Below are 541,044 nucleotides of genomic sequence, written 5' to 3' on the forward strand. Positions count from 1 at the left end.
ACATGTTTGATACCGTTATGAAATATGAACCCCTCATAACCGGGGACTACCATGAAAGTGATATCGCTGTGTCGTTGAAAGACCGTACTACCCGTCAAAGATGTACCTCATCACGACAAGCAGTTATGCTTGTAGGTGAATACTGAATATGCACTAATATAGTTGAACTACTGTATAATACTCCATTCAAAATAAACCGATTCAAAATATTTAATAATATGAAGTAGCTATTGAATGGTGAAAATTCTAATATGGTGAGCAACGAAAGCTCACTTTGGCAATTCATTTACCAATAACGTTTACTTGCAATCAATATAAGATATCACTAAATCTGCGATCCTGAAGCCCGCAGTCACTGGGCACGAGGTCATTGGGCATAATACTCATTTATGCTCTATAGCACGAAGCACTGCATAGCAGGGCCGGGCACAATTATATTACAACGTCCTGGGGTCAGTTTTGTTCCTAAAAATCAGGTGTATGCGTCTTGAATCAGGATGCCATGAATCTGTATAAGTTTTAAGTAGTTTCATTCTACGTTTAATATTATTATTTGGTCGTTTACGTTAAAGTTATATTTGACCATCTTATAGCCTCACCCTAAAAAATCCCACTTACTCAATATGTAAAGGCAGGATAACCTACAATCTTTGTTTTATTAGTAAACTTGAATATCTTGCAATATCTTGAATATCTAATGCTATAATATAGACTTTAAACCATGCCGGATGTAACTTTAAGAAATCATGGATCTAAAAGAGAATGATGTGGAGGTAAGAGGGGGTATTTAGTAGTTAGAAATCAGATCGATGTAGCGGAAAAAAGCAAACCCTAGCATTTAGTAAAGAGAGCAAAAAGTGATTTTATAACCAAACTCATACAATTGTCTCGCCCATCGCCTGACATTTTAGGGTTTTTAGCCCCTATCAACTCTAATTTAAAACTTAATTGAAGCAAATATTTGTCGCTTTGCCCTTATCAGAGGGTCTATCATTTTGAAGTACAATCGAGATCGGCTTTTATCTCCTCTGAGTAACACAAGTTATTGCCGACGTTTCGCCCACATGGCTCCTTCAAGTTCAAAGGCGGAAACATATACTTCGTTACGTAATAATGTCCTGGTAAATATCCATATGAAGGTAAAACTCTAAATAATAATAATATGGTCTGTTAAAAGGGAAAAGGTTTTAAAATGTACAAAAGGTACAAAAGTTCAAAGCAATAAATTGAGGTTAGGCCATAGAATCTAAAATTACTGTCCATTATTTTAGAGCTAAAACTACGCCCACACACAGCGTCCAAATAACAGGTACAACACACAGTGTGACTGTACTTCCTTCTTCCTATCACTTTCAAGAAATCTTTCGAGGACTTCATATTTGAACGGTTCATCAGGAATTTCTTTTATGTCAGAGTGTGAGATAATTTAAAACGTTTAAAATGATACTTCATGCTTGACCCGTGCTGTTCTCTAGAACTTTAAGGGTGTGAATTGTGAATCTAATTTTGCTTAAGCATGAAATCCAGCCCTTCTCGTTGGCTAATATTGGTCACGTTATCTATCAGCTGACCGTACCTCGTGACTGGGTCACTCGGTGACCACGTGCCCGACTGACTGGTGCCGTACCATAACGTTAGGTGTGGCTTCTTCAACAATGTCAGGGTGAAGTGTGACGGGTGGGTCTTTATCGATGTTACTTGAACTGTCCAGGTGTGTGGTATCTTCCTTCTCCTGTTTAAAGATCAATTCAGCCCCTGGCTCTGATGATACATGAGTCTTTTCTGTAGAAGGCTGATTAGGTGGAGATATGACAGTAACGAGATTTGGTGAATAATTACTACAGTCATATCTCTTCAGCTTGGAGATATTTACCACCTTTTCTAAGACGAGTCTCAAACTTTGGTTTAGCCGTTTGTTGGTCCGCTCAGCTTCCGATGAAGATCAACACTCATAAACCATATGTGTATTTGCAGTTCAGAGACTTCAGCACGGCTTGATAGAATGTTGCGCGGAAACCACGGGCATTATCGCTGATTATCTCCCTCGGGACACCATGAATCAGTACCCATTTATGCATAATCAAAGCAATGTTTTGTTCTGCTTTCTGACTGTTGTTGGCTGTAGCAACAACGTATCCGTAGTAAGCATCGGTCATGCTGATTGCTGAGGATATTATACTTGTTTCCTGAAGCTGCCAGACCAAGCTTCTCTGGTTCTATGTGGTCTAACACGAGAATGTCGTTGAATTGATGAGCTATGATGTGCTTTCTTTTGGCCTTGGAGTAAGCCTGCGGTTGTTTTACTCTTCCGCACGTGATGCAAGCTTTGACAAACAACTCTACGTCTGGGGACATTCCAGGCCAATAATAGTGTCTGCGACTAATGTCCAGTGTCAATTTTATTCTTGGGTGGTTTCCCATCAATGAGGCGTGGCACATCTGCAGAACGGCTTCTTTATTCTCATCGGGTAAGCAGATAAGCCATACATCTTCCTCCTGCACTTTGTTTTTCACAGGCACCCATTTCCGCATTATAATGCCGTTCGTTAGTTTCAACAAACTCAATTGTTTGAAGTAAGAAACCATTTCTTTAGGCGCTCTGAATTTTTGAATAGTTGGTGGCTTTTGTCCGTTGAGAAGCCATTGCTTGACCACGCTTAAAATGGTGTCGCAACTTTGAGTATTTTGTATCGCTGAGATGAGATCGTCGGAAAAAAGTCGGGCATCTGATCTTCAGGGGACTGGTTCACTGGAGTTTCAATCGGCGGTGATATTACATTGTTAGGAATGGCATTGACTTTGACTGAACATCAATCAGATTGCACAAACATTTTTCCTGATCCAGTTTAGGAGGTTGAAGGCTGTGTGTATTGCTGACTCCGTTCAGCTTCAGTGTTTTGTTCCGTTGAGAGAAGAAACTGGGCGGTATGAGCCTCTGATTATCAGTTGATGTCACTTCCTCAGAGTTATTAGTCGACGACTTTCCATCGTTATATTCAAGTTTAGAGCTATCGTACGTCCCTGTGTGGTTAACCTTACCTTGGGCAGGTCTCTTCTCTTTTGGTATTCTTTTAAGCTCGTTCTGCGCATCGAAAATCGTAGTAACTCGATTAAAAAATTCTTCGTGCTTTCGTTGTTTCATGATTATGAATCTGTGATACGGCTTCGTCCTCTTCGACCGGATCCTTCTCCCGATCGCACTGGGTTGCCACTTCTCTGAACTGTTTCTTGAACGGGAAACGGGAAATAAAATCAGCAATTGAGTTCTTGGCTCCTGAGAGATGCTCGAAGTCGAAGGAGTAGTCAGCAAGCGCTTATAATATCTTTCTTCTGAGTGTGGGGTTGTTCTTCGAGAATATCGTGTCGAGCCTGGTGATCAAACAAAGACAGTCAGTTTTAACTTTGAAATGGGTTCCTTTTTGATAAAGTTTCCAAAACTTAAAAGTCTGTCTGTCTGTCTGGGTTAATCAAGAAGACGGTAAGAGTTACGGGGCTGGTTTTTTTCGGTATAGTGCCGACAAAACTATGAGGAAGCCAAATGATTAAGGTTTTTTAAATCTGCCAGTGGTAAGTTTTGTACCACAAATGTGACATAAAATGGCTCACATTTTCTTCCTCCTCGCTCTCTCTCCCATTACTGCATATTATGTAGCGTTGGTAAATATATCATAATTAGGTTAGCCTCGATATATATACTGTCATGACCGCAAACGTCAGATTTATGTACAACTTATAAAGCAATATGATCCCTTAAATACTTATTTGTAGAGATATTGACAAAAATCAGTTATTTTGGCTACACGCATGAGGAAAGATACCAAATTGGGCAACTACTTTGGTCTTTTTTTGCCGAGTATTGTGCTCAAGTTATCAAAATGTGCAGTTGTAGATCGGGTGTTCTCTTCCAACATGGGTTTTCGGCATAAATCCAGAAGCACCCGGTTCATGGGTACATAATTTCTACAAGTTCTTAAAGTTAGATCCGGCATGGTGTAAAGTCTATATCATAGTGTTATCTGGTCCTAAAAAGTTGCAAGATATTCAAGTTCACCATTTAACGAAGATTGTAGGTTATCTATTATTCTTTACATGATTATTGACTCAACTTCATAGTCGAAACCTGTATTCTTTAAAATATTTAACGGATGGGCTTTCAAGCTCCAGACAGTAGAAAGGTAGAAGTTGGAGTTCAAGGCATTTACAACTACAGCCTCCAAACCTTTATGAACCACCTAAACGTAAACACTAAAGAAAAAAAGGGCTGTATGAAGATCGTTAAAATTAGCATGAGGGCATCGTACACCATCTATCTGTCCAGAAACACTATCTATATCGTATGGGCAGATGATTGGGAGTTAGTCAAGAGGCTAGTAATAGCATAGTAGGAGAGTATTTGGACCCATAAAACATGTTTGATACCGTTATGAAATATGAACCCCTCATAACCGGGGACTACCATGAAAGTGATATCGCTGTGTCGTTGAAAGACCGTACTACCCGTCAAAGATGTACCTCATCACGACAAGCAGTTATGCTTGTAGGTGAATACTGAATATGCACTAATATAGTTGAACTACTGTATAATACTCCATTCAAAATAAACCGATTCAAAATATTTAATAATATGAAGTAGCTATTGAATGGTGAAAATTCTAATATGGTGAGCAACGAAAGCTCACTTTGGCAATTCAAACCAATAACGTTTACTTGCAATCAATATAAGATATCACTAAATCTGCGATCCTGAAGCCCGCAGTCACTGGGCACGAGGTCATTGGGCATAATACTCATTTATGCTCTATAGCACGAAGCACTGCATAGCAGGGCCGGGCACAATTATATTACAACGTCCTGGGGTCAGTTTTGTTCCTAAAAATCAGGTGTATGCGTCTTGAATCAGGATGCCATGAATCTGTATAAGTTTTAAGTAGTTTCATTCTACGTTTAATATTATTATTTGGTCGTTTACGTTAAAGTTATATTTGACCATCTTATAGCCTCACCCTAAAAAATCCCACTTACTCAATATGTAAAGGCAGGATAACCTACAATCTTTGTTTTATTAGTAAACTTGAATATCTTGCAATATCTTGAATATCTAATGCTATAATATAGACTTTAAACCATGCCGGATGTAACTTTAAGAAATCATGGATCTAAAAGAGAATGATGTGGAGGTAAGAGGGGGTATTTAGTAGTTAGAAATCAGATCGATGTAGCGGAAAAAAGCAAACCCTAGCATTTAGTAAAGAGAGCAAAAAGTGATTTTATAACCAAACTCATACAATTGTCTCGCCCATCGCCTGACATTTTAGGGTTTTTAGCCCCTATCAACTCTAATTTAAAACTTAATTGAAGCAAATATTTGTCGCTTTGCCCTTATCAGAGGGTCTATCATTTTGAAGTACAATCGAGATCGGCTTTTATCTCCTCTGAGTAACACAAGTTATTGCCGACGTTTCGTCCACATGGCTCCTTCAAGTTCAAAGGCGGAAACATATACTTCGTTACGTAATAATGTCCTGGTAAATATCCATATGAAGGTAAAACTCTAAATAACAATAATATGGTCTGTTAAAAGGGAAAAGGTTTCAAAATGTACAAAAGGTACAAAAGTTCAAAGCAATAAATTGAGGTTAGGCCATAGAATCTAAAATTACTGTCCATTATTTTAGAGCTAAAACTACGCCCACACACAGCGTCCAAATAACAGGTACAACACACAGTGTGACTGTACTTCCTTCTTCCTATCACTTTCAAGAAATCTTTCGAGGACTTCATATTTGAACGGTTCATCAGGAATTTCTTTTATGTCAGAGTGTGAGATAATTTAAAACGTTTAAAATGATACTTCATGCTTGACCCGTGCTGTTCTCTAGAACTTTAAGGGTGTGAATTGTGAATCTAATTTTGCTTAAGCATGAAATCCAGCCCTTCTCGTTGGCTAATATTGGTCACGTTATCTATCAGCTGACCGTACCTCGTGACTGGGTCACTCGGTGACCACGTGCCCGACTGACTGGTGCCGTACCATAACGTTAGGTGTGGCTTCTTCAACAATGTCAGGGTGAAGTGTGACGGGTGGGTCTTTATCGATGTTACTTGAACTGTCCAGGTGTGTGGTATCTTCCTTCTCCTGTTTAAAGATCAATTCAGCCCCTGGCTCTGATGATACATGAGTCTTTTCTGTAGAAGGCTGATTAGGTGGAGATATGACAGTAACGAGATTTGGTGAATAATTACTACAGTCATATCTCTTCAGCTTGGAGATATCTACCACCTTTTCTAAGACGAGTCTCAAACTTTGGTTTATCCGTTTGTTGGTCCGCTCAGCTTCCGATGAAGATCAACATTCATGAACCATATGTGTATTTGCAGTTCAGAGACTTCAGCACGGCTTGATAGAATGTTGCGTGGAAACCACGGGCATTATCGCTGATTATCTCCCTCGGGACACCATGAATCAGTACCCATTTATGCATAATCAAAGCAATGTTTTGTTCTGCTTTCTGACTGTTGGTGGCTGCAACAACAACGTATCCGTAGTAAGCATCGGTCATGCTGAGGATATTATACTTGTTTCCTGAAGCTGCCAGACCAAGCTTCTCTGGTTCTATGTGGTCTAACACGAGAATGTCGTTGAAATGATCTGTGCTTTCTTTTGGCCTTGGAGTAAGCCTACGGTTGTTTTACTCTTCCGCACGTGATGCAAGCTTTGACAAACAACTCTACGTCTGGGGACATTCCAGGCCAATAATAGTGTCTGCGACTAATGTCCAGTGTCAATTTTATTCTTGGGTGGTTTCCCATCAATGAGGCGTGGCACATCTGCAGAACGGCTTCTTTATTCTCATCGGGTAAGCAGATAAGCCATACATCTTCCTCCTGCACTTTGTTTTTCACAGGCACCCATTTCCGCATTATAATGCCGTTCGTTAGTTTCAACAAACTCAATTGTTTGAAGTAAGAAACCATTTCTTTAGGCGCTCTGAATTTTTGAATAGTTGGTGGCTTTTGTCCGTTGAGAAGCCATTGCTTGACCACGCTTAAAATGGTGTCGCAACTTTGAGTATTTTGTATCGCTGAGATGAGATCGTCGGAAAAAAGTCGGGCATCTGATCTTCAGGGGACTGGTTCACTGGAGTTTCAATCGGCGGTGATATTACATTGTTAGAATGGCATTGACTTTGACTGAACATCAATCAGATTGCACAAACATTTTTCCTGATCCAGTTTAGGAGGTTGAAGGCTGTGTGTATTGCTGACTCCGTTCAGCTTCAGTGTTTTGTTCCGTTGAGAGAAGAAACTGGGCGGTATGAGCCTCTGATTATCAGTTGATGTCACTTCCTCAGAGTTATTAGTCGACGACTTTCCATCGTTATATTCAAGTTTAGAGCTATCGTACGTCCCTGTGTGGTTAACCTTACCTTGGGCAGGTCTCTTCTCTTTTGGTATTCTTTTAAGCTCGTTCTGCGCATCGAAAATCGTAGTAACTCGATTAAAAAATTCTTCGTGCTTTCGTTGTTTCATGATTATGAATCTGTGATACGGCTTCGTCCTCTTCGACCGGATCCTTCTCCCGATCGCACTGGGTTGCCACTTCTCTGAACTGTTTCTTGAACGGGAAACGGGAAATAAAATCAGCAATTGAGTTCTTGGCTCCTGAGAGATGCTCGAAGTCGAAGGAGTAGTCAGCAAGCGCTTATAATATCTTTCCTCTGAGTGTGGGGTTGTTCTTCGAGAATATCGTGTCGAGCCTGGTGATCAAACAAAGACAGTCAGTTTTAACTTTGAAATGGGTTCCTTTTTGATAAAGTTTCCAAAACTTAAAAGCGTTGACCAGAGTGAGTAGTTCTAACTTGGTCTGTCCCCAGTTTGGAGGAATAGACTTTGAAAATTATCCAGCTACTCGCTGTTCACCGTTGATTCTTTGTGATAAGTGGGCTCCCATCCCAAACTTATTTCCCTCAACAACTAGTTCGTAGGACTGTTCCTTGTCGTGCAGGTCGGGTATACACAAGGTAATGCTGTTCGTCACAGCATCCTTCAACTTCTGCAGATTTTCTTCACATGCCTGAGTCCATCTGAATGTGACTCCTTTCCGCAATAACTGGTACATACAGTGAGTAAGACCAGCATATTGGGGAATCCATTTCCGATTGAAACCGAAGAACCCGAGCAAGCTTTGCAGGGACTTTCTATCTGTAAGGGCCTTTAAATCAGTAAGAGCCTTGACCCTGTCTTTGGTTATTCGCAATCCTTCTCCCGATTGTGTGATTCCGACAAAGTTAACTTCTTTTCGAAGGAATTAGTGAGATCTTCCTGGAGAAAGCTTCATTCCAGCTGCAGTGAGTCGTTGAAACACTATCTCAAGTCTGGATAATTAAGTGAGAGTATACTGTATCAGATGCTAACAATAAATCGTCTAGGAAGTAGACAATCGTCTAGGAAGTAGACAATTCCTAAGGCATTCCTGTGGGATACTGAAGGGAAAGGAAGCAGTTCTAACGAGCTCTTCTCAAACACAAGGATATAACTTGTGAACTCGGCTAGTATATATGAAACATTTGTCATGGAGTTGTAGAGGGAGTTATGTGCCTCGCCGGGCTAAAGTAGTGGATGACCTTGCTGTACGGCAAGTTAAACAAGGATCTGAAACTACTAGGTTTCGTACAGACTCAACTCTGCACCCGTGTCAATATGTTCATTATATGCAAGCCTCTTGATTTATATTACCTTTTACGAGAGCTATGGGCAAGTCCCCATACAACGTAGTCCGATATAGTTCCACTGCGTCATAATATATCTGAATCTGGTATATATCTGAATCAGTATAAATGTAATAAACAAGAACCTTATCAGGTCAAATAACATCGGGAACAACATCTGGCGTTAAGATATAAGAGGTCAAGTTACTTTTGCCAGACTACTTATCGAAACCGACGACCTCTGCAAGAAACCCCAGATATGGATGGATGACAGTTTTGATTTTATTTTAGACTTTTCAATCTGTTTCTAAGGCCGATAAGCGAGTAATATTCTTGTTACGATGAGTAGTAACTGTTTTGCCTTTATTTATCCAAGTTCGGACAGCATGTTTAATATGGAGCGCGCTGAGTGTCTATCGCCATTTTCTGGTTAAATATATAAAGTTCTATGTCATTATTGCGGCGCAATCTAGCTAACCTGCCGCCATGCGTTTGATATGCGGCGCGCGCTGCATCATGCATGCAATCTATTTATAGAAAGCATATGGTACTTTTCATACCATTAAGTACTTAGTATGAACTTGAAGATTCAAACTATTACTTGCAAACTGCACCTTTCTCGTTTTTCGTATAAGATCAGAAATGCCTTTCAATTAGTATAGCCGTCAGCTCAGCGGCGCTAAGCCTACCATTCTCAATTCTGCTACACAACCTCAATTGTGTTATTGAACATAAAAGCAGGAGGTCAGCAAGCTCCAAATTCAAAATATGAAATATAGCTAATGCCGAAACTATCGTTAGTGCCAAAACTATCGTTTTTGTGTTATGTAGTGCCGCAACCACCATTATATTAGTGCCGCAGCTATTGCTAGTGCCGCAGCTATTGCTAGTTACGTAACTAGCAATAGCTGCGGCACTAGCAATAGCTTTTTGCTGCAGGACTAATATCAATGGTATTTGTGGCACAATTGATATTTTATTATGTGTCGAGGCGACATATTGTTTATTTATTGTAAACTGCTAGGCCAGTGTTATACATCAATGATAACTGAATCATTTGAGTTTGCACTTATCGATGAATGATAAAAATATAATTACTACAAGTACAGGTTGGTCCAGAAGTAACTGCACACACGCAACCCTTTAACACGTAATTCTTCTTAGAATTGCACAGAAATTTTAGAGATTATAGATATAAGTCAAACTTAGATTTCCTGAAAGTTTCGTCAAATTTAATCAATTACAGTGGGTGTGGCTTTCAGCTAGAAACTTCAAATTTCTAGACACATTTAGTTTGATAATTGAAGTGCTTTCTCAAAATTTCAAGTTGGTTGTTCACAATTTAACCGAGTTATGACCCTTTTAAGATCTTGCAGATACATGATCCAGCACTTACTTAGGGTGCTGGGTTTTAATACTTTCAACACTACTATATCAAACTGTATCAATTTGTATATAACAAATAATTTGAGATCATGAATACGATGTAGTTACATTGAAACGTCGAGTAATCTCCTTTCCCTAATAAGAGCATTTTTACTTGTCGCAACAACCGGGATAAAGATAATTTTACCCAGAATACACTTACTTAGGGCAAGTTAATCAGTGATATGTTCACTCAATCAATGCCCTGATTGGTTGGAGACTGATTGTACGACAGCAACCGAAGCGCTATAACGCGAATTTCTTCGGTTTTAAGAAACGTCACTATCAGTATTCACTCAAAGTTATCAGATCGTCATCCACTAACATGCTCGTTACCGTTATGAGGCTCATTGTTGCTCGCAAGCAAATTATAGCTCCCGATGAGATTACTGATTGGGTGACGAAATCACTGATTAAGTGCCGAGATCACGTATCTGCAATATCTTAAAAGGGTCATAACTCTGTTAAATTGTGAACAACCAACTTGAATAGCGAAAAAGAGTAATTAATTGAATTAGACGAAACTTTCAGGAAATCTAAGTTTGACCCATATCTATAATCTCTGAAATTTCTGTGCAATTCCAAGAAGAATTACGTCAGTTTATTGAAGGGTTGAGTGTGGGCAATTACTTCTGGGCCACCCTGTATTACATAATATAGAAATACCATTATATTAGTGCCGCCACCACCATATTTATATTAGTGCCGCAGCTATTGCTAGTTACGTATAGCTGTACACTGTTATAGTAACTAGCAATCGCTGCGGCAGTGATTTAAAATTCAATGATAGTATTAGTTGCGGCACCAATTTTGAATGTCGAGGAAATATTTTGTTTATTTGTTGTCACTTGTACACTACTACTACTATTGTAGGGTTGAATACAAAGTACTATACTACATACTGTTTGTTCAGTGTTTTTGATAGATGTTTTAAATATGAAATATGGGTATGAATTATGATAAATTTGTTATAATTGACTGTAATTATTTAATTTATACATTATATGTTCTAGTTATGTAAGTAAAGAGCGGTTTTCTTTTGTTCATTGTTTTCGATGCTAATATAAAATGAAAAAAATTTCGATACCTGCAAATACATATCACATATTGCATATGCTAAAACCGATTACGTTGCAGCGCCGCGCACTCAATGAGGCTTCTCACGGCGAGGGTTCTTACTAATTTGCTCGCCCAAAAATTTTACGTGACTTTGGTTTTTTATGGTTTTGCAGCCGTACAAAACGGTTTTACATAAACCCTAATCCCAACCCTAACCATAACCCCGAAGCTATCCATAACCCTTACCACAACCTTAACCCTAATCCGAGCCCTAAACAATCGAATTCATGTTTTACTAGCCTGTCACGTGACCAAAAAGCATTTTTACCCTACGTCATGGGGGGTGATTCGGAATCAGCGTCCAAAATTACATCGATTCAGATCAATTTCATACCCAAAGGGCCTTTTAACAAGAATTTTCTTAAAATTTGGGCGAGCGATTTAGTAGGAGCGCACGACGAGATGCGCTACTGTGCCGCGCCGAGCTGCCATGAATTGACATCGTCAATTAACCGATTACGGAGGAATTAGCGAGTGCCACAAACGTCAAACGTGTGCCGCAGTGCCGCACACCGACATCGTGTGCCGCAGTGCCGCAATCGTGTGCCGCAGTGCCGCACACCGACATCGTGTGCCGCAGTGCCGCAATCGTGTGCCGCAGTGCCGCAATAACGTGACAAGGTTGTCTCGCATTAAGACTCATCGAAAGTAGTTCAGCAGGTATATATTTAAGTTTAAGGTATATATTTAAGTTTAAATCATTATAATTCAATGTTAAAGGTGACAGGAATAAGAAATAGTTATGCGGAGGTTTTTAATGTTTAAGAAATTTGCGCAAAATACGCGCCATGAGCAGCAGCTGTCATTCCGCTGAATCTCTATTCTATTATATGTTTATATATGTTTATGAACATAATAGCCTGAGGTCCCTTAACGGGTGATACTCGTAAAATATCTGTTCCATATATTGACCGGCGCGCGTCCTGGTAGGTTGTAAACCTACAAGAGGTCCCCAGGTAAAAAAATATAAAAGCATATCCAACCATCAAACATTATGTTACAGTTAAAAGCATCGAATTTTGCCCCATTTTGCTCTATTTTGATTATTTTATCAAGCAACTCCAATATCCACCAAATTTTTCGGACAGTTGTAGATAAAAAGTTGTCATACGTTGTATGACCCGCCGCGCACGAAGTGCGCGGCTCCCCCTGTAGCGTCGAAGACCGTGGGGGTCACCACGTGATACAAATAAAAAGCCCTATTGAAAGGTTTTCACAAATTTTCAGAATGATCTCATTTAAGGAACTAAAGATATGACAGAATAATACGACAAAAATCAACGAATTTTGTCAAATTACGCGACTTTTACACATAACATACTTTTGCTCAAAAAACCGCGCACGTCACCATCAAACATGGCACGAGTATCACCCGTAAAATATCTGTTCCATATATTGACCGGCGCGCGTCCTGGTAGGTTGTAAACCTACAAAAGGTCCCCAGGTAAAAAAATATAAAAGCATATCCAACCATCAAACATTATGTTACAGTTAAAAGCATCGAATTTTGCCCCATTTTGCTCTATTTTGATTATTTTATCAAGCAACTCCAATATCCACCAAATTTTTCGGACAGTTGTAGATAAAAAGTTGTCATACGTTGTATGACCCGCCGCGCACGAAGTGCGCGGCTCCCCCTGTAGCGTCGAAGACCGTGGGGGTCACCACGTGATAAATATAAAAAGCCCTATTGAAAGGTTTTCACAAATTTTCAGAATGATCTCATTTAAGGAACTAAAGATATGACAGAATAATACGACAAAAATCAACGAATTTTGTCAAATTACGCGACTTTTACACATAACATACTTTTGCTCAAAAAGCCGCGCACGTCACCATCAAACATGGCACCTAGGCAAAACTCACTGATCATTCCAAAAATAGGTATGACAAATTTGGTACTGTGAAAATTCTCACAGTCTCTAGAAAACAATGGTACAAAAATTTTAAAAATCTGAGCAAGTTTATTTTTATCGTGCACCCCCTAGCTAAAGGCAAATATAAAGATGCAGTTTATAGTTTATATCTCCGCCAAAAGCACACTCCCCCAAATTGTGCGCATTACTGTTACCTGGGGACCGAATAGAGATTCGGCGGAATGACACGCTGAGCGCCGCCCAGTAAGAGATCGACCATGATACATGATAGACGAAACAAATATGTTAGTTTTGAGAATGCCCGTTGACTTGCTCTTACCAGATGAGCCATGGTCGCGCTTGCAGTAGCGCGCGCCCGCCGTGATATAAACCGGTTGGACTTGAGGTCTAGAGCTCCCTTAAACCAAAGTTTAGTTACTTTTTGACGGTTAACTGACATGCTTATGATGAAGCCAAATATTGTTATATATTACTATTAGCTCAGTGCATGTTATTGTTTGAGTGTAGGACACTGTTTGTGCTTACTGGGCCGCGCTCAGCCTGTCATTCCGCCAAATCTTTATTCGGTTAATGAACATAATAGCCTGGGGTCCTCAGGTAATGTTTGTGCAAGCAAGTGAAATCATAACATTAACAAGGTGACAAGGTTGCATCTAATAAATGTTCTTAAAAGATATAACCAGTTATGTTACCCTCATAATATTTATTGTCTGTAAGAAGTAAAAGTATTGAAAAAATAACAAATCAAAAAGGCGGTATTGTTACTTCAAGTTCAATGGTTTTCGTAAGAAATGCAATGTATAATTAGCAACATGGTAAATCAATAAATATAAAATTAAAATTTACAACAAACTCGGTTAATGAATTACAATTTAACAAATACACTCACTTTAAGGAAGACCATGTGTTCCTCAAAACATTTGTCTAACGTTGAATCGTGGTGACGTTTTGTAACACTCACAGTGACCCACGTTGTTCCCCATTAACCAAACCGCATACAACAAACCAGTGCAGTTGTGACCAAATCTTACAAACAATAGCTACTGTTAATTAAGCTGACAGTGAACGCTACATCCTAATATTTCATCCCTAACCTAAATGATGACCCCAGATATAAGCTGACAGCTCTATTTGTAGTCTATCTGTAGGGCCTGTCGTGAGATCATGGATCGCTTAGGTTACACAGATAGACTCTATCTGTTAACTCGTTTTTCCTTCTTCTTTTAGAACGAAAAAGCAGCGAGTATGTTAATCTTAAAATGATTTAAATGATTTACGATAAATAAAAATGCTCCAATACAAATACAGTCCTTTTTTAAACATCCAATGTTTCACGTTGTGTAGCTGCTTGATCGTGATGACGCCTCTTTATGACGTGGTCACATGGCGGTCACGTGACATGACGGTCACTCGGATCAAATCTTTATCAGCACAAGTGTACCACTTATTCTGTGACATGAAACATATCGAATCAATAAAACAAGAGAGTCAGAGGATTCTCTCTCAGGTTTATCAGGTTACTCTCAGTCGACGGGAGAGGACCCAGCGCTCAGTTCACAATCCGGCTCGTACTTGTCGTACTCGTGGCGCGCGTCACGTGGCGTGATGACGTCACGTGATTGTGGTGTGATGACGTCATGTGATTGTGGTGTGATGACGTCACGTGACTGTTCCGTTTCATCATGCGAAGGCGCTGTTTCCACCGGAGAGGCGGGTAATTCATCGCGTGTTACTTGATCCATACTCGGCTCCGTAGGTGTATCGATGTGGAGGGGGATAGGCGAACTGCTTGGTGTGGGGTCCTTCTCTGGAGTATCACCATTCTTTGACCTGGGAGTACAAATTGTCAAAATCTTAGCTATTGATGTCATTTATAGCGTTACTAATGTCATAAGTCATGACACAGTTGACAATTCTACAGAGTGACAGGCTAAAAAATAGGTCGATTAGACTTCGGTTCTATTCCTACTGAGGGTTCGGTATCATTAAAAATGTCACAAACCTCGAATCAGATATTATTTCAGTTCTGTCTGGATACTGTAAAACCTCCGGCTTGTCCTCCAAACCGAGTTGAATAATTGGGGGCATCTCCAACTTGCGTCTTCTGATCACTAAGTTAAGAGTGCTTCCACCGCTCTTTATCTTATCCACTGCTTCCTGGTGCGACACCTGATAATTCAATTATCAGTACAAATTATTGGGAACTGAGTATGGTGACATGCCAAAGACAGGTCAAATAAACGGCTGAATCTGAATCTGAAAGGTAGCAAATTCTTCTTACCTCGTACATACTCTGTCCGTTAATCTCAATAATCTCGTCACCTCTTCTCAATCGGCCGTCTCTGTCAGCTACTCCTCCTTTACCTATCCTCAGAACGAACAGAGTGTCCTCCTCTTCGAAGGCTTTACCACCCCGGATACTGAACCCGAACCCTCGCTCGTCTCTTTCCAGCGCAATGGCAAGCTGGGGTGAAAGGAATGTTAACGGTAAGATGTAACTGGAGGTCGACTCTCAAGGATGCTTGTACTTGTAGTTTGTCATTTTTCATTTGCCAAACATGATGATGATGCCTGATAGGAAAACCAGCAGAATTCAGATAGAATATTCACCTCTTCAGTTTGATTTCTCCATTCGGAATCTTCGTCCTCCTCCACAAGTTGAGGAGTCCCAACACCTAGGACCACGGAAGTTCCGCACTTCTTGATCAGTTCCACAACTGTTCTGTGTTGCAGTCCGGTGATAACAGTTCCTGGGTTAAACTTTCATGATGCCTCTTTTACTTTGGTCTTGGTGATTGTGTACCGTGTGTGTGTGTGTGGTTTTGGGTGTTTATTATCTGTGCCTGTGAGTTATGACAGGTGGTTAGTAAAAATCTGAGCTAAAGAGTGAAAATTGCACAATTTGATCTGAAACCTTGCAAATCTCATATCACTTATACGTTAAAGTTCCCTCACCATTGACAGTAATCACACTATCTCCCTCCAACAGATCTGCGCACCTTCCAGCCGGACTGCCTGCAACCACCTTTCCAATCTTGAAAGTGTCCTCTGCGCGCAGCGAGCTGTGGATCACAAATCCGAAGCCGTCTTCAGGCTCCTTGGTCAATGTTACGTTCCGCATGTTTACTAGTTTATACCTGCAGTATGAATTATATATCACCCGGTATTGAAATTGAATATTTTTATCTGCGTTCTAAATTGATTTATACTGTTCAATATCAGCCGGTATTGGAGAAATTTATCTGCGTTCTGTAATAAATTTATAGTGTTCAATATCAGCCGGTATTGAATATGTTTATCTGCGTTCTGAAATTGATTTATAGTGTTCAATATCAGCCGGTATTGGAGAAATTTATCTGCGTTCTGTAATAGATTTAAGTAATGACTGGGATGGGAAAATGTCTGCGTAAAAAAGAAACGGACAGCAGCACCGAATACCGATAGAAACCGTCAGAAACTGGATTTATTAATCATTAATCACGCGATGTAACGTACCTGGACAAGTCTACATTAATGTCAGCAGGAGGTTGGAGACCGGACACATTAAAGAGAAGTTCTGGGTTCTTGTGTCTCCTCACCACTAGAGATATCTTACCCTGGAACGATGCTGCTTGTCCTATCAGGGACAGGACACCCGTGTGGTATGCCCCTAATACGCTCTGACCTGGGGAGAGATTGTGGTGAAATATTAGATATGATTTTTATCTGATTAACTGAAGCTGAAGATAAGTCTGTTTGGTTTGCGTTGTTTTAATTTGATATTCATAGTTCATATTCTGTTCTATCGACATCAAATGTTGATTATTTGCAATAAAGTTAATCAAGACTGCCTTGGTAGATAAGATAAAACAACGAGGTTATTTAAAAATTGCGGCGGTGACATGTCGTTTGTATGTCCACGAAATGCTCATATTTTTACTGTTTTTCGTTTTGCTACGCCATGTGGCTATTCTGGAGCTGAAGGTTAGTTGGACTGACGCCGCCGTTAAAGTGAATTTAAGTTTTTGATCCAGGAATATAGCATGGTTTAGTACACTGTTCACTTCTATCTAACTGTGGTACAAATTGCAATGTGATGGCAGCTGGCGTTTTATCTAGGTCAAAATTTTATAGTTAAGGCAATTTACTACGTGTTTATTTAATTCTAATAACGGTTAATTAATCTTTAGTAGGAGTAAGTATTATAAAACTTAATCATATTAAATATTAATTAGCTGTTGGTCTGTTACTTAAATTTACTTATAAAACTAAGTAAGTAGTTATGTGGTATTTTCTGTGTAGCGAGCTTTTTATCTTAATATCTCTAATCTTATCTCTAATATCTCTTAATATCCCTGATTGTATAAAGTCATTTTTATTAGGATACGGATAGTTTATCATTGACCGGCAAATCCCAATCATTTCCAGTTACTTTATAACAAAACGCTATTTTTACAAATGTTTGCATTTAAATTTTATTTCATCATTCGATTTCTGTGGCCTTACAACGTATTTCATTTTTGTAAAGTAGTGTGTGATTGGATAAATAGTTATAAATTGGGTTTCATTCGATATTTGCTGTATTTCACTTGGCAGCGTAGAGATGAAACATAACGAGAAGAAATACGAGTATGACGTCATACCTGGTGAAGATGATATATTCGATGATACAAGTTCACACAAGGAATCTTGGACAAAAATGGATAAGCTCTTGTTGATATTTGGTTGCCTGTGCGATTTTTCAGATGGAACAGAACTTGATTTACCTGGTTTGTATAACACTTAAAGTTTTAACTTGTTACAATTTTATATGCCCATATAGGGTATTACTGATCACGTGATGAAATGCCCATATAAGGTAACAAACAACTGTAGAAGTGTGATAACCATCCTCCATATCTTCAGGAATGATGACACAACAAGTTTCGTGTGACATTGAACTGTCTTCATGGAAAGAAGGATTATTGGAATGCAGTGTGTACTTAGCCTTAGCCATTTCAACTTTCATTGCAGGACCATTGTCGATAAGGTAAGGTCACAAATTGCTGTATTTTGCCCAATGATTTCAATTGCTATCGTCTATGTTGTAGAAGCAGTCAACCATAGGCAAGTGCAAATATTCGAAATAAGTATGTAATGAACTTTCATCTCAGATTTGGAAGACGAAGGTTGATTCTAATCTCGCTCTACCTGAGCGCTTTGAGTACAATAATCTGTGCTATAGTTGCAAACTTCACCACTCTCCTTCTGTCTCGGGCTCTCCTCGGCTTTTGCTGTGGACTCAGATTCAGCACTCTTTATGTTTGGGCTGCTGAACTGGTCTCTAGTAAAGAGATTATAGCCAAAATATTGATGATAACAGGCATAATGTTCCATATCGGGGGAATGTGGTCCTCAGTGTTGGGATATTTGCTGCTTGAAAGGGTTGGATGGAGAGTGTTCCTTCTTTTCTCGTCATTACCCGTCGTCATTCCGCCAATCTTCATGCTTCACTTCTGTTTCACAGAGAAGGTATGTCCACAAATAGAAGATGATCAAAACAAGAAAGAAACAGTGACCACCGTTCCAAACTTTGCTGCCAGAACTGCAAAACTCGGGCTGTTCATAGCTTTAGTCACTTTCAATGGCTGGCTCACCACCCTCCTCGTTCCAGCGTTGATCCAGCTGCTAAATATCAAGGAAGCAGGACCAAACAGTGACTGCTCTATCACAATGACTCAAGGGCCGGAACTCTTGTTACTGGGACTCGTTACCTTCGCAGCCATACCCGCTTCATTACTCACGCACTGGATAAAAGATAAGATCGCATTTCGCAAACTGCAGGGTATAATTGCATTGATTTACACGGGAAATTTTGCACTGATGCTCGCACAACAAAGCTTAGCAGTAGCGATTTTGACAAACTTCATAGCTAAGTTCTTGTACGGAATTACTAGTTTGAGCTACTGTTATGTCCTCTTCGACGTTGACTACTATGGAACAGATAAATTTGTGCTAGGCTCTAGTATTTCGTCCTCAATGGGCTTGATAGGAGGAATGGCTGGGTCGGCTATGATCGCGTTTGCTCCCATATCGTCTGTTATAATCACTGCCTTGGTGCTCAGTGCTGTTCAGATGATAGTGATTCTTTCTATGACAGAGCTATGACATAGAAATGTTGAGCTGTTCAATAGAGATGGACAGAAGGTATACAAACAGACATTTTGATTTAAGTGTTTCATAAAATTTATGTGTTTTATTTCCCCCCGATCCATGAATCTTTTGCTGTTAGGCACAAAAGATTCAAGGACAAGGGTTAGCGAACGAAGTGTTTTATTTTGTTGTATATTATATATATTTTTGTTTGCGTCCGCGCGCACATTTCTCTGATATGAACAATCAAAATTTCTACGAAAATCTTGTCTGATGTCACGACCGAAAATGATATTCTTGATAAAGGAGCATTTTCAAAAAAGCTATTAATATTTAGCCCTCTACTGCCCTCATTTATCATCAAGTGGTTTTTAAAAACATATACATTTATACGTTACCATCGTGGTCCTTGAGCACCCTCAGTTGATATATTTATAATTTTTGAATAACAACTAATATTTGACGTAATTTGGAGGAACAAAAGCCGATCAAATATGAAACTAGTAGGCTTACTAATATGGCAAACATTACTTTTGGTAACAGTGCAGAGTAGCGAGATATTCGAGATCTATAAAGAGCAGTACGACGAGGCAGGATGGAACGTTGCTAGGGAAATGATCGGAGACATCATCTCAGAGGATGGTCAAACTTTCCGACCAAGTTATAGGCGAATTCTCTCCACGATAGAGTCTCAACTCTGTTTCGAAGAAGATCTAAGTAAGGATGATAGTTGCGACCCAATACGAAACTGGATACCTGGATGCAAGTGTAAAGATGAATTCGCTGCTCTAAAAGGGGACTGCAAAAACGCACCCTGCAAAATTCTACGACTAATCAAGACAAACGGTCCCAACATACTACAGGGTGTCGCATCCGCTGAAAGTTACGAAGAACGCTTCAGAGTTCTCATGGATTTGATTGAACAAATTTGGAGGATTCTCTGCGAATGTCGAGGCGTAGTAGGGGCAACAATTAACTGCATCAAGGGTTACAACGGCTCAATCTTACTACGGCTCCTCCACGTTGATCTCTCAAAGTTTGAAGAAATCGTGAATCATCTGGACTGGGATAATATGGGAGAAATAGTACACGGTTATTTAGACGCTATCTGTGGACAGCACAAAGGTGAAGACTGTCTTGATGTTTTCAAAACATGGCAGATCAATATAGGAGCCCTCTTTGATAACACGTTTAATAACACGGACACTTGTCTTTCTTTAATTCGAGTTGAGGAAGATGTAGAAAAATACCTCAACTCCCAGATCTACAATAGCGATATGTCTAACACCACGGTCTACGTCAACGGGATCGCAGATGCTCACGTGAAAGTGGAGGAAAAGCTTCGCTGTGATGCTGACTGTGCGGAAGATATGCGGGACGCGTTCTACTTCAGCTGTTGTATAAAACGGGTCGGGGAGACGCTCACTTCCGAGGAGATGAAGGAAAAGTTTATGAAACTGTTTGAGAACGTTTGGAGTCTAAACCACGCAGGGACACCGCCCAATTTGCGGGGAGCTGTGAACAAGTGCTTCTCTATCCACAGACCAGCAAGCTTCTGTGGAGATAAAACCGATGTGTACAGAAACATGGACCAGAAGTGCGATGCTATGGGAAATTGAGCAAGCGTATTTTGTTTTATATGATAACTTCGATGGATAACAAACGTTTATTGACAAGAGTCTATTGTTTTCAAAGGAATTGGGGACTCACTTTTCATGATTGAATATATTATGATTTTATGAGGGAAATCTTTCAGCGCAGTAAGTTGGCAGAAGAGTTGAATGTTTTATTGTATTACAAATCGTCATCAAATTTAATTGTCTCGTACGTTACAGTATTGAATAAGAGATAATAATACAACTTTCTTATAACCTAGATCTAGATCTCGGCTTGAATTGTAATTTGTACAATTAAATGCACATCGTAGATTTGATAACTTGGAGAAAAGTCAGGAGATCAAAACAGAGCATACCGTTTACGGTGCGAATTTCATCGTAGATTTGTAAGAGACCCTCCGCAGGACCCTCCGGAGTCACGTGACCGATAGCAACAGGGATACCTTGCTCTTCTCCACCAATAACCTAATGGAAAGGGTTGGGTTAATTACAAATAAGCTGAATTAATGAACCGATTAATCAAAAATTGAGATTCGTTTGCGACCAAAAACTATCATTATTAACTCGAATGAATATGCGTTAAATACTAAAAATCATGCAAACGTGAACTTACCTTGAAGCCGAACCCATTGTTATCCTTCTGCAAGTTGACCTGAACATCCTGGTACTCGCCCGTGCTGTCCCACGAGTGAGCCCCCTGGTTAAACTGGGTGATGGGGTCCCAGCCCCCAGAACCAGCTGACCTAACAGGACTCTCCCAGAGTTGATGGTGCTGGCGATCACTGCCACTCTGCACCGAACCATGGTCTGATATCCTGTTGGAGTCCATCCCGTAAACGGGGACTGTAAGCGGCATGCGCGGCTGAGTCAGAGGATTTATCTGGGGTGGGTTGGCGCGCGAAGACGTCATGACGTGGTTGTTGTGGGGGAGGAGTGGTTGAGGAGGGAGGGGCTGTGGAGGAGGCGGTGGAGGGGGAGGTTGCCGTGATCTGAAGGAACGGTTTTTCTTGTCTTTCCGTTTTGTTTCCGGGTCCGCCCTGCTGACGAGAAGCAGGGTTCGAGTGTGAGGTGGAATCCCCTTTAACAGGTGAACCGTTTCTCCGTGGGACTTGTTCGCTAACGGCTCGCTGTTTATCTGAAATGAGTTGTGTTAGTACTTATTTTGTCCAACCTTTTTTTTTCTTAAAAAAGTTTAAGATGATAAGAATTGAGAATAGATATAGTAGGTAGGTAGGTTTTTTGTGTCACGTGAGTCGTGTCACATGGACAAAGGAAAACATCTTAATCATCTGTTAATTTTTTGGAAAACAAATAGAATAATATATAGCAATATAATTTACAACAATGTATATTATATATATATATAATCGACCAGATTTGAATCAACAATTAATTGAGTCCATAGGACTCATAATTAGCTAAGCTTTGATACAAAGCATGCGAACTCAAAGTCGCTTTCACAACTTTTGTCAACTGAATTGACAGAAGATCTGGTTCCTCTTATACACAGGAGAACCAGCTTCCTGATAATAAATGATAATTTACATTTAAAAAAATTGACAACATCTGAATAATTTTGTTGGGTCTTATAAGATATATATCTCCGCATACGTTTGCACTATTTGACGATTGATTAAATTATGCACTTTCAAATGCGCGCGCCAAGCATTCAATTTGAATTCTATGGTAATTGATTTGAATAAAAAGCAATTTCCCGGATCTTATACATGTGTTAAGTAGTTCATGCTTTTCTTTACTTGATCATTGATCATGATGCGCTACAACATACTAACTTATCGTTTTGTTGTGAGTGCTTGGTGCAACCACCGACTTGGCTCCCGATAATGATATTAGTAATCCGTTATATCGTTGAACGAATTATGATGCTGATATTATGTTGAACATGATTGTCGAGTAATACGAAATGGACCATATAAATGTTATTATGACTTACATTACCTACTACGGATTTCACGACAGCCATTTTATTTAATCTTACAACTTATGTTAACTTGTAAACAACTATTCCTTCGCTTCACATGGCTTTTGTTCTTTTAACTGCATATCACCACACAGGCGCAGGCTACGGTATCCGGTCATTTAACTTTTTAAATTCGAATAATTAACAATGGCAACCCCTCCATTTGGTGCTCCGTATCGCCCCAAGAATGATGAATAAAGAACCATTATTTGATATTTTGACCAACATGAAACGATCATTAATTGTAATTTTAAATGGCAATGCGTACGGTTGATTGTTGATGGAAATCTAGCGTCCGCTAACCGGCGCAATTCTTGTTTGTTTTATTTCACTCATTATATTTTTAAATCAAGTCACTGTGGGTACACAGTGAGATTCGCAGCCTCGTCCACTAGCTGCTGTAAGCTCGATATATCTCCATTGAATGTCACCGGTACCTCCCTTCAACATGATATAACCAGTATCTGCTATATCATCTCGCTGAGGAAACCTTTCAGATAACTCTTTGCCATTGTACGACATTTTATATTTTCTCTTGAGAACTTCTATCGTGAAATCGAATGTCGTCTGTTTCTCAAAGTTTAAAAAATTGAACGACGGATGGACTTCACTACCCCATTGAGGATAATCAGGACTTTTGTTGTTTATGATAAGCGGGTAAAAGCCCAGCGGCCTGAATTCAACATGAACCAGATAGTATTCGTCCCGTAATGGATCAACAGGTCCCATGATATTGATACTGAATCTCTCTGTAATTCGATCTTTGTAGGATGCCGACACTTTCAAAACATCTCCCACACGTAGTGGTCTGTTAAGTGGATATTTCTCGACAGCAATTCCATCTTGTGACTGAGCCGAGGAGTGGATCTGAGATTAGGAGGAGTGGATATAAATTTACACAATCCTCTGTACAAAGGTCGTCTTTTATCTCGTTGGACAGTTTGGCCGTGGGCTTGATTGTTATCTTCACTTTCTACCCCTCATTTACACATTGATATCCACATTTGTTTAGGTACCTCTCTGAAGTACCACACTTTGAAATTTCTTTCCTCGTGATCCCATTGTTTTTATTCTTGTCGCGTTTATACCAGCATCCAATCTTGGAGTTAAATCCCATATTCACACAGTTTCTGTATCGTTTCTTTTGCTTCAGGAGTCTGCTTTTATTGTAACTGGCTGTAGCAGCAGAATATACAACTGTAAACGCAAGAAATAGAACTAAGAAAGTCTTGTACATCAGCTTATCGGTCTGCAAATAGCAATATTACTACTACTATGTCGGAGCTAAGTCCGATCTACGCCAGAAAACCCCCTCCATACATCCCTGTCCCGCATCAGGGTTCGCAGTTCCTCTTTAGAGTTTGTCCCAACTTCCTTCAGTAACATAGACAAGTAGCTTTGTCTTGGTCGGCCTTGCTGTGCTCTACCGTGCGTAGGTTCCCATAAGACTAAATCACTGGCAAGTAGCTCAGGATGTCGGATGCAGTGTCCCGCCATTTTTAATCTCCTGCTTCGTAACTTGTTTGACAGCCTTGGGAGGCTACCATACAAAGTTATATTGCTGACCTTGTCCTTCCATGAGATACCCAGCACCATACGCAACATCTTTGTGTATGTCCCGTCCAAACTTTTCTCTTGAGCCTTTGTCAGTGTCCAGGTTTCTGATCCGTAGAGCAGTACTGATTCACAAGCCGCTATGAACAATCTAATCTTTAGGCTCTTTGAGAGTTTGGATTTCCAGATATCCTTCAGTCTATGTAGGGCACCCCACGCTTTTTACCCCACGCAATATTAAAAGTTAAAAAAGAAGGGGAACAAACTCCCATAAAAAGCATCAAATGTGAACGTGACTCTTATTCAATTATTATTCGCATAAATATCTTATAAAAGGCGTGGTGGTATCTGCTATACCGGACTTCCATTAGCAAGGTGACCATTCATAACCAAGTAATCTTCGCCCTAGCATTAATCATAAAATCAAGCATTAATCCGGCAAAAGAAAATGATAAACAAACAAATTGATAATGTTAGAGAATAGCGGAGTCGAATTTCAATTATTTAGTACAAGGACGAACTAAAAGTCATTAAGTTTAACAGAGTTATAGAATCACGAAACAAAATGTTTTAAATATCAGAGCAGATGAGTAAACAGGCAAATAAACGACAGAACAAAAAATAAACAAACCAACATCAAATATACAGCAATAAATCCATATTATTCATAGTTTTAAACTTATCACAACACTACAAATCCATTACATTTATTGAGAATTATGTAATGTAACGTGATGGAAATATTTTAAGCGGGCATATCCTGTCCAAACCCAGGATGCACTACAAGAAGAATTTGTTATAACTTTGTATGAATGAAAAGTATTATTAGAATATGCACGAACCTGAACTATAAGATCGCCCTCCATAAGATAAGCACACCTGCTCCGGTCCATCACCGTCTTTATTCTCTGGCCGGCGTTACTCTGGTGGATTGTAAACCCAAACCCATTATCTCCCTGAGAAGACAATGTTTTATCTGTACATGCCGATTGCCGGGTAGTTAATTTAAAATTGTCATCTTTTTGGTAGATTTGGAAGAAATAAAAACATCAACTGTACCACGATGTTTTAATTGTTATTGTTAAGTCTTGATGGAATATGCAGCTCTCTCAGTTCTCTTACCTTGTCTATGTAGATTGGAATGAGGTCCCCGTGGGGGTTGTTTACACTTCCTGTTGACCTGCTGGAACTGCTCTCCGCACCTTGGTCGGGGTATCCCTGGGCCTGTGGAAGTGGTTGCTAGTTATTTGTTTAATTTGATTTGATGTATTCAAAATGTACTTTTGAAATTACGTAGATGGGCTGGATTAAATTTGGCAACTTACCAAAATTTTGGAGTACTAAGGGGCGGTTTCTGTACACATTTTACAGCAGTGATCAAAATAGAAATGTTTTAAAGAATTAATATTTTTGAACTGATTATTGGACCACGAGAAACAAGATGGACATACTCTGCCATTGGTGTAAGGCTGCTGTTGAAAGGGTGGTTGTTGAAAGGGTGGTTGCTGTTGATACGGTACAGGCTGTTGTTGATAAGGTTGCTGTTGATACGGTTGCTGCTGGTAGGGTTGCTGTTGAAAAGGTTGCTGTTGTTGATGCGGCTGATATGGTTGTGGTTGATGGTTGTGTCCAGGTATATCATTTCTCCGCAGCTCTAACCTAGCTTCTGCTCCGTTGGGTATAGCTTTAAAGAGCTGAACCACTCCGGAGTGCGTCAGGTTACTCACTATCTGACCGTTCACTTTCACTAGGATATCACCCGCCTGAACAGTGAAATATTGTAGGGGGTGTAGGGTAAACTATGTGAGGAATGATGCTGGGCGAGTTTTAAATAGTCTACACTCTATGATCATTATGAATCGCCTACTAAGCAACTAAAATTGTAACAACCGTTGAGTGTGGACTACAATGCTCGAACACACTAAAATATCGCTAGAACCAATAAAACTAACCAGAAGACCTCCCTGGGTGTCAGCAGGAGATCCCTGCTTTACACTCTTGATAAGGACAGGCTGCCCACTCTTGTCACCACCAGAGAGCGTGAAACCGAACCCTTTGGTGGTTTTGTAGAGAGTAGCCGTGACAATACGCCCCGGAGCTTGTACTGGTGACCCGTATCCACTCTGAGAGGAGTTATGTGGTTATGTGTGGAAATATTTAGGAACTTATGAGATAAATAATTAGTGTGTAACGTTGAACTGTATAGTGATTTTTTGTACTGAATCAAATATTTGGATCTGTGCCAGGAGACTTAAAAAAGCCAGTAACTTTGCCTTCAGCACCTTGAACTGTGCTCTTAGTTGACAATTATAAAATAATTGGCATTGCTTCATTACAAAAACATGAGTTTGGAGAGAAAAAATATTTAAAAAGAATTTTGACTCTAACCAGCATGGTTTCGTTAGGAGGATGTTGTAGGTTAGGGAGCGTGCTGGGATGTTGGGTGGTCGTTCGTTTGTTTATGTAACTGAAATAACAAATTAGGTCAGCATCAACAGTGAACCTAGACAGTAGACACAGAACCAGGTTACACTAGAATACAAGTAATACAGTACATGGTTCAGTGTGTCGAGACATTATGCGTGTTATGACAGAACATTGTAGACGAGATATTAACAACATTTATTAAATTATTTTAAACATACATTAACTGAAACGAACAACAGGTACAAATAACTTTAGCATCAGGAAACATCGCTATACAATATAAGATCTCATGCTACCCGTATGTTCTTACACGAAAATCCTGGACTAAATTCCCGTACCAACGGCCACAATGTTAAACTAAATACCGCAATAGCGACAACATTAAATTAAGTACTAATCCCTAGAGAAAATTATGGGGAATATGTGAAAACACAGCACTCAGGAATGTAAACTTGAAATACGATAGTGAGGATTAAGGTAGACTTTGTCTGCAATCCTTAACCTTACTAACGGACTAATAATAGGAATAACATTAACAATGAATTGTCTGATCAAAATGTATGAAATTGAAAGTTAAATTACCAATAGCTATATTCAAATAGTCGATTAATTAAGTTAACTGACTACAACCACAAACGTACCCATTAGAACCGTGACTAGAAGATAACGGGTCACTGTGATAAGCTGGAGGCGGGGTACTTGAGCTCATATAACTGGCTACAAAGGGGTGTTGTCTGCTGCTGTCCGTAGAGGAAACATTCCCACAGCTCGACTTCAGGGACTTGGTGGAGGACTTGGGGGGCGGATCCCCCACTCCCCGGTACGTGGTATAGGGTATCTGGGCGGATGAGAGGACGGGGGGTTTGGTGTCCTGTCTTCTGGGGCCGATATCCACATTCCACTCCCTAACTCGCTTCCTCTCAGTAGCGAGACTGTAGTTTGACCTGTTTCTACTGTTAACTGACTCGTTGGAGGTCCAGGATCCAGAGAACTTTGTGTCTGGGATCCTGACAGAGTTCTTGAACTGCTCTGACTTGGTGCTGTAACAGGAATCGACAGACGAGGCTTGACTCTTCACACTCCCCGCGCTGTTGGACCGTATCACGGCCGGGTTGTGTCCTCGGGATCTCCTCCCTTTCCGTACGTTCTGCTTTGGATCATCCAGGTTGACCCATTTGTTCTGGACCGGAGGTGGTCCAATGTTGATGTGGTTGTGTTTGGTTAGGTGGTGGTTTTGGGAGGGAACCCCGCCGTTCTTGTGGGAGGTGGAGCCGTTAACAAGGTTTGGTGGACCTCCGTTTTGATGGTAGTGCGGTCTTATATCAGGTTGATAAAGGCTTCCTCCATTTTGGTAATATGGCTGGGCCCCGTTCTGGTGGGCCCCGTTCTGGTGGACCCCGTTCTGGTGGACCCCGTTGTGGTGGCCGTTGTGGTGAGGTCTTGATCCAGGTCCGGTAACATACATCACAGGGTTGAAGACCTGCTGTTGGTGACCATGGTGACCGTTCTTCTGATGGAGCTGAGGGTCGTAGGGTGGTTGCTGAGAGTGGGGAGGGGGTGGGGAGGGGACGGTCTTGCTACTCTTCTTGTGTTTGCGGAACACTCCAAACATAACACCAAACGATGTGATCTCTCTCTACTGCTGGTGGCTACTGTTTACACAGCAACAGCACTGTCATGTCGAGTGTGCAGGGCGTACCTATCACGTGGTCCCTCCGGAGCCTGCTGATTGGTTCATGGTCGTGTTTAACAGCTGGTTTCCTAGTGAGTTGTTGGTTGGTAAGTGTCAAAAAATGTTGATCATGACAAGAAAAAACTAACTACGGAAGTGACGACGAGAGTGCAAGTTTTCTATGCGAGCACTAAAAGTCACGAGTAAAACTAGATACGGATCAACAAGCAAGCTAAGAATTATCGGTTAGCGGTTGCAAAACTAAAAACAAGCTAATCTTCAACGCGGACTGCACAGCAGACTGTGCATATGAACAGGAAATGGTGCATTAATTAAGTACAATTAAACAAAGATGTAGTGCTTGTCCCGTGGCAGGAGAGATCACCAAAGCAGAGCATGTCATTACACTTACAGAGCAGCAACCTTGCCATGCTCCTCACAAGTACACTGAGTTTAGTACAATATCCGCTAATTATACTGTTTAAGGAATAAACGATGCGGATTACTTTGCGTTAACTCACTAAAACCAATCAACCACTATCAGCAAGCAAAAAACAAAGAAAAGGAGAGCGTGTGAGAAGGAGATTTAGACCAAGCAATGAAAAGAGCAGTTCGATTAGGAATGTAGGAAAAATCTAGATCAAGCAAAAGTGATCTGTGTAGGATATCTGGTTATGATGAACACATACATACTGCTGTAAACCCTGTCCTGTGTAAACTACTGATCGAATTACTGAAGCACAAACAAACAATACTTATCATGGCTCGTAGCCAGGAGATGTATAGAGTTGTCAGGGGAAGAACCTGATTGGTTCAGCCAGATCTCTGATTCGATGAAGCCGGAAGAGGGAAATATGGAAGGAGGGTGGCAGTGTAAACACGAAGTTACGAATCTGGTGAAGCGTGTAAAAGTTTCTAATTGAGTGAGATGAAGCTTCATTGGACTGGCTTGCGGTGTGGTGTACATGTTAGGTGATTGGCTGCAACTTCGATTGATAGTAACAGAGCTTGAGAGTTTGATTGGATTAGGCGGATCATGAGAAAGAAACGAGGCGATGTGATTGGATGATGTTGAGCACGTGATTGCTATTCAGTGATTTGATTGGACGAGGACTTTTAACGTGCATACCTCATACTGAGTTCGCAATCAAAAGCTTTACGGGTGGGAAATACAAATCGTATCAATATGACTGGTAAATAAATATGATGAATATTTACATATTGTGTGATAACCTCGGTCATTTGTTGACAAATAAATAAACCACGTTACATACAAGAGTTCAGAAACTTAAAGTAACTGACAGTAAAGGAATTATCGACAGATGAAAGGAGACAAGGTAACTCAAAAATAATGAATACCAAAGAAAGTTCTCGTTCATTCCTATTCACAACGTGCAACAACAAAGAACAGTCCGAAAACTGGAAAATATGGATAAAGTGATGAAAATTGGAAGAAAACGAGCTATCGGGCATAATTAGATATAACCAGTCTGATGCTAACAACACAGAGTAATAGGCAAGGGTAAGGAGAGTGTATTGTTGGATATATAATACGTGAAGCTTTAAACAACTGTCAACACAACAGCAAGCTAATTGTTAAGGTATGCACTTCTTAAACGTCATTTTAGCAGCTTAGTTTTTACGGTACGCACTTCTTAAACGTCATTTTAGCAGCTTAGTTTTTACGGTATGTGCTTCTTCAACTTCATCTTCCCAACCCTACTGATTGATTTCATGCTCTATCGCCAGAAGAACTGTATAGTAAAAGCTTTAAATTAATTAGCATCCCTCAGATTCCCAGAAAATAGAGACTTGCTTATATTTTTATTAGGGCTACAGGCTTCACGCTAAATCGAGGAAGGTTATCTGGCACTGAAATTACAAAAAGTATGAAAGTTGTAAGGCCACTGACACTGAAAATAGTATAAAAGTTACAATAGCAGGGGTAACAGTATAAAGTGATGGGAGCCAGGGGTAAACGACTATTGTACTATTATTCATACACCGGAAACACTTGGAAACTGGGACCCTAACAAAAGACCGCGCCCCATATCACAGTTAAAAAGGGGAGCTCCAAACAAACAGCTCTCACACAATCTGACACATCAGAACAATACTAACTATGGGAACTATGTTCAGTTTATGTAGACGTGCAGAGATTGACAACTATGTTTTGATCAACAAGCAAGCTTTGAACGTCTTATTCAGCAAGCTGTTCAACTAAAATTACAAAATTAAAATGTCTGGATGTCTCGTTTGTCTGAAAATTGTGCAAGATAATTTTGATGGATTTTAACGTTGGATAATTTAAACATCGGGTGGATTTGACAGAACAGAATCCAGCAAGCTGTTTAACTAAAATTATGAAATTAAAATGTCTGGATTGCGTCTGAACATTGTGAGATGATTCGAAGTACGAATTTTAACGTTCGAGAATTCAGACATCATGTGCAATGTGAGGGACCACTGCTAGATGTGGATTTGACAGAACTACGACAGAAGCTCCACCAACAGAGTTCCAGCAGTATAGCTCCACTGCAATTCCAGTACAACATATTAGATTAACAAATAGTGGGCCAGCTCCTCTGCAGCCAGGAAACAGCAAGATAATTCAGTTACAGAGCTAGAGCTACTAGATACATACATTAGGGCCATCAACTTAGCTGGGGCGGGGTCAACTGTTAAATAGTGGGACCCTGGAAGCTAACAATCCTAGTAATTAAGGTGCAGTGGCCCTTGTTGTGTCACGTGTTAAACTACGGTGTTAGTTATACAGAGCAGCTAAACAGGGTCACTCAAACGTTACTAACACAACTAAATACTAATACTGTAATACTGTAATACTGCAATAGGTTTGCCGCCGTCCCAAGCAAATCAGCAAGTATTAACTGTTAAATAAATAAGTTAACTGTTAAATCCAAGTAGTACATAGCAAGATGTACATTGTACTGCGTGCTACTATACACTGAATTACACAGAGGTAGGGGGACCTTCAACAACAACCAAATCAGGAGGATATCAGCAAGTGGGTCGCCGTCCCACACCTATCATCAAGTAACAAGTGTCTCGAGTTGTGACTATACAAGGAAGCAGGGCCCGGCAGGGGGCAGCAACAACAACTAAATCTGCTCGTCACTTGCATCATACCAATGATAAGTGGGGTGTAATTAACTGGTGGCCGGTGTACAATCAATCAACAATAGTGTATACCAACACGGGGATTGTACACAGAGTGTAAGAGTATAATTACACGATTTAAGATTACGTGAGTACAACAAATGAAATTGTGTGTTAAAACGGTACGGATTCTTATAAGGGGCAGATTTGTAGATTAAACACTGCTTATTATAATTACGGTGAAGTATACATTTGAAGAAGGCTTGGAACGGATTAACGGAGGGCTGTTCAGTCCTAGGAATTAGAACAACCACGGAAGTAATGCTTATAACTGATAGTCAGGGTACAATCACATGAGAGGATGGAGTGTGATAGCCAATCAAATTCGGCAGAACGAGGGAAAGGACCAATCAGAAAGCAGACAATGTGGACTAGCTAATCAGGCAGCAATACGAGGTCCAGCAGTCAATTAAAATCCCAATGAGGTATGTGAAATTGGGGACTTTAACATACTCCAATCAAAAGTCTAGATCAAGATGTACAGTGAAAAATGGAAATAATCATTAAGAATTAAGATACACGGTGTTCACACGGAAAGGAGATAAAACAAAGGTATTAAGAACGTGAAGGTATTTAATGAAGGTATCTAATGTAATGTTGATAGGTACATATCATGGGTTGAGTGTGTACTGAGGAGTTGTGGCTTTACTTCCCAGAAATTGTGAGGTAATGTAGGGGTAATTAGATCATGCTAATGAGATAATTAGATTAATTATATTCTACAAAACTGATGTGATATGAGGTAGTGCAGACTGTGCGGAGAGTAGATTATTTCTTTGGAAGATTGGAAGGTGATAATGAATTCTGGCAGATATTTTTAATTGCTAGGATATCGGCACGTCATTTTACAATACCAGGTTAAATCGAGGGTTTGGTAACGCCCAATGTTTAAGCAAGTGTTGGATATATCCGAATACAAAACATCAGCAATTCACAAGTAAATGTAAGCGTAAAAGACACGATGACCAGCAGAAAACTACACCCAATGTAAAATTCAGATTTCCACGAACTCACAGTTCCACAAAACATTAGCTTTGACAAGCATGGCCCCTCAAGCTCACCCAGACCTCACAAACACGGGACCACAGCCAGGGAGCAGGCAGGCGTGACACATAAATAACATTAGAACAGAGTATGATACCAGTTAAGAGACCTGAACAGTGTATGAAGAGAGTTGCCACGGTATTGTGGTGTGCTCTTTAGCCTCTTATTGACACCAGATACCACGGGCCCTGCCACGGGGCTGAGCAGGTTTAAATCTGCCCCTCTCAGACACAGGAGATTTAATGGGGTGTAAATATAATCCGGATATTGAGGGGCAGCTAATTGGCTGACGTCTAGACACGTGATATTGAGGGGCAGCTAATTGGCTGACGGCTAGACACGTGATATTGAGGGGCAGCTAATTGGCTGACGGCTAGACACGTGATATTGAGGGGCAGCTAATTGGCTGACGGCTAGACACGTGATATTGAGGGGCAGCTAATTGGCTGACGTCTAGACACGTGATATTGAGGGGCAGCTAATTGGCTGACGTCTAGACACGTGATATTGAGGGGCAGCTAATTGGCTGACGGCTAGACACGTGATATTGAGGGGCAGCTAATTGGCTGACGTCTAGACACGTGATATTGAGGGGCAGCTAATTGGCTGACGTCTAGACACGTGATATTGAGGGGCAGCTAATTGGCTGACGTCTAGACACGTGATATTGAGGGGCAGCTAATTGGCTGACGTCTAGACACGTAATATTGAGGGGCAGCTAATTGGCTGACGTCTAGACACGTAATATTGAGGGGCAGCTAATTGGCTGACGTCTAGACACGTGATATTGAGGGGCAGCTAATTGGCTGACGTCTAGACACGTGATATTGAGGGGCAGCTAATTGGCTGACGTCTAGACACGTGATATTGAGGGGCAGCTAATTGGCTGACGTCTAGACACGTGATATTGAGGGGCAGCTAATTGGCTGACGTCTAGACACGTGATATTGAGGGGCAGCTAATTGGCTGACGTCTAGACACGTGATATTGAGGGGCAGCTAATTGGCTGACGTCTAGACACGTGATATTGAGGGGCAGCTAATTGGCTGACGTCTAGACACGTGATATTGAGGGGCAGCTAATTGGCTGACGTCTAGACACGTGATATTGAGGGGCAGCTAATTGGCTGACGTCTAGACACGTGATATTGAGGGGCAGCTAATTGGCTGACGTCTAGACACGTGATATTGAGGGGCAGCTAATTGGCTGACGTCTAGACGCGTGATATTGAGGGGCAGCTAATTGGCTGACGTCTAGACACGTGATATTGAGGGGCAGCTAATTGGCTGACGTCTAGACACGTGATAAGATGAGTGTCTGTGAGCATGAAAAGGGAGTGGAAGGGAGAAGCTCTAGCTCCCAGCAAAATTAGAAATTGAGAGAGTAAAATGGGAGGATCAGGACTGTAGCTCGCGTTATATCCCCTTATATGGGCACCACGTGGCAGTAACGCCTACTAGATACATACTTTATTTCATGGTATTAACTAACCTATCTACTACCTATTACAACCTATTTATTGATTTGTTTTAGTCTACCCTCTAAACGTAGGCTCTTAGTCTAGACGCTGCTCAGTAGAATGCCGTGTGGTTTAGTAATTCTGGGCAGATCCGTATTAAACTTGCAGGGTTCATGTTTTGGTATTAGACAAACTATAAACTACCAACATTATGTATAACTATAATATAGAGTGACTAGGTGAAACCCGCATCAATATTGTGATGTGATTCTTGCAGCCCGTGCCCAATTATTTTATTACGAGTTACTATTCCAGGTACATGATGCTTAATTAGTTAATTGAGTATCAGTAATCTTATTCCTCTTGTTGAACTTCTGTACTCTTCGAACTACAGGCCAGATAGCGTGAGGAAGTTTGACAAACTATAATTTCTCGAAACTATAACAGTACACTACTACAGTGCGTACGCGTATTACAAGCCTGCAGCTGACGTACTTATACATATCATTAATACGTTAATGGTATAATTAACCAATAACCAGGACCCGAAAAAACCTAAGGGATCTATAATACTACTTCTACTTTCTTTGTAGTGCAGGTTGCTTGACGTAACATGAATAATGTATTTGGGATTATTTAAATCACAATCACCATCCCTCCTTCAGCTGAAAGAACGAAACAATGTAGCATCAAGCAGCCAATAATCTTGCCTTACAGCGATCATATAAAACAATGACAATTTTAGATTCCAATTGCGATTTCATTTTGGCAAATACGACAACCCCGTACGGCCAGTTCGCAGATTAAAGGTTTAATGTTCTTGCCTCTACTTTATCTCCTGATATCCAGAGTCATAGCAAGACATCAGCTGCTCAACCTCACCCGAATGTCCGAGCTATCCGCAGACCACCGGCGTCCTTCAACGTCCCTCCGCTCAACCAGCGTTACGAGCGGTTAACATGCTCAGGACGTGAACAAAGAGAGATCACAGAGTATAACTTGTGGAGAGACGGGGCCTGGTTGTAGCCTCCCTCGGGGAAACATCTAGAGACGTTACCACCAGGCTAACCACCGTAGGTATGCTAACGAGACATCAAAACTCGCACCTGTCAACAACAAGACCACCCCTGGGAGCAACTTCCTGTTTGTTTCATTTGCCACAACAGGAGTAGATTTGATGGTTTCTCAGTTGTCTTGATGACGAGTGTGGGTGTGATCAGGAACATTTCAAGTGCGCACGTGGGGAAAGGGTGCATCATGTTAATCAAGGTAAATTACAAGTAGAAATAGAAGCTGAGATCACTACATGGTTTTTGTGATCTCTCAACTGCAGTCAACAGAGTTTTGAAAGTCTTGAGTTGCGGCTTTTGGCAAAATATTTTAATTGTATTAATTATAATATCTTATCAGGTGTGTGATACAGAGGGTGACTGTGCGGATGTAGTGCGAGTGTCCTGCAGTCTTTTCAGTGATGTTCAGCAAACTTTGCTGCACCCCCCCCCCCCCGGGTTAGTGATGTGTGTTGGGGTTATGAGGAGTAACTGCTCTTTTCAATCATACCGCTAAGCACCAAAGTTATCCAGGAAAATCAGGCAGATAACCAAAAGGACGGCAGCTCTAGGGGAACAAGTCGCACTGTAAACGAGGGCCATTGCAAGGTATCCCAGTTCAAGTTCCAGTTTTCAAGAGGTACAGCTACAGGCACCCTGACGGGATTACCCATGAATATTAGCTTGGAATTAATTAATCTATTAAGGAGAAAGCCCAAGCTTACAACTGCCAGATTCCACTTTCATAGAGCTACACAGACCACTTGTACAAGCGATACTGCAACGGGCGAGAGAAACTGGTATAAATGTGATTGTCGAGCAGCAACTGTCCTCATTATTCTATGCAAGTCTGACAGTAAGGCCCATCCCTAAGGAGTTGGTGTGTGACAGGGTCCCCACCTCTGCCACCGACTCCTTCTGTTGAATGCCAGGGACCGTCCAGGCCAAGGGTATTCTCTTCCAGGGAGAACATTGTTGGGAAACAAGGGACTCGAGTTTATTATAGTATTCCAGATCGTGCTCTACTGTTGGTTGAACGGATTGCGGGTCGCTTCCCAACACAAACGTGCAAGTTAACGGGCCTAAGTACGGGATAGATCAGTCCTGTGTTTTAACCTCCTTATTCTATGACCTCCAGATGTGCACTTATCTTCCTGATCTTCACATGATGCAGCTAGATTACAGAGGGGTGTTCAGCGAGCAATGAACTGACTGGAGGGCATCCAATCTGTGTCAGATAAGTGGGTTCCTGTCTCTTTCTCAACTAATGGTTCCTTGAAGGGTGGTCTTCTTAACGAGCAGTAGCGGGTTTTTGGCGTTAAAGATTCCCTTTTCAGATGGGATCTAAAAAGGCTAAAAGTTTGCTGTGCTTGCTTGGAGTGATGAATGTAGCTAACTTGGTACTATTCCTTCTTCCAATCATCTCCACAAAGTTTAGATTAGCCCTCTCCCCGACATGTTCCTTTATGAATATTTCTTGACCAACAATCCCTTCATTGCAAGGGAAACAAGGCGGATTTGGCATTTGTACTTTCTGCATACATGAAAATAACCTTCAAGAAAAAGTCTTTCCATAACAATTCAAACCTTACAGATTCTCACAAAGACGAGGAGTTTGTATCGAGAGGGTTCCATCTTCACAACCAAGCACATCAAATAATCGGTTTACTACGGCAAATCCTCAATGTGTTATCCCGACCTGTTCTCTGGACCGACCAGAATCTTTAGTTCAAAGTGGTATTATCATGACAGTGGTGTTTGAAGAAATGTGTGCATTGGGTTATGTTACCGGCTGATCCTCGTCACTTCAAGATGAGCAGTCTGGAGGTAGGTAAAGACTCTCATATCTTCTGACCATCTGTTCTTTCTGTCAGCTAAAGTTTACCCATTTCCTCATCACTGCTCAGATACTATCCTGGGTACCTATGTCATGGCGATGATTTACATCTGGGGGTGGCATAAGTGCAGTTGTTTTTGATGAGTTGGTTATAGCTGTAATTTCCCTGCTTTCTCTGGCCTTAATCCCTGACTTACACTGCATCGTCAAAACCGACATGTTCCTTTATGAACATTTCTTGACCAACAATCCCTTCATTGCAAAGGGAAACAAGGCGGATTTGGCATTTGTACTTTCTGCATACATGAACATAACCTTTCAAGAAAAAGACTTCCATAACAATTCAACCTTACAGATTCTCACAAAGCTGAGGAGTTTGTTCGAGAAGGGTTCCATCTTCACAACCAAGCACATCAAATCAATCGGTTACTACGGCAAATCCTCAATGTGTATCCCGGATCTGTTCTCCAACCGACCAGAACTCTTTAGGTTCAAAGTGGCTATTATCATTACAGTGGTGTTAGAAATGTGTGCCATTGGGTTATGTTACCTGCTGATCCTCCGCCACTTCAAGATGAGCAGTCTGGAGGTAGGTAAAGCTCTCAAATCTTCTGACCATCTGTTCTTTCTGTCAGCTAAGGTTTACATCCTCATCACTGCTCAGATACTATCCTGGGTACCTAATGTCATGGCGATGATTTACAGTCTGGCGGGTGGCAAAGTGCCAGATGTTTTTGATGAGGTGGTTATAGCTGTCATATCCCCTGCTTACTCTGTCCTTAATCCCTGTCTTCACACTGACATCGTCAAAAGAGTGGTCACTTTCGGGAGAGGGGTGGTCGTGATGTGGCGCAGCAGAAATGGTAAAAATTGTCAGCCGAGGGAAGATCAACTAACCACCAAGGATGGTCTGGTAATGGTAAGATTGGAAATGATCAAAAATGTTGAAATTGATGATGGTATAAGTTCACCAAATGACATCGAGAAAGAGGAGAATGTTAGAACAGATCCTTCCGACATAAAAGAGATAAAGAATCATGACTGAAGGTGAACAGTAGTGAAACCCTTGGACTTTATTATGGGTGGTAGACACTGATTACACTAGGAGTACAAGTACGAAGAAATACCGTCAAGACAGTGCTGCTATCTATATTCTGGGATACTGAATACACGATAGACACCAATTTTTATATATTGAACAGGTTTTTAAAAATTTTCGGAGTTCAATTTTTGATTAGATTTCTTGCATAAAGCATAAAATAATTTTATCAAGTGGGATTGAAAAGTGGTAAAGAAATACCATCACGCTTTTTCAAACTTATGATTATAATATGTAACTCTGTAATGCTTTTAATTTTACGATCTTACGATTTCAGTTCAAAGAGGTCAACAAATTATGACGGAAAGCTTTTTCATGCAATTGCTGTCATTTGATCAAACGTTTTATAATCTTGGATTTAATCTGTTGAAATAAGAGTCACGTTTCAATTTGAAGATCTGGGAGTATTGTGTCGTCTCTGAAACAATGTAGCAACAAGCAGCCAATAATCTTGCCTTACAGCGATCATATAAAACAATGACAATTTTAGATTCCAATTGCAATTGAGTGCATTCCCATTTTGGCAAATTTGATTGGTCATCACCACAAATCCCTGACGCCGGGATCTGAGATAATTACAACAACTCCGTACGGCCAGTTCGCATATTAAAGCTTTAATGTTCTTGCTTCTACTTTATCTCCTGATATTCAGAGTCATTGCAAGACATCAGCTGCTCAACCTCACCCGACTGTCCGAGCTATCCGCAGACCACCGAGAGTCTTTCAACGACCTCCTGCTAAACCAGCGTTACGAGCGGATAACATGCTCGGACGTGAACCAAGAGAGATCACAGAGTAAAACCTTGTGGAGAGAGCGGGGCCTGGTTGTAGCCTCACCCGGGAAAGATCAAGAGACGTACACCAGGCTAACCACCGTAGGGTATGATAACGAGACACAAACTCGCACCTGCCTCAACAACAAGACCACCTCTGGAGCACTTCCTGTTTGTTTCATTGCCACAACAGAGAGATGTGATGGTTTCTCCAGTTGTCTTGATGACGAGTGTGGGTGTGATCAGGAACATTTCAAGTGCGCCAGTGGGGAAGGGTGCATCACTGTTAATCAGGTGAAATTACAAGTAGAAATAGTAAGCTGAGATCACTACATGTTTTTGTGCTCTCTCAACTGCAGTCAACAGTGTTTTGAAAGTCTTGAGTTGCTGCTTTTGGCAAAATATTTAATTGTAATAATTATAATTATCTTATCAGGTGTGTGATAACAGAGCTGACTGTGCGGATGCTAGTGACGAGTGTCCCTGCAGCTCTTTTCAGAGTTGTATCAGCAACTTTGCTGGTAGTGAAGTGTGTGGGGTTAGGAGGAGTAACTGCTCCTTCAACTCATCCGCTCAGCACAAAGTTATCCAGGAAATCAGGCAGATAACAAAGGACGGCAGCATCTACGGGAACAAGTCGGCACTGAACGAGGCCATTGCAAGGTATCCCAAGTTCAAGTTCCAGTTTTCAAGAGTTACAGCTACAGGCACCATGACAGGATTACCCATGAATATTAGCTTGGAATTAATTAATCTATTTAAAGAGAAAGGCCCAAGCTACAACTGCACAGATTCCACTTTCATAGAGCTACACAGACCACTGTACCAAGCGATCTGCAACGGGGAGAGAAACTGTATAAATGGAATTGACGAGCAGCACTGTCCTCATCTATTCTACTGCAAGTCTGACAGTAAGCCCATCCCTAAGGAGATGGTGTGTGACAGGGTCCCACACTGCACCGACTCCTCTGATGAATGCCAGGACTGTCCAGGCCATGGTATCTCTTCCAGGGAGAACATTGTTGGGAACAAGGGACTAGAGTTTATTATAGTATTCCAGATCGTGCTCATACTGTGGTTGAACGGATATGCGTGTCGCTTCCAACACAAACGTGAAGTTAACGGGCCTAAGATACGGATAGATCAGATCCTGTGTTTTAACCTCATATTCTATGACCTCCAGATGGCCACTTATCTCCTGATCATCACATGGAAGCAGCTAGAATACAGAGGGGTGTTCTGCGAGCATGAAACTGACTGGAGGGCATCCAATCTGTGTCAGATAAGTGGGTTCCTGTTCTTCTTCTCAACTAATGGTTCCTTGCAGGTGGTCTTCTTAACGAGCATTAGCAGGGTTTTTGGCGTAAAAGATTCCTTTTCAGATGGATCTAAAAAGGCTAAACAGTTTGCTGTGCTGCTTGGAGTGATGAATGTAGCTAACTTGGTACTCTCCCTTCTTCCAATCATCTCCACAAAGTTAGATAGCCCTCTCACCGACATGTTCCTTTATGAACATTTCTTGACCAACAATCCCTTCATTGCAAAGGGAAACAAGGCGGATTTGGCATTTGTACTTTCTGCATACATGAACATAACCTTTCAAGAAAAAGTCTTCCATAACAATTCAACCTTACAGATTCTCACAAAGCTGAGGAGTTTGTTCGAGAAGGGTTCCATCTTCACAACCAAGCACATCAAATCAATCGGTTACTACGGCAAATCCTCAATGTGTATCCCGGACCTGTTCTCTGACCGACCAGAACTCTTTAGGTTCAAAGTGGCTATTATCATGACAGTGGTGTTAGAAATGTGTGCCATTGGGTTATGTTACCTGCTGATCCTCCGTCACTTCAAGATGAGCAGTCTGGAGGTAGGTAAAGCTCTCAAATCTTCTGACCATCTGTTCTTTCTGTCAGCTAAAGTTTACATCCTCATCACTGCTCAGATACTATCCTGGGTACCTAATGTCATGGCGATGATTTACAGTCTGGCGGGTGGCAAAGTGCCAGATATTTTTGATGAGGTGGTTATAGCTGTCATATCCCCTGCTTACTCTGTCCTTAATCCCTGTCTTCACACTGACATCGTCAAAAGAGTGGTCACTTTCGGGAGAGGGGTGGTCGTGATGTGGCGCAGCAGAAATGGTAAAAATTGTCAGCCGAGGGAAGATCAACTAACCACCAAGGATGGTCTGGTAATGGTAAGATTGGAAATGATCAAAAATGTTGAAATTGATGATGGTATAAGTTCACCAAACGTCATCGAGAAAGATGAGAATGTTAGAACAGATCCTTCCGACATAAAAGAGATAAAGAATCACATGACTGAAGGTGAACAGTAGTGAAACCCTTGGACTTTATTATGGGTGGTAGACACTGATTACACTAGGAGTACAAGTACGAAGAAATACCGTCAAGACAGTGCTGCTATCTATATTCTGGGATACTGAATACACGATAGACACCGATTTCTATATATTGAACAGGTTTTTAAAAATTTTCGGAGTTCAATTTTTTATTAGATTTCTTGCATAAAGCATAAAATAATTTTATCAAGTGGGATTGAAAAGTGGTAACGAAATACCATCACGCTTTTTCAAACTCATGATTACAATATGTAACTCTGTAATGCTTTTAATTTTATGATCTTACGATTTCAGTTCAAAGAGGTCAACAAATTATGACGGAAAGCTTTTTTATGCAATTGCTGTCATTTGATCAAACGTTTTATAATCTTGGATTTAATCTGTTGAAATAAGTGTCACGTTTCAATTTGAAGATCTGGGAGTATTGTGTCGTCTCTGAATCATTTGTTCCGAAGGTTTTGGTAATTGGTACCAAACTGTATCGGATAAAAAGTATGGTACACTGGTTTAATGTTATTTAAAACTACAAGAGCAGTATTCAATTTGAATATTAGATTTTAAATGACCTTGACAACCTAAAAAACAAAAATATCCCTCTTTCGAAAACTGAAGGAGCTAATAAAACATCCAAGTATGTACTGAGTAAGAAGGACCAACTATAACTATCAACAAAACCCCGCAATGAGATCAAACCCCGCGGTAACACTGAATCCCACTCTGGTGCATAGCCAGGACTACATTTCTAACAAAACTAGTAACAAAATACACTTGACTCAAGTTAAATATTTACTTTACTTTACGCGATTCAGGGGTTGTTACAAGTTGGTACGAAATATTGTGTAACTATGGTGTGGTGCCGGATACTGGAGAAGGAGTATTATAAAGGAGTAATATTATAAAGGAGTATTTATATATGGTGCGGTGCAAATATGCAGCTGAGTCTAGCTTTACAAGTAGCCTTATAAGTAAGAGCAAGATGAGTCAAATTTTTGAAGAATGTTTTGATGAAACTGATAAAGAAGTTACGGCTCATCAGCAGGCTCTGGTAATTAGTCACTGTTCATCTTAAAGTGGAGAAGATTTAAGGTTGGTACCTAAACAGATTATGATTAAATGATGAGTGACATGTTACCAGGAACTGGGCTGATTTGGATAATCATTAAACTAAAGATCGGCCGCGAAACGCTCGCCGCTGAAAGTCCAAAACAACAGTAATATAACACTAAAAATTCGCAATTTAGGAACCAGCTTTTCACGGTCGAGGTATACGGCTGCTTAAACGGAAACACAAACAATAACTATTATCGTCTCATCATCCTCGCACGCAAGAAAATACTTTTCCGGAACGCAAAATACAGAATGTAATGAAACACGTAACTTAGAGACATAACCAAAGACATATAAACATTATGTAACTCTATCTCTTATTATAGCGTTATGAGCCTCCGGCATAGTAACTAATTTCCTTGCCTTCTTAAACACGGCAAACCAAACAAAGTTACAATAGTATTATTGTGATTATATAATAAGACTGTGGAGGGCTAACAAGGGCTGAGTGGAACCCCCGGAACCCCCTGGAATGCCAAAAATGGGGCACCCTACTTAGAACTGGAGCTCAACTCTCAAGTATTATATAGAGAAACGGAGAAACCTTGCTGTAACCCAGTTATTAAATTATTAATTAATTACGTTCTAAATACAGCAGATAGGGTATGGTAACAGGTTACTGGACCCTGGTGATAACCCGTGAATTGGAGTATAATTAGCTGATTACGCAATGTGATGAGGTCCACATGTCATCTCCGCATAATGTAATAATATGTTAAGTTGGTAAACATATTATAATGCCCTGGTGTACGTGCATTATGAGACCGGCTAACGTGCCTGTAGGTTAGGTCGACAGTATTTCTAGTTAGGTTTGCGGGGGAGTAGATATATGGAACAATATGGATAAATTCTCGTTATAATGAACTAGGGATAGGTTGCTATTCACAATAATAACCCTTATTGATTTATACTGTGGTGAAGTGGTGCTCGGATTCCGCGACAAAGCACTACACTAATCGTCCAATTAGTTTGCTAACTTTGCTGGAGGGCGGAGGCAACCGTACTTATTGATAATCATTAATCACGCGTTAATAAAATCACAAATCGTTACATGCACTAAGTATCAAAACAAAAACTAAAGATCACAGTGAAAAGGCAAACAATATGTGTCGATGGAAAGTGCGAGAAAACATATTCACTACGCAGCGCATGGTCAGGAGGGGAAGAGAGAATCCTGATAAAAGCCAGCAATTACACTCATGACATAGTAACGACACCTCATCTCCCCCGGTCCCAGACTCAGCCTGGTGTTAAGGCAGACAGGATCTACTGTGGATATCCTGACAACTTCCAACTAACAGCTAGATACAAATTATTATTTGAGAGGGTTCTGGTAGGATGATTGAATTGAAGATGCTAATAACCTGGACCTGTGCATTGAGTCGCCTCTACAAACACAATTCTGAAAACTGGAAAAAGACTGACTAGTGACTGACTAGACTGCTTCCGCTTATTTGAGCCGTGGGCGTATCACTATATTGGCGATTTACGGCATAAATTTGGACGGCGTCAAATATTAAGAACAATAGGAAGATTGCAGTACGCCAGTACTCGACAATAGTATTATTCACTGAACGTGCCACTAAACGAGCCGGCAAACAATCCAATCATTTGACCAATAATCACGAATTCTGGTCGATTCAGGATCTCTGGTATTTCGTTAATTGACTGAAAATCAGGTAAAATCAGGTAAAATCAGGTAAAATCAGGTTCACTCCAATCAAGTTAACGTTTGGAGGGCACCTTCTTGGTATTAAAAGCTGGTTAAGTTATTAGGAGTTAAGATGGAATTGTGTAGCAGATGATTGACAGTAGAAGATGGAGGATATTGTTAGGTGACAGTCTCCAAATACTCAGACAGGACCCCGAGAAAAAAGGAGAAAACAGGGAGGTAAATGTCTGAGGTTTGAAAATCAAATCTCTGGCGAGATTATGGATTTACAGCATTTTTCTGGGGTTTATAGAAACCGCAGAGCAACAGCGTGGGGAGGTGGGTTAATATCGTCATCTGGGATTTATTAAAAACACATCTGTCCATGTTTAATGGTGTGAGACCAACGTATGACTTCGCAATTTTAAAGTTCTCAGCTCAAGCTGGTCAGGACATTTTCAGGTGTTTAAAAAACGACCACTTTTCTCACAACTATGAAAGGTTTCGACTATCTGAAACTTGGCAAGAAAAACAAGAAAAAACCACAACGAATATATTTCATCTCAACAAAAAATATGCCATATAACTAGAACCAAATATTAAAATATACTGGGTACATAACGGCAGTAAGACAACACAACATGTCAAACATATTATAAAGGAGTATTTTATAAAGGAGTATTATAAACATGTGTGGACACGAAACTAGAGTAGGCCAGTGGAAACGTGAGTGAAGACTAGTTAGAGTCCTGACCGAGCAGACGTAGTAATACAGTATCAGATATCAACACTTGCTGCACGCTCAACACGTCATACAAGATCATATCTCTGATATTATCTCGTGAGGAGAGATTAGATAACGATATCTGGTAACCTGATTCTGTTCAAACGTTTGAGTCAGAAAACAGGGTTCCGATGTGATTGCGTCGTTCCTATTTATAGACTACAAGGTCCCGCTGTTTTGGAAGGTTGGCAAGAATGTTGGCAAGAGAAAGACAGCCGGACTCTGGAGGAATAGCAGTTATTGTGGCCAATACCATATGTTAGGGTCAATACCATGTATATTTATATTTACTACCGAGATTACGCATTTAGTACCGTTTAGTACCGTTTAACGCATTGAGTTAGAGTATCATGTACACAGTTATAACTATTTCTGGACACCATTTACGCTGTCAAATCTTGGCCTAACGCCAAAACAGATAATAATGTTGTCGCTGATTTAATTAGAAAATGAACGACCAGATGAGACTTTCCATCCACCCAGTGTGTCTTACAAACTGATAGCGGCGAAATATCAGGGAAATTATAGAGAGATATTTGCGACTGTTTTCTTATACGCCTTGCGACAAAATCACCATGTCAGGAATATCGGCATAATATGCTGTACAGATGTTGATTAATGGTATACATTTTGTTCAAGAATTCCGTTAAGTTTCACTAAATTTGTAAGTTTCATTAGACTAAGGAATTAGATTTTATGTTACATTTGGAAAAGTTACTGTTTATTAATTACTGGGTATAAGTAACGGGATTTTCTGCTACTATCTCTGTAACACTCACGAGAATGCAACCCTCTAGAAGAAGGAATATTCAGCTGATATTCTTGACCGTGGATACCATGGAATCATGTGTTATTGAGCTGGTTTATCTTATAAAGAAACAAAATCTTTAGCCATAGAGTTTAACTAAACAAAAAAATACACCGTCCTATCTTGTATCCATGTGAAAATCTTAATGAGTCGTAGGGCTCAAGACTTTGTTTCAAAGGGTTTCAAGGGTGAACCCTAATGTAATGAATTTAATTGCCGAAGTGCCGACTTAGGGAAACATTTCCTAAATCACAATTTGAATTCAATGCTAACTAATGAGCTGAAATAAATGCTCATGAATGACCGAGTAAAATTGTATTTAAGCAACACAAAACAAGAGAAATGAGGAAAGGGCGATATAAAAATTAAACTCGTTATGGCTTAAAATTTAGACTCATTTTGGTTTGAAATATCACAATATTTAAACGATGAAAAGCGGTTTGTGAACTGTTCAGTGAGGCATGCACTGAGGTAAACGAGTGATTTAGATTGTTCTAGAATAAAGCCTGAGTGCTAAGTATTGCTAAGTAGTAAGTACAGCACTCCCGCAAATATCACAGTGTGTTAGAATGCACTAATGGTCACTCCATTGTAACATGGGTGTATTAATGCAGTACATTTATTATCGAATGGAGAGCACTGTTAACTACTATCCGAGATAACTTATTCCAGGTTATAATAACACAGCTCGTCTTTTTAGCGGAACGAACAGCAGCCTAACAAGAAGAAAACCAGAGTCATAGAAAACCTGCCCCTGAGCAGTGTTCGCCGTAAAACCGCAAGTAAAAACTACGTGAAAATTGAAATGCACGAGAAATGGCAGCGGTTTCCTCGCAGCTCACAGCATGTCACGGAGAGTTGTTGTAAACATTTGTGTGACCAGGATAATTCTAGAACATGGCGCCATGTAGCCTGGGCTAGCCCGTAGCCGCCATGTAGCTGTAACTTTTAAGCTAGGCTAGCCGTCATGTAGCCTGCGCTGGCCGCTATGTAGCCGGGCGTGGCTATTGACATACAATAGTGTTTAACATAACAACGAACAGACATACTAACAAACAAATCTAACACGCTGAACCATGTATATATTTGTTCAATTATTTAACATTTAAAAGCCATTCATTATGTATAATATCTATGTACACGAAGAGAATATAACTTGTGACTAGGATTATTCTAGAACCTGGCGACGTGTAGCCTGTGGCTGACTAGGCTCCATCTAGCTGTGCTGCAGCTGGCTGTGGAAACCGTGGTGGAACGAGCCATAACGAACAAACATAGTGACAAACAAATTAATACAAGGTCACTGAACTATGTTTAGACATTGAATTAATCAAAATTTAAAAAGTTAATATATTACTCAGTTAATCAATATTAATACAAATAAAAGGTTACATTACACAAGTAAAGTGCATCTATTATGTATGTCTATGAGTATTGCTGATGTACTTACTCAATGTAATAAACTCCGTTGTCGTTTTGTATCTCCTCCCATCCATACGGCAACTCTAGGGAAAACAAATATCAGTAAGCAAATCGTTCATAAAACTAGGGAGTAACTGCACTCTAAATAGAAAACTTTGAGAAGGAATATTTGGTGTATGTACCTCGGAGGAACTGCATAGGCCGTGAGTACTCAAATGAGAATCATCCTATCAAAGAGAAAACAAAAAATTAAACAGTTATTTCCAGCATGTTCAAGCAAGAGCAACGGACATAAAATAGTGGATAAATGGTGGATAAATAACTTTGCAAAGGTCAATAATAGACCCAAGAATGAAGGAAGTTCGACAATCCTTCTCACTACAAAGGCAGCCCCTGCAGCCGCGAGTGATAAGCGTTACATGCCACACGCAACCAATACACTATTATATGCACTGAATATATTACGTGACATATTATGCTACAATACGTATTAAAGCACACTCCTGAGAGTTAGATTGGTATGTAGAGGAAGCTTATATTGGTGTACTTGGCAAGCAGCTATATGGGCAATTATTACATGAATTTACGGAATATTTCTAGCAAGTCACAAGCATGTAATATAAAGGGTTAATTATGATTATAGTACAATGTGTGGATCATAGCCAGATATAAACCTTTAGAATGTCAGGTACTTTAATAAGATTTTAGATTTAATGAGGATATAATTGTTGGCAAGGGAAGGCAAAATTATCTCCACAATAATGCGACCAAACGGCTATGAAAAAGGCGTGAATTGAAGATTTCTGAAATACACACAAAAATGTTGTTATTTTTCGAGAACAACTGAAGAGTTAATGAACAGATGCAAAAGTACGATAGAGGCAGATAAACTATAAACATGCAAGATTTAACTTTATACATGTTAATGCAATATAGCAAACTCGCTTGAACATGACACGCGTTTAATTAGATATTCTACATCTTCATCTTCATGTTCTGTACGGCAAAAATTGATCTGGCACTCGAAATCTAAAACGTTTCAAAGGTGCGATATCTAATTAATGAAGCAACATTTATAAACAGAATACATTTGAAAATAATACCGCTGTAAAGATGTCTGATTTTGTTCGATTTCAAAACTGTATTTATGTAAACAATGAATAAACACATAAAGTAAAATATAGATCTGTCTCAACAAAATTATAACCTAAAGCAAAGCTATCAGCATTTCGTAAATCGTTTCCAAAAATAACCCATCTGCAAGAAACTGCAGCTGCCCTTATGGAAATTCTTTGCTGGACTGGAGTACGAACAAGGCAGCAGCGATGCTGCAATTAGGGCGGTCGAACTATTCGATGACCCATTAGAGTAATCTACGAATCCCTCCTAAATATTCTATGCTAAGTAAATAATCGTTTTTAAGTAAACGAGCAAAAGTGTAGATGGTGAACCCTAAATCGTGACGAACTAAAAAATAGAGTCGATCGTTGATGATAAAAATATCAAGCACGAAAGTTAAAGATGGAATGTAATCTTAAGAAAAGGAACCTATAAATATAAAATATGGAAATAATTGAAAGGCGGAAGCACATTCAAAAATTACACAGCAGTATCGATTACGTGTTACTGTATTGTTTTTAATGATAATATTATATGTAAAAAGAAAAAGGGTCGTATTTTAATTAACAATAACTTTTCGTCACGCTGGATGAAAAGCCCTGGTAAAAAATATTCACGGTTGAAGCCGTGAACAAGGATCTATTAAAATTATCATAAATTACAGGGCCTGCGCGTGCGTTCGGAAACCAGAAAATAAAACCGAATGAAAAGCCTGTCACACAAACATTGAACTCAAAAAAATATGTGCATACTTGACAGATAACATGTGCATACTGGACAGATAATGTCTGTAATTCCGTACGCTACAGACGGTTATGGTCAGACAGACGGACAAACACTAAAGGCTTAAGTGCAGGGATATTAAGTGATCTGGGAGTGGGTTGCCGTGACAACACTGCAGTTCTCTAGGTTCTAAACCAAAATAAGGACCTATCAGGAATGTCCAGAGAGAAGTGTGACAGTTAATTACTCTACAGATTCAGGAGCAACTGGAATGAATCTATACATAGTTCGTGATAAGGAAATACCGGTATAAGAATTCCGCGACAAATTAAAGATTCGCGACCTAAGTTTTACAGTTCAACAAAATATCACATAATATACTGAGCCCCGATTGTTTGGAAAGCGGATACTACAGTGACACTTTTCACACACGAGGGCGGACAAGCGGAACATCTCCATTTCTATGAATAGCAGTTTGTCGTGATGAACATACATAGTTCATGGCGAAGGAATTGCTGGCTCCAGGATTCTACGACCTATTAAAGTATTAAACGTTCGCGACAAATGTTTTACCGAGCGCAAAGAGATATAATGTGTAATTTGTGCCGTGCCCCCATTATTATTCAGCAGAAAGCAGCGCATTTAGGAGACTGTCGAGTCAGAGAAATAGCAGAATAGAGACAAGCAAGAAATATAACTGTCATAATTTGACAAAGCTGCTGCACCGCCAACAAACTATAGGCTAATAGCGTATAAAAACAGTTGATAGCGTATATAGTAAAGTAGAAGCCGTCTCAGCGACTATAATGTCGACAAAAGCTGCCAACTAAACCGTCCAACAAAAAGCTTCGAAAACAATCACGTGACACGTTGAAAATGCCAGATTGGCCTTTCAAAGTATTAAGGAACTGCTTTAGACTGGGGGTTAGAAGAACAACATAACAACGGATATCACACTTTTCAGCAATAACAAGTACAAGGGAAATGTGGTCAACAAGCAGCTGTGAGTACTGAGTTTTATTATATGTGACCCTACTATATCACAGCAATAACAAGTACACGGCAGAATGTGGTCAAGCAGTGAGATATGTAAGATATGTGACCCATCCTACTGTGAGATATGTGAGTATGTGACCCATCCTACAGTGAGATATGTGACTCACCCTACCGCCTACACTACTAATGTTCTGCACAGAGTTTGACAAATTGGTCGTAGTTCTAATTTAGTTATTACTAGGTATTAACTGCACTGTATGTCACGTGACATGTACACTGCAGTCTGTCCTGAGCAGCACGAGCAGTAATAGATATAAGGACACTTCATTAGTACACGAATATGGGCGAAATTGGTACAGAAAATGGAGAAAATTGCTTGGCATAGTCTAATTGCGTGTAAATGTCCGCTACAGGAATTATAGGTCAGGGTTGGGATGACGGAGCAGTGACATTAATAGCGATTCTGTCATACTGTTCACCCTTCACAGATCATTGACGAAACTGATCAAAATGACGAGATGGAAAATGAAAATAAGGGGTTGAACTAGCAGTCAAAGTGATCACACACATCGTACATGATGGATCATTGTAGGTAAACTGATATAACACAGGGACTGTAACAGGACAAACTGTGTTACCTGATATTCAGGACTCAGCACTGCAAACTGCTGAACAACTGTTCATTGTGACGTCATATACCTAGACGACTCGTACCACGTGACATGACGTCATAACACGTGAAGTGACGTCATGCAGCACTGCAAACTGCTGAACAACTGTTAATTGTGACGTCATATACCTTGACGACTCGTACCCCTACCTGCGCTGGACTTGCTAACAATCGCTAATGGTTGACTAAGGAGTTTTCAATCAAACATGGCTTTATTCAATGTCAAACACTTTCAGCAAACAAATTATGAAATGTATGTCATTGTATGTACGCAGTGAAATATGTATGAAATATGTTTATATTGTATAGCCTCTTAGAGTTATCACAAGGAGAACGAATAACAATAACAATATAGTTGGTAAAGAACATATTATCAAGAAATGGGATCAAAACTGAGTTAAAACTTGTAGTAAAAACAAAATAAAACGGAGAAAACTAAAATATTTAGCGCGGCCATCATCACACCGACACTTACCAATTCACAAAATTGCAAACATCGAATTTGTGTTCCTACCTTCCCAGATATACGGTAGAACATAGAATATATAACACGATTACAAAATATATCACAAAAATATTCACACATTTTGTAAATACCACAAGTGAATTTCAATTTGTCCAACGTGAAGGTGATAAGAAACTTGAAGGGTCAAAAAGAGAAGCGCGTCAGGGTTGGGTTTCATATCGACGCAATTATGAATTATCGTTGTATTATCAATGTTTATAGGTGCAAACTAGAAAATGAACTAGGATTATATGACTAGACGTCGTTATCAATAAATCAATGAATTTTATCGGGAAATTGTATAAATCTGTTCACCGAGTGATCGGTAAAATCAGATACAGTTAATCGAGGGAACAAAGGCGCCCGTTCCTGTATACTCTGTAAAAAAACTCATACAAAAGCATAATTACGGATAAAATACAGTCTAACCGAATTTACAAAATCAATGAGGCTCGTGAGGTTGAACAGAAAAATGAATCATAATCTGAATAAATTAAATCTTAAATTAAATTACGACTCATAACAGCAGGACCAGAGGAAATAAAAGAAACATAACGGAAGGTAATAAAATATAAAGGAAATAAGCCTTCTACAGTGATGAAAATTAATTTAAGATCATTGGTAAGGAAACCAATATTCTTACCTCAAACCACCGACGTTTGAGGACGACAATAATGAGCATCAGATAACGTGAATGTAATATTAAAGAAAACTGTTAAGTTAATGGACAAATGAATATAAAAGTTAATGTGTATAAAATTTAATAAAAGAATCTCACCGCCGAATTTGCTCGTTTTCGCACTGTGGTATTGCAAAGCAACCAGTCTAGGATCGGACCAGGTCGTCGAACCGTCGTTGTGACTGAAAATATTACAATCAAAAAATGGGAATAAGAAAATATTTGGGGTTGTATTCATTCAATTGTGCAGAAATTATCTAAATATTTCTGTCGGTATTTTATCGAATTGGCGACAGAAAACTTTAAAATAAAGACAAGTAAAGGCGCTTCCTTGCCCTTATCGATTGCTCCAAAGTTAATTAGGTAGATACGGCTGAACTTACGCGGATATAGATACTCTCCTCGCAGGTAGGGACACCCTCCGTTTAGGCTTTGAATTATCAATTAATGCCATCAAGATTAACTGATTAAAGATAGTAACTCAATTTAGAACAAGTTTATAGCTCACACGCCATGAAATACACACGAAAAGTAAGTAAAATATAGCGACTATTTTAGTTTGTAGGTAAAATGGTGACATCCTCTGGATCCTATTACCTTAGTATTGCTGTACAACTACTACATAATATTTTAGTATGTCTAAAATTATAAATATATTATTACAGTAGGTTGTATCCTTGTTAGCTGCAATATATAACTACTCTCACTACAATTAAACAATCTTTGCAAAAAACGGTAATAAAGGTCTAACGATACAATAACTCCAACAATACAAGGCTCGACAGTTATACAAGGAGTTGCGAATTTGGAATCGTGCTAATAAAACTATGTGCCGGATATACGATTGGACAGAACCTAGAATCGCAAACATACGACAACAAGCAAAGATACGACAACACGCCAACATACACCAAGAAACCAACGATTATAACTGAGACAAATAGACTGTGTCACGTCTAAACTTTGACCGTAACCGGGAATACGGCAGAAAAAACTTATGTTTTATTAATTACGCATAGTTAGATCTGAGATTACGGGCTTGGTGTACCAGTTAAGTCTTGGTTTTAAAAGATCTAATAGTCGCTGGATCATAATTAAATATTTTCAATCATCAGTCCAGGGGTAACCAGCAATTATAAGCGACCTTACTACCTGGGAAAATAGTTAAATCATCGTATTGCCAAGCATGTATCGTTTTATCTTTCTGTAGCGTTCACATTTTAGACTGCCAAAAATTGAGTTTTTGTAATGATGTTCCCTGGTTCAATCGTAAAAAAGTTTGCCCATAAGAAAAATTCATAACGTAATTAAGCAGAAGGCTTCTGGCCCTAATATTCAAATGATCATCTCCGGAAGGAAAAAGCAAACCGAACCTGGGCTAAAAGAACTTAAACTTAAAGATTAAAAAAATAAAATTTTAGAGCGGGGCCGGAGTTGGTATCGGATAGAAAAAGCAAACCACACTTGCAGAATGAGTCAAGAAAATATCGCAGGGGAGGCAATATACCACAATTATAGTCAGTAACTCCTAGTCACTAGCGTTAGTACGGGTTACTAGATTACTAGGGCGGTTTCTAGGAGGTTACTAGTGCGGTTACTGGTGCGGTTACTAGGTGCACTACTTCACAACAACTCACTTGATAAAGTACTTCTGCCCGTACTGCGTGTACGCTGTCTCCCAGCCCGGTGGTAATTTGCCCACCTGACGCGGTCCCAACTGTCTGCCTCCCCCTTGGTTGTGCCTGCGGGTACGGCCACGGTGAGGTGTAAACTAAACACTTGTTTAACACGTGTTGCTTTCTTGTAACGACGAAGTTTTTAATACTTTCAACACTACTATATAACAAATAATTTGAGCATGAATAAGAAGTTGTTACTTTGAAACGTCGTTTATCCTAACAGTGCAATATCATTTGTCGCAAATCAGAATAATCAGAAACTATTTGGAAAAACCCAAAAACTGTCTATTATTATGAAGGAGTCAGAATTGGTTTTTGGGTGTGACGTCATCTTGCCACATAAATCATTTAGAGGTCTAAACTGGGAGTTTTGTCTGGGGTGTATTCTTCTCGACAAGCAGTGTAAGCAGTTGTAGGGCTAAACACAGTTCAGTATCAGACGCTAGGATTGACCAGATAACAGTATAAACTTGGTTTGTGGGCAGTCAGAAGAGTGATCTGTGGGCTGTGTGATCTGTGTGATCTGTGAGCTGTGTTATACGTCCTACGAGCTTACAAGTCACCAGCTTCTGACGGCAACTTGAATTCTAGATCTGATGATGACCATAACCTTATTCATGTAATCATGTGTACGGTATATATATAATATCAGTGTCAGCTAATGCAATGACATGATATAATATCAGTTAATTCAATATTGCTGTCAGTATCTGAGATAGCAGTGACCACAATCCCTTACGAAGAAGAAGATAGCAGTTACTCACATGTTGGGGTCGTAGGGTTCGGGGCGGGGTGTGCCGTACATGTGACCCCCGTACGAACCTTTCTCTAGTAGGACACCTGAGGGAAGATGTGGTTCTAAAAAGGTACGCCAGGGGGGGGTGGTTATAATAAGGTACGCCAAGGGGGAGGGGGTGGTTTTAAGGCATGTCTGGAAGGGACTTGGTTGACCGAGAGAGTCATAACGAGGTTGGTTATATCATGATCAGATACTATCATCAATATTCAATATTTGCTCAACTCACTAGTTGTTTTTGTACCACAAAGCACTGACTAATGACATTCGAGCTATTATAATCTAATGATTAAAATTTGAATGTAAATTTGAAATGAAAACGATAACACCTAAATAATAGAGATCCACATAAAAACTAGTGAGATCTCAGTAACTGTAGTTAACAGTAGTTAAGTTAAAGTGGTTAACTAAGTAACAAAGTTACTGACCTTTCTCTTCGAGTTCGTTAAACTCCTCCTCACTGACAAATATGTAATCTAACCCCGGCTTCTCATCTACCCGCGGGGGCCTTGTCGTGTCTAGATTAGTTTGGGGTTAACTAAAATCACTCACAAACTTAGCTGGTTTTAATTGACGTCTTTAAAACTAAGTTCATTCAAATAAATAATAGTCACATTTAGCATATTCAAATTTAAAACAGTCAAAGGTAATTAAAATCGTGAGTAGAATACAGATGCATGTCTGTCAATGACCAAGCTTCTACACACTTTTTACAACAAAGAGAGGCGGCCTTTCAAGTAAGAAGTCAAAAACAAGCGGTCTAAAAACTTCCAGACAAATGATTTCCTATCTTTACCCAAATATATGATTGAGTAGGTAGTGTTATGAAATTCTAGATTGGAAGTAAGATCACTTTTCAATAGGCAGAAAACTAAACCCATACCCAGATTATATGTTTAAATCTTGAGTTTAATTCGTGTAAAATGGACGTGAAAATGTTGGTTACCATGGATTATAAAACTTTTTCCCTAGATGGAATGTATACTGCAACCAACCGATGTAAAGTCGCATTAACTGTCACAATTGGCGAGGAATTTGGGCGGAAATAAGGAATATTCATTATTCTTACTGTTAAATAGGGACTATTGAATGTAAATGTGTAGTTTTTGTTTGGTTGAAAGGATTTGCAAAGCTGTCACCCTTCACTTCGATCAGATTTTTGAAAGTGTCAAAACACCATTGTTATCGTAAATAACAAACTCCACTGAAAATAAAAGATAAAGATGACTTCTTTGGTAGTCCTCTGTCTGATAAAGATAATATTACTAGATGAAAGATTATCACATTCTGACTAGCTACACTGGCTCACACAGGAATGTATAATCTAACGAGGTAACAAGGGAACGGAGTAGACATTCTGCAAATACCTAAAACTAGAAGTTCCCAACATCATGCCCTGAGGACACGTGATGCCCATATAAGGAGCGGTGCCCTAATGACCAGGGAGAGTTCATAAGTCATCTGAATTATACACAAGTTCCCAATGACCATTGTATCGACGCACAAATGCTCAAGACAAAACAGGATTAAGGAAAATACCTGAGATATCTTAATGCTTAAACTACAAGACAAATCAGTTGACATCGTCAATTTAGGATCCTTATCTCGTAGTTCAACTAATAAAAGCTTCCGAACTATAAATTAAGTTAGACATCTAAACTGCACTCATTTACTCAGACATTTCAACTATTTAGATAATTTCAGCAAGCTAATAATATTAATTGCACTAAAATAAAGTCCAGTAAACGATAGCGAGCTTGTACCAACTAGAGAATTATATCCAGCAGACAGCGAATAAGAGAGGGCTTACACATGGTCCAAAACAAAGTTTTATAGATCTACAGTCTTATAGTAGTAATTACACACAATACATAATGACTGACAATAGAACGTGAAACATAGAACAACATACACATTGCACAGGGTACTGTTATATCACACATGTGATATACAATTATAATTTGCATGATGACACTCCATTCAATGTAAGAGACAATACGGAAACACCAAATATGAAGACCTAGAATAAGAACAAGAAACCTGGATTCCAGTAGTTTCCAGTAGTCCTGGTAACATAGAGATGCCACAGTGCTATGTATTGTACATCATTATGTACAAAGCAGTGCCTGGAATTACCAGGTGTGTATTATTTGCCATGATGCTAAGTAATAGATATTTAAAGTTTAAACCACATATTGTGCCGTTGTCTTTCATAAAATATATTTGATTTTTGTACGGTAAGCCTCACATGACGGTGTTACACTTAGAGTTTTTGTGGAGGAAGTAATACTTCCGTTCCATTTAACATGCCGTAAATAGAAGAGTCCAAGTTTAAAAGCCACATGCACAAACAACAACAAAAACTTATACTGACGATACAAATCAGAGATCGAACTAGTGTTAGATGACTGACACATCTTTAAAAGTTCTTGATAATGTACTGAAAAATTTGTGAACGAATTAAATGTACACAGAAAATGAAAGGATCTATTTTTAGCAAAGAAGCTGCTAAAAAGGACCCATCGCAGGTATCACCAAATAATGTCAACAGCTACAGCGAACAGAGGAATTACCGCGTCACTGTTTTATATATATTCGCAGGAATTCCACTCTTATACCGTCAAATTAACGTTCTAGACCTCGCAACGAACTTGGGCAGCTAGAGATCTCATGATATGAAACAATACAAATCCTTAATAGGAAAATGTAACAAAGTTAAATATACCAAACAATTAAAACATTTGAATCTACAAAAAACACAACTTAAGATACCATACAGGAGAGTTAGAAAACATAACTTACATCATAACATACAATACTCCTTACAGACTCCCAGTCCCCACATACCACTGTAAGATAATGGATAATACATGTCTGATAATAATAGGACAGAGAGAGAGAAAGGGGTCAGGCTTGTTATATAAAACATTCAGCTCAGCAGGGGAGATGTTATTACCCCGCTAATTTACATGTAATTACCATATTATAAACTGCGATAATAAGGGGAGGTATTTGTGGAGAGATCGGAATCATGAGATAATAGATGTCAGTTTAAACAAGGGTATTAGTCGAGGGTTAAATTGCGGGAAATTCCCCGTCTGCGTGTCAATAGTTATTGAAAAATGGTAGGAATTTCGTCTGATGATTGCACGCATACCAGACAGCCGTTTAAGTTTTAACAAGCGATCATGCGTGGATTATAATACCTCTAAAATCTAGACGGACCATTTAAAAAGGTACAAAAGATGGAGGAACCACGAGGATTGTAACGAGGCAGCTATTAGTATTAGCACAATGATATACTGTAACAAGTCTGACAAACTACGTCACGGGGAACTTAATACTACTTACTTTTGTATATTATATGCAGCATGTAACACGTTATATAACATCTGTTTCAATCGAGCATAATCTAGTCATAGGGGGAGAACTTAATGAAGGTGTAGAGCTGTTGAATATGGTGCACCGTAAATATTTTTCATACGATCGCGTCGGTTGGGTCGTGGTGAAACGTGGGGGCTGTAATGCTTTGAGACGTCCTTAATTCATTCAATATGAGCCTGAGCTATGAGAATTGAATCGTACAAGGTGTTTCAGTTCGATTCAACCAAGATATTCAATACAATTCAGGATTCAACAGTATTAGAATATCAAGCGTCTGCAGCTATAATCCAGGGCAGTCTCCAAGAAGCTCGACTGGTCCATGGACCAGTGGTCCATGGACCACTATAGGTGGTCCATGGACCACTTCACCAAGGTACAGTGGTCCATGGACCACCATAAGTCAACTCATGAAGATTATATCTAATTTTTTATTATCAATTGAAATTGGCATCTTTATGATTGCAATATGTATAATAAGTATTACAAAAGTAAATAACATACAATTTACATAGATAGAGGGAGAAGGTCGGAGCTCTTCACTATCCGTTTGTATGTTCCTAAACCTTGAGCAGGGTGAACACCGCCAGATGAGAAGGTCTGAGGACTTCTTAGAGGAGCAGGGTACAAGGTTCATAGCAGAAGAGCAGCCAGGACAGGAAAGAGAGGACTTCAGAATACCACGTTGAAAGAGGAAATCCCTTGCATGCTCATCAGTATTTGTAATCCGATGGATTTCGTTGTGTAGTGAGTGGCTCATATTGAAAACACAGTAGTGGTGTACAAGTATCTGTCTTGTATATCGAAAACGACGATGGCTGTGTACCACAATTCATCTTATATATCTCTGCGACGTTTTTCGTAGTTAATACTGACATCTTGCAATCTTAGCGAAGAAGTCTACCGTATGATTGGATCATATGATAATGGAAGCTAAAGTGCTTGCTGATACCATGGACCTTGTTAAAGTGGTCCATGGACCACTTATTCAGTGATAAGGTGGTCCATGGACCAGTGGTCCATGGACCACCTAGAGTGGTCCATAGACCAGTGGTCCATGGACCAGTCGGGCTTCTTGTAAACTGCCTAATCCAGTAATGTCCGCAAAACGAACAATAAACCACGGAAATCAGTTCTAATCGCAGACAGCATTGTTGCAAGATATAATTCTGTTACAATCTATAATCGCATTGTAATCTGACAAAAACCAAGATTAACAATGACTAATATGACTGTACTTAGCACTGCATTGCGGACACGTGATGTGGGGAAGGAGAAGACAAATTGCGAGATCCGTTGAAGGGTGTTATCGGCTGTTACCGGAAAATCTTGGCACCTTTGAGGAATTACAGTAAAAAATAAATAACAAATAAATAAAAAAGGACGTCCGTTTTATAACGTTCATACTGTGTAGACTGTAGAAAGATGGCGTTTTTAAGACTGAGGTACAGGAAAAATACAAACTGGGGATTCATCAGAACGGCCGTAAAATATAACTGATTAGTAGCAATCTAACATATGAAGTACATAACTTAATTTTACACGAATGCCCCTTTAAATGACCGTGGAATAGCCCTCCCATCTCAATGACAAGGTAATTCCAACTACCAGACATGCAATTAACCTAAAAGCTAAAATTGGCAAACTTCATTTGACAAAATCCAAATATACGTTCGATGATAGTTTAACTCAGCCACTGAAGTAAATGTTCAACCAATCACTGAGTCAAATGAGAGTCACGTGAGTTGATTGGACCAATGTGTAGGTCAAACGGAAAGAAGCAGCAAGGTAACAAAAGGGACAAGGATATAACTCGATATGTGTGCAGTTGACATTAATCAATTAGAAGTTTTGTAGCAGAACGTGGAAGTTGCCAAACGTCTAAACACGCAGCACCTCCAACTGTTGCCAAATAAACCAGCCATGAATTAAATATAAAGCAAGGGCCCTAGCTTTCAGTCTTACAGCTCTAAAGGAAATGCCAACGCCCTACAGGTTTAGTTTGAAGATTAAGTTTAGTGTGAAGAAATATTCGAAATATTTATCGATCCTGCATAGTGATAAGAGAACAATGTGTTAAAGAAACTCACATGGTAGAGTTTTGTTGTAGATGTTGTGTCGGACTACTTTCTGTAGTTTAAAATCTTCAGATTCTTCGTCAAACTTTTGCACTAGAAAATCGCTGAGTTCCAGGGGGAGCCCTTTTCCTGGAATTAAACATGGTAAACCGGTGACAAAACGATTCACGTAGTACTCTAGTTCGACACGCACTATAGTTCGCCAGATATCACCCCTGTTGAACTTCGGTACGTGTTGAACTAGAGTCCAGGTAGCGTACTTTAGTTCGACAAATAGTTTCTGCTTGTGATCCAATGGCTATTGAGTATTGCTGGGTCCTTATCATAGGATCACACTCACTGGGTTCAATGGCAGATAAAACAATTTTCTGACATCTAGCAACCAGCGGTTACAAATTCCAGAACCTTTCAGTATAATTTTAATTCTTCTGTTTGCCTAAATTGCCACTCGGTTCTGGTCTAACAAACAGGAAAATATATTGATATCCGACTGTTCCGATTCAGCAGCCGAATCTCTAGACCGGTACTCGATTACTAGTCGTTTGTGATAATATAAAGTGTGGTACGTGGTAGATATTTATATAACGTACTCTACAATCTAGATCTATAAAACGGAGTACGAGTTACCACGATAGTCTTTTATCTCTGCGCTAAGTCTAATTCTGCTAACTAACAATTGAGTCTGAGGTCAATGTTCAAAGATATAGATTATAGATATTATTATTAAGATTAAATTCACACATAGGTGAACAGCATGAGACAAGTGGAAAATAAACAAACGGATAGATTTCATATCAAGGCTCAAGCTCGTAAAGGATCGTCGTTGGAGATCGGAGATTTCGAAACTCTAGTTCGACAGTCGAAGTTATCTCGTCGAACTTTAGTACGTGTCGAACTTTAGTACAGGTAGCGCACTTTAGTTCGTTAGAGCCTTATATTGAGTCGAGCCTGGGGTTTGTCGAACTACAGTACATGTCGAACTAGAGTGCGTGTCGAAATTGAGTACCGGAAAAACATTCAGCGTACTTCACAGGGGTTGGTGGAAGACTCGTGAAATGTTGTGAAGATTTAATGTTTGCATAAAATGTATGCAAGTCCGTATCATTAACACCGTTTTTACCACGAGACCGTAGGCACGCAACACGCAATTAACATGACATAAACGTCAGAGCAGTCGTGTATATATTCTAAATAAAGAGAAAGGAAATAATCTGGTTGAACCTTGATTTCCACACCAAGTTATCTATTGACTTACACAGGGCAACCCATTATTGTCCTTATATTATAAAAGTATAAAGGATCGGGTTTCGGTTGAATTATTCCGCGAATTTCTACAATACGGGAGAAAAATACGAGCGTGCTCCGCGCGCGCAACACACTCACTGCAGAAAAGTCGTGGTTTATTCAAGTTTAAAGACAGAATCAGCTAGTTTTTTGAGAGTCGCACTGTTTTGAAGCGCCAAAACTGTGTTTCATGCTGGCGGCTTCTGCCAAGTTGCGATCCTTAGCACAGTAATTTTGCTGCTCTTTGTCCAAAAGAGGAACATCTGTGAGCGTATTAACACAATAAACATTCACAAAGAAGACAAATTACGTAAATTATGTTACACGTAACAGGGCCGCTTCTTAGGAGTGAAAATTCAAAATCATAATATAAAGAATTGGGGGATTTAAGCAAATGATCAATTATTGACGTCATACCCCCATACGTATGAAGTGATTCGAGCTTCTCACCTTGTGGCACCAGCAGTAAAGTCAGCAAACTGCCCGATCTGCGTATCTCACTGAGAAGATCCCAGTGAATGAAACCTCCGACCGCATCTCCGTTCACTTGAAGGACAATATCCCCGGGGGAGATATCACCCTGTGCTACAATAACTGTCTCTCTCACGCATCCTACGCTTCCAAATTGACCTGCAGATAGATTATAAATTTTTCACGTGGCTTTACATGATATTTAGATCAATTTCATAGGCCAAACTAATTCTGATTTTCTGATTTTAAGGAATGCTCGCAGCGCATATAATTCTTAGAAAAGTCATGATAAAACAATGTACATCATTCCAGCTGAGATAATCTAACCTCAAACTAGAGTCTACAAAGTACATGTAATATCAGTTACACCAGGTATTAGCGTAACTTGACGTAACGTTAAGTGAGTGTTAGATGGCGGATTGATCTTTGGAGACAAAGTTAATTTGTCAGTACATTATAACAGTCCTTCTTATTCTTGACAAATAAGTCAGATCTAGCCAGAAACGATTACAATACTGATTACCGTATGATATTGTCTTTGCATAACCTAGAATATCACGTTTTTCTACATTTTTCATAAAGCTGTCAATCAAGAAAAATAATCACATGTCTAGATAAACGAGAAATGGTTCTTATATTATTATTGTATTACAGATCTCACACTTATTAAAGTACAAAAATAAAAATCAAATTGACTGATATTCTTGTTACAACACTTAGAGGGCGTCAGTAGTTCTGCACCTCTATCAAAATGAGGGAGTCTCGGGGCGTCATGTCGTGTACTGGGGAAAATGCAATCTGAAGATTTCAGATATATCTGTCATCAATGTCCAACATTTTGTGGAAATACCATGATATTGTGTTCAGGAAAGGTTAGGTATACATTGATGTCATGTTCTTGACGAAAACAAGAAGATAAATACAGTCAAAGACAGATTTTTACTTATTCTATTTTGAATACTTACCGAAATTGACATTTAATTCTGTAATTTTGCACATACTAATGCTCTAAGGATTTAGATATCAGAAGGAGGACTGTGTCGTATCTTTTGCAGTGATAAACAGAACACCAAAAATGGAAGCCTTACTAAAAAATATTTAAGTCAAGGTTTTGACAAGGCTTCTCTAAAACGTTGTTTACCAAAAACAGTTACTGTATTTAAAGCCAATAGTGCCAAAATGGGAAAATATGCCTGGTTCTTAACGATTAATCTCGTATTTCGATGCTAAGGAGTTCTTCTTTGGTGCACCCTATCATGGGACTCATTCACAGCGCCTAAAATAAAATAAAAACCGCCAAAATTGTTAAAAAGTTCAGCAAGAAACTTACCTTTGTCAGCGCCCCCTTCTATTGAAATACCAAAAGATCCGTCGCCGGAGCGGGAGAGTTTGACAGTTTTGACATTTAGCTCCCAATATTCTTTCTCCGGCATTACATAGCTACAGAGAGATAACAAGGGTTAACATGGTTAACATTGTAGGTTTAACATGGGCAGCCCCCACAAAAGAAAGAGAGAGCGAGGGTTTGTAAAGAGACGAACGACAAAAATGCGTGTCGAACACGGGCTGAGAAGTAGACAAAACATCGTGGACAAACTTAGAAAATTGGGACGAATTAGGAGGACTTTGGAAACGAAGCCAGGTAACTTTAACCGAAAAACTATCCTCCAACAGCACGATACAGAAGGTGATAATTGGTATTTGATAAGATCATCTTTCAGTGTGGTAAGCAAATTTTACAAACCGCGAAAGAAAATTACCTAATTAGAACTATAGGAGTAAAGAAAATCACTTAATTAAGGAGCAAGAGAGAGAAATATCTCACTAATTGGTAGAGGGCCAGGGTCTGCAGGGACAGTTTGTACTTGTATGGTATAATTTCCTGCCTACTTCCCCCCTTACACTTGAAAGACTAGCCAGAGAAGAGGTGAGCCTGTCACGTGATATGGAAATAGTCACGTGGGATATGGTTCCTCAGTCACGTGGTTTCTGACTGCTTGCCGTGGTATTCACACGTGAAGTGTCAGGTGAGAAACCCAGTTTTCAGGCTACAGTATTCATTATGTTGCGTGATTTATAGGTGTTCCATATAATAGGTAGATGGTGTGGTTGAGTGAGTGTATATTATGGTTTTAGAACTTTTTTGTTTAATACATTGTAACTCAATCGAGCACTCAGATATTTAAGGAATTTAATTTATTTACAAGATAGGAAAACTACAAATTTTTTCGAGTATTCTTGAGAGTAACTCGCATAGCATACCTAATATGATAATGACAGGTTTCATAGTTTTCAAGGAAAAATGTTGATTATATAGTAGAACGCTGAAAAACAATCGTACAAATTTTCCGGAAATGAGAAGAAATCTCAGCAGAATAACACGAATAAAGTAACCACTCAGAATATATAACTAACAAATTTTATATATAATCTAAAACGGGCCTAGAGTCCCAAAAACAGTATTGTTAAACTTAAAACAGATTATTACCAAACGATTTTTATGAAACTTAAAACTTTAGTAAATACGATCTACTTATTAAATAAAATCGTTTCTTAATTAACAAAAAGCGAGCCGTGTTCAAAGGAAAACGTTACTACACAACGAACAATTATCACGTTGGACTGTTTCCAAAAATAACTATTGCTATTACTAACTATAGTGAATAAGATATTCGAACTGGGAATATGAGGTAAATACCTGTACAAACGGACCGGCATAGACCCTTTTCTGGCTGGGATCGGGCCAAATTTGAATAAATCTAGAAACATAACTGATATTTCCTGAATGAACGGCAACGAGAAGAGTTAAATGACCAATGATATTGGGAGTAAACAACAACATACACCAAGTCAAAAGACCGGAATTTAATCACATTTCAGAGGAATTTAATCAGATTTCACCAAATTTTCACCGGCAGGGGTGTCAAATATGTTCGAACAATGGAGACCCCTACACTCTGGTAATCTCAGAGGTTGGTGTAGCTCCCATTATTACCTCATTACCTTAACACCTCCTCCCTCCCCACCAGGCCACCAGGGAGATATCATGTTACACTGAGTGGAAATCATGCTGAGAGATATAATATATAATATGAGATATAATATATAATATCTGATGAGATATGATATCTCACTCAATAGGGCTAATTAAATGTACACAAACTATACATGGGTAAAAAGTATTGTGATAAGCAATCAATAGGTAGCGATAAAAAGCATCAAGTTGTACTATTTGCGTTCGGTAAAAGCAGATAAAAGTAATACAATACAATGTGGTATAGTGCGGTAAAAAGCAGCTAATACACACCGAGTGTGAACTGTTGTGATACCGTCTACTACACCACCTGGTGGTCAGATCTTCAGATCATTAAACAACAACTAGAGTAATAATAGCACGTACAATGCAACGTAGCAGCGTTACAACACGTTACAGCACGTTACAACGTAACAGCGTTACAGCACGTTACAACGTTACAGTACGCTTTACACAGCTATAATTTTACACATCATGCAGAAAGCAGATGCTGGAGGAAGCTTTAGTGACTGTTAGAGAGTCGTTACGCTTGTGTAAGTTTGTGTATGTATGGGGTGACGCAGCATATTACATATTATTATTATGTGTTATATGCCTTTGACGTGTAAAGAGTTCCAGTGTTGAGATTGATTCGGTTATGGTGATCTCCCACGTCAGGAGGATTTTGATAAGTAGAGTTTAAGATTTTATGTTCCTACTTTTCATAATGCTTACTATATATTGAGTGGGGTGGCCGGTGGCCTCTTTCTATCATGTAAGACAGGAGTTGAAGATACGTAAGACCAACAATAAAACCAGATGATAGCATATAATAACGTAAAATAAACTAGATATCAACTGATCATAGTGTGATAAACATTAAACATCTGAAAACTCGCGTATGATTTACTTAATTTACATGATAATTAGCTTAATTTACATAATAAATATGACTGGGATAATATAAAACTTATAACACATTAAAGAACGCTTCCTTTACACTTTACACAATAAATATATAACATAGTCTACTATATTTACAAAGTGAATATAGTAGTTTTATAACACAACAACAGTACCTCATGTTGTTTAAGTAAATGCTTTACACATAGAGTAAGCTACTTTGTGAGTTTCGACACTAAATTAGCACAAGTGTCGAGTTTTGACTAAAGCTTAGTCGTTAACAGCAATGTGATGTTTTCAAGGCGCGCTCACAAAAATATTCACTTCTTTCATGATAAGGAATAATCAGTTGTGGAAAATGCTCGGAATAAAATCAGAAGAGGAAATCACATTGTTGAGCAGCGCTCTTCAAAACAAGATAGTACTGCGGTCAATTATTTTAAAAGTCAATAATAACATTACTTTACAAATATCGGAATGCGGACTTTACAACAAGTGTAAATTCTTGTTGGTGTGCCAAATTTAGAATTCTTGGGTGTTGTCATGGCCACCAAAGGCTACCATGTTGTCACAATACTGTCAGCAGTCACTCAGTGTCTGCATACTAAAGACATTATAGTACAGAATTTGAGCGGCGTCTGCAAGATATTATTCGCTATTATAGAAATTAGGCTGATTGTCAACTGAAGCTCGATATAAACTTTAAAATTTACTACTGGAATTGCGATCACTTTCGGGAATTAATGTTCAAAGGTTTCAAAACATTTCACAACATCGACTAAATATGATTATTTAATAACCCAACATTTCCGTCAACAAATCTGTGATATAAATTAAAGATAACAATAAGTATCAATGAGAGCTTGTTAACAGACTTTTTATTATCAGAATTGGGGTTTACCCTGATCAGTAACCAAAATACCTAATGTCAATAGTACAAATATTATAACAGCGACTGCTAACAGTTGCAAAGGGAAACTGTCTTTCTGAAAGGAAAAGTAATGAGTAAGGGACCTTGTTAATTTACTGATAATATTGTTTTCTTTACTTGACTCGACATCAACACTTACAAACCGTATGGTAAAGTAAAACACAAGTTTATGGTTCACAAGGCCCTCTTTGTCAAGAGAGTCAAGGTTAGTGGTGGATATGGAGGTAGCCGCTGATAGGATCTCGTTCTCAGGGTTCAGCTTGTTACCATAACTCCGATGTGTTACAGTGAGAATCAGGTTCATAGGTGTAGCACTACTTTCAACTACTTCAGGAATATCCCAGGTAAGTTGGAACCATTCCTCTGGATTAACCAGGTCAGAGTTGTGATACTTAGCCAGTGAACTAGGTAGAGGCGAGAACAAACCTTTGGTCAATTCGGTAAAATCTGTCGTGGAGAAATCTGTGATCTTCTTAACACAGTTTTGGATTGAAGACGATGGAAAAGTAAGTCGACTTGTCGTGCAGTCTGTATCATCTTGAAAAGGAGAAAAAGGCACTTTCGAATTACTGATATTGAATAGGAGCTCATAACCGAGCTTGTACCTTTGTAAACGCGGGCCGATGTTTGGGTAGTCTTGCGAATTTCCATCAAAACGTACTGTCGTCAAAAGAGTACTGGTAGAGTCTATTTCAACAGAATCAAGCGTCATCTTAAAAACTGCTGAAATGATTCCAAGGCTGATTGTTGGGCCGATTTCGGTGATAATTTCTGGGATAATTTCTGGGATAATTTCTTCGTTGTCTTCTTCGCTGATTTCTGGGCTGATCTCCTCTTTTCCATAAGTCACAAGGAGTTCAATTTTCTTGACAACATTCTCACATGTGCCACCATTTTTATTGGGGGCTAAGCACGAGTCCAACGGAAAGCCATCTTTATCAATGCAAGAAGTTGTCACAGTGATCGTTTCGTCCACAGATATCCTATAATTTTTGACGATTTTCAAATCCTTGTACATCGAACTAAGACTGTCGACTTTAGAACCAGCCTGGCAGATACTTTCTGTCACTTTTAATGAGCAAGATGCGGAGGAGTTCCGTAAAAACAACACCGAGTCCTGGACACACTGCCCTCTTAATCCAGCAGGGAGGGTCAGAGGACGACTGATCAGCTCCTCTCGAATAAATATTAAATCATTGGCTTTCATTATAGACTCATTCTTAGACTTTATGTCGCGAAATGAGCTTGTGTATGTTACTGGAACTAATGTGTTTTGAGCCTCAATGGAACTAGATTCAGCTCTGACGGACTTGGTCGACGATGAACTAATAGACAATTTAGTAGACGTAAAGCAGTTATCATCTTCAATGCGAATGAAGCTAAAACTACTGTCTGGAGTTATTCTATTGAAAATACTACTCGGAACACATGTGACGTCGGGCTGTTCAGATGTTTCAACACTTGTCTCACAAGTGAATCTCACCTTATCCTGAGTGGAGCAGTCTGGATCACAGCAACACAAAACATCGCAAGCAAGGGAAGTGTCACACAAACAAAGTTCAGCATTAGTGAAACTTAGACTCGAGATCAGACAACCTAACCAAACTATGTTTGCAAGAAGCATTGCGAAAGTGCGTAGGTCTCACTGATTCAATCTGTACTGGATGAATGACTTTTTTCGCTCGATTCCAACATGAGTTTATTTCAAAATGTTTGGACACAATCGTTTGCGCGGCGTATTAAAAACGGTATAGTTTGTATTTGGCCATAAACTCACTATATTGATACATTTATAGAATATTGAATAGTTTTAATTTTGTTTATTTAAAATATTTTATTTAATAATTTTAATTTTCAGTATTTTAAATATAAATTAAAACTAACACTAATAAAAAACAGAATATTGCAGGATGTTTAAGCATAAGCGCGCCGCGCATACCGCTCCGGTGTGCAGTACAATTTATGCTTGTTAGAATCGAGCGCTGACAAGGACCTTCAAACCGAGAACGATCTACCGTCCCTAAGTACACAATAACTTTGTTTTCGTTTCATTTTCTGTCTGCAGACCCGTGTTATTAATAGTTAATTTAACTATGGGTCTGACCCTTTTTCAGATTAATAGTGTTTTGAGCAGAATTTGGTTGATCATGCAACTTTATGAACTGCTGGGTGTGTCTACGTTGTACCATGAAACATTTGAAAACTGGGAGTTTTCTCCTGTCATGTGTTCGAATCTGTGTTGCATCAGCCACGGAGATACCAATCCCTCGATTTATCTAATTCAGAAAGACTTGTACAGTTCCATTCATGTGAAGAATACGAATAATGAATTTGAAATTTGTTTTTAAAATGGGGAGAATTTCCAATATAGATATTTGTTAGTCTTCCTTTCTCTCTGACCCTTCAGTTTGCTTGCTGTAAGTTTTGCACAGACACTTTTCCTAGTTTCAATTTCAAAGTGTGACTAACTTTGATGTGAACCAAAAGTTTGAAAATTGACAGACAGAGCTCAGCTCTTTCTGATGTAGGAAATAGATGGATTGTCAGCATGTTTTGCTTCGGATTATAATAATAATAAATAATAAATACAACATTTCTAAAGCGCCTTATAGCTAAATCATATAACTCGATATAATTAAATCCTGGAGATAAACTCCAGTGCTTTCTAAAGCGGCTCTTACATTAACTGAGCTTAGTTTAATTGAAAATTAGACATGACAAGTTCATTTTACCTATGTAAATGCAAAATCAATCAAATGCTAGAGAAAATAAGTATGTTTTAAGTTTGGTCTTGAAAGATGTAACTGACTCAGCTGATCTTATGTCGTATGGCAAGGAATTAAATACTTTAACTGCACAGTGACTAAAAGCTTTCTCTGTGTTTACATAGTTAGGAGAGGGCGGAAAACTAAGGTAAAAATAATCATTATCAAGACGTACATTTTTAAAACTTCGCTGCCTAGGAGATACAACTCTTTTAAGTAAGGAGGAGCTATATTATTCAAACACTGGTAGGCAAGTAGGGCAATCTTAAAATCTATTCTAAATCTAACTGGTAGAAAATGAACTTTCTTAATTAGTGGAGTAGTGTGTGCCTTTCTTCCTCTCCCGAAAATAAATCTTACAGCAGAATTTTGCACCTTCTGTAAACGACTTAAATCATAAGAGCTCAGTCCAAAATATACGCTATTGCAATAATCAATTCTAGAGAGTACTATAGCATGAACAAGCTGAATCTTAAGGTTAAAAGACAGTTTTGATGCAATAAACCACAAATTTCTGATCTGAATATTACATGCTTGAACCAATGACGTAATCTGATCACTCATTGAAAGATAACTGTCCAAATACAGCCCAAGACTCTTCACAGTTCCACTAACAAGTAACAACATGTGCCTCTTGATCCTTAACAATCTGTAGAGAGGCTGGAATATTTTTTGAGTCAAATTTAGAGGATATTAACGATGACTTCAGTCTTAAAAGATTTCAGTTGAAGGAAATTGTTTGTCATCCATTTCTTGATATCAGACATACAGTGTTCCATACTGTGCTCTAGCTATCTACCTTACAGTCGTGGCTTTTCTTAATTTGTGTTTGCTTTTATAATAAATATCGGTGATTACAGTTTACACAAACCACTAAAAGCTGACCTATCCTTCGGATTTAGCGATTATATTGATTGCCCTGGCCCTTTTTAATTAAAGACTTCTCACATCTGCAAACTTCATTTTTTGAAAATAATGCACCCCTTCAGCTAAGCCATGACCATCCTTCCGATTGTAAAATTAGAAAAGGAAGAAGAAAAAGGGCCAGATGAGACCCCGCCTGCCCCAGATACTCCACTTTCTCCTAACAGATTCGGTAGCTCATCTCCCAGTCCATCAAGTTCAGCTTTCTTTCCACCCCCTCGGACACCACCATCGCCTCCCAGAGACCGAGAAAAACCTTTCATCGCAGGTATTGTAATCTTACAACCTGTTTTTTATATATTTATTAAACAATGCTTAAATTGTATTGCAAATACAAGAATAAATTCATGAACATTAGATATTAGCTCAAATTGAAATTGTTGAGGAAATGTACAAAATTTGAGAGCTTCACAAAATCCTCATTTTTTAGAGAACTGGGAGGTAGAGCGGCGCGATAATGGTAGACGCCGAAGAAGAGTAGTAGGAACTACACGCACTACAACCCCACGCAGCCCTGTCGTTGATACCAGAGAGAGAAACAACAGTGATGATGAATACGACGTCAGCTCTGTCTACGATTGCCATGTTAGTGACGAAAACGGCCTTTGTTCGATATATCCGGTATTTGTAAGGCTGTTATTCAGAGTCTGGGACTGATACCCCTGCATAATTTTACAGTGTTTCAAACGGTTTATGGAAACAAGATTAATTACCTTACACTCATAAATCAGAATTAATTTTATACAATTAACTTAGCTTAGTTCACATTAACCGTATCTAATATGTAAATATATCCAATAAAACATCACAAACAAAATACGACATTTCAACTTTTCTCCAGAAAGAGAGGATGTATGAGAAGCTGCTGAAAGAAAATAAAGGGCTGATAATAAAACGTTGCACTGACGACGGGGCTTGCCTGTTCAGATCAGTTGGTAAGCTACTTTGAATACAGAAATATCACTTGTCTTCACCACTTTTTATTATTTCTTTCTTCATATTATGTCAATACTGTTTTGTTGTGTTAGGCTGGCGAAATCATAACATCCTCTCAAACTAATACAGATGCGAATGGTTAAATTTACTTTAAGTTTCCTTTATGTTTCCTAACCAGTTATGTTTTATTTTTGTTTCCTACTCAGTTATTTAAGTCGTCTAGTTCTCTGTTTTAATCATGACAGTAACATTCATTTAAAATAACTGTAATAATATTTTATGTACCAAAAGATTTTCAAAGAAAATCTATTTATCCATAGTTAGGTGTACAGTCCAATGATCTGCTTTGCTGCATCCTTTACAGCACCCATAAAAAGTTCCTTTCATAATGGTATTGTTATTGAATATGAAATAATTTTCAACCGTATTAATTTATTAACTTATTGTAAATAGCAAGTTTGACAAAGGGATTACGTTTATTTTACCCGGAGTTCGTTTAAGTTTAGTATTGTAAATAGTTAATTTGACGAAGGGAATACGTCTATTTTACCCTGAGTTATGTTTTAGTTCAATCTTGACACAATTTTAAAATTATAATTTAATTATTTTATATATATGTATTGTCCATAACTAGGGTGGCCTGCTAACAGAACCATGATCTGCCTTGATTCATCCTTCAGCACAGAGAAAAGCTCCTTTTTTTATACATTATGATTACAGAGGATCTGATATTTAGATATATATTGCTGTGCTGTAAAAATTGACTTTATTTATTTATTTATTTATTTATGGTAGGGATTTTATGAATATGCATCGATATAGTGCTGTATAAAATTACAAAATTTGACTATATTTATTTTTTATTTCTTTATGGCTTTATACATATTTGTTTATTATTAACTATCAATATTTCTGCAAACCTACATCTAAATATTCTGATAATGGATCTCCTACCACCATTACCACCATGACTAACATCACTAACATCACTAACATCACTAACATCGCCTCCCCAACCTCAGCTGACCAGCTATACGGTGACCAGGAAATGCACGGTGTAGTGCGAATAAAGTGTATGGACTACATGGTGAAGAACCGAGACTACTTCTCTCAATTCGTAACGGAGGATTACATGTCCTACATCAACCGTAAGAGACAGGACAACTGTTATGGGAACCAGTTGGAGATGCAGGCTATGTCTGAGATGTACAATCGTCCTATTGAAGTTTATATCTATAGTATAGGTGGGTTTGTAATTTGCAGACGTGTGGGCCGTGGCCGTGGGGTACAGAAGGGATTAGGGGTTGTGCAAGTGTGTTTTGATACGTGTTGTAACGATCGACCAATCAGCTTCTTGCATTGACCAAACCAGCATAACTGTCACATATTAAAACCCACCCCAGTATCCCACGTGTAAGTCCAAGTTTTGTAGCGAAGGGTTTCTTGTGACGTAATAATAAATACCGGACATGCTAAAGTATATTATTAGCACTAATTAATATTTCTATACAACACTTATTTAGTGTAAGTTGGCTAATAACTTTGCGCTATTTAAAGCAGTTAGCCTTGTCTTTAATTCCAGCAGATTTAATATCTACCCCTTCCTCCATCACAAATTCCAAGTCCCCTAGCCTACTATTACCTATTATTACCTCACACTCACCCCTTTCTCCTCTCAGAGCCGGTTAACACACTAGGTTACCACCTCAAGACAGACTACCCCCCAATCAGACTGTCATACCACTGTAACTGTCACTACAACAGTGTCAGGGACCCCTATGAGCCTAGTATTGGGGTCGGCCTGGGTCTTCCTGGCTACAAACCTGGGGTATGTAACATTTCCTTGTATTTAAGTTAATTTTTTTATAAATCAGGGCTTTTAATTTAACTTTTAGGAGAGTTTTGCAATCCGATGCTGGATCCACCCCTGGGTATGTTTATATATTCCGTTTGTTGTGGCAGGTTTCAAAAGGCTCCAACAGAAAACTCTTGCAGCCGCTTTGCTGGTCTGCAAACTCTGCATTATCAATCCTTACCTTGCTTGCAGTCTTATCACTATCTGCAACTAGCATGATTGCAACCGTTTAAATAAATAATTTTTAGTCGTTTATAGTATTTAAAATTTGCGTGCTTTTTAAAAGAAAAACAAATCCTCGCTTGTAACGCATATATTTTAAATGATAACAGGGCGGGTATGAGGCTACGTTTCAACTTGGTCAATCTAATGGCCGAGCAGGAAAGTTTAACAAAACTTGTTCCAATTTGGCTCAAGATTTAAAAGTTACTTAATCAACCGCATACCTGTTCAGTGTACATGGCACTGACGTTAATTCGTATATTGGGTATACAGTAAAACCCCGATTTACCACGGAGTTTGGGGAAAGGAAACACCCGCGGTCAATCGGGGTTCACGGTAAATCGGGGTTTTTTTTGTAAACAGGGCTTTAACATGTATAATAGTATAATGTAGACATTAAACATGTTAAGCCCTATTTGGGAAGAGATGGCCGCGGTAAATAGGGGTTTTACTGTATAATATGAGGGAGAGGTGTGTCCCACGACTCAAATAATCGACAGCTCTGTTATTAGCCCATAAGTTCAATACAGCGTCGAATGCGAGTTTTGTGCTATTTATAGCCTGAGTTAGGAATGTCAAACTAGTGGTAGACTTTATTGATTCTATAAACGGGCACCGTGTTAATATGATACAGGCGATCTATCCGAAACTGATAATTCAATTTGAATTATAAGTGTTCAATTAACTGGGGAGAAAAGAAATTATCCAGGTAAAATGGGGGCATTGATTTACAATATTAAGTGGCCACTTACATGCATTATATACATCCTTTATATCGGGGCACGGTAAATTGGGGTTACATGAAAAGGTAGCAGAAGGTTCTAGAGTGGCCGACGTTGGATTTTATTAACCGTAACGTTACCCTCAACAAATCAGTTGACGCATATGCGTGAATAATGTTATTTTTACCGCTACAGATAATGATTGCATTGCTAATCATGTCAGGGCCCTGACCTCAACTTTCCAGCCCTTCTTTAATAGTCGCGTCAAACATTCCATTGTTTTTACATTTTCTCCGTCAACCTGTTTGCGTGTACGAGTGTGTCCCTGTCTGTCTGCGTGTACGAGTGTGTCCCTGTCTGTCTGTCTCTTTGTTTGTCTCCCTGCCTGTAACTCTTCTTTTTCTCAGCTACCAGATCAACAGCTGCTACAAGAGGGGTTAACAAAGTCTGAAGCGGATGATATAGAGCGGATAATGATGCAAGATAAACTAGAGAGTACTGATATGGAGGCAACAGGTCAGTTATTTATATCTGACAAAGATTTAATTTGAATTATGTGAGCATATTTGATTATTAATACAAAGCTGAAAATGCCAAGAAATGGTATTCCATCTCAGGAATAAATAACTGAAGTTTTCTTGCATTTATGTAATAGAGATAAAATTAAAAATAACCGTCGCTGCACAATGCAAACGCAAATTACACAGCGGTCAACGGTAAACTCATTATATTATTTAGACAGTGTCTTCATATTGTATGTTGGTACAATAGTATTAGGTGGCCTTTATATACCGGAGGTAACTTGATTCTTACACAGATTTTTAATGACCCTGTGTCTGACTTACTGTCCTTTTTATCGTGTGTCAATTGTAGACCTGGCAATTTTCAGCATCGTCCATATTTTTTAGACTGTTTCAAGCTATTTCGCCAAATCAAATCAAACCCTAAATTATGGAAATCAGAACCCTTATAATAAATTTAAATACCCATGGAAAAATAACATCATAATTTAAACAGCGGACGCGATAACAGCAGCGATAGCACGTGAGAGTTACATGGAGTGGGTGAAACAGAACGAGCGAGGCTCAGCCGAAACCGGCCCCTCTGGATCGAGTGTGGCAGGGTCGAGTGCTGCACTCGAAGGAGCGCCCGGTCACTCCGGATACAGTGGTACTGCTGCCTGCAGCTCCAGCGAGCAGGTTAGTGTGTGAAGTGCAAGCTTTCTGCTGCATTTTAATGACATGTCAAATATATTTGTCGATCAACATGACAAGTTAACATACTTAAAATACTTTTATAATATATATGTGCAATGCTCAGGGTCCAAGTAGCAGTAGTAGTAGCAGCGGGACGAACCAAGCAGCCCCAAACAGAACACCGCCCCACAGTTCCACCTCCATACCCACCGACTCTACTCCCTTGCACACCTTATATCCTGTTTACGGTATGAAATATTTCCTTGGATTGTGTTTCACATTCTTTCTAATGAATTGGGGAGGAAATAAAAACGAAATGTCCCGTCTGAATAGGGAACGTGTCGTTTTGCACACACCAGCTGGCAAAGAGCCCAGATGTGCGTGTGTGTGTGTGTACACATGTATAGTGTTATAAATACCTCCTCTTGTACATATCACATCTTCTTTTAATTAGCTATTAAGTCATTACACTATTGCTTTACTGTGTGTACGTTAAACATGATACAGACAGTACTTAGCTTACACCTCGTAATTTTATGGAACGCTATACCGTCACAGTGCTTCCTTTCGAGTTTAACTGTCAGTTTTATAAGTCATGACGGTTTTTATTATTAACCACATCGGAGTGACGTTTTAGTCATTTCCGGCTCAGCTATGTTGGAGTTCGGCCAAATTTCTGAGCCTAGGTAGAGTTTTATGAACTGTTGAGTGGGAGTATAAGTGATGAGGAGCATTAATGAATGTAATTTGTAGTGACAAGAAAGCTACATTTGTGGGTGTACTGTTTAGCCTCATCACAACATTGCGTAGCGCAGGCGATTCGTTCTTGAAAATTGGAAACTTTTGAATATAGAGAGTGCGCTCGTTAGTGTAGCTCAAAACAGAAGGTCGCGCCGCGCGCACGCGATCATGTCTGCATGGTGAATTCAGCTGGTTAGTGATTAGTTTTAGCCACAATATTAATACATAAATGTTTTACCCATAACCTTAATGGTTTTCTTGACTGATTATCTTCAGGTCTCGACGAATACGACGAAGAAAAGATGCTGGAAGCCGCACTCGCTTTAAGTCGGGCAGAGTACGTAAACAAGATGCAAAGACATTAACCAGCGCTTTTAAAGCCCCCAGAAATTAGTTACATGCGCCACCTCCAAAATAGTAGTTTAATTCATAGTATCGGCGCTTGGGGTGTGGTCAGATGGATTTGAGTTTTAGCTCAATCAGTCGATCCGTACCCTTATTAAGGACGAAGTTAATGCCTAGCTTGTTGAAGTACTAAAATTTGAGGGGTTTCATCACGGTAGCTACTGATGAATTGCGCTAAATCTTAGCTTTCTGGATATAATTGTGGTGTCATAGTACATAGTATGTGTTATCTGTTACTAGATGATGTTTTGGAGTTTTGTATCCTAATTTATTTGTACCATGCCTAATACTTGCACTACGCCCACAAGCTGCGTATGTTTTGATTGTATAATCTGAGTTTTGTAGATGCTCTGGATTTAAATTTCAATTATTTAGAGAGATGCGAGAAAGAGCTCGTTTTAGGACAATTTTATTGAATTTCAGTTAGCTACTTTTTAATGCACTATCAGATACGAGGGCTCGTGTATTATAATTGTGTAAATTTAACTGGAGTTTTAACTGGAAGTGTGCACATTTTCGTGCCGGCGTATGGCAGAAATGAGCGTCCATTTGATTCATACTGTATTATTGAATAACAATGCAGCTTCATAGAATTGGTGTTGAACCAAAACGAGCGTTCATACCCCTTCCAGAAAATGGAGAGTAGCTCATGTTAGAAAGAGTCCTCCACTCTAAATGTGTATCGAAGCTTCATCAGAGGCATTAATAATTGTTGTTGTTGATGAATAATAATAAATAATCAACTGATTTAAGAAATTGAAAAAGAATCTTTAAGAGTGACCCTGTAGACTTTTGTTGGGTCATCTTAGTAGACAGGTTTTGATTGTTCATTTGTTATATTGGCCATGGATTTTATAATGGCTAGTTTATAATTGCTCTAGATTTTAGAATTATGCCACATTGGGATTCCGATAATAAGTGCCTCTGCACGATATTAATAAGTGTAATAGATTTGTTACAACTAAATCGTTTAAGAAGTTATTTATAAAAGAATCCTTTACATCTTGTCTCGAAAATCAAATATATACAATACAAATCTTATCACCAAAATCTTCTCTCAAATAATGAATTTTAAAATCGAAATAAAGGCTTCAAACCAACATCATATCAGAACAGTTTTAACCAATTCCTCCAACCCTAACTCATGTTCCGTTAAATAGTGACTAGCTAAAGAATGGTGTGAACCCTCATAACTACAGTCCGAGTAAATACACGCTAAATTGACAGCCGTGCACCAGCCAACGTTGGGATGTGTGTGTAGTGCCATACTGCTCCTCAACTGGTACTGAAATAGGGTTAGGTTGTTACGATCCACTTGGTTTACTGTCTCAATTATAATCAAACCTCCATTTTAGTTGCTACTAGATGTGCGTGATCCAGTACGAGTATGAATACGCTGCATAATGCATAATTCATACTCGCAACAGTAGAATCTCAGCACTGTATATTCATAGCACTGCTAGGCACGACCGATGTCATGGTTCTTGCGCGCATGAGGCGCGCGGTTTTAACGGTTGTACTCGATCTGAAATAGACTTTTTTTACAATAAAATGTTGCTGCGCCATCCACATATGTGTTTGGTTAAAAATTTTCCCGAAGTTGTTGTAGGAAATATTAAGGATTGCCATTCCGCACGTACGTTTTTAACTTTAACATCGAGCAAGAAGTAATAATTATTGAATAAAAATTCAGTTTATAAATGGGATAATAATATCTTTAGCTACATAATTTGAAGATTGATCCATTACTGATAATTTCAATGGTATCATGAGTCATCAACTGAATCGAATAGTGTCTACTCTTTCGTGAGATAATTAAATTAAGTCAAAAAAAATCTGTGCCCATAACATCAGGTAAAGATTATAGTAATTTGACAGGGAATAAATGCATCAAATTATAAATTATCAGCTCTATCTTGTCGTACGTGTGTCAAAACTCGCCAAATCAGACAGCACAGCTGTAATTACAAGGTTTGATTATCGTTTAAGCTTTGAGAAGTTATCATCATAAAAGAGCAGTATTTTTATATCAACGTTTATTAATACACCAAAGTGACCGTTCATATATACAACGTTCTAAAGCGTTTTTTAGTCATTTATAAAACCTTCCGTTACACAGAGATTTCATATATTATTTTATGTTAGCGTAAGCATTTAAGTTTTTTGACACGAATATCCATATAAGGATAACTTAGTAAATATGCGAATAGTTAAGTTATCAAGGTTTCTTGAGTATGCATCTGTCACTTTAACCTTCACGAAACAGGTTCTCTTACTTTTGCGTAAAATTGCTGATCGAAATAAATTGTACCAAAGTAAAGGTGCATTCCGAAAATTGAATTGAAAAGTGAAAATAACCATCAAAACATAACAATTTTTTTGAAGCAAATATAAGTTCAAATTTTAGTCGTGGATTAAGATCGCATTAAATTTCAGAATTTCCACGACTTCGCTAGGATATATACACAACATCTTTACATTAAGGTACCTAACTGGATATACCCAGGATATTACTCACCTGTTTGCATTGCGCACATAGCTGACATTCCTCACAGGCAGACTGGTGTTCCTGGGAATGACACAATTCTGTAAATCTCACTCAAGTAAATCAGAGTTCAGACTATCTGATGGATCATCAGTTACAGTTTTCAAATCAGAACACTCTAATCCATGAATGTGCGGTAGAAATTGTGGATAAATTAAGTTATAAGGCCCCGGGAGAAAGCAATGAATGTTATCATCTAGCGACACCCAATATGAATTCAGTGCTAATATGATTTTGACGACCCAGGTAATCAAATTTACATATATTCAGAAAGAAGATAATCAACTCGAACGTATGTAAATGAATTATGACGGCTGATAATTTAAAGTGGAATATGGTCGGTGTATGTAGGTCCCATACCGCAAAAAATCAGAGAAAATATTTTGAGATTGGACAAGAATTCGATATAGAATTGCCAAGCTATCGCAATGCTATGACAGACATTCATTGTTCTAGAAATTTCTAAATCAGATTAAAAAGTAGAAGTACGTGCTAACCTGTAGGTCATTAAACTGGATAGTTGTATCGCAAAACTGACACCGCACCTGAAAACGTCAGATCAATGTATGAACAGCTGGTAGGGTTTGAAAAGTTTAGTTAAATTGATGACAGTCTCTAATTACCTCTGGATTGTATAGTAGTAGTAGTAAAGCTTCAACATGCTAGGTAATCAAAATTATACATTTTTTTGACACATCAAATTCTCCTAATAGTAAACAGAAAATTAGTAGAGTTTTTCCCATAGCGTTCCTTTCACAAATGTACTCACTTTAACATTTAAAGATCTCTTCAGATCGCTAAACCTGGAATTTATCTACTCTTGACGGCCGATAACATAACATATAACACATTTACAAAATAATACCCGCAGCGTTCTTTCACACATTCCTTAGAATATTGTCTTGACTGAACGCTAGTAAATGTGACAAGTGACATCTCGACGAGAATCCTTTGAAAAGTAAAAAGTGTATGCATTATGCAATCGTGTACCTACTAGTAAAACAATCTAAAGTATCTATTGCTTGATTACTCTCTTTTAATACCGTACCAATCCCATTCATGCAAGTCTCCGTATTTCTTATTATATCACGTTATCAATCAAAACATAGGTTAATAAAACAAAATTTAATTTTCATAGTCAGTCAAAAGAATATTTAGTGATATGGTTTTATGAGAAATAAACATAATTCATGTTTTCAAAATATGGGATGTGAGGAGTGGTTCACTGGAGCATGACCGTTCGGAAGACTTGGGGTAACCTAAACCCAGTTGTTGTGTCTTGTGTCTGAATGTTTAGTGTTGTGTACCTTACCTGGGGATCCCAGGCTATTATGTTCATAAACATAATAGAGATTCGGCGAAATGACAGGCTGAGCGCCGCCCAGTAACGTGTACCACAACCTGTCAACTTAAGGTCATTGTCAATTTTGCTTTGCCCATTTTGCTTACTTTTTGATTTAAATTTTTGAGCAGGTTGATAAAGAGCAATTTAATCCTTTCTGATATCATTTTCATCTGAAGATTCCGAATTTTCTGAATTCTTTGGAATGAAGTTTCTATCTCATGTGGAGCAAAAGTTATGACCTGGTTTTCGATGTGGAGCAAAAAAGTGTGGAGCACCCCGATAAAATCTATGCTTTTTGACTATTTTGATCGCCATTTAACAAATAGATCCTGGACGTTAATTGCAAAATATTTTCACTGCCAAATCATAAAATGGACCTCAGCCAGTGTGGAGCAGTCGAAATATCCTCATATTTTTCGTCTCAACCAGGGGTAAACATTACAGTAGAATCTCCGTCTTTTCACAAAATCTTAGTTTAAAGGAATACGCACCAGATAACATTATCAATAATGGTACACCTTGCTCAACCGATGCGGAGCACGAAACTATTATAGCTTAGTTGGGAATACTGATTGGGAAGAAACTGAGTTTTGAAAGTGAGTGTGATTAAAAACGATAAATACATCTAATCAGGCCATAAAAATATCATTTTTTCTTGTGATTATGTTCAGACCCCCTGACTCTATTCTTTGGAACTGCTGATAAACCTAGTAATGCTCAACCATGTGGAGCAGAGGACTTTTACTGCATAACATGACTCCTCATCGGCTGATATGACTTCGATGAGAAATTAGAATGAGTATTTTAGCTTTTACATTAAATTACTAGCAGAACAGATTGAAAAATTGTATTTAATAGGCTCAACCAGAGAGGAGCAGAATGGAATGATAAATTGATAACACAACTATTTGTAAGGATCAGTATTGTTATATTAGGATAAAGGAGGAATGATATCATCAATACTTAAGAAGCTGTTGATGTATGTAGTACTGTGTCCTTTAAAGAGAAATATGCCACCATAGAAAAAGACAATATGCTCAACCGTGAGGAGCAACAGGCTTTTCTACGGTAAAAAGAGTCTCCATGATGGTCGATCTGTAGCCAATTTGTACGTAATGCAATTTAAAGTTTACTGATATACTTTAAATACTTTTCTTACCATGATTGGGCCATGATTTATGTTCCAGAACTGTTCAGCCAGAGTGGAACAGAGCTAGAAATGACATGTCATGTACGGGATTCCTCAACTGCCTAACATTTGATGAAGATCTCTCTTGCATGCGGCTGTAGAATGAAGTAGTGAGCTTCGAAAATCTAATACAACAGAAATTATCTCTGCTCCACACAGGTTGAGCACTGAATAGTTCCCGTGAAGTAAGTTTATTGACCACCAATATTATAACATATTTTCTCTAGAATGAATAAAAATAATATCCCATGAAGCACTTAAAAGTTGTCTCGATTGATCAAAAGGAAGACCTCTTTTTGCTCCACATGGTTGAGATAGGCTGTTCTCGACTAAAGAGTCTGCATCAACGGTGAAAATATAGATACAGGAGTCAAGATGTAAATCACAGAAGTCACTTTATCTCAACCCAGAAAGAATTTAAAAGTTGGCAAATTTTTAACCATTTTGGGCTCCACAGGGTTGAGAGAAGTGTACTGAATATAAATATCCGTTTCAGTACTCAAAATAGAGTTAGTAAGAGTTACCAAGCTAAAAAAATCTTACAGATCTATAATACTAAACAAAAGCATTATGAAAAGCTAATAAATTAAAAATTTACAAATTTCTACATTGCCAAAACCTCGCTCCACGTCGGTTGAGACATGGTGTGTTATCGCAAATAGTCAAAAACTCTTGAGAGGGGTTTCAGCTAAAAAGTTCATAGAGGTTCAACCAAAAACTTGACTGTTTAGCGTATGATTTTTGGTCTTGAAAATTGCCTAACTTTCAAGCTACTGCTCCACACAGGCTGAGCATTAAAAGTTGTCTCAACCGGGGCTTTCTGTGTAGATGGGACCTTTTTCTGAGAGGCTCAACCTGTTTTGACTGCCTGATTCAGTTACCAACGAGATTGCACAAATTTTTAAAATGTCACTTTGAAGCACTGATATGCTCCACATTGGCTGAGTAACACATATAGATTACATGTTAAAGTGTCCAGTGAACATTTGTTTCCATCTGGGTGAAATATTAACAAAGGGTGAACACCAGGCGGCATGCTAGCTCACTAAATAGCTCAACCGGTCAAATTGTACCAATTTTGGCAGTCAAATTTGGGCAAAGCAAACTTTACAATGACCTTAAACAATTTACCCGTACGTGATTATGAGGATTACAAACGTTCAACGTTCCAACTCACAATATAATGCTGACACCCAGACTCGTGGTCAGTAATGGTAGATCTCTTGCACTTTTGGGAACAATCTTTGTGTTTACACCGCACTAGTACTTCTTCACAGTGTTCTGCATGTGCCTGAAGAGAAGTAACATAAAGTAACATAAAGTAACGTAACGTAAGTAATATGATACATAGTTAAAATTTGTTACAAGAGGAAATACCAAATCTACTAATATAGTCTCGTAAAGGTTCTTTGTTCTTCCTAAGTTAATTTACAGTAGATTACATTGTTGGAAAAGAAGAAACACACTTATCATTTATCAGAAATATCAGTAATATAATGATAATAGATTTATGGTATTTTAGCCATCTCTACTCAGCTATACAATTCTGATCCCAACAGCAATGACTTAATTTTGATCCTATAATGCATCGGGCACACGTTACAAAGTATAATATAATAAAAAGGAATAGAACAGGTTATATTACTAACTTTCTATGGTTTATGGTCCCAACTGGCTCCCTAATGTCTGCCCGGTTATGGTCAAATTTCTCTTAGATTTGTGCCATGACGCTGTAATGTTGATATGCAGATATTACAACTAAGAGCTCATGTATAGAGATGACGACAATGAATTTTCAAAAACTTACAATTTAAAGCGTGCTCAGGATTCTCAGAAAACATAGGGTATCATGCCTTATATATAATATCAATATTATTATGGAGTATGAGGCAATGAGAATGGCGCATATCACGTAGCTGCAGCCATGTTATTGCTCAATTACAAATCTGTGCTTGCTATCCTGTCAATAAAAAGTAAAGTTTTAATAATCAATCCTGTATTCACACCATATATCTTCCTTTTTTGTTCAACCTCCAAATAGAAAAACTTTAAATGTTCAGTTAAACTTAACCGGATAGAATGTTCAGTAGCAACTGTTAGTCCAATAAAAGTGGTTTCTTCCCAACCATTCCAAACACAGCTCAACAGCTGATAATTATCTAGGAAACGGCTGGTGGAGCTGTAAGTGTATACATTATATACATTGTATACATTGCTTTACATGTACTTTACGTGTACTCTACGTGTGCTATAAGTGTACTTTACGTTTACTACCTGCATTATATACATTATATGCACTACCAGTTACCACCTGCACTGTGTTCACGTCAGTATTACATGCATTGTGTACATTGTAAATAAATTATTTATTTATTATATTATATCTACTAGCTGCATCGTGTACACTGTACATGTATTGTAGGTTAGTTCAATGCTTGGTCAAAATGTTGGAGTTTCAGAGAAAACTGCCTTTTAAGTTCATGAAAGTGTAAAGAATGATATTATCCCAAGATTAATGCTTATCTTCCTTTCTTAACGCTTGTAAAGGGTGCCATGAACCTACAGGCCACTAAAAATGATGTTATAAATAGTTATGTTATTCCAATACAGCAATATTATTAATATTATAATATATAATACAACAGATCACCTTTCGTTAACTGAGGGTACCTCCCAATATCCAATATCCATTCATTTATCTATTTTAATAAGCTGTACAGAATTTAACATAATCATTGTCTGATGTTTAAACAGATATGTTATACTACTGAAATGCAGTAAAATGGTGGAAGTTTGAACCCTGGTAAGTGCCTCTTTCTTGCTGTGTGAAAATAACACCAAACTACTTGGGTCCCCCCCCCCCCCCCCCCCCTAGTATCAAACATTTCCTCCTGCTTTTTCCGTCAAATGCAACCCATAATACTCTGTCAGGTAAACTTCATTTCCAGCTTCCCTCCATTTTCCAGCTTTCCAACAGTGACTTCCGAATGTCAACAGATCCTTATCTGTATTAAGATCTACCAGAAATCTAGACACGACACTAAACAAAGATGTGGTTTGATTAAATTGGGTATTAATGTAATGTATTGTACGGTATAACCCGACTAGACATTATCCCTAATGTTGTGTATAATATTATATACTTGAAATAAAACCATCTACATCTGTATTTACTATTTAGGCATATCAATTTACGATTAGTTATTCTTCTAAGTTTTATTGGAAAGCGCCGCTGGTAAGCCAGAAACTTTAATAACTTTAGCGACCTGAATAACCTAAAAACTACTGTATGTGGCCCAATCTTGATGAAAGTAGGTTGCACGAGCTCATACCTTACCGCAAAATCCAATCAATCGTTTTCTGGTACGAGACATACCTTGAGCATATTAAAATATCCCAAAGCTGAAATTGTATATGGCATATACGCTTGGTTTGATTTAGAGTCGAGCTTAAATCGTTACTTTAGAATTAAGATGGAGAAATTACAGTAGCATGCACGAGGAAATAACCTAATGTTACAGCAGGTTGCAGGGACACCTGCAAGATAGCCCATATAAGGCACAAAGAGTTTCTCTGTCTAATTACAGGTCATTTTAATCTATTATTAGGAGACGGGAGCACACGAAAATAGTAATGCTGGTAGTCAATAACTAAACTGTGGTTATTGTAAGAAGTATACAAAATATGGTACAGAATATCTGTCTTTGGTAAACTTTTTATTTTTGGATTTGTGAATGGAATGTGCTGTGCAGTATTAACTATTAATCTGAGTTGGTAATATGAGAATATTATGAGAAATCAACATTTTTTAGGGTACCCACTATGTTATTCCTTATTTATTCCTTGTTCACTGTACTGTCTTATGATCATTTAGACATCGTAACTGTCTGTAGATGTAAAAGATGTCAAAGTTTAGCTGAGGTATTGCGTCCTCAAACAATAGCGTAGGACTAGTAATAATTAGTAATAATTAGTAATAATTAGTGGAGGACTAGTAATAATTAGTAATAATTAGTGCAGGACTAGAAATAATTAGTGCAGGACTAGTAATAATTATAATAATTAGTAATAATTATTTATTCACGCTGCGAAATCCTCAGAAAAGACGAATAACTATTCATTGGAACCCACAAATTACGAGACAGTTTCGTTCGGTAAATTCGCAATCGATTATTCATTAGTTGATAGACTATCGCTAACTCTATTTCTGTTAAATGATTACACATATTTTTATCAGATCTATCATTTCTGATTTTTATTTTATTCGATTGCTCCTTAGCAGGACACAGCAAGATTGGAGTACACTACCGTTCTATCAGAAGCAAATATATGTGAGATTTGCATGAAATGGTAAAATTATTCAATAAGTAGATTCCACCGAACTCCAGAATAGTCTCTTCAATTGCCATAAATACCTTAATTACCATAATTTCCATAAATAATACCATGGTGATTTGAAAGATTTGTAATCCCTGGAAGCAGCTTGAATCTTGACTCCAGAATATCATAAACTAGAAACCCGCCGTTAGTCGAAAGCTTTGTTCGAGGAAGTTTTAAGCATCAGTTATGTTTTAATTTCTCTTCATCATATAGCCCCAAAACAATACTTTTTACCGCATCAAAAAGTTTCAATCACAACCAAAGTTATAAATATATATAGGTATATAGCGTCATGAGGGTAAATGTGAGCTAGTTGTGAAATTCTGACGTAGCTTACAGCATAACACCGCGCGTTGAAATCCGCTGTAGTCGAAAATTTTATTAAATGACACTATAGGACGCTTTGTTCGAGGAAATTTTAAAAATCAGTTATGTTTTAATTTCTCTTCATCATACAGCTCTGTTATACAGTAGACATAATGGAATTTATTTAACAATGGCGACAGCGTTGTTAGTATTCGGATTCCCAAAACGATACTTTTTACCGCATCAAAAAATACCAATCACAACCAAAGTTATGAATATAAGTCATAGCGTGAGCGTATATGTGAGCTAGTTTTGAAATTATGACGTAGCATACAGCATAACAACGCGCGTAGTTAAGATGTTTTTGCTCGCGCACGTGCATTTTAACGTTGCTACGCAACAGCGCAGTAAACCTTTGCTAAAATAACGACATTATTCTAACGGTTATTTTACCTCACTTCCGACGTTAATTATAAAAAATCTAAAGCCTAAATCAAAATTCTAAGAATGCTATAGCCTATTCCTATCCTTTTTCTACAACCCTGCTAAAAATGGCGAGGTTTCAACTCCATTTGCGAGCTGGGTTTGATTTCACCAGAGGGTCATTTTGAGGTCGATTTTCGGTGTTTTTTCTTCTATGTCCCCGTTGCCGGGGAAATTTCGTCAAGTTTAAATTATAATATAGATAATAAAGGCGGAATTTTCTTGTAATGATAATAGTAATCAATATTCATTGATACCACCTAGTATTTGCGGTTGATATTCGATTTCGTTAATAATAGACTATTATTCGACTGGAGAGTACTAAGGGGGATTAATGAATTATTAATCCTATTCTATTTGCGTGTAATATCATACAGGTGCACACCGCCAGGTTATTTATAGCAGGATGGAATAACTCAGTTCCGTAATAACTCAGTTCCGTAATAACTCAGTTCTATAATATTCACGGCAAATATATCCACTCCCCGTTTTTATTCCGTCAAGGATAAGTACATTTTCTTACGACTCCCAACTTTATTATAAGTTCCTACCAAGCATGCCAGACAATATAGTCACGTGACATACCACGTGACTATGTGTATGTGACTAGGCTCATTTATATGACACATAATCAGCAACCACTTCCTCACGAAGTTTAACGCAGTTGCCACTACCTGACTAGTGACTACCCAATATTAACTTAACTTTATTACGAGTAAAGAAGTTGCCATTATCAAAATTACGCTATCATAACTCATGTATAAGTTATATATCATTAGCTATAACTTATAAGTAAAGTTACTTTATTAGTAAATCAATTAATTAAGTAAAGTTACTTTATTATAAGTTACTTTATTATAAGTTACTTTATTATAAGTTACTTTATAAGTAAATTAACCTGACGAAAGTCGTAGAAATCTCCGGTCCAGGAGCACAGAGTACACTCCACTTTAATAGTCTTTATGTGTTTGGAGACAAAGCTGTTAGGGGTGAATACTTCTGTTACTGGGGCGGCTTTACACTGTGGACAACATGATCTGAAATTATGGGGTCAGTTGGGTATTGGATCAAACATCAGGGACACTAGGTAGGGACACTGGGTAGGGACACTGGGTAGAGACACTGGGTAGGGACACTGGGTAGGGACACTGGGTAGGGACACTGGGTAGGGAGTTACAGGGACACTGGGTAGGGACACTGGGTAGGGACACTGGGTAGGGACACTGGGTAGGGACACTGGGTAGGGACACTGGGTAGGGACACTGGGTAGGGACACTGGGTAGGGACACTGGGTAGGGAAACTGGGTAGAGACACTGGGTAGGGAAACTGGGTAGGGACACTGGGTAGGGACACTGAGTAGAGACACTGGGTAGGGACACTGGGTAGGGAGTTACAGGGACACTGGGTAGGGAAACTGGGTAGGGACACTGGGTAGGGACACTGGGTAGGGACACTGGGTAGAGACACTGGGTAGGGACACTGGGTAGGGAAACTGGGTAGAGACACTGGGTAGGGAAACTGGGTAGAGACACTGGGTAGGGACACTGGGTAGGGACACTGGGTAGGGACACTGGGTAGAGACACTGGGTAGGGACACTGGGTAGGGAAACTGGGTAGGGACACTGGGTAGGGAGTTACAGGGACACTGGGTAGGGACACTGGGTAGGGACACTGGGTAGGGACACTGGGTAGGGACACTGGGTAGGGACACTGGGTAGGGACACTGGGTAGGGACACTGGGTAGGGACACTGGGTAGGGACACTGGGTAGGGAAACTGGGTAGAGACACTGGGTAGGGAAACTGGGTAGGGACACTGGGTAGGGACACTGAGTAGAGACACTGGGTAGGGACACTGGGTAGGGAGTTACAGGGACACTGGGTAGGGAAACTGGGTAGGGACACTGGGTAGGGAAACTGGGTAGAGACACTGGGTAGGGACACTGGGTAGGGACACTGGGTAGGGACACTGGGTAGGGACACTGGGTAGGGACACTGGGTAGGAATCTGGGTAGGGACACTGGGTAGGGACACTGGGTAGGGAGTTACAGGGACACTGGGTAGGGAAACTGGGTAGGGACACTGGGTAGGGACACTGGGTAGGGACACTGGGTAGAGACACTGGGTAGGGACACTGGGTAGGGAAACTGGGTAGAGACACTGGGTAGGGAAACTGGGTAGAGACACTGGGTAGGGACACTGGGTAGGGACACTGGGTAGGGACACTGGGTAGAGACACTGGGTAGGGACACTGGGTAGGGAAACTGGGTAGGGACACTGGGTAGGGAGTTACAGGGACACTGGGTAGGGACACTGGGTAGGGACACTGGGTAGGGACACTGGGTAGGGACACTGGGTAGGGACACTGGGTAGGGACACTGGGTAGGGACACTGGGTAGGGACACTGGGTAGGGACACTGGGTAGGGAAACTGGGTAGAGACACTGGGTAGGGAAACTGGGTAGGGACACTGGGTAGGGACACTGAGTAGAGACACTGGGTAGGGACACTGGGTAGGGAGTTACAGGGACACTGGGTAGGGAAACTGGGTAGGGACACTGGGTAGGGAAACTGGGTAGAGACACTGGGTAGGGACACTGGGTAGGGACACTGGGTAGGGACACTGGGTAGGGACACTGGGTAGGGACACTGGGTAGGAATCTGGGTAGGGACACTGGGTAGGGACACTGGGTAGGAAAACTGGGTAGGAAAACTGGGTAGGGAAACTGGGTAGAGACACTGGGTAGGGACACTGGGTAGGGAGTTACAGGGACACTGGGTAGGGAAACTGGGTAGGGACACTGGGTAGGGAAACTGGGTAGAGACACTGGGTAGGGACACTGTGTAGGGACACTGGGTAGGGACACTGGGTAGAGACACTGGGTAGAGAGTTACAGGGACACTGGGTAGGGAAACTGGGTAGGGACACTGGGTAGGGAAACTGGGTAGAGACACTGGGTAGGGACACTGGGTAGGGACACTGGGTAGGGACACTGGGTAGAGACACTGGGTAGGGACACTGGGTAGGGACACTGGGTAGGGACACTGGGTAGGGACACTGGTTAGGGACGAGGTCACTGGTTAGGGACACTAGGGACAGGGACACTGGGTAGGGACACGGATTATGATATATTCCGTAAAATTAGTAACGTCTCTGGACTGTTGCAAATTAATTTGTCGCTCATGCCGCGTTACTAGATTAATAAATAAGTTGTGTAGTGTGTACTGGATTTTATTTATTGTGGTGGTATTGCCACCATCATGTTAGCTGAGATTTTGTTTGGTCATGACTCATGCTTCCCAGCTTCCTCGCTGTAGACTCTACACTGGATTGATCAAATCCAGACAATTTGTGGTTTATAACCAGCCTCAGCCTGTTTTCTTGAGAATCTGGTGAATTGCGGTGGAGCACAGAGTACACTCCACTTATGGTGGAGAATGGGAGGGAAATCTGGTCGGATAGCTGTCCTCTTCTAGCCGACTCACTGACACACTGACTCACTGACACACTGACTCACTGACACACTGACTCACTGACTCACTGACTCACTGACTCACTGACTCACTGACTCACTGACTCACTGACTCACTGACTCACTGACTCACTGACTCACTGACTCACTGACACAGCCACTCCGAAAAGAGGTGAACACGTGTTTCAGATGTTACTTCTTCAACTATTCAAACAAATAAATGAATTTTAATTGCTAGCCGAATTGGAAATAAATGTTTTCCTTAAAAAATGTTAGTTCGGCGATCAGCAGACAAGAGTTCAGTTCAGTTCGGTTAGGATAAATCTGAATACTATTGTCACGTGACAACGATTAAATTATCAGCATCCAGCTCTGACAAGAATAAACGTCACGTGTCAAAACAAATACTGTTCACCACTCCACCAGAGTACACATCTATTGAACACTAACTCCCGGCACTCCGTTTCATGGTATGAACCAAAATTAAAGAATACATTTCCAACGGTATCGGCTATCTAATTCACCATTGTAACTGCGTTATGTATACATAATTTATTACACATTAGTGATTACTTTTATACATCTGTTATTACTAATTCATTATACAAGGTGGCCCAGAAGTAACTGCCCACACGCAACCCTTCAATAACTCACGTAATTCTTCTTAAAATTGCGCAGAAATTTCAGATATTATACAGATGTTATAGATATGGGTCAAACTTAGATTTCCTGAAAATTTCGTCAAATTTAATTAATTACAGTGGGTGTGGCACGCCAATCCCTCTTTATAACTATGTACATTACATGTGGAAATCGGGTTTTACTTTATTTTTTCCAGAAATAATAGGAAACCTCTTCGCTACCTATTCCTTATTATTCCGTTTTATCATGTTGACAAGAAAGATCGGATTTCTCTCCGGTAGTTGATTCCGTTGATATTTGTGTATAAATAATAAATATTCGTGTGACGTGTACTCTGCAGATTTGTATTCTAGTTACATTAATTTTAAAGTTAACAATGCTCAACAGTTAGATGTTATATGGTTTTTTGCTTTTTTTAATGTAGTGTTTAAATCATTATACAATATACACTCTATTACATAAGATGATGTGAAAGTTAATTTTGTACTCAAATTCAGCTCAAAAAATGAATTGCGAAATCATACGTACGTGATGTTTTAACAATAAACAAAAGTAACGATACTTGATATGACTAAACGGTATAAACATCGCAGATTGAGATATGCGACACCCACTGTAACGAATATTTCGTTCTTTTGATATCATACAGTAAGTTTGATTTAAACTGTCAATATAATATTTACCTTTACATATACAGGTAAATATTATATTGACGCACTATATTAAACTTACAATATGAGATCAAAAGCACTAAATGGTACTTAAAGTGACATGAGCAAAATCTGCCTTCCCGTTTTGGGATGGTTTTGAAAATTCATGTGATTTTCCTCTAAGATTTAAGTTTTAATGTTTTGCAGAAAATTGATTTTCTGATGATTTTCAGATATTATACAGATGTTATAGATATGGGTCAAACTTAGATTTCCTAAAAATTTCGTCAAATTTAATTAATTACAGTGGGTGTGGCACGCCAATCCCTCTTTATAACTATGTACATTACATGTGGAAATCGGGTTTTACTTTATTTTTTCCAGAAATAATAGGAAACCTCTTCGCTACCTATTCCTTATTATTCCGTTTTATCATGTTGACAAGAAAGATCGGATTTCTCTCCGGTAGTTGATTCCGTTGATATTTGTGTATAAATAATAAATATTCGTGTGACGTGTACTCTGCAGATTTGTATTCTAGTTACATTAATTTTAAAGTTAACAATGCTCAACAGTTAGATGTTATATGGTTTTTTGCTTTTTTTAATGTAGTGTTTAAATCATTATACAATATACACTCTATTACATAAGATGATGTGAAAGTTAATTTTGTACTCAAATTCAGCTCAAAAAATGAATTGCGAAATCATACGTACGTGATGTTTTAACAATAAACAAAAGTAACGATACTTGATATGACTAAACGGTATAAACATCGCAGATTGAGATATGCGACACCCACTGTAACGAATATTTCGTTCTTTTGATATCATACAGTAAGTTTGATTTAAACTGTCAATATAATATTTACCTTTACATATACAGGTAAATATTATATTGACGCACTATATTAAACTTACAATATGAGATCAAAAGCACTAAATGGTACTTAAAGTGACATGAGCAAAATCTGCCTTCCCGTTTTGGGATGGTTTTGAAAATTCATGTGATTTTCGGTTTTCCCCTAAGATTTAAGTTTTGACGTTTTGCAGAAAATTGATTTTCTGATGATTTGAGTGTAAGGGATAGCAAAAATTGGGGTAATGAGTTTGTGGTCACCTTCTGGAGATGGTTAGCACGGGTGTACGACAAATTTAGTCGGGTGTATCAAAATTTCACTTATTCCTCAAATATTTGAAGTACAGCTTATGAAATAGTACACCGAATGAGTTATAATTTTGTTACTTAACTTGACATATCCATCTTTAATGCCGCGCTCAAGTACTCAAGCACTCAAACAATTTAAAAACCTTAAGTCGACAATTTGAAGGTGCAAAAAGTGTCACTTTCCCAGGTGCTTTTTTTCCATATTGTGCGTGATTTTACAAAACCTTGGTGTTCTTGTATCCTAGCAACCAATTAAATGATTAAGTTTCACTGGGTAATCAATCTGTACAGTGTTCACCGATTATCTAAATAAAATCTAATTTTCAACAGACCAGTAATTTTCAGTGGTTAAAGTTTCCGTTTTCAAACACAGTTATATAAAAGATAATATATCATTTTCTCTTTCTTAAATTACAAAACATCATTATCAAAACGTGATCACTGATTCAATATTTTATGTTGAAATAATTGCACTCCTGACTGTCAGGAGTGCTGACAGTCTACCTAAAGCTCCCAGTCTGGGCAGCATGGTCTACACCACGTGACAACACCACGTGACAACAGCACAACAAGTGATCACGTGATAATAAGTAAGTCAGCAGCCTCGACACTGCCAGTCAAACTAAATCACACTACTTACAGCTCTCTCCATATCTTGTATTACAACTTCAGTCTAACAAATTCTTAGTTCAAACCAGTTATCTGTTTGGTTTCCTGTTACTCCCCAAACACTTCCCTCTCAAACTTTCCTCTCAAGTTCTTCTTCTCAAGTTCTTCCTCTCAAGTTCTTCTTCAGCCATCCGATGTCAGGTCGTGGAGGACTAAACAGAGCATACGAGGATAGCACTCCCGTAAGACAGGGCTCCATGATGGAGTTAGCTCAGCTAGAGGGGCAGCTACACACCCATATAAAGAAGGAGGTGGAGACTGCACTTCAGAGAGAGGTTGGTTTATTTGATATAGTCAGGTGTTGGTATTTATTTATATTTATGAGTCAAGTCGTGTAGTGGTGGTTAGCTGAGGAGAAAACTTCCCATATTTTCATACTACCTGAGTAGTTAGTATTCCTCTTTTCCTTGATAGATCGCACTGATCTCAAGAAGTCCTCACGAGGTTTGGTCGGTTTAAACTTTAATCTTCACAGAAAAGTATTGCAGGGTTGCAAAGCAGTAGTGAACGTTATGAACGACCAAAGCCGATCACGTGTAAGCTGTGAGCTGCTAAAGAAGAACAGGGCGGGCGAGGAGAAGTTTCTAGAATCAGGATGGTGTGATTCTGAACTGGAAGCTGAGCATAAGGTGTTTCGAGAAGCAGCCAAGTTTTACAACCTTGTGGACGATCAGGCGAGTGTTAGATTGTTCGGGAACAAATCCTACAGACATATTCCTCGCTGCTTCTTATCAGTATTAAATTGGTGTAAATTAGGTTTTGTTTTGAATCAAGTAACAGCACACGACATTGTAATTACTCAGTAATTGCTAGTTGGGATTCAGGAACACCAGGTTTTTATCAACATTTTACATATTCGGCTCACCAAGTTGTTGCGAATATAAAACCGTGCGAACATAATACTGCAATGTATACTGCAATAATAATATTGCGAACTAATGAAACTTGCAGGATGTTCTAAAGACAAGAACCTGGTGCACAGGTGTCCTAAACACCCTCCTCAGCAAGTATTTCAAGGAGAAACCACCTCTAGTGGCTGCTCTACAAAATGACCCTCAGAATCCCAATGTGGGATACTTTTGTGAGGTGTGCTATAAGATACATATTAAATGGTTTGATCAAACTTAAATGAGAATATTTCTGTAATTTCAAACTTTTGATAAATAAATTAAAAATTACTTTGCTGGCCGTTGCTAGGTATCCAATTCTCCAATACCATAATTTGCAGTTTTTCCATGAAAGCCTGGCGAATGATTACGGGGAGGAAGACTTTCCGAGAGTCCGAGGTAACACCTTTAAAAGGAAGAAAGATGCTTCTCACGACGCAGCACTTCAAGCGCTCAAGACCTGGAAATACACAAATGCATTGGCAAGTTCCCATACAGAGGAAAGCTCGAGTGATCAGTCTAGTTCAGATTCTGAGGGAACTTCGAGCAGCAGCGAGTTTTAAGATTCATGCTGGTTGCTCCAGTATAATCAGTATAATGTTGACATGAATGAGATTGAGTTTGACTAAAGCACACTGTTTGAGTCTCCAACTTCTTTTGTGTGTCTATTAAAGAATTATTTTAAGGTTTCTTCACTTCAAGGGCATAATATTTTGGGCATATTGTTTTGGGCTTAGTCTGATATAAGTTTTATTTTATATTTAATTCTGAATCCAAAAAGTGTATTCAACTGAAATAACAACAGCCTGAAAAACTTACACTGACGGAAGACAATCATTGCAGAGAAGAATAGAACACTTGAAACAGGTCATGACCACCAGCTGGAGTTCTGAACACACCAGACATTCGTAATCAGTACTCTCTCCTAATGCTTCATAGTGTGTCATACCTGAGTCATAATGAGCTTAATTGGATGCATTAAAATCACATTTACAAATCGAAAATAAAATTTCATCAATTATAGAAGAGATATCTGTTACTGCAATTAATGATAGTTCGGCCAGTTGGTAATCTAGCTAGGCATACTTGGGGCACAAAGTTTAAATTCCCGGGCACATTTAGGGCACAGTCGGGGCAAAAAGTTACTTGGGGCACACTTGGGGCATACTCGGGGCAAAAACAGCTGAGGCACACTTGGGGCACAGTCGAGGCAAAAAATGACTTGAAGCACAGTTTAGGAAAACTAAACACACTTGGGGCACAGTTGAGGCACAGCTGGGGTGAAAAGTTACTTGTGCACACTTGAGGCACATTCGTGGCACAATCGGGGCAAGTTGTGGTACAAGAGGATAAAATAAGATTAATTCAATAAATCTTCTCATAATTAACTTAAAAACGTATTTCAAAAGAACAAGAATCATTTAGGATAATACTCTTCTCATCAGCTTAGGGAATTCGCTATTAAAGGCTCTTCCCACAGATGAGTCCGATCGGATGAGGTTGTGACACTTGCGCCACATGAACTCACAAGCTCACAGAAGGCTATCTGTAGGGCTTCAGAGTCTGCACGGGTCCTTCCATGGCCACGGAGCATGTGCCTTTTTACGTGAAACCACATCTCTTCACATGTCTTGGTGTGAACACCAGCTAGAGGGTCAATGAAGCCTCTTGAATGGTTGACCACAAGATGTACAGGGTGGGCCAAAAGTCAGTGTGCAAACGTTGGCATTAATAGCTCAGGCACTGAGTGCCCAATTGAAATACTTCCTCCTGGTATGACTCAGTACCACCACTGGTTCGAGGTATTTGTCAACTCGAAAAATATTCGTGTTCATTTTTTTCAAATGGAGGTTCATTTTCACATTTAATTGATCGTTTGGATAGTCGGATCAAGCTAAATGTTATTGAATTGTGTTTGGCCATTAAAATTACGTTTGTCCTGAAAGAATTAGAACTGTAGCTTCTCAGATGACCGAGATATGAAGCATAACGAGTTTATTCATTACGTGTGATCAGGTGATTGGTTTACCTAATCACGTGATAAGGTGACCCCGTTAACTACCCCGTTAAACGTTATGGGAATTGTTAAGGGTGCCCAATTGAGGTGTCGTGTCACGGTGTCACATAATCACCCAGTCAATTTTGTTAACGAGATACACAAAATGCTTGATAACTTCGTCATTTCTAATCTGTTTTGCCTCATGTTTTCAGATCATATAATGCAACATTTGATAATCTACCGTCTCTAAAAAAATTAGGCGTTCAGCATGTTCAGAGAAAACAATATAGGTCTTTTAATATTGAATGGGCGTGGTCTAAAATATTCGAATTTTCTTATTTTGACGACGGAATCCTCGAACCAGTAAGTACAGTATGCCATCTGCAAAGCAACAGCTCTCAAATATAAAACACGGCGGAGGTATAAGACCCACCCTGTACAAATCCTTGCCGTGAAAGAGCACTGTAACCTCTACACTTGTCTGTCAAGATGGTGGTTCCTGGGGCAACATAGAGCTTTATCAAGCAAAGGAGAGTGTGGTGGTCCCTCCGGTTGTTAGGACATTTCACTAAAAAACACTCGTGTGTTATTCTGTAGTCCTACAAAATTCCCCAAGTACCCATTTACCAACAACTCTTCTTCCTCGGTTATACTTCCATTTTCCAAACTTTGATTCGTCAATTTCTATTATATGGCCGGGTTCACCAATTTTTCTTTGAGCTCCGTCTTCCAGAAGGTCTTCTGCCTGTTGCCATGCACTGACGAAGGGTATTGACAAGGGATTGGACTGTTTTCGTGTTCATGGACAGTGGTCGGACAGCGTCATAGACACTGATGCTGTTGCAGAACATCATATGTGAACGACCTCTAAGTACTATAGTTTTACACCTAGCTGGAGTTAAAACTTACTATTCCTGCGGAAATTTTGTCAGCACAGACTCTTACAGTTATCCTTACCCTTTTCAACCCCCTATAGATGTGAAATCCTGAATCTGCAAGACACGGTAATGAGGGGTCTCCCCATATTCTGTAAGGATGGCAAATTCTGACGGACATGAATATGGAATATAAACAGAAAAAGTGAAAGAACTATGATAGATTGTAGATAGTTGAACTCTGTAATAATCATTTGTATCACGTTGCGACCCCCTACTTTATCGTCCTGACGATACAGGGGGAGCAGCGCACTTCGTGCGCAGCGGGTCATACAACGTATGGCAAATAATCATGGAATCCTATGTACTGTGTGAGCCACAGTCTGGCACTTATATTATGGTTGTTAGTTAAAATTTGATATTCTTGCTAATTACTGTGTACAGCTTATAAATTATTTTTAACAATATTATAAATGACTCATAATTTTCAATAAATAAGTTCGATGACATTTAACTTATTTCATCTTCAATCTTGTCATATACGTTGTAATACGTTGTATGATTATATGTAGGTTTACAACCTACCAGGACGCGCGCCGAGTTGGACTCGTCGAAGGTCCTGTATTTGACCATTGTAAATGATCTGGCCCGGCGCGCGCTACTTCGTAGCTCGTGCCGTAACATTTCGAGAAGAAAACGGCGCGCGCTTGGCGCTACTTCGAAGAAATTTAGACGAGTAACATCCGTCAAGTCCTGTATATGGAACAAATATTTTACGAGTATCACCCGTTAATGTATGACTTGGTTGACGATGTCAACCCATCGAGATCGTTACTCTGCGAAGCAGAGCAACGATCGACGATGCGAAGCAAGAATGCTAGTTCGCGCGGCGCGTCGAAGCGGCGAAGTCCTCCAAATGTATGACCCGCCGCGCACGAGTGCGCGGCCCCCCTGTATCGTTAAAACTCTACAGGTGTGAAACCACAGTTAATGAGGTCACGACGTGATACAAATTCCTCGAAGTACGTTTGTTCTTAAATCTTAATTGACGATGTCAATTCTTCGCAGCTTGTCTGCGAAGCTAAAGTAGCGCATCTAGCCGATCTAACGTGTGGTCGCGAGATCAGAAGCATTATTGGATGCGCGGCCCAGTAACACATCGCGTGCTACATAACAATTATTTGTTCGTACGTTTGCAGTTTTATTCATTTATTTAGCGCACGCGCACAGAAGTTCGATAAAATTGAACTTCAGGGCGCCATGTCAAACATTATTAATACTAGCAGCAAGCAGGAACGGCCGTATAACCGTTGTAGCGCGTTGTTCACCTAACCATGTGCTTTCGCGCCACTGCGGGCGCGCTTGTTTCACAACAAGCGCAAGGGCTCTGGATAGAGCAAGCGCGATGCACTACTGGGCCGCGCATCCAATAATGCTTCTCGCAACCACAAATGCAGATCGGCGAGATAAATGCAAAGGATTGACATGGGTCGAGAATCAAGTATACAGTATAGCCTTGGCCTTGTCATACGTTGTACGACCCGCCGCGCACAAGTGCGACCGTGGCATGGGGGTCACGACGTGATACAAGTAAAGCCCTAAAATGGTGCCAAGACTCGAGTAAAGAAACTAAAATAAATATTACCTATTTAGTTTGCTTTTTTGATTCCACTTGGGAGTCCAAATTTTGGCTCTTACTAATATCCGCTCACCCAAAAATTTCACGTTACTTTGGTTTTTATGGTTTTGCAGCCGAGTAACATCCGTCAAGGGTTTATGTTATCAGTTATTGGTTATGTAAAAACCGTTTTGTACGCGTACAAAACGGTTTTTACATAACCAATAACTGATAACATAAACCCTTGACGGATGTTACTCGTCTAAATTTCTTCGAAGTAGCGCGCGCCGCTTTCTTCTCGAAATGTTACGGCCCGCGCGACGGCACAAGCTACGAAGTAGCGCGCCGGGCCAGATCATTAACAATGGTCAACATAAACCCTAATCCCAACTTTAATCCTAACTATAACCCTAAAGTTATCCATAACCCTAACCCTAACCCGGGACCTAGTAAACAATTGAATTCATGTTTTGCTTTACTGGGCCGCGCTTTGACGGATGTTACTCGTCTAAATTTCTTCGAAGTAGCGCGCGCCGCTTTCTTCTCGAAATTAAATATTAAGGCCCGATGGCAAGTGCTACGAAGTAGCGTGCGCCGGGCCAAACCATTAACAATGGTCAAGGCCGCGCTCAGCCTGTCATTCCGCCGAATCTCTATTTGCAATTTGCGCAAATAGAGATTCGGCGGAATGACAGGCTTTGGTTGGTATGTTTATGAGCATGATAGCCCGAGGTCCCCAGTAGGGTGGGCAACAATTGACCCCCGACAATTGACCCCCGACAATATAATTTAATACAATTGACCCTGACCCTAACCCTAACCCTAACCCTAACCCTGACCCAGGACTCTGACCCTAACCCTAACCCTAACCCTAACCCTGACCCAGGATCCTGACCCTAACCCGATCAATTGACCCCGGTGTAATTACATGGGGGGTCAATTGTCAGGGGGTCAATTGTCGTACTAAACCCTAGATTTCGCGACAATTGACCCCAGTGTAATTACATAGGGGTCAATTGTCGGGGGGTCAATTGTCGGGGGGGTCAATTGTCGCGGTACCCCCCAGTACAGGTAAAACCAGATCGGCGAGATTGAAGATGCACGACTGGGCCTCACCGAGCTGGAAATAAAAGGATTGACATCGTGAATCAATTATGAGCGATTCCAGATTCCTCCTCTAATAAGTTTAAAGTATTCATGACGGTGTAATTATGATATATATTAATATATACGCTACATAAAATGCAGTAATGGGAGAGAGAGCGAGCCTCGTAACTCTTACCGTTTTCTTGATTAAGCTGCTCACGCCATTTTATGTAACAGTTGTGGTACAAAACCATCAATTAAACCACTTACCACCGACCAATTAAAAAACCCTTTACCATTTGGCTTCCTCATAGTTTTGTCGGCACTATACCGAAAAAAACCAGCACGGTAACTTGTAACTGTTTCAGTTTTCTTGATTAACTAGAGGCTCGGAAATTACACGCACACACACAGATCACAGACAGAAAACACACATTCTGAGATTATCGTTTATTTTTTAGATAGGGAACAGGGAAGTTGGGCAGATTTCTCGTTAGGGTTAGAGCATTCAGCATATGTTTCAGTTAGGGATCAGGTAAGGGTTGGGGTCAGTGTAGACATTCGAGTGATTAATCATCATTCAGAAATTCTCCTAGATTACCCCTAATCAGCTCGGTCTATTCACTATTGTAAGTTGTAACGAATCAAAATATTATAATTACGTTGTAAGAACGAAAATGTTTCAAATAAATCAATAAATTAGTTTCTCTAAAACGTCTATATACTGACAGTAGCATCAGTAGTACAATATTCTATATTCACATCATTTTTACAGTGCACACATCGTGTTATCAGTGGCGAGAAGTTCGATTAAAATCTAAAATCGAATATTGATGAATTCGTTCCCGATCACATATCGATAGATCAACCTAATATTGTGGCATATGGCCCGTATGGCCGTAAATCATGTACATATCCCGCTAATCTATTTATCACTAATCAGAATTTCAAAAATCATTGCAGAACAAATTTTTAACCACGCGAATTTACACAGCTTAAAACAAACAGCACTGAGGCGTCAGCTTACATTAAATTGTATCTGACCATCCAAAACAGTAAGATAAACTTTAGAACCAGCCCTAATCTTATTCTCCAAGTTCATATCAGCTATTTTGTTAACAACTCTGCGGGATACCTCGTTTTTCAGTGACCTAGCACCGTAGTTAGAATCAATAGCTGTGGCAAGTAGCGCTACTGCGCTGTCACTCCACGAAACTTCAATGTTTTGTTTCTCGGCGTACTGTTTGATTCGAAGTAATTCTCGTTCTACCAGCTTCAGACATTGCTCAGAGGTGAAAGGTAAAAAGTAAACGATCTCGTTTATTCTGCCCAAGAACTCATTTCTCCGGAATGCTCGTTTCAGTTCAGGGTACATGACGTACTTCTTGAAGTCCTCGTCTATCTCAGAAGCTGAGTTTGCGATCTGGTCAGCCCCCACGTTGGTTGTCATCACAAATAATGCGTTGGGACAAAGTATTGTTTTTCCTTTACCGTCTGTTAATCGTCCTTCGTCGAACAACTGAAATAATAACGAGATTTAACAACGTTCTTATCAAATTGCATCCTTTTTTAACGCATAGCTTAAATTCTAGTTTCTACCTGTCTATTTCGTCAACGGCAAAATCGTTCATAGACGAAAAATAGTACAGAAATCCCCAAATTACAAACCTGCAACATTATATTGAGAACATCTGGATGAGCTTTCTCCACCTCATCGAACAAAACCACCGACTCAGGATGATCAGTGAGAGCCTTGGTCAGCTGACCTCCCTCATCATGTCCGATATACCCTGGTGGGGAACCAATAAACTTGGAGACCTCGTGTCGCTCCTGGAACTCGCTCATATCAATACGGATAAAGGAGACCTTGCTGTCAGGATTGTTGTCGTTCTTGTGCGCAGCGAGCTGCTTTGCTGTTTCTGTTTTGCCGATACCAGACGAACCAACGAACAGCATCACGAGGGGTTTGTCGTCTTGCCAGCCCAGATCTCTTCTCTGAACAGCTGATGTAACTAAAGCCAGTGCGCTCTCCTGACCGATCACTTTATCCTTGAGAAATGGTCCTAAACTTAGAATACGTTTCTTCTTTTCCACCTGCTCCTGCTCCTTCAACATTTTCTTTATCTCCGAGTCCGCAGCCAGATCAACAGGAAGAAACCCAGTGTTAGTCCTGGAGTTCACGCTAGCCCCAGCCTCCACCAGCACTTTAACCATCTTAACATCGTCATTTATCACAGCGTAGTGTAGCGGGGTGAACCCGGCCCAGTTCACGTTGAGCTTGTAGTTGGGGTTCAGGGTGAGACGCTGCTGGTGGACATTAACTAGGTCTACTTTGGAGATGTTACCCGGGGGATATTGATCAGCTACATTCACGTCCACTCCAAACCTGGGGGGTTTAATTGGGTCAAGATGAGGAATCACTATATGTAAATTGTAAAATAGCGTTCTATTTCAGGAGTATCACTGTAGAATATTGAGCAGGTTAAACTCATATAGAAGATAAAACGATATAGAGACTAGAGAGGTTAGCCGTAAAATCTGTATCCTCTCAAATATTTAGGCCTAGCAGAAATATCATAGTTGGATTAACTGAATAGAGGACGGCGAACATGATGCTGATGTTTATTTTCATCATAACCCAAGTTTTAGCTGTTTTTAAGCCAGTGCCCATCGAATATTATAATGATAATTAAAAACGCATAAAAATCGAGTTTATCAAACAGCTGTCTAGAACTTGATGTGTAATTACATGGTCTGATAAATTCGCTCCACTCGCCCTATATTACTATTTCTGAACATAATACGGTAAATTAATAATCATAAGTTTCTTAAAGAAAGTTCCGACAGTCCATCAAAATTAAAACTAGTGTCTTATAATTTCTCCGCTTCTACTAGTACTGCTACCCAGGCAGGTGCTCATTAACAGCCACAGTTTACCACAGCCTTTTGTTATAGAATTTTATACATATTTTGCCCCAGCCCCAAGTCCTCTAAGGGGCCATCTACTTAGGACGTCCGCCAAAATCGCAAATTTTCAGACACCCCCCTCCCCGTCCGGGTATGTCCGAATTTTCAAAACCACCCCCTCCCCCGGACGTCCGGATTTCCAGCTACTTTTAAGAGTACATATAAAACTAACTCAAATTCATTGTTAATAGAATTCAAAGAGTTGAAATAAAATTTAAAGAGTTGAAATAAATGGGACTTTTTCGTTAATTCTGCCAAAAACGTCCGGATTTTCAGAAACCACCCCCCTCCCTCTGTCCGGATTTGACCGAAATACCAAAACCATCCCCCTCCCTATTTGCCGGACGTCTTGAGTATATGGTCCCTAATATGAAGCATCGTCCCATATTTATCGAACACCTACGGCTGCATATTTTCAAACTTGTTTAACCATTTTTTTCGATAAAAACCAACGACCTTGAACTCCTAAATCTCTGTTGAAATTTATATAAATTTATATAAATAAAACGGCAAATTGTTCTATAATGCAGAAAATTCAGAAATATAATGACATAAATGCGAGAAAGTTATATATTTCATTAGTCGTAAAAGTCACGGTAACTACTACTACTATGTTAAAAATACAGAAAATTGTGTAATAACAGCCTCAAAAAAAAACATCTGTTCGAAGCATTGGGCTAATGCTGTGGTCTTAATTCGAAATTACTACATAAACGGTTGAGAATTGTTCTGAGAAACTGTTTTTTGCTAGCTCAACTATTCAGCAAATTATTTACCCATGGTGTGCATTTCGATTAAATTATACTGTTTGCTATAAGCGCGCTTTCCAGATTATCTGCTTATCAGAAACAAACGGCCATTCACTCGCATTTCTTGTTGCTCATTTTCATTATGTAAATACTAATAGCTGTCAACTTGATTGATAATGGCCCCCAATGCCCATCCGTTTAATTTCGTTAATTCTGCCAACATTTCCGGCCGTCCGGATTTTCAGAAACCACCCCTTCCACCTGTGCGGATTTGTCCGAAATTCCAAAACCTCCCCCTCCCTATTTGCCGGACGTCCTGAGTAGATGGCCCCTAATATAACTTTCTTTCGTTTACAACTATTTTTTTTATATTAAGGCCCAATTTTATATAATTAATGATGGACGATGATTAATGGTAGACCACATTTATATGAACGTTTAATAAAATTATACAGAGTAAAACGGACAAAATCTGGCAATGGAATAGCGATAACAAATGCTGATCAACAGCAAATATTTTTAGTGGCCGGACCAATATTTTGGGTATCTTTACCCAAAAATGCTTGGTCGTTCCCAGGGCCCAAACATTTTAATCCTATGTAAATTAATATTCTAAAGTATCATTTCCTAGTTATAGCCTGACAATCAAACAATGCCATCCAACCAATCCCTACTGCCCCTCTTTAGCTTTGCAGGGCAGAAACGGACACAGCACGATGCTGAGCGGTACATCTGGGCATTGTGGCTGATGTTGATCTTTGTAGTGTCCCTGTTCGGGGATTCTGTCATTCTAGCTGCTTCCATCAAGTATAACGCCTTTAAACTGCACAAAGTTCTAGTAACGTTCATTCAGCACATTGCAGTCTGTGATCTCCTGTTGTCGTTTGTGAGCATTTTGACACAAAGCGTTTCTTTGATGGCAAATGGTTGGGTCTTCGGAAGTTTTGTTTGTTACGTAAAAGTATACTTCCACTTCGGAGTCAGTTCTGCTAGTCGCCTTCTGGTTTGCGGGATGGCTGTAAGTAAACTTGTTATGTCGAGGTACCCTGACAAAACAAGATCCTGGTCCACCAAGCATGCTCACATAACGTGCGCAGGACTCTGGGCTTTATCTTGCTGCGTTCCAGCAGTGTTTCTAATTGTAGATAAGGATGACATCAGGATTTGTGAAATCCAACTCACGTGTAATTACAATGTTTCTTCCGCTGTTTGGATTGTGTCAAGGCCGATCATAACAGGGCTCTTCGTGGCCATTCCAACGATAATAGTCGTCATTACATCCATTTTCTTAGTGAAACATCTGCTTTATGCTAGAAAAGTAGCCAACAGAACACGTGGAAGGGTACGCTGGCAAGGCATCGCTACTGTTCTTGTTACAGCTGCAGTCTACTGTGTCTCTTTTATTCCCAAGGCAATTCATATGTCGATAAGAATCTACGTGAAAAATGAATGGTATCACGTGATAGTTCCCCGGGTTACAGAGACACTGACGTATTTCAACGTTTTCTCCAATTTCTTTGTCTATAGTCTTACAGTGCCCAGTTTTCGGTTGTTTCTTAAAACCAGGATGGAACAGGCGACATCATCAACACATCCTAGTGTAGATCCAGGTAATTGTAACTTTCAATCATGTTTAAATTTTTAATGAGAAATTTGCAATCTTCCTCACTCTCTCAATACTATTCCGTATATTTGGTCCAACCAGCACTCTCGGCTAATCAATTGATATCTCAGAAAGATCTGGAAGACACGGAATATCTGGAGATAACAAGGGAGTGATCAACAATCAGCTGACATCACAGGGCGGAAGGTAACAGTTTTCTTTGGAAGTCAGTTTTTATCGCATCAAAAATATCCATTCCAACCGAAGATACAGCTGATTTAAAACACACTCCACACAAATACAATTACAACGTTATAACAAAACCGATCAAAATGTCGCTCCAAAATCTTAGCACGTGCGTGTTTCCACCCGTGTTAACATGCAATTTTCTTTTTCTCATCCAATTTGCAGGTGGGTGCGAAAATGGAAATGCAGCGATTGGTCAGAAAGCCATTTGTAATTGTTGAGGGTTAGAAATTGATTGCGGCCGCATTTTTTTCTTCATTTGATGACTCACGGAATAATTTGCATTGTAGAATGTAGAAGTTAAAAGAATGTTTGTAAATTGTTGCTTCATGTAGCATATTATATTCCACATAATTTTTAAAAAAATCTTGGCGAAAAAGCAAGCTTACTTATCTACTCATTTAACAATTTCAATGATATCAGAAATAAGAGATGCGTAGAATCAAAAATGGAAATCCATATTTGCATCCGCTAAATTATACATTACTAGATACTCGCTAGTCGAAAGCCTTGTTCGATGAAATTTAAAAAATCAGTTATGTTTTAATTTCTCTTCATCATCTAGCTCTGTTATACTGTAGAAATTATGGATTTTATTTGACGACTACTTTGTAAGTATTCGGATTATCTAAACGATACTTTTTACTGCACCAAAAGGCAAAAATATTAATCATAACCAACTTTATGAATAGTCATATGTGTGCGTAAATGTGAGATAGTCATGACGTATCATAAAGCATAGCAACGCGCGTTACTAATAGGTGCTTGCTCGATAAAAATCAGTTATGTTTTTTTCTCTGCAACATTGCTAAAAATCACGAGTTTTCAACTCCATTTGCGAGCTGAAATTGGTCATGCCAGAGGGTCATTTTTTGGTGAATTTTTAGTGTTTTTATGACTATGTCCCCGTTGCCGGGAGGATTTCGTCAAGTTTAAAATATAGTAATAGTAATAGTATAGATGTGTATCTGTGTTTATTCTGGATAACGTGTTAGTTTCTTCTGTTTGTTACCAATAGAGGTTTGGTCCGGTTAGCTAGCCTCCTAAGCCGGATTAAAACTTGTTAAAACAGAATTCTTAGAAAAATGATTCGACGTCGTATTGAGGCTTTATTTGTTATTTTTGTTCAATGATAAGCAACATTTTCAGACTATGTTCACTTTTAAGCTAATCGGCTAAAAACTAGTAATACATAGTAATAATAAGTAATATGATGTTCACATTTCTTTTATTTCAGTGAAGGGACAATATGCACACCGAACCGTACATCAAATATGATAACGAAACCTTGTATGGAATCCAAGACAAGGCAGGAAGAGATCTTCTAACATTATATAGCTCTACCATATTCCTATCATCACTCATAGGAGACGTACTCATATTGATAGGAACGCTTAGATGCAATGCAATAAAACTACACAAGGTAATGGTGGTAATAATCCAGTACATAGCTCTCACCGACCTGATCATCGTCATCTTTAGAGCCTTGCCTGGCTCCGTGTCTTTGGTAGCTGAAAGGTGGATATTTGGTGACTTCCTCTGTTATGCTGGATACGTTATAATCTGTACTGCTGGAGGGACTGCCTGTCTTCTCATCCCTGTTCTCTCACTCACCAAGTTGCTGATCGTAAAGTTCCCTCTGAGAGCGACAAGTATCTCTACCAGGGCTGCTCATTTTGCCACACTTAGCCTGGTGCTCTACTGCAGTTTTTCACCTGTGCTAGAAATAATTGTGGACAAAAAAAGTGCTTACTTCAGTTACCTTGACTACAATTGTGACGTCGTCCAATATCTTCACCATACTGCAGGTTCTACTATCTGCACTGTCCTGGTTGGGTTGAGCGGGCTCCTTGCTACCATGACAACTGTAGTGAGCAGTGTGATGCTGGTTGATGTTGCCAGGAAGATGACTGAGAGGGGGCCAGGACAGCTCCAGTGGCAGGGACTAATAACTGTGCTCCTCACTGTAGCAGTTTACTCAATAGCTACCCTTCCTGGAACCATCTACTTTATAGGCAGCTGCCTCGTGGCTGAAAGCCAGGTAGAGCTATTCAAGTTCTGGAATGTCTACGTATACAGGTTTTCTACTTACATGGTCTTCCTCAACATCATCTCCAACTTCTACATCTACACGCTCACTCTCACAAGCTTTAGAGAGTTCTTGAGAGCCAGGGTTAGATTCCTGGTATCCCCTCTCCTGAGATGTTGCTCTCCGACTGGGTCAACAGATGAAAGGGTCGGTGAGAATGGAGAAAGACGTAGACTTTTGGATTAAATCTGACGTTTAACATTTTTGAGCAAATTAAATCTAGAAAACAGTTTAAATCAACAAAAATGGTACTTGATTTGCCGCCTGGATTTGATAAAACACTTTCTGATTATGAAGGTGGTCTTGGTATTTTGAATTTCAATATGACTTTTAATATAATAATAATATAAAAATAAATCATAAAATGCACGTTAATTGCTGATTGATTATATTAGTCGTCCTTAATTCATTGGGTTAAATTTAATACTTTAAGTTTAATGTGTATGGCGGAGAAAAACTATCCTGTTTGTAAGCGAACTTAGTATTTGTTATTCTATTTTACATAACTTCTCTGATTTTGAAATGTTCAACACCGTCACCATGGTTACTATGCAACTTCCTATTTCTCATCAAATTTGCACGTGGGCGGTCGGTCGTACAACAAAGATAATCTTTCGAATTATAAGAGTGACTAGAAAGCCCGTGATCACAGGGAGGGGGATAATATTAGTTTTTATCGCATCAAATAGAAGCCAGACCATGTTTGCTAATTTATCATTTTATGGTCCGATGGTTTCAGAATATAGTGCTAATAGTTTATATCAATCATGAGTTTCTGAAAGATCAAAATTAAAATTATTTTCTCATGATTCCGGTAGCCCGGTGTAATGCCAAGTAATGGTAAGTGGTCACTAACAGCTGCAGTTTTCCCGAGCCCTTTGTTTTTATTTTATTCACCTTGGATATTCTTCCTCGAGTTTCGCCCCTTACCACTTTTAACGCCTAATTTTAGATAATAATCGATGGTGAGAAAGCATTCACATAAATGTTCATCTCAAACGATTGTAGTAAAAGGCATAAAAAACGTACCCCACTGAAAATTATGCGCGGGTTGAGGCCATTATTTATCTGTGCCATTGCATCTGTTACAATTGGACAGTGGAGTTCCTTACTGCCCATGATTGGACGTCATGCCTATGATTGTGGTTACAGTTGCCAGTCACCCAGTTAGATGGCACCATTTGGTATTATTACGATTGGACTTTGGAGTCGGTTCTAAGTAGACTAAATGTTCTCGTATTAATCGGTTTCAGATTGTTGGGTATTAAAGAACATTAATCGTGTGGTGTAATCGTGGTGAAATAGTTGGTGGGATGAAAATAAGAGCATGGCCGCCCCGCAAGCTTCGGATTGCGCTCAAGTTTTCCAATCCCCCTCAAAAGTTCGGCCACTCCTCCACGGCCCTACTTAATACTTTGTTGGTCAACTGCAATTTTAAAATACCACCCGTTAAGGCGTTAAATACACCTGTTCAGTGCTCATTCACTCCTTTTACCGGCCAAAAGTTAATCCCTTTTGTATACGTGGGCAATTTTTTGTGACGAGTTAGGCTCGTGGGGTCCATTCGTTGGATGTAAATGTTGAAAGTTGTTGTATATTACATTTATGATGTAACTTTGTCATTAACTCTGCTCGTTATTTCTGTCCATATATTTAAACAAGTATTTTGTTTTTGCATCAAATATGGATACCGATGGGTGCGAGAATAAGTATTCCGATCCAAGAAAATTATAAGTGAAAAATTCTCCTCTTAAAGCTAAAACAGCAAACAAATAAAAAAATGTAAGTGATAAAACCCAAAAACATTTTCTGGTTATATCAACTATTGTTAATCAATTAATTATGGCTAATCAAAAAATCCGGCGGCAGGGTAAGGGCTTGCGGAATATATTTAATTGGATAGTAGGTAAATATTAACAGGGCTGCATGCATGTCCTCCCAGTAATTTTGTTTGTAGTTATAAGTGTAGTTATAAAGTTTTGGGCGGAGTGGAATGTGGATATTGACCATTGCATGGTGACTCCAATGTGGGACCTCTAGTGATGTGGAAAATGAGCTAGTTAGTTCTTTTATATAATTTTTCTTATTATATATATCAGTGATCATCACTGCCATGTTTTCACATGAGTGAACGGCTATCAGCTGGCGGTTACGTACAATAGTTTCACGCATGATTTACGTTGTTTACCCCGTACCACTATAACTAGTAACTACCAGATCCATGTTTATGATACTATTCATCCTAGCTTTAAAACGTTAAAGTTTTTCATCCACTCATCAAACTCATTTTTCGTTCTTACTACTGCTGGGGGAGGGGTGGGGGAAGGGGGCAACCATATTAAAGTATATTAAAATGTTTTTTTTCCTTCCAATTTTGGGGTATACTTTAATATACAGGGGGGGGGGGGGGGGGGGGGGGGGGGGGGGGGGGGGGGGGGGGGGGGGGGGGGGGGAGGGGGGTCAGTACTCAGTACCCATACGTTGGCTCAATCACTGAGTGCCCAATTGAAATAATTCTTTCTGGTATGACTTACTACCACCATACAGTAACAACTAACAAGTAGTATATTTCGAGAACTCTCGATTAATTAAAGATTTATGACTATGTACCAAATTATTTGCAGTTGAAAAACCTGGTAATGAACACACCTGGCTCAGATTTGTAATCTTAGACAATAAAAAGCGCGAGCGTAATTTTTCTTTGCCGATTATACATGGTGTACATGACTACATGTGGTAAGCCAGTATCTGTGCAACTTGAAATTGCATCGAATAACATTAACATTTTATTTTGGGGGGGGGGGGGGGGGGGGGGGCAACCATATTAAAGTATATTAAAATGTAGGATTTTTCCCGATTTTGACCCGGGGATATACTTTAATATACTTTAATATACTTTAATATATCCCTATCTCCTTGGAGGCCTACATCAAAACTTGTTGCCCAAAATAAGCTTGAAATGCAATCCTTAATCGATTCCAAAAAGTTCTTGAAAAAATATTGAAAACTGATGGAGTTATTTCAATTTTAATGAAGTTATTTTGGCTAGTATTCTGAACCGAGATATTATGTGCAATTTTCCCAATTTTGTTCATGGAGGTCTTTTTACTTAGTATCCACTATATCCAACAAACACTGAGTTATATCTTTTACATAGTCTCATTAAAAATATTGAAATTTTATCGAATTTGGGCAAAAGCGAATTTGGACAAAAGCGTATGCCCAAATATGGGCATATTTTTTAAAGCTCATAGCTCAGCCAATTTTTGACCAATCTGGATGGAAATTCGTGTACTAGTCCTAAATCAGGCTTATCTTGCGAATCTGAGTGAAAAATATAGTTCATCATGTAAATCTTAACGAAGAATATAAATCTTCTAATTGTAGGTATATTAAAGTATATTAAAATGTAGGATTTTTTCCGATTTTGACCCGGGGATATACTTTAATATACTTTAATATGGTTGCCCCCCCCCCCCCCCTATTTTTGTTATTTTTTATTCAAGGGTCGTTCACATATTACGTAATCAGCAGAGGGGGAGGGGGTTTTATTTAGTTTCCAAGTTCAGTTCCCAAATGAATACGGTGGGGGGGGGGGGAATTTAGTTGGAAAGGTGCTTGGCCGAATATCATAACAATGATTTCGGCTCATAATGAAATGACCAGGGTAGCATAGAACGTAGAGAAAAGTGTTTTCCAGGGAAAAAGTGAAAAATGATCATGCTGTCGGGATTCTAGTCTATGACCTAAAGTTAAAGTCTCATACAAGATTTAATCATTTTCGGGGCCAAATAAAAAGCTATCACATTTTATTTGTGTTTCAAAATATGGGCATATAGTTTTTGGCTCATAACACGGCCATTTTGTGTCCAAACTGGATGTAAATTCGTTAATGAGTTCAATAAGGGACTAAATGGCTTATCTTGTAAATCTTAACGAAGAATATAAATCTACTAATTGTACTATTTAGGTATATTAAAATGAAGGTTTTTCCGATTTTGACCCGGTATATTAAAATGACCCGGTATATTAAAATGAAGGTTTTTCCGATTTTGACCCGGGGATATACTTTAATATACTTTAATACGCTCCTACAAATTTTAAGAAAATTCTTGTGAAAAGGCCCTTTGGGTATGAAATTGATTACCCCCCATGAAGTAGGGTAAAAATGCTTCCCTGGAGAGTTATGGGCAAAAAACCGTTTTGGTCACGTGACAGGCTAGTAAAACATGAATTCGATTGTTTAGGGCTCGGATTAGGGTTGTGGTTAGGGTTATGGATAGCTTCGGGGTTATGGTTAGGGTTAGGGTTGGGATTAGGGTTTATGTAAAATCATTTTGTACGGCTGCAAAACCATAAAAACCAAAGTCACGTGAAATTTTTGGGCGAGCGAATTAGTAAGAGCCATTTTAGATTATCATAATACTATCCTGTTTCAGTTTTGCTATGAGTATGATATCTAGCCAGCCTCTACTATCGCACTTGGACCCCGCACCACAAATACAGAATAATGCTGAGCGACTTATCTGGGCAATGTGGCTTCTGGCCATATTTGTAGTCTCAGTTTCAGGGAACATGATCATCCTCCTCGCTTCCATAAAGTACAATGCCTTTAAACTGAACACAGTTATTGTGACAATCATTCAGCATATTGCCGTCTGTGATCTCGTACTATCTTTTGTCAGTATTTTGACACAGTGTGTTTCTCTAATGGCTGATGGTTGGGTCTTCGGAACATTCCTCTGCTACGTAAAAGTGTACTTCAACTTCGGAGTCAGTACAGCCAGCCGTCTTTTAATTTGTGGCATGACTGTAAGCAAACTACTGATGATAAAATACCCAATCCAATCAAAATCCTGGTCCACGAAACACGCACACGTGACATGTGCAGGACTCTGGGCGTTATCTTGCTGTGTCCCTGCAGTGTTCCTTATCGTAGATAAGAATGACATCACGATCAGTGACAGCCAGTACACTTGCAATTATAGAAGTTCCTCTACTATTTGGAAAATGCTAAGACCGATCGTGACGGGTCTATTTGTGGTGATCCCCACTATCGTAGTGGTGGTTACATCCATTGTCCTGGTGAAGCATCTAATTTATGCGAGAAAAGTATCAATCCGAAGTGGGGGTAAGCTTCGCTGGCAAGGCATCGTAACTGTTCTTCTTACTGCAACAGTTTACTGTCTTTGTTTCCTCCCCAAGGCGATTCATATGACAATTAAGTTTTACGTGGACGATGACTCGTACCAAGTGAAGGCTCCACGGATTACAGAGACCCTCATGTACACCAACGTTGTTGCTAATTTCTTTGTCTACAGTCTCTCATTGGACAGTTTTCGGCAGTTTCTTAAAAGCAAGATGACGACAACATTAACCAGCATGAAATCAGGTAATCAGGAAACAATTGGAGACATCAAGAGACCCAACATCAATTAGCAGACATTCCCCTGCAATTAGCAGACATTCCCCTGCACTGAATTTAAGGGTGAGTTCAAAGCACTAGCGGGGAAATTTCATGAATTGAAGAGTATACATTTGAAGTTATTTTTCACGATATGTATTACGTTTCGTTTCCATTTTAGTTTAACAAATTTGTAAATTGTAGGTACCTTTTCCGTTATATTGTGTAATGTGTATATTTATTTTAACCATTGCGTGTTGCAGCTATGTATTAAAGTAATAAGTTATTTCAACGTTCGTCTATGAAAAAAGCATCTAGCCGAAACTTTGACAATACACGATTTATTTTGTTTTAGTATTTTGTTTAGACTCTTAATTCGTCCCCAGTAATCAAATGTTTGATTTACAAGAAATGCGAGCAAAGGTGTCCCACATCTATATGGTCGCAACAGTGAATTATATCAGCACAATACCACTGGGCACTAATGAGGTAAAAAAGTTCCTCCCGAAAGCAAAAGCTTATCAGGAGTTAATTCTTTTATTTTATTTTTACGGTTAAATTCAGTCCGGTACTCATCCCTTAAGGAAATTTGAGCGATAACAACGTTCCAAAACCCAAAAATCTTTCCTGGTATTAATTGAAGCTTATATTATTTAATTACAGTCATGAGAAAATCTGGTGCCAAGGCTGATAAGAGATAATTGGATAGCAGAACAAATGAACAAAATAAAAAGGAACGTCTCCTTGGGTAATCATAGGGTAATCCATTGTCCGGGATATATTTGAGTCGTTCTCTCACCATACAGTTGTCACGATGTTTAATTTTTATCGCTTAACTTTTGTTTCGACCATTGTGATAGGACATACGGCTGTTATAACTTTATTGAATTCAATGTTATAACATTTGAAATACTCAAATTGTACATAGTTTCACAGTTGATATCACATTAAATCTGTACTACTAAACGGAAATTCCCGTTATTACAGTTACATAATATAATATAATATAATGTATTATATTATCAAGTAATACGATCAGGGGTCTGAGTAAGAGTATAGAGTTTGGTTTTCACCAGTTATTTGCCTTGTTTACTAAATACTACGATGTTAAAAACTCACGCTCGGTCTCACGAGATTTAGAGTTTATAGCACTGTCCTATGTCGCGTAGGTGTTTTAATGTGCTACATTTTTAATGAGACCAAACTCTTTATGGCCAAATATATAAATATATTGCGCTGTAGTCTAAATGAAATATTGCTCGATATTGGATATTAGGATATTGCTCGATATTGATATTGTTCTAAATTAGATTCGTCGAGAATCTTTACAGAAAATCACTGTATGATGAATGTTTCAAATAATGTTTGTGCTCTGTCAGCTTTAGTATTTTTCTACAACTTCATTTAAAAGGTTGGATAGCAAAGTTAAACATCAATATAAATACCTATTTTTCCTATACTGAAAACCGGAAAACCTTACTGCCTTTTATCTAGGTCATAAATTTGTCGATGGAAGAAGAAACCAACATCACAACAATATTGCTAGAACCTGCAACAATACTGCTAGAACCTGCAGCAATATTGCTAGAACCTGCAACAAAGACCGAAAACAGGACCAAACTCAAAGACGCCTGTAAGAAAATCAGTCCTATGTGCAGGACTTGTTTTCAGCGGTCAAGCTCTTCTCTCCAAACTCATACCTATACCCTCTGGACAATATGTTATAACTGAAGCTGGTTTTAATGTCCCCTTCTGTCTCGTTATCTGTGCTCACTCAGGAGTTAATGTTTCACCCTTCAACATCAAGGAAAACAGACTGTGGTTCTGGGGGCGGGTTGTGTTTGGCGGAGTAGCTGGCGGATTGAAAATAGTTGTTATTAGGAACATGAACATTGGCGATGCTACGGCCATCTTCAACTCCGCTCCCATTTGGTCTGGTTGTTTGGCCAGGGTAATCCTAAAGGAAAAGTACACGATCGTCAATCTATTTGCCACAATGGTCGGCTTGGTTGGAGTTGTCCTCGTTACAGAGCCAGGTATTCTGTTCCCAGATATATCAAGCCGAGGAGAAAGCTCGGTACCGTGGGCCTGCGCAACTTTAGGTGTATCTTTACTGTTCTCTGTGTCCTATGTGTGTGTTAGAGCGGCGGGTGAAGTGGTACATCCCATGAAGTTTGCCCTCTACACAGCGATCGCTGAATTACCACTGGTTTTTTGATAAATCTAATGATGGCGGAGTCCCTGGTGTTACCACCGTGTGACTATGTCAGGACTCTTCTATTTTTATGCGGTTTGGGAGCACCCTTGGCAAATGTTCTGATTGTGCGAGGAATGTCCCTGGAAAATTCCGGACCAGCAACTTTGATGCGGAACTGGGACACTGTATACGCTTATGTATTCCAGGTCATCTTCTTTCAGTCTCCTCCAGATTGGATCAGTCTTGTTGGGGCAGGACTTATCGTTTCTACCGCGCTTCTCCAAGGGATTGACAAACTCTTCGATATTTCGTGTGGAGTAACATTTTGAAACATCGTCAAGCTAATTGCATATTGGATGTTCGATTCAAAGGACGATAAGCTCCCTTAATTTTATCTCCATTCACATGCAAAAATAAAGTGGTTCTAAACTATTTCAAATTGCAATTATTGATTTGTAGTATCAAACTTTAATCACTAGAGGTATAAATTCGAGACTAACCAAAATTGAAATACGTTTTTAGAACTGTTAAATCCGGATTTATTGTGTCTCCTTTCTCCGTAAATATTATTGAACAGGTAGGACCAGTAAGTATCAGATATAATCGACTATTAAGGGTTAGAAAAGCAACTGATAAGGAAGATAGATTTTAAAAATCGTTGACCAACACTCCCGGTTCGTTTACACGCTTAGTTGATGCAACAGAGATTACCAAAGAGGCGAACGCACAAACACATTCACTCTATACTATTGCGCACCCACATTCGCGCTATTGCACACCCACGTGCAACATGACGTCCTCATAGTTTGCAAATTTACATATTTTACAATCTTGCATAAATAGACGGATTTGAACTGGAAAGCGACCAAATTCCCTTACCACTCCCACATTTATTCCCCACTCAACGATCCAAAAGATTTCCTGATATCTGGATAGTATAATAGCATACAATCTATCACAATTAGCTATAAAGAATCCTGCTGATCTATAAATATAGTGTCGGATTTCAAATAACTATTACTAAACGAATAAAGTCAAACGAGTAATAAGAATCTGTCCGACTAACCTAGTTAGCATCTTTACCAGCTGAACATTTCCTCTCGCAGCGCCCACATGTATCAGGCTCCAGCCAGCTTGGTACCTGATTACAGGGCGAATCAATCAAACGACCAATTGGAATTTCAGAAGGACGAAATAACTGACGGAAGAAAAACATGGCACCCTGCGCCGGGATGAACAGATTATTAAATCAACTTATCATGTTATCACCCACCTAAAATTAGGGTCAGCACCATCTTTTAGCAGTTTCCTAACTTTTACAATGTCTATCTGTCCATCTTCCAGTACCATAGTTGCCAGTTCTCTCGATTCAATATCATCAGCCCCGTCCTTTTTCTTCGAAGCCAGTAGAGCTGACACATTTAGAAGGATGAAGGGTGCAGCATACTTAAGATTTGAGGAATTTTTGTTGAACCCGTTTGAGTTGTCGCTGTAATCCTTTCGGGAATGATCCTGGTGATATTGTAAGGAAACAGTTGGAGGATTGGAGCTGTGTGAAACTTCACGGGCACAAAACACACATGCTGTTTGGGAATGGAGTATTCTTCTAACACACGTTCTTCCTAACAGCATCCCTTAATAGGATTAAAGTTAGAGATTTGAGATAATCACATCATTAGCAGCTGTCGCTTTGTGATTTTGGTGATGATAATCAGTATTTCCAGAGGTCGGAACGAGACTAAAACCACACGATCGCAGAAATAAACATTGTTCAATTCATTCAATAAATAGTAAGTAAAACAAAAATTGGAAACAATATCTGTAAAGAAATATATTACATTAATGTCATTTTAATCGAATCGATCTAAAAATGAACTAAAAAAATTAAATTTACCAATTCGGGCGGCCAGCCGCGCGCGCGCAAACACGGAAAAAGTGCGAGAGTTAACCCGATTACATATTGTAAAACACATCACCCCTTACAAAAAGTAACTTTTAACAGAGTGACCGGGACAAAATGCAAAACAGCTTTTTTGGTGCTCATCGTTATGCAAGGGGTATGCAAGTATTTCTGGCATAACACCTTGTGCAGACGACAATTAAATCTATTCACATCTGCACTTTCAACATTCAGATCCCAGATTTCGTCACATTTCGTAGGTTTGTTTATTAGCAATGATATGTCTCAGGTATTCCAATTATTATCACTATTCCCGGACTGTCCGGATTGTTCCCCAAAATCAGGAGTCCTCTCAACAATGGAGCTGTTACTGTTACCACTGTTGTAAGTGTTGTTACTGTTACTGTTGTTGTTGTTGGCTCGAGGTGCTGCAGCGTTGTCAGGAGTTGAGTAGTTCCACTGATTGGGCGAGTATATTCTCCATATCCGAGAACTGTAAATAATTAGTTCAGGGAATATTCAGTGCCAGCCTCTTTAATATTAATCAAAACTGAATGATATCTGGGAATACTATATCACACTGTGTTAATAACCATACTGTATAATATGACATATTGTTAATGACCTTTTACAACTTTAAAGCCATCTTTGACGTAAATGATTATTGATTATTGATTATTGCGTAATGAGTTTCCTTTACCTGCTATCAGATTCCGATATACTGTTAACATCTGCCTGTATATTGTCAGTTGTATCAAACCCAATACGCCGCCTTAAGTCGTTATGTCGTGAAAGTGGCGATTTCACCTGAAAACATAGACAATCTCATAACTTTAAAGTTCAGTGTCGAAATAAGGGATCGTTATTCGTTCACATAATATTACGTAATCCAGCCTAGAAGGGAAAGGCTTGCTGGTATAATTTCTATACAATAGCTATAGGTGTAAATTAGCTTACGGAGGGGACGTATGGTGTGTAGACCGGCCTTACGTAATATGTGAACGATCCCTAATGGACGGTCCTGCAGACTCCACCTTGCCAAATTTGGCGGTAAAGTCTATAAAATTGGCGCCAAAAATGAGCAAGAGTAGAAAAAGGCTAAGAAAACAGAGGCTAAGGAAAAATGAGTACAACTAACAATAACAATCTAATTAATTTAAACGAGGTGCTAAACCTGTAAGACCATGTTTTCTTTCTTCTTCTTCTTCTTCATGTTCTTCTCCATTACAGCCTGGTACTCATTTAAATGTTCGATACGGTGATTCACTAACGTTAACTCTCGTCGAATCATGATGTAGCCTTGAATATGAGGTACATTTGTTGGCCTTTTTAGATGTATCATATAATGTAAAATTGTAATTATCATCGACGGATATTTTGGACTGATAGAACTGATTTTGAGGTAGTCAAGATCTAACAAAGGGTATTAGATACATCAGTTGTATGTTTATGAACACTCAAGTTAAACTAGAAGTTGTTAACAGAAAATCAATAAATTAAGCTAATAAACAATCAAACAAACAAAATAAAAATCATCCACAAAAATCTGTCTTTATATCGTAAACCCAAAGTTTAAAGTAATCAATAAAAAGCAATCATGATCATTAATAAATCATACTTCATCTGGAAATACTAATCCATTCTCGCTCAATACCCTCATCAAATCCTCGTATCTACTTTGCAGTTCTTTATACTTTTCTTCATCATCATTTTTATCACAACTTTCACTCAACTCCTTATGCTTTTTATTCAAATCATGGTATTCATTCCCACATTCCTCGAGATCTTTAAATTCCTTTCTCATAGTCAAACACCCAACTCTCTCCAGTATCTCCCTTCTCTCCACTCTTAACCCCTCCTCAGTTAACAAATTATGTTGAAACTCCTGAGTAGATCTAGCAAAATCCCCCTGCTCACCCTCCGGTAAAGCACTGTACACATCACTGAACACATCGTGACAAAACAGAGGAGATTGTAACGTTATGTTATAGTGACAAGTATCTGGTTCCGTCACGCTGGTTACACGTGTTTGTTTCCCGCACGTGTGGTGAAGAAGCGCGATGCGCGGGATTGTCTTGGTGTCTTTTGTGCACGTGTCACCGTCCGTGTAGTGACCGTGGGTTAGGGTGGAGTAGAGAGAGTCGTAGCTCCAGTGTGACCAAATACCTGGAATTTAGTTTTCTAAGAATAGATTATGGTTTGTAGCTATAGTAAACTAAATACCCATTTGCATTAGTAGTCGGATCCCAACCGTTCTAAAAGGCTATCTCGTTAGCTTTTCGTGTTAAAAGCGATTTCTCAACGTTTATCACCTCTCTAGATGATTCTTAAAACATTTGGACACTATTGCATTTTTGAAAAAAATGCAATAGTGGCGTTTTCGGCCACACCCTTTTTCAGGGTTTCGCGGTCAGTCGAATTTTTGTATTTCAGCCCAGGAAGGTCTTAAAGACTATTCCGATACACCAAAATGTGCCTAATAGCCATATTTATATACAACTTATGAAGCAACATATACCTTAAAATGCTTCGTTTCGGAAATATGGCCGAAAAACGGTTTTTGGCTTGATGCAGTTCATAATTTCCGTGATTTTTGGCATTTCCGCCTAGGAAGGTCGTAGAGACTATTCCGATACACCAAAATGTACATAATGGCCACATTGATATACAACTTATGAAGCAACATATACCCTAAAAGGCTTATTTTCGGAAATATGGCTGAAAAACGGATTTTTGCCGAGCGAAAAATGACAATATTCACAAATGGGCTATTGGACTGTTAACTAGAAAGGTCTTAAAGACTCATGAGCAACATTTGTCACAAGATGTAAGATGACTCACTTTGTGTCCAGAAACTCCTACAAAAATTGGAGAATGATCTAGGTACTTTATTGGGCATCTCTCTTAATGGGCCAAGCCAGCAGCATATTTGTGTCTTACGAAAGGGCAATTTTTCAAAATTACGGTTTCTTAAGGTCAAAGGGTCGGCTGCTAACAGCAAATTGTTCGCAATTGCCGACTCATGCACCTCATATAGTTATACTGAAAAACGCTCACTTTAGGAGTCATCAGTAAATAAGTTTAACTACTGCATGATTTGTGAAAACTCCAACAATTAATTTTCATTGGCACCATGATTTAAATAGAATGTGTGCCAAACCAAAATTCAACTTCAAACTTTTTATTTATTCTTGCCATGAAACCATGATATATGTACCAAGAATACCGGGCCTAAAATAAATCGGCACTGAATCCGGGCCAGACTGTTGCTTGACCGCTGACCAGTACCCCACTTTATAATTATGATTGATTTCGCTGCCTCGACCAATATTGGTCTGTAATCCCTGGATTGAGATCTCAGATCTGTTGGCTGCAGTTAAATTTAGCTAATTTCCTATAATACCGCAGTGGTTTGGTTCCCACTTCAGAATGACCACATATTCTTTTTTTCAGTCGCATAGATTTTCCCATCGTATGATAATGATATTGCGTGTCATTCCCTCGTTTTTTAATCAAGTGGTGACTGGCTAGTTCACTAGTTCTTCTATTATTATAGTTGTGAGCTGCCTCAGGATCTTATCTGGGGCATGGGCTATATATATATATATATCCTCGAACATCAACAAGTAGGTACAGTATGCCATCTGCAAAGCAAGTTCAACTCTAAAATATAAAACACGGCGGAGGTATAAGACCCAACGTATGTGTACTGACTTTTGGCCCACCCTGTATAATAGAAGGTCTCGAGATGCTGATTTAGCTATTGAGGTTTCACATGTGAAATTTTTCCAGCTTTGGGTAAAGTGGACTTTAGAGCTGGGAGGGGATCAAAATCTGAACGATCTCTTACTTATGGGACACTACGGATCTCGGGCCTAATAGCTGGTTTATAATGAGAGGCTGGAGTCTGGACCTAGGCCTAGATGGTCAACGTGAGGATAGCTTGAGGATTTAGGATGCTATGCCTGCCTTTCATGGGGTTTTGTAACCCCGAAAGCTGGTATATCTCATCTCACTTAACCTTGGTTACATCCCGTGCATGTTTAATCCCTGTTTAATTTAACTCCTGTTTAATTCCCGTGCTGTTTCGAATACCTTACTCGGGATTATTATGACCGGGATAAAGTGGTGGGTTTAGGGTAATTTCGCCATATTTTTCCCGAACCACATTTTCACCGGTCGTTAATAAACCCGCCTACTCAGCTTTTAGGGTTCCCAAGGGGTATGGGTGCTCATATTTTAATCGTTGTCTTATATTCACTAAAGAAGACTATTGGGACACTTGTTGTAGGTTTTTCGACTTCATTTGGCTAAAATTGCAAAAAATTCACCTTTTTGCCCAATTCTTGTCATATATCCTTATTGTCAAATTTGATTTAAATAGGCCAATTTTTAATTTCTTAGGTATTGACTATCTCTACATAATGAAATAGGACTCAAAGTAAAAGTAACAGTTAAATTAAAACTTGAATTAATTAAAACTGATGAAAGGGATGATCCAGATGAAGATAACGAAGATGATTACAACTTATTGGAAGACTAAACAGCTCTCCCTTTATCTTAATATCGATCTGGTTGTTACGCTTCAAATGTTAAAAATTATTTTCCATCTAGTTTGATTAACCACGAGTCATTATTTCTGTCTACTTTCTACATCTGAGACAAAATTTTTGAATCTAAAATTGAAAGGTTGGACACCGGTAAAATGGCGACCGGGAAATTGTGGTGGGTTTTGAGCAATTTCGCCATATTTTTCCCGATCCATATTTTAACCGGTCGTTAATAAACCCGTCGTAATAATCCCGAGTAAGGTATATAATTAGATTTAAAGGTCCAATATCAAGCAAAAAAGTCTGATCTCCGGTACTGATGTTACACTTACTTGATTTCCAACGTGAGGATCTCCGAAGTTCGATCTTAAAGTTGGATCTCAGAGCCAAAAAGAGGAACCTAAGCCTTGGTTCCTCTCTTTGAGACTCAAACAGGAAATTCGGTGTTATCAACTCAAACTCGGATTCGTAGCACAATTGAAAAACCAAAGATTAAAAATCTTAATGAATTTCCCGACATCCTTAAATTAATATCAGGTCGTATTTTGTTCAGTGGCCCAAACTCCAGTAGGTTACAAGACTTAAGTTCAAGTCGAGGAACACTTTGATTCAGCATGATCCTTGACTAGTTGGATTTTTCCCATACCATGCAGTTGTTATCTACTAATCACTCCTAAACTGAACGTTTTAGAGTCGAATCTCGAACCCTGCCATTCGGCCAAGAAATCTTAATCTGAAGTAATTCCAGAATTACAGTTCTAATGTTCTAGTACTAATGTATTAGTGCCCTAGATAAGATGTCGAGGCAGCTGTAACAACAAAAGAGACAGCCAGTAACCAATTGATAAAAAACGAGGGAATGACACACATTATCAATTATCATACGATGGGAAAATATATGCGAACCAAACCACTGCACTGCGGTATTACTATTATGGTAAATGAGCTAAATTAAACTGCAGCCAACAGATCTCAATCCAGGGATTACAGACCAATATAATTGGTCGAGGCAGTGAAGTCAATTATAATTATAAAGTGGGGTACTGGTCAGTGGTCAAGCAACAGTCTGGCCCGGATCCAGTGCCAAATTATTTTAGGTCCGGTATTCTTAGTATATATCATGGTTTCATGGAATCAGGAAATAAATCAAAAGTTGAATTCTGGTCATTACATTTTGGCTAAATTGGTGCCAATGAAAATTAATTGTTGGAGTTTTCACAAATCATGCAGTAGTTAAACTTATTTACTGATGACTCCTAAAGTGAGCGTTTTTCAGTATAACTATATGAGGTGCATGAGTCGGCAATTGCGAACAATTTGCTGTTAGCAGCCGACCCTTTGACCTTAAGAAACCGTAATTTTGAAAAATTGCCCTTTCGTAAGACACAAATATGCTGCTGGCTTGGCCCATTAAAGCATTAAGAGAGATGCCCAATAAAGTACCTAGATCATTCTCCAATTTTTGTAGGAGTTTCTGGACACAAAGTGAGTCATCTTAAATCTTGTGACAAATGCTCATGAGTCTTTAAGACCTTTCTAGTTAACAGTCAAATAGCCCATTTGTGGATATTGTTATTTTCGCTCGGCAAAAATCCGTTTTTCAGCCATATTTCCGAAAATAAGCCTTTTAGGGTATATGTTGCTTCATAAGTTGTATATCAATGTGGCCATTATGTACATTTTGGTGTATCGGAATAGTCTCTACGACCTTCCTAGGCGGAAATGCCAAAAATCACGGAAATTATGAACTGCGTCAAGCCAAAAACCGTTTTTCGGCCATATTTCCGAAACGAAGCATTTTAAGGTATATGTTGCTTCATAAGTTGTATATAAATATGGCTATTAGGCACATTTTGGTGTATCGGAATAGTCTTTAAGACCTTCCTGGACTGAAATACAAAAATTCGACTGACCGCAAAACCCTGAAAAAGGGTATGGCCGAAAACGCCACTATTGCATTTTTTTCAAAAATGCAATAGTGTCAAAATGTTTTGAGAATCATCTAGAGAGGTGATAACCGTTGAGAAATCGCTTTTAACACGAAAAGCTAACGAGATTCCGTTTCGTCTCTGACTATAGTCATTACAGCCTATTGTTGTTTTGTTAAAGCAACACATTATGTTAGGCGCTAATGGATTTTTCGATACAATCGTGATCTGAGGATTATCAGGAATGTGCCCTCCTAACTCACATACCTAAGATGCCGTGGTAAGCGTTCCACTTCAGAGCTACTTCATGTTGGGTTATATTGTGAAAAGGACACACTGCATACTTGTACTCAGCTACCTGAAAGAGAATTTAAAATAAGTAAATGCAAGGTAAACTTGATTACCTTACTCGGGATTATTACGACGGGTTTATTAACGACCGGTTAAAATATGTTTCGGGAAAAATATGGCGACATTGCTCAAAACCCACCACATTTTCCCGGTCGCCATTTTACCGGTGTCCAACCTTTCAATTTTAGATTCAAAAATTTTTTCTCAGATGTAAATTTCCTTATTAGAGATAAGCAAGTTTAGAAATTTTCGCATTGCTAAAAGTAAAACTTGTGAAACAAGTCGAATTATCAATAAGTGTTGAAAGTAGACAGAAATAATGACTCGTGGTTAATCAAACTAGATGGAAAATAATTTTTAACATTTGAAGCGTAACAACCAGATCGATATTAAGATAAAGGGAGAGCTGTTCAGTCTTCCAATAAGTTGTAATCATCTTCGTTATCTTCATCTGGATCATCCCTTTCATCAGTTTTAATTAATTCAAGTTTTAATTTAACTGTTACTTTTACTTTGAGTCCTATTTCATTATGTAGAGATAGTCAATACCTAAGAAATTAAAAATTGGCCTATTTAAATCAAATTTGACAATAAGGATATATGACAAGAATTGGGCAAAAAGGTGAATTTTTTGCAATTTTAGCCAAATGAAGTCGAAAAACCTACAACAAGTGTCCCAATAGTCTTCTTTAGTGAATATAAGACAACGATTAAAATATGAGCACCCATACCCCTTGGGAACCCTAAAAGCTGAGTAGGCGGGTTTATTAACGACCGGTGAAAATGTGGTTCGGGAAAAATATGGCAAAATCTTACTATATATAAAGCGAGACGATATATATATATATATCTGTGCCATTTTACTGACACCACGGCATCGACTTTAACGCAACTTTCTGCAAAAACCGTAAAAGATATACAACTGAAACTTTTTTGGCTGGGTCAAATGCTTTAATATCCTCCAAATCAGCATGAAAAAATAAAAAATTGGCCGAGGAATAATGATTTTAGAGCCGAAAATTTGGACCCCCAAGTGGTGTCAAAAACGCCAATTAAATAGGTAATAATTATTTCAGTATCTTGAGTCTTGACACCGTTTAGGGCTATATTTCACGGGTTCCTGCTAGTTACCCTAAACCCACCACTTTATCCCGGTCATAATAATCCCGAGTAAGGTAAATTATTTTCCTAATTACATTATTTTCCTGTACTACTAATGAATACTGGATGCTACAAAAACATCGCGTGTAAAATAACGTGCAAAATTAAATGAAAACAGTCCGAATAGTTTAACAAACCTCAATATCATAACACTTCCCCAGGATCTGAGAAAGGGCAGGATGTGCACACAGAGCCGCTGGGTCACGTGACGCTGTCAATTTGCTGGCTCCACCTCTAAAGTTCCCGAGTTGTCCTGAATAAATACCAATTCAACCTTTTGTCTGTAATACACGTACATTTACAAGTACTTATACGTACACTGTACATTAACAATGTAAATATTCAGGGTGGAGAAATGGGTGACATAAGTCAAGATACTTCTAACAACTAGAATGGTAGTACGTATAACGTAATTTAAAATCAATTACGTATTATAAAGTACGTATTTGAAATTAATCTTAATAATCACTAAAACCTACCTTGACCAATTTGTGAGTGAGACTCTACTACTTTAACGTTAATTTTAACACCATAGCACGGTGTAGTTGCAAGTAAAATCAACATCACCCATATTAGCATTAATAACTGATGAAAGTTTATAAGTTAAGCGGATTTTAATTGCACAACTTTATATAATTTATATTTTTGTAAATTAGCATTACTGTTACTCGAACAGCCTAATTTAAAACATTTTGTAAACATTGTGATAATTTGAAATGGCGGATAAAAATCTTTCTGATTACTTTATTTTCTGTGAGAAGTCAATAAATACAGATTGCTATAAAAAAAAGAAAAGTGAACGACTAAATTCTCTCTCAATCTAACCTAAAATTCAAATACCATCGAAAACAATAAATAAACACATTACAATAGTTTAATTCGTTGTGTTAACTCAGGGTCAAGGGCTAGGCCACTTAGCAATACGAATTAAACTATGAAACAGCTTTATTTCTCTTGAGTACTCTCAGGAGGGTCACCACTCAAAAATAACTGATTTACTGCTTTTCTGTCCAGTCCAAACTACACACACGGTCACATGTTATTTTGTCTTAATTAAAGAGAACTTCATACTCCCCTACATTAACTCTTCTTAAACAACTTAATCCTCTTCTTGCCAAGTTCATGGTGTAACCAAGCAGCTAAAGTCAGTAAAACTAAGCTACCTTGCTGATGAGTAGCTGCCAGCCAGGTTGGCACGTGTAACAGTAACGTACTGACACCCAAGCCTACCTGTACCCACCCCATACCCATGAGAGCGTGCACAGCTATCCCCGCTCTGCTGGGTAACACCAGAGGTCGGGACATTATCCAGACAGCGCAGATACCGAGGAGGAGGGAGTGACCCAGGAACCTGTGGTCAAACTGGACTGTGGTGGTGTTCTCGAAGAAGTTCTTCCAGGCCGGGGTGAAAACAATCAGATCGGTGGGTATCCATCTGTCCGCGAACTTTGGGTAGGAGTTATAAACAAGTCCGGCGTCCAGTCCTGCTACAAACGCACCAGAGATAGCAGTGAGGAATGCGAGACCAGCAACCCCGCCACTCCATCTCCGGAGAGCTTGTAGTGCTGGTGACATGGAGTGTTCTACAGGAAGTAGGATCTCCATTGAGGTCTTGAACATGCTGAGGTAGAGGAGGAAGGCGGACCCGAGGTGGGAGGCTAGCCGGTATTGGGACACTCTGAGGAGGAGGAGGAGGTTAGTAAATTAGTAAACTAATTAAGGGGAGTTGGTTAATTAGTTAGTAAACTTAAGCTCATTAATAAGGCTTATCATAAAATTTCTACTAGAACGTTTTAAGTTCAGATAAAAATGTGTATTTAACATAGATTTCACTTCAAGCTTTTAAACAACAACAAATAGGCTCACCTAGGAATGTCAGTGCTCTCAGGATGATCCTCAAGTCCACTCTTCACCATATACCACCCCAAGAATCCCTGGAATGTGACCAGACCACTAAACCCAACTAATCTCAACTTCAGATTGGTACTGATCCAGGGTCGCGTAAGTAGAGCTAGAGTTGGGAACACGACACACGTGCCAATAACACGTCCCAGGTGACGGTGTCCCCACTCCATATACCAGATAAACTTAAACTCTCTCAACGTCATCCCGCTGTTCACCACATCGTATTTCCACTGAGGAGAAGCTTTGTACTTGTCAAACTCAACATTCCATTCTTCAGCATTTCGTGGGGCTCGTCTCCCGGCAAACTTCCAATCAGTCATGGAGAGTCCTGATTCAGTCAGACGTGTGACGCCTCCCACGCTGACAGTTGTAGCGACCAGCCCGCAGCATCCTAACAACCAGTAGCCTACAAGTCTAGATTTCTGGTCGATTGTAAGTGAGTTGTAAAACCGTCCGGGTGTTGTGGCGAGAGAGACTATGTTGTGTTTAGTGAAGTATTGAGTTAGTGTTTTTGGGGAGAGTTTAGGTTTTGATGAGGAGTAGAGTTGACGACGGCATATTGAGTAGACAGTCTGATTAGCGACTCTGATACCCCCAGCACATGACAACATCATGTCATTCCCTGCAAAGTAGTGATAACTGATGTTAATGATAGTCAAATATCATAATGCAATGTAATTAAATCTGAATGGAATCAATTTCATACAATCAAAATTTAATCCGTATTTCTTTTTTTGAGACTTATCCTTTTTAAGGCATCATGTAACCTCCAGGCTCGACAAACCCCGAAAAACCCCGACATATCCCGACAAACCCCGACAAACGGGGTTTGTCGAGGGGTTTTGCCTCGGGCCCACCGGCTACATGAGGCCTTCTTGTATAGTGTTTTTCCACGTAAAGCTTGATGACTCCGTCTCGGCTTTTTGTTGGGAGACTCAAAAAAAAAAAAAAAAAAAAAAGCCTCCAGGCTCGACAAACCGGAAACCCCGTCAAACCCCGTCAAACCCTGACAAACCCCGACAAACCCCGACAAACCCCGACAAACCCTGACAAATCCCGACAAACCCCGACGTGTCAAGATATGTCGTATCATGTCAGGCCCACCGGCTACATGATGCCTTTTTTATCGACCGCATTTTTATTTTTATTTGGTATTTACAGTTTCAGGATTCCAATAAAGACAACATTAACATATTATAAAATCAAAATGATTGATGAAAATAACATCATTCAAAAATAAACTTTTAATAACCCTGGATGTCTGAAATAACGAAAAAAATTAATCTTATCATACTTAATATTAAATTATTTATTGAAACAAAACACAAGCTGCTGAGTATCAAACTTATTGCCCATTCTTAGTTCTTACTGATACATAACGCAAACGGATATAAAAGCATTGATGACATTGATAGCAATTAAAACTGTTGAAAATAGCTGTATTACAAAAGAAAAGTTACCAATTATACTTGAAGATACTCGGTAACCGCTCTGACCAATAACAAACTCAAGAAAAGCGTCTAACATATGCTGCCCATCGAGATAAAACGCCGGGACAGCATTGAAAATAGCAAGTGCTCCGGACAGAGATACAATATAAATCATAAAGATCTCAATACAGTTGGGCACCTCCGCCCAGAACCACCTCGAGGAGTAATCAGAGAGATGTATAGTATAGTACAAGTGAGAGGGGTCCCCTATAAACAGTGCAGTCTCCTCTGAGGACGAGTGTATGAGTTGCAGGAGATACCCCTCACTTGTGTGCGGTTTATAACAGTGTCCTGCACTACAGTCTGAATCTGTACTGCAGGTTAGTTGATCTAGTACACGTCGGGCGTGGAGACATTGTGAGTCTAGCGTGCTGTTGAAGCAAACACTTTTAGGTGATGTCACCCCTTCTTGGCAGCAGTCTGTGTTTGATTTCAGGTCTGATAAGATGGAACTGTCTGCACAGTTTCCCATGAGTTGAGTTTTATCGTACGTTTTCCACAGACACTGTCCCCATGTAACTTTATCGATCACAGGACAGTCATTGACAGTGTAGATCTTAGTTCCAGAGTAAACTTGGTTAAATAGAGCTGTACCGTGATCAACTGATGTGACGGTGACTGCATGTTCCTTCGTGTAACCAAGGAAGAAAAGTGTGAAAGGTAGAGAAGTCCATATAACATAAGCTCCAACCATCATAATACAGTTATGCCAAACTCCCGCGCAAAATATCCTCAGTCTCTGGAAGGCGTCACAACATTTCAGTGACTCCGTGTTTAGATCTACAAAAGCAGCTGGGTATATCAGGAACATGAACAAACCGGCCCCATACATGGACACACCCTCCCTGGCTGCAGCTAGAGCGTGACCATACTCGTGGAATATTCCAGAAACAAGAAGAGTTAAAAGATAAGGGACTATCTGGCTGTTGGGTAAGTTGACACCAGGGACAACTGGTGTGAGAATCTTACTTGAGTCTTCTGTATCTTTAACGAATGAAACCACGAAAGTGTACATTAGAATGAAGATGGAGGAGAACATTGCGATAATCCCGAAATACGCCCCACAAGTAAACCACAAAGCTATCTTAGAGCTGTACCGCCGGACGAACCCTTCCATTATTGTTGAGTTAAAGCGTTTTGTGTGCCATTGCAGTTGCACAAATTTGATGAATATGCCGTTTCTGGAGAGGTAAAAGTTATACTTCTCTCCTAGTAGCTTGGTAAGGAGGATGTGAATGAGGTTGACGAGGAACCAGAAGGCAGATACCCTGAACACAAGCTGTAGAATTTGAGACATGTTCAAAACAAAGAAGGAAAATAAAAGCTGATGGTTCAAGAACTGCCGCTACAGCTCACTCTCGGTAAAGATCTCCATCGACATAAATCTGAAAGTTATATTGTCTTGTGATCAGTGATACTATTTAAGGTGATAAACGTACGATTTAGTTTTTTAAATCTATGCTACGTTATGTAAGGTGCTTAATTAATAAGGTCGTTAATAAGGTGCACACAGTAAGCCCATGTTTGATTACTCCTTGGATAACACAGCGAGACTTATGATATTTTCCTTAACCGGGGTCTGTTGAAATAAGTCTAATTTGCGTGTAATTGTGTAATTAGAGAACGATATAATATTTAGTAGTTGCTAATTACAAACTTTGACCGGCCTCTCAGTGTCATAGCAACGCGAACGACTGCTATTTATTTATTTAGAAACGATCGAAGAAGGGAAAAGGGTAGGAATTAAAATTTAATTAGTTCTAGAATAAACAAGTTACAAGTTATGTATAATTTTATTCCTATCGTTATTTTCAGTGTGTTAGTTAACATTAATATTTGTTCCATTTGTGTACTCAACAACAGCAATTTTAATTCTGTAATATGAATAGGATTTCACTATGCATGTTTCAATTGTTAAGCTACTCTAGTACAAATTATAAATGATATTTCCAATAAAATTGTTTAATAAAAAATAATAATGAAAACATAAAAAGCATACAGTCAGGCAGCCAGGATTTCATGCAAACATTTTAACAATAATATAAGAGACGGTTAATAACTCGATCCCATTAAAGCTCTGCAGGTTCATAAAATATCTCTAATGAGCTGTATAAAAATGAGATTTATAAAAATAGCAACAAAAGTCAGCGATAAGCAAGTGAACATAATACTGCAGATGTCTTGGAATATCAGTGGGCGTTAATACTATCTAGAAATATAGACCTTTTCGCCTTTAACAACTGCTCAACAACTACTTAACAATAAGACCTACTCTTTAACTGGATGTTTTTTCTTCCGGTGTGTGGCAAGACTGGAAGTTTGAGTGGATGCGTAGTTACAATCAGGACACTTAAAGGGTTTCTCGCCAGTGTGGATTCTCTGGTGTTTATTTAGATCCCCCTTAGAAGCCGCTGCATATTCACAGTCTGAACATTGAAATGGTTTTTCGCCAGTGTGACTCCTCGTGTGGATTACAAGAGTACATTTCATAACCGTGGCATAGTCACAACCAGGTTCGGAACATTTGAAAGTTTTCTTTGGTTTTTCTCCATTACCATGTTTGTTTCTTCGATGAAAGATAACGGAAGATCTTTGAGCACCAGCATAGGGGCAATCTGGGCATTTAAAAGGCTTTTCACCGGTATGTGTCCTACGATGAACTACAAGAGCAGCATTTTGGACACAAGTATACGGACACTCCTCACACTTTAACGGTTTTTCTGCCCAATGTATCTTTTCATGTAAATTTAAGCTTGATTTGGACACAGTAGCATAAGAACATTCTTTGCACTTTAATGGTTTAACTCCAGTGTGGTGACTTTGATGGAAGCCAAGATGCCTTTTGGTAGAGGAAGCAAAGGAACAAAGCTTGCATTTAAACGGCTTTTCTCCAGAGTGTCTGGTTTCATGTCGAACAAGGAGTGATTTAAATGCAGCCACGTATGGACATACTGCACACTTAAATGGTTTTGGTAGCTCGTGATTCTCAGTCTTCTTATGAGCGGCTAAAGCAGCCTTCTTTAAAGTTCTGAAAGGACATCGAGGACATTTGTGTTGTTTTGTGTTGGAGTGTCGGGATTGGTGGAGGACCAGAACTGATTTGGAGGTAGTACTATATTTGCACATTTTACATTTGAATGGTCTTTCTCCTGTGTGCCTCCTCCGGTGAATTATAAAAAGCTGATTTCTGTATGTAGCGTACGGACAATCAGGACATTTGTACTGTTTACCCCGACTAATGTGACATAGCTGATGGTTTTTTAAAGCAGCTGTGTCACCAACAAATGAACATTCAGTGTCACTGTGTTTATTTCTGTGCCTGTTTAGAGACGCTATGTCGGCAGAAGCATAAGGACAACATGGACATTTGAATGGCTTTACAGTTAAGTGTATATTTGTATGACGAGCAAGAGTAGATCTACGTTTGGTGGCATATGAACAGGTAGGGCATTTAAAAGGTTTATCATTGTTAGTCGAGTGAGTTTGTCGGTGCCTCCTAAGGTTGTGCCTGGAACGTCCAACATAGGAACATTCTGAACAGGGAAACAGTGTTTCACCAGTGTGTGTATTCTGATGAATTTTTATATAATCTTTTCTTGCTGTAGTAAAAGGACAGTATTCGCATTTGAACGGTTTGATACCAGAATGAGTAGCTAGATGACAAACCAGCAATGACTTACGATCACTAGAGTAGGAACAATCTGGACATTTAAATAGTTTCTCGTGGATTTTTTGGTGCTCTTCGAAAGTGGATTTGTCAAGAGTGGTAAAAGGACACAGCAAACATTTCAGTTTTTGACGTTGACGTTCATGTGCCTTCATGTGGTTAACAAGACCAACTTTTAAAGAGAACAACTTGCCACACTCTGAACATTTGAAAGGTTTTTCATCAAAGTGACGACTTCTCATGTGACTAGAAAGCCCTGCCTTGTACTTTGAAGAAAACCCGCACTTCTGACAATTGTGTATTTTTCTGCCTTTGTGTACTTTCTTCCAGTGATTATCTAAATCAGCTTTACTGATTGTTGTAAATGAACATTCTGAGCATTGTTTCAAGGTATGGGTATTTTCGTGCAGTACCAAGTCTGCTTCTGAGTAACATAAGTATGAACAACTGTGACATCTAAGTGCTTCCAACGAATGATTCTCCTGGGTTGCACTAGGGGCTGTTATATGAGCTGGAATAATTGAAGATAGTGGAAAGGCCAAACATTCTTCCAGATTTGATAAATTGTTAACATTATTCGGATTTTGGCCAGCCCATGGATCCTCAATGAATTCGTAGCAAGTGTCTTCATTTTCAGTTTTGATATCTTCAAGTTCAGACTTCAGTTCCATCTCTATTGTGCCGGCTGAAGAGCAGAGTTCATCATCTTCAACATTCTGCTCCATCATTAAGGGAAAGCCAAGAAACGTTCGCAGTAATTTCCAGGAGAAATTTACATTTCCTGGAATGTGAAAAAGTAAGTATAAATTATTAATTGAATTAAGGATTGATTAAGTACATTCTCATGGTAAAGCGAAGGAAATGGTTCTAACGGTGCCCTTTTTCTAGTTCAAAACTGAGAAACATGTTGACTACAGAGCACAAAGGCAATATAAACTAGCAACGAAACATAAAGCGTCTTTTAAAAAAATGCCCCCACTGTGTACGTGGACCCTACAGGATCTGATTAGAAATATTATTCTTCTTCCTAGTTAGCAGAGAGCGGTAAATACTAAACACCCTGAATTACTACACAATGGAACCCTACTAAGACGTTAATGAACTTTTAAGTTCTAATATGTCATTATAGTGAAGATGACCACAAGATTGTTTACTTATCTACATTACTAGTGTAAACCGTGCCTACGGCTGGGACTTCACTATAATTGCAGTTGAATTGCAAAAGTATAAACGGTGCATAAGTATGAACTCGCTCAGTTGAAACCTGCCGCATTAGAGTAAATCTAATTCTGAGTGCCAAACACGTATCCAATGGTAATGGCTCCACTGCCAAATTGCCTAATTATGTACAAAGCTGTAATTAGGGGAGCCGTTTTCTTGAATAAGCCGTTCGGAAATTACACACGTGACACGTACACAAGCACAGATTTATTGGGATAACTGGTAATACTTAATAGGCTCCACTGCCAAATAGCCTAATTACGTACAAAGCTGTAATTATGGTAGCTGTTAATGGGGGAGAGAGAGAGAGAGAGAGAGAGAGAGAGAGAGAGAGAGAGAGAGAGAGAGAAAAGGAAAAGAGAGAGAGAGAGAGACTAAATAGAGATATATTTATATATATCTTAAACAATAATCTCAAGATGTGTGTGTGTCTGTACCTGTCTGTCTGTCTGTCTGTCTGTCTGTCTGTCTGTCTGTCTGTCTGTCTGTCTGTCTGTCTGTCTGTCTGTCTGTCTGTCTGTCTGTCTGTCTGTCTGTCTGTCTGTGGGAAATTTCTAAACGGTTTAATCAAGAAAACGGTAAGAGTTACGTTGCTGGTTTTTTCGGTATAGTGCCGAGAAAACTCTGACGAAGCCAAATGATACAGGTTTTTTAAATCGGTCGGTGGTAAGGGGTTTAATAATTCATCTTTTGTGACCCAAATGTGATACTAAAGTGTGTGTGTGTGTGTACTCTCTAACTCTCGCTATCTCTCTCCCCTCATAATAAATTTGCTATATAATTAGGTAATTTGGCAGGGGACCTCAAGATTAAAGATTGCCTATCAAGTATTAAGGTATTACTATTAGATATGTGAGGGGCACTCAGAATTAAATTATCGTATGTTTGGGATGCGCGAGTTCATACTTTCGCACCGTTTTCACTACGAGAATGTAATGCGTGTTTTCGATTATAATAGGCAGGTATATACTTTTGCATTTCAACTGCGATAGAGGGAGAGAGACAGAGAGAGAGACAGAGAGATAGAGAGAGAGAGACAGAGAGAGAGAAAGAGAGAGACAGAGAGAGAGGAAGAGAGAGAGAGAGGGGGAGAGAGAGAGAGAGAGAGAGAGAGAGAGAGAGAGAGAGAGAAAGAGAGAGAGAAAGAGAGAGAGAGAGAGAGAGAGAAAGAAAAAGAGAGAGAGAGAGAGAGAGAGAGAGAGAGAGAGAGAGAGAGAGAGAGAGAGAGAGAGAGAGAGAGAGAGAGAGAGAGAGAGAGAGAGTGAGAGAGTCTGAGGGGGAGAACAAGTGCGACACTTTAGTATCATATTTGGGGTACAAAACCATCAATTAAGCAATTAGACCACTTACCACCGGCCGATTAAAAAAAATTGTTTATTTGCTTCGTCGAAGTTTTGTCGAAACTTTACCAAAAACCAGTCCCATAACTCTAACCGTTTTCTTGATTAAGCCGTTCGGAAATTACACACGTACACACCCACAGATTTATTGGGATTATTAGTATAGATAGTAAAGATATACCAGATGTACATTGTACAATGTATAATGGGCAACGGCCCAGCAACCAGTTGGCGATCAAATTACTGTTACTGATTGAATTTAGCTTCCTATTTGTCATTTGTTAGCTGAAATCAGATCAGGCTTAGTTATGCTGGATGTAGCTGAGGTTCAAGAAAGAGAGAGAGGGTCGGGTCATACTTATATAATATACAACTAAGACAATAGATTAAGCTGAATTATTTACTTTCGCACGTACTGATTTTACTGCTGAGAGTAATGTCTACACTAGATATTTGTACTCTCAACTCTTAATCATCTAAACGAATTATAAATCAAGAGGCTTGCATATAATGAACATATTGACACGGGTGCAGAGTTGAGTCTGTACGGAACCTAGTAGTTTCAGATCCTTGTTTAACTTGCCGTACATCAAAGTCATCCACTACTTTAGCCCGGCGAGGCACATAACTCCCTCTACAACTCCATGACAAATGTTTCATATATACTAGCCGAGTTCACAAGAATATATCCTTGTGTTTGAGAAGAGCTCGTTAGAACTGCTTCCTTTCCCTTCAGTATCCCACAGTCTCTCGAGTTTCGTAACTGCCAGAGAACTCTCTTAAACAATTACTAGACTCGGTGATTATAAATCAAGAGGCTTGCATATAATGAACATATTGACACGGGTGCAGAGTTGAGTCTGTACGGAACCTAGTAGTTTCAGATCCTTGTTTAACTTGCCGTACAGCAAGGTCATCCACTACTTTAGCCCGGCGAGGCACATAACTCCCTCTATGACCATATTTATTATCATATTCCACAGAATCCTATACAGTATAACCCTATAACTGTCCAGTTTAAAGGAACACATAAAATCAAAAAGCTCGTGATTATAAAGACTGGATAAAAACTCAGAAATAGCAATGTGATTGCTGATTGGTGTATTCGCCATCGTTTCAGTGGTTATCTTATCCATGTATTACTTAGATCCACTATGTAGCTGGTAATCGTGAAATATTAAATCTGCCTGACTTGCGTCGTGTGATACATTTAACGGTACATTTAACGGTACAGTGAACAGTACAGTGTACCATATAGTTCACCATATAACGGTAAAGTGAACAGTACAGTGTACCATATAGTTCACCATATATAATAGTGAACGTTGTGTATTATCTAGTGTACGGTGAAATGTACACGATGATCCCTAGTTATAAGCGTGAAACGTTTTCAAATATGTTTTCCAAAGTTTTACAATTAATGTCGCCATTATTTTAAAAGAACAATAAGAAAACTACAACGTAAATCTAGTGATATAAGATTGGATGACATGATTTACAAGTTTGATAACAAATAATGAATTTAATTCATGATCTTCAATACTCAATACTCAATAAACATATTATACAAATACAAATACAACTTAAATTCATGCACAGCTTATCAAATTCGAATAAAAAAGGAATGAAGAAACGTTATTACATCAAAAAATCGGATTGTGCATCAATGTACATAGAAACCTGATCCCTCGAAAAAGTTGCGAAAAACGAGATATTCTGTTAAAGAGCTGCTTGTTTAAACAATAAAACTATCTGAGCTTCAGATGACTGAAATGTTATTCAACCACACGATCCGACCTACTAAAGGCGGGGTGCAACACCTAACCCTGCCAATCCCGCTAATCCCGCCAAATCCCGCCAAATCCCGCGTAATCCCGCCAAATCCCGCGTAATCCCGCGTAATCCCGTCAAATCCCGTGTAATCCCGCCAAATCCCGCGTAATCCCGCCAAATCCCGCCAAATTCCACGTAATCCCGCCAAATTCCACGTAATCCCGCCGATAAAAATAAAGTTAATTTTTTTTATGTCACAAATTTTACTCATCAAAGCATAAATACGAAACTCGATCGGTTTTTAACAATACGAAATGGTTTTGTTAATAACCAAATTTTGCACTTTAGTTTTCGTAAATGGCATAGATAGAAGTTTCCATACTTCGACAGGAAAACATTAGTTGCTCATTTGGTAAAGGCCACATTTATATTGGATCCCTGAAATATTCCTACAGAGTAGTTGAGTAGTTGAGTAGTTGCAGTAGCGGACCTTTCAAAGTTCATCTTGAAAGGAGATATCGATTGCAAGTATTGCCACCAGATTTTCAAAACCGGAAGTTTACTAAGATGTATTATCATTGAACTGATTACAAAAGATGATCATAATTGAAAAAAGAGGAGGAGGAGGAGGAGGAGGACTAAGGAGGAGGACTGAGGAGGAGGGGGAGGACTGAGGAGGAGGACTGAGGAGGACTGATGAGGAGGAGAAGGAGGTGGATGAAGAGAACTGAGGAGGAGGAGAAGGAGGACTGAGGAGGACTGGTGAGGAGAAGGAGGCGGACTGAGGAGGAGGAGAAGGACTAAAGAGGAGGAGGACCCAGGAGGAGGATAACTGAGGAGAAGGACCGATGAGGAGGAGGACAGAGGAGGAGGAGGAGAAGGACTGAGGAGGAGAAGGAGGACCCAGGAGGAGGACCCAGGAGGAGGACCCAGGAGGAGGAGCAGGAGGAGGAGCAGGAGGAGGACTGAGGATGAGGATGAGGATGAGGGTGGCTGGGGGAGGACTGAGGAGGAGGAGGAAACCTGAGTAGGAGGTGTAAGATGAGAAGGACTGAGGAGGAGGAGGAGGACTGAGGAGAAAGATGAGGAGGAGGACTGACGAGAAAGATGAGGAAGAGGACTGAAGAGGGAGACTGAGGAGGAGGAGGGGAGGCGGAGAAGGACTGAGGAGGATGACTGATGAGGAATGATGAGGAGAAGGAGGTGGATGAGGAGGATGAGGAGGACTAAGGAGAAGGAGGAGAAGAAAGAGGACTGGTAGAAAGGATTGATGAGGAGGAGGAGGAGGACTGAGGAGGATGACTGAGGATGAGGACTGAGGAGGAGGATGAGGTGGAGGATGAGGACTGAGGATGAGGACTGAGGAGGAGGAGGAGGACTGAGGAGGATGGCTAAGGAGGATGACTGAGAGGGAGGAGGAGGAGGAGTAAAACTGAGGAATACTAAGAAGAAGGAGGAGGAGAACTGAGGAGGAGGACTGAAGAGGGGGACTGAGGAAGAGGAGGGGAGGCGGAGGAGGATTGAGGAGGATGACTGATGACTGGTGAGGAGGGGAAGGAGGTGGATGAGGAGGATGAGGAGGACTAAGGAGGAGGAGAAAGAGGACTGGTGAAGGGGATTGATGAGGATGAGGAGGAGGACTGATAAGGAGGAGGAGGAGGAGGACTGAGGAGGAGGGGAAGGAGGTGGATAAGGAGGATGAGGAGGATGAGGAGGACTAAGGAGAAGGAGAAGGAGGACTGGTGAAGAGGATTGATGAGGAGGAGGAGGACTGATGAGGAGGAGGACTGAGGAGGACTGAGAAGGAGGAGGACTGAGGAGAACTGAGGAGGAGGAGGACTGAATAGGTGGAGGAGGGGGACTGGGGGAGGACTGAGGAGGAGGACTAAGGAGAACGATGAGGAGGGGGACTGAGGAGGAGGGGAAGGAGGTGGATGAGGAGGATGAGGAGGACTGAGGAGGAGGAGGACTGAAGAGTAGGAGTAGGAGGATGACTGAGGAGGGGAGGAGGAAGAGGACAAAGGAGGATCAGGATGACCCAGGAAGAGGACCCAGGAGGAGGAGGAGGACTGAGGAGGAGGAGGAGGAGGACTGAGAAGGAGGAGGACTGAGGAGAACTGAGGAGGAGGAGGACTAAGGAGAAATATGAGGAGGACTGACGAGGAAGATGAGGACTGAGGAGGAGGAGGACTGAGGAGGATGGCTGAGGAGGATGACTGAGAGGGAGGAGGAGGAGTAAAACTGAGGAGGACTGAGGAGAAGTCTCAGAAGAACTGAGGGGGAGGAGGACTAAGGAGAAATATGAGGAGGACTGACGAGGAAGATGAGGACTGAGGAGGAGGAGGACTGAGGAGGATGGCTGAGGAGGATGACTGAGAGGGAGGAGTAAAACTGAGGAGGACTGAGGAGAAGGAGGATAAGGACTGAGGAGAACTGAGGAGTAGGACTGAAGGAGGAGGAGGGGAGGCGGAGGAGGACTGAGGAGGATGACTGATGAGGAATGATGAGGAGGGGAAGGAGGTGGATGAGGAGGATGAGGAGGACTAAGGAGAAGGAGGAGGACAAGGAGGACTGGTGAAGAGGATTGATGAGGAAGAGGAGGAGGTGGACTGAAGAGGAGGAGATGACTGAGGAGGGGAGGAGGAAGAGGACTGAGGAGGATCTGGATGACCCAGGAGGATGACCCAGGAGGAGGACTGAGGAGGATGACTGAGGAGGAGGAGGACTGAGGAGGAGGAGGACTCAGAAGGAGGACTGAGGAGTACTGAGGAGGAGGAGGACTAAATATGAGGAGGAGGAGGGGGACTGGAGGAGGACTGAGGAGGGGGACTGAGGAGGACTGAGGAGGAGGATGAGGACTGAGGAGGAGGAGGAGGACTGAGGAGGACTGAGGGGGATGGCTGAGGAGGATGGCTGAGAGGGAGGAGGAGGAGGAGTAAAACTGAGGAGGACTGAGGAGAAGGAGGATGAGGACTGAGGAGGAGGACTGAAGAGGAGGACTGAGGAGGAGGAGGGGAGGCGGAGGAGGACGACTGATGAGGAATGATGAGGAGGGGGAGGAGGCGGATGAGGAGGATGAGGAGGACTAAGGAGAAGGAGGAGGAGAAGGAGAAGGAGGACTGGTGAAGAGGATTGATGAGGAGGAGGACCGAGAAGGAGGAGGACTGAGGAGAACTGAGGAGGAGGAGGAGGACTGAATAGGAGGAGGGGGACTGGGGGAGGACTGAGGAGGAGGACTGAGGACTGAAGAGGGGGAGGATGAAAAGGAGGGGAGGAGGAAGAAGACTGAGGAGGATCAGGATGACCCAGGAGGAGGACCCAGGAGGAGGACCCAGGAGGAGGACCCAGGAGGACTGAGGAGGATGACTGGGGAGGAGGAGGACTGAGGAGGAGGACTGAGGAGGACTGAGAAGGAGGAGGACTGAGGAGAACTGAGGAGGAGGAGGAGGACTGAATAGGAGGAGGAGGGGGACTGGGGGAGGACTGAGGAGGAGGACTAAGGAGAACGACGAGGAGGAGGACTGAGGACTGAAGAGGAGGAGGATGAAAAGGAGGAGGACTGATGAGGAGGGGGAGGAGGAGGAGGGGAGGAGGACTGAGGAGGATGGCTGAGGAGGTTGACTGAGGAGGAGGACTGACAGGGAGGAGGAGGAGGAGGAAGACTGAGGAAGAGGAGGAGGTAAAGGACTGAAGAGGAGAAAGAGGAGGAGGAGGACCCAGGAGGAGGACCCAGGAGGAGGACCCAGGAGGAGGACCCAGGAGGAGGACCCAGGAGGAGGACCCAGGAGGGGGAAGAGGAGGAGGAGGAGGAGGAGGAGGAGGACTGAGGAGGAGGACTGAGGAGGATGGCTGAGGAGGTTGACTGAGGAGGAGGACTGACAGGGAGGAGGAGGAGGAGGAAGACTGAGGAGGAGGAGGAGGTAAAGGACTGAAGAGGAGAAAGAGGAGGAGGAGGAGGAGGACTTAGGAGAACGATGAGGAGGAGGACTGAGGAGGAGGATTGAGGACTGAAGAGGAGGAGGATGAAAAGGAGGACTGAGGAGGAGGGGGAGGAGGAGGAGGGGAGGAGGAGGACTGAGGAGGAGGAATGAGGAGGACTGAGGAGGATGGCTGAGGAGGTTGACTGAGGAGGAGGACTGGCAGGGAGGAGGAAGACTGAGGAAGAGGAGGAGGTAAAGAACTGAAGAGGAGAAGGAGGAGGAGGACCCAGGAGGAGGATCCAGGAGGAGGACCCAGGAGGAGGACCCAGGAGGACCCAGGAGGAGGACCCAGGAGGAGGACTGAGGAGGAGGAAGAGGAGGAAGAGGAGGAGGAGAAGGAGGAAGAGGAGGAGGAGGAAGCATCTAAATGTTATTTCCATTTTTGTTATTTTTTGTCCGTTTTTGTCCGCTCTATTTTTTGTCTGTTTTGAAAATATAGGGTACCGAACGGACAAAAAACATGAGCCTAACATAGCCTGCATGAAGCAAATTTACATAGCATAAGATGAATTATTGAACGGTATGAACTACAGTCGTTCTAGCATTACAGTTTGAAATAACGTATCTAACGCTTTTAATAACACAACTGACGCTTTGAATCTTTGAATAACATAACCCAAGTGAGAGCTTGAAGTAGATCGCAGGGCAATTAGATTTAAAGAACGGTTACAAGTCTTTATGATCTGATAATTTGGTAACAACGCTTTTCTTCTTTGTTACTGAACTAAAAGCAACGTCGGTGAATCATCACAAAACCCTCTGGGTAGCTGCTGTTGAAGATAGCTTGGAAAATAACGGCTCAGTTCCGAGATTTCCGAGGGTCAAGATCAGGCGAAGAGCATTGTGCCACTGTTGCAAAGAATGGTATTATGTTTATACGTGAATTTTGAGCCTCCAAAGATTATTTGGATTTTTGTCGTTGGAATAAAACAACCAAAATTTTACATTTTCAAAAATTTGAGAAAAATTATACCTTTCGTCCGATTCCGCTAATCCCGCCAAATCCCGCGAAATCCCGCGTAATCCTGCGTAATCCCGCGTTATCCCGCCAAATCCCGCGTAATTCCGCGTAATCCCGCCTAATCACGCCTAATTGCGGGGTTAGACGGAAATTGGCGGAGTTATGTGCTGCACCCCGCCTTACTAACAAACCATGACCGCTATTACCTGTTTCTAGCAGCCTGGCAAGGTCTACGAGCTATCACTCTCATGGTTTTAGTCCCCAAACATTTCCTGGCCGCCAAGGACTCTTCTGTGCACAAAAACAACTGTCCTCTGGAGGGATCACCGTGAGATAACACCTGGTGACGACGCAGTCCTGATTTACACTTGAAAGCTTTATTACAACCGTCGGTTTCACATTTGAAGAGTTTACTGTGTGGTAACCCGATTATTGATGGCGACGAAGATTCCCATACTTTACTCTCTAAAGTGGGAGAATCAGGAAAACCAGCGAACTGTTTCCAATGGAGAGCACATGTTTTACAAATCCGGACAGGTTCAGTAACCGGTCCCCAAGAAAACCAACAGCCTCGCACTTTGGGGACTTTCCCACAACCAGGACATTTGCTGGATGTTGTTTCACTTCCAGTCAGGGCGGGCAACACCCAGTCTGTTACAGCTACCTCGATATCTTTCAACTCTCCTTGATCTGAACAGTAGTCATTTTTCCATTGTTTGTACCCACTAGTCCCTTTCCACTGGTAATAAAAACTAATGATACTCTGCCAAGATTTCCAGGGTAAAAACTCTTGCCTTATGTAATTGAACTGCTTGCCGTATTTGTACAAACATCTTTCAAATATCAACACCTCATCCCGAGTCCACGAATCAATATCATCTGATGTTAAACTGTCGTCCTGTACTATTGATAGCCCTGCTGTTTTCATATCATAATTTTCTCTGTTAAGAATTTCCATAGCACCAAACAAATGAACGTCTCTGTGAACTTGCATGGGTCTAGTTTTAGGGTTTGTTTTTGCGAGGTTTTTATAGGCTTGCACTGACCGAACCGCACAGCTTAACTGTGAATAAGTTTTATCAGAGCATTTTTCAGGATCCCAAATGAACTGATCGTCCTCTACATCAGTAGAGCTACCTCCCCCCTCGCAATCAGGAAGCTCAGCTTGATAAGCACTTCCTATCATTATAGAACCTTTATCTTCGTGTACCTCTTGATTCGAGACATCGTAGGCCAGAAGAAAGAAAAACTTGTTCTCATTGGTAAGCACATCCATGGGAGAGTCCACCATTGTCAGGAGGAAAACGTAACATTTACCTCGGATCATATCGGGTGATATGATAACATTCTCCTTGGAAACAAACAAGTTCCTCTGCAGCAACTTATAATGTAGTTTAACATAATCAGGATTATAAGTAGCTTCCTCCGCAATATCCCAATCAAACTCCTCGTTGTGAAGGAAGCTGTCCGTGTACTTATCAGCAATGACCAGCAAATCTCCTGACACGTGACGTCTCCGGAAGAACAGTTTTACTTTAATCTGAATATCTGAGTTGGACTGTTTCTGTATTTCCTCTATCTTGCATATCCAGTAAGGCTCTCGAGTACAGTGGAGGTCTGCGAAGACGTAGTCCCCAATTTTGAACTTGTCAGTGGGTCCCACAGTGGGAACCGGCTCCATTGTTAGTGACACGTGATAGGGTCACGTGATAGGTTCTGTCTCAATACATCACAATCTGAGAGGAAATAATTGTGAGAAAGGGAGGTAAATTGAAATATTGTTAACCCTACAGTGGGCTTTGTTTTGGTAAAAAACAATTGCAGTTACTGGCTGCTTCAATTTGATAAAATAAGTCCAGAAATTTAAACTGACTTTTAATTTTTTCGAATAGACTTAAATAACTCATACTTTGGACACAGAAAGTAAGCAAGTGGTGCTATCAAAATCAAATAAAATATAGATTATATTATACTGTATGATACTCAACACCACTAACTCAGTTTCATTTTTGTTGATCTAATACAATACAAAAAGGGTCACCTTTGCTAAAGTCTGAATATATGTACATTGTACAACAAGGACGGATCATGATACATGGTCAATTCAAGATACAAAATCGTTGTCATTACTGAAAGTGCAAGTTGTGTTACGGCTGTCACTAGTTAACTGTAATCTACACTGTCTTTAATCATTTAACCGTGGCCATAAGAACAGTCAAATTCCCAAAAATGTTCAACTACTTGCTGTGAAAAATTAGAGGTAGTTTGCAAGATGCTCTCGACTTACATAGCAGTACAAAATCAAAAATATAGGCTACAAGCTTACCTTATCATTAAAGGAATCCTACTTTGAATTTAAATGTGGAACATGTTACATGAAGCCAGACATTTTTAATAAATTATTAGCATAGGCCATCGGCTTGACATCAGGATGCGGCACAGACTCAAACGTTGTGAATTTGGGCACCAAGTCCTCCTTTAGAGTGATAAAGGCCCCCTTATTTCCCATTTGGTCGCAGTAGTTGGGAGCAGAGAAAACTGTTATACACTTTCCGTCATGACTCACCTCATATCCCTCATCCTTAACCTCGTGAGACCTAATCACGTATTTCAGACGGTTTCTGTCGAGGAAGGCACTGGTCACATCAGGACCAAACTGAACACCAACACCACGTTTACTTGCAGAACGCCCGGTGAAACTCTGTGGATCTGACCAGAGCAGGTCGCACATGACCCCAGACTCTGGGGGCTGGCGGTTCCTTTCAAAGTTCTCAATGTCCTCAATTTTGATACCATCCTCCTGAAATAGTCCTCCGTGAGTTACAAATACACCATTGTTGATAACATGACACAGGGGCAACCAGTTGAATATCTCCGTAAAGAAATCAGACATATTCTTGCTGTATTTTTCTTTAACCTCTCCATCAAACCCATACATTTGGTTCATGTTTATTGACTCGTGGTTTCCTCTGGCCATAAACATGTGGTCTGGATACAATAATTTAAAGCCGAATAACGTGAAGATAACTTCAACTGAAAATGATCCTCTGTCGACAAAGTCTCCGTTAAACAGATACGGATTTGTTTCACTAGGTAATCCGTTTATCTCAAAGATATTCAGAAGATCATAGAATTGACCATGAATGTCGCCACAAACTGTAAATTTGTTACAGCTTGGAATCGTTATATGCACAAGGGAAGGTTGCTCCTCAAAATACTTTTTGATGGTTACAAGCATGCCATAGGCATACTTTCGATGGAGAATTTTTTGATCTCTGAACCATGCAACGAGCTGTTCCATGAATTGAACAGTAACTTTATAGTCATCTCCCAACTTTGGTCCACTGTAAGAATCTTCAACCACCATATTTTCCATGTCCACACTCTCTATCACACTCTTTTTGAGTGACTCGACATTAATGGCTTTTTCAAAAGCAAGCCGTTTGACGATTTTATCACACTCTTTGAACTTCATTCGGGCATCGTTATCTTTGGGTCTAGCCCTGCGAACAGTATCGTAATCAGCTAAGCTCTTTTTATACCGTCCAAGGGCCATGTTGGCCTCTGCTCGCCTATAGTATGCCTTCAAGTATGTTCTGTCCAATTCCACAGCCTTATCAGCATCAGTTATGGCATAACCAAAACACTCAGTTCTTAAGTATGCAAAACTTCTATTTCCATAGTAAGCTGGGATATTGGGGTTCTTGTCGATTGCTTTTGTGTACCATTCAATGGCAACGAGGTATTTCTTTTCTTTAAAAAACTGATTGGCAGTGTTTTTGTCTTGCTCAGCTTCTTCGACTAGAGTTAACGAAACCATCCTGATGGATGAATTATCGGGTTAATAAAAGTTTTTTAAAGTTAGATAAACACAGAATAAAATTATGGAGACACTTAACTAAGAGTGAAATAGTGAATGAAGAAAAAACTGAACTTCACTGACCCCAGTCAGTCACATCATATCAAAATACAAGTTACATAAATCGGAATTACTCTTATCTATAGCGATATCTATTTACACTACATATGTACACATGTATACATGTGCAAAATACTATTTCATAAAAGATTATTCATTCACGAGAAGGATTCTTGAAACAAATATGAAGTAATGATAACAGTACAGCATATTCAATATGATATTATGTACAGAAAGCTTTGTTTCTGATGTAATCTTGGATCTCAACATTGTAATCAAATTCAACATTAATTACTGATACAAATACATTGTACAAAAGAAATCAAAAATGCAACATTTTTCATCGTAATGAGACAAATCAACCTATCTAGAATTCTTATCACGTAGAATCCAAGGACAGCAGGGATCCAAAAACGAAATGTTGTACAACAGGAAACTTTGCTAAAACTTCAGCTTTATACATTTTGATGAGTCCACCGTTTACTTTAGTCCACGTTGGCACCCCTGATATACCCCATAGTTGATTACTGTGCTCAGCAAATGGTCCCGTTTTAACTTCGTTGATGAACTTTATGCACTCTAAAAACATGAAGTCTTCATGATATTTGGCGACAATGTCTGGCTGAACGAATTGATCTGGAGAAATCACTGGATTGGACAAGAACTGAGCACTGCCAAAAATAAATGGAAGGAACTGATAATCATCAAGGCCCCACACTCCGTGACTTCCTGCTGGTTCTAATTTGTACCAGATTTGAATTTTTCGCATCAAATCGAGATATTCTCTGAATAAGAAAAAGACAGTGGCAACATAGTCATCGGTAGAGAAATAGCCAATCTTATACAAACAGCAGCAAAATGCAAGAAAATTGATTTCGTGTCCAGTGCCATAGTCAACTCTACCAAAACTTCCAAAACTTTCATCGAAATAAGCTTTGAGCTCAATAACAGCACCTTTGAGGTCATCAGGCAAAATGTCTCTAATCCATTGATCAGATTTTTGGATAATGCGTTCCCCAAGAACCCGAAATGCTTTGTTCCCAAATCTCTGATCATTTTCTAATGGAATCTGGTCAATGTCCTCCCTTATATGCTTGAACAGCAACACAACAGATTGCATCTTTTCACAGACCTCATAGGAATGTTTGTATGATTTACCTTTGACAGAATTATTTAAAGCAGTGAGGAATCCTAAAATCTCAGAGTATGCTTGAGACTTCAACCACAGTTGGACATCATCAAATGTTTTAACTTTGCGTATAGGCTGGATGTATCCACAGCAGTTTGTTTCAGACATTATGATCAGCACTGAAGAATTAAATGTTAACGGGGAAAACTGAAAGTAAACTATTAACAACATTTGAAAAATGTGCAGTAATTTTGTAGGGGTATCAATAAAACAATTTGGAATTTCATGGAAGGTTTTGATGGAATTAATGTCGTTTGTCAGCTATTAAAAAGGTAGCATTCGTTGTAACCGCATCTTGATACAATAGATATGTAATTATGTAACATATGTAAATGTATATATAAATGCAAAGAAATGTAATGTCAATCTCAAATTACAAACAAGACTGCTTAAGTTGCATTTAATCTAACCATTAATTTATCAATAAATATCATACATTTTATGAAAAAGTGGATAAAAGTATAAATCATCATTCATTGGTTACACCCCTTTCTTAATTCTCCAGTCCATGACATCATCAAAATCATCATCAGAACTCATACTGTCATCTTCCATCTTCACATCAACACCTGATTCTTCCTTTATGTCCATGGCTTCCCCTTTAAGCCCATCTGATTCTATTTTCTCGTTTTTCCCTAATTTTACTTCAAAAGCTTGCTTATCTGCAACACAGATTTCACCAGTCTTGACTGAATCAGCCATTGACTCAACACGATAATCCCACAACTTTTGCTCTATTCCAATATCAACATCCCGTTCTTCCCTTAGCTTCTGATCATCTACTTCTATTATAGTATTATATCTGATGTCCTCATGCTCCATTTCATTCTGAAACTTTTCCCATTCCAGTTCCTGAGGGTCTTTATACTCTACTTTTCGAGCTTTAGCATCTTCACGTGCATCGTCAAAAAACCCATCCGGCAGAATAGAAGCTGGATTGTCTGACTTAATTTCTTCTTCTACATTTGAATCTTGCTCAGATTCCAATTTTTCACCATCACTTTGCGCTGTGACAACAATATTGTCATCAAAGAAGCCAGAGGGAAGATTAGATTTCAGTTCTGTTGCCCTTATTAGTTCTGCATTTTCTTCGCTAGGCACAGCGTTATTTGCAGTTCCAGCAGGACCTTTCAGTCTGCTCTTGGGTACAAATCCCTCAGGCAATTTAGGAACAACCTTTGAGGATGGTTTCAATATTCCTGTTTTAATACTACTAAAAGATGAATCACTGTTTTTAATATTGGATGTAGCAACGTCCTCAGATTTAGTTACTGCACCCTCTGAATTTGTGGTGTTAGATTTAAGTTTCTTTAATGAACGTGGAGGTGCTTCTTCTATTTTTGGAGCTGACCTTTTTAATGAGTCTGTAGGTCTGCTCTTACCGGCTTTAAACAGTATCATACTCTCTTTATGTGTTTTCGATGATAGGTGAACTTTCCATACATTTGAATTTTTGATCAAAGTATTACAGAGCAAACAATACAAATCGCCCTTTGAATTATACTTTGCGAGAGGATGATCCACTTTTTGACCAGGATGAGCAGCTTTGAATTTCGCTAGTTTCGTAGACATCTGCAAAAGTAACATATCAATTATTATAGCAATAGAATGGAAACATTAGTAAGTTTACATTATATAAAGAATAATATTTTATCTGTCTCAAGCTCATGATGGATGCATTATGGAGAATTACCATGCTAGTTATTTCTGAGATTCATCATTACTCTACAAATGAAAGTAAAGTAAAGTTAAGTAATAATTATGACATAACATCATTACACATGTCTACAAAGTATCAAATATCTTACCACCAAAATTAATAAATTATTAACTACAACTTTATTAAAAAAATTTCAAATAAATTCAAAAAGCATCCCCAAAAGATAACCCTATTCATACTTCCAAGTGGAATAAAGATTTACAAATCGTTTTTTCGCCACAAATGGAAATACAATTCCAATTAAAAGATTAACACTTTGTGTGTTCAAGTAAGAATCCCTTAAAATTCAATAACCTTTAAAAATTTGAGTAACATAAAAAAAAAGCCTTGGTAGTAAAAGTAGCTAAATGATAATTCAATGTAGTGGCTCTAAATTTATTGATTGAAATAAATTTTCGTGCACATACAGAATGAATGGTTAATAATTTAATATATATGTAGACCAAGGTCTGTGCACGGGACGCTTCCTGGAAGAATCCAGTTCTTTTAGCGGGGCACCCTACCTAAAGCCAAATTGAGATATAATAATCATATTCCTAGAGAAATAATCAGAAATCGAATACCAATCAAATAATATGATATATAGGAGTAGTAACCATATTTACTATGCAAAATGCCCCAACCACATAGTGTAAATTTATATAGAAATCAAATTCCATATCATCATTAAACCTCAATAGTCAATATAATAGCCCAAGCAAAATTAAATAACTTCTTATATACCTTACTGTCATACTACAAATTAATTAAACATTTGAAATCTGTTAACCAGAGAATAAATTTCTAAACCTAATGCAAGTGAAATAATTTAGATGCAATAATGAATGCCTAATGTGAGTATCATCTGTCAATGTCCTTGTAAAAAAGTCTGTAAAAGAGATATGAGTAACTAATATAGAAGAAAAAACAGGAAGTTGTCGTCTGTTGAAAAATAAATAAAATATCTAGAATATAAATTAGAATATAAAATAACATTCAGTCAATGTGTCGTCAATAAAATGTACAATTATCAAATGTTAAAACTGGGTGATACAGTCACCAAAAATAAATACTAAGTATAATAAGTAAATAAATTAAATGTGGTCTATAAAACTACCACTAGGTATAATAGGTCAATAAATTAAAAGTGGTTTATAAAACTACCACTGTGCGAACCCTTTCTCCAGTTAAAACATGTCAGTCATGTGCAAAATCAATCAAAACGGTAAGGTGGTAAAAAAGGGAAAATTCTTTCGATACATCAATTATATATGCCTCAGATTTAAAAGAATTAGAAGATACTTAGTTATCGTCGACTATGATTGCAGTGTAAAATTTGTCATATGAATTGTCGACGGTATAATTAGGGTCTGTTGTTATAGATGAGAGTAGCTGTTTCTTATACGAATCACTAAAGCTTTTAACGTCGGGCAGATTTCGTAGATCTGTTGGAACATTATTCCAACATTTTGCCCCCAAGTATTGAAAGTTTTTATGTGATGTTGATCTATTAACATATAGGTTGCAGCTTTCGCCGCTCCTACTACCTCCTGATATGTAACTAAATTTGTTCATAAAAAATTATACCTAAGTCTGCTATTTTTACTGCACTACTACTTTTCAACCCTCTTTTTTTCCTCTTGGAGCAATGATATTAATTCTCCATATTTTTGCTCCCCAAAAGAAGCTATATGCGGGAAACTGATGCTCACAATAATTGGTAGAATACTTTCTACCAATCTTGGACAGGAAAAAGAATCGGTAATATACCAGTCAGGTATTAAAAGTCCCAGAAATTATGCAGATCTTTAGTTCAAGAACTTTCACTATGTTACAGAAGCACTGATCTAACAAATTAATCAACCTCAGCTCTGCTGATCTCAAACTTAAGACAAAGTTCAATTCAATATCTGCTATTATTTGCAAAGGAAAAAGGGACGGAGCCTGGCTAACAGCCTTGCCTATGCACTGATGAACTCTGTAACTGCCTTGTTCAGAGGCAGTCTGTTTATTATGATGATGAGCCTGGTCATTTTTTCACTCTGAGAGATAAATTCATTTGCAATTATTTTTATACTCACTAACTTATTATCTATATACTATATGTTTTGATTCCTAGTCCTTAGAAGGGTACTCAATTAACAGTTTTTGACTGATTTAAATGTCCTGCACAGCAGATCGAAGCATTTCTAAATTATTTGCTATTATTATTGTATTGCTATGTAAATTTAATTCTAATTCTAATTCTAATTCTATTGTTATTGCTATAATATGTGTATATTGTTTGAGTAATTTACATTCTTCAATTCAAAATCAAAAAAAATTTTTTACGTTAATCACTATGCAAATAACGAAACTGATATCAGTGCTAAAATTATCTGATAAATAGATTGTTCATGCAAAGTCTAGTAAGTAAGTAAGTGAAGATTGACATAACATCATCACAAGTGTCTACAAAATATCATTGCTGCAATAAATAGAAAAATAATTTAAATAAATGTATTTTTCCATCAACATTAATAATTTATCAAATTCAATTTTATTAATTAATAAAATCTAATACATTATTGACGGATCATACTCGTCTAAATTTCTTCGAAGTAGCGCGCGCCGCTTTCTTCTCGAAAGGCAAGTGCTACGAAGTAGCGCGCGCCGGGCCAGATAAGATCATTAACAATGATAAAATACATTATTGGTTAAAAATAAAATTTAATGCATTATTGGTGCTTCGAGTTGATTAAAAAATATAATTTAAATCACGATCAAATAATAAAATAGTCTTTTCTCGAAAAAATATTATTCCTCAAAACATTTGCATTTTTTGTTCTCAAAATATATTTTGTTCTTAAATAATTATATATTTAAAATGCAACGAATTTTCATATTGAAGTGCGAAAAAATAACATGGCGCTTACCCCACCTAGCTTGCCTTGAAAAAGTATTATGGCTCGTTTCTTTATATTTGTATCTTACTGTGCCATGCCGCGCTCAGCCTGTCATTCCGCCGAAACATGATAGCCTGAGATAATATGTATCCAGTATTACTCAATTTACGTTACCTTAACGGCTAAGTGTTTTAGGTAAATGTATATTTTGACGTTGATTCTTGTATCACGTTGCGACTCCCACGGTCGTTTCACTTTACCTGGGGACCCCAGGCTATTATGTTCATAAACATAGCCTGGCGTAATTGAACCCTCTTAAACGCGCAATTAATAGGCGCGTTTATGCGATTTAACAATCAAATAATCAGATTTTACAATCTGACTCAGCGCGCGGCTCTTGTAGCGCATACGTCACTTCTTTCTTATTGGTAGTCGGCTTAATTGACGATGTCAATTCATGGCAGCTCGTTGCGGCACAGTAGCGCATCTCGCCGATCTAGCACAGTAACGCATCGCGCTACAAGTAGTTGGCGTGCACGTGATCTTTTGCGCGGCTATAATTGGTTCTGAACGATCACGTGAATGCGAGTCACGTGCGCTCTAACATCCAATGAGCATTCGCATTTTACTATGACAAATGACGATACAGGGAGAGCCACGCACTCGCGGCGGGTCATACAACGTACGACAAGTTGATTCCTAATATAAACAGCTTTTTGATTGTAGGTTTACAACCTACCAGGACGCGCGCCGAGTTGGACTCGTCGACGGTCCAATATATGGAACAGATATTTTACGAGTATCACCCGTTAACTTTATGAGGTTAAATTAAATAAATATTTTTTAAAAAGAGTTATGAATAAATTGTAGCGCGATTCACTATTGGGCCTCGCTGCGCATTTAGTAATTCTTTTAGCCCATCGTTAGATCGGCAAATATGTTGTCATACGTTGTATGACCCGCCGCGCACGAGTGCGCGGCTCCCCCTGTATCGTCGAAACTCTACAGTGAAGCGACCGTGGGGGTCACAACGTGATACAACAAATATGCAACAAATATGTACAACTGGAAATTCGTCAATTTTAAGCGCGCGCGCACGTGACTGAGGAATAAAAAAGTTAAAATATTAAATTAACGACGCAATTTATTAATTATTAACCAATGGATCAAAACATTTTTCAATGAATGATAAATGTGCAAAGTAGAGCGCGCACGGTCGCGTTAGTTAATTAAAAATAAATTGAAACAACTGACTCTAATTCATATTTACATATAGCCTATCGTGTTATGTCCACGTAAAAAAGGTTTTTATTTTTAAACGGATTAAACGGATTTAACGGATTAAACGATTCAAAAGTCAAATTACAATGGTAATGTCTGACCAGATATAAAAAATTAAATTTACCCAAAAGTCATAAAGTATATATATATACAATGAACCCCGTAAATCTTAAGAGTGAGATTCAAAATACTTAATAATTTAAATGAACTTTTCTGAAAGTGTTCCGAGTCATAGATTATAATTTGGCAATATTGTTAATGTTAGGAATTTGTTTGGAGGACGTTTTAGGGAATCTTCGTTCATGAGCTTTGGTAAGGAACCTTCCTAGGTCTCCGATGGCTGTAGGGTGTGCGAAGATCTGTCCAATGTCAGAGAAGAGTAATGTTTTACTTTGTTTGGACAAACAGTGGCGGAGATCTTCATAGAGAGGGCAAGTACGCAATACATGAAGTTCATCTTCGATGATTGGATCAGGGAAAGGAAGCTCTAGAAGAAGATCGAGTGACTCCACATCTGTAGTAGAACAGTGTTTGCATGCCCTATTCGAAAGTTTATGTCGATGCATGCCGTGTCTTCCAGTTTCGATGTTGTATTGATGCGAGCTTGTTCTGAGTTGCGCAAGTCTCCTAGTCTGCTGTGGCCGTAGGTTGATCGACAGGTATACTCGCAACCGAAGCTTGCCTTGATGAGGTTGTAGAATCCTAGTTTTCTGTTGAGTTTTCGCTCTTTGTTCCATTGTTGAACAAAAAGGGTTTTCATAGCCTCGCTGATTTTGAGCGGCTTTGAAATATCACTTCCTCCTGTCATTTGTTTCCCTGTGTTCTTGGTGCATTCCAGCCGGGAGAACCATAACAGTTTCAGATCCCTCTGCTCGGCGTAAGCGTGCCTCACTAAAGAAGAGCATCCCTCTTTGTCCAGTCCCTCCAACCTCCCGAGGTAGCTATAGACTTGGGGCGTAAGCTCGATGGCAAGCGGGTATCTTCCAGTGTCACCAGTAAACGACCGGGGGTAGGATTTGGCCGGGGCCGGGGCCGGGGCCGGGAATGTCCAAATTTTGCCGGGGCCGGGAATTGGACGTTCTGGAATTTGGCCGGGGCCGGGGCCGTGAATTTAATAAATCGTAATTGTAAAAACTATCAGAGGTTACAAAAACAAAGGACTGCTCTTGAAAGCTGGCACTCTGGACATCATCCTTTCAAAATTGAAAATCCATTTTAAGATTTATATGAAAGTTTTAGGCCGATTTCGATCAAAAATTCCCGGCCAAATTCCCGGCAAAAATTGAAAATCGGCTGGGGCCGGTAAGAAATAGCTCCCCCGGTGCCGGGATTTCACGGCGCCGGGAATCCCGGTCGATTACTGAGTGTCACCCCACACAGCGGTGTTTGAAGTCGATTTGTTGACATTCATAGTCCATTTCATAAATGATAGGTGAACTTTCTCCAGGGGGTCTTTTGCTGTATCCTGAGTAGCCGGATAACTCCCCGAAGCAAAGATAGACATGAAATTTGTCATGGGAAGCCAGATCTGACACCCGTAGGATAAAACAGGAACATTCAGATTGTCAGATATCTTAGAAAGCGCTTGCGCTTTGAGGTATTAAAGACAACGGTTATTTCGATAAGGGGGGACAGAGGGCCCAAGTTGCGATATAAACCAGACAATATTGAAGATTTAGATTTAAATATTGAGCCCTTTGGCTAGAGAATACTTTCTTGAATATTTTCGATAGTTTTTAATATTGGTAATGTTAATGAATTGTAATTGATTGATATGTAATATTTAGGCCCGTGGCCAGTTTTCACACGATTAATGCAGTAACAAAAATCTAACAATCTTTTCGAAAATTAAAAAAAAAATAACATATTTTTGATTTTACGTTTATTCTTAATTAAATTAAATGGGTGATACTCGTAAAATATAACCTATCAAGACTCTCAACGAGTCCAACTCGACACGCGTCTTTGTTATAGGCCTAGGTAACAAGGTATTTTTGCTTTAAGAAAAATTATAGAATATAGAATTGCATGTGAGTTATGACGGACTTAATTGTATGGGTCAAGTACTGAAACTGTATTGTATACTATCTTAATCATTATACTGGACATGAGATGACAAAGTATCTTAAGCAGCAGACAGTCACTTTATACCTCCACTTAGAACTTGATTAGTCATGAACAATAGAATCATCAAAAACCAATACAATAAAACATCTTGATCAATAAATGCCTAGCAGCAGACAGCGGCCGTGTACCTTTTTCGACTCCATTGAGTCCCTGGTGGACTTTTGTTTACTTTTGTTAATAATCGGACCAACCTTTCTTTCTCGAAACATATACCCTACTGTAATTTATTATAGTATTAAGATGTGAAGATATTACTACGAAATAGATATATACAAAATTATCCATAATATTAACTAACCGGTTTGATAGTTTTAGATTTCGTATGTTGTAAGTATTTTAATGTAAAGCGTTTACTCCTCCCCCTCAGCAAGATAGTTAGACTAGATTGTAGATTAATGATAATAATTGTCAAATGACGTTATATATTATATGACGCGATATTTATTAGAAAGCAAAAAATATAAAATAATACGTGCGTGCGCGACTTGAACTGCGCCGCATAAGAATTGCGATGCGTGTAGCTGTAGGGGCTGGAGTACGCTTATTTATTATTTCATATTTATAGATTAATGAAATTTTGCATTGTAAATATTTAGAATTGACGATATATTATGATCTAAAAGTAACTTTTATAAAGCAGGCTTTGGATTTAGGTAAGATTATAATTTATCTTAAAAACCACGGATAGTTTTAAATTTAATTTGTTGTATAACTATAAACAAGTTAATCCTGTTTTCATGAATGCGCGGCTTTGACGGCCAGTTATTGACTTATACATAAAATTGAACTGTAAATAAAAATGCGGATATATTGAAATTTAAAACTTTCAAAACGGAGGCTTATAAATATTATTATATTATGATTGTAAAATAAAGGATTAAATTTTAAATTTGTTTCACTAAAAAAAATTGTTTCACTAGAAGCTGCTTGTCGCACATTTTAGACATGCCGTCACACGTTGTAGACTTGCTGCTTTCGTATCGCCACTATACTACTTAGTGAAACGACAAGGGGGGTCATGATTTCACCTAACCCTGCCGGGTCGGCAGGCGCGCGCTACTGCAAGCGCAAGGGCTCTGGATCAGGGACAAAAGGATTTCGCGGTTATTTTGGCCAAAAATCGCGATACCGCGAATTACATTTCGCGGTATATTAAACTACACATAAAATTTGTCGCAAATAATGGGAAAAATCGCGATTCCGTACATGCGGCGATTTCCTTTTGTCCCTGCTCTGGATAAAGCAAGTCCTGCAGATTGTATCACGTCGTGACCCCCATAGCCCATGGTCTTTTCACTAAATGTATCGTGACGACTATACGATACAGCTGTGCACTCGTGCGCGGCGGGTCTACAACGTACGACTAGGTCACGACGTGATACAAGTCGAGTGTAGACAGTAGAGTGATTGATCATCATCCTTTTAAATGTCCCTGCTGCTTATGTCTAATTGGACGGTAAGACTGGATGTGCAGGAGTCATTTTAGGGCCTACTGAATAATTCCTACCGTATTTTGTCGAGCTGAGAATAAAACAAATATTCAGAATAAAACAAATATTATATTCAAATCTCTTTATTCAACAATATTAAATCATTATAGAACCTAATTTGTGGCTTGATCGTTATGTTAGGGCTATTCTGTTAGCTGATGCTGACAGGCACTGCATGGGGCAGAGACTTAGGACCATTACGCTGGAGGCTTACAATGACCCTTTTTGAACCCCATGGCAGTGCTAGTTTTATTAATTATTATGGTACAAATTGTAAATCGAAGTTATGAAAACGATCAAGTCACTCCTGTTTTACACTATCAACAGCTACTTAAAACAACCTAGATTGTACAACTCACTTTGAAGATTAAACTGTTAAGTGATTGGGCTCATTAAACATTTTAGTAGCAGAGACATGCGGATCAGCTTCTTGAGGTTCTAATAGTTCATTCAGACAAGAAGTTTTACTTTTTCAAATTTAGTTGTTCAAGCTGCCTGAGTTCAGAAAGTTTGCCAAAGGGGCCCAGGTATTCTTGTCACCTTTACCCTGAGACGAGAGAATGACTTTTTTTACCTTTGATTTGAATACACCATGAGTGATTTCAAGGTCGTTCAGTGCCAACATCTGACGGAATGAATTCCAAAGGCAACTAGATTTGTAAACGAAACTGTTTGAGGGCATGGTTGTTATAAGAAGAGTTTCTTTGCCGGGTCTTTTAGACAAACAGAAAAGTTCAAATAGTGCAATTGGTGTTCGATACTTAAAGACTTTAAAAAGTTCATTGCAGCAGTGATACGCGTATAAATTATGCAATGTCATGAGTGATTGACGGGCAAAAATTGGCTTGGTGTGCTCTCTCTCAAAGAATTTGCTAGTAAGTTTCTGTTCACTGATAGGTCTAGTCCTAGCACATGTCATAAGTTTATCAAGGTGCGCTTTTTTGTCACCAAACATGATACGAATACACTTTTTCTGGGCTACAAATAGTGGTTGAAGTTTATTATTACTTGCACCTCCCCAAACGGTAATGCCATAAGATAGGTGACTTTCAAACAGTGTGTGGTACAGGTCCTTATGGATAGATGATGGAATTTTATCCTTAATCATGTATAGCCTCCCAGAACAGGACGAGAGTTTTCTAACTAGTTTGTCTCTATAGGGATTGAAAGTTAGGCCTTCGTCGACAATTACTCCCAGGAATTTCGTTTCCTGCACCTTTGAGAGAGGTAGGCCATTGAGGTAAAGTCTATTTTCAATTAATAAAGATTGATCATCAAGTTTTCTTTTAGCTGTATTGAATTCTATATAGCAACTTTTCTTGGCGTTAACATGTAATTTATTAGCCAATATGTACTCGTGGACTGATCGTAGGACCCTATTAGCATTATTGTAGGCCTCTGCTCTAGTTTTAGCAACTACAAATATGTTTGTATCATCAGCAATTCTCTGGGATCTAATTCATCCTGAAGCAGCCCAACACTGTGTCTAGACGCACTGGTGTGGGGATATCTACCCGGGTGAATAAAGCAGTTAAGCTTCATGCATTATTTGCTATTTTGATTTGATAATTCTTTATAGGATCAGTATCATTGAAAAATACTGAGCAAGAGTTGGTCAAATTTTACTCTCTCAATATTGACTATTGAGTCAATTGTTTTGTTTGATGAAGGAATGACTTTAAATATTTTGTGAACCTGACACTAATAAACTCGTCACAACTATATTTAGCTAATGAACCCATGTCCATTTGGTGAATCAGCTAATGATCATGAATTTAGCTCTGTCAAATCTTAGAGTGATATTGTTGTATTCTCTGCTGGTACATTTTGTGGATTGTGAGGACGAAGCTGTTAAAGAGGAAATTCTTCATGCATCTAGTTATGCAGTAAGTTGTTATCGATAATTCACAAGTTTCATCATTGATATCATCAATATTTATTGTCATTACTTCATTAATGTGAACTCGATTGTCTGATAAACTTTATGTGGTTTGTTGATCTCAATTTTCTCTCGTAGGATGCTTATGATAAGTACAAGAATGCGTTTCAACCTGAAAATAAAAGTGCCTGGTTGGGAGCATTGTCTTTAAGTCCTGAACAAAGAAGAAAAAAAGAAATAAAGGAGTAATTTATTAAAGTTTTATATTTATTTATGTTGTTGTTGTTGTGAAACCTCACGGTGAAGGCTGGTCATGTACCAAAATAGATCTAAAGAGACACTTAACAACATTGTATTGGAAAAATAGACTTCAATTTGTTTATATAATTTATAAAGCGTATATTATTGCCCACGTTAAGGGGCCTGTTAATAATTTATTAAATTATTATTTATTTTAGATATGATTTTCAGTTTTCATTGAATAATATTGCAATGATGATACTGCATTATATATCGGATAGTTCCATGATCTATATTCTCGAAGGTCTCTAATATGCATTTGTTTCAGGAAACGCAAACAGCAGTTATTTATGAAAAGACTTAAATCATGTAACAAGCACAACAAAAACTTCAAAGAGGGTATATCAGGGTTCTCTGAAACTGTTAATAAGTTCACTATCATGGTAATTATTGAAGTTACTAATTAATGAGTAAGTATATTCTTTTCTGTGTAAAAATTAAGGCAAGTTCAAAATTTTATATATTTAAGGACTGTGTTCTCGACAAGCAGGTATCGGTATGTGATGATGTTGGTGGATTTTGTCGTCTGTCGACATGCAGGTACCGATATATGTGGTGATGGTAGGTGGTGATGGTATATGGTGATAGTATATGGTGATTGTATGTGGTGATGGTGTGTGGTGATGGTATGTGGTGATGGTATGTGGTGATGGTATATGGTGATTGTATGTGGTGATGGTATGTGGTGATGGTATATGGTGATGGACGATGGTGTATGGTGATGGTATGTGGTGACGGTATGTGGTGATGGTGTGTGGTGATGGTGTGTGGTGATGGTGTGTGGTGATGGTATGTGATGATGGTGTGTGGTGATGGTGTGTGATGATGGTGTGTGGTGATGGTGTGAGGTGATGGTATGTGGTGATGGTATGTCATGTGGTGATGGTATGTGGTGATGTTGATACACTTGCTCGAAGAATCATGGAATACAATTCCAAATGAATTGCACCGAATTAACAATACCAGTTCTTCAGGAAGATGATGAAAGAATGAGTTATACAGGAGTTGATTTAAATTCAACTGAAATCGATGCAGCCGGTAAGGTTCTTACGATAAGCCAACTTTCAATTAAATGTATTTAAACTCTAATAAAAAGTTAAGAGTTTTTGACAATCTACATACCAGGAACACAATCGTAATTGTGCGATAAATTATGTTTCAAGCCATTTCCTGCAGCTGTATGTTACTTTCAGCCTGTCACTTTTTAGTGCAAATCATTATACGCATGCATGCTTTTTGCCTTATTTCCTAAATCATGATCGTTAGCATTCAATTCGTGAAACAATTCAATGTTATTCGATGATGATGATCAAATTTGCCTTTTATTATGCAATTATCACTTATCAGATACTTTAGGCGAACGTGGCGTTATTGGCGCAGACTTAAGCCACGTTCACGTTAGGTGATAACATATTCATCGACGTATTAATACTAACAATATAATATTATTATGTTGTAATCGGATGATAGAATTTAGAGTGAAGAGACAAACTTCAAATATTTTACCGAGTGATCTTCCTCAATCTGTTAACTGGGTGGAAAAGGGCTATGTGACAGAACCTAAGAATCAGAAAGGATGTGGCTCATGTTGGGCATTCAGTGCAGTAAGTTTTTTAGCATTCTTTAAAATTTACTTTGAGGGCTGCAGCCGGCTGCTGGCTGCCGATTGTTTTCTTTTTAGTTTTTTCTACTGACTGTTGAAGTGTAATACATATATTAGTTCAATGATATAATTATTAGAACATTTCAAACACATCAACTAAAGTTGTCTTATTGAAATGCCTAGATGGTGCCGCTAGAATATGCATACAAGAAAGTCACAAAGAACCTTATATCACTCTCAGAACAGGTTTGATTAATAATAATGTTAGACGTTTAAATTTTAATGAAGTGACAAGTGATGCACTGCCAGTTCTTGTGTGGTCACAGTGGCGTAATGTTAGCGGCTGATTTAACTTGGCGCCCCCCGGCGGCTCGAAAAAGTCGGGTACCTTTTTTTGGCGCCCCCTGCAGCTTTTTTTGGAGCAAAAAAGGACCCCAACAATTTTTTTCACACCGACTGAGCGCTAAATTGGACAGGGGAATACACGGTTCTTTTGCGATAGTCAAAACGCGACAACTAGCGCTGGATGGCGACAACTAGCGCTATCCAGCGCTAGTTGTCGCCATCCAGCGCTAGTTGTCGCTATCCAGCGCTGGATAACGCTGGCCAGCGCAAAATATATATGTTCGATAATTGTCGCTATCCAGCGCTAGTTGTCGCCATCCAGCGCTAGTTGTCGCCATCCAGCGCTAGTTGTCGCTATCCAGCGCTAGTTGTCGCTGGCTATGCGACACTGTCGCACGCGATAGTTTGCGATGGCCAGCGCAACTGGCCATCGCAGAAAACAGTTCGATAACTAGCGCTGGATAGCGACAACTAGCGCTGGCCAGCGCTAAGCGATAGCCAGCGCTGGCCATCGATATCCAGCGCAAAATTTTTGCGCTATTACTCGTCAGCTAGCGCTAACCAGCGCTAGCCAGCGCTAGCCAGCGCTGGCCAGCGCTAGCTGACGATTAATATCGCAACTATATTGCGCTGGCCAGCGCTGGCTGACGAGTAATAGTAATACTAATATCGAGCGTGCTAAATCACTCTACAGTCGATCTTCGAGATTGTTCTAAAAGGGCCCCCGATGGTTGTGTCCAACTTCAATCGATGTATTTTCGGACGCTAATTCCGAATCAACCCCCGTCCCCCATGGGCCCATGACATAGGGTTAAAATGCTCTCCTGACGAGATATTGGCGAAAAACTGTACATGTATCGATCACGTGATATGACCGTATAAGGAAGTTAGTCTAATTTCTCGTTATTGTTAGGGTTTCAGCATATGTTTTTGTTAAGGATTGGGTTAGGGTTAGGGTTGGGATCAGATTAGAGGGTTGGGGTTTCGAAAAGTCGTTCAGAACCAGCTAGAGTCAGAGAATGGGTTAAAAAAGGCACGTGACAGTCAAGTGTAAAGTGATTAATCATCATCCGAGTAATATCGCAAGTATATGATTTTGATACATTGCGCTGGCTAGCGCTGGTTACCGCTGGCTAGCGCTGGCTAACGCTGGCTAACGCTGGCTAGCGCTGGCTAGCGCTGGCTAGCGCTGGATAGCGACAACTATCGCTGGCTAGCGCTGGCCAGCGCTGGCTAGCGCTGGATAGCGACAACTAGCGCTGGCTAGCGCTGGCCAGCGCTAGCTGACGAGTAATAGCGCAAAAATTTTGCGCTGGATATCGATGGCCAGCGCTGGCCAGCGCTGGCTATCGCTTAGCGCGATAGTTATCCAGCGCTAGTTATCGAACTGTTTTCTGCGATGGCCAGTTGCGCTGGCCATCGCAAACTATCGCGTGCGACAGTGTCGCATAGCCAGCGACAACTAGCGCTGGATAGCGACAACTAGCGCTGGATGGCGACAACTAGCGCTGGATGGCGACAACTAGCGCTGGATAGCGACAATTATCGAACATATATATTTTGCGCTGGCCAGCGTTATCCAGCGCTGGATAGCGACAACTAGCGCTGGATGGCGACAACTAGCGCTGGATAGCGCTAGTTGTCGCCATCCAGCGCTAGTTGTCGCGTTTTGACTATCGCAAAAGAACCGAATACACCAATAAGGCGTTATTTTCAGTGAGAGGTCATAAAATTCAAGAAAAATTCAAGAAAAAACCTAGGGGCGACTTTTCGGCGCCCCCTGAGGGTGGCCGGGGCAGCGTTACGCCACTGTGTGGTCAGCTGCTCAATTACTTAATCCTTTTAAATCATTCTTGCAATTAAAGCAAGGCTGCAGAACTTGAATCTTGATCTATGCATGGTGCTGATTAGTGATTTGTTTGGAAAATTAAACGCTGTGTATCTAGAACAGTAATTAAAATTATGTCATCATGTGAATCTAATCTAACTTTCAGTACCTGGATCGTGTCTTGGGCCATTCACAGTGAGCTCATAAATAATTAATCATTCAAGAAAAATTCAGTCAAAACAGTAAAATTTCAGGATTTAATGGACTGTAAACGTAAAGATACGTATCCAGATAGAACTGGATGTATGGGGGGACACATGTTTGGAGCATGGAAGTATTTAATGGAAGCTCAATCACTTGCCAGCACTGAAGAGTATCCCTATCAGGCCACAGGTCTGCCTTGTCGCAGTGAAGAACATACAAATGCTTTAGCCAATAAATTTACTCTTACCAGTATCCAGCGTGTGAAAAAAGGCTGTGAGTTGGAATTTTTATATTATTATTACCATTATACATATTACATACATTATACATATCATATTTTGATATAATATAATAAATATACTCTACATTCTACAACCATATTGTTTAAATCAATATGTGCATTGTGCAGCTGTATCAGTGTATCGCTAATACTTCAGAGTGGCAAAATCTCTGTTATAATCAGGGTGAACACTGACTTCTTCATTTGGTCTAAATTAAACCGGTAATTTTAGTATTTTTAAAGATTTTGTTTCAGCCGTTGAAGAGGTAATGTCAGCTATAGCACAGTACGGACCAGTATCAGCTTTTACTGCAACTCCTCAAGGATTCTTTGCTTACAATAGTGGTACGATGTTTTTTAATTGAGCCACTAAAAACCTAATTAGTTAACATGTTTAATTCCATAATATTTGTCAGTATAGAACAAAACTAAATACTAATATGTTAAACGTTTAAAGGTTTACAGTATTTTACAAGCTTGTCAGTGCATAACTTTTATTCAGGAATTTTTGACGGATGTCAATTACCAAAAACCTTCCAAGTCAGTCATGCTGTTGCGATTGTCGGTTACGATACAAACACTTGGCTTGTGAAAAACAGGTAAATTTCGATCGCAATAATGTTTTGATTTCGAATATATTTTAATGCGACTGCTACTTGTTCTCAAAGTTAAGATTTAATTTTCAATCAATTGTTAAGTTCTCGAATGAAAGTTTCTTTGGAATTTGTAAACATACATTATTTTACAATTCCAGTTGGGGTAAGAAATGGGGAGAGGACGGGTATATGAGAGTGAAGCGCCGAAATGTTTGTAGGATATTGGATTCTCCTGGTTACATAAGTGAGTAAACTTAAATTGTATTTATTATTGTGCCCAATGTCATGACAATTTTACGACAAGATGTGACAATATGAGCTGGGAATGACAAGGAATGACAGGGAATGACATGGAATGAGTGAAATGACAAGGAATGACAGGAAATGACAGGAAATGACAGGGAATGACAGGGAATGACAGGGAACGACAATATTCGACAAACCGTGGGAAAAAGGGCACTCTCGGTTCCTGCCCTATTAAACTTGCTTTTATCGGAAACAACAATTTTTAATTTGCTAAAACCTGTCCAACAAACGGGGCCGGATCTTCAACAGCTATCTCTGATGTCTCTACTGCGTCACAGGAAGCGGTTTATTTTACTTCATACGTGGAAGATTCTTCATAAGAATACCAACAACGACATCAAAATAGGTGACATAGGTAGGTAGGTTCAAGCCTTTGTTATGTACATAAACTTAATATAATGTAATCCGTCTCTTTTAATATTAGCATTTTCTTTCAGCGGTAACAAAATACCCTGATTACGTTCCAGCTAAGGTTCCAGTTGAAGTTCCAGCTAAGGTTCCAGCTAAGGTTCCAGCTGAAAAATCAGCTAAAAATGCAGGTTATCAGTGACATTGCGTATTGTCTATTATAAGCTCAAATTGTCTATTATATATTTCTAACCCTTATCTCCCTATCTGTGCTCTCAATCCAGGAGCCTCAGTAGATGAAATCATCCACATTTTCTATAGCTTTCCCAAATCGCCTTTGGAGGTGACTAGATCGATCCTCCATATTCAATGTCATAACCTTGGTCTTGCCTTCATTTATGTGTAGCCCCACGCTTGCTGCCGCCGAGCAGGAACTCGTTAGCCTTGAGGTACTAAGGTGCTAAGGTATCACCCTGTAACACACCTGCTAGTATATTGAACAATTCCGTTTCTCCGTCTCGAGTTAGGACTTTGGCCATTGTCCTCTCGTACATGAGCCGTATAAGCTCAAGACGATTTTGACTGGAATGCCGTAAGCTTCTAGAATTTCGGACATCTTCCCACGATGTACACAGTGGAAAGCCTTCTTAAAGTCTATAAATGTCAGAACAGCTGGCAGTTTCCGACTCTTGACACCCTCTATTAGACGCCTCAGGAGCGGGACCACAAAGAACATAGCAGTAGAGATCACACAAACTACAGTCAGAGCCGGTTATAAATACCTTCAATCAGCAATTGGATAGCCTAGCAGCACTAAAATAAGGTAACTTATGGACCAGGGAATATTGAAAAAACCAGCGGCCACATTCCTTAGACCCATATGAGCGTACTCTATGACCCAGCAATATACACCAGTGTAGTTGATGAGAAGTCCGAACCCAGATATTATCCTAAACACAAGGAGAGCCTGATAGTTAGAAGCCACACAACTTGCTGCTGTCGATACTATCGTTATCACCCTGCCCACTATCGCACCCTTTTTTCCGTCCTATCCTATCAAAGAGTCCGGTGAAGCACAGTTAGCCAGTAATGTCTCCGATGTAAAAAGAACCTGATATTGTGGTTTCTTCCTTGCAGTAGATTTCCAATCGCACATTGTCACTTTGTCACTGATTCGCCAGTCTGAAATGTCTCGCAGTCTGTGATCTGTCGACTGTCCTCATAATTATACTCTGGCAACCCTTGCGGGAAATTATCGATTACCAGTGTCCACGACTTTGCGGGGAAATAATTCCCGGAAAATATTATAAATAATTATATTCTAATATTTATTTTTCAGACGAGTCACGACCTACCTCAAGATGTGAAGATAAAGGAAAGGAGAGTGATGATATCAACTGCGCTTATTGGAAAACTCTGGGACATTGTAAATCGAAAAAAATCAAGATGGCCAAATATTGTGCAGATACTTGCAAACTGTGTAATTTCGTGGATAAATTGAAAAATAAAAGTATAGAACAAAGACGAGGTAGGAATAAGTCCAATAAACGAGGTGGTGGTAGAGGTGGCCGTCAACGAAATTATTCTCAATAATGAATCAATATGAGCTGGATGAGCTGGATAAAGACAACCATATCTGTTCATACCGGAAGAAAGCAGAATAACGAACTGAGTCTGTAAGATGTATGTGCAGAGGGTTTAATAGTTCATTGTAATTATTAAATCAGGGTATTTTTTTAAAAGAGACTTTATTTTTAAATACTACTCAAAATGATTTACTATCAACTTGGTCTGGATTTTCTTAAATCTGCCTTACTTTTCACTTCGTAATTGACCGATAAGGAACTAGCTTGCCCACTCTTGAGATCCTGACTCACTTGAATAAATAAACAAATAATTGTCCCAATATTCTCCATTGGTAGTTACAGTGGCGAAACGTACCCATGTTCGAACCTGACTTTTTATTGCAATTTTGAATTTTTGATTGTAGATTAATTCGTTATAATTTTATTTTAGCTAATGAACCCATGTCTGTTTGGTGAATCAGCTAACGATTATGAACTTTGCTCTGTCAAACCTTAGAGTGATATTGTTGTATTCTCTGCTGGTACATTTTGTGGATTGTGTAGACGAAGCAGCTAAAGAGGGAATTCTTCATGCATCCAGTTATGCAGTAAGTTTTTATAACTTATTCGCAAGTGAAGTCAATCCTTTAAATCGTTAAACATTTTTGGAGAATTCTCTCATAATTTGATATTATATAATTTTAATCATATTGTGATAATTTTTGCTTGTAGGACGCTTATGAAAAGTATTTGGCTGCATTTCAACAAGAAGATAAAACCGTCTATTTGGGATCACTGCACATAAGTCCTGAACAAAGAAAAGAAGTAGAAGAAAAAGAGTAATTAGTTTCGTCACTTGATTTTGTGATGGTACCCGAATTATATATGATGATCAATGATTTTGAATGGTAATGTGAATTTATTTTACTGATTAATCCAAAAGGTTTTGAAAACATTCATTTCAGGAAACGAAAACAGAACAAATTTATAAAAAGTCTTAAGCAATGTAACAAGCACAACAAGAACTTCAATGAGGGTTTATCAGGATACCTTCAAACTGTTAATCAGTTCACCGTCATGGTAATTAATTTGTAATCAAATCAATGTAGTTATTTACATAAAATAATGTAGTTCACTTCAGCTTCATATACTGTAAAGATTAGTGGGTTAAACAATAAGGCTTTTGATTTTACTTATTTAATTAAGACCGTACTTCAAATCAAACTGGCCAGATCATGATGATCCACGTGCTGAAGAATTCGTGAAACATCACAAGCTTTAAAAATATCTTAGCATTGATGCAAAGGAACTCCACTGTTATTTGCTGAAAAAATTTAAGATGCTATATTTTCAGGAGGACGACGAGAGAAAGATGTATACAGGATTAGTTATAAATTCAACTGAAATCAAAGAAGGACTAGGAGGTAGGGTTCTTCAGCTTTGCTTATCTTCAATTAAATAATTAAAAGCATTTCAGATCGTAATATCTGTTCAAGAATAAGTGTCGGACAGTCCTTATATCATTACCTAGTATGCAAATTGCAAGTACATTTCTGAGATGTTTAGATCAACGACTGCTGAGTAAAATCTTAATGTTAATAGGGGTGTTATTAGACTTTAATTTATTACTATTAAAGTCAGTGTTTGACAAACTTTAAAAGAAAAGCGATCAAAATTATGTTAGTGACGTAGCTTAGCCCTTTAATGATGGTACCGCATGTTAGTTACATACAGCCGGAGTCAATCTAATTATTGCCTACCTAGCTTACGATGATGAAATGTTAACATAATTCATAGGTGAATCTAAAAGAGTGAGAAGACAATCTTCGAAGCTGTTACGGAGCAGTCTTCCTCAATCTGTTGACTGGGTGGAAAAGGGGTATGTGACAAAAGTGAAGAACCAAGAAGTATGTGGCTCCTGTTGGGCATTTGGTGCGGTAAGTTCTTTAGCTTCCCCTAAAGTAAGGGGCTGCTGACTGTTGAAGTTTGACAAATATTGTTCAATATTCATTTAATTATACAATGCGAATCAAATAACTACATATTTAGAACCTTTAAATCCCTTCAACCAAAGTTTTCATGTTTCAATGCCTAGATGGTGCCGCTGGAATATGCATACAAGAAAATCACAAACAACCTTATATCACTCTCAGAACAGGTTTGATTAATGCTAAAAGAAAAATAATAAATATTAATATTATGTCTGAATTTTCAATAATTAATAATGCTGGATGATTTTCAAACAGCTATTCAAGATACAACATAGATTCAGTCGTTGTATCGCGTTAATACATATTTATTCATATATTATACATTTTCACAACGTTTTTGCTCTGAAAATGTATCTACGGCCTTTTCGCCTTTTAAATGCTTTCTTCAATATCTTCGTGTCGACTGTGATAGTTGCTAACTTATCAGTAATTTGTTATCTAAAATGCCAAAAGAAATATTTTGACATGGATAAGCTAAAATTAACTCTTAAATCGCGAAACAGGATGTCAGATAACCAGGGTCCAGGATATTAATTGATAATATAGTATTGCAGGAGTTGTTAGACTGTACTCCAGAGGGTTATGGTGGTAACCCTGACGGATGTGCAGGGAATTTCCCCGTCAATGCGTGGACTTTTGTATATGAGACTGGGAGTGTTCCCACAATGCGAGCATACCCCTACAAAAACAAGGATTTACCCTGCCGTAGTAGTCAACATACGAGTGTCATAGCGGATAAATTCAAACTTACCACTTACAAGCAAGTAAAGAGTAAGTTATAATTTAAGAGCTATTTGTGTTGGTTGTAGTGTCTACTATAGCTTTAATCACAGACATGTTTTCAGCGTAACGAAATCTCTGCTTTGTGTATCAACTATCAGCGTAAACGTGTTGTTCAAGTGGTCAAATTGATCGTTATGTAAAAATGAGTTTTGTTTCAGCTGTTGAAGAAACTATGGCTGGAATAGCACAGCACGGGCCGCTGGCGGTAGCTTTGTTTACTGGAAACGATTTCTTTACCTACGACAAGGGTAAGATGATTTACAAATTTAACATTGAAATTCCGCAATCTTTTCGAAGAATTGATGTTTTAAAAACTGTCTTAAAAGTTTGTTGGTGATATAACTGTTTTATGCAGGGGTTTATGACGGCTGTTCACAATATACCCAACCAAACCACGCTGTTGCAATGGTGGGTTATGATCCGACTACTTGGCTTATCAAAAACAGGTTAAATCAAATAGCATTTACTTATAAAGTTATAATGCAGTTAAGATGACAAGATGTAATGATAATATTTCCTCTGGAGCAGTCTCTCTGGTTTAAGTGCTTGTTCACTTCGTTCCTATAATCTAATCACGATTCAAATTTAATTCGTATTGTGAACATTTTACATTATGACATTCTATTTTCAGTTGGGGTGAAGTTTGGGGAGTAAAGGGTATGATGAGAATGAAGAGACGAAATGTCTGTGCATGCTTGGATTTTGCTTTTTACATTGGTAAGAAAGTTTAGATTAAAAAAGTAGGCTTATAATGTTGAAGCCTCTGATAACTGTATCATAGACATAAACCATGTCTCTCTGCGAATTCCCATCCAAATTTTCTTTCAGTGTTTGAGAAAGTCGCTGGTTACGTTCCGAAGAAAGATGGAAATGGTAAGATTACTGTTGATAAGGAATTTGGGTGATGATTAAATAAATATTTGCATTTTCTTGAGTGTCACGGATGTACACCAACACAAATACAGCATCATCATATTGTGTTATTCTTGAGGTCATCAGTCTGTCTCATCATTGCAAAATTATTGTAGACCTACGATACAAATGGTTCAAAGTTAGAATTCTACTCTGAAATTAAAATGTCATAGTTAAATGATAATTTCGTGCATTTTCGTTTGATCAATAATTGGTCCTTTTCGATCACGAAAGTCGAGGCAAAGTTCTGTCTTTCCTATTTTTTTTTCTTTAACTTGATTAGTAATTATTATGTCAAAACCTTTCTTCAACACTTTTTGAATTTGGAAAATTTGCCTTGAATTTTTCAATAAATGATTTTTCAGACGAATCACCGGAAACAAGATGTGAAGACAAAGCACAGGAGAGTAAATATGTGCACTGTGCTTATCGAAAAACCTTGGGACATTGTGAATCAAAAAAACTGATTATGGCCAAATATTGTGCAGATACTTGCAATCTGTGTGACTACAAGCCTCGGGGTGGTGGTGGTGGTGGTGGTGCTGGACAGAGACGTGGAGGTCGTCGAGGTGGAAGTGGAGGCAGAAGTCGCTACATGCCAAATAGACAAGGTGGGCGTAGTGGCTACAATAGAAGAGATGGCGGTAAAGGTGGCTACACACTTCCTCGTAGACTTAATAACCGTACACGGAGAAGGTAAGCTGGATAAGAGTTACTGAAGCTGTTGATACCTACTGATAGCGGAAGGACGGGTGCAGTCTGTAAGATGACATCTTACACTGTATGTGTGAAGAGTTTTAATCATATTTATTAAATCTGGTTATTTTTATCCAGTAAGAAACTGTAAGCACTGCTTGAAATGACTTTACAACTTGGACTCGACTAAAATTAGTCTTACTTTTCACTTCCGTAAGTGATCCATTGTGACCTACCTAAGCTATGTGACCTACCATTGTATAACATGATGGATAATTACTCTCATCCATTGATCATGATGATGTAAATTTTAAACATTTAGCCGTGTACCTTCAAAACATTTGTGATTTCATATGTACATATTTCAACTTTCAAGGAAACTGACAGTATTTTCATTCAACTTTCACCATTTGCTTCAATGCTCAACTCTTCATATATACGGGTGGCTCGGAATTCATTACCCGTACCGCACAAGCAACCCTTAAATAATCCGCATGATTCTGATAAGAATTTCACAAACATTTCAGAGCTTACAGAATATATATGTATGAGGCCAGCTTTCCCACAGGATTCTAACCAGCTTGCACGGAGAGCAGAACTTGATTTACTCCTCCAGGCCATTGTCGCAAAGTTTTATTATTTGTTTGATGAAATGAAGGAATTACTACCGTAGTGAACCTGACTCTAATAATGTCGCCAGAATTATATTTTAGCTAATGAACCTATGTCTGTTTGGTGAATCAGCTAACGATTATGAATTTGGATCTGTCAAACCTTAGAGTGATATTGTTGTATTCTCTGCTGGTACATTTTGTGGATTGTGTAGACGAAACAGCTAAAGAGGAAATTCTTCATGCATCCAGTTATGCAGTAAGTTTTTATCACTTATTCACAAGTGAAGTCAGTCATTTAAATCTTTAAACATTTTTGGAGAATTCTCTCATAATTTGATATTATATCATTTTAATCATTGTGATCATTTTTGCTTGTAGGACGCTTATGAAAAGTATTTGGCTGCATTTCAACAAGAAGATAAAACCGTCTATTTGGGATCACTGCACATAAGTCCTGAACAAAGAAAAGAAGTAGAAGAAAAAGAGTAATTAGTTTTGTCATTTGATTTTGTAATGGTAACCGAATTTTAAATGATGATAAGATTATTATTTTGTATGGTAATTTAACAGTATTAGTAATGCAATCTATAAGGTTTGTAAACATTATCATTTCAGGAAACGTAAACAGCGCAAGTTTATAAAAACTCTAAAACAAGTTAACAAGCACAACAAGAACTTCAATGAGGGTATTTCAGGATACCTTGAAACTGTTAATCAGTTCACCGTCATGGTAATTAAAGGGGGGGTGGGGTATGCTATATCGAGGTACCTGGTATAGAGAGGCACGGTATAGAGAGGTTATCAGGTTAGACTGTAGTAAATATTTGCTTAGATATTATTAAGTCAATTTCATTTGATGTGTAAAATACGTAATTTAGGCCTCATTTTATACAGAGTAATATTAACATTAAATCAGACTGGCCAGATTAATATTCTCCACCTTCTGACGGATCCATGAAACATCACTGAGCTCAAAAATATCTTAACATTGATGCAAAGGAACTGTTATTTTCTGCAAATAATTAAAGACGCTAATTTTCCAGGAGGACGACGAGAGAAAGATGTATACAGGATTTATTGCAAATTCAACTGAAAGAGAAGGTGGTAAGGTTTTTAAAGCATAGATTATCTTAAATTGAAGAATAATAGCAATTAAGCCCATGTTAAGTCAAGTCAGCGTTCGACTAACTTGTTAACATAATTCATAGGTGAATCTGTAAGAGTGAGAAGACAATCTTCGAAACTGTTACGGAGCAGTCTTCCTCAATCTGTTGACTGGGTGGAAAAGGGGTATGTGACAAAAGTGAAGGGCCAGAAAAAATGTGCCTCCTGCTGGGCATTCAGTGCAGTAAGCGTTTTCGCTATATTTAGGGGACAATTTCCCCCCTCTGGCCTGAACCGTTAATATTTAAAAGTTTACAATTTTAATTTTAGAACCTTAAAATTGTTAGAACCTCAAAATCCCGTCAACCCAAGTTTTCATGTTTCAACACCCAGATAGTGCCGCTGGAATATGTATACAAGAAAATCACAAAGAATCTTGTATCACTCTCAGAACAGGTTTGATTAATGCCAAACGTTTTTATGAGTGAAAAAACTCGTTAATATTCAGACTCAATTTAAATTTGATAAGGCTAAGTAAATGGATCACTTTGTTTTTTCCACTGTCTTTTTTGCTCTGATAACTGATCTATGGCCTTTTCGCCTTATGCCTTCTTCGATATCTTTGTGCCCACTATGATCTTTTCTTATCAGTTGTTTCAACCTTCAAGATCTTTAATCAAGGACCAGGATATCAGAAAATATGATTATATATTAGTAATTAGTTGTTCATAATAAGTTGTTAATAATACAACAATACAGGAGTTGGTGGACTGTACTCCAGAAGGGTATGGTGGCCCTCCTGACGGATGTAGCGGGAATTGGCCTACAAATGCGTGGAAATTTGTATACTATACTCAGAGCTTACCCACAATGAGAGCGTACCCCTACCAAAACCAGGATCTACCCTGCCGTTACAAACAACATGAGAATGCTATGGCTAATAAATTCAAAGTTACCAGTTACAAACAAGTGAAGAGTAAGTTTGAATTTCAGAGCTATATTTATAATTTGTATTGATTGTAGCTTTGTAGTGTCTACTCTAGCTTTTATCGCAGACATATTTTCAGCGGAACACAATCTCTGTCATCTGTGTTACAGTGTCCTTGTGATAAACTTGATTGTTTTGTTTCAGCTGTTGAAGAAGCTATGGCTGGAATAGCACAGCACGGGCCGCTGGCGGTAGCTTTGCGTGCTGCAAACGGTTTCTTTACCTACGACAAGGGTAGATTTAAAAAAATTGAAGATCAAGGTTCCCCAATCTTTTCGTAGGATTACTTTTTTAAGCTGTTTTAAAAGTTGTTCAGTGATCATTGTTTTATGCAGGGATTTATGACGGTTGCCCACAGTATAAATTCCCGAACCACGCTGTCGGAATAGTGGGTTACGATGCAGCCTCATGGCTTGTCAAAAACAGGTTAAATCAAAATATAACCTTTAGTATAGTATGTATTTTTTTTGAGAAAACAAATAGAATAATATATAACAATATAATTTACAACACTGTATATCGACAAGATATACACCAATTAATTCATCCATGGGACTCATATTTAGCTAAGCTTTGATACAAAGCATGTAAACTCAAAGTCGCTCTCACAACATAGTATGTGCTATGTTTACATTATACTACAATGTAGATGTACTGAAGGGGTATCCTAAGAAGATTCTTGATCTTTTGGCAAGGCCGATTTTCTTATAATATATTTTATTTGGGCTAGTTGCTATTAAAATGCAGTTAAGGCCAGAGGGGGGGGGGGTAAAAGTCGATTTTCCAGTTTTCACATATTTGATCAGAGCTGCTGGAGACGAACAAGAAGAAAAAAACCGGACCGAAATCTGACCTTGCGTTTTTAAGATATCGCGCGCCAAATATTGAGGTTTACATGTAATTACATGTAAAACTCTAACTTAAACTGTAAAAAGTTAAAAGTCCCTTAGTTGAGAATACTGGCCACACCCAGAAGCCGAAACTTGGCACAGTTGTTCCTTGGGCTGTCACCCACAATTCTATTGCACAGAATTTTGATATTTGCCTCTGTTCTCGAGATATGAGGTTAACTTTACCCCATTTTTCGAAAAATGTCGAATTTGGGGTAAAGTTAACCTCATATCTCGAGAACAGAGGCAAATATCAAAATTCTGTGCAATAGAATTGTGGGTGACAGCCCAAGGAACAACTGTGCCAAGTTTCAGCTTCTGCGTGTGGCCAGTATTCTCAACTAAGGGACTTTTAACTTTTTACAGTTTAAGTTAGAGTTTTACATGTAATTACATGTAAACCTCAATATTTGGCGCGCGATATCTTAAAAACGCAAGGTCAGATTTCGGTCCGGTTTTTTTCTTCTTATTCGTCTCCAGCAGCTCTGATCAAATATGTGAAAACTGGAAAATCGACTTTTACCCCCCCTCTGGCCTTAACATGTAATAATGCAACCAAACTTGCTAATTTCCTCTTATATTATAGACTCGTCATATTGCTGTTCAATGTTCATTTTGTTTCTTAAATCTAATCACGATTTAAATTCCATTTATATTGTAAACGTTATATTACGACTTTTCAGTTGGGGCGAGCAGTGGGGAGATAAGGGTTACATAAGATTAAAGCGCCGAAATGTCTGTGCGGTCTTGGACTTTGCTTATTATATAGGTAAGACAGTTTTAAAGAAGAGAGGATAAATTCTTAGAATTTTTAAAGTTGATGGGCTAGAATGCGATGGGCTTGAATAACTGTTGATATTCATACCCTATCAAACATTTCTTTCAGTTGTTGAGAAAGTCGCTGGTTATGTTTCGAAGAAAGATGGCAATGGTAAGATTACGGAAGCAGTGTGGTAAGATTAAGGAAGCAGGGTTACGATTAAATACATTTTTGCTCATTTTTGGGCGTCACGGATTCTTGAGGTCATCATTGCAAAATTCTTATAGACCTACGTTTAAGAACGACCACAAGTTAAACTCTACCTTGCAATAAAATTACAAAAGTAAAATGATAATTTTGCCCTGAAACACACAAAAAAGGAATGCTACTGCCACCAAATGTGAAAGAGAAATGCAATTAATGCAATGCAAGTAAAAATGCAGATGAGTAAATTGCGAAAAGTGATTAGAGAATAAGCGGAGCGGGCGGTAAATAAAAGCAAAATCTCAATAATAAAAAGTTTTTTAAAACAGTATTTTAAAAATCAGATTAATACATAATTGGTCCTTCTCGATCATAGAGGTCAAAGTTATTATCTGTTTAGTTTCTCTTTCTGAATTCTTTAATCATATTGCTGATTAATATTTATTATTATAGTATTATGTCGAAAGGTTTCTTGACGCCTTTTGAATTTGGAAAATTTGTATTAACTTGTTCAATAAAAAGTTAATTCAATAATTGAATTAAATAATTTTTTCAGACGAATCACCGCAAATAAGATGTAAGGATAAAGGGAAGGAGAGTGAAAATATGCACTGTGCTTATCTGAAAACCTTGGGAGATTGTGAATCAAAAAAACTGATTATGGCAAAATATTGTGCAGATACTTGCAATCTGTGTGACTATAAGCCTGGTGGTGGTGGTGGTGGTGGTGGTGGTGGTGGTGGTGGTGGTGGTGGTGGTGGTGGTGGTGGTGGTGGTGATGGTGGTGGTGGTGGTGGTGGTGGTGGTGGTGGTGGTGGTGGTGGTGGTGGTGGTGGTGGTGGACGGAGACGTGGACGTGGACGTGGACGTGGACGTGGACGTGGTGGACGTCGACGTGGTCGAGGTGGTAGTGGGGGTGGAAGTGGTGGTCGAGGTCGCAGACGAGGTGGTAACAAATAACTTGGAGGGAGCGGTGTCGAAGGTGGCTCCTATGGCCAAGATGGATGGAACAATTTGAATAGCGGTAGAGGTGACTACACGCTAGTGACCGTACACAGAGGAGGTAAGCTGGATAAGCTGCTGATATCTATTGATAGCGGAAGAACGGGTACAGTCTGTAAGATGTATGTGTGGAGAGTTTTATACATATTTATTAAATCTGGTTATTTTAACCTAGTAAAATATTTTGAACACTACTCGAAAATGACTTTACTATCGACATGAACTGGATTTAAGTAAATCTGTAATTCTTTTCTCTTCGTAATTTACCCATACCTTAGTTCCCAAAAATTTGTGTGCCATTATATTGAGCACAATTTATTTGAGCCCGAAAAATTTGGGCAGAAAATTTGAACTCATTTGGGCGACCGAAAATTTGGGCACAAATTCTTCGAAAAATGAACGATTTTCCACTAAAATCATCTACAGCCCCTGGACATATCTATCAATGGGCTGGCTAAGAAATTGATGCGCAATAAGTACGAAGATTGGTACGAGAAAAACATAGTGTGTCAGCTCAATGGAGGAGTTTCATCAGACAATGTGAAAATTTATTTAAAAGGGAGGCCAGATGACATAAGGAAAGGCTTTGAGAAGTCGGGTATAACTGATGCTTGTAGATCAGACTTTACGGTGGATGATAATCCATTTGCAGATCTTGTTTAAATCTCTAGCTATCCTTACCTCTAGCCATTTGTTTTATTAGTACCTGTTAGCTATTCCAGTTATTTCTATTCATTTAAAATATAAGCCTTTTTACTTGGTCAAGCCATGAATGACAGATTAGAAAACTAAAATTTCAAATATAATTTCACTTGGATACGAAGAAAAAGCCATCTTTCTATAGATTTCAGGGCCACAGGCCAAATGCCAAAAGTTTGGTTACCAAAAAATTTAGCAGACGGAAAAGATTTATGCAATAAATTTGGTCTGCAAAAAATTTGGGCGAGAGGCCCGCTCAAATTTTTTGTTGCCCAAATTTTTGGGAATTAAGGTAGCATATTATGATCATTCATTCTTATCCATTGAACAGACACATAGTGCAGGTTTATTGTCAACATTCAGCCATCCATTTAACGCGCATAAATTATTTTCAACATTTAGGAATGCATTTTTGAAAAATGGTTTGATTCTATATGTCCAGCTTTCAAGGAAACTAACAGAATTTTCATTCAAATTTCAATATTTGTTTAGGTCTCTGTCTTAAATCATATCATACTATCGTAACCTTATTTTAAGAAATTTCACTGAACAGTTCTGTCAAATCATTCAATCATAATTTCTCATATCCTTCTTCTCAAAATACAAATTCCACAGCGAATGGAATGTATAAGTCACCTCATTCACCACTTCACAGTTCATGCTGCGCACATTCCATGTCAGTTGTCACTGAAGAGAAATCTTTGCTGTAAGAAATATACTTAAATGCAGTATTCGCATCAGATTCCTAATCGTGTAATGTTATGTTCCATCGTTTGAATACATACGATTAAATTTCAATGACATTGACTACTATAGTTCAATCATAATCCTATTTAACTCAGTTTAAATATTGTTCCTTACTGATGCTGCATCTAATCGGGACATCAGAACTTAATGTGGATACATCACAGGAGCAATGCAGTGTAATATTCAATTTCAAGCTTGAACGATTTTGAATTTCAGAGCTACATTATTTCTTCAGACAGATTTTCAGAAATCTTGTCTCTGATGGGGTGATATTATAGAGGTAATTTCAATGCTAGATCATGTTGAAATAATCAAACTTTTCACAAGAATCGGGAAAATAAAGTTTCAACTAGCGAAATCTTTTTAGAGAGTGCTCACATGCTTTTACGATGATTGCTAACATTCGACTAAAATCTATTTCAGAAAGGTACGGTGTGTCAAAGAAGTGGAAATATACGGTAGCACTCTGTTCGGAGTTATGAGTTGAGTACCACTAATTAAGGTTAGTGTTTTAACTGCCTCAATACTTGAACATTTTATATTTATGAAGGAGCAATGAGCTTACAGACAAAATTGACTGTGTCGGCAAATCAATATTGTTACGTGTGTTTGAGTTGCTTTTTTTCATAGTTTCATTCATTGGACAGTACTCTCCTTTGGATGAAATGCTGGAATCGTGCCAGGTTTCAGACACAGCGATTCGAATACATCAACGGACTCCGTATTTACCATCTCCAATAAAAAGTGAGCATGATGACATACCAGCAGAATGTACGGAGTTTAAAGAACAAATTGACAGTTGCTATGAGGAAATTGTACACTGGAAAAAGAATATTTTTGAGCCCCCAACATGTAAGATAGGGAGGCAATTTGTAAAGGAATTATCTACGTGGCTTGAACATTTTAATATAGGATCAGTTTATCAGTGTTCATCAATCAAAACATTTATTGTCCTTCCTGCTCTGCTTCTGCAAAAGCCATCCGCAAAAAGTAAAAAAGCTGAACATAAAGTCCTGTTGAAAAAACGGTTAGAATTATGGAGGCAGGGGAATATTTCTGCACTTATGAGGGAAGCAAGAACTATACAACGACAACTAGCGAGGAGCTCTCGGAAGCAAGAAAAGGATTGTGCGAGAAAATTTGCCAACCTCATGTTTGAAGGGAAAGTCAGCTCTGCGGTGCGCATGTTGTGTGATAACGATAACAAAGGAATACTAGAAATGTCTACAGAGACTATGGACCAGCTATTGAAGAAGCATCCAGAACCAATGCCTATAGTGGAGAATAGTTTACTTTTTGGACCGATCGAGGAAATAGAAGAATCGTTGTTTTATAATATAGACGAGACAATGGTATTTAGGGCGGCAAAATTTACTAACGGTTCTGCTGGACCATCACAAACTGATGCTGATTTTTTTAGATTCATTTTGACGCATAAGAATTTTAAAGAAGAGGGAAAGAAACTGAGAGATGAGATTGCTAAGTTTGCAAGGTTGATCGCGTCAAAACCGTATAATCCTGATCTGTTGGACTCCTACGTTAACAGTAGACTCATCCCGCTTAACAAGTGCCCAGGGGTGAGGCCAATAGGAATAGGGGAAACTTTTAGACGAATAGTGGGAAAATGTTTGAGTTGGGAATTGAAAACAGCGATCCAAGTTGCTGCTGGACCACTGCAGGTTTGTACAGGACTAAAAAGTGGATCGGAAGCGGCAGTACATTACATGCGGGAGCAATTCGAAACAGAATCTGCAGAAGCAGTGATTTTAGTTGACGCCAGTAACGCTTTTAATTCTGTTAACAGACAAGCTCTCTTACACAACGTGAGAGTACTATGCCCGGAGTTGAGCATGATTGCAATCAACATGTACCGGAAACCATGCCGGCTATTTGTTGGGGGAGCTGAAATCCCGAGTCGGGAGGGTACAACCCAGGGCGATAACCTGGCAATGTCGCTTTTTGCCATTGCAACTCTACCAGTACTACGGAAATTAGAAGATCACGAAAAAGTGGCACAAGTATGGTTAGCAGATGACGCCACAGGAGTGGGTACTCTTCACGCACTTTTAGGATGGTGGAAAGATATCATTGAAGAAGGACTTAAGTATGGCTACTTCGTGAACCAGGAGAAATCTTGCTTAATCCTAAAAAATCCTGAACATTTACATACAGCTCAGGAAATATTTTCCGATTGCAATATAGATATCAGAATAGATGGTCAAAGGCATTTAGGAGCTGTGCTGGGGACGCCTGAATTCAAGGATACCTACATTAACAACCTTGTATGTGAGTGGAGTGATATGCTAAAAAAATTAGTACAGTTTGCCAAATCACAGCCTCAGGCAGCCTACGCTTGTTTTACGCACGGTGTCCGCCACAAATTTACATATTTTATGAGGACACTAGATATCAGCTCTTATATGGGCCCTCTTGACAAAATAATCACTCATGAGCTTATTCCAACTATATTTGGTTGTCCAGTATCTCCTATACACCGAGAGCTTATGTCATTACCATTAAAGAACGGAGGTATGGGAATGCCACAGTTGGAGTATCTAGCGAAAAGAGAACATGCTGCATCGCTTTTGGTAACCCGGGGACTGGTAAATTCCATGAAAGGAAAATCTCTTGCTACAACTGACACGGAATCGAGAGATGAGCTTCAAGATATGTTAAAACAGCGTGTTTTGGAATATAAAGAACAACAAGAGGAGATACTTAAAAAGGTTGACAAGAAGACTGCAAGGATTTTGGAGCAGATTAGCGAACCAGGGAGCTCAAATTGGCTCTCATGTCTACCACTAAGAAAACATGGTTTCGTTCTAAATAAATCTGAATTTAGGGATTCTATCAGATTGCGATACAACTTAGATCTGGATCGTTTACCTTCACACTGTCCATGTGGAAAAACGTTTGATGTGAACCATTCTCTAAATTGCCATCTTGGTGGCTACATCATTATCAGACACAACGAAATTAGGGATTTTTTAGGAGGCTTGTTGAAGACGGTTTGCTCGGACGTGGAAGTTGAACCTCAGCTTCAAGAACTAGAAGGAGAGCAGTTCACGAGGTCTTCGACACTTACGGGTGACCAGGCGAGACCGGATATAAAAGCTCGTGGTTTCTATAGGGCAGGCCAAGTGGCTTTTTTCGATGTTAAGGTAATTAATCCTAATTCTAATTCCTACCTTCAACATTCGACAAAGAAAGTCATGGAGAATGCCGAGAAACAGAAATCCAGATGTTACAACGAAAGGATTTTAAATGTAGAGCACGGATCATTTGCTCCATTAATCTACTCAGTGACGGGTGGCATGGGACCGCAGGCTAAGACGTTCGAGAAACTACTATGCAATAAACTTGCATATAAACAAAAACAGAATTACAACGATATTATTAATTATTATCGGTGTAAGTTATCTTTTTTAATTAGAAAAATGATTTTATTATGTATAAGAGGATCTAGAAAAACCTCAAATAGAACTGTAGAATTATCTAACATGGATGATTTAGAATTTAACTCTTTCGAATCGAAAGTTAATTAATTTTTTCGGTCCCATGGACTGGTTTTTATTTTTGACAATGATGATATTCATTATATATAACCTGTAATACTATTCTGTATATATCTAATTTCGTTTTCCAAAAAAAAAAAACTGTGTCGGCGAAATGGCCCAAACTTTTAACGTAGCGCGCGGTAGCAGAATTGTAATTAAACGAATAATTATTGTATCGACCATGACATAAATGTTCCGCGCGCTATAATGATGCGATAATGCACGCATATATTATGTGGGTATAGCATTTTATAACAAAATAATAAAGCGTTTGGTCCAAATTTTTCAACCAGACACCACTGTTGCAATTTATCGATTCATTAACCTCGTGTTAGAAATTAGCCGCATTCCTCAATCCTTAGACATCGTTATTTAGGAAAATATCACTGCAGATGACTCATGACTGGAAATTGTCTTACCATTTGGCATTTCATTTGATAAGATGCATTTAGATCCAGTTCTTGAGAGTTGAGACGAGAACCTGCGGATTAGATATTCGTGGTCACACTCAAGTGATCGAAATTGAAGACATGATTCCGATACAGGCACACTTTTTCAATCCCCCGCAAATATTTTAATCATTCCAACGTAGACAATAGGCATTTTTGAATCAGGTTAATGAACTATGAACACCATATTATTCTCTTTCTTCCAGCCAGCCGCAGGTAACGTTTCAATTTCAGACATCTCCGTACGCAACTTAAGGGGGGGGGGGGGGGGGGGTTCACCCTGATTTTTTTGTGAAACTTGTTTTCGAGATAGCAGTTGACCAACAAACTAAGACCGGTGACCGAACTTTTGAGGGGGTCCCGGACCCCAACCGCCAAACGGTGCCCGCGGGGCAGCCACGCCCATATTTTGTCCAAATTAGGCCCAATTTAGCCAAATACCCTGAACATACCCAAAGCCCAGATTTTAGGTGCTCTACTTGTAGCTAGTGGTCCCTTGAACCCGTATATGAATTTTCATCAAGATTGGACAAAAATTGGCTGAGTTATGAGCCAAAAACCATATGACCATATTTGGGCATACGCACCAATTTTGATCGATTTTGGCCCATAAATTTATCAAATATCAATATTTTTGAATGAAACCAACTTTATATGGAAGGTAAGCCTATACTACACATTCTCTATGAATATCAGCTCAATATCTACCTAACTGTGGATTTTGTGTTCAAATAATCGCAAAAAATGATCAAAATTGCCCACATCTCAGTTCGCGATATTTGCAAAACTGACTTCGCTCAAAACAATAGAACTCAATAGGGTTTCAATATTTTTACATGAAATTTTCAGAATCAACGTAGAATCGCATTTCGACCTTAAGTTTTGGGACAGAATTTTGAGTTAGGCCTTTAAAAAAATTTGGCGGCCAAATTCTGAAAAATGCCCGCCAAATTTTGGAATTTGGCCGGACAAAATATGGGCGTGGCTGCCCCGCGGGCACCGTTTGGCGGTTGGGGTCAAGGACCCCCTCAAAAGTTCGGTCACCGGTCCTAGTTTGTTGGTCAACTGCTATCTCGAAAACAAGTTTCACAAAATAATCAGGGTGAACCCCCCCCCCCCCCTTAAAAGAAATGTTTTCCAATTCTTGCATCGGTTCATGATTGAAGTCGCCCTTATTTGGACTTTGGTTGTTGCATGTTTAGGCCACGGCCATTAAAGTAAAAGCAATTTCTTCGAAGAGGTTTGCCTTGCGTTACCAGTCTTACGTTTAATTCCCTAAGAGAATTTCTTCACCCAAAGGAATTCGCGCCATTTGCAGTTCGATGATATGAATCTTGGTTTTGGTTGTTCGTTGTACCGCTCGGATTACAGTCTAAGGTTTCACTCTTTGTATGGTATTAAGATAGGGTTCTAATTTGTTTGAATTTATCTCCGAAAATTCAAAATTTGTATTGTACTGCAAATGATATTATTTTATACTGTCAACTGTCAAGTAGGTATATTTAGGCCTTTTGTTTGCTATAACATAAATTCGTTTCATTGAGAAAGTATAGCGTACAGATATCATACAGGTTTAAACTTTGTTTCACAGGGCATGTATCAAGATGTAACGTTCATTACGATCTGCCTTCTTATCTTGACCATATCATCTGCTGAAGATAATTGTTCAGATAGCTATGTAAGTTTGATTCTCTCGACTTCACTGTATTAATGCTTTTCAAACAAAGTTACAGCGAATTCTTCATCATGTAGTGGATTCCATCACGTTACATTACATAATTCTTAATAAATGTAATAGATTTGTAGTGTTGTAATTAGTTTACAGATTAGTATATCTTATCTTTGACTGTGTCTGGCAGTGATTTCAACTATTGGCCTTTTTAAATATCATCTGTGTGTCCTACCTGTGAACAAAACTTTTGAACTAACGTCATCTTGTTAATCTCCATAATGTATAATTGAGGGCCTGATAGGTTATTTCTCCGGCAAATACACAATGTTAACATCCCCAGAGGACAGTGTACACGGAGTGTAATGAGGAGGGTACGGAGAGGTGGAAAGTTACCGTATCTGAGAACTCCAGCTGCACACCTCCTTCTCCTGTTAGAGTTGCTAGCTGTGGTGAGGCTCACCTTTTTAACTCTTCATATTATCTAGAATGTTTTATATTAAAAGTATTTGTGCAGTGGTGATGAAGTTTACCTTAATTTGTTGTAAAATGTTCCATTATCTACGATTAGTGCAGATGCAAATGATGTTATGTGTATTGTGTTGTTTCAAATTTTGTACATAAAATTAACTTTTTTTTTTCAGATCAGACCTGTCCAAGTGGAGAGGTACTAGACAACTTTTCCAATTGTACAAAATGTGGAGTTGGAACTTATAGTCCCGGTATGAACGATTAATTAATAGGGCATCTTTAATGTGTTGGTGTATATTGGACCCAGTTAAAAATATCAAGTATAGAATAGACATAGACAGTGTGGATATAAAGGCACGGACAAGTCTTTTGAGGTAAACAATTATTTCTCACCGTTTCAGGAGACAGCAAGATTATTAGTACATTGGATCCCAAAATCTATCCAGATATAAGCTTCTTGACCAGCAAAATTAATCAGAACGATAAAAGCTGTCCAGAAATCAGGTTTACACTTAAATCAAAATTTTTCTCTCTACACTTCTCTCTGTTTATAAAGTTATTATATATTAAATCTTGACCCAAGTTTATTTTATCTTACGTTCACAGTCGTTAACAATCGAAACAAGAACTCCTGCGGACCCGTTTAAACAGACTTTATATTCTACTGCTGAGAATTCTTTTTGCATTGTTACGTCGTAACTCCATCTCATATTTCACATCCAAACATTACTGACTGCTAGCAATTATCAAATCTTCTCATGGTTAACTTTTCCAGTCTACCTGAAACTCTGAAATATAGAAGTCCCAGAAGTGTGCGAATAGATGTGTATAATTACGATTTTTAGTACATACATCTGAATTGGATCACAGCTCAATTTACTAGCAGTATGTAATGTAGCCACTAGCCAGCCGCAAAGACAACTCTGGGAATGAACATCAAAATGAATATTAATTAATTAGTGTTCTCGAAATAATTAGTACGGCGTCTCGTTGACCTGAAATCCTAATTACATATCATGACTCTAATTATGTTGAGTTTTGACTTTCGATTTCACACCCTCTCGCGAATAATGTTTTCCGTAAGGTAGAAAACTCAAACTGTGATAAGAGATTGATCATTTGTGCCACCGAGAATGATGAGATTATGACGTGTTGATAAGATAAGACTGCATCATGATCCTCAGGTCCAGGTCATTCTGTCATATACAGCTGTAATTCGGAACACGACAAGAGGCATCAGTTCATTTCAAGCTGGGAGCTGTCTTAGATTGATTTTACTTATGGATCAGAGTAACTCCTATTTATCGTGCATTATAGTTATACACACATTAAATTACATATGTATCTTTTAAATGAATCATTAATTTTGATGTGCTAGCGTGGGAAATTTCGCGAAATATGAATACTGATAGTGATTGATAGTTCAATAACTCGGAATAACTTAGAACCAACGGGTAATTACTAATTAGTTCCACTATATAGTATATAATAAGTATATAAAATCATGCAAGCAATCAATTCAACTCTTAAACGGTGGTATCAGAATATCAGATAGAACAGTCCGGTATAATAACTAAAAAGGAGAATTTGGTAAATCAAGAGAAGGAAATGTTTATCGAAGGTATTTATTGCTGTCTCTCCGACAAATACAAAAAAACCAGATTCTGAGATTCTCTTCTACCAACAGGGAATATTGCCCAATAATTCGGTTAAATCTGTTTTAATATGGATAAATACTGTACTCCTGACTTCTGATATAAACCCGCTTATATTAGCCGTCGGGTCTAGGCCTAGTAGACTTACATTTTCTGTTTCCTTGCGTAATGTCTCTTTTAGCGGTATCCTGAGTTGCAGTACTACTGAAGTTAAGATCTCTTAAAGGTTCAATCTGAGTACCACGCAGCCTACTCCACCAATACGCTGAGAATCTCCTGATATACTTATTAAAACTGGCGCTGGTGAAATAATACAGGATAGGATTACACATAGTGTTCAGATAGTTCACATAAAGAACTCCCGCGTAAACCTGGGCTATCACGTGATCACGATACTTCTCAGCAGGAGTCAGTTTTAGAATATTAGCCAGGATAATGTAGAATAGATACGGTACGAAGGATACCAAGAACATGATTCCCACGCTTAGGATTAACATGATGCTCTGTTTCTGTAGCACTCGAACCTTCCTTAAAAACACGTACAACCAGAGAGTGCAGATGATGACAACGAGGAAGGGAAGGAGGACGAATAAGACTGTAGTTAGATTGTCCAGTAACATCCACAGACTCACCAGTCGTGAGCCCCGCCAGGACAATATACACCTGGTTGAGATTCTGTTAAACTGAATGTTGGAGATATGGGACATTTTCATATCAGAATTCATTAATTTTTGTTATTCTCAGACAACTCGTTAAATGGTCTATCACTTGACGGTTTACGAATCCCTAGTCAGGGTTACCAGTCTCTCTAAACAATAGTGATCAGTGTAACACCTACCTGTAAGATCTGGTGTCGAAGAGAGGTGTCTTCTCCCCCACAATCAGATGCTCAACAGCAGGAACCAGTCCACAAACCCACGCTAACAAACTTATCACATGACCCGTCGTCCCGCTTCTTTCCAGCGACTTCAGGGGTTTCAGCAGTACTAGCAACTTGTTGGCAGTCATCGCTGACACGATTATAGAACTGATTATTGGAAAAGAAGCTGGATATAGCTGGATACAGCACAAGCCAGGACACTGTCATTAAAAAGGGCTCTCCTGGTTACCAAACTCCAAGTAGAAGGCAGCACAACCAGCACCGCACTGCACAGATCAGCCACAGCCAGGTGCTTTATCAGGGCCAGGGAGATCTTGTCGAGTTTGATGGCGCTGTGTTTTATAGTCCCAATAAGGATGATGGTGTTGCCAGTGAGGGAGATGAGGGCTGTGAGAAGTGACCATGTGACCAGGATGGGGGTACTGTGGGATGGGAGGTTGTAGTGGAGGTAGTGTAGGGTTTCGTTAGGTGAGGGAGGCGGTGTACTCTCGTTCATTATCAGTTATCACTAGTATCAATAATGTGGTGTGAGAAGTTTAAAATCTGTATGGTAAATATTGCAACGAAACAAACAATCGTCTTGTTGGCGAAGTTATGTTTTGCTTCAATCAGTGATTCATGATTAGAGCAAAACAAAGCGAGACAAAACTAAACGTATCTCAATTGCTTCAATTCCTGTAATAACATTACAGTCAAGCCTCGAATTGTGACCATGGCCAGGGGCATATAATTCGCCAAAATATACACTCTAGACGCTGTGTGAGGGTGTATCAAAGTCTAAGACCTCAAATCGACAGCTCTGTGTCCCTATATTTACAAAGCTTGACGAAATTATTATATGGTTGAAGGTTTGTGCTTTGTTTACAACTTCGCGACAGGTGAATACAGTAACACCTGTTATCACACTTTAATGCGAATAAGCATTATCTTAATAAAGTGACTGAGCCAGCTACGTTAAGTAAGATATTTACTAACGGTTTTATGTAAATTGTGACGATTTTAATAAATAAGCATCTTCGACCACTAGCACGGGTTATTTCACAATTATCATAAAAGTTGTGAGTATTATTATCAGAGTAACAAATATCAAAACTAAAACATTGTAAAATGAACATTAGATGAGGGAATGAGACCATTTCTGGAATGATCACTGAAATATGTAATGATAAATTGACTTTTCTCAGTGAGTTGTAATTATCATAATGCAGGCAGACTGTTCGTCAGTTAGTGTGTAAACGATATTTCGTCCTCCATATATCCTGTATATATTGCATTGTACAAGTATATGTAATAATGTGATGATCTCTAAATGGCATTGTGTCTCAAATTATGCACTTGTCTTGTTTTCCAAAAGCAAACAGGTGCGTTTTGTCATGAGTATTGAGGTCATATGAGAGTATAAGGGTAAATGGATAATATGATAATAATCGTGTCTGTCGGAAAATAGCCATATAATTAAGTTATAAATTTAACCTAAAGACCGAACATAGTTCCATCACTCAGATGAGTAATGACACCTTTCTTAGGCCGAGAAGTAAATTTATTGGACATTTTTACCACACGCGACTAATAAACTACCAAGTACCAGCCACATTGGGTCATGGGGCTACAGGACGACGTGGAGGAGAGGAGCCCGATGGTTTTAAATAATAGTCCCGGTTATCATTGTCTGACAACCAGTTTAAAACTTAACTAAAGAGCGAGAGTAAGAAGTAACCCCTCGATAACACGTCCTATCCTTCACGAGATTCATTAAACGTTCATTAAGAGTTGGAGCCCTTAAGTTTTATCACTTGAGAGTTTTAATGATTTGAGATAACAAAAAATATTTTTACTACAAGCCGTAAACTAAGGACTTCGTGATGCAAAGAAATCTGCATGTACTGAACGGTTTTTTCTAGAAGCTGCGGTCTAGAATGTAGATGTGATGTATGGTTTTGGTCATTACTCTGCGTCTTTAGCTTTTTACAAAGCAAGGTAACAGTATATTATATATATTTTAGTCTGGCCGCAAAATATAACATCTTTAGAATAAAACTACTGCGTGAATGGTTAAGAGTAATTGTGATCCATATAGAATATTAATGTGGATTCTATTGGGGAGGTGATGTTTTAACACGTGAAGTTGATTCAGAGGTTTGATTGGTCAATAGTCTAATAAGTCTAGCTGATTGGTTCATTTTTGTCAAAAATATGCCTCACCTCCCCACCAGAATCCACAGCTACTATACATACAGCTACTAAACACAAGAAACCACAGCTACTATAGATCCACAAAAAAACTAAACAACTCAGCAAATGTTTTAAAGTTTGAACAGTCGTAACACTAGTGACCAGCCCCCCTCTTTGAATTCCTCGTTCTGACAGTAACTACTTAACTAGCAGATAACAATTATAGCAACAACTTACACATTGCACAACCAGGTAAATGTGGTTATCAATCAGAGCGACTGTACGATCTACATTAAAATTTAGTTCAATGTTACCGGTGTCGTGTTTATTTAAGTTTTAATTAAGTTTATTAATCATACCTACTGCACGTCTTGGTTATAGGTTCTTCTGCCCACCTGGGACCTGCTCGTGACGACACTCTGCACCTGTACGAGATACTACAATGCACGTGCGAGATACTACGATGACATGCACGTGCTGCACTGTATGCCGGACAGTTGCACCCAATCTATATAAAGCTACCATGGGGAGATGACTAATCCAAACCAATTGAAAAACTGATATGACACAAAAATTGCGCCAAGTAAAATCCTGTTTTGTGAGCTTAATATCATATGGAAATACAGACTTAGAGCAAAATTATACTGATAGATTATTATTTCTGTGTTACAATAATACTATTGGTTGAAATCCAGCCAGCTCTAGGATGGCGTGTTAAGGTGTGGGAAATGCCAAATGGGCGCAACGCGTCGGTAGGCCCAGGTGCTCAATAACGTGCACGTGCTCATCTTAAGCTCGTTTATCTGATATCTTTCTATTGCAGCGGTGAAAGTTGTTTCATAATTTACTAACGATGCGATGTGGGGAAATGTTTCATTCTTTTAAAGAACATAGTCTACTAAACGCACAATTTAACTGATTATATTGAAGACCAGACAGTCCGAAATTGCTGCATGTTTTATGGTTTAGAAAAAGCTTACTGGCATAATGGGTCACCTTGGCGGCATCGTGTATGTCTGCGGATCGGGTAGTGTTAGCCGGGCTATATCTTACTACGAGGCTACGAACTAAGCCTAAGAGATATAACAGGTGCAATCTGCATGAACTGAGGCTATTTAACGTACCCGCCGGCCGCCTGTCCTATATAATGTCTTTGGGTCATTGCTCAGAAGAGCGAAGGAGTGACACATAATTAGAAGACTTGAACTAAAGACTTGGGGATAAATCGCTTGTTTATTGAATTGACCATATATAGTATCACTAACCACCGATAAATCGGTGGTAAGTGATACTATGGTCAATTCATCACAAGTAAAATTACTTTCTATACAATTAGCTGGTGATCGACTGAATCATTGTTCCCCACTCTCGCTAATAATAATAAATTACTCGCCGATCATTTGCGGTTACCATTGTATTCGGTCGGCGCTTTGTGTAAAATTAAGCAGCACTTTTGCTAATCAGGGCCAAAATAGTATTGATCGGTATCGATCAATACTATTTATTATATTAGACTCTTTGATCTCCACTCATGGTACTTTTATTGAAATTGTATGAATATTTGCTACCTTTCTGAGGACATGGATAAGTCTGTATATATTTAGATGCTAACTTTTAGGCGAGAATTAGCCAATATATAATTAAGACGAATGACTGAAGTCTGAATGACAGCTCTTTCATCATACTTCAATACTACATTTATATTTTAAATATCTAATATAATATGATGTAATATCTTATATCTATATTTGTATTTTAATATTATTGCTTTATTATCAGAGTGGAAGATGGAAGTGTGGTGCTACCGACAAGTTATTGCTGGAATGTGGTGAACATTCCTTTCGAAGTGGTAAAACCTGGATCAGTTTCACTTCACTATCTCCATACTGATGATCGAGTCAGTGTTGACTTTTATGTGAGTTTGAGAAAGAATGAAGCAGTTTCTGTACAATAATTGTAGATTTTCATCTTCTTTTTTTTTTATACTTTCAACACTACTATATAACAAATAATTTGAGGTATCGAATTATTACAAAACAGTTGTTTAGTTTTTTTAAGAACTGACAATTTGTCACTTGTCCCTTCGGTCCTTGATCTTTCTAGCAGGGTTTTTGACATGGAAAAGATGAAGTTGGGCATGAAAAAGATGGAGGAACAATTGGAAAAGATAAACCGCAATACACTTTTGTTTAAAGGTAAGAAAGATGATAATGACAATAAGATTAAGGTAACTATTCAATCAGCGATATTTGATGACCTTACGTCTGCAAATGAAAAAAATGGAGATGTTTGTTGTTATCAGGATTTGTACACTTTCTCCAAAAATGCTCTCCAACTAACACAAAAAGTTTTAGGAACAAAACAAGCCACAACTCCTATTAAACAGGAATCACCAGATTTCAAGGAAATTATAAAGACACAGCTCAAAGAGGTACTAGCAGAAGTACTGCCCACAATACTACCAGATTTATTGAATACAGTGGTAGCAACACTACCCAAAGAAAAGAAAGCAAAAGAAGAAACTATGCTTGCAGAAAAACACACACTCACAGTTGAGAAAAAGACCACAGACTCTGAAGACGCAGAACCTATCACAATTGATGATGAAAAGGAAATGAAAGGTTCCCTTAAAATAAACCCAGTGAAGAATTTTAGAGTGTCCGGAAATACTGCGACTTTCAAGTTCAGTACCAAGGATCAACTTAACAAAGCTGAGACGGTATTTAAAAGTCAAGATAAATACAAGGTATCGACAAAGTCCGAACCAGGGAAGAAATTGGACCCCAAACTGTCTATTCGAAATATTCCCTCTGACATCACAAACAAGGATACATTGCTAGAGAAACTGTTGAATGAAGTACTGAAGTCCTCTTCTGAAAAAGACGATGCGGTTAAAGTGGTTTTCTTCGATGATAAAGAGAAAACGGCTGTCATCCGTGTCACTGCAGCAGTACGTGAGTCAATCAGACAAAACAGAGACTATGTACACATTGACCTTAGGGAACACCATGTCACAGACCGAATTCATGTCATCCAATGTTATCATTGCCAGGAATTTGGTCACATGGCTAACTCCCTGTACTGTAAAGCCAAAGATAAAGACCCAACATGTTTCTTCTGTGCAGGAAACCACAAGTCAAAAGACTGTAGAAGCAAGAGTGAAAATATTGTCACAAAGATAAAGTGCTCTAACTGCGCCAAAAGTAGTAAACACTCGGAGAAGAACTCAGCAAAGACCCATAAAGCCTCTGACAACCTATGTCCCTCGTATGTAAGAGAACGGATTGGAATCATGAATAGGACAGCAGGATGTGAGAGTTCAAAAAACTGGTACGTACAGAAGACAAAGGAGACCAAACTACGCCTAGGAAGAGTTTAAGGATTGGAACGTTCAATGTAAGATCCCTAGTGAACAAAACAGTCGGAGTCTTAGAGCATCTTCAAGAAGTTGACTGTGACATCTGTTTTGTACAAGAAACTTTCTTTCGTGATGGAAACACAGCTAAGATAATGGAGATCAAAGACCTTGGTTGGAATATACTCTCGGACCCACGAAAACATAGAGGAGGAGGAGGTATAGCTATGCTATTTCGTGATGTCCTCCAGTTAAAATGTAATAGTAAGGTCACGAAGTACAAATCCTTCCAAGTGATGGAATCACTGCTACAATCTCAACAAGATATTGTGAGACTTGTGAACTTGTATCGGCCTCCTTATACCAAGAAGGCTCGGTACACGGAGTGTGCCTTTCTAGAAGAATTTGAAGACTACCTTAAAGACCTCACAGTCAAACCTGGTTTTCCTATTATCGCTGGAGATTTCAACTTTCACATGGAAAAGACTGAAGAACACTACCCAAAGAAGCTCTACCAACTCCTGGAGGAGTATGACCTTTATCAACATGTTCCTCTTGAGCCAACCCATGACCAAGGTGGAACCCTAGATCTTGTAGTTACTAATAGATCCTTCAAGGAAAAACTGACTTCATTTGAAATCCGTCCCTCAAGAACCAAATCTGACCATTTCCTTGTCCTCTTCGATGCAGACATCAAGACAAAGACCAAAGAAGACGTTAAATTTATGAACTACAGAAACTTTAATTTAATTGATACAGAACAGTTTAAAGAAGATATTGTAATTTCAAAACTGACAAACTTCCCCAAAGATATGTCTCCGAATGATGCTGTCGTCCTTTACAACACCGTACTCACTCAGTTAATGGATAAAGATTGTCCCTACATAAAAAAGAAGATTACCAAGAAGCCAATGCCCTGGTTAGATCTAGAACTTCGTATTCTCAGGCGAAAAAGAAGAACTGCGGAACGTGCCTGGAGAAAAGATAAAGTAGATTATATAGACAGTGAAAGATCTGAGTACTTGAGATCTGATTATATTAAGCTAAGAGATGAGTTTTCCCGAGTAGAGTTTGTTAAAAGATGTGCTCACCACAAAACCTCTCTTAGGTCCTCTTCAGGGGATACTAAAGCATTGTACAAAAAAGTCAACAGACTTTTAGGAAATGACACCCAAAACCTTCCAAACTACAAGGATCCTGTTAAACTATCAGAAGATTTTAAAGATTTTTTCGCTGAAAAGGTTGCTACCATCAGACGAGCCATTGAGAAGGAAGGAAAAGATTCTGTCAAAGACAAAGACAAAGACAAAGACAAAGACAAAGACAAAGACAAAGACAAAGACAAAGACAAAGATATAAACAAAGACAAAGACAAAGACAAAGACAAAGATATAAACAAAGACAAAGACAAAGACAAAGACAAAGACAACGACAACGACAAAGACAAAGACAAAGACAAAGATCCTGTTCTTGATAAAGACTTCATCTTTGATAATTTCTCTGAGATAACAGCTGATGAACTCAAAGACCTGGTATCGAAGATGTCCAACAAGTTCTGCTGCTTGGATCCGATCCCAGCATTTCTCTTAAAAAACTGTGTCGCTGAACTGACACCTATTTTACTCCACGTCTTGAACTCATCCTTAAAGACTGGAATCTTTCCCTCAGATATGAAGAAAGCAGTCATCAAGCCGACTTTGAAGAAGGAAAATGCTGATGTTGATATTCTCAGTAACTATCGACCAGTCTCTAACCTCTCTGCCTTCTCCAAGATCCTAGAGAGAACTGTACTTAACCAGCTCAACGTCCATCTCACGACACATAGCCTCTACTCGGACGTCCAATCTGGATACCGCCCTAACCACAGCTGTGAAACACTACTTGTAAGAATGTATGATGATCTTAACAAAGAAATTGAAGCTGGGAATGTTGTTATTGTTGTACTTCTCGACTTAAGTGCAGCGTTTGATACCATTGACCACACTGCACAGTCTTATTGGAAAAGCTTATGAAAGACTATGGAATTACTGGAAGTGCACTGCAATGGATAAAGTCCTACCTTGAGAAGAGACGTGCTTCTGTGTGAAGATTGACGATACTCTTTCTACTTTCTTGGAGCTTTTGTTTGGAGTTCCCCAGGGATCACTCTTGAGGCCTATTCTTTTCATCCTCTATATCAAAGCTCTCCAAAAAATTGCTGCCAAATATGGTCTTGATATACAGCTATATGCAGATGATTCCCAACTGTACATCTCGTTTCAACCAAACCGTGTGGTACAGTTCACTGATGTCCAAGACAGGACAAACAAATGTCTTGCAGAGATCAAAACATGGATGGTGAACAATTACATGAAACTGAATGAAACAAAGACAGAACTACTGGTGTTAGGAAAGAGCCATGTTCTAAAAAAGTGTGAACTCAGTGTCAGACTACAATTCGGAAGCACTGAAATTCTACCTACGGAGTGCAAAGGAGACAGCTGGAAGAGTCTAGGTGTCAAATTTGATGAAACTTTAAACATGGAAAGACAAATAAATAATGTGAAAAGGAAATGTAGCTGGACAATGATGAACTTAAGAACTATTGGTCGTTACCTGGATGAAGGCATTAAATTGATGTTGGTGAAACAACTAGTTATATCTAAATTAGATTACTGTAATTCTCTGTACATGAATCTACCCAAGACCAGATTAAACAAACTTAGATCCACCCTTAATGGGGCAGTTCGTTTCATCTATAACATAGAAGACAGAACCACGGACTTGGTTCCCTTCTATAAGAAGGCCCACATACTCCCTATAGACCAACGAATCTTCTTTAAGGTTTGTCTTTTAACCCACAAATCAGTTCACGGTACTGCACCTGATTACCTAAAAGCATTACTAGATGTGGCTGTAGTGGATACAGAACTTTCAAACACCATGACCAGGTCGAAAAGATCTGGTGACCATCTCATGTTAAAGGTACCAAAGAATAAAAGGTCAAAAGTTGATGACAGACGTTTCTCAAGCCATGCACCGATTGCATGGAACTCTCTTCCAATGATGTTGAGATGTATTACTGATACCAACTGCTTCAAGCGAATGTTAAAGAACCATTTATATAATCAGTTCTGATGTTTTTTCTTCCCATTTGTCTTCACTTTGCAAGACACATTGGCTTTTATTTTTTACTGCACTCCATTTTATGTCTTGATCTCTACCTTTCTAGGATCTGTCTCTCTTTTTTGTTGATCATGTCACTGTATTATCATTTATAATACCTACACGTATTGTATGGTTTCTGCTTCTTTTTAGTTTAGTGTGGTGTTTACAATAAAAGATGTTTTAATTTTGTCTTAAGCCTTTTTGAGTTATACTTTTGTTCATTTTACACATTTGCTCACATTACTCACAGTCAGCCGCTCTGACATGGTTAACCTCTTCCTTGTGTTGTTGGTTAATCATATGAGCGGGATATAAATACCTCATTTCATTTCATAATTTAAACGATTTAAGATGAGACAGTAATTTGCTGAGGTATCGGCTATTTTCTAGGTCTACTGTTTTAGTAGTGCAATGCTTAACTTTTATGAACTGTAATGTGTAAAGCTGTAACCTAAGTCGCTGGCATCTCTTTTATGGTGTAAGGGGCGGGATATTTTATTAATACATTGTACATTGAGAGATAACAATTTGACTGTAAATTACCTAGTACAAATACAATCCGGGTTTCAAGATGAGTCAAGTTGAACTTTGAGTACGTGTTAACTGATATTCGATACCCCAAAACTTAACTTACGCAAAAACTTTTCTCTTTTCAGTTATGTTATGATCTAAATTCACGAATATCCATGTATATTGTATAATATACTTGATTTTAAATAACTTGGGATTAATCCGACACAGCTCTATACATGAATATACAATTATAATTATACTTCTTCTTCCAGCTAAAAGATTACCAAAGTTGTGATGGTGGAGATGCGAAAGTAACAAAGTCAGGAAGTCCACTGAACAACTGGCAGAATATTGAGGTTTAGCACTTTAAAATAATAAGTTTCTCCCTGTACCTATGTTTGTATGACCGCCCACGTGCAAATTAAAAATTTGCATAGCTTAACGCGGGCGGAAACGGGCAATTGCACGTGTAAGATTTTGGGTCGACATTTTGATCGTTTTTGTAGTAATTTAGTTGTTATTTTATTGTGTTCAGCGCAAGTTTTGATAAGATCAAAACTGACTATCAAAGAATACTATTAATATAGATTATATATATTAATTTCCTTCCTGTGATCACGGGACACGGGTTCACATTCGTCATGTCATGGCTGAAAATCTACGGGTCAATATTTTGCAGGAATTCTGTCTTCTTCAAAGGACTACTGTTGTATAATGTGATTATAAAAGCAGCACTAAATCCATCATCAGCATATTATTATCTTAATGAACGTCTTAAAAATCAAACAAAAGAATTTAAACACTCTAACAGAAAATACGTATATATTATAATATTGAAATATATTGAACGAATTTAAATATTGACAGAATTTTCTACCAACACTGCAACACATTCATGAGCGCTCCTGGCAACTGGCTAACTCGATAAAAAACTTTTAAAACCTATCTTTATTTGAATTTTAATAAGAAACCTAATATTTCAAACCGTTATATGGAGTCGCCAGGGGTGCTCCCCAGTCCCCACTCACAAATTTCGTACGTAATGTTTGCGATTTTAGTACGCTTTTGTGTTTTTCTTTGATCATTATTTATTAAATTTTTAAAGCGTTGTTGCTGAGTTTACTTCTGGTGAACTTCCCAATAATCAAACGATCGTCGATATGAATCTGTTTTAGTAGCCTTTGAAAATTTTCGATGCGATCTTTGAGCTTTATTTTTCGATGTTTTCTGATATGAGTATTGACCAATTTTCAATTTTTAGGCGCATTTAACTTCAGACGGATTGGAAAATGTTCATAACCTTTTAACTAAAGACAACTTCGTACAAGATTCAATAATAATAATTATAACGAATTAAAGTTTAATAACACCACTATTAACAATTAAGATAAAGCTTATACTCAGTAGTGTTTAAACTTTGATGTAAACATCCCAGAAATGTACTTGAATGATATATAATAAGGACTGGTAACGTATGGTATGCTTGGAAATACATATGTAATACTAATGCTAGAAAATGATTCATATAATTAAAGATCTATCACCAAATATGACCTAAATAGATTATCGGTAAAGTTTTTCAAGTTCATGTCGAATATACAATATGAGAAAATACTACAATATAATCAAGGTACGATGTTGGATACCTGAGTTCTATATCTTTCGATAGCAACTCCATCTATGTATCTGCTTAGCTTCCATCACTGATCCTGGTACTTGAGATTCCAGGTGTGGCTTTAAACAATGTTTTAAGGGCCCAACACTCAGCTCACTCAGTTGATGGTAGAATAGTGGGTCTTTGTGCGATGTTGTAGCAGGGACTCCACTTCTTGTTTTCTCTTGCTAACCAGATTGCATAGGAACATCTGAGAGCAACCAAAGCCGCCTCTTGGAACACTGCTTTCTTTACTCTCTTTGTAACACCAAAGTAGTTTAGTAGGGCTGGTAAGGTATGATGCCAGAAGCCTCTACACCCAACCTCTACCGTAAAAAGCTGAGCTTTCCACCCACTGCCATGCAGCCCAGGAATAAGCTCTCTGTTGTAACGTGCTTGTTTACGTTCTACTTGGTCACTAAAGTTACTCTCGTCACCAACTGTCAACTCTACTAATATGACCACCTTTCCTTTATCAGACCAGACTACAATATCGGGACGTTCTGCAGTTCCGTAGATGTGCTGGGGGAACTGTGCTGGGAGGTCATCTTCGTCCCAGATAATCTGCCAATCTTGGTCTTTCTCAAAAGGGCTCTCTCTTTTCATCTTCGTCTTCGGTTTTTGGTAACAGCTGCTAGATGACTTGAAGCCTGTCCAGTCCTGAACTTCAAGTTTAAAATCTTTGTTGTTGAACTTCTCGATTTGATCCAGTAGGGATTTCGCAATGACCCGCAGCACGTTGTCATGCCTCCAATTGTATCGTTTGTTGTTTAGCGAGAAGTTGCAAGCTACCAAAATGTGTTTAATGTTGCAGTGTCTCCATCCGCAAAGTGGACAGTGTCCTGTGTCAGCATAGTTCCACAGGCTCATGTTTGCTGGAGTATTTGCAACGTCATGGGTTGCATTGAGGTGGAACTTAAGAAGAGCAGGGCTCATCTTGTAGTTGTAAATAAGGTTGTTCCAACCTAGGTCTAGCTGCATGGTGTTTTCCCATGTTAAGAATTGTCCTTGAACTCCCTTGTCTACCAGTGTCAACAGGATATCCTGCTCTGAGATGTGGGATACCAGTTCTTTCAGTTTTTCCTTTTCACTGGCTACACTCCTCTTGGATCCCAAGCCCATCCTGCCTTGCACTGTTACCCCTACTAACTCTCTGAAGTAGAGATCTCTTTCTCTAGCACTCAGCTCATTAGTGTAACCCCACCGACTGCTCCCTTCTTGTTTCTTGGCCCTGTGCTCGTAGACCTCCTTAACTTTAGGATCCTTGCTGTTCTTTAGAGAGTAACCTTTGGACACCTGAAGGAACTTGTATAAGTCCAATAGTCTTTTAAGATTCAATCCAAAGCAATCCTTATTTCTGTAAAGCACACTGACAGTAATTGTCTTTGTTACACCTAGCCATTTCTTCAGATACTTCGTACATATTGCTTCAAGATCTTTGACAAAACTAACCGGGAGGTTGTAGATCATCAGGTCCCAGGAGAGCTTGCTGGTTAGGAGGTTGTTGTAAATCCAGCATTTCATCACTCCATTAAGGCCTGATCCGTCCACTGCCTGAAACAGTGTAATCAGTTTGTCTTCTATCAGCTTCTTGGTATCTTTGAGGCCCAGATCCACATATATCCAATGGCCAAGAAACTTCATCGGTGTATTTCCAATAAACTGGATTTGAGCTCCATCTATGAAAATTTCAGGGTCATAGGACACATACCTTCCATCTATAACCTTCATCCCCAGGGATACGCATTTACTCGGCTTGGCTTTCATTTTCCTTGACCAAGTAAGAAATCTTTCCATCACATCTATTAGCTTCTTCATCTTTTCCAGCCTGGGAGACATCAGAGTTAGGTCGTCAGCAAAAGCACGACTTGACGTGCTGCTAGAACTAAAAGACGGCTTGTAACCCAAGTCGCTTTGATTTTTCAGGAGATCCAATAGTAGGTTGAAAACTATTAAGAACAGTACAACCGATAGAGGGTCGCCCTGAAAAAGACCTAACATATAAAAGAACCAGTTTGTTTTCCAGTCCTTTGTCACCACTCTCACAATCAGCTCATCATAGTACTTAAACATATATTCTATGAGCCAGTTTGGGAACTTATAATGTCTTAGAGCATATATTATCAAGTTGTGGGGAACCCGGCCGTAGGCGTTCATTAGGTCCACCCAAACTGCAAAGATCTGTCGTCTATTAGATTTGGCATCCTTTAACTCTTCCATCAGAGCCTGAGTATGCTCGAGGCAACCTGGTGTCTTACGCAGGAATCCTTTCTGGATAGACGTGTCTATGTAGCTATTACTGACCATATACTCTAGCATTCTGTCCGCTAGTAATCCCATCTGCAACTTCCCACTAGTGTTTGTTTTAGTGATGTTTCTGAACTTACTAGGGTCATCTAAATCCTCAGTTTTTGCTATCAGAATGGCTTCACCTACTCGCCATTGCAGCGGGACTCTCTGGCTTTCCCATAGAGAATCCAGCAATTTGAATACTGCTTTCGCCATTCTGGGACATCTCTTATATACCAGATATGGGACTCCATTCGGACCAGGTGATGATTTGTTTCTACGGCTTTTCAGCTTCGTTTGAAACTCATCCCAGTCCAATCTCTCCATCTCAAATGCAGTCTTTGGTACTGGGGCATCGGGCAGTCCTTTAAGCTTTACATATAGAGCACTTCTCTCCTTATCACAGTACTCATTCTTAAAGAATCTGTCAGCCACTTCCTTGGAGAAATTAGGGGGTTTGTTCTTCTTATCCCCGTCAAGCAGTTTCCTTCCAAATTGAAATGGGTTTTGTTTAAACTGTGACTGTTCCTTTTTGCTCTCCTTATTCTTCTTCTTCCTGAGCTCATTACGACGGCTTTTGTTATGTAAGCGCACGAGTCTCAGGTACTCAGTCTTAGCTTGAGCCAACATATTCTGATCATTGCTTCTCCTAGCATCTTTCTTGTTTCTCTTAGCCTCTCTCTTGGCCAAGCGAATAACTTTTGTCTCCTTGTTCTCCTTTTCCTTCTGGGGAACACGAGGTTTCTTCGCTTCCTCTTCACCGAATCTACTTTCCAGATAGCTGTATACCAGCTTTTCTACCTTCTCCAGTCGGGACTCCACGTCCTCTGCTGCTACATTGTTCACCAAAACAATCAGGTCTTCATCAATTCCCTTCCATACTCCCTTCTCTGCTGCTGTTGGTAGTTTAAGTTTCTTTGTGACCTCCATCACTATGGCAGGCGGTTCTAAGTCTTTAAAGTGGAACTGTATATCAGAGCTTGCAGGTCCCGTTTCTGCGCTGTGGTTGTAAACCTGGCTTGTTCCCTGCTCCGACAAATTATTACGGATGTCATCTCCCCTCACCTGAGGCTCGGTTATGAGCTCCGCCGGTCTCATCTTACATCTCCACAGATGTTTTGCGACTTGTTTGAACTCGCGCTTGCACCATTGACAAATATTGTCGTCCTTTCTCAAAGGTCCTTCATCAGTTAATCCGGGTTGACCTTTGATGCTCCCCACCTGATCGGAGGTCTTGAGGCATTTATCTGTATATTGTTTTGTAGTGATTGCTTTCTGTAAAGCGGGGGCCTACTAAGCCTATTGCTAAACTCTGCACTTTCGCAGGGGTCATCAGTCTTTCCAGATGTCACCAGTCTTTCCCAGGCGTCACTCGGTCTTTCCCAAGAGTCACTAACACTTTCGTCAGAGTCAGCTGTCTTTCCCGCTGTCAACAGTGAAACTCGCCTCCCTGCAAGGCGCCATGTCCATTTCCATTGTGAGAAAATACTACAATATAATCAAGGTACGATGTTGGATACCTGAGTTCTATATCTTTCGATAGCAACTCCATCTATGTATCTGCTTAGCTTCCATCACTGATCCTGGTACTTGAGATTCCAGGTGTGGCTTTAAACAATGTTTTAAGGGCCCAACACTCAGCTCACTCAGTTGATGGTAGAATAGTGGGTCTTTGTGCGATGTTGTAGCAGGGACTCCACTTCTTGTTTTCTCTTGCTAACCAGATTGCATAGGAACATCTGAGAGCAACCAAAGCCGCCTCTTGGAACACTGCTTTCTTTACTCTCTTTGTAACACCAAAGTAGTTTAGTAGGGCTGGTAAGGTATGATGCCAGAAGCCTCTACACCCAACCTCTACCGTAAAAAGCTGAGCTTTCCACCCACTGCCATGCAGCCCAGGAATAAGCTCTCTGTTGTAACGTGCTTGTTTACGTTCTACTTGGTCACTAAAGTTACTCTCGTCACCAACTGTCAACTCTACTAATATGACCACCTTTCCTTTATCAGACCAGACTACAATATCGGGACGTTCTGCAGTTCCGTAGATGTGCTGGGGGAACTGTGCTGGGAGGTCATCTTCGTCCCAGATAATCTGCCAATCTTGGTCTTTCTCAAAAGGGCTCTCTCTTTTCATCTTCGTCTTCGGTTTTTGGTAACAGCTGCTAGATGACTTGAAGCCTGTCCAGTCCTGAACTTCAAGTTTAAAATCTTTGTTGTTGAACTTCTCGATTTGATCCAGTAGGGATTTCGCAATGACCCGCAGCACGTTGTCATGCCTCCAATTGTATCGTTTGTTGTTTAGCGAGAAGTTGCAAGCTACCAAAATGTGTTTAATGTTGCAGTGTCTCCATCCGCAAAGTGGACAGTGTCCTGTGTCAGCATAGTTCCACAGGCTCATGTTTGCTGGAGTATTTGCAACGTCATGGGTTGCATTGAGGTGGAACTTAAGAAGAGCAGGGCTCATCTTGTAGTTGTAAATAAGGTTGTTCCAACCTAGGTCTAGCTGCATGGTGTTTTCCCATGTTAAGAATTGTCCTTGAACTCCCTTGTCTACCAGTGTCAACAGGATATCCTGCTCTGAGATGTGGGATACCAGTTCTTTCAGTTTTTCCTTTTCACTGGCTACACTCCTCTTGGATCCCAAGCCCATCCTGCCTTGCACTGTTACCCCTACTAACTCTCTGAAGTAGAGATCTCTTTCTCTAGCACTCAGCTCATTAGTGTAACCCCACCGACTGCTCCCTTCTTGTTTCTTGGCCCTGTGCTCGTAGACCTCCTTAACTTTAGGATCCTTGCTGTTCTTTAGAGAGTAACCTTTGGACACCTGAAGGAACTTGTATAAGTCCAATAGTCTTTTAAGATTCAATCCAAAGCAATCCTTATTTCTGTAAAGCACACTGACAGTAATTGTCTTTGTTACACCTAGCCATTTCTTCAGATACTTCGTACATATTGCTTCAAGATCTTTGACAAAACTAACCGGGAGGTTGTAGATCATCAGGTCCCAGGAGAGCTTGCTGGTTAGGAGGTTGTTGTAAATCCAGCATTTCATCACTCCATTAAGGCCTGATCCGTCCACTGCCTGAAACAGTGTAATCAGTTTGTCTTCTATCAGCTTCTTGGTATCTTTGAGGCCCAGATCCACATATATCCAATGGCCAAGAAACTTCATCGGTGTATTTCCAATAAACTGGATTTGAGCTCCATCTATGAAAATTTCAGGGTCATAGGACACATACCTTCCATCTATAACCTTCATCCCCAGGGATACGCATTTACTCGGCTTGGCTTTCATTTTCCTTGACCAAGTAAGAAATCTTTCCATCACATCTATTAGCTTCTTCATCTTTTCCAGCCTGGGAGACATCAGAGTTAGGTCGTCAGCAAAAGCACGACTTGACGTGCTGCTAGAACTAAAAGACGGCTTGTAACCCAAGTCGCTTTGATTTTTCAGGAGATCCAATAGTAGGTTGAAAACTATTAAGAACAGTACAACCGATAGAGGGTCGCCCTGAAAAAGACCTAACATATAAAAGAACCAGTTTGTTTTCCAGTCCTTTGTCACCACTCTCACAATCAGCTCATCATAGTACTTAAACATATATTCTATGAGCCAGTTTGGGAACTTATAATGTCTTAGAGCATATATTATCAAGTTGTGGGGAACCCGGCCGTAGGCGTTCATTAGGTCCACCTGTATTCTGTACCATCTCTGTAAAGGAGTGGTTTATTTTGGTATCATCATTATTCATTTGCCCGGCGTGGCTGTCTGCCGCCATCATGCTTTCTGATTTAAGGAAATAAATGCACTTAGCTTCGTAATTGTCAGTAATGGAGTTTTCACAAGTTTTGCCTGCTTCGCAAGTATAGACAATATCTCATTAGTTTCACTTATTTTCAAATATTTTTCCAGTTTTTATCACGCTTCTTTAAATCTTTGCCTATCTCACAAACTCCTGTACAGCGATGAATTACGAGGTAATCTTCAAAGCATTCGACAAGGACCAAGATGGGTTCCTCTGTGGCAAGGAGCTGGGCAAGTGTATGAAAAAAGCACTGGGAGAAAAATACAATAAAGATGACCTAAAGTTCATTATATTATGTGCAGATAGAGACCTGAACGGGAGAATGGATCCAGAGGAGTTCCATGTAGCAGTTACAGTGCTGAAGAAAGTAAAGTTGGCGGAGCTGAAAGAGCTGCGAGATGTGTTCACTAGGTTTGACCTGGATGGAAACGGGACGATATGTAGTAGTGAATTAGAGAAGTGTATGGAGAAACTGGGACAAGCTGTTTCACCTGAAGAGTGCAAGGAGATGATAGGTCAGGCTGACAAGGATGGAGATGGCCTCATTAGCTACCTAGAGTTCGCTCTAATGGTGAAGGAGGCAGAGGAAAAACACGAAATTATGAGTGATGAGCAGTCCCTTAAAGAGGCGTTTAAAATGTTCGACGAGAACGGGGACGGCCACATCAACAGGGAAGAGTTGAGACAGGTTTTAGCCACCATGAACTCCGACCAAGAGCACAGTGATAAAGAGCTGGAGGATATGTTTAAACTGGCTGATCTGAATGGGGACGGAAGGATCACTTTTGAGGAGTTCCAGGCACTCATCAACGTTTGAGTTTGAGGACAGTTTTTGCAGTAACTTCATAGACTCGCGTTATTTTGAACCTACAATTATTGGAGTGTCAACTGACTATAAATTTGATTGATAATTTTAACGGGTTTGTTGTCTATTCGAGGTAACATTCAGTTAAACAGGACCAGACCCCTTCAGTTTGACATAGTACATACCACAACAAATTGGCAACTCCCTTACCCATTTATTGTGGATCATTTCTAACTTTAAAGTTGTAACAATCTGATTACTTTTGCTGTAGACAAATTCACTATATTTATCCCTTTTAAAATTATCTTGTTAAAGGTAGTTTAGTGTTTACGAACACAAATTATAGCATTTAAAATTTGCATTATAAGATTATCATTTAAAATAATGTTTGTATAAGAACATATAGTTTCATTGCGTCTTAATATAATAGGAATTATTCGTTCAAGACAAATTCAGTCAAAACAGCGAAATTTGATTTCAAAATCCTTTCTTCTATTCTAATGATTTTGCTTCCATGTAAGTTTTCTCCGGATATACTGCTTCCGGTACCTTGATGGCGACTTGTGTCACTATCGCTGACCTCACTGATTGGTCACTGGAGACAGCAGAAAAGCTTCTCTTCAAAATTCTTCAAAAATCTTCAAAAATTCTTAACATTTGGCTAGTACCCTATAGTATTTATCTGTACTACTATAAACTGTTGATGTCCGCTTAAATCACTTTCTTTTCAGCTGCCTGTTTCTGCCAAAGGAAAGTACATCTTCCAAGTCAAATCGACCGCATTCTTCGACACTGAGACCATCACGAGCAGCTCCGTCCCCCTTGAATCCCCCCGCCTACTCAACATCACCGTGTCAGGAGTGGAACCTTACACAAAATGTATCGCGTGTCCTCCCGGAACTATTAGCAGCTCGGAGGGTTCCAGCGAGTGTACTCCTTGTTCTAACAACCAGTACGCTGCTGACTCTTCAACTTGTTCAGAGTGTCCTGAGGGGAAGTACGCTCCAGCTGGGTCAGCTGAGTGTTTGGACAAGGTCACGTGTGGTGTGAGTGATTTCCTGCCCGTTGTTGGTGAATGCTCAGCTGGTGAGTGGAACTTTTTGGTGGTTGGAATTTGTCTTTTATTGTTGTTATTAAACAATAAAAGTATTTGTATAATCTGCACCTGATTAACAGCGGTTTAAATTTTTACACCCCACTATTTTTTTCGACAAAATGTTTCTTGCAGGAAAGAGTACAGTTTCAGTCAAAGAGATTATTCCAAACAAATGTCAAAAATCTATCCCTTCGGAAACTTACGACTGTCCCGTTAGTATTTAATATTAACAGTTAAGAAACAGTTAAGAAATCAGATAATACGTTCAATTGTTCACTATTCAAAATTGCAAAAACTTCAAAACACATAATGGCCTGTTTGTGATTTTGTAATAGCTTATCAATGATTAAATCTCCACAACAGGCGTGCCAGCCAGGAAGTGAGAAGAAAGAAGAGACATGTGTGTTCTGTCCTGACGGTACTCACAATCCCTTTGGTAGTGATCAGTGTTCCCCATGTGACCCCAACACCATTTCTCTGAAAGGTAATCGCGATTTCTCGGTATTATAAAGTTACTAGAATATTCTACTTTTTAGCACGCCTAGTTTTCGGGTGAGAACAATTTTGATATTAGTTCAAGTCGGAATTGTTCGATTCTATTTCCCTATTATCTAAGGATACATATCAAAACTTATAGGAATCTGATAAATGCTCCTTCCTCCTAGATTATAGTTTTGAAATGAAATATTCACCTCAGGGCTGTACCACGTGTGGTGGAATGAGATACCATCTTCTTGGAATGTGAGATCTCCCGAGTGTTGGATTCCAGCTGGACCCTTCCTTTTAGGAAGACCATCTCATCATCAACCTGTGATTGCTATTCATTTTGGAGGTAATACAATAATAGTAATAGTGGTATTAGAGACATTTTTCGCGATTGATTGTTTTCTTAATCTTATAATTATTGAATTTCCAAGTTTTTCTATCACGATTTGATATCTCTGTTATTATCAAGAGGTTAGGTTCAGCTCGAAAGTGATCAAGAGTAATGTGGTCGGGCTCTTTGGCGTCAAGTTCAAGCTCTTCTGTCCTCAGTCTTGCACTTTTCTTATAATCAAGGTTAGATATTTACTAAACGTAATTTCAATTCTCTGGTTAGTGGTTTGTAATTCTGTAACTATTTTGTTTTTTTTAGTGCATTCACGAAAATGTTCTTCTCATAAACGTTTAAACAAATAATTTTGTTTTAAGAATGACAGCAGATAAAACAACTTTGCAGAAAGTGACGTTCACAAAAAGTAATGTGATGAGGCAGGAGGTAACTGAGAGGTTCGACAAGTCAACAGGGGAGGGAGATCCTCAGACTGCTCACACTTACGTTCTGAAGAACGACGGACAGGACGGTGATATTAGAATGTGAGTGATATAACCAACATTTCAAATAAGGAAATAAAAAGAATTCTAAATGTTTTTAGAGCGAGCTGAGCTGAATGGACATTTTCAAACGTTCATATCATTGGAAATCATATACTCATACTGAATATTTTGTTAATAACAATGTTATCAAATTAAATTCTTCAATAGTTTCATTATTTTCAGGGATTTCTCCATTCAACTATCAGGAAGTGGATCCTACCTGCAACTTTACGGCGTAAACTTCACCAATACTATTGAAGGTGGCAGTAGTTTCTGTTTCCCATGTGACGGCTCCAGCTGCGAGGAATGCGCTCAAGGTAAGAAAAGCAATAGCTCAAGTTAGTGTCATGCTTGGTTCTTCTTTTTGTTTAAACTACTGACTACTCATTTATAAATATTAATGCAACCAAAATTCTATGCATTCTTCACTTGAACAGCATGTTCAAGTGAAGAATGCATAGAATTGATATCATTATAATAACAATTGAAATCATTATAATAACAGATATTTTATCAAGGACTAAGCTTTCCTGAGGAAAATCCAAGACGACTTGTTCCCATTTAATATTTTGAAATTGTTTTGTGATCAGGAATGGTATACGAGGACGGGAAGTGTATGGAGTGTCCTGCAGACTCGTACCACATGACGTCGGGTAGTGTTCTGGAATCCAACTACCAGTCTCAGTGTGAGAAGTGTCCTGCTGGCACAATGTCAGCACCTGGTTAGTTACTATTTCTGAGATTGGTAATACTTGACTTTAATTGCAGTATGTATTATAGGCTATTAGGTTATTCATTATCGGTATTTCACTCATGTTTATTTAGCTAGTACGGGTGAAGTCGACAGTGATGGAAAATTAGTGTCGGGGAATGAAGCATGGAGGAAAAGTATCACTCTAGGGTCCGTCTTGTGTAGCAAAGCTGATATTCAGCGTCGCATAAACCTGGGATATGCTGCCTTTAACAATTACAAGAAGGCCTGGAGTGATAAACTGCCCCTAAACAAACGTCTAATACTGTATAATGCTTTAGTCGTATCGGTTCTTATGTACAACTCATCCTGTTGGGCCGTCCCCAAAATATTCCTTGAAAAACTAGATGTTGTTCACCGCAGACATCTTCGCACTATTTTGAATATAAAGTACCCAGGAGTCATCTCCAACAAAAACTTGTATAAACGCTGCAATGCTGAACCATTGTCAGAAAAAGTGGCCCGTAGTCGGTGGAGAATGTTAGGACATGTTTTGCGGGGTCCTATTGACGGACCAGCGTTTTCTTCCCTCATTTTTGCCATCAATACACTGGACTTACCAGGGAGAAGAGGAAGACCCCAAAGCAATCTATTCTCGCTGATTGTGCATGATTTATGTAAAAGAAATCTTTATTTAAATAATATCTTTGACCTGCATTATCTCCGTAATTTGAGTTATGATAAGAGATATTGGCGGAAATTGCAATGAAGTTTTTAATTTTTAGTTTTTGTTTTAGGGAAAGATTAGACTTGGGCGTTGTTTTTTAAACTATCCCTTGTTTAGAACTTTGATTTAATATTATCGGTATGAAATCTTTTCACTAGATTTAAAACAGATACAGATTAAACCGATAAAACTGATAATTGTTTGCTGAAGCAAAGCCAACATTTTTACCAGATTTCATAAGAACTTATCGAGTTATTGTAATATTGAAATATTAGGGAAAAATGAGTTTGCAGAAAAACACTACGTAACTAGCAGAATTGCTTTTTACCACAAAACCCGATTTACTGCGGCCATTTCTTCCCCAAATTGTGGTTTTAACAACTACAATGTGAACAACCATAACCCGATTTACCGCGAACCTCTATTTACCAAGGCTTTTTCGCGATAAATGAGGGTTTAACTGTACAAAGAATACGAGTCTTTTTCGAGTTGTTAAGAATACTGATAGTGTGTACAATAGATAAAGATAAAACTCTACAGTGCGGTATTATTCAATGATTGTACAGTAAAACCACGATCGGTAAATCGGGGTTTTACTGCACAAATCAGATGATTAATTAGTAAACTTGACGTGTTAATATTTAGCTGCTGATAAAACTGAAGGTTTTGTCAATAATGTTATAATATATTATTCGGGTTAGAAACTAGAAATTTTAAAACCTATCGTCTTCTCCAGACTATATTTTAATTTATAACAATAAAATCTGACCGGTTGACCCAAGCTATGATGATATAATTGCAAACTGTTCGACTATTTACTTGCAGTCTCCTTCTTGACCACATCCTGGTGCGGCTCTAAGAAGTCCTTATTACCCGTCATTATTTCCACATCTAGAGGAGTTTCAGGTATCCTTCTGCCAGTAGGATCTGACAAGAAGAGTATAGATATCATAAAGACACAAGTCAGTCCAGCGAACACAGCCAGAGGAACACGCCGATCTGCAACAGCGTAGAGGAGTCCCACATAGGTACCAGTAAAGCTGCCAACCCTAGCAGCAAAAGAGCTGAAGGACATGATCATACCTCTGTGGGAAGTGGGAGCGAGCTCCCCCGTGTAAAGATACATCACTCCAAACGCTGCAGAGCATGTTAAGTTACCAATCAGACATGCCACGTACTCCAGACTCCAGTCCTTAGTGATCTGCAGATCAGGCATGGCCAGGAAGTTTGAGAAGAGACCTATTGCTAGGATACTCAGCATGGTCTTCTTCCTGCCGAGCAAGTTGCAGAGCGGAATTGAGCTGGAGTAGCCGACAAACTTGCTGATAGCAGCTGCTAGGTGACCTGTATACAGATCAGATGAGATCTGTACCCAGCCAAAGGAGAACCCATAGAAGAGGACAGCTACAATGAACCATCCTATTAGGCCTATGAGGGTCTCTTTTCGTAAAGTTGGGTAAGTCTTGAAATCTTTAATCTGCTCGAAGAAGTTTAGAACTCTCTTTTTGTAGGTCAAGTTCACAGCAACCATTGATGTTTCGTTGTTGCAGAGCCGGGAGAAGGACTCCAAGGTTCTTTTAGCCTCCTCCTCTCTCCCTCTGACCAGAGCAAATCTCGGAGAGGCGGGATAGATAAGAAGAGGGATAGTAAGAGTGTAGTTTAAAATACCCACTGTTAAGAAAATGTAATTCCAGGTTGGTATCAAGTAACCACACAATGTTATCAGCATGTAGCCAACGGACCAATAATTCATAATAGAACCTGTCGAAAACATTCTAAGATGTGTTGGAGTCAACTCCAAAGACCAGACGTAGATACCAGTGAAATTGATAAACATTCCCATCCCTTGGAAGATCCTGATGACAAGCATGACCTCAAAAGATGGGACCCATGTCCCTAAAAGAGTGGCAGTAGCTCCGATCAGATTGCCTGCTATTGCTCCATTCTTCCTACCGAATCTATCAAACACTGCTGTACACATGAGAAGCCCCAGTGCGGCACCTATGAAGAAGAAGCTAGAAATTGCAGTGAACTTAGCCTCAGTATCGCAGTAGAGCCCCCAATCTATAGAAAAACTTGTCCTTTCACTAGTCCACTTGAAGTCTGTTCCTGCCTCCAGGTTGTTGTCGCACATCGTTTTGCGATTATAGAATTCTTTAGTGTCGTTACTGTTGGCCAGAAGAGTCGAGCATTTGTTTGAGATGCAATTCCACTGGGTGTAAGGGATGAATCCTGCGAAGATGGTGATGTAGATCTGCATGGCAGTCTGGGTCGCAGTTCCAGTAGCGGTTAGGTAGACAAGCAGAAGTTTTAGGTTGAAACCATTATAGATACTGTCCACTGCTTCGTCAATAGTGAGCGGTCCTTTTTCCAGTTTATTTCCTTTTTCTGATTCTTTACCATTTACCTGTTTTGTACAATTTTCCTGTTTTTCGTCCATCTTAGCTTTCTAAAGGATTGCTTTCATAAACTTTAATTTTAAAATTTATGTTTTAAAATTTGAAGAATACCTAAAAACTTGTATAAATTTTGTAATTTCATTTCGAAGAAAAAAAGAAAATAACAGAGCATTGATTAGTTTACAATAGTACGGTGCACAGCAAAAAACCCAGTAAGACTGGAAATGTGAACAGGAGGGGGACTGGGAATGGCCTTGATTTGATAAGAGGTGCTAGTGACGCGCCTCTAGGACTTTGAGAGTTGTATCTACGAATAATTTGATAAACCTGTTAAACCAGTGATAAACCCGTTAAACCAGTGGTGATATTCTGGAATGTTGAATGATTTAATTATCACAAAATCGTAGAATTTCGGAATGGTGTGAGAGATTTGACGAAATGGACTGATTATTTTTGATAGCACGATACAATTTATAGTGCCTCGGCACAGAGTGCCGTGGCTTAGGGTTACTGAAAAGGAGATAAGCACCTCAGGCCATCCTACGTTTGGGAGAGACCTGCCCTTGTATCTGAGGGTATGCAAGTTTCTTCATTCGATGTATTTTTAAATGCTGACTCCGAATCAACTTAAGATTGTCTTTAAGTATCACTTGTTATAGATGCGGTATAGCGGGACACCTCAACTCCATGTACCAAAGAAATGAAGTAGGTGGAAAGGAGAAGTGAAATAAGAAGTGAATTATTAAATAATTCATCGTATATTTAATAGTTTTTCTTCATAATGTTATACAATCGAAAAGGGCCTTGTGTATACTGTATAACTGTATAACAATTAAAACAACTGTTCATTAACGAACGTTGGGGAAAAATAACATAGATAGAACTTTTACGTGTTCATTATTTACTTAAATTTAATGTAAGTTATAAGAATTGAATTTAAAATCAACATCGTATAATTTAGAAGGCGCATTATTTCGTCGTATCGGTCATGGTAATGACATAATAAAGAATGCAGCATCAGGCGGCATTATATTATTAGGCAAGGTTTATCTCTTGCCTAGGTAAAATATTTAAAATACAGATGTTTTCAGGAAGCACGAGCTGCTACACCCCTTGTAAACTGATGACGTCATCAGATAACGAGTACGACATCACCAGCGTGGGGAGGACTCTGATACACGATGACAGGGTATCATATCCCGACCAGTTTGGTAATAGATACCACTATCGTTACCTGATGAAGCTATGTAGTTCTGATGGGGACGTGCCTTTCGTTACGGTATATTTCCTTGTTAATTATGATTTATATTTGACAGGGCATTTGATTTTAAAATAAGCTAATTGTTGACTAGTTTAAAAAACTTTGAGAAGGGAGAATCATCAAAACGTCCCGACATCTTTGTAATATGTGCTATTATGTATTTGTTAAAACTACAATTGCAATTTAAAATACAACACTTCAGTGTTCAGAAGACAATTCTGACAAGGTCAGTGGAGCAATCTGTAGAGAAAACGTTATGAGTTCCAGTGAAGGGGCAGAAACTATCACCAATCCAATTATGTTGGTTAAATTCAACATTATTTCTGATCACATTCTTATAAATAAAAAGTTTTTCAGCCATATGCTAATGTCATAATTTCATTGATATTAATGAAAAGTACTTTGAATTCAGTGCACACTTTTAAAATGAAAAGTATCGTTTTCCGAGAAATCAAAACTCCCTCATATTTCAGTAAAGGAGAGATGTTATCGGGAATGGACGAGAAAAGCAACGGTCTCACTCTTCAATTCTCAACGTTACACACCGTTACGGGGTGTGACAGTGTCACAACTAATGTCACTCTTATCTGTAACAGAGATCAAACTAGTGACATATCTCTCGTTGACAACAGTGACAATTGCAGGTAATGCTCACATATCTCATATTTCTACTCGTCATTTGGATCATCGTTATTCGAGAGGGTTTGTTTTTTCTCCTGAACAAATATCATACTGCTTGAACATCCAATTTTCCGTGTTGTCGTTTTCTCTCCAGTTTTCCAATTAGAAGGAGAGTAAACAACATGATGATCAAAGTTAGAGCACCTAGGACCAGTAGCAATATTCCAGCTGCTCTTGAGTTACGTATCTTCGTCGACCTTTTGGGATTTAAGATATAAAACATTAAGCTTTACTGATAAATTTAGTTGATCCTATCAAATATACTAAAACATTGAGTTTTAAGAGCAACTGATGGGAACAATGAACATGTTGCACGTTATTACGGGCAATCACTGTAACTAAAAACTACAAGGCTCTTGTTTCTCCTGCACCACCTCCCTGCCAAAAGGGGTATCTGTTACCTGTAGCCCAGAAAGATAGTCATTAAAATTAGGAGTAACATGACCACGTGCAATGCCTTCCCAAAGTGTATGTCTTCAGGAGCACCTGAGGTAGCCACCGAGCAGATCACGCGCTTGTCCTCAGGTATTACAGATATTGTGTGCCCTGAAACGGTTCTGTTTCAGGTATTACAGATATTGTGTGTCCTGAAACGGTTCTGTTTCAGGTATTACAGATATTGTGTGTCCTGAAACGGTTCTGTTTCAGGTATTACAGATATTGTGTGTCCTGAAACGGTTCTGTTTCAGGTATTACAGATATTGTGTGTCCTGAAACGGTTCTGTTTCAGGTATTACAGATATTGTGTGCCCTGAAACGGTTCTGTTTCAGGTATTACAGATATTGTGTGTCCTGAAACGGTTCTGTTTCAGGTATTACAGATATTGTGTGTCCTGAAACGTTTCTGTTTCAGGTATTACAGATATTGTGTGTCCTGAAACGGTTCTGTTTCAGGTATTACAGATATTGTGTGTCCTGAAACGGTTCTGTTTCAGGTATTACAGATATTGTGTGTCCTGAAACGGTTCTGTTTCAGGTATTACAGATATTGTGTGTCCTGAAACGGTTCTGTTTCAGGTATTACAGATATTGTGTGTCCTGAAACGGTTCTGTTTCAGGTATTACAGATATTGTGTGTCCTGAAACGGTTCTGTTTCAGGTATTACAGATATTGTGTGTCCTGAAACGGTTCTGTTTCTGATCGAGTTCCAAACAAATCCTGTGTTTTGTTTTACGCAGGGTTACTCGGTTAATTCAAAATTCGCAGATTTATTTAATATGTTTTTAAAGAAATCTTATGAGTATGTTGTTCACCTCTAGTATTTAGTTTCATAATTACTGCCTCAATTTGAGGAGACGTTTTCTTGCCAACGTGATTCAGAGATATTGATCTTCTCTCCTCTTTATTCTGCATGACTGACATATTAAAATTAAACGATGAGGTGGGAGTAACTTTAGGATATATGTCAGCAACTCACGAAAAAAACTGAGCTTACAAAAATACCCTGGGCATAAACAAGCAAAAGTTAATTCGAAAAAAAGCAAAAGTTAATTCGAAAAAATGTGCATCGATAAAACTAGAAAATATGAGTGTTAAAAATATCTGATTAACACACTGTTAGTAAAACGCACGCTCTTTTAAGAAAACTGATAATCGACGTTTCAACTAGTGCCTACACCATTTTCACGTTCTGCGCACTATATATTACACACTATATTGTATCAGCGCACGTTTCACATAACACATTTTTTCATACAGAAACCGAAAAAGATTATAATAAATAATACCTTGGCTTAGTATCGTGCCGGGCTATCGCTCGTAGCGCTCAACAGCCAAGGTATTATTGTATTATATGATAGTGTTGAAAGCATAATTAATATCTTTTCTAAAAAGAGCATATATTTTCCTTTATCGCAACAAAGTGGATAATCAGAAATTGTGAACACTTATCAACAAAGTACGTATCCAGAAATTAGTAATTAGGATACCACATTCTTTATTGCCTGACAAGGCTTGGCCCATAACTCAATAAGTTGTAATTTCACTGATATAATGTCTATATTTTGTATTCAGATTGGCTTTTGAGTACTCCGGACCATTTGGATGCAGACTCTGCAAAGAATCAGATTACAAGTCAATAGCTTCCTCATGTGAGAAAAGCTCCAGGAATATCACGTGAGTTCAGTTCACGAAAACGGCAATTTCCAAGCTTCTTAATTATTTCACATTAAATACTCGTGTTGTCACTGCCAAATGTCGTGTCTACCAAATGTCGTGTCTACCAAATGTCGTCACTGCCAAATGTCGTGTCTACCAAATGTCGTCACTACTAAATGTCGTCACTACCATATGTCGTCACTACCAAATGTCGTCACTACTAAATGTTGTCACTACCAAATGTCGTCACTACTAAATGTCGTCACTACCATATGTCGTCACAGCATGACGTCATCACTCTGTTAGGTACGTGAAGGAGGAAGAGGTGGTATGTATCGGAGGAGCTGGTCTGCTGCCCGTCACTACTGAGGATTGTGTTCCTTACCAAGACTCTCTCGTCGACTCTATCAAACGATTTAAGGTTTGCCTGCTGAATAAAAATTGCGTATTTATTAGAAGACACAAAGTTAGTAACTATAGCTTAGGTATTATGTAGGTTTTGTTCCTATATGAATTATGATTGATATTCCTTGATTCTTTTAAAGCATACTTGAAGTCTGTATCTCTCTTCAATCTAACTTGATGAATTTTGACTATATCGCTTGCAATTAAAGGTTGATGCATTTTTAACTACAGTTTCTTCAGAATTCAAGTAATTTTGTGTATTATAGCGTTGAATGTACTAAAACTTCAAATTGAACTTGAGCTGTATAGTCTGTATGCTGTGCGATATAGTCCTAAGTATCCTATACTATATCCTATAACTCTAGTATAAGACATAAAATTGATAACAGGTGTACGTTGGTATTGGTGTTGGGGTGATGGTGATATTGATAGCAGGATTCTGTTTCCTAGCCTGGTACAGCTCCAGTCTCAAGCACAAGTTAGACGGTTACAGTCAAATGAACTATGCAGATGATGATGATAACTACATGGTCAGTTAATCAGTTATTTTAAAGATGATAACAGTGCATTTAGTGCACTTTATCCCAATATCATGCCAAATCTTATATTTATATGCCAATATTGGATCGAATACTGGCATGATTTGTATCTGCAAAATAATTGTGATCATTCCAAATCACTAAATCACGGTGCTAAAACATTGTGGATTATTGATTGTCTGCAATGTTTCTAATTTCCAGGGGGCTGACGAAGGAAACCAGCAGCACGCCTGGGCTGACAGCGGGGAGGAATCAGACGGAGAAGAAAACCTATACACTCGGTATCAGGGCAAATCTCCCGGCAACATCTTGTCCGATAAATTCGGGAAAATAAACGAAACTTTGGGAATCAAGAAGTATAAGAAATTTGGCGAGAACGATATCATGGAAATGTCCAGTAGAACAGGGATTTGATTTCTTTCCTGTTGTTAATCAACATCGTTCATATGTTAGCTCAGTTTTAATTTTTTTCAAATTGTTCTAAATTTTAACGTCAAACCTGTTAGCTTAAATTTCAAATACGTTTTTAAAATTTTTATTTTTTTTCCCTCATTTATGATTCGTCTGTATTGTGTATGGTGATTTATAATACCTAATATGTGTGCTATAAAGTTCCCGTCGAAGTTTCCCAACCCAAAATCTTACCGTCCGCGTCCTCCCTTCACTGAAATCTATCACACAAATGAATCATTTGTTAATATGTTCATATCAATCAGTTTGATGACTCATGAATAATAAACATCAATAGTGAAAACATTATTTAAACTGTAAACAGCCTTTTCATCAACATTGAAACTGACTGGCGTGATTTAAATCCGTAAAAAGCACACTCCCAAATTTGTCAATAACTTCTTTCGTGTTTCTCCGTCTCGTCACACGTTGTAGACTAGTGTTACTAGCTGGGCGCGGCGCTCAGCCTGTCATTTCGCCAAATCTCTATTCTATGACTATGAACATATAAATATAATAGCCTGGGGTCCCCAGGTAATACTAGTGAAACTTTCAGGATATGTTCTAAGGACCATTTAAAAGAGATTGTCGGGCCAGAATTTTGAGATAGGCTTCAGAAATTTTTTTATTCGATTTTCAAAATCTTGGACCTCGTATTTTGACGATTTTTTCAGGTCCAAGATTTTCAAAATCGAATAAAAAAATTTTCTAAGGCCTACCTCAAAATTCTGGCCCGACAATCGCTTCTAAATGGTCCTTAGAACATATCCTGAAAGCTTCAGGGTGATTGCTCAAAAAATGTAGGAGAAGATAGATTTTTCGACTCGATTTTCAGGGCGCGCGATTGAAAATCGCTCGCGCAATACAATTACACATATAATATGACATAAGCGCTGACCTTTGACCGGCAATATTTTCGGCTTATAGGAACAATATTTTTCCATGGGACCAAAAACAGCTGATGGGGGGAATGCAACGTCAATTAATGTCAGTATTCCATAAAAACCCCAAACTGACATTGACATTAATTGACATTAATTGACATTAATTGACATTAATTTGTCTTGAAATTTGAGATTATCATTATTCGATAAATATTCAAGATATTCACGTCTATGTAAGTTAGACCGGTTAAAAAAACAAAATGTCCTTGAATAATTATGAGTATGTTCTTATCTGTTGATCCTAAGGTTTATAGACCACAAAAAAAATTGCAGCTTCCAACTCTTCCATCTTCGGTCCCCACCTGCCACACCCATATTTTATTGGTTTCTTATACAGGTAAAATATCTAGAATCGGCTTTTTTAGTATGAAGGAGTAATGTTAGCTGTTTAAGATTCGTTATTCAAATATAAATGTCATGAAGGCATTTCGTTTAATGTGGGTTTTAAGTGCTGATGATGTTGAGAACCACGCTCTTGGATGGCCACGCCTATTTAAGAAAATTAAATTTCGGAAAACCGTATTATTTCAGTTTAATTGTTTAATGATCTGAATTTTTTCACATTTCCATATGTGATAGTAGTGAATAAATTAATGATATAAACGTTCTTAAGTGCTAAAAATATGGTAGAACTACATAATCTCTGGTCGAAAAATATCGTGTCAATTAATGTGTAATGTCAGTATTCCAAAATTTTGCAAAACTGACATTGACATTAATTGACATTAATTGACGTTGCATCCCCCCCAGCTGATAGATATCACTCCCCTCCATTAGAAACAACTACAAAGTCAATTTCGAGAGAATTTTGATGAAGACCCCCCGGCCCCCTTAACACAATACCGTACCATGCAGGATATGAGTTGTCATGTATGACCTTACCTGGGGACCTAGCTCAGGAGTCAGGCTATCATGTTCATATAAACATAGAGAATAGAGATTCGGCGGAATGACAGGCTGAGTGCGGCCTAGTAAGAATGACCCGCCGCGCACGAGTGCGCGCCTCCCCCTGTATCGTAAGAACGATCATAAAGTGAAACGACCGTGGGGGTCACGACGTGATACAAAATATGAATAGGACGTAAATGATACGCAATATAATATGTTTATTTGTTTCCACTAAAATGTTGTCATCTTACTAAATTGTTGTTTTCTTGAAAAAAGTAGTATAGTGACGTATGCGCTACAAAAGCCGCGTACTGCGTACTGAGTTAAATTGTAAAATATGATTATTTGATTGTAAAATCGCATAAACGCGCCTATTTGCTTGTAGGTTTACAACCTACCAGCACCCTGGCGAACGCCGCGGGCTTCATATTGCTGCGCGTGTTAAAACAAATTTTCGGCATAAATTTGTCAGGAGATCGACTGTAATTCCGTTTACGAACCTTTTAAAGATATTTGACAGTGCCGATTCTATCCCGTAAAGGATTTTCAATAGTGCCGAGGAAAAATAAAACATCAAATTCATTCATCTGAACATTATTAAAGGTTATAATGATATCAAATCAAGATTTCAAACGCGTACAATCATTAACTCTAATCAAGTATTGTCAACTGTGATTAAAGATCATAGCAAAGTATGCTATCCTATATGTAAGCTACAATGAGGAAGAAACAGCATTATACAACAGTATTACAATAATAAATAAAGATATAATACCAAAATGTAACTATTACTGCTAATAAATACAGTTTAAAGATAAACTTATCAAATTTAAAATTGACACGAAACTAATACGCGGTTTATATTAGAATGCAACACAAACACTAAACACATCAAATAGAAACAAAAAAAGATATCTCGCACTGTCAGTCATTACATATTACAATTATATAAATAACACCGAAGAACTCATATATCAACAGCTCGAGTAGCGCACACTACTAGTACTAATCTCGAGTGTCTGACAGTGGCAGGGGAAGCGTCCAAGGTTCGATGCCGCGATCGTGATCTTTTAAACATTTTGTGAAAGTCGTCTTTGTTTAAGAAGGTCCACTTCCAGTAGCCCATTTTCTCCCCACATAACATTTCTTCATCCTCAGCAAGACCTGTTTTATTTTCCATTACAGTAATTCCATGTTCCAATGAAATCTAACTCTTCAATTTTAATATCAGCGGTCGGATCCTGAAATATGGAAGTGAAACTCAGTAAATTTTTACAGTCAAGTAATACTATAACTTCTATTCGTAAAATTTTACAAGATTTGTTTCCAGTTTCGGACAAATTCACAATATTACTACATAACAACTTAGTAATGTAAGCAGTAAGGGCCCTCTCCAAATTTTAATCTGTAGAAGTGCACGTGCAAATAACGCGCGGCTTCAATGCAAAAATACGTGTGTGCTCTTGGCGCGCGCTAAAACTCTGCGCTGAAAATATTGGTTTGGTAACACAACGAGCGTTTTAAAATTCCCGCCAATTTCAAACTCCAGAAAAAGAATCCGAAATTTTGGGACAGCCTAAAACATATTCTGATTAATGCTTTTCGACTTTATTTGTCCGTAAACTGACAACTACAGCAAGTTGAACTGGGCCCGAGTTACTTGTTTTAAAATACAGCAAATCCATCTTCTCTACGAACTGGGCCCGAGTTACTTGTTTTAAAATACAGCAAATCCATCTTCTCTACGAACTGGGCCAGAGTTACTTGTTTTAAAATACAGCAAATCCATCTTCTCTACGAACTGGGCCCGAGTTACTTGTTTTAAAATACAGCAAATCCATCTTCTCTACGAACTGGGCCCGAGTTACTTGTTTTAAATACAGCAAACCCATCTTCTCTACGAACTGGGCCCGAGTTACTTGTTTTAAAATACAGCAAATCCATCTTCTCTACGAACTGGGCCCGAGTTACTTGTTTTAAAATACAGCAAATCCATCTTCTCTACGAACTGGGCCCGAGTTACTTGTTTTAAAATACAGCAAATCCATCTTCTCTACGAACTGGGCCAGAGTTACTTGTTTTAAAATACAGCAAATCCATCTTCTCTACGAACTGGGCCCGAGTTACTTGTTTTAAAATACAGCAAATCCATCTTCTCTACGAACTGGGCCCGAGTTACTTGTTTTAAATACAGCAAACCCATCTTCTCTACGAACTGGGCCCGAGTTACTTGTTTTAAAATACAGCAAATCCATCTTCTCTACGAACTGGGCCCGAGTTACTTGTTTTAAAATACAGCAAATCCATCTTCTCTACGAACTGGGCCCGAGTTACTTGTTTTAAAATACAGCAAATCCATCTTCTCTACGAACTGGGCCCGAGTTACTTGTTTTAAAATACAGCAAATCCATCTTCTCTACGAACTGGGCCCGAGTTACTTGTTTTAAAATACAGCAAATCCATCTTCTCTACGAACTGGGCCCGAGTTACTTGTTTTAAAATACAGCAAATCCATCTTCTCTACGAACTGGGCCCGAGTTACTTGTTTTAAAATACAGCAAATCCATCTTCTCTACGAACTGGGCCCGAGTTACTTGTTTTAAAATACAGCAAATTCATCTTCTCTACGAACTGGGCCCGAGTTACTTGTTTTAAAATACAGCAAATCCATCTTCTCTACGAACTGGGCCAGAGTTACTTGTTTTAAAATACAGCAAATCCATCTTCTCTACGAACTGGGCCCGAGTTACTTGTTTTAAAATACAGCAAATCCATCTTCTCTACGAACTGGGCCCGAGTTACTTGTTTTAAAATACAGCAAATCCATCTTCTCTACGAACTGGGCCCGAGTTACTTGTTTTAAAATACAGCAAATCCATCTTCTCTACGAACTGGGCCCGAGTTACTTGTTTTAAAATACAGCAAATCCATCTTCTCTACGAACTGGGCCCGAGTTACTTGTTTTAAAATACAGCAAATCCATCTTCTCTACGAACTGGGCCCGAGTTACTTGTTTTAAAATACAGCAAATCCATCTTCTCTACGAACTGGGCCCGAGTTACTTGTTTTAAAATACAGCAAATCCATCTTCTCTACGAACTGGGCCCGAGTTACTTGTTTTAAAATACAGCAAATCCATCTTCTCTACGAACTGGGCCCGAGTTACTTGTTTTAAAATACAGCAAATTCATCTTCTCTACGAACTGGGCCCGAGTTACTTGTTTTAAAATACAGCAAATCCATCTTCTCTACGAACTGGGCCCGAGTTACTTGTTTTAAAATACAGCAAATCCATCTTCTCTACGAACTGGGCCCGAGTTACTTGTTTTAAAATACAGCAAATTCATCTTCTCTACGAACTGGGCCCGAGTTACTTGTTTTAAAATACAGCAAATCCATCTTCTCTACGAACTGGGCCCGAGTTACTTGTTTTAAAATACAGCAAATCCATCTTCTCTACGAACTGGGCCCGAGTTACTTGTTTTAAAATACAGCAAATCCATCTTCTCTACGAACTGGGCCCGAGTTACTTGTTTTAAAATACAGCAAATCCATCTTCTCTACGAACTGGGCCCGAGTTACTTGTTTTAAAATACAGCAAATCCATCTTCTCTACGAACTGGGCCCGAGTTACTTGTTTTAAAATACAGCAAATCCATCTTCTCTACGAACTGGGCCCGAGTTACTTGTTTTAAAATACAGCAAATTCATCTTCTCTACGAACTGGGCCCGAGTTACTTGTTTTAAAATACAGCAAATCCATCTTCTCTACGAACTGGGCCAGAGTTACTTGTTTTAAAATACAGCAAATCCATCTTCTCTACGAACTGGGCCCGAGTTACTTGTTTTAAAATACAGCAAATCCATCTTCTCTACGAACTGGGCCCGAGTTACTTGTTTTAAAATACAGCAAATCCATCTTCTCTACGAACTGGGCCCGAGTTACTTGTTTTAAATACAGCAAACCCATCTTCTCTACGAACTGGGCCCGAGTTACTTGTTTTAAAATACAGCAAATCCATCTTCTCTACGAACTGGGCCCGAGTTACTTGTTTTAAAATACAGCAAATCCATCTTCTCTACGAACTGGGCCCGAGTTACTTGTTTTAAAATACAGCAAATCCATCTTCTCTACGAACTGGGCCCGAGTTACTTGTTTTAAAATACAGCAAATCCATCTTCTCTACGAACTGGGCCCGAGTTACTTGTTTTAAAATACAGCAAATCCATCTTCTCTACGAACTGGGCCCGAGTTACTTGTTTTAAAATACAGCAAATCCATCTTCTCTACGAACTGGGCCCGAGTTACTTGTTTTAAAATACAGCAAATCCATCTTCTCTACGAACTGGGCCCGAGTTACTTGTTTTAAAATACAGCAAATCCATCTTCTCTACGAACTGGGCCCGAGTTACTTGTTTTAAAATACAGCAAATCCATCTTCTCTACGAACTGGGCCCGAGTTACTTGTTTTAAAAATAAAATACAGCAAATCCATCTTCTCTACGAACTGGGCCCGAGTTACTTGTTTTAAATACAGCAAACCCATCTTCTCTACGAACTGGGCCCGAGTTACTTGTTTTAAAATACAGCAAATCCATCTTCTCTACGAACTGGGCCCGAAGTACTTGTTTTAAAATACAGCAAATCCATCTTCTCTACGAACTGGGCCCGAGTTACTTGTTTTAAAATACAGCAAATCCATCTTCTCTACGAACTGGGCCCGAGTTACTTGTTTTAAAATACAGCAAATCCATCTTCTCTACGAACTGGGCCCGAGTTACTTGTTTTAAAATACAGCAAATCCATCTTCTCTACGAACTGGGCCCGAGTTACTTGTTTTAAAATACAGCAAATCCATCTTCTCTACGAACTGGGCCCGAGTTACTTGTTTTAAAATACAGCAAATTCATCTTCTCTACGAACTGGGCCCGAGTTACTTGTTTTAAAATACAGCAAATCCATCTTCTCTACGAACTGGGCCCGAGTTACTTGTTTTAAAATACAGCAAATCCATCTTCTCTACGAACTGGGCCCGAGTTACTTGTTTTAAAATACAGCAAATCCATCTTCTCTACGAACTGGGCCCGAGTTACTTGTTTTAAAATACAGCAAATCCATCTTCTCTACGAACTGGGCCCGAGTTACTTGTTTTAAAATACAGCAAATCCATCTTCTCTACGAACTGGGCCCGAGTTACTTGTTTTAAAATACAGCAAATCCATCTTCTCTACGAACTGGGCCCGAGTTACTTGTTTTAAAATACAGCAAATCCATCTTCTCTACGAACTGGGCCCGAGTTACTTGTTTTAAAATACAGCAAATCCATCTTCTCTACGAACTGGGCCCGAGTTACTTGTTTTAAAATACAGCAAATCCATCTTCTCTACGAACTGGGCCCGAGTTACTTGTTTTAAAATACAGCAAATCCATCTTCTCTACGAACTGGGCCCGAGTTACTTGTTTTAAAAATAAAATACAGCAAATCCATCTTCTCTACGAACTGGGCCCGAGTTACTTGTTTTAAATACAGCAAACCCATCTTCTCTACGAACTGGGCCCGAGTTACTTGTTTTAAAATACAGCAAATCCATCTTCTCTACGAACTGGGCCCGAAGTACTTGTTTTAAAATACAGCAAATCCATCTTCTCTACGAACTGGGCCCGAGTTACTTGTTTTAAAATACAGCAAATCCATCTTCTCTACGAACTGGGCCCGAGTTACTTGTTTTAAAATACAGCAAATCCATCTTCTCTACGAACTGGGCCCGAGTTACTTGTTTTAAAATACAGCAAATCCATCTTCTCTACGAACTGGGCCCGAGTTACTTGTTTTAAAATACAGCAAATCCATCTTCTCTACGAACTGGGCCCGAGTTACTTGTTTTAAAATACAGCAAATTCATCTTCTCTACGAACTGGGCCCGAGTTACTTGTTTTAAAATACAGCAAATCCATCTTCTCTACGAACTGGGCCCGAGTTACTTGTTTTAAAATACAGCAAATCCATCTTCTCTACGAACTGGGCCCGAGTTACTTGTTTTAAAATACAGCAAATCCATCTTCTCTACGAACTGGGCCCGAGTTACTTGTTTTAAAATACAGCAAATCCATCTTCTCTACGAACTGGGCCCGAGTTACTTGTTTTAAAATACAGCAAATCCATCTTCTCTACGAACTGGGCCCGAGTTACTTGTTTTAAAATACAGCAAATCCATCTTCTCTACGAACTGGGCCCGAGTTACTTGTTTTAAAATACAGCAAATTCATCTTCTCTACGAACTGGGCCCGAGTTACTTGTTTTAAAATACAGCAAATCCATCTTCTCTACGAACTGGGCCAGAGTTACTTGTTTTAAAATACAGCAAATCCATCTTCTCTACGAACTGGGCCCGAGTTACTTGTTTTAAAATACAGCAAATCCATCTTCTCTACGAACTGGGCCCGAGTTACTTGTTTTAAAATACAGCAAATCCATCTTCTCTACGAACTGGGCCCGAGTTACTTGTTTTAAATACAGCAAACCCATCTTCTCTACGAACTGGGCCCGAGTTACTTGTTTTAAAATACAGCAAATCCATCTTCTCTACGAACTGGGCCCGAGTTACTTGTTTTAAAATACAGCAAATCCATCTTCTCTACGAACTGGGCCCGAGTTACTTGTTTTAAAATACAGCAAATCCATCTTCTCTACGAACTGGGCCCGAGTTACTTGTTTTAAAATACAGCAAATCCATCTTCTCTACGAACTGGGCCCGAGTTACTTGTTTTAAAATACAGCAAATCCATCTTCTCTACGAACTGGGCCCGAGTTACTTGTTTTAAAATACAGCAAATCCATCTTCTCTACGAACTGGGCCCGAGTTACTTGTTTTAAAATACAGCAAATCCATCTTCTCTACGAACTGGGCCCGAGTTACTTGTTTTAAAATACAGCAAATCCATCTTCTCTACGAACTGGGCCCGAGTTACTTGTTTTAAAATACAGCATATACATCTTCTCTACGAACTGGGCCCGAGTTACTTGTTTTAAAATACAGCAAATCCATCTTCTCTACGAACTGGGCCAGAGTTACTTGTTTTAAAATACAGCAAATCCATCTTCTCTACGAACTGGGCCCGAGTTACTTGTTTTAAAATACAGCAAATCCATCTTCTCTACGAACTGGGCCCGAGTTACTTGTTTTAAAATACGACAAAGTTAACTGCTGAATGTTCCCGGTCAAAAATTAATTATAGTTTATATTAAAATATTGTCTATTGTCTATGTTTTACTATAATGCTGGGAGCCTTGTTGTAAATAATAGGGTACATACCATTCCTTGAAAGTCGTTATTTCGGAGTGAGCAATCATTTTGTTGACTTGCGAATCTAAATTGAAATAGTCGAATATCACTCAATTTCAGTTGCAGGTCGACATCCTTAAAATTAGAGAGCAAATAATTTTATTTTGTACTCTACTTCAGTCAATATAAATATAAATTACAGCAATTTGAAGTAACAGCATATCAAGCTATATCATACATAATTATGAAAGCCTCGCAGAGATCTCGATTAAATCTGTAAACGTACATTTAACGGTAAGATATATAGATAGCGCGCAATATACATGCGCACGCATAAAACCAATATGGCTGCCACACAAAGCTACAAACTGGAACAAGAAATGAAAATTGTGAATTCAACCAGCTTGGATACTATTATCCAACGCGACATTGGTTTGAGCGCATTATCGACACGTTTTAAATGCGCGGAACATGTTTGTGCGCGGCACTTGATACATGTTTCGTATCCAAATATCAGAGATATTATTATTATTTTCCGCCTTCGGCGGCGCGCGCTTCGCGCGCGAAAAGTGGCATGCAACGTATGTCAACGCGGCACTAGCATTTTAAATTTTCAAAATTCAAATCATAGTCAGAGTTATGGTTATTTTTCAAGACAAATTTTGAGGCAAATTTTACGTGTAAATTATTCATTTTTCATTCATGATCACTCATAATTTGAACAATTTACCTTGGATTGAATTGAACTCTTCAGTAGTCGATGATTAAAACAATTGTTTTAAGAACAGAGTAGTTTTAAAGCTAAACATTCGCAATTTGTCTTAACAGGAGTCTTGGGAGAATTATAAAAATGAAATTTAAACGTTTTAGCGGCGCATGAAGCCCGCGGCGTTCGCTGGGGTGACCAGGGCACACGCCGAGTTGGACTCGACGACGGTTCAATATATGGAACAGATATTTTACGAGTATCACCCGTTAACTATTTGCTTGATACATGTTTCGTATCCATATATCCTTCGGCGGCGCGCGCTTCGCGCGCGAAAAGTGGCATGCAACGTATGTCAACTATTTGCGCGTTTTAGAGGGTTCAATTACGCCAGGCTATGTTTATGAACATAATAGCCTGGGGTCCCCAGGTAATGTCATCTCTGAGTTCATTTTAATGGATGATACTCGTAAAATATTTGTTTGACCGTCGACGAGTCGAGCTCGGCGCGCGTTTTAGTAGGTTATAAACCTACAAAATTTATTCAGAAAAAGTAAGTAAATTTCTCGAAAGAATAAGCAAATTTAGTTAACTGGACTGTTATACGTCTGTACTATAATTTTACCATTTAGTACATTACCCCGTTACATTACTTTTACACTACTGACATATTTTCTGAACAAGGGCCAGTTTGATTCACGATGTCAATCCTTCGCATCTCGCCGATCTGCATACGTGTGGTTGCGAGAAGCATTATTGGATGCGCGCGCGCGACCCAGTAGTGCATCGCGCTACAAAGGGCCAGTCTTCTTGCTACTTTTTGAAACCCTTTTTTGAACCCTTTTTGGCACCGTTGTTATATGAAATGGTAGTAAAAGGATCGTATTGAGACATATAGGTAACACACATATGCTTATAGCAAAGCCCTGGAATATAAGAGTTTTAGTCATATAAAAGCAACTTAACATCGTGCTCCTGTTTCGTGATCAGCAATGATGAGCTCTGACCAAACTTTCTGTCGGCCGGAATATTGTACACTTTGCTGACGGTATGAAAAGATTATAAACTCGTTAAATATACACCACCGCCATGCAGTGCCTTCAAAATTTAAAATACTAGATACTACACATTGAATTAGGATTCCTTTAAATATCAAATTGATATATTATATGGACACGTTCATTTGAGTTTGAGGATATTGGTAAATATAAGTGACCCTATTAAAAGGCACAGTGTAGTTGACTTTGTCACACTATGAAATTACACAAACCCTTGATGGTTAGGATAATCGTCTCATCCTCTAGGCTAACTTTGTCACATAACGATATCTTAATCAGGTGATAAGATATCGCTTAAATACGGCCGGCACGGAAATGGTTACATTGTCACACTATAAACATGTGACAGAGTAAATATGGACCCCTTGCTGCCGTTTTTGACCAAAATTTTGAGTGTCCAGTTGATTGGATGGGTACATATGACCATTACCTACATATTTAAAGACTTTTTTCGTTAGATGGTGCACTCAGGTTTACTCTGTCACACATTTAAGAAAATATGTGAACAATGTTTAGGGAACCCTGATAAGCAATGCTGAGTAGTGTAGGTTTAGTTAATGGCCTGGAAGTGCTAGGAATTGTTATTATATCATATAGTCGCAAGGAATTAAAACACAGAAGGCACAGACAAGTTTACTTTGTCACACAATCTTGATGATATCTGAACATGTGTGAAATTGAACAAATAATGATATACCAGCTTAAACCCTTTGTATTACGTACTATGGACCAAACAACACTGCTAGTACCATGCACCAGTCACATAAATCATTATCGGGTGGTAATATGTTAACAGTGTCACAATTAAACTACCGCAACATGGTCAAAAATAGGGTAATTTTGTCACAAAAAAAAATTATAATTCTGTCAGCTCCTTGCTGGCAAAATAACTAGTTTATCGAAATTTTTTTGATGATAAAATTACATAGTATTCTAATAGAGGTATAGTTCTTCAAAATAGGGGCAAGACATGTTTACTTTGTCACATCAGTTATTATAAGAGTTAGGTAATCGTCATCAGATTAACCGATCTTTTTCGTAGTATGGATCGATTAATATAGGCAATAAAGCATCCTAATTCCTATGCCAATTTTAACACACTATCTTGATATTGATGGGGCAGGAAAAGTTAATTTTGTCACATTTTTAGTGACTTTGACAAATTTAACCTGAAATTGTTAAACTTGAGCTCTGATGTTCTGGACAATATTCTACCAATCGTTTCTGAAAGAATGTTGAATTCTAATAGAGTTATAGATCTTCAAAATAGGGGAAAGACATGTTTACTTTGTCACATCAGTTATTATTAGAGTTAGGTAATCGTCATCACATTAACATATATTCTTTTGTAGTTTGGATTGATTTATTTAGGTAATAAAGCAGCCTATGCTAATTTTTACACACTATCTTGAAATTGTTGGGGCAGGAAAAGTTAATTTTGTCACATTTTTAGTGACTTTGACAAATTTAGCCTAAAATTGCTAAACTTGAGCTCTGATGTTCTGGACAATATTCTACCAATCGTTTCTGAAAGAGTATTGAATTCTAATAGAGTTATAGATCTTCAAAATATATGGGCAAGACATGTTTACTTTGTCACATAAAAGGCTAGCTTATATAACATCTGAACCGAAAGTAAGAGTACTTTCTTGACGAAAGTCAAATACAAGGAAATACTTTCGAGAAAACCATAGTATATAGCTAACTTTAGCAGGGTAGTGTTGGTTATGTGCCTAACCTGGTGAGCACAGTGGATATCCTTGCTGTACGGCTAGTTAAACAAGGAATTGAAACTGTGGGGCTCCGTGCAGACCAACCTACCTGTGGCTAAAGCTCTAATATACAAAAAACAATACATCAGTTATTATTACAGTTGGGTAATCGTCATCACATTAACATATATTTTTTTGTAGTTTGGATTGATTTATTTAGGTAATAAGGCAGCCTATGCTAATTTTTACACACTATCTTGAAATTGTTGGGGCAGGAAAAGGTAATTTTGTCACATTTTTAGTGACTTTGACAAATTTAACCTAAAATTGTTAAACTTGAGCTCTGATGTTCTGGACAATATTCTACCAATTTTTTCTGAAAGAATGTTGAATTCTAAAAGAGTTATAGAATATATAGATCTTCAAAATAGGGGCAAGACATGTTTACTTTGTCACATCAGTTATTATAAGAGTTATTATAAGAGACTATTTCATTATATAATCATTGTTTTTAACCTATTTACGATTTCGTATAATTTTTTGTGACAATGTAAACATCAACTGATCTTAACTTGCATCAACTACATTGTCATCATGTAAAGTTTTTCCGCCTTTCAAACCAAAATCAGATATAAATAATTCGCCCAAAATTTTAAATTCCATATATTGTGACAGAATTAACCTCATTTCCCAATAACCAAGTGCCTGTAATAGCTATCTATTCAAGGCATCATGTAGCCTCCAGGCTCGACAAACCCCGACAAACCCCGACAAACCACGACAAACCCCGACAAACCCCGACAAACCCCGACATATCCCGACAAACGGGGTTTGTCGGGGTTTGTCGAGGGGTTTTGCCTCGGGCCCACCGGCTACATGAGGCCTTCTTGTATAGTGTTTTTCCACGTAAAGCTTGATGACTCCGTCTCGGCTTTTTGTTGGGAGACTCAAAAAAAAAAAAAAAAAAAAAAAAAAAAAAAAAAAAAACCTCCAGGCTCGACAAACCGGAAACCCCGTCAAACCCCGTCAAACCCTGACAAATCCCGACAAACCCCGACAAACCCTGACAAATCCCGACAAACCCCGACGTGTCAAGATATGTCGTATCATGTCGGGCCCACCGGCTACATGATGCCTTATTCAAAGCAACATATTTTAGGGCTATGATTGGTACTCCATACTTGGTAGATCAACCATCAAATAATGAGTAAAAAGGGTTTTGAGGACACCTCACAGTAGAATAGAGGTATGGTATTCTGAGTGTGACAAAGTTACCTAAATATTGCCTTGTAACCGTTCGATCCGTGCCCTTTAACCAATGTTGTATCATAATTGTTAGATTGACCTAATCTACTATGTTTCAGACCAAGGAATGATAATTAGACAACTGCAGTTAACTAAGTCACAAAAATGTGACATTTGAAACATTATAGTGCCTAACAACAATAGATTTTCTTTCTGAACAGTGCATATGGGAGTATGGGTTACGTGGCTAATGTTCAGAACTTCTGAACGTGCTAGGTTAATAGATGTCAAAATTAAGCCACTATCGTCAAAAACGCTATTATTTTTGTTTACCAATATCCTCAAACTCAAATGAACGTGTCCATATATATTGTAAACTTGTTTATTCTATATTAAATGGCATAAAATTGAACTTTTTGTTTGTAACTGAAATTTTTGTTTAACTGAGAATGTCCACCTTTTATTTTTGTCAGTTATGTCATCTTCTAGCACTGCTTTTCCTTGAGCTGTGTTTTAACAACGTTATTTGGATTCACGGAGAGTGATACTGATTCAATTTTACATCTGTCTCTGAGGGAATTATGTCCGAAACAATTTTATTATTTTTTCATAATAAAAGGTCAAGAATATGCGATTACAATTATTATTAAATCTAAAATAGCTAATAATGTAACTAATTATTAACTGTCCCATGCAAACATTGTTTGTTTATGATCGTTTTACTCGTACACATGCATTCTGATAAAATTGCACCTTGTTATTATTTTCAAATTGTGTTTATTACTATTTATTACGCTTAATTATCTTTTTGTCTTTAGTCTATATCATTTTGTTGTTTACACATGATAGTCATAACCGAAAAAAATTTCAGGTGTCATGTCTCCACACGATTTGGTTCCGATGAACTTTGGTATCCGGTTACTGGACTCACCGACACACAGTACCCTGGAGCTTATAGCAAAACAAAGAAAAGTAGTGAGAGCTAGTTCAGTTATCTTATCATTTAACAGTCCTGTGATAGATCACATGACCACAACTCTTCATATGACTAGTTTGAATGTGGAAGAGTTCAGTGAGAAAGCTGTGAGATATTTTGTTCATGCTGCCTACACTGGGAAAACTCCACTTATCGCTAGAGATGTATTCAGAGATATCAATAAGTTGGCCAACGTATTTGAAATGTCTTGGTTGGTGAGCCGATGTGTTGATCAGTTTAACCATATGGCTGGTACTATCCAAGAACCTTCATATCGAGACTTAGTTTTCTTATTTGATGAAGCAGTTTATGTTTTATCTAACCTCAAATCTAGACAGTTAGTTGAGATTGCTCTTACAAAGATCCAGTCACTGAATGGGGAGTCACAGCGTGATTTTATCTTCAGATATCTCCAAAACTTGACCTCTCTGTCTTGCCAACAACTAGATTTGATCATTGAGCTGACGAAAACTAATGTAGAATACGTTGTAAAACCAATTACAGAACAAATTACTGCTAGTTTATCTAACCAGGGAACTTTGGATCTAACCAACTTCAAATATACTCTGGAAAACATTGATTTGAGTTATTGTCTTAAAAACAATATTCAGCTTTATGAGAGACTGTTTGGTAAGTTAGAGGAACTGTGTGGTACAAATGATGATTTGAAGTGGCTGCTTAGACTTCAAAGAAAATCTATTAAGGAGTCAACAACATCCAAGGAATTAATCTCTTCAACTGCCACCACTTCTGGAGTTACTCAGTGTCTCAGTGTCTGCAACATACCTTGTGCTACAGCTACACCAATAATACCAAATATGTTTCACACACTTAACACTACCTTGACATTTGATGAAGTTGTTGATTGGTTGGGTACATCTGACGAAGTTTCAAATTTCTGGATGTTCTTGGAGGGAATATGGACTTGGATGAGAGCTAATGAAGACACTCAAGTAAAAATTTCACCCAAGTTACGAAGAAAAGTTTGTGAAATCAGAAAACAGCGGAAATGGAGAAAAGTTTCCGAAAATTTTCTTGAAAATCTTGTTCCCCTATCAGAATCTTCCTATAAATTTTTTCGAGGAGTAATAACCTGTGAAGATCTTTGTACAGCTATGCTAACAGAAGCAGGATGGAAAATCACATTTACTGAAGAAATCAAGGATATTTTTTCCCTTCTCAAAGAAGAAACTAAGATATCCTTTTTCAGCCATAGATTCCAAGGTTTTTCAAATTGTTCTAAACCAGGGAAATGTGGATTTATTCTAAAAACAGTACCTGCAAAAGAGCATGCTAATTTCGTTCTCTCTACTGATCCCATTGATTACTTATACTCAGAAGAAATACATTATCATAATGATATAGATACTAAAGATTTACATCTTTTGGTGCAATGGCGCAAAAAGCTAAAGATTTTCAACATGCACACCGGTCATTATCTTCCGATGAGCTGGGCTGGTAGACCTGTACAAGAGGATAATGGACTTCTTTGGAATACATTTCCAGTCCATGAATATGGAAAGGATGATACGTATGTTTTTTGTTTATTGTACCCAAATTTGTAAAAAGGAAGTGTCCGAAAGACGTTAAAACGTTTTTCGGCACCAATTGCAATTTCTTTATGGTATCACTGCTATGTTTTGGATCAGCTGAAATGTATTGATACAGATGTTTTAAATTTTGGTTTGTCATCTATAACCCCTACAAGGTTATATACTTATATTATATGACAGGGGACATTAAACAACCCACTCGTCCCTAATGGTATAACCTTTATTCATCATGTTATAGATGTGGATACTGGCGGGGAGGTGATCATTGTTTGTTTACGTTTTGGTGGCGCCTCTAATAAGCAGGTCAAAGAGGTGATCATTGTTTGTTTACGTTTTAGGTGGCGCCTCTATTCAGCAGGTTGAAGATGTGATTCAAATTTTGTATTATCGAAGGCTTGTAACACTTGTAACGCCTTCTTGTTAACCCCCTTTGAAGGTCCCGAATTATTTTCTGAACGAAAGCTCAAAAATAACCGAGAAATCGACCTTCGTATTAACTCATTTTGATGACTGTTACTGACCTAAAATTTCACGAAAAATCAATTGCCTCGATCTTTCGGTTTCAGCTTAACTCCTTAGAGTTAGGTCATGAGTAGAACCGAAGGATCAAAATATATGTTGCTTGTTGCTCGTATTAACTATAAAACATCAATTTTGAGGGACAAGGAAGTGTTTATAGGTTCTGAAACCTAGTTAAATCGATTTCTCGTGCAATTTTAGGTCAGAAACAGTCATCAAAATGAGTTAATACGAAGGTCGATTTCTCGGTTATTTTTGAGCTTTCGTTCAGAAAATAATTCGGGACCTTCAAAGGGGGGTAACAAGAAGGCGTTACAAGCATTACAAGTGGTACAAGCCTTCGATAATACAAAATTTGCATCACATCTTCAACCTGCTGAATAGAGGCGCCACCTAAAACGTAAACAAACAATGATCACCTCTTTGACCTGCTTAATAGAGGCGCCACCAAAACGTAAACAAAAAATTATCACTTCCCCGCCAGTATCCACATCTATTGCCTCATTGTATAAATAATTTTGTCTTGTGTAAATGTAATTGTAAATATAATTGTGATGCTGCTGTACAATTTATTTGAATTTTAAAATAAAAGTGTCTCTTCTTTTTTGCGTCTGTGGATAACACCAATATACTGCTCTGACCTGTTTAAACTTGCAATTACTTGATAGTTTTTTCTCCAACCTGCCTGCAGTGGTTTCTAGCTCGAACAACTGACAGAAAAAAATTGATTGAAATAAAGTTAGGACCTAAAGGTATTATAATCAAAGACATTTTTTCTGTTTTTGAACAAGAGATTAAGTTACACTTTCTCTGTCAAAGTGTCAAGGCTTTGTCGAATTGTACTAAACCAGGGAAATGTGGATTTATAATAAAAACAGTACCTGCTAAAGAGCATGCTAATTTTGTTCTCTCTACTGACCCCAATGATTACTCAGAGGAAATACATTATCATGACGAGATACATGCTAAAGATATGCATCTCGTAATGGAATGGTTTAAAGAACTAAAGCAGCCCTGTGGTTGGCCGAGTTATTACCTTCCGATGAGCTGGGCTGGAAGACCTGTATACCAGAATAATGAAATTATTTAGGATACATTTCCAGTGACAGACTATTCGAAGAATGATAAGTACAGTTTTTTTTTATTCTTCCCAAATTTAGATAAGTAGATTTGGACAAACAGACATAGATTTTTTTGGATAATTGCCACAGGCTTAATATTTTTATATCATGAATGTTTTTATGGGAATCATCGATTAAAATTAAAGCTTTTATATTTTTATACATCTAATAAATGATACAATTACAGTAGTCAAGTTCTTAGAAAACAGTGTGGAATTCGGTACTAAGAGTTGATCTTGTGGTCTTTAAATGCCTCAATAACATAGCTATTAGCCACGCAGTACTTATAATGACACATCAATCTAAGAGATCAATGAAGACGGAATTCTAGACTGGATGATGACTTTCATTTACAGAAAGTTCCTCTTATTCCGTATTTTAGATGCACGGGTGATTTTGATGATATTCCTAATATTTGTCCATAAATACTGAACTGGTATGATATTTCAAAGATTTTAAAGTAATTAAGGGGAAATAAAGTTTGACTTTTAAGACATGTCGGCATTGTATTGAGTTACATACACCCTGTATAAAGAGATTTAAAGTGTTCATGAAAATAAATAGTACATTTAATCAGGCAAAAGTTTTTAAATAGTTGATAAGTATTGATTGATTGAAATAAATTTTCGTGCACATACAGAATGAATGGTTAATAATTTAATATATATGTAGACCAAGGTCTGTGCACGGGATGCTTCCTGGAAGAATCCAGTTCTTTTAGCGGGGCACCCTACCTAAAGCCAAATTGAGATATAATAATCATATTCCTAAGAAATAATCAGAAATCGAATACCAATCAAATAATCAATAAATGTTTTTGCCATGAAACGGACCAAACTGATCCTAACTCATATTCCACTCATCATAGCATATCGCTTCAGCATGTACAAAGGGCATAACCTCAATCAGTTTAATCAAATAATATGATATATATGAGTAGTAACCATATTTACTATGCAAAATGCCCCAACCACATAGTGTAAATTTATATAGAATTCAAATTCCATATCATCATTAAACCTCAATACCTAGTCAATATAATAGCCCAAGCAAAATTAAATAACTTCTTATATACCTTACTGTCATACTACAAATTAATTAAACATTTGAAATCTGTTGACCAGAGAATAAATTTCTAAGCCTAATGCAAGTGAAATAATTTAGATGCAATAATGAATGCCTAATGTGAGTATCATTTGTCAATGTCCTTGTAAAAAAGTCTGTACAAGAGATATGAGTAACTAATATAGAAGAAAAAACAGGAAGTTGTCGTCTGTTGTAAAATAAATAAAATATCTAGAATATAAATTAGAATATAAAATAACATTCAGTCAATGTGTCGTCAATAAACTGTACAATTATCAAATGTTAAAACTGGGTGATACAGTCACCAAAAATAAATACTAAGTATGATAAGTTAATAAATTAAATGTGGTCTATAAAACTACCACTAAGTCAATAAATTAAAAGTGGTTTATAACACTACCACTATGGGAACCCCTTCTCCAGTTAAAACATGTCAGTCATGTGACCTGTTTAAAATTGTACCTGTTTAAAATTGTAATTGCTTGATAGTTTTTCTCTAAGCTGCCTGCAGTGGTTTCTAGCTTAAACAACTGACAGAAAAACATTGATTAAAATAAAGTTAGGACCTCAATTAGATAATTTTAAAGACGAAAGTATTATACCCAACATTGACCGGCGAACTGATAGCTACTTCAGAAGCAATGAAACTACAATCTTCTAGATAAAATGAGTCATAGTACTTTCAGCCGGACCCATCATAAGTGACATAAATCTAAAAGATAGTATGGTTAGTTTCTAAATATAAACTCAAACTCTGAAAAGGAAACTGCCGTGAAATATGAAACATCAATAAAAGGACCAAGTATTTTTAAAATAATTTATGGAAAGCCCCTCAGACAAAATAAAAATCAATTATGCAATAAAGGAATCTTAAAAGGGTTTGTACTATTCATTCCTGAGGGGTGGAGGGAATTTAAGGCATGTATATATCGGTGCTCATGCTCCTTAACATCTAAACTACTAGGACTTGAATTTTCTAGGATTCACACTGAAACACTTGTTAAAATTTTCCTTCTGAGTCAGTCCATGCTCTATATGGAGGTGGAGTCCTACGCAGTTTGAGTCATCATCCGTGTCAACCTTTTGCCCACTGATGATCTTGTAGAATGCTCTTCTGTGTTTTAAAGACGATTTAATCCAGAAACCTTAAAAATTATCCCTCTGTCATTTTCAAATTCATGTTAATGGTATCTACATTCTACATTTCTATTTTAGAATTTGTGTTGCCTAGTAACTGATCTCTCTTTGGAGTGACTTGTTGTCCATTCACCATATTATACAGAATCGACAAAATCTCGGATTATAAAGTTAACAGTTAAATTGTGGTACTTTCAAAAGACAAAAATTGTTATTTTAGAATTGTATTTCAGCAGGATGAGTTCCACGGCTGCTGAGGGGATGACCATTATTTTTCATCCTCGTTAATGCTTAATTTAATTAATATAGATTTGATTTTGTTATAACCCAAAGATCAAGCTGAACTTTTCAATTCTTTCTTTTATAACCAGTTTTCGGATCCTTCACTTTATGACACTGACATCTCCTATGTCAATGATGTTGATTTTGATATTGACTTCGATCATCGGGATGTTCGTAAGCTTCTTTCAAATATTAATTCAAATAAAGCCCAGGGACCAGATGGCATACACGGTAAAATTCTAAAAAATTGTTCCGTAGGTTTAGCTTACCCTCTAACATGCATTTTTCGTGGATCCTACAACAGCGGCTACATTCCACAAGAATGGAAACTGGCAAATGTTGTCCCAATATTTAAGAAAGGTAAGAAAAGTGAGGTTGAAAACTATAGACCAATATCCCTTACTTGTTTAGTCATGAAAGTTTTTGAGCGCATTGTTAAACGTAAACTGCTTTCTTTGACAAGTACCCTTCTTGATCCCAGACAGCATGGTTTTTTAGAGCACAAGTCATGCACAACCAATATGGTTGACTTTTGTGATAGCCTGGCATTGTCTCTTAACGAAAACATTATCAATCATGTTGTGTATTTTGATTTTGCTAAGGCATTTGATTCTGTAAATCATGATATCCTTCTTCATAAGCTAAAGACCTTATATAACATTGATAGTACACTTCTCAAATTTCTTACCAATTACCTTCAAGGCCGTTACCAAAGAGTGGTTATTGGTAATGAGATGTCATCTACCCTCTCAGTTAATTCTGGTGTCCCCCAGGGCTCTATCCTTGGTCCTTTACTTTTTGTATTGTTTATCAATGATATTCCTCTTGGCCTTTCAGATAATACTGATATTGTTTTGTATGCCGATGATACAAAAATCTGGCGTAAAATACATTCATCTTCTGATAATACTAATTTGCAAATGGATATAGACTATCTCTCTGACTGGGCACTAAGAAACAAAATGCGATTCCATCCAGCAAAATGTAAAGTGCTTATTGTTTCAGGAAAACCATCTTTATCTCCTCCATTCGCATATAATCTTGATGGCTCTACTCTTGTGTATGTAGAGTTAGAAAAAGATCTTGGAGTCGATGTTACTCCTAAGCTAAGTTGGAATAGTCAGTGCGACAGAATTTATACTAAGGCCTGCCAACAACTTGGTATGGTCAGAAGAAATGGCCATATTGTCATTGATCAGAAACGTCGCCGGGCGCTTTACCTCTCCCTGGTTCGTAGCCAATTCGAAAATTGCTCCATAATCTGGCGCCCTTGTAATAAATCACTTAGTGATAAATTAGAAAGTCTCCACAAGAGAGCTATTAAATGGATTCTGTCTGAAGAGGGCCGCAGTTATCCACCTGAGCAATATGTCAAAAAGTGCAAGCTTGTCGACATTCTCCCTTTGTCTCAAAAGTTTGACTTGAATGATCTTATTTTTTTTCCACAAAGTTCTGAACAATTTAATTCCTGTATCGCTGCCTCACTATCTCTCTTTATATCAGGGGACTTCTCGACTAAGACGTTGCCACCTCGACAGTCTGTCTATTGTTTTATCAATTTTACCTAAGTTAAGTCAGAATTCACACACCTTATGTACCTCAAATAGCCCACTGGCAAAATCATTTTTCTACAGAACTCATATACTGTGGAATGGACTCCCTTTACAGGTAAGACAGATTGTGTCTACTAGTCTTTTCAAAGCTGAGGTCACTAAGCATCTATGGAAATGTTTATTGGATAGTGAAACAACAGCCTAGCCTAGTCTCTTTGCTCCCCATATTATTATTATTTTTGTTTTATTAATTTTTTTATCTACCTTCCTATACTTTCAACATCATATCACACTTCACCCGCACACCTTCTCACACATTAATGACCATATCAGACCTGTATCTAATGTATCTGGAATTTGACGTATTGAAATAACAATTTTGACTATATATCCACAGTTATTCACCATGGATTTGTTTGTTATTAAATAGTTTTTCATAAATTTTTGGATTTAGATTGATTCGATGTAATGGGTCCAAGTTACTGCGGACATAGTTCACTATGTGTTTACCGTGTTTGGGTGCCCATCATATTTTACAGATGGGGGCGATATTTTGAACGATTCTATTTTATATTCATCTATTGCTGTACTCTGTAAAATTTGAAAAGTATTTAATAAAAAAATATACATTAATTGTATATAATATACTTAAATATATTTTGTAATATAAGTACTACATACATAACTGAAAAATTTCAGGTGAAATGTCTCCAAAAGTGTTTGTACCAATGAATTTTGGTATCCAGTTACTGGACTCTCCAACCCACAGTACCCTGGAACTAAAGGCAAGTCAGGGGGCAGTGATACCAGCCAGTTCAGTGATCCTATCTTTCAACAGTCCTGTGATAGATCACATGACCACAACTCTTCATCTGACCAGCATTGATATGAAGGAGTTCAGCGAGGCAGCTGTAAGATATTTCGTTCATGCTGCTTACACTGGGGAAACGCCACCTATATCCAGAGATATGTTCAGAGATATCAACAAATTGGCCAATGTTTTTAAGATGTCTTGGTTGGTGAACAGATGTGTTGATCAGTTTGAAAATATGACTGAAGCTATTCAAGAAGCTTCGTACGAAGATTTGATATTCTTATTTGATGAAGCAGTTTATGTTTTATCTAACCTCAAATCTAGACAGTTAGTTGAGATTGCTCTTAAAAAGATCCAGTCACTGAATGGGGAGTCACAACGGGATTTTATCTCCAGATATCTCCAAAACTTGACCTCTCTGTGTTGCCAACAACTAGATTTGATCATTGAGCTGACAAAAACTAATGTAGAATACGTTGTAAAACCAATTACAGAACAAATTACTGCTAGTTCATCTAACCAGGGAACTTTGGATCTAACCAACTTCAAATATACTCTGGAAAACATTGATTTGAGTTATTGTCTTAAAAACAATATTCAGCTTTATGAGAGACTGTTTGGTAAGTTAGAGGAACTGTGTGGTACAAATGATGATTTGAAGTGGCTGCTTAGACTTCAAAGAAAATCATTTAAAGAGTCATTGATATCCAAGGAATCTGTGACTTCAATTGCCACCACATCTGCATCTGGTGTTGCTCAATTGTCTGACAGTAACATAATACCAAATATGCTTCATACTCTTAACACTAGCTTGACATTTGACGAAGTTGTTGATTGGTTGGGTACATCTGACGAAGTTGTAAATTTGTGGATGTTTTTTGAGGGAATATGGACTTGGATGAATGCCAACGAGGGGTCTCCAGTCAAATGTTCATCCAACTTCCTGAACAAGGTTCGTGAAATTAGAAAAAAACGGAAGTGGAGAGAGGTGTCTCAATCATTTCTAAATTGCAATTTGCTTCTGCATAAGTCAGAGTCTTCGCGTGAATTTTTCCAAGCAATTATGTCCTGTGAAGATCTTTGTATAGGTCTTAGAGAGGCAGGCTGGAATATAATCTTTACTAAAGGTTTAATCAAAGACATTTTTTCCCTTTTCGAACAAGAGACTAAGTTATACTTTATCTGTGAAGGTCACGCATCTGTGTACAATTTGTCAAATTGTTCTAAACCAGGGAAATGTGGATTTATTTTAAAAACAGTACCTGCTAAAGAGCATGCTAATTTCGTGCTCTCTACTGACCCCAATGATTACTCAGAGGAAATACATTACCATAACGAGATACATGCTAAAGATATGCATCTCGAAATGGAATGGTTTAAAGAACTAGAGCAGCCCAGTGGTTCGCGGGGTTATTATCTTCCGATGAGCTGGGCTGGAAGACCTGTATACCAGAATAATGAAATTATTTGGGATACATTTCCAGTGACTGACTATGGGAAGAATGATAGCTACTGTTTTTGTTTATTCTTTCCAACCTTACCATCACATCAGCTGAATCCCTGGGATCGTTTGATATAAAGCATTTCTAAAAACTTTCTTATTCAAATTGTCTCAGCATGAACTTGAAAAACTTTATCAATGACTGATTTTGTCCTATATTTAGTGTTAGTACTTTAATTTTAAGCTTCACTCTCTGATTTTAGTATGAAGGATATATTTTCAAGTATATGACAGTAGTCCTAACTTTTATCGTGATAGTTTCTGGGATGACTAGATTAAACACTGCTGAGTATTTAAGTTTATCTTAATAGTGGTGTTCTTAAACTTCAATTTATTATTATTATTATTAGATAAACAAATTTGGACAAACGGACATCGATTTTTTGGTTAATTGCCACAGGCCTAATTTTTTTATATCATGAAGATTTTTATGAGAGTTATCACTTTAAATTAAAGCTTAAATTATATTTTTTGATTAGTATTACAATGAGCTGGGCTGGAAGACCTGCATACCACAATGATGCAATTTTTTGGATACATTTCCAGTGACAGACTATGGGACGAATGATAGCTACTGTTTATGTTTATTCGCTTGATTCGAAAATGTTTAATACTAAGGCATTATGAATTTTTACTAAATTGACTACATATTGATTGTGGTGATAATAAATGAATTGATTATATTGATTATGACGATGAAAAATATATTAATGATTTCCCAAAAAATTGTGCCTTTTCTTTAAAATTTTGCAACCTTGAATGTTAACAGTAGAATATTTTCCCATGTAATAATATTGTACATAATTCTTCTTTTTTCAAAGAATATTTTACTCTGGATATCATCGTTTGTTAAATATTGAGTAGGATGTTGATAATAATAATGGTGATAGTAACTTTAAAATTGAGTAGGATGTTGATAATTTTAATGGTGATAGTAACTTTAAAATTGAGTAGGATGTTGATAATAATAATGGTGATAGTAACTTCAAAATTGAGTAGGATGTTGATAATAATAATGGTGATAGTAACTTTAAAATTGAGTAGGATGTTGATAATAATAATAATGGTGATAGTAACTTTAAAATTGAGTAGGATGTTGATAATAATAATGGTGATTGTTTAATATTCAGGAGGATGTTGATGATTGCTGTTAGATGGCTGTCGATGGGAAAATGAAAAAGTTTTGTCAAAATGTGTTCATGTTCCTGATCATGGTCACTACAACATCACTTTTCTTTCTGGCCCTGTTTTCACTTATGAAGGTTTGCTTTTAAAACATAAATAAATTCTTTCAGCTTGCATTATATCGGGGGGGGGGGGGGGGGGGGTGTCACGTCCGTCTATGTCCGCTTGTCTCATAGAATCCAAAAAGGACAGGACATAGGCGGACAAAGGCGGACATAGGCGGACATAGACGGACATAGGCGGACATAGGCGGACATAGACGGACATAGGTGGACATAGGCGGACATAGGCGGACATAGGCGGACATTAATGGACACCTAAATTACTAAATAAAATGTTCAATTTTTGCTGTTATAGGGGGATCATGTTTTTTGTCCGTTCGGTACCCTATATTTTCAAAACGGACAAAAAATAGAGCGGACAAAAACGGACAAAAATGGACAAAAACGGACAAAAATGGAAATAACATTTAGATGCTTCCTCCTCCTACTCTTCCTCCTCCTCCCCCTGGGTCTTCCTGATCTTCCTCAGTCCTCTTCCTCCTCCCCTCCTCAGTCCTCCTCCTACTCCTCCTCCTCGTCCTCAGTCCTCCTCATCAGTCCTCAACAGTCCTCCTCCTCCTCCTGAGTCCTCCTCCTGGGTCCTCCTCCTCCTCTTCATCCTCCTCCTCTTCCTCCTCAGTCCTCCTCAGTCCTCCTCAGTCCTCCTCCTCATCCTTCTCCTCAGTCCTCCATCCTCCTCCTCAGTCCTCCCCCAGTCCCCCTCCTCCTCCTCATATTCAGTCCTCCTCCTTCTCAGTCCTCCTCAGTCCTCCTCCTCATCCTCCTCCTCTTCCCTCTCAGTCATCCTCCTCAGCCATCCTCCTCAGTCCTCCTCAGTCCTCCTCAGTCCTCCTCCTCAGTCCTCCTCCTCCTGGGTCCTCCTCCTCCTCTTCATCCTCCTCCTCTTCCTCCTCGGTCCTCAGTCCTCCTCCTCCTGGGTCCTCCTCCTCATCCTTCTCATCAGTCCTCCTCCTCCCCAGTCCTCTCCCAGTCCCCCTCCTTCTCCTCCTCCTATTCAGTCCTCCTCCTCCTCCTCCTCCTCAGTTCTCCTCAGTCTTCCTTCTCATTTCTCCTAAGTCATCCTCCTGAGTCCTCCTCCTGAGTCCTCTTCCTCTTCCTTCTGAGTCCTCCTCCTGAGTCCTCCTCCTCCTCCCTCTCAGTCATCCTCCTCAGTCATCCTCCTCAGCCATCCTCCCCAGCCATCCTCCTCAGCCATCCTCCTCAGCCATCCTCCTCAGTACTCCTCAGTCCTCCTCCTTCTCAGTCATCGTCAGTCCTCCTCCTCAGTCCTCCTCAGTCCTCCTCCTCCTCCTGGCTCCTCCTCCTCCTCCTCCTGGGTCCTCCTGGGTCTTCCTGATCCTCCCCAGTCCTCTTCCTCCTCCCCTCCTCAGTCCTCCTCCTACTCTTCTTCCTCGTCCTCAGTCCTCCTCATCAGTCCTCAACAGTTCTCCTCCTCCCCAGTCCTCCTCCTCCTGGGGCCTTTTCCTGGGTCCTCCTCCCCAGTCCTCCTCCTCCTGGGTCCTCCTTCTCCTCCTCAGTCCTTCTCCTCCTCCTCCTCAGTCCTCTTCCTCCTCTTCCTCCTCCTCCTCCCTCTCAGTCATCCTCCTCAGCCATCCTCCTCAGCCATCCTCCTCAGTCCTCCTCCTTCTCAGTCCTCCTCAGTCCTTCTCCTGAGTCCTCCTCCTCCTCAGTCATCCTCCTCAGTTCTCCTCCTCCTCCTCCTCCTAGGTCCTCCTTCTGGATCCTCCTCCTCCTCCTCCTCATGGGTCTTCCTGATCCTTCTCCTCCCTCTCAGTCATCCTCCTCAGTCATCCTCCTCAGTCATCCTCCTCAGCCATCCTCCTCAGCCATCCTTCTCAGCCATCCTCCTCAGTACTCTTCAGTACTCTTCAGTCCTCAAAATGTTTGTCCGCTAATGTCCACCAATGTCCGCTAATGTCCACCAATGTCCATCCAAGTCCGCCAATGTCCGTCCGGGTCCGCCAATGTCCGTCCCAGTCCGCCAATGTCCGTCCCAGTCCGCCAATGTCCGTCCGTGTCCGCCAATGTCCGTCCGTGTCCGCCAATGTCCCAAAAAACACGTCCGTTGTCTCATAGAATCCAAAAAGGACAGGACATAGGCGGACATAGACGGACATTCACATGACACCCCCCCCCTATATCCTATGCTATAGTAACAGACAACTTACAGTACAGTAGAACCACAGACATTAACAAGTCTCGAACTGGCAATAGACCGGTAACAAACTGGTAACAAACCGGTAAAAAAACCGGTAACAAACCGGTAACAAACCGGTAATAAACAGAATATAAACTATTAAATTCCAGGTAACACAATCTAGTCAAAGCAACAACACCACCAACTCTACCTCTTCGGAAGAATGCAACTTGACAGATAGTTTTGGTTTTCTCATTCAGTTTCTGCTTGCCACCATCGCTTTCTCTATCCTTGTCCTCAAGAGATACAGGTGAGGTTTTACCCTGGCAGAGTTTTGGTTTGTTCTTAAAGTTAAAACCGTTAAATACACTATCAAATTTAAACATTATACTTAACTGTACAACTAAAATAAAAGACATGCATGATGCATTAAATGTACTTCTTTCATTGCATGCACGTCTTTTAATTTTAATGTATGTAATATGTTCATTGTGATGTAATTATTGATTATGTTTAAACAAAATTATATCTCTTACATTATTTTCTACAGAATTATTTTATAAAAATTACACTGCAGCATTTTGATTTGCATCTTTAAGTGTTTTAATCATGTCTTCAATACATGATTTTTTGACTTGGGTTCAAAATTTAAGTGGTGCTTAAAATTTGACGAATGAGGCAAACTGCTCAAATTATTTTGAAACTCGTAGCTACGTTTAATGTGCAGGCACCATACAATTTTGAGCAGTTTAAATTTAAATCGCTGTGAACCATTTAGTGTCACCTATGTCTGTAAAAAAGTTGAAGTTAATGTCAAAATGCGAAGAATAGCAGCTGCAGTGACATATTGTTGGCGGATTTGTTTGAGGATTTTGCTCGTGCAATAGGCCTATTTAGAAATAGGGATCATTTTCAAACACAGTTTAATTAAAGAGGATTCAAATAATGCGATTTAAAATGTATATCAGGGCCTGTCAGCAGCTTTTGCGAAATAAGTGTGGTCCAGAAAAGGGATGCACTTTTGGTGCGGTCTGTATCTCAACCAGACACTGGTCCTCTTGTGTTGCCTCCCCCCTCTCATTTGACCAAATTAAGGCATTTGTGTGATAACAAGTAGTGACATTTACAAAAGAGCTTTTCAGTGACAGCAGAATTCGGTTGCCAACTGCTTCCATGGATCAGTGCCAAAAAGCTCCGCCATATCATCTCGTCTGATTTACGCCATTTATCAGCCAAACGTTTGGAGTTAAAATAAAAATTATAAAAAAAACTGTTTTAATCTGTCTCTGCCTCTAAAACCTAAATTGTGGGATGTAACAATCACCCTAAAACCGATAACAACCAATCTGCTATTTCATAAAATCAAGAATAGAAATATCAACGTGTATTGCTAGCTAGAAATTTCAACATTTTGATATGCATCTCTACAACTTTTAATAACGTCTTATATACATATAACCAGTTGAACTAGTCTACGAGTATTACACATAACATCACTGACGGTAATTTAATGTGGATTGTGAGTAGCGGAACATAGAGAGAGAGAGAGAGAGAGAGAGAGAGTAGCAGAACCTCACTTTAAACCTCACTCCCCAGGGAACCTAAATATGAGAGGAGAAGTGTTATGGTGTGGCTGTTAGACGTTAGTAAACAAGCTATCGGAGCAGGTTTTATACATGTTTTCAACGTTCTGGCTTCCCAGCTCTTCTTCTCAAACCAGGACCCCTGCTCCTTGTATGTAGCTACGTATTTTTAGTCGGTCTAATTAATTAAAATCAATGATTTGCCATATATGGGATAATGTGCCTTCTATTTTGCAATGTAATCCGATTGCTGCTTAAGTTTTGATTCGTATAGGAGTGTAAGACAATTTTTAATGCTCTTTCCAAAAATTATCATTATTTCCTCCCCCAGGTATTTCGTGAACATGTTTATTGACATGACCATTGGACTGCTAATACTGTATGGTCTGATAACGTTATCTAGGTATTTGTTACGTGATAGTAGCAATGCTCATCTTAAGAGTGGTGAATACGGCAACCCACCACAGGTTTGTTATTAGTTTTAAGTTATTAGTTACTTATTAGTTACTTATTAGTAACATATTAGTTACTTATCAGTTACTTATCAGTTACTTATTAGTTACTTATTAGTTACTTATTAGTTACTTATTAGTTACTTATTAGTTACTTATTAGTTACTTATAAGTTACTTATTAGTTACTTATAAGTTACTTATTAATTACTTATTAGTTATCATTAATTACTTATTAGTTACTCATTAGTTACTTATTAGTTACTTATTAGTTACTTATTAGTTACTTATTAATTACTTATTAGTTACTCATTAGTTACTTATTAGTTAGTGTCAACATTATAACAAATACAAGATTTTACACAAATAGGCTAATAATTTTAAGAGACACTTTTCTATGAGGGATCTTACACAGCAATATCATATACACTCGATTATTATATAGCCCGGATTACACTGTCTGCTCTCTATGCTCAAGTTCTCGTAATAGTAAATAATCAAGTAATCTAGTGATAATATTTTGTAATACTCCTCCTTAGTTAGCTTACACATCACTACGCTATTAGTTTTACGTGATAGGTCATAATAAACCCGGATTATAAATTTCGTAAGAATGAAACCTCAAAAGTATCTTATATCCGTCGTCATTTCGTTTTAAATTCTGGAGAAATAACCCTCTACTTTTATTTATAAAATTACGTGTAACAAGGCTAAGACTACTTCTTACTCAGGCTAAAGCTTGGCTGGCTCAATGTGGAATTTATCTCCTGATAATGATAATTCAGAAGCTTTTAGTGTCTCCCCTGGTACTGATACCGTTCTGGACTAATGTAAGTTTCTGTTAATGCTTGTTAATTCAAATTTGATTGCCATTGTTCGGAATAGCCCTAATTAGGTAATCTGTGACATAATATGACACAATTTTGATGCGTGAGAGCACGTTTCCTTGATTTTTGTAGTGGATTTGTAGTGCTTTTCACCCCTGTAGTGCTTTTATGTTCCGGGGTAGGTGGGACATGTTTTAGTTAAAAAATGGGTTCTGCCTGTCCCAAACCATCATAAAAATCAAGTTTCGACCTCTCAACCCACTCGGGCCACTCCCAGGGGCCACGCCCATCCCAAAATGACCGAAATCCAGCTAAATCCAGACTTTAAAATCTTTACCCCTGTAGTGCTTTTATGTTCCGGGGTAGGTGGGACATGTTTTAGTTTAAAAATGGGTTCTGCCTGTCCCAAACCATCATAAAAATCAAGTTTCGACCTCTCAACCCACTCGGGCCACTCCCAGGGGCCACGCCCATCCCAAAATGACCGAAATCCAGCTAAATCCAGACTTTAAAATCTTTACCCCTGTAGTGCTTTTATGTTCCGGGGTAGGTGGGACATGTTTTAGTTAAAAAATGGGTTCTGCCTGTCCCAAACCATCATAAAAATCAAGTTTCGACCTCTCAACCCACTCGGGCCACTCCCAGGGGCCACGCCCATCCCAAAATGACCGAAATCCAGCTAAATCCAGACTTTAAAATCTTTACCCCTGTAGTGCTTTTATGTTCCGGGGTAGGTGGGACATGTTTTAGTTTAAAAATGGGTTCTGCCTGTCCCAAACCATCATAAAAATCAAGTTTCGACCTCTCAACCCACTCGGGCCACTCCCAGGGGCCACGCCCATCCCAAAATGACCGAAATCCAGCTAAATCCAGACTTTAAAATCTTTACCCCTGTAGTGCTTTTATGTTCCGGGGTAGGTGGGACATGTTTTAGTTTAAAAATGGGTTCTGCCTGTCCCAAACCATCATAAAAATCAAGTTTCGACCTCTCAACCCACTCGGGCCACTCCCAGGGGCCACGCCCATCCCAAAATGACCGAAATCCAGCTAAATCCAGACTTTAAAATCTTTACCCCTGTAGTGCTTTTATGTTCCGGGGTAGGTGGGACATGTTTTAGTTTAAAAATGGGTTCTGCCTGTCCCAAACCATCATAAAAATCAAGTTTCGACCTCTCAACCCACTCGGGCCACTCCCAGGGGCCACGCCCATCCCAAAATGACCGAAATCCAGCTAAATCCAGACTTTAAAATCTTTACCCCTGTAGTGCTTTTATGTTCCGGGGTAGGTGGGACATGTTTTAGTTAAAAAATGGGTTCTGCCTGTCCCAAACCATCATAAAAATCAAGTTTCGACCTCTCAACCCACTCGGGCCACTCCCAGGGGCCACGCCCATCCCAAAATGACCGAAATCCAGCTAAATCCAGACTTTAAAATCTTTACCCCTGTAGTGCTTTTATGTTCCGGGGTAGGTGGGACATGTTTTAGTTAAAAAATGGGTTCTGCCTGTCCCAAACCATCATAAAAATCAAGTTTCGACCTCTCAACCCACTCGGGCCACTCCCAGGGGCCACGCCCATCCCAAAATGACCGAAATCCAGCTAAATCCAGACTTTAAAATCTTTACCCCTGTAGTGCTTTTATGTTCCGGGGTAGGTGGGACATGTTTTAGTTTAAAAATGGGTTCTGCCTGTCCCAAACCATCATAAAAATCAAGTTTCGACCTCTCAACCCACTCGGGCCACTCCCAGGGGCCACGCCCATCCCAAAATGACCGAAATCCAGCTAAATCCAGACTTTAAAATCTTTACCCCTGTAGTGCTTTTATGTTCCGGGGTAGGTGGGACATGTTTTAGTTTAAAAATGGGTTCTGCCTGTCCCAAACCATCATAAAAATCAAGTTTCGACCTCTCAACCCACTCGGGCCACTCCCAGGGGCCACGCCCATCCCAAAATGACCGAAATCCAGCTAAATCCAGACTTTAAAATCTTTACCCCTGTAGTGCTTTTATGTTCCGGGGTAGGTGGGACATGTTTTAGTTTAAAAATGGGTTCTGCCTGTCCCAAACCATCATAAAAATCAAGTTTCGACCTCTCAACCCACTCGGGCCACTCCCAGGGGCCACGCCCATCCCAAAATGACCGAAATCCAGCTAAATCCAGACTTTAAAATCTTTACCCCTGTAGTGCTTTTATGTTCCGGGGTAGGTGGGACATGTTTTAGTTTAAAAATGGGTTCTGCCTGTCCCAAACCATCATAAAAATCAAGTTTCGACCTCTCAACCCACTCGGGCCACTCCCAGGGGCCACGCCCATCCCAAAATGACCGAAATCCAGCTAAATCCAGACTTTAAAATCTTTACCCCTGTAGTGCTTTTATGTTCCGGGGTAGGTGGACATGTTTTAGTTAAAAAATGGGTTCTGCCTGTCCCAAACCATCATAAAAATCAAGTTTCGACCTCTCAACCCACTCGGGCCACTCCCAGGGGCCACGCCCATCCCAAAATGACCGAAATCCAGCTAAATCCAGACTTTAAAATCTTTACCCCTGTAGTGCTTTTAATGTTCCGGGGTAGGTGGGACATGTTTAGTTTAAAAATGGGTTCTGCCTGTCCCAAACCATCATAAAAATCAAGTTTCGACCTCTCAACCCACTCGGGCCACTCCCAGGGGCACGCCCATCCCAAAATGACCGAAATCCAGGGGGTCTAAATCCAGACTTTTAAATTCTTTACCCCTGTAGTGCTTTTATTGTTCCGGGGTAGGGTGGACATGTTTTTAGTTTAATATGGGTTCTGCTAGTCCCAAACATCATAATAATCAAGTTCTTCGACCTCTCAACCCACTCGGGGCCACCCAGGGCCACGCCCATCCCAAAATGGACCGAATCCAGATAAATACCAGACTCTTTAACATCGTTACCCCTTGTAGTGCTCTTATGTTTCCGGGGTAGGTGGGACATGTTTTAGTTTTAAAAAATGGGATTCTCCCTGTCCCAAACATCATAAAAATCAAGTTTCGACCTCTCACCCACTTGGGCCACTCCCAGGGCCCACGCCCATCCCAAAATGACCGGAAATCCAAGCAAAATCCAGACTTTAAAATCTTTCCCCCTGTAGTGCTTTTATGTTCCGGGGTAGGGTGGGACCTGTTTTAGTAAAAAATGGTGTTCATGCCTGTCCCAAACCATTTCATAAAAAATCAAGTATCGACCTCTCAAACCCACTCGGGCCACTCCCAGGGGCCACGCCCAAGCCCAGAAATTGACCGAATCCATCTAAATCAGACTTAAAAATCTTTTACCCCTGTAGTGCTTTTATGTTCCGGGTAGGTTGGGGACATGTTGTAGTTAAATAATGGGTTCTGCCTGTCCCAAACCATCATAAAATCAAGTTTCGACCTCTCAACCCACTTGGGCCACTCCCAGGGGGCCACGCCCATCCCAAAATGAACGAATATCCAGCTAAATCCAGACTTTAAAATCTTTACCCCTGTAGTGCTTTTTATGTTCCGGGGTAGGTGGGACATGTTTTAGTTAAAAAATGGGTTCTCGCCTGTCCAATCCATCATAGAAAAATCAAGTTTCGACCTCTCAACCCACTCGGGCCACTCCCAGGGGGCCACGCCCATCCCAAAATGACCGAAATCCAGCTAAATCCAGACTTAAAATCTTTACCCCCTGTAGTGCTTTATGTTCCGGGGTAGGTGGGACATGTTTTAGTTTTAAAAATGGGTTCTGCCTGTCCCAAACCATCATAAAAATCAAGTTTCGACCTCTCAACCCCTCGGGCCACTCCCAGGGGCCACCCATCCCAAAATGACCGAAATCCAGCTAAATCCAGACTTTAAAATCTTTACCCCTGGTAGTGCTTTTATGTTCCGGGTAGTGTGGGACATGTTTTAGTTAAAAAATGAGGGGTTCAACTGTCCCAAACCATCATAAAAATCAAGTTTCTACCTCTCAACCCACTCACATCCTCAACCTTCCGAATGTAAGGTACGGACTTCAAAAACCAAAAACCGAAAAATATACAAAAGTCAAAGTCAGTGGCATACGTTGGCCTTAATAGCTCCGCTGTGTTTTACATTTGGAGAGCTGTTTGCTTGCAGATGGCATACTGTACTTTCGGTTCGAGGATTCCGTCGTAAATATTGAAAAGTTCGAATATTTTAGACCTCGCCCATTCGATATTAAACACCTATATTGTTTTCTCTGAACATGCTGAACGCCTATTTTGTTTCAGAGACGGTAAGATTATGAAATGTTTGCATATGATCTGAAAACATGAGGCAAAACGGATTAGAAATGAAGAAGTTTATCAAGCATTTTCTGTATCTCGTTAACAACATTGACTGGGTGATATGTAACACACGACACCTTAATTGGGCACCCTTAACAATTCCATAATGTTCAACGAGGTAGTAGTAACGGGGGTCACCTGATCACGTGATTAGGTAAACCAATGGACCTGATCACACGTAATGAATAAACTCGTTATGCTTCATATCTCTGTCATCTGAGAAGCAGTTCTAATTTTTTTTTCAGGACAAACGTTATTCGAATGGCCAAACACAATTCAATAAAGTTTAGCTCGATTCGATTATCCAAACTATCAAATAAATGCAAAAATGAACCTTCATCCGAAAAAAAATTAACTCGAATATTTATCGATTTGACAAATTCCTCGAACCAGTGGTAGTAGTAAGTCATACCAGAAAGAATTATTACAAATTGGGCACTCAGTGACTGAGCTATTAAAGCCAACGGTATGCCCACTGACTTTTGGCCCACCCTGTATTTTCGGCTCAGAATGATCAGGGTAGCATGAAACATGAACAAAAGTAGTTTCCAGAAAAACTTTGTTTCGATATAGTTGTTTCGATATAAGTTCGATATACGATTTTGGACTCGAGGGTTCCCCTTTGTAATGCAGTCTTCGGAAGGCAGGCCTCCCCTTCGCATACGAGCTCGGAAGCGGGAGCTCTGCTTTCAGAGGTACGTATCGAGAATGACTCGGACTGAAAATTTCCTAAGTCAAAATTTTCAAAGTTTTTCTGGAAACTACTTTTGTTCATGTTTCATGTTACCCTGATCATTCTGAGCCGAAATATTTTTTTCGTTTTCGAAGTTCGATATACGATTTTGGACTCGAGTGCTCCCCATTGTAATGCGATCTCGGAAGGCAGGCCTCCCTTCGCAATACGAGCTCGGAAGCGGGAGCTCTGCTTTCAGAGGTACGTATCGAGAATGACTCGGACTGAAAATTTTCTAAGTCAAAAATTTTCAAAGTTTTTCTGGAAACTACTTTTGTTCATGTTTCATGTTACCCTGATCATTCTGAGCCGAAAATATTTTTTTCGGTTTTCGAAGTTCGATATACGATTTTGGACTCGAGGGTCCCCCTTTGTAATGCGATCTCGGAAGGCAGGCCTCCCCTTCGCAATACGAGCTTCCGAGCTCGTATTGCGAAGGGGAGGCCTGCCTTCCGAGATCGCATTACAAAGGGGAGCACTCGAGTCCAAAATCGTAGTTTAAAAATGGGTTCTACTTGTCCCAAACCATCATGAAAATCAAGTTTCGACCTCTCAACCCACTCACATCCACAACCTCCGAATGTAGGTACGGACTTCAAAAAACCCGAAAAAAATATTTTTGGCTCATAATGATTAGGGTAGCATACGTACCTACATTCGGAAGGTTGTGGATGTGAGTGGGTTGAGAGGTCGAAACTTGATTTTTATGATGGTTTGGGACAAGTAGAACCCATTTTTAAACTAAAACATGTCCCACCTACCCCGGAACATAAAAGCACTACAGGGATAAAGATTTTAAAGTCTGGATTTTAGCTGGATTTCGGTAATTTTGGGATGGGCGTGGCCCTGGGAGTGGCCTGAGTGGGTTGAGAGGTCGAAACTTGATTTTTATGATGGTTTGGGACAGGAGAACCCATTTAAAACTAAAACATGTCCCACTACCCGGAACATAAAAGCACTACAGGGATAAAGATTTTAAAGTCTGGATTTTAGCTGGATTTCGGTAATTTTGGGATGGGCGTTGCCCCTGGAGTGGCCTGAGTGGGTTTGAGAGGTCGAAACTTGATTTTTATGATGGTTTGGGACAGGTAGAAACCCATTTTTAAACTAAACAGGTCCCACCTACCCTGGAACATAAAAGCACTACAGGGGGGTAAAGATATTTAAGTCTGGATTTGTAGCTGGATTACGGTAATTTTGGGATGGGCGTGGCCCTGGGGAGTGGCCTGAGTGGGTTGAGAAGTCGAAACTTGATTTTTATGATGGTTTGGGACAGGTAGAACCCATTTTAAACTAAAACATGTCCCACCTACCCCGAACATAAAAGCACTACAGGGGTAAAGATTCTCGATTTTGAATTTTACCAAGGATTTCAGTAATTTTGGGATGGGCGTGGCCCCCTGGAGTGGCCTGAGTGGGTTGAGAGGTCGAAACTTGATTTTTATGATGGTTGGGGACAGTTTAGAACCCATTTTAAAACTAAAACATGTCCCACCTACCCCGGAACATAAAAGCACTACAGGGGTAAGAGATTTTTAAAGTCTGGGATTTTAAGGATTTTAGCTGGATTTCGGTAATTTTGGGATGGGGCGTGGCCCCTGGGAGTGGCCTGAGTGGGTTGAGAGGTCGAAACTTGATTTTTATGATGGTTTGGGACAGGTAGAACCCATTTTAAAACTAAAACATGTCCCACCTACCCCAGAACATAAAAGCACTACAGGGGTTAAGATTTTAAAGTCTGGATTTTAGCTGGATTTCGGTAATTTTGGGATGGGCGTGGCCCCTGGGAGTGGCCTGAGTGGGTTGAGAGGTCGAAACTTGATTTTATGATGGTTTGGGACAGGTAGAACCCATTTTTAAACTAAAACATGTCCCACCTACCCCGGAACATAAAAGCACAACAGGGATAAGATTTTAAAGTCTGGATTTTAGCTGGATTTCGGTAATTTTGGGATGGGCGTGGCCCCTGGGAGTGGCCTGGAGTGGTTGAGAGGTCGAAACTTGATTTTTATGATGGTTTGGGACAGGTAGAACCCATTTTAAAACTAAAACTTGTCCCCACCTACCCGCAGAACATAAACGCACTACAGGGGTAAAGATTTTAAAGTCTGGATTTAGCTGGATTTTCGGTAATTTTGGGATGGGGCTGGCCCTGGGAGTGGCCCGAGTGGGTTGAGAGGTCGAAACTTGATTTTTATGATGGTTTGGGACAGGTAGAACCCATTTTTAAACTAAAACATGTCCCACTACCCTGGAACATAGAAAGCACTACAGGGGTAAAGATTTTAAGTCTGGATTTTAGCTGGATTTCGGTAATTTTGGGATGGGCGTGGCCCTGGGAGTGGCCTTGAGTGGGTTTGAGAGGTCGAAACTTGATTTTTATGATGGTTTGGGAACAGGTAAGTAGACCCATTTTTAAACTAAAACATGTCCCACCTACCCGGAACATAAAAGCACTACAGGGGTAAAGATTCTCGATTTGAATTTTTACCAAGATTTCAGTAATTTTGGGATGGGCGTGGCCCCTAGGGAGTGGCCTGGAGTGGTTGAGAGGTCGAAACTTGAATTTTTATGATGGTTGGGACAGTTAGAACCCATTTTAAAAACTAAAACATGTCCCACCTACCCCGGAACATAAAAGCACTACAGGGGTAAAGATTTTAAAGTCTGGATTTTAAGATTTTAGCTGGATTTCGGTAATTTTGGGATGGGCGTGGCCCCTGGGAGTGGCCTGAGTGGTTGAGAGGTCGAAACTTGATTTTTATGATGGTTTGGGACAGGTAGAACCCATTTTAAAACTAAAACATGTCCCACCTACCCCGGAACATAAAAGCACTACAGGGGGTAAAGTTTTAAAGTCTGGATTTTAGCTGGATTTCGGAATTTTGGGATGGGCGTGGCCCCCTGGGAGTGGCCTGAGTGGGTTGAGAGGTCGAAACTTGATTTTTATAATGGTTGGGACAGGTAGAACTCATTTTTAAACTAAAACATGTCCCACCTACCCCGGAACATAAAAGCACTACAGGGGTAAAGATTTTAAAGTCTGGATTTTAGCTGGATTTCGGTAATTTTGGGATGGGCGTGGCCCCTGGGAGTGGCCTGAGTGGGTTGAGAGGTCGAAACTTGATTTTTATGATGGTTTGGGACAGGTAGAACCCATTTTAAAACTAAAACATGTCCCACCTACCCTGGAACATATAGCACTACAGGGGTTAAAGATTTTAAAGTCTGGATTTTAGCTGGTTTTCGGTAATTTGGGATGGGCGTGGCCCCTGGGAGTGGGCCTGAGTGGGTAGAGAATTTCGAAACTTGATTTTTATGATGGTTTGGGACAGTAGAAACCCGATTTTTAAAACTAAAACATGTCCCACCTACCCCGGAACATAAAAGCACTACAGGGGTAAAGATTTTAAAGTCTGGATTTTAAGATTTTAGCTGATTTTGGGAATTTTGGGTGGGGTGGCCCCGGAGTGGCCCGAGTGGGGTTTAGAGGTCGAAAATTGATTTTAAGATGGGGTTTTGGGACAGGTAGAACCCATTTTAAAACTAAAAATGTCCCACCACCCCAAAACAAAAACACTACAGGGGGTTAGATTTTAAAGCTGGATTTTAGCTGGATTTTGGTAATTTTTGGGGTGGGCGTGGGCCCCCGGGGGGGGCCCCGGTGGTTGAGAGGCGAAACTTGTTTTTATGATGGTTTTGGGGGCAGGGAGAACCCATTTTTAAAACTTAAAACATTCCCACCTACCCCCGGAAAAATAAAAAATACGGGGTAAAAGATTTTAAAATCTGGTTTTAAATTTTTGCTGGTTTCGGTAATTTTGGGTGGGCGGGCCCCCGGGGGTGGCCGGTTTGGGGTTTAGAGTCGAAAAATTGATTTTATTGGTTTGGGACAGGAAAAAACCCTTTTAAAACAAAAAATTCCCACCACCCCAAAAATATAAGAGCAACTACAGGGGTAAAGATTTCAAAGTCCTGGATTTAGCTGGATTTTCGGTTATTTTGGGATGGGCGTGGCCCCTGGGAGTGGCCTGAGTGGGTTTGAGAGGTCCGAAACTAAACTTTGATGTTTATAATGGTTTGGGACAGGTAGAACTCATTTTTTAACTAAAAACATGTCCCACCTATCCCCGGAACATAAAAGCAGCTACAGGGGTAAAGAGATTTAAAGCTGGCATTTTAGCTGGATTTCGGTAATGTTTGGGATGGGCGTGGGCCCCTGGGAGGGGGCCTGAGTGGGTTGAGAGGTCGAAACGTGATTTTTATGATGGTTTGGGACAGGTAGAAACCCATTTAAAACTAAAACATGTCCCACCATACCCTGGAACATAAAAGCACTACAGGGGTTAAGATTTAAAGTCTGATTTTAGCTGATTTCGGTAATTTTGGGATGGGCGTGCCCCTGGGAGTGGGCCTGAGTGGGTAGAGATTTCGAAACTTGATTTTTATGATGGTTTGGGACAGGTAGAACCCATTTTTAAACTAAAACATGTCCCACCTACCCCGGAACATAAAAGCACTACAGGGGTAAAGATTTTAAAGTCTGGATTTTAAGATTTTAGCTGGATTTCGGTAATTTTGGGATGGGCGTGGCCCCGGGGAGTGGCCTGAGTGGGGTTGAGGAGGTCGAAACTTGATTTTTATGATGGTTTGGGGACAGGGTAGAACCCATTTTAAACTAAAACATGTCCCACCTACCCCAGAACATAAAAGCACTACAGGGTTAAGATTTTAAAGTCTGGATTTAGCTGGATTTCGGTAATTTTGGGATGGGCGTGGCCCCTGGGAGTGGCCTGAGTGGGTTGAGAGGTCGAAACTTGATTTTTATGATGGTTTGGGACAGGTAGAACCCATTTTAAAACTAAAACATGTCCCACCTACCCCGGAACATAAAAGCACTACAGGGGTAAAGATTTTAAAGTCTGGATTTTAAGATTTTAGCTGGATTTCGGTAATTTTGGGATGGGCGTGGCCCCTGGGAGTGGCCTGAGTGGGTTGAGAGGTCGAAACTTGATTTTTATGATGGTTTGGGACAGGTAGAACCCATTTTAAAACTAAAACATGTCCCACCTACCCCGGAACATAAAAGCACTACAGGGGTAAAGATTTTAAAGTCTGGATTTTAGCTGGATTTCGGTAATTTTGGATGGGCGTGGCCCCTGGAGTGGCCTGAGTGGGTTGAGAGGTCGAATCTTGATTTTTATAATGGTTTGGGACAGGTAGAACTCATTTTTAAACTAAAACATGTCCCACCTACCCCGGAACATAAAAGCACTACAGGGGTAAAGATTTTAAAGTCTGGATTTAGCTGGATTTCGGTAATTTTGGGATGGGCGTGGCCCCTGGGAGTGGCCTGAGTGGGGTGAGAGGTCGAAACTTGATTTTATGATGGTTTGGGACAGGTAGAACCCATTTTAAAACTAAAACATGTCCCACCTACCCTGGAACATAAAAGCACTACAGGGGTAAAGATTTTAAAGTCGGATTTTAGCTGGATTTCGGTAATTTTGGGATGGGCGTGGCCCCTGGGAGTGGCCTGAGTGGGTAGAGAGGTCGAAATTTGATTTTTATGATGGTTTGGGACAGGTAGAACCCATTTTAAAACTAAAACATGTCCCACCTACCCCGGAACATAAAAGCACTTCAGGGGTAAAGATTTTAAAGTCTGGATTTTAGCTGGATTTTGGTAATTTTGGGATGGGCGTGGCCCCTGGGAGTGGCCTGAGTGGGTTGAGAGGTCGAAACTTGATTTTTATGATGGTTTGGACAGTTAGAACCCATTTTAAAACTAAAACATGTCCCACCTACCCCGGAACATAAAAGCACTACAGGGGTAAAGATTTTAAAGTCTGGATTTAGCTGGATTTCGGTAATTTTGGGATGGGCGTGGCCCCTGGGAGTGGCCTGAGTGGGTTGAGAGTCGAAACTTGATTTTTATGATGGTTTGCGACAGGTACGAACCCATTTTTAAACTAAAACATGTCCCACCTACCCCCGGAACATAAAAGCACTACAGGGGTTAAAGATTTTAAAGTCTGGATTTTAAGATTTTAGCTGGATTTCGGTAATTTTGGGATGGGCGTGGCCCCTGGGAGTGGCTAGGGGTTGAGGGTCGAAACTTTATTTTTTTTATGGTTTGGGGCGGTAGAACTCATTTTAAAAAATAAAACTTCCCCCCTCCCGGGAATAAAAGCACTTCAGGGTAAAATTTTAAATTTTGAATTTTAGCTTGATTTCGGGAATTTTGGGGGTGGGGGGCCCCCGGGATGCCTGAGGGGGGGAAGGCGAAAATTGATTTTTATGAGGGGTTTTTTACATTAAACCCATTTTTAAATTTTTTTTAAAAATTCCCACCTACCCCGGAAAAAAAAGCACTCGGGTAAGATTTAAAGTCTGGATTTTTCTGGGTTTTGGAAATTTTGGGGTGGCGGGCCCGGGAGGGGCCCGAGTGGGGGTTTAGAGGTCGAAAATTTTATTTTTTATGATGGTTTGGGGGAGAGAACCCCTTTTTAAAACAAAAATGTCCCCCCCTACCCCGGGAAAAAAAAGCACTACAGGGTAAAAAATTTTTAAAAACGAATTTTTGCTGATTCGGTAATTTTGGGGATGGGCGTGGCCCCTGGGAGTGGCCTGAGTGGGGTAGAGAGGGTCGAAACTTGATTTTTATGATGGTTTGGGACAGGTAGAACCCATTTTAAAACTAAAACATATCCCACCTACCCCGGGAACATAAAAGCACTACAGGGGTAAAGATTTTAAAGTCTGGAGTTTAGCTGGATTTCGGTAATTTTGGGATGGGCGTTGGCCCCTTGGGGAGTGGCCTGAGTGGGTTGAGAGGTCGAAACTTGATTTTTATGATGTTGTTGGGACAGGTAGAACCCATTTAAAACTAAAACATGTCCCACCTACCCCGGAACTAAAAGCCTACAGGGGTAAAGATTCTCGATTTGAATTTTACTAGATTTCAGTAATTTTGGGATGGGCGTGGCCCCTGGGAGTGGGCCTGAGTGGTTGAGAGGTCGAAACTTGATTTTTATGATGGTTTTGGGACAGTTAGAACCCATTTTAAAACTAAAACATGTCCCACCTACCCCGGAACATAAAAGCACTACAGGGTAAAGATTTTAAAGTCTGAATTTTAGCTGGATTTTCGGTAATTTTGGGATGGGCGTGGCCCCTGGGAGTGGCCCCTGGGAGTGGCCTGAGTGGGTAGAGAGGTCGAAACTTGATTTTTATGATGGTTTGGGACAGTAGAACCCATTTTTAAACTAAAAACATATCCCACCTACCCCGGAACATAAAAGCACTACAGGGGTAAAGATTTTAAAGTCTGGATTTTAGCTGGATTTCGGTAATTTTGGATGGGCGTGCCCCTGGAGTGGCCTGAGTGGGTTGAGAGGTCGAAACTTGATTTTTATGATGGGTTTGGGACAGGTAGAACCCATTTTAAAACTAAAACATGTCCCACCTACCCCGGAACATAAAAGCACTACAGGGGTAAAGATTCTCGATTTGAATTTTACCTAGATTTCAGTAATTTTGGGATGGGCGTGGCCCCTGGGAGTGGCCTGAGTGGGTTGAGAGGTCGAAACTTGATTTTTATGATGGTTTGGGACAGTTAGAACCCATTTTAAAACTAAAACATGTCCCACCTACCCCGGAACATAAAAGCACTACAGGGGTAAAGATTTTAAAGTCTGAATTTTAGCTGGATTTCGGTAATTTTGGGATGAGCGTGGCCCCTGGGAGTGGCCTGAGTGGGTAGAGAGGTCGAAACTTGATTTTTATGATGGTTTGGGACAGGTAGAACCCATTTTTAAACTAAAACATGTCCCACCTACCCCGGAACATAAAAGCACTACAGGGGTAAAGATTTTAAAGTCTGGATTTTAGCTGGATTTCGGTAATTTTGGGATGGGCGTGGCCCCTGGGAGTGGCCTGAGTGGGTTGAGAGGTCGAAACTTGATTTTTATGATGGTTTGGGACAGGTAGAACCCATTTTAAAACTAAAACATGTCCCACCTACCCTGGAACATAAAAGCACTACAGGGGTAAAGATTTTAAAGTCTGGATTTTAGCTGGATTGCGGTAATTTTGGGATGGGCGTGGCCCCTGGGAGTGGCCTGAGTGGGTAGAGAGGTCGAAACTTGATTTTTATGATGGTTTGGGACAGGTAGAACCCATTTTAAAACTAAAACATGTCCCACCTACCCCGGAACATAAAAGCACTACAGGGGTAAAGATTCTCGATTTGAATTTTACCAAGATTTCAGTAATTTTGGGATTGGCATGGCCTCTGGGAGTGGCTTGAGTGGTTCAAGAGCTTGGTCTTTGTGATGGTTAGGGATATCTACTACCTATTTAACCACCAAACATTTTTCAAATACTCAGCAACACAAATCCCCTCAGGGCCCAGGGGTAAAGATTCTCATTCTGAATTTTTAGGGATTTGTCACAGATTTCAAGCTATTTGGGATGGGCGGCCTGAGTGGGGTGGATGTGTTACTTAGATTTTCATATCTTATAAGTTTTATAAAAGTATAAGTACGAGCAGTTTATTGAGACTTCTGACTTCTACTGTCGTAGATTCTACAATGATAAATATTGTAACGTACGTGCGGCGCGCAAAATCCACTACAAAATCCACTACAAAATTCAGGGAAACGTCTTCTGTGATGCGTAAACAGGAACGCGCACAAGCGTTACACTACATGTTCTCGCGCTCTGGGCATAATTAGATAGCGGCGCGCGGCTTGCTTGTACGTTTTGCGCGCGCTCGTATTCGATCAGACGATCAGGTCATGCAGTCACGTCCGCGAAAGTCCCGTCAATCATCGCTGGTCGCTGTAATAGTGATATACTGCACGTTACTCACGTATCCATGCAACTGATCAGTTTAGGAGGCCGTTATTTAACAGCTTTGTTCTCGGACCCGTCGAAATGTGGTATAAACTGAGTTATTTTTTCTCGACTGTACTTTTAAGTTGTATGTGACAAACACGAAGTCGGAAATACATTTCGGAAAATGAAACCGGGTTATGTTACAAAGTGACATGAACTGTATTAGTGGTTATCTGTGTAATTCTTCATTGAAAATGATAACTCCTTTAAACCACACTTCTACGTCACTTCGATGAGACCGTTAAAATAACCGAAATAAACGGACCGTATATCCTGAATAGAATAATCAGGCATTGTTTTGGCAAGCTGACATTTTCTAACTCTTCAGTTCCGGAAGTTTCTGTTCTCGCCGCTGAAAGGACATGGAAAGTTGGAGGTGGTCGTCGTAATGCTCATTGTCCCGCTCTTTGTCAACGCTTTCATGTTCTGGGTTCAGGTCAGTTAACAGATTGATATTCTTATGTTTTAAGGACGTTTCTGTGCAGATTTTATCTAGCTTGTTTTTATTTGTAACCGGCAGATTGTGAGTATGTAACCGCTAATGCAGATTGTGAGCCACTAACCGCTGCGCATATTAAACTATTCTAATCCAAAATATTTGACAGGACAACATCCTGATGAGACGCCGAACCAGGACCCCCAGCACCCACATTGAAGCTAGGGTTAACTTGCTGGAGGCGGAACAAGTCGAACTTAGAGAGGTCCTTACTCCGACCTGATGAAATATAAAATAGGCTGAAATTGGAGTCGATATCATGATGGGCTCACATTTGGGACTTGTCTGTCTCATGAAATGATGATAAAGTTCAATGTTGTATTCAAGACTTTCTTTGTTGAGATCTTGATATATTTTTGATAAAAAGTTCTTATTTTCTACGCTTTTGTCGGTTAATCGTTTGCATGGATGTTGGTTATTTCGTGATGTTTGAAGGAACGGTCTATTTTTTGTATCTCAACATTTTTAGCTTGGTTTGATAAGAGAATATTTGTTGAGTGATTGTTATTTGAATATTCAAATTCCTTTAATTGTGCATGTTAATCATTTCCTACTTGCCAGGATTCAGTGCATTTGTTTTTGATTTTTTGGTGATACAGTGACTGGGTTACCGTGTTATTGATAAACCGTAGCTAATATGTAAGTTGTGGCTAAATCTTAGGGTGTTTTGATTTAAGTATTTCTGTCTTTCGATCCCAATCCTGTATAAATATTTATTTGATAGTTTAAATTTTATAACAAAGTCTTCTTGATTATCAATATTATATTTAATTTGATACGCTCCGCTTTAAACATGGCCAGATTTTGTAAATCTGAAGATTTGTATGCTTAACGCACATGTGCAGAATTTAATTGAAACTAATTTGGTTGGGAGGACCGTTCTAACCTAAAAATTGCACGAAGATATTCGATTTAGCTAGGTTTCAGAACCTATCAACACTATCTTATCCCACAAATCGCTCTTTTATAGTTTTTTAGAATGCGAGCAACAAAATATTGCTTACCTCTCATGTGTTTTGTCGTACTCTCTCTCGCTCAAGTTCGATCAGGTTAAGGTTAGGATTGCCTCGATCTTTCGGTTTAAGCCCTATCAAGAGCTGTAGAACCGAAGAGTCAAAATATATATTGCTTGTTTGCTCGCATTCTAAACTATAAAAGATCGATTTGAGGGATAAGAAGGTGTTGATAGGTTCGAAACCTAGCTAAAAAATCGATTTTTCGTGCAATTTTAGGTTAGAAACGGTCCTCAAAATAAGTTAATAAGAAGGTCGATTTCATATTCTCGGTTAATTTTTGAGCTTTCGTTCAGAAAATAATACGGGCCCTCAAAGGGGGTAACGTGAAAGTGTCATACAGCCTTCTATAATACAAAATATGTATCACCTCCTCAGCCAGCTTAACATGTGCTCACTATTAAATGTAAAACAAACAATGATCACCTCCCCCGCCCAGTATCCACATCTATTGTTTTCTTTTAACAAAGATGAACCTCTTTGGATCAACGTAGGCGAACACTGGGGTTGATCTCACCTACATTTCACTATTTTCTTTTTTCACCGTTCCCACGTAATGACGTTTTAAATACCTCGTTAACCGCATTTGAAATTTACGTGCCATTCTTTTGTTTTCCCAGAACCTTGGAATTGAAAAATGATTTGTATTTTTTCATGATATTAGGATCCCCAGACTAAAATGTAATTGCTGTAAAATCAAACTTCTTTTCACAATTTAAACTTAAAGTTTACCCTCTATGTTTCTGATTTTCCATTAATTGACGTGGCATCTCGTTCCTGTATGGTTATCAGGTCTGCTTTACTTACGGACAAATACAGGCTTCAGAGCCTGAAGAGAGATTTATACTAAATTAGACTGCTTTCAAATGCAGTTAGCTGATTCACAGTCTAACTAAAATACAACTTATTCAGACTAAATCGTCGAAATGTTGAGATAATAAAACTAGAATACTTAAAAAATTAACCGATAAAAAGAAGAATCGTATAACATACGAATATCGGTCCACGCTGGATAATCCGCTTTAAATAGCGGTTCCGGTCCAATCCGTAATATCAACTAAAAAAATTTCAAAACTATTTGAAAAAAAAATTGTATTTTTTGATAATTAATCTGGAGTACGCTCACAGTCTGAAATTGGGACTAAATGCATGTTCTCGAATCTGATGCCGGGCAAAAAGGCTACATGCCGGGTCCTTAGCATAAGAATCACACAGAAATTTCAAACGTTAACGTTAATTTTTTAAAAATAATTTCTGACATCTATCAACCACGTGAAGCGAAAAATTCAACTATTCAGTTAAATTATAAATTTTCCTGTTTTGCCACTCGGTTCTTGTCCTAGCGAACAGGGAAACAGATTGATAATCGCAACCGTTTCCATCCAGCAGCCCAATTCCATAGACCGATAAGTTCGGTTCCTTAGCCGTATGTGAAATATCAAATGTGTTATTGGTTCACTATTTATACAGGTTTCCTTAGTCTACAAGCAAGATCTATAACACAGAGACAGTTACCGGAGGAAAATCGCTCCTATCTCTCCGCTCGGTGCTTAGTCTCCAACTGTACCACCTAACAATTCGCTAGACAACCAACTTGTAGTGATCATTGGTCTATAATACAGCACTCAGTAAGATTAGGTAATAATGAGGAGAGACGCGCGAAGCTCCGGCTCCGTGCACTGGCAGCGGGCTCGGGGCGCACCCTGGAAAATTTAACTGGATTATATCTAAAAACATAGTGTGGATACTGGCGGGAGGTGAGATTTGTTTTGTTTACGATTTAGTAGCGCCTCTATTCAGCAGGTGAAGAGGTTGATGCCAAAAGTTTGTATTATAGAACGCTTGTATAGACACTTTTGTAACTCCTAACTTCCTTCTAGTTACCACCTCCGTAGAAGGTCCCGAATTATTTTCTGAACGAAAACTTAATAAAATACCGAGATAATCGACCTTCTTATTCCACTCATTTTGATGACTGTTACTGACCATAAATTTGGGGGGGGGGCCAAACATATTAAGTATATTAAAATGTGGAATTATTCCCGATTTTGACCCGGGGATATACTTTAATATACTTTAATTAATACTTAAAATATACTTTAATATATCCCTACCCTTGGAGGCCTACATCAAAAATTGTTGCCCAAAATAAGCTTGAAATGCAACCTAATCGATGCCAAAAAGTTCTTGAATAATATGAAAAACGGATGGAGTTATTATCATTTTTAATGAGTTATTTTGGCTAAGTATTCTGAACCGAGATATTATATCCGCAATTTTCCCAATTTGTTTCATGGAGGTTCTTTTTACTTAGTATCCACTATAATCCAACAAACACTGAGTTATATCTTTCACATAGAGTTAGTCCTTTAAATAAAATTGAAATTTTAATCGATAGGGCAAAGCGAATTTGGGACAAAAGCGTATGCCAAATAATGGCATATTTTTTAAAGCCATAGCTCAAGCCAAATTTTTTGACCAATTCTGGATGAAATTCATGTACTAGTCCTAAAACAGGCTTATCATGCGAATCTGATGAAAATATAGTTCATCAGTAAATCTTAACGAAGAATATAAATCTTCTAATTGTAGTAAATTAAAGTATAAATTCAAATGTAGGAGTTTTTTCCGATTTTGACACCGGGATATACTTTACGATATACTTTATATGGTTGGCCCCCCCCCCCCAAAATTGCACGAAAAAACGATTTAACTAGGTTTCATCATAACCTATAAATACTTCCTCAACCCTCAAAAATGATGTTTTAAATAGTTTAATACGAGCACCAAGCACATATATTTTGATCCTTCAGTTCTAAACTCATGACCTAGGGCCTAGGAGTTAAGCTGCAACCGAAAGATCGAGCAATCCTCACCTTAACTGATCGAACAGTACTAACACAATTTCAGGATAGATATGTTCGTTGCACTAAGTTTTTATTGCAGCCTTGCAATCTTCAGTGAAGAGCAGTGTACGAAAACACATTAGCAGGTTAGCCAACTCATGTTGGTGACCTGTTCTCACCTACCACATCCATTGTGCGAGAACCATCGATTTAGGTTGGTTTCACAGCCCAAACAACACCAAAATTCATGTTTTACTCAAGCAAAGACATTTTGATTCTGCAACAAAGACATGGATATAGTCTCGTTAACAACTAGAACAGGTTACAATCACAATGTTCCAGTCAAAAGAAACACAATGAAGGTATGTAACCAACACATGATATAACCTCATACTAATTAACTGAATAAATTTATTTTCTGAACGACGGGCAGCCAGCACTCCGTGATCCTGACCGAGCAACAATTGGTAATAGAGGGTTGTTTATGTCACGTGACGCCGATTCCGTCCACCCCTCACAAATAGGAAGATGAGCAGACTGATAATATATAATATCGTTAGTTTACTTTTATTAACTGTATTTGACCCTACTTTCAATTTGTTATCTCTACCTCAGCTTTGCTCGGCAATTTCAAAGGATGCTTATATCTGTACCGCGGTACACACGCCATGATACGTCATGAACTAAAATAGTTGTACGAATACAAGTCACATTCACATTTTTACATACATGATAACAATTTAACCCTAATTTTGATAGCTTTAGAGCAACAAAGCTCGTGGCTATTCAAGTGTAACCATACTCTAACCACTATGCCAATTTTATAAATTCATTAAGGTAAAGCCAACAGGAGGAACTATGAAAATTTAGAGGGTTAAGTTTGACCCAATTTACCGAGCATATACCAGTTCTACCATGTGTCAGGAGCAGAGTTTGGACGCTCAATTAAATAGGGATTTGATTTCTTTCCTGTTGTTAATCATCATCGTTCATGTTAGCTCAATTTTAAATTATTTCAAATTGTTCTAAATTTTAACGTCAAACCTGTTAGCTTAAATTTCAAATACGTTTTTAAAATTTTTATTTTTTCCCCTCATTTATGATTCGTCTGTATTGTGTATAATGATTTATAATACCTAATATGTGTGCTATAAGTATAAAGTTCCCGTCGAAGTTTCCCAACCCAAAATCTTACCGTCCGCGTCTTCCCTTCACTGAAATCTATCACACAATTGAATCATTTGTTAATATGTTCATATCAATCAGTTTGCTGACTCCTGAATAATAAACATCAATAGTGAAAACATTATTTAAACAGCCTTTTCATCAACATTAAAACTGACTGTCGTGGTTTAAATCCGTAAAAAGCACACTCCCAAATTTGTCAATAACTTCTTACGTGTTTCTCCGTCTCGTCACACGTTACCTGAGGACCCCAGGCTGTTATGTTCATTAACATATAATAAAGATTTGGCGGAATGACAGGCTGAGCGCGGCCCAGTAAGTCACACGTTGTAGACCTGCCGCGCACGAGTGTGCGGCTGTATCGTGGCTTTCGCCACGATACTAGTGACTAGTGTTACTGGGCGCGGCGCTCAGCCTGTCATTTGGCCAAATCTCTATTCTATGACTATGAACATAAATATAATAGCCTGGGGTCCCCAGGTAATACTAGTGAAACTTAGTGAAACGACAAATACAATAGGGGTCACTACGTGATACAACGCTTGACATACTTGTAACGGCCTAGCTGATCTGGTATACGCTGTCTCAGTCTGGCAAACGTCCGTTAAAGGGTGATACTCGTAAAATAAATTTTTCAAAGACCGTCGACGAGTCCAACTCGGCGCGCGTCTTCAGTCTTGGTAGGTTATAAACCTATAAGTCGTCCGCCACCCTTACCTATCTCCAATCTCCTGCTGAAATGATCATCATGTGTCAGATTTAATTGGGGCTTGTGAGTTGGCACAGAAAATTTTGTGATCTTATTTTGATAAATTTTGTACCAAAAGTTCTTAACGGGTGATACTCGTAAAATATCTGTTCCATATATTGTCAGGACCGTCGACGAGTCCAACTCGGTGCGCGTCCTGGTAGGTTGTAAACCTACAACAACAACAAGCGACGATGACATTCATGATTCAACAATAAATATACTTATATATTTTTTATTCGAAATGTATTTAACCCTACTATACTGCCGTTTTCTCAGAAAAGGCAGTAAGTCCAATTTTTGAAATATGACAATATTGGTAACAAAATTTTCAGTAGAAAATTCTCTACAACTTGAGCTACATATTAATGTATAGAAACATTGTTGCATGCAATTCCTAAGGAAGTAAGTCCCAGTTGAGAAACATTATGTTCGGTTTTGGCCAATTATTTTCTGAGAGAAGGACGTAAGTCTGAAGTCCGGACTTACTGCCTTTTCTGAGAAAATCTTGAAAATTTTCTGAGATAAGGAAGTAATTCCGTGGACTTACTGCCTTTTCTGAGATAAATTATTTGTGATAGGAAGAAGTAGCTGGACTTACTTCCTATAAAAGCATGCTAAAAACGGAATTTTAGAAAGCGATTTCCCAAAAAGAACCTAACTTTACTGCCGATCGATATTTTCGCTTGAAATTTTCAGAATCGATGTATAATTACATTTCAACCTTAGTCTTACGTAAGTGATCAAAATTTTCATTTAGGCCTCAAAAAAAATTTGGTGGCCGATTTTCAAAAACGCCGGATGTATTTTATGTTTTAGTCGATAAACATAAACATTGGAGCAGTTATTGAGCAGTTATAATCGCAGAGAATGTTTTACCGGGCCGCGCTCAGCCTGTCATTCCGCCAAATCTTTATTCGGCGGCATATTTATGTTAATGAACATAATAGCCTGGGGTCCTCAGGTAAAGAATGTTTATAATATCTTTTAGATCTATCAATGATCAAGTTCATTTTCATCAAAATATCGATAAGATATCATTTAATGCACTGAAATCTTTCAAAATTGGCGAGTTTTCCTAATATATATATACATATAAATAAGGGCATACTATTATTCAAAAACATTTATTATATGATATGGAGCAATTTATATTTACCTAATTGTTTATATTTTACAATATAATCCAAAATACATAGATCCCAACTTCATAAATTTAGTAAAAAGCTTGGACTTACTTCCTTCTCAGAAAAATATTGAACAGAGATTTTTCTCAGAAAAGGAAGTAAGTCCAAGTTTGTAGCGCGATGCGTTACTGTGCCGCGCCGCGCACTCAATGAGGCGAGATGCGCTACCAGCTACTGTGCCGCGCCGAGCTGAGATGAATTGACATCGTCAATTAAGTCCAAGTTTTCTCAGAAAAGGCAGCAAGTCCATCCATTATGAAAAATAAGCTCGATTATTTGGCACAAAAATGGTTATTATTGATTATATCTAATGTCTAAGCTTATGGACGGCTCAAAGCTTTAATTTTTTTGACAAATTAAAATTTGGCTAATAACTGATAACTCAACGTGTTTGATACATGTTTCGTATCCCTTCGTATCCCTTCGTATCCCTTCGGCGGCGCGCGCTTCGCGCGCGAAAAGTGGCATGCAACGTATGTCAACAACGTGTTTACTTTCGATCTTACGCAAAAAGTAAGCGGAGAAAAAACCATAAACTCAAAAGTCGCAATATCTCGAAATAGCAAATATGGACTTACTGCCTTTTCTGAGAAAACGGCAGTATACATTGTAGGTTTATAACTTACCAGGACGTACGCGTACGCCGAGTTGGACTCGTCGGATCGACGGTCCTAATATTTGGAAAAAATATTTTACGAGTATCACTTGTAGCGCGATGCGTTACTGTGCCGCGCCGCGCACTTAATAAGGCTTCTCACAGCGACATCTGTGGCATCTGGCTAGATCGGCGAGATGCGCTACTGTGCCGCGCCGAGCTGCCATGAATTGACATCGTCAATTAAGAGTATCACCCGTTAAACCCTAAAATATAGTGCGAGTGGCTTGACCGTATATTGTCATACGTTGTACATTGTATGACCCGCCGCGCACGAAGTGCGCGGCTCCCCCTGTATCGTCAGGACGATAAAGTGAAACGACCGTGGGGGTCGCAACGTGATACAAGCCTTACCTGAGGACCCCAGGCTGTTATGTTCATTAACATAAAGATTTGGCGGAATGACAGGCTGAGCGCGGCCCAGTAATACAAGCCGTATACTTATGAAAACTAAATTTATTTATGTTTTACATTCTATCAGGGAACAAATAAGTTAGGAAAATATCACTGTGTACTGGACCGCGCTCAGCCTGTCATTCCGCCGAATCTCTATATGTTTATGAACATGATAGCCTGAGGTCCCTTGACCATTGTTAATGATCTGACCCGGCGCGCGCTACTTCGAAGAAATTTAGACGAGTAACATCCGTCAAGAGGTCCCCAGTTGATTCACGATGTCAATCCTTCGCAGCTCGGTGAGGCACAGTGGTGCATCTCGCCGATCTACCGAAGGTAATGTCATCTCTGAGTTCATTTTAATGAATGATAATCGTAAAATATTTGTTTGACCGTCGACGAGTCCAACTCGGCGCGCGTTTTAGTAGGTTATAAAGCTAAAAAATTTATTCAGAAAAGGTAAGTACATTTTTCGAAAGAATAAGCAAATTTAGTTAACTGGACTGTTATACGTCTGTACTATAATTTTACCATTTAGTACGTCATCCCGTTACATTACTTCGACACCACTAACATATTTTCTTAACAAGGGCCAGTCTTCTTGCTTCTTTTTGAAACCCTTTTTTGAACCCTTTTTGGAACCGTTGTTATATGAAATGGTAGTAAAAGGATCGTATTGCGACATATAGGTAACACAAATATGCTTATTCAGATCAGAAATTTGTGGTTTATTGCATCAAAACTGTCTTTTAACCTTAAGATTCAGCTTGTTCATGCTCTAGTACTCTCTAGAATTGATTATTGCAATAGCGTATATTTTGGACTGAGCTCTTATGATTTAAGTCGTTTACAGAAGGTGCAAAATTCTGCTGTAAGATTTATTTTCGGGAGAGGAAGAAAGGCACACACTACTCCACTACTTAAGAAAGTTCATTTTCTGTTCTAACCAATCTTTCCCCTTTAGCAAGATCACCCTGAACTCTACTGTGGTGAGTAGAGTGTTACACTTTGTAACTGTGCTTAGCTTTTCCTAGTATAGTTTTCAGTTAATCTTTCTAGTAAGATAGGAACTGTTATTGATATTTCTAATTGCATTTATTCTATAATGTATTGCATTACAAATTATATACGTTTTCAGATAGATTGATAACAACCATCGTGATTTCATTGCATACATCACAGCAATAAACAGTGGTAGCAGCAAGCGCAAGCTCAAACTACAACGACGTCAACTAAAACTCAAACTACATCAACTACAACTACGTCAACTACTGTGAGGATGTCAAAGGACACACCATCATTTGATGGGACTGGTTATAAACGGTACCGCCAGCTTGCTAAGATATGGGCAACTGTATCAACGGTGTCAGAGGAACACAAAGCAATGATACTGATCATGTTTCTCAAAGACAAAGCATTAGACATCGCTCTAACCATAGATGAAGTACTTCTTAAGACCAAGAAGGCTGATGCTGAGCCACCTGAGACTAAAGTCGGTGTTGAGCTACTTATAGCCCAGTTAGATGAGATTTACCTAGAGAGTGATGATACTCTTGGAAAATATGAAAGATTTGAAAATTTAAAAAGAAACTCAGAACAGAGAATGACTGAGTTTATCCTGATTTTCGAGAGTCTAGAACGAGAACTGAAGACAGAAGGAGTGACACTTCCTGAACTAGTGCTGGCCTATAAATTACTAAAAGCTGCCAATCTGTCCAATGCAGATGAGAAGTTAGCTAGAGCCACCTGCACAGCTATGACAATGGAAGATATGAAGAAATCACTCATGAGATTGGCTGATTCCCAACTCAATAAATCCAAAGTAGAAGAATCTGACAGTCTTCCTATTAAAGTGAAAGCAGAGCCATGCTATCTAGCTTTAGACAATAGAAAACTTCCAACAGAAGCTGGTAAAAAAGAGACAACAGACTCAAATACTCTCCCAGAAGAGCAAATAATGTTCAATAGGAACAGAACTGGAAACAATGTTAGAGGAAAACAGAGACCTTTTGGTCAGAGGAATGACAACAGACAGGTCTGCTACGGGTGCTACTCTCCAGGACACTGGATCAGAGACTGCCCTCTTAGAGCTCCTTTCAGACAGCCGATGAACTTCCAAAGGCCGCCTTACCAGCAACACACCATGCCTAATAACCAACACTCAGGCTACAGACAAGGACCGCCCAACCCAGCCTATTACAACCAGCAGATTCCTTATTATCTGTCAGACATGATTCCCAACAATGAAGAGTTTTACGGATACAACCAAGAATACTATGAAGAACCTATGCCTACAGTGAAACCCATATTCTTCCAATGGAACGTCCGTCAAGAAGAAGAAGCTGCTTTTCTAGCCGGAGAAACTGTCAATAAAGCTTTGTTAGACTCAGGAGCAAGTAGAACAGTAGCCGGGGAAAACTGGTATTCATGCTTTCTAGATTCTCTAGATGACGAGACAAGAAGCACTGTTAAAGAATTCCCAGCAGAAATCATCTTTAGATTTGGAGTAGGAACCCTAGAATCTTCTAAGAAAGTGATCATCCCAGTCACAATTTGTACCCACAAAATTCGGCTTGAAGTACACATCGTTAACAGTGACATACCTCTTCTATTATCTTTGAAGTCAATGAAGTGCATGGGAGTACAACTTAATTTCGAGACAGACACCATTACCATCCGTGGAGAAGATTACAAGCTAGAGTTGACTAAATCAGGTCACTATGCGATCCCAATTCAGGAAGAAAACGTGATGGTTCCAAAACAAGAAGCAGATAAGCAGATGAATAGTAAAGAGAGATCTCAAGCCAGAGCTCAAGAAACAAACTCTAATCATAATTCTACTCTAAGAGACTTCAACATTCCAAATCTTGATCCTGAAGAGATAAGTGCTCAAGTAAAACCTGAGATCCAAACCATTACTAGAACGACAGATCAAGAAGAACCACAGGAAACAACAAACAACCTACCTGGTGGAACTGCAGAGCCTACAATAGTTGAAGTTAAAGACACTCCAGAAACAACTATTGAGAGAACTACTGAAGAAGTGAAACAAACAAAGAAACCTCCAAAGGCAAGGAAACCTATGAAGAATAATGAAGGCTCGATAACTGCAGTAATTGAAGGAGACACAGTGGTATTCCAAGAACCTGATTCGGATACATGGCACAAAGTTCAGCTTAAGTCTAGAGGATACACTGTCAACAGCATGAACAAGAACTACTGGAATGTCATTTCAGAAGACGGAAGTTTTTCCGGGGTCAATTTAGACAAAGTAGACTGGCTACTTGAGAAAGACCCTCCTGAACCTCCTCCCATAGCTGAACCCAATGGAAATGAAGAGAGTATCAAGTTTGCCGAGATGATGTCTGAAGAAGTTTTTGTCCTGAGAACAGTGCCAAGCACATACTACAACTAGACTGGTATTTCTGAATGTGTTAAGTTCTACCTATCTTGAGTGTTTCTCTATATTTTTGTCTGGGCAGTCTGTTTAGAGAGAAGTATAGGATTAAGGATGAAAGCATCCTTTGTGAGGACTGAGGATTGAGAAATTAGGCTACAGATATTAAAGGTTTGCAGTTTACTACAAACTGACCTGGACCCAACGGAGTAGGCTCTTGAGACTTGAGAACTCACCATACTTCAGAATGCCTTTTAACATTGTAATGAACAAAATTTTATAACATTTTAATGGACATTGTTAAATTATTAATTTATTCAATATTTAGCTTATTCTTCTAAGTTGTTTTTTTTAACAAGCCTTTTATACTTTTGAATCGATGTTGTTGTTGTTTTAGACTTTTGAATTGATTTATCTATCACAGTTAGTAGTTCCATACCTCTGGGGTTTTAACTTTTATATTTTAGACTTAGATAGGGTGGAGATTGTTCTAACCAATCTTTCCCCTTTAGCAAGATCACCCTGAACTCTACTGTGGTGAGTAGAGTGTTACACTTTGTAACTGTGCTTAGCTTTTCCTAGTATAGTTTTCAGTTAATCTTTCTAGTAAGATAGGAACTGTTATTGATATTTCTAATTGCATTTATTCTATAATGTATTGCATTACAAATTATATACGTTTTCAGATAGATTGATAACAACCATCGTGATTTCATTGCATACATCACAGCAATAAACATTTTCTACCAGTTAGATTTAGAATAGATTTTAAGATTGCCCTACTTGCCTACAAGTGTTTAAATAATATAGCTCCTCCTTACTTAAAAGAGTTGATATCTCCTAGGCAGCAAAGTTTTAAAAATGTACGTCTTGATAATGATTATTTTTACCTTAGTTTTCCGCCCTCTCCTAACTATGTAAACACAGAGAAAGCTTTTAGTCACTGTGCAGTTAAAGTATTTAATTCCTTGCCATACGACATAAGATCAGCTGAGTCAGTTACATCTTTCAAGACCAAACTTAAAACATACTTCTTTTCTCTAACATTTGATTGATTTTGCATTTACATAGGTAAAATGAACTTGTCATGTCTAATTTTCAATTAAACTAAGCTCAGTTAATGTAAGAGCCGCTTTAGAAAGCACTGGAGTTTATCTCCAGGATTAAATTATATCGAGTTATATGATTTAGCTATAAGGTGGTTTATAAATGTTGTAATTATTATTATTATTATAGCAAAGCCCTGGAATATAAAAGCAACTTAACGTGCTCCTGTTTCGTGATCAGCAATGATGAGCTCTGACCAAACTTTCAGTCGGCCGGAATATTGTACACTTTGCTGACGGTATGAAAAGATTATAAACTCGTTAAAATATACACCACCGCCATGCAGTGCCTTCAAAATTTAAAATACTAGATACTACACATTGAATTAGGATTCCTTTCAATATCAAATTGATATATTGTAATCTTCTAGCACTGCTTTTCTTTGAGCTGTGTTTTAACAACGTTATTTTGATTTACGGAGAGTGATACTGACTCAATTTTACATCTGTCTCTGAGGAAATTATGTCCGAAACGATTTTATTATTTTTTCATAAAAGGTCAAGAATATGCGATTACAATTATTATTAAATCTGAAATAGCTAATAATGTAACTAAATATAAACTGTCCCATGTAAACAATGTTCGTTTATGATCGTTTTACTCGTACATGTATGCATTCTGATAAAATTGCACCTTGTTATCATTTTCAAATTGTGTTTATTACTATTTATTACGCTTAATTATCCTTTTGTCTTTAGTCTGTATTATTTTGTTATTTACACATAGTCATAACCGAAAAAAATTTCAGGTGTCATGTCTCCACACGATTTGGTTCCGATGAACTTTGGTATCCGGTTACTGGACTCACCGACACACAGTACCCTGGAGCTTATAGCAAAACAAAGAAAAGTAGTGAGAGCTAGTTCAGTTATCTTATCATTTAACAGTCCTGTGATAGATCACATGACCACAACTCTTCATATGACTAGTTTGAATATGGAAGAGTTCAGTGAGAAAGCTGTGAGATATTTTGTTCATGCTGCCTACACTGGGAAAACTCCACTTATCGCTAGAGATGTATTCAGAGATATTAATAAGTTGGCCAACGTATTTGAAATGTCTTGGTTGGTGAGCCGATGTGTTGATCAGTTTAACCATATGGCTGGTACTATCCAAGAACCTTCATATCGAGACTTAGTTTTCTTATTTGATGAAGCAGTTTATGTTTTATCTAACCTCAAATCTAGACAGTTAGTTGAGATTGCTCTTAAAAAGATCCAGTCACTGAATGGGGAGTCACAGCGGGATTTTATCTTCAGATATCTCCAAAACTTGACCTCTCTGTCTTGCCAACAACTAGATTTGATCATTGAGCTGACGAAAACTAATGTAGAATACATTGTAAAACCGATTACAGAACAAATTACTGCTAGTTTATCCAACCAGGGAACTTTGGATCTAACCAACTTCAAATATACTCTGGAAAACATTGATTTGAGTTATTGTCTTAAAAACAATATTCAGCTTTATGAGAGACTGTTTGGTATGTTAGAGGAACTGTGTGGTACAAATGTTGATTTGAAGTGGCTGCTTAGACTTCAAAGAAAATCTATTAAGGAGTCAACAACATCCAAGGAATTAATCTCTTCAACTGCCACCACTTCTGGAGTTACTCAGTGTCTTAGTGTCCGTAACATACCTTGTGCTACAGCTACACCAATAATACCAAATATGTTTCACACACTTAATACTACCTTGACATTTGATGAAGTTGTTGATTGGTTGGGTACATCTGACGAAGTTTCAAATTTCTGGATGTTCTTGGAGGGAATATGGACTTGGATGAGAGCTAATGAAGACACTCAAGTAAAAATTTCACCCAAGTTACGAAGAAAAGTTTGTGAAATCAGAAAACAGCGGAAATGGAGAAAAGTTTCCGAAAATTTTCTTGAAAATCTTGTTCCCCTATCAGAATCTTCCTATAAATTTTTTCGAGGAGTAATAACCTGTGAAGATCTTTGTACAGCTATGCTAACAGAAGCAGGATGGAAAATCACATTTACTGAAGAAATCAAGGATATTTTTTCCCTTCTGAAAGAAGAAACTAAGATATCCTTTTTCAGCCATAGATTCCAAGGTTTTTCAAATTGTTCTAAACCAGGGAAATGTGGATTTATTCTAAAAACAGTACCTGCAAAAGAGCATGCTAATTTCGTTCTCTCTACTGATCCCATTGATTACTTATACTCAGAAGAAATACATTATCATAATGATATAGATACTAAAGATTTACATCTATTAGTGCAATGGCGCAAAAAGCTAAAGATTTTCAACATGCACACCGGTCATTATCTTCCGATGAGCTGGGCTGGTAGACCTGTACAAGAGGATAATGGACTTCTTTGGAATACATTTCCAGTCCATGAATATGGAAAGGATGATACGTATGTTTTTTGTTTATTGTACCCAAATTTGTAAAAAGGAAGTGTCCGAAAGACGTTAAAACGTTTTTCGGCACCAATTGCAATTTCTTTATGGTATCACTGCTATGTTTTGGATCAGCTGAAATGTATTGATACAGATGTTTTAAATTTTGGTTTGTCATCTATAACCCCTACAAGGTTATATACTTATATTATATGACAGGGGACATTAAACAACCCACTCGTCCCTTATGGTATAACCTTTATTCATCATGTTATAGATGTGGATACTGGCGGGGAGGTGATCATTGTTTGTTTACGTTTTGGTGGCGCCTCTATTAAGCGCAAGCAGATCAAAGAGGTGATCATTGTTTGTTTACGTTTTAGGTGGCGCCTCTATTCAGCAGGTTGAAGATGTGATGCAAATTTTGTATTATCGAAGGCTTGTAACACTTTTAACGCCTTCTTGTTACCCCCCTTTGAAGGTCCCGAATTATTTTCTGAACGAAAGCTCAAATATAACCGAGAAATCGACCTTCGTATTAACTCATTTTGATGACTGTTTCTGACCTAACATTGCACAAAAAATTGATTGCCTCGATCTTTCGGTTTCAGCTTAACTCCTTAGAGTTAGGTCATGAGTAGAACCGAAGGATCAAAATATATGTTGCTTGTTGCTCGTATTAACTATAAAACATCAATTTTGAGGGAGAAGGAAGTGTTTATAGGTTCTGAAACCTAGTTAAATCGATTTCTCGTGCAATTTTAGATCAGAAACAGTCATCAAAATGAGTTAATACGAAGGTCGATTTCTCGGTTATTTTTGAGCTTTCGTTCAGAAAATAATTCGGGACCTTCAAAGGGGGGTAACAAGAAGGCGTTACAAGCATTACAAGTGGTACAAGCCTTCGATAATACAAAATTTGCATCACATCTTCAACCTGCTGAATAGAGGCGCCACCTAAAACGTAAACGAACAATGATCACCTCTTTGACCTGCTTAATAGAGGCGCCACCAAAACGTAAACAAACAATGATCACTTCCCCGCCAGTATCCACATCTATTGCCTCATTGTATAAATAATTTTGTCTTGTGTAAATGTAATTGTAAATATAATTGTAATGCTGCTGTACAATTTATTTGAATTTTAAAATAAAAGTGTCTCTTCTTTTTTGCGTCTGTGGATAACACCAATATACTGCTCTGACCTGTTTAAACTTGCAATTACTTGATAGTTTTTTCTCCAACCTGCCTGCAGTGGTTTCTAGCTCGAACAACTGACAGAAAAAAATTGATTGAAATAAAGTTAGGACCTCAATTAGATAATTTTAGAGACGATTTAATCCAGAAACCTTAAAAATCAACCCTCTGTCATTTTCACATTCATGTTCATGATATCTACATTCTTTAAGGATTTGTGTTGCCTAGTAACTGAACTCTCTTTGGAGTGATTTGTTGTCCGTTCACCATATACAGAATCAACAAAATTTCGGATTATTAAATGAACAGTTAAATTGTGGTACTTTCAAAAGACAAAAATTGAATTGTTATTTTAGAATTGTATTTCAGCAGGATGAAGATGTTGCATGGCTGCTGAGGGGATTACCATTATTTTTCATCCTCTTAATTTAATTAATATAGATTTAATTTTGTTTTACATTAATTGTATATAATATACTTATATATTTTGTAATATAAGTACATACATAATCGAAACATTTCAGGTGAAATGTCAAAAGTGTTTGTTCCAATGAATTTTGGTATCCAGTTACTGGACTCTCCGACCCACAGTACCCTGGAACTAAAGGCAAGTCAGGGGGCAGTGATACCAGCCAGTTCAGTGATCCTATCTTTCAACAGTCCTGTGATAGATCACATGACCACAACTCTTCATCTGACCAGTGTTGATATGGAGGAGTTCAGTGAGAAAACTGTTAGATATTTCGTTCATGCTGCCTACACTGGGAAAACTCCACTTATTGCTAGAGATGTATTCAGAGATATCTATAAATTGGCCAATGTTTTTAAGATGTCTTGGTTGGTGAACAGATGTCTTGATCAGTTTGAAAATTATATGACTGAAGCTATTCAAGAAGCTTCGTTCAAAGATTTGATTTTCTTATTTGATGAAGCAGTTTATGTTTTATCTAACCTCAAATCTAGACAGTTAGTCGAGATTGCTCTTAAAAAGATCCAGTCACTGAATGGGGAGTCACAACGGGAATTTATCTTCAGATATCTCCAAAACTTGACCTCTCTGTCTTGCCAACAACTAGATTTGATCATTGAGCTGACAAAAACTAATGTAGAATACATTGTAAAACCTATTACAGAAAAAATTACTGCTAGTTCATCTAACCAGGGAACTTTGGATCTAACCAACTTCAAATATACTCTGGAAAATATTGATTTGAGTTATTGTCTTAAAAACAATATTCAGCTTTATGAGAGACTGTTTGGTATGTTAGAGGAGCTGTGTGGTACAAATGATGATTTGAAGTGGCTGCTTAGACTTCAAAGAAAATCATGCAAACAGGCAGTGCTACCCAAGGAATCTGTGACTTCAATTGCCAGCACATCTGGTGTTGCTCAATTGTCTGACAGTAACATAATACCAAATATGTTTCATACTCTTAACACTAGCTTAACATTTGATGAAGTTGTTGATTGGTTGGGTACATCCGACGAAGTTTTGAATTTGTGGATGTTTTTTGTGGGAATATGGACTTGGATGAATGCCAACGAGGGGTCTCCAGTCAAATGTTCACCAAACTTTCTGAACAAGGTTCGTGAAATTAGAAAAAAACGGAAGTGGAGAAAAGTGTCTAAATCATTTCTATGTAGTCTTTTGCATAAATCAGATCCTTCGAGTGAATTTTTCTATGCAATCACGTCCTGTGAAGATCTTTGTGAGACAGGTTGGAAAATAATGTGTAATAAAGGTATTATAATCAAAGACATTTTTTCTGTTTTTGAACAAGAGATTAAGTTACACTTTCTCTGTCAAAGTGTCAAGGCTTTGTCGAATTGTACTAAACCAGGGAAATGTGGATTTGTCCTAAAAACAGTACCTGCTAAAGAGCATGCTAATTTTGTTCTCTCTACTGACCCCAATGATTACTCAGAGGAAATACATTATCATAATGAGATAAGTGCTAATATATATATATATATATATATGCATCTCGTAGTAGAATGGAGTTGCAGACAAGAAAGGTGGGACGAGTTTCCGTTGGGTAATTATCTTCCGATGAGCTGGGCTGGAAGACCTTTATACCAGAATAATGAAATTCTTTGGGATACATTTCCATTGCCATGGACATTCTATTCGAAGAATGACCGCTGCAGCTGCTGTTTCAAATTATTCTTCCCAAATTTGGATTGATAAGAAAATTTTGGGATATATTCGCTGAATTTTATTTTGAACTTTATTAAATTGAATTTTATTTTGAATTTTATTTTAAATTTTATTTTAAATTTTATTTTTGAGGATGAATTAAAAATGTGTAATAATATCTTAATATGAATAACCAACTCTAAGATGTAATATTATGAATTGACATTTGACTATATTGATTGAGGTAACGAATCGAATAATAATAATAAATTGAAATTTAATAACACCGCTTTTAAGATAAATCTTATATACTCAGCAGTGTTTGAACTAGTCATCCCCGAAAATATCATGAATACTGAGCTAAAAAATAACATATGCTTGAAAATATATCGTCAATACTAAAGCCCGAAAATGGTACTTAAATATATTATGCAAAGATCGAATTCCAAATATGACCACAATAGTTATCGATAAAGTTTTTCAAGTTCATCTGGAGACATTTTGAAAAGGTAAGTTTTTAGAAAAGCTTTAAAACATTCCAAAGATTGAGCAGAGGTGATGGTAACAGGCACACGATTGTAGATCTTTGGAGCCACTACAGAGAAGCTACGCTCACCAAACTTTGAATTACAAGAAGGAACAATAAGCTTCAATGAGTGACCATGATGAGCCCCCTATCAAGATTCTAAAAAAAGTGCGATGAGATTGGATTTGAGACTAAAAGTGCGATTTTCACGTGTCACGTGCAGTGGTGAAATGTACTCCCCCCACCACCCCCACCCCCCCCTACCCAGCCTGCAAGATTTCTTGCTCCACAAATTATTCTCTATTTAAAAAGATTTCAGATTTCGCGAGTCCCTTTGTGAGCGAAATTGTAAGTATGTCGCTTTATGTCGCTCGAAAATTTACGTGCGTATTTTTATGAAGTATATAGAGTTACATATTGTAAATCTGATATGCCTATTGTAGCACAATGGTTTAGGGCGCGATTGCGTAGCAATTGGCTACGGTTCGAACCTCGTCGACGGTCATTTTTTTGGCAATTATTAATTATTTTACTAAAATTATCATCAGAGCACATTGTAATATACTTTATCCGATAAATTATACTGTTCGTACTTCAGCTAGAGAAGACTGGCATTTAAGGATTTGTCCGGGGAAGGCCTTGTTCGCACTAGAACATGTCAAATTATGGTAAACGGATTTATCTGGTAATGTTTGTTTTGTTTTAAGGCTAGAATTTAGAACGGAATCAATTTGATGAGGATCCAGAGTTAATTACCTGTTAGGATTAATAAGTCAGTTCTACAGTTGAAAAGACCCTTTTTCAAACTTTTAATTATGAAGAAATATTCACTATGCCTAATAGGCATTGCCTATGGCAGTATTAAGAATACTCTGAGAAATATTGAGTCGACTTTAGCCAGGAACAGTACCTTGAGATTTCGACCGTTACCAGACCTCCTTTAATGGTAACCATGGTAACTATAGTAACCACTGTGAATCTTTATCTTATAAACCGATTAATATCGACAACAACTAGTATCCTTTAAGACCTAGACAGTACAGAAAAGTAAGCCGTCAGAGTAACACAACCAGTAATAATTCAAAACAATCAATACCAAAAGTTCAATGACCATAAAAAGTCGGCTTGATGATAAAGACGAAGGGGCCAGCAAGATGAGGAATATTATTATAAAAATGCAAGCGCGCGACCGGATATGTAGTGCTGAAAGAGGGTGCCGAAATCTCGTGGTTAAACTCGCGATAGGGAGGTGAGATTTTATATCAAATCGTCAAAATCTCGCAATAATTGAATATACTTGTTATACTTTAACCACGTGATCTCACACCGCACTAAGTTCCGAATTTACAAAGTCTTAAGCAAATTTTTGTGTCGCTTAAATCTTTTAAATTACATTTTTATATTTTCTCACACATTCTTTTGTTAATTTTTTTCTATGTTTATTTTAAGATTTTGTGCGATGAGCCTGTCTCGCAATCTCACATGAATCTTGACCTGGGTGATGAGCATACTTGAACATGTCCTGCAGATAAATTGGTGCCAATCCTAACAGTGACTTGTGAGATAGTAATAAGATTTTGAAGACAATCCTTTTCTTTACATCTAACCAGTGAAGCTTTATCAGGTCATCATCAAGATGGTCATGTTTATATTTACCAGTGACAGCTTTTGCAGCAGCATTCTGAAGTAACTGGAGCTGATGCAGCAGCTTCTCGCCGATACCAAAGAACAGACCGTTACAGTAATCTAGACATGACACTACTAGACTGTTAACAATGATCTTTGGGTCTCAGTAGAAATCTGATTTTTCTGATATTACGTAACGTATGAAAACATTTCTTCTTGAGATTTACGATCTGTTTATCAAATACCAGCTGATTGTCCATTACTAATCCAAGGTTCTTAACAGTAGGCACAAACATCACCAAAGTGTTAGGAGCTATATCAACGCCATGAAGTTCTATCTCACTGAGCACTTTACTAGGTCCAAAGACTATGAGTTGTGTTTTAGAATCATTCAGTTGCAGGTAGTACTGTGACATCCAATTCTTTATCCTCAAGAAGCAGTTTCTCAGCTGATTGGTTAAGGTTTTGACCTGATCAGAGGGTTTGAAAGATTTCATGATTTGATGATCATCTGCATAACCAATAATGGAGAAACCAGATTCTTTAACACATCTGTACAACGATCTGATATAGATGTTGAAGAGTACCGAGCCTAAAACAGAGCCCTGAGGTACGCCAAATCGGACAGTTATTGTTTCAGAGACAGATTTGCCGAGTCTAGTCCGCTGACAACGTCCTTTAAGGAAGCTGGTGAACCAGCTAAGAGCAGTTCCTCTGATTCCTATTTCTTGCTTCAAGATACGGAGTAACAAAGTATGATAGATATTGATTATGATAATGATATTGATTATGATAATGACAAGAAAATTTGTTTTTTTCGTAAAACAATTTTAGTAAAATAGAGACGTAACGATTTAACCAGAAAATTCGCAACATTGGGTTCGTGGAAGACTTCCACTGGAAGTGGTATCTACATTGTAATAACAGTGTTGTATATTTAGCTAAACATTCTTCGGGAATATTTGGTAATCGATCACTGCACCTGGTATTGAAACAACCAATATTATGATACATTTTTAGTTATCTTAATTCGCTCGGTTTAACAAAAAGTTTAATCGAGGTTTCTGACAAAATATGTGGAATTTTCTTGGGACAATAATGGTGATTGTAACTGTAATATTCAGGAGGATGTTGATGATTGCTGTTAGATGGCTGTCGATGGGAAAATGAAAAAGTTTTGTCAAAATGTGTTCATGTTCCTGATCATGGTCACTACAACATCACTTTTCTTTCTGGCCCTGTTTTCACTTATGAAGGTTTGCTTTTAAAACATACATCAATTCTTTCAGCTTGCATTATATCCTATAGCTTGCATTATCTCCTATAGTAACAGAATACTTACAGTAGAACACCAGACTTTGACAAGTCTCGAACTGGTAATAAATTGGTAGCAAACCGTTAATAAACCGGTAATAAACCGGTAATAAACCGGTAATAAACCGGTAATAAACCGGTAATGAACCGGTAATAAACCAGTAATAAACAGATTATAAACTATTAAATTCCAGGTAACACAATCTAGTCAAAGCAACAACACCACCAACTCTACCTCTTCGGAAGAATGTAACTTGACAGATAGTTTTGGTTTTCTTATTCAGTTTCTGCTTGCCACCATCGCTTTCTCTATCCTTGTCCTCAAGAGATACAGGTGAGGTTTTACCCCAGAGTTTTGGTTTGTTCTTAAAGTTAAAACCGTTAAATACACTATCAAATTTAAACATCGTTATACTTACTGTACAACTAAAATGAAAGACATGCATTAAATGTACTTCTTTCATTGCATGCAGGTCTTTTAATTTTAATGTAATTTATGTTCATTGTGATGTAATTATTGATTATGTTTAAACAAAATTATATCTCTTTTCATACATTATTTTCTACAGAATTATTTTATAAAAATTACATTGCAGCATTTTGATTTGCATCTTTAAGTGTTTTAATCATGTCTTCAATACATGATTTTTTGACTTGGGTTCAAAATTTAAGTGGTGCTTAAAATTTGACGAATGAGGCAAACTGCTCAAATTATTTTGAAACTCGTAGCTACGTTTAATGTGCAGGCACCATACAATTTTGAGCAGTTTAAATTTAAATCGCTGTGAACAATTTAGTGTCACCTATGTCTGTAAAAAAGTTGAAGTTAATGTCAAAATGCGAAGAATAGCAGCTGCAGTGAGATATTGTTGGCGGATTTGTTTGAGGATTTTGCTCGTGCAATAGGCCTATTTAGAAATAGGGATCATTTTCAAGCACAGTTTAATTAAAGAGGATTCAAATAATGCGATTTAAAATGTATATCAGGGCCTGTCAGCAGCTTTTGCGAAATAAGTGAGGTCCAGAAAAGGGATGCACTTTTGGTGCGGTCTGTATCTCAACCAGAAGCTGGTCCTCTTGTGTTGCCTCCCCCCTCTCATTTGACCAAAGGGAGGGAGGGAGGGAGGGAGGGAGGGAGGGAGGGAGGGAGGGAGGGAGGGAGGGAGGGAGGGAGGGAGGGAGGGAGGGAGGGAGGGAGGGAGGGAGGGAGGGAGGGAGGGAGGGAGGGAGGGAGGGAGGGAGGGAGGGAGGGAGGGAGGGAGGGAGGGAGGGAGGGAGGGAGGGAGGGAGGGGAGGGAGGGAGGGAGGGAGGGCCGGGAGGGAGGTAGGGAGGGAGGGAGGGAGGGAGGGAGGGAGGGAGGGAGGGAGGGAGGGAGGGAGGGAGGGAGGGAGGGAGGGAGGGAGGGAGGGAGGGAGGGAGGGAGGGAGGGAGGGAGGGAGGGAGGGAGGGAGGGAGGGAGGGAGGGAGGGAGGGTGAGAGAGAGAGAGAGAGAGAGAGAGAGAGAGAGAGAGAGAGAGAGAGAGAGAGAGAGAGAGAGAGAGAGAGAGAGAGAGAGAGAGAGAGAGAGAGAGAGAGAAAGAGAAGAGAGAGAGAGAGAGAGAGAGAGAGAGAGAGAGAGAGAGAGAGAGAGAGAGAGAGAGAGAGTAGCAGAACCTCACTTTAAACCTCACTCCCCAGGGAACCTAAATACGAGAGGAGAAGTGTTATGGTGTGGCTGTTAGACGTTAGTAAACAAGCTATCGGAGCAGGTTTTATACATGTTTTCAACGTTCTGGCTTCCCAGCTCTTCTTCTCAAACCAGGACCCCTGCTCCTTGTATGTAGCTACGTATTTTTAGTCGGTCTAATTAATTAAAATCAATGATTTGCCATATATGGGATAATGTGCCTTCTATTTTGCAATTTAATCCGATTGCTGCTTAAGTTTTGATTCGTATAGGAGTGTAAGACAATTTTTAATGCTCTTTCCAAAAATTATCATTATTTCCTCCCCCAGGTATTTCGTGAATATGTTTATTGACATGACCATTGGACTGCTAATACTGTATGGTCTGATAACGTTATCTAGGTATTTGTTACGTGATAGTAGCAATGCTCATCTTAAGAGTGGTGAATACGGCAACCCACCACAGGTTTGTTATTAGTTTTAAGTTATTAGTTACTTATTAGTTACTTATTAGTAACATATTAGTTACTTATCAGTTACTTATCAGTTACTTATCAGTTACTTATTAGTTACTTATTAGTTACTTATAAGTTACTTATTAGTTACTTATTAGTTACTTATTAATTACTTATTAGTTATCATTAATTACTTATTAGTTACTCATTAGTTACTTATTAGTTACTTATAAGTTACTTATTAGTTACTTATTAGTTACTTATTAATTACTTATTAGTTATCATTAATTACTTATTAGTTACTCATTAGTTACTTATTAGTTAGTGTCAACAATATAACAAATACAAGATTTTACACAAATAGGCTAATAATTTTAAGAGACACTTTTCTATGAGGGATCTTACACAGCAATATCATATACACTCGATTATTATATAGCCCGGATTTACACTGTCTGCTCTCTATGCTCAAGTTCTCGTAATAGTAAATAATCAAGTAATCTAGTGATAATATTTTGTAATACTCCTCCTTAGTTAGCTTACACATCACTACGCTATTAGTTTTACGTGATAGGTCATAATAAACCCGGATTATAAATTTCGTAAGAATGAAACCTCAAAAGTATCTTATATCCGTCGTCATTTCGTTTTAAATTCTGGAGAAATAACCCTCTACTTTTATTTATAAAATTACGTGTAACAAGGCTAAGACTACTTCTTACTCAGGCTAAAGCTTGGCTGGCTCAATGTGGAATTTATCTCCTGATAATGATAATTCAGAAGCTTTTAGTGTCTCCCTTGGTCTTGATACCGTTCTGGACTAATGTAAGTTTCTGTTAATGCTTGTTAATTCAAATTTGATTGCCATTGTTCGGAATAGCCCTAATTAGGTCATCTGTGACATAATATGACACAATTTTGATGCGTAAACAGGAACGCGCACAAGCGTTACACTACATGTTCTCGCGCTCTGGGCATAATTAGATATATAGCGGCGCGCAGCTTGCTTGTACGTTTTGCGCGCGCTCGTATTCGATCAGACGATCAGTCACGTCCGCGAAAGTCCCGTCAATCATCGCTGGTCGCTGTAATAGTGATATACTGCACGTTACTCACGTATCCATGCAACTGATCAGTTTAGGAGGCCGTTATTTAACAGCTTTGTTCTCGGACCCGTCGAAATGTGGTATAAACTGAGTTATTTTTTCTCGACTGTACTTTTAAGTTGTATGTGACAAACACGAAGTCGGAAATACATTTCGGAAAATGAAACCGGGTTATGTTACAAAGTGACATGAACTGTATTAGTGGTTATCTGTGTAATTCTTCGTTGAAAATGATAACTCCTTTAAACCACACTTCTACGTCACTTCGATGAGACCGTTAAAATAACCGAAATAAACGGACCGTATATCCTGAATAGAATAATCAGGCATTGTTTTGGCAAGCTGACATTTTCTAACTCTTCAGTTCCGGAAGTTTCTGTTCTCGCCGCTGAAAGGACATGGAAAGTTGGAGGTGGTCGTCGTAATGCTCATTGTCCCGCTCTTTGTCAACGCTTTCATGTTCTGGGTTCAGGTCAGTTAACAGATTGATATTCTTATGTTTTAAGGACGTTTCTGTGCAGATTTTATCTAGCTTGTTTTTATTTGTAACCGGCAGATTGTGAGTATGTAACCGCTAATGCAGATTGTGAGCCACTAACCGCTGCGCATATTAAACTATTCGATTGGGCGACATCTGTCCGACAGCGACATCTGTCCGAAAGCTGAATTAGGGATTTCGGACAGATGTCGCTGTCGGACAGGAGTCGTTTTTGGCGACATCTGTCCGAATTTCGGATCATATTGTAATTTAGGTTCACATTCGCATTTCACAAGCTCACAGGTAATCTCGTGACGTTCTAAAGCTGATGTGATCCCTTAAGATCTGATCCATCGATACGTGATTGACTAGTTGAGAACAGGATCGTGCTAGCCGTACCCTAACAAGCTGTCGATCACATCACAGGACATGAGTACATGTAGGACAGCAGTATGGAGATCACTTATCGCAATCCACAATGGCAACCAATCTTCAGTTTATCCCTGGACGCAAACAAGGCTCGGAGAACCCTATCCTAAGGATCAGATACGTCTTCGACAAGCGAAGTAACGACACCTCCTACTGGAAATGTTCGGAATTCCGAAAGGGTTGCAGAGCCCGCATCCGTACCGTGGACAGACAACTGATCACTCCTACTCCTGACCACACTCACCCTGTCCACCATGCTGAAACGACCGTCCACGTCAGCAAACAGAACTTGAAAAGAAAGGCTTCTGGTGGAGATCAACCGACGAAATACCTCGTATCTGAAGCAGTCGGTGGATTGGGTTACGAATCTAGAGCAAAAGCTTGGCTGCCAGCTGGTTCATCCCTCAACAGAATGGTACAGAGAAGAAGAAAAGCAGCTAACAGACACCCTTCTGAACCCTAGAGATCTGGAAACGCCTCTCCATTCCTGCAAACTACTCATCCTCTCTACCGACAACGAACCAAATGATTCTCTGGACTCTGGATGGGTCGAACGGACTCGTCCGACTTTTCTTTGGGACCTCTTAAGACGCAATCAGATCCTGAAAAAACCACGACCCCTCTACCGCAACCTGTTTCGAGGAGATAGACCACCTGGGCTTCGGGGCTACCAACCACAATCCACCTCCATGGACTACAGCTCGCCATTCACAACGCAGTTGCTTCGTGGGCCACTCCACTACAACAGGATGTAACTTCCACTACAAGAAGCCTCCTGAAGCATGTTAACAGACCAACATCTGGGAGGAGTACCTGACTCCAACTCCTCCTTTCGGATTCTTCGCGATGACTGGAGTGAGCATTGCCTACGTTCCGGAGACTGACGTCCCTCGAATCTGAGACCCTGAAAGCCCATCCTTCCTATAGACATGGCTATTGCTTCATACTAACAAAACACTTGATCGGGACATCAACCACAATCCTAAACCTTCGCTCCCCACATGTGGATCAACACGAAGCCTGCACAGATGAGGATTCCATCATGCGTCCCTGCTCGAAGCCCACTAATTTGAAAGTTCCTTGATTGCCTTATAAAGCAGAATCAAGCCCCCCTTACAGACGTGAAGAAAACCAAAAGAGGACGGCGGAACTACCATGAGCCAAGTGCACCCAAATGGGATCCCGTATGATCGACACTTCAGAGAATTGTAGATGATTACGACAACTACAGCAACCCTATGATTTCCTTAAAGCTTATCGGAATTTTGACTACCTTTAGATTTGATTCTGTATATTGTATTATATGAATTACTTTTATAACATTTAAATAACATTGTCCTAAGTTATCGACATCAAATTAAAAAAACTGTGGTAGTAAACTATTGCTCAGAGTCATATCTCAAATTGGACATGTTACGTATACAATTTTTAGCAATAAACGTTTAGGATCCTGTCTCTAATTGAAATGAGTCGTATTGAAATCAGGTCACAATTTCGACAGATGTCGTTTTTTTCTGGTACCTGATTGGACAGATGTCGCTTTCGGACAGATGTCGCTGTCCGGACAGGAGTCGTGTTACCAACTATTCTAACCAAAAATATTTGACAGACAACATCCTGATGAGACGCCGAACCAGACCCCCCAGCACCCACTTGAAGCTAGGTAACTTGGCTGAGGCGGAACAAGTCGACCTTAAGAGAGGTCCTTACTTCCGACCTATGAAAATGAAATAGGCCTGAAATGGAGTCGATAGCATGAGGCCAAATTGGGGGACTTGTCTGTCTCATTAAATGATATAAATTCAATGTTGTATTCAAGACTTTCTTTGGTTGAGATCCTTTTGATATATTTTTGATAAAAATTTCTTAGTTCTACTACGCTTTTGTCGGTTAATCGGTTTGCGATGGATGTTGGTTATTTCGTGATGTTTCGAAGGAACGGTCTATTTTTTGTATCTCAACATTTTTAGCTTGGTTTGATAAGAGAATATTTGTGAGTGATTGGTTATTTGAATATAAATTCCCTTTAATTGTGCCATGTTAATCAGTTCCTACGTGCCAGGATTCGTGCATTTGTTTTTGATTTTTGGGTGATACAGACTGGGTTACCGTGTTATTGATAAACACGTAGCTAATATGTAAGTTATGTGGCTAAATCTTTAGGGTGTTTTGGATTTAAGTATTCTGTCTTTTCGATCCCAATCCTGGTATAAATACATTTGATAGATAAAATTTATAACACAAGTCTTCTTGATTATCAATATTATATTTAATTTGATACCCCCGCTTAAACAGCCAATTTTGTAAATCAAATTTATGCTAACGCACAATTGCTGAATTTATTTGAAACTAATTTCGTAAGGGGGGGGGGGGGGGGGGGGGGGGGGGGGGGGGGGGGGTTGGGGGGGGGGGGGGGGTTGGGGGGGGGGGGGGGGGGGGGGGGGGGGGGGGGTGGGGGGGGGGGGGGGGGGGGGGGGGGGGGGGGGGGGGGGGGGGGGGGGGGGGGGGGGGTGGGGGGGGGGGGGGGGGGGGGGGGGGGGGGGGGGGGTGGGGGGGGGGGGGGGGGGGGGGGGGGGGGGGGGGGGGGGGGGGGGGGGGGGGGGGGGGGGGTGGGGGGGGGGGGGGGGGGGGGGGGGGCGGGGGGGGGGGGGGGGGGGGGGGGGGGGGGGGGGGGCGTGGGGGGGGGGGGGGGGGGTGGGGGGGGGGGGGGGGGGGGGGGGGGGGGGGGTGGGGGGGGGGGGGGGGGGGGGGGGGGGGGGTGGGGGGGGGGGGGGGGGGGGGGGGGGGGGGGGGGGGGGGGGGGGGGGGGGGGGGGGAGGGGGGGGGGGGGGGGGGGGGGGGGGGGGGGGGGGGGGGGGGGGGGGGGGGGGGGGGGGGGGGGGGGGGGGGGGGGGGGGGGGGGGGGGGGGGGGGGGGGGGGGGGGGGGGGGGGGGGGGGGGGGGGGGGGTGGGGGGGGGGGGGGGGGGGGGGGGGGGGGGGGGGGGGGGGGGGGGGGGGGGGGGGGGGGGGGGGGGGGAGGGGGGGGGGGGGGGGGGGGGGGGGGGGGGGGGGGGGGGGGGGGGGGGGGGGGGGGGGGGGGGATGACCATATAAAAAGTATATGTGTTCCACTCGGCGCAAACACGTTCAAACAATCATCAAAAACCTACACATAGCAAACAACAACAAAATAAACAGAAAAACTGCAGTGCACCTTATCACGGGACATTGTGGCCTGCACAGTGCACAAACACCCCCACTTCATTTGCAAATCAAGCATCAGTGAGACTGTTTAGACTGTTTAACACTTTCTTGGACAGTTCCCGACTATTGCCCAAATAAGAGGGCATATTTCCAAACTTCTCATCAATGAAATATTTGCCCAACCACAATATCACCACAATGTCAATTTCCGCAAAACCGCAACCTAACGCCTAATTGCCGAGGAGCTGGACCAGACCGGTGTGTCCCATTAGCCACTACTCCAGACCGGTGTGACAATAGCGACTACTCACATGTGTCCTGTCTATACCTCATTTTCATCGTCTATCCATTCGTGGGACACACCCAGGCCCGCCTCTCCTTTAAGAATATTTAAAAAATAAGCGGTCCTGGTTCGGCCTAGCTAGCTAGATATTTCCACCCAAAAATTCCCCACACCGTACAGGCAGAAAAGCCCGCCACCGCGCCCATTTCAGGTCCATTTTTGGCCCAATTATGCAAAACCACCTCAAAATGCCCAAAACCCCGTAGTAGTAGAACCATTATTGACAGTTTAAGCTATAAATGGTTATAACGAATTAAGGTTTATAACATCAATAGACAATCACAGCAGATCTCTTTGTGTTGCTTTTGGACCTATACCTACAACTTAGGGTACTTTGACTTTGAGATAAAAGCAGCATTAGTAGCTTGTCCATGAGCTAATGTTTATTGCAAAACAAGTGCCGAGTATACGTTCCCCTCAATCTATCATCAATTGTGAATGAATGGGAATAGCGAGCAACCGATTAAATTAAAGAATTAACATAATTAACAATGAACATAATGACATTATCCGTATTATTTTGCATATGAACCGTCCACTATCTCCCAATTTTGGGGTTTGGTTAAAAATATTACTTTTGTTTTTTGGTTAATGTAAGGGTCCATTACAAAGTCAAAATGTTTCGTAAGAACTTGTCTGAGATTCAGTGGTATAAATATATTGTTGACGTTGATATACCAAATTACAAATACATCCAGGTGCCTAAAAAAACATTAAAAAAAACCAAAAGCCAAAATTAAATTAGAGAATTTCGCAGGGTGTCGACTAGACGTCAAATCGACTGCACTAAAAAGGGGGTTTTTTTCTGTAACCCCCTGTTTTCGACAATTTGTCCCGTAAGGGATTGTTCAAATTTTTTAACGGCATTTTTTTGGGGGGGTTTTTTTTAAACCCCCCCCCCCCCTCCGTAATCAGTTTTACACATAGCTATTGTGTCAAAATTACAGTAGCGTAATCATTTGGAAACCCCCCCCCCCCTCGGCTGATTACGTAATATGCGAACGACCCCTAATACTAATATATACATATATAGTATATACAGCGGGGAGGGGGTAGTTAGTAAAAGTACACTTACGTTGGCGCTTATTTCTCAGTTGCTGAGTGCCCGATTGAAATAATTCCTTTTGGTATAACTTGTATTTATATTAGTGGTCATTCACATATATCAACCGTAATCAACCACCCACTCTTGACGGAAAAAAAAATTACCCCCCCCCCCCCCTTTTTGACTTTTTCCCCTGGAAAACATTTTTCTCTACGTTTCATGCTACCCTGATCATCATGAGCCGAAATCATTGTTATTATATCCGGCCAAGCACCTTCCAAACTACTTACTTTAGCAGCCGGATACCGGATACCCGATCTATTCATAAATTTTATCACTATCAGAATGAAATTGAGTGGGTAAAAAAGAAAATTTTGATTACGTAATCAACAGCCAAACCCCCCCCCCCCCCCCCCCCCCCCGTAATCAACCGTAATCATTTGGGAACCCCCTCCTCCTCGGCTAATTACGTAATATGTGAACAACCCCTTATCAATCATCCGAGGAATATACCGAATCAAATAATATCGATGATATATTGTATTTGTATAGGAATTTTGGTTCCTATGGTTGGGAATGAGGTAGTTGTCTGTTCACAGATCGCCCTCTAAAAACTTCCAAGGAAATATTTCCTGTAGAACCTACAATAGCAGGGGTCTGGGGGCGCTGCCCCCCGGAAAATTTTTAAGGAAATTAGACAATTTTGACGCATTTTCCAGTACTTGAGGGACACGAATTTACGTTAGCAGCAACTAAAAGAAGAAGCAAATTAATGTAAGTAGTCCGAATTTAAACTTGACAGTACATACTTCACAATTTCTTTTAACTACACATTAGTACTACACTTTGCGAAAACAAAACTGTATACCATAGCCGTCTGGTTTAATGTTATGTTGAAGAATAAATTTTCATGTTTTTGTAAACTTGTCCCCCAAATCCCGGGGGGGGGGGGGGGGGCAGCTGCCCCCTGCCCCCCCCCCCCCGGTGATGTAGCCCATGAGTGTGGAGTGAACTATATGTGCCCATCCTTGGAGAACCCGGCGAATGTCCTTGCTGTACGGCAGTGTTAAACAAGGAACTAAGGAACTGAAACCGAGGGGTTCCGTTCAGGCCCTTCACACTTTGTTTCTGTCTATTTTATAGTTCTAATGTACCGTCACAATAGTGACTTTAATATATAACTATATATAAGCAATTCAACGTTGATTGGGCGTGGCCTCTAAAAATCGAATTTCAATGAAGATATCATGCTTGATTGACGTAACCCGTCGTTTAAATTTGCGAAGTGTTTAATACCCAGCAAACCCTACCAGCCGGGGAATATCTCCAAAAGTAAAATAGATAGAACCTTCCGGTTTTCAACAAAATGTCCGTCTCGTAAATTTAAAGGAGGCTCCCCAGGAGCACAATTTGGGACAACTTAGATTCTGAATTAAACCGAAAAGTTTGATTTTTGGCTAAATAAAAGGTCACAGCTTTTAAACTTTGCAAAGTCATGTCGTTGTCATGACTACTAAACTAAATGCAGCGTGCGAAAGGTATAAACTCGATGTGACGCGCGACGCCAAACGTGCTGCTGAAAATCTGTCACCTCTAGCAAGCCCAGCAGGCGGTAAGGTTTTCTGGGTAGGCAAGAGAGCTGCATGAGATTGAGAGTTCATAGTTCAGCTGCAAAAGAAAGCAGAAGGAAGGGGGGAGAAATGGAAGGGGGGAAGTTGCAGGGAGGTAATATAGGGGGATGTTTTGCGATATAATTATAAGACTTATAATTTCGGCGGAATATGCAGTATGAAGTTTTAAAAGTCGATTTTGAGGGCGTAGATCGCGTTTTTACCTACCCATCCAGGAATCCCCTTTCTTGTTGGCGAAATTCTCTACTTTCTTTTGATATATTAAAATTGAAATTTGACTTGATTGGTGGAAAGTTATGGTTCGTCAAAGTGAACGTTTTAAAATGAAAGTGCAAATTCTTTTGAAGTTGAACGCGCGTAGGTTATAGGCCCAGCAAACCCTACCAGCCGGGGAATATCTCCAAAAGTAAAATAAATAGAACCTTCCGGTTTTCAACAAAATGTCCGTCTCGTAAATTTTAAGGAGGCTCCCCAGGAGCACAATTTGGGACAACTTAGATTCTGAATTAAACCGAAAAGTTTGATTTTTGGCTAAATAAAAGGTCACAGCTTTTAAACTTTGCAAAGTCATGTCGTTGTCATGACTACTAAACTAAATGCAGCGTGCGAAAGGTAAACTCGATGTGACGCGCGACGCCAAACGTGCTGCTGAAAATCTGTCACCTCTAGCAAGCCCAGCAGGCGGTAAGGTTTTCTGGGTATTCGATAAATATATATCATATATGGATGTGGATGTAGTGGATACAAAACTTTTTGGAGGACTTCGCCGCTTCGACGCGCCGCGCGAACTAGCATTCTTGCTAGCATTCTCGCAGAGCAACGATCTCGATGGGTTGACATCGTCAACCAACAAAACTTTTAAACACCGCGACCAGGTCGAAAAGATCCCGGGTGACCATTTCATGCTGAAGACACCAAATACAAACATTTTGTCTTAGCCTTATCATGAGTTATACTTCTACTTTTGTTCACTTTTACACATTTGCTCACATCACTCACAGTTCTGACATGGTTAACCACCTTCCTTGTGTTGTTGGTTAATCATATATATAAATACCTATTTCATTTCATATTTAATGTATATTTATCAGGGATCAGAGATCACGCTTTCACCTTTTGATTGTAGCTTATAATTATATTCAAATGTCTGTATATTAACAATTACAAAAGATATGGCCATCTTGGATCACAAATCTTGAATATGATTGTTTAACTAATAGGAGTATGACGTCATTATCACCACTTGGAGACGCGTCATCAAGTTGAGTGATTTTCAAAATCGATTTTTAATTTTGACAAAATGACAGCTTCTGAAGTCGATTTCACACCATTGATTTATTACTATTACATATTAAGGAGTAGAAAATCGGAAAGTTACTTACGTGGGGGAAATCGCTAAAATCAATGAAAGTTCCAATTTTCACGATTTTTCTCGACTTTGGAGTTCCGTTGTGATTAGAGTACTCTACTCAAAATCTTTTGAAACTTCACATGCTTATTAAACTTAAAGTATATAAATACTGCACACATATCAAATTTACGATGCACATGCGTCATGCATTCGATGCGCACACAACTGACAACGTCCGCTTAAAGTTTACACGTGCGAAAGGTGAATTTTTTGCTCATTCGATTTCGATTAGTTTTTCTGCTTTCCCAATCCCACGAAAGTTAATGACATATATTAATATTATCATTTTCTCATCCCAAACTTAAAGATTTCGAGCGAACACAAACTTTTAAAATTTGTTTAAGGGATTATTTTGAAAAATGTTGAAATAGGCATTATTGAAAGATTTTAAAATTTACACAAACACGTTCTTTTGGTGTGGCCCTGAATGACTAATCGAAATGATCCTAGTCTCTAATCTGATCCCAGCCCTAACCTTCACCCAATCTTTAACAAAAGCATATGCTGAAACCCTAACCCTAACGAGAAATTATACCAACTTCTTTGTATGGTCATATCACGTGATCGAGACAGTTTTTCGCCAATATCTCGCTAGGGTGTAGAAGAGCATTTTAATACTAATTGAGTAATCCTATGTCATGGTGGTGATTCAGAATCAGCTTGCGAAAATACATCGATCCAAGTTTATCTCTTTTAGAAAAATCTCTAAGATCAAAAAATCTCTAAGATCGGCTGTAAAGTGATTTAGCACGCTCGACACGACACATGACAGCCCTTTAAAATTCGCCAAAAAACCACGCCCAAGATTTTAAATCTGTTTGGGAAGTTATCAAATTCATAATATTGACACGCAAACGTTTATAAATTGATACTTGATAGCATCTTATTTAAATGTCAAAAATTGCTCCTTCGGCTTCATAACGCGGCTAGCATTTGCATTAATTTAAGACTGCAGAGAGTTCGGACGTGTTGCTTTAATAATCCGTCAATATGCGTTTATATAAACTTATAAAGGCAAAGCTTAGCCGTAACTTATACGTTAAGTCTCACTCTCCCAATCCCCTTGCTACAGCATACAAGTATACGTTATATATGCAATATGAAATATCCCTTTCGTGCACTCGTACGTGACTCGAAGCGTGCACGCCGCACGGCCGGCGAAATATAAAATAGCCGGCAAAAAGGGAAATGCAACGTGTCGGTGTATCAACTTTCCGCGCTTTTGTGTTCTAATTTTACTATAGATTCCCTCGCATAATTTTTTAAAAATCGCGTACTGAAGAACCCTGAGACTAAAGTATGACAATCGATTTATTTTTGATTTCCAGCAGTATGCGTACATTGTACTACTACTTGTAGGTTAAGGTATGACAGTTTCATTCGGCCTCAAAAGTCACGTGTTAATTTTAGGCACTACTACTAGTAGCCTAAGCCAGGTGCTATTATCATAAATATTATAACCATCAAATATACATGTCTTAATTTTCCGAGTTCAAATTTACGTCTGTTACCGTTTAAATCACTGTCGAATCTTAAACTGCTCACTTGCTCTGTTACCGGAAAACAACAATTTCATGTAATTATTGTCTACTCATTTAGTCTAGCTACGTTGATAAATTTAACTAATATCCTACTTTATCCCGAAGTTCTAGCCCTTCCATTCCCAAACGAATACATTATACCTTACCTGCCTTAGGCTACATCATAATATATTAATATAGCTTGTGATTAATCTCCCCGACAATATGATATACATAAATCTTTCTTGATCTCCGCATCTCCGAATCTATATTCCGTTTTATCTAATTAAGATCTTCAACTCAATTCGGAAAATGTTTTGATTTCAGTAATCTTTCTCAATTATCACAACTCAAGCCAATTCTAATTGTAGCTTGAAATTATTCGCGCTTAAAATAAAATATTTATACAGGAAGGATTATACTTAAATTTGTTGAGCGATCCGGGTCATGAATCTCCAAATAGTGACAATTCTCCTTACCGCAATAATCCTAACATGTCCTGTTTCGGGCATCGTCTGCTACAAGTGTCAGGAATTCCAATACTTGAACGGTACCCAACTGGAATCTAAATACGCTTCACTTAAGACTACGCAATGTGAGTTCAACGTTTAAGTATACAACGATTAATATTAATTAACGAATAATGTTAATTATTGATGATAATTTATTAATTTATTCAGTATTACTTGTCAGTGTCTGGTACAAAATTTTAACCTAAAATTAAAAACCAATCATAACAGAATTTGATTTTGATTTTTCCAGATCTTCGTCCAGAAGTTCAATTGTGTAATGTGAACCTTATAAATTACGTTTATGAACACAATTCCAATATCATCCATACGAATAAAGTCAAGTGACTAAGATCTAGATTATAATTTATCATAATTTCAGCGTGTTCTACGGACTACACAGAAACTTGCGCAAATGGCTACGAAACTGACTCCTGTATTTCATTCCGGATCCACTTCCGGGTTGAGAATAAAGACCTGGAGTTGCTGTGGAAATCCTGCGCCCCCGGGAAAGTGTCCTGCGAGGGCGTGGCCCCCATTCTACAGTCTTCCTTGACCAGGGAATCAGAGAAGTACGGAATAGATACGGAGTTGGTTAAGTGCTCCTATTCTCCGACTTGTGATGAACATGATTTGTGTAATGGTGAGATTCCTGGCTACGAAAACTCGTCCGAAAAAAGAAGTCTGCATGTGTTGACGGTGCTGGTTCTGTTAACTAGTCTCATGAGATAAAATTAATTAGTAATTCCAAGTACGAGCTCAAAGTGTCAGCGTCAGTTTCTAATCTCACTCTACACTCTACTCAATTTTCTTAATCGTACACTTTCATGAACAACTTTTATGTCAAGGAGATAGATATTTATATATAATCTTGCTAGTTGTATTAAAATTTACATCGACTCTTCAAGTCGATGAAAATACAGCTGTTTAACGCTTCAGTTTCAAGATTTATTAAATTTATGTAACTGCTTAACCGAGAGCAATCTTTAGAATATTTGGAGAGTTTTAAAACGAATTTCACTGCAACCAGACGACATTTATTTTTATTTGGGATTATAATTAATACGATATTTCTTTGAAAACTTAAGCATTGCATTTAAGTCATTTAAAATATATCATGATATTGACAGATCGAATATATGTAATTGTATTATCTTATCAAATTCTGAATAAGAGTTATACAGTCTACAGATATTTTAAATTTGAAAGCTAACAGAACAGCTTAAATCTAAACAATTTCTTAACCTTGCACGTGTCTACAAAAAACATGAAACACAGCAATCGCATACTCACGACAACTTACTTTCGAGTTCAGATAATACAAATTAACTTAATTTGTAACTGATATCACGGCTCCCAATATGATACTAAACGCCCTTTTTACATTGTTATTATTAACATTGTTCCAAACAGGACAGCAGTCAATTCCCCGATTTGTAAACAAAAAGCTCCATTCGTAATTCGAATTGATAGATATTGTCCATTATTCAAGCAGAGGATGTGACGAAATAGCGTTCGCCTGAAGAGTTCATCTTTCCTTATGAAAATTCCAGGATTATGTTACAGGTTGGCACCAACTTTCATCAGCCTAGCGAAAACAAGTCCTATCATTTTGTTATTGCCCTGAAATGATTTATTTTGAATATATGCCCTTCGTCGTAAACTTTATGTTATCGATTTGATTTAAAAAAATTCGATTAAAGTCGAACGAGAACTATTTGAATGTCGGTCTCATTTATGTAATTGTCAAATTTACCTCAATAATGTCCTCGGGCAGTGCAAATACTGTAGCTCCAATCTTTCTCGCCATAGTTAAACAGTAACGGGCATTCTCCAACTTATCCTGTTGAGTAAAACATTAGAATTGTGCTAAAAAAGTGATTAAATGTTATGTAGCCTCGTGATTATTATATTTTTCAATTCAAAATGGGTGATCAACGGTGAACGGTAACTGGTAAAACAGTGATCAAGCAATTCACCTCAGGAGTAATCCCCGCTGCCACCATATCATAGCCTATACTCCCCGGTTGAATGATATCTATCAGATCCAACATTGCCTGGCTGCTCGTCAGAGTAGAATCCCTGAAGTTCCTGAAAACATGGCGACCTTTCTTCACCTTGTCCTCCTTCAGCTTCCTGGTTAAAATTGTGCTGCATTGAGTATTCCAATCGCTGCGTTCGAATCTTTAAGATTCAATTATTGCCGCTAAATTCCATTGTATTAATAAAATTTGTAGATCTAACAATTATAAACACACAAATTACTTTAACGACGAATAACGTAATAATAAAAGAGGTTGCAGCGAGAGACTGACTTGTTACACCACTCGATGACTTCCTGTTCAGTAAGTTTCTTGTCACTGTCACCGTACGTCATAAGAGATAGAGTATAATACCGCATCATCTGCCAGAGAAGGGACAGCAACAACTTGTTACCCTCGTAGATATTGTTACCTTGAAAACACATCTTGTTATCTGGTCGTGGTGGAATTACATCTCCTTAGTTCAAGTTGTCATTTAATATATCCGAGTTAAGATCTCATGAACCCCGATATTGCAGGGAAGTCTAAACTCATGGCACTTATTAAACTGAAGATATCATTACGCTATGATATATCGATACACAACAACATTTTCTCCCTATTGGGGAATACCATACTTCCCAGATTTAAAAGAGTCTGTCGCTTCTCTGAGGGAGCAAAAGTGAAATGAATACAAACAGAGGGAATGTCACACCAGGTAAGGGGTCGTTCAAATATTACGTAATCAATTTTTGGACAATTTGTAACCCCCTACCCCCGTAATCAGTGTCAAATTTACACTAACGTAATCATTTGGAAACCCCCCTCCCCCCTCGGTTGATTAAGTAATATGTGAACGACCCTTAAGATAAGTACTAACCCTCTATTCCGACGAGTACAAATCCCAGCTCACTTCCCAGCGTGATGCAATAATTACAGTTCTCCACTGCGTGGTACACTTGTTGGAGAGGTTTGAAGGGAGGGACGTTTATCTCGTCCTGGTTCACCATACCTGGCTTCAAAACGTTGAAAACCTGAGAAGAAGTCGTATTAAAAACAGGTTGTTTCACAAAAACACTCATTTTGATATTTATAATGGATATAATGACTAGAATTTAGAATAGATGCTATCACCTGTAATAGGAGGTAGCCATCTTTTAGGTCCTCGTAAAGGTAAGAGACGTACGGTGTGAAGTTGAGACTGTTCAACCAATGTCTGAAACCTGTGAAAGTGTTGCAACTTCGTGAAACAGTCACCCAATCTCTTTCAAAGGACATTAGATGTGGACAATATTCAAAATAGTGGAACAATCATTCAAATCTAGCATATTTTAACAAATAATCAAACTTAAATCAACTAATTAATAATCATCTAATAATCTTAAACATACTCTTTTCCTCTCTAGTTTCTTCAAAGAACATTTCTGTTTGATCGTTGTACTGCATTTCATCAAAATCATCAATTTGGTCTTCTTGATCATCTACCTCTAAGGACGGAAAAGCGTTGAAAAGTTGAGCAATAAACGCCGTGTTCAGCTTGATGTTACCCTTGATGATGTCTCGGGGAGTCACGAAGTTTAATACATCAAGATCTCTTGCGTATTCAAGGAGCATGTCCATTCGGTCTTCTAAATCAGTCTCCTGGAATACAATAAGTAAAGCCGCGGCTAATAGGGGCCATTCATAAAACATTTTACATATACACAACAACTGAAAAGAAAAAAGTTAGTTTCAAGAACAGAACTGATATTGTTATTTATATAACACTAAGGAAGGAAATGAGAAGAATGTAAAACTGACCCTGAGAGGAAGAAGGTCGGTGTCTTGAGGTGCGATAGCGGTGAACAGGTAGGTGTAAGCCTCCCCATTCTGTATGTCTTTGTAAAAGTTCTTGATCTGTTTGTGGTCACACACCCTCCTCATATGAAAGTTTACCCATCGTACCAGGAGATCTTCTGGAGTTTTTGCCATTAACTTAGCTGAAATTGAATGGAGCTTGGTTAATATTTGGGTTCAGAATGCAAATCAGCTAGTTAGGTCAAATTGAAATGTTGAGTACTAAAATGAAACGAGTAAGATGATCTAGAGCAGGACTCTAATTCAGCTATTCAATTTCATCATGGTAGTTATCTTACCCACAGTTTCTCCCTCATTGAGCAATATCTTAAGTCCGGGGTAACTCTTCAGGTTGATGTGAGCCATCAGTCCGGCTCTAATTACCTGCCATACTACGTTCAGCTGGGACTGTTTAACTCCGTCAACCATATCTTCAGGTTTGATGTTAACTATGCGGCAACCTGCGCAAAGTATCATTGTCAAAATAACACTTCTGAATAACAAATTTAAAAATAAAACTTCTGCCATCCCATTTAGTTTTACGGAAACAACCTCTATCTAAAAATTACAATTTCAACACTTTTATTAAGCTTCAAATGTTTAAGAGAACCATGATACTTAGACCATACTAATATATGGGACCGAAATACTAATATATAAAGGACCGAAAAAAATTCTTGGTCTGTAAAATTAGAGCCGATGACTGATGAGGTACGTAAATATATTTCAGCCTACCTATGGCAACACACGAGTTCAGGACCAAGTTCTGATTTTCCAGCATCATAAAGTAGTTGAGCGGTCTAGTTTTTGGATAGTTCAGGGCTCTCTCGTCCACTGAGCCAGGAACTGAGTCGTTTATCAACTTACTGGATTGTAGGATGTATTAGAACACTAACAAATAAAACACATGTTGTTATGCTGGGGGACTACAAACCCTTCCAGCTAGTTTCAAGCTGTGATAAAATTTACTCTAAAATCTATGTATGGCAAATAGTTGGAAATATGTTATCAGTTTCGCTATCAATAGATTCATCTATATCATGTGCGTGAAATCTACCTACCTGAGAAGAATGCCATCCTTTATCATATCAAAGAAGTGATCACCTTCCTCCTTGAGAGGCAGGAACTTTTTAAAGTAATTTTTTGTAAGATATCGATCATTCTTCAATCTTTTGTTTATCCACCTCACAAAGGCCACCTTCTCCTGGATTAAATTTGGGAATGTCAAGATTTTGGATAAATATAGACAGATATGCTCAAATTGATTATTAAGTCTTAAATGTTTGTAGTCATCAAATTGTCGTAGATTATAGATTAAATTTAACTTATCAACAGACTTCAGAGTTCAGATATGACTCAATGAGAAATCGCCGTTATTGTTAAACATAATTAAGGATGGTTCAAAATCGAATAATACGTAAGCATGATTTCGGCCATACAAGACCTCCCACTCCCCTCTCGGCCATTTTACGCATAGGTATTAGCTGCTCTTTAGTAATACTAACTCTCTAGTAAGTACACTCAACGGAAAACTTTCCATAACCTCCCCTAGACGTTCACGTAACGCACTAACGATCTCTTGAACCAGTATAGGGCGAAAGTTAAAGCAGAAAATATGAATTAGCATACGCGATGTTTGGAATAAACACGATTGAAATACAACAGCAAGAATTTGAGATAAAATAAGCAAAAAGATTAGGTTTGATATTCAAAGCATTTAGGATGTGAGAAGAATTGTAAAATGGACTAATTGAACGTTAAAAGTAGTATAATAGTAATAGTATGGTAGTAGATAGATAAGAAGAAAGAAGAACAGTTAGCTTAAATCATGTTCGACCTGTTCTTCGTCTAACTTCTTTTCTTGTTCCTATTCGGAAGGTGACATGAAACTTTTATCAATAATAATTTGAAATGATTTAATTTTCGCAATCGGAAGTTATTTAAATTTAGCATTATCGCAACTATAATAGTAAAACTTACGTCATCGGCAAAGCACTGTTTTGCATCTTCTTTCGATACTGATTCCATCGCAATGTCTCGCTTAGTCACCTGCTGTGAATGTATTGCTTAATCATTGCTACAAAATATAATCTACGGCTATAAATTAACTAGGATGAAGAAATACAATTTCTATAAGTCAATTAAAAGTTCCATTTGTCACTAAGTTGCTGGGTTACTTTTTCAGAAGCCCTCGGCCTCATTAACGTTTATTTTTGCTTTTATCTATAAGATAAAGAAAGGCGCATGCCAAGTTTAACATCTCCACCTTACATTACTTTGTGGCACACCAAGGTTAACATCTTAATCTCGTGTCACTTTGTGGCACATGGAAAGGCAATGTCGCCCACTTGGCGCGTGGCTGGATGTTGGTACTAAGGTACTTACCGACATAATTACATAATGGGTGTCTGGTATACCAGACATCTCTAACACACATCTCTAACACACTAACAGTAACTTTACAAACACATTGTTCAGTGTTCACTTAGAAGACAAAACCAAAGCAATGCTTTGTTCTAGCAACAAACTTGTATTTGGGGCGTTAAACGCTCTATACAAATAAAATACCCTTCTTAGTTCTTATAGTTATAAATATATAACATATTGGGCTGACGACACTAAATACTTTAATTTATTCATGCATTACCAAAATGCTGCCGTGAATTTTGTCTTGATGAAAGAATATTTAGAAACCTAGAAAACTCCACGATTTGAAATATGAATTGAGAATGGGATGATGATTAATCACTCTACACTCGACCGAGCGTGCTAAATCACTCTACAGTCTGTCTTCGAGACTTTTCTAAAAAGGCCCCTGACAGTCGAAACTTAACTGCTTCAATGCATTTTCGCACGCTGTTTCCGAATCACCCCTCATGACATAGGGTTAAAATGCTCCCCTAGCGAAATATCAGCAAAAAACTGCAAAGTGATTTAGCACGCTCGTTGAAAATGAGCATTCAACTTACTTTTTTTTCCGGTGTTCCGCACAACACCGTGGATATCAAATGTCGTTACTTCAGTGAAATTTTAATGAACTTCTATCTCCGAGGCGACTTCATTTTCAACAATTCAACTGCACTTGGGTGTTCGATGTTAATATCAAATAATATGATAATATTTTAAGGACACTTTATACTTTTATACGGCTTTATAAATATAAGCACCCCTTCCATGGTCCCGCTCTTTCATCGATGAGATAATAAGTCGGGCAGCGTCTAACAAAAAACAAAAAGGGATCGTTCATGCATTTTGCATTTACTGGGCCGCGCTCAGCCTGTCATTCCGCCTAATCTCTATTATGAACCTGATAGCCTGAGGTCCCCAGGTAACGTTCACATATACGTAAGCCAGATTTGGGCAATTTCAGACCACCCATCGTCTCTCCGTAAGCCACTTTACTTACAACAAATGCAATTGACAATGTGATACTGATAGTGAATCAAAAGTCCTTGGCTGGCTCACGTAATATGTGAAGTGTGAACGATCCCCAACAATAAGGTTTAATACACAAAATAATTAGCAATGGTTCGACATGGAGAGTTCAACTTCAATTGCCTCCGATCGCGATACAATTTTCAGATCACGATTTCCGTGATAAATGATTTCATATTTTCAACCAACCGACAAAAGAGTGAGATAACAACTATTGCAGGGATGTTAAAGGGCAGATAATTAAGTGGACTAGATGGCTTGGCCGTGTAACTGTACATGACTGATGACGAAACAATGTCACCTTCATTAACATGCAGATTAGACTTAGAGTCACGTAATGTAGTCTACCTTAGGTACCTAAGAATCTAACATAGACCACATCACCTGCATGCAGGGTCACGCAGGTGATATCATGATATTAAATGTTCATTAGGAGTCCTGGGGTCGTTCACATATTACGTAATCACTTTTTGGCCCATTTTTAACCCCCCCCCCCCCATTCCGTAATCAGTTTTACACATAGCTATTGTGTCAAAATTACACTACCGTAATCATTTGGAAATCCCCCTCGGCTGATTACGTAATATGTGAAGTGTGAACGACCCCTTACTAACGAACCAGTATATGAGCAGCTTCGGAATCGTTCAGGAAACGATAAGATCTAGCAAAGGCTACTGGAACTAATGTTATTCTATAACAGAACACAGAAGCACAGACAGTTGATAACATATAAATATAATCTGTAATCGGTGGGACACATTAGCAACTTAAAAGCTGGAACTCTACTATTTATAACGACATCAAAATTCAGCAACATTAACGATGGAGATTAACACCCTCGCGTCGCTGCAGATACAAGTTGGTGTATTATATAAGGACAATGGTCATTGTGCAATGTGCACCACCATTGTAAATGTATACTGTATAGTATCCTTCACAAAAACTTTACCAAGAGCAGCGCTATAACGATGAACAAATACACACCTTACAGGCTCCACATCAGGCTCCACAGAGCAGGGTACAACTACAAGAGAGAGAGAGAGAGAGAGAGAGGGAGAGAGTTGTAATTGCACTGAGGATACGCGCAACGAACGGCAAGCCTGCTAATGCCCATTGCTTGTGCTACTGCTAATGCCTATGCAAGAGCCTGTAAATGAATGCTCTGAACAGTGAACATTTAACAGATGTAATGAGTAATGAGTTTCAACATCTTATTTGATATGAACCTGAACAGGTAGACCGATCAATGAACCGTTACCTCTTCCTTCAAATTTATACACCAGAGAGCTAATGATTATTCACTATGCATGAGGCTGCACAGGACATGTTGCTAATGCTAGCATTCACCAAGAAGAAATCACTAGAATAATGACTTCAGTGTTCAGACATCGTATTTTGACCAAGCCTAACGCTTGAATTCCTATGAAACTGAAAGGACAAGCAAGTCATACAAATGACTTTGGGAGAGTAGTTCAGGTTAACGAGGATGTAAAGGACATAATGCGTCTCCTTAGTCATGTCTATGTCCATAGTTTTAAACGGTTACACACCTTAGACAATAGCAAACACAGTAATCCTGGATGGTGAATATCATTATAAACACAATTAACATTTGATCGTCAGCCACGTTATCTCCGTACCTAACTTGGGTAATCATTCTTGTCCCATTGTTAATAAGTAATCCCTATTAAAGAGCAGATATGGTCCTAGGACAAAGAACAGCCTCCTCCTTCTCCGTCCCACTCGCCCGGCTATAGCCTCACCCAGTTATATTCTTCCTGAACCTTACGTTCCCTCGCCCTTATTTATCATTTTATCGTATAATAGCGATGCTAAATCAATAATGCTTATTCATCAGAATTCAGATCCTTGCACCTGTTTTGATTAGTAATCAAGCATTGTATCACTTCCCCAGAAAAGATAAACACATCGGTTAAAATATTTAAGAGTCAGTGTTTAAATTCATACTTCAAAGATATCTCAGATTGCGGTAGTAAAAACACAACTCCACTTATCAGAGTGACAAAATATATAACAACAATACAAAACAGGTTTTGATAAATTCTGAAACAATAAATAGCATTAAAACTCGAGCAAGTTTAATCAACAGTTTCCTCGTAAATCTACATTTAATGGTGATCCTGTCATATTTAACTCTTGATTCCCGAATCTCCTGTTCAGATAAGTAGGTAGGACCTTAAGCTTTAGTAAAAATAATCCTAGCTTTGTTTAATTTTGTGTGACCAAGTTGACACATATGCTGAGGTGGTATCAGGCATTAACCGATGGTAGAAAACCGTTATTGTGACCATTATTTCTCTGACCAGAATCATTCTGTTCGGAGTCTTCAGCTGACTTATTTTTGTAAACAGCAGTCCCGTCTATTGATATGATAGTCTCTGAGGGCCCAACAGCTTGCTTTGGCCGTTCTCTCTTTACGCTTCTCCGACTTGATGACCTGGATCTGACGATATTGGGCGACGGTGATTTGTTGCTTTCCGAGGAGGTGGGCAGGGTTGTAAGGAGCTGGGACTCCTCGAGTTTCTTCTCCTTTCCAAGGAGGAACCACGTGGTCATCACGCCTTTTCCCTGTGGGAGAGAGTAGTTTAGGATATTATGTCAACTGTTCAATACAGGGGATTCTGTGCACTGAGCCTACAACAGTACCGATCACGGATACACTTGTCGTATGGTAAACAGAGTATATGATGGAATTGATGTAGATTGTTGGCATTATCCAAAAACTCAAGAAGCTCGACCACTAAGAAAAACCGTTATGGTTAGAGTAAAGGTTAGAATTATGGAAAGGATTAGGGTAATGTTATGGCAATAAATGCTGTGTCCGTTCCTCTAATCAATAATTATCGGTTGTTCGAGGTTACAATCTGTCTATTCCAATGAACCAGAACCCTTTACTGGAAAATAAACACCAAAATTGGGCTGTAAAAAGAAATCGGAAGAAACTGAATCAATATCATACAGAATCCCATTGAACATAACAATCATTAATTTATAATCATAATTTCTGAAACCACAAGACCATCATGTGGTGCTGCTGGCTGCAAATCCCTCGTAGAATCATTGTGCTCACGCTCATCAAGTCACGTTTGTAATCTTGTTCCACCAAACATCGGATCATAATAATCACCCAGGCTCGAATCGAACATATATCCATTTCATGTCATGCTCCAATACTCACGCTACAAAATTTTGAGAAGTTTCGAGGTTGATTTCCTGTAATTTTCATCCGCAAAGTCGTGAGTGGTAAGGGGGCGGCGGGCTCTACGGCTCTCTCTATTGGGACGTCCCGAATTGGGCCGACCAGTCCTAGCTATATTGTTAGGACTGGGACTGGGAACTACTACGCCATTCTCAAGTATAGCGGAGGTTTGTTGAGAAAATACTGGCTGTGTTCGCAGTTTCTCGGATTCTGGGTTATCCAGTAGAAACCAGGTCTTCATTTGACCTTTTCCCTTGAGGAAACAAACTTAATTCAATACATGCTTCATAACGATATTCACATTGCACATTTCAAATTTCACAATTCAAATATCACAATTCAAATACCACAATTCAAATATCACATTTTACATTTCTAATATCTAAATGTTCATACAACATGACATATTATTATGATTTACGACAGTAATACCAAATTCATGCTAAACATGAAACACATTTTTAACAAAAACATACGGCCAAGGTTTCTACGATCCAACACATCGTACAAGTTACAACACATACAACACACATGCATTAAATAAATAACAGCCAAAGAATGGCAAATGAACTCATTCTTTAGTAAGCGAATAAAAAAGGAAAACAAAAAACAAATTAATGATCCCACACTGGGTATGCCTCAAACAACGGTAGTATCTGTAAACGTTATTCTAACATCCTTGTTGGTGTCAGAAATTAACGCAAGGTACTGAAGTTTTGGACGAGAAGTTAAACGCAGCCTAAAAGTAAAACAAGTTCTAATTTTCAAACCTAATTTGGAGCCTGTCCTCACTCTGCTGCGACTGACTATTAAGTTAGTAAAGTGCGGAGAATATTGAAGAATATTTTGAGTCTTACCTTGATAGCTATCTCCCCTCTAGACTCCAGCTCGTAGCCTCCGATCTTTGAGAGGGCATCGTACGCGTCGTCACTCATGTGAATCTTAAGAGGAAGACCGTTAGATTCCATCCTACTTGCGGTGTTGACGGTGTCTCCAAAGAGGCAGTAACGAGGCATCTTCAGTCCTACCACTCCGGCACACACTGAACCTACAGAAATGTTCATTATTACGACGGGTTTTCCGTTTTAACACGAGGAAAGTGAAGCTGGTATACGGTATAATATACCAAAGTCCGCGACAAGAGTTCAAAATTAGTTTACACTTCAGGTGAAACAGACGGACAGCCTGGTAGTGGTAATGGGAAGGTTATTACCAGTGTGCAATCCTATCCTCAATCTGAGCTGAACATCAGGTTTGTGCCTCACTTTGAACTTCTTGACGAAGTTAAGAAAGTCGAGACTCATATTGGCTATCTCAGCGACGTGTCTGTTTCCATTCCGGACGGGCAGGCCACTGACTACCATGTACGCGTCCCCGATTGTCTCCACCTTGTACACGTCGTGACGTTCTACTATACCGTCAAACAGACTGTATAGGTCGTTTAGTAGATCCACAACCTGTTGAGGAGGTAAGCCATAAGGTAAAGGAGTTATCAAAATAAAGATAAGTTCGTGAAAATAGTAGATTCAAGATTCAACTTAGGAGATAATGTGACTGCTAAAGGTTAATTAGTAAATGAAGTGTATCGATGGATCAGAGAGAAGGAGGGGAGCAAATTGTTGTAACCTGGAATGGTGTTGATTGAGAGCTGAGATCTGTAAATCCGACAATATCTGAGAAATATATCGTAACTTCATCATAAGCCTGAGGGGCGACTGGCTCTCCTTGCTTCAGTTTCTCTGCTATCGGCCTGAAGATAAGTAGTACCTGTTATTATACTAGAGAGTTATTATTTTTGTATGACCGGCTTAATCAGGAATAGGGAGAAAGTGACAATTAAACAAATAAAATTGGCAACCAAAGGTTACGGACGAAATTTTAAATTTCAAAATTATCTTACTTCGGAAGCATTCTACATAGAAGGTTGTCAGCTTTTTCTTTCTCGATGGCAAGCTGTTCACTCCGCTCAGCAACCAATTCCTCAAGGTTATCAGTGTATTGTTCCATCATTTTTATCATTCGATCAGTTATTGATCTCTGCCTAAAATATAAAAGCTGTTACCCACCAAGTTCTGTCATTGTCTACGAGAAGTATAGTAAATATCTAAATCCCTTAATATATATAAGTTAATACTAAAGCTCTAAAGGTTATGAAAGGTGTAGACCAGCTGTCACCCATGTTGTGCTCGCCAAGTAAGCAAGTAGCAATATCCATTAACCCAAAAGGGCATAACGGCTTTTGGCACACAAAAAACACGCAATTGTAACCAGAAATGTTAAGTAAGACGGTTACTAAATACTAGGGTTGTAAATTGACCAAACTCAAAAATGGGAACAATGCAAGAATGGAAGAGCGGGACAAAATAAAAGAGAAAGCCATAGAGATAAGATACGGTGTATCTGCTATTTCATCAACTACGAACATTTTAGTGCAGTTTTGAAAATAAGATCAACAGAAGAGGTTCCTTTTATAGCAGCCACCCAAATGAAGTCGATGGTACTCATCATTCAAGTGGCTTCAAACTAGAATGTAGATAACGAAATGCTGTGTCCTTCTTACAAGCTGGATGAAAATGTTCCAAAATTAATCGTCTTACCGTCCACTGTGATTGTAAAGCGAATAAATTTATGTGACATCGTTTCGGGCACAGTATTACAAATTAAGGCGTTCGGAGGGCATATATATTTTTGAGGGATTATCTGAAATCAATCTTTCAAAACCCCCATTAGAATTTATTTTGTTAAACGGAGTAGAGGAATTCAACTAAAATCTTACTTTTGAGGTTGAAGGACGTGTAAGAAAGCTAGAATCTTGGGGAAGTCGGGTCTTGACAAGGGCTGTTCATCCCAACACATTTTTATTAATTCAGCAAAACCTTCAGTACATTCCAGCGGCATGTCAGGACGGAACGGTGGCACATATCCTTCCTGGACCTTCATCACTATCTCTGAAAAAGGGATTAATGATCAGTCGATTTGCTTTACAAACCATTTTTACAAGACAAGTTTTCAAAGAGTGTTAAGATCTCACGACGTGATCTGGAGTATACAGTTATAAACTGTATGTTAACTGTACCTTTAGCAGAACAATTTACATCTCCGTATGGAGTATTTTTCGACATGATCTCCGATACGATAATAGCAAAAGAGTAGATGTCTCCCTTCTGAGATCCGATCGCTCGTTCTGGGATTGTTTCTCTTTGTCTCAGATGCTCTGGAGCCATCCATAACATATCTGATGAGGAATGAGGACATTTATTATTCATTATTCATTCATTTTCCAACTAATTTAACGATTGCAATGTCTAACCTAAATTCGCTGTGACCCTCAATATCGAGACCGTATATATATAGAGCCTTATGAAATTCTTGTAAATTAAAAATGGCCTAAACTTACCAAAGAATTTCCCATCTTCTGATTTGAGGGGATCTACTAAAGCATATGAAGACAAGAACTTCCTTAATCCATAATCTGTAAGCTTTAGCACCCAATGAGAATCAATTACACAGTTGCAGGACTTTAATCGACCGTGAAACTTTATAGGTGAGTTGTGTATAGCTTGCATACCCTGTAAAGCATTATCGTAAATTATGAATCCCGATTCTACCTCATTTAGCATTCAAATGAGTAGCTATTTTCTTTTTCTCATAAACGTATTTTTGAGTGCCAAAAACTGAAACTATCTCAACAAACCTTGCAAATGTCGAATATAAAGCTCATCTTGAACATGTCATCCAATTTGAGGTTTGAATCAGAGAGGACATCCTGTAGACTTCCTTTGCGATAGTAAACAGAAGCAAGGAAGAAGTTGTCTGGCACCTCGACACAGGACCCAATGTAGGGATTCAGATTCTGGTGGGTCAGTTCTCTGACCTGTGGTGAATAGAACGTGTTTAGTCGCAATGTGCACTTCACAGATGTGAGTATAATTTTAAACTAAGCAGGAGATAATACCATGCACCTTAGAATACACTGTCGAAAAGAATTCAAACAAGGTTTTATCTATTGATATATAAATATAACTAAGATATAACTTGGTTAATACCTGCTTGAACTCTAGAATTATCTCATCTGTAACAGTGAAGTACTTAATATCAGTGTTGAGATACTTCAAGAAGGTGGGATTGTTCTTGTAGTACGCGACAATACCATGGTTGAGAGTGGCATCAGATGCTGTAGACATTCGGGACATGCTCCGATCGACTGACCTGAACCTGCAGAACAATGATTTTGGTCAGATTAATCTACGTAATTGGTCTTATATTACAGGACACAGTGACCATTTGCATAGCAGATTTGTGCAAATAACAACTAAAATCTATTGGAATCTTTTATTTGCCGGGAAGAATCATTTTGAATGGAGGTTGGTAGAAATGCAAGAACTATGGTATATAAAGAGATCGTCATACCTGCCGGATTGCGCCGCGGCGTCCTTGAACTCAACATCGCAGCTTCGGATCTTCCAGAGACACCGATCTTGTAATCGCTGAACCTTGTTCCTCCACAGAAGAAAGACAATAAGAACTGATACAATTACCAGGAGGGTTACTCCTATAGGCAGGGTCACCAGCAGGATTGTTTTCTGAATATCAGGCTCCGTACACAGTTCTCTGCCATCACCACATGCTGAAGGTGTGTTCTGCGGAGGGATAAGAGTTAATTAATTAATTAATTTGTAAATCGACCGTACCTTATTATTGTCAGCCAGAATTACGGATTTATGTGAATAAATAAGGATTTTTCTAACGTAAGATTATAGGATTTTTACTAAAGGGCTGTAATTATGAGTGCAATCAATCACAACTTTTTATCTCCAAATGATTCAAATAATAGTAGTATGAAATAGAAATAGAAATCGTATCTTCTGAGCGAAAATGTATGGGTGGTGCATGAAACTTTGCTGAGATTGTCCTTAATAGGAACCTATTTAATTGCGAATAATCTCTTGTGTTACATGCTGTGTGAATTTGATTATCATTCTAATCCTAATATTAATAATATCCCATACATCAATGGGCTAATCATTCATTAAAATTTGGTACGGGATTTGAAATCGAAAGAAGATTCGATAATCAATTTTAATTAATTGTGTGACCAAGTGAAGATTAATTAAGGGTCACTTGGTCACTACTAGGCTTTTATTTACATACTGGGCCTACAGTAGTATAATCCTGGATCAAAACCTGTAGATAAAATGTCGGATTTATCACCAATGTGTTAAATAATGGGACATCCAGAAATGTTACACTATGGGATAAAAATGACAAAGGCCTCCTTAACAACTGCCTGTGTGGAACCATTACGTAAATATACAGACTAGAACGAATTACGGTTTCGGATATGTACACTGTCCTTATATAAGTATATAACAACGTTTCTAGTAACAAACTTCTCTTGCATCTAATAACCGTTTAAAATTAACGATTTGGTTCCATTTGAGTGCAGTCAAATAAAAAGTACTTCCAACTTACATCCGAACCGTCGTTCCACTGAAAAGTGGCGTCCTGAACCAACTTTAGCTTGCCAGTGGAGTCCGTCTCAAAGATAGGGACCAAGTAGATGGTGCCGTCCACAACTTGAGCCTGAAACACTTCCAAAGAGGTCTTCCTGTCTGCATTAGCATCAAACTTCACTTGTCCTGATGCTCCCTCAAATAGGTCCAGTGTTGATATTACCTAAAATATCAAAATTTAGTGAAGATTAAGAAGAAGTTTAGTTATCATGTTTGCGATCCGCACCTGAGAAGTAGCTATCATCCGTATAAAGACTGAAAGTTTAACTTGCGAAATTATTTTCTTCAAAACAGAATGAAATCATTGAAATCAATCGCACGCCCATTTAGTAATTTTTGTGCACATGATGAGATAATGAATTCATACATTAAACTTCCTGCTCTACTGCTTCACAAACCTGAGCCATATTTGTTCCGTTCTTAATGAGTTTCTTAGCACCGGCCTCTTTTACTGCCAGCTCTTGCGAATCGTTCTCTAAGTAGTAATCATCTTTGATCTTTTTGGCTGCCATAGCGTAAGTCAGTAGTGAGTCGTACAGAGTCGCACTGTACACGTCTAACTGAGGAATTAGTAAAGTAATTAATCTTGCTAATTTGAATTTCAACACTTGCACCCTCGGTACCCTTGGTTTCGAAAGCCCTTCAAATAATACCTTATGAAATACCTTACCCTGATTCAGAAAATAAGCTAGTGAAGATTCTACCGGACAAACTTACAACGATGTCGGGTTTTCCTGTGATCTTGCGAACGTTATTAGTCAGATCTTGGAACATGGTGTTGTTGGGATTCTTCTGACTGAGCGATAGTAAGCCCCTGGTGTACTTTTGTGTGTCTGGAAGGAAGGCATAGTGATTAATCAAACAAAAGTTTAATCAAATAAAGTATACCGACGGCTGATTTTAGTTTTGACACAATGGTAACCAGACCTATTAGTTTATATAACTGTGTGTTTGCCCATCATTAACGTTATTAAAATATAAGCATAAAATATTTGTCAACTCTCCAAATATTCTCTGCATGTCCATACCTAAATCTGAATTTTTACGATATCATCGATTTTATAATTTATTCGAAAGCAATGATTCCAGGGCAAATCTCCAACCTACCATTCTTAACCGTGGCTGTGGTCACTTCAAGTGAGATAAAAGCGCTCTCTTTAAAAGGGAAAGATGGTGTAGAGTGAGCGGTCTTCAAGAAAAGGATAACATCTGAGTCGTAAGCCAGGATCATGAACACTGAAAATAAAAATAAAATGAATTAAGGTGTTTATATCCCGCTCTCATATTATGATAAACAAACCAACACAAGGAAGGTTGCTAAACATACCAGAGTGGCATGCTGTGAAAGCTGTGCACAAATATCACATACAAGAACGTGGCTGGATTTACAGTCTTTCTCAGCTCTATAGATGAGTATGAAATACATATTTATGTCATCGGAAATCAGATTGAAGTTGATGTGGTAACTATGGTAACTATGGTAACTGTGGTAACTATGGTAACTATAGTCACTATGGTAACTATGGTAACTATGGTAACTATAGTCACTATGGTAACTATGGTCCTACCTCTGACTTCATCCTTGCATTCTTTAAGAATATCTTTAGCAGTAGCCTCCTTCTCAGTAGCATCTGCAGTGTCGTCGAAATACCACACTTTGTAACACACGACTTTGAATCCGTCCGGCATTCTGTCGTTGGTTTCACCCTCAAAGGCATTTTCTAATGTCTTCTTCAATTCGGCAGCAGCTTCCTGTGCAACAAGTTATGAATGTGGGTTTCTATTTTATAGGCTGAGCTCTTTATTAATAAAGTTACAGACATACTTCCGTATCACTTCTATGGTTCAAGAACCCTTTATAATTGTCGAGCCTATTTACTAAAGATTCCAAATTTCAACCGTAAAAGGATTCAGTATTAAGGAAACATTGAAACACTTGAAGTTTTTAAAGAAATAAATCTTATAAAACTCCACCTCATACAGGTTGATATTTCTGTAGATAATCCCAATCCGTTCCCAGCCCATGTGATCGACTATAGTAACCATGGGGCCACCGTTGGCACCGACACTGCTCACAGTTCGAGCGAATGTAGAGTACTCCTTTTTGTTACTCAGACTGTCCAGCGTGCAAGCATACGAGATCTGAAGTTTAGATGGGATTTTAAATATTTAATTACCCAAAAATGACAGATAGTTACTGCAATGCCGACCATCTATTAATAGCTGGTCGGCATTGTAACTTTGTAGTTGCCCGCAAAATACTTGACAAATTTAAACAATCCATAAATGTAGTAACAGTCTTAAACATGAGTTTAATTTGAATTAACGTACCATAGGTATATCGAAGCCTTCTTTGGAGGCGATGTAAGCAGTGTTCTTACAGACTTCAGAGCACCCGGGTCCAATGAAACCGTCCACCCTGGCACTGAAAACATTTAGATTAATATCAACAAAACATAACACATCTTTCGATTGAAAATGTTACAACCCGAAGCAAACAAACAGTTTAGACTTATTTAGATTTGAATCCCCCCGACGGTCCACATAACGGACTATTTCCGTCCTTCCATAACAACTTACTCCACTCCATCGCTCTGATCCACGTCCACCACCCTACGAGTACTCTGTATCAGCCCCGTCTTGGTGTTACACTTTGCGTGAATGTACTCTAACTCTATCTTTATCCCCTGGTCCCTCAAAATGTTATCTCTGGCGTACTCGAGCGTCTCATTTGCCTTTATCGGCCACACTTGGTTTTCTTCCCCGACTTCTAGGATAGCCCCGACTTTGAAGGATAGTTCAGAGAGGAGGGGAGAAGGGAGGAGGAGTAGGAGGGTGGAGAGGAGTGTGCACATCATGGTTTCATGGTGGGTGGTAGGGAGATGGTTCTTGCTGCATAATACACCCTACACTCATGTGGAACTTTATCAATATGGGATAACTAGAACAATGTTTCTAAATATTTTTTACTCAGTTATGTAACAGTAGCAGTTTATAAAATTTCCTCCAGATGTGGTAGTATAGAAGAGAAAAAAAAGGCCATGTCAGAAAAACAACCCATCAAAACTAAGAATCAAACTAGATAAATAGCGCGTCAACCCGCTTAAGAAGGTTTACATAAGAAGATGCTTGGTGAATACTGCATAGGAAACTATAGAAAAGAACATATTTAAGGAGTAAGAAAATGCAAGCTAATTATGCAATCCGGAAAAAGGTGTTACCAACCAACTGGTCACCAATTAGAATAGTCCATTAGACTATTTCCCAGCAGACGGCTCGTCCGTGTGTCAGACGATGAGAGAGATTAACAGCAATTAAAACAAGTTCTTTAAATCCTTATATTATGTAAACAAGATTTTGTGAAAGTTAAAAGAAAAAAGAAAGGTCACAGACGGTCACATGAGGTCTGAAAACAATTTAAGCATGCTAATTACCCGTTCTAAATGCTTATGAAAATACTTCATAAATCTTTAAACTCTGTTTTAACTGCTTCAAAGACCAATCGGAGCAGACTCCAAATGATTCGGTTGTTAATGTTATTGGATAAAAGTAATCATCATCAACGTATATCCTTGGATACGTGGTTCACCAGCATGAAGAAAACGTGATAAAATCTTAACTCTGTATGTTTTCAATGCAAACAGGATTTGTAACAAGCTAATAGAAGAATGTCCGGATACGTTTTGCCACTTGGAGTTAGCAAGAGTTGCTATAAAGTACCAGCTCGTCTAAACAAAAGTCTTAAACGTTTTAAACTTCCTAACCGCAACCAAAACATTTCCAATGATGGCCCCTTGTGGCAGAATCGTAAGCTGTGACCTGCCTTGAATTGCTCCAGAGACCTATCACAAGGATTATAACGATATTCAACATATACATAATAATATGATATATAATATATGCGTGTCAATAGAAGTAGAACCAATCATCAGCAAGAGGGTCATGCAGATTCGACAATAAAGCGTTTATCTAAAGACGTTCTCGGGAAGCTGCCGCCAGTTCTGTGTGCACTTACACTAGTGTGGTTGTTAATCAAGGTCAGATTTGAAACGAACGAAGAAATAATAAAAATAAATAAATGGATTTTACTTTGGTTCCTCAAAGTTCATTTTCCGGTAAATTGTTCGAATATTAAAGTACCTAACAAAGTAACAACGAAGTATTTAATGATCTTAAAATGTATTTATTTATTAAAATAATTATATAAATAATTGAATAGATATTATACTGGTTCCACGAAGTCCAATTCAGTCGGGTTTATTGTCTGGGAATTTCCTTGAAAGTTAATTGACAGTAACGTATTTAATTATTTAGAAATTTACTAATTTATTATTTATTAAAGTCCTATTCAGTCGAGTTTATACTTCATGGCTGTCAACAAAAAGGCTGACAACCCAGAACGCGTCCAACAGGTTCAACACTAGTGCTCAAGGGAATAATAAATAGTTTAATTTTTACGAAAAAGCCGCTAGTACGCTGATAATTCCTTCCAGCACAGAAATTAAAGTAAACGGTAAAGTAAGATCGCACCTATGCTAATATTTGGAGCACAAAGGGTGCAGATGTGACTTTTTTCGGGTTTTGTTGACACTTGTAAAGAAATTGTGGAGTTCCGCAAATCTTTTCGACTCCATAATAAGATAATAGGAATCCATTTATTATTGCTCGATAAATTCCGTTCGAGCAAATATTACGTGTTTGGAGTCGAGTGTTGGAAAATAATAGTGACTATATCAGCATCACAACAAATAGAAACAATGATGATTTAAAGATCTATAAACTATCTATACTGGGGTTATTTCTAATGAGGCACTCTATGCTCGTTGTTATGTCACTCCCTTGTCTGTGAGAGTCTCTAAGTTTCGATGGAGAATGTTAGGACATATCTTAAGAGGACAGGAAGACTCACCAGCATACACCTCTATGTTATTTGCTATAAATTCTGATATTTTTATGGAAGGGAGACGGGGTAGACCATGTTTAAACTTATTAGATGTTATTAGAAAAGACTTGACTAGTAGAAATCTTGATATTAGACTTAAGAATTTGACTGATTTCGAAGACCTTAGATTTTTAGCTTTAGATAGGGAGGAGTGGAAGAAGTTAGAGGATGGTTGATGTTTTTGTTTTCTTTTTTATGCGTTTTGATATCTATAAGGTGCCTAGGATGCTCTTTTAAAGAGATATTTCGTACTTTGAAAGATTTACTACTATAAACATAAGGTGCCCGGCACGATGTTCCCGATTCTACCTCGAATAAAAAACCCATAAAAGGCAAGTTTATTCGAGATATTCCAGTTGAAAACTTCAATGTCAGTAAATTTTTGAACAGCCTCCATAGTGGTAGTAATAGTAGTAATAATAGTCCATCGCAACAAAGTTAAATCGCTTATTAACTCCCCTTAAATATGGGAGCGGCCAACTGAAACTGATACTTCCAAATTGAGGTTCAGAATTACAGCCAGGTAGTTATTGAATTCAATGGCAGTGACGATGAAACTTAAATAATTCCTTTCTAGTGAATCTGAAGTCATCATAGTAACTCGATTGAAGTAATGTAAATTTGTATTAACGATTCAATAAATTGTATGGACATGTTGAAAATCTGCAACCTGAACGGCGAACAAAGACATAAAAATCTTGATATCTCTTCAGTCTTCAGTTGAAATCAAATTGGGCTAATGGCCATGTGAACCATCGAACTTTTCACCATTCAGCTCTAAAAACAATTAAATTAATTTTCACTGCAAATCAACAAAAAGGTTGTGATCCAGGTTTTAAACAAAAGCGTCTTTAGTCCTGAGAAGTGAGGCACATCTACCACCCATAAACGAAAACAATTAAATTAATGAATATAAATTTAAAACAAAAGGTTAAGTCAATTGTTTGGACGAGATCAAATTGAACTGATGACAATGGAAGCCATCGAACCAATTAAAATTCAGGGTATTTTCTAAGAATAATTTCATAAAACATAAAACTATAATGAATGTGAACAAAAAGCTTCTGCTGAATCAAAAATGCCGTCTTCGTTTGAAGTGAACCAACCTTAATCAAAACACAATATAAGCAAACAACTAGAAATCGACAGTGAGACGACAGATTTTATCTAATATCTTCTTGAACGGTTTAAATACAATCTGAAGCAAATATCTATTCCTGCTAAGCCATTATACTTGACAAAGATCAAGTTTTTTTAAGCAGGAGGAAGTTTTGCTTCTATTATTCCTAAATCAAATTAAAAGCGAATGATAATGCACCAAAAGCCATAATTAAAGCTTTAAAGGTAAGACCACAGAATATCAAATACATATTGTACTGCAAGGCCTCAAGGACTGTTCCAAATCAGCTTAGTTCACAGAATTTCAAGTACAGAAGGTGTTGGAAAGACAGCCTCAGCTCAGGACGACTTAGTTCACATAACATGATGAACAGTACGTGCTGCTCCTGCTCAGGACGGACCACTGTCCACCAGGTACCTGAACAATACAGAGTAATCATCATCACCACCTCAACACAATGCTCATTAGCACTTCATCCTCAGTAAATACGATAAGCTTCCTAGGATACATATCTTAGGATACGTTTCTTGTTATCCAGCGCGAGAGGAGGAAACACTGTGAGGAGAGCTGGAAAGATGCCGTATTTAAGGAAATCTGGCGAACAGAGATAACGTGATCATAATTAGAACTAATAGTATATTTGATACCGATTTCATAATCATTAATCACCTTCCAAACTCGGCATAATTCTTCAATTATTATTAGATCCGTTCATACCAGGCCCGACAGTCGTTTAAATCGCAACAAAATCTACCGAAAAACGAGGGAACATTTTTGAATTAAATTGATGAGATCTCGAGAATGACAATGCCCAAAGGCTTGAACTCTAATTACTAATCCATCAACTAAATGCTCGGGTTGGTGTTAATTCAACCGGAAAAATCTTGACAAAGCCAGAAAATGATCGCGCTGAGCGTCACTGTAAAATAAGTATGAACTTTCTTGGTACTGTCAGCGAAATATGGCATATTTCTAAGCACCAGGTTAAACTGAAAAGGTTCAAGTTTCAAAACAATGACACAAACTCAGCTCGGAGAACAGTAGTAAAACTTGCAGCTGTGTCTGGACTAATACAGTAGTATTAACATTAGTATTTCTGACATACCAAGAAGAAAATCGACTGAACATATCGCGAAGCTCCACCAAAACGCAACTATCTCCAACAAATAGCAGAAGAGCAGCTGCCGGCTCTTGACAGTATCGCATAACAATAATCGCAGTAAAAGACTGACGAGCTCGGGCACACTCGTACAGCCCGAACAGTGCTTTAACAGAGGATTGTGATGTGTCACGTGATGCCCATATAAGGAGTTGTATCACGTGATCTACCCTCACTACAGAGGATTAGACAGCATGCTAGGAGCTGCAAACCTCCCGGTACAAAGCCATATTAGGGCTACATTTCTGTTATACCGAGCTATATAATACATCAGTAATCTCAATCTTCTTACTAGATATGTACTTATATATATGAAGATATCTCCGTGTAGATCTGAAGTTTTGGGTGCAAATAGTTGTTCTCAAAGGATCCGATAAATTACAGGTGTCGGAGCAGGGTAATTATGTAGACAGAGCAGAGTATACCAGCGCAGATAATCGGGAGGTTACCAGATATAAAAGTGGGTAAATACTTAACAAGCCGGGATGTTGACAGTTGTAGTTGGAGTAACCACGCGATTAATACCACCACAAGACTGCAAAATCTTGTTACTATACTAGTATATATATCGGGCAAGAAACCGTGATGAGAGGTGGACCGGTGTGCACCTGGGTGACACCCTGCCTGGTGATAGTAGAACTGTTAGTAATCTTCCTTTTTAAAGAAATCCTGCCTGGTGATAGTAGAACTGTTAGTAATCTTCCTTTTAAAAGAAATCCTGCATAGTAGAACTGTTAGTATAAATCTTCCTTTTTAAAGAAATCCTGCCTGGTGATAGTAGAACTGTTAGTGATCTTCCTTTTAAAGAAATCCTGCCTGGTGATAGTAGAACTGTTAGTGATCTTCCTTTTAAAGAAATCCTGCCTGGTGATAGTAGAACTGTTAGTGATCTTCCTTTTAAAAGAAATCCTGCATGGCAATACAAGAACCTAATGCGTTTGTAAGGTCTCGTGACTCGTACCTATTGAACCCAAATTTCAAGCTAGATAAGACAATCTTTAACCGTCAATTAAGTGGTTTTATGTGCACAAATGTCAAATAACCATGCAGAGCGGTTATCATATTATGGAGCAGGCTGCTTATCATGTTGATTAAACTTGTTCAGTCAAATCAATCATTTCCATACAATCTACTCATTATAGATAAGAATAAAGGCGGACAAGGTAAAGAAAGGACTATTAAGACGATCTAGAAGTAAAAGTAAACTATTCAGTTTGTTTTTGTCGGTAACTTGCCGGGTTTTACTGTAAGTGTAACTGTGGAGAAATATCAGAAATAGAAGCACAATTGAAAGATCTTTCATGCTTAGTCTCGATAATTTCACCGAACATCATAATAAACTTCTAATAATGATAATGGAGTAAGATCTGTGGACATTTCAATGGCTCATAGTACATCTAGGAAAAGGTAAGTCGGTTATTTCAAAAAGAATTAAAAAAGCGTAGAAACTTGAAACTACGAACGAAAGAAACCCGGCTATTTTCCAATAAGATATCTCCCAATTCCTTTACTTGATAGTTGACGTGTTGACGTGGGGAGCTATTTGGTGAACGACTCTCTAACTGGTCGGTAGGGGGAAAAATGTCTAGCAAAATTGTGACTCATTCTGTCACCAGCAGTTTCACGCGGTAGTTCAACCCCTCAGCAAGTTCGGACACTATAACTTTAAAAGCAATATAGCGAAGCGTCTACGACTAATAACTTAATAATACTACACGACGCATGTTCAGGACAACTCTTGTGTCATGTGCTCCATACTGGAGAATGTGGGTTTATTAGTATTTTAGTTGGACTATGTGCAGATAAAGACAGCCAATTGCTCAGTGCAGGTTGCAGTCAGGAAAAGTGGAAATGCTATAAATTAATAATATTCAGATCTCCAATAAATCAATGAACGGTAATTCCCAGGATAAAAATAATCACGGATGAAATAGACGTACGATTTTACAAATCGCTCTGATTAAACCGATCAATCGAACAAATGAGCGCCCGGTAATCACAATCGATATGCTAATTATAATCATGAGAAATTGTGAAGAAAATCCGCATCAATCAGAGTGAAATTCCTATCTATACTTCTCAGAATTTGACGAAAGCATTCAAATAAGGTCACGAAATAGTTGGCTAGCATTACTACTACAGTACTACAATTCTACAATCTACATACAACAAGCGTCTAGCTTGGTTGATTCATTAATCCAAAATGTGGGACGTGGTCGAGACCGTATAAACCCTGCTGCGTTTATACGGTCTCGTGCATATTGAACCCAAATTTCAAGTATAACACGAAATTGGTCTAGAGAAGACAACCTTTTACTTTTGATTAAGTAGTTTGGCGTGCAGAAATAACCAGAGCGATTATTTTATCATGGGGCTGATTATTATCTCTTAATCAAACTTGTTCAACTTCAGTCAGAACTCAGATCATTCCTTCCTGTTTCATCTAATTATAAATTGACAGATTTTTCATGCTTACTCTCGATAATTTCACCGATGATCATATTACTTATAAAATTTCATTGGCCGGAAAACTGGAAAAGGTAAGTCGGTTATTTCAAAAAGCATTAGGAGCTCTAGAAATAAAACTGCGAGAATCGAAAGAACTCCGGCTATTTTCCAATGAAATGTCTCCCAATTCCTTTATTTGATAGTTTACGTGTTGATGTTTGTAGCTATTTGGTCAACGACCATATAACTCATGGTCGGTTAAAGAAAAAAAGAAGGAAAGAATAAAAAATATAAATAAAAAAGAGCATATTTTAGGCAAAAGTTTCACTTATTCTGTCAACAGTTTCACCCGGAAGTTCAATTCATCAACAATCGATCGACAATCGATGTGCTAGTGCTACTTTTCATTATGGGACATATTGAAGAAAATCAACATCAATCAGAGTAAAATGCCCATCTATACTTCTCAGAATTTGATAAAAGCATTCAAATAAGTAAGTCACAAAATATTTACCTGGTATTACTACTACAATTCTACATACAACAAGCGTCTAGCTTGTTGATTAATTAATCTAGCACGGGTATATACTGTTCAAAACAGCAAATTCACGATATGATAACTATAAGAGCGATCACATTTAACATGAGCTGGAGCCTGAAAAACAACTTTTGGCTTTACCATCATGACCGTATTAACTCCTCAAGGTATCCACCATGGATAAGAAAATGAATTGGTTATTTCTTCTGGTATCATGTCGAGAAATTTGAGTATATATATTCCACCGTCTCAGATCTCTATTTTAATCGGTTAACCGTTATAAAATGTCTAAATCCTTATAACTTTGTAAACGTCATTACATCATTGTTATATGGAAGGGATTAACTCAATAAGGTGTGGTTTTAGTTTAGGGTAAGGTTCAAGGATTGGTTATCTGGCTTAATCCCTAAGAATCAAGGGATAGAATTAAGTTCAGGGTTATAGATCATGTGGGTTGTTTAAGAGTTTATGTGACGTGGAGCTGTGGGTACTGGCCAGATTTTTGTGAAATAGGACGAGAGGGATCTATTTCTTGTATTGGTGACTAAATCAAACACTAAAAGTGACGAGAGTGCATTTATCACACACAATACGCAAGAATACGCTGACTTCCGTGTATAGTAGTAGCACAAGAAAGCAAAGAATGAACAGGGTTGAACTTGCTCGGAAATGAAGTGAAGCAATCACCCCACTGACAAAATAAGAAGCTGTCCTGACTAAAGTTTTGCTTGACGAATGTTTCGTGATCGCTGTGATAGCACGTGATGTAATCCGCCTGTATAGTGACTGTTTCGTTGTCTTCAAGCCCGGGGTACAAAGATGACAAATATGGCAGAGGACCTATGGGCCAGGGGTACGAGGATGACAAATATGGTAGAGACTAGAGGGCCTATGGAATCAATAAGCTTGTCGCTTGAGAGGGTGAAATATAATTACATAATTGGATTAATTATCCTTGATAAAGCAAGGGTTCTGATATGATAGAATTTATCCAAACAACTGATCACGTCTCGTAGTACTCGACAGTGGTACGTGAGTTACCGAATAGTACGTGCTGGAATGACGGGAATGTCGGGAATGTCATTGGTTACCATGGTGACCCCAAACTTCAACCGTTTTTTCCACAATTGCAGCAGACTTTTGGTCTCTGATTTTTGCTCTACTATTTAAATGTTAACGTGACAACAAAACCGACAGCAATTACAGGGGAAATTCCTGATATGAGCGGAATTTCCAACAAAGCCCGTATTCCTGTAAAATTAAAACCGAATAATTGACGTCTACTTTATACGTCTGCTAAATACTTTTATACCTGTGCTTTAAAATTGTACAGAACAAGGTGTTCAACCTCAAGGGAAAAGTATGGCGGCTGACTGCTTGTCTTTCGCCTTTACCAGCAGGTCCAAGAATACTCAATTATTGAGGAGGCGACACAATAAGCATTCATTTTAAATTAGATTTAGTAATATTAGAGGAAATTCCTTGTGCCAGAGGAATTTTCATCAAAGTTAATAATGTTGGAATTAGCTATAAGTGAGATAAACTATTCCTTAGTTATAAACGCTTTGCAGCAGGATGCCACACCATTGGGTATCTCTGGTAGAAAATAAGGTGGTAAGCAGAATACTTGACCAGAACCAAGTCTAGAAGGAAGATATTACTGTTATTATCTATATATATAATCGAGATTCTTATTTGTAATTCATCAATGATCAGCAACTTTGTAGCCAAGTACAGACCATTTGTCTCATTAACAGGTAGTGCCCACTCTTCTCAGGTTATTGCTCGCGACATGTAAACTGCTTACTATCTTTAGTCCCGAATGAACACTGATATCACAGATATTAAAGAACATGGAACAAGTGTTTTTAGAAGTTGGAGAGCATCAAGTAAGCTTATTTAGCGTCCACGAGATTTACTGGTCTCCTGATGAAGACGCCCGAAATGTTATAGAAAACACGACAACTGCTGCACTGAATCTAGATAGTATAATATGTAAAGAAGTAAGTATAAGTACTCATAGCACTGGTTCAAACTACTTGAGCGAGGTGGGGCCTCCATTTCTATATTTTCGTTGGACCTGGTAGTGGCACAGCCCCTCAAAATTTATAATTAAAGTTCATTTTAATTTAATTCAAATTAATTATCATTATCCCCTAATCACGAATTTACAACTTATTTTTTCGATTACGAATAATAGGACATATTATGAGAAGATTTTTTTGGGTTAAAAATCTCAAATTAAGAACTCTGCTCAAGAACAGAAAGGAAACGACCCCCAGGCCCCAGATCGGAACAAAATTTGTTGCAAACATTTATATACGGTAATGTTTTAACCACGATTTCGGCTAACAAAAAGTATTTTCACAAGGGAAGGTACAATATACGTAAAATGAAACTATAGATTCGGAATTATTTGACAATTAAAAAAAAACAAATTTCTATTATGATACTGTGCGTGGATAACAATATGATAAACTTCAAAGAAGTTGAATACCGGAAAATAGCATATAGATTTCTCGACAGCTTTTACTCTTCCCACATATCCCGTCTGAATAATGCGGAAAGGAAAATTAGACTAATTCGATTAAAACGTTTTCTGTCACAAAAAACAGGTTATTGGGATACAATAAGGCAATTTATATTAGTCGTTCTCTGTAAATTTACTGAGATGAAAAATGTTGCTCGCGCACAATTCAACCTATTCCATTGAGGGTTACAATTATACCTTTGTTCTAACGAAGTCTACTTCAGTACTTAGCCTCTCCCGACGTTTTATGTCAGGTTACAAAACATGAAGACTTGATCTGTCTGGACATCTAATCATAAATTGAATCAAGATTTGACGGCAAGTACGGCAGATATAATTGTCAAATTGTGGCGTCAAAGCAAGGTCGTCAGTATAGCATATGAGTTACTTCTACAAAATCCATGAGTATGACCACCTTATATTAGTTGTTATGGACGTTAAAAATGTTTTTACAAAAAATATCGTGAAAAAGTTTTCTCAAATTTGTCCTTTTTAAACGACAAAAAACTATGAATTACTGACGATATACTCTACAGATTCCAATGTATGTATAACTATTATCAACTGTACAAATACAATTGTTAGCCGAAAAAAAGTTTAAAGACTAAAGCAAGAAAAAACACATTTGAGCAAAGAAGCAATTCTCCAGAAGCTATCGTGGTGATGAAACTTAACTTATTTGATCATTGCTGTGTTCCATGAAATATCCAGCTTGCTCAATATTTCATGGAACACTTCATGAAATAACATTTAATGGTCATCTACAGAGTTTAGTGAAACAAGCAGTTACAAGACACTAAAGTCTACAAGTACAAAGTACAGTCTCAGGCTGGCGCGTGATATCCAATCTCACCGTCAAAATAAAGGTCTGCATTAAAGCATTGAAGCGTCATACTGATAAGCGATGTAAAACGTGAGAGCCGAGGTGTACTAGTGATATGGGTACAAAAGAAAATTAATCAAAACAATATATAAAGGATCGGGTGAAGACCACTGAAAACTGGGGTAGGATAGTGATTGATTAGGTGTAACCATGGTAACCACTAGAGCCAGTGTCGATTAGACTGCCACTAAAAAGCCCCCAATAGACAATAAACATGATGCAGAGCACCGTGAAAAGTTGGCAATCAAAGTTATTATCTGTGGAGAACTCATTAAATGTACGGTTTATAGAGGAGCCCCCAGGTAACGTACAGACTGCGTTCAATCAGTACCACATGATCGTTACCACGCGTGTAAGAGCAGGCTCAATCACTTCATACCCTCCCAACTGACCAATAAGAAGCAACAGCACTATCTGATAGCCAATCAGAAACGTCATATTCTCGCTTCTACCGGCTGGTCTAGACTGAGGACCGCTCGTACGGTGTCAGAGGAAGATGAGGTATATCACCATCTGGAGCTAGAGCTGCACTAACAAGCTACAAGCAGGCGGGGAATCTGTTCTGATTAATTATTTTGTGGTTCTAGATACCGGCTATGTAACAACGGCAGTCCAGGTGCAGTGCCAGATGTGTTACTGATTAGCATTAATTAATTAATAAGTTTTAATCAGCATTTATATTCGTTCATTAGTAATTAGTATCATTAAGTGATCAGTCAGTAGTACTAGTAATCAATCTTGTTAAACTAATTTAGTTCAAAATGTCATGACAGCGGTAAAACATTCAACGTTCCTAAAAAATGGTAAGGCTTTGATAAAAAAAATTGATCTAAATTTATCAACTAAATTGTAAAAACAGTTAAAATTTACATTGAAATTAATGTTGTAGTTTAAAGTACAGGATATAAATTAAAACACAAGTGTTCAAGAACACTAGTTACTCAGGACCAGAAATATGCAAAATATGCAGCTAACGTTGAACCAGAAGTGGCCGACGAATAAAAGTATAATTTAGGGTATAATTATAAAAACCAATTACGTCTCGGCGGTCTACTAAACTCCAGTAGTCAGTACCGCCATTGTTTTCAGTTCGCATCGATTCGTGGGATTCTCTTAATATCTCACCGTTCAATTTATAACCACTACAATAGCTGGCAGGTATTTATACTCCTCTCTTGCTCTTTCGCAGCAGTTTAGTGCTTATACGATATGCAGTAAAACATCAAAGGTAATGCTAGGCTTTTTGAATCCGAGGTTATGAAACACTCAGACTCAGAGGTTATGAAACACTCAGATTCTCAGAGGTTATGAAACACTCAGAGGTTATGAAACACTCAGAGGTTATGAAACACTCAGAGGTTATGAAACACTCAGAGGTTATGAAACACTCAGAGGTTATGAAACACTCAGAGGTTATGAAACACTCAGAGGTTATGAAACACTCAGAGGTTATGAAACACTCAGAGGTTATGAAACTCTCAGAGGTTATGAAACACCCAGAGGTTATGAAACCCCCAGAGGTTATGAAACACCCAGGTCCCAGAGGTTACATGAAGCAATCAGCATTCAACCTCTTCAGAGTTCATGCATGGGTCCCCTCCCAACTAAGTAAATCAAACCATTATAAACTGATAACAGATAACAGTGCGGATTGACCTGCTTCTAGCAACAACTGTACCGAATGACAAAATTTCTGAGTTAACAAGTAGAATTATTTAGCATTAAGCTAAAACCAGCGGGTAGAATTACGTAGCATCATACTAAAACCAGACGAAAACTTGCGTGTTTTGCCACTATAACACGTGACTCGTATTTTTAACACGTGACTCGTAACACGTGACTTTTAACAGTACGTGACTTTTAACAGTACGTGACTTTTAACACGTGCCTTGATGTCACCCCACATGAGCAGCACTGCTCATTTAGTTTTACTCGGGTCACGTTTCGTAAGGGAGGTCTTAGGCTTAAAAGAACAGAGAAATATGACTAACTGCATGCAACTAACTCCCTGAAGATCTGAGAGTTGCCGCGGTCCTCCTACAGGTATGACGGATTATGATGGCCCTTGCCTGATAAATTGGATAAGCTATGTTGTAAGATGTTGATTTATAGATGTAGGTTTATAAGATTGTAGCCACAAAATGTTGTATACTAGGATCAAAGCTGATCGCAAGTGTACAATATGGAAATTTACCTGAATACAGTCACTCCATGTAAATAGTCGTGTAATATCGCGAAGGACAGAGATATGCCGTCCGTAGAAAGATGTAAGAAATTACAACTGACAAGAAATGCGGTCGCATGTTTTTTGTATGTGGACGACCGCTTAATTTCCTGATCCATTGTATTATATTAGTTATAATGAAAACCATTTCTTTTGATAATATCTAAGATATCTCAAATATGATTGTTAAAATAGTTCTAAAGAATAAAAAATGTCTAACCTTTCCATCATATCAAGTTCTTTAACCACAGCAATGATGCCTGGTTTGGAGGAACACTCATCATCAAGGTACTTTACTGTTAGGTTGAGCTCCCCGGATTCGAACACTTCCTCTCTGATATAGTCTACTGCTGTTTGTGTAATGACCCTGAGAAGATAGAAGTTTGTTGGTTTGTGATGCGTTTTAGGGAGGAGTTGATCAGGTTATATACCCCCAGGGACCAAGTAATTGAAAAAAATACAGTAGTGAATAGTACGATTAAAAAATTCTTTTCTCCTTTCAATTTACGACTACTGAAATGACAATTCGACGAAGGATGCCTCAGAAGTCTCAAAATATCTGAAATAAGAGATGAAATACGGTCAAGAAAATATGTGAAAGGAATCATTTAACTCATTCGTACCTTTGGTGGGGAGGCCATTCTCCAAAGTCAGGGAAATTAAACGAAACGAGCACCCCAACTTCGAGCTCGATTGTAGATTGTCGTAAGGGAACTAGTGCTAGTAGAAAGACAGCTCTCAGAAGAGGGAATACAGGCATAGCAACCCCTTCTTCGTACCTGCACAAGTGAAGTGTCGTTATATCTTTACAGATATATATTCCAGATCAATTATTCCATCGATAATTTGGATGTTCTCGATTGGAAAGCTGTTATCGTCAAACCAAAATGTTTCCATTTTCGCTAGACTAATCGTTATATCAACAGTCTCCTAGTGCGAGATTTTAGACAAATTACTGGGCTTGGGCAACAGCTGGCCTCCAAACTTATGAGTTGTTGTAACTTGAATAAAGTTAAATTGCACTTCAACTTATTTAATCTACGGTGCACCCAAACGAGATCCTTGTGTTAAACTAAAGATTGTCGCTGCATGAACATGAGAATGTTAACACTCGAAGTAAGGCCCCTAACTTTTCGATGGCTGCCTTATGACAGTGAATAGGTCAGTTTGGTCAGAGTGACAGAGTTGGCGCCTAAGATAAACGATCTTAATATTACCACTTCGGTAATAATAACTACATATTAGCAAATTTATTTGGTCGCACCTGCCGCAGAAAGTGGAAATGCAGTTTTTGGTTAAAGCGTTGAAATCGAAAACAGAAAGAAAATGGGGAAAGAAAACTTACCTTCTAAGTACAACATGCATGCACGTATTCGATCAGCGACTTCTTGAATTGTTTTTCTTCACATTGTTTTATTAACCACCTAAACAAGATCAAATCTTAATATATAATATATCTATATTATATTTTATACTTAACGAAATCCCTCCGGCAACGGGGACATTAAAAAAAACAAACACTGAAAATCGACCAAAAACCGACCCTCTGGCGTGGCCAATTTTAGCTCGCAAATGGAGTTGAAACCTCGCCATTTTGAGCAGGGTTGTATAAAAAGGATAGGAATAGGTTGTAGCATTCTTAGAATTTTGATTAAGGCTTTAAATTTTCTATAATCAACGTCGGAAGTGAGGTAAAATAAACGTTAGAATAATGGCGTTATTTTATCAAAGATTACCTGCGCCGTTGCTTAGCAACATCAAGAGATTGCACGTGCGCGAGCAAGAACAGATTAGCAACGCGGGCTGTCATGCTCTCTATCTCTCTATTAATGCTTTTCAAACAAAGTTACAACGAATTCTTCATGTAATGCATCCTGGGCAGTGGCGTAACGTTGCTTGTTGGCGCCCCCCTGCCGAAAAAAGCGCCCCCCTGTTGGCGCCCCCTCCCCTTTTGGTGCCCCTCCCTAAAATTGAACAAATTAGGTGATTTTAAAGAATACGCCGGTAAAATCTCTAAAAAAGTGTGTATTTAGATTTAAAACGCGCAGTTTTGCTAGTACTTTAGTTAAGTTTTCGAAATTGTCCCACATTCAAACGACGATTTGGCGCCCCCCTAAGACGGCGCCCCCCTGCACAGCGGGGTCAGCAGGGCCTTTCGTTACGCCACTGATCCTGGGCATGAACAGGATATGCCCGTTTAAAATATTTCCATCACGTTGCATTACATAATTCTCAATAAAAATAATAGATTTGTAGTGTCGTAAATAGTTTAAAACTATAATACGGCATAACTACGCTATGACTAATGACTATCCATAACTTTGGTTGTGATTGATGTTTTTTGATACGGTAAAAAGTATCGATTAGGGAATACCTAATAAAACCTTTATCGTTATCGGCAAATAAAAATCCATACAATTTATATTACGGAGCTAGATCATAGATAGATAGATGATGACAAGAAACTATAACATAACTGATTTTAAATTTCCTTTAATAAAGCTTTCAGCTAGCGGATGTGCAGGTTTGAGGAAGCCTATGAGCTAGGTAAGCAGATAACTTAGTGTTTACCATATTATAAGGCATCGTACAAGAAAAATGTATGGTCAGGAACAGGTTATAAAATATAATAATACGGAATATTGAAACTGTCCCTTTGATCACGAATCAATACGAACAAAAAGGTAGATTGATATCAGCGTGAATATGAGGTATATAAGATGAGCTATAGGAATAAATAGATATTATGTTTCGCTTTATAAGGCAGCTACCCAGGCCGAGTCTATCGACCACAAAAGAAAAGGATGAAACATTTTTCCTGTAAGCTTGTATAAAAAATATACTAGCTTGTTGAGTATTACATGCGATGAGCTATTGTTACTTGATCTCTTTATATCACAAGAACCAATCATGTCCTAAAATTCCCTACTCAGAGTCAATATCCCATTAATTTTAATTGATAAGCTAAGAAGGTACACGAAACGAGTGTGAACAATGTTGCGTTATCCAGCTATTGTCGTGCGAAGTACCTACAGCTTTACACGTCACGAGGCACACTGTTCCTACTCAAGTATTGCATCCTAAAAATCTTCTCTCCAGATAAATTTTATTCAGGCAATACTATCGAGAATATATCTATTTATATTTAAATCTTGACGAAAAAATCCATAATTCCTACAGTATAACAGAGCTAGATGATGAGTAGAAATGATAAAACAAAAGAGCCCTGGCAGGGCCAGCTGACAAAGCATGGACTGAATACTACTGATTACGTCTACAAAATGCCAACTTGCTTTTTTTGTTCTGAACCGTTAAATGTTAATTAATTGAGCTGTAATGGTGCGGAAAAAAACAAGCAATTCCGGAGAAATCAGCTCAAACTTATCCATCAAAATTGTAAGGCAACTGATAGGTTACCAATCTAGGTTGAACTAAATTTCAAATTATCAACTGTAAGTTACCAAATAAAGTTACTGAAGTAAATAAAAATTCCGAAAGGAAGTAGTACAATCGCAGACGAAATAGTGTGACATTGCCAGCATTGACAACATTGACAGTCAGAACTAACTCTCAAAGTAGCTGACTTTACAACGTGTCATTCAAATTACAAGTACGACGGAAAATAAGTTATATTATGAAAGAGCAGGCCTCCTTCATGAGTTATATTCTCATTTATAGTGTTTGTTAACTTTAAGCGCCCAGTGCATTACAGGTATATTTGTACACAGATTCCCCACACTTCAAACTATAAATAAATCTATGGTAAAATAGAGTGGTATAGGTGGACTTTGTTCCGCTGCAATGAGGCCCATTCTAATGGAACGTACATCAGGAGCTCAAATGAATTTAGTGAGCTCATGTCATTAAAAATCCCGTCAATGCTCGATGATTCGATGGGTTATTGATATTTTATTCATCACTAAACATGTATTTTTTAATGAAATGAATTGTATCCTTAGCATTATTATTTGATAACACACAATGGCTTATACATAAACTGGGAGGAATGATGAGGAAGACCCCCCAGAGCAACTCTAATAACAAAACTAATTTAGTTTTTAGAAGGTAGTAAAAATCACTCGACTGTAAAGAACCCTCATCAGGTTATGAAAAGTGATATCAAACTATTATCGCAAAATTATTTCTCGAGTTCTTATGCCAGATTAATAACCTTGATAACGTATCATTACATTAATTTTACTCCTCCATTAGTAAGAGGCAGGTTTATTTTAGACCGAGAATAATAGTGCATTGAATGAGGAGCACCTGCCAATAACTACTACGTGCCAAATTAGTTGGAACAGAAACGAAAGATAACAGATGACAATGACACGTGAATACGATTACTGATCACTGGTGATTCAGCCAATGTTGTGAGGCACATCATAAGGGGTTATGAGCTGTTTATTACATTAAGTTCAAATGCCATAATTGTTCTGACATTGACAGCGCTCTTCTCACTAACGAACTCGGTCATTTTTGTTGGGCCCTGAACTAAAAAGCGGCCCTTATTATCGGGTTGCCATGACTACGCTTGGCAATATTACTACTGTTTTTGTTCAAGATAATTTGCCGCCTTCACGGTTGACAGATAACATATTATACTTTATACAGGATGTTATATATGTAGATTCTAGACGTTGGCTTATAGCTTTACAACACCCGACAAGCCGTGCTGAAGATCTTGGCTCCTCACTGTCTAGAGTCCACACGATAAATCGTTATCAGACCTCAATGTTAGATTCAATAGTGTATTAGTTAACCTGCCCTTTTGGCGAGCAAACAGGTCAAGAAATTAATCAATTTGCAGCGTAATCTGTACTGAAAACGAGAAGCTAAGAGAGCCACTATACATATGATTGTTACCACCTAAGATTCTCCTGAATTAATATAAGCCAAGTATGATATGTAACATAAAGGAAAAACGAGATGTGTATTTTATCAAAAAGTAAGCAAATAATTTAACAAAGAAAAGGGTATCATCGCAGATCAAAGAAAGAGATAACAGCAAAAGGCCTTGTATTAGAAAATGATGCCAAATTAATTAATAAACAGTCTACCAGAAATTAACAATAAGTAGACAGCACAGTACATTAGTTCACATGCTTCGGTGAGTACCAAGATATTGTTCTAGATATAGTGACATAGTTACATCCTTGGAAACAGTGCCGTGTACAAAGGTCCTTTGTTTTTACTATACGTGTAATCTCAAGTTTAAGTCTTAAACTTTAGCTTAAACATACAATGTACTGCTAAAGGCTGTGCAACTGCAAGTACTTTTAAAGATAATGTATTAAGAGTTCAAAAAGAACTGATATAAAAGTTAAAAATAAATAAAAGCGGAAAATAATCATCAAGTATTTATAAAGATTGAATAAATAAAGTAGTACGATAATCATTTAATTAGATCAAACCTCAATCTAAATTATTACGCTGCGCAACAGGACAAAAGATGGGGACGGAAAGAGAATAAACGCCATAATAGCCGTTACGAACAATTAAGCTCAATTAAATATTCTAAGTACCCTAGCAGCACTGTAATTAACTACTAAAATAATGGCTGATGGCTCTAAGTGCGATTGGACATACTCATAAGCTCACAGTGTTGGTCATATCTCGGAAAACATTAATATTTAATACTAATAGTCAGGACATGAGTCACTTCGTTGCTAAGGTGACAAACCGAGTTTATCCCTAACAGAAGCATGAAATACGCTTGCAGCCTTAGGATTTCATGTAATCAGTCGTTAGTGGACAATCAGGTTAATTGCAGTGATATAACAGGGGAGCATTAGGTATGTGATATGGTAGCAGAGAACGAGAGTAAACAACAGCATTTTCAGTTAAATTCAAAGTTGAGAACACGGGAAATAGCGTACTTGTATTATTTAATAACTTGCTTTGACCTTTGAAATGAGCTTTATACAACTTAATCGTACCGAAAACTACATTGTAGAATCTGACAAGCACCTTGATGAAAACAGACGACTGATTTCTCCTTCATAAAATCAAGTCCTCAAATTTCATAACTAAACACAAATCTAATTGAAAAGCCCTGCACGTAATAACTTACTGACAAGTACTATATATATTGCTCCAACGTACCGTAAAATCACTTCGTTCCAAAGTTCTCACTAATTCCGACAAAATCTGTCACAACTTACAACTAAGAGAAAACAGATTTAATAAGCCTAAGAACAAGTAGCTTCAAGTATAGCTGCTGTATCACTGTATTACAGCTGTAATATTGTGTTGAATAGTGAAACAAACATGCACGTTCAAAGGAAATCGCTTGTTGAGCACTCATAATTCAGATATACGTTTAAAATGGACAATACTTACCTCTACTTAATTGCTTGATATTTACTTTTTACTGTGAACTCAACTGTATATTTTCCACTTGCTAAGTGTGAAAAATCAGTGATGTACTGAATTGCACCGACTGATAATTACAAATCAGAAACAATTGTGATAATACTTTCAACACTACTATATAACAAATAATTTGAGGAAACGATGTAACAGAGTCGATATATTTTAATGTTGCCATGGGGTGGCAAGTCCCCATACATCGCAGTCCGGTAGTTTCATTGCGTCCTAATATATGAACTGTTCTTGAGCATCACTAAAAGACTTTTTCTGAGCAGACTCGAGTAAGGTCAAAATTGCTAATAGTCCAGTGAAGAGTTGTATTAGGGCTATGTCGAAAAATTCATGATCATAAAATAATTTCTACATGATCATTGAAGTGGGACACTGAGTGTTTAACACCAATATCCCTATCAACAATAGGTGAAATGGGAAGACAAGCAAATACCTTCTTCAAGAGGCCAGCAGATAAACTTATTAAAAATCAGATCAAAGATACAGTGATGACATTTATATCAGGAGAAGAGTGAGATTTCACCTATCGAGAACAACAGTCATTTCTCTCAGAGGGAAAAGAAGCAAGAGGATTGAAAGGTAGTAGTGCGGTGAAAATATCAGATTTAGACATAAACTTAAAGCCTGCACATGGATTTCATTGGGCTACAATTATCAGACACGGGCTTTTTAAAATTCTACTGACATTCCTAAAACTGTTACCGTTTTATTAAAGTCATTAATTGATTTATATATATATATTATCTAACCCTATAGTAGTTGGATAATGACCATTGCTGAATTTATCTACAGATAAAATATATTGTTTGAATGACCGTTATTTTGAATACAAATTTCTACAGGAAGTGGTTAGGATTTGTCCTAATAAACGCCATTTTATGTGTAGTAAAGTAAATTCCAAGGAAATCATAATCCTATCCTGGCGAACCTGAACCTTGCAATCACTTCCGGATGTCCTTCAGCATAATTGTTATATTCATTTACAACATATCAATAAATTGCCTAAAACCTTCACTTGTGGATAAATTGTTAAAAACTGCTTTGAGCCTGGCGCTCTGCCAGATTTTGCTAACTTTTGATAGCAAAATGCTAGGAATTTCTCGATAGCTGGAAAGTAACCGAAACGTTCACATTATACACGTTGTGAGAATGCGATAATCTGAAGAAGACTGACGAAGAGGATCTGTGTGATGAAGTTGGCGAGATGGCATAGCAGATTAATGAAAAACCGCGTTTTGAAGCTATAACCGGGTTATCAGGCGGGACCTGTAAAAGTTTCATTTGGTAATTCCAGTACTGTTAATCAGATATTATATTAGTAAAAGCCAAATATCTGAGACTGTGCCAAGATCATAAAACTGTTTTCAATTCTACAAACCGATCAACTGAGGAGCAATGTGTCTATCAAGAGTTTGTGTTTGTGATGAAACAGATTACCAAAGAAGACACAAAAAACATCATTATATATCAGAAGTGGTAGAAGTCGTTGAAAGGACAAGATATTGGGATGAACAATTTATAATAATGATTAATATTACACAATATCCATACGTGTTTACCGTTATGAGATCCGTTAAGCTTTAACAGGGCCATCATATAATGTGACCACAGAGATCTCTCTGTCATTCCACTGGCAAAACAGCGCGTTTGAATTTTGAGGAGTATAGCCCCTGATAGGCAAATCGTAGCATGAGCTGCGATTTGAAATGCTCCCGGTCGCCGATGCAATTCAGATGGTAAGGCATTGCATTCCACAATTTTGGTCCAAAGACTGCATCGACAATCTTTATTTTTATTTGGATCGTTGATATAAGGGATACAAATGCTTTATTTCATTTCATTTCATCAAGATGGGCTCAGATATTGGCGTTTATTTTGACCAAAACTACCAATTTCCCAGTATTTTTTTCAACTGGAAAACTTGAGTGTGGACACAGGTGAAAACTGAAAAAATTACAATATTTTCCCACACGTCACAGCGATATACCGATTACCATCCTGCATTGACAAATCAAACCCAGAATCACTGTCTCGTGTTACAAAAATATGGTCAGTATCCAGAGCTCTGGAGTTCCTGGAATAGTAGGTAATAGAAAATGAAAATGAAGGAGTCTTTCAATGAACTAGACGCAGTAACCGTATTTTGCAACATAAAATGGTCGAATACTGCATGAAGCACCTTTAAGCATGATTATGATTAATTTGATTATATTTATTGATATGAATTCTAGAAGGATACACGATGCAACTGTTAAGTATGTTTTCACACCATGGTCCATCTTCCGGTTGGTTTCATATCAGGAACTTTCGACATTCTGCAAGTTGTGGCGCTTAATCTTGGACTTGATGAATCACCTCTGGCCAGTGGCAATCAGGAATGCTCACAAGAGGTGAAGGAATGTATCACTATTTACACGATTTTTTTGGGGGAAGGTTCATGTTTGAGATATTTGTAGTAACCAGGCTTCAAGGCTTTAAATACCACACATACCCTAACATAGTAACATCTGTATTAGAACAATGAGTATATAGTTTACTCCTATAAATATAATGGGTGATCTGAGAGCTAACGGAACACCCACACGGCACACGCCCTTGTGTTCACCCTTTTTAGGATTGTCCTCCACTCTTGTGTCTTCCGCCCTCGTGTCCGGTTCCCGTTGGACGTATGTGGAGGACGCTTTATAAAAATTTGCCGACACTAATATTCGGGAATAGAGAAGAGTATGATGTTTTGTAAGGTTTCATCAAAGGAAACAACAACAAAACTTCAAAAACAAAAGCCGAATCTGATGCATGGCATGTCACGAACGATTTAGTTTTCAAGAAAGCACAATCTAACCCCACATACACTCTACTATAATCGTAACAACTCGCATTGCAGTAACGACCCAGCTGCCATATAGTCACATTATCTAAAACAATGATGTTACTATGAACGGCACGGGCGTCTACCAAGTTAGCACCATATTATTATGGTACCGCTACTACAGGCCTAAGAACCAAATGTAGCACATGCCGCGGTACTTTTAACTAGCCCCACTATATATACAACTAATGACAAAACATAAGACCATAGGTATAAATCATATTGACACGTTGTACCTTAAATATCACCTGATACCTATGAAGCTATAACTTTTTTTCGTGTCCTTAATTGTATAAAATTACGGACGGAAGTATTTCACTGTTACTGTATGACACGATAAGTAGAGCCTGTGATCATTTATCATTCAGAAACAGGTGGTGTCATGATGGCAACATGCGTTGTCATGACAACATGCGGAAGCAGTCAACTGGTCAACAACCATCATTGATTACAAAGAACACGGTGCAACTGATAAACCGTTTGTTGTCAAACAATTTGCTTGATGTCAGTGGACAAATGCAAGTGTGGGTAGATCAAAGTACTTGTCTATAATGACAAAGTACTTGTCTATACTGACAACTGAAACAAAGAATTACCTATGCAGGGGCTCAACTTTAACCCTGGGCCTGATCAGCGATTAACATTTCCTCTTACATCGTTTGAGCACCGAATTTAACAATTAACTTCACAATCCTCGCATATTTTGACAAAAAAGAACAAGAACAAGAGAATCGATTTTATGTCGAACAACTCACATTTTCCTCGTGACAACGATCACGCAGGGGGGTTAAAAAAGGTCAAAGAAGACGTAATGGCCCGCAAGTTGAATTGGTGGTGTAACAAGTTGCCTCGTTGTGAGCCCGGTAACAAGGCAGGGTCCACAGGGGGGGACATGTCTCTCACTGCTACTTGAGCATGTACAGGAGGTGATTAATTTATTAGGTACCAATAGTTGGGAGCTGAATATAGCTCGCTCGTGAGATGATACACACACAGACCTGTATCTCTTATACGGTACTCTTGTAGTTACCAGGGGTTATCATGGGTTACCAGGGGTTACCAGGGGAGAAAACGGGGGAATTGTCAGCAGCGATAAATCAGGTGGGAGCAGATCGAGCATTTGCTTGTTCTATAAAAGTGGTCGACATCTCAATTAAATGATGTCCAACCAAATGATGTCCAAAAAATGAATATCTTAACTTACTTTATGTATGCCTTCACCTGGTTAAGTTAAAACTCTTGGGTAAAATACCGACCTTTTGTTAGCATGCTAATATAAGGACGGTTAAATAATGGAGGTGTATTTTATCGAGGAATGTTTTATAATACTTTATTTTCTTTGATATAAATAAGCTATTTGTAATGTGAAAATTAGATCTAAATATGTCATGATGCTCTGCAAATCACTAAACCAGTGCATTTAATATATGTAATAGGCAATTAAATAGTCAATTTAATAGGCAATTTGATAGGTAAATTAATAGGCAATTTAATAGGAAAATTACTGTCAAACCATCAATTTGTGCGAAGAGTTTATGTACGCGATTATTTCACACCCAGAAATTCGGGCAAACTTTTGACTCTAATCTCCATTGAATTATTTTAAATCAAGAAAATCGATGCCGTGAATATGATCCACTGTAAGAAAATCGCGAAAAAGAGTGCCCGAAAAAATATCTGGTTTTACACTTTACAGTTGAATAATCCAAGTTACTTAATAATCGGAATGTTTAACTTACGCTTGCACTTTTAACGGAGGTTTACGACAGTGGGGTGGCGGAATTATTGCTGTGAACGTGTAAAGTATACGAGTATACGATATACTAGAGTTTACACGGTCAGTCGGTCAAGCTCGGCTTCCAAACTAGGCTCCCAATTAGGCGTGTGTGCTTTCTGTAATCGCACTGTGCGTGGTCGATTTACTGAATTACTGAATTATTCATCAGTAACAATCATGTCCATTCAACTTTCTGCTTGTACCAAACGGTTAATTCTCTAGTCTACCTCAATTTAGTCAACAGAAACGGCCTTCATGGTAGTGGTTATTAAACTAGTGTCTTGTTCTAACCAACATGTAGCTTAGTGAAGGAATATCTGTGGAGAATATCACCATTTTGGATAATGCAATACCATTGGCTTTTACAGAAAAATGAAAATTAAGTGACATCATTGATGTGGCAACTATTGAGAGGAATTATACATTTTAAGCATAAGATTAATCAAAACTCACTCACGCAAGCGGTGCGATAAGTTGTTAGATCACAGAATTTGATCACAGCGTAACCAGCTATACAAAAGAATAAACATTTTGATTGACAGACGTAATACAAATAAGGTAACGTCTGCTTGTATGTGTACACACTACACATGAGAGCAAATTATACAAACAATGATAATATCATCAGTTATCCGGAAATAACCCCATTTAGGTGCACTACATACGTAGAAATGTAAACAAATACCCGAGAGGGTGATAACTTTGTTGAATATATACCATGGAAAAGCTCTCCTCCGAATAAAGCATTGCAAGCCTAGACTATAGAAACCAAACGATACGGCAAATTATAAAGCGAAATTCCTGATCTGTGAAAACTCTTAGAAATAAGGCTCCAGAACTATCTAAATATTGTTTAAAGTCTAAATATTACTGGGTCATAAGTCAGTAGTGATTAGTGATTATGTCTCTTTGATCCAAAGGCAGCTGTTATTCTGTTATTAATGCGTATATGCTCATAACAACAGCTCATAACAACAGCTTAGGTTTTTAGCCAGATCCTCATCTAGCAGCTTTATAACATGATATTAAAGGTTGCTCAGTGTCAGGAAGACACAGAACACCTATTCAACATGGGCCACATATTTTCATGCGGGACGGATAAACCAGGACAGAGGACAGATAATCCGACTGATTCCACAACTAACGAGAGACATATATTGAACTTTAAGGGGCTCGTTAGTCATGATAAATAATAAATCAGTCTGTATAGTTCGACTAAGTCAAATATTTTGCCTTCAAGAGTTCTCCGGACCGATTTTCGATTCTTCTCGAGTGATTTTGAGGCAGAAGACGAATAAGACATCATCAGGAGCACGGATCAAAGCGATGCAATACCGTAGTATTTGTTCAAGATACCATATTCCAGAGCTATTCAGTCCGTTGGACGCAGTAATGATTCAACATTTCTTTGTGTAAGGTTTATATATACAGACACTATGTAATGCTCTAGTACTCTAGAAGAATATCCATCACAGTGTTAATCGAGATTTACAGAACAGTGAACGCAGAGGGCTCTGAAAACAAAAGGGATTATACTAAAAGCTTTAAAAAGAAAGAATGACCGAATAGAGTGATGGGTTTGTGCACAGTCTAATGTTCAGCCCATTTGGAGGATTGCCAACATTCGGCTGCAAAAATGGTATTACAAAAGCTTGTATATTACAGCTGTACACGGCGGTACACGCCCTAATTATACCCAACCATTGCGATGAGAAAATACCAAATTACAACAAAAGAACAAATTCATGGAGAATCTGGACCGAATCATATGAAATTTTCTATTGGAATTTCATACATTGTCCTTGAAATTAAACAACATTTATTCAATAACTACATGAAGAGTACAAGGCAAATATTACTGATATCATAACACGCATCAGTTTAACTATAGTGTACGACGGACGTTTAACATTTGCCTTGTTACCTTCAGTAAATCCCATTTTTAACAGCATGTGCCCAGCATGTGCCATGTTTCCAGGCTAGGTTAGGGTTAGGTTCCCTGCAGCTTAGTCAGGGGTGTAGGAATGATTTTCCTACACCCCTGGGGGGGGGGGGGGGGGGGCAAGTTCCCCTCCAAAAGTTGTCAAATTGGATCACGTTAAATCAAATCCGACCATCAAAAATCATCAATCATGATTTAAATGTAGTACTTTAAACCTACTCGCGTTCAACATCAGCTGAATTCCCCAAAACCCGCCAAGTGCGAGGTAGAAAATACTAGAATTTTCAGCCAAGGATGAAACAAAATGGCATAAAATGGCATAAAATATTATTATTATGCTGGTAGTACTAGTCAATAACCACAACGTGGCTAATGGCTATCTTAACGAATTAAACATAAAAGAAGCTATTGATTATATGCTGCCTGGTTCACCACAAAAGTTATCAACTAACAAGCAGAAGTATTATTTTCCAAGCAAGTACTAGAAATAAGTGAGCAAACGAATCGTTTCATGGAATATGCAAAGATAAAATAATACCAACCATCGGTGAAAAGACGGTCGATGAGGATTGAAATTTGTGAATCAGTCTTACCAACTTATGGAGAATCTAGACCACATACACGATTTCGAATGCTTGAAAGTGCGTGGGGGAGGGAGAGACCGGAAACTGTATACGACTCTGGGGAAACTGCCCGCATTTGCCGTTTACAGTCCCTCAAGTCTCCACTGCACAATAAGTGGAGATTTAAAAACAACTACAACTTGACATGTCCGTAAACACTGTTAACTCCTTGATAGTTTATAAAACATCCCAAAGAGTTTATCAGTCTTGCGAGAAAGACGACTAACTAAAATCTGTAAATGATGTTTAAAGAATAAATAAATAAATGTTCACAATATCTTTAATTCTGATTGTGATCTCTGTGGCAGGATAGTAAGCGTAACGATGAAGAGCACGTGATTTGTGTCAAGCATCTAGACCTCAGGAACTGCAGTCAGCGGCTAGTGGTGCATTCTGTGCAATGTGCATAGCACTGAAGACTGAGGACAACAACATGTGTGACGATCAAACTGAATACTAACCAGATCTATCTATAAATTGGATGTTTAAAACTTTGAAATGCGTGATCAGACGGGAATTTTATAGACTTTAAAGTTTATAGTTTATCCGATCTGCTAGCTTCTCCCGGGCAAATTCCCGGTACGGACAATAATTTTAATTGTGATGGAATGTCTTAAATCCTACAATTACCAGCGACTTCTGTAATTGGTGACAAATGGTTGTCATGAATTATTACTTCACCACATCAGTATGCACTGCTACAATGGTTTTGCTGTCAGGTACCCATGGGAAATCAGGAAATTAGTAGATTGACAAAACCACCACACAGATGATAACCCAACTGGTGAGGAAAACCTTATTGTGGTGTATTCGAATGACACTAGAGGCTTGCATTGGCATCAGGCCAACTTCATATGACAGACCTATCTTACAGTAGGCATTGTTTAGGGTCCTTATTATAATATCTTGCTGTTTTTTTATCAGGGAGAAATATCGGGGTTGCGAGTTGCAGTATCAAGTTAGAAACTTAGAAAAGATAGCCATATCGGGAATGGCTACACAGGGAAATAAGGCAGCTACATTTAGAATTGCAGGTGATACTAGATAACTTGACAGATAGATGTGCAGATTGTCCATGTGTTAGAGAGTATCTCATTCTCAATATTGATTCGGGGAGATCAGAGTTATGTATTACTCACAGATCAACGGGCATATCATTGTTATATTGTTATACCGTCACGGGTATAAAGTTGTTGACACTGGTCACTGTCACGGGTACATGAAGGTTACAGCTGTCACTACTTATTGGCATCAACTGGGTCCAAAGGTTAACTTTATGATATTCATCAAACGAAAGTCTACAATTATAAAATAATCCGTACTTTGCTGGCTACAGTGCTCCTAAACAATATAAACCTGTCACACTTCATTCGGCGAAATAGCTAGTCAGCTAGGAAACATAGCTAGTTGCTAGGCAACATAGCTAGTTGCTAGGCAACATAGCTAGTTGCTAGGCAACATAGCTAGTTGCTAGGAAACATAGCTAGTTGCTAGGAAACATAGCTAGTTGCTAGGAAACATAGCTAGTTGCTAGGAAACATAGCTAGTTGCTAGGAAACATAGCTAGTTGCTAGGCAACATAGCTAGTTGCTAGGAAACATAGCTAGTTGCTAGGAAACATAGCTAGTTGCTAGGAAACATAGCTAGTTGCTAGGAAACATAGCTAGTTGCTAGGCAACATAGCTAGTTGCTAGGAAACATAGCTAGTTGCTAGGAAACATAGCTAGTTGCTAGGAAACATAGCTAGTTACTAGGCAACATAGCTAGTTACTAGGCAACATTGCTAGTCAGCTAGGAAACATAGCTAGTTACTAGGCAACATAGCTAGTTAGCTAGCTGGTAGGCATTGCTGAGTCGATATCAAGATATGATATTATGATTTCCGTCTCCAATGTCCATGAAACTATGTAATCTCAAATAATGGCTGAGTGAAAAAACTGGCTTACACTTGTCAAAGACAGCGGAATTATCTGTAAGCCATCCCGGAAGTGTCCAGGTTAGTGTTTGCTTTGGTACGTTCTTTATTGTGTATTTTATTTGCGTTTACGTTATCTTTAGCAAACTGATCTTATTTTTAATTATACTGCCTCGATTTTTGATCAGCCCAAGTTTTGAAGGTTAGGCCATTAGCATTAATTTAATCAATACTACACCCCTGTCCTCTAATGACGTTCTTAAAAGTGGTAACGTCTTTAGGCCTTAGCTATTGGTACGTAATCCGATGAGGAGTTTGTTGAGTCGAGAAAAAAAACATCAGCTGTTTTAAAATAGAACTAACAACGCAAAGAGCACGATATAATATAAAGATATTCTCCTTCTATAGATATTTAAAAATTTTGTTCCCTTTGTTTGGTTGCTAGGGGGTTGCGGGATAATGATGATTAAAACGACGTTATGCCACTATATTGTAAAGTTAGTTGCTTTCAACCTCCTTGGCGGCAAATTCAACTGAGATTGAACCCCATTAGCGAAACTATAAATATAGGATAAATGGGTAGATGCTATGGAAAAGCTTCAGTTCTACTTCCTTTGTGTTTAATTGAAGCTCCGAAAGTGAAGTGATCACTTACTTTATAAAGACTATAGATGAGACAAAATGTACGTTAATCAGATAATAAAATATTTGACTCGAATGATTAATGAAGTATTCGTAAAAATACCAGTGGAAATATTGGACCGTGGATTCCACGTACGGTCATGCATATTGCATAGGCTCATAAAATACTAGTAAATTTAATCCTATTTGATAAATTGACAATCACTGGAGTAGATTCCCATATATCCCAATTTGATCCAGCTGCTAGTATACTACTATCATAAATAATAAACAAAATATTAATATTTGGATTCACCTGTTGTGTTAGACAATCGTATTGAAATAAGGAAACAACAACTATCTATAGTTCGCGGTGTGAAGTTGCCTTACGCTGTCTCAAGCTCATAATTGACATTTATTTAATAAAATATGAAAACTTTAATTTAAGTTTCCCCGGTATAAGGAGAGCTAGGTAGACTAGTCACAAAGTCACGATTCAATTCATATCAGGAATAAATGACGACACTTTCTGTCTTTCATAATTACTGTCAACAAGCAGCGAACTTAGTTCAAGTTTGTTCCTATAAAAGTAGACTCAAGAAAATTTATAAAAAGTCAACAAAAGTTTAATGAAATGAGACTAAAAAACACGGACGACTTCGCTACGACTAAGTGCTTACCACTAAATAAAGTTGGAGACATGACTTACACGATGGAGAACAATAATGTCTGATTATAATTTGTAGATGAAATTGACGTTGCTTAAATTTTATGAGAAGGTCAACGGCATGGGTTTAACATCTTCATAATTTCATAGCGTTTCAAAGAAACGTCCCGCATTCAGAGTAGAGAGAGTTAACTAAGGAGTGACGTTAAAATTATAATAGTAATTTAAGATTAATAACGCATTCAGGGTGTTTAACCCAAAAAAGCAATCCTAATTTCTTAATTAATCCCTACACCAACAAATCTACACAGAAATATGTATTGTTGATGGAGGAATGCGGGGAGCACTACTGGTTCTAATAATCCTCCTAGCCTGTCCTGGCTTAGGTAAGTGAACAGTCGACAAACTAACAGCAAATATAGCACATATAGCACGGCCATAATCAAAATTAATTCAAATATTAAGTCCAATGATGCAACTCAAATGACACGGAACACTTTATAAAGGAGCACGTAAAAAAGGCAATATCATTACTCAGTGCTAGAGGAAGAAATAATGTAAAATTATAGCTCCGAATTATCGTTAAATTATTTGAGAGTAGCGGGGATCACTAGTTGGGTTGGTTGGAGCTAACGCAAACAAACGGGGTACTTTATGAAATTGTAAGGTATCTCTTGGTGCTTAGTTAAAACAGCGATAACAACACGAGGGTCTGGTTCGGTGACCGTCTCGATCCTCAAGGACCCTCGGCATGTAAAATAGGCACTAAGCTCAGCACCAGCTCAGCACCAGCTCAGCACCAGCTCAGCACCAGCTCAGCACGAAACTTGAGCACCAGCTCGGCACGAAACTCAAGCACCAGCTCGGCACGAAACTCAAGCACCAGCTCGGCACGAAACTCGGCACGAGCTCGACATCAAGGCCTGCGCCAGCTCGGCACGAAACTGGAGCAGCTGTGTCTGGATCGCGTCATTAACGAACGTGACGTTAACAAAGTGTTCAGTGTTAACGGATATTGTAGGGGATCTTCCCTGAGCTTTAGAGTAGACACGCGATCTTATCAAGCAGTGGGTGAAGCAGGTACAAGTGCAGCAGGGTTACCAGGGTTACATATACCAGGGAGAGGCTGGAGCTGTCAATAAGTACATCAGTGTATAGTGTATAGAAAGATTCTAGTGCATTAAAAGTTATCTACTATGTTTAATAGTTGATATAAACTCTAAAGCGTATAGTATAATATGTTTGACCTTCTCATAATTTCAACTGAACTTGCAAATCTTCGAGAATCTTCGACAATAAGGCAGTAGGCACATAACATGTTGATCATGGTCTACGGAGCGCCAAATTTGTGAACATTTCAATATTCATGTCGAGGTACGGGCCAAACGATCCAGAGCCCAAATTAATGCCATTACGCTTGACTGCAGCATGGGGAGAGCAGTTCGCGCCTAGGTGTCTTAAAACCCGCAATTTCCAAGAATACCAGTACATTAGGAGTAGGTTAGGAGTAGCAGGGACAGCAATAACTCAATAATTTACAACATGGCCCCGCAAGGAGTCCCGCCGTGGTGAGTACAAGATATTAGTGGAAGTAGGAGAAAGTATAAGACCATTAGCATTTGATGATTAGTCGAAGTAGGGGAACAATTAAATACCGCATTAGATAGAGGGTTCTAAGTTTAAGACTTGTTTTGAGACTGTCAGTGTCACTGCCATCAACAGAACATAGACAAGTAGTTACGGCTTTAAGAGATGTCGAGACTTCGCAGTAATTATGTCATCAGGATAGTATGTAACCATGTTCAGTACCCCTTCCAACGACCTAAAGACTTCCAGCTTCAGTTCGCCATGTCTCAGTATTCGCTCTTACGTTGTATGAGAGTTTGGCAAACACTTGGCTAAATAAAAACAAAGCTTCCATGGGTAGAGCAATTACTAAGATGGCACTTGCTACGAAGGGAACCTTACAGAGCTATTAACTTATTAAGCTATTAAGATATTAAGCTATTATCTTTTCAACAGATTATCCAAAATAGACAGCTCTGCAGTAGCTAAGGGCCAATATATGGGAGCCTAAAAGGGGAAAAAAGGTCGGCAACATGATGCAGTTTGCACGTAGATAATAACGAAACTGTAATTATGACTTTATTATGCCGATAACTTCACTTTTATTATGCAGATAAATTTACTTATAGTAGAACTAAGTCTAGTTAAACCAACATTATAGAACGAAGTCGAGGCAGTCTTGGAGACAAGAGACATACTACCGTATACTGAAGCCTAATTAATGATCGAAATATCCCTAATATGCACGGAATTCGGCATGAAACCTCACAAAATAACATGCTAAACTCTGTTTTAACAGTGCATTGAAGAAATAATTGCAGTGTTTAGCTCCTTATAAATTTAGAGTACTTGTCATTTGATTCCGCAGAACTCTCTCATCAGTGCAACCTTCATGGATTCAGGTTCATAATGCAATGATAAATGGAGTAATCGTCCGTGAACCATCACCATTAGATAGAACTGATGACAGGATGGAGTTATTTGTAGCATTATCTACTATCAGAATTACCTGCAGAGCATTGTAACCTAATTCAAAGTTCCCTGAACTAAATATAGTATGTTTGCGTGATATGGGCTGATGTTAATGTAAAGGTGACAAAGCAATGATAGTGGACAGACATAGTCACGTTATGATTCAGTTCAAGATTCAATAAACATTCATCAAGCTTATATAGGCCGAGCCAGACTGAGTAAGATCGTCTATATTTTTTCGCCGATAAGATGAGGTAATTGTCAAAAGTTTAAGCAAATGGGATACGATGAGGTAATTGTCAAAAGTTTAAGCCTTTACAATTTTTCCTAGAGTGTTTATAATAACAAAAGTCAAATTAACCGCACAATGAAATCAGTGACTTAATAGTGAATATACCATTTCACAAAAATGCCTAGTATAGGGCCATATTATAATATATAATGTATATGGTTTGATATGTAAGACAAGAACTAAGAATATTAATATTCCGTATCCGACAAAAATAAACTCCAAGTCACAAAAAACAAAATAAAAAACCAAATCCAAAATCACAAAACAAACAAACTTGACATCATAGAACAGGCCAAATCACACAAACCCGAACTTACGAAACAAAAAAAGACCCAACCAAACCTGAAGCTCACAAATCTGTAAAAAAAATCACGAAGTTGGCTGACTCACTTGTTTCACTTTCAGGAGGAGCAGGGGATATCTGTCCACACCTCAACGTTGAGCCATGTGCTAACATTGGCACCATCCGACCTCGAACTTGTACCGCCTGTATTGGTAAGTCCGTTATTAACATTTAATTCACTTCAATTCACGAAAATACAGTGCACAATTTTCGGAAAAGAAAGGGTAAAATGGATATGTATATTTCTTTCATTAAAATTTTTGATTGTTTCTGAATAGACTCAGTGAAGACAGATTTTAATGGAAATAAATGGCTGAATAATGTATCGACATTTCTACGTCATACTCATATTCTCAAATTATTTGTTATATAGTAGTGTTGAAAGTATCTTACCTTTAAAAAGTTATTTTGTCGAATCTGAGAGTTTGCCACACAGAAATTCACCAACACATATCAGTCTGTTAACTAACTCCTGAATATTAAGGAGTAACTAACTCCTGAATATTAAGGAGTAACTGTTAACTAACTCCTGAATATTAAGGAGTCTGTTAACTAACTCCTGAATATTAAGGAGTCTGTTAACTAACTCCTGAATATTAAGGAGTAACTAACTCCTGAATATTAAGGTGTCTGTTAACTAACTCCTGAATATTAAGGAGTCTGTTAACTAACTCCTGAATATTAAGGAGTAACTGTTAACTAACTCCTGAATATTAAGGAGTAACTGTTAACTAACTCCTGAATATTAAGGAGTACTGTTAACTAACTCCTGAATATTAAGGAGTCTGTTAACTAACTCCTGAATATTAAGGAGTCTGTTAACTAACTCCTGAATATTAAGGAGTCTGTTAACTAACTCCTGAATATTAAGGAGTAACTGTTAACTAACTCCTGAATATTAAGGAGTAACTGTTAACTAACTCCTGAATATTAAGGAGTAACTAACTCCTGAATATTAATAATATTATAAAGGAGTGACGATAGACCAGCCGAGTGTGGCGTACTTGTACCAGGGTCAGAAGAAGGAAGTTAAGTGCATCCTTCACGGTCTCTTTAGTAACAACCCCACTGCTAAGTGGGTGGGGGAGGACAGCAAGGGTATTGGAACTGAGATCACTAAAGATGTGACAGGTTAGTTTGAATTTAACTCTATTTTCATTCGATTAACACTTGTTATATTTTATCACATATTCATCCGGAAAAAACACTTTCGTTCTCCCATTTCATTACTCTAATCCTAATCATCAAAAATCTTTGATTGTATCTCAAAACTTACTTTATGTTACTTAACAACTAACCCCGTCAGAGACCACGGACACTACCCAAGGAACTAAAACCACGACCCTGACACTGACAGTCGGAGACGAGGACATGAAGTACTCCTGCAAGTACACTGCTCCTGATGGGTTCAGTGTTGAGGACTACATCGTCCATCAGACTGCAGGTGGGTCTTCATCCTGTTCTATGTGGCAGTTTTAATGTTAGCAAAGAGACCAAACCAACTATATTTACCTCAATTCTCTAGTCTTTTCAGACGCAGAATCTTCTACACTCTCTGACTTCTTCTGATGTCTGGGACTTACGACCCCAGATGTAGCTTTCAACGACGTTTTAAGGGCCCAACGTTCAGCTGTTCATCAGGGTTAAACTGGGCAGGGTCTTTCGGCCAGCTGCCAGTTGTCACTCCAGGTCTTGTTGTAGCGACTAAGCCAGATAGTGTAGGAACCTTTCAGGGACACCACCGCTGTTGTGTTAAGTGCCCTCTTCTTCTTTGCCCGGGTGATGTTAAGGAAGTTGAAAATTCGGGGTAATGTGTGGTGGTAGAATCCACGACATCCAACTTCTACTGTAAAGAGATATCCTTCCCAGCCTGCGGTCTCGATCTCCACCATTAGCTCTTCGTATCTCTTCTCTTTCCGGGATCTCTGGTCCTCAAAGTTCTCCTCGTTTCCACAGGTCAGCTCTATCAGGATGACTTTCCTGAGTGTGTTAGAGTATATTACCACATCAGGTCTGAGAGCTGTGTTGACAATATGTTGGGGGAATTGTCTTGTCCTTTCGTCCTCATCAAACACTAGTTTCCAGTCGTTACCTTCCTCTAGAAGATGAGGTTCTTCTGTAAGCCGTACTTCGGGTTTCCTGTAGGTTCCTTTTCCGGATACGAACTTCCTCCACTCTCTCTTTACTTCTGTCTTTGGGGTAGCACTGTTTATCTCCCTCAGCTTCTCTGCAATTGGTTGCACGATTACCCTGAGCACCTGATCATGTCTCCAATTATATCTTCCTTGTTTAAGCGACACTGGGCAACACGTTAGAATGTGCTTTAGGTTGCACTGCTGACGCCCACAAAGGGGACAGTTGTTCGTGGAGCTGTAGTTCCAAAGCTGGAGGTTGCTAGGTGTACTTGCAACGTCGTGGATGGCATTTAGGTGGAACTTTGTCAGCTCGGGGCTCAAGGTATACAGCAGGCTTTGCCAGCCAGTGTCTAGCTGCATGGTGTTCTCCCAGGTTAGAAACTTTCCTTGGACTCTCTTATCGTACAGAGTTTGAAGGAGTTCCTCTTCTTTCAGAGACTTAATTATCTCCACCAGTTGCTCCTTTTTGTTCTTCTTCCTCCTCTGATCACCGAATCCAATACCGGCTCCTTCCCTGGTCTGCACGTAGCCAATCAGTTCTTTGAAGTAGAGGTCTCTCTCCCTATTAGTCAGCTCCTTGGTGTAGTCCCATCTCTTCTTGTCTCTGTTGGTGTTTTCTCTGTACTCGAAAACCTCCCTCACTTTAGGGTCAACCGATGTCTTCAGCATATAGGCCTTGGACACCTGTAGACATTTGTACAGGTTGGAGATCTGCTTTAACGATAGTCCAAAGTGGTCTTTTGATCTGTACAGCACACTATTCGATATGGAAGTAGTAACTCCAAGCCATTTCTTCAAGTATCTGGTACAAAGAGCCTCTAGTGTCTGGATGAATGATACTGGGAGGTTGTATATCATAATATTCCACTGTACTTTGCTAGTTAGCATGTGGTTGTAGATCCAGCACTTGCTTGGTCCAGAGAGCTCCGCCATGTCTACTTTTTCCAGCTGGCCTGAAAGTTGAGTGGTGATTAGCTCTCTCGTCTCATCTTGGCCCAGGTTGACGTAAATCCAGTGACCAAGGAACTTTATCGGTGTGTCACCAAGGTACGCTACTTTCTCGTTTGCAATGATGATCTCAGGGTCAAACGATCTGTAGGTATTGTCCACTACCTTCATTCCGAGAGCAATACACTTGCTGGGTTTAGCTCTCATCGTCCTTGTCCATGCTAAGAATTCCTCCATTTGCCCGACCAGCCTCTTCATTTTGTCGAGTCTGTCAGACAGCAGGGTGAGATCATCTGCAAAAGCTCTGTTTGTAGTTGGCTCAGAGCTGAACGACGGCTTGTATCCCAGTGTTCTGTCGACCTGAAGTAAATCCAAGAGTAGGTTGAATGCTATTAAGAATAGCACGACAGAAAGCGGGTCCCCTTGAAACAACCCGATTAGGTAGTAGAACCACTCACTCTTCCACTTCTTCGTCTTCACCCGTACTACCAGTTCGTCGTAGTACTTGACAATATATTGGACCACTTCTTCTGGGAACTTGTAGTGCCGAAGCGCAAACACTATCAGCTCATGGGGTACTCTCCCATAAGCATTCATAAGATCCACCCATACTGCATACACCTGTCTTCTCTTACTCTTTGCATCCCGCAGTTCCTCCATGAGCGCTTGTGTGTGTTCTATGCATCCTGGCATCTTGCGCAGGAAGCCTTTTTGCACAGAGGTATCGATGTACTTATTGGTGGTCATGTAGTCGAGCATTTTATCAGCTAGCATACCCATTGCCACTTTCCCACTGGTGTTAGTCATAGTGATGTTCCTAAACTTGCCAGGGTCACTAAGGTCCGTGGTCTTGGGAAGTAGGATGCTTTCTCCAATTCTCCACTGCAGGGGGACACTGTTTGATAACCAGAGTTTACTAATACACACATACAATAGTTCTCTCAGCCTGGCACACCTTTTGTAAACTATGTATGGCACTCCGTTGGGCCCTGGTGAAGATCCATTGCGTCGTGTTTTGATCTTCTTTTCAAACTCTTCGTAAGTAGGTACTGTGCACACAAAGGGGTACACTGGGTCTTTGGCATCTGGTATTCCTGCCATCTTTTCGAAGACATGACATCTATCTCGGTCCATGTATTCCTTGGGGTAGTATCTGTCAGCCTCTTCCTTGCCGAAGGTAGGCTCTCCCGAGATCTTCTCATCAAGGAGTCTTTTACTGTAGTCATAGGGGTTCCTCCTGAAGCGTTGGGTCTCCTTCTTCTTTTCTTTCTTTTTCCTCTTCTTCAACTGTTCACGCCTAGACTTGTTGTGGATTCTCACTAGTCTCCAGTACTGCGCTCTTACTGTTTTGGCACCACCAGAAGTGACTCCGCCCTCTCTCACAGCCTCTCTATACTCGCGTGCTGTATCCTTCTTCTTTTTCCTGAGGGTCTTGGTGACTGGTCCTTCCTTATTGGGCTTGTCAAGGTATGGTTTCCGTTCTTCCTGTCCATATCTGTCAGCCAAGTACTCGTAGATAGTAAGTTCCATAGTCTTTAGCTCTTTCTCTGGGTCTTTACCCTTCACGATGTTCCCGATGGCAATGCTTAGGTCTTCATCAATTCCTTTCCATTCATTCATCTTGTTTGCCTGTGGTAAGGATAACTTTAGAGTATCCTTCAGTTCTATCTGTTCTGGGGGTTTGTCTTTCGCAGAGAAACTAGCTGAGCAGGCTTCTGTCATTGTAGCACTGTGGTTTGATTCCGGGCTTGACTTCAGCTCCGACTTACAGTTGCGATCTCCCTCCGCTGGTCCAACATCCACTTCCGTTTCTGTATTCTCAGCAGCACGAAGCTCGTCTTGCGGTCTCAGTTTGCATCTCCACTGGTGTTTGGCGACTTGTTTGAACCCCTTCCCACACCACTCACATACTTGAGGTTTATCCTTAGGTGGTTCAGCCTCAGAGGTTTCATTACCAGGTTGTCGGGTCTGTTCCCCTGAGGTCAGATCATCTATTCTCCCACCCCGTCCAGTGATCATGTGGGCATTTTTCTTATTGTTTGCTGGAGTGTTGATTGTTATACACAGCTCTGCCGTGTATTCCGGCTAATCGCCCTACTAAGGCTATCAGCTTCGGGTCTTTCCCCTGTGGTCAGCAGTCTTTCCAGGCCGTCAGCAGTCTTTCCATGCCGTCATCTGCCTTTGGCAGTCGTCAACTAGTCTTTCCTAGCCGTCGTCAAGGCTTTCCCTCCTTGCAGAGCAAATCCATGTCCATGTTTGAGACCAAACCAACTATATTTACCTCAATTCTCTAGTCTTTTCAGACGCAGAATCTTCTACACTCTCTGACTTCTTCTGATGTCTGGGACTTACGACCCCAGATGTAGCTTTCAACGACGTTTTAAGGGCCCAACGTTCAGCTGTTCATCAGGGTTAAACTGGGCAGGGTCTTTCGGCCAGCTGCCAGTTGTCACTCCAGGTCTTGTTGTAGCGACTAAGCCAGATAGTGTAGGAACCTTTCAGGGACACCACCGCTGTTGTGTTAAGTGCCCTCTTCTTCTTTGCCCGGGTGATGTTAAGGAAGTTGAAAATTCGGGGTAATGTGTGGTGGTAGAATCCACGACATCCAACTTCTACTGTAAAGAGATATCCTTCCCAGCCTGCGGTCTCGATCTCCACCATTAGCTCTTCGTATCTCTTCTCTTTCCGGGATCTCTGGTCCTCAAAGTTCTCCTCGTTTCCACAGGTCAGCTCTATCAGGATGACTTTCCTGAGTGTGTTAGATTATCCTCGTACTTTACATAAGTAAGTTTTTAAAGTTTGGAACAATGGAACTTTAAACATACAACATAATAATACAACATGGCATATATTAGCTTTCCTTGTTAGCTGTGAACCAGACTGAATAGCTCAAAATAAGGAGACTAATAACCAGAGACTGAAAATGTCGGCCAGATTCTTGTTAGACAGAAGCCCAAAACAAGGTTTAGAGTTTAGTTCGGTGGCTAGGACTGTAATATTCATTCAAGATCAGAGACTGTCAAGCATTTGAAGATTTAAGGTTTATTAATCAAACTATGGACATACTGAGTGTCTAGCCGTTGCATTTAGTCCGTTAACTAATAGAAAATAATAAAATCAGAATACTTTCAACACTATTATTTGACAAATAATTTGAGCAAATCATGGAGTCTTGTAACGAAGAGTAGTAGAATGGAGACCTCAGACCACGACCAGTCGAAAGTCATTTTTATATCATAATTTGAATACGATTGCCTCCTTTATAACGCGGTTCTTGGAGAATGGAGTAACCACGTTATGTATATGGGGTATAATTATTATTTATATAGCATTATATAGCGGTATTATAGAGGATTACTTATAGTGTAACTCGTGCCTACGTACGGCTGGGACTTCACTATCGCAGATGCTGATGAATTGCAAAAGTATAAACAGTGCAAAAGTAAAATTGTGCACTGTTCATTATAAACTCGCTCAGTCAAAACCGGCCGCATTAGAGTAAATTTAATTCTGAGCGTGTTATAGAAATTCTGAGAATATCAGAATAACCACACCCCTTTAGCGTTGATTTAATAAATATTTCATATTTCATGCATATTAAGGCCGTGATTAAGTGATCTGAAGAGTGCAATTGTTCTCGATAATTAGTGGCACAGCAAACATTCTGATAGGTAAAAACTAAGGTTAAAAACTTAGGTAAAAACTCAGAGGAAAATCAAACAAAGGTAGATGCTAAATTTACAATATAAAAACAAACGGTGGTTTAATTAGACAATTCTACAAACGGTGGTTCAACTCTACAAACATTCAGAGTGTTCCCTTCTTTTGATTGGTTCATTCGATTCACTGCGGACGTTCTGATTGGATAGCTTCTCAGTCACGTGGCAGTCAAAATGAACAACGTGGTAACAACCTTCTACTCGACCAATAACCATCGAGAAAGATAACAACTTACAATGTCTACTCAGCTAATCAGTGGCGACATATCACATCACGTGACATTGTATCATTCAAAGTTCAAACAATAAAAAGATAATAAGTTCGACTTTTTGTCGGCCAATGAGCATAGCAACCACGTGACCTTTTACGTGACCTTTTACGCCAATCAGTGTCTTTCGAGGTAAGCACCATTTCGTGCGTGCGTCGACCTAACCTTGAAGTTGAATATGTGCTGCGTTATCTTACCTTATCTTTTCTTAATCTGGCACAAATAGGATTCAAGATAGGACTATGATACGACTATGATACGATAAGTTGAACTTTGAGCATTCCAATGATTGCGCTTATGATTAAAATCTGTGTTGCTATTGTCATCGTTCTCTGCCCCTGAGGGTTACCAGTGCGCCCCTGAGGGTTATTACTAGAAGAGAATTGTTTCTAGCGTATATTTTAAGGAAATAAATTCGACCCGATTTTTACCGTCAGATTTGGATCAGTACGAGTTAACCGTATTATTCATTCAGTTGCGGAAAGTACGAAACGGTGTGAAGTCAGTTCTGACGGAGATTACTTCAACAAGTAAGGAAAAATCAGAAATATGCAATAATTTAACTTTCCCAAATTTAAACGATTTTGCCTCAAATCATTCAATTTCAAACATCAAAAAAATTGTGAATCTAGTTCAAGTCTAATTTTATGAATGGCTCGGCCTAAGCAAGCAAAAAGTGTGAAAAAGAACCCTTCTCAGGTTCTGGGGTTACACAGATAAGACAAACATCATCAGCAGTTCCGACGCGGGATACGCTGTCTCATTCGCAGATCCTATGATGAGTCTTGTGCTAGATCAGTCCTCGAGTAAGTCAAAACGGCTGGGAGTAGCCGAGAGAGGGGAAAGGTTGTGATCTTTTCATAAAGCTAGTTATCTATAAAACTAACGATGGTTCCAATTTGTACCTCTAAATTGTAACTACTTTCGCAGCTTGGGAACAAAAACTTACGTACAGATGTTCTGCTTCATTCGTAGCAGCGACGGGAGCCTTTAAGAGTATCAGTGTCAAAGCAGCACGTATGTATCCGCTTTTTGCTTTTATTCTTGGCCCAAAAGTGCCGGTGGTTCTAATATAATGACCAATTGACAAAAAATATAAATAAATAAAATTAAAACATAAATAAACTGAACAATTTAACTGAATCCCTTTTGTTAACCGCTGTATTTTCAACTGCCACCATAACCTGGAGGACAAGATGTTAATGTCAAATTTTAGATGATGTTTTACTTTTGAAGTTCTAAAGATAATCAATAAAACCTATTTCAGATATCGTAGAGTCTGCGATGTCCGCAGTGGTGTGGGCTGGAGAAGCTAGCACAATTACTCTAATGTTAGCTTCGGTAAACCCATTAGCTGAGAGCGTTAAGATGAACTTCGGAACAAATGTCATTGCCGGCCAGCTTAAGGGGTTTATAACAAGAATAAGATGCACGCTTTCTGACTTTTGAACATTTTATCTTCATACGTCAATTTATTTGAGAAATCAGGTCATTGAATTTTCTCGATCCTTTAAAAAAATTTGTTTCCACTCCCAGTGACTTGTACACAGCAACTAGTGAGCTGTCACTCGACTCCACTGCGGAGAAGATATGGACCATCTCATCAGAGTTCAAGTATCCGGATGAGAATGCAGTTACGATTCATGAGTATTACCAACTTTACGTCGCAAGTTAGTGAAGTGATTTAGCTTAAGTTTCTTATTACAATGAAAAAAATCAACTTCAATCCTACAGTTCAATCTTGGACAGAACATAAATTTATACATGTGGTATATTTTGTACAGTTGAATCTAATAGATTTGACCACATTCCCACGAAAAACCTGAATTTAAGTTCCGACCTTTTAGCGAAATTTTTAAGTATAGCAATTTCCAGCATTAAGTCGTTCTAGTTCCACAGATCACAGATACTTAAATCACAAACCCCCAGCACTGGAGACTCCGAAGAAGTACGTGTGTTTCAAGGGAGAAGACTGCGACATCACCATCACCTTCAGCCTTTCCACCATAGAGGGGATCACATCTAACGGACAGTGCGTAAACAGTAAACTATAACTCTTTATTTGCATGGTGTAAAATGTATGTCGATAATGCTGCTCTAAACTGTTTTTTCTGTACGCTCCTGAACATCAATGAGCATCTATTCACTTTAGTTGCCTCAGGATCTGTGATTTCCGGACAAACAATGCAGACAAAAAAACAGTGTCGTGGAAATACGAAGACAAGAAGATAACGGCCACCACTAAGCTGGAAAATGTAGCTGATAAAGACTCTGAAAATACTTATAAATGGACCTTCCACCTCCAAAACAACACTCAGCTCTCCATGGACATCACGCTTGATGTAGCAGGTATAGTTACTTAGTTTGATCGAGGTTATTACTGATGAGTAAACACCAAATTTCCGATTTTGACCGGGAATCCTGTCGACCTGTTATATAGCTGGTGGGTTTTGCATCCCGAGCAGGCCATCACACTAGACCATTTATTAGTTTTGGGAATATCTGTTATTCGCTAGCTTTAAGTTTAACAAGCAGAGAGATGTTTCTAATGATCAGGGTCAGATACGTGTTTTTTTCAATACCTTCAAATCGGAACTCGGAAGCCCTACTCGGGGCACTACACTTACGTGAAATAGGGCACTATAAGTATATATGTTCTGGCACGGAAAATAGATCTTTGCCAAGTTGTCATAATCATAGGGGGGAGAAGGGTCAGGAAAGCCACACTTTAACTGAATTTCAGAGATAGCACTAGAATATTTTTGGTGGACAGCTGGCAATATTTTTTCCGAGCCTATTTCCACGACCACAAATCTTAATATTAAGTCACATCAGATTTTTTACAGATAATTGAATTAAGATGGGCCTACCCGGGTCGTGTTTAAGATTGCTTTATCAGATCTCTCGGGTATGGCCTAATTTTACAAAAGCTGGGTCCTATTTGACTTTTGGGTCCTGTTTTTGTTCCATCTCGTATTGCATGGCCGTGTTGGTCTAAGGAACCGATTAAGATTCGAGCCATGGAATTCGTTTGATCTCTTTCCAAGACTTGTTTATCAATATTAACTTTTAACTTTTTTTTAATCTTGCGGTTATCACATATTATAATTTATAAGTAATGAGCCATTGTGCATAACACATTACACGTGGACAATTACATGTTTTCCTTTTTTTCTTGAGAATATGGAAAACGCACATCCAATATAACTAAAAACCTTACTAACTCGCCAATTCTTTTAACAGAGATCGTTGCTAAAGATTTGACAGTGTTCGACGCTTTCACCCAAACAGTCACCTACCAGTTCGAAATTCAAGGAGCTGATGTTGCCCCCACGGCTTGCTATACTCTCATGACTAAGGACGGAGAGGAGGACGAGGCAAGTGGAGTTTTTTAAAAGTGGAGTTTTTTGCTCATTTATTTCCTTCATGTGGTACTTCGATCGATATGATTATAAACTTTGTCAGGCCGAAAGCTTGGAATTAGTTTGTGCTACACTTTTATTTACTTTACAAAGTAAAGTATTCTTGAATGTAAAATCGGGTCCTTCTGCCGGTTTCCATGTTAAGCTCATACTGCAATCTGTATTAAACGGGAGAGTTTTCGACCAAGACATGTGAGGTTATATTGATTGTTTTATTAAATCAAAACCCCTGGACATCCTCGGCAGTAGGGTGTCACACATTCCTTCTCGTCTCGTGACACTTTTCTGATAAATCAAAGGGAAGAAGCGGCAAAAATCATGGAATATCTGAATTTCATTTTCACAGAAAAAGCAATCGAGAAAAAGACAAAAAGTTTCGTCCTTTCTGAGAACTTTGTTTTTTGACGTCTAGTAGGCGTATACGAGGTAAAACATCAAATTAGAGGGCCGATAACTAATAACGTTTCATCGTGTACCGTGGTTGCTGGTTAACAAATATTGACACGAGTTCAGTTTTCACTAGACTGTAGATAATTCCTCAAGACTCTCAGACTCTGTCCAACGATGAGTTGAATTCCATCCACAGTTCTGCTTTAAATCTGAGGAAAAATCCGTTAGATTTTATTTTCCGCATTCAGACGCACGAGTGATCAGAAGTTTATAACGTATTGAAGTTTATTACTTAAATATTTGTATAACACAGGACATGTTCAGTTACATGATATTCACCAACTTAATAGATAGTACGTTGAAAGACCAGAAACGCCCCATTGAAAGCAAGATTTAACAATGCAGATTAAATACAGAAATATAGAAAATCAATGTTACAATACACTTCCATATAACTGTAAGCTCTATAAGTCACAATTATACTGGCTCTCAATAAATTTAGGTCGTGATAACTAATAACCCGTACAGAAAAATGCAACACACAATCACAATGTTTCAGTACCCACTGTAGTAGTTGACTTAAGAGTTTTCCATGTTGATTGTTGACTGATATGTTCCCATAGAAACGGACGGGAACCCTGGACGGGAATGTGTGTACAGTGAAGGGAGCACAAGTAGAGTCCCAGTCTGAGTACTCGTACACGTGCGTGTTTGAGATTAACGGACAGACGCTCAAACAGAAAGTCTCCACTGATTTCATAGGTAATGTGTGTTATTATTACACCGAACTCATTTTTTAATCTGATAAATGTTATGGGATTATACAGAGGATATTTAAAATGTAGTATTGGAAATAAATTGCAAGTTTCAATTTTGGACATGCACAAAAAAACCCAAAACCGAAATTCAGAAAATGAACAGATGGTGTCCCAGCGCCAATTTAGATGCATGTAACATACGTCGAGTCTTTAATTCTGATATTTCAAATGTTCAAACTATTCTGTCATGCAAACCAAAAGCAATGTAAAATCAAAAATAGCGGCCACTATGTTTGGCCGCCTATAAAACTTTCACCATTTCATGCTATCTGTAATCAGTACTGGAGGCGAACCCTAGCAAGCCCGTTGTTAACGTGACTGGAGCAGATGTGACCATGGTGTGCACTGCTAAAGATTACCAGAAGGAGCCCGTGGAGGTCACGTGGGACTGCACAGGTACAAGAAATCTATTTATAGATTTAGCACGGTCATGTCATGTGCGATGGAACATCGATCGAGATGTTTTTATGAATCATTTCAGCAACTAAACCTTCACGAAGACTAACGCAAAGATTGTTTTTAGTCATTAGGAACCTGCTTTGGTGAAACTTACCGATAACCGGATAACTCTTTATATTATTATTATATATATATATATCATAAGTTTTTGTGTTTCGTAAACTAAATTATATTCTTTAGGGGAATGGTGTGAACACGCCAGTAAGAACCTGAAAGAGAAACTAACTGAGGTTGGCTACGACGATCTCCACAAAGCTCAGGATGCGTGCGCTGCTAACCAAGGTACGGTTTGGTGAATTCTTCCCGAAATGTGATTCCGACAATAAAACTTTAACAGTTACATGTCATTATTGTTTAAAGGGGACTTTTTTATTTGATATTTCAACGGAAAGCTTATATTTTAGCATATATTAGTCATATTATGGTACATTTTTGGTAGATTGGCCATTTTTACCGTTTCGCCCTCATCATACCTGCAATATGACAACACATTGCTTTCAGAGTGCACTGGCGTGACAAAAGAGGTGAGGAATGGTGTTACCAAGTATTATCTGATGAAAGGAGAGCTGACGGCCTCAGAGGAGGATGACACCTCCTGGGTGTCGGGTACTTGTGCAGAGGACCACAGTGGTAAGTTCGCAAGTATTGTTGATTATCTTCTGAGTACCGAATAATGCGTATTGTAGGATTCTTAGACCCTAGCTAGAAGGTACGTGACCGATCCGTCTAGCTTGGGTCTTATCAACGGTTCTTATCAACAGTTCTTAACTTAATTTATAGTATTATCTCGATAGAGTTTATCAATAATGTAAATTTTATCAATTATGTTATTTTGGATTGTTTGTTTGATTATATTATATTACATAATTTAATATATTTGTATTAGTACTAGTAGTGTTGAGAGTATTGAAACTTTGAAAGGTGCCGCTGTATAAAGTTATAATATTATCTCGATAAATTTTAACGAAAGTATTATCTTGAACTGTTTGTTGTAATTGTATTACATTAATTAATTAATCTATATTATAGAATATACTTATATTATATTATATAAGTAGTGTTATGAGTATTGAAACTTTGGAAGGTGCCGCAATCAGAACTCAGAATGTTGACTCTTCAATGATTTTGTAAAGATACACGCAATACTCACATGCATATTAAAATTGAACTTAGGAAGACATTAAATAAATTAACGAAAGCCAGTGAAACAAAACATAAACCACATTTATTTCCAGGTTGGATTTCAATCATAGCCGATTGTTACCAATCAGCATGTGCTAAACCGTTCGACTTGGAGAAACATAGCCTGCAAGTTAGATACACAGCCCAGGACGATCAAGAGAAATATGTGAACTTCTTCGACGAGAAGAAAGAAAGGATAGGGTTCATAAAGTGGTCTCTAAATCCAGGGTCGGTACAGATATACGATTGTTCCAACGCAGAGGAGCTCAGCTGGACCAAAACTCCCCCGACTAGGTGAGCGATTGTTCGTTGCTTTTTAGATGGAGCCTGAAATCTGAAATGGTAAACATAAGTGTTAATTTTAGGTACATAATAAGGTAGTGTAGGTACATAACAATTTATTATATCCCTATCCTTTAGTCATTGAGAATACTCATCTTAAGGAATCTTTAGTATAAACGGGAGGAGGTAATTCTCTACGTTTTACATAAAGCGGATTAGAATTAATTTAAAGTCCTAATTTGGACCAATTCGAACAACATTAGTAATACAATCAAAATTATTTTCATTTGTCGGCCAAAAGAGAACTTTAATATCAATACACTGTGTGATAATTCATTCATGTGCAGTTTGCACTGTGCAGTCATTCTCAATTCTCATATAAATCTGCTGTAGCAGCTGCGCAGCACGGGAAGTTATCGTTTTACCCAATTTACCCTGTCGAAAGCTTGTAAAAATTAAAGGGTTTGTGTCAGGGTGTTTCATGATAATTATAGTTACTAGCGAGTTTGAGGTGAGCCATACTACTCCTTCCAGAATAACGATGCATGGTTCCAATAAGCACTGATCGAGACTAAGACTTTTGACAGGTTAAACAGTTAATTACTTCCACTGCAGTCGACTTGGTCATTGGCTGGTTATGCTGGACACATACCTTCCTCAAAGAGTTATCAATCTTGATGTCTATTTTATTGCAGCACTGATTCAAGAACGTGGACGATAAGCAAGACTAAAACCCACATCACCCTCAAACTGGGCGAGGAAGAGGTATTTTCAATAAATAACACGCCAGGAATGCTTGAGATGCATTATTTAGAATGAGAATCATTCAATCGTAAAATCAATAACTTAGAATGATTCCAGAACTTCTATCAACAACTTTGACACAATAGCCTATTCACAGATGTTTTCGTACGAGTTCAAAGACGAACCAAAGTGTAAGGCACTGTATGAGAAGGATATAAAGTACGTGTCATTTAACGAGTTCCTGTCCAAGACAACCAGTCCCCAGTACCTCAACGTAGGAAGTGGTAAGAGCTGAGTTTGAGTAGTAAGAAGAGTTGAAAAGGGGTTTATGGTTTTAATAGAGTTTAGACACTAGACACTACTCAATAAATATTGATTTATCAGTGATTTTGTGATGAGCTTTTTGCATCTTTTCATTAATTGACCGATGGATTTTTGGTTTATCACCTTTCCGAAAATTCCAGAGAATCAGGACGTTCCGAAGACGGTTAAGGAAGCCACCACAGCAGTTTCAACCTACACAAACTCAAACCTAACACGTGACACAACTTGCACGTGTACATTTAAATTCAACGACATCAGCATTCTATCTAAAACATTCAAGATATATGAAGCGAGTAAGTTCATCTTGGTCAATGTTTGGATATTGTTCTAGCATCGTTCAGGTTCCATTTCATATTGAAGAATTAAAGTATTAAGAATAGACAATGCAATACAATTTGATCAGTGGTCAAAATACCTACAGTTTATTAACTTTATAAGTTTATTCCATCTTGTAAGAGTACAGAGATGAAACGTGAATTGGTTTTTTGAATGGTGCTTTGATATTTTAAGTTGATAATTAAATTCTAGCTTTAATTATTGACTGGATCTTATGAACGTTTTCCCCCTCAGAACGTCTGACTCCGAATGCTTACTACTCGCTCCAAAAAACGGAGGTAGAACCCGCCTGCTCGTTTAGCGTGGAATATGCAGATTTAGAGGGAACCGTTCAGTGGTTCTTCAAAGATGAGGTCATCAAGAATGAGAAATTCACAATGACGAAATTTGATGAAAAGACGGAAATTTACAACATATCTTGTGAGCATCACCTAATTTTCAATTAATATTTAAGCTTATTTCATAACTTGATTTTAACCATCTTCACAGAGAAGATTCGTTGTCTCGCATAACATTTCCCTCCCTCCCACAGCATCTCTCGGTCTCACAGCATTACAAGAAGAGACCTCCGCACTGGTCACGTGCAAGTTCCTGTTCACTAATGAACCCAGTATTACCTGGACTGTAGCAGTCGGTAAAGTAGGTACGTGCCCGGAGGGTTAAAGGAGTCCACAAATTTCGCATTTCAAGATCTATATCTTCCTGAAAACGACAAAATATCAGTAAAGTATGGACTCCATACTTTACTGATATTTTGTCATTTTCAGGAAGATATAGATCTTGGAATGCGAAATGATTGATTGGGAACTGGGTTTTACTACCCCAGTTAATGTTTACTAAAATAGATATTGAACAGCAATTTAATAAGATAAAAATCGTACCAGCGTATTTTAAAATCTGTATAATTCATGAAATTAAAAGTAGCTATGACCATTATATTAAGAGTTAAATATATTGTTTATATTCCCCATCATGGACTAGTGGCTCAACAAAACTGCGTCGGAAATTAAAGCTCAGCTAAAGCCTGAAGACTATTCAGTCTTGTATAGAAAATAACTACAGCTACCAATATGTCCCTCACAAACATGGTCCAAAACATATCAAAACAGCACACGAAACACACACTCAAAAAAAGTTGTCAACCGTTGCTCTCATCGGCACAATAAATTTGCCCGTCCTTTATGTAAAACTTTTTGGTCGGTTCTGCAAGTGCCCGCTTCTTCATGTCCTGTACCAGATCTTTCCGGAGCTTCCTCTGTTCGACAGACCGATCAGGGCTCAAGAAAACTGTCTTAAACTTCTCACTCTGCCGCAGGTTCCTGGCATTCGTCAACCGTTTTCTTTTTTCCTATTCTCTGAGCCTCTACTTTTGGCTTTATGCCAATAGTTTCCAGAACTTCACTGACTTGAGATTCGAGCTTCTCTTCGTTTTCCTCAGGCAGACCGAAGATAAGAAGGTTCCTGCTGCGGTCCTCCTCTGCAACAATAGTCTTGACTACAGACGTCAATGCTTCCGGGCTGATTACTGGAGACTGTGCTGGCAAACTTTGAACGACTGAGCTGTAAGATTGGAACTCCGCTTTCACTGAATCAGCAACTGAACTTGACACAGTTTTCTTCAACGCTTCAAGTTGCTCAGTCTTGCAAGCTGATAGCTCGGCCTGAACACTGATAACCTGCTCTTGCTTCTCAATTAACTGATCCTGAAGTCTGGTCAACACATTCTTATACGCTTCAACGGTCTCCATAAGATAGTTCGTATACTCAAAAGATCGACCACACACATCGACAATCTCCGGCTTATTCAGTCTGTTGAAGTTCTTAGCGTCCGCAATGTCCTTTAACTTTCCGTAAGGCTTGCCAAATTTCTTCAGAGTCTCTTTGCTCCAGGTGAACATCTCATTCCACATGTAATTGATACTTTCCAAGTCCAAATCTGCCATCGTAAAGATCAGCACAACAAGCTAGCAGCGCAGTAGCGGTGTGATTATCAAGAGATAAGCAGTGCGACAACGAGAGCTAACAATTTTAAAACGGCAGTGAGAGTGTATTTTCGATAATTTGTTATTTCTTCGGAAATTGTCGAATTTTTGGTCGTGACACATTATTATTTTCAAATTAGATGGATTCCTCTGATATTTTCTGAGACGGGGCTTGGTGTGAGTATTGTGATTGACTTTCAAAACTTTTGTATAGTTTTAAAACTTTCATCAACAGAGTTTCCCGTTAACGAACTGGTATTCTCGCCTCTCACCAAAACTCTAAGCTACGACTGTTCCATTATTGGAAGTGACGAGGACACGAAATGGACCTACTACAGATCCTTTAGCGTGAGTATAGCAATATACCAAATGGTCGAGAACCTGTGCTCCAATTTCCTTGCCATGCCCATTACTACTAAAATAACATGCGGTTATCACGAAAATAAACAAATGATTCACAAAAGCATATTAATAATGAATTACGTTGTAGGTGGATCCAAATTTTGTTAGTAAGATAATATAAATAAATAAATAGTAAGATAAATATTGGTTTCAAGTTCATATTTAGTATTTACCATTACTCTTTTAATATGATATTAGTGTTGCCTGAGTTGTACAATTATGTGTATTACTTTGATCAAGTTCAACTAGCCTTAGCTTACCTTGACGAAAATATTAATAACATTTTAACGGACCCTTAGGGTGGAGAAGAGAAGAAGCTAGATGCTCCAGCCTGGACTGAAGATAGCTGGGGTCTGACTGATTACACCTTGAAGTGTAGAGCAGAGCTACCAAGCCAGAACCTAACTACTCAATATGTGGTCGACAGAACTGGTCAGTACTTTAGTAGAAACAAACCTTTCTGAAATGATGACACTAGGTCGGCCAGGGCGGTCTTAAGATAATTTTATTATTCGGAAATTATGCTTATAGAACACAATGGGCATGTATCGGATTTTTATCTACAGCCTTTTTTGTGTCGTTTTTAAGGATTGCAGGAAAATAAAAGTTTTCACTCCCTTTATTGTTGTCCTTTTTAGAGACGGTCACTTCTCCAACCATCAAGGAAGGAGAGCAGTATATCCAGGTTTGGATGCATGGGATGTCTGAGATCTCCGTGCAACTAACCCAACTAATTCACCAACCTGTTGGAGCTTCCTATGTTTGCAAAGGTACATCTAGTTAAAACCTAAGAGAAGAAAAATGTAGAAATTAAATTTACGCAATTTTCTCCAAATCCTGTCAGAAACTTTGCCTAGTTGGCACTGTTAATATAGGTAACTATCAATATAGTTAAATATCGTGGTTAAACCAAAACCATTTCTTACAAAACTGTTAGAGTAGTATAGTTATTAGTTAATTTTGACATGCTGATTTAGAAAATAACATGAGTTACTGTACCTATGGTTACTGAATACTGGTGGTACATGGAACAGTCTGATTGGTTTCATAGTTTATCGGAGAGCTGTTTTAATTTATTAAGTTGAGTTAAGAGTCCTGAAATGGATCTATATTCTTGACCGTGTACGTGCGTCAAATCGACAAGTTGTTAACATCATTGAACTATAAAACACATTAAATCACCACTTTTTAGATGCTGAAGATAAAGACTTCCCGCCCAAAGATGGGAAAGATGACACAAGCACTGCATGGTAAGAAATACACTGAGCCTCAACCTTTCTTGTAACAACTACTTGCCAGTATCCATACTGGATTTTACCCTAGTTTCCGTTTTATCAACCCAAAGGTCCCATTTATCTTAAGTCAGCCCCCGGAAGAATGGGAAGAATCAATGAGCTTAGCTTTAATTTGCATGGAAACATCCAGAAAAATCATTCTGAATGGATCGGGGACTGGGCACAGAGATTATATAGTAAATCCATACCAGTAAATATATATCATTGATTTAACAGGGAGTTGCTGGTGCCCATCTCAAAGATGCACAGGAGAGGTATATGGGATGATGTAACCTGTACCTACACCTTCAAGTTTAAGAACAGTGATGTTTCTGTGCCATTCAAGGTCGATGTCTACGGTAAGCAATAAAGATGACTATGGTTACTAAGGGTTTTACTTCTGTATATTTCGTAGTTAATTTTCTGTTGACTTATTTGGATTTTGAATGATTCCCAATTTACCAACTCCCCTCTGCTGGGTAAACAAATAAAACCAGTGGCGGAGTAACACCTCCTTTAACTCTAACTCTAATAATTATAATATATTTATAACAGGGATGAGTAACGTTACAAAAGTTACCACAGCCGGCTCCCCACTTGAAGTAGCTCTCTCAACATACGGACTCAAGGATGTCACTAATGTTGAGATATCTTGGGATATAGGCGGTAGTGTCGCCAATAAAGGTAAGATCGGGGAATAGATCGGTTCTTGGACGGCTCTGGAACGGCTATTGAACAGCTCTAGAGCGGTGATTGGTGTTTGACTTATTGGCGACTAGCATTATATCTCCACTGTAAGTAACCTATCAACTATTTTTTGTCAGATTTCTTATATTCTATCCCCCAAGCTGAAGGATATACATCCACTGTGACTAAAAATGAAACCGGAGTTACGAGCACGCTCAAAGTGACAGCCATCCCAGTTGAAAAACACGGCTCTCACAAAATAACCGTGTCGACAAATGGTGGAGATGCTTCTTCCACCCTTCAGCTGTTTGTAATAGGTAAGCCTGTTCCAGTTTGGTTGCAATTCTGTTATTAAGTTTGCTACAACGCTTCCTTAAATAGGTTAAAAACGCACAAATAAACATATAATTGTTGAAGTATTCGGAGTACGTGCAGGAATCTTAACCACCTCCCACGTATCTCATAAAGTTGCGGAATATTCACCAAATTTCTGCGAACGTAACAGCTTTAAGTTCTACCATTCACTTTTACTTCTTGTGCGGTCCCTATATATTAAGTCTCTATTCACTGTGAATCACATGGTATGACAGGTCGGGAAGTTAGTTACCGAGTCAACGTTGGAACATGTTTAATGGTTAAATACTGTTGCTCCAAGTTAACTTTTACATACTTCCAGATATAAACCGCACCCCACACCCCTCTGTGTTGCAACAGAAAGGCACAGCGGTTAATCTGGTATGCGATTGCATAAACTGGAAAGATAATGCTACTATATCTTGGGATCAAGAGGGTGAGGCTCTGTATGTGTGCTAAAAATATCTTAAAGAGTTCTGCTTTATTTCTGCACTTAGTCCTTATGCAATGCATGAACAAAAATGAATTTTTGATTTTAATATATTTCATGAAAACGTTAATTATTAAATTATCAAATCCAGGAACCATCGCAAACAAGTTCAGTCTGTCTTCCATTCAATCAACATACACGGCCAACTTTGCCGAGGACACTAAAGTTGCCTGCAAGTTCGCTTTCCATGATAGTGTTGATATCAGCAAGGACTTTGATGTCGATGTATTTGGTAAGAACATTAATTAACATTGACTATTCTGAATATCTCAGCTGATGGTTGTGAGATTGTGATTTAAGTATCGGTTCAAATATATCATTATATGTGTTCCATTAAACGTAGTTCATGATTAAAAACTCTTCTCTGCTTTTTACAATGTTCCATCAATCTATACCTCCCTCTGTAGAAATGGGAGATGTGTCGAAGGAAGCAATAGCTGATGTAAAGAGTACGTTGAAAGTGGAGTTCCCAATAACTGGTCTCCAAGACTTCAATGCGGCTACCAAGACTTGGTCCTTCAATGATAAGAAACACACTATTCCTACTACTTGTAAGCTGATTCTCTGGTTTTGTCGATAATATGATAGAATTAAAGAAACTACTTAGTGCTTAAAATAGAAGTCTATTGTCTACGTTTACTGTACTTTGAACTCCCGTGTGTTAATAATTCACGTTTAATTTACTGTTCCAGATTGGAAGGACGTGACAGAGTGTGCGGATGTGCAGTGTACGACCGTCTTTCACTTTCAGTACATCAGTCTCGATATTAAGCTGAACTATGAGACTGCTGCTGCCAAGAAAATTCATTTTTATAGCGAGGATCTTAAACTGGTAAAACGGTCAAGTTTTGATTGATCAATAAACTCTTAAAACTTATATCACTTGAAAAATCTGGTAAACTGTCTGTTTTAGTTTAGCCATGAAAAAGGGACCATTTAGGCTTGACTTTTTTTCGTTATTTCCTTTTTGGATAATGCACAGTCGATAGGGAAAATTAAATTAAAGTTGTCCACTTCCAACATCTTTCACTATAACAGATGGGTACACTCTCGTGGACAGACTACAAAGATCTGATTCTGACGGGCTACAACAACGCCCTGGCCTGGACCAAGGATCCTGGATACACTTCCGAGACAAACACTTTGGAGTGGCACATCGACATCTCCAATCACAAGTGAGACACTTTATATCAAAACGTCTCATAACCCAGTCTCATTCTTATTTCACTGATAAGTGAATGTGTATCAGGAAATGATGGGTATCGAGGTAAGAGCTAGGAAAACAAGTTTGATTTGACCACACTCCAGCAGGTTGGTGATCATGTCCCCAGACGAGCAGACCAAGTACCTTGACTTTGACCTCCAAGTCGGAGGAGAGTGCACGACAGACATGTGTAGTAAGACTGTGACTAGAATTGCTTTCCAGGGATTCGCTGGACTGTCTGCTAAAGTCTACGATTTCTTGGTGGAAGATAGGTAATGTAGAGGGTAGAGAAGAATAACTTATTCTCTTGCGTTATTCTCTTCATTGATAGCTGCCTTCGTCAGTTGTGTTCACATTCACTAATACCAATATAAGTGAGCTCAATTAGAAAAGGTGAAAAGATCGATTTTTAAAATGTCTACTTTCGCACCCACCCTCAGACATTACATTGAGCAGACAGGAACAACAGCTAACAGTGGAGGAGTTTACACTCTGACAGTAGCAGATGTGGAGGGGAAAGACAGAGCAACTATCCCAATATCCATCACTGGAGCTGATAAACAGGAACATGTAGCTAACATCAAGATATACGTTATAGGTAGGTCACAATAAGTACCATCATACAGGGTGTATCCCGTAAAGTGTGACTTTTAAAAGAAAGAATGAACTATTTTCTTATTTTAATGAAGGAGCAGTTGACAAAGACTTGTTGATCACAATGTGTAAATATGTAAGGAATCTGTGCATCCCAAGAAATGTCGTTACTCTTATATACGTTGTGTTGTACAGCTTATTGAGACGGCCTGCTGTGGGTACGTGGTTGTAAAAGATAAGGATTTCTTCGTAAACAGTAAAACCATAATCAATTACAAAGCCGGCTCACACGTACATTGTACAAGTACAACAATTTGCTGACTCGTGCTGTTTGAAAAGATACTGATAACGTTTCAACTTAGACCGGCTTAGACCAAAATAATGAAAATAATTGATAAGAAGTGTCGAGTGGGTTAAAAAAAAAAACTTTTCGTTTTCCAATGGAAAACTGTTACGTTTCATTTTGAACCTGGCTTTCACTGAATCAAGAAAAACTGAACCTTGAACAACAGTTTTTTCCCTTCAAACGCTTTCAAGTTTTGCTCAGTCCCTTGCACAAGCTGGGCCTCGGCCTAAAACACGATAAACCCGCCCTTGCCTTCTCAATTAACTGGATCCCTGAAGTCCCCTGGCCCAACACACAATTTCTTATACGTTTCCCCAAACGGTTCTCCATAAGAAGTTCGTAAAAACTCCAAAAGAATCGCCCCACAAAACCAACATCGCCCAAAATCTCCGGCCTTATTCAGTCCCTGTTGAAAGTTCTTAAGCGTCCGCAAATGTACCCCTTAAACTTTCCGTAAGGCCCTGGCCAAAATTCTTCCGGGAGTCTCCTTTTGCTCCCAGGTTGAAACAATCTCATTTCCACATGAAATTGGATACTTTCCCAAGTCCAAAATCTGCCATCGTAAAAGATTCAGCACAACAAGCTAGCAGCGCAGTAAGCGGTTGGTGAAATTATCAAGAGATAAAGAAAGTTGCGACCAACAAGAGCCTAAAATTTTTAAAACCGGGCAGTGGGAAGGTGTAATTTCCCGATAATTTTTTGTGTTTAATTTCCCTTCCGGAAAATTGGCGAATTTTTTGGTCGTGAACACATTATTTTTTTTTAAAAATTAAAAATGTTATCCTCTGATATTTTCTGAGAACGGGGCTTGGGGTGTTGGAGTTATTGTGGTTTTTGACTTTCAAAACTTTTGAAATATTTTTTTTTAAAAAAACTTTCATCAACAAAAGGTTTATTTCCCCGTTTAAGGGAAAACTGGGTATTCTCGGCCCCCTTCCCCCAAAAACTCAAAGCCACGACTGTTTTCCCATTATTGGAAAAGTGACGAGGAACACGGAAATTGGGACCCACTACAAAATCCTTTAAGCGTGATAATAGCAAATATACCAAAAATGTCGAAAAACCCTGTGCCCCCAATTTTCCCCCTTGGGCCCATGCCCATTACTACTAAAATAACATGCGGTTATCACAAAAAAATAAAACAAATAAAATTCCACAAAAAGCAATATTAATAATTAATAATACGTTTTGTAGGGTGGAATCCCAAATTTTGTTATTTTAAAGAATAATATAAAAAAAATAAATAGAAAAGATAAAAATTTGGTTTTCCAATTTTTCAAAATTTAGTATTTACCCATTACTCTTTTAAATTATGATTATTAGTGTTTGCCTAAAGGTTGTAACAATTAATGTGAAATACTTTTGATAAAGGGTTCACAAACTACCCCTTAAGCTTAACCCTTTGACGAAAAAATATAAATAACATTTTTTAACGGAACCCTTTAGGGGGGAGAAAGAAAAAAGCTAGAATGCTTCCCCAAAGCCCTGGGAAACTGAAAAGATAGCTGGGGTCCCTGACTGTTTTACACCTTGAAGTGTAGAAGCCAAGGCTACCAAGCCCCAGGAACCCAAAACTATTTCAATTTATGTGGTTCGAACCAGAACTGGTCAGTACTTTAGAAAAAAAAACAAACCTTTCTAAAAAATGATGCCCACTAGGGCGGCCCAGGGCGGGTCCTTTAAGATTAATATTTTAAATTATTCGGAAATTATTGCTTATAGAACACAAATGGGCCATTTAATCGGAATTTTATAACCAAAGGCCTTTTTTTTTTTGTGCCCGTTTTTTTTAAGGATTTGCAGGAAAAAAAAAAGTTTTCCACCTCCCCTTTTTTTTTTGTCCCTTTTTTAAGGGGGACGGTCCACTTTCTCCAAACCATTCAAGGAAGGAAGCAGTATATATCCAGGTTTTGGATGCAATGGGATGTTCTGAGATTCTCCGTGCAAACTAAACCCAACTAAATTCACCAACCTGTTGGAGCTTCCTATGTTTTGCAAAAGGTACATCTAGTTTAAAAACCTAAGAGAAGAAAAAATGTAGAAATTTAAAATTTACCGCAATTTTCTCCCCAAATCCTGTTCAGAAAACTTTTGCCTAGTTGGCCACTGTTTAATATTATAGGTAAAACTATCAATATAGTTAAAATATCGTGGGTTAAAACACCAAAACCATTTTTCTTACAAAACTGTTTAGAGTAGTATAGTTTTATTAGTTTTAATTTTTGACATGCTGATTTAGAAAATAAACATGAGTTACTGTTACCCTATGGGTTTACTGAATACTGGTGGGTACATGGAAACAGGTCTGATTGGTTTTTCATTTAGTTTTATCGGAAGAGCTGTTTTAATTTATTAAGTTGAGTTTAAGAGTCCTGAAAATTGGATCTATATTCTTGACCGTGTAACGTGCGTCAAATCGACAAAGTTTGTTAACATCAATTTGAACTATAAAAACAACATTAAATCACCACTTTTATAGATGGGCTGAAGATAAAGCACTTTCCCCGCCCAAAAGATGGGGAAAGATGACACAAGCCACTGCATGGGTAAGAAAATAACAACTGAAGCCCCTCCAACCCTTTCTTGTAAACAACTAACTTGCCAGTATCCATACTGGATTTTACCCTAGTTTCCGTTTTTATCAACCCAAAGGTCCCCATTTATCTTAAGTTCCAGCCCCCGGAAGAATGGGAAAGAATCAATGACGCTTAGCTTTAATTTGCATGGAAAACATCCAGAAAAAAATCATTCTGAATGGATCGGGGACTGGGGCACAGAGATTATATATAGTAAAATCCCATACCAGTAAATATATATCATTGATTTTAAACAGGGAGTTGCTGGGCCCATCTCAAAGATGCACAGGGAGAGGTATAAATTGGGATGATGTAAACCTGGTACCTACACCTTCAAGTTTAAGAAACAGTGATGTTTTCTGTGGCCATTCAAGGTCGATGATCCTTACGGTAAAGCAATAAAGATTGACTATGGTTACTAAGGGTTTTTTACTTCTGTGTATATTTCGTAGTTAATTTCTGTTGACTTATTTGGATTTGGTATGATTCCCATTGCTAACCAACTCCCCTCTGCTGGGTAAACACAGAAAAACCAGTGCGGAGTAACACCTCCTTTAACTCTATACTCTAATAATTATAATATATTTATAACAGGGATGAGTAACGTTACCAAAGTTACCACAGCCGGCTCCTCCACTTGAAGTAGCTCTTCTCAACATACGGACTCAAGGATGTCACTACTGTTGAGATATCTTGGGATATAGGGCGGTAGTGTCGCCAATAAAGGTAAGATCGGGGAATAGATCGGTTCTTGGACGGCTCTGGAAACGGCTATTGAACAGCTCTAGAGCGGTGATTGGTGTTTGACTTATTGGCGACTAGCATTATATCTCCACTGTAAGTAACCTATCAACTATTTTTGTCAGATTTCTTATATTCTATCCCCCAAGATGAAGGATATACATCCACAGTGACTAAAAATGAAACCGGAGTTACGAGCACGCTCAAAGTGACAGCCATCCCAGTTGAAAAACACGGCTCTCACAAAATAACCGTGTCGACAAATGGTGGAGATGCTTCTTCCACCCTTCAGCTGTTTGTAATAGGTAAGCCTGTTCACAGTTTGGTTGCAATTCTTTTATTAAGTTTGCTACAAACGCTTCCTTAAATAGGTTAAAAAACGCACAAATAAACATATAATTGTTGAAGTATTCGGAGTACGTGCAGGAATCTTAACCACCTCCCACGTATCTCATAAAGTTGCGGAATATTCACCAAATTTCTGCGAACGTTACAGCTTTAAGTTCTACCATTCACTTTTACTTCTTGTGCGGTCCCTATATAAGTATATATTAAGTCTCTATTCACTGTGAATCACATGGTATGACAGGTCGGGAAGTTAGTTACCGAGTCAACGTTGGAACATGTTTAATGGTTAAATACTGTTGCTCCAAGTTAACTTTTACATACTTCCAGATATAAACCGCACCCCACACCCTCTGTGTTGCAACAGAAAGGCACAGCGGTTAATCTGGTATGCGATTGCATAACTGGAAAGATAATGCCTACTATATCTTGGGATCAAGAGGGTGAGGCTCTGTATGTGTGCTAAAAATATCTTAAAGAGTTCTGCTTTATTTCTGCACTTAGTCCTTATGCAATGCATGAACAAAAATGAATTTTTGATTTTAAATATATTTCATGAAAACGTTAATTATTAAATTATCAAATCCAGGAACCATCGCAAACAAGTTCAGTCTGTCTTCCATTCAATCAACATACACGGCCAACTTTGCCGAGGACACTAAAGTTGCCTGCAAGTTTCGCTTTCCATGATTGTGTTGATATCAGCAAGGACTTTGATGTCGATGTATTTGGTAAGAACATTAATTAACATTGACTATTCTGAATATCTCAGCTGATGGTTGTGAGATTGTGATTTAAGTATCGGTTCAAATATATCATTATATGTGTTCCATTAACGTAGTTCATGATTAAAAACTCCTTCTCTGCTTTTTACAATGTTCCATCAATCTATACCTCCCTCTGTAGAAATGGGAGATGTGTCGAAGGAAGCAATAGCTGATGTAAAGAGTACGTTGAAAGTGGAGTTCCCAATAACTGGTCTCCAAGACTTCAATGCGGCTACCAAGACTTGGTCCTTCAACGAGAAGAAACACACTATTCCTGCTACTTGTAAGCAGATTCTCTATTTTTGTCGAGAATATGATAGTATTAAAGAAACTGCTTAGTGCTCAAAATAGAAGTCTATTTCTATACGTTTACTGTACTTTGAACTCCCGTGTGTTTAATAATTCACGTTTAATTTACTGTTCCAGATTGGAAGGACGTGACAGAGTGTGCAGACGTGCAGTGCACGACCGTCTTTCACTTTCAATACATCAGTCTCGATATTAAGCTCAACTATGAGACTGCTGCTGCAAAGAAAATTCATTTTTATAGCGAGGATCTTAAGCTGGTAAAACAGTCAAGTTTTGATTGATCAATAAACTCTTAAAACTCATAAAAATCTGGTAAACTGTATGTTTTAGTTTAACCATGAAAAAGGGACCATTTAGGCTTGGCTTTTTCTTCGTTATTTCATTTTTGGATAATACACAGTCGGTAGGGAAAATTAATTAAAGTTTACCACTTCCAACATCTCTCACTATAACAGATGGGTACACTCTCGTGGACAGACTACAAAGATCTGATCCTGACGGGCTACAACAACGCCCTGGCCTGGACCAAGGATCCTGGATACACTTCCGAGACAAACACCTTGGAGTGGCACATCGACATCTCCAATCACAAGTGAGACATTTTATATCAAAACGTCTCATAACTCATTCTCATTCTTATTTCACTGATGAGTGAATGTGTATCAGGAAATGATGGGTATCGAGATAAGAGCTAGGAAAACAAGTTTGATTTGACCACACTCCATCAGGTTGGTGATCATGTCCCCAGACGAGCAGACTAAATACCTTGACTTTGACCTCCAAGTCGGAGGAGAGTGCACGACAGACATGTGTAGTAAGACTGTGACTAGAATTGCTTTCCAGGGATTCGCTGGACTGTCTGCTAAAGTCTACGATTTCTTGGTGGAAGATAGGTAATGTAGAGGGTAGAGAAGAATAACTTATTCTCTTGCGTTATTCTCTTCATTGATAGCTGCCTTCGTCAGTTGTGTTCGCATTCATACCAATATAAGTGAGCTCAATTAGAAAAGGTGAAAAGATCGATTTTTGAAATGTCTACTTTCGCCCCACCCTCAGACATTACATTGAGCAGACAGGAACAACAGCTAACAGTGGAGGAGTTTACACTCTGACAGTAGCAGATGTGGAGGGGAAAGACAGAGGAACTATCCCAATATCCATCACTGGAGCTGATAAACAGGAACATATAGCCAACATCAAGATATACGTTATAGGTACGTCAAAAAAATACCATAATACAGGGTGTAGTGTGTACCCCATAAAGTGTGACTTTTAAAAGAAAGAATGAACTATTTTCTTATTTTAACGAAGGAGCAGTTGACAAAGACTTGTTGATCACAATGTGTAAATATGTAAGGAATTTGTGCATCCCAATAAGTGTGGTTACTCTTATATACAATAATCTGTTGTACAGCTTATTCATTATAGAGACGGCTTGCTGTGGGTACGTGGTTGTATAAGATAAGGATTTCTTCGTAAACAGTAAAACCATAATCAATTACAAAGCAGGCTCACACGTACATTGTACAAGTACAACAATTTGCTGACTCGTGCTGTTTGAAAAGATACTAATAACGTTTCAACTTAGACGGAGCTGAGACCAAAATAATGAAAATAATTGATAAGAAGTGTCAAGTGGCAATACTTGAGCCAAAAAATGATTTCCATTCTTTTTCAAATAAGTGAACAGGTTGAAAGGATGGTATAAAATGTTTATTAAAAAATAACATCGTGATCGGCGTGATCGATTATTTTAATTGAAGTACAACGGCTGCACCCCTGACTTTTTTAATTAGAGACGTATAATGTATAAAAATATTGGAACATTTGTATTTTGATATAAAAATCTAAAGTTTGGTGTGTAAATTAAAGCTTGGTGTGTGAATTAGTTTGGCAATAAAAGAGATATTTATTTTATTATATCATATATCTTAATAATGTGACTCGCAGTATTATTATTTTACCTACAGATTATATTATTTCAGTTAGTATCGACACGAATGTTATGATATTATTGCAGTTTATTTTTATATTACATTTTATTTCAATAAACCGGTTTCAAAGCCCTTATGGGTGGCCCTCGGGTCTTTAAAACATTCACCTCAATCACAAAGTTAAAATTTTAGTTCAATTAAAGAATTAAACATTCGCTAACCAAAAAACATTATCAGAGTTTGAGGGAGGGGATAAGAAGTCTTACACCCACCAAAAAGGAGAAAGTCTGAAGCTGACAGCTAAAATATCCGGCTGGCTCACAAAACCGTCTAAAGTTGACTGGTACACAGACAGTAAGTATTCATTTTTACAATTAGCACACGTTTATCTTCAAGTATTTATACACTATTCTACAAGTATCAAACATGATTGTTACGTAGTTGTATATTCTATTCTTAGTAGTTAGTACTAAAGACAATTATTTTCACCAGCCAGCCCGATAACAGAAACAATCGAGACAACCCACGGAGATTCGGAGTCCCAGAGCATTCTGACACACAGTTTTACCGAGGATAAGGTGGTTTATTGCAAGTACACTATTGGAGATCTGACTGCTATCAAAACTTTCTATCTTGACGTATTCGGTAAGCAGTGATTGTTATAATATAACTCTTCTTGTTAACAGTAAAATTACAAAACTTTAATAGGATGACAATAATTCAAGCATTGGCATTCAGCATAACATAAAAATAAACTAAACGAATCAATGCCGCGGATATTCTTCGCTGGAAGAACTACCACCGTCATCCTTTTTTTCCTCCTCGTCTGGATTATATACAATATAGTCGCAAGCTACGCGCCGCGCAGTGCAGGGCCATATCCCCATTACTCTCACAATCAACACGTGCTACCCTCACCTGAGCACCTCAGATGTGGAAATGCTGTAGCAGCTTCGTACTAGTTACTTTTGTGGGAGCTTTGAAACGATCTTAGTACAATTATAGAAATAGATTCACAGTTGACTGGATTTGAATGTAAGGTTTGTAATCTCTTGAAGACGGTAAACATTTGCAGAGTTGGTGGACCAAACAGCTCTGGCACTGGTTGGAGACGACGTTAAATTCGATTTTACTCTCCCCGGGGTAGAAAACGAAGCTACGGTTGATATCACTTGGAAATGGAATGGTTTAAGCGGCAATGTCAACGAGCAAGGTTGGTGAATCCTTCAAGAAATTGGTATCACTTAAATAGCTAATTTGACTTTAACTTACATATTATGCCAGAAAAAAACCGGCCACAACTAAATAAGTCTTTTCTCGTGGCTATATCTTCTAACCACCCATCGAACTGTTTAAAGTAGACACGATAATTTGTTAACCTATCTCAGGAGCAAACTCGGTATCAGAGTGGAAAGATGTCACTTGTGGTTGTACCTCTGCTTCTTGTGCGTGTCCTGATGACATGAACATTGTTACCTACGATGTGCACGTGCAACAACCCACAACTGTAGTTGCACGAGCGGATAACTGGCGCACCGTTGTGTTTTACACTGAGAAAGACACCTGGATTACTTACATCTCTTGGAATGATCAGAAATCTAAGGTTCGGATAATCGGCCGGCTTTTATGATTAGGAGATAACAAGAATAGCCTTCATACCGGGTGAAATTACCCTACATGACCAAACCAGATTTTCACATCCATGTAAACAGTTAATAATTTCAGGTGAAAACAAAATGTAAGAACACAGAGCACGACGTAGTGTTACCCGCTGCTAAGGACAACATCAGAGAATATAAAATAGATATCAACTCCACCCATCTGACCCTGTACTGCCAGGGATTCAAGAATTAATAAGCTTCTGAAACCTGCTGGATTTGCAAACGTTTGGATTTCGGCCCAAATGGAAGTGGATGGTGTTTTTTTTTTTTTTTTTTGGGGGGGGAATTTTAAAAAATTTTTTTTAAAAGGGGGGGTTTGAAAGCTCTATAATATAGCAGATAAGTTTAAGGTTGAATGATAAAGTTCTATAAGTGGCTAAAAGTATCCAAGTGAAATATAGTTTCCCGACTTGCTGGCCGCTGACTAACCACGTGTTTGTTTTCCAGATGACAGAGTTCACGTCAAGAAGACGTCCTATAACGCGGATACAGACACTTTCTCTCTTCAACTCAACATGCAGGACGTCAGGTGGGAGGGGTGTAATAAACCTGCAATAGTTACGTATAATATCAGTCAGGTACCTTCTTTCATTAGGGGGGGGGGGGGGGGGGGGAGGGGGGGGGGGGGGGGGGGGGGGGGGGGGGGGGGGGGGGGGGGGGGGGGGGGGGGGGGGGGGGGGGGGGGGGGGGGGGGGGGGGGGGGGGGGGGGGGGGGGCTTCATCAATCTACATTCAAAAGGGTGGTGCACTGCCTTTTACGAGGTGATATAATAATCCATAACTGGATCTAAACCCTCCGCTCCACTAATTCAAACGATAGTTTTAGGTCTTAGACCGACTGTCTACTGTCTAGGACCTAGATCGTAGACTTATGTCCCAGATTTTTAGTCCGAGTACCTCGAAGAAGGGGTCGTAAGGGTCTTAATTAAATTATCGAGGGGTAAAAATGTCCAATTTATCCAATTATATCCATAGCTGTCTATTTATGACTATTGTCCATGAGTAAGGTAGATCTTGTATTACCAGTGCACATAATAGCAGAGTGTATTGTCGGTTGTATGTGTTTTCACACTATAATACCCAAGGAGAAGATAATTTTTATAATGTGAACTACCTACAATCTGCATACATGCTTTTAAAAATTCGAAATATTGTAATTGAGCGGGGTTGATGTTCATAACAACGAATTTATCCAGGCCAGACGATACTGGAGATGTTGAAATGTTCGTAAAAGATAAACAGTATGACGGACTCACTTATACTTCCCATGTCAAAGTCATTTATTCTTGTAAGTTCAATGTTCGTGTTTCTTGCGAGTACTGAGTAGATCCAACCGTGGTTCTTGCACTGATATTTTCTGGTAATAATATAGCCCAGCCGGCTAGAGCGATCAAGAAATATTTGCAACTTAACTTTTTATTTGCAACTTAACTTTTTAGTAATAATCCGAAATTTCGGATCGCTGACTAGATTACATCGTTACAAACCAACCAATATTTCAGCTCTAACGTTTGAAGATGTGCGGATAGTGTCGGAGAGTGAGACAGTACCTGATGCCACCTTACAGTGCATCGCCAAACTCAACAGCAGACATAACTTCAAAATTAGTATTATGGTCAGTTCTAAGATCTGAAATGTAACGACTAACGATATCCGCAATAGGAAAATTCAATTTTCTATCTATGATTATCAAAAACAATAAAATATCTGAATTCTACGCTATATTCATTTTCTCCCACCCAAACTTAACACCTTCCCTTTTTTGCAGTGCGCGAAAGACGGCTCGTTACCCATTGCCACCCACACTGCCACAGACTCAACAGGTCACACTCTAGATCACGTGTTAAATAATCTCACTCCGGAGAGTTGTCTGCAGTTTAGGTGTCTGCTAGAAGTCGGCAGTCAGTCTGTGTCAGATTCAAACGATGTTGGCATTCTCTATCGTGAGTCATTATGTATTATTTGCGATTCTGGTCTTGTTTCTATTAATTTCTCAATGATCATTGAATTCTGCAGACAGTTTATCGGTTTACAATGCATTCTGAATGTTATCTCTTTTCAGATGTTTCGTCAGAAAAATGGTTGGTAAACGAGGGTTGGACTGGGAAATTAACCACTTCTGCCAACTATATCGGTGAGAAAAGCAGAAGTACTGATTAGATTGTATAGTTGATAAATTGAAAATTTTTTTAAAGCAAAAAAATCCTATTCAGAGTTGCTCGATTTGTAACAAATCTTACTTCAGGAATGGACTCTCACCTACAGAAATCATGCACCTGGAAAACGAGCGATAAGAATTACGCGTCTACCTTCCTAATGGACAAAGAAAAGTTGTCCTGTACGGTAGATTTCAGTAGTGTGACAGTGACAGACACAGCAGTTATTGATGTCACAGGATTTGGTATTGGAGGTGGTAAACATGCTGTAACTCAGGCTAAACTCCACGTTGGAAGTAAGATGATCAATAACTCATTCCATTCTCATTGTCTCTCCATTATTATGATTTTCAATCATTTCGTTTTTGATTTAATCAAAGGCTTTTACTCCGCAAAGGTTAATTGATAGGGGAAATATGTATGGTGTAACTGATTAGGGAAGTCCGCTTAGTTGAATACTATATAATATATTTCTTGCAGCCGTTACGACATCAGTAGAGATAGGCATCAACGAGATAGTAAGTCCCACAGTGTACTGTAACGTGTCAGGACTCGACCAGACAGCTTCTGTTGCTTTCACCGTCCCGGGGGCTAAGTTGTCGTGAGTATAAGGCAGACAAAATGTTTTAGCTACCTTTAAAATGGAGCTACAATTCTGTTCAGGGTTTTCTTAACTCTATCTACTTCTATCAGTTAAGAATGTTGATCAGTTTTCTATGAACATTGGTAATCTTTCATGGAATTTTATTCAGGAAGTTTTAATTCATGCAACAGCTTAACCTTTGGGGTCCCGATATATCCCATATCCATTATATTTTACCACCCAGGACGTCGATTGGAGACACGGGGAGATCAGATAAGTGGGAGATAGTGGGTACCTACCAGGACGATGAGTACCCTGTGTGTACCTATACTATGACGGGGTACCAGGGCAAGCTGGACGGCACTGTTAAACTCTACATCATAGGTATGTGAGCTCATGATTTAGCGAGACGTCCGAATTTAGTCATGATCGTTTTATCCTTTAACTCTTTAATTCTTTAACACTTTAACTATAAACGCTTCCTTCTACTGTCGGGCGTTCTCTCTTAAAATCCAGGCTAGAAGTTGTACTTCCATAGAATAGAGATGCCTCACACGTACAGATATCATTTCAAAAAAGGGAATAAAAGTTCACAATTTACGGGAAGTTGGAATCTAATGATCATCACTCTTTAATCTTACTCGCCTTGCCTCATATCTCCCCTACAACTCTACTTACAATTAAATTCAGGCTAAACGTGACATTTCTAATCACCACATTCAGTAAAGTATAAAATAAACAGCTGACACTTGCTCCAAATGTGTAGACGCAGATTTGGTCTCTGTAGCTGGGCTGGGGGCCGATGCAGTGGGCCGTATCACTTGTAACTTACACCATCAAGTACTGGATATTATCGACCAGTCCTTCTCTTGGATGGTGAATAATGTGAGTCTCCGCACACTGAACATGGTCGGCACTGATACATTTCTCTTCTTTAAACCTGAAAAGCACAGTGGGACAGTAAATTCCACTTCTTGTAGCGTTGAATTTAAGAAAGTTAGAAATCTCATCCAGACAGCAGAATGTTTACATTCCCCCACACACACGCACGCAGCTATAGAAAAATAACAGCAAATTTCCCTAACCATACTACAAAATATATCAAAGAGCAGACTCAGCAGCTATCAGGAGCATAAAGCCGAATCTCTCATAAAATCAAACATTTTTTTTTCAGGAAAAAGTGGAAGACGGCAACACCAAAATGAAGATAATCTCAGACTACGAGGGAGCAAAACACAACGACCACTGGTACAACTCCTCCAGCACCCTGGTCCTGCTGGATGTGGCCAAACAGACTTACAAGTTCCACTGTTTCATGTCCTTCCACAAGGACGAGGAGTTGAGCTATTCCGAGTCTATGGACCCTATCTGTGAGCAGAATTTTACAGGACACTGCAATCTTGTGGGGAGAATCCCTCCGTAGTTTGTGTGAAAATTGCGCAGTTTGGGGCTGAGGACATCATCTGATCTAAGCTGCGTTTATGCGTTCGCAAAATTAAAACAAGCAATTCCCAAGCGTTGCATCTCCGATATTTTCCAATGAAATAAGCTGGGAGCGTTACTACATCATGCCATAAGAGACTGAGTAGCTAACACCGATATAGTTTCATAGAACTTGACTCGTAACTTAACACCAATACCAACAGGGATTACTCCGGACCATAAAGACTATGACAGTGCGGTAGATGCGGTAATTAAGTACTCAATCCCTCAAAGATGCGACAGTAACTTTGTGATCGACCAGAGTGTTTATAAGCTGTTCAACGAGTTTCACAACATCTCAACTTACCATCTCCAAAACGTCGAGATCACGTGAGTAAACGCGCTATATTTTATTTCATGTCGGTTTAAACTTTAAAGAGCTATAACTTTTTATCATAGTCAGCAACGGCGAAGAAATTTGGATTATATTCAGACTTCTGTCTTAAAACGTCAAGGCAGTAAGACAGATAATTGTGCCAGGAATCAAGATATCAACCTGATCTAAAGTTCGAGGACCACACTAAAATATCACTATTCCCCAGAGACACTTACACGGACGAGAAGACGTTCATCAGGACCACAATGTCCGATATCAGCACCACAAACACAGGGTATTACTACCACCTCTGTGGGGTAGATTACACCATCACCAAAGCGGGCACTGAGTCCAAAGTTACGGAATATCTCTTCTTACCCTTCCATATGAATGTCATAGGTTGGTAATATCAGTAATTGTTAGAGCGAATCTGGAGACTACCATCATACGGACAAGTGATATGTTATCAAGTAACCAGGTAACCAGGTAACCAGGTAACCAGGTTACCAGGTTACCAGATTAATAGGTCACCATGTTAACATGACATCAGACAAACGTTATCCCTTTGTACCCCCAGATCTGGTGACCATTGGAACGTACCCCCAAAGTAAAGGTCATCCCACAGACCTCTTCTTCCAAGTGACACATTTAGACGACCACGTTAACACTGTTACTGTGTCCTACGGAACTGAAAAGACGGTGGAGAATGTTTCTTTATACAAAATGGATGAGGAGAAGATGATAGACGGGCCTTCTACGAGTCTTATAACTATTAAAAGTAAGGGATTTTCTTATAACAAGTTTTAAGAATGAATTTTGGAGATCAACATGTTATATAACATAAAGATGGAACTTTCGCTTATCCAGTCTTTCATATAAAAGTTGGTGATGCTCAGGTAATCTACATAGCTTTTGAAAATCTGTTCGTGAAATGATTTCATTAACGAACCAAAATTAACCATGAGTACCGTAAATCTTAATGAATTGGCCAGAGCACATTATCGAGGTGTATGTAGAAATTGTATGAAGGTGCCATTTGCTCTCATTTACATAGTATGATAATAAATTGTTGTTCAGAGACAGCTAAGGAAATGTTGGTGTACGTAACACTTCCTGGTGATCAAACAGTGGGAGCAGCTGTAACTTGTGACTTCCTGATAGGAACTGATACTTTCTCCAGAGAAGCCAAACTTGGAGATTTCTACGGTAATGTGTTCTGCAGCTTATCTCTTATGTTAGAAACTTTATCGAAGAGGAATATTATCAGATTATTGATTCACGTACTATAACTCTAATTCTCAAACCTGAAACTATTGATTTCTGTTAGCGTTAAATCTTAGCCCCATGTTTATTGGCCTTCCTTACTTCAGAGTATTCCACAAAAGATAAGACCTATACAATGGGGGAGGAGATCAGCGTTTCTTTATCTTTAATGGAGATACCAACCAACAAGGCCACATTTTCCATGGAGTCTCCCTTCAACGCGAGGGGTGAAACGTTCACACTTACACCTTCTTATGAGCCTACTGAAAAGAAGACATCATTGGGAGAACCCATATTTAACTGTGTGGTAAGTTTAACTGGGAAAATAAGTAGGTATTGAAACCAGTCGATCGGTAATCTTCATGGTGGAATATAAATAATAAATATCACTATTAGTCGACTTTAGTTTTACCTGTCATGATTTATTCAGTTGAAGATCGATCACAATAAAGCGAGCCTGGCCCTGGCGGGATACTACGTTGTTAACGTTACGGTACCTGAAAACGGCATGTATCGTCAGTTCCAGATTGATACAAAAGTTGGGATCAGCATTGTGGGTATGTATTATTGTCACTTGCCAGTATCAGTATCAGTATCAGTATCAGTATCAGTATCAGTATCAGTATCAGTATCAGTATCAGTATCAGTATCAGTATCAGTATCAGTATCAGTATCAGTATCAGTATCAGTATCATTTGCATCAGTATCAGTATCACTTGTATTAGTATCAGTATCAGTATCAGTATCAGTATCAGTATCAGTATCAGTATCAATATCAGTATCACTTGTATTAGTATCGATTACACAGATTAATTTACCAAATTGTATTCAGACACTGAAGGTGTTGATATAACGATGATATCAGAGTCCGGCACGACGGCAACTGTAGAGCTGAACGACTACACAGAACTAGATCTGATCAAAGTTACTGGACTAACCTGGCAACCTTCTCTACCTGCTTCCATTACAGTGTCGGAGGTCACCAAGAAGTGAGTGAGAGTTTGTGAACCACAAATAAACATTTATTAGGAAGAGATCATGAAGAAGTGGATTGTTACTCGTTAAGTCATTATATATCTTTGAAATTGAATCCAATTTGCGTTTAATCTTTAAAACAAAATCACCAAAATACACACCACTATCCAGTGGAAGATCCCACGAAGCCACAGTGACAATACAATCAGTGCCGGTAGCAGCTGCTGGTACCTACCAGTTCTCCTTTACTTTAGAGACGGGAGAAAGTTACAGTGCTGATCTAGTGATCAACGTCATCGAGAAGAGTAAGACTGTTATTGAAATAGTTAAGAGAACTTTCAGAGTTTTAAAAATCATTAGTTAATTATGCCTCCTTCGCATTCCAAAGCATTGATGCTTTATTACAAAATTATACCATGTTCTCGACGCAAAATCTGTCAAAACTCTCTGGATCACACAGAAAGACAGCAAGGAAATCTTAAATTGTTCAAATTCTGACATTATGTCCCTCCTCAGCGGTGAACACATCAAGCAAGGAGGTGTGTGCAGCGGAGACCTACACGAACCAGATATACGGCACCCTTCACTTCCCCGACACTGGGTCTGGGGACACTGCTACTGTCGCCTGTTTCTACAACTCCATGACAGTTACAGGTCAGAACAGATTTATAGGAAATGGTGCAGCTCACCTCACCTTTCTCAGATCCCCACATAGAAACCAATGTTGCCATCATGTCAAAGTTTCGGCACCTTTTTCAAGTTTCTGGAACTTTGGTGGTCCGATAATTTTTTAGCTGGTCCGGCCATTGACGTTTCACTGCAGCAACCAATTAAAGACATGGATAGTTTAAAGGGCACTTGACCCACATTTTACCTTTTTAGTCTTTTGTAGTGAAATATTACATAACCATATAACCACATAAGTCTATAAATCATATCACAGAACAGTATGACTGAACTGGGATGGGTAGGTTAGAGGGTTGGGAAGTTGCAGGATCAAATGTATCTGATAGTCAAGTGATTAGAATTGTTTTGCAATTCGTGCAATTATGAATTAAATCAGTTAAAATGCAATCCATATGCCATTTGCAAGCCAAAGTTTATAAATAGATACTTAATATGGCAATACCAGTGCATTCCCAGTAAATTCTCATGCCAGTTAGATCTGCATCAGCGTAGCCTACAGAACATGGGTAGCGACATGAGTTGTCCTGATTCTGTTTTAGCCAAACAAGGACTAAGGAACTTGTTACACAACTATAAAGCTTGGGAAATGGGGTTCAATATAGGATTATAGGCATCACTCTAATTTTAAGAAATTTCGGTTTACAAATTCTGACTTCTTGTTCATCTTCCATGGTAAGCGGCTAATATCCAAATCACGGATTGAATTAAAGTTATTCTCGAATTGCAGCTGATGTGGCAACAAGAAAATGTTCCAACGGCACGTGGCAGAGCGTGAATCAGACACTGTGTGGTTCCAAGGAGACAGCAGAGCTTCAGCAGATCTTCATGGCAGCTACTGCAAGTATTGAAGATAAGGAGGAGGACGCCTTCAAGAGTCAGGTACATATTTTATGATATCGATAAATTATTGATATATATAAACACGACTTTGTAAACTGGACTTGTACTATTCCAGATTTCACTTTGTAATTTAGTGGGAAAATATTTTGATCCTTTACCGAAGACGTCAGGTTTAAAAGTAAGCTAACATTCTTTTAAAACCGCACAGATAAACTACATGACACAATTAAAAGAGTTCACTAAAACAAGCGTCTCCAAACTGTCTGGCAGTGACCTGGAAGGAGTCAACACTATCATCTCCACGGTTTGTTAGCCAGCCAATGTTTACAAATATAATATTTTATATAATTATAAGTATAAAAAATAAATAGATCAAATCTTAAATAAAATATTCAGCACGCAATTGAAAAAGGGATGATTCAAACAAAAATATATAGCACACTGTACTACTAACAATTTGTAGGTTTCTAAAGACAGCGTGTTCTACGAGGAGAGTGCCGCCCTGATTGTGGATATCCTGGATACGGTGATGGAGGGTGCTGCTGATGAGGCTGTCAGTATTTACAGTCTCTCTGAGTTGAGGTAAAGTATTGTATAAGGTATTACTTGTGGTTTAATCTAAAAACTAATGATAATATGGAGCGATTCAAATTGTAGTAGAGATTTCTTGATTTAGTTAATCACCTACATTCTAAACCTTTTAGTCTGAGGAAGACAGCAGTGGATCTTGGGAAGACAGTGTTAAAAAACAACACGGGCACAACGAAAACTTTCAAAGGAACTAAAATGACGCTGCTAACCACCCCAGCTGCATCCTCGGAGAACACAACCATTGTAACCACAGTCAGCGACAAATCTCTCACAATCTCCCTACCCGACAAAAGTGGCCTCTTCTCAACCTCAGCCTCGTCTCCAGGATACATTGTAGCCGCTTACTCGGTTGCAGCTGATATCTTTCAAACGGAGAACACAGCAAGCAGTGTTGTCTCCCCTGCGGTGGAGATCGAGCTATCGGATCATTCTCAGGAAACCTCCAACTTAACCAACCCTCTGATGATATTCTTCGAGGTGATCACGTGATAAATTATTAAAATTATCTTTAAAGTGATATACTGAACAACTAGATTAGAAGGATCAGTAGATCTAAGGAGACTTAGATCTACTGATCTACTACAAATAATTACTCTATGATTGAAGAGAATCGTTATAATTATCATTTTCAATCGAATAAAAAGATCTTTTTTCAGTTGAATGAGAAAATACCAGACCCAAATGGGATAGCAGCAGTTTACTACGACACTAAAACCTCAACTTGGTCAACAGCGGGCTGCAAAACTAACATCACCTCCAACACTACTGTTACAGCTATATGCTACCATCTGTCTGCCTTTGCTATTCAATACGTGAGTTATTGTGATAACAGGAAACCCCGCAAAGGGGAAATTTAAAATCCGATCCGAGGACAATGAATTAGAAAATTGAAGTCTTATTTTTGGAAAACGAAAGTACAGACGTTGATATACAGATAAGCACAAGGGTTTTAACGAAACTCTTCAACAGACGGATGTTGAGTATGTAGACGAGGTCTCCATTCACCAGACCAAGTTCGCTGGAGCTGGAGTCTCGCTCATCTTCCTCGCCATAGCTCTTACTCTTCTCCTTGTTCACAGGTACCATGATCTATTCTCATGTTGAAAACACGCCGAGGGTTATGTGAATAAAATCATAGCTCAAGTTTTTATTAACGATTTCTCTATCTATCAGCTCAAGAAATGTGTAAATGGGGTGACTTAATTTAGTACTCTCTCAATTGATATCATACTCAGCTCAAAATTCATGAAAATGGTATTTTAACCTCCATTGCTCTGATCACCATAACTACACAGGGTTCCCCGACAAGACCAGATAATAATAACGCACGTGTTCCTAGTGGGAACCATGGTGGCAGCCAACCTGTTCCTCACCATTGCAGTGAACGTTAAAGATAGCGCTCTCGGACCAGGCTGTCCAATTCTAGCGTTCCTTGTCAACTTGACATGGATTGCAGTTCATGTAAGAATGCATCGGTTTTAATTTGGAAAAAATCACTTAATATTTTGGGCATAAACGACAAAGACATTTTTTTATGAAACTTAATTTCTAAATATAATAATAGCCAGTTGACCAACTAGGGCCTGAGACAAAAATGTTGAGGGGACTAATGTACATTGAACGTAATAAATTAGAGACACTCCCCTTACAACCTTACAAAGGGCTTTCAATCACTCATCTTCTCCCCAGATGTGGGTGTTAGTGGAAGGAATCCTGCTAAACCAGATCGTTAACGAGGGCTACTCGTACCGGGTAGATAAACAGTTCATCAGATTTGCTGGGTTCTCCTTTGGAACCGCCACTCTGGTAGCTCTACTGGGGGTGATAGTGATGAGTGTGACCAGTACCTACGTCAACCAGGCTCAGGACATGTCAGTATCAGTTGATTTTTTTGTCAGTATCTGTTGAGTTGTTTCGTTTCTTGTTTACTGATTCTTTGAAGATTAAGCAAAGCTCTGACCCAAAATGATTCATACCATTTGTACATCAATAAGGAAATCGTTTATTTATTTACTTTGAAATTATCCGTCCCCCAGATGTTGGTTAGATGGTCCGGCACTTCTCTACTTCATGTGGCTCCCCATCCTGGTCCTCTCCCTAGTCAGTCTCGCTCTTCTGTTGAAGTGTGCCATCTTCCTGAAGAAGAACCAACACAAACACTTTCCTGAAGAAGTCGTTATCATCAAGGTTATTGTACCTACCATGACCTATCTTATTAATGTCCGTTCAAATGAAGTCCGATAAGGAAGATCGTGTTTTTTTTTCTTTTTTTTAAAGAGAGGCTGGGCCAAGTTAGCCCACGAGAGGATAGCATTGAGATGCTCTACCTACCTCTGGGGTGTGGCAACCCTGGGGAAGGTTGCCGGTGAAATCAGAGTGATCAATGGTGGAGGATGGTGTAAAAAGTGACATGATTAAAAATGATACGCTTAAGTGCCAACTGGACAAAGATCGTGCTTGTTTAAGGATCATAATAAATTAAACCGTTTCTATTAGGTAAGACATTTTTCGAAATTCGTGTAAAGTATTAAACGGTATAAACGTAATTTAATGATGTTATTTTCAGAAAACTATACTAGCAGTTCTAGTTTTACTAATCCTGCTGGATGTGGGGTGGGTGTTTGCTGGTGTGGCAGGAGCCAACACTCTGGACCCCAGTATGGCGGAGATACAGACTTTCTGCAACGTCCTCTACATTGTTTTCAATGTCTTACAGGTGAATATTTTTGTGTGGAGCATTTTTATATTTTTGTTCAAGGTGATTGATATCAAGTATCATTACTACAAAGTATCTATTAACTTTCTGATTCGTTCTCAGTGAAAATTCTGCACGACAAGTTGTTAATAATTGCCGAGTTTTCAGGACTATTTCCACTTCCACGAATCCTTTTATAGAAATTGTTTCACGTCAATTGAATTTAAGCACCCCTGAGCACGAAGTTCTCTAGAACCAAAAACTACTAAATTTGCTGCTTGAAAGTCAGACAAAAAACCAACCAATCAGTGTTCACTGTCAGACGTCGGTATTCTGTGACATAAAATAACCAAGTTTAAAGTCAAGTGCTAAACTGTTCTACAAAATTAAGACTAACCAACTTTCTTGCACCTAATACAGAAACACAATGTTCTCCGCACAGACTTCTACGTAAAAGTGTCAAAAAATTAACATCGATTTAGTTTTATCTTTATAACTTTAAACATGCAAAGACACTCACTGTTTCCAGGGCGTAGCCGTGGTGGTGCTTTTCTGCATTCTCAATCCGAAAGTGATGGAAGCGTGGAGGAACATGAAGAACCCTCCTCCAGATGCAGAGCAGGGGCCAGCAGAGGATGAGATTGAGGGGGATCTGGAAGTTCCTGTAGAAGTTCCTGTAGAAGTTCCCGCTCAGCAGGTAGTGTAGCTTATAGAAAATTTAGCAAAATTATTTGTTTCAAAGTTGATGAAATTTTTATCCGTGATTACATTTCGAATAATTCAACTTTTACATAACCTAACTTCTATTTGTGGAAATCATGACATTTAATTTCAGGTGGTGGACGACACAGACGTACGATCAAGAAGGTCGCACAAGTCCGCATACTCGATGAAGTCCGGCAGGTCCGCTAGATCAGCTCCGAGAACCGTGGGAGATACCATGTCCGCTGCCGCTCCCCCCGTACAGCCGGTTATTGTGAAGGACGAAGAAAAAGCAGTGACTGAAACACCTAAGAAGAAAAAGAAAAAGAAGAAAGAAGGGGCAGAGGACGATGGAGCTGAAGGAATTAACGAAGGAGAAACAAAATCAAAGAAATCGAGAAAGAAGACGGTTGTGACTGAGGGAAATGAGGAAGAAGCGCCAAAAAAGAAGAAGAAAAAGAAACCAGAGCAGGAGGATGGTGGAGAGACAAAGAAAACAGATCAAGAGGACGGGACTGGAGAACCATCAGTTAAACCAAAGAAGAAGAAACAGAAACCAGAGGTAGAAAACAAGGAAGAGGAAACATAAAACAGCCACATGTAACATGATTTATACAATACTTCATCTACGATCGAACATTCATCTTTGATTAGTGATAAGGCTCAGTGAAGTTCCCGAGCGTGTATTTTGAACTGTCGCTCACTTTCTGATGACAAGGCCCTCACTATCTATATGAGATTATTTAGATCTAAATTGAATGATTATAGAGATATGATCATAGAGATATAGATCGTGGCCCGTGTGAATTTATACATATTACATAATGCAGCTCATGCAACGAAAACTAACTTCAACCAAGGATCGTCCTTCAAGACAAAATAATACATTTTGTATTAGTATTAGTATCAATTTCAAATAACCGTGTCCTATTGACAATTCATTGTTTTATTTACCAAAATGTGACTTTTACTTATTGTAAAGTTGTAAGGTTCTTAACATTCTCCTTTAACGACTTGGTCTACTCAGTTCCTGCTATTCTGAAGTTAATGGGTCAGGAACCTACGGATTAAATAACATTTTTTAAATCTCAATTTCCCTAACTGATAATTATTAATTTTCCCAAAATGAAGCAATCCTATTTCATAAAAGATTAAGATTAAAAGGGTTATATTATTATCAATAAGTTATAAGGTATAAAATGGTAATATTGTATTGTATTGTATTGTAGTAGTATTTATGCTACTGAAGGTACATGTACTCAAGTTCGACACGCACTCTATTTCGACACGTATTGTAGTTCGACAAACCCTAAGGTTCGACTCTGTCGAACCAAAGCGTGCTACCTGGAATCAAGTTCGACACGTACTAAAGTTCGACAAGATAACTTCGACTGTCGAACTAGAGTTTTGAAATCTCCGATCTCAAGCAACGATCCTTTACGAGCTTGTAATCTATTCGTTTGTTTGTTTTACACTTGTTTCATGCTGTTTAATTATGTGTGAATGTAATCTCTATAATACATATCTATGAATAATTAACATTGAATTGTCATACTCATAAGTCAATTGTTAGTTAGTCGTATTGTTAGCTACTCGTAAGTCAATTGTTAGTTACTCGTACTCCGTTTTATAGATCAAGATTGTAGAGTACGCTATATAAATATCTATATACCACATACCACGGTAGAACGGTAATGCCTTACTCTTGATCAGATTGGGTGACGAGATCACTGATTGAGTGCAGAGATCACTGACGGAGTGCTCGGATCACGTATCCGATGGATTTTGAAATGGTCATAACTCAGCCAAATTTTAAAAATGAACTTGAAACTTTGGGAAAGGTTTTAAATTATCAAGCCAAATGTGTGCAAAAAATTGCGAGTTCTTAGCTTAAAGCGTTCTTATTTTATGAAGACAATAGTGAAAAAGAGGGAGTGTCACGCCACGCCCACTGTAATTGGGCGTGGCTTACGAAACTTTCAGGAAATCTAAGTTTGACCCATATCTATAATCTCTGAAATTTTGGTGCAATTTGAAGACGAATTACGTTAGTTATTAAGAGGTTGCGTGTGGGTAGTCACTTTTGGGCCACCCTGTATTTTCCTGTTAGCTATACCAGGGTCCAGGACTGAGTGGCAAACAGGAGAATTAAAACTATAGTTATACTGAAAGGTTCTGGAATTTCTAACCGCTCATGCCTCATGGTTGCTAAATGTCAGAAAATTGTTTTATCTGCCATTGAACCCTGTGATCCTATGATGAGGACCCGGCAATAGCCATTGGATCACAAGCAGAAACTATTTGTTGAACTAGAGTACGCTACCTGAACTCTAGTTCGACACGTACCGAAGTAAGACAGAGGTGATATCTGGCGAATTTAATTTGTCGAACTATAGTGCGTGCCGAACTTGAGTACGTAAATCCTACTGAACACCACTAGTAATTTATCCATAAAGTTCAGAACGTGAGATGACTTTTAGTGAACGTATGGACAGAACATTTTTAGTGAACGTTCCGTACGTGCACTACAACTAAGTCACTTGAACTAGTAATACTACAAAACCTGCAACATCATACACTTACTTGATTAGGTCTCCTCAATCATTCGAGTGGCCTGCACCAATGAACTCCAGTTTGTCTCGTAATCTCCCTCCAGTGTTTGAGGTCGCTAGCCATCTCGCTTGCTCTTTCTAGATCTGTATCAGTGTTCCTGAAAACACTGCAGTATCTTCCAGCAAACATTTCATCCACATCACACAACTTACTTCTAATTGTATAAATTATATTTCAATCATTTTAGTGATCCTGATTTCGAATTCATTGTAAATTTACTTACAAAAGAAACAGGGTTATAGAGAACTCCAAACGCTTAAAGTTAATATAATTTACAGTGTAATCAATAAATTTTGTTAAAACCCAATAAAATAATATCATTACATAAATAATTCACGTAGCACACTTCAGCAAATCAAGATGAGTCAAGACATCAACCTCGTATAAATGATAATTTTCAACTATGCGGAGGATTCTTCTATTCTTGGCCTTTTTCCTCTTAGGTGGCTGCTCTCCAAACGTATAGGCTGAGATCTTCCTATCCATCGAGGCCTGCTCCATCCGGACCGCTGCGAGTCTTATATAATATTCGTCTCATTAGTCGTCTAAGTTTCACAGTGCAATCTCTTCGTGTGGAAACAGTTGATCAGATCCCAGGTTATATTATACTTCAACCCGAAACCTCCTCCGAGAAACGAAGTGACGTCATCCGCCGACTATCTCTCGGTTGATTTGTACAATCTACTAGCTCCACAAAAATGTCTGATTATGTCGAATAATGTCGAATACAGATAAAAAAGTAAACATAGGATAATCATCCGATGCTCATTGCTATATTATGTGATTGGTCGGATCTGATCTGGGTCACGTGAGATAACTGCTTTTGGCCGCTAAGATGGGATGGACCAAGAATCAGCCCGTCCCTATTATCTGCAGTTGTGATGATTGTTTGAACGTTTTGCTTGCCTGCTGTGGATTTTCAGACAGCCCAAGTATCACCCGTTAAATCACCTCTGAAAGCTATTAATATATCAAGGTATCTTTCAGAAAATCAGTGCGATTAGTTTTGTAATCGCACCGAATATGTTTTTGGTTGCTCCCCATTACTATAAGAAAAGGATGTCCACAGTCCACAAGGTGGAATCTTGTCTCTATTTCTACAGAATTGGTAGTTTACAGTCTCCTGTCGTATACCAGCCCCCAGAGACAGGAAGTACCAACTTCGGTTGCTCTATCCAATACATAGCTCAAGCGTTAATTTGAATTTTGAGATTTTATTTGGGTAGTGTTTCAGAATAGTCTTTAGTGAAACTTCAGGACGTTGTAAAACTTGCTTTGGAGCACTTTTAGTCATGAAAATTGACCCATATGTCGTCATGTGACACATTTCGTGATAACTAGCTCAGGGATTGCTCACATATTACAAGCCAAATGAAACCCCTCGCCCAGTCCGTTAGTCATTAGCACCTAACCATTATATAGAAATTATACTAGCGTGAGTAATAGGTGTTTACAAACCTGAATCTAATTTAGCCAGGTGAACGATCCATTATGATTTTGGAAATCTATATTTGAAGTTGATGTCAAATTTCTGTAAGGAAAACTCAGAAAACTCTATTTTTATACAGCTTGTATGTGCTACTTATCTATGTTACTGAAGGAAGTTGGGACAAACTCTAAAGAGGAACTGCGAACCCTGGTGCGGGACAGGGATATATGGAGGGGGTTCTCTGGTGTATATCGGACTTAGTTCGGACATAGTAGTAGTAGTAGTAGTAGTAGTAGTAGTAGTAGTAGTAGGAGGAGTCGCTAAATTGGTCAGATCATATAAACTATATCGGGAAGAAGGTTTCCAAAGTTAATGGTGTGCTTTATCAACTTCGTAAAACCGCCCCTAAAATGTTAAGAATTGCTATTTTTAATGCACTCGTACAGTCGCATCTCTCCTATGGGATCACGGTTTGGGGAAGCAGCACAGCAACTAATAAGTTGAATAAACTTTTTATCAATCAAAAAAAGGCATTAAGAAATGTGTTCGGGATTCGCAGAGTTAACAAACATCAGCAAGGAAATACGAAGCGTGTTTTCAGTGAAAACAAAGTGCTTACCGTGTATGGACTTTATCATAAATTTATTCTCACTGAGGGATTTCAGGTAGTGCATGCTGGTGGTTACCCAACGTTACTAAGAAAACACTTTCAAACTTCAGCTGTTAACGATAAACGGCTTATTTGTCCTAGAGTGTATTATAAAGATAATATGCACAACATGTTATACGCTGTTCCCAGAATCTGGAATGCTGTTAACAACTCAAGTTATCTCACTAGAAATATTACCACAATTTCATCCTTCAAGAACAATATTAAGCAGTTCATTCTCATGTACCAATCTAATGGTTCAAATAACACATGGGAACCATCCAATCTTGATGCGCAAACATTTTTTGTCACTGCATCTAAGAACCCCGAGTCATACTCAGTTACACGTTAACACCATGCATGTTGTTACCATATTGCATGTTTTTGATATTTTGGCATGTGACTGCATGTACATTTACATGTTCAAATTGGACATTTTTTAGATTCTTATTCAAGCTGGGTAATTCCGACTGCATGTGCATGTTCATGTTCAATTTGTGACAATTCTTATTCAGTGTGTGTGATCATTTGAGCTGCGTTTTTAGCTGTTTTACCTTGCTTAATGTTCTATTTTGAATCTTAAATTACCCCCTGAGGGGCATAGCTCCAACACTTCCCCCTCATTAAACGCCCCGTTTCTTTACTATGTGGGGGTTTGATAACCCCCCCCCCCCCCCCATTTTCCGTAACCTTATTTCAGCAGCTTTTCTCACTTGGTGTCACACAGTACATGTATTGTGCGACACCGGGTGAGAAGAGTCAAACGGGGTTCGAGATGCTCGGGTTTAAGATCACCAGATTACCTGATCTTACTGGAAGTCACAACTTTGACACTACACCTAAAGCATGGACGCATACGGGAAAACTCTCTGCATCCTGATGCTGACTATTCCCTCATCTTTCTCACTGATAGCAAATTTATCCCTACTCTGCTATTACTACTAAGCTACTGCCTACTACTCTAGTTACCCTGTCTTGACTACCTTTTGATTGGGTAGCTAGTTGAACTTTATTATTTTATTATGGACACATTGGATCTCTGTTAATAACAATTTTTGACATCTGTTGTAATACAGTAATGTATGTGATTTTCGCGTTTTTCCTCATTTATTCTGATCATGGATATTGATTGATACTAAGATTTTCACATTTATGAGAGTTTTTGAATTTTGGTCGCGTAATTTTGATTTTATTTGATTTTTGAACAAAATCTTTATTTAATTAGATTTCACTTTTTTTTTGACCAGTGGCTTACAAGCTTCTGGGTCCTGTTTTGAATTTTTTTGAGTGGATTGTTAGGGCCCTGGCATTTGCCGACAAAGCGGTTTTTATTTTTATGTTTTATAATCCTGTTGATTTGTATATACCGTTTTGAAAATTTTTCAAATCTTCAAATCTAATCTAGTAGTAGTAGTTGTAAAAACCAAATTTTTCTCTGGCCGTGCAGAAAACGCAGCTCATTTTGTGCATATAAAACCAAATTTTTCTCTGGCCGTGCAGAAAACGCAGCTCATTTCGTGCATATAAAACCAAATTTTTCTCTGGCCGTGCAGAAAACGCAGCTCATTTCGTGCATATAAAACCAAATTTTTCTCTGGCCGTGCAAAAAACGCAGCTCATTTTGTGCATATAAAACCAAATTTTTCTCTGGCCGTGCAGAAAACGCAACTCATTTTGTGCATATAAAACCACATTTTTCTCTGGCTGTGCAGAAAACGCAGCTCATTTTGCAGCAAGGCCGGTTGCACAATGCGCACATTGAAAATACGGTTAAGCGGATCGGCTAGCACATTAACCACATAATGCCACTCCTTCACGCAAGAGTGGGTAACTACGCCCAACTACCTTCCCAACAGCCAAGCCAGCTAAATATTATTAACCTAAACCAGTGCCTGTGCAGTGCACCATTGCTGTATTTTTACCATAAAAGTTAACGAAAATTAAATAATTAAATCAGCTGAAATTGTTCGTGGTGGTTGTCTAATCCGATCCAGGGCTGAAACGCTGAGTAACACATGTCAGGGGATATTTCCGCGTAAAAGGACACGCGTCAGCTCAAGGATAGAGGAATCAAATAAAGGGTTGAGTCTGTGGGGTTCACCGCAGATTTAAAGTCGCTGCTCCCTGATCGCACATGCTCATTTTGTAAAGTATGTTAGATAGTATTGTATCTTGAGCAAAATATAATTCCTTTCCTGATAAGAGCCTTTTCCTTGTCGCAGCAAACGGGATCGATACAAATTTTGCCCAAGAAAGTAGAAACAGTACAATTATGCGACTCATAAATAATGTCCCGATCACGATATTACATTATATTATATTATATATATTATTATATTACAAATGTCTACTTCATTGTGTTGGTAAAGAGCATTAATAGTAATACTTGTCCAATTATTGTTTGCCTTTAACATTCCGATCGAATAAACGCTAGGACTTAAGGACAGGTCCAAGCAAGGTTTACATCTAATTGCTTGTCCTCGGAGAAAGACTACTCGTATGACAGTTATTTGAGGGTGAATATCGTCAGACCTTGTATCACATATGTTGTGTAAGGTATCTCTAATTACCTTATCTGTTGCCGATCACGGTATGACATTTACAGTTCCCATACTTCTTGGAAAGGGATATTTTGAAGGTGTAGATGGTCCTGCCATAGGTCCGAGCCGAAACTGGGTTCCTAGAATGAGCAGCCAGCCTGACCTTTAAAAGGCAGGTTCTCCCACTACAAGCACCATCTTCTCCGTTCACTGACAACTATTAAAACTTTGTTCTTTCCTGTTCACCGGGTACGGTTTTAACCTAGTCTCCAAATCGTCTGCACGGTTCAATATTTGTTCAATTTAACCGTTCATTAATAATAATATGAGCCTGCTACTATTACTAGAGCACTTGGATCGATGGGTGGGGTTTTTGCTTGAGCAACCAAGTCCACATCGTCACACCGATATCCTAAACAATAACAAAAAATGTTTGCACTGTTTAGCAAGGACGCCTAATTACTATTCGATACCAATATTAGAGCCTTGGAGTTGGGTCTTCGTCCATTATTCGAGCTGAAAGTCATTGTTCGATACGAATAATTAAACTTGAATATCACGGTTGTTGTAAATTTTGCAATATCAAAAGAAATAGTAAAAGGAGTGGGTCAAACAATGATGTATTGAGAAATAAAACTGATTCAATAGTGACGATCCTCATAGGTTTACTACGTCAACAAAAAAGTTCTTCCATCCAGATCTATAAAAAGGCACAAAAATAAACACATCTTAAAACTCATTTATTTTCTGCTCGTAGTTTCACAACCTTGCCTCGTAAGTCATCGACTTTTTAGCTCAAAAGTTTTGACATAACCTCTCGAGACAAAATGTTCAACTATTTTAAAAACGTGAAGATCAGCACATGATCTATGACATAGAATGCAGTACCCCTAAAATAAGCACTCTAAATTGAATCTTACGAAAAGAGCCGTTCGAGATCCGAGAATCTCATTTCTTTCTGCAGAACATGCAAGACAGAAAATACGGCACTTCCTTTTGTCAATCGGTGAAGTTTTATATGTTTTGTAAGTGCGGTCCCGTTTAACGATTTACCTGTTCTTAAAAGTCACCTCAACCATAGCTACCGCTGTTCCATTTTTAATTTACTAAATATCCAATATTACGTTCATCGAGTCAAGACCCTTGACTAATTTTACAAGCGCTATTGTTATTAAAATTCAAGTTCATACTAGCCCATATTAATAGTCGTAATGAACGCAGGTACCTACCACATTAGTCGTTCAGTTCATAAACATTAAAAATATAGGTAATACATTACATAATACAGAGGATTAGTTTTCATGTACCGAACATTTAGGAACCAAAAGAATTGTACGGGATCATACACCTATACCGTTCTTTGCAGTGTTTCTAACTGTAGTATTACTATTACATTTATCTTCTCTGCTTCATGGTTCTGTGTAAACCAACCTAATTGTTATCACGAAAATCCGATTAAGCAGCATTAAATTGTATTATTTGGCTCAGCTTAATTTTATCTAGTTAGTTGTGATGTTATCTGATCCCCAAAAATATATTGTTTGCTCGGTTGCAAATGAAAAAGAAAAAAACTTCATCACTTGATCAATGAAACGTCTCACGATCTTTATTTAGTCTTTAACTTCGTCCAAATGCCCAGAGAGAAAGACCAAGCGTAAAGACATTCCCATCTAGGAAGTATAAAAATACACCTGAACTGTTCTTATCGATGAATTTAGACTGTGGGATCAAACAGTAAGACGTTGCCGATAAAAACCCTTAGTTCATTAGCAGTTTCTTGGAAGGGAGTAATTCTGTATAACTGTTCCTGTGAACGTTGAACAGTATAAAACCATCAGATGACACGTGAACTTTACTTGATTTTTTGCAGTCTACAGTTTGTTTCCGCTCCCATTGACGTGAATCGTGCAGGCTCGAAATTCTTTAGAAGCTGTGATTGGATTAGCGTTAAACGATCAATATTATGTCAGTGTCAGCTATATTTAGTTTAGAAGATTTGACTCCATGATAAAAGCAAATCACGGCTATAACGATCATGTTCAGACTCAGTTAAAACCATAATTTGTATAGTTTTCTCAAGCCATGATCTTACCCACTGCTATGTAACCCGGCCACGATAAATTATGACCCTAAACCCTTTGACATAATTTAGCTGTTGCAATTTGAAATTCGAAACGTTACACGGCCATGGCCTACCAAAGTACCTAGAGAGACACATAATTCGGGCTCAGGGCCATGACACTGCGGTGAAAGGTGAGCCATAAATTTAGGATGAGAGACGACGTGATAAGGTGGGGTTGGGTTGTTTCGTCAGACATTTGCCCATATGACATGTTTATCTATGTAAAGTCTGGCCTACCAGTCCTTGGCCCTAACAGAGTGGTGAAAGGGTTATCATAAACATTAGAAACTTAAACTGATGAAGCAAAATTAATGGCGCACTTGCAGATTATCGGACAGTCCCGACTTAAATTTTGGCCTCGTTACCGTTCTTATCGATAACAACACTAAATTAGTATTACCGACCCATGGCCTTATTTAAGAGTGGTGAAAGGCCGTTCGTAAACCCCAAATAGTTGCATGAATGGAATAGGACACGGCCCAGTACTTCATGGCCTATGCAATACTGATTTGCACTGATAGCGATAGGCGCGAGTCGGACAGCCGGTCTTGTAATCTGACTGGGTACGATAAGACCTGAATATATAATAAGTTAATAGGACCACATCACCCACTTTTATTTTTACTTAATTGATTCTGCGAGTGATGATCGTACCCTAAAAATTCGAACTAACACCAATCGTACCTACGTACTTATTAATGGGTGTACTGGTTATGACTATGTTATCATTTGGAATCTCTTAGCTCTGATCATTGTTTTTACTTTTTCCAGTTCATTTGATCGAATTAAACTGCCGTTAATCTAACGATCCCAACCGATACAGCAAGTTCAATTAGACAACACCAAGTCATGAGTTCCAGCAGCAACAACAACAAGAACAACAACAGCTTCGACAAGTACTGCAGCAGGCTGGGATATCCCCACAGCATGGCCAAGGACGCTAAAAGTAAGCTTGGAAACCAGGCGAGTACCAGTGAGCTCCTAGCAGCAGTGCTCAACAACGCCAAATCCAACAATGTACAGCCCAACCGATCAGCTCAACCAGGATATCTTCAGAGACAAGTTTGTTATTATTTCTTCCGCTCTATTGAGGGTCGTTTAATTCCAACTTCAGTCTGCTATTTCCAATTTTTATGAGGATTATTCGTTTGAACCGAGCTTATTTGCAGTGTTCGGTTAAACTAAGAGCTAACCAGTAGTAGGTTAAACGAAGAACTAACCAGTAGTGTTCGGCTAGAACTATAAAATATTTAAAACTTCATTTCTTATTTTATCATACCTTCATTACCAGGTTTTAACGTAAAATTATCTCAGGATTGTTACCAAAGCCCCCACGGAGCCCAGAAAGTACCAATCTGGATTCACAAGGATTCAGACAAGAACAAGAACAAGAAGAAATGAGGTGAGACATGATTTTAATTTGTATCTTTAGACTTTTTAGACGTTGACATTCTTTTTACCCTACTACCGGCATCTACTCCACGGCCACGGGTTATCTATGATTTTTGCCTTTTTTTAAAGGCAATATGACGTCACATTTAAAAAAGTTTATCTTTTAGAAAAATGAGCAAACAATTTCGAAACTCGAAAATTTGTAAAACGTTTCCAAGAAACCAAAGTGTCCGCAAACAAGCAATTCCGTTTTCCTAGAAATTTGAATATCAATAAACAGCGTCATATTGACGGTTTTCGTATGGCTTTGATAATTTGGTTAACATGATCTTATACTGAAACATTCCCACGTCAAATTGTCAAAGTGACAGAAAAGTTTACTTTGCAGGGCCAAGGGGGAGTAAGAAGCACTGAATTTGTTGATTATCAGAAACTCTAAATATAATATCGTATTTTTAAACGCTAAGCTGTGCCCACACTAGACATCACCTGAGCGATATTTTGCCTGTGTCAAAAACTTCAGAATTAGACGGATAATATTCGAGAAAATTATTGACAGCCCCTTCCCTCTCGGCTGAAAAGTTTCGTTATCAAATAAGAATAATTAGTTTCATGCATGAAAGTCAGGGTCATGGGAACACACAACTGTAACATAAAGCGATTGCAGATAAAATGAAGTCAAGCAAATAAATTTGACTCATACTTAATTTCATTCAATAACATGTCAAATCTTCAGGAGATACCCACACCAAGGAGCAATGTTTGTTCCAGATAAGAGTAGACGCAGAAGATTGCGAACGAGCTGTTGACAGCTGAAGGATACGATCAAGAAGCAAATGATCACGAGTGAAGTGCTGAGGACGTTGAAGTGCACTCTATCTAGGATGATATGACACTGAAACTAGAAAATATTTGATAGACAATCGTGGTTTTAGCTTTTATTGGTTTTAAATTATTGCGTATTAAATTATTGACTGTCGATTCTACACTATTTCTTGCGTTAAGTAAGAGCTAGTAGGTACCTATATGAAAATGTCAGTTCTGCCAACTGAACATTATCAATTATGGCTTGCTTTGGTAACTTGCTTCTAATACTATCCCATACTTAATATTCCTGATTTACTATTCAGCATAGTTTTCACTGTAAAACTTATACATGGTTCTGCCCCAGTTTTCTCTACAGCTCAAGAAGAAATACGGATCTACCATTTCATTATCCTTAAAATTACTTTTAAACTTCTAAAATAATTTTTGATCTCTTAAAATATACGTAAACTAAAATCTTGAAAAGCGTCACCCGGAGAATATTACCCTCGGGATTATTGATAATGTATTATATTATGATCTTATAACTTATTTAATCATTATTCATAAGGCATGTATTTTAATACATCAGATGACTTACGATCTTGTTTCATTTATTTAAATTAATGTCAACTCTCAAATTATGGGATGATGAAACTGCACTGGCTTTTCGGCCATGATATAATTGGCCTTGTTATTCTCTTCGTCTTTAACAAGATATGTCATCACCCAATCAACACAGAAACCTTTCAATAACACAGTTGACGTCTTCGTTCAAAACGATTAAATTAGATTAGCATTAGATTCTAAGAGAGCCTGGATAGGAGTGATAAACTACCTAAAACAAACGTCTAATATTATAATACTGTAAAATGCTTTAATCGTATCAGTTCTTATGTACAACTCATCCTGCATGCTGGGCAGTCCCCAAAATATTCCTTGAAAAACTAGATGTTGTTCACCGCAGACATCTTCGCACTATTTTGAATATAAAGGGATATAAAGTGCCCAGGAGTTATCTCCAACAAAACTTGTATAAACGCTGCAATGCTGAACCATTGTCAGAAAAAGTGGCCCGTAGTCGGTGGTGTTTTGCGGGGTCCTGTTGACGGACCAGCGTTTTCTTCCCTCATTTTTTCCATCAATGGACTGGACTTACCAGGGAGAAAAGTAAGACCCCAAAGCAATCTATTCTTACTGATTGTGCATGATTTATGTAAAATAAATCTTTATATGAATAATATTTTTGATCTGTATTATCTCCGTGATTTAGCTTAAGACAAGAGATATTGGCAGAAATTACAATGAAGTTTTGATAATTGGTTATTTGTTTTAGGGAAAGACTGAACTTGGGCGTTGTTTCTAACTATCCCTTGTATAGAACTTTTATTTAATATAAATTAACAGTAGATTAAGGTAGCGTAAGTAAGAATTTTCCTCGCCCGCAAGAAACATTGTCCGCTACCTCAGAAAGGGACAATGAACTTTTCCACTAATTGCTAAGACTATTTAACGATATATTTCCAGTAATTCCACAAATGATACACAAACAGAGAGACTAGTTCACTAGACGCTTACTAAATTGTTACTAAACAGTTACTATTATCACAGTGCTGGCAAGCACGAGCGGTGTCTTTATTGGGGGTATACTATGTACCCCCTTTACTATTGTACCCCCTTTACTATTATACCCCCTTTACTATTATACCCCCTTTACTATTATACCCCCTTTACACCCCCTTTGGTACACGTCGGAAGCCTCTTTCGTGCACGCGAAGCGTGCACTCCGGCCGGAGGCGGCGGCCGAAGGCCGCCGCCTCCGACAGGAGTTTTTCAGGCATTAAGACTCATCGGAAGTCGTTCAGCAGATTTATTTTTAGTTCAAAACATTCTGATTTGATGTCAAAGATGACAGGAATAAAAAATAGTTATGCTGAGATTTTTAAGAAATTTGCATAAAATACTCGCCAGCACTGTTATACGAAATTCGGTAAAAAACCCAAAATCGCCATATTCAGGTGCCTTAAAAACCATGTTAAAATTGAGTTAGAGATCTGAAATTTTTTAGGGCGTCTAGACGTTGACCAAATCGACTGCAAAAAAAGTTTCAAGTTTCAGGAGCATAGGAAAATGGGTTTTCTAGAACCCCTGTTTTACGACAGATTGTCGTGATATATACATACATATATACATATATATATATATTCAGGGATAGACGCTTTGCCAGTGAATTATAGCCTGTATTTAAGTGTCCGTAAATTCTGAAGTATAAAAGATACAGCCATTTCGGACCACAGGTCTTGAAGATAATTGTTTAGACTTCAGTTTACATTATGTTAAAAAGTAATTCAACGTCATCATCACCACTTGATGACGTCATCAAGTTAACCATTTTTAAAACTTGATTTTTCACAAAGTAGTCATTTTTCAAATCGATTTTACGCCATTGAGGAGTAATTTTATTCAAAATTTGAGGAAATTTTCATCTAAGATAATTGTTTAAGCATTCTCAAAATCTACCGGAAAGTGTTTCTAGCTTGCTCCTTCATAAAGATATTCGCTATTGAAGTTAGTGCTTTTTTAAAGAATAATTTTATAAAAACGCTAATTTTACGTTCTAGTATTCTCTGGTGTTACACCATCCCTTGGGTTGTGGAGCTCAATTTTGCTTCCTAAAGATCTAAATTGTGTCATAGGCTAGTTTTAAAGTTGAAAATCGAAAAGTTGCACACGTGGGGCCACGCCCAAATTGATAGAAAATTGCTAAAATCACTGAAAATTGCTGTTTTCACCAATTTCCGTCAACTTTGGAGTGCCGTTGTGATAACAGTTCTTCTTGAAATACTTTGAAACTTTTCATTGCTTATCAAACTATATATAAAACACCATCACGCAAAAATTGACAGTGATTCAATATTAGATGCGGACGCAACGTCCGCTCAAGGTTTGCACGTGCGAAAGGTTAAAATTTTGCTCATTCGTGATTTTGAACAAATTCTGCTTTGCCACGACAGTTCAATGTCATTATATATGAATTTAATGCCAACTTGAATGAGTATAAAATGGCATATTCAGTCAGTGATCCGATCGACCGATATGCTTACCTAAACACAAGGAAATGGTTTTAAAGGAAAAATTTCGAAATTGTTGAAATCACCTCCCTATTAATATTAATGAAATTATGAGTTTACATTTCGGCTTTGTAAAGTACCCTGACATTATAATCAAAAAGAGATGATATTTGACCAAAACCCATAATCATGGGTAGAGTGGAGCGCTGCCAGTGTCTCTCTTTCCCGAACAAAAGGCAATGATATCAATTTGAATGACCGTTATCAAATGCAAAATTATACCGAGAATGAAATCGGTCGCTCGCTTTTCCCACTCATTCATGGCTTACGAATTGTAATAAGTTTCGATTTATAACATGTAATCTATTTCAATTGTAAATGAATGGGAAAAGCGAGCGACCGATTTCATTCTCGGTATAATTTTGCATTTGATAACGGTCATTCAAATTGATATCATTGCCTTTTGTTCGGGAAAGAGAGACACTGGCAGCGCTCCACTCTACCCATGATTATGGGTTTTGGTCAAATAATATATACGGTTACTAGATAATCACTAGGAGTAGGAGGTAAACAAAAGATTATCCTTGGTTCATCAGTGTCCCTCCTAAATACCGCTTACAGTGCACATTCATATTCACAGGGGTGGTTTTACTAAAAAGTGTAGTAAAAAAGGTACACTTTTTTACACTTTTTTTACACCTTAAATTACACTTAACCAAATTTCTTCTCAAAATCTTCTTTTTCCTATTATTTTCATATCAGTCTTCACATTGTTCATTTCCAAGGGTAAAACATAACTTTGTTGAGAAAAAATTCAATTTTTATGCTTTAATAGGCACTACGTGCTACACTTTTGCCTTATTTTAAGTATGGCGTAAGAAAGTGTAGAGAACCCCCCCCCCCCCCCCCCCCCCCCGTGGTTGACTATACTTCTACATTCTACATATCCAAGATAAAGATCAGCCATGAAGTGTTCACTCCAGTACGATTACCCTGATTGTGACCGGGCGTGCAGTAACACACTCTAATGACCTAATCATAATAAGCAAGTACACATAGTGCACTAATTACACATACACATAACAACGTATAATATCTAATATCCAAGATACCGTTATTTTAATTTAAACCCAGTGTATGGCCCAATGAGAGCGCTCCACGTGGTTTAAAGACACCGTTCAGCGGACAGCCCTACGCAGTATAATCAGACCGATTAGACCACGTGACGTACTTTGTACAGAGAATAATCGCTGATAATTTTATTACTTGTGCTGTCATGTGATCAGGAACTGGAGGTCACGTGACGAGGACATTTCAGGGTGATCTCCGTTTCTCGATCACATCTTCAGGTCGGGTAGCAGAGTGAGGCTTGAGAAGTCGCCCACCAAAAACTCACCGACATAACTTTGGTCCATGCAGTCAGATCGACTCACAGAAAAGTAGGAAATGACCAAATATCGGAGATGATCCATTCGCGAACTCTTGGAAATGAGAGCGCGCACGTGCAGACAGGTCACGTGACCGGGATCGTTAAAACACGTGTTCCACGTAATTTGGTCTGGGTGGAGAAGGAAGATACGGGAGGCGCCGGAAATGCGGGCTGGTCAGTGTTATTGAGGCCTGCCAGCAAGTACAAGTCAGTTTGTTTATTGCAATAGAAACCTCGTTTAATTTGATAATAGTCTTATAAACGCCCGGACGTTCATTATTTTTGTATGTGGGTGTGATGATGCGGTGTGGGGGGGTACCAATGGCATAAAATGGCATAAATGGCATACGTTTTATGGCATAAACGGAAATTTTTATTGGCCAATTCTCCATTTATGCCATGAATTTAGGTCTTCATATTTGACTTTAAATTCGCAAATTATTATTAGTACTTGAATGAGAGACATGTTTCATGCTTTATAACGCTTGGAATGATCGTTAAAGATTCATATGACAAATAAAGAAAATAGAAATGTATTATATCAAAAATGGCATAAATGGCATACGTTTTATGGCATAAATGGAAATTTTTATTGGCCAATTCTCCATTATGCCATTTATGCCATTGGTACCCCCCCTGCGGTGTAGTTAAGTTTTTGATAATCATTTTGTTCTTGTAAATGTGTTGTGCTTAAATTGTCGGTATCAGCAAGAAATAGCTGTAAACTTCCGTAAACTCGTTTGCATTCGCGAGTGTACGAATAATCGACATTTTGAACATTCGTGGGATACGAGAAAAACTGTACTCAACTTTGATAACCACTATGGTATCCGGTTATCTGATCTAAGATATGAAATTGCGCAACTTAACTGCTTCCGTTATATTAGTATATTATAATACAAGGAGGCACTATATTACATATTTTTCTATTATTGCTACGAAGCTGTTACTATAACAGTTTGTATAACCGTTTGACAGCAAATTATGGTTCTAATAGTCCCATTACACATGTTATACGTCATAACGCATGACTTGCAGATTATGTGCAGGGTATTTCTCCTGTTGAGCTTAATTTGGCCCACCCTTCACAGCTTAATACGGGTTGCAAGGTCATTTTCATTTCTCTGCAACTGTTGACGTTAGTTTCTCTGTAGCTTTGTTGAATTCGCTTAAAGTTAGCTTAGTCCAGCAGTCGTGAACCGATCTGTGCTGTGAATCCTCGAGGCTCGTCTCACGTTGCGACCCCGAGGGACCACGAGTGTAGCGATTATACACATTATACAGGACAAGACCACTAATCCTAAATATCAGATGATTATTTAATTATAATTCCACCGTGACCTATTTAAGCTCTATCCTGGGACAGATCATTATCCAATGTCCATAACTGTCTGACAATACAAACCAATTATGCACTTATTTACAAACGTGTTATACTTATAGATAAGGGACCCTTATCTATTAAGGGTAAAGGACCGATTGGGTTGTTTTTACACTGCTTGCTCTGATAATACATTGCCTGTCCTCAGAGCATTCACTGGCTACTGCATAGTATTTAGAAACCGCCAAATAGGAAATTACGTTACATGTATTTAATTATTATTATTTAATTATAATATATTAATGTAGTTCCCCTCTACAACCACAAACCGATCCTCACTCTAATGTCTGTAGACCATTCTAGATAACCGATGTCATCGCATGATATACCCATTACCAATTATATCTGGCAGGTAGCTCGTATCTTTATTAGCTAGTCAGTTGACGTTGTGGTTGAGGCAATGTTATTTATGGTATCATAATAGTACTTAGTAGTAGTAGTAGTAGTAGTAGTAGTAGTAGCTTATAGTGCACTATTATTACAGTATAATTCTTGAGAATCATGCACGAGTTAGGGAGTCTATTTAAATATTTAATGATCAATTTGTAAACACTGTAGACTTTAGTTGTGTTCCGATTCCCAACCATTATACGCTTACCAGGTTGTATTTTACGGGGTTCCGAAATTTTAGTTTTGGACGTTTCTTCTCTCAAAACCAAGCCTGAAACGTGATTTAACAACTACCCGTGTCTCAAAAAACTTGTTCAAATTTGTGAAATGTTGATTTGCGAAATGTCTGGTCCAATACACTCTTGGTCGCCCAATAATTTGAATTACCAGATCGTTGACTTTTTGAGCTTTACACTCCCCACTCTGCTGCAGACAAAATCTCGTAAGTATTATACTACTTCACTAACTCACTTTAACTGGAAGGAGGTAATGTAGCAGATGAGGATTGTAACACCATACAACACTAAATGGGAGACGGGCTAAACAGGGCGAGACACGGCAGTGATAGGAACTGGGGGCGGGAGCAATACCAGAACCCCTCTCCCGCTAGTGCTTCTTTGGACGACTCTCATTTAACCGCCAACAGGGTAAGTGCCAGGTGCTATTGACCTTATATGGGCATCACGTGGTGCTACTGACCTTATAAGGGCATCACGTGATGCACTCCTAGGTGTAGCAGATGTAGGTTATAGCTGCAAGTATTTGTATTATTAGATGTAGCTACTAGCTGCAACTTGCTTATCAATCCTTGCAGTTACAGTTGATAGGTTGGGTATTTCCAAGCAGAAAATTTAAAATAAGCAGTCTTCGTATAGTGACAATGGGCGATAAATGTAGACAATGTTCTTTCACATGTTGTTATATTACGTAAGCAATTTTATGTCATTATGCAATTTCACGCGCGTAGTTATTGTGTATAAACGTAAGCGTCATCAAGTTTTGAGGCTATGGCGGAGAGCTTGTCATCCCAAACTCCAACTCAACTGGTTCTGACTGCATAGCCTCAATAAATTTATTTCTTTAGGTAACACGACTCTCGCCCGAGCGGGACTCTATTCCGAACAGGAATCTTATTAAGGCTAAGGTTATAGTTGCATCATTCTATTTGGTGTGGTTTTGTTTCGTTGGTTTAGTCGTCATATTATATGCATACGTGTACGTGTGTTACTGTTATATGCTCAATGTTCAATTTTAATTTCAATTAATTTTATAGCCTGTTTCAGACAGATTTAAGGCTGCATTAATATACACCACAGTAAATGTGAAAGGATTGTACTGAGAAATGAGGTTAAAAGTGAGGTTAAAAGTGAAGTTAAAAGTGAGGTAAAATATAATGACGTGATTTTAATAATAATACAGTACGAGGTAGTGGTTTTACCTAATTACCTTTCCAGACTGGTAGCATCGAGAGGAAGATAGGACTGGGAAATATATACTGTCAAAAGTCACAGGTATGAAGCAAAGGAATGCAGTATGGTTTCAACGCCTTAAAAGTACATCCAGTAGAGATAGTTTAAGACATTGTTCACCTATTACGTAAGCATTTCCAACTTCCTAGCCTAATGCTAACGGAGCCTGGGGTTGCAATAGAATTTTTCAAAATGCGCAACTTTTGTCCTTTTATTAATTAAACTGGCAAAAAGTTGCATACGTTGCAGTCAAACTCTAACATTTAGGGGTGGTTCTGCACGTTTCAATGGTAACTAACATAATATCACGGTCACGTAAACGGGTCTAAAGTCCATATCTTAATCTAGAGAACCATAGCACCTAGAGAGCTAGAGAGGTAAGTAATAACTAATAACTTAACCCATTAGGGACGACGAGTTTTAAAGTTTGTCGATTTCGATGCCATCTAACACACTAGGTCACTTCACAGCAAAAATGAGATATCCAAAAAAGCTAATCTGTATCTCGTTAACTTTAAACGATACTCATACAGCAATGGTCATCATGTTTTTTTCGGCTATTACTCCTGAAACAAAGACGTTAGGATAAAATAAAAACTGTAGCATAAGATAAAAACATATGGCCGATACTGTGTGACTCTAATTTTTTTTAAATACAGAAATTGGGTCATAAACGACCTATAGCTATTCGGCTTGCCGCTTGCTTATTACTACATAATATGTGCATGTAGCTTCTTGAATTCGGTCTACAAAATGACACCAAAAGTGCAAAAATATGAGTATAAAAACATGTTATGTCTTGATAATTACATTAAAATTTTTAAATCGATCAACTGGGTCAATAACGACCAACTCTGAACCACGCTATTAATTATCAGTATCAAAATCATGCGGTTCAACCATCAAGAAATACAGCGTAACAGTTGGTGTAACTTCACTAAGCACTCGTAGGTCTTAATCCCACAGAAACCAGTAACCACGGTGGCTGACCACTAGGTCCCATGAGATCCAGGGTCTCATGGTGATCTGCAGATCACGTCACCTAATCAGTGACGAATAATAAACAGAATTGGATTGATAAGTACGTGAGTTGATCAGCTGTCAGTACACAACGATTCCCGTACTGTAGTGCGACACGTACCCTAGTGGCAGTGCGATGCAGTACCCTAGTGCAAAAATCTCCAAGATCAACACTGTCGCACTTCAGTACGCTACTTGGACTGTAGTGCGACATGAACTCAAGTGCGACAGAGAATTTCCATGTCAGATCCTGCTCACGTTGATTCCAGATCCAGTGGGAGAAGAGGGGAGAGGTGGTGTGTGTCCCGACCCAGGTACGTTCGTAGTAGTCAGCAAAGGACTCCATCTCTGGGGGAAGGGTTCCACGAAGGCGATGGCGCCGATCATCTGGAAGAACTTTCGTACAGCTGAGTTCCCTGCTTTGTACTCCGGGACCAGGTCGTGTTGCTGCAGCTTCCTCCAAAGGGCTTTCTTGTGGTGGAAGAAGCATCCTCTCTTGGTACTTTGGTAGTAGTGGGCCAGTTCGCCTCCACAGCGTTGATCAGGGCTCTTTAGGACAGATTCAGGGCTGACTCCGAAGGCAGAGATCTCGCGACGAATTATTCATTATAATTGTTAGGCTGCAAGAATTATCCATAGCCTTCTAGAATATTCTGAAATATCTATTTTAGGTCAGAAACGGTCATCAAAATGAAATGTATAACAAGGTCGATTATATTGTGGTAAATTGGGTTTCTATAGGGAGGCAATTAGAAGTACACTCACATTCCACATTCTCACATTGAAAAGCATGCGACCTCACTTGGTCCAATGAGCGGGAAACGGAGAACAAGCCCTGGTGACGTCATACTCACGTGACCTCAGGCTAATAATCACGTGACCTCAGACAGGACAATCAGCGTACAGGAGTAATTATCAAGACATAACATGTTTTTATACACAGTATCGGCCATATGTTTTTATCTTATGCTACAGCTTTTATTTTATCCGAACGTCTTTGTTTCAGAAGTAATAGCCGAAAAAACGTGATGGGCCGTATGCGACCGCAGTTAGGACACAGCGTATAGCTCTGTTTGTGAACATCTGATTATCACGGGCTTTTCACTAGCCTTTAGGAAATCGTTGCCCAAAACTTTCGTCGCATAGCACGCATGGCCTTCATGAAGTTTTAATGGCCCAATAAAGGCCAGAAGTTAATTGGAATAATTTTCAATTATCACGACTAATTAATTTAATTATCTAATTGTTAGTCACTCATTAGGCCTATATTCTGAAGTGAATAATGTAGCCCAATAGATTTTGAACATTCTTGCATAAAATTTGTGTAATCAAGTATTTTGGTTTGTCATCTATATCCTCTAGAAAGGATGGGTCGTAAACGACCCTATCGTCCCTAATGGGTTAAATTTAATGGCCATGTTTATACATTATAGTCAACTTATCAATAAATTATACGCCTTGAACGTTTAGTTTTTGAGTTATAGACTAAAATCTTGTGTATTTTGATAGAGCTTAGGACTCCTAGTAGGATTAGTAGGATTAAGCTTCACCATGTGCTCATGTGCGAGAATAATACCTCTATCCTCCTCAATTATAACTCCACCCTGGTCACTTGCAGACGGTACAGTTTAACTTTGAGAAGTTTAAACCATGTTAATTGTCAACGCCATGCAGCATGTTTTTATATTCTAAGAATCAAAACAAAATTCGCCGAATTTCCAAATCCAGAGAAATGATCAAGTGGTTAAAGAGGTAGTTACCATAGTTACCAGTTTAGATTGTACGTTAGATTAGCTGCTGACAGGTGTGGTGGATCTAAATACTTCCCAGCGGAAAGTTATCTTGCGGGAGGTCTACCAAATAAACTTATAATCCCTTTAGTCGACAAGTTGAGGAAGACTCAACTTTTTGACCGTATATTTTCAACGGATCTGTTCTGCAGGGAACATTGTGAGACAAATGGAAAGAGTATATATAATATTGTGTCGCACTAGAGTACGCTACCTGGATCGTAGCGCGACACGTACTGTAGTGCGAAAGAGTATGTTTTTGTCGGACTTCGCACTAGAGTACTTGTCGCACTAGAGTACTTGTCGCACTACAGTACGATTACCTGCAGGGAACATTGTTAGACAAATGGAAAGAGTATACGCAAGGTGAGGACGAGGAATCTATCATCGAGAATATTTATACTCCCCATACATCGAGTGGGGAATGCTCCGGTTCGTTTTTTTGTTTGTTATTGAACATATTTTCTGATTTTAAAGAGTACAGCAATAAATTATTAAAAAATTAGAACTGTTCTAAATATTGCCCCAGCTGTAAAATATGATGAGCACCCAAAAACGATAAACACATAGTGAACTATGTCCGCAATTACTTGGACCATCTAGTTCCATTATCAATCGGCGTGAGTTCAATTATAAATATGAGGTGCCAAATTATTGAAGCAGAATGGATATGAAATTTATATGAAATATTCCTGATAGATTTCAGAACAATGGCTATTTATCGATTTAACATTTAAGTGGTGGTGGCTAAAAAGGATAAAATGCCGAGCGAACAGTCGAGGGAGAAGCTACGAGATCTGAGGATCAAAGCAATGGCGCGAGAACAAGAAGAGTTGGACACTACACAGACCCAGTTCACAAGTCAGCAAGTCATCATCAAATACGACACCCAGGATGCGGTAAGATATGATCTCTATTCTGACTTTTATATATATAATATTAGAGAATATATATATATTCTTTAAAATGTTTGTGCAATTCTGACACGAATTACGTGAGCTATTAAAGGGTTGCGTGTGGGCAGTTACTTTTGGGCCTCCCTGTATATCTGGGTACAGGTGGGGAGACGAACTGTAACGTTTCTGGGAAGCATAGCGATTAATAAATCACCTTACACTGTTGACAAATGTGGCCCACAAGTATCCGTATTTATAATCAAATTTAGATTCTGTACATTTCCTCTTAGTCTGAAAGCCTAAAAGTATCCGTATTCATATTTAGATTCTGTACATTTCCTCTTAGTCTTAAAGCCTACGTACAAAGATAACTGAATTTTGTAATTGTATATAAAATCAATAGTGATTCCCCTTGAATCACTTATCACTTCCTTACTAAAAATCTCAGGGAGGTCAGGCATCAGGCGGCAACTTCTACGCCATGCCTAAAGGTAAATCTCTCGCAACCGGGGAGGAGCCAGTCAGCGATGATGAGAGTCATGGTGGTAAAAAGGTAACGTGGTCACCAATACCATAGCAACCACAGCCTCCTAGCAACCTAACATGGTCACCAAAACTATATCAGTTATCCCTATATCCCACATTTAATTATCAAATCATTCTCCATGCAACCAACATGAAAAATAGCCCTGTCACTCCACCGTTCGTTCCACATACTAAACACCTTTGAGTAGCATGACGTCCGCGTCAATAGTAAATGCGTAAAGCTACGATGACTCACCTTGACATTTCAGATCGGCAATCTAAATCGTCATCTGTGTAAACTGCCTAATTCCATAACCATCATCGGTGTAATCCTCGTTTCATTAGATGCGCACATGGTGTGTCGTAATCAGGCCTGAAACATAGACATTTGATGACTATATTCACTTTACTTTTAATTAGAAGGAACAATTTTGGAAGGGGATGCACATAATGTACGGTAAATGAGAATTAGGAGACAAACGATCTGACCTAATTGTAATTGCGCAGATTGTCAGACAGCGATTGGTCCGTTCTTTCTCCTGTCTCCAATTGGGCACCCTGCTGACATTGTCCTGCAGTGCTGTGATAAAGTGAACTAAGGATTAAATCTTGGAAACAGTTTAGAACAATCATGTTGTATATTTTATGCGATTAACTAAGTGGCTGGTTTAATTGAGATTCGCAATGTTAGTAGTGGGGATGCAATAAAACACGATATCTTTGAACATGAAAGCCCATTGGGTTAAAATTTATCAAATCATCCAAATAGCCAAAATAAAGAGAGTGATACGCAGGATGAAAATGTTGCGCTACGTTACTTATATTATTTAGGGGTGTTTTCGACAAGTTTAAAATACGGGTCATTTAAAAAAATGGATATCTCAAAAATCATACCAATACAAATGTTATAACTGAAATCATCAAAATTAAAACTAATTCACCACGAAAATTATCATATTAAGGCTTCATCATTTTGGCCAACCATATTAATATTATGGGATGTTTTTTAAATTGCTAAACAAATAAATTATGCACCTTCGTATTGGTAAAAAAATTTTCTAAATGTTCACCAGATAGGCAACGTTAGATTCTAGAACTCATAAATTGATAAAAGTTTAAACCCTCCCACGATTCATAGAAAACTAAACTAAAACTTCCCTCAGGAACAATGGTATAAAAAAGCTCGCAAGATATTCCTGCAGAAACACTAGTAGTCTCACAACATTGTCTATTTTCTTTGCTAATTCGGTTTTATTGCGATCTTAAAGCGACAACTTAAACAATTTTCCTGTTTACGGAGTAATGAAGAACTGAGAACAAGGGAATAATTTTGTGAGTTGTTTCAAATTTTGGTCTAGTTTTGAAATGAAGAGCTATGTGAACATGGCTTGAGAACGAAGGATGTCATTATTTTTGAGACAATTCTGGACAATTACTGAATTCTTGTAAAAGCAAATTTAGGTTTAATGTAATTTATTCATTGATATTTAAGATAAATTATTATAGGAAGCTCTTTGGTCATGGCTTATTCGTAATTAATCTAACTTTGGTATTTTCTTATAATGGTATGCTTAATATTTATTTTTCATCTTTGTTTGATCATTGTTTGCAGCTACGCTAATCGTTTTGTTGTACATCACAATTTAGACCACATTATTTCCTGATTACCAGCCCCTCAAAATACAGAAATGTTGAACCTGAAAGTAAAGGGATCTAAGTTTTAGTGGATGTCAGAAGACCAGGGGTGTAGGAAGCGGGGGGGCAGGGGGGGCCATCGCCCCCCATGAAATCTGGGCAAGGGGCCAAAAAGGGCCAACTTTTTAATTTAGGCTTCTAAAAATTTTTGGGAAAAATTTTTTTCCCCGAAAATTTTTAAGTCAAAATTTTTCTAAGTCAAAAATTTTCAAAGTTTTCTTGAAAATCACTTTTGTTCATGTTTCATGCTACCCTGATCATTATGAGCCAAAAATATTTTTTTCGGTTTTCGAAGTTCGATACACGATTTTGGACTCGAGGGTTCCCCTTTGTAATGCGATCTCGGAAGGCAGGCCTCCCCTTCGCAATACGAGCTCGGAAGCGGGAGCTCTGCTTTCAGAGGTACGTATCGAGAATGACTCGGACCGAAAATTTTCTAAGTCAAAAGTTTTCAAAGTTTTTCTGGAAACTACTTTTGTTCATGTTTCATGCTACCTTGATCATTCTGAGCCGAAAAATATTTTTTCGGTTTTCGAAGTCCGCACCTACCCTTCGATATACGATTTAGGACTCGAGGGTTCCCCTTTGTGATGCGATCTCGGAAGGCAGGCCTCCCCTTCGCAATACGAGCTCGTAAGCGGGAGCTCTGCTTTCAGAGGTACGTATCGAGAATGGCTCGTACCGAACATTTTCTAAGTCAAAATTTTTCAAAGTTTTTCTGGAAATTACTTTTGTTTATGTTTCATGCTACCCTGATCATTCTGAGCCGAAAATATATTTTTCGGTTTTTTGAAGTCCGTACCTTCATTCGGAAGGTTTTGGATCTAATACTGATTGGTTTCATATACTAATTATAGAAAACGTGATATTTGGCCCACAGATTTGAAGGAAAATATGCGAATTTGGTCCTCAGATTTAAAGGAAAATGCGCAATTTGACACGGAGAACTGAAAAAATCGCGATTCGTCGTAAGGCCAGGATCTGAAAAATCGCGACTTGTCGCGGCAAGCGTGAAAACTCGCGATACCGCACATGCTGCAATTTCCTTTTGTCCTTACCCTCGAAATTCAGGCTTTGGCGCGAAGCGCCAAAAAATATTTAGGATTTGGCCCCCCCATGAAGAAAATCATTCCTACACCCCTGCAGAAGACAGTTGGTACTAAGGTTGCCACCTAATTCTAATCATTGAAACCTAATTCCAACCATTGATTCGGTCACTGAAAACATTAAATATTAGCAATGACAGCCAATTTGGAAAGACCCCGTTATCGGTTAGAGACAGAAACAGACACCAGACGAAGGATTTTCACTATCCTAAAATGTAGGATGTCTCAATGCTAAGACTTCTGCGAAAAATCACGACAACTTCTTTCTCAGACCACGTGTCTAACAACCACACCCATAATTGCACAGGTAAACGATCAATGATTTTATGAACAGTTCAAGCAACAAATCGACCTTGGGCTACACTTGGGGAGCATGGGAGTAAACCAATATACTGTTAGAGCAAGCTCAGATTCTAAAGAGTGACTGACCAGACTGACGTTTTAGGACTGCTATCAATTCAAATGCTCCTACTTCCTGGTCTTGCAACCTAGTCTCGTGATACTTTACAAACGCAACGTACATAGCGGGCTGATAGGGATATCTTGTCTTATGGCACCAAGGTTTCTAACACGAAGGCTGTTTCGACGTTTGTTTTAATATTTTACTGGTAGGTTAATAGTTTAAGAACTTTATAAATGGGGGCAAATCTTTGGATCATGAAAACAGATCACATCATTGATCATATTAAAAGCACAATGTACCCGGGCTAGAAATTGACGATATTCACAAGAAGTACCGAGTAGTCCACATGTTACATTATCACTAAGGGGGAGGGAGGGGGTTTCTAATTTTTGAATGATTTCTATTTTTTCAGTGATACGTAATATGTGAACGACCCCTTAATATAGATCATCGTACATGAAAATACGCATTACATCTTCGATCGATTCACGTACGATATTTACGTGCGTCGCGTATATATATATATATATTATATTATATCGGTACAAAGCAAACTATGCAATTGTCAAACTATAAGTTTCATGTTTGAAAAGCAATCTTCAGTGACATAATTAACATAAAAATGGCAAACATAATACAACACATAACTGAGTACCGAGTTATCAAAATTGATATGGGACCTCAAGGAGAAGATGATTGAATATAGCATAGACTGGAAGATTATTACTAAATCGAAGAAATATAAGGCTGGAGCGGGGCATTGTGGCCTCTGCTTAGACGAGAAACTATACATACTTAAAACACCAGGCACTATTAATAAAAGATCAGAAATTATTTCTAAATGTAGGCACTCTAGGAAATACTTAGTTAGACATATTTAGTTAGTATTTATTAGTTATTAGGATTTGTAGTTATTTATATAGGTTTAGTAGTATTGAGTAATTGTTAATTGTTAATTATAAAATTTGATAAAGGAGCACTGTGTTGTATTATGTTTGCCATTTTTTCCCGATCCATGACTCAAAGGTGCCGAAGGCACAAAAGAGTCAAGGACAAGGGTTAGCGATCGAGGTTTTTTATATATGGTAGCTTTGCGACCGTGCCTGCGAGCGTACGTGCCTGCGAGCACTGTTATCGCCCACGTGACTACCTGCGCTAAGTTATTTTGCGTGATAATCTGAATTATATAATTGTTGGCGCGCGGCGCTGAACCAACCAAGTACATTATTAATTTCATCATGTGGGTATCCCACTAGGCACTAATTGAAAGCATATTATTATTATTTTGAGTTAGTATTACTATTTTGCACAGATCCGTGTCAGGTTGCATAAACAATAAACATATGGTTACATAGAAGTATACACGATTTTCAAATTCAATATGTAATTATATTAACTGGGCGGCGCTCGGCAGTCGGCATGTCACTTCGCCATATTTGCATGTTTATATAAACAGTAAAGACTGGGCCGTCCCCAGGTTGTATGGAATATGATAAATACGCCATCACGGATCGGGAAATTGAGCGGCCATCCACAAAAGAAAAGCGGCCGCATGTCTTGTTATGTTAATTATGTCACTGAAGATTGCTTTTCAAACATGAAACTTATAGTTTGACAATTGCATAGTTTGCTTTGTACCGATATTTCATGCTCCTAGCTACAGCTAGTAGAGCCCTTTTTCTATAAGAGAAGAAAACCAGTTGTATATATTATATTATATATACAAAATGAAACGACCGGTTGAGTCAGACAAATGTTTCAATCATGATACAAAACCATGATTGAAACATTTGTCTGACTCAACCGGTCGTTTCATTTTGTATCTAGCTCTCGGCTTGCCGATTGAGCACTGTAAGCAGACGACGCCACCCACAATTATATTATATATATATACGTTACATGACAGTCATATTGTCATGCTGACAGATTTTGCTTTTCGAGTTGCTGTGTGCGCTATTCCATCACGAAAATGTCGTCGCGCGTTACAGCAATCAGAAAAGGCGGGAGCCGCATGTTCTTCCATTCACTATATTGCTATGTTATACTGTTATTCAGGATCCCATGTGTTGCAGGACGCCCTGTTTGATAAGATGTTCACATTCTGACAGTGGTAGATAGTGCTCGGAGTTGAGTGTTAACATAACTATGTCTCCCGAATCTGTCTCTAATTCTCCGTACTCCTCGAGACATCTAACCTGGAGGAGACAGTTTGTAAGTAGGTTAACAGATCATTTAATAGTGTACAGCTGCTGACAATTATTCATGTATTATGCATTTAACCTACTTCGAAGTCTTGATAGGCACTCTCGCAAACACATCGTTTTTACCGGTGACTATAATGTTGATTTAGTAAAACACGAAAAAGATGTAGCAGGGAAAAATCTTATCGCAGTTTATGAAAAATACGGATTTGTACAACTGGTGTCAAGGCCCACTCGTGTAACTGATCATAGCGCAACCTTAATTGACCACGTCTATACCAACGACCTATTAAATACCTTGAGTTGTCATGTACTGACGGTCAATGTGTCGGACCACTTAGCAACACTGACGACACTCTCACTGGGCAGGAGTGCAGGGAGGCGCGTTATATCGAGTGAGGGTCGTGAGAAGGTGCCGAACTTCCGCAGGTTCAATGCTGCTGCACATGCTGATTTCAAAAGAATTATTGAGAGCGAAACGTGGAGTGAGGTGCACAGAGAAACTAATGCGAATGACCAGTATGACAAATTCAGTGAAATCTATTCCAAACATTACGATCAAGCATATCCTGAAAAGAAACCTGGACCTAGACGTAAAAATGAACGGCACGACTCAAAACCCTGGATCTTACCGTGGCTAGAAGATGCATGTGCCCGTAGACAGCGTCTCTACCACGATAAGATAAAAGTTCCCAGCGTGACAAATATTGCTGCGTACAAAAAAATTAATAAATTTTGTAACAAACATATAAATTTGGCCAAATCCAAGTACTACAAAAACTTTTTTGAGGAGTACTGCGACAACTCCAAAAAGCAGTGGCAACTTATTAATAGTCTCCTGGGTAGAAATGTCAGGCACTCTGGGCCTATTAAAATAAAGGATGAATGTGGAAACATACTCAGCAGCCATTCCGATGTATCGGCTAAATTTAATGAGTATTTTTCCAACATTGCAAGCAACATAAAGTCCCAGATAAGTGCTAGGCAAACTTTCGATCCAGGAGGTTTTGAAGAATTCTTACAGGACGGACGTCGGACGGATATAGGTACTAGCAGTATTGAGTTAAGACCTGTTACGCCCTCTGAAATCAGTAAAGTAGTAAAAAAATTCAAGAACAAAGCGACACTTGACACAAAAATTGAACCAATGAAGCTTGCAAGCTTAGATACGAATTTCACAAAAACGTTGGCCGTAATCATAAATTCTTCCTTTACTGAGGGAATATTTCCAAATGCTCTAAAATCGGCACGAGTTGTCCCGATACACAAAGGTGGCTCTAAAACAGAAGTTACTAATTACAGACCAATCTCTTTGCTAAGCTCTTTCTCGAAAATATACGAAAAACTTATGCATAGTCGAGTTCTTGAATTTTTAGACTTCAATGGATCACTTTTTGAAAGTCAGTACGGTTTTAGGCCTGGCATGTCATGTGAACACGCTTTACTTAATGCTCAAAATAGTATTCTACACTCTCTCAACAGTAAGCAAATTGCTGTGCTGCTTCTTCTTGACTACTCCAAAGCTTTTGACGTTATTGAACATCCTATACTACTAAAAAAACTGGAACATTACGGCATTAAAGGTTCAGCACTTAAATGGTTCGAGTCCTATCTGAGCGGCCGCCACCAATTCGTGACTGTCGGTGGAGAAGACTCGAGGCCCAGAGAAATCCAGTTTGGAGTACCCCAGGGGTCGATTTTGGGACCATTACTCTTTGTGATCTATATCAACGACCTTCCAAACATCACAAATTTAGCTAAGTTTATACTGTACGCAGACGATGCGAATATCATAGTTACTGGTTACACCGAGCAAGAGGTTCAGTTCAAACTAAATCAAATAACCTCGCTCCTGATCAAATGGGTTGATAGCAACGGACTTGCTCTCAATCTCAAAAAAACTCACTTTATGGTATTTAGCAATCATAGAACGACAACCCTTTCTAACATTAATGTTTCCATAGCTGGAGTAGTGATAGATCAAGTGACTGAGGCACGTTTCCTCGGAGTAATAATCGATGATAAATTAACGTGGAGCAAACACATACATGCCGTTAGGGCCAGGATGAATAGATACATGGGTATCATGTACAAAATTAAACGACACTTACCGTTAAAAGTCAGGCTTCAAATTTATCACAGCTTTGTTCAATCCCACCTCAATTTCTGCTCCCTCGTCTGGGGTTTCGCAGCCAAATCACACATTGAGTCACTATTCACAAAACAGAAACAAGGTGTGAGAATGGTTATGCCAGGTTACGTCAACTATTTCTACAAGGACGGCCAATTGCCTGCACACACGAGGGATAGCTTTAAAGAGTATGGAATTCTCACTATTCATGGAATTATCGTGAAGAACGCACTTATATTAATGCACAGGATGAAATACTTCCCTGAAACAGTGCCAAAATCAATCAAAGGCCTTTTTCCAAGTAATATCCCGACAGTTAACTCCAGCCATGAGACTAGCTCTGACTGGCTTCTTACATACGGTAGTAACACTTTTAGACAATCAGTATTTTTTAAAGGTCCACTGCTTGCCATCACTGAAACAAACTTAAATATAACTTGTCTTCCCAGCTTATTTTCAATAAACATTTACAAGTCTAATGCAAAACGTGTGCTATTGGAACACCAATCAAGAGGCAACAACGAGGAAAGCTGGCAAACCTTTTTACTGAATAATATTCCAGGTTTAAGGAAATCTCAACGGTCACAAAATCACACACCCCACTACATAACTTAGTATTAGTAAACTATCTAAACAACATGAGGCATTCACTCAATAAACTTCTTAGTTACAAAAGCACTTCAAAACTAATAATTACCGACCACTTTTGAAATCGGAAAATTTTCACTGCCAGACCTGCTACTAGTTTACTGATAATACTCCTGGCCATTGCTCAATTAAAGCCTTATCAGCACAACACGCACAACACGCACAATCACATATCATCAACGTAGCTGATCTCAACGCATCATAATAACAACCACGCGCACACACACCCACTTACCACTACACAGTACCACACAGAGCCCATCAATCAATTCAAATAACGCCTAGCTGATTTTGATAGAATAACATCGCGATCCAGCGTGATGAATTGTTTTTGTTTTAATCTTAATTGAAGTTAAACGGCTGCACCCCTGACTTTTTAACTAAAAGATAAGAGACGTATATATTAGGACATTTGTAATATGATAAAATTTAAAGTTTTGGTGTACGTGTGTGAATTAAAGCTTGGTGTGAGAATTAGTGTGGAAATAAAGAGATTCATTTTATTACATCATATATCTTAATTAAGTGACAGTAAGTATTATTATTTTAACTACAGCTTATATTATTTCAGTTAGTATTGACATGAATGTTACGATTTCAGTTTATTTATTTATTTATTATATATTATATTGTCAATAAACCGGTTTCAAAGCCCTTAAGGGTGGCCCTCGGGTCTTTCAAACAAACAAATGACGCAGTGAAACTATCAGACTACGATGTATGGGGACTTGCCACCCCATGGCAACATTAAAATATGTTGATTCTGTTACATCGTTTCCTCAAATTATTTGTTATTTAGTAGTGTTGAAAGTATTAAAAATATAAGGGAAGTGAAAAGGGATATTTATATTTGTCACTCAAGATCATAAACAACCATGTTGGACTTTAGAGTTGAGATTGAGCACAACTTAACTCATACCTGTATCTTCAGAGATTTTGGAGGGACGGTGTTTTGGGTTATGTCCAGGCCGTTCATTGACAACATGTAGTTTGCAAGCGACTTGTTGTACTTGTTGAACCACTGCTTCTGTAAACATTAAGCGAGGTGTTAGGTAATATAAAAGACAACAGTATAAAGACTGAATATAATGAACAACTTATCACAACTACTCATAACATTGCCATTTTCGTATCTTGTGATTTAACACATCAGTACTAACACGTGACCATTCTTAACCAATCAAGTAGAAGGCTTAGTCGCATTTTAAAATTAATATGTATAATCGCCCTCTAAAGAACTCTAACTGAACTCTAAAGAACTCTAAAGAACTCTAACTGAACTCTAACTGAACTCTAAAGAACTTTAAAGAACTCTAACTGAACTCTAACCTCATGTTCCTGCATGTTAACTTGTATCTCCTCAGGTAGAACTGCTCCGTGATCCCACCTGAACTGGGTTATCCGGTTAAGCCGCTGTTTCAAGTACGCTAATACACAGCGCCTGTTGTGTTCCAACGCACTGTGCCGCAGGTGTATACTGAAGGTGATGGGAGTTAAATAACTGAACAAAGTGATATAATTATAACAATAAAAAGCTGCTCTAGAGCTCTAGCAAATAACTGCCGATTCTCAGATTTTGCAAAACTGAACCTGAAGAAAATGTTCGTTTCAACACACCTTGGGATCATTTTATTGTCGTCATTGATTTCAATATCACTTTTATTTGCTTCAAACAGAGCACCCATCTCAGCGTAAACCTGAAAGAATGAAGAATTTGCAATCCATCATCTGACTTGAAAACACAAAAATGTAGTGCTGGTATAATTATAGTGGCTCAGTCGGTCAATCAACCTGTCAACTACAGTTAAACCTCAATATACCAGACCTCATATTAACGTGTACCTCAATATACCGGGGCCCAATTTAAGTACAATATATGTTAACCTGTCTATATCGTTCACTTTTCGCTTCCCCAAAAGAGGCCCGGTATATAGAGGTTTTACTGTAGTTTACTTGCCCTGAGGGGCAGGCCTCACTCACTCAAACTTCAGCATTAAATTACAGAAGTGTGGTATATGAGTGGTGTTCCACCTCAAGTCTCATTAGGGGTCGTTCACATATTACGTAATCAATATTTTAGCAATTTTTACCCCCCTCCCCCCTTCCGTAATCAACCGTCATCAAGATCCTCGACTTTTTTCCTAGAAAACACTTTTCTCTACGTTTCATGTTATACTACCCTGATCATGCTATCATTATGAGCCTAAATCATTGTTATGATATCCGGCCAAACACTTTCTAAACTACTTACTATTATAGCCGGATATTCGATCAATTTTTAAATTTTATCACTATCAGAGTGAAATTGAGTGGAATTTGAATTAAAATATTGTCAAATTGTTATTATTCTAGAGGGTAAAAATGAAAATTTTGATTACGTAATCAACGACCGAAACCCCCCCCCCCCCCCCCCGTAATCAACCGTAAGCATTTGGAAACCCCCCCTCCCCCCTCGGCTGATTACGTAATATATGTGAACGACCCCTTAGTCATTCAGTTTGGGTAATAATTAGTTTTACATAATCATCAATATATAATCTAATAAACATTCTAGATAGCCCACATGACATCCAGAAAGTTTGAAATTTCCTCGCAGATCAATGTACCCACTCCATTTTTGTTCAATCCACAACAAAAAGAAAAATGTCAGGTTTTCTAAAAATTTTCTTTTTGGCACCAAATTTCCGCCAAAATCAAAAATTTCCTCGCAGATTATCTGCCGATCTGCCATCGTTCTGGATGGGGGCTGGATGAGGGCTGGATAGTTACATACTTAATACATTCCATAAAGTATTAGTTACCAACTTGTCGGAGTAAATCCTCGTTAACAGGATGGAGTTGCTCGTCAGGACATCTGTGTAGCTCCTTAACAAGAGACACTGCCTTCTCACCAAACATAGCTATACAGATCTGTAGAGTCAGGTAAACTAATGGTATCATTCATAACATAATTATTGATGATGAAATTATGATTTGGATTTAATTACCCGGAAAATTACCACGAAATTACCACGAAATTACCACAAACCAACGATACTACATATAGCTTATCTGAACCATATTCTATTATATAACGTGGTGATATGTTTAGGAACTATGATTCAGGAACTATGATTAGTTAAAATAAGATCCTTTAAGAACTCTGCTATACAGTATACAATATAAACAGTACTTTTACAATATACGTCATATTACATCAAAATAAATTTCTTTACAGATTTTCAATCTGAACAAAACACTTCATACACAGACATATCAGGGTCCATAATTCATCAAACCAACTTGTATTAGTATATTAGAGTGTTAGATAGATACATCTAACCGCTAACTTATATAATATTCTTCTATAATTTTATAGAGCAGTCGACAATTAAACTTGTGAAAAGTACTGGAGTCTTGGAGGAAAGCAGTAAATAGCCTGTACTGACGGTATTCACTCTATAATTACGACTAAGTGGTCTACCCAAGCCTCCGTTCAGTCAATAAAACTTGCTAGTTGCCACCATGAGCAATGTGGCAGCTAAAATTACCACTTTCAGACATGGCAAAAGCTTTGACGCAATTCAGGGACCTCAATACATGGTATATAACAGGGGATGGTGTTCAGTTGGCCCCACAGATTGTGATTGATCGCATTTACTTAGGTTCAAGATGCGAGAGATTATAGCATTCCTAGTTCTAGCTGTAATGGTCAGCGCTATGTACATAGAGGTAAATTATTGTATATTCGTAGTGTAGTTTCGGTATTCACTTTATATAATAACGTAAACAGTTTTAGGTGTTATAGGGTAACCTATTAATGCAGGGTTGGACATTATTGGGGCGGACCGAGTACATCAGTGTTGGGGTACATTCGGGCCATATTGAGATATTGGGGGCAGAATCATGTATATCATAATATTATGTAATAACATGTAATAGATGTAATGCAATTCTGCTTTAACTGTGCCCCGACTGAGACTTTTGCCTGAATTGTGCCTCAACTGATACTCGGTTCGTAAGATTTCCTAAACTGTGTCTAGATCATTAATCATGCATCGACAGATTATCGAATTACCCAATCTTAATTTCACACATATTTTGATCATCTGATTTCAAAGTGTGATTCAATCGTAATTTCGATTTTTAGCGGCCAAGCTTTCGTGGCTGTTCTATAGAAATTTATTAAACTGAGTTTACAGCTAGTATACTGCCCCTTTTTGCAAAAAGGAAGTATCTGCAAAATCATCGTTTTGAGATAAAAGCATGTAAACTAGACCCGTTTCTGACGTTCAGCTGACTGTATCATGCTTTAAATTTTTGCTTGAATACATTAAGAATCGTCCAGGGTAACTTTTCTGAACAATTTTATTCCGATTATTTGAACCAATTTTTCATGAAAACGGGTTCCGTTTTCACTGCCAGAAAAAAATTTGACTGCCAAAGCGAGATACTTCCTTTTTGCAGATTTTCGACTACTTACTTCCTTTTTGCAGTGTTTTGGTATTCAACTATGTAGATGCTTCCCTACATAATACACTATTTTGAGTCATTATGCATGCTTAATTCGTGTTGAAAATAATGGTTTTTCAGTCCAAAATTATGAAAATATTAGACAATGAAACTCTGAAATATAATAGAAGGGGGGCTCATGTTTTTTGTCCGTTCGGTACCCTATATTTTCAAAACGGACAAAAAATAGAGCGGACAAAAACGGACAAAAACGGACAAAAAATAACAAAAATGGAAATAACAATTAGATGCTTCCTCCTCCTCTTCCTCCTCTTCCTCCTCCACCTCCTCCTCCTCCTCCTCTTCCTCCTCCTCCTGGGTCCTCCTCCTGGGTCCTCCTCCTGGGTACTCCTCCTGGGTCCTCCTTCTGGGTCCTTCTCCTCCTTCTCCTCTTCAGTCCTTCTCCTCCTCCTCCTCAGTCTTCCTCTTCCTCCTCCTCCCTCTCAGTCCTCCTCCTCAGTCATCCTCCTCAGCCCTCCTCAGTCCTCCTCCTCCTTCTCCTCAGTCCTCCTCAGTCCTCCTCCTCCTCCTCCTCCTCCTGATCCTCAGTCCTCCTCCTTTTCATCCTCCTCCTCTTCCTCTTCAGTCCTCAGTCTTCCTCCTCAGTCCTCATCCTTCTCCTTAGTCCTCCTCCTCCTTAGTCCTCCTCCTCCTCAGTCCTCCTCCTCTGTCTCCCCCAGTCCCCCTCCTCCTCCTCAGTCCTCCTCCTCTGTCTCCCCCAGTCCCCCTCCTCCTCCTATTCAGTCCTCCTCCTCCTCAGTTCTCCTCAGTCCTCCTCCTTCTCAGTCCTCTTCCTCCTCCTCCTGGGTCCTCCTCCTGGGTCCTCCTCCTCCTCCTCCTGGGTCATCCTCCTCCTCTTCCTCTTCAGTCCTCAGTCCTCCTTCTCAATCCTCATCCTTCTCCTTAGTCCTCCTCCTCCTCAGTCCTCCTCCTCTGTCTCCCCCAGTCCCCCTCCTCCTCCCATTCAGTCCTCCTCCTCCTCCTCAGTTCTTCTCAGTCCTCCTCCTTCAGTCCTTCTCAGTCCTCCTCCTCCTCCTTCAGTCCTCCTCCTCGACTCCTCAGTCTTCCGCCTCCTCCTCCTCCTGGGTCCTCCTGGGTCATCCTGATCCTCCTCAGTCCTCTTCCTCCTCCCCTCCTCAGTCATCCTCCTACTCCTACTCCTTAGTCCGAGCTACTCCTCAGTCCTCCTCCTCCTCAGTCCTCCTCCTCCTCCTCATCAGTCCTCTCCTCCTAATCAATCCTCTTCACTAGTCCTCCTTCTCCTCCTCCTTCTCCTTAGTCCTCCTCATCCTCCTCATCCACCTCCTTCCCCCCTCATTCCTCATCAGTCATCCTCCTCAGTCCTCCTCCACCTCTCCTCCTCCTCCTCCTCAATCCCCCTCTTCAGTCCTACTCTCAGTCCTCCTCAGTCCTCATCCTCCTTCTCCTCAGTCCTTCTCAGTTTTACTCCTCCTCCTCCTCCCTCTCAGCCATCCTCCTCAGCCATCCTCCTCAGTCCTCCTCAGTCCTCCTCCTCATATTTCTCCTCAGTCCTCCTCCTCGTCAGTCCTCCTCCTCCTCCTCATCAGTCCTCCTCCTCATCAATCCTCTTCACCAGTCCTCCTTCTCCTCCTCCTCCTTAGTCCTCCTCATCCTCCTCATCCTCCTCATCCACCTCCTTCCCCTCCTCATCATTCCTTACCAGTCATCAGTCATCCTCCTCAGTCCTCCTCCGCCTCCCCTCCTCCTCCTCAGTTCCCCTCTTCAGTCCTACTCCTCAGTCCCCCTCAGTCCTCATCCTCCTTCTCCTCAGTCCTTCTCAGTTTTACTCCTCCTCCTCCTCCCTCTCAGAGTCTCAGCCATCCTCCTCAGCCATCCTCTTCAGTCCTCCTCAGTCCTCATCCTCCTCCTCACTCCTCCTCCTCATATTTCTCGGTTTCTCCTCAGTCCTCCTCCTCGTCAGTCCTCCTCCTCCTCCTCGTCAGTCCTCCTCCTCCTCCTCATCAGTCCTCCTCCTCATCAATCCTCTTCACCAGTCCTCCTTCTCCTCCTCCTCCTCCTTAGTCCGCCTCATCCTCCTCATCCTCCTCATCCACCTCCTTCCCCTCCTCATCATTCCTCACGAGTCATCAGTCATCCTCCTCAGTTTTACTCCTCCTCCCCCTCCTCCTCAGTTCCCCTCAGTCCTCCTCCTTTGACATTTACTGTTCACCCTGTTTGGTAATTAGGAAGTATCTGCAGGATGGCACTATGCCAAATTAGTAATCTCAAGGTTAAAATCTGCAATAAGGAAGTATCTTGAGATGAGATTATGCAAAAAGGAAGTATCTTTAGTTGAAAAACACGCAAAAAGGAAGCAAGTACTGGAAATATGCAAAAAGGAAGTATCTTTGCAGTTACTTCCTTTTTGATTATCGTGAGTGATCAAATACTGCTAAGAATGGTGAAAATCGTGTAGATACTTCCCACTTTGAAATTTTAGTTACATCTGCTGTTAATAAGACTTAGTTAGTAAAATAGAGCTCAGCGATACCTTTCCAACGGTGTATAGAACTCCATATTTTGAAAAATGTCACTTGCTTCCTTTTTGCAAATTTGGGCAGTATAGTGCCTCGGCACAGAGTGGCTTAGGGTTACTGAAAAGGAGATAAGCACCTCAGGCCATCCCAACTTGCGGGAGAGACCTGCTCTTGTATCTTGTATCTTGTATCTTGTATCTTGTATCTTGTATCTTGTATCTTGTATCTTGTATCTTGTATCTAGTATCTTGTATCTAGTATCTTGTATCTTGTATCTTGTATCTTGTATCTTGTATCTTGTATCTTGTATCTTGTATCTTGTATCTTGTATCTTGTATCTTGTATCTTGTATTTTGTATCTTGTATTTCAGAGTGAAGAACGAGACTCCACAGCTTTAGAGTCTGCAGATGAAGCCGGTCTTTTTGTCATCGTCGGCAAGAGGTTTGATAATTCAATATAATTGTATAGTGGATTTTAATAGAGTAGACTTTGCAAATTGCAACAGGGGACGACGAAATATATATAATCTAATTTGTGAAAAATGCAAACTCTTCCGGGCGACTAAATATTATATTATAATCTATTTGTGAACAATGTGAACTCTTACAAACCGAACAACCAAACAAGTACATGTATCATAATATTATACTTAATAGATCGATATCACACTCATTAATGGTTCAGTTTTTAAAGTTAGGGCTTAGTAACATGTCTTAAGTGTTAAGTTATGTTGTCACGATGCTTGTCTCTGATCGTGTCACAATTAAGCTAATTACTAAGCTAATTAATTAAACAATTACGTTAACAACTCTTCCACTCTCCAGAAGGTACTGGAAACCAACAAATGTTAAGCGCCGCTCTCGAAGAAACGGAAAAGAGCGAGAAGGAGCACCGGACCCTGGTATGGGAATAGAAGCTGAAGATGTCAAGGTCCACCAGATTGATACTGCGGAGACGGTATAATCTTAGTCAGGAGATCTTAGTGTAGAGTCAGTGCTGAGAAGCTGAGAGTAACCAGAGATGCACTGTTGGGACGTTTTTAGAACTCTTGCCTTGTGATGTTCATTTCATCTCCAATGATCTTACTGGAATTGCATTTAAAGCGTGTTTTCATTGTATTTTTCTTCGGAAAGTAAAAGATTAATATCAAATTATTCAATACTATAATAGGCATGCCACACTGCGCTATATATTCCCAGGTGTGTTTTATATCTTACAATTTCAACTAACCCAACCAACTGCCCAGTTAATATTAAATAATGCTAGTTACAAGCCTAGAGCCTAGAATTGAATAGCGAAATTGAAATACTGAGATCAAAATCAGGCCGTTCTCAAATCGTAAAATATGTTATGTTTTATTTTTACATCAACTAATAATGATATGATTGAGTAGGTACAGTTTATAGCTTTATAGATCATGCCTGGGCTATGGTGAGAGAGAATGGCTGTGATTTGTGAACTGATGGAGAAGTAACTCATTAGCTAAGTATGTGCAGGACTCTCGAGCTCCCAAATCCCAATTCCCATGTGTAAAGTAATGAGACCACATACTTATAATTTAAATAAGTAAATAAATGAAATATCATCATGTAAGGTCACAATATCTGTCAAGAAAATAAAAAGATTCAATAAATTCATAAAGATATAAATAAGATATAAATTCATAAAGATATACATTTATCATAAAATAATATCGGTTCGTAATAGGTGTTCAGCAAAGACTACAGCAAACACATCCTCCTCAGATCCGAACAGTTTACCGTCACCGTTTCCATATTTCTGAAGGAAAATGAATTATAATTATCATCCCATGTTATTATTTGCATGCTTCTTTTGCTAAATATTTCTTTTATACAAAAGCATTTCTACAAGTTGTCACAGTACCAATGCCACCACGAAAAAAAAAAACTAGCGCAAAAATCTTTAAATTATGTAATCAAGGCCAAGGGCCAAATCACTTTCCCAAAATATTTGCCATAATCATATTTTGTCATATTATTATAATTATTATAATAAATATATCGTAAGGCATTGGCCAACTGCACCATACCTCAACCAACTGGTTAGTGATGTTCTTGGAAAAGTTCCTTATCCGGATATCCCGTCCTTGTCGAGTTAGCTCCGCATAAGGTTTTGTTGGACCGAGGAGAATATTTGGCGTGGTGTGTTTGGAGAAGTTAAAAACTGGGTCATCTTCAGGAGGAAGACTCAATTCACCTTTTGATTTCTCAACCTTTCTTAATTTTCTGCGCTGAAATTTGATGTATTAAATATATATATTGGTGCTTTTCAATACAAATAAACCGAGGACTTAATTAGTTTAAATTGGTATGTTATATTTCGTACATATTATAATGTAGTTATATATAATAAATAGTTGTTGCTTGCTTTCCCAAAGAGAGTGCTCAACTGCAGTTAATCATTTAAACTTTTAAAGCATTATATTTCGAAGTTCGAACAACAATCAAATTGTCGGTGAAACAATCCGTTTCATAATATGTATAAAACAATACGAATCATCAGTGCATCGATGATTAGTATTGTTTTATAGACATTTTTCAATTGTTCGAAATATGTAGCCTAATTGACTCAATTTATCTGAAAATAATCAATCAACTTAAAAATAAGTGAATATAAACTCAACATTCTCGTCTTATATCCTGATCACGAATATCAATCATGTTGGCCGTTACAAATCAACAGTCATTAATTAATTAATTAATTAATTAGAATTAACGACTTACATATTCGGTAATAGCAGTTGAAGCCAACTTCTCGACTCGTTTGCACACTTTAACTCCTTTCTCGTCCAAAAAAGCTGTTATTATTTGTTTTGGTTTAACTGTAACATACTCCGTCTTTAATTCGGCCTGCAGTGCAAGCAAAGCTGTACAGGTTAAAATGCAAGGTTTTCGCTTTCTTTTCTTTCCAATACTGAGTGTATCATTAGAAGGGTTGATAGAAAGACTTTCTGATTCTCCCCGAACAGAACGCTCACCTAAAATATTAGAATGTTGTTTATTAATTTAATATTCAGAACACCATATATTTTTATTTGGAGTCCTAATTAGATAGCCGTATATTAGGGTAAAATTGAGAAATGCAAGGATTTCTAAATGGTTATTCCAGGGGGTTGCCGATTGTGGAAAAAATATTTGGCCGATTCCAAAAAACTCTTCGGCTACTATCAGGAAAGGGTCCAGACTTATTGACTAGAAATGTTCAGAAAGATTGAGATATAATAAGCTTTATAATTTAAATTATTAACTTACAAAGTGTATCTTAAAGTTTTTTTACTCACCCTGTGCTTGGCCTTACTTACCTTTAAACTTATCCTGTTCTAAATATAGTTGTTTGGTCTTTATTAATGGTTGTATGAAGACAGAGTATTATATATTATAGTCGATTATGTTTTGCAAATTGGTTAGCAAGATCAGTGCTTACCTCTAGAAATAGACTGCTGCTGGTAACTGTAATCTACAAATTCAGCCCCATAGTCAGCAAGAGTCATATTAAATTCTGAGTCTGATTCTTCTGTTGCATCTTCCTGCTTGTCTGAATTATAATTATACGTGTTTTTAATTATTATTTAATCTAAAATTTGGTTTGACCATATCTCCAATGATGAAGTTCTAAGGCGTGCTGGCGTAAAGTCTATAGACACTTTCATCGGTTCTGCTAGACTACAGTGGTAAGGACATGTTGTAAGAATGCCAGAGACTAGGTTACCAAATCTTCTACTGGAGTGGAAACCTAACTATGGAAAACGATCGAGAGGGAGACCCCGAAAAAGCTGGATGGCCTGTGTACTCGAGGATGCTGCTAACTTTACAGGTGTTGACAACATCAGCCGAGATGCAGTAAGTCAGTTAGCATTGAACCGAGTGGAATGGAGGAACCTGTTACGCAATACAAGGGATGTGTGTGATACAGGCCACTCCAACGACTAGGAGGAGACCTCTTCTGCTTCATATGTAGCATGTTATTCATGTATGTCAATTCAGTAATATAATTATTAACAACACCAATTTTCGGGGCAAAAAATTTGTGCCCCCAAAAATGTTTACATATTTTACAGTTACATTACTGTTCCATATAATTCATAAGATGGGCTTCATGATTCTTTATACTTCGCCTCACTTACCTTAAAACTTAAAACTTAAAACTTAAAACTTAAAACTTAAAACTTAACATGTTTTATATAGTTGTTTGGTCTTTATTAATGGTTGTATGAAGACAGAGTATTATATATTATAATCGATTATGTTCTGCAAATTGGTTAGCAAGATCAGTGCTTACCTCTAGAAATAGACTGCTGCTGGTCACTGTAATCTGCAAATTCAGCCTCTGAGTCCGTGTAATGGAAGTCACCAAGTGTCATAACATGTTCTGAGTCTGATTCTTCTGTTGCATCTTCAAGCTTGCCTGAATTATTATTATACGTGTTTTCAATTATTATTTAATCTAAAATTTGGTTTGACCAAATCTCCAATGATAAAGTTCTAAGGCGTGCTGGCGTAAAGTCTATAGACACTTTCATCGGTTCTGCTAGACTACAGTGGTAAGGACATGTTGTAAGAATGCCAGAGACTAGGTTACCAAATCTTCTACTGGAGTGGAAACCTAACTATGGAAATCGATCGAGAGGGAGACCGGGGGGGGGGGGTACCAATGGCATAGAATGGAGAAGAATGGCATAAAAATCATCAAATGGCATAGAAATTTCATGGCATAAATGGAAATTTTGTTTGGCCAATTCTCCATTTATGCCAATTTATGCCATGAATTTAGGTCTTCATATTTGACCTTTAGGATGACTTTAAATTCGCAAATATTATTAGTACTTGAAAAAGAGACATGTTTCATGCTTTATAACGCTTGGAATGATCGTTAAAGTCAAAGATTTATATGACAAATAACTAAATAAAGAAAATAGAAATGTATTATATCAAATATATACCAAACATTTCACTATTCAAGAATAGCAAATTGTGAGATGTTCAAAATGTACAGAATACAAACATTGACAACACAACGATTTTGAATGTCATCAAGGAACAATGCATCTGATGTATTTGTCTTCGACGAGTAGCCAAACATTAGGAGATCCATTGATTAGGCTATGTTCCTGGCAGTAGTACTTCATCGGGCATGACTTATAAGAAATAAATCTAACCACTCCTGTTGCAAAGTCCTGCTGAGATTTGAAGACTTTAAGAGTTTCTGTACTGCCAGCTTTCAAACCTGTTGAACATCCGCATTCAGGTTGATTGTATATGCGAACATCAGAAGACACTCCAAACGCGTCCCCCTTGAATCTTGAAATACGAGATTTTGTTGATAAAGTGCTTCTTCCTCCATTGAGCGTGAGTGTCTCAAAAGACCGGAAGGATAGTGTTCCATATTTATCTGTTGATATCGTTTCTCCATCATCACAATCATCAACTCCAGGTTCTACCTCATAAGCTAAGTCGTCCTCATCCTCGAGGCATCCAGCTTCATCATCTACAGCTTCCCAAGAAAGTTCTTGGCCATGGACTATTGGCTTCCCACTCCGTTCTTCAGGATCTGCGACTGCGGCGAACACAGGGAAATTGTTTCTTTTCCCTTCTCGAATGCAGTCCCTCGATGCCCTGTCCAGCGTTTTTGCCAACTTGCCTAGGCTTATCATACCACCAGTCCATTTCACTCGTTCTGCTTTCTGGCCTGTAGATTTAACCTTTTTGAGGTGAACTGTAGGATGCAAAACTGTACTTCCACGTGCATGTGCAATTGCAGATGTGTCTTCATGTAATGATAAAGCACTGTACACATTCTTTCTCTCCATTCCATGGGCCATAGTTATCGCATCCATATTTCTTGAGCGACCAGATGAAAAAGAAACCCGAATAAATGCTAACAGCTGCTCATTCTGATCACTTCCAAGGTAATAAGTGACGATTTCAGCATTAGGGAATTGCTTCTTCAGCAGAGTTAAATACAAAACAAGACCGTCACAAGTACATATAAGATCAAGGTACGCCTGATTCGTTATGCTGACAGTTGAGTAATTATTCTCTTTCCAAGTAACGAAAAATGTTTTTTCTCAAACAGTTCCATTTTTATTATACTTTATAGTTTAGAGTCTAATTTGGCATGATATCAGATCATGTGATATTACATGGCCCCATGGAGAGCATTGCCAGAGCAATTGGCCAGAGAGCTCCATAGAAGTAAGGGGCCTACTCTAGCCAACAGCTCTAATACATTTCCTTCCTCAACTTCATTTTCTTCATCTAACTGCTGCTGCTGCTCAGCAACTACTTGATAGCTGGCACAGTGACGTTTGTCTGCGTAGTGTATCTGTTAGCCTCAATGTTGCCTCAAGGAGAGAAGGTAGCCTCAATCCATCCTCACATAAGTTTCGATAAAGTCTCAATAACCTTCAGGCTACAATTACAAGTTTTATAGTGGGTCTATAACATGTTTCCGTACATTAAAGTTAAAACTTAAAATGCGGTCGAATCATTTATTAGCCTCATTTTGGCCTCCTACAAGAAGACTCTGCGATTTCTGAAATGTTGAGCTTGAAGAGGATGAATAAATTTTTATTGTTGACACATTAGATAGTCACAATACCGAACATGCTCGAAAATATACACGAAAGTATACTTGTTAGCCTCATTTCACCCTCTCACAAAGTGGTTAGCCTCATTTTCACCTCGAAAATTTGAAGCTATAATCCGACGGTATTTCATGATCGAATCATTTATAGCCTCGTTTTGGCCTCCTACAAGTAGACTTGGCGATTTCTGAAATGTTGAGTTTGAAGAGGATGAATCAATCTTTATTGTTGACGTATTAGATAGTCACAATACCGAACCAACTCGAAAATTTACACAAAAGTATACTTGTTAGCCTCATTTTCACCTCGAATATTTAAAGCTTAGATCTCGATCAAGTATAATCACTATGGATTATGCTTGCAACTTGGATATCATGGACGTAACATGAGAAAGTTCCTTTTGAAAGTGGTGACGCTAATTTGTTAGCCTCAATTGTCCCTCGCAGTTAAATCACTCCTACTGAGTCTAGTGAGTGAGCTAGGAGGTCGCCGAACATCTCATTTTAAAGCCGTATCGATTTTCTATACGCATACCAAAAATCAAATGCGTAACAAAAACAGAAATGAAATTACAGAAATTTGACAACATTTTTTGTCAAAAAACGAACTTTTAGGGGTGTTTCTAATGACCAGGGTCAGTACAATAAATAGAGATAAAGGTGGACAGTACTAGTGGGGTGCAGACTATTCGTTATTAAATTCTCAGTTCAAAGTTTTAAAATTTCATATTTCGAATGGCATAGAATGGAGACAAATGGCATAAAAATCATCAAATGGCATAGAAATTTCATGGCATAAATGGAAATTTTGTTTGGCCAATTCTCCATTATGCCATTTATGCCATTGGTACCCCCCCGGGAGACCCCGAAAAGGCTGGATGGCCTGTGTACTCGAGGATGCTGCTAACTTTACAGGTGTTGACAACATCAGCCGAGATGCAATACGTCAGTTAGCATTGAACCGAGTGGAATGGAGGAACCTGTTACGCAATACAAGGGATGTGTGTGATACAGGCCACTCCAACGACTAGGAGGAGACCTCTTCTGCTTCATATGTAGCATGTATGTCAATTAAGTAATATAATTATTAACAACACCAATTTTCGGGGCAAAAAATTTGTGCCCCCAAAAATGTTTACATATTTTACAGTTACATTACTGTTCCAAATAATTCATAGGATAGGCTTTATGATTCTTTATACTTCGCCTCACTTACCTTAAAACTTAAAACTTAAAACTTAAAACTTAAAACTTAACCTGTTTTAAATATAGTTGTTTGGTCTTTATTAATGGTTGTATGAAGACAGAGTATTATATATTATAATCGATTATGTTCTGCAAATTGGTTAGCAAGATCAGTGCTTACCTCTAGAAATAGACTGCTGCTGGTCACTGTAATCTACAAATTCAGCCTCTGAGCCCGTGTAATGGAAGTCACCAAGAGTCATAACATGTTCTGAGTCTGATTCTTCTGTTGCATCTTCAAGCTTGTCTGAATTATTATTATACGTTTTTTTTCAATTATTATTTAATCTAAAATTTAGACTACCTTTTTGAGAATATATAATGAGCACTGTTCACAATTTAAACGTTTTTCATTAAATGAACTATATGATGTTTCAGAGAACAATATTTCTAGGAGCACAAACAGAAACAAACATAAAATACAAGGATATCATATTTTTATATATTATGTACAGTATAAAATGATAACAATTATGATGTAAACTTGCGGGGTATTCTTGAAATTCTCTATTACTTGAGATTCTGAAGAACTTAGTAGCTCATTAGAATTTATCTGCTCACCAGATATATCCTCACGATGTTCTCGAACATGTTCAATAAAGTACTCATCATAAAGGAAATGAGCTTTACATGTGGGACAAATAAAACCATGAGACTTCCCGTTGACTTCCTGTAGTTCAGTCTTTATCTCCTTCTTGATAACATAGTCCAGACTCTCAGTCTTCACTTCAACTTTTACAGTTTCTGATATTCCATCCTGATGTGACATGTTTATCCTTCCTGTAACATATTCGATAAGTTATACAATGTATTATATAGAACAGCAATACGAGTACAAATACAAGGAGTGTCAACTTTACTATTTGAAATGAGGATGGTTCCACAATCAGAAAAGATTTAGAATTAGAATTAGAATTAGAATAAAATTTACACAGCAATACAATAAAAATAGTAGATAATTTAGAGATGCTTCGATCTGCTTTGCAGGCCATTCAAATCTGTCAAAAACTGTTAATAGAGTGCCCTACTCAGGACTAAGAATCCAAACATTTTGTAGTATATACTTATATAAATAATAAGCTAATGAGTAAAAAGAATGGTATATTGGTATGGTGGGTTAAAACATCGAACTGTGGACATGAAGGTAACCATTTAATTATTACGAAAATTACATAAATACGTACCCACTTTGACAGATAAAGTAAGTTAACTAGACCTTACTAGTCTTAGTACAAGTGATACTCAGTTATAAGTCTAATCCAAATGAAAATCCGTGGAACCGAAAAGGCCCCGAATACAACAATGGAGCGGTCTATAAGGACCTAATCACGTGACCCAATAGGCTCACGTGACACGATAGTAAACCCAATAAAGCCCCTCAAGGGTGGTGAACCTAATTAAGAGGTAAGGAAAACCTAATCCTGAAACTAAACAATCTCCACAAGATTCCCAAGTAAACATTGCTTGACAGGTATTTAGTAAGGTAAAACATAACAATCCTGAGATTCCGCTGTAAATATCCTAGTTACACGCGAAGTTACACGTCAATATACGAGGGTACAACACATTTCGTCAGAATTATGTACAATTTTATACAAGTGAGAATTTGGAGAAGTATAGAACCTTTTAAGAAAGTTGATCGTGGTAATTTTAAAAGTAAGAGAGGCATAACAGTTACAGTTCTATACTTCTTTTAATAAAATGTAAATGAAAACTTTGTGAATTAGTTGGTTTGGTCAGAAATGCGCATAATCAAGTTATTCCAAAACCTTGGAAATACTTAATATACGTGCAGAAATCACTTGTAAAAACTCATCTAGACTAGATTACCAAATCATACCGCCAATAAATTATAAAACAGTCAAGTTTTAATATCAAAATTTAATAACAGTAAAACCACTTTGTATTTATTTATTTATATCATCACAAGCTGTTAATTATTCAAAGCCCACCTGCACAGGGCCACAAGTAGTTCATTTTCCAGTACATTTAAATTAAAAGGCATACATTTTTTTTACAAGTGCCACACAGTAATCGTGTGTCCTAACATCAGAGCATCAGGTCGTAAGAAGTATTCCATGTCTGCAGTTGCTCTAGAATAAACTTTTAAATTTGGATGAAATAAAATGTGCATCCCTCAGCATCAATTATCTAATAAAAGTTAATAGTGACACAAAACCCCTCTTCTTTTACAAAGTTTCTTCTCGATGTGAACTTTTTCGCATTCGTATTTAACAAGAATTTATTTATAAGTGTAAGCGAATTTAAAGTCATTGCACTTTAAGGGATTCTCAACTGTGTGAACAGTGAACGAGCTTATGTCTAACTAAACTACCTCTTTGAGAACAAGTAAATGAGCATTCCAAGCATATGAAGGGTTTTTCACCTGAGTGAATTCGCTGATGTTTAACAAGATCACTTTTTTGAGAACAAGCATAGGAGCATTCTGTGCACTTGAAGGGTTTCTCCCCTGTGTGAATTCTCTGATGTTTAACAAGATCACTTTTTTGAGAACAAGCATATGAGCATTCCTTGCACTTGAAGGGTTTCTCCCCTGTGTGAATTCGCTGATGTTTAACAAGATCACTATTTTGAGAACAAGCATAGGAGCATTCCTTGCATTTGAAGGGTTTCTCCCCTGTGTGAATACGCTGATGTTGAACTAGATGAGCTTTTCGAACACAAGCATAGGAGCATTCCTTGCACTTGTTGAGTTTCTCCCCTATGTGAGTTCGCTGATGCACAACTAGATTACCTTTATAATAACTAGCAAATGAGCATTCCTTGCACTTGTAGGATTTCTCCCCTGTGTGAATTCTCTGATGCTTAACTAAATTACCTTTTTCAGAACAAGCATATGAGCATTCCTTGCACTTATAGGGTCTCTCCCCTGTGTGAATTCGCCGATGTTTAACAAGATCACATTTTTCAAAATAAGCATATGAGCACTGTTCACACTTGAAAGGTTTTTCTTTAGAATGAACTCTCCGATGTTTCAAAAATTCAGATTTGTAGGAGCAACAAAAGGAACAAAGATCACATTTAAAAGGTTTACTTTCATGTGGTGTATTTTTAGAACTGTTTTCTTTTTGTGATATCCCAGAAGAATTTGTTGGCTCATTAGAAGTTATATTTTTATCAGCAAAATGCTCAGAGTCATGGTGTTTTCGAATATGTTCAATAAAGTACTCATCGTTAAGGAAATGAGCTTTACATGTGGGACAAACAAAACCATGTGACTTTCCGTTGACTTCCTGTAGTTCAGTCTTTATCTCCTTCTTGATAACATGGTCCAGAATCTCGGTCTTCACTTCATCTTTTACAGTTTCTGATATTCCATCCTGATGTGACATGTTTATCCTTCCTGTGGCAGATTTGATAAGTTATACAATGTATTATATAGAACAGCAATACGAGTACAAGGATTACTAATTTGACAGATTGCAATAAGAACAAGAATTTGTATTCATTTTGATGGTTTCTCAGCCCTTTGGAGGGAGCCTATTTTGTTAAAGATACTACCAAGATGGGGCAGGGAACCCATTGCAGAAAATACTTAAATATTATCATAAATAATATTTTGGTCGATTTTAGTCACTAGCACATTCCTATCAAAATTTTAGAAAAATCAGTAAATATGAAAAACGAAAAATGTTCCTAAATTTGTTGTTTGGCTTTGAGGTCCAATAAATCTGAAGAAAAATGAGTAAAAAGATTTTTGAGGTAATCAAAAACTGCGTCAAAATTCAGAGTACAATTTCATATCAAGCATCAAAACAATCCGATCTTCCCTGACTGACTTTTTGGTTAAAATAAGCCTAAAAGGACAATTTCAGCTTTTTGACTTTAAAAATTTATAACACACCAGCCTTTTTAGATACGATATCAAGATTTTACACACACCTTGAAATATATGGGAATAGACGGCAAGCAAAATTTCAAACCGAGACCGCAAGAAATGATTAAATTATAGCCTCTCCATGAAACAAATTGTGGTTTCCCGAAAATTCCACTCTAACCAGGAAATACTCGATTACAAAAATACATATTCTCAGAATAATATTTTTTGGTGTGGAAACGGTGCACTAGATGGTCACTGAACTGCCTATGAGGTCATTTGGGTTGGACGGCACTGACCATTGTTTTGGTGTATGCCCCCTTAAGGGTTCTCACATGTTATGTGAATACGCTGATGTTGGACAAGGCAATCTTTTCGAGAACAAGTATATGAGCATTCTGTGCACTTGTAAGACTTCTCCCCACTGTGAATTCTCTGATGTTTAATTAAATCACAATTTTTACAACAAGCATATGAGCATTCTTTGCACTTGTAGGGTTTATCCGCTGTGTGAATTCGCTGATGTTTAACTAGCTGACCTTTTTGAGCACAAGCATAGGAGCACTCCTTGCACTTGTAAGGCTTCTCCCCAGTGTGAACTCGCTGATGTTTAATTAAATCACAATTTTGACGACAGGCATATGAGCATTCTTTGCACTTGTAGGGTTTCTCCCCTGTATGAATTCGCTGATGTTTAACAAGATAACTTTTTTGAGAACAAATAAATGAGCATTTCTTGCACTTGTAGGGTTTCTCCCCTGTGTGAATTCGCTGATGTCTAATCAAATTACTTTTAAGAGAACAGGCAAATGAGCACTCCTTGCACATGTAAGGTCTCTCCCCTGTGTGAGTTCGCTGATGTTGAACAAGCTTCCATTTTGTAGCACAAGCATATGAGCATTCTGTGCACTTGTAAGGTTTCTCCCCTGTATGAGTTCTCTGATGCTTCACTATACTACCTTTTTTAGAACAAGCATATGAGCATTGTTCACATTTGAAAGATTTTTCTTTAGAATGAATTCTCTGATGTTTCAGAAATTGAGATTTCCAGGAGCAACCAAAGGAACAAAGATCACATTCAAAAGGTTTACTTCCATGATGCCGTGTATTTTTAGAACTGTTTTCTTTTTCAGATATCCCAGAAGAACTCGTTGGCTCAATCGAAGTTATCTTTTCACCAGCAAAATGCTCATAGCCATGGTGTTCTCGAATATGTTCAATAAAGTGCTCATCGTAAAGGAAATGAGCTTTACATGTGGGACAAAGAAAACCATGTGACTTCCCGTTCACTTCCTGTAGTTCAGTCTTTATCTCCTTCTTGATACCATGGTCCAGAATCTCAGTCTTCACTTCATCTTTTACAGTTTCTGATATTCCATCCTGATGTGACATGTTTATCCTTCCTGTAACAGATTCGATAAGTTATACAATGTATTATATAGACCAGCAATACGAGTTCAAATACAAGGAGTGTCAACTTTACTATTTGTAATAGGGATACAAATTTGTATTTCTTGGGATGGTTCCACAATTAGAAAGGATTTATTAAGCTATTTCAAAAAGGGCAGGGAAATCCCCTGCAGAACAATGATGGTTCTAAAAACAGACACTGTAAAATTAATTAGTATTGACTCATCTCAAGTTTACAAAATCATACCTACAATAAATTATAAAACAGTCAAGTTTTAATATCAAAATTTAAAAGTAAAACCACTTTGTATAATGATCACACGCTGTTAATTATAAGCCCACCTGCACAGGGCCACAAGCAGTGCATTTTTCCAGTAAATTTAAATTTAAGGGCCAGATTTAAAAAACACACGTGGTAACACATATTCCGTATCTGCAGTTACTCTAGAATAAACTTTCAAATTTGGATTAAGTAATATTTGCATTCCTCAGCATCAATAATCTAATAAAAGTTAAAAGTGACACAAAACTACTTTTATTTTCCAACGTTTCCTCTCAATAAGAACTTGTTCGCATTTTTGTTTTAGAAGAATTGATTTACAAGTGCAGGCGATTTAAAAGTCATTGTATTTTAAGGGATTCTCACCTGTGTAAACAGTGGACGAGCTTATGTCTAACTAAAGTACCTCTTTGGGAACAAGCATATGAGCATTCTGTGCACTTGTAAGGTTTCTCCCCTGTGTGAATTCGCTGATGTTTAACTAGATCATTTTTTCTGACACAAGCATATGAGCAATCTTTGCATTTGAAGGGTTTGTCGCCTGTGTGAATTCGCTGATGTTCAACAAGATCATTTTTTTGATAACAAGAATATGAGCAATCTTTGCATCTAAAGGGTTTTTCACCTGTGTGAATTCTCTGATGTTGAAATAGGCCACTTTTTCGAGAACAAGCATATGAGCAATCTTTGCATCTAAAGGGTTTTTCACCTGTGTGAATTTTCTGATGTTGAAATAGGCCACTTTTTCGAGAACAAGCATATGAGCATTCTGTGCACTTGTAAGGTTTCTCCCCTGTATGAATTCGCTGATGTTTAACAAGGTCACTTTTTTGAGAACAAGCATATGAGCATTCTTTGCATTTATAGGGTTTCTCCCCTGTGTGCTTATTGACACAATTGTTCCTAAAATACCTTCTCCAGTGAATGATAGGAATATCAAGATTAACTCGTGTCTCATTAGTAAGTATAGCTCTGGTGCTAACCACATTCCAATGCACAGAGATGATGAGCCTGTGATTGATCCCGAATCTCACATCCTTACGATCTCACTAGGAGCTGCCCGTACCATGTCCTTCTGCAATAATGATGACAGCCAATCAGAAGATCTCCCCCTTCAGGACAACAGCTTGTTAGTCACAACGAGATATGCGCAGGACTTTTGGAAACACGGGATCCTCCCAGACGAGAATGTCTCCACAGAGAGAGTGAGCCTGACCTTTAGACACATTTCTCCTCACTTCATCAATTCGACCATCATTCTGGGTGATTCAAACACCTCCAGGATGACATTTGGTGACTCAGTAGGTACCTTTGGTCGTTGGGTCCCTGGGAAGCGTGTTTTGGTAGGTCACATGGAGGCTCTCCCTGATGCAATTGAGATTGGCCCTTACCGTAATATTGTCATCCATACTGGAATCAACAGTATTAACTCCCGGTCTCATCCACGATCAGAAGCCTACCTCCTCCATGTCCTCGAATCCAAGTGCAGAGACATTACTGAAACCTACCCCAAATCCAAAATCCACTTGTCAATGTTACTTCCAACTAGACTAAACTCTCTAAATAGAAAAGTTGAAAGCTTTAATCGGGGCATCCTCGATGTGTCTTATCAGCAAAGAAACATTTTTATTATTGATAACTCTATTTTTGGTCGCCAGCTCTCTGATGAGTATGGCAGATGGGATATTGCTGCAAATGGCCCTCTTACCTCAGATATTGTCCACCTTGGTAAAAGTGGTATCCGTAAATTTGCTGCGAATATTAAGGAATCTGTAGCTGGCAGAAGGAGTAGCCAGTCTAGAGCACGTTTTAACACCAGTCAGGGGAACTTCGGCGGAGCGGTAGAGGGTGGTAGGCGCCCACCATAATTATGATGATCAAACAACCACAAATTACTAAGAATGTTTGCAAGGGATGCAATAAATTTATCTCAACACACCACAAAATTTTGAACTGTAGCTCCTGTGGAACAGTTACTCACTCTAAATGTGCCAAAAATCTCTTCCAATACAGCCACACCAATGATAGCTGGCAATGCTACATCTGCATCGCCAGCTTACCACAACGGTACTGCCCATTTGCTTCTGCACTTATACGTGACAAACATGACCCAGTCCACCTTGATGAAATTGAAGATGTTTCTGAAATCAATGAAATCCATAAAAGCTGTAAAAATTATGATCATAAAAGCTTTAAGAACCTCATAAAGCTGTATCATAGAAATGGGCAGAACCTTACTGGTATTTTTAACAATATTGATGGAAATGCTGCAAATTTTGATACATTTGTCACAGAAATCTCACAGTACAGTCATCCAGTCTCGTTTATTGGCTTGGCTGAGACAAATATTGATGCAAACCTCAAAGACCTGTATAGGATACCCGGTTATCTCTCTGAATACACCAATAAATTACGTGACAAATCTAAAGGTAGTGGAGTGGGAATTTACATCAATGAGTCACTTACTTACACCCGTATTGACAAACTATGTATGTGTAGCCCTAACCTTGAATCAGTGTTTGTCTCCATAACAAACGTTGGCAGGCCCCAAACAGTTGGCGTCCTATACAGACCACCTGGTGGATCTGACAAAGATGCCCTACACGAATTTGAGAGCCTTCTTAATCAGGTTCCTGATAGGAACGTTATCCTGCTTGGAGATTTCAACTTTAATCTATTTAATAAAGGCTCTGCCAGCTTTGAAAACATTTTATATGGAAATAACTTCATCCCACTTATATCACTGGCAACGCACCATAAACCAGGCTGTGTCCCATCGCTTATTGACAATATTCTGACAAACTCCACTGACAATATTGTGTCAGCTGGACTACTGGATACCAGGGTTTCGCATCACTCTCCAATTTTCTGTATTCTCGAATGTAGCATACCTGAAGAACCAGAACTTGACCCTTGTAAACCAAAATACGACTACTGTGAATCTAATATGACCAAGTTCTTAGAAGATATTCAAACAAATTTTTGTGGGCAGGTGTGCTACAACGTAGAAAACTTTGAAGTTTTTGCAAATAAGATAAAACTTTTGATCGAAGAAAATTTTTTAATTGAATCTGAATCGTTCAAAAAGTCAAAAAGAAATATGATTGCAAACCCTTGGATCACACCAGGGATCATTGCATCAGTGAAAAAGAAAGAATATCTTTACAAGCAGTGGAAGAGTACAATTAAGGAACCCAACCCTCTTGGAGACTCTGATCTATACTTAACCTATAGTAAATTCCGTCGACAGTTAAAATACATTATCAGATCTGCCAAGAAATTGTACTATTGCAGAAAATTCTCAAAAGTCTCAGGTAATATGAAGCAAACATGGGCACTGATCAATGAACTGAGGGGAAAAACAAAAACTGGAATAAAGGCCTCGTTCAAAATAGATGGTAGTTTAGTAAAAGACAAGCGTGTCATATCGAATGGCTTTAACATGTTCTTCTCTTCCATTGCAGGTAAACTTAATGCGAAGCTCTGCTCCTCCAAACCGATAAGTCGTGACACAGCTTGCCAGAGGCCCCTTAATTATAAGAACTACTTTAACAAAAGAGTTACCAACAGTATGTTCTTAAACCCCTGTGATTCTGAGGAAATCGAAAAAATTGTTAAAACCTTCCAGGGTGACAAGGCTAGTGACATATCAATAGCTGTTCTTAAGAAATGTTGCACTACAATCTCTAAGCACCTAGCTGGTTTCCTAAACTCATTCATGAAGCTGGGTCTATTTCCAAATATTCTCAAAATAGGTAAGGTCACCCCCGTATTTAAGAAAGGAGACCCACAGCTGTTTGATAACTACAGGCCTATATCCATTCTACCTATCTTTGGTAAGATATTTGAAAAAGTAATTTACTGCCGACTATATAGCTTCTTTACTTCACATATGGTCATATACGATAAACAGTTTGGATTCAGATCCAACCACTCAACGGCACATGCCATCAATTACTCCATTGACCACATTCTTAAAAACCTAGAAAGTAAGAATCATGTAATTGGCATATTCATTGACTTAAGCAAAGCGTTTGACACAATCGACCACAGAAAATTACTTGTCAAACTTGAACACTATGGCATAAGAGGGCCCTGTCTTGACCTAATTGAAAGCTATTTGTGTAACCGACAGCAGTATGTTGATTTCCAAAATACACACTCTGATCACTGCAAAATTGAATATGGGGTACCACAGGGATCAGTTCTAGGCCCTCTCCTCTTCTTACTCTACATTAATGACATTACCAACTCTAGCAAACTTGGACACTTCATACTGTTTGCAGATGACACGAACATATTTGTTGCTGGAAAAACTGAACAAGAAGCCTATTTGAATGCTAATAAAGTACTTGAATCTGTAAATGACTATATGGAATCTAACTTGCTGCACATTAACCAAAGCAAATCGGTCTACATGTTATTCAGACCTGGCCGGTACTCGTCCTGTGCACGTGCTCGTGAATATGGCTCTGAGAACTCACTCACGTTATCAGGCAACACGCTTACACGAGTAGATAAAGTGAGATTCCTTGGTGTTATCATAGACCATGAACTATCCTGGGAACCCCAACTAGATAACATAAAAAGTAAACTAACTACAAGTATAGCTATAATTAAACGTATTATGAAGTTTATTCCAGAAACAGAGTACCATAAGCTGTATGACTCCCTATTCAAGTCTCATATGAGCTACTGTATCAGTAGCTGGGGTGGTGTCACACCTTATAGACTATCTAAACTGTTCTCCATCCAAAAAAGATGTGTACGCCTTCTATTTGGAAGCAAACCAAGCTTTGACCGGGCAGAGTATTATGAAACATGTGCACGTGCAAGACCATACAGTGAACACATCGCAAAAAGGAGCTTTGCTTTGGAAAACACTAAGCCAATATTCAATACCGAGAAAATCATGTCAATCCACAACCTGTACACCCAACATATATCCACTGAACTGTTTAAAATCTTGAAACTGCATCAACCTATCTCTCTGACAAGTTTATTCCAAACAAGTTCCAGAGCATGTAGCCAAACTATGCGGGTCCCCCGACACAAACTTGAAATTTCTAAACACAATTTTGTCTTCAAAGGTACGACTATATGGAACAGTTTGGTTGATAAAATATTCGACAAATGCACTCCTAATGAAAACAATGTCATGGTCCCTGGCTCTAGTAAATTTTCCGACCTTTCCTCCCCCATCTCAATTATCAAGAGCCGTATCAAAAAGCTCTTACTTGAAACCCAGCAATTGACAACACCTGGGCGTGAAATTGAGTGCCTCCCCCTAAATAGCTGGGGCATTGAACCAGCTTAGTCAATCAGCATCCCATCCCTTGCATACAACTAATTACAAAAGCGCTAATTATACCTGTTTCAAAAGCATCCTGTCTGGAAGTTCCCTGACTGCCGTGTGAATCTTTGGATCTATTTTTGGATCTATTTTTATATTGATATGATTTTTATATACCTATATATTCCTCGCATAATTTCCATGTCCGCCTGAACAAACCTGGCACCATCAAATCTTACTCTAGAAACCCCAGAACTCATCAAGCCTAGTCTGAATTCAAAACTAGTTGACCAGCTACGTACAGTTTCCTGGACAACTGGAACCTTTTGGGCCATGCACAAGCCAATAGCATGTATGGTCCTGCAGTGGGGTCTCCTTGTCCTGGGATCTGTGTTTTGATCCGTCTTTTCTTAAAATTTTCCATTTGTGTCACTTAGAATCACCTTTTAAAATGTTAATCGACACCACTGGTCCTAGTTAAATTTAGCCATGGCACGACTACTCGAACGTAACAGTTAAATAGGTGTGACATACTATTATATTCTTATAATTATATCATATGAATTGATTGCACTGCTAATAAATAAAATACTTTGTTTTACTAAAATACTTTGTTTTACTGTGAATTCGCTGATGTTTAACAAGGTCACTTTTTTGAGAACAAGCAAATGAACAATCCTTGCACTTGTAGGGCTTCTCTCCTGTGTGAATTCGCTGATGCCTCACTAGACTACCTTTTTCAGAACAAGCATATGAGCACTGTTCACATTTGAAAGGTTTTTCTTTAGAATGAACTCGCTCATGTTTCAGAAATTGAGATTTGTAGGAGCAACAAAAGGAACAAAGATCACATTTAAAAGGTTTACTAACATTCGGTGTATTTTTAGAACTGTTTTCTTTTTGTGATATCCCAGAAGAACTCGTTGGAACATTAGAAGTCATCTTTTCACCAGCAAAATTCTCATTGTCATGGTGTTCTCGAATATGTTCAATAAAGTACTCAACGTAAAGGAAATGAGCTTTACATGTGGGACAAAGAAAACCATGTGTCATCCCGTTGACTTCCTGTATTTTAGTCTTTATCTCCTTCTTGATAACATGGTCCAGAATCTCGGTCTTCACTTCATCTTTTACATTTTGTGATATTTTATCCTGATCTGACATGGTGATCCTTCCTGTAACAGATTTAATAAGTTAGGTATACAATGTATTATATAGACCAGCAATACGAGTTCAAACAGAAAAGGAGTGTCAACTTTACTATTTGTAATAGAGATACAAATTTGTATTTCTTGGGATGGTTCCACAATTAGAAAGGATTTATTAAGCTATTTCAAAAGGGGCAGGGAAATCCCCTGCGGGAAAATGATGGTTCTAAAAACAGACACTGTAAAATTAATTAGTATTGACTCATCTCAAGATTACAAAATCATACCTCCAATAAATTATTTAAACAGTTTTTTAATATCAAAATTTAAAAGTAAAACCACTTTGTATAATGATCACATGCTGTTAATTATAAGCCCACCTGCACAGGGCCACAAGTAGTGCATTTTCCAGTACATTTAAATTAAAGGGCATGATTTAAAAAACACAAGTGGTAACACATATTCCATATCTGCAGTTACTCTAGAATAAACTTTCAAATTTTGATTAAATAATATTTGCATCCCTCAGCATCAATAATCTAATAAAAGTTAAAAGTGACACAAAACTACTTTTATTTTCCAACGTTTCCTCTCAATAAAAACTTGTTCGCATTTTTGTTTTAGAAGAATTGATTTAAATTTAAATGAATTTAAAGTCCTTGCATTTTAAGGGATTCTCACCTGTGTAAACAGTGGACGAGCTTATGTCTAACTAAAGTACCTCTTTGGGAACAAGCATATGAGCATTCTGTGCACTTGTAAGGTTTCTCCCCTGTGTGAATTCGCTGATGTTTAACTAGATCATTTTTTCTGACACAAGCATATGAGCAATCTATGCATTTGAAGGGTTTGTTGCCTGTGTGAATTCGCTGATGTTGAACTAAGTGACATTTTTGAGTACAAGCATATGAACATTCCTTGCACTTGTAGAGTTTCTCCCCTGTGTGTTTTCGCTGATGTTCAACTAGTTGATCTTTTCGAGAACAAGCATATAAGCATTCTCTGCACATGTAGGATTTTTCCCCTGTGTGAATTCGCTGATGTTTAACTAGATCATATTTTCGAAAACAAGCATATGAGCAATCCTTGCACTTGTAGTTGTAGGGCTTTTCCTCTTTGTGAGTTCGCTGATGCCTCACTAGATTACCTTTTTTAGAAGAAGTATATGAGCACTGTTCACATTTAAAAAGTTTTCCTTTAGAATGAACTCTCTGATGTTTCATAAATTCATATTTGTAGGAAAAAGAAAAGGAACAAAGATCACATTTAAAAGGTTTACTTCCATGTTTTGTATTTTTAGTAGTACTGTTTTCTTTTTGTGATATCCCAGAATAGAAGAATTCGTTGGCTCATTGGAAGTTATCTTTTCGCCAGCAAAATGCTCATAGTCATGGTGTTCTCGAATATGTTCAACAAAGTGCTCATCGTAAAGGAAATGAGCTTTACATGTGGGACAAAGAAAACCATGTGACTTCCCGTTGACTTCCTGTATTTCAGTCTTTATCTCCTTCTTGATAATATGGTCCAGAATCTCGGTCTTCACTTCAACTTTTACAGTTTCTGATCTTCTATCCTGACATGACATGGTGATCCTTCCTGTGACAGATTTGATAAGTCATACAATGTATTATATAGAACAGCAATTAAAGTACAAACTACAAGCAAGACAGACATACATCATACAGATATATATTTCTTCAAATAATTTTTTTAAATATTAACATGCGGCTTAATTTGGTCAGTAAAACACATGTGCAGGGGACCCTGCTACTTGTATTTATAAAAACTACTTATATTAACAAAACCTCCGTAACACCTTATAGTTATTACAGAGCCAGATTGTAAAAATAGTCAAAACAATTGTTAATTTCATTATATGATGAGATACCAATAATTACATCCGACACAAATGACAATTTCATAGAATGTGAAAATTTGGCAGTACATTCTACATGGTGGGTGAGTGGTGACTCCGTTTATTTCACAAACTTTTGCATGCATGGAAATTTAAAATATCGGCAACATTCAACTGAACTGAGCTACTCTTCAATAAGTAATATGGATATCTACCTAGTTTGAGAAAGCTTTCAAATATTATTATATTTTCAAATATTTTCAAATATTATTATATGGCAAAAATAGTGTCACAGCGCTTGCAAAATGCGCTGCGTGACCTTGCAAATTTCATACTTTCTTTACTGGCATGGCAAGTACAGCATCTCAGCACATTTTCATTGAGCAAACGATTCTAAATGTTTAAGCTATGCAAATTGTATAATGATATTATTGACATAATTTCATAAATAATAATAATAATAATATAAGTGTCGGCATGACAAAGTAGCTGCCGCATTGCACTGGAGTCTGTGCAAGGAATACGGCTTCCCACGCAGTAAAAGGTGGTACGAACACCGGGCAGAGAAGGTGCTGGAGAACGAAAAAGTCAAGATATTGTGGGACTTCCATGTCCTGTCGGACCACGTTATCGAACACTGCAGACCGGATCTCCTCCTGGTAGACAAGGTAACCAACGCAGCAACCATCATTGACGTTGCAGTCCCAGGAGATACCCGGATCCTGGATAGAGAACAAGAAAAGATACTGAAATATCAAGACCTAAAAAGAGAAATTAAGAAGAACTGGAATTTACGAAAGGTCACAATCGTCCCTGTGGTGATAGGCGCATTAGGAACTATCACCATTAACTTTCGTAAACACCTCGACGCAGTCCACTGCAATCGGAGCATCTCTAATGTCCAGAAGACAGCTTTGCTTGGATCAGCCAGAATTCTCAGGATGGTCTTAGACATATGATATTATTGAGAGTATATTACACTGTAGATACTCTATATTTAGTTTATTCTTCACTGGATACTGTAATAAACACTTTTTACCTGGTCCTCTTATATCTCTTCCCTTGCTATGCAAGCCCTGTCTCTTGTTTATACAATTTTTAACTCGTATATTGGTAGACTGTGTATTTGTTATGTATTTTATATTATACAGTTTTGTGTACAAGTAATTATTGTTATTTACTGGACTAAGGGGTATACATGTGTTGGAGTTTTTCTCTTATTTTTCTTCTCTTGCTCTGCATGCCCTGATTCTTGTATAAACATGATGTTTGTTATATTGTATATTCTTGTATTGATTGTGGTATTTTGTGGGTCAGATTCAGCAATACCCAATGGGTACTTGCTGAATCACTGTTTTATACACTCTGTAACCAGTTCCTGTGTTCCGCCCCTTGCCCTGCAAGCCCTGTTTCTTGATTATACAGCATTTATTTACCGTGTATTACACTGTAGTATGTAATAAACATTTGTAGTAGTGTAGGATTGTTTGATTTTCTTTTTGCTAGGTTTTATAATATTTATTTGTATAATTTGTGATTGTTTCTCCCGGTTTTCTTCCCTTGCATAGCAAGCCCTGTCTCTTGTAAAAACAACCTCGAAAGATTTGTAGATACACATAGTCTCTACACCTTTACCCTCTGGTCCCTAGGGTCAGCTGATCCCGGGCCAGAGGAAAACTACCGACTGCCAAGGTTTGACGCCTAGGCAGTCGAGACCTCTTATTGAGACCCTTTATAATAATAATTTAAACTTATAGATTATAGTGGCACAACAACTTAAAATGCACAGGTGTGCCACGAAAACAAGTCAGGATACAAGAAAACCTGAAAGGCAATCCACATTTAGGTTCCAAACCATAGAAAATTGTAAAGACTTGATACACTAAATTACAAGGTTAAGGCCACAGGGGGGGGTCGAGGCCTCAAAAAATGCAAAAAAACATTATGCTTTGAATCAATATATATTTTTGTGGTGCATACTTTGCCACCACTCATTTGTCTGTAGCTATTTTACTTTTTTTTATAAATGAGGTTAACCAATTCTCATTTAACATCATTTTTTTGATAAATCGATAATGGAGGGCAGAAATATTGATGCCATTACAAAGTTGAAAACTACGATAAGCTTTGTTTTTATTGTTTTTGTGTTATTTCAGCAGTTAAACTTTGAAAAATATACAAATAAAGGCAAAATTCTCAAAAATCACATAACATAAAAAACAGTTTTTTGCCTCTCCTGAAAACCTCGAATTTTTGACTTCAAAATCTATCTTCTCCTAGAGTTTTTATCCATTTCACCTCAAATTTGGAACTTATGTTCCTGACATGAATTTAAAAGTTTGTTATGTAACGATTGTTGTAATTTTGCTCCTAACTCTTTTTATGAGGTTAACCATTTTAAATTTTGTAACCCGCACTCATGGTTAACCTCATATCTCAGCTTTGGAGCAAGATATCATAAATCGTTACATAACAAAAACCCAAAATACCTTGAAGAACATTGTTGCCAAGTTACAAGGTTCTAAGTCATAAACTGAAAAAGAAGATAGATTTTGAACACGATTTCATTTAAAGTTTTCATTTACAATAGAATTACAGGTAAACCTCAAAATTCAACGCGCGATATCTTCAAATAGGAAACTTTGTTTTCGGTAAGGACAAAAGCATTTGAAAATTTAGATCGAGCTCTACAACATATCTCAAAATCTCAAAATCGACCTCGGACCCCCCCCCTGTGGCCTTAAGGGTAGGTATGCACTTAACAGTAGAAACGTTGAAAAAATAGTAAATTAATTAATATCAAAAGCACGTTTAAAAAGAAACGTTTTCAGATACACTTTAAAAGATTCCAGTGACATGCAATTCTTAATTTCAAGAGGCAACTCATTCCATAATTTAGGGCCAACTTTCTGAAACGATCTTTCTCCATACTGTGAATATACTCTAGGTTCAGTCAAATAGATAAGATGATTATAATTGGCATATTTAAATATATCACTCAAATAATCTGGTCCCATACCATTAAGACATTTATAGACAAGAAGCAATAACTTATATTGAATTCTGTAACTAATAGGCAGCCAATGAAGATCTTTCAGAGTGTCTCCTAGATGATCATATTTATATAGTCCTACTATAGCTTTAGCAGCTGCATTCTGAACGAGTTGGTGGATGAGGTTGTCACTAATCCCATAATAAAGAGCATTGCAGTAGTCCAATTTGCAGACAATGATGCTGTTAATTATAAGCTTGAGCTGAGCTTTACTAAAGAGATATTTTCTCCTTATTACATTCCTAAGGAGTCTGAAACAATGCTTTTTGAGGGACATGATTTGAGGCTCAAACCCACATCCAGAAAGTTTTATATTTCCTCCCAGATGCGTTTTTTCTAAACTCTGTGGCCCCAGGGAAATTTATTTCGAAATAGGGTGTTTTAGACGACATTTGGCATTAAAGAAATTTGTAGGACAGCAATAGACTGGGATTGAAAAGAATCAAGTACTCACGTAAATTTTGTAACTTCACAACAGCAATCTGCATTCTCCAATCAGAATATTTCACTGTGTTCCAAAACTGACAGGATGTTCCTCTTTGATTTTTATACAATCGAAATGTTTTCTTCAAAAATTTCTTCAATTAATTTGTCTTTATTCCTAAAAAATATTTTGAAATTTAGGAGTAACTTCTCAAAAATTTCCTCTTTTTCTCAAAAATTTCCTCTATTTCCTCTTATTTCCTCCCAGGCTGCCTGGCAAGATGGCGTGTTTCTGGATGTGGGGGCTCAAAAGTAAGATGATGGTCAATTTGAACACCAAAGTTCTTTGTTGTGCTGACAAATCTGATACAGGTATCATTTGATAGCTTAACTCCCCCTATACTGACCTGGTTTAGAACTTGAGGTGAGGCGATGATAAGTATTTGTGTTTTTCCAGGATTAAGTTGAAGGCAATATTCAACCATCCAGCGCTGTATGGTCCTAGCGCAATTCACAATTTGGATGCCCAGAGGAAAACAAATTTACCTGATCACAAGGTTTGAAAGTTTTATATACCTGGTGGTCATCTGCATATCCTTGCACATTGAATCCAGATTTCTCAGTGGTCCTATACAGAGATCTGATGTATATGATATTATATGTTTCCACAGATTCTGAAGTTTCCACAGATTCTGAAGAAGATATTGTAAGAAGGCTTGTGCAATTTTGCCTGAGGTTTAAGATTCCGGTAAAGGAATAGGAATACAAGGAATACAAGGAATACAAATTTAAAATCTTAAGCTACAATAGTAACTGTTAAGATAATAACAATATCATAAGATTTGAATTTATTATATTAATATAACTTAAACTAAAGTGAAAAATAAAGATTTTGACAAAAAATATTTTGTTTACAGTCGCCTTGGTAATGCTGTAATGCTTGAGCCAGGCCACTTTGCACTCGTTGTTGCGCGAAAAGAAACAAAAGCGCTGGTACAGTGATTTTCAGTGTTCACATGTACTGGCCAGAGAGTCGACGAATTTCTTGCGGTTGTTAAAACACGTAGTGGCAAATCTAGCAACGACTCTCGTGAAATGATCTTTCGGTACCATTTATGCACATGTTGCCGAAATTCCATAAACCGACCTTGGATTTCAGGTACATTGCAGCTGGGGTTAAATCTTCCACAAATGTTCTTCCTAAGTGGGGTATTTAAACTGCTGAGTGGGGTATTTAAACTGCTTGGTACTACTTTGACCATTGTTAATGGTCTGGCCCGGCGCATGCTACTTCGTAGCCCGGGCCATTACTTCGAAGAAATTTAGACGAGTACAGTAACATCCGTCAAGGTACTACTTTAAAATACCAAGATAATTTCAATTTTAAGGTCTTAGACGCTTCTGGTTATTGGATTGTCAACAATAAAGACAATGTGACATCTAACTTAAATTATCTTAATTTAAGTCAGTGTATTCGTTTGATTTTAAGAAACTTTACACCAACCTTGCCTTCCCATGATAAACTTATTGAGAAGTTATCATCTTTGATTGAATTATGTTTTGAGGAAAAGAAACTTGATTTTATCAAAATCGACGACCAGTTTCGGGCAAGATGGTTGGGAGTTAATCAATGAAACAAGAAATTCAATGAAACAAGAAATTTAATTAATAAGACTAAGTGGTCTTTTACATGTAGTGACCTGATAGATATGTTTAAATTCTTAATGGATAATATCTATGTTAAGTTTCGAGGTGTGATATACAGACAGGTAATTGGTATCACAATGGGATGTGATTGTGCTTCTCAGGTCGCTGACGTATTTCTATACTGTACATGTAGTTAACAATATATCCTGAGAGATAACAAAGTTAAGGTAACAGTATATGCTGACAGTACGAGCATGATTACATTACATTGCAAGTTAAAAACAAGAACCCTGTGGTTCACACATTGAAACAAAAAAAAAAGGAAGCAACTCACGGTATCACTCTCAGAAGAGACATGTTTCATCATTTACCGGAATTGCAACCAAATATACACAATAAGGTTTGGTACTTTATCCGTACATCCCCTTTAATAGCTACAATAAATTGTCTATAAAATTTACATACATTGAAACATGCTAGTCGATATATTGATGATTTAACTACCCCTAATAACAGTCATAAGACTGTCGATATAATTTGCAAGGATATTTACCCAGTAGAGTTAAAGATTGTAGTCACAAACTCTAGCATTTTATCTACGACTTTTCCGGATTAAGACATTTATATTACGAACAATCGTTTCTACACTAAATTATATGACAAACGACGTGAGGAGGTGCGGCTACTGATGAGAAGCCTCCTTAAAGTTTATTTGGGTTAGAAATGACATCTGGGTCCCTACCCTCGCACAAGATTATTCTCAATTTTCTTGTTGTGTTCCACAACTATACTTCTGTATACTTCAGTGATTGGGCTGATGACTCCAGTGAAAGGGCTGGTGACTCTAGTGAAAGTGCTGGTGACGATGAGAAAGACCATAAACCAGGGATTCCTTCGGGAGCATGTAAGATTATATCCAAAGTTTGTTCGCCAATGGGGTGTGTCTGGGTGTCAAAGATCTTCAAGGTGGGTGCTACTTGTGATGAACTCTAGAAGGATGGGTGGTAATACTCGGTCTGGCCGTCTGGAAGCCCATAGAATTCCAGTTCAGAAACCGAGTAAGTAGGTGCGGCTACTGATGAGAAGCCTCCTTAAAGTTTATTTGGGTTAGAAACGACATCTGGGTCCCTACCCTCGCACAAGATTATTCTCAATTTTCTTGTTGTGTTCCACAACTACTAAAGTCGTCACTTTTCCTAACCTTAGATCCAACATACCTGTGAAACCTTCATATGGTATATTTGTAGGCGAACTTTATAGGATATGCAAACCCTCTTCATCATAAATATTAACGGGTGATACTCGAAAAATATTTGTTCCATATATTCCAGGACCGTCGACAAGTCCAAATCGGCGAGCGTCCTGGTAAGTTGTGAACCTACAATACGATGATATATTTATTATATAATTTATTATATAACTGTAAATTGAACATAGCATGTGTGATGATGTTATGTCATAAGTTTTATTTGTACTTACGTATAACTTACTTACTTACGATTATACATGTTTGGGATTCAAAATAACTCGAGTGGAAAAATTGTGTCATAAAATAGTCGTCATACGTTGTATGACCCGCCGCGCACGAGTGCGCGGCTCCCTTATATTAGGTATCTGCGTAAAAACGACATCTATTCAAAAAGTGACAACCATACTACACATTGAATTAGGCTTTCTTTAAATATCAAATTGATTTATTGTAAACTTGTTTACTTTGTAATAAATGGCATAAAATTGAATTTTTGTTTAACTGAATTTTGTTTAACTGACCGTAAAGGTCACAACGTGATACAATAAAATAAGTAATGTGATGCGCATAATTAATAAAACAAAAGTTTAATAAAACAAAAGTTAAATTTATTACCAATTATTCAATCAATACATATCATAAATTCTAATATTGGAAACACAATGCAGAATGGATGTCTTAAACTATAATTTGTTGTCACTAATAATCTATTTACTTTCAAAGTTGAAATTTAGTCAAGTATGAAATGCCACCACATCATAGTTAGGGTAAAATATAATTCTTAAAAATTTTAAAATTAAGAAGATTGCTCTATGACTTAAAATTTAAAATTTAGCTAAAGATGTCTAATTTTTAAATAGTTGGTTACAGTTTATGACAGTACTGGCATGACCAAATTTATTGTGGCTGGTAAAAGGACCCAGTCTAGGGCTTTACCGAGCCCCTGGGGACCACAATGTGATAGGATCAGGCCAGATGTTTCTATGTAGAGCAATTTATTTATTTCGGAGCTATGGTTACGTGGTATAGTTGGTGGTCATGTTTAAAGGTCAGTTTATCCTTGTGTGCTAATTATCCATCCAGATGCTTAGTGATCACTAGTGAGTAAATCGTGCCCTTCTACATTATATAACGTTTAACTATAAATTTGTTTTTACCACAGAAACTGTGGCACTAAGGTCAAGAATTAAAAATTTGTACTCTCATTGATAGTTAAAGCGTTTTTTGTTTTTTTCCCCCAGCACTACTACACAACAAAAACCTGTCGGCCCACCGAGGAAACACAGTCGCAGAACAAAGAACCCAATTGTGCTCCTCTATTCTGCTATCGTGCGTATTTACTATAAACTAGCTAAATGCAGTTGGTAAAATTTTCTGGAATCATTCAAGTCGTTTGATTAGTTTATGTGTCAAAGTAATGTCCATGATAATCATATTTTTGGATCCCCGGTGGGCAAACACTCGTCCCAAAGGCTAAGGCAAACCTGTCAATGTTTCCCCATACGAAGTAAGGAGAACACATACTCAACCTACAACTCCACCCATGGGACGACACAATTGTGAACACTAACCATTGTAGGTTTTATATAACCTACCTGCTACCAGGACGCGCGCCGAGTTGGACTCGTCGACGGTCGGCCTTAAACCAATTGTATCACGTCGTGACCACTGACCCCTATACTTTATCGTGTTTACAAAAATACAGGAGAGCCGGTCACTCGTACGCGGCGGGCCATACAACGTATGACAGTTAGTAAAAGGAACAAAACTATGTTTTATAGCGTGATGAACTACTGTGCCGTTGTAGTAGAGGCTCTTACGGGCATTGTCTGCTCGATACGTTAGGGACCCCAGATACACCTTACTAGACGTATTTTTGACCGTAGAATCGATTGAAAGTGGTTTCAAGATGATTGGACTGATTGTTCTGGGGTAAAATCGCAAAAAACCGATTTTTGGGCCAAAAATAGGCCAAAAAACCATGTTTTTTGATATTTTGAGCAAGTTAATTTTGTTGGCATGTCGGCAAAACTTGCATAAAGATAGCTAAAAGACAGCCGCACAAGATTGTATAAAAATAAAACAAATCCCTCTATTTGTTCTGAGGTAAAAATCCAAAAAAGTGGTAAAAATTTTGACTTTTTTGCTTTAAGTTTGAATAATTTTTTGCAGTTGTATTAAATCAACCCAAAAATAGTCACATCGTGTTTGCCTACATTTTTCCTTTCCGAGAAGTACCCACTTCATATACTTAATCGAAGTTTGAATATTGTCACTCCGCAAGCGTTTTTGCCAAATTTTCGACGCGCACTACGCGCAAAAGCATTTAGTTGTTATCAATTGGCACCCGCGCGTTCATCATAAATTTCAAACAGCTATAACTCAGCGAGATTATGTCCGTTCTAGCTCATATTTTCACACTAAATAGAAAATAATGTGATCTTATTGCTGACAAAATATGGATATAATTACTTTATTTGCCTTAGAATAATAGACTGTCAAAGTTTAAAACGCGCATTGGTATAGCACGTGACTAATAAGGCCAAATTTATACTTCTTAACATATTATCGATCCTTAGACATCATACTATTGTGTCCAATTAGCGGTTAGGTCTCTAAACTCGTAGCAGAAAACACGTCTTTTTGCCCGTAAGAGCCTCTACTATTGACGGATGTTACTCTTCTGAATTTCTTCGAAGTAGCGCGCGAAGCTTTCTTCTCGACGGCAAGTGCTACGAAGTAGCGCGCGCCGGGCAAAACCATTGACAATGGTCAACTGTGCCGCGGCGCGCATCAACAATGCTTCTTGCAACGGTAAATCGGCATAATGTACCATTGAGCCTTACCAAGCTGCGAATGACATTAAACATTTTCATGATTAATACCGATTTGCCGCTTACATGATAGCCGTGTGTCTACACACATTGCGTGACGCGCTTGTTTCACAAATAGAATTTCCCGTGCCGCTACTTCGGCGGTCGCGCGCTACTGCAAACAAAAAGGCTCTGCACTTTGGTTAGAAGAGCAAGATTCGCCGCCTTATCAAATGTTGACACTGTTTTTAATCTTTCAAAAAAAAAAACAAAAGTAGAAACTCTTTCCAAAATTTAAAGGTAAAACCTAATTAGGTTAAATAAATTCAAAGGCGCACATTATATTTCCGCCAAAAGCACGTCCAATTTGATACGTATGAAATATGTTTATAACTCCCTTGATTATGCACTAAGTTGGGGTTCCTCCACCAAAATTGAACGGGAATCGTTTAAAATTACTTTTGAGGCACCTCGACTTGTAGCGCGATGCAATACTGGATCGCGTGCGCATCCAATAATGCTTCTCGCAACCACCGGTAGCTATCGGCGAGATGCACCATTGTGCCTCACTGAGCTGCGAAGGATTGACATCGTGAATCAACACCTCGACAAAAGCTTCTCGCGCTATTGTGCTTGTTATGGCGAAATAAGTCAGTAGCATCGTTGAGCTTGTTATTCTCTTTCAAAAGTATTCCAAGTGATTTGTATAGGTGCATTTATTAACTTTGAATACATTGCAAAATAAATTATTTCGATTCAAGAAGTTTGAAAGAAGTTACAACAATGCGCGCAATTTAGGGAGTGTGCTTTTGCATTTTGCGGAGATATAAACTGCGCCTATGCTATATTCAAAACGTTTCCGACTTCAATAGAAATTAATAAAAATTTTATATACACAAAAATAAACTTGTATCATACTTGTAGCGCGATGCACTACTGGGTCGCGCGCGCGCATCCAATAATGCTTCTCGCAAGATAGATTGGTGAAATGCACCACTGTGCCTCACCGAGCTGCGAAGGATTGACATCGTGATCAAGTATCATACGTTTTTAGCTTTTGGAGGAGTTCGCCGCTTTGCATCGACTGTTGCTTTGTTAATTCGCGGAGCAACTATCTGGAATGGTTGACATTGTCAATTAAAAGCCTTTTTGTTTATACTTAGCAGCAAAGGGCTACAAGTAGCGCATATTTTATTTAAATTAAGGATTTACATTGACGTTTAAAGAACCCCCGTTCCTTGCTCTAACCAGAGCCCTCTCGCTTGCAGTAGCGCACGACTTGTGAAACAATTGCGACTTGTGAAACAAGCGCGTCACGCAGTACGCTTATACACATGGCTATGTGAAACCGTTCCCACTTCCTCGCAGCAATTTTGAGTTTTAACTGAACGTGCTAAATCGTTTTTCAGTCTCGAATATCAGTCGATATAAGAGATTTTTCTAAAAGGGCCCCTAACAGTTTAAATGTACCTAACTCGATGTCTTATAAATATTTCTACGTTACAGTAGCTTAGGCAATGCAGAGTGGCAGGAATGGGGGATCAAAACGCTTGGTATGCGGCTAACAATGGCCCACTTACAAACCACCCAAGACATGGCAATGATATCATTTATGCTTAATTTGTCTAAAACTAACCCTACTGCACTTCTAACATTCTATAAAATCTCTTCTAAAATAGGTATTAAGATGAATTATGTATGTTAATAATTTGCCTGACCTTGTATGTTGTAAAGAATATGATTAAGTTATTAATAAAACAAATATTTAATAAAACAAATATTTATTTTTACGGCACAATCAAACAATATCAATAATACATAAATCAGGGGAGGTTTGAGGAGGTTTCAAGTGCCGAAGGCCACTGCTTATCTTTAGGATTTGAGAGTGACCTGTGCTTGAAACCCCCTCAACCATCCACTACGTCAATACAAATATATGTTATACAAATATAGAAAAATATAATAATATAAAATTACTTATTGGTTTAGTTTGGTGACATAGGAGAGCCCAGTTGAGTTTTAGTTTAGGTTTAGGTTTTAAATCATAGTTTAAAAGGTGAGCCATGTTTCATGGCAGAGAGAGATATCATGTGTGCAGAGCCGTACCGGATTTAGAATTTGAGATATAATATAAAGTAGTTACCATGTATTAGGGTCATCTCGATTTTGGAGGGATAGCAAGTGCTTTTTAAGGTTAGATTGGATCATTTGCGGATGATCCAGTGGCGTAACGAAGGGCCCCGCTGACCCTGCTGTGCAGGGGGGGGGGGGGGGGGGCCGGGGGGGGGGGGGGGGGGGGGTTGTGCCGTCTTAGGGGGACACCAAATTGTCGTTTGAATAAATAAATAAAATAAATAAATAAAGTCAATTTTTACAGCACAGCAATATATATCTAAATATCAGATCCTCTGTAATCATAATGTATAAAAAAAGGAGCTTTTCTCTGTGCTGAAGGATGAATCAAGGCAGATCATGGTTCTGTTAGCAGGCCACCCTAGTTATGGACAATACATATATATAAAATAATTAAATTATAATTTTAAAATTGTGTCAAGATTGAACTAAAACATAACTCAGGGTAAAATAGACGTATTCCCTTCGTCAAATTAACTATTTACAATACTAAACTTAAACGAACTCCGGGTAAAATAAACGTAATCCCTTTGTCAAACTTGCTATTTACAATAAGTTAATAAATTAATACGGTTGAAAATTATTTCATATTCAATAACAATGTAGCATCAATATAATTGATACAAATGAGGAGCATACAGTGAGAATTGCACATAACAGGAGGACTGGAGGTATGGAGCAATAATGATTGACAGTGCACCTTTTCACTGATGTTCCTAATTTCCTGTAATAGCTTAATAGGCATGGAAATACTTTGATTGCAGGGGATAGATTTCGATTGGATTCACTTATGTACTGAGATAACTTAACCGAAATAACACCTAATTTGTTAAATTTAAGGGAGGGGCACCTAAAAGGGAGGAGGCGCCAACAGGGGGGCGCCTTGTTCAGGGGGGGGGGGGGGGGGGGGGGGGGGGCGCCAACTGGCAACGTTATGCCACTGGAATGATCTTAAATTAATTGGTAATGCAGCTAACCACTGTAGTGTTGCTAAATATATATTGAAGAATTAGACGTTTGGGAAAGTATTTGGCTTTTAAAATTTCAAGAAAACAACAAATTTCAAGAAAACAATCCGTGGCTGTATATATACGTGTCAGAATTAAATTGTGTAAAAAAATTTTATTTTACTTTTTTTACAATTTAATCCTGACACGTATATATACAGCCACGGATCGAGTTTATGTCGGATCGAGTTTTTGTTTTCTTGAAATTTGTTGTCTTCTTGAAATTTTATTGAATTGTGTTCCTTGACACCAATCATTCAACCAACAGACCGAGAGCACATACTCAACAATTTCCTTCCCTTACATCCCTCCTTCTCCAAACCCTTCTTTGGCACAGCATCAAAATTACCCATTCCTCAGCTACCATCCTTTTTCAAATTCCTCACCAAGACATAACCCAATGCTCCTCCAAGTATACCGGCCAGACCTACAGACTCTCAATTCACTGCATGAAAGAACACAAACGATGCTACAGAGTCAACAATGCCTTTGACAAAACCACAGACAAGGTCAAATCCACCCCTGTCAATGATGCCCTGACTTCTTGACACTCCATTTCCTGAAACAACTTAGAAGCAGTGGCGTAATTAAGGGCCCTGCTGACCCTGCTGTACAGGGGGCCGGGGCGCCATCTTAGGGGGGGGGGGGGGGGGGGGGCGCCAAATCCTTTGGATTGTGGGCAAAGGAGTGTGTGCTGTTCGCTATTGCTCACACCAAACGGCAACCCAGTAAATGTTTTGTATGGACACCGGTCTCCATCACGATACAAAATTAGGATTGTAGAATTTATTGTATAACTTTTAGTGCAGTGTGGTGTGGTGCATTAATAGAGTGACAGCCTACTGATTTAGAGTTGTTTTTAAGTTATCATAATGGGTATATTTTTGGACCTAAACTGTGCGGTTTGCTCTAGAAACACACTTTTTTAGAGATTTTACCAGCGTATCCTCTAAAATCTCCTAATTAGGGAGGGGCGTCAAAAGGGAAGATGGCACCAACAGGGGGCGCTTTTTAGGCGGGAGGGCGTCAACAGGCAACGTTGTGGCACTGCATAGAAGTCCTCAAATCTCTCACATCAATCAATAGGTTGTAACATCTTGTAACTCATATTTTATAACAGAACCTGCCACCCTACAGATACAGCAACCTTCCATTAAAGGATGAGGGGACCTTAGAAAAAGTTTTTTTCTCGTGCAAATCCTTTTATTACATTAATCGTATAAACCACTTTAGTGAAATCCGCAAAGTTGTATTTCATTCGCGCGCCGAGATATCCAGCCAAAACAATTTGAACCTGTGACGTCAATTATGTGAGTTGCTCTGATCCGCGCATACAGAAATACAGGTAAAATGAGCGTGCGGGCCGACTAAATTACTAATTAAGAATAAATTAACAATTTACGATACGAGCCTATAACCAATGGAGAGGAGACTTTTTATGACCGGTTGAAAAAAGAATTATCACCCTACGATAACCATGAGCCGAGATACAAGGACATTGACAAATGATACTCACATTAGGCATTCATTATTGCATCTAAATTATTTCACTTGCATTAGGCTTAGAAATTTATTCTCTGGTCAACAGATTTCAAATGTTTAATTAATTTGTAGTATGACAGTAAGGTATATAAGAAGTTATTTAATTTTGCTTGGGCTATTATATTGACTAGGTATTGAGGTTTAATGATGATATGGAATTTGAATTCTATATAAATTTACACTATGTGGTTGGGGCATTTTGCATAGTAAATATGGTTACTACTCATATATATCATATTATTTGATTGGTATTCGATTTCTGATTATTTCTTAGGAATATGATTATTATATCTCAATTTGGCTTTAGGTAGGGTGCCCCGCTAAAAGAACTGGATTCTTCCAGGAAGCATCCCGTGCACAGACCTTGGTCTACATATATATTAAATTATTAACCATTCATTCTGTATGTGCACGAAAATTTATTTCAATCAATCAAAGATACACCTGGAATAAGATTAAAGTCACACAGAAAGGCATGTAAATTATGTATATTTATAGCTCCCAACGTAACACCTAGCAACTCCCTGTTTCGTACCACAGTTGATATATCAACATGTCATATCAACACAACACGGTCCTAATAACAAGAATTGCACCCGTTCTTTCGTTTTGGCGGACGCTAGATTTCCATTCCACATTTACTATAAATTTAAATATAAGCTCCAATCAGCTCACTTCAATCTTCATGATAATAATATTGATAAATTATGCATCAAATACGGGAAACACTTGAAATTCAGTTCAATTGCCGTAGAACTTAACTTGTATCTGTAATTCAAGAAATTATCAGCAAAGGTAAACTATACTCGTGTACACATCAATACACTACGCGTGCCACGTACAAATTGGGCTATTACCTAATATTAATATTATACATTACATGCATCATATACATTAAAACACAGTCGCGCCGCGCATTCATAGATCACAGGCTATCTATACATCACATCTCCGCAAGCAATCCTCGCGCGCGCGCAACTTTTTCGTTGCTTGGTAACGAACGGAAGTAAGCAAGGAACACGACATATATTTGACCCACCTACCGCAATCTCCAAAATCCACGTTTTTCTGCAAAAACCTCCATTCGTAACCTTTCACTATTGCCTTTTTACAAAAGGGTGAAATGGAAAAAATGGATCGGGTAGGTATGAAATGCATTCCAGTTGGACAAGCACCAAGCACCAAGCTTTTAAGTTCTAACTCACTATGTGACACTACTTATAACGTAAGAAAGATTTGCAACTATTACACCAAGCAATATTATACCAAGCATAGCAGACGAACACATCCACATTCGTTACGCTTTACTCTCAAGTCACAGCAAACTAAAACGGTAAATTATAAATGAGTGTACAACTAAAGGCCGGTACACGCGCAGTGTCAAACCGCACACGTGCGTACTCAGATAGGACTAGAGGCGCCAAGGGCCAGCTAGTAAAATGTCTTCTACTACATCATACATTCTTTTTAATTGTGTCCATATCGGGTTTCAAACAAGTCAAAACAAAATAGCAGTTTGTGGTTTAGTTATCGGATGCTACTTATCTTAGCTATTTATAAATAGAAATAAGGTACTACAACTACAAGAAAGCCTTTCTGAGTTACATTTAACTATTATTATTAAAGAGAATTATTCGTAACTTAGACTAATTCAGTGCAACCAAAGATACCGCTCTCGCAAACGCCAAAGGTAACACGATGTAATTAAAACAGAACAGAACAAAATGTTGACACAAGCAAAGGGTGCGCGCGCACGTTGGTCTTAACACATAAGTGACGTCACAGCCCAAAATTGCTATCAGCCAATAGGAGCGCGGCGTGATATTGCACAAATTATCGATTTCACAGTCGGCGTATTTTTTGATTCTACACACTTTCACAGGACTTAAACACGAATATTTGGAAGTAAATTCTAAGGTCCCCTCATCCTTTAATAGAACTGACCGTGCCCCTAAATGTAGCTCACGTTGGAACCCCATCTTTCCTAAGATTGCTCCATCCTTAAAGTCTAGGCCATCCCACATTTCCTTCTCATCTACATCAGATGCCTTTTTTTTGAAAGTTTCAACAATATTTTACTATAAACAATAATCATTACAAATTTATCACCTTCTTCACTCCACTGTCACAATTACACACCATTAATCATTGACACCACTCTAGCATCATAATATATAATGATCTCTTCACCCCATCAACCCCAGCTGAAGACGATTTACACAGGTGTAATAATATAAACATTTTGTATCACTTACATGTTTTAAAGAACCCCCTCCAGATAGTGCTATACTGTATAGGTATTGAACATGTTGTCTTCATTGAGTGGAGTATTGATTAGAATAATGGTGGGAATAATTTTGAACAGCCCTAAATTCTAATTGATAAATTTGCATCCATCAGCAAAATGCCTCGCTCATTAGTCCCAAGTCCAAATGAAGAAGCATGGTTTAAAGAAGAAGCAACCCAGAAGCTAAAGATAGAGAGATTAGTTGCTGCCAGGAAGCAGTCCCTCCAATGGTGTAGGCGCAAGACTAACAATCAATCAGAGAAGAACAGACAAAAACAAATTTCCGTTCAACTACAAGTAAGAATTTCACACTGCATGTTTTATTCAAATGTGATTTGATGGGTTAAGTAGTTGGAAATATTTTATTTCTCTGCAAACTATATATTGTAATCCCAAATAATGATGCATACTAGTTACCTCTTTTAAAAAATAAATCATAAAATCACATGTGTCACTTGACTATCATGATCATTGTCTTATTTGATCTCAGTTTGAAAGTAATCGTATTTATCATCCAGGCAACAAAATCAAAGTTATCAGATTTAAAAGAGAAAGGGGATGACATCAAGGAAGAACTTGATATTGCAATGGCATCTGTGGGGGAAGCGTTTGATGATGCTGATAAAGAAAATGCTGCGGAGGTAAGTAATTAATTTTATTTATCAAATATATTTGAGCTAAAAATTGTAAATTGTTGAAATTTTATTGTTATTTTAAAACACTCAAAACGAAATTTTCATTTTCATTGTTTGCTAATCTTTTACCGACTTGTTTAGAGGGATGCAAAGAGGGCAAAATTGCTGGAGGACTACAAAACAGCAGCAGCAAAAAGACACAGAGCAGCATTGAAGCAGCTAAACGAAGTCAAGGAGCGACAGCGGGCTGAAGAGACACAGTTACTAGAACTAAAGAAGGAGACTAGAGCCCAAGAAAACACCCGGACTAAACAGTAAGTTTTTATAAGTTTGGGTTTTTAGTAATTCACATGTCCTGTGAGCCAGATTTCGGCCATTTTAGAACCGTAATAACTTAAATTTCTAGACACAACTAATGTGTAGAAATAAAAGTTGATCTAATATTTCCAAACCTCCTTTCCATATAGCCTGATATTTCTTATCAATTATCAGATTGTTCATCACATGAGAACAATCTGATAATTGATAATCAAAATTCTCTCGAAATTGACTTTATAGTTGTTTCTGGTAGAAAGGAGTAATATCTACCAGCTGCTTTTAGTCCCATGGAAAAATATTGTTCCTAGCCGAAATTATCGCCGGTCTAATATAAGGTCAGCGCTTATGTGTAATTGTATTGCGCGAGCGATTTTCAATCGCAAATTCTGAAAATCGAGTCTAAAAATCTATCTTCTCCTACATTTTTTGAGCAATCACCCTGAAACTTTCAGGATATGTTCTAGGGACCATTTAAAAGAGATCGTTCAAGCCGAAATTTTGAGATAGGCCTTTAAAAAATTTGTATTCAATTTTGAAAATCTTGGACCTCGTTTTTTTACGATTTTTTCAGGTCCAAGATTTTCAAAATTGAATACAAATTTTTTAAAGGCCTATCTTAAAATTTTGGCTTGAACGATCTCTTCTAAATGGTCCCTAGAACATATCCTGAAAGTTTCAGGGTGATTGCTCAAAAAATGTAGGAGAAGATAGATTTTTAGACTCGATTTTCAGAATTTGCGATTGAAAATCGCTCGCGCAATACAGTTACGCATCAGCGCTGACCTTAGACCGGCGATAATTTCGGCTAGGAACAATATTTTTCCATGGGACCAAAAGCAGCTGGTAGATATCACTCCCTTTCTACTAGAAACAACTATAAAGTCAATTTCGAGAGAATTTTGATAAAGACCCCCCCCCCCCGGCCCCCTTAATTGGCTATGTGCAGGCAAGTTAAATATTAGTTATAACTAATAAGGTGTTAATGATAATACCCTCTAGCTCTTACAGGCTGCTGAAAATATAGTTACCTGGTTACCAGGTTACCTGGTTACCAGGTTACCTGGTTACCTGGTTACCTGGTTACCTGGTTACCTGGTTACCTGGTTACCTGGTTACCTGGTTGTAACTAATAAGGTGTTAATGATAATACCCTCTGACAGGCTACTGAAAATGCCGCTGCAGAACAGTCAGCCGCTTATAGAAGTACCCAGCCTCCAGGCTGCTAAAAAACCAGCTCTGCAAGGTCTGGATGCCTTCACCAAAACATACTATCATCTGCCAGTCAGTGGTATTGGTGTAGTGCATGAAAGAAGTTTGGCAGTCAAGGAGGCTAAGGATGCCAAAACTCTAGCTTCTGAGGTGGAGAAGATGATGGAAGAATGTCGATCTAAGGTAGCTAGACTTTTCTTATATTTCTTCATCCGAGTATCTCCTTATTAAGTATCATAATTGCGATATTATTATAGCATAAGCATAAATTCCTGGAATACATAAATAATAGATTCCATAAACTGCATTATTTTATATAGAAATGTTCGGAATTTTGAATTATAGGCTTTTGACTTTGCGTGACTGTCGGAATTCCTGATGTTTAATTTATTGGGCACATACTCAATTTGCCGATCAATCAATATAATTTTAGTTCCCGATTTTTACACTTGCCAAAAATGTTCGCTTCTAATTATAACAACTAGGAATTCTATCGTTATTTATGCCGACAGTTACACCAAGAGTGTAACTGTGCCCAAAACATCAGGAATTCCGACAGTCACGCAAAGTTTAGAATTTCCAGGGCCCTGGAAATTCTAAAATTTGCGTGAAATCTAAAATTAATTCTCTCTTGCACAATAAGATTATCATGACTTTGTCTGTTGTGTAACACTCTATGTTGATATATAAGGGCATTGGGCATTATTGACGAATTATACCCTTAATAGACTATCATGAAGCAACCATTAAATTTTCTTTACGCACTGCTTCAAAAAGAGCTGTTCTTGACGCATAAGCTGATGCATAAATTTTGTAGCGATGAGAAAAGTTTTAAGGAAACTTCTTTCATCAGTTTTTCTTCAAAAGGTTTTCTCACAGCTATCTTATTGCTCTCAGACAAGCCAATCTCTGAATCTCCACGCAACCAAATTCCACTCTTAGTAATTTACACGAAACTGCTGATGTGTGCCGACCGTGCATGTTAAGAAAGGAATTAATTTTCATAATTTCCGATGCAATTAATAATAATATTGCTTCATATTCAGCTCGTGAGTATTATAAGTATAATTATGCGCAGTGCGATCTTGTAAACCTGTAAACGGAAATATTCACACTATGTTCCTAACAAAATTCATTTAAATATACATTTTGGCAACCGTTTATGCACTTTAAAATATGTCTAGAAGCCTTGGTGAATTTATTCATATAATATAATATATGCGATGTAATGTATGTATTGTTTTACTCTGAAAAAATGAGGTCTCTCAGTCTCATGTACACCTCAGTATACAATATACATAACAGTATGATCTAACATGATCTCTGCTATCTAACAGGATTCCCTTCTTTTAGTTGAAGCAGTCAAAGCAGGCGCGTGAGGAGCGAGCGGATGTGAGAGGGAGTGCTGCACTACAGAAGGTGCAACTAAAGAACGTTCTAGAGGACGTGACGTCACAGCTAGACAGATATGCAGTTTACAACCGGACACGGAAACAGCCGTCCACGCTGCGTACCAATGTGTTTGCAAGTAATTTAGCGCGGGAAAGTACGCAGAAACAGCACCAAATCGACTTAGAACATGCAGTTGAGGACATCTTCGACAGGCACACACAGGTGGTGGATATGGTGTTGCCTAGTTCCGTTAAGTTTGAGAATGTTGATTACACCTTAGATACTGTTGAAGAGAAATCAGAGATAGGTTCAGTTCTAGAAGAGGAAGTAGCAGATACAAAACCTGAAGCACTCGCGCAAGTAACTGTTTCGTCTCCCTCTATGTCAGATACTAGTCTTGATAAAGACCCGGCTATTGAGGACAATCTGGCAGCTGGCAGTAGACCTAGTCTCAACCTTTACTTTCCGCTTCATAGTGATCTGAGCTCTGAACAGAGTCCGGATAGGGCTGATACTATGTGTGAAGCTGAGCGAATCATGCGTAAAACTGAGGAAATAGAGGCTGATTCTACCCATGATACAGGTTTAAGTCATTATACGGTGGAACGAGAGGGTAGCATGACTTGTGATACTGGCGAAGATACAATAGATTTAGAGCCTAGACCGATAACCCCACTCGCTGACACAGGGAAGATGTCGCCAATCCAAATCATTGATCATTCCTTATCCTTTTCAGCATCATCCAATTCCCAAGCGTCCACCTCAACGTTGAAACGTCCTTCCGATACCACAATCTGTAATGAGGACAAGATGAAGGACGTCATCGAACAACGTGCATTGGATTTGTCGAGCCTGATAAAAGATCAGCTGAAGCTAAACAGTGAGTTGAAAGCCTTGGGAAAACCATTAAATACCTCTGTAAACATCGAAGAAGTAAACCAACCTCCACCTATCTCCTACATAAAAACAACTCCCCACAACTTATCTCTACAATCCAAATACACCTCTACCCCGTCCACCTCCTCTGGTAAATCATCCTCCTCCTTCGAGGAGATTATACAATCTCTACTAACATCCAGTCAAGTAAGCTCCGATAAGAGTGGCGGGGTATCCAGAGCCAGTGATTCCCTCTCCCAACATACCCTCTCTCAAAACAGCTCTCTGGTCTCCGAGACACTTCCTCCCGGTCTTGTTGATCACGTGATACCACGTGACCTGCTAACTCCTGGTGTTGTAAAACGGACATCACTGAGTGGAGGAAGTTGGGATCAAAGTAAACTTGCCAGTAGAGACGTGAGTTCAGCGAGCAGTGGGGGTTCCTCCAGCTCCCAGAGGTGTGGCAAGTTGAAGTCTGAGTCTGTATCATCGGGCCTGTCTGAACTTCAGAAACAGCTGGCCCGGATTAACTCTCATTTGAGTGAGATTGAGAAGATTAAAGATACGGATAATTTGATTAAATAATGATTAATTTTATTAATTAATCACAGATTTGGGAAATAACGATTAATATTAGACGTTATCGCATTTTAGAAATACAGTATTGAATTTCATTTTATATCAATCAGACTAGACTATTACTCATGAGCAGGCATAATATTCACACAGCTATGACATAAATTGTTTTTTTTATTTTCACAGACGTCAGAGTTAAATAAATTTGCTTTATATAATTCAGTATGTACAAAGATTTGTATCTATTCTTATCCTGTATAAATTTACTCACATACATTGCCGTATTTACTGATGACGATATTATTAAAATATTGACTAATTTAAAAAATTAGTTAAACTGACAATGCTGATTATATTTAGTTATTCGTTGTGAAGTGAAGGTTGCTTCCAGACATGTGTACTTGAAAACCGTTTTCACTGAAAAATCAGTACGGAGCCACAACTGTAATTTTTTAAACTTAAAGAAAAACTATATTGTAAATTAATTTTATAAACGTTATGTCCAGTCCTTACCTAGTGTACAAGTACATTTCTGGGATGTTATTAAACTTTAATTTATTCAGATATATTTGGGCAATTCCACGATAACGGTAACCAGTAACAAAATAATAAAGTTTGGAGGTGGTTTGGGAGAGATAGAAAATCTTTAAGATATTTGACCATATTTTCAGGGGCAAAAAACCGTTTGTTGATATCTAGCCTAGTTTAAAAACTGTAGCGCGTCAAAGTTGGCTTAAATTTAGTGTATCTTTAGTGTGAATATCCAGTTATTTTCCGAAAGATTTTAGGGAGCTTTATTAATCGTAGAATTCAATATTTTATCCTGTATATCAACCTAGTGGGCTTCAGATAGAAGGCCAGCCTAATTTTGAGGGCCAAATTTCTTTACTTTTTGAGTGTCTTATGATCAAATTTTTCCTCTTCGCGTGTGAATAACGCTACCAAATAGTGAAAAATGTTTTACTGTGGCTACACTATAAGTCTGTTTGATTCGTAACTCTCTCTCTAACGGCAACTTTAGTCATCTATAAAGGTCAGAAAATTTCATTCGTTTTGTCACACTGGAAGTGCAAAAAGTAGGGGTAGTGTGATTCACAGGTAGCGTAATTCACAGCTTGGTAGTGTAATTTACACAGCGGAAAATTAATAAAACAGGTGGTTTAAACGCTTTGTTGTGAAATAAATTGTACTTTCAATACTTCCAGGGCAATTCCAGGGACCTATTTTCAACAACTGCCTGAAAGTGTTGGTAATTTAATCAAAATTAGGGTTCCGCCAGGGCAAAATGTGCCACTTTTAGACCATAAATCGTAAAAATAATGATTTTTAAATGGATAAGGACATCAAAATTGATTTGAAAGTGTTTTATAGTCATTGTTAGGTCTAAGAACACTTATTTGAGTAATTTAAAGGCTTATTTTCAAGGTGGCAAGAGATTATTTATAATCTCAGGGAATAGTGATCGTGAAGGCAGTGAAGCCAATAACCTCTCCTATTCCAATGACCATAGTGCGTGATGAAGAATCACATCCTTTTCGAGGTGCTACTATTAAGCATTGTAATCTGTCCTGGGTGACTCCAGTATAAACAGATGACGTGCAACAAAACACTATGGATCTAGACAGGCAAAGGTCGATAAAAAACCGGGTGCGAGATGCTGGCAACTTCTCCTCTCTAAAAGTTTGCTACTGAAACATTACACACAAATCAAGGACGGTGTGCTTCTACCTCTGCAAGGTCGGGTGAGACCAGGATGACGGCAACTGGGCAAAGCCTCAGGGACCCCAGTGGCCTGATGAGAAGAGTGGTTGCTCGTCATAACAACAGAGTAATTAGTCAACAGATCGCTCATGTTGACACTGACTTCAGCAAGTCCAATCCTATCAACTACAGCAAACACTCAATGTACTTTGGAACCTGGAATGTTTTATCTTTAGTCAGCTCATCTTCACAGCTTTATCAACTCAGTCAGAACATTGATCACTACAGTCTTGATATTTTGGGTATTACTGAAACTCATATGCCAGGATCTGGAAGTACACTTTTGGACAATGGTAGTCTACTTATTCATTCTGGTAGGGGAGATGGTATCAAAAGGCAAGGGGTTGGCCTATGTCTTTCCAAAAAGGTCAGGAACTCCCTGATCTCTTATGTACCTACATCAGAGCGGGTCTTAACAGCTAGGTTACACGGCAAACACCTCAACATATCTGTTGTTGTAGCCTACGCTCCGACTGACGGTGCTGATGACGGAGAGAAAGATCGTTTTTACAACGTTTTATCAGACACGTTTGGTGAACTGCCCCGACATGATCTGAAACTGCTACTGGGTGACTTCAATGGAAAAGTTACTTCAAACAGATATGGATTCGAGGGAGTTATTGGTGGACAATCTCTCCATAGTTCATCAAGCGACAATGGGACCAGGCTCATGGATTTCTGTGCAGCCAATCAACTTGTTATTGGTGGAACTCTGTTCCAGCATAGAGACATCCACAAGGGTACATGGCGGTCTCCTAACGGGTTAACTGTGAATCAAATAGATCATATTTGTATTAGTGGACGATTCCAACACTCGCTACTCGATGTTAAGGTATGTCGTGGGGCTGACATTGGTTCAGATCACTATCTTGTTCGTGGACGGCTGCAAATCAAACTGCAGTCGGTAGCTAAGATCACTGCTAAAAGGCACGATGTGCCTGCTATCGAACATTTGCGAAACTCGTCTAAGGTTCAAGAGTACAATGTGGCTCTTCAGAACCGTTTTGATTGTCTGGCTAATGAGGTCAACCTTGAGGACATGTGGGATAATTTCAAGCAGACAGTCACTGATGTCTCGATGGAAGTGCTTGGAAAGCGTCCCCGGAAGGTTAAAGAACAACACCTTTCGCAAACCTCTAAGAACTTGATAGAGCAACGGGGAATGTTCAAACGGAGGGATCCCACTTCAAACGTCAATAGATCAGCCTACTCTAAACTTAATAAATTAGTTAAGAAAAGTTGTAAAATTGACGACAACAACTGGGCTACTAAAATAGCGACTGATCTAGAGGAGGCTTCTAAGAAAGGCCAGCAAAGGGAAGTTTGGGATAAGATAAAGAAGATTTCTGGGAAAAAGAAGAAGAAAGTGGGTATGTCAGTTAGGGATAAGGATGGTCATTTTATTACAGACCCGGACAGTCAGAAGGAAAGGTGGAAGGAGCACTTTACTGAGCTCTTAAATCCTCCACTATCGGATGCCAATCTTGATGACCTCGATGGTGTGCCCTCACAACCGAGTTTTGACTACCTTTCTTGTTCTGATGGACCTCCTTCTAGAGATGAGATTAGTTATGCTCTAAAGAAACTGAAGAACTGCAAAAGTGCAGGGGTTGATGAGATAACTAATGAACAACTTAAGTATGGTGGAAGTGCTCTTGTTGGCCAACTAGAGCTACTGTTTAAAAAGGTATGGGAGGAAGAGGTGATCCCTGAGGATTGGCTTAAAGGTGTTATAGTGGTTATCGGAAAGAAGGGAGACACCTCATACTGCTGCAATAATAGGGGTATAACTCTTAGGGCAACGTCTTCTAAGGTTCTTCAAATGGTTCTTCTTAAGAGGCTGGATGTTGGAATGGAGTGTCTTCTTAGGGAAAATCAGTGTGGGTTCAGACGGAACCGCTCATGTATTGATCAGATTTATTCCATCCGCACCATTATTCACAACTGCATTGAGTTTAACATTCCACTTTATGTTAATTTCATTGATTTTAAGGCAGCGTTTGATTCCATCAGAAGAGAGTTTATTTGGTCAAGCATGAGACACTATGGACTTCCTGAGAAATATGTTAGAATCTTTCAGGCATTCTTCAACGGAACCATGAGTGCTGTCAGGGTTAATGGTGAAATGTCTGATTGGTTCTCTGTTAATTCGGGCACTGGACAGGGTGATATCCAGGGCCCCCCTGTATTTAATTTTTGTCTGAACTTTGGAATCTTTTTGGCCGAGGTTCACAAGGCAATCAGTCATGGTGCTGTACTGCAAAAGGAACTAAAGGGTGCAGATGAAAAAGTTATCATGGACAGTGACTACGCTGATGATCTGGCAGTGATGGACAATACTGAAGAAGGGCTGCAAGAGTCCACTGATCTTATAGCTTATTACACCTCTTATGCTGGGTTGAAGATCAACGCTAAAAAGACACAATGCATGGCGATCAGCAAGTGTGCGTCCCAGCGACCTTACACCGAAAGAGACAGTATAAAGCTAACAGTGGAGGGAGAACCTGTTGAACAGGTCAGCAACTTTGTTTATCTTGGTGCCAACATCAGTGGGGATGGTACCATTGACCGAGATCTTGACATCAGGATCCAGCGTGCTAATGGTGCATTCCATCAGCTTTGGAAGATATGGAACAGTCGAACTATAAGAACGCCCACCAAGATCCGTATCTACAAGGCTGCTGTTATTACTATTCTGTTATATGGAGCCGAAGTGTGGAACACAACAAAGAAGCAGATGAAACGGTTTGAGGTCTTCCATCTGACCTCCCTGAGAAGAATCTTGAAGATAAAGTGGTTCTTCCATGTCTCCAATGAAGAAGTTCTCAGGCGTGCTGGAATTAAGTCTATCGAAACTTTCATCGGTGCGGCTAGACTAAGGTGGTACGGACATGTTGTCAGAATGCCAGAGACGCGGTTTCCCAATTTCTTACTGGATTGGAAACCAAACTATGGAAAGAGACTGAGAGGACGACCCCGCAAAGGCTGGATGGCCTGTGTACTCGAGGATGCGGCTGAATTTACAGGTGTCGATAACATCAGCAGAGATGCAGTAAAACAGTTGGCTCTAAAGCGAGTGGAATGGAGGAACATGCTACGCCGTAGAAGAGATGTGTGTGATGCAGGCCACTCCAACGACTAGGAGGAGACCTCTTCATGTAGCATGTATGTATTTTCAGAAAATATCAGCAATTTGGGGCTAAAATTACCTTATTTTCTTGTCACGTAACTAAATTTTGCTCAAAAGAGCAGTGTTTTTGCCCCAAAAAATTCTAATTTTTATCAAAAACCATGTATAGAGGTATCAAATTAAAGCTCTTGATGACCTCTTCACATTAAAAACACAAAGAAGTAGTTTAGAATTGATATTAGTGATAAAATGGTCTAAAAATGGATTAAAAAAGTTCTAAATTTCACCCAATTTCTGTCTAATCATGAACCTTTGAGAGCTCATAAAAAAATCATGCCACAATATTACACTGTACATTTTTCTAGGATTACTCTAAATGTCCTATACTTACAGATAGATCAACTTATAGATGCTTACCTAAGTTAATTTGCAACTTATTTTTGTAGTTTGTCCTAAAAAATGGCAAAAAATTGCCAAAAAATGCAATTTTTGACAAAAAATGAGGTAAAATTAATATTTGAGGTCAAATATCCATTTAATCACTCTTAAAACCTTTTTAAACGTTATTTTGGGGCAAGATACCCCTAGAATACATGTTTTGTGGTATATCATACCCCTTAGTCATGCCTATCATGTCTTATGTCTACCTCGCATGGGCGCCCGGACCACTGTGGTATGGCAGTAGGGTGTAATCTACACCATTACCAGTATCTAATTGGACCAATTAGTAGTCAATTTAATTTAAAATCAGTAATAGTCAGTCTACTTCACCATTTTACAGTAGCAGCAACCAAATTAAGAACAAGCAAACATCAATACAACGCACAAACAGAGCAACTGGGCAGAGTGTGAGTTACACTACGTCCAAATGTGAATAACGTTTACTTCCTATATTGTCCCTGTACTACACACATTCCACAAATTTATGTTAGGAAGGACATAGGAAGTTGAAAAAATGTGTACTTTATTGTGATCAAGCCTTATTGTAACTTCTGCTATTACACTGGGGCACGAATTGCAATTTTGAGGCAAGATTTCTAAAACACCAAATTATGCCTGTGAATAACGCCTACTTTTTAAAATGCTGCTCACATAAAAAGTATAAGAGATAGACATTAAACTTTTGTTGCCACATTATAACAAACGTTTAAACTTCATTCTGACTTTATATTATCATGCTGCTAATGTTAGCCTACAATTAGCATGCAATTAAAAGCTAAATGTTGTGCAAAGTGTGAATTACACTACGTGGAATTGCCCATTTATAAATCACCAGGTACAGTACATGTATTTATTGAAAAGAAACTTAAAATCTAGAAATCAGTTTATACCAACTTTTTGTTTTATTATCACTACAGTTATTTTCCTCTCTCACTAAGATCTGAACTAGATTCACAGGTATGCGAAGTATGCGAAATGTATCTATACAAGCCAAGCACACTAATTGTTGTACAGCATACGACACACCACTTACTCTATCAACTTTAAGAGCTTTGCGGTTACAAACAAAATGATCACATTCGGTCGACACGTTTCATGTGGTTTAAGTCATTAACAGTGTAATTCGTCACAATAACGAGTGTAGTGTGATAAAAAGTTTGACTATAAAATAAGTTTACGTTTTTGATAGTCTCGCTATATCGATTTGGCTTATAATATGTCTATTATTAGTTTGTTATTTTAAATGCTTTTCGTACAAATTTACAACAAAGTCTTCTTGTTATGTATCCTGGGTTTGGACAGGATATTACCCGCTTAAAATATTTCCATCGCGCCGCGTTACATAATATTCAATAAATGTAATAGATTTGTAGTGTTGTAATTAGTTTTTTTGAAATGGAACAGAACATGTGCGAATGCTCAATCTCCATTTCAGCAGTAGTATGTAACTATGTAAATGTAATCCATTTACTTTGCAATCGATTAGACTTAAATCGTTAATTATGCTATTACGTAACTTGTTAAAACGTGCATTTGTATGATTACCGAACAAATATTTCAACATATAATGCAACCTGACCAGAGTCATTATTGTAAAATATTCGCATAGTTTGTTATGCCTCGTTGATTACATTACTCAATTCCCGATTAGCTTAAATACCGTGACCTGTGTTCAATACAGGCAAACGACTGATATCACAATAATACTCTTTTTAATTATTTAAGTCATACATGATTATAGAAACTATGTTATTAGCAGGGTGCCAGAATTATTGGCGTGTTTTGAATTTTATGTGTAATATTCTATAATTATTTATTATCAAACTTTACACAAATCTGAAGTAGTTAACAATAAACGTCCTTTAAACTTTTAAAGATCCGGTTAGTCTACAAAGAAGATCGGTAAGAACATATTGAATGGCAATAAACTTTAAACTTTAAAAACAAAAACATAAAACGTGTTTAAACATATCATTTAATACAAAAACATAAAACTTCTAAATACATAATGAAAATAAATTTCTCCATAAAATACGGTTCGAGTCAATATTTCTCAGTTCTGTCAAGCCATCTGTATTCTATAATGAATTAAATGTTTTATGTTTGAACTTTTTCTTAGTTTTATAATTTTTAATTTTTTGTTTCTACTCCCAAATATTTATGATGATTTGTAGGGATCGTTCAGTGTTCACATTTATGGAAACCAGATTTTGGCCATTATGAACCCCAACTTCATCTATAACACAAATAGTTACACAATAGCGCTTTTTAAAGCCCCTCCCTCCAAGGCTTAAGTAATATTATATGAATGATCACTTAAATCATATTATTGTAGATGTGTTTTTAATAGGTGTAATGAAAAGTTTATTTATATAATACCAGCTCCTCAGGTTTAATCAAATCAGAGATATTAGAAAACGAAAGGTTCATTAGTATTACAATATGATAAAATGATCTATGATGCTAGCGGTCCATACTCCATATTAGTCATCAGAATACGGGGTTTGAGAAGGCCGTTAAAACGTTTTGCAAGTACGGTAGTCACAGTTCTTGTTCATAATGTCTAATCTCTCGTAATATCATATAATTAGTAATATTATATTACGACGCTTGATTATAATTATTCTGCGTTATAGCCACTCCTTATCAGGATAACCAATAAAACCCACTCACGCGTGAATAATTTAACTTAAAATCATATTACTTTAAATTATATTGCTTTAATGGCTTCTTGACTATAATTGGTAGTAACACTTCGGGTTCGTGATATCATTTTATGACAAAATCGTTTCAAACGAAGTTATGTTGAAATGGTTTAGTTAATTCATTCTCCTCTCTTCACACCCTTAGTACCATCATCTCACTCTCCTCGCCTCTGTTATTCTGGCTTATCAATTTCTGAAAGTTTTTAATTTCTGGTCTTCCCTTCCCCAGTTTCTAGCCTCCTCTTAAATTCCTTATAATTAACCTCTCATCCTCTCGAGTTTCTAGGTTCTCAATCTTTTTGGCATATCAATGTACCTGGTCTCTCCCATTCCACCATTAATCTTTTGCCAAACCGTCTACGAATATTATCTCATAATCACTTCTAATTGTCCTCTGCAAATTATGTAATTTTCCACACAATTCCTAGATATTGTTGAATGTTGATATGCTATCAGATCGTGGGCCGGTTGTTTTCATGATTATAATAGAGACATTATTTTATAACTGCAACTTCTCCAAGTAGGGAAGTAATAACCGCACAATATGTTTGAAGAAGAAGATATCCCACCTGCATCACCCCCAACACCTGAAGTCCTGAAACTATCACAGAAAGTAAACGAGCTACCCCGGTACACGGCATACAAATACTTCATTCCTGACGAACACTCTGAACGGACAGTACAGATGGCACGAGGTCTGTACGGCACAGTTATAAAAGAGTTGACCACTAACAGGGAGAAGCATATCTTTAAAGGGGTGCTGAATCTTGAGGATAAGGCGGTGTTCTGTAAGGGCAGGAAAGCTAAGGGCAACGCGTTCAACAACATGGGAGTGCAGTCTTGTTTGGGGTTTCGTTTTCAGCCGGAGGAGGCTTTGATTCAGTTTGAGTATGGAGTTCTGGAAGTATTTCTGAGTGAGGAGAGTAAGGTTCCGATGTGTATGCAAGATTTGTATGATATCATGATACCTTGGATTTCCCTTGAGTTCTACCAGGCTTACTGTCATCTTGTTCGGCTGGGATATATTGTCAAGAGAGCAGATCCAAATATCCCATCAAATAATTCATATCAGAGAAAGAGAGGTTATCAAAACTTCACGTGACGTCATCAAATGATATGACGTCACCGGCTGATAATATCAGAGTACTGAAGGTACGTAAACCTTTATCAGCGCAAACAGACTTTCACGTTGTGATTCTAAAGAGTTGTAGAACTTTTCCCTCCTTGAAGAATATTCTGGAAATTATTCGGATCGTTGGAAGGACTAGCATTAAAATTGCTAGAGTAACCGATGGCAAGATTTATTTTTATTCTCTTGCAATGGTTGATTTTCCTGATGCTGACGAAATTTCATAAAAGAGTTAAAATCTTTCTTTTACCATGTGTATTCTGGTTAGTGGTTATTGTTAAAGATTGTATTCTGGTTGTTGTTAAAGAAATGGCTCTTTCCCACGCCCTTTTTACGTACGAACCATTTCTTGTTAAAGAATTGTTAAAAATTGTCAAAGAAATGGTTCATACCCTGCCCACGCCCCACGTACGGTACTCTATTTCTAAATGTTAGTCCCGCAAAATACAATATTTTAAGTTGCAGCACTGAAATTGTACGTCAAATCATGAAGTTATCTCATCTTATCTTTAGAAACTGAACTTTGAGAGGTATTATGAACTGCATGAGCTGTTTTTTTATAATGTAATCACAGAATATAAGACAGTGTATGCCATGAATAAGGTGTGATATGCTCAGGAGGTCGTTACAGAAATTTGAGATGGCACGAGCGTGACACTGCCTTATAACAATTTTACAGTTTTACCAGCTGCTCAATGCTCATTTGCAAGGGTTTAGTGCTCTAATCGCTATTTAATGTAACTTGCAGTCCTTTTTTGTGTCGAATTGATCTTACAGCTCAACAATTTCCATAGCACTCTAGTAGTAGTGAATAGATTAATTTGCTCTGTAGCTTATAGTGATATTGTCAGTGACTACTTAACTATTATTAGGTTATATAATAGATTCATAACCACAACTAATATCACTCTAATTAGTAAAAGTGACTAGACATTTCGAATATATATCTCCAAGAGCGTGTACAACTCTGATTGGGTGTTTAAATGTTGGCTGGAGCCACCAAATTTAAGTGCCTTTGCTAGTTCACCAGTAACACAGGGTTACAGGGTTAGTGGAGCAACTTGTAGTTTTACACATTGATATTTGTGTGTGTTCCGACCGGCTCTCCTGTGCAATTATATTTACCTCTCTCATCTCTGTGCGGTATTTTTATGCACTTAATAAGACCGTCCATGGATCTAATGGATCTAAATCTTGATGGTGCAAAACTAGAATGCTGATATGAATCGTATTTGATTGTTTGATTTATTGATTATATATCCTTGATTAAATTAACTCAGATACTGTTTTATATAGCATTAGATAACCATGGCAGCAGCACCCATCGCCAAGGATGTAGCCGACGAGATCAGAAACAAGTTTACCGCCCTGGCAACAGACGCCTCAAAATACTACGAGGCGGATTTGGAGCGCATCAAGACAGATGATAAACTAGTATCACGCTTCCTGGCGCATCAACGAGATGTAAGTAGTACGGTTATGTTACGTGGTGTTATGACGTCACGTGATTTTATGACGTCACGTGGTGTTATGACGTCACGATGATAAGCTAGCATAATATTATAATCTTACATTGCCTACAATTAATCTGAAGCGCACTAAACCAGTGCAGCAGTGCTGTAACCAGCAGGTGGAACAATGAAATAATCTAAGACGGACAGGATAGACCCAGTGTAATTTCATTGTCTCAGGACAGAACAACCTTGCTATATAATAAACTTTGGGTTGTTAAGAGTTAGAACAAAAAGTTAGAAAACTTCTGGGAAAGTTTTTTTTTAAATTTAAACCTTTTGTAATATGCTTTCATTCTTCTTAGCCATATCCTTTTATATGTAGGAACAATTGGTAACTCCCGGCATACGGGTGTGATTAATAATTGTACGGTAAGAAATACTATAAAACTTTTAAAATGACGGTAAGATATTGCAGTTATTTACTGCACGCACTTTTATTATAAAATTTCCTGATATCAAATCTTTTCTTGATATTACATAATGTTATCTCATCAAATAGGGCAAACCTGGCAAACCGAATGTAAGTTCATTGTTCATTTCGTTGCCAATGCCACCATTATTTGTCAACCCTTGATTTTTAAACTTTGATTTTATCGAGACACGATCTTCTTTTGATCAAGAGATGCAGTAACAAAACTGTTCTAAAATTCATTAAATGTACGTGTAATAAATGATCATTGTTCATAAAAACTGTCATTTAATTTTCATTAAAATGTTCATATAATAAATGTTTATCGAAACTATCTTAAATGTTGTGATGTTACAAATTTATCAACCAATTACTTGGATGAATTATGAGTGTCATGTAAAATTTGCTATTTATATTGAAGTTTTATCTAAAAACTTTCCTATTTAAAATGTCCCTACGTGAACTTAAAAAACTTTATCGGTTATCTATTTTGGTCATATTTGGTATTAGATCTTTAGTTATAAGTATCATATTCTTGCATTAGTATTAACGATATATTATTTTCAAGCTTATGTTTCCAGTTCTCACCTTTTATTCGAGTAAATTTCTAGGATGTTTAGATTAAACACTGCTGAGTATACTTTTTATCTTAATAGTGGTGTTATTAAACTTCAAATTAATATTATTTGTTGTTAAATCAATCCTTGTTTAGTATAAAAGTTACATTTTGTCGGCTGGTAATTATTTGACTATATTTGACCTAAAATCTCAAATCAACTTACTAAATACACTAAATTCCTGAAATATAAAATTAAATTCCTTTCTCAGGACAAAGATGAGACCGCCAAGATGATCGAGAGTGTATTTACGTGGAGGAAGGTGAACTCTGTGAGAGATCTTGACTTCTCCAAGGACCCGGACCATGTGCTAACCTCCATGTACTTCAGGGGACAAGATCTTGATGGTAAGTTGGTGAAACTGAAACTGTAACTGAAACTGAAACTGAAACTGAAACTAAAACTGAAACTGAAACTGAAACTGTTAATTTGTTTCAGCCCGCCTTTTTAATTTTGTCTAGTATGAAAATAAATTCGTCAATGTAATGTGAAGTGAGTGAAAGGAAGAACCTTGAAGTTGAGTAAAACGTCTCTGACCAGTGACCTTGTTGTGATGACAAGGGTAATATCCGGAACATTATTTATAAGTCACACTGTTTTAATGATCCTGGGGCAAAATTTGTAGTGTTCCCGTTTGTTGCGACAACGAAAAGGCTCTTATCAAGATTTAAAAATTCCATTATCCTGATAAGGGGCCTTTTCCGTGTCGCAACAAAGATTCATTGATGGTTTACTTTCAGTTTGTAAGAAAGATTAGGCAGCAGCGTTGTTAAATTTTTAGCTATCTTTTGCTTAGAACTTTAGTATATATTATATATATAATATATGTATGAAATTAAATGTAAATTAATGTGAAGTTAGTGAAGGAAGAAAGTAGAATTTTGAGTTGAGTAAAACAGTAAAACGTATTGTTGCCCCTTGAGGATAGTTAAACCCCCGTTAAATCCCCGTTAAACCCCCGTTAAACCCCCGTTAAACCCCCGTTAAATCCCCGTTAAACCCCCGTTAAATCCCCGTTAAACCCCCGTTAAACCCCCGTTAAATCCCCGTTAAACCCCCGTTAAACCCCCGTTAAACCCCCGTTAAACCCCCGTTAAATCCCCGTTAAACCCCCGTTAAATCCCCGTTAAACCCCCGTTAAACCCCCGTTAAATCCCCGTTAAATCCCCGTTAAACCCCCGTTAAACCCCCGTTAAACCCCCGTTAAACCCCCGTTAAACCCCCGTTAAATCCCCGTTAAACCCCCGTTAAATCCCCGTTAAACCCCCGTTAAACCCCCGTTAAATCCCCGTTAAACCCCCGTTAAACCCCCGTTAAACCCCCGTTAAACCCCCGTTAAATCCCCGTTAAATCCCCGTTAAATCCCCGTTAAACCCCCGTTAAACCCCGTTAAACCCCCGTTAAACCCCCGTTAAACCCCCGTTAAACCCCCGTTAAACCCCGTTAAACCCCCGTTAAATCCCCGTTAAACCCCCGTTAAATCCCCGTTAAACCCCCGTTAAACCCCCGTTAAACCCCCGTTAAACCCCCGTTAAATCCCCGTTAAACCCCCGTTAAATCCCCGTTAAACCCCCGTTAAACCCCCGTTAAATCCCCGTTAAATCCCCGTTAAACCCCCGTTAAACCCCCGTTAAACCCCCGTTAAACCCCCGTTAAACCCCCGTTAAATCCCCGTTAAACCCCCGTTAAATCCCCGTTAAACCCCCGTTAAACCCCCGTTAAATCCCCGTTAAATCCCCGTTAAACCCCCGTTAAATCCCCGTTAAATCCCCGTTAAACCCCCGTTAAACCCCCGTTAAACCCCGTTAAACCCCCGTTAAACCCCCGTTAAACCCCCGTTAAACCCCCGTTAAACCCCCGTTAAACCCCGTTAAACCCCCGTTAAATCCCCGTTAAACCCCGTTAAATCCCCGTTAAATCCCCGTTAAACCCCCGTTAAACCCCCGTTAAACCCCCGTTAAACCCCCGTTAAACCCCCGTCTATCCGCAGGTGCTGATGTTCTGTGGGTAGAGCCCAAGTACTTTGACAAGACAAAGAGGGCTGAGTTTGAGAAGTACCTGATGTGGCTGGTAGAGAATAGACCGGGGGAGGCGGACAGTTCACAGATCACTGTGAGTTCAACTAATGCTGTATTTCATACTCTTACATTTATAATAGGGTTTCTAATTATCATTATGGATTATATTGTGTGCGTCTTGTCTGGATTGTTTAAATATATCAGATGATATTGTCTAGACACCATTGTCTAGATAAAGCCATGCTATACAACTTTGATACAGATAAGATGTAATTATTCTGTATGTTTCAATGTTAAAATCAAGTAGTATTTCGCAATCTTTCAAGTTTCAACGTAAGCAACGAAATAATAGGGCCCACAATTAGACCTTATTAGCGGTATTGCTTTCCACAAATGTAATGCTAGTTTTGGAGGATTTCCACAAATCTAATGTTAGTTGTGGAGGATTTCCACTAATCTAATGCTAGTTTTGGAGGATTTCCACTAATCTAATGCTAGTTGTGGAGGATTTCCACAAATCTAATGTTAGTTTTGGAGGATTTCCACAAATCTAATGCTAGTTTTGGAGGATTTCCACAAATCTAATGTTAGTTTTGGAGGATTTCCACAAATCTAATGCTAGTTGTGGAGGATTTCCACAAATCTAATGCTAGTTGTGGAGGATTTCAACTAACCTAATGTTAGTTGTGGAGGATTTCCACAAATCTAATGCTAGTTTTGGAGAATTTCCACTAATCTAAACTAATGCTATTGTTGGAGGATTTCCACTAATCTAATGCTAGTTGTGGAGGATTTCCACAAATCTAATGCTAGTTTTGGAGAATTTCCACTAATCTAAACTAATGCTATTGTTGGAGGATTTCCACAAATCTAATGCTAGTTGTGGAGGATTTCAACTAATCTAATGTTAGTTGTGGAGGATTTCCACTAATCTAATGCTAGTTGTGGAGGATTTCAACTAACCTAATGCTAGTTTTGGAGGATTTCCACTAATCTAATGCTAGTTGTGGAAGATTTCCACTATTCTAATGGTAGTTTTGGAGGATTTCTCTTGGAAATCTTCCTCAGTCCTAGAGTTATTTGTAGCTCTGTATTTCATTATCATTATATAATACACACAACTAATAACTATTCATATGTAGTACACTAATCATTATGCCTATAATGTACACTGTACATGTATTATCCTGCAGATCGTGCTAGCACTAGGCGACGTTGGGTTGACTGAGGTTGATGTTGAGTTTATAAAGTACTTTATCAACATATTCATGTACTACACAGCTGACGTAATGAAGGTAATCTTTTAACCAGTTCTAGAGTGATTTCTAACTTTAATAGGGCGTTTCTCATTGCTGTTTTTAACGGGTTTCCTCATTTTAAAATAATTTAGAGATAATAAGATTTAAACGTTATATACGCCCACGTGCCAAATTGGAATAATAATGTTGATTAGTGTTTGATAATGTTAATAATAATATATGTTTAATAATATTATGTATGAGATAACTCACAAATTATTCCTCCTTCCCAGAAAATGATAATCCACAATATGCACTGGTTGCTGAACGGTGTGTGGAAGCTAGTTAGTGTTATGCTTTCTGAGGGGGCCAAAAAACGAGTCCTATTCCTCAAGAACAAGGAGGTTAACAAGCATATTCCTGAAGCAAGCGTACTGGCCTGCGTTGGGGGTCCTGATCCTTTTAGATATCAAGCTGCTTAGTAGGAATTAATTAGCTTTACACGATATAATTAATTGGCTGGTTCAACTTTTGGTGCTCTGTTTATGTTAATCTTGCTTTATTGTGCGAACTTATTTGATTGTATACAGTATGTGAACATATTATACATTCGTCACTTTCAACAGTTTTGATGCGAAGGAGTAAAATGTATAGTGTTTGATGTGTATTCTTACTGAAATGAATGGAAATATCTGATCCTATTAGGCTTGGTATAATAAATTATTTATTGGGGAGATATATTGAGATATATTGAGATATATATATATTGAATCGGGACGGCTTTCTCATGTTTTGTTATAGAAACGAGTTCTAAGAGTCATCACAGATTTGTTTGTATCACTAATAAAGAATTTAAAACTACGCAACTTTACGTCGTTTCTGGTTCATATTTGATTTATTACTCATTCGATCATTTTTTCTGGGAAACTAATATTTATTGATTCACTCGTGATACTGTATGTTGATTGCTTTGCCATGTGTTGCTGAATTGGAAACTTTTAAGAAGACTTTCTATTCCTTTGTAAAGTCGATTTTTAAAAATCAAACAAACTCCGAACGGTGTCAGGTAACTTCAGGTTACTGATAAAACGTCAAACTAGTCTCTGTAAATATACTGATAAGGGTCGCATCTGGTGATAATATTTCATTACTATACCAGAGCTGTTGTAACGGCCACATTTGAATTTGGTCACATAATCGTTCAGTCATAAGCGGAGCGCGCATTGCAATAGCCTTATTGCGCAGCGCCAAAATAGGCAAGCAAGCGACTAGATCGATCGACTCGACCAACCACAAACGTAACGAATTAACCTACTTAACTAACTACCTAACTACCTAGTTCAGCTTAGATTCGTTGGCGTAACGAAGGCGACCCCGCTATTTTCGTTCTGTAAAGCTTTCTGTACTACTGTAGTGATTTTTTCGACCGGAATGAAACTTCGAGCACCTCAATTGTCTCACATGCCATCTATAGTTCACCGACTAATTGGTTTCTGGAGAAGAATTCGGTAAAAACTGTGAAATTTCGGCCCGGGAAAATGCGTCTTCAAAAGCTGAAAATGGGACAAGGTTTGGGAGAATATGATTTTTTCATTCTGTCGGGTATTTTGACTTCCTCAATTGTGTCATATTTGATACAAGAGAAACGCCATTTTCGGACGTGGGGAGAGTTAGGATTCCTCAAACTACATTAAATTATTACCTTCTGTAACGTCCTCAATAAATGCAATTGATTTGTAGTGTTGTAAGTAGTTTAGTCGGCTATCTATAGTTGACCGACTAATTGGTTTCTGGAGAAGAATTCTGTCAAAACTGTGAAATTTTGGCCCAGGAAAATTCGTCTTCAAAAACTTAATTTTATTGTTAATCGAATTAGTTTGGCCAAAATTCTGGTATTTATATGTAGCATTAAAGTTTTACAAGCTTTGAAGAAATACAGATCTTACAAGTTTGACGTACAACTGTCACAAGTTTTACAATTATTATAGTAAATCTTTATATCAGTACAATCCATAACCAGTATAACTTTCCATTCCAAAATTTGATATAATCATAACAAAGCCGAGTTGTGAGAAAAAGGAAAAATATTTAACCTTGGGCACTCATAAAATGCCAAAAAATCTACATAATCGACCACCATGATAGTAAACGTGTTGTACTTATTTTTTCACAGACCTAAAAACTGAAATTGCAGGATATGTTGAATGACGGCCTTAGTATTATCAAAACATGGATAGAATACTCTAACTCTACATATATAACCCTTAGTTCGTACTAATAGTTATAATTATTTATGTCACATAAATATTTACATTCTTAATTTGACGAAGTCTTGTTAAACTTAGAGTACGGTGACTGCAAGGAAAGAGACCAGCTGGATGAGAAGGAAAGAGATGGTCAGTTTACTTCCCGAGGACTCATAGTCGTAGTTATCTTTTTCCCCGTCGTACTCCTCCTCTCCGTCGTCCTGGAATTTCTCCATTCCTTGTGTGTTGCAGTTATCAGTACTGCAGACATCCACTTTGCAGGAAGTAAAATCAAATGCAGCTTCTGAACTCCCTGTCATGGACTTTTCGATTGCATTACAATAAGCTTCCTCCAGTGCGGCCTGGTTGTTGGAGTCTACAAACGGTAAAGTTGAGTGTAAACACAATCTTTGGGCCAGTTCAGCTTTTATCGAGACACCGAATATATTTGAACCGTAGCTAACGCTTATAGCTGCGCACATATCATACGAGCCTCCGTCATCAGGACAAGCAGTCATGTGGTTTGAGTCACATCGTGGTTGATCATCAGTTCCGCCATCTCCGTCATTCATCATTTCGTTCGTGACATCGGAGTCGTACTCCATGGCCACATCTTGGCATTGATAACAGCTGAGAGCCTTGGTACAAACCACAATACAACTTGCAGCTATAATAGATAGTATTATCTTCATCTTCTTTACTTCTGGCTACTGTAAATATATTTTTAATCAATGCCTACCAGAATCCAGATATGTAGTATAATCGATCAAAATATATATCACATTTCTTAAAAAATACTCTTGCACACAGTTTGAGTTAACGGGTGATACTCGTAAAATATCTGTTCCATATTCGGCGCGCGTCCTGGTAGGTTGTAAACCTACAAGCACACAGGGACTTATAAATTTAAAATAAGCTTTTTAATTTTATCTATCAGCGATAAATATAAGTTTAAGTTGTCAAAAATTAGCGACCTCCCTGAATTAGTGGAAACGGAACAGTGGAATTCTTGACTAGCAATTTAAATAATGTAATGCTAAAAATTCTCATGCTGGGCCAGAGAATTGAAAATAGAAGGATTATTTGTTAATAAAAATCGAAGTGAAAATTATGTAACCCTATGTTTTTGAGGACGCTGAACACGATAAAACTGGTTATAATTATCATACTTCAGGGCAAATTGCTTTAAAATGCACTAATTGAATGTCATATATGTTATTATAAGCTAAGCGCCTGAGCGGCTTATTATCGGGTGGCACCGGTCTCTCTGCCGAATCTCAGTAATTGTAAACAACGACGCCTCTATTTCACAGCCAATGAGCGGGCTTATGAAAGAAAGATCTCAAGTTGAGAAGATGAACAAATTTTTTCCAAATACAGGGTGTATCCACAAAAAGATTAACCCATTAGGGACGATAGGGTCGTTTACGTGTTACGACCCATATTTTCTTGTAGGTTTACAACCTACCAGGACGCGCGCCGAGTTGGACTCGTCGACGGTCAATATATGGAACAGATATATTACGAGTATCACCCGTTAAATACTTTCTAGAGGCTATAGATGACAAACCAAAATATTTGATTACACAACTTTTATGCAGTTGCACTGATGTTCAAAATTTATTGGGCTACATTATTTAGTTCGGAATATGGGCCTAATGAGTAACTAAAAATTAGATAATTAAGTTAATTAGTCGTGATAATTGGAAATTATTCCAATTAACTTCTGGCCTTCACAATTATTGGGCCATTAAAACTTCACGTTTTAACCCATCAAGTTTAACCACGTCATTAATAGATTAATTATCAGTACCACTACCAATATCATGCGGTTCCACCATCAGTTAAGTCAGCGTAACAGTTGGTGTAACTTCACTGAAAGACTGATCAGGTCTGATGTCACGTGATTATGAGCCTTAGGTCACGTTACTATGACGTCATCAGAGCTTGTTCTCTGTTTTCCGCTCACTGGACCAGGTGAGCTCACATGCTTGTGAATGTGGAATGTGAGTGTATGTGTACTTAAAAAGTATGACTATGATAGAATATAGAACGCAAAATAGTTTACTGCTTAAAAGTTGTATAACAAACGATTCCCGCACCATATAATGACAACACTAACACCATATAATGACAACACAAACTGTGAAAGAGTGGTCAACGTAAATAAAACGTGGTCAACGTGAATAAAAAAACGTAAATAAAACAACGTAATTAAGACAATGTAAATATAGGAGGCTGAGTCGCAGAAAATCCTGACTACGTCGCGTAAGATCATATTTTTTAAAGCCAAATGATCTATAAAGGTGGAATTTGCGAAGACGATTCTATGCTTAATGTCAGTCTGCGACCCAAGACTTTTACTGGACCTCCAGGGATCATTATTTGAACAAAGCACCGCTATCATCTAATTCGATTAGAGAAGCAAGAAATAGACAAACACACTCGGTCTTATCTTCAATGAATAGTTTGTGCAAGGGTTAAAATAATAATAATAATTAACTTGCAATAGAGTGGAAAATAAACATATATGCAATGCAATAAAGATGCAAATTCAATAAACGAATTATTCATTATAATTGTTAGGCTGCAGGCTTGGCTACTCCGTACTCATAGAATAATCCATAACCTTCTAGAATATTCTGAAATAATATTTATTTTACTTTTAGGTAAAGTGCAGGAAAGTAGTGAGCATAATGATAATCGACGACACATTCCTATCCTATATATTTTTTCGAATATTCAACTTTCAGCTACTCTTAAAGTATTAATCGTGCACTATAAAAAGTATTGATCACATAAAATTATAACCCAGTAGCAGTTTCAGATCATGTCGGGGCAGTTCAAAAAACGTGTCTGATAAAACGTTGTAAAAACGATATTTCTCAGTCATCAGCACCATCAGTCGGAGCGTAGGCTACAACAAACCGCTATGAAGACTTGAAATACCGATATAGAAGTCCCGATACAATCCTTGGTAGTCCTTTTCGATATTGATTGAAATCCGTTAATCTTAAGCAAATATTTGGATAAATTTCTTTCGTCTTCTGAACTTGAGATCTTTCATTCATAAGCCCGACTATTAGCTGAGAAATAGTGGCGTCGTTGTTTACAATTACTGAGATTCGGCAGAGAGACTGGTGCCATCCGATAAGCCGCTCAGGCGCTTAGCTTATAATAACATCTATGACATTCAAGTGCATTTTAAAGCAATTTGCCCTCGAGTATGTAATGATAATTATAACCAGTTTTATCGTGTTCGGCGTCCTCAAAAACATAGGGTTACATGATTTTCGCTTCGATATTCATCAACAAAAAATTCTTCTATATTCAAATCTCTGGCCCAGCTGCCTGCTGGGTTTCAAAAGGTGATACCTGATCAATATGCAGCAATAATTGCGCAACTCCCATAATTGGATCCAATTACACGCGATACACTAAATTATTCCATATAAGGCCTGATCGAGTAGCTCGAGTTCGGAGAGCAAGCTCTGGTGACGTCACAGCCACGTGACCTCAGAGTCAGGTTCATAATTTCACGTGACCTTATACCCAATCAATTTGTTCTGGCCTGAACATGAAGAGTATCGGTTTTAATTCAACACACTTCACCTCCTGTGGTAAAGTTCTATTTTGACCAGCATTGTCCGGTAGAAACTGGTACAATTATGATAGAGGGTTTTCATCGTGGATTTAAATCCAGGGTGAATCGACCCAAGCCGACCGTGCAAGAGTACTTCCGTGCTATTCGGGAGCAGCAGGTAAATTCACTGATTACCATATCGATAGACTGGGTGTTGGAAAAACTCCTTCTAATAAAAGGATTAAAAGGAAAACTTCAGTGGACACCTGATTTAAAGTATCTTCAGAGGTTCCCAGTTGCCCGGGATATGTAATGATTGGTTCCCAGTTGTCAGAGATGATTGGATTTCCCAAGCTTGCATGTTAATTAGTTAACCAGGTAAAATTGACAGGTTCCCAGTTGTCCGTCAGTCGGTCAACCCCCTGTCACCCGATCTTGAGGTGACGTACGACACCTCGTTGACCCAATCAATGTCTGGAAGGCTGCAAATTTTCACATGCCAAATTCACAAGATTCTTAAAGAGTTGTGCGAGATGACGATACATAGAGGCCGCAGAATTATGAGGACTACCAGATCCTGGTGGAACCTAAGCGATCCATGATATCATGACAGGCCCTCAGAGAGAGGGAGAGATTGGGATCTGACGGATAATGATCATGAATCACTTTACATGACAGTGGACTTTCATGTGACTAAGTTTAACACCTAGCTCTATATTAATATAGCTTTTACAGACGAATCAGACCCTCCACTTTGTACTCAATTCTTTAAATAAATATAGTTCAATAGTCAATACTGTTGGTGGTACCACTCGTATTTACACTAAAACCTAAGTCGGATGATTACCCACTATACCCAGGCCAATACAAGATTTTAGATTGGAACAGAAAACAAACCAAACTAACAAAAATCTCGGACAATTCAATGTTCCAATTCGTGTGAAAAGAATATTAAATGCAAAACAGCGCACATAATCGTGAAGCTTATACTGAATTCAAATATTTGTGCGTAACATGTACGCGTGATCACTAACTAAAAGCAAAGAAGGCCGAAGAATACCAAACTCGAGGAACCAACATGCGTAATGCACGCACGAAAATCTTGTTAAATTTTACTTAACGGGTGATACTCGTAAAATATTTGTTTCAAACAGGACCGTCGACGAGTTCAAGTGATTCAGCTCTGGTAGGTTATAAACCTACAAAATTTTACCTGCATCATACTTGTTACATGCTTGTTATGCTTGTTATGCTTGTTATGCTTGTTATGCTTGTTATGCTTGTTGTCTTTGATAGTTGGAACATCTAGTCGTGCTCAATCACTTCACATGACATGGGGCTCCGGCTGAAATGCTTTCTTATCGAGTTATTGGCGAAAAATGTTTCGATCACCTGACATGACAATATTTCTCGTTAAATTTCTCGTCAAAATTCTCGTTAAATTAGCGTTTTGGTAGTTGATTGGGCTAGGTTAGGGGCTTGATTTGTCCGTCAAAACCGCATAGAAGCCGTGTTAAAGTTAGTCATGTAATAGTTCCCCGTAGGGTGATCATTATTACGTAATCAGCTGAGGGGGGGGGGGGTTCCGAATGATTACGCTATACGCCTATAGTGTAATTTTGACACAATAGCTACGTGGTAAACTGATTACGGAGAGGGGGGGGGTAAAAATTTTCCAAAAAATGATTACGTAATATGTGAACGACCCCTTAATCAGGTCATCCAGAAGGTACAGGGGTCGTACTCGTAGTAATAATTTTTAGCCAATTTTTAAACTCAATTCAAACCTTTGAACAGTTTCTTATGCAAGTCACCAAGTGGGTAAACACTTTTTTACTCGGAACTGAAAATTGTGAACAGATAAGATAATGCTATTTTTGACCAAATATGGAATTTTTGAGAGTGACACAAACAATTATTAGCATCAATTTCAAACGAACTGGCAATTGGTATTTAATTGAACGGTACACATTTTAAGTGGACATTATTTTAAACAATTCGCAATAGAAATCATAATACTTTATTTAGTTAATATAAAATTGGGAATTGGCAAAACTATTGGCAGAACAAATCATGAAGACGAAATTTTTTCCCGATCCATGACTCAAAGTGCCGAAGGCACAAAAGAGTCAAGGACAAGGGTTAGCGATCGAGGTTTTTTTTGTATATGGTAGCTTGCGACCGTGCGTGCGTGCGTACGTTACGTGCCCTCGCCCCCATGTCGACAGTCTAGTTATCGCCCACGTGTCTGCCTGCGCAAAGTCATTTTGCGCGATCATCTGAATTAAAAAATTGTTGGCGCGCGGTGCTGAAATGTTCAAGTACATTGTTAATTTCAACATGTACGCATCCCGCTAGGGACAAATTGATAGCATTGTATTATTATTTTGAGTTAGTATTACTATTTTGCAAAGATCCGTGTCAGGTTGCATAAACAATAAACATATGGTTACATAGAAAATAGAAATATACACGATTTTCAAATTCAATATAGAATTATATCAACTGGGCGGCGCTCGGCCTGTCTCTCCGCCATATCTGCATGCTTATAAACCGCAAAGACTGGGGTCCCCAGGTGGTATGGAATATGATAAAATACTTCATCCCGGATCGGAAAATTGAGCGGCCATCCACAAAAGAAAAGCGGCCGCATTTCTTGTTATACGAAAAATTATAACTATGCAAACAAATGTCCTCATTTGGTTTCAAAATCTCTGTCAAGAAGGTCGTATACAGGATCACCCTTGCCACTGGCCGGTTGTTTTGAAGTAAATCTCAGCAATTTCGGATCGTAAAGTGTGCAATATACTCCAGAACCCTCAATATCAGATTGGCATGGCTCGGAATAATGTCTGGTCCGGTCCCTACACACTGCCTCTAACGCTTTACTCCCGCCTACTATATACGATACAAAAGTTGGCTTTGAGAATTGTCTCGATCTTCTACGAACAAAATACTTCCCCGTTAGTTTTCTGTCCGGTTCTCTGTTTGGATTAATGTCCACATCCTGGTAAATAATTTTAGTTTCTGGACATGAGGCACGTCGTTCACTTCCTGTCCCAAATCTTTCTTGGGAAAACTCTTTAGAGCTAAATGAGTTATTTACAAAAGGGTAAATATCTGTGCAATATCTCAATATGATGAATAGTCAGATTTGTCCGTCATGCTTCTCTCGCGAGGCAGTTCGTAGCTTATAGATTCTGCAAAACTGTTAAATTCTGAGCTGTCTGAGTTATAACCGTCCTTAGATTCACAAGAATCAGAATTATTGGCGCCTAAGTCTTCGTACTCGAACTTCGTAGAATTGGCGCCTAATTTTTCGTACTCGAACTCGATACAATCTTGAGATGGAACTAATGCAGAAACGCTTTGTGGAGAACAATTTTCCGCTTGAACACATTCTGAGTGGGCCATATTCGCTGAATCAAGTCCACTCACTGCCTGGTTAACCGTGTGATCTCTAGCAATAGTGTTCCGTCTGATCTCAACAAGATTTGAAATTATCTTAATCTGGTCTCTTAAAGCTGTGATGAATTCTCCCGCTCTCTCAGACCGGAAGGAATATGTTCGGTTACCATCCTTCATCCTGCCAACCTCTAATAGTATTGTGTTGGGATAGGTTGAGTCTCTGTGATACCTGTTAGAGATAGCAATTAGTTAATAATCTCTGGCATAATTCGTGTGTCTTCGCATTAAAGAGCTTCATTATCATATTTTTACAGTGCAATCGATATCAACAATCTATGGTAATTTGGTAATCAGCCCTTAGTGTCCATACTTTGTGCTTCAATCCCATGCATTTAAAGTATCACTTAATTGTCAAGCCGTCAAGGTATCATATCATCAAAACATACGTTCTTATCTTGGTAAAGGGTAGAGATCTGGTGATGCAGCTACGGTAGCCGTAGAGTGATATCACGCTCACTTCTGAAGGAGTAACTGCTAGCAGAAACTCTGTTTCATCTACATCCACCTGCAAATATCTATCATAGCAACAGCTGTAGACTAGGTGACAGGGGTGGTGCAGTAAAACATATTGTGTTAGTTTTGAGATTAATGCACTGAATGAGGGGCCTTGGGGAATTTGTTTGTAGCTCGATTGATATTGAGTGGTCGGTACCAACCTAAATTAATATTTAGGATATCGTCCCAGAGTTACTTCATTATGACGTCGGCCTGATTATATCAACTAGCAGGATCCCGTCTAACCCAGAACCCTAAAGCGGTGTCAATTATTACCTATGATGATGATCACAATGCTGGCAAGCATAACCGTTGCCCTTATATTCACAACACTATGTACCCCCTATGAGTATTGCTGAAAGCACAGTGTAAGGCCTACACGGACCGCCTCTAACTAGCCAATCCCTGTTTACATGCCGTGTAGCAGGGGACTAGAAAGAGCTAAACTAGTAAGCGGGGCATAGCCAATACACTATACTCCCATCATTGAGTATATTACCAACCAGAAGGAAAATTTCCTTGTGTTTGGAATCTATACTATTATATCCCCTTTATTGTTTTCCAGGCATTAAGACTCATCGAAAGTAGTTCAGCAGGTATATTTAAGTTCAAAACATTCTAATTCAATGTTAATGATGACAGGAATAAGAAATAGTTATGTGGAGGTTTTTAAGAAATTTGCGCAAAATACGCGCCAGCATGTTATACGAAATTAGGTAAAAAACCCAAAATCGCCATATTCAGGTGCCTTAAAAACCATGTTAAAATTGAGTTAGAGATCTGAAACTTTGCAGAGCGTCTAGACCTTGTCCAAATCGACTGTAAAAAAATTCCATGTTGCAGGAGTATCGGGAAGTGGGTTTTCTGGAACCCCTGTTTTACAACAGATTGTCGTGAAGCTATCAACTTAATAACACCAGAATGTGTGTGTGTCTGTGTGTCTGTCTGTCTGTCTGTCTGTGTGTAATTTCCGAACGGTTATACAAAAAAAACGGTAAGAGTGGTTTTTTCGGTATAGTGCGGACAAAAATCTGATGAAGCCCATAAGCAAATTTTTTTAAATCGGCCGGTGGTAAGTGGTTTAATTGACGGTTTTGTACCACAAATGTTGCATAAAATAGTTTGAGCAGAACGGCAAGAGTTACGGGGCTTGCTCTCTATATCTCATTACTGTATAATATGCATTTAAGTAGCGTCATAATTGCGTTAGCCCTGGAAGATTCGCTGTAATGTTATACCATAAGCTTATTAGGGGAGGGGGACTGTTAGTGCTTGGGGTCTGTTTGGACTGCAGAGAGAGAGAGAGAGAGAGAGAGAGAGTTCATACGACAATGTTATGCGTGTTTTCAAATATAATAGGCGGGTGTGGTGCGGAGTTAACAAGGGTTAATTTCTATAACGATTTCAATAAAAATAGAAAGCGGTTCAAGACGGGAGTGATGAGGTGTAATACTCGGTGTTCAGACCTTATGATCATGGAATGTGGTGCCTCATGGCTAATAATGACTTAATTATCCACAAGAAATAACTGATTATGAGATTATTGTTTAAGAAACTATTGGGTCACCTAATGCGGGTTTTGACTCAGCGGGTAATTACTCCTACCCTTTTAACTGCGGCAGTGAAATCCCGGCCGAAGGCCGGGTTACACTAGTATATATATATATATGTATAGACGCTTTTGCAGTAAATTGTAGCCTACATTTAAGTGTCCGTAGATTCAAAAGTATAAAAGATACAGTCATTTCGAACCACAGGTTTTAAAGATAATTGTTTATACTTTAGTTTACATTATATCGAAAAATAATTTATCGTCATCATCATCACTTGATCACGTCATCAATTTAAGTGTTTTTAAAACTTGATTTTTGACAAAATAACAACTTTTCAAATCGATTTTAAAGCATTAAGGAGTAATTTTATTCAAAATCTGAGGACATTTTCACCTTAGATAATTGTTCAAGCATTCTGAAAATCTACCGGAAAGTTTTCCTACCTTGCTCCTTCATAAAGATATTCGCTATTGAAGTTTGTGCTTTTTTGAAGAATAATTTTATAAAAACACAAAAGTTGTGAATTAGTATTCTCTGGTGTTGGGCCATCCCTTGAGTTGTGGAGCTCAATTTTGCTTCCTAAAGGTCTAAATTGTGTTATAGGCTAGTTTAAAAGTTGAAAATCGAAAAGTTGCACACGTGGGGACACGCCCAAATTCATTTAAAATAGCTAAAATCACTAAAAATTGTTATTTTCACGATTTTTACCAACTTTGGAGTCCCGTTGTGATCCAAGTTCTTTTTGAAATCTTCTGAAACTTTTCATGCATATCAAACTATATATTAAATAACACTATGCAAAAATTTATGGTGATTCAATATTTTATGCGCACGCAACGTCCGCTCAAAGTTTGCACGTGCGAAAGGTGAGAATTTTGCTCATTCGTGATTTCGAATATATTCTGCTTTCCCACGATATTAAAATGGCATTATATATGAATTTAATGCCAACTTGAAAGAGTAAAAAGTGCTATATTCAGTCTGTTATTGACAGATATGCCTACCTAAACACAAGGAAACGTTTTCAAAGGTAAAATTTCGAAATCGTTGAAATTACCTCCTTATTAAGTTTCGACTGTGTAAATTATCCTGACATTATAATCAAAAAGAGATGATATTTGACCAAAACCCATAATCATGGGTAGAGTGAACCGCTGCCAGTGTCTCTCTTTTCCAAACAAAAGAAAATGATATTAATTTGAGGAACCGTCCGCAAATGCAAATTGATACCGAGAATGAAATCGGTCGCTCGCTTTTCCCATTCATTCACGGCTTACGTATTGTAATAAAGCTTATTGAATGGGAAAAGCGAGCGACCGATTTCATTCTCGGTATCAATTTGCATTTGCGGACGGTTCCTCAAATTAATATCATTTTCTTTTGTTTGGAAAAGAGAGACACTGGCAGCGGTTCACTCTACCCATGATTATGGGTTTTGGTCAAATATGATATAGATAATAACTAAAATAACACGATCTACCCAGGCCCAAGCACAAATCATGCTGAAAACAAAGCTTTGGGTGAAATACCTGTAATTGTAGCTTCTGGTGTCGCACTAATGTCTTATTTAATTGTAAAAAAATAGCTGGGCAATAAACATGAACAGAAACGCTATAAGTATAATTAATTCATATATACTGTAGTTATATATGCCCAATACCCATATATACTGTAGAATACAAATGTACCAAATATTAAGCCACAATAAGATGTGGTATGGATCTTTAAAATATTTAAAATAAAATGTTTTTCGTTTAAAATTATTGATATTTTAAATTCCATAAATTTTCCAATACGGTTTTATTAGGAAACTGAAAGCTACACATTTAATGTTTAAATCTAGAGCTCTAGTATGGCTATGATTATATAATGATAGATTGGATCATGCATGCATGCATATTGGCCATATCCGTCCATATTCATCCATATTCGTCTTTATTTGTTTTATAATTACGGTGTTCAAACATTTTCAACGTGACTTTTAGTAAATCATGTTTATTGCACATAGCAAAGTACCAAATAGAATTGTACTAATCGTCATGCTATTTCCAGCATCTGACAAGTTGTGATTATCTTCATTATTGGTCTTCGTATTGTCATCCTCTGAAGGAGATTACCGTCATTCTAGAAAAACAACTAAATTCATAAACATCTTTCAGGCAACTTAATGGGGGGTGGGTGGGGGTGGTTGGTGCCAAATTGTCGTTTGAATTGTTTCCGCTGTTATAAACTTATTTATTCGATAGTATTAACCGAATAATAATAATAGATAGCATGCATGGTGCAATTCAGGGAAAAAAATGTAATTCGCAGTATCGCGATTTTTGGCCAAAATAACCGCGAAATCCTTTTGTCCCTGGTGCAATTGGTTACAAATGCGCCGTCTACACTTTACAGTCTACATTATCGAACCTTATTTGGACGGACATTAAATGAACGCTGGAGCCCCTAACGTTCATCTTAATGTCCGTTTAAATAAAGTCCGTTCATTTAAGGTCCGTCCAAGTTAAAGTCCGTTAAAGTACAAGACTTTTTTGTGGCGGACCAATTTGCGACGACCGAAATTTTGGCGGTCCGAAAATATGGCGAAATTGAACAAAAACCGTCAAATTTCGGACGTCACAGAAAATAAGGGTATTTTTCATCATTTTTTGTGACAGTAAGCAGTAAGGAAATTTCTGAAATTCGGTAAAATCATGTTCAAACTTAGTCTGTATTAAGACTGTAAGACTTTCATGTTAGCACATACATGTATTTTAATGCAAATTTAAACTGTATTGCTTAATATTCAATTCGTCATTGGTGTGGTGATAATTTGTCCCAAGATGCCAGAATTTATTTATTTATACTTTTTAGAAACAAAATAAAGCAGTGAAGGCACAGTCATTGAAATAAGCTAAAATATAATGCAACGGATTCTATTACGACGACCGAAATTTTGGCGGTCCGAAAATATGGCGAAATTTTCGGAAAACCGCCACATTTCGTACGTTATAAATATGTCTTGTAAGGTATGAGGAAGGGTTCTCCTTGGTCTGCCGGAGGCACAGAAAAATTTACTAGTACTATATGATCTTTTCAAGGGTCACTTGGCGGAAAAAGTCAACAAAATTATTATTTAATGGCACTCAACAACATACCTTATCGGACCTTATTTGGACGGACATTACTTGAACGCTGGAGGCCCTACCGTTCATCTTAATGTCCGTTCAAATAAAGTCCGTTCAATTAATGTCCGTCCAAGTTAAAGTCCGTTAAAAATTTTTTTTAAATTTTTCCATTTCGAACTTTTGTCCAGAATATGACAACTTTGAGATCTTGATTGTGCCGTAAGTTAACGATGGAAAGGTTCTCCTTGGTCTGCCGGAGGCACAGAAAATTCTACTAGTTTATGATGTTTTCAAGGGTCACTTGGCGGAAAAAAGTCAACGAAATTATGGCACTCAACAATATAGTTCATGAACTAGTCCCCGCCAACATGACAAACTTGTTCCAGCCTCTAGATATTACGGTAAATCGTGTTTCCAAGGACATTGTCCGACGTTGTTATAGTTCATATTACTCAGGGGAGGTAATGGAACAGTGCTAGGAAAGCTCCATGTTAAGGTTAACCTTAAGTTGTCTAAGATAAAACCACTTCACGCCGAATGGTTTGTAAAAGTTAACACTGAAATGCAGGACCGGGGTAGTTTGATAAAAAAAGGTTTCCATAAAGCTAGAAATCACTGATGCTTTAAGCATGGACTATTTCATGCACGAAAACCCATTTGATGAAGATGATATGTGATATTAGACACTGATCATGTACATATATTTTAACATTTTTACTGCTCAATGACTGCTTTTCTTACTTACTGTAGAAAAAATGGATTTAAAAATCATTTGCTGAAATTTAAAAAACGTCAAAAAAATTGAAAAAAATTCGGATTTTTGATGGTTTTGATTGCCTTCGAGCGTTCATATTAATGTCCATTCATAATTATGTCCGTTCATGTAATGTCCGTCCAAATAAGGTCCGATAAGATAGTCAAGTATTTATAGTTGCAAGTTTCAGCCGCTGACAAGCAGCTTAAGATTCGAAGTACCCTTTTAGGGATGGTTCGCTTTTATTTGAATATTGGATAAGTGTCAAAGTGTGTGCGGGTGGTGTTCACATACAATAGTTGCATTTCATTCACAGGAATTCCTTTCGAGCATCTGTGATGGGACCTCATAAACGTATAGTAATACCAATTATTGTACAAATACTAAACTTTGCTTGTTGACGTCAGTATTTCAGTCTATGTTTATTCGCACACATTATTGCATTTCTAAGATTAACATAAATTTCAGGATGAACCCCTTCGGTCCCTCCAATTTTTAGGAAACAACAACTTACTCCATGTGCAGGCACTTTGTGATGTTCCTGATCCAGCGGCTACCCCTTTGCCAGCTGGACATGCCGTGCAGGTAGAAGCTGCGTTTGCTGCTAAACTCCATTCATCTGCCGGACAGGGTTGACAGCCAGTTGACTGATCCAGAGACTGGCCCGCAACACAATCTTCTGCAAGTATAGTCGAGTTTAGTCAAGTATTTATAGTTGCAAGTTTCAGCCGCTGGCAAGCAGCTTAAGATTCGAAGTACCCTTTTAGGGATGGTTCGCTTTTTATATTTGAATATTGGATAAGTGTCAAAGTGTGTGCGGGTGGTGTTCACATACAATAGTTGCATTTCATTCACAGGAATTCCTTTCGAGCATCTGTGATGGGACCTCATAAACGTATAGTAATACCAATTATTGTACAAATACTAAACTTTGCTTGTTGACGTCAGTATTTCAGTCTATAATGTTTATTCGCACACATTATTGCATTTCTAAGATTAACATAAATTTCAGGATGAACCCCTTCGGTCTCTCCAATTTTTAGGAAACAACAACTTACTCCATGTGCAGGCACTTTGTGATGTTCCTGATCCAGCGGCTACCCCTTTGCCAGCTGGACATGCCGTGCAGGTAGAAGCTGCGTTTGCTGCTAAACTCCATTCATCTGCCGGACAGGGTTGACAGCCAGGGTTGACAACTGCAGTTGACTGATCCAGAGACTCGCCCGCAACACAATCTTCTGCAAGTATAGTCGAGTTTAGTCAAGTATTTATACTTTTATAGTTGCAAGTTTCAGCCGCTGGCAAGCAGCTTAAGATTCGAAGTACCCTTTTAGGGATGGTTCGCTTTTATTTGAATATTGGATAAGTGTCAAAGTGTGCGCGGGTGGTGTTCACATACAATAGTTGCATTTCATTCTGGAGGTCCTAGCGTTCACCTTAATGTCCGCTCAAACAAAGTCCGTTCAATTAATGTCCGTCCAAGTTAAAGTCCGTTGAATGTTTTTCAAAAATTTTTCCATTTCGAACTTTTTGTCCAGAATATGACAACTTTTAATTTCAGTCAATTTCAATAGCATGATCACTATCTTGATCTAAATTTGTTTGCCCATAATTAAATCTACGAGGGAAAAACAAAGCAATCACTTTTTTATTCCTAAATATACATTTCCGAAAGACTTTGAGCTTTTGAGGTTATTTTTAACGACAATAATTGTTTTATCGAGAACATCATAGTGTCGTATGTTATAAACGACGAAAAGGTTCTCCTTGGTCTGCCGGAGGCACAGAAAACTTTTCTAGTATATGATGTTTTCAAGGGTCACTTGACGGAAAAAGTCAACGAAATTATAGAACTCAACAACATAGTTTATGAGCTAGTTCCCGCCAACATGACTAACTTGTTTCACATTTCAACCTCTAAATATAACGGTAAATCGTGTTGCCACGGACATTGTCCGACGTTGTTATAGTTCATATTACTCAGGGGAGGTAATGAAACAGATAAGTGCTGGGAAAGCTCCACGTGATGTTAAGGTTAACCTTAAGTTGTCTAATATAAAACTAATTCACGCTGAATGGGTGGTAAAAGTTTACACTGAAATGCAGGACCGAGGTAGTTTGATAAAAAAAATGTTTCCAAAAAGCGGGTATTACTGATGCTTTAACTTTAAGCATGGAATATTTAATGCCCGAAAACCCATTTGATGAAGATGATATGTGATATAAGACAATAATCATGTACACATATTTTAACATGTTTACTGATTAAAGACTGCTTTTCTTGCTTACTGTATGAAAAATGGATTTAAAAATCATTTGCTAAAATTTAAAAAACGTAAAAAAAGATGAAAAAATTCAGATTTTTGATGGTTTTGATTGCCTTCTAGCGTTCATATTAATGTCCGTTCACACTTATGTCCGTTCAAGTAATGTCCGTCCAAATAAGGTCCGATAAGGTAGTTCATGAGCTAGTCCCCGCCAACACGACAAACTTGTTCCAGCCTCTAGATATTACGGTAAATCGTGTTGACAATTGACATGGAAATTGTCCGACGTTGTTATATATGTAGTTCATATTACTCAGGGGAGGTAATGAAACAGTGCTATGAAAGCTCCTTGTGATGTTAAGGTTAACCTCAAATTTCTAGGATAAAACCACTTCACACCGAATGGCTTGTAAAAGTTAACACTGAAAATTTAAATGCAGGACCGGGGTAGTTTGACAAAAAAAGGTTTCCATAAAACTAAAAATCACTGATGCTTTAAGCATGGACTATTTCATGCACGAAACCCCATTTAATGAAGATGATATGTGATATAAGACATTGATCATGTACACATATTTTAACGTTTTTGCTGCTTAACGACTTTTTTTCTTACTTACTGTATAAAAATGGATTTAAAATCATTTGCTGAAATAAAAAACTTTTAATAAAATGAAAAAAATGAGGATTTTTGATGGTTATGTTTTGATTGCCTTCTAGCGTTCATATTAATGTCCGTTCATGATTATGTCTGTTCATTTAATGTCCGTCCAAATAAGGTCCGATAAGGTATAGTAATTCATATCATATATACATGATATAGTTTAAGTTAGACTTACCATCTTTTTGGAAAGCCCTGTAACCGTCCAGTACTATATCCTTGGAATCTCTTGATTCAATATCTATGTATACTGTGCCCTTTTTCCAATTATTTGCCCACGACTGTGATGTACATTCTGACATCAAAAAGTTGTAAAGAATGACCCCATTGACATCTATTGTTAGCCTTAGTTCGTCGTTAAAAGAAACGGTCCAGATCTTTTCATTTTCACTCGGTATGGCTGCGGACAATTTTGCTGTGCCTGAAGCCAGGCAGCCGTTTGGATGTATGATCATCGCATCTTTAAATTGAATATAGAACATTCCGGTTTCTTTTTCATACTTGTTCAGAAAAATAACAGATATAATGTGATCTTCGCTCCCCAAAACGCTATCAGTTTTAAATTGTATTCCCGCACTTTCTACACTTCCAGTTTGATTATAATAATCACCACTTCCGTCATTTTTGGTGATTGTGTCTGCAGCTATCCAGTCTTCGTCATCCCAGCCGCTCACCTTGGGATCTGATGGGGAGTTGTTTTCATAAATAAATTGATAATTGGTCCATTTAAATTTAACTTATACGTAGTGTTTGAATTTATTTTAGTGATACAAAATTTAGTTAAATATAACCGTGAAGTTTAATTCTGTCAAAAACTATTAAAGTGGAAAAAAGTCACACTTTATACGGTACACCCTGTAGGGAAAACAAGAAATGGGAAGACGGGAAGACGGGAAGACGGGAAGACGGGAAGACGGGAAGACGGGAAGACGGGAAGACGGGAAGACGGGAAGACGGGAAGACGGGAAGACGGGAAGACGGGAAGACGGGAAGACGGGAAGACGGGAAGACGGGAAGACGGGAAGACGGGGAAAAAAGACCCTGAACAGTGAAATTTTGGAGCATTGCTCCTTAGAACTACATTTTTGAATTTATAAGAAACAGAAATATGAACTTTAATTGATTTTATTTAAGATAGGCCCATAAGCTGACTATAAATGAATAAATTCGTTACCTGATTTTGCTTGGTCCAAGGATGCAAGAATTAGCATCACTGCCACTAAATGAATCATTTCCACTTTTTCTTAGAGGGGGTTTTCTTTTTTTGTTTGTCTCCTATCTAAAAGTAGAACAGTGAGCATACTTAAAGTAAGTAAAGATACAGTAACACAAATTGGATCATAATAAAAGGATGATGGCACTGCTGAAGAAAAATCAGGTCAAGATGTCACTATAGCTTCAACATATTTGTCACTCAGCTGATAAGTGAGCCTGTTCCAGGTGCGTGGACATCCATGGATGCTCAATTACAATCATTCTGGCCTCAATAATAAAGTTTCCCACAGGACAATTCATGTTTATTTACTGCACGGTAACAATCATATTTGAAAATTTTAAAAAGACAATACCTAATAGCGACATATAATAGAAATACATAAATGAAATAATGAAAGTGATGTAATTCACTATTTCACTATTTGTTCATTTCAAGATATATGTTGCGTATGATAAACCTTATTTGATACAGCATTGTAAAAGGAGCAGTTAGTAAAAATGAAACAGCACTACAATAAAAATGGGCGACCTTTCCGTCCTCAGCGATCAAGTCAAAGACACGTCACCCCTCTGTCTCTAACTTGCTTGCAAGTTTTTTAGACTCAGTGACATCCACTGATCCAGTTAAATTCTCAACCTAGCCATCTGAATAAGATTACAATTATAAATCAAGAGGCTTGCATATAATGAACATATAATGAACATATCTTTATATATCTTTCAGGGAACCGACACTGATAAACCCTTTGTTCAGGAAGCTAGGGATTTATTGATTCAATTTCACCTAATCATGATCCCTCCATTTACTGCGCTCTGATCTGATCTACCCCTATACTCTTATACTTCTAGATTCCTCGCATTTTTTGATAACATCAGCTACTCCTAGATTCCTCGCATTTTTTGATAACATTTACTTCTAGATTGAATGACAATAGACCATGCTGACCCACCAGAAGAATTACTTCTAGATTCTTCGCATTTTTTATTTACATGATAAATATTTGTCTCTACTAGTACTACTACTAGTAAAAAATCAAGTCTTTCAGAAGCTTAATATTAGGGTAACATACGTTCCATATAACAGGAACCTGATCAGGCATGATGACAAAACAGTAGAAAACAATATTAATTTATCTTGCCTTAATCCTTATTAATAATAAAATTGGGGTCTTAAAGAACTATTTTACAGTCAAATTTCTGTTTTCTAAAACCGTTCTTAATGCAACCGGCAAAGGAAATGAATTGATTTGAAACTTCCATCAAATAATACAGAATTATGCAGCAATGAACTTAGGGATCGTTCACATATTACGTAATCAGCCGGGGCCCGAGGGGGAGGGGGGTTTCCAAATGATTACGCTAATGTAATTTTGGCACAATAACTGCCTTATGATCGGACCTTATTTGGACGGACATTAAATGAACGGACATTAATATGAACGGACATTAATATGAACGCTAAAAGGCATTCAAAATCATCAAAAATCCAATTTTTTTCAATTTTTTGACGTTTTTTAAATTCCAGCAAATTTTATACAGTATGTAAGAAAAGCAGTCATTAAGCAGTAAACATGTTAAAATATGTGTACATGATCAGTGTCTAATATCACATATCATCTTCATCAAATGGGTTTTCGTGCATGAAATAGTCCATGCTTAAACAAGGATCAGTGATTTCTAGCTTTATGGAAACCTTTTTTTTTATCAAACTACCCCGGTCCTGCATTTCAGTGTTAACTTTTACAAGCCATTCGGCGTGAAGTGGTTTTTATCTTAGACAACTTTAGGTTAACCTTAACATCACGTGGGGCTTTCCTAGCACTGTTTTATTACCTCCCCTGAGTAATATGAACTATAACAACGTCGGACAATGTCCTTGGCAACACGATTTACCGTAATATCTAGAGGCTGGAACAAGTTTTTCATGTTGGCGGGGACTAGCTCATGAACTATGTTGTTGAGTGCCAAAATTTCGGTGACTTTTTCCGCCAAGTGACCCTTGAAAACATTATATATTAGTAGAACTAGTGTTATATTTTTAAGAGAATATTTTTATGAAAAAAATGTCTCAATTGCCAAATTGCTTCCAGGCGTTTTGCACGAGCAAAATGTTCAAAAATGTTTGCCTTCGGCAAACTTTAACTGTACGGTACTACTACTATAGTATTGAAATTTATAAAACCTTTGATATTCTGACTGTGGCGCACAGAAAATAATTCCTACACCCCTCAATTATATGCTATTACATGAGAACATTGCGAGGTATCTAGGGGTAGGACAGGAGGGATTATTTTAATTTTACGGGAAATTGAATAAAAATTGAATCAAGCTTTCTTGGAAACGCGTAGCTCCAGTATAGACATGGGTTTAAGTATAAGTATAACTTGCAAGTCATTATCAAGTTATCAGGGTACCAACTACCACATTACGTTTGAAAAATTTAATTACATCTCCCCACGAATTTTACCTGGGGACCTCGAGGCTTCTCTGTTCATAAGCAGATTAAATATATATTGGAATGACAATTGATAGGCCGAGCGCCGCCCAGTAACAAGAATTTTGATAGTATTAATTTGTTTATAATTATATTTATATGCTCTCTCGTACCACAATTAGAAAGTCTATCATTTTACTCTTAGTTCCCAAAAATTGTTTCGACAAAAATTTTGGCGGCCCTCTCGTAAATTAATGGCACATATAAATGTTTGCATTGCATTGACGCTTTTATTTGTCACTGACACTATACAATATACATGCAGTACTTTTAGTTAAACTTAAATTATTTCATGTTCAATTCCATTGGAAATAGTTTTCAACCAAAACCCAAAATTGGGTAATAATATAAAGTGCATGGAACGTAACAAAAGTTTCCTTTTTCCAAATAAAAGGAACTGATATCAATTTAAATGACTGTTTCTGTACTAAACGCGAAATGTTGCCGAGAATGAAATCGGCCGTGAATGAATCAGAATAAGAAAACCTTACGACCAATATAAACTGAAGTGTTTTTTCAAATTATCTGGTATCCTGAGGATAAAAATAGCCGCAGAGATATATGTTTATCTTAGAAACATAGTATGTCCGCAGGCTAGGTTATCGTCAAGGGAAGCATTACCTTACCGCGGTAGATGTTTACTTAACGACTAGGAAAGATTCATAGATTCCTCTACTGGGTTAACTTCCGGTTACCTGATTAAGATTTGTATATGAAGTCTTGACCCCCATACCATTGTCGTGACCCCTATACCATCATGTCGTGACCCCCATACCGGGCATACCATTGTCATTTGTCGGTCCACTTAGTGTCGGGTGCAAACGTGAGGTAAAGTAAGATCATTTCCAGAAATTTCAGAAATCTTCCAGAAATTTCAGAATGTTTAAGAGCTGTTACACACCAATTATTCAGTCTTAAAATATTTATTGATTCATTGAATCATTCAGTCGGCTAAGCTAATTTATCATTCGATTCCACCGCCAGTTCATTTCCGGACTTCAACTTGTGTCAAACCCTCTATAGTTCCATGGCCAAATAATACGGTAAAATAATTCGGGCAAATCTTATTTGTGAACAAAATTTATTCGGGTGACATGTTCCATGACCAAATAATTTGCATGCAGAAATCGATACGCGTATCGGTTGCGTCGGGTGAGATCGAGACTGCGACCACCCAAGTTTAAATTAGGATTAAAATTACCTAAACATCACGCAAACTAGTGTAACAACCAATGTGCAGAAGCAAATTAGTGTCCTTCATATATCACAATGCTGGCAAGCATTACCGTCGCCCTTATATTCACAATACTATTTACCCCCTATACTAGTATATCCCCTTTATTGTTTTCCAGGCATTAAGACTCATCGAAAGTAGTTCAGCAGGTATATTTAAGTTCAAAACATTCTAATTCAATGTTAAAGATGACAGGAATAAGAAATAGTTATGTGGAGGTTTTAAAGAAATTTGCGCAAAATACGCGCCAGCATGTTATACGAAATTAGGTAAAAAACCCAAAATCGCCATATTCAGGTGCCTTAAAAACCATGTTAAAATTGAGTTAGAGATCTGAAACTTTGCAGGGCGTCTAGACCTTGTCCAAATCGACTGCAAAAAAATTTCATGTTTCAGGAGTATCGGGAAGTGGGTTTTCTGGAACCCCTGTTTTACAACAGATTGTCGTGAAGCATATATATATATAATTTGACCAAAACCCATATTCATGGGTAGAGTGGACCGCTGCCAGTGTCTCTTTTTCCCAAACAAAAGGAAATGATATTAATTTGATTGACCGTTCTCAAATGCAAAATGATACCGAGAATGAAATCGGTCGCTCGCTTTTCCCATTCATTCACGGCTTACAATCAATCACATGTTGTAAAAATTCCTTTGGGTTGCGTTCGGGTCGATATACCTAGTATTTCGGGATAAGGGTGGTACTGGTAGTTAGTGAATTAGCTGAAGTTTATTGATTCTTTATTGCTGAGTACAGCTGCCTTCGGGTAGTTCTTCTTAATCTATTACAATTGTAAATTAATGGGAAAAGCGAGCGACCGATTTCATTCTCGGTATCATTTTGCATTTGAGAACGGTCAATCAAATTAATATCATTTCCTTTTGTTTGGGAAAGAGAGACACTGGCAGCGGTCCACTCTACCCATGATTATGGGTTTTGGTCAAATATCATCTCTTTTTGATTATAATGTCAGGGTACTTTATAAAGTCGAAATATAAACTGATGTCTTCATTAATAAGGAGGAAGTTTCAACGATTTCGAAATTTTTCCTTTAAAAACATTTCCTTGTGTTTAGGTAAGCATATCGGTCTATCACTGACTGAACATAAAACATTATAATCATTCAAGTTGCCATTAAATTCATATATAATGACATTGAACTGTCGTGGTAAAGCAGAATTTGTTCGAAATCACGAATGAGCAAAATTCTCACCGTTCGCACGTGCAAACTTTGAGCGGTTGTTGCGTGCGCATCCAATACTGAATCGCCGTAAATTTTTGCATAGCGGTATTTTATATATAGTTTGATAAGAGTGCAAAGTTTCAAAAGATTTCAAATAGAACTTGGATCACAGCGGGACTCCAAAGTTGATAAAAATCGTGAAAACACCAATTTTCAGTGATTTTAGCAATTTTTAATCAATTTGGGCGTGTCCCCACGTGTGCAACTTTTCGATTTTCAACTTTAAAACTAGCCTAATGCACAATTTATACCTATAGAAAGCATAACTGAGCTCCACAACCAAGGGATAGCCCAACACCAGAGAATACTAAATCGCAAAATTGACGTTTTTATAAAATAATTTTTCAAAAAAGCACTAACTTCAAAGGCAAATATCTTTATGAAGGAGTAAGATAAGAAAACTTTCCGGTAGATTTTCAGAATGCTTGAACAATTATCTAAGGTGAAAATTTCCTCAGATGTTGAAAAAAATTACTTTTAAATGGTGTAAAATCAATTTTAAAAGTTATTACTTTGTCGAAAATCAAGTTTTAAAAACGGTTAACTTGATGACGTCATCAAGGGGTGTTTATGACGTCAAATAATTTTTTTATACAATATAAACTAAAGTGTAAACAATTATTTTCAAGATCTGTGGTCGGAAATGGCTGTATCTTTTATACTTTTGAATCTATGGACACTTAAATTTAGGATACAGGTAGCTCGACGAAGAAATCAACAAAAACGACCATGAGATCTCGAAATCAGAAGATGCCATCTCAAAACAAAAAAGTTCCATCGAGGATGTTGTCAACCAAGTAGCAGTTAAACCAACATTGCTTTACATCGCTTTGATGATGGGCTTGGGGTCCTTCAACATGGTAAGAAACATTCATTTTGTCTGTATCTTGAACTCTGATTACCTTACTCGGGAATATTATAGCGGGTTAATTTATGACTGGGAAAATTAATAACCGGGAAAAATATGGCGGAATTTCCCAAAACCCGCCAAATTATCCCGGTCATGTATTTACCGGTGGCCGACCTTTCAAGTTTTTTTTCAGAGGTCAACAAATTTTCAACCGAAATTTCTGTTTTTGTTACTTGTTAAAGAAGTTATTTCAATTTACAGTTACTGATATTACTCAGAAATAGAAAAAAAGACACGTCGATAGTATTTAAAGGAAAATAAATCTATAGCAATAATAAGTCAAATCTTCATTAAAGCGTATTCTCATTCTCATTATCGCTAATGTCCCCACTCCCCTCCATTATCATTATTGATATCCCCCTGCTGCTGACCGTCAAATTCGAAGTTGTATTGTTGTCTTAACAAGACTTTCATTTTGTCCGCTAATGGGGCTACTGCTCTGAAGGTCAGCCGTAGCTTAATTTCCTGCCCACCGCTTGGTATTGGGGAACGTCTTGGCTTTGCATCTTCAACTGCTCCAGTAATCAATCCACCGTGGACCATGAAATAGTGGCACAGTTTACTCACTTCATGGGCAAGAAAAGTGAGAATCACGGTCCACCCTGAAATCTGATTTCTATAACCAAATTGTGATTTTTATAACGAAATTATGGTAGCAACCGCCAATAAAGTTACAGCCCTCCATCCACTGCTTCAAAAGTCTTCTCTAGCACATATGAGACTTCAGGTAAAATATGATGATCACCACCCCCTTGGAACCCCATAATCTGAGTCGGCGGGTTTTTTTATGACTGGTAAAATTTTTGACCGGGAAAAATATGGCGGAATCTTCCAAAACCCACCACTTTATCCCGGTTATAATAATCCCGAGTAAGGTAATGAAATTTATTCACATAATTTTCATTATCACTATGTTTAATACTGACTAATTCCAACTCAGACGTGTGCAGTTGTAGCTTATTTTCCAAATTTTGGAGGCTACGTGCCCTACACAGATTGGAGATGTATATCAACGAGTGATAATTGCTATAAAAGAACCACCAAGTTCCTTGACCGAGGTGAGTCTAAATTTTAGTGATTGCCACTTCTTATTCCCATTAAAGTGAAACAAAGCTCGCAATCGGTCTCTTGAATTTGCACCAAACTCACGATCATCAATGATTATTGACAGGCTGGGAGACAAGGCCTACAGATGAACTTGTTTTTATTGACAGTAGATGCGCTATCAAATTTAGACAGGATGACTTAACTGCGGACCTACTGACCTTGGAGCTATGGGAGAACGCTACAACCCATCTTGGGACCCTAGATTTTGATGCAAGTGGCCAAAAAATTGTGATAAGATCAATGACATTTTGCAAGAATGAGGCAAGCTCCTGCACAAAAGAATTTCTCTATGATATGGAGACTGATAAGAAAGGCTTGAATTGCCAAATAACCTTTGCTGGATCGACTTGGTCGCAAAAAGAAACAACTCTTCTTTGCGAATCTACCAGTAGCGAAGAGAAATTGAATTTGACGGATGATGAAGGCGTGCTTACTGTGATTGATCGAGTTAAATACATCAAACTTAACAGAATTGGGAGCTACAACCTCCACTGTCCAGGTGACCGGCTTTTATAAGTAACCGGTATTTTCAGGTTAGGTAACCAGTTTTTGGCGATGTTGATGAAACGATTCTGAAACCTGAATAATTATCGATGCGACTCTGGCCTTTTGTATGTGTGTTTAATCAACTGTATTGGTTTTAAGATTCAAAAACACTAACTGACAAAACCTCTGATTAGATAAAGAACAATATAACAGAGATGACCTATGTGGATCGGGTGAAAGTAAATACGAGGGTCAGTTAAATGTCAGTGAGGACTTTAACTGGGACACAAAAGGACGGACTTCATTTGCAATTGACTGGGATCTTTATTGTGATAGGGAGTACCTCGGATCTATCATTAAGTCTGTTTACTTCGGTGGAGCTTGGGTTGGGCTATCAGCAGGCGGGTGGGTTCGTAGTGCTCTAATATCGGCCTTTAAAGGAAATTAATTGGAAGGTTGACTTAAACTTCCTTTTAATTCCTTGTGCAGATCATAGTCTAGAGTTAATATTGTTATTTTATGTAATTATGTTCTCCCATTTTCGTAAGATGTTAATTGTTGACAATATAGCATACATTTATATTTTTACTCTGAAATGATTTTGAAAAATCTTTCCAATATTCGGTAAGATCTTATCAGGTGGTTGTATGATGTGATAGGAAGGAAAAAAGGCGCTTTTGTCGGCTACGCTGTAGTAACAATAGCCTGTTTTGCCAACGCTGCTTCACCTTCAATAGAGTTTTTATTCGTGTGCAGATTTCTTCAAGGTAAATAGTTTCGTTAAGCTACTCATGTATTTGAGTCGACTGCTTTTTATTTTGTCTGGGATTTATTGACTCACTTTTCTGTCAATGATCACATGGCATTATCTTTGTATCTATTTACCTATTTTCAAATCTTTGCAGGTTTTGGAGTCTACCTAGGCTTCATGGGCATGTATGTGCTATTACTGGAGTATACGGCATCCGAGTACCGGGCAATTGTTAACACTGTCACTCTCGTATTTTGGGCAGTGGGGTATCTTGTTGTTACCATGACTGGGTATCTGATATACAGGTTTTAAAGAAAACTCTGTAGGTTATATTACTTGATAAATGTAACGGGTTTTTTAAAAGGTTAAGATAAACTTTGAGGTCAGAGATTTTTTTCTGGAATAAAGTAACGGAACAGCAATAACAGAGATAATAATCACAGTTGGCACTGGTTAGCAGCTACCCCTGGGTTTTTCTACTTGGCCTTCAATCTGATACCTCTTCTTTTGACACCAGAATCTCCTGGATTCCTTCTTACCACTAAAAGTGGGTAATTACAAATGGATGGTAAATTTTTTGATCACGATATGTCTTACTTACTTTGATAGTTAGGAATTTTTCACACGTTTGTGTAAAAATTACAGAAAGCTTTCCCAAATTAGAATAAATTAATTCACGTGAAACTTTTTCTGCGAGTGATTTGATAAGAGCCCATATTTACCGAGAGATCCCCAGGAGATGTAGAAGGATCCAAGGCGATGTTCCTTGTTGGTAAGACACAAGCCATTGAAATTATCGAGTTGCTTTCATTTTGCCTATCATCTATTTTCATCCACCAGGAACCTTAACAATGATAGATGACTAATCCTAAAATTCAGGCAGTGCTTCCTTCCTATTTGCAATGATACCTAGCAAGATCAGTGGTTCCTTCACGGTGGAGCAACTAAGCTGTCTCATTGGGAGCATGTTCGTCTCAGCAGTCTTTGGTTTTGTTTATCTTTACACTGCAGAACTAGCACCCATCTCTCACCGAGGAAGGATATGCAGCTATTGCTCGTGTGCTGCCCGTATCGGTAGGTTTCTTAAACATTTTAACATTGAAAATTTCATTGTCAACAATTTTCGAGGATACTTCAAAACTCTTTTGAATAAAGTAGCAAATATTCCACATTTTCAGGTGCTTTCTGTGGACCATATGCGAACCTGATGTTCGCCTGGAGCAAGTAAGTTCATTTAATATACATTTTAATCAGTGGAATTTTGAATGAATCATTCTCAGACAAAAAGAATTTTGCCACACGAATGGTTATTTATGTTTTTTCAGGCCAGGGACATTCATAATTTTTGCGATCTTGTCTGGCTTAGCAGGGTTGGCCACTTTTAGGCTTCCAGATACAAAAGGAATTCCAACCCTCAGCTCCGCAGAGGAGGTTTGTTCAAGAATCAAGATCCATTTGTTGTGATCTTTATAAACCTTTTTGATTATTATTAGTTATTTTTGGCGATAACAAAATAAATTACCGCGGAGTTTGGGAGAAAGGAAAAAGCCGCGGTAAGTCGGGGGTTGCGGTAAATCGGGGCGAGGTAAAAAGGGTTTTACTAGACTGTATTGAAAAATCATGAAGGAAATTTTTCTACATAGTGATAATGCATATAAATATACTTTTATTATGATGACTAGTCGGTGAGACTGTCAACCAACACACAACAGCAATCCTGGAATATTACATTTATAATAATTGGATCACTCAAAAATTATAGTGACTTATCATAATTAGGGTATCTAATTTAAAATTTTAAATATACCAATTTGATGCACCTATTAATCGATCAAAGGGGTCATTTAGCATTCTATATTCTCAGGTTCAGTCAAGAAGATTACAGAACTTGAATAAAACAGCCACGGACTCTGTCATCGACAACAAAGCATTTACAAAATTACATGAAAAAACGTTTTTCGAATAATTTCTGAGCTTCCTTCCTTTATCAATTATGAACTTGAAGCTATAATTATTATCGCGTTTGCTCTACCGTCCGAATCGACTGCATCGGCTATAATTCAGTCAAGCAGTGATTGGCTAAAATTTTGGTCGGCTATATGTTTGTAGCAAACGGTTTGCCACTGCCATTTTTCTGCCATTTTGGTAAATTTTGCCTTTACAATATTGCAACTTTGATAATAATCCATTCTAATTGCAACTTGACTCTTACTTGAGCAAACAGGAAAAAAGTAAAACAATTTATTCAAAAGGTATTGTTTTAGAATAATAACATTCGATTTTTATATACAATTTAAACGACATTTAAAAAAACAGAAAAGCAATTTTTTCTGCTAGTACTATGATATAGCACAGTTTGGGGAACAAGATCGCTAAACTCCGTTAAAAGAGTCTTCTCGGCCCAGAAAAAGGGCATTCGCGCTGCAGATAACCAATACCACCGCTATTTTTATGACAAAGATCTGAACAGTACACCTTCACACACAAAGGAAATTTTCAATAAACTAGAAGTATTAGCTTTACCGAACGTGATAGCTAAATGTATATTATGCTTAATGCACAAAGTTTATTCTAACACTGCACCACCAAATATTATAAGAATGTTCACTGTTTTAAACTTAAACGCACCTAGAAGAGAACCTGAGTTCTTTGCAGTACCATTTAACCGTTTATGTAATTCAGACAAGAGCATTTCTTACATTGGGCCTAAGTTATATAACAAAACAGTCAACATTATTAACAAGGACATAAAATATGTCACGACTTGCCTACAAGACAAATTCCTAAATTCATTCAAGTCTACAGTCAGCAAGCATGTGCTTACTGCACAAGCACTTAACCCGGATGACAAGGACTGGAACAACTCAAATTTCGTACTTTTAGAAATTTAAATAATTTGGTACAACATACGTTGATAATAACGAGCAACAAAATTTTAACCTCATAACGAAATATGACTATTTTCGAGCATTTTCTACAATGCTATCGCTACCGCGCAATTTCACTGTCATTTTGATTTACAAGACAAAAATATCACCGCGCATTCTTCAGACACTGTGTCGCTGTTCTAAATTTATGTCAAGAGATAAGAGTTATTTAGAAATTCTTAATAGTAGTACTATTCAAATTTGCTAATAGCGTAATCATATTTTATACATTATTCATATTTTATACATTGTGTGCATATTGATATATTTATATTTGATTGTAATTAAAGATTTTAAGGCGTTAGTGCCGAGTAATGCCTCTGGGTAGTGCTCCTCAATCAATATATATATGTTACTCGTATGCATTAGTGTATGCGAGGTGTCGTACGTCACCTCAATTAAGATCAGGTTACAGAGAGCTGACCCAATTGATCGGGTCGGAGGTCACGTGAGTAAGAGCCTGAAGTCACGTGACTATAACGTCACCAGAGCTTCATGTTCTCCGTTTCCCGCTCATTGGACCAGGTGATCTCGCATGCTTTTAAATTTTATTTGAATCTGAGAATGTGGAATGTGAATGTAAGTGTAATTCTAATAACCTGCCATAGAAAGCCAGATTTATTTTCTGAGAGAAAGCTAGATATTTACCAAAATATAATCGACCTTGTTATAAACTCATTTTGATGACCGTTCCTGACTTAAAAGTAAAACAAATATTTCAGAATATTCTAGAAGGTTATGGATTATTCTATGAGTACAGGGTAGCCAAGCCTGCAGCCTAACTATTATAATGAACAATTCGTCGCAACTTTATTTTTAGATTCCAAGATTTATTGAATTTGCATTTTTATTGTTGCATATATGTTCATTTTCCACTCTATTGCAAGTTAATTATTATTATTATTTTAACCCTTGCACAAACTTATCATTGAGGATAAGACCAATTTTGTCTGTCTATTTCTTGCTTCCAATCGAATTAGATAATAGCGGTGCTTTATTGAAAGCAGGAATCCGTCTAACCCTAAAATGGTGTCAAGACTCAAGAGACTAAAACAATTATTACCTATTTAAGGGGGCATACCCCAAATCTGTCCAGACCTAATGACCTCATAGGCAGTTCAGTGACCTTCTAGCGCACCGTTTCCACACCAAAAAAAATTATTTTGAGAATTCCCATTTTTGTAATCGAGCATTTCCTGGTTGAGAGTGCAATTTTCGGAAAAAATTATTTTGTGGTTGAGACGCTATAAGTAAATTATTTCTTGCGGTATCGGGTTGAAATTTTGCTCGCCGTTTATTCACATCTATTTCAAGGTGTGTGTAAAATCTTGATATCGTATCTAAAAAGGCTGGTGTGTTATGAATTTTTAAAGTCAAAAAGCTAAAATTGTCCTTTTCAGGCTTATTTTAACAAAAAGACAGTCAGGGAAGATCGGATTGATTTGATGCTTGACATCAAATTGTTCTCTGAATTCTGGCGCAGTTTTTGATGCCCTCAAAAATGTTTTTACTCATTCAGCTTCAGATCTATTGGACCTCAAAGCCAAACAACAAATTTTGGCACATTTTTCGGTTTTAATATTTACTGATTTTTCTAAAATTTTGATAGGAATGTGCTAGTGACTTTTTGAAGGGTGCAAAATAACCGCAACTAGCACATTTATATATGAGTTATGAACAACAAAACACCCTAAAATGCTTCCCTTTGAAGTTATGGGAAAAAATGTGATTTTTTATCTGCAAATCCAAAAAATCACAATTTGGTGTCAAGCATCAAATCAATCCGATCTTCCGGCTTCCCTGACTGTCTTTTTGTTAAAATAAGCCTGAAAAGGACAATTTTAGCTTTTTGACTTTAAAAATTCATAACACACCAGCCTTTTTAGATACGATATCAAGATTTTACACACACCTTGAAATAGATGTGAATAAACGGCGAGCAAAATTTCAACCCGATACCGCAAGAAATAATTAACTTATAGCGTCTCAACCACAAAATAATTTTTTCCGAAAATTGCACTCTTAACCAGGGAATGCTTGATTACAAAAATGGGAATTCTCAAAATAATTTTTTTTGGTGTGGAAACGGTGCGCTAGAAGGTCACTGAACTGCCTATGAGGTCATTTGGTCTGGACGGCACAAACCACTGTTTTGGGGTATGCCCCCTTAATTCGCGTTTTTGACACCACTTGGGGTACCAAATTTTGGCCAATTTTTTATTTTTTCATGCTGATTTGGAGGCCATTAAAGCATTTGACCCAGTCAAAAAGTTTCAGTTGTATATCTTTTACGGTTTTTGCAGAAATTCGCGTTAAAGTTGATGCCGTGGTGTCAGTAAAATGGCACGGATAAATATATCTCACAAGCATCTCGAGTCTCTCAGTGATCCTGCCTCCACACCACACTCAGTCTGGACTCCCTTCCGGCCGACCGAACTATTTTCCTAATATCTCCTAATATAACTTTGATCGATCAGGCCTAAATTCATGATGCACTATAAACTTGATTTGCGACAGAAATTTTAGACAATTTATCTGCTTACGTGTAATTTCAAACTCTTATCAGTTACCATGTCTTTTATCTAATTTTTATCAGCAGATTTATAAATCTGCTGTTCATTTATAGTTATTACCTTTCTAGTTATGAGTAAATTTTTGCCTTCCATCAATTGAGTGCAGCTTTCAGTTTCAAAATTTTCAGTTTATTCAGATTTTTCGTTTTCAGTAGCGAGCTACTAGGAGTAGGTGACAATTGTAATTGTTATATTTGTACTCACTTGTAGGAGTAAGCTTTACTTGGTTGAATCACATGACACATATTATTATTACCTGGGGACCTCAGGCTATTATGTTCATAAACATATTTTATAATAAAGATTCGGCGGAATGACAGGCTGAGCGCCGCCCATACCAGTAAATATTATTATTAAGTAATCAACTAAAGGTGGAGGATTCAGGATAATTATTAATCACTCGACTACACTCGACTGTCACGTTAATTGACGATGTCAATTCATGGCAGCTCGGCGCGGCACAGTAGCGCATCTCGCCGATCTAGCCAGGTGTCGCTGTGAGAAGCCTTATTGAGTGCGCGGCGCGGCACAGTAACGCATCGCGCTACAAACTGTCACGTTACTTTTTCAACCTATTCACCTGTTCTCTAGCTTGCCCTGAGCGACTACCTACCTTATCGCTCGGAGCTTATTTGGATGGACATTAATTAAACGCTGGAGGGCTGGAGGCCCTAACCACTAACTTTCATTTTAATGTCCGTTCAATAAAGTCCGTTCCGGATATCCGGCTAATTCCGGATCTGGCCGGATATCCGGTTTCAATATCCAGTTCCGGTTTCGGTCTGGTTTCAGAAAATTTGCCGGATATTTTTTCAAACAAATATATTTCTAAAATTTTGAAATGCATATTTTTCGTCACATTTTAATTCGACTAAATGTTTCGGACTTCAAAAACCCGAAAAAATATTTTCGGCTAATAATTGATAATGAACAGGGTAGCTTACCTAGGGACCGGGACCTCAGGCATTCACAATAGAGATTAGGCGGAATGACATTTTCGGTCCGAGTCTGGAGTCATTCTTGATAGGTACCTCTCGTATCGAGAACTCCCGCTTCCGGGCTCGTGTTGCAAAGGAGAGACCTGCCTTCCGAGATCGCGTTACCAAGGGAAGCCTCGAGTTCAAAATTGTGGAGAAAAGTGGTTTCCAGAAAATTAATTAAAATTAAAAAAAGATTTCAGAAAACCGAAAAGCCAACCTCCGATCCCCCTTCCCCTACCCTTTAGCAGTTGCTTTAGTATTGCTCTTTATCGTGTTTAATATTACGATCCAGTTTTGGCTCCGAGTCAAGTTTTGTGCAGACTGCAGTAGAGATTGCATTACGACCAAGGGGAAGCCTCGAGTCCTGGGTGCAGATAATTATATAGAATTGAAATAGAATTAAAATCGATGTACCAAGCGCTTAAGGACCGTTCCAATCTATAAATCAATTTTATATTGGAGAGAAAATATTGGAGTGATATTTTTCCGTTTATTAATGCGATCTCGGAAGGCATGCCTCCCCTTTGCCTCCCCTTCAGCCGGATATCTGGTCGGTTCATAATATGGTAATTCAAATTGATAATTGCCCAGGGTATAGGTTATAAGATTATCGCGTAGTCTGAACTTTCATATCATTTGTCATTGTGGTAATTCAATTCCTCGAAGCTGCAAGATTTCGCAGTTTTTATAAATTCCTGGGTGCAGATAATTATAATTACATAGAATTAAAATTAAATAGAATTCAAGTCGATGTACCAAGCGCTTAAGGACCGTTCCAATCTATAAATCAATTTTATAATGGAGAGAAAATATTGGAGTGATATTTTTCCGTTTATTAATGCGATCTCGGAAGGCAGGCCTCCTCTTTGCCTCCCTTTCAGCCGGATATCCGGTCGGTTCATAATAATAATATGGTAATTGATAATTGCCCAGGGTTTAAGTTATATTTATAAGATTTCAGCGGATATGTTCGGCTAATAATTGATAATGAACAGGGTAGCTTAGCTAGGGACCGGGACCTCAGGCATTCACAATCACAATAGAGATCAGGCGGAATGACAGGCTGAGCGCCGCCTACTCTAGAACATTGTAAAGGGTAGCATGAAACGTGGAAAAAAGTTGTTTCCAGAAAAACTTTGAAAAATGTTGACTTAAAACATTTTCGGTCCGAGTCTGGAGTCATTCTCGATAGGTACCTCCCGTATCGAGAGCTCCCACTTCCGAGCTGCAGGTGTTGCAAAGGGGAGCCTGCCTTCCGAGATCGCATTACCAGGGGAAGCCTCGAGTCCAAAATTGTGGAGAAAAGTGGTTTCCAGAAAAATATTTAAAATAAAAAAAAGATTTCAGAAAACCGAAGAGCCAACCTCTAGTAATAGTATTGCTCTTTATCGTGTTTAATATTACGATCCAGTTTTGGCTCCGAGTCAAGTTTTGTGCAGACTGCAGAATGCAGACTGCCTTCCGAGGGTCAGGTGCAGACTTCGGAAAACTGAAAAATATTTTCGGCTAATATTGAAAAGGGTAGCATCAAGCATGAAATGTGGAGAAAAGTGGTTTCCGGAAAAACTTTGAAATATTGTTGACTCCGAGTCATTCTCAATATGCGTACCTCTGAGGGCAGAGCTCCCGCTTCCGAGCTCGTTTTGGAAGAGGCCTAGAGGGAGGCCTATAATAGCTCAAGCTGCTTTCCAGGATCGCATTGCAATAATTTATTGCATCTTTTAAATTGTATAAAATTGTACGGACGAAATGATCCCAAGGCCAAGGGGGACTCCCAACCTACCGCTTCGGCAGGTAGTTGATACATCTTTTACAAGCAAGAGCCAACCTTAGAGAGAATATCTTCGATCAGATTTGCAAGGGTTTCGCTTGACCGTCCTTTTTCCAGTTTCCGCTCTCATTAGCGATTCATCAAGCGCTTTTTCCATGGGATTTATTTTCGTTGACTTACATATTGCGTAGTCTGAACTCTGATATCATTGAGGTACTGGTAATTCAATTTCTCGAAGCTGCAAGATTTCGCAGTTTTTATAAATTCCTGGGTGCAGATAATTATATTTATATAGAATTAAAATAGAATTAAAGTCGATGTACCAAGCGCTTAAGGGCTGTTCCAATCTATAAATCAATTTTATAATGGAGAGAAAATATTGGAGTGATATTTTTCCGTTTATTAATGCGATCTCGGAAGGCAGGCCTCCTCTTTGCCTCCCTTTCAGCCGGATATCCGGTCGGTTCATAATAATAATATGGTAATTGATAATTGCCCAGGGTTTAAGTTATATTTATAAGATTTCAGCGGATATGTTCGGCTAATAATTGATAATGAACAGGGTAGCTTAGCTAGGGACCGGGACCTCAGGCATTCACAATCACAATAGAGATCAGGCGGAATGACAGGCTGAGCGCCGCCTACTCTAGAACATTGTAAAGGGTAGCATGAAACGTGGAAAAAAGTTGTTTCCAGAAAAACTTAGAAAAATGTTGACTTAAAACATTTACGGTCCGAGTCTGGAGTCATTCTCGATAGGTACCTCCCGTATCGAGAGCTCCCACTTCCGAGCTGCAGGTGTTGCAAAGGGGAGCCTGCCTTCCGAGATCGCATTACCAGGGGAAGCCTCGAGTCCAAAATTGTGGAGAAAAGTGGTTTCCAGAAAAATATTTAAAATAAAAAAAAGATTTCAGAAAACCGAAGAGCCAACCTCTAGTAATAGTATTGCTCTTTATCGTGTTTAATATTACGATCCAGTTTTGGCTCCGAGTCAAGTTTTGTGCAGACTGCAAAATGCAGACTGCCTTCCGAGGGTCAGGTGCAGACTTCGGAAAACTGAAAAATATTTTCGGCTAATATTGAAAAGGGTAGCATCAAGCATGAAATGTGGAGAAAAGTGGTTTCCGGAAAAACTTTGAAATATTGTTGACTCCGAGAGAAAACCGAAGAGCCAACCTCTAGTAATAGTATTGCTCTTTATCGTGTTTAATATTACGATCCAGTTTTGGCTCCGAGTCAAGTTTTGTGCAGACTGCAGAATGCAGACTGCCTTCCGAGGGTCAGGTGCAGACTTCGGAAAACTGAAAAATATTTTCGGCTAATATTGAAAAGGGTAGCATCAAGCATGAAATGTGGAGAAAAGTGGTTTCCAGAAAAACTTTGAAATATTGTTGACTCCGAGAGAAAACCGAAGAGCCAACCTCTAGTAATAGTATTGCTCTTTATCGTGTTTAATATTACGATCCAGTTTTGGCTCCGAGTCAAGTTTTGTGCAGACTGCAGAATGCAGACTGCCTTCCGAGGGTCAGGTGCAGACTTCGGAAAACTGAAAAATATTTTCGGCTAATATTGAAAAGGGTAGCATCAAGCATGAAATGTGGAGAAAAGTGGTTTCCGGAAAAACTTTGAAATATTGTTGACTCCGAGTCATTCTCAATATGCGTACCTCTGAGGGCAGAGCTCCCGCTTCCGAGCTCGTTTTGGAAGAGGCCTAGAGGGAGGCCTACAATAGCTCAAGCTGCTTTCCAGGATCGCATTGCAATAATTTATTGCATCTTTTAAATTGTATAAAATTGTACGGACGAAATGATCCCAAGGCCAAGGGGGACTCCCAACCTACCGCTTCGGCAGGTAGTTGATACATCTTTTACAAGCAAGAGCCAACCTTAGAGAGAATATCTTCGATCAGATTTGCAAGGGTTTCGCTTGACCGTCCTTTTTCCAGTTTCCGCTCTCATTAGCGATTCATCATGCGCTTTTTCCATGGGATTTATTTTCGTTGACTTACATATTGCGTAGTCTGAACTCTGATATCATTGAGGTACTGGTAATTCAATTTCTCGAAGCTGCAAGATTTCGCAGTTTTTATAAATTCCTGGGTGCAGATAATTATATTTATATAGAATTAAAATAGAATTCAAGTCGATGTACCAAGCGCTTAAGGACCGTTCCAATCTATAAATCAATTTTATAATGGAGAGAAAATATTGGAGTGATATTTTTCCGTCTATTAATGCGATCTCGGAAGGCAGGCCTCCTCTTTGCCTCCCTTTCAGCCGGATATCCGGTCGGTTCATAATAATAATATGGTAATTGATAATTGCCCAGGGTTTAAGTTATATTTATAAGATTTCAGCGGATATGTTCGGCTAATAATTGATAATGAACAGGGTAGCTTAGCTAGGGACCGGGACCTCAGGCATTCACAATCACAATAGAGATCAGGCGGAATGACAGGCTGAGCGCCGCCTACTCTAGAACATTGTAAAGGGTAGCATGAAACGTGGAAAAAAGTTGTTTCCAGAAAAACTTTGAAAAATGTTGACTTAAAACATTTTCGGTCCGAGTCTGGAGTCATTCTCGATAGGTACCTCCCGTATCGAGAGCTCCCACTTCCGAGCTGCAGGTGTTGCAAAGGGGAGCCTGCCTTCCGAGATCGCATTACCAGGGGAAGCCTCGAGTCCAAAATTGTGGAGAAAAGTGGTTTCCAGAAAAATATTTAAAATAAAAAAAAGATTTCAGAAAACCGAAGAGCCAACCTCTAGTAATAGTATTGTTCTTTATCGTGTTTAATATTACGATCCAGTTTTGGCTCCGAGTCAAGTTTTGTGCAGACTGCAGAATGCAGACTGCCTTCCGAGGGTCAGGTGCAGACTTCGGAAAACTGAAAAATATTTTCGGCTAATATTGAAAAGGGTAGCATCAAGCATGAAATGTGGAGAAAAGTGGTTTCCGGAAAAACTTTGAAATATTGTTGACTCCGAGTCATTCTCAATATGCGTACCTCTGAGGGCAGAGCTCCCGCTTCCGAGCTCGTTTTGGAAGAGGCCTAGAGGGAGGCCTATAATAGCTCAACCTGCTTTCCAGGATCGCATTGCAATAATTTATTGCATCTTTTAAATTGTATAAAATTGTACGGACGAAATGATCCCAAGGGGGACTCCCAACCTACCGCTTCAGCAGGTAGTTGATACATCTTTTACAAGCAAGAGCCAACCTTAGAGAGAATATCTTCGATCAGATTTGCAAGGGTTTCGCTTGACCGTCCTTTTTCCAGTTTCCGCTCTCATTAGCGATTCATCAAGCGCTTTTTCCATGGGATTTATTTTCGTTGACTTACATATTGCGTAGTCTGAACTCTGATATCATCGAGGTACTGGTAATTCAATTTCTCGAAGCTGCAAGATTTCGCAGTTTTTATAAATTCCTGGGTGCAGATAATTATATTTATATAGAATTAAAATAGAATTAAAGTCTAGACTGTACCAAGCGCTTAAGGGCTGTTCCAATCTATAAATCAGTTTTATATTGGAGAAACTGTTTTAATTAGTCTCGCCCAGGGTATAGGTTATATAATAAGATTTCAGTGATGTTTTTCCGTTTATTAATGCGATCTCGGAAGGCAGGCCTCCCCTTTGCCTCCCCTTCAGCCGGATATCCGGTCGGTTCATAATATGGTAATCGATAAAATACAGTTGTGGAACACAAGAAGAAAATTGAGAATAATCTTGTGCACGAGGGCAGGGACCCAGAATCCAGATGTCGTTTCTAACCCGAATAAACTTTAATATAAGGAGGCTTCTCATCAGTAGCCGCACCTAGCTCCTTACTCGGTTTCTGAACTGGAATTCATGAGCTTCCCGCTTCCAGACGGCCAGACCGAGTATTACCATCCCATCCTTCTAGTATAGAGTTCATCACAAGTAGCACTCACCTTGAAGATCTTTGACATTAGCGATTCATCAAGCGCTTTTTCCATGGGATTTATTTTCGTTGACTTACATATTGCATAGTCTGAACTCTGATATCATCGAGGTACTGGTAATTCAATTTCTCGAAGCTGCAAGATTTCGCAGTTTTTATAAATTCCTGGGTGCAGATAATTATATTTATATAGAATTAAAATAGAATTAAAGTCTAGACTGTACCAAGCGCTTAAGGGCTGTTCCAATCTATAAATCAGTTTTATATTGGAGAAACTGTTTTAATTAGTCTCGCCCAGGGTATAGGTTATATAATAAGATTTCAGTGATGTTTTTCCGTTTATTAATGCGATCTCGGAAGGCAGGCCTCCCCTTTGCCTCCCCTTCAGCCGGATATCCGGTCGGTTCATAATATGGTAATCGATAAAATACAGTTGTGGAACACAAGAAGAAAATTGAGAATAATCTTGTGCACGAGGGCAGGGACCCAGAATCCAGATGTCGTTTCTAACCCGAATAAACTTTAATATAAGGAGGCTTCTCATCAGTAGCCGCACCTAGCTCCTTACTCGGTTTCTGAACTGGAATTCATGAGCTTCCCGCTTCCAGACGGCCAGACCGAGTATTACCATCCCATCCTTCTAGTATAGAGTTCATCACAAGTAGCACTCACCTTGAAGATCTTTGACACCCAGACACCCAATTGGCGAAAAAACTTTGGATATAATCCTACATGCTCCCGAAGGAATCCCTGGTTTATGGTCTTTCTCATCGTCACCAGCTCTTGAATTACAGTCTGTGAATTATAAGTTCCGTGACGTACATTTCTTGTGCTTGTAATAAAATGTATTAACTGCACACTGATAATTACCTTATCGGACCTTATTTGGACGGATATTAATTGAACGCTGGGGGCCCTAACGTTCATCTTAATGTTCGTTCAAATAAAGTCCGTTCATTTAAGGTCCATCCAAGTTAAAGTTCGTTGAATTTTTTTCAAAAATGTCTCCACTTCGAACTTTTTGTCCAGAATATGACAACTATGAGAACTTTATTGTGCCGTAAGTTAACGACGAAAAGGTTCTCTGCCGGAGGCACAGAAAACTTTACTAGTATATGATGTCTCCAAAAGTTAACGAAATTATGGCACTCAACAATATAGTTCATGAGCTAGTCCCCGCCAACATGACAAAATTGTTCCAGCCTTACCTCTAGATATTACGGTAAATCGTGTTGCCAAGGACATTGTCCGACGTTGTTATAGTTCATATTACTCAGGGGAGGTAATGAAACAGTGCTAGGAAAGCTCCACGTGATGTTAAGGTTAACCTTAAGTTGTCTAAGATAAAAACCACTTCACGCCGAATGGCTTGTAAAAGTTAACACTGAAATGCAGGACCGGGGTAGTTTGATAAAAAAGGTTTCCATAAAGCTAGAAATCACTGATGCTTTAAGCATGGACTATTTCATGCACGAAAACCCATTTGATGAAGATGATATGTGATATTAGACACTGATCATGTACACATATTTTAACATTTTTACTGCTTCGAGGCCAGGGAGAGCCGGGGGTTTCAAAATGATTGCGCTAGTGTTATTTTGACACAATAGCTATGTAAATGTGTAAAATTGATTACGGAGGGCCGCGCGGGGCGCAATCAGGTAACACATATTCAAATAACTTAAAAATGTTATGTTTTACACTGCACACTGAGTTTCTTGACAACATGATTTTAAAATTATATTAATACCCCATAGTCATAGAAGCAGGAAGCTTTTACAATTAAATTAAATGTGCCGCATGGCTGGCGCCTGGCATGGGGTTAGTTGAGCAGACGGTTCTACAACATTGGATTCCAGCATTATTGTATAACAAGTTAAACTTAAGTATAAGCTAAAATTCCTTCAAAGCAAATTATTGACACACGTTGCCACCCCTTTTTGTTTAAGTTTAACGGGTGATACTTGTAAAATATTTGTTTCAAGCCCGCGACCGTTGATTATTTGACCAGAGTACATTGCATGAACGGACATAACAAAATGAAATGGAATATGCTTTAATTTGTGTTAACGTTTATAAACGTTATACAAGCTATAAATAGCTTGTATCACTCCTAGACCTAGTATTTATTTATTTAATAAACCAATACGTTCAACTATTTCCAAGATCCTTAGAGGTAGGTCCTGTGTCCCGAGTCGTAATTAGAACCCTTTTATAAACACCTCCTGTAGAGTAATAGTAGCACACAAGATGTTCGAATTGCTAGCTGCTAGTGTTAAATGACGTATTTTGTGAAGCACTGGGGAGGATGTCTGATGAAAGAAGTTTATTTTTGTTGTATGTGATGCAGGTTATTCGTAATAAAGTGTTTAATAACATTCATATTATATATTACGTTGAGGACTTGAGGTATTTCGTCTATACTTATTAAATAAACGCCGAATTAATTTTTGGTATGAATAAACCAACGAAATTATGTACCTAAAATTGTGAATATCCTGCAAGCGTTACTGTTATGTGAAGGATTTCTGATGAAAGAAGATGAGTTGTTTGTTGTGAGTGGTGCTAGTTTTTCGTAATAAAGTGTTTTTATCAACATTTGTAGGTGCGCAATTTCTGATTTCAGTGCTTTGTTCATTATTTTAAGCTTATTCAGTAGTTAATTCAATATAAGACGATAATAGTACGCAAGTAGATAAATGAAAGGACTGCAGAGCTGCAGCCAATAAAGGTGAATAACTATTATCTGTCCGAATATATTCGTCCCGAAATCCAGCCAGCCGGCCAACGCCTAATGCCGTTTCGAAGGGCCGATAATATTAGTCTACATAAAAGCCATCGTCTAAAGTGAGATTCACACTTCACAGGCACCTCAGTTTTAGGGTCACCAATACTTGTATAATTCCCAGAGTCTAACGGAAACTTCGTTGAATAGTTGAGAAGTTTAATAATTTGCTTTAAGTCTACTGAGGTCGGGTCACCAAACTGACCCGGCCCCCAATTTCCCACGGTGCCTCAAGCTTGCATGTTAATTACTTGATGACACATATTATAGTGGTCAGATCACTTGGTGACCTTAGGTCCTCCATCCATACGTCACAGTCATCCGTCAGAGCTAATGAGGTGAAAATATTATCGTATTATCTGAAAATGCAATAATAATTCAGTTTTTTGGCTCTGGAGTGAGGTTACTAAAGCACGGTGATTTACCGTTTGAATTCCACAAATAATGAATACAGCAAGATTTGCACGTAAAAAAGGTGAATAGATTGATATAGTAATTTGTGATTATATCAATTATTGTGGTATGTGCAATCCTGTCCTGGCAAAAGTCTAGCTCACATTGGTACGTCTGCTACGTTTCTCGATATTATCGACTTATAACTTTTCCCGGAATTATAATTATATGCACTAAACTCGTGGTCACTGAGCTCTCATGAGAGATAATTTGCAGATTTTTCCCGCAAGGAACCGAAAGTATTATTAGCACAGATTGCGAGTCACCTCAGACTGGAAGTTTCATAACAAATAACAGTGGTTTCTCGGAATCACGACCTTTTTGACCGCACCCATATCGCGACCCCCACTATAAATTATCTCAGCTTCTGATTGAGCTACAGAACTCAGCCATGAACCAAAATGTGCCTAAGATTCATGTTTATATAAGTGCTATGAACATACTTATATAAGTCCTAAGATATGATAATTGTGATAATTTCAGTAAATTATACTCCATTAATTTAATTATAAAAAATCTAAAGCCTAAATCAAAATTCTAAGAATGCTATAGCCTATTCCTATCCTCTTTCTACAACCCTGCTAAAAATGGCGAGGTTTCAACTCCATTTGCGAGCTGGGTTTGATTTCACCAGAGGGTCATTTTGAGGTCGATTTTCGGTGTTTTTTCTTCTATGTCCCCGTTGCCGGGGAAATTTCGTCAAGTTTAAATTATAGTATAGATATGTATATATGTAGAAGAAAACACAACGCACGAAACGTACAGAGATCAGCTATGAAGGGTGATTCAGAAAATAAAAGGGAAACAGTGGAAAATGTTTGATGGTTGAGAAAGTTGTGCAACTTGTACGAGGGTCTGTGGCTTTATACCAGGACGTGACACGTTACGTAACGCGTCACGCGTATCGCATCCATGAGTATAATTATAAATAAGACGGGTTTGTTGTTCCTTATATTATTTTTACCCTAGCACTAAGTCTAAAGCTAAATTGAATTATCGACGCGACGATAATATGCACTCCTCGTCAATACTGAAGTATGCGTCACAACTTGATTTCAAAGTCAATAATATAATAAGTGACGTTCAGGAAAATTTGATGGACGAAGTTGAAGTCCGGAAATGAACTGGCGGTGGGATCGAATGATAAATTAGCTTAGCCGACTGAATGATTCAATGAATCAATAAATATTTTAAGACTGAATAATTGGTGTGGAACAGCTCTTAAACATTCTGAAATTTCTGGAAGATTTCTGAAATTTCTGGAAATGATCTTACTTTACCTCACGTTTGCACCCGACACTAAGTGGACCGACAAATGACAATGGTATGCCCGGTATGGGGGTCAAGACTTCATATACAAATCTTAATCAGGTAACCGGAAGTTAACCCAGTAGAGGAATCTGTGAATCTTTCCTAGTCGTTAAGTAAACATCTACGGTAAGGTAATACTTTGAAACTTTGCATGCTTATCAAGCTATATCATAGATCATCTGGTGATTTATTGTACTTCGGACTGTTCCTGTTTTCATGAAACTTCGAAGTGGAAGGGTCTTATCTTATGCTCCCACCCTTCCATCGCCTATACCTCCTACTCCTTCCGCCCCACTTCCCTCTTTACAGCTTCCTCCATGTCCAGCACCACCCACTCCCACACCCTTACCCATACCACCGACCGCTGCTCCTGGTAATTACCCCAGTACTCCCAGTACTACGCCTAGTCCTATTACAGACTGTGGAAATTGTCTTATGTGCAATAAAGGCTTCCTCAAAACTGACCCCTGCTACTCCAATCGGATAACAGGAGAGGAGTACACAATCTCTGAGCCCATGACGTGTACTACCTCCGGTATAGTATACCTAATTACTTGTGCACATCCTGACTGCCCTCTCCAGTATGTTGGCATCTCTATCCAATCGCTTAGAACCCGCTTCACAAATCATAGATCAGGCCTCAAAAATGGCAAAGGCTCAACTCATGTCCTTCACCATTTCACTAAAGTCCACCAGCCTTCAGACCTACGCATCACACCCCTACAAACGGTTCTTACATCAGATCCTAATCCTTACTCCAAGAAAAAGTCTCTGACTGCTGCACTTAAGTCTGTTGAAGACAGCCTTATGCTGTCCTTAAACACTCTATATCCCTATGGACTAAACGATCGCCTGGAGAAGCCTTACTACCTGGATGCAGAGAACGAATTTCTGGATGGAGCATGTATCTACAAGCTCTTCCCCGATCGCCCTTCGTCCCGAACATCTCGAGGCTCGAAAAATTCCACAACCTCACCCCCTCCCAACCCTAACAACTCTAACCCTAACATTACACTTTCCTATATTGTGAAACTTTTTAAAGAGGGTAATCTTCGAGCATGTCGTGCTTTAATCTGTAATCTTAAAAAGCATCAAGTTATAGGCCTTGGTAGCTTTACTTCTAATAATATTGGCAATGCTACTACTGATATTAAAGTTTGTTATTTAATTGTGATTGATTTATGTAACCATTTTAAAACTCGCTCTATCTCATTTTTAGATTTTAAGAAACATAATTTTAAAGTTAATAAGAAACCAGTTAATAAATATTCAGAATTTGTGCCTATTTACTTTGTATCTAAAGAGTTGGAATATTTTGGATTAAATTGTATATTAAATGATTCTGACGCTATGAAAGTATTTCCGTTTAAGGATCTCAGTAAGAAATTCAGTAATCCTCAGTTTAGATTCTCGACCTGTTTTAAATATGAGAAGTCAATCCGTGCTGATGTTACCAATTATAAGGAACATGTTTTAAATAATGAGCCTATCTCTAATGTTAATTGTTTTTGTAGTCATTACAGTGATTTCATCAACCCGAGTGTCGGGCATGTTATCACTGGGAACGTAGATATTGTTAAGAATAATAAACTTAGAAAATTATTTAAGAAAGGTTACACTTTTATTGAACCAGTTTACAAAAATAAGTTTGCTATTTTTAGGAGTGTTAAATCAGACTTACATAGATATATTAAAAGTCTGGCAACTAAGTACAGTGTCAGCACTAAATTATTTGATGGTTGGCGAGCCATAGTTTTAGATACTCTTAAACCCAAGATTTTTTCCTCTAAGATATTTTGTAAGCGGAATCAGTCTGTTATTTCCTCGGAGTTTGAGGACCTTAATGTCCTAAAAGAACATTTTATTATGACTAGCGTAGACAAAGCGAGTAATAATGTTTCTTTTGTCTGCAAGAAGTACTATTTAGATAATTTATTGCATGAACTTTCCTCCACTAGTACTTATCAAGTTTCCACAGATTCTGAAGAGGATATTGTAAGAAAGCATGTGCAATTTTGCCAGAAGTTTAAGATTCCGGTGAATGATCTTTCGGTACCATTTATGCACATGTTGCCGAAATTCCATAAACCGACCTTGGATTTCAGGTACATTGCAGCTGGGGTTAAATCTTCTACTAAAGTTCTTTCTAAAATTCTGAGTGGGGTATTTAAACTGCTTGGTACTACTTTAAAATACCTAGATAATTTTAATTTTAAGTTCTTAAACGCTTCTGGTTATTGGATTGTCGACAATAAAGACAAAGTGACATCCAACCTTAATTATCTTAATAATGCCTGCTCAGCTAAGTCAGTGTATTCGTTTGATTTTAAGAAACTGTACACCAACCTTCCCCATGATAAACTTATTGAGAAGTTATCATCTTTAATTAAATTATGTTTTGAGGAAAAGAAACTTGACTTTATCAATATCAACGACCAGTTTAAAGCTAGATGGTCGGGAGTTAATAAGACTAAGTGGTCTTTTACATGTAGTGACCTGATAGATATGTTTAAATTCTTAATGGATAATATTTATGTTAAGTTTCGAGGTGTGATCTACAGACAGGTAATTGGTATCCCAATGGGATGTGATTGTGCTTCCCAGGTCGCAGACCTTTTTCTATACTGGTACGAGCATAATTACATCACATTGCAAGTTAAAAACAAGAACCCTGTGGTTCACACTTTGAAACACGCCAGTCGATACATTGACGATTTAACCACCCCCAATATCAACAATAAGACTGTCGATATTATTTGCAATGATATTTACCCCGCAGAGTTGAAGATTATACTTACAAACTCTTGCAATTTATCTACGACTTTTCTTGATTTAGACATTAATATTTTGAACAATCGTTTCTACACTAAATTATATGACAAACGACGTGACTTTAGTTTTAAAGTCGTTACTTTTCCTAACCTTCGCTCCAACGTACCTGTTAAACCTTCGTATGGAGTATTTGTAGGTGAATTATATAGAATATGCAAATCTTCCTCAGTAGTTACTGAATTTATTCATGATGTTAAATTATTAATTGATAAACTGATTACCCAGAATTTTGAACGGAAAATCTTACATAGATATCTTAAATTATTTATTAATAGTCAGCCAGCGTGTATCCTCAGACACTGGCATATTTTCACAGTTAATGACTTCATGTAATTATAGTGTGTGTGAAGCCCTCTTGTAATTCCTTATGCATGTTACCTTTTGCCTTTCTCCTTTAGCCATTATTTCTTTGATCGTATCGGTACAGTTTACTTTCACAGTTTATTGTTAAACTTTCAAGCGGTAAACCAGTTTATTTTCTATATTATTTCAGACTTTTATTTAAGTCTAGTTAACAGTTATACATTATTATATCATATTTTATTGATCTAAGGTGTAGTATTGCCAGATCCTAGTTCATTTTGTAACGGAGTTTTATACTAACAGGAAACGATGTAACAGAGTCGATATATTTTAATGTTGCCATGGGGTGGCAAGTCCCCATACATCGCAGTCCGGTAGTTTCATTGCGTCATAATATATAAAACAATTACATGCAAAAATTTACGGCAATTCAATATTGGATGCGCATGCAACGTCCTCTCAAAGTTTGCACGTGCGAAAGGTGAGAATTTTGCTCATTCGTGATTTCCAAGTCCAACAAATTCTGCTTTGCCACGACAGTTTAATTTCATTATATATGAATTTAATGTCAACTTGAATGAGTATTAAGTGGTATATTCAGTCAGTGATGGACCGATATGCTTACCTAAACACAAGGAAATGTTTTTAAAGGAAAAATTTCGAAATCGTTGAAACTTCCTCCTTATTATAATGAAGATATCAGTTTATATTTCGACTTTATAAAGTACCCTGACATTATAATCAAAAAGAGATGATATTTTACCAAAACCCATAATCATGGGTAGAGTGGACCGCTGCCAGTGTCTCTCTTTCCCAAACAAAAGGAAATGATATTAATTTGATTGACCGTTCTCAAATGCAAAATGATACCAAGAATGAAATCGGTCGCTCGCTTTTCCCATTCATTTACAATTGTAATAGATTAAGAAGAACTACCCAAAGGCAGCTGTACTCGGCAATAAAGATTCAATAAACTTCAGCTAATTCAATAAGTGATAACTACCACCCTTACCCCGAAATACTAGGTATCGACCTGAACGCAACCCAAAGAGATTTTTACAGCATCTGATTGACATGTAATCAATCGAAAATTATTACAATTCGTAAGCCGTGAGTGAATGGGAAAAGCGAGCGACCGATTTCATTCTCGGTATCATTTTGCATTTGAGAACGGTCAATCAAATTAATATCATTTCCTTTTGTTTGGGAAAGAGAGACACTGGCAGCGGTCCACTCTACCTATGATTATGGGTTTTGGTAAAATAATATGTATATATGTAGGAGAAAACACAACGCACGAAACGTACAGAGATCAGCTATGAAGGGTGATTCAGAAAATAAAAGGGAAACAGTGGAAAATGTTTGATGGTTGAGAAAGTTGTGCAACTTGTACGAGGGTCTGTGGCTTTATACCAGGACGTGACACGTTACGTAACGCGTCACGCGTATCGCATCCATGATCATGGAAACCCGTCTTAATCTTATTTATAATTATACTCGAGTATAATTATAAACAAGATTAAGACGGGTTTGTTGTTCCTTATATTATTTTTACCCTAGCACTAAGTCTAAAGCTAAATTGAATTATCGACGCGACGATAATATGCACTCCTCGTCAATACTGAAGTATGCGTCACAACTTGATTTTTACATTTTTAGATTAAAACTCCTAGATTAATTGAATTTGCATTTTTTTTCTTCCTATGTCAATTTTTCCCCTGCTCTTGCCGAAGGCAAAAAGATCGTAGGGAATAAGTAATCGGGTTTGGATATATAAGGTGGCCCGATGGACCTGCGATGACGACAAAAGTCTGCTCCAATTCGCAATATAGACCACTCCCCTATAACTAAGTGTATAGGATTAGGAACAAGGAAGCGTCTGTTATGCTGCGCGCGACGCTAGCCATGTTGCATGTGTTAATTAATTACAGTGAAATTCCTCCTTCGCAAAATTATTTTCCGCAATTTTCTGGATTCATTTATTGTTGATGCGCGGCACTACATTGGTCAAATAAATCGTCAATTTTTACCATGCACGAATCCCACTCATTTATAAAAAACATAATATGTAAATATGGTGCACTTTTTTCCAGTCACACTTTTCACTTTAACGGGTGATACTCGTAAAATATTTGTTCCATATATTGGACCGTCGACGAGTCCAACTCGGCGCGCGTCCTGGTAAGTTGTAATGTGTAAACCTACAATTTTCACTTAAAAGAATTAATGCCATAATATTAATGGTAAAAGTACATGGTAGGGAAAATTGATCGTGCGTGGTTTTAACCGCGGCGAAATTCTCATTACAGTCACGATCTTTTCTGACCATCATGAAATAATTTTCAATTCTTAAAGTCATTAAAATACAGCGTTACAGGTTAAATTTCAAGTTACAGGTTGAATTTCGAGTGGTCCTTAGGTGCAGAAAACGATGTTGCAGGATTAGCGCAACTCAATTGTTGCCAACAATTTCAAAATTTGTATAAGTTTTCAATTCTACCAATTAGTAATTTTTCATTTTTCTGTAAGTGTAAGTGTAATTTTTTGAGTTTGACCAATATAAAACTAAAAAAGAAACTGAAAGGAAATGACACACATAAATTGTTCGAGTTTTTTTGTGGTGTACACTGTACCCGCGACGAAATTATTTGCCCTTGATATAAATGAGCCATCTCGGTTCTTAGATTTTTGTATTTAAACATGTATTCTGTTTTTTGATTTATAGCGGTTCAGAGGAAACCCCGGTCATGATCATTTTTCAACGGATTCTGGGTATAGGGTTAGCATCAGGCATGAGGTTACCACTTACCAGCCTTCGAGCTATTTTTACATTACGTGTTCGCATTTCCTTTTTCCTGGTCTTTCCTAAAATGTGGAAATTTATTCTCAATTTCGATCAAAGTTGTAGATGATTCATTAGTCTACATGTTTTTTGCAGCTGTTGCAGAGTCATAATTTGATCTGGATCTGCATTGCAGATCCAAATCAAATTATGACTCTGTAAAATTCATTACATAATTAGTATACTTTTGCTGCATTAATGTTTTTTGTAGGGTAATCTGAAAAGAAACACGATGATCTCAATTCCGAATATCGTGACCATCACTTTATAATTCAGTTTATATGTTTTCTATAATGATTACAAATTAGGTCAACAAAGATCACAATTACTGTTCATTTTCCTTCCTAACCCGGTCATGAACTAAAGTTCGACACATACAAGTCTTGTCATACGTTGTATGACCCGCCGCGCACGAAGTCACATAGTGAAACGACCGTGGGGGTCGCAACGTGATACAATACAAGTCTAAACTACTGCAGGGCGGCGCTCAGCCTGTGATCATCATTCCGCTGCATCTTTATTCGGTTTATTATGTTAATGAACATAATAGCTTGGGATCCCCAGATAAAGCTGTTGCTAGGCAACGACGCAGTTAACCTTTGCTAAAATAACGTCATTATTTTAACGTTTATTTTCCTCACTTCCAACGTAATTATACAAAATCTAAAGCCTAAATTAAAATTCTAAGAATGCTGTCTCCTATTCCTTTGTCTACAACCTTCCTAAAAATCGCGTGGTTTCAACTCCATTTGCGAGCTGAAGCTGAAAATTGAAATTTAAAATATAATATACTAGAAACCCGCTAGTCGAAAGCTTTGTTCGAGGAAATTTTAAAAATCAGTTATGTTTTAATTTCTCTTCATCATATAGCTCTGTTATACTGTAGACATAATGGAATTTATCTAACAATGGCGACAGCGTTGTTAGTATTCGGATTCCCAAAACGATACTTTTTACCGCATCAAAAAATACCAATCACAACCAAAGTTATGAATATAAGTCCTAGCGTGAGCGTAAATGTGAGCTAGTTTTGAAATTATGACGTAGCATACAGCATAACAACGCGCGTAGTTAAGATGTTCTTGCTCGCGCACGTGCATTTTAACGTTGCTACGCAACAGCGCAGTAAACCTTTGCTAAAATAACGACATTATTCTAACGGTTATTTTACCTCACTTCCGACGCTAATTATAAAAAATCTAAAGCCTAAATCAAAATTCTAAGAATGCTATAGCCTATTCCTATCCTTTTTCTACAACCCTGCTAAAAATGGCGAGGTTTCAACTCCATTTGCGAGCTGGGTTTGATTTCACCAGAGGGTCATTTTGAGGTCGATTTTCGGTGTTTTTTCTTCTATGTCTCCGTTGCCGGGGAAATTTCGTCAAGTTTAAATTATAGTATAGACTAGAAACCTGCTAGTCGAAAGCTTTGTTCGAGGAAATTTTAAAAATCAGTTATGTTTTAATTTCTCTTCATCATACAGCTCTGTTATACAGTAGACATAATGGAATTTATTTAACAATGGCGACAGCGTGTTAGTATTCGGATTCCCAAAACAATACTTTTTACCGCATCAAAAAATACCAATCACAACCAAAGTTATGAATATAAGTCATAGCGTGAGCGTGAATGTGAGCTAGTTTTGAAATTATGACGTAGCATACAGCATAACAACGCGCGTTGTTAATCTGTGGTTGCTCGCGCACGTGCATTTTTATCGTTGCTACGCAACAGCGCAGTAAACCTTTGCTAAAATAACGCCATTATTCTAACGATTATTTAACCTCACTTCCGACGTTAATTATAAAAAATCTAAAGCCTAAATCAAAATTCTAAGAATGCTATAGCCTATTCCTATCCTTTTTCTACAACCCTGCTAAAAATGGCGAGGTTTCAACTCCATTTGCAAGCTGGGTTTGGCATCACCAGAGGGTCATTTTGAGGTCGATTTTCGGTGTTTTTTCTTCTATGTCCCCGTTGCCGGGGAAATTTCGTCAAGTTTAAAATATAATATAGATAGATAAAAGTATGAAATTATGTACTGCAAATATCTTACTATATATAAAGCGAGACGATATATATATATATATATAAAAAATATATATATATCTATACTATAATTTAAACTTGACGAAATTTCCCCGGCAACGGGGACATAGAAGAAAAAACACCGAAAATCGACCTCAAAATGACCCTCTGGTGAAATCAAACCCAGCTCGCAAATGGAGTTGAAACCTCGCCATTTTTAGCAGGGTTGTAGAAAAAGGATAGGAATAGGCTATAGCATTCTTAGAATTTTGATTTAGGCTTTAGTTTTTTTATAATTAACGTCGGAAGTGAGGTAAAATAACCGTTAGAATAATGTCGTTATTTTAGCAAAGGTTTACTGCGCTGTTGCGTAGCAACGTTAAAATGCACGTGCGCGAGCAAAGACATCTTAACTACGCGCGTTGTTATGCTGTATGCTACGTCATAACTTCAAAACCAGCTCACATTTACGCTCACTGCTCACGCTATGACTTATATTCATAACTTTGGTTCTGATTGGTATTTTTGATGCGGTAAAAAGTATCGTTTTGGGAATCCGAATACTAACACCGCTGTCGCCATTGTTAGATAAATTCCATTATGTCTACAGTATAACAGAGCTATATGATGAAGAGAAATTAAAACATAACTGATTTTTAAAATTTCCTCGAACAAAGCTTTCGACTAGCGGGTTTCTAGTTATATATATTACAGTCATGGTTGCTATGGTGGCAATGGTAGGGGTTACATTTTGAACGTTTCAAATTGAAATATGTGTTCGTAGAATGATAGGCTGCGCCGGTTAGATGAACTGCTTAATGCTTGTGACAAGGTAATAACACGTCACGTACAGTAAACACACACGTCACGTACAGTAAAAACAATAAACATACATCACACGTACAGTATAATTATTAACACACATCACACGTGCAGTAAAAACACATGTCACGTACAGTAAACAATCGTCACGTACAGTAAAAACACACGTCACGACGTCACGTGCATTAAACGATCGTCACGTACAGTAAACGATCGTCCACTTCACGTATAGTAAACGCACGTCGCACGTACAGTAAACAATCGTCACGTATAGTAAACACACGACACGTGCAGTAAAAACACACGTCACGTACAGTAAATAATCTTCACGTGCAGTAAACAAACACGTACTGGAAACAGAGGGCACGCCTTCAATACGAGGATAGAAACCCCAGTTTTGGATAAAATCTGTTCGGGCTAACTGAAACTCTATGCACAGTGTTTGTTACATGCAGAGGAAATATTGATTTCATTTTATAGTCAGAGGTTAACTTACATAGCTTGTTAAAGGTTTGTTTTAGTAATTTTGCCATTCTACAGTCCTTGTTTATGTTTAACTTTAAAAAACACGGTCCACATTACATAACCAAACCAACTTTTCAGCGAAATGACTGCCAAGGTTGTGACAATAGCAATTCTCTTCTGTACGCTGATATGTCCAGCTAAAGGATTCTGCAAAGATACCCTCACGGCTTTAGAGCAAATAATTTTAGACAAGCACAACGAACTGCGGGCACGGCACGTAGATACCGAACCACTTTGTTTCGGTTCATCGAACCCGGGGGATGATTTTACCTTCAGCACTCAAGAAAGGGTTACCGAGTGGAACCCAACAGGAACATTTACATTTGACGTAGACATCGGGGAGAGCTACCTGATTGAACTTTTGAGTAACGTCCCATCCCAAACTGATGTTTACGAAATGGTACCTCCATTTGCTTGGTATCCGAAATGGATTCACTGGGACTACACCACCAGCACAAAATCCATTTCTAGTTCTTCTGATCAAGATATTCATGACTTCACAAACATTGTTTGGAGGAGTACCAAAGAGGTGGATTGCAAGTACAGAGAGGCCGGGATTTATTTCATTTTGCTCTGCCAGTACTATCCACCCGGAAATGAAGAGGACCCAGAAGCAGCTGCAGCTAATGTCGGACGTCTCAAAAGTGTTTGTGAAAGACCTGAAGTCGCGGTGGAGATCGCAATCCTGGAGCCGGACGCAGCAACCTTGATGGAGGGGTCATCTTTCACACTCAAATGTAGAAATGGGGTCGTGAAGTTGTTGACATGCGGCTCTGACGGAAATCTGACACCAGCCGGCCCTATCTCTTGCGAAGTTGACCAGAAGAAAACCTGTGACAAACCAATGGTAAAGAACGCAATCCTGGAGCCGAACAGCGTGGAGGAGGGGGAATCTTACACAGTCAAATGTTTGAGTTTTGGGGTCGAGAAGTTCTTGACATGCGGCTCTGACGGTAACCTCACACCTTCCAGTGTCACCTGTGATGAGATGAGTGGAGCAGGAAAACTGGCTCTGTCTGCAGTGCTCGTTGCCGGTACTGCTGCTCTATTTTTATAGATGCTCTATTTTTCTAGGCCACTAGCCTACCTTTTTAACTGACATTCGCTGCTATCACTGTGCATGGTTAACAAGACATCGAACGTAATTTTTAGTTTTTAGAGTCATGTGAGTAAGAAGTTTTTAAAAAAATGTTTCCGTATATTAAACCTTTTTTAATCATTTTTAAGAAATTTTTTATAAAGATTATTTGGAATGTAAAAATGTTTTTTAAAAAAATGTAAATGAGTAGTCTCTGTCACTGTAAAGTATAAATGACTATTTTTCCATAAATACATTGTAC

At 38.5% G+C, this 541,044-nt stretch overlaps 29 protein-coding genes and 2 long non-coding RNA genes across 49 annotated transcripts; 12 read left to right on the forward strand and 19 right to left on the reverse strand.

Moving 5' to 3' along the window:
- Positions 1–13,735: 13,735 nt before the first annotated feature.
- On the reverse strand, positions 13,736–62,882 carry LOC134819350 (membrane-associated guanylate kinase, WW and PDZ domain-containing protein 1-like). Of its 3 annotated transcripts, XM_063829271.1 has the most exons (21): positions 62,777–62,882; positions 61,426–61,605; positions 59,704–59,820; positions 54,661–54,750; positions 54,201–54,276; positions 53,395–53,499; positions 51,857–51,939; positions 47,094–47,148; positions 26,780–26,858; positions 26,344–26,514; positions 25,843–26,154; positions 25,514–25,615; positions 25,234–25,347; positions 21,470–21,991; positions 21,213–21,321; positions 16,625–16,793; positions 16,085–16,266; positions 15,740–15,879; positions 15,411–15,593; positions 15,132–15,298; positions 13,736–14,959 (listed from the first exon to the last, which is right to left on the reverse strand). In XM_063829271.1, the coding sequence occupies exons 1-21, from the start codon at positions 62,877–62,879 to the stop codon at positions 14,653–14,655; spliced, it is 3,366 nt and encodes a 1,121-aa protein (XP_063685341.1). In that variant the 5' UTR covers positions 62,880–62,882; the 3' UTR covers positions 13,736–14,652. The 3 variants fall into 3 exon arrangements, with proteins under 3 accessions (XP_063685341.1, XP_063685342.1, XP_063685340.1); XM_063829272.1 differs by lacking the exons at positions 53,395–53,499; positions 54,201–54,276; positions 54,661–54,750; ... (1 more) ...; positions 61,426–61,605; positions 62,777–62,882 and adding an exon at positions 52,141–52,264; XM_063829270.1 differs by lacking the exons at positions 47,094–47,148; positions 51,857–51,939; positions 53,395–53,499; ... (3 more) ...; positions 61,426–61,605; positions 62,777–62,882 and adding an exon at positions 27,460–28,753.
- Positions 17,703–21,009, forward strand: LOC134819351 (solute carrier family 22 member 1-like). Of its 2 annotated transcripts, none has more exons than XM_063829275.1 (3): positions 17,703–17,877; positions 18,014–18,137; positions 18,262–21,009. In XM_063829275.1, the coding sequence occupies exon 3, from the start codon at positions 19,735–19,737 to the stop codon at positions 20,857–20,859; it is 1,125 nt and encodes a 374-aa protein (XP_063685345.1). In that variant the 5' UTR covers positions 17,703–17,877; positions 18,014–18,137; positions 18,262–19,734; the 3' UTR covers positions 20,860–21,009. The 2 variants fall into 2 exon arrangements, with proteins under 2 accessions (XP_063685345.1, XP_063685344.1); XM_063829274.1 differs by having other exon boundaries at positions 17,709–17,877.
- A 7,159-nt stretch (positions 62,883–70,041) lies between the features above and the next one.
- Positions 70,042–77,052, forward strand: LOC134819192 (OTU domain-containing protein 5-B-like). Its single transcript, XM_063828991.1, has 9 exons — positions 70,042–70,250; positions 70,413–70,567; positions 70,824–70,917; positions 71,941–72,162; positions 72,598–72,746; positions 74,125–74,233; positions 74,735–74,916; positions 75,038–75,161; positions 75,931–77,052. Exons 1-9 carry the CDS (start codon positions 70,055–70,057, stop codon positions 76,017–76,019), a joined length of 1,320 nt encoding a protein of 439 aa, XP_063685061.1. The 5' UTR covers positions 70,042–70,054; the 3' UTR covers positions 76,020–77,052.
- A 23-nt stretch (positions 77,053–77,075) lies between these two features.
- Positions 77,076–94,738, reverse strand: LOC134819193 (TNF receptor-associated factor family protein DDB_G0277243-like). Its single transcript, XM_063828992.1, has 6 exons — positions 94,613–94,738; positions 87,206–87,344; positions 82,316–82,429; positions 79,102–79,149; positions 78,578–78,628; positions 77,076–77,344 (listed from the first exon to the last, which is right to left on the reverse strand). Exons 1-6 carry the CDS (start codon positions 94,663–94,665, stop codon positions 77,162–77,164), a joined length of 588 nt encoding a protein of 195 aa, XP_063685062.1. The 5' UTR covers positions 94,666–94,738; the 3' UTR covers positions 77,076–77,161.
- Positions 94,739–100,030: 5,292 nt separating this feature from the next.
- On the reverse strand, positions 100,031–116,261 carry LOC134819284 (mitochondrial disaggregase-like). The gene is made up of 4 exons (XM_063829131.1): positions 115,900–116,261; positions 115,693–115,767; positions 101,040–101,757; positions 100,031–100,890 (listed from the first exon to the last, which is right to left on the reverse strand). Exons 1-4 carry the CDS (start codon positions 116,256–116,258, stop codon positions 100,390–100,392), a joined length of 1,653 nt encoding a protein of 550 aa, XP_063685201.1. The 5' UTR covers positions 116,259–116,261; the 3' UTR covers positions 100,031–100,389.
- LOC134819966 (uncharacterized) lies at positions 104,356–107,570 on the forward strand. The gene is made up of 3 exons (XR_010160825.1): positions 104,356–104,697; positions 104,822–104,897; positions 106,174–107,570. It is a non-coding gene; the product is annotated as an uncharacterized LOC134819966 (long non-coding RNA).
- A 137-nt stretch (positions 116,262–116,398) lies between the features above and the next one.
- LOC134819437 (myb-like protein D) lies at positions 116,399–117,817 on the reverse strand. The gene is made up of 3 exons (XM_063829384.1): positions 117,701–117,817; positions 117,227–117,333; positions 116,399–117,019 (listed from the first exon to the last, which is right to left on the reverse strand). The coding sequence occupies exons 1-3, from the start codon at positions 117,815–117,817 to the stop codon at positions 116,812–116,814; spliced, it is 432 nt and encodes a 143-aa protein (XP_063685454.1). The 3' UTR covers positions 116,399–116,811.
- An 8-nt stretch (positions 117,818–117,825) lies between these two features.
- LOC134819436 (N-acetylglucosamine-1-phosphotransferase subunit gamma-like) lies at positions 117,826–125,111 on the reverse strand. Its single transcript, XM_063829383.1, has 4 exons — positions 124,996–125,111; positions 124,654–124,769; positions 123,272–123,362; positions 117,826–118,692 (listed from the first exon to the last, which is right to left on the reverse strand). The coding sequence occupies exons 1-4, from the start codon at positions 125,093–125,095 to the stop codon at positions 118,139–118,141; spliced, it is 861 nt and encodes a 286-aa protein (XP_063685453.1). The 5' UTR covers positions 125,096–125,111; the 3' UTR covers positions 117,826–118,138.
- A 184-nt stretch (positions 125,112–125,295) lies between these two features.
- LOC134819434 (cytochrome c oxidase assembly protein COX15 homolog) lies at positions 125,296–127,044 on the reverse strand. Its single transcript, XM_063829382.1, has 2 exons — positions 126,383–127,044; positions 125,296–126,194 (listed from the first exon to the last, which is right to left on the reverse strand). Exons 1-2 carry the CDS (start codon positions 127,033–127,035, stop codon positions 125,597–125,599), a joined length of 1,251 nt encoding a protein of 416 aa, XP_063685452.1. The 5' UTR covers positions 127,036–127,044; the 3' UTR covers positions 125,296–125,596.
- A 571-nt stretch (positions 127,045–127,615) lies between these two features.
- LOC134819484 (membrane-bound transcription factor site-2 protease-like) lies at positions 127,616–132,360 on the reverse strand. The gene has a single exon (XM_063829439.1). The coding sequence runs from the start codon at positions 129,206–129,208 to the stop codon at positions 127,787–127,789; it is 1,422 nt and encodes a 473-aa protein (XP_063685509.1). The 5' UTR covers positions 129,209–132,360; the 3' UTR covers positions 127,616–127,786.
- A 3,241-nt stretch (positions 132,361–135,601) lies between these two features.
- Positions 135,602–142,591, reverse strand: LOC134819157 (metastasis-associated protein MTA3-like). 2 transcript variants are annotated; one of them, XM_063828940.1, is made up of 2 exons: positions 141,037–142,591; positions 135,602–135,959 (listed from the first exon to the last, which is right to left on the reverse strand). In XM_063828940.1, exon 1 carries the CDS (start codon positions 142,532–142,534, stop codon positions 141,056–141,058), a length of 1,479 nt encoding a protein of 492 aa, XP_063685010.1. In that variant the 5' UTR covers positions 142,535–142,591; the 3' UTR covers positions 135,602–135,959; positions 141,037–141,055. The 2 variants fall into 2 exon arrangements, with proteins under 2 accessions (XP_063685010.1, XP_063685011.1); XM_063828941.1 differs by having other exon boundaries at positions 135,602–135,939; positions 141,041–142,568.
- Positions 142,592–142,788: 197 nt separating this feature from the next.
- LOC134819158 (serine/threonine-protein phosphatase 5-like) lies at positions 142,789–144,694 on the reverse strand. The gene has a single exon (XM_063828942.1). The coding sequence runs from the start codon at positions 144,671–144,673 to the stop codon at positions 143,225–143,227; it is 1,449 nt and encodes a 482-aa protein (XP_063685012.1). The 5' UTR covers positions 144,674–144,694; the 3' UTR covers positions 142,789–143,224.
- Positions 144,695–144,922: 228 nt separating this feature from the next.
- LOC134819160 (serine/threonine-protein phosphatase 2A activator-like) lies at positions 144,923–146,082 on the reverse strand. The gene has a single exon (XM_063828945.1). The coding sequence runs from the start codon at positions 146,067–146,069 to the stop codon at positions 145,152–145,154; it is 918 nt and encodes a 305-aa protein (XP_063685015.1). The 5' UTR covers positions 146,070–146,082; the 3' UTR covers positions 144,923–145,151.
- A 273-nt stretch (positions 146,083–146,355) lies between these two features.
- On the reverse strand, positions 146,356–147,534 carry LOC134819159 (zinc finger protein 830-like). Its single transcript, XM_063828943.1, has one exon. It carries the CDS (start codon positions 147,531–147,533, stop codon positions 146,442–146,444), a length of 1,092 nt encoding a protein of 363 aa, XP_063685013.1. The 5' UTR covers position 147,534; the 3' UTR covers positions 146,356–146,441.
- Positions 147,535–157,142: 9,608 nt separating this feature from the next.
- On the forward strand, positions 157,143–164,938 carry LOC134819431 (cathepsin L2-like). The gene is made up of 12 exons (XM_063829379.1): positions 157,143–157,329; positions 157,461–157,567; positions 157,891–158,005; positions 158,597–158,660; positions 159,093–159,226; positions 159,409–159,471; positions 161,653–161,875; positions 162,138–162,227; positions 162,385–162,481; positions 162,637–162,722; positions 163,222–163,323; positions 164,472–164,938. The coding sequence occupies exons 1-12, from the start codon at positions 157,207–157,209 to the stop codon at positions 164,723–164,725; spliced, it is 1,458 nt and encodes a 485-aa protein (XP_063685449.1). The 5' UTR covers positions 157,143–157,206; the 3' UTR covers positions 164,726–164,938.
- Positions 164,939–165,138: 200 nt separating this feature from the next.
- LOC134820185 (procathepsin L-like) lies at positions 165,139–174,599 on the forward strand. The gene is made up of 12 exons (XM_063830407.1): positions 165,139–165,305; positions 165,430–165,536; positions 165,663–165,777; positions 166,052–166,121; positions 166,495–166,634; positions 166,793–166,855; positions 167,243–167,459; positions 167,630–167,719; positions 172,121–172,211; positions 173,359–173,444; positions 173,562–173,606; positions 174,196–174,599. Exons 1-12 carry the CDS (start codon positions 165,189–165,191, stop codon positions 174,597–174,599), a joined length of 1,545 nt encoding a protein of 514 aa, XP_063686477.1. The 5' UTR covers positions 165,139–165,188.
- On the forward strand, positions 174,497–214,397 carry LOC134819352 (endosome/lysosome-associated apoptosis and autophagy regulator family member 2-like). The gene is made up of 24 exons (XM_063829276.1): positions 174,497–176,046; positions 176,252–176,367; positions 176,511–176,589; positions 181,685–181,771; positions 182,106–182,214; positions 182,407–182,484; positions 182,635–182,737; positions 188,720–188,855; positions 194,228–194,311; positions 203,241–203,595; positions 203,738–203,817; positions 203,969–204,089; positions 204,303–204,437; positions 204,561–204,664; positions 204,825–204,961; positions 205,145–205,278; positions 205,552–205,683; positions 209,870–210,057; positions 210,242–210,339; positions 210,513–210,683; positions 212,735–212,836; positions 213,125–213,239; positions 213,613–213,753; positions 213,964–214,397. The coding sequence occupies exons 4-24, from the start codon at positions 181,688–181,690 to the stop codon at positions 214,174–214,176; spliced, it is 2,820 nt and encodes a 939-aa protein (XP_063685346.1). The 5' UTR covers positions 174,497–176,046; positions 176,252–176,367; positions 176,511–176,589; positions 181,685–181,687; the 3' UTR covers positions 214,177–214,397.
- LOC134819353 (store-operated calcium entry regulator STIMATE-like) lies at positions 188,928–260,001 on the forward strand. 3 transcript variants are annotated; one of them, XM_063829280.1, is made up of 8 exons: positions 188,928–188,958; positions 239,722–239,853; positions 242,146–242,285; positions 243,572–243,709; positions 243,890–244,025; positions 244,741–244,839; positions 259,098–259,205; positions 259,375–260,001. In XM_063829280.1, the coding sequence occupies exons 2-8, from the start codon at positions 239,746–239,748 to the stop codon at positions 259,486–259,488; spliced, it is 843 nt and encodes a 280-aa protein (XP_063685350.1). In that variant the 5' UTR covers positions 188,928–188,958; positions 239,722–239,745; the 3' UTR covers positions 259,489–260,001. The 3 variants fall into 3 exon arrangements, with proteins under 3 accessions (XP_063685350.1, XP_063685347.1, XP_063685349.1); XM_063829279.1 differs by lacking the exon at positions 188,928–188,958 and having other exon boundaries at positions 239,711–239,853; XM_063829277.1 differs by lacking the exons at positions 239,722–239,853; positions 242,146–242,285; positions 243,572–243,709; ... (2 more) ...; positions 259,098–259,205; positions 259,375–260,001 and adding an exon at positions 236,976–238,959 and having other exon boundaries at positions 188,935–188,958.
- Positions 207,191–208,819, reverse strand: LOC134819811 (solute carrier family 22 member 4-like). The gene has a single exon (XM_063829959.1). It carries the CDS (start codon positions 208,817–208,819, stop codon positions 207,191–207,193), a length of 1,629 nt encoding a protein of 542 aa, XP_063686029.1.
- Positions 260,002–280,775: 20,774 nt separating the features above from the next.
- Positions 280,776–285,563, forward strand: LOC134820186 (uncharacterized). Its single transcript, XM_063830408.1, has 7 exons — positions 280,776–280,908; positions 281,161–281,300; positions 282,645–282,782; positions 282,963–283,098; positions 283,814–283,912; positions 284,558–284,665; positions 285,168–285,563. The coding sequence occupies exons 1-7, from the start codon at positions 280,801–280,803 to the stop codon at positions 285,561–285,563; spliced, it is 1,125 nt and encodes a 374-aa protein (XP_063686478.1). The 5' UTR covers positions 280,776–280,800.
- A 10,256-nt stretch (positions 285,564–295,819) lies between these two features.
- On the reverse strand, positions 295,820–301,682 carry LOC134819729 (fimbrin-like). Of its 2 annotated transcripts, XM_063829829.1 has the most exons (14): positions 301,569–301,682; positions 300,580–300,651; positions 300,437–300,466; positions 299,661–299,803; positions 299,335–299,465; positions 298,899–299,060; positions 298,564–298,742; positions 298,155–298,404; positions 297,898–297,986; positions 297,644–297,797; positions 297,058–297,196; positions 296,722–296,878; positions 296,499–296,585; positions 295,820–296,365 (listed from the first exon to the last, which is right to left on the reverse strand). In XM_063829829.1, the coding sequence occupies exons 2-14, from the start codon at positions 300,625–300,627 to the stop codon at positions 296,303–296,305; spliced, it is 1,632 nt and encodes a 543-aa protein (XP_063685899.1). In that variant the 5' UTR covers positions 300,628–300,651; positions 301,569–301,682; the 3' UTR covers positions 295,820–296,302. The 2 variants fall into 2 exon arrangements, with proteins under 2 accessions (XP_063685899.1, XP_063685900.1); XM_063829830.1 differs by lacking the exon at positions 300,437–300,466.
- A 2,285-nt stretch (positions 301,683–303,967) lies between these two features.
- LOC134819086 (atrial natriuretic peptide receptor 2-like) lies at positions 303,968–346,963 on the reverse strand. Of its 8 annotated transcripts, XM_063828843.1 has the most exons (24): positions 346,935–346,963; positions 327,957–328,035; positions 327,235–327,390; positions 326,832–326,978; positions 313,099–313,192; positions 312,742–312,909; positions 312,336–312,519; positions 311,875–312,003; positions 311,485–311,600; positions 311,166–311,327; positions 310,727–310,930; positions 310,406–310,438; positions 309,665–309,894; positions 309,301–309,469; positions 308,949–309,128; positions 308,652–308,823; positions 308,331–308,489; positions 308,031–308,202; positions 307,155–307,295; positions 306,881–307,004; positions 306,468–306,711; positions 306,112–306,302; positions 305,234–305,507; positions 303,968–304,623 (listed from the first exon to the last, which is right to left on the reverse strand). In XM_063828843.1, exons 2-23 carry the CDS (start codon positions 327,974–327,976, stop codon positions 305,235–305,237), a joined length of 3,468 nt encoding a protein of 1,155 aa, XP_063684913.1. In that variant the 5' UTR covers positions 327,977–328,035; positions 346,935–346,963; the 3' UTR covers positions 303,968–304,623; position 305,234. The 8 variants fall into 8 exon arrangements, with proteins under 8 accessions (XP_063684913.1, XP_063684916.1, XP_063684910.1 ...); XM_063828846.1 differs by lacking the exon at positions 310,406–310,438; XM_063828840.1 differs by lacking the exon at positions 305,234–305,507.
- A 1,262-nt stretch (positions 346,964–348,225) lies between these two features.
- LOC134820187 (uncharacterized) lies at positions 348,226–351,684 on the reverse strand. Its single transcript, XM_063830409.1, has one exon. It carries the CDS (start codon positions 351,682–351,684, stop codon positions 348,226–348,228), a length of 3,459 nt encoding a protein of 1,152 aa, XP_063686479.1.
- Positions 351,685–407,867: 56,183 nt separating this feature from the next.
- On the forward strand, positions 407,868–414,700 carry LOC134819087 (uncharacterized). 3 transcript variants are annotated; one of them, XM_063828849.1, is made up of 7 exons: positions 407,874–408,033; positions 408,471–408,530; positions 408,841–408,897; positions 411,995–412,097; positions 412,404–412,564; positions 413,010–413,114; positions 414,250–414,693. In XM_063828849.1, exons 1-7 carry the CDS (start codon positions 407,914–407,916, stop codon positions 414,295–414,297), a joined length of 654 nt encoding a protein of 217 aa, XP_063684919.1. In that variant the 5' UTR covers positions 407,874–407,913; the 3' UTR covers positions 414,298–414,693. The 3 variants fall into 3 exon arrangements, with proteins under 3 accessions (XP_063684920.1, XP_063684919.1, XP_063684921.1); XM_063828850.1 differs by lacking the exon at positions 408,471–408,530 and having other exon boundaries at positions 407,868–408,033; positions 414,250–414,700; XM_063828851.1 differs by lacking the exons at positions 408,471–408,530; positions 408,841–408,897.
- A 3,491-nt stretch (positions 414,701–418,191) lies between these two features.
- LOC134819354 (DNA replication complex GINS protein PSF1-like) lies at positions 418,192–424,176 on the reverse strand. Its single transcript, XM_063829281.1, has 5 exons — positions 424,076–424,176; positions 422,888–422,967; positions 422,600–422,747; positions 422,190–422,297; positions 418,192–418,485 (listed from the first exon to the last, which is right to left on the reverse strand). Exons 1-5 carry the CDS (start codon positions 424,166–424,168, stop codon positions 418,342–418,344), a joined length of 573 nt encoding a protein of 190 aa, XP_063685351.1. The 5' UTR covers positions 424,169–424,176; the 3' UTR covers positions 418,192–418,341.
- A 5,635-nt stretch (positions 424,177–429,811) lies between these two features.
- Positions 429,812–436,884, reverse strand: LOC134819921 (uncharacterized). 2 transcript variants are annotated; one of them, XM_063830075.1, is made up of 7 exons: positions 436,670–436,884; positions 436,230–436,355; positions 432,560–432,685; positions 431,705–431,815; positions 431,005–431,258; positions 430,311–430,511; positions 429,812–430,039 (listed from the first exon to the last, which is right to left on the reverse strand). In XM_063830075.1, the coding sequence occupies exons 1-7, from the start codon at positions 436,875–436,877 to the stop codon at positions 429,941–429,943; spliced, it is 1,125 nt and encodes a 374-aa protein (XP_063686145.1). In that variant the 5' UTR covers positions 436,878–436,884; the 3' UTR covers positions 429,812–429,940. The 2 variants fall into 2 exon arrangements, with proteins under 2 accessions (XP_063686145.1, XP_063686146.1); XM_063830076.1 differs by lacking the exon at positions 431,705–431,815.
- Positions 436,885–437,004: 120 nt separating this feature from the next.
- Positions 437,005–439,468, reverse strand: LOC134819923 (zinc finger protein OZF-like). Its single transcript, XM_063830078.1, has one exon. The coding sequence runs from the start codon at positions 439,459–439,461 to the stop codon at positions 438,400–438,402; it is 1,062 nt and encodes a 353-aa protein (XP_063686148.1). The 5' UTR covers positions 439,462–439,468; the 3' UTR covers positions 437,005–438,399.
- Positions 439,469–439,834: 366 nt separating this feature from the next.
- On the reverse strand, positions 439,835–441,482 carry LOC134819922 (zinc finger protein 501-like). The gene has a single exon (XM_063830077.1). The coding sequence runs from the start codon at positions 441,336–441,338 to the stop codon at positions 440,268–440,270; it is 1,071 nt and encodes a 356-aa protein (XP_063686147.1). The 5' UTR covers positions 441,339–441,482; the 3' UTR covers positions 439,835–440,267.
- Positions 441,483–466,193: 24,711 nt separating this feature from the next.
- LOC134819324 (uncharacterized) lies at positions 466,194–471,589 on the forward strand. Its single transcript, XM_063829220.1, has 5 exons — positions 466,194–466,382; positions 466,604–466,726; positions 466,862–467,034; positions 468,199–468,430; positions 469,601–471,589. The coding sequence occupies exons 1-5, from the start codon at positions 466,203–466,205 to the stop codon at positions 471,098–471,100; spliced, it is 2,208 nt and encodes a 735-aa protein (XP_063685290.1). The 5' UTR covers positions 466,194–466,202; the 3' UTR covers positions 471,101–471,589.
- A 9,957-nt stretch (positions 471,590–481,546) lies between these two features.
- Positions 481,547–487,058, forward strand: LOC134819880 (motile sperm domain-containing protein 2-like). 2 transcript variants are annotated; one of them, XM_063830031.1, is made up of 6 exons: positions 481,547–481,721; positions 482,271–482,291; positions 483,009–483,144; positions 484,788–484,909; positions 486,009–486,110; positions 486,347–487,058. In XM_063830031.1, exons 1-6 carry the CDS (start codon positions 481,566–481,568, stop codon positions 486,533–486,535), a joined length of 726 nt encoding a protein of 241 aa, XP_063686101.1. In that variant the 5' UTR covers positions 481,547–481,565; the 3' UTR covers positions 486,536–487,058. The 2 variants fall into 2 exon arrangements, with proteins under 2 accessions (XP_063686101.1, XP_063686102.1); XM_063830032.1 differs by lacking the exon at positions 482,271–482,291.
- A 25,318-nt stretch (positions 487,059–512,376) lies between these two features.
- Positions 512,377–513,579, forward strand: LOC134820048 (uncharacterized). Its single transcript, XR_010160842.1, has 3 exons — positions 512,377–512,890; positions 513,072–513,282; positions 513,517–513,579. It is a non-coding gene; the product is annotated as an uncharacterized LOC134820048 (long non-coding RNA).
- The last annotated feature ends 27,465 nt before the right edge of the window (positions 513,580–541,044 follow it).

The sequence above is a fragment of the Bolinopsis microptera genome, chromosome 8 (genome assembly GCF_026151205.1).
Source record: "Bolinopsis microptera isolate Bmic1 chromosome 8, MBARI_Bmic_1.0, whole genome shotgun sequence".
Lineage (NCBI taxonomy): Eukaryota > Metazoa > Ctenophora > Tentaculata > Lobata > Bolinopsidae > Bolinopsis > Bolinopsis microptera.

Bases quoted from the DNA above. Each gene is read 5' to 3' on its own strand.
- LOC134819351 (XM_063829274.1), top strand. From the start codon at position 17,712: ATGAAACATAACGAGAAGAAATACGAGTATGACGTCATACCTGGTGAA. The intron at 17,878-18,013 runs GTTTGTATAACA...CCATATCTTCAG, and splicing joins AACAGAACTTGATTTACCTG to GAATGATGACACAACAAGTT. The intron at 18,138-18,261 runs GTAAGGTCACAA...CTTTCATCTCAG, and splicing joins GCAGGACCATTGTCGATAAG to ATTTGGAAGACGAAGGTTGA.
- LOC134819350 (XM_063829270.1), bottom strand. From the start codon at position 28,430: ATGTTTGGAGTGTTCCGCAAACACAAGAAGAGTAGCAAGACCGTCCCC. The intron at 25,348-25,513 runs GTAAGAGAACTG...TTGTCTTCTCAG, and splicing joins TTCCAATCTACATAGACAAG to GGAGATAATGGGTTTGGGTT. The intron at 21,992-25,233 runs GTTCGTGCATAT...AACTCATTTCAG, and splicing joins AGGGCGATCTTATAGTTCAG to ATAAACAGCGAGCCGTTAGC.
- LOC134819192 (XM_063828991.1), top strand. From the start codon at position 70,055: ATGACCATCCTTCCGATTGTAAAATTAGAAAAGGAAGAAGAAAAAGGG. The intron at 72,163-72,597 runs GTGGGTTTGTAA...TTCTCCTCTCAG, and splicing joins AGTTTATATCTATAGTATAG to AGCCGGTTAACACACTAGGT. The intron at 74,917-75,037 runs GTTAGTGTGTGA...TGCAATGCTCAG, and splicing joins CCTGCAGCTCCAGCGAGCAG to GGTCCAAGTAGCAGTAGTAG.
- LOC134819193 (XM_063828992.1), bottom strand. From the start codon at position 94,665: ATGACCTGTTTCAAGTGTTCTATTCTTCTCTGCAATGATTGTCTTCCG. The intron at 87,345-94,612 runs GTAAGTTTTTCA...CCATAATTTCAG, and splicing joins AATGATTGTCTTCCGTCAGT to ATCATGTTGTCCACAGTGTA. The intron at 79,150-82,315 runs GTGAGTTGGAAC...TGACGTTTTCAG, and splicing joins CTGGGTGTCAGCATTATATT to GTGCGGTGTCAGTTTTGCGA.
- LOC134819284 (XM_063829131.1), bottom strand. From the start codon at position 116,258: ATGCTGTTAGGAAGAACGTGTGTTAGAAGAATACTCCATTCCCAAACA. The intron at 115,768-115,899 runs GTGGGTGATAAC...CCCTGTAATCAG, and splicing joins GGTGCTGACCCTAATTTTAG to GTACCAAGCTGGCTGGAGCC. The intron at 101,758-115,692 runs GTTAGTCGGACA...TAAACCCCCCAG, and splicing joins CTGGTAAAGATGCTAACTAG to GTTTGGAGTGGACGTGAATG.
- LOC134819437 (XM_063829384.1), bottom strand. From the start codon at position 117,817: ATGATTCGACGAGAGTTAACGTTAGTGAATCACCGTATCGAACATTTA. The intron at 117,334-117,700 runs GTTTAGCACCTC...CTATGTTTTCAG, and splicing joins AAGAAAACATGGTCTTACAG to GTGAAATCGCCACTTTCACG. The intron at 117,020-117,226 runs GTAAAGGAAACT...AATTATTTACAG, and splicing joins ATATCGGAATCTGATAGCAG to TTCTCGGATATGGAGAATAT.
- LOC134819436 (XM_063829383.1), bottom strand. From the start codon at position 125,095: ATGCTAATATGGGTGATGTTGATTTTACTTGCAACTACACCGTGCTAT. The intron at 123,363-124,653 runs GTTTGTTAAACT...ATTCTCTTTCAG, and splicing joins GGAAGTGTTATGATATTGAG to GTAGCTGAGTACAAGTATGC. The intron at 118,693-123,271 runs GTATGTGAGTTA...ACTAAATTCCAG, and splicing joins CGCTTACCACGGCATCTTAG to GTATTTGGTCACACTGGAGC.
- LOC134819434 (XM_063829382.1), bottom strand. From the start codon at position 127,035: ATGATGTTGTCATGTGCTGGGGGTATCAGAGTCGCTAATCAGACTGTC. The intron at 126,195-126,382 runs GTGAGCCTATTT...CCTCCTCCTCAG, and splicing joins GAGAGCACTGACATTCCTAG to AGTGTCCCAATACCGGCTAG.
- LOC134819484 (XM_063829439.1), bottom strand. From the start codon at position 129,208: ATGTCTCAAATTCTACAGCTTGTGTTCAGGGTATCTGCCTTCTGGTTC.
- LOC134819157 (XM_063828940.1), bottom strand. From the start codon at position 142,534: ATGGAGCCGGTTCCCACTGTGGGACCCACTGACAAGTTCAAAATTGGG.
- LOC134819158 (XM_063828942.1), bottom strand. From the start codon at position 144,673: ATGGTTTCGTTAACTCTAGTCGAAGAAGCTGAGCAAGACAAAAACACT.
- LOC134819160 (XM_063828945.1), bottom strand. From the start codon at position 146,069: ATGTCTGAAACAAACTGCTGTGGATACATCCAGCCTATACGCAAAGTT.
- LOC134819159 (XM_063828943.1), bottom strand. From the start codon at position 147,533: ATGTCTACGAAACTAGCGAAATTCAAAGCTGCTCATCCTGGTCAAAAA.
- LOC134819431 (XM_063829379.1), top strand. From the start codon at position 157,207: ATGATCATGAATTTAGCTCTGTCAAATCTTAGAGTGATATTGTTGTAT. The intron at 157,568-157,890 runs GTAATTTATTAA...CATTTGTTTCAG, and splicing joins AGAAAAAAAGAAATAAAGGA to GAAACGCAAACAGCAGTTAT. The intron at 162,723-163,221 runs GTGAGTAAACTT...ATTTTCTTTCAG, and splicing joins GGATTCTCCTGGTTACATAA to CGGTAACAAAATACCCTGAT.
- LOC134820185 (XM_063830407.1), top strand. From the start codon at position 165,189: ATGAACTTTGCTCTGTCAAACCTTAGAGTGATATTGTTGTATTCTCTG. The intron at 167,460-167,629 runs GTAAGTTATAAT...GTTTTGTTTCAG, and splicing joins CACTTACAAGCAAGTAAAGA to CTGTTGAAGAAACTATGGCT. The intron at 173,607-174,195 runs GTAAGATTACGG...TAATTTTTTCAG, and splicing joins TTCGAAGAAAGATGGCAATG to ACGAATCACCGCAAATAAGA.
- LOC134819352 (XM_063829276.1), top strand. From the start codon at position 181,688: ATGTATCAAGATGTAACGTTCATTACGATCTGCCTTCTTATCTTGACC. The intron at 204,665-204,824 runs GTTAGATATTTA...ACAACTTTGCAG, and splicing joins GCACTTTTCTTATAATCAAG to AAAGTGACGTTCACAAAAAG. The intron at 212,837-213,124 runs GTGAGTTCAGTT...TCACTCTGTTAG, and splicing joins AAAAGCTCCAGGAATATCAC to GTACGTGAAGGAGGAAGAGG.
- LOC134819811 (XM_063829959.1), bottom strand. From the start codon at position 208,819: ATGGACGAAAAACAGGAAAATTGTACAAAACAGGTAAATGGTAAAGAA.
- LOC134819353 (XM_063829277.1), top strand. From the start codon at position 236,981: ATGTCTCCAAAAGTGTTTGTACCAATGAATTTTGGTATCCAGTTACTG.
- LOC134820186 (XM_063830408.1), top strand. From the start codon at position 280,801: ATGGCTGTCGATGGGAAAATGAAAAAGTTTTGTCAAAATGTGTTCATG. The intron at 282,783-282,962 runs GTATGTAGCTAC...TTCCTCCCCCAG, and splicing joins AACCAGGACCCCTGCTCCTT to GTATTTCGTGAATATGTTTA. The intron at 283,913-284,557 runs GTAAGTTTCTGT...CTAACTCTTCAG, and splicing joins TGATACCGTTCTGGACTAAT to TTCCGGAAGTTTCTGTTCTC.
- LOC134819729 (XM_063829829.1), bottom strand. From the start codon at position 300,627: ATGGAATCAGTATCGAAAGAAGATGCAAAACAGTGCTTTGCCGATGAC. The intron at 299,804-300,436 runs GTCGAACATGAT...AATTTAATCCAG, and splicing joins AGAAGTTAGACGAAGAACAG to GAGAAGGTGGCCTTTGTGAG. The intron at 296,586-296,721 runs GTGAATTGCTTG...TTTACTCAACAG, and splicing joins CAGCGGGGATTACTCCTGAG to GATAAGTTGGAGAATGCCCG.
- LOC134819086 (XM_063828840.1), bottom strand. From the start codon at position 327,976: ATGCATGTTGTACTTAGAAG. The intron at 311,328-311,484 runs GTAAGTTTGTCC...CTAATTCCTCAG, and splicing joins CAGGAAAACCCGACATCGTT to TTAGACGTGTACAGTGCGAC. The intron at 304,624-306,111 runs GTAAGACTCAAA...TCTCTCCCACAG, and splicing joins GAGGGGAGATAGCTATCAAG to GGAAAAGGCGTGATGACCAC.
- LOC134820187 (XM_063830409.1), bottom strand. From the start codon at position 351,684: ATGATCACTGGACGGGGTGGGAGAATAGATGATCTGACCTCAGGGGAA.
- LOC134819087 (XM_063828849.1), top strand. From the start codon at position 407,914: ATGGGAGACGGGCTAAACAGGGCGAGACACGGCAGTGATAGGAACTGG. The intron at 412,098-412,403 runs GTTCGTTTTTTT...TTAACATTTAAG, and splicing joins ATCGAGTGGGGAATGCTCCG to TGGTGGTGGCTAAAAAGGAT. The intron at 413,115-414,249 runs GTAACGTGGTCA...AACTTCCCTCAG, and splicing joins AGAGTCATGGTGGTAAAAAG to GAACAATGGTATAAAAAAGC.
- LOC134819354 (XM_063829281.1), bottom strand. From the start codon at position 424,168: ATGTTTGGTGAGAAGGCAGTGTCTCTTGTTAAGGAGCTACACAGATGT. The intron at 422,968-424,075 runs GTTGGTAACTAA...TCATTCTTTCAG, and splicing joins ACGAGGATTTACTCCGACAA to GTTTACGCTGAGATGGGTGC. The intron at 418,486-422,189 runs GTATGAGTTAAG...TGTCTCCTCCAG, and splicing joins CAAAATCTCTGAAGATACAG to GTTAGATGTCTCGAGGAGTA.
- LOC134819921 (XM_063830075.1), bottom strand. From the start codon at position 436,877: ATGTCACATCAGGATGGAATATCAGAAACTGTAAAAGTTGAAGTGAAG. The intron at 431,816-432,559 runs GTAAGCACTGAT...ATTATAATTCAG, and splicing joins GCAGCAGTCTATTTCTAGAG to ACAAGCAGGAAGATGCAACA. The intron at 430,512-431,004 runs GTAAGTCGTTAA...ATCAAATTTCAG, and splicing joins CAACTGCTATTACCGAATAT to CGCAGAAAATTAAGAAAGGT.
- LOC134819923 (XM_063830078.1), bottom strand. From the start codon at position 439,461: ATGTCACATCAGGATGGAATATCAGAAACTGTAAAAGATGAAGTGAAG.
- LOC134819922 (XM_063830077.1), bottom strand. From the start codon at position 441,338: ATGTCACATCAGGATGGAATATCAGAAACTGTAAAAGATGAAGTGAAG.
- LOC134819324 (XM_063829220.1), top strand. From the start codon at position 466,203: ATGCCTCGCTCATTAGTCCCAAGTCCAAATGAAGAAGCATGGTTTAAA. The intron at 466,727-466,861 runs GTAAGTAATTAA...CGACTTGTTTAG, and splicing joins ATAAAGAAAATGCTGCGGAG to AGGGATGCAAAGAGGGCAAA. The intron at 468,431-469,600 runs GTAGCTAGACTT...CCCTTCTTTTAG, and splicing joins TGGAAGAATGTCGATCTAAG to TTGAAGCAGTCAAAGCAGGC.
- LOC134819880 (XM_063830031.1), top strand. From the start codon at position 481,566: ATGGCAGCAGCACCCATCGCCAAGGATGTAGCCGACGAGATCAGAAAC. The intron at 483,145-484,787 runs GTAAGTTGGTGA...GTCTATCCGCAG, and splicing joins CAGGGGACAAGATCTTGATG to GTGCTGATGTTCTGTGGGTA. The intron at 484,910-486,008 runs GTGAGTTCAACT...ATTATCCTGCAG, and splicing joins CGGACAGTTCACAGATCACT to ATCGTGCTAGCACTAGGCGA.